Raw genomic sequence first — 576,716 nt, 5'->3', positions numbered from 1 at the left:
TGACGGCTGCCAACATTCCGCCTCTGTGGCGAATATCTGTCTCCCCAATTATGACACACACACACCAAACCGACAGAATACAGCCACATACACAAATCCACCCGTCCAAAGGTCAGTGCTAAAGTGGCGGAATCAACACCCATACCGTTACGCAAGCAGAACAAGACCCACCACATTATGACCCACAAATCACCACGGCGGACGTTCAATGGCGGTAAACAATTGGCGGTAAATACTGTTGCGCTCAGAATGGACACCCACTAACAAAACAACACTACATTGGCCAATACTAATAACACACACCTGACACTCATACACGCACCATTCACACCCACCCATAGAACCATAAAACACACACCCACATTACACACAACCCTTCACAAACAACAATTACTGTCAGGAGATTGACACGAACAGCACAGGGACAACTAGACACACACATCACATACACCCATACATCCCTCACGCCCCCCACATCACACACCCCACCACATTACTCAACACACTCTCACCAACACACACTAGACAACACTCCTGTCCCTACAAAGGCACCCCCGTTTCACTGATAAGGAGTTAAGGGTCATGGTGGAGGAAATTGTCAGGGTAGAGCCACAGCTGTTTGGAGCACAGGTCCTTTGCCAGGAAGATGGAGTTATGACGGAGAATCGTGGACAGGGTGAATGCCGTGGGACAGCATCCAACATCAAGGGACGACATCAAGAAGAGGTGAAACGACCTACAAGGTATGTTCTGAGGCAGCAAGGCACCTGCTCGCCATACAGAGGACCGGAGGTTGACCCCCACCTCCTTCCCCACAACTCACAGAATGGAAGGAGCAAGTCTTGGCATTACTGCATCCTGAGTGATTCGCTGGAGTAGCCGGAGGACTGGACACTGGTGAGTCAACATTTACTACTTACCACCTCCCATACCTGCATGCCATCACACCCCCTCACCCTCACTCCCATCACACCACTCCATCCCACCCACTGCACCTACACATATGACTAACCCCAATGCCTAGCCCTGCATGCTATACCAATGCATGGACAGCCCTCCCAGCCCTGCATGGACACCAATCATAAAAGCATGCACAGCATAAGGAAACTAGCAATCCCACAATACATCACCATACACAAAGAAAGGTGTCAGGGCAACAGCAATGATAGAGGGGAAGCCATGGATGTACAATATGTCACAGACATGAAGCATAATATATTACTTACATCCACACAGGTGCCCTAGCCAATCCCAGCGGAGAGGAGGTGCCACGACTATCGAGTTCCCCAAAAGAAGATGCCCCCAGTGATGACAGAACCAACAACCTGACCCATCAGGGACCACTGGACATTCGGTCACCCAAGCCCACTCAAAGTCCACCACAGGGCCTCACCCATCAGTATCTAATACCACAGCACCCACCGGGCGTACCCACACCTCTGTCCCCAGGACACACCAATCAGCAGTGCGCCCACCTGTACCGTGACCCCAGGTCATACCTCGCCCCAAGACAATCAGGGACCTGGGGTCAGTGGCAGTGGGCACACCATTCAGAGGACAGAGGCCCAGTCCGACAGGGACACTCAGATGACCGCTGTGCACCAGGGGGAGGACAGGCCCAGGGAATTGACTCTCCAGGAGGCACTCACCAATATCCTGGGAGCCTACCAACATTCCCAGGACACAATGGGCCAGATCCTTGACAAAGTGCAGGAAAACAGGCGGCTGCAGGAGGAACAGTATCAGGGGATTAGGGAGGACTTGCAGGCCATCAACACCACCTTGATCTCCATAGCAGGGGTGCTGGCAGACATGGCCAACATCATGAGGGAAGCAACAGCACACCAGCGGGCCCCTACCACTAGCCAGTCCATTGACCAGCCCTCCACTTCTGCTGCAGCTAGTGGGCAGGAGGCCCCGCTACAGGAACCACTGGCCACCAGCGCCCCTCCCCCTGCCAGAGGTGAACCACCCTACAAACATTCCCTGTGACCCAGAAAGAAGCCAGAGACACTGTCCAAGACCACCGCCAGGAAATGAGACTCACCTGATTGTCCTTCTTGTGTCCCACACTGTCACCTTGTACACTTTGAACTGCCTTCGCTCCCCTTCCTATGGCCCCTTGGACACTGCACCTGTGCTACAAACAGACTGGAACAATACCCTGGACTTTCCTCCATCATCACCCCATTCCATTGCACTTTTCCCTCAGTTTCATAGCACTGCAATAAACACCCTTTAACACAACTTGACTACTAGTATTTGATGTGTTGAAAATGTGCATTTATAGACATAGGCCCTCATTCTGACCCTGGCGGTCTTTGACCGCCAGGGCGGAGGACCGCGGGAGCACCGCCGACAGGCCGGCGGTGCTCCAATGGGGATTCCGACCGCGGCGGTAAAGCCGCGGTCGGACCGGCACCACTGGCGGGCTCCCGCCAGTGTACCGCCGCCCCATTGAATCCTCCACGGCGGCGCAGCTTGCTGCACCGCCGCGGGGATTCCGACCCCCCCTAACGCCGTCCAGATCCCGGCGGTCCGACCGCTGGGATCCGGATGGCGGTAGGGGGGGTCACGGGGCCCCTGGGGGCCCCTGCAGTGCCCATGCCACTGGCATGGGCATTGCAGGGGCCCCCGTAAGAGGGCCCCTACATGTATTTCACTGTCTGCTGCGCAGACAGTGAAATACGCGACGGGTGCAACTGCACCCGTCGCACAGCTTCCACTCCGCCGGCTCGATTCCGAGCCGGCTTCATCGTGGAAGCCCCTTTCCCGCTGGGCTGGCGGGCGGTCTGAAGGCGACCGCCCGCCAGCCCAGCGGGAAAGTCAGAATTACCGCCGCGGTCTTTCGACCACGGAACGGTAATCTGACGGCGGGACTTTGGCGGGCGGCCTCCGCCGCCCGCCAAGGTCAGAATGAGGGCCATAATGACCTGTGGCTGTCAGTACTCATCACACCAGTACAAAGTTGTGATCTCACCAACATCTGTAAAACAACAAGCCATAGGTGACAGTAAATTGAGATGCAATGGAAGTTAATGCCATCATGCTACAGCCACACAGAAAACATCAATAGTCAGAGGAATGGTCAGTTGCGCTGTCTCCCCTCTGTGTCATTGGAAGTATTTACGCATAACTGATGTTCCGTTGTCCTCATCCTCATCCTCTGCCTCCTCATCCTTACTGTCCTTAGGGTCCACTGCTGCCAAAGGGCATCTCCAGTATCCTCCTCCTGCAGAAAAGGTACATGCCATCTGAGGGCCAGGTTGTGCAACATGCAGCATGCCACTACTATCTGGCAGACCTTCCTGCGTGAGTAGCACAGGGATCCACCTACCAGATGGAGGCACCTGAACCTGGCCTTCGGGAACCCAAAGGTCCTCTCGATAATCCTTCTGGTTCACCCATGTGCCTCATTATAACATTCCTCAGCCCCTGTCCTGGCATTTCTCACAGGGGTCAGCAGCCACGATAGGTTTGGGTAGCCAGAGTCACCTGCAAGTATTGAGGGACAACCTTTAGCCTCATGCAATGCAATGGGGATGACAACTGAATGCATACACTAACATACAGTGGGTAGGGACCATGGCTCACCTATTAGCCACACCCTGTGCCTCTGGAGTTGGGCCATCATATTTTGGGATGCTGCTATTCCTCAGGACAACGGCGTCATGCACGACCCAGGATACTTAGCATTGACGTGGGAGATGTACTGCTTCGCCAGGCTCGCCATTTGCACATTCAGTCAGTGGAAACTCTTTCAATTCTGAACAGCTGTTCATTCTGGAGGATCAGGGGACTAATGCAATATGTGTCACGTCAATGGCCCCAACAATATTAGCTATATGTCCCATTGCATAGAATCCGGCCTTCACAGTGGCCAGATCTTCCACCTGGGGGAAAGCTATGTAGCTGCACATGCGTTTCACCAGGGCACACAAAACTCTTGTCAGCACGATTGAGAACATTGGCTGTGACATTCCTGCTGCCAAGCCCACTGTCACTTGGAAAGAACCAGTTACCAGGAAATGGAGCACTGATAGAACTTGCACAAGAGGGGGAATCCCAGTCAGATGACGGATAGAAGATATCAGGTCAGGCTCCAAACGGGCACACAGCTCTGTGATTGTTGCTCTGTCCAGTTTATAGGTCAGTACAATGTACCTGTCTTCCAACGTAGCCAAGTCCACAAGGGGTCTGTACACAGGGGTTTGTCTCCTCCTATTTATCCGCAGAGGTAGGTATCTAAGGGACACAAGAGTGAGTAGGCTGCCACAAACTGAACAATGGAACCCCAACCTCAGCGTACATAGTGCATTTATGTGATGGGACAGTATGAATGGCGAGGTGTGTGCTAATGTAGGCTGTGACACAGTTAAAGTTGATATGACCGTTGTCCGCCACCATGAAATGGTGACCGCCTGGCCTGTATGTAGGGACAGGTGGAAGTGAAGTAACTCTACCGATGCTGGGTGTCGTGGCGGAAGGCCGACTTCCACTGCTGCACAATTCCTCATTAGATAATATGGGGCTCTATGGAGTACAGTGGCCAATGGGGATCAGCGCAAGCGGTGACGGTGTACACCGCCACGGACGTGACCGCCATTTTCTATCCGATTCCTCACTTGTTTTCTGACCTTCAACAGGAGAACACCTACACTGCGTGTGCTGCTGTGACCTGTGTCTGAAACTTACCATGGCCCGTGTTACCAGGGAAAGGGCCCCTCCCTTCACTTTGAAGGAGTTGTAGTGTTTGGTGGATGGGCTCCTACCCCAGTACGGACTGCTGTATGGGCCTCCAGACCAACAGGTGAGTACACCTGGGGCAAGATCCATGTAGTAGGGATGCATGGAGATGTGTGTGCAAGCATCGTGTCATCAGGGGGAATGTCTTGTGGTGGTGCACATGGTGTTCGCAGGCCGATGTGTATGACAATGTTGACGGAAATTGGATTGGTGTACCATATCTGTGACAGGCTGGATTGTATGTGTAATGGTGTCCTCCTGTCTATATTACCTCTGCAGGTCAGTGCCCATCAAAAGAAGGGATTATGGCGTGCCTTCACCAAGGACATGCGGACCCTGGGTGTCCATGGCAGGCAGAGTACCCACTGTCGGAAACGTTGGGAGGACCTGAGACGCTGGGCACAGAAGACTGCAGAGGCCTAGCTGGGGATGGCCTCCCAACGAGGAAGGGGTGCCTGTCAGAACTTGACCCCCTGATGGCCTGCATACTGGCAGTGGCCTGCCCAGAGCTGGATGGGCTCTGAAGGGCATCACAGCAGCCACAAAGGGGTGAGTACAGTGGGCATTATTACAATAATTGGCAGGTGGCGTGGGATCCAGGTGGTGGGTGTGAGTTAGAGGGTGCCCCTAATGCTAGGCCAGACATTGCAGCATAATTCAGCTCAAGAGTAATGGGTGCATGGCAAATGCAGGTAACCTAGCTTGTTAGCATTCCATTTCAGTCCCGGCTTTGTGGGTTCCAGGAGGGGTGCAGTTGGTGGTGTGTGGTCCTCATCTTGCCGTGGCATCTAGTCAAATCACTGGCAGTGCAATGCATAGTGTTCAAGCCTGATCCCTGTGTGTGACGGTGCTCTGCATGCCAACTGTGGTGTTGGTGCAGTAATTGACCCAGTTTTTTCTTTCTCTCTCTCTCCCCCTTTTTTCTTCTGTCATCCTGTCCATGTGTGCATTAGCATCATCTGGCGGAGGAGCAGGGGTACCGGCGACAGAGGGAGCTGCAACCCACAGAACCCTGGAGGCAGAGTCCACCAATGCCGAGGGAACAAGTGGGATGGAGGGCAAGGGGAGCACCACGGCGGAGACAGGAGGTGACCACAAAGACTTAGATTCCTCCTCCGATGGAAGCTCCCTGGTGGTGGTGGACACCTCTGTGACCACCCCAGCTGCAGGTAGAGCCACAACCCACCGTTTCAGCACCACTCTCCAAGTAGCCCCTCAGCGAGTTGCCCGTAACCGCTCACCCAGGAGGGTGGGCATCTCCATCGCCCCAGGCACCTCAGGCCCTGCCCCAGTAAACCCTGCTGCCCTGAGTGAGGAGGCTATTGACCTCCTGAGATCCATCTCTGTAGGGCAGTCAACCATTGTGAATGTGATCCAAGGGCTGGCATCCCAGATGCAGCAATGCAATGTATTCCTGGAGGGCATCCACAGTGGATTGGTGGCCCAACAGAGATCGATTCAGGCTCTGGCCTCCTCTCTGATGGCAGACATTGTCCCTGTTCCCACCGTCCCCCCTCCAGCTACCACTACCCAGTTCCAGTCTCCTCAACCCCAACCAATCCCATGCACAGCCAGGAAGGATAAGGATTCCACACCTCCTGCTATGAAGGGGAGTAAGCCCGCACCTCCTGCCAGGAAGGCTAAGGAGTCGTCACATCCTGCCATGAAGGGGAAGAAGCCCTCAACCCCTGCCAGGAAGGTTAAGGATATAACGCCTCCTGCCATGAAGGGGAAGAAGCCCTCAACTCCAGCGGAGTCTGTCAGGGGGACACCACCACCACCAGTTGTTACGGGCCCTCACCACCAGCTGAGGAAGTGCAGCCCTCAGCTCCAGCAGAGGCTGCCCAGGAGGCTCCTCCACCTGCCAACACAGTGCAGCCCTCACCTCCAGCAGAGGCTGTCAGGGTGACACCTCGAACGCTACCACCAGTGGTCCCGGGGCCCTCACCGCAACTGAGGAAGTGCAGCCTACTACTCCAGCAGAGGTTGTCCAGGAGGCACCTTCACCTGCTAAGACAGGGCAGCCCTCACCTCTAGCAGAGGCTGCCCAGGAGACACCTTCACCTGCTGACACAGTGCAGCCCTCACCTCCACATGACGCAGTGCAGCCATCACCACCAGCGGAAGCCACGTAAGCCACCCTCCTGGGACTGCTGTACAAGAGGCCCCTCCAGAAGCAGTGGGGAAGTCACCCACCTGTGAGACTGTGGCCCTGCACCCCCCAGCAGAGAGAAATGGGCATTGAGCTCCCTCCAGAATCAATGGGAAAGTCACCCATCTGAGAGACTGTGGCCTTGCACTCCCCAGCACAGAGAAATGGGCATGGAGCCCCCTCCAGAACCAGTGGGAAAGTCACCCACCTTAGAGACTGTGGCCTTGCACTCCCCAGAAGAGGGAAATAGGCATGGAGCCCCCTCAAGAACCAATGGGAAAATCACCCACTCCAGAGACTGTGACCTTGCACTTCCCAAGAGAGAGAAATGGGCATGGAGCCTCCTCCCAAACCAGTGGGGAAGTCACCCACTCCAGAGACTGTGGCCTTGCACTCCCCAGCAGAGAAATGGGCATGGAGCCCCCTCCAGAACCAGTGGGAGTGTCACCCACCTGAGAGACTGTGGCATTGCACTCCCCAGCACAGAGAAATGGGCATGGAGTCCCCTCCAGAACCAGTGGGCTTGTTCCCGTATTCGGCTGAGGTACCCACCTGCCCCCCATTCACCTGAGGTGCCTGCCCACTTGCAAACTGATGCCCCTGCAGAGTTCTATCTGGATGAAGCCAGGATTCAAGTTGGGCCTTGGACTGTGCCCTGGGCTATGTGGGCCCTTAGTACTATGGACTGGGCATTGGCCCTTTGTGTACATTTGTACATATCTGTTTTTCGTACAATTGGTTCTTTTGGTAGCTGTTTACAATCAATACATTCTCCTTCCTGCATTTTTGTTGTCCTTGCATTATTCTGCCGTGTATCGTGTGCCATTGTTTTTCATCTGCAGCTGGTTGTGTGTATGGTGTGTGTGTGTGTGTCAGGTGTGTGTCATGCGTGTGTGTGTCACTCTCGTTTTCCTCCCTTCCTCCCTTCTGTGCTAGGTGGCTGTACTCATCATCGTTGTCTTTGTTGCCGTTGGTGTTCCAGGTGGAGCATGACGTAGTTGAGCATCAGGAACACTTGCAGGTCTGATTCCATGGCGGCCTTGTTCTTCCCTGTGTCTCCGATGATGAGTCTTTGTTCTTCTGTTTTCTGTTTCTGGAGGCTTTTGATGGCATTAGTAACACCCTGGAAATCCTGGCAGATTGCAGGGTCAAAATATGGTAGGCGGTACTTTGTCTTCTGCCTGGCTGTTGTTGGCTACCGCCCTGGTGAGTGGTGTGAACGCCCTGGTGTTGGTGTGGTACATTGGCTGTCTATGGGAGTTATCTCCACCATGGTCAAAATTTGACAGTAATTACCGTCAGCCTGTTGGAGGTATTACTGCCACTTTCTCACTCACTGCCAGGGTCATAATGGGGGCCATAATGTTTTCATTGTTATGACAAAATTACTGAAGTGACAAATTGGCGAGAGTGATTTGTGAGTGAAGGTGCTCAATGCTTCGAGTGATTCACATATCACCAGAACTTTACACGGAAACTACACAGATATCGTGAAGCTGAAAAATTGGACCACTAAAATTCTCTGTCTTCTTGGAGCATAACAATCAGGATCGAGCAAATTCTCTAGGTATCAAGGCAGATGGGGAAACTATGGGGCATATTTACAAGCCCCTAATGCCACTGGAGTGTCACTTTTTTTGATGTTCCGGTGGCACAGTGTGCCCCCCATATTTACAAGGCCAAGCAAGGCCACCTTGCATGACTTTTCATGGACTTGTAAATATGGCCCTCTTTCGAACATTACTCTGCATGAAAGGGGTGTTCCATGGGCGTTACTATAGGTGTTCCCATGCAACAAACATGGAATCTGATACATTCCCGGATTTACAAGGCTAGGAATGTGTCAGATTCCTATGCTACCTCAGGGTTAGCGTAAAAGTAGCACAACAAGGAGAAATATTTTTATTTCTCCTATTTGTTTCCTCTTTCTATGTGTGCTGAAGAATGCAGTACACATAGGAGGAGAAAAATGCAATTAATGAGTGTGTATGTGCAGGAAGGCGTCTCTTCCTGCACATAAAGAGTGATCCCTGCAATGCAGGCACCCTTGCACCATGAAGACTGCTTTTTGTGGCCCAACGCTGAGGCAAGTATAGGGATGCATCATATTGCTGTCAATACAATGCATCCCTGCAGTTTCCTAATGGCACAGCTTGGCACTGTAAGATGGTTTGTGGTGCCAGGCTGCATCATTACTTTGGAAATATGCCTCTATGTGTTCATCACTTTAGTCAATCCAGAGAAATGTGTCACACTTAAGGCTTACATGAAGTAGAATCCTTGCATGATGCAGCAAATTAGGAAAGCAACAGGCATGGGGAAAACAACACACTCTCCAATAGCCCTTTTGCATTGCTGTTAAAATGATTCAGTACTTTACAGGAACTCGCCCACTAGCTTCAAGAAGCATCTTTCTTCATACTTTTACCCTCTCTGCACAAGAGGTCTGACCAATGCCACTCTAGATTTAGAATCTTTGGGATACAGAAGGGGCAGAAAGAGTGGTCAAGTAGAGGAGACTTTATTCTACGTATTTCCTTGTCCACCTGTGAATGGGATGAGTTTTCCTGCTTCCCTCTGTGACAGCACAAACGGTCCAGAGAACCTTCATAGAGATAAGGCAACTGCACATTGTCTGGAATTAAAGATAACTACTCCATAATAATCCCAACATGCTGTTTATGTCTGTAGCTGCCCCAAAGCTTATTTCAGGAGTGAAGTTAGCTTAAAGCCATAAATGCATCTATAGTATAAGGCTTACACATGATTAAGGACAGCACATAACAAATTCGAAGCAAGCTCTGAAATCACTATCTTGTTAGACTTCGTCCCACTAATATTTATAACACATACATTAATTACGCAAACAGACAAAACTATAATTATTTCCTCTGAAACCTCTTTCTTAAACAAAATGAGCTGATGCTTTTACACTGAAGACTGGGCCCCATTTACTACAGGGAGTGCAGAATTATTAGGAAAATGAGTATTTTGACCACATCATCCTCTTTATGCATGTTGTCTTACTCCAAGCTGTATAGGCTCGAAAGCCTACTACCAATTAAGCATGTTAGGTGATGTGCATCTCTGTAATGAGAAGGGGTGTGGTCTAATGACATCAACACCCTATATCAGGTGTGCATAATTATTAGGCAACTTAACAAAAAACAAATATATACCCATTTCAATTATTTATTATTACCAGTGAAACCAATATAACATCTCAACATTCACAAATATACATTTCTGACATTCAAAAACAAAACAAAAACAAATCAGTGACCAATATAGCCACCTTTCTTTGCAAGGACACTCAAAAGCCTGCCATCCATGGATTCTGTCAGTGTTTTGATCTGTTCACCATCAACATTGCGTGCAGCAGCAACCACAGCCTCCCAGACACTGTTCAGAGAGGTGTACTGTTTTCCCTCCTTGTACGTCTCACATTTGATGATGGACCACAGGTTCTCAATGGGGTTCAGATCAGGTGAACAAGGAGGCCATGTCATTAGATTTCCTTCTTTTATACCCTTTCTTGCCAGCCACGCTGTGGAGTACTTGGACGCGTGTGATGGAGCATTGTCCTGCATGAAAATCATGTTTTTCTTGAAGGATGCAGACTTCTTCCTGTACCACTGCTTGAAGAAGGTGTCTTCCAGGAACTGGCAGTAGGACTGGGAGTTGAGCTTGACTCCATCCTCAACCCGAAAAGGCCCCACAAGCTCATCTTTGATGATACCAGCCCAAACCAGTACTCCACCTCCACCTTGCTGGCGTCTGAGTCGGACTGGAGCTCTCTGCCCTTTACCAATCCAGCCACGGGCCCATCCATCTGGCCCATCAAGACTCACTCTCATTTCATCAGTCCATAAACCTTAGAAAAATCAGTCTTGAGATATTTCTTGGCCCAGTCTTGACGTTTCAGCTTGTGTGTCTTGTTCAGTGGTGGTCGTCTTTCAGCCTTTCTTACCTTGGCCATGTCTCTGAGTATTGCACACCTTGTGCTTTTGGGCACTCCAGTGATGTTGCAGCTCTGAAATATGGCCAAACTGGTGGCAAGTGGCATCGTGGCAGCTGCACGCTTGACTTTTCTCAGTTCATGGGCAGTTATTCTGCGCCTTGGTTTTTCCACACGCTTCTTGCGACCCTGTTGACTATTTTGAATGAAACGCTTGATTGTTCGATGATCACGCTTCAGAAGCTTTGCAATTTTAAGAGTGCTGCATCCCTCTGCAAGATATCTCACTATTTTTGACTTTTCTGAGCCTGTCAAGTCCTTCTTTTGACCCATTTTGCCAAAGGAAAGGAAGTTGCCTAATAATTATGCACACCTGATATAGGGTGTTGATGTCATTAGACCACACCCCTTCTCATTACAGAGATGCACATCACCTAATATGCTTAATTGGTAGTAGGCTTTCGAGCCTATACAGCTTGGAGTAAGACAACATGCATAAAGAGGATGATGTGGTCAAAATACTAATTTGCCTAATAATTCTGCACTCCCTGTAGAATCTGATGCATCAGCACCAATGAGTCAGATTTCTTGCGCTGCCCAACGATCCCCTGACAATGCCACGGGTGCGCTGTATTTACGATACAGAGATCCGTGGGGCATGTTTGCAGAGATGCGTCCGAAATTCGGATCATCTGTGATGCTAAGCTTACGCGTTGCTTGACTAGCATCAAACAAATTACGCACTGGGCCCAATGCTTCAGTTTATAAATGTGGAGCACTGTATAGCAATGCTAGCACCACCTTTAAGTACAAAAACAAAATATGCAATGGTGGTGCAAAGGCCTTGTAAATGAGGCCTTCTGCCTGCAGTTTAGGGGGGAAGAATAGTGATTTACAAATGAACTGGTTTTGGGATGGAAAGGATCAGTGTAACACTGTAGAAAAAAAGGTGTATGGTTGTGAAACATTTTACACATGGGACGGTGTGTTCATGGTTCACTCCAATACGGCAAAGGGAAGTGTGCAGGTGTGGCAATATCAAAGAAGAAGAAGATATGTAAACAGAACTGTGTAACACATGTAAAAAGAGAAGTGACTTAAGCAGACATCGCTTTCATGTATGAGTTACATAACCATGCTTTATATTTGTGGGTACTGTCATACTCTCTCAGAAGAATTGTGGGATTCAGGGGACCAGATCAAGACAATCAGAGAAAGGTTCAGTCGGTATGAATATTCCTTGTCGATGTATTTGGCCAACCATAAATCTTCAAGAAATGTTTTCTCGACTTACGTTGATGAAGGGAGATTTATGAATCTATAAAGGGACTTGTCCACTACTTGTTTCCTTTCTAAGTTACAATACACTAAAAAATAGGTTAAACCAGTTGACACAGTTTCTGGAAATACAGAGTGACTGATAATGTAGAAAAATATACACATACATACACACATACATTTCTTGTTTTCGCTCTTTTGATTTAGGTTTAGTTGTTAGTATATGAATGTGTTTCTAAATTAGTTGATTGTTTCATTTAGTAAGTTTTAGTATATTTGTATATTAAGAAAGAGATATGTTTAAATGAGTAGTAGAGTTTAATGTGTGCTTTCTACTGTCACCTTCTAGCATGGTGTATTTTTCTAAGTTATTTTCAATTGTATTTTTGTTTTAAGCATACATGTTTCTCATACTAATGTCAGATGAGGGGCGATATAGTAGAAAAAGGCTGCCTACTCTTAGTCGAACTGCAACGGTTAGGTGAAAAAACAGGATTTCCTGACAGTCGTTTTTGATATAATTTAATTAATTTGAGTAGTGACGTTTTTAAAAAGTGTTGTAGAACCATCAGATGCAGGAATAGATTTTTTACTGATTATTTGCCATTGCTAGTGCTCCATCCAAATTTGTAGAGGGGTGTTAGAGGCTTTGCGCGCAAGGGGGAAGCCATGGTTATGGCTGGCTCTGCCACAAAAATCTGGGTCAACCCGATGGTGTGTGTGATCCGTTTTACGTTCCATAACATAGTTTCTGAGGAGGGGCAGTCTTTGGTTGTAATCTGCAATGACTGTAGCAGGGCTGGCAAGAAACTTTGGCCCATATTTCTACTCTTTTAGTGCCGCATTTGCACCGCTTTTTGACACGCCTCTTTTGAGTCAAAAAGGAGCACAAATGTGGCGTTAAAAAAGTATAAATATGGGCCTTTGTGTCTCAGAACGGTACAAGGTACAGGTACAAGCTGAAGGATGACAGAGATAGGCATTCCTTATTTATCACATGAAGGCTTAGCTTTAAGTAGAGCACATGCTTGTGGAAACTTTCTTGTTTGTGGAGGAGGAAGCAGTAGCAAATGAATGACAGTCTTCTGAGGAGCCAGGCAGTGTGTGAGTTTCTGCGCTGGAGGGGATGACTCCTGGTGGCCAGCTGCACTGGGAACTGCACCGACATCCACCGACCACGAACGCAACCTGGGATCCATCCTGGACTCTCCACTATCTATGATCCAGCAAGTCAACGCCATCTCCTCCTCCTGCTTCAACACCCTCCACATGCTTCAGAAGATCTATAAATGGATCCCCACTGAAACCAGAAGGATGGTCACCCAAGCCCTCGTAAGCAGCAAATTGGACTACGACAATGACCTTTATGCAGGAACCATGGCCAAACTCCAGAAAAGACTGCAACACATTCAGAACGCCTCAGCATGCCTCATCCTGGACATCCCCCACCACTGCCACATCACAGCCCACCTGAGAGACACATACTGGCTATGTGTCAACAAGAGAATCACGTTCAAACTCCTCACCCACGCTCACAAGGCATTGCACAACACCTGACCAGAATACCTCAATAGACGGCTGCATACGTGATCTGCTCCATATGTGACCCTCTGATGGTGAAGGATCCTGAACCCCGTGAACTCTGCTATATGTGAGGAACCTTGGATACCCTGGGGCCCTGGAAGGGGCAACAGAGCTGAGTTGGTCAAAACTCAGAGGCCCGGGAAGACAAGGAACTGGCAGCCTGACCTCAGAGCAAGATGTGTAAGATGGCAGGAGCTGCGGCAGAACTCTACTGAAGGTGGGGCGGTTTAGGAAACCCCCAGTCCCTGCTCTGGCACAAAACTGGACAAAGGAAATAGGAGTGACTACTCCCCTGTCCATCACCACCTCAGGGGTGGTGCCCAGAGCTCCTCCAGTGTGTCTCAGACCTCTGCCACCTTGTTTACAGAGGTGTGAGGGCATTCTGGAGGCCTCTGAGTGGCCAGTGCCAGCAGGTGATGTCAGAGACACCTCCTGATAGGTGCATACCTGACTAGGTAGCCAATCCTCCTCTGAGGGCTATTTAGGGTGTCTCCTGTGGGCTTCTCTTCAGATTACGACTTGCAAGAATCCATCAGGGCTCCTCTGCACTACTCTCTTCGAGTTCTGTCAAGGATCGACCGCTGACTCCTCCAGTACACCTGTAAACGTGCAACAAAGTAGCCAGAAGACTACCAGCGACATTGTAGCACCTAATCCTGCTGGATTTTTCAACTGTTTCCTGGTGGTGCATGCTCTGGGGGCTGCCTGCCTTCACCCTGCACTGGAAGCCACGAAGAAATCTCCTGTGGGTCGATGGAATCTTCCACCTGCTCCAGCAGACACCAAACTTCAGTCTCACCGGTACTCTGGGTCCCCTCTCATCCTGACGAGCGTGGCCCCTGGAACACAGGTGGTGGACTCAAGTGACCCAGACTGTACAGTGGTCCAACTGTCTGAATTTGGAGGAGTTTACTCCTTGCCTCCCCTCCCCAGACAGTAATCCTGTGCACTGTGTGATCTGAAGCTATAAAAGCTTCTGTGCACATTTCCAAGAAATCCTGCATGCACAGTGGAGCCTAGGTCCCCAGCACTCTGTCCTGTGATGCTCAGCTCTCTGAGTTGACCTCCGGTGTCGTGGGAACTCTCTTTGCAGTGTTGAGACAACCGCTGTGTTCAGTCTTCTTGAACCCGTGTTCAAGGACTTCTGTGGGTGCTTCCCTCCTTTCCCTGGGCTCTCTATGTTGTTGAGTCCCCCTCTGTCCCCTCACCTGAATGGCAACATCCTTGTCCTTCCTGGGCTCAGGCAGCACCCTTTTTCTCCAACCGCAACTCTTGCAGGTAGCAAGGCTTGTTTGTGGTGTTTTGCCAAGGAAAGAATGCTGCATCATCCAACACGTCGTGGGGCATCTTCTCCACAAAGCAGAACCTCCTACCTCCTTTTGTTGGTTCAAAACCAGCACCTTCTTCCATCCAGAGGCAGCCATTTTGCACCTTCATCCGGGTTTTAGTGGGCTCCTGCCCCCCCGGACACTTTAGCGACTCTTGCACTCGGTCCCCTTCCTTTACAGGTCTTCATGTCCAGGAATCAGTCTTTGGTGCTTTGCAGTCTGTTGTGGCCCTTGTAAAATCCTTTATCACGACTTTAGTGTGTTTTGGGGGAAACAGTAGTACTTTACTCCTGCTTTCCTGGGTCCTGGGGTGGGGTCTCCTACACACCCTTAATGTTTTCTCACACTCCCATAAACCCTCTACAAACTACACTTGCCTAGGGGTGATTTCGTGGTTCGCATTCCACTTTCTTAGTATATGGTTTGTGTTGCTCCTAGGCCTATTGCATCGTATTGTGTTTTACACTGTTTGCACCACTTTCTGACTCTTTTAGTTACCTGATTTGGTTAGTTGTGTATATTTTATGTATGTTACTTACATTGTCACTAAAATAAAGTACTTTTATTTTTAGTAACTATGAGTATTGTCTTTCCTCTGATATAGTACCTATATGATACAAGTGGTATTGCATGAGCTTTGCATGACTCCTAGTTCAGCCTTGGCTGCTCTGCTATAGCTACCTCTATCAGCCTAAGCTGCTAGAACACTACTACACCCTACTAATAAGGGATAACTGGACCTGATATAAGGTGTAAGTACCATTGGTACCTACTACAAGCCAGGCCAGCCTCCTACAATGGTGGTACAGCGGCGGGATAAGTACTTGTAACTGCTTTACCACTTTCTCATTGGTGCTTTTCATAAGAAAACCATATTCCTAACACTTAGAGATATACACAAGTAAACTTAACAGTCTTACTTTCACTCTAAAAACTTTCTAAAAAGTTTGGAAACATTTTTTCTCTCTGTTCTTGAAAGCTCAAAACGTTTTCTCTTACCCATACCCTCTTTCTTTTCACCATGTCTATGGTAAAGGCTACTCCCAAAGTTGTGAAAACAACTTATGACAATCTAAACTTTAAAAGTTTGAGGGGTCTCTGTATAGAAAGAAGTTTGGGGATTGGTAAGAACCCTACCAAGGATCTCCTTCTTAACTTTCTCCTTGAAAGTGACCAGAGTCAGTCTGGTCAAACCCAGGATCAGGAGGTAGAGAAGTGGGGTACACAGATAGATTCAGGGGAGGGTCCTGAGAACTCTGGGGAAGGTACTTCCAAAGACCTTTCACTTAACAGGCCACCTAGTGAAGCTAGTACTGTGAGGGAGTCACACAGCAGTAGGACACCTTTCACTCCTGAAGGCCAGGTCACTAGGGTTCAGGCAGTCAGAGAAAGGTCTACTTCTGCCCATTCTCACATTTCCTCTGTATCAGAGGTTTCCCAAGCCTCCCACCAGGAGGGCAACACCCTAGACAGAGAACTCAGAAAGCTGAGGTTGTAAGAGGCCAGACTGAGGCTAACGCAGCAGCAGTTGGCCTTAGATAGGGAATCCTTGGATGTAGAGAGAGAAAGGCAGAGGTTGGGCTTAGTTCCCCATGGTGGCAGCAACAGCAGCAATCTTGATAGTCATCCTGTTAGAGAAACAGATTCAAGAAACCTGCATAAGATTGTCCCCCCTTACAAGGAGTGGGATGACATTAACAAGGTTTTCTGCAGTTGAGAGGGCCTGTATGGTACAGTTGGTCCTTCAAAGGCAGTGGGTTTCTATATTGTGGTTATCTTTCACCGGCAAAGGTAAAGACAGACTCCTTACTGTCAGGGAGAGTGATGCCAACAATTAGAAAATGTTTTGAAGGATGCACTCTTAGATGGATTTGGCTTAACCACTGAACAATACATGATAAAGTTCAGAGATACCAGAAAAGAGTCTTCTCAAGACTGGACAGACTTTGTAGATTGATCAGTGAAGGTCTTGGAAGGATTGTTACATGGCAGTAAGGTGACTGATTATGAAAGCCTATATAATCTAATTTTGAGAGAACATATCTTGAATAATTGTGTGTCAGACATGTTGCATCAGTACTTGGTAGACTCAGATCTGACCTCTCTCAAAGAATTGGGGAAGAAAGCAGACAAATGGGTCAGAACAAGAGTGAGCAGAAAAGCTCATACAGGGGGTGGCAAGGATGGCAAGAAGAAGGATGGTATGTCTCATGACAAGGGTAGGGACAAAGACAAAAAGAATTCTGATTCTTCATGAGGCCCACAAAAATCCTCTGGGGGAGGTGGGTCCAAATCCTCTTCTCACAATCAAAAGAAGCCATGGTGTTATTTATGTAAAAGTAAAGGCCACTGGGTAAGTGATCCCACTTGTCCAAAGAAAAACACCAAGGCTCCCACCACCACAACCCCAACTGCGTCCACTAGTGCCCCTAGTAATAGCAGTGGTGGTGGGAAGAGCACTGCAAATAGCCAGACAAAGGGTGTAGCTGGGCTCACCACTGGTAATGTAGTGGGGATTGGTCTAGTTAGGGAGACCACAGAGGTTGTTTTAGTCTCTGATGGTGGTATTGATTTTGCCACCTTAGTTGCTTGTCCCCTTAATATTGGTAAGTACAAGCAACTACCCATAATAAATGGTGTTGAGGTTGAGGCCTACAGGGACACAGGAGCCAGTGTCACCATGGTGATAGAGAAACTGGTTGCCCCTGAACAACACCTACTTGGTCAGCAGTACCAAGTGACTGATGCTCATAACAACAATCTTAGCCACCCCATGGCTGTTGTGACTCTCAACTGTGGGGGGGGGGGCGGGGTCTGGCCCAAAACAAATTGTGGTAGCCACTGATTTACCTGTAGACTGCTTACTAGGAAATTATTTGGAAACATCAACTTGGGTTGAAGTGGAGTTGGAGGCTCATGCAGCAATGCTGGGAATTCCAGGGCATAGCTTTGCTCTTACAAGGGCCCAGGCCCAGAAGCAAAGAGGACAGGAAACTTGGATCCTGGAAAAATGGACCAAGTCCTCCCAAAAGCTAGGTGTAGAAAGGGTACATCCTTGCCCACTATCCCTCCCTCTCCAGAAGGTTCCCCTTTTGAGGAAGAGGAATATCTCCCTGTGCAGAACCTACATCAGAGGAGCTGGCAGCTGACACTGCTGAGCTTTTGAATGCAGGGGGGCCTGCTAGGGAAGAGCTGAGTGTGGCACAGCAGACCTGTCTCACATTTAAGGGTCTAAGACAGCAAGCTGTCAAATAGCAAAATGGGGATGTCTCTGATACCCACAAAGTCTATTGTGGGAAGACAAACTTCTCTATACTGAGGCAAAGGACCCTAAACCTGGAGCTGCCAGGAGATTGGTCATCCCTTTGCAGTATAGGGAGTTTCTTCTGACTTTGGCTCATGACATTCCTTTGGCTGGGCATTTGGGCCAAAGTAAAACATGGGACAGACTTGTTCCACTGTTTCACTGGCCTCATATGTCAGAGGACACAAAGGAGTTTTGTCACTCCTGTGTGACCTGCCAAGCCAGTGGCAAGACTGGTAGCACACCTATGGCCCCCTTAATTCCACTTCCAGGGGTTCAAATCAAATCAAATCAAATAAAAAAACATTTATAAAGCGCGCTACTCACCCGTGAGGGTCTCAAGGCGCAAGGGGGAGGGGGTTACTGCTGCTCGAAGAGCCAGGTTTTGAGCTGCCTCCGGAATGCAGGGTGGTCCTGGGTGATCCTGAGGTTGGCGGGGAGGGAGTTGGCTGCCAGGTAGGAGAAGGATTTCCCACCTGCTGTGGTGCGGCAGATGCGAGGGATGGCAGCGAGTGTGAGGTTGGCGGAGCGAAGTTGACGGATGGGCGTGTAGAAACTGAGGCGACAGTTGAGGTATTCGGGTCTCTTGTTGTGGAGGGCTTTGTGTGCGTGGGTGAGGAGCCGGAAGGTGATCCTTTTGTTGACGGGAAGCCAGTGCAGGTGTCTCAGGTGGGCGGAGATGTGGCTGTTGCGGGGTATGTCGAGGACGAGGCGGGCGGAGGCGTTTTGTATTCGCTGCAGACGTATCTGGAGTTTAGCGGTGGTTCCTGCGTATAGGTTGTTTCCGTAGTCCAGGCGGCTTGTGACGAGGGCGTGGGTCACAGTTTTTCTGGTGTCGGAGGGGATCCAGCGGGAAGATCTTACGGAGCATGCGGAGAGTGAGGAAGCAGGAAGATGATCCGGCGTTGACTTGTTTGGTCATGGTGAGAAGCGGGTCCAGGATGAACCCGAGGTTGCGTGCACGGTCTGAGGGGGTTGGTGCGGTGCCTAGGGCCGTGGGCCACCAAGAGTCGTCCCAGGCGGATGGGGTGTTTCCGAGGATGAGGACGTTTTTTCTGAGTCCAGTTTCAGACGGCTGAGTTTCATCCATTCTGCGACGTCTTTCATTCCATCTTGCAGGTTGGTCTTGGCGCAAGTGGGGTCCTTGGTGAGGGAAAGTATCAGCTGAGTGTCGTCGGAGTAGGAGGTGATGATGATGTTGTGTTTGCGTACGATGTCGGCGAGGGGTCTCATGTAGACATTGAAGAGAGTCGGGCTGAGCGAGGAGCCTTGTGGGACGCCGCAGATGATCTCGGTGGGGTCTGAGCGGAATGGAGGGAGGTAGACTCTTTGGGAGCGGTTGGAGAGGAAAGAGGTGATCCAGTCCAGGGCCAGTCCTTGGATACCGGTGGAGTGCAGGCAGGATGTTAGGGTTCAGCGGCAGACGGTGTTGAAGGCAGCCGAGAGGTCGAGGAGGATGAGGGCGACTGTCTCTCCATTGTCCATCAGAGTTCTGATGTCATCTGTGACTGAGATGAGGGCTGTTTCTGTGCTGTGATTGGCTCGGAATCCGGACTGAGAGGGGTCGAGTAGGTTGTTGTCTTCAAGGAAGTTGGTCAGTTGTTTGTTGACCGTCTTCTCGATGACTTTGGCAGGGAAGGGGAGGAGCGAGATGGGGCGGAAGTTCTTCAGGTCGCTGGGGTCCGCTGTAGGTTTCTTCAGTAGGGCGTTGACTTCCGCGTGTTTCCAGCTCTCGGGGAAGGTGGCAGAAGCAAACGAGCTGTTGATGATGGTCTGGAGATGCGGGGCGATGATGTCGTCGGCTTTGTTGAAGATGAAGTGTGGGCAGGGGTCTGAGGGGGCACCAGAGTGGATGGAGTTCATGGTAGCGTTGGTCTCCTCCGCGCTGATGTGAGTCCAGGCATTAAGGGTGATGGCTGGGGTTGTAGGTTCTATGGTGGTTGCCTGGGTCTGGTGTCCGAAGCTGTTGTGTTGGTCGGTGATCTTACGATGGAAGAAGGTAGCGAGGGAGTTGCAGAGGTCTTGTGATGGCGTGATGGAGTTGGAGTTGGCGTTAGGATTGGAGAGCTCTTTGACGATGTTGAAGAGTTCTTTGCTGTTGTGAGTGTTCTTGTCCAGTCTGTCTGTGAAGGAAGTTCTTTTGGTGGAGCGGATCAGCTGATGGTGTTCGCGGGTGGCATTTTTGAGGGCAGACATGTTTTCTGCGGTTTGGTCCTTGCGCCAGGCTTTCTCGAGGGTACGGCAGTTTTTTTTGGATTCCTTGGTGTACCCTTTGATAGGGTGGGGTTGACATTGTTGGCCCCCTCGACCCTCCAACAGCTTCAGGAAACAGATTCATCCTAGAAATAGTGGACCATGCCACTAGGTATCCTGAAGCTATACCCTTAAGGACCACTACAGCTCCTGCAATGGCAAAAGCCTTCCTGGGAATCTTTTCCATAATGGATTTCCCTAAGGAATTGGTATCAGAGAGAGGTAGTAACTTCATGTATGCATATCTCAAAGCAATGTGGAAGGAGTGTGGCGTTACCTACAAGTGCACCACTCCTTATCACCCAAAGACAAATGGATTGGTTGAGAGATTTAACAAAACTCTCAAAGGCATGATAATGGGACTCCCTGAAAAACCCAGGAGGCAATGGGATGTCCTGTTGCCATGCCTCCTTTTTGCTTATAGGGAGGTACCCCAGAAAGAAGTGGGCTACAGCACCTTTGAACTCCTCTTGGGGCACCCTTAAGAGGTCCCCTTGTTCTTGTGAAGGAGGGTTGGGAACAACTTTTAATAGCCCCCAAACAAGACTTTGTGGACTATGTGCTTAGCCTCAGATCAAGGATGGCTGAGTACATGAACAAGGCCACTAAATACCTTCAGGCCAGCCAAGAGCTCCAAAAGCAATGGCACGACCAGAAGGCTGTGCTGACTCAGTACCAAATAGGACAGAAGGTGTGGGTATTGGAGCCTGTGGCACCAAGAGCACTCCAGGACAAATGGAGTGGACCCTATCTCATTGAGGAGAAGAAAGGTGAGGTCACCTATTTGGTAGACCTGGGCACTGTCAGAAGTCCATTAGGGTGCTTCATGTCAATCACCTTAAACCTTACTATGACAGGGCTGACTTAACCCTGATTATGGCCACAGATGAAGGGCAGGAAGAAGAGAGTGACTCTCTCCCTGACCTCTTCTCCACCACTGAAGCTGATGGCTTAGTGGAGGGAGTTGTACTGGCAGATTGCCTTACTGCTGAGCAGAAGGACAACTGCATAAATCTCCTTGGACAATTCTCTGATCTCTTCTCACTAGTTCCAAGTACAACTACCTGGCTCTACGACCAGTAGCACCCCCCCCCCCAGCGCCTTGAGACCCTAACGGATGATTAGTTTGCTCTATAAATCCTTGATTGATTGATGTGAGCACACAATTGACACTGGAGATAGTTTACCTGTCAAAGGTAAAATTTATAGACAGCCTGACCATGTCAGAGACTGTATCAAACAAAAGGTACAGAAAATGTTAGACCTTGGAGTGACTGAACCCTCTGAAAGCCCGTGGGCCAGCCCAGTGGTGCTTGTCCCCAAACCTCATAGTAAAGGCGGAAAGAAAGAAATGCGGTTGTGTGTGGACTGTAGGGGTCTCAATCAAGTAACAAAAACTGATTCTCATCCTATACCCAGGGCAGATGAGCTGATAGATACACTGTCTTCTTCCAAGTATCTAAGCACTTTTTATTTAACTGCAGGGTATTGGCAGATTATGTTATCAGAAGATGCAAAACCAAAGACAGCATTTTCAACCATTGGGGGGCATTATCAATTCACAGTTATGCCCTTTGGATTGAAAAATGCACCTCCCACTTTTCATAGGTTGCTGAACACAGTCCTCCAAGGATTGGAAGCCGTTAGTGCAGCATATCTAGATGATATTGCCGTCTTTAGCTCCACCTGGGATGATCACCTGGTCTACCTGTGGAAAGTTTTGGAGGCTGTGCAAAAGGCAGGCCTCACTATCAAGGTCTCAAAGTGCCGGATAGGGACGGGGAAAGTGGTTTATCTGGTCCACCTGGTAGGTGGGGAACAGATTGCACCACTGCAGGGGAAGATCCAAATTATTATGGAATGGACTCCCCCTATAACTCAGACCCAAGTGAGAGCCTTCCTAGGTCTCACTGGGTACTACTGGAGGTTCATCAAGAATGATGGCACTATAGCTGCCCCTCCTAATGACCTTGCATCAAAGAAGATGTCTAAAAAGGTATTATGGACAGCTAGCTGTCAAAAGGCTTTTGATGAGCTCAAACAGGCCATGTGCTCTGCACCTGTCCTCAAAAGCCCTTGTTACTCCAAAAAATAAATTCATAGTACAAACTGATGCTTCTGAATTAGGGGTAGGGGCAGTTCTATCACAGCTAAACACAGAGGGCCAGGATCAACCCGTTGCTTTTATAAGCAGGAGGTTGACCCCTAAAGAAAAGCGTTGGTCTCCCATGGAGAGGGAGGCCTTTGCTGTGGTCTGGGCCTTGAAAAAGTTGAGACCATACCTCTTTGGAAGTCACTTTATTGTTCAAACAGACCACAAACCTCTATTATGGCTTAAACAAATGAACGGTGAAAACCCTAAATCATTGAGGTGTCCATCTCCCTACAGGGAATAGACTATGCAGTGGAACATAGACCTGGGAGTAACCACTCCAATGCAGATGGGCTCTCCAGATATTTCCACTTAGACAATGAAGACTCATCTGGGAAAGGTTAGCCTTATTGTCCCTTGTTTGGAAGGGGGGTTGTATAGGAAAGTACCATCTTTCTTGGCATGTTACCCACAATTTTACATGTATGTCAGTATGTTTTTGCCTGTCTCACTAGGATCCTGCTAGGCAGGATCCCAGTGCTCATAGTTTGTGGCCTAAATGTGTATGCCTGTGTAGTGCCTAACTTTGTCACTGAGGCTCTGCTAATCAGAACCTCAGTGATCATGCTCTCTCTCCCTTTAAATTTGTCACTATAGGCTAGTGACTATACTTACCAATTTCAATTGGCATACTGGTCCCCCCTTATAAGTCCCTAGTATATGGTTCCTAGGTACCCAGGGCATTGGGGTTCCAGGCGATCCATATGGGCTGCAGAATTTCTTTTGCCACCCATAAGGAGCTCAGACAAACCCTTACACAGGGCTGCCCTTGCAGCCTGCGTAAAATAACGCACACGTTCTTTCACAGCCATTTTAACTGCACTTAAGTAACTTATAAGTCACCTATATGTCTAACCTTCACTTGCTGGATACAGAAGGGGCAGAAAGAGTGGTCAAGTAGAAGAGACTTTATTCTACGTATTTCCTTCTCCACCTGTGATTGGGATGAGTTTTCCTGCTTCCCTCTGTGACAGCACAAACGGTCCAGAGAACCTTCATAGAGATACGGCAACTGCACATTGTCTGGAATTAAAGATAACTACTCCATAATAATCCCAACATGCTGTTTATGTCTGTAGCTGCCCCAAAGCTTATTTCAGGAGTGAAGTTAGCTTAAAGCCATAAATTCATCTCTAGTTTAAGGCTTACACATGATTAAGGACAGCACATAACAAATTCGAATCAAGCTCTGAAATCACTATCTTGTTTGACTTTGTCCCACTAATATTTATAACACATACATTAATTACGCAAACAGACAAAACTATAATTATTTCCTCTGAAACCAGAACATGAACATTGGTGACGAAGTGGTGCTCCATCCAAATTTGTAGAGGGGTGTTAGAGGCTTTGCGCGCAAGGGGGAAGCCATGGATATGGCTGGCTCCGCCACTAAAATCTGGGTCAACCCGATAGTGTGTGTGATCCGTTTTACGTTCCATAACATAGTTTCTGAGGGGCAGTCTTTGGTTGTAATCTGCAATGACTGTAGCAGGGCTGGCAAGAAACTTTGGCCCATATTTGTACTCTTTTAGTGCCGCATTTGCGCCGCTTTTTGACGCACCTCTTTTGAGTCAAATAGGAGCGCAAATGCGGCGTTAAAAAAATATAAATACGGGCCTTTGTGTCTCAGAAAAGTACAAGGTACAGGTACAAGCTGAAGGATGACAGAGATAGGCATTCCTTATTTATCACATGCAGGCTTAGCTTTAAGTAGAGCACATGTCTGTGGAAACTTTCTTGTTTGTGGAGGAGGAAGCAGTAGCAAATGAATGACAGTCTTTTGAGGAGCCAGGCATCTCCTCCTCCTGCTTCAACACCCTCCACATGCTTCAGAAGATCTATAAATGGATCCCCACTGAAACCAGAAGGACGGTCACCCAAGCCCTCATAAGCAGCAAATTGGACTACGACAATTACCTTTATGCAGGAACCATGGCCAAACTCCAGAAAAGACTGCAACACATTCAGAACGCCTCTGCACGCCTCATCCTGGACATCCCCCACCACTGCCACATCACAGCCCACATGAGAGACATATACTGGCTATGTGTCAACAAGAGAATCACGTTCAAACTCCTCACCCATGCTCACAAGGCATTGCACAACACCCGACCAGAATACCTCAACAGACGGCTGCATACGTGATCTGCTCCATATGTGACCCTCTGATGGTGAAGGATCCTGAACCCCGTGAACTCTGCTATATGTGAGGAACCATGGACATCCTGGGGCCCTGGAAGGGGCAACAGAGCAGAGTTGGTCAAAACTCAGAGGCCCAGGAAGACAAGGAACTGGCAGCCTGACCTCAGAGCAAGATGTGCAAGATGGCAGGAGCTGTGGCAGAACTCTACTGAAGGTGGGGCGGTTTAGGAAACCCCCAGTCCCTGCTCTGGCACAAAGCTGGACAAAGGAAAGAGGAGTGACTACTCCCCTGTCCATCATCACCTCAGGGGTGGTGCCCAGAGCTCCTCCAGTGTGTCCCAGACCTCTGCCACCTTGTTTACAGAGGTGTGAGGGCACTCTGGAGGCCTCTGAGTGGCCAGTGCCAGCAGGTGACGTCAGAGACACCTCCTGATAGGTGCATACCTGACTAGGTAGCCAATCCTCCTCTGAGGGCTATTTAGGGTCTTTCCTGTGGGCTTCTCTTCAGATTACGACTTGCAAGAATCCATCAGGGCTCCTCTGCACTTCTCTCTTTGTCTTCTGTCAACGATCGACCGCTGACTCCTCCAGTACGCCTGCTAACGTGCAACAAAGTAGCCAGAAGACTACCAGCGACATTGTAGCACATAATCCTGCTGGGTTTCTCAAATGTTTCCTGGTGGTGCATGTTCTGGGGGCTGCCTGCCTTCACCCTGCACTGGAAGCCACGAAGAAATCTCCTGTGGGTCGACGGAATCTTCCACCTGCTCCAGCAGACACCAAACTTCAGCCTCACCGGTACTCTGGGTCCCCTCTCATTCTGACGAGCGTGGCCCCTGGAACACAGGTGGTGGACCCAAGTGACCCAGACTGTCCAGTGGTCCAACTGTCTGAATTTGGAGGAGGTAAGTCCCTGCCTCCCCTCCCCAGACAGTAATCCTGTGCACTGTGTGATCTGAAGCTATAAAAGCTTCTGTGCACATTTCCAAGAAATCCTGCATGCACAGTCGAGCCTAGGACCCCAGCACTCCGTCCTGTGATGCTCAGCTCTCTGAGTTGACCTCCGGTGTCATGGGAACTCTCTTTGCAGTGATGAGATGACCGCTGTTTTCAGTGTTCTTGAACGTGTGTTCAAGGACTTCTGTGGGTGCTTCTCTCCTTTCCCTTGGCTCTCTACGTTGCTGAGGCCCCCTCTGTCCCCTCACCTGAGTGGCGACATCCTGGTCATTTCTGAGCCCGGGCAGCACCCTTTTTCCCCAACCGCAACTCTTGCAGGTAGCAAGGCGTTTTGCGTTTTTTTGCCAAGGAAACAACGCTGCATCCTCCAGCACACCGTGAGACATCTTCTGCACAAAGCAAAACTTCCTACCTCCTTTCGTTGGTGTAAAACCAGTATATTCTTCCAACCAGAGGCAGCCATTTTCCACCTTCATCTGGGGTTTGGTGGGCTCCTGCGCCCCCTGGACACTTTAGCGACTCTTGGACTTGGTCCCCTTTTTTTTTTACAGGTCTTCAGGTCCAGGAATCCATCTTCAGTGCTTAGTAGTCTGTTGTGGCCCTTGAAAAATCTTTTATCACAACTTTAGTGTGTTTTGGGGGAAATAGTAGTACTTTACTCCTGCTTTCCTGGGTCCTGGGGTGGGGTCTCCTTTACACCCTTTGTGTTTTCGCACACTCCCAGCAACCCTCTACAGACTACTCTTGCCTAGGGGTGCATTTGTGGTTCGCATTTCACTTTCTTAGTATATGGTTTGTGTTGCCTCTAGGCCTATTTCATCCTATTGTGTTTTACAATGTCTGTAATACTTTCTGACTGTTTTACTTACCTGATTTGGCTACTTGTGTATATTTTATGTATTTTACTTACCTCCTAAGGGAGTATATCCTCTGAGATATTTTTGGCACATTGTCACTAAAATAAAGTACCTTTATTTTTAGTAACTATGAGTATTGTCTTTCTTATGATATAGTACCTATATGAATCAAGTGGTATTGCATGAGCTTTGCATGTCTCCTAGTTCAGCCTTGGCTGCTCTGCTATAGCTACCTCTATCAGCCTAAGCTGGTGGAACACTACTACACTCTATTAATAAGGGATAACTGGACCTGGTATAAGCTGTAAGTACCATCGGTACCCATCGCAAACCAGGCCAGCCTCCTACAACAGGTGACATGGGTCGCATAAATAAACACCTTCAAATTACCCACAGAAATCAGCTATACCCCCAGGGTGATGGTGTAATTCAAACTGGCAAAGATGGTGATGGTGGAGGACCCTCCTATGGTAAAACAATGATGTCAGGGCCCAGTGAACACATCCTGGGGTCTAGAAACACACACAACAACAATACCTGCAGCAATAAGAAACACTAAACTGGTTCTGGAGCTGAAGGTTGATGAGGTGGCCCTGGCTCTCGGCCGATTATGGGCCAATCATAAGAAGTTGGCAGACAGAATGGGGGAAGTGAATGGCAGGTTAACCCTCATGGAACCCAAGTAGTAGAAAAGCAGATAATGCAAGGAAAAGACCATGTGAAATCACCAACAAAGTCAGTTATCCACCTGATGTACACATAAACTATACATTGGGTGTAGTGGGGAGTGAAAATACACAATGTAGGAGGCTGGCCTGGCTTGCAGTGGGTACCAAAGATACTTATAACAGGTCCAGTTATCCCTTATTAAGGAAATGAAGTCAGTATCTAGAAGCCAGGCTGACTAAGGATAGCTGTAGCTGATCAACCAAGGCTTATCTAGGAGAGATGCAAAGCTCATGCAATTCTACTGTAGTCACACAGTACTTACACACATGAAAGAAAATACTCAGTGTTACAAAAATAAAGGCACTTTATTTTTAGTGACACACTGCCAAAACACCTTAGAGTCTATTCTCCCTTAGGAGGTAAGTAATATACACAGTATATGCAGTAGAATGCCAAAATAGCTGTAAAAACAATCAGCAATCAGTGCAAATAGTGAAAATCACAATAGGTTGCAATAGGCATAGGGGGAACACAAACCATATGCTAAAATAGTGGGATGCAAAAGTCTGTTTCCCACCTAGGCAAGTGTAGTGTGTGTGGGGCGCTGGGAGTGTAAGAAAACACCAAAGGTAAGTAAAAGAACCCACCCCAGAGCCCAGGAAAGCAGGAGTAAATCACAGTACGTTTCCTAGAACACACAAGAAGTTGTGATAGCAGATAATGCAAGAACCAGAAGAGACTGAAAGACACCAAAGATGGATTCCTGGATCTGAAGACCTGTGGAAGAAGGGGACCAAGTCCAAGAAGCACTGAAGAGTCCAGGAAGTACAGGAGCCCTTGCTAACCCATGAAAAAGGTGCAAAAGAAGAACCATCGATGAAGAATAGTCAGTACGGCATCCAAGAAGATGGATGCAGGTTCCTGGCTGATGCAGATGATGTCCCACGCCGGATGGATGACTGCAGTCTGGTTTGGGTCACTGGATTCCGCCAACAAGCCTTGGCAAGCATGTGGTTAGCAGAAAATTGCACTTCCAGGGATCTGGAGGGACCTGGTGGCCTGTACCGAGGTAAGAGAGACAGTGGGGGCTTTCAGCAACTCAGAGAACCCTCAGAAGACCAGGCAGCATAGACAGGAGTCCCACAGCACGGGGACAATGAAGATACAAATAGAGGCCCACACAGCACAACACAAAGGGATCCCACGGCGCCAGAGAACCACTCAGGAAGCTATGCTTCACAGGATGGAGTGCTGGGGGCCTAAGCTGTGCTGTGCACAAAGACATATGTAGAAGGTCGCACACAAGCCTTGGCAACTGCAAATCATGCGGTGCACGGGGTACTGTCTTGGGTGGGGGAGGCAAGCTCTTACCTCCACCAAAGTTGGAAAGCTGGACCTTGAGACTTTTGGGGTCACTTTAGTCTACCACCAATGTTGTTGGATCCATGCTCGTCGTTAGGAGAGGGACCCATGCCACTGGTTGTCGCTGCAGAGGGGTGCCTGCTGAAGCAGGGTAGTGACTCCTTCACTTCAAGGGAGATTCCTTCACCTCTTCTGGTGCAGGCGGAAGACAGGCAGTCTTCAGAGGATACACGACCAGGAAACAGTTCCAGTTGCTGAAAGGAGCTGAGGATACAATGTTGCAGAAGTCGTCTTCGCTTCTTTTTTGTAGTTTGTAAGCACCTATTGTCGTGTAGGTTCTCATTATCCTAATGAGACTACTGGATTCGGGCAGCGGAATCACTTGTACTGTGGGGGACTGAGTCTGAACCCACTACAGGTGACACCTGTCAGCCTAATCCGGGTTTTGTTCCAGCTAACTAGCAGTGCCTCATCTCTACCCAAGAGCAGGGATGATTGGGCAACCGAGCGCATTACACAAATGACTCCTCAGGGAAATCGTTGTCACTCAGATCTCATCTGTTTCTCTCAGTTAGATTAGTCTCACGCAAGCAAGGATAATCAGAGGCGAAGTATAGTTCAATAAGGTTTTATTGAAGCAAATGATTCTTAGATAATAAAGCATGAATTGCAATAACTAGGACGATGAAGCATGACGGGATTAAAATTGTGACAAGAAGAGTAAAACATAAAAATAACGCTACCATATTGTCACTAAGATCATTAGGAATAGCTCCTTCCTAGGCTATGTGTTGGAAATGGCCTTTCTGCAAGGTCACCCCAAAACTTTTAGCCTTCCTTCTTCTCTTTTTATGACCTCATTTTTATTGGTTTTAGGACTCTGTGCACTTTACCACTGCTAATCAGTGCTAAAGTGTATATGCTCTCTCCTTAAAACATGGTGACATTGGCTCATACCTAGTTGGCTTATTTAATACATTTGTAAGTCCCTAGTCAAGTGCACTACATGTGCCCAGGGCCTGTCAATTAAATGCTACTAGTGGGCTGCAGCACTGGTTGTGCTACCCACATAAGTAGCCCCCTAACCATGTCTCAGGCCTGCCATTGTATGAGGCTATGAGTGCAGTTTCGACTGCCACTTCGACTTGACATTTAAAAGTAATTGCCAAGCCTTACACTCTCCTTTTTCTACATATAATTCACCCCTAAAGTAGGCCCTAGGTAGCCCACAGGGCATGGTGCTATGTAGATAAAAGTTAGGACATGAACATGTGTATTCTACATGTCCTGGTGGTGTAAAACTCCTAAATTCGTTTTACACTGCTGTGAGGCCTGCTCCTTTCATAGGATAGCATTAGGGCTACATCCACATACTGTTTGAGTGGTAGATCCTGATCTGAAAGGAGTAGCCAGTTCATATTTAGTATGGCCAAAAGGGTGATTCAAAATCCTGCTTAATGGTGAAGTTGGATCTTATATTACTATTTTAGAAATGCCATTTTTAGAATGTGACCATTTCTCTACACCCAAATCCTTCTGTGCCTTCCAATCCACATCCTGCTAGGTTTAGTTGACAGCTCCCTTGTGCATTCACTCAGACAACCCCAAACACAGGATGCTCAGTCACACTTGCACGCATCTGCATATTGAATGGGTCTTCTTGGGCTGGGAGGGTGGAGGGCCTGACACTTACATGTCAAAGGACAGTGGTCTACCCTCACAAAAAGGACTGCCACACCCCCTACTAGGACCCTGGCAGACAGGACAGAACTGAAAGGGGACCTTGTGCACTTCTAAGCCACTCTTTGAAGTCTCCCCCACTTCAAAGGCACATTTGGGTACTTAAGCATGGTCTCTGACCCTACCAACTGAGACACTTCTGGGGTAGACACTCACCTCACAGATACTTCCTAGGGAAGAAAACCTGAACCAGAACCTGCAACCTGCCAAGAAGAACTGCCTGGCTGCCCAAAGGACTCACCTGACTGCTTTTCTGCAAAGGACTGCTGCCATGCTGTTGCCCTGCTACCTTGCTGGTCTCTTGCTGTGCTGAGAAGTGCTCTCCAAGTGCATGGATAGAGCTTGCCTCCTGTTCCCTGAAGTCTCAGGACCAAAAAGACTTAATTTCTGCAAAAGAACTCCTTGTGCTGTGAAAATCGACACACAGCCTGCAAAGATGACGCAGAGCCTGCATTGCGGCGAGAAAATCACCACACACACCGTACCTGAACAAAACAGCCCAACTTCGCAAGGAAAAGATCGACACAGCACCAGCGTTGCGACCAAAAGGTCAATGCACGGCCCATTGAATCGACGCAAAGCCGAGCCGGAACAACGCAGCCCAACTTCCTGAGAGAAATCGACGCAGCGTCTGCCGTGTAGTAGAAATTTCCACGCCTCGGCCATCGGGTCGACACAGCCCCTGTGACTTTGTCCTGCAAGCACTAGATTTCAATGCATCATCCCCGGGGCATCCAAAAACCCAGCAACCAGAAGAGGATCCCAGTCTGTGCTCCAGAAATCGATGCAAGGCCTGCCCTGTGTGAAAACGCAATGACTCATCGTCTGTGTGCACCAGAAAAATGTACGCACCCCTCCCTGTTTTCCATACATCTCCTCCTCTGTGGTCCCTTGCAGAGAATTTGAATGCAAACCAGGTACTTTGTGCTTGCAAGAGACACTTGTTGCTTTTTAAGAGACTAAAGACACTTCATACCATTTTTACAGTGATATGTCAACGTATACTTATTGTATCTTGATCGCTGTGACCTGCATCTTATCAGATAAATATCATATATTTTTCTAAACACTGTGTGGTGTATTTTTGTGGTGTTCTACTGTTTTATTGTATGATTTACTGCACAAATACTTTACACATTGCCTTCTAAGTTAAGACTGACTGCTCAGTGCCAAGCTACCAGAGGATGGGCACAGGATAATTTGGATTGTGTGTGACTTACCCTGACTAGAGTGAGGGTCCTTGCTTGGACGGGGGTAACCTGACTGCCAACCAAAGACCCATTTCTAACAAGCATGTTAAGCTCAAATTCTGCCCTTCAGGTTTCCCTGGGAAGACATCATCCGTCACACGTGAGCAGGAGGCCTGTATTCTACATAAACAGCTGCAGCGAAGAGCTCAGCAATCAACATACAGTCATGGTCATCTGGCTGGAATCTCCCTCTAACGTACATGTGTCAAAGTAGTGTTTTTATAATAAAACAGGTGATGTTCCAAGAAAGGATCCCCAAATAAGAGTGTATATGTTTCTGTGAACATTAGAGACAAAGGGGGTCATTCCAACCCTGGCGGTCGGTGTTAAAGCGACGGCTAACCCGCCAACAGGCTGGCGGTTAAAAAAATTGAATTCTGACCCTGGCGGAAACTGCCAACAGAGACCACCACTTTAACACTCCGACCGCCACGGTGGGACACACAAACAGTGCGGCGGTCACCGGCAACAGACAGGCGGGAGTCAATGTACCGCCCACCCTATCACAACCCACCAATCCGCCACCTTTTCCGGGGCGGTAGCCCCGCCGATAAAAACATGGCGGAAACAGACATTTCAAACGGAAAACGCTCACCTCCATACACCCCATGAGGAATCTGGACAGCATGGAACCCGAATTACACATCCTACCAGCTATTGTATTCCTGCTCCGCTACCAGGAGCACCAACGCCGGCGCAGAAGACAACAGTGAGTACTGCACCTACGACACAGGGGAGGGGGGAGGAGAAAATATTACGGGGACACACATACGTGACACACCCACCCCCACCCCCACCCACTACAACACACACATCAATGCATAGCAATACATCACTGTTACAACCCCCAAACCCTACGAAAGAATGCAAAGACAAAAGGAAATGATCATAAACAGTCGAAAATATTGTATTATTGGCTTATAAAAATATCACACATTTAAAACTAATATATACATAAATATTAAAAGTCCGATAATTCTAGCTGTCATTGTCCGTGGACCACTGGGCCAAAATCACATGGGCAAGGCCCACACAAGATACCTGACACCAACGGAGAGAACACTGCAGGGGCATCAGATAGAAAAACTACAGGCACCTCAGGGGGAAGGAAAGGGGGGGCACTTCAGTCACATGAGTACACGACGCCAGATCCACGAGGGGCCTCCATGGCCACTGTCCCATCCTGGGGAGTGCAAAGCCACAGTCTCTCAAGTCCAGACAGTGGGTGGGTTGCCCACTGTACCATCCTGGGGAGTGCAAAGCCACAGTCTCTCAAGTCTCTACAGTGGGTGGTTTGCCCACTGTACCATCCTGGGGAGTGCAAAGCCGCAGTCTCTCAAGTCTCTACAGTGGGTGGGTTGCCCACTGTTACATCCTGGGGAGTGCAAAGCCACAGTCTCTTAAGTGGATGACAGTGTCCACTGGTTCTGGAGGGGGACTGGTGCCCAGAGTGCTTCGTGCAGCCCTGCCCGACACAGATGCGGCACTGCCCCTTCCGCCAATGGGCCAGCGGTGCTTGAGACGGCGGTGCCCTGTTCAGCGGTGCTTGAGACGGCGGTGCCCTGTTCAGCGGTGCTTGTTTGAAAGTGCCTTGTTCAGCGGGGTTTGTTTGAAAGGGCCCAGTTCAGCGGTGCTTGTTTGAAAGGGCCCAGTTCAGCGGTGCTTGAGACGGCGGTGCCCTGTTCAGCAGTGCTTGAGACGGCGGTGCCCAGTTCAGCGGTGCTTGTTTGAAAGGGCCCAGTTCAGCGGTGCTTGAGACGGCGGTGCCCTGTTCAGCGGTCCTTGAGACGGCGGTGCCCTGTTCAGCGGTGCTTGTTTGAAAGTGCCCTGTTCAGCGGTGCTTGTTTGAAAGGGCCCAGTTCAGCAGTGCTTGTTTGAAAGGGCCCAGTTCAGTGGCGCTTGAGACGGCGGTACCCTGTTCAGCGGTGCTTGAGACGGCGGTGCCCAGTTCAGCGGTGCTTGTTTGAAAGGGCCCAGTTCAGCGGTGCTTGTTTGAAAGGGCCCAGTTCAGCGGTGCTTGTTTGAAAGGGCCCAGTTCAGCGGTGCTTGTTTGAAGGGGCCCAGTTCAGCGGTGCTTGAGTGAAAGGGCCCAGTTCAGTGGTGCTTGAGACGGCTGTGCCCTGTTCAGCGGTGCTTGAGACGGCGGTGCCCAGTTCAGCGGTGCTTGAGACGGCGGTGCCCTGTTCAGCAGTGCTTGTTTGAAAGGGCCCAGTTCAGCGGTGCTTGTTTGAATGGGCCGAGTTCAGCGGTGCTTGTTTGAAAGGGCCCAGTTCAGTGGTGCTTGAGTGAAAGGGCCCAGTTCAGCGGTGCTTGAGACGGCAGTGCCCTGTTCAGCGGTACTTGTTTGAAAGGGCCCAGTTCAGCGGTGCTTGTTTGAAAGGGCCCAGTTCAGCGGTGCTTGAGTGCAAGGGCCCAGTTCAGCGGTGCTTGAGACGGCAGTTCCCTGTTCAGCGGTGCTTTGAGACGGCGGTGCCCTGTTCAGCGGTGCTTGTTTGAAAGGGCCCAGTTCAGCAGTGCTTGTTTGAAAGGGCCCAGTTCAGCGGTGCTTGAGACGGCGGTGCCCTGTTCAGCGGTGCTTGAGACGGCGGTGCCCAGTTCAGCGGTGCTTGTTTGAAAGGGCCCAGTTCAGCGGTGCTTGAGACGGCGGTGCCCAGTTCAGCCGTGCTTGAGACAGTGGTGCCCAGTTCAGCGGTGCTTGAGACGGCGGTGCCCAGTTCAGCGGTGCTTGAGACAGCGGTGCCCTGGTCAGCGGTGCTTGTTTGAAAGGGCCCAGTTCAGCGGTGCTTGAGACGGCAGTGCCCAGTTCAGCGGTGCTTGAGACGGCGGTGCCCAGTTCAGCGGGGGTTGAGACGGCGGTGCCCAGTTCAGCGGTGCTTGTTTGAAATGGCCCAGTTCAGCGGTGCTTGTTTGAAAGGACCCAGTTCAGCGGTTCCGGCCCAGGCATGGGTGTCACTCGCCACCTGACATGTGGCTGGCGGGGCCTTCCTGCCCATCTGTCTGTTGGCTTGCGGGGCCCTCCTGGGCTGCCGTACCGGGCCTCTGGGTGTCCTCCTGCACACCTGGGAGGGGGCTGGTGGGGCACTCCTGGGCAGCTGGCCTGCTGCCGGACTTGTCGGGCGTGCTGCCCTTCCCACCCTTCCCTGGTCGTCTGTGGCCCTTTGACACCTTTGGCGGTGTGCCAGGTGGCACCCCACTTCCAGACGGAGCCAGGGTAGCGATTTTGGTCCCTGGTGTCCGTGGCCTCTCGCGCCGGGCACTGCTAATTTTTGGGTGCTTTTCCGGGGGTGGGCTGGCCGTGCCTTGGCTCCTAGCCGGAGTAGTTGCCCCTGAGGGTGGGGGACTCCAGAGTCCTTGGACAACAGTCCTGATAGGTCCTGGTTTGGTGGTGGCTGAGGTGCTGATTGCAGTCTTATGAGATGGACGGGGTGGGGGAGTTGTAGGAAAGAGGTCAAGTTTGGAAAAGAAAAGCAATTTGGAAAGAGAGGGACGGGTAGGTGTAGTGGGTATGGGAGTGGAGGAACAGGATGTGGTTGTAGGAGTGTGAAGTCTGGTGTCTTTGGGTGCAGGTGCTTGGGCTGGAGGCTGTCGTGAGGTGGATGGCTGTTGGGTGGGTGGCTGCTTGCGTTTGTGTGGTTTGGAAGAGGGGGTGACAGACACACTGGGTGAGGACACAGGGGACGTGTAAATGGTAGTGGGGGTGGTGACTGCACGTGTGCGGAGTGTTCGGGTAGGTTTGCTGGTGATGGACGGAGTGGCTGAAGATGTTGTGCATGCAAGTGTGAGTGGAGACATCACAGGGAGGGAGGAGGGAGACAAGGAGGGGGGGACACAGTGGAGGCAGTGGCTGTTGGTGTGTCTGCATGTGGATGTTGCTTGTGTGAATGCTTGTGTGATGTGTGGTGCTTATGTATGGATGAGCTTCCCTTGGGTGTTGAGGTGTGTGCAGGCTGGTCTGATGGTGTGTCTGGGATAGGCAGAGGTACTGGTGATTGGGTCTGGGTGGAGGAAGTTGGAGGGGGGAGGCTAGAGACAGGGACAATTGCTGCTGTCAGTGCTGAGGCCAGAGTGTTGAACGATTGCTGATGGGCAGCCTGACCCGAATGAATGCCCTCCAGGTATGCATTACTCCGGTGCACCTCCCTTTCTACACTCTGGATGGCATTCAAAAGGGTAGACTGCCCAACAATGATGGTCCTCAGGAGGTCAATGACCTCCTCACTGAGGGCAGCAGGGGTGACAGGGGCAGGGCCTGAGGTGCCTTGGGCGAAGGAGATGCCCACCTTCCTGGGTGAGCGGGCACGGGGCAAACGCTGAGGGGCTGCTGGGAGGGCGGTGCTGGTGCGCTGGGTGGCGGCTGTACCTGTTGTTGCGGGGGGCACGGATGTTGCCGCCACCACAAGGGAGCTCCCTTCAGAGGACGAGTCGCTGCCACTGACATCAGCACGGGTCCCCGCGTTGGAGCTCCCCTCGCCCTCCGTCCCACTGGTGTTCTCAGAGTCCGTTGCATGGCCCTCCAGGGCCATGTGGGATGCAGCTCCCTCGTGCTCCGATGCCACTTCTCCTCCGCCTGATGATGCTGATGCACACATGAACAGGAAGACCACAAAAAAGGGGGGGGAGAAATAAAGACATGTTGAGTGCATGGATTACCGCTACCGTTGGCGGACAAGACAGACACAGAAGCCCCCAGCACTACACCGCGCACTTGGGGTCCACTACTCAATCAGTGGGACATGGCCTACAAGCCTATGGACGACAACTGCACACATAGATGACACAGGGCCATGGATACCTGAACTTGGCACCCTACAGAGGTGGGGGGCGGGGGCACAGGGCCATGCCTTATGGAGGGGCCTAGCCTACAGAAATCGCCCTGGCCTAGGGAGACCCATAGCCCTCCTCCCCCACCCAGGCATCTACACTGCGCGCAAAGTCACCAGAATGAGAGTGTACTCATCCCCTTGTGTCTGCTGTGATGTCCTCACGCGCCCATCCAAATCGGGGTAGGCCACCGCCAGGATCCGGGACATCAGGGGGGTCAATTGATGACTGGCACCCCTCCTGAGTTGGGAGGCCATCCCCAGCAGAGCCTCCGCCGTCTTCCTGCTCCCGTGGCGGATGTCCTCCCACCTCTTCCGGCAGTGGGTGCCCCGTCTGTTGTGGACCCCCAGGGTCCGGACATCCTTGGCGATGGCACGCCAAATCGCGATTTTCTGGTGGACGCTGACCTATGTGACATGTAGAGGGAGAGAAAAATTGTCATCACCTTCTGCATGCTCGATGCGAGTGGCACCCCATCCCCACCCTTGCCATGTGGCACATGCTCTCATCTGTCTTCTGATGCATGCCTCAATCGCTCCCCTCCCCACCATCTTTCATCCACCCGACTCAACCCAGGCATTGCCGACAAAGCATGCTCCCAGTGTACCTACCTGTTGGTCTGGAGGGCCGTAGAGTAGTGCATACTGGGGGAGGACCCCATCCACAAGTTTCTCCAATTCTTCAGAAGTGAAGGCAGGGGCCCTTTCCCCAGTCGCAGCAGCCATTGTCTCTTCCAGACCGAGGTCACAGCAGCACTTGCAGTGTAGGTCCTCTCCTGTGGAAGATCAGGTATCGAGTGATTAAGTTGACAGAAAATTGCGCTCACGCCCACGGCGGTGCGTACCGCGGCGGTGCGTACCGCGACCGCCAGCGCACATCGTCATTGGCTCCTGAAACCCATAGGTTTCAATGTTAACCAATGCGGCTTTGCGCTGCGGTCTTCGACCGCCTACCGCCACGGTGTGCCACGCCATCGCATTGACCTCACATCCCATTGTCACACTTCACAGGTCAGGCAGCCGCCATTTCAAGGGCCCACATGGCTTAATTTCTACTGCGTCACACATACCTAGGCCTTTCCTCAACACTCATACAAACCATTCAATGCATAGTGAATCGTGTTGTGTGCAAGCTGTGGGAACGTACCTGTGGGTTGATTGACTCTGTACTCGCTGTTGTCCTTCCTAGGCACCGTCCGCTGGGCAATGCGAGGAGATGGAGGAATCTTCCCGTGTACAGACCGCTGGTGGACCTGTCGACAATGGAGGAACGACATGTCATTCTGACATACAGGCTTGACCAAGCCACTATACATGAACTGTGTGCCCAGCTGGAGGCAGACCTGATGTCACCCATCCGCCAACCCACAGGGATTCCCCCTCTAGTGCAGGTGCTGTCAGTACTCCATTTCTTAGCAAGTGGGTCATTTCAAACAACAGTGGCCATATCATCAGGGATGTCCCAGCCTATGTTTTCCAAGGTGTTGTCCAGAGTGTTGTCTGCCCTGCTCAAACACATGCGGAGCTACATCGTTTTCCCTGAGGTGGGGGATTTACCTACAGTGAAGGGTGATTTCTATGCCCTTGGACATATCCCCAACTTCATAGGTGCCACTGATGGGACACATGTGGCTTTGGTACCCCCAGCAGGAGTGAACAGGTGTACAGGAACAGGAAAAGTTATCATTCGATGAATGTACAGATGGTCTGTTTGGCAGACCAGTACATCTCCCATGTTGATGGCAAGTTCCCTGGCTCAGTGCATGACGCCTACATCCTGCGGAATAGCAGCATCCCGTATGTGATGGATCAACTCCAGAGGCACCGGGTGTGGCTATTAGGGGACTCTGGTTACCCCAACCTGTCCTGGCTACTGACCCCAGTGAGGATTCCCAGGACCAGGGCAGAGGAACGCTACAATGAGGCCCATGGGTGGACTAGGAGGGTGATCGAACGCACCTTTGGCCTCCTGAAGGCCAGGGCCAGGTGCCTCCATATGACAGGTGGATCCCTAATGTACTCACCAAAGAAGGTGTATCAGATCATCGTGGCCTGCTGTATGCTTCACAACCTGGCTTTGCGCCGCCAGGTGCCTTTTCTGCAGGAGGATGGTCCAGATGGTGGTGTTGTAGCAGCTGTGGAGCCTGTGGAGAGTGAAGAAGAGGAAGCCGAAGAGGATGACATAGACAACAGGAACACAGTAATAGAGCAATACTTTCAGTGACACACAGGTAAGAGTACACACCAGCATATAACATTTTCTAAAAGACTCCTACCTCTGTACTGTCTGACTTTTTCCCCCAGTGTATGGTAACTGTGTTGTGACTTTCCCTTCCGTTTTGAGAGATGTGGGCCCCACTGCGTGACATCTGCTTAGTTTCCCCATGGACTACAGCTGTGGGGCAGCGGTTTGTCGGCATCACAATGTGAAGAAAAATGTTGCCACTGTCATGTCTAATACATTTGTTAAAATCACAGACAGACTCCAGATTGTTTATGTGCAATAAGTGTGTTTATTCAAGTGCTCTAATTTGGATGGGTGGTTGCAAATCGGTGAGGGGTGATGGTGGAGGATTGTCCATGGCAGAGTCCAGACTATCAGGTTCACAGCCATATACTGTTGCTCCTGCAGAAGCTGGATTTCCTGAAACCTGGCCAGGACCGTCTCCATCGTCTCCTGGGAGTGGTGGTATGCTCCCATGATGGAGGAGAGGGCCTCGTGGAGAGTGGGTTCCCTTGGCCTGTCCTCCCCCTGTCGCACAGCAGCCCTCCCAGTTCCCCTGTTTCCCTGGGCCTCCGTCCCCTGAACCGTGTGCCCACTACCACTGCCCCCAGGTCCCTGTTGTTGTTGGGGTGGTGGGTTAACCTGGGTTCCCTGTAGTGGTGGACACACCGCTGATTGACGTGTCCTGGGGACAGAGGTATGGGCCTGCTGGGTGGGTGCTGTGCTGGTGTTTCCAGAGGGGGGAAGGTCTGCTGTGGCCTGTGACTGTCTGAGGGGAACCGACTGTCCCGAGGTCCCCGATGGACCGGGCTGGTCATCAAGATCCAGGGAGACAGAGCTGCTGTCATCACTGTGGGCCTCTTCTGGGGGTGGAGTGGACATTTGTGGACCCTCCTGCGCGGTGACCTAGCGTTCGGGTCCTGCAGGGGTATAAAAGCATGGTTATTGCTTCTGTGTGTGCCAATGGCGTGCAATGGGTGGGTGCCCGTGTACCCCAGTGCTGGCATTCCTTTGTGGGGGCTGTTGTGATGGTGTTTTGGGGGGGGGTGATGGGTATGTGCATTGGGCATGCTTTGGTGATGGGTGTCCATGCTTTGGGGCCACATGCAGGGCTAAGTTTTGGGATGGGTGGGTTGTGATGGTGAGACATTTGCAAGGGGTAGTTCTGATGGGGGTGAGGGTGGGGGTATGAGTTGGCATGCAGATGGGGTGGGGGGGATGAAGTAGTGAAGATGAGTCTTACCAGAGTCCAGTCCTCCACCGACTCCTGCGAGGCCCTCAGGATGCAGGATGTTCAAGACTTGCTCCTCCCATGTTGTAAATTCGGGGGGAGGAGGTGGGGGTCCGCTGCCAGTCCGCTGTACCGCGATGTTGTGTCTTGATACCATGGAACGCACCTTCCCCCGTAGGTCGTTCCACCTCTTCCTGATGTCGTCCCGATTTCTTGGGTGCTGTCCCACAGCGTTGACCCTGTCGACTATTCTACTCCATAGCTCCATCTTCCTGGCAATGGTGGTGTGCTGCACCTGTGTCCCGAACAGCTGGGGCTCTACTCATACGATTTCCTCCACCATGACCCTGAGTTCATCATCTGAGAACCTGGGGTGTCTTTGAGGTGCCATGGGGTGGTGTGGGTGATGTGTGGGGTGGAGTGTGTAGTGATAGGTTGGGTGCTATTTAGTGGTGTGTTGTGTGAGGTGCGTGGAAGTTCTGTGGGTATTGGTATTGTGTGCCTGTGGATGCTTGGTAGTTGACTGTGGTGTCTCTCTCTGGTCTTCGTTCGGAATTTTTGGTCGTAGGGGTTTGTGGGTGATGTGGGTGTGTGTTTTATATTGTATTGGGTGTGTGGGAGTGGTGTGTATATGTGTATCAGGTGTGTGTATTTCGAATTGTCCAATGTGGTAGTGTTTTGTACGAGTATGTGTATTTCGACCGCGGCGGTGTGTACCGCCAATAGAATACCGCGGTTGAAAGACCGCCACTTGGATTCGTGGGTGGTAATGGCATGGGCGTATTTCTGTTGGCGTGACGGTGGAGGTTTGGTCATCGCCAGTTTATCGCTGACCTTTGGTGTGGCGGACTTTTGTGGATGGCGGGATTTTGGCGGTTTGCCTAGTGTGGGTCAGAATGACCGTGGTGGTTTACCGCGACCGCGGCGGTGTTATGGCAGTTTTCTGTCTGGCGGTAAGCGCCTTTTACCGCTGAGGTTGGAATGACCACCAAAGTGTACCACTTTTTCGAGCAACCCATCTCACTGCAGCCTTGAGAAAAGAAAAGAGTGAAAGAAATGTCTTGTTTAAGAACGCAGTGCTGGCCTAGGCAAAGAACAGATTGATAAGGAAAATCAAAACAAGACCGCAAATGTGGCTAGTGTTAAAATAATAAACCTAGCTGACTTAAATATATCTAGGTTAAAGTGCACAGCGACAGGCTTAGTTTGTTAAATTAACGTGTATGAGGCTATAACTATAATGGCTACACAGCACTTTCAGGGGAGGGCTCTGATGTCACCTGCTGGCACTGGCAACTCAGATGCTCCCAGAGTGCTCCACCACTAATCCAAGATGGCAAAACCCAGGGACACTCTGGAGGAGCTCTGTGCACCAGCCCTGGGTTGGTGATGGACAGGGGAGTGGTCACCCCCCTTTCCTTTGGCCAGTTTAGTGGCAGAGCAGGGACTGGGGGTCCGTGAACTGGTGTAGACTGGATTATGCAAGGAGGGCACCATCTGTGCCCTTCAAAGCATTTCAGAGGCTCTGCCAGGCTACCCCTCCCATGCCTGTAACACCTATTACCGAAGGGAGAGGGTGTAACACCCCTCTTCCAGAGGAAATGCTTGTTTCTGCCTTCCTCGAGCTGCTTGAGCAACCAAAGGGCAGAAACCTGTCTGTGGGGTGGCAGCAGCTGGGGATGCCTGGAAAACCTCAGAAGGCTGGTATAGCAGTACTGGGGTTCCACTGTGGAGCCTCCAGAGGGCATGGAATTGTAAAACCAATACTGGAATCAGTATTGGGGTACGATTCCCAGGTGTTAGACACCTTACATGGCCATATTCGGAGTCACCATTGTGAAGCTGGACATAGGTATTGACCAGTGCAGCCGTAAAATTGAGTCCCCGCACTCCCAAAATCTGGGGAAATGGTCCTGGATGATGTTGGGGCACCTCTGCTAGTGCAGGGGTGCCCTCACACACAGGTACTTTACACTTAGCCTTCAGGGTTGGAAGACCTGACACATAGGTGACGTATAAGTGACCTGGTGCAGTGAAAATGGCTGTGAAAGGGTGCATGCACCACTTCACGCAGGCTGCAAGTGCAGTCCTGCAGAAACCTTTGCATGGGCTCCCTATAGGTGGCAAAAATAATGCTTCAGCCCATAGGGATCCCTTGGAACCTCAATGCCCTGGGTACCTAAGTACCATATACTAGGGACTTGTAAGGGGGCACCAGTATGCCAATGTGGGATGAAATACTGGGTTACCAGTATGTAGTGGCAACTTTGGGAAAAGAGAGAGCATAAGCACAGGGGTCCTGGTTAGCAGGATCCCAGTGACACAGTCAAGCATACTGACAAACAGTCAAACATACTGACAAACAGGCCAAAAACCATAAGCACTGGGGCCTGGCTAGCAGGACCCCAGTGACACAGTCAAACACACTGACGAACAGGTCAAACATCGGGGTAACCATGCTAGAATAAGGCTACCTTCTCACAAACAATGATAGCATAAACCATCACTGTTACACAATTTTATGTTTCTGTAATTAGCTTGTATTTTTGTCATTAAAAAAGTGTTAACATTTCAAACATATTTCAGTGTTCGGTACATTTCAACATCTAAAATGACACATCTAAAAAAAAAAAACAATCGCTTTCATTTCGACTTTGGCGGTCTTTCACACAGACTGCCAAAGCTGTGAGCGCCAGAAGACCACCAGTGCTTGTGGTCTTCCGACCACCACATTACAAGTACTGAAGGATTTCTGCCACAATTTGGGTGGAAATCCTCCAGCAGTCATGCTGGCGGTCAGCGGCGCAGAGGTCCTGTTCCCTGGCGGACGACATCCTCTCTGGACAAGGTAAGCCAATCATCCGACAGGGTAGAGGGGGTGGAAGGGTGGGGGGTGTTGTGTGTGAGTAGCTGTAAGTCTGCATGTGTGTATGCGTGTGTATCTACATCTGTGTCGGCATGTATGTATGCATGTGTGAATTTAAGTGTGAATGCATGTGTGATTGTTGAAGTGAGTGCGTGTTGGATGTTTGTGTGAATGTGGTGCGTGTGTGTGTCTGAATGAGTGTATGAATGCGTGTTGGTGAATGCGTGTTCGTGTATGTGTGTTATTGTTGGTGTATGCATGTATATGTAAGTGTTGGTGAATGATTGTAAGTGGTGTTGTATGCGTGCATTTAAGTGTTGATGTATGCATGTTTGTATGTGTTGGTGTATGTGGGATGCGTGTGGGTGTGCAAGTATGCATGGAGGGGGTGCTGTTATGGAAGGGGGTGGTGAGAGGGGGGTGTTGTCACAGAAGGAGGACATTGTAATTGCAAGGGGGTTGGGGGAGTCATCTGCCGGCGACAGGAAAGGAATTTCCTATTGCCGACAGCCTTTTCACCAGGGTTTTCATGGAGGTGCTACCGGCACGGAAACCTTGGCGGAAAGCCGACTCATGATACCGTTGGCGGTCTTCAGTTGGTAGCTGGCCTGGAGTAGCTGTCCTCTGGCCCGGCTGTCCTACAGCCCTGCCGGTACCAGTGGAGATGTAATACTCGTAATGTGCCAGTCTTCACCACTGGCCTGTCGGTGAGACCGCCACTGCGGCGCCAGGGTCGTAATGAGGGCTAATATGTTGATTCAGCAGTACAAAGTTGTAGTATCACAATTCTTCACGTATTAATGATGCACAGTTGTTACACATATCTGTTGAAGATGCCAACACATGTTTCACAGTTACATTCTGCTTCTTCAGGGCCGCAGAAGACAGAAAAAGGTACAACTTACTGTTCCTACTTGACAGATATTGGTAATAAATTGCTCAAACATATCACATACGGCGCATTTAACTGGTAATGTTCACGCAGAGTTAAATAACAGAAATAGAGGAGGGAACGTGCCTAATGACCAAAAACATAGGGGCATACTTACATGCCCCTAGTGCCACCAGAGCGTCACTTTTTGTGATGTCCCAGTGGCACTGTGCCATATTTACAAAGCGGTGCTAAGCTACTTTTTGTGGCTTAATGCCCCCTTATAAATAGGGCCCCCTCTGACACAGCTTTCAGTGACAGAGGGGCGTGCAATGGGTGTTCCTCAGGGCATTGCACTGCAACACCCATTGCTTTTGCCACTGCCCCAAAATTACAGGAATGTGTAAATCTGTTGCAGTGCCAAAAACTAACACCACCCCAGGGATGGAGTTAGCATGACGCAACAAGGAGAAGTAATTGTATTTCTCCTTATTTTTGCTTTTTCAATGTGTGCAGCATTCTGAGAGCAAAATCCCACAAATGATTGTTTAGGTGCAGGAAGGTGTTCCTTCCTGCAGATAATCAACATAAACAATCATTCAATAAGGATGATTTGCAACTTCTATGTGTTCTGCATTCTGCAGCACACATAGAAGTACCAAATCACCAATGTATAGGACACATTCCTGAACATAAACAATCATTCCGCAAACAACTTTGCACTATGGAGCAAGGCTGCCTCCGTTGGCAGCTAAATTTTGCGCAATTGCTAGGGGAAACACAGGGGTGTTCCCTACATTTCAGAAAGTGACACAGCGCAGAGCTGCTAATTTTGGTGCAGCCCCACAACACTTCTGTGTAAATATGCCCCATACTTTGAAAATGAAACCAAAGTTTAAAATAAACTGTAGTAAAGGAAAATAAAGAAAGAACTGAAAGAAGAAAAAGAGAATATTTGAAAATAAATGAATAAAATACTGGTAAAAAACATGGCAGAAGTGATTAGTGGCCAGAAACTGTCAAAATGACTTAATTAGAAATACCACAGAAAGTTGTGACATCCCTAAGGTAAAGGTCTTCACCTCAAGTATTTATTAGCAACTCACCATAATTTACAGGAGAGACCCAGTGAAAAATTCATTTGAGAATATCCATAGTAGAATGAGATAGTATATGGTTCAATTCCATATCTTCCAAAAGTTCCCATATCTGAAGATACAAAAAGCATCCACATATTGAAAAAAGAAAATAAACATAATAATTAATGTTCAAAATTACTACATAGATAGGAAATATGGCGCCAGAGTTCATAATTACAGCATGCTAAAGTTATCTAAAGATCATACTTCTTCTCAATATTATTTTTAACAATTAAACATGAAAAACTTCCATCTTCTCTCCAAAGACTTGTATTGTTCAGCTGCAAAAGTAATCCAAGTGTACCATTATTCCAACAAGTAGTGCTCTTGCAAACATCATCTAACTTAAAATTGTAAATTGTTACACACCTATTGCAGACAGTGTGGGCAACGATCTGACTTAATAACCAATAAAGAGCACTTAGCCATGCTTAAATTACTAAGTCTCTCACAAACGTATCTATAAAGCTAGTGTGAATAACAATGCCACATCCCTTGTGCAATAGTTATGGGTACCAATCTGACTCTAAGACAATACAGAACAATACTAAATGCTCAGTCATGCTCACATCACTGCCTCATAGAATAGATCAAAATACCCTAGTCAAAGTCTACCCTTCTTATAGAGATGTTTACTCCACAGAGCTTATCTCACTTCCTGCCTGAATATTTTCACAGAAAGCAGATACATCGTATCTGACCTATCTCATAGACAATTCTTCCACTACCGCCATTAAAGATCTCACCCGCACGCTCCACCAAGTGCAAGCTACATAATATCTATTCCTCATCAGCCGGTTCTTTTCTGTGATAGCTAAAAATAAACAAAGATAAATTGCACAATGTATCCATCTTGAGCCTTTCTTAATCCACAATAATTGTTTCAACAGTTGCCTCATTGCTACCATATATTAGGTCCGTGAGGAAATATCATTCTACTTGTTGAATTGGTGGAATTCAGGAACTCCATGCTACTTATATAACGTGGAGTTCCTGCTAAATTTCGCCATCTGGCGTGTGGCAGAATTATTTCTCTGTTTGCACATGCAAGACTTGTTTTAGCACCCATGAGACTTATTTTAGCGTGCACCAGCGAGTGTGATGAGATTTTCTGGGCACTAGGAAGTGCACATGAAATTTGCTGCCTGCTCTTGTGGCTTCCGGTCATTGTGGAGCCTTCCAACGCCATTATCTTGACTCTGGGGAGCTTGAGCAGCTGCAGCTGCTTCTCGAGCAGCTTTTCTACTCAAGTAGCAGCAAAATCTACTTGAAAAGGCATTGTTGACTGAATATTCTACTCCAGTGGATTGTTCAGGTTGTTTTTTTAGTGCAAAAAGCTTTATTATATATATTTTTTCAACAGAAAGAAAGTGTTCCAGAGACTCCAACTTCCTCTTCTTGTCCAGCAGGCTGCTTTGTCCATCTCCTGGTCACTTTTCACTTTGATTTTTTGGTGGAAGGATCACTCTCATTGTCTGCAATTCCTGCTGCAGATACACTATTAGATTTTAAGGACTTTGATTTTGTGATATCACAAGTAATTTGAAGAAACCTTTGTATAAGAGTGTTTTTGTTTGATAGAGGGCATGCACCAGTATTTACTTGTACCTTTATTCCATTTTTAAATTAGACTGTGGTTGTGGTGGGTGGCCTGGAGTTTCAGTGGGACCCAGTTGTTAGTTTGCATTTAATTTTGTATCTTTTGCAAGGGAATAGGTTGCACAGTTCAGTATATTTTCTACACAGTTGTTCAATTTGCACTAGTTATTTATTTTACTATGTGGATTAGTCTGCCCATAGGCCATCCAGCCAGTACTAGTAATGGGTACATGAAACAACTGTTTCCGAAGTATATCTTGTTTGTTTTAAATCATTTAGGCCAGAGATTGCATGGACTGAAAAAAAAAATGAGGTTTTTATTTGTATTTCATGTTTTTTTTTTCAGAAAGTCTATGTTGGTAGGGTAACATTTGATGCCTTGGAAGGATGTTTGTTATTGTAAAAATGTTATAGATCACTTCATTTTTATGTTTGGCATTGTTGAATTAATGGTAGTGTTCTTCATTGTTACCATGCATCCTGTGTCTGGCCAGTGTGTATGTTTTCCATAGACCACAATTTGTCTTTGTTTGTTCTCCAGGTCATGTTGCCAGGGTAATTTTTTGTAGTCAGTGTCCATATGGCTGCATGTGTTCTTTTTTATCTGTGCCTTCTTGCTTGATGCTTGATCATGTGGCCGGTGGTCATTTTGCCTAGCCAGTCAGTGTACTTTTGGCATAGGTCTGTATGTGTTATTTGTTCTCCGATGCCTCTTTGCTTGCTGCTGTTGTTGTTGTTTGACCATGTGGCCGGCTGCCATTTTGTATAGGCAGTCAGTGAGTTTTTGCCATAGGCCTGCTTGTGTTCTTTGTTCTCCAATGCCTCCTTGCTTGCTGTTGTTGATGTTGTTTTACCAGGTGGGCAGCAGTCATTTTGTGCAGCCAGCCTGTGTGCTTTTTCCATAGGACTGTATGTGTTCTTTGTTGTCCATGCCTCCTTTCTTGTTGTTGTTGATTAACCAAGTGCCAGGTGGCCATTTTGTGAAGCCAGCCAGTGTAATCTTTTTTTTCAGTTTCCAATGCCATTTTCTAGGGTGATTATTAGGAGAGGGCTGTGCAGTTTTGTTTTTGTTCTTTTTTTTACTTTTATCTGAAAACAGTTTCATATGCTTGAGGCTCATTGTAGCATATGTATGAACAGTGTTTAATGTTATATTAATGTTTTTCCATTTTTTACCTGCACCTCCTTGCCTAACAAATCCCAGTGGGTTCCTTATATTCCCCACACCAGCAATTAAGTCCTTTTTCATTTATGTATTTATTTATTTTTACATTGTTTATTTTTGTATTTTGTAAAACTTTTCTTTTAGTTTTGTTTTACATTTTCCCTACATCCATCCCCTGCTTGCTGTAGGTGCCTGCTGCACACCAGCATTTATTTTTTAAGGCTTGTCACTACTCATTCTCCTCTGGACCCCTGCCTGGCATTGGCACACAGCTGCACACACACCTGCATTACTTTTTAAGGATTATTCAATTTTCCCCTGAACCCTCCTGCCTGCCATAGGCACACACCGTTATCTATTTTTAAGGATTATTCAATTTCTTCTGGAAAACCCTCCCTGCCATAAGCACACACCAGCATTTATTGTTTAAGGATTATTCTGTTTTTAACTGGGTCCCTCTGCGTGCAATAGGAAGGATAAATCACTTTTCCCCTGGCCTCCTCCACACCATAGGCTCAAACGTATTCTATTTTCCCCTACACCCCTTGCCTTTAACAGGTGTCTCCCCTTAGATGCACCTAAAGCAGACAGTTACACCTCTATGTTGTTATCCTGATTGAAAATGAAATATATTTGCTATGGTGGTCTTGTTTAACTTTGGAATGGATATACTAACTACACTCAATTACATTGTCTGTACTATGAAAAATTAAAACTGCAAAAATGCCATGCTTCACTAAATGTTTTTCTTGTGTTTTTGCTTTCAAGTGCACAAGAGACCTCACCCATAGACTACTACCAGACAGAAGGCAGGCACAAAGTTACATGACCACAACACATGAGTCCTCCAGTCTCTTTTGGTTGTGCAGTTAAGAGCCACTGCCAAACGACAGAGCTTGAAGATGGCCCCAAGGAAAGGTGCTGCCAAGATAAAGGCCAGTGAGGAGGAGAAGAAGAAGCAGATTTCCACTACTGGTGTGCCACCCCAAACCTTTTCAGGAAACATGTGCCTGCCGCACCATCCTACAGCCAGCAAGCTTGAGGTAGCACTAAAGCATCAACTTCACCACCCAACCTAGGCCCAAAGCTCTCGGTGAGGCTGGTCCTCTCAGTGAGGCAGCCCCTACAATAATGGCAATGCACAATCATCACAGGAAACTGAACAAAGTAGACAACAGAAGCCACAGCCAACAATAGTAGATCTTCCAGAAGTAGAAGCAGAACAGGAGGTTGAACGTCCAGCTGAGCAAGATGTTCCTCTTCTTGAACCATTGGTTTCCCAATCTCCACAAGAAAAATAAGGGTATGCCACCATCATCTCCAAGACCCCCTTCTGATGATCAGGACATGGATTTGACCCCAGCTGAGTCCGAGACCCACCACAAAAGACAAGGGAAAATGAATGTTCCTCAAAGCTTTAGAATTATAGAAGGGGAGGAGGAGGATGAGCAAGTCATTGTCATGGAAGCTGGCTAGACAACACAGACATTATCCCTCCTATTCTACCTGCTCTGAGGGATGTGGCATTGGAACTACCGCCACCACCGCTAGCCTCCATATTTGTAAGATACCCGTTGAGACCTGTATCCACCACTACCTCAAAGTATGCACTGCAGAGAGGCAACAATTGGCAGTAATATAGTCAAAGCCATGGCAAATGATTGCTATTTCAGGGTCCTGTGTTTGGCTAATGGCATCAACCTGATTGTGCAGAACTTTCTCAAATTGAAGACATTGTCAGCAACATACTGACCATCTGCAAAAGAATCTAAACTGATTTCAGACATTCTTTCAAAGTCCAGAAGCAGTTGAGGATTATTCAGTGTGCAAATAGAGTACCATTTAAAGTTCTCATGTGGGGGGGGCAACACATTGGAACTTGACCTATTAGTTGTTGCAATGCCTGTTTGAGCAGTACAAACTGATCAATGACTATTTAATTCAAAGAGTAGGGAATGCAATTGGGAAAAACATGACCACAAATGCAGACAAATGGGGCCTAGTCAAATGCCTGATTCAGATGTTACTTCCTTTTGCAGTTTTCACAGGAGAAGTCAGCAAAGAGGACATGGAGCCAAGCTACCCATTGTTGTACCCGCTACAGGACCAGTTAAAAAAGTGTTGCAAAGGTTCGCCAGTGTACGCCAACAGAGAAGCCCATGAGTTGGTTGAGGGCTTAATCCTTCGCTTGGCTGTTAATCCAAGGATGCAAAGAGAAATTGGCCCATATTTATACGTTTTTAGTGCCACATTGCGTTATTTTTTTTACGCAAAAGTGGCGCAAACTTACAAAATACAATTGTATTTTGTAAGTTTGCGCAGCTTTTGTGTTAAAAAACGGCAGAAATGCGGTGCTAAAAAAGTATAAATATGGGCCATTGTGTGCTCCAAACAGTATGTCTTTGCCACAATACTTGATCCATGATACAAAAAATATTAGCCACTTTCATTCCATTTTCAGAGAGGGATGTTTCACTCTACAAGATGTGGATTTTTGAGCATGCCAGAGAACTGGAAGAAAACAGGTGGGACTTAGAGGTCTGGCCAGAAGTGCTGGTGTGCAGCCTTCAAACTCTAGACAGGGCAGTGCTGTTGTCTCACAGCAACCAACACCAGCAACAAGAACACCAGCAACAACAGCAAAAAAATAAGAAGACCCAACCTCTGCAATGGTTTGGTTTCAAATCGCAGGGCTTCGGACAAATGCAGAGATAAAGGCAAAAGAGGCGAGCAGGTGGGAGCACCAATGACCATTTGGAGGATGTTCCAGGACTATCTGGATGACCCAAAAGAGGTCTACATGGATCAGAACACATTGTCTATTGATATAGGAAGATGCACCAATGGCCAGAGCTCAGAAGGCTGGGAATAAAGTATAAAGTTTGAATGGTAGCCAGTGTGTCTGCTGATCATGTGTTCAGTGCAGCTGGGGCAGATGTCAATGTCAGAAGGGCCAGTCTCTCACTTCAAAATGTGGTGAGATCGACCATGATTAACGTGAACCAACACTTAATGACAGACAATTACACTGTTCCTGAAATACCACAGGAGGAGAAGGAAGATTGGTCAGACTTGAGTGTGCTAGCTGAACAGCTTCTGAGTGAGCCCCCTGGCTTTTAGGACAAACTCTACTAAATTGACTGAGTAGAACCTTCAGACTGCAACTGTTTTGCCAAAGAAAGTCTATAGCTAGAGGAACATTATATATTTTTTGTGTCTGACTTATGCATCCCCGATTTTGGGCAGATGTATTGCTGGATTGACGTTGTACCAGTGTGCAGTGAAGAAGCCTCCCCATTCCTTTCAATGACAGTGCAAATGATACCTGCCTCTGAACCCATGCCTACCCTGGTTTTGTTTTACTTTCCCTATAAGGGCTGCCTCAGTAAAGATCATTTAATTTACAAGACTGCTAAAGTGTCAATATGTTGCTTCCATCAAAGGGGAAGATGCAGTTGTGTACAACCATGCTTGAATTGCCACAGGTAACTATTGCACTAATGAGTGATATATTATTGGGTGATTGTGACTGATGATTGATGATTCATGTGGTGGCAGACAGTGTTCAACTAGTAATTTGTAAACTTAATTTTGATGATTTGCAATGTTTGGGGTCTGATTGGTGATTGATTTTGCCTGAAGATTATTGGCAGTTTCACACTTAGCTAAATTTATTATATGGTCCACTCTTTGCTGTACTTTTTTCTGGTTCTTCAGTGACCAGACCAGTCAGTTTAGTTAACCAGTAAAAATCTGCCCAAAATACTAAAAAAAAATTTTTTTCCTCTTCTTGTTTATCAACAGCAGTGCACTACAGTTCTAACTCTTAAAATTAATTTGGGTCGGGAGTAAAACTGATTCATTACTCAGAGTGTGGACTTAGGGTAAGACTACATCAACAGACAGAAGAAGGACGTACTTGAAAAGAAAACCTAATCAGCATGATGGTGATGGCTCTAAGAGGCCTACTAAGCCCTTTAGACTGGAGAGAGGTGCGATGATTTGGGAAATGCTGGGGAATGTACTGGCTCAAATAAATGTCAAACTCCTCTATTATGTGGGTGTTGGCCAGAGGTCTGTTACTAGAGACAGGCATGTGGATGTCAGTCACATCATCACATATTGGATGCACTCGACTAAATGTTATGACAGTGGTGAGGCTGATCAGACGGGTACTTTTAGCTTCTTTGCTCTCACCTCTCTCTCATAATCATTATGACTCATATGTGATTGTTTGCAACTGCCTATGTCCTTGCTCTGCCTCTTGGTCCAGTCTTCATGAAACTTACACTCTGTCCTTTTCCTTGACTCTACAATATTATTACTGTTTTACAATCCACAGGCCATCTCTTCTCCTGTATGAAAGTTGAAAACTCCACAACATCCCTGCTTCACAGGTGCCACAAATGGACTTCCAGACATTCTGAGAAGATTGTAGGTACACCACCCAATTAACATTTATATAGTATCATTTTACGTTTAACAATCATAATTTTTCGAACTGTGCACGTTCAATCACTCCTCCATAATTTGTATTTTTATACCTACATTGGCTAATGGACTGTTTGTAATGCATTTAGTTGAACTTGAATTCCTTCATTTCCTTCTGCACCAGATTTCATGATCATGATGTGCTGTCCATCGCCCTGATTAATATTTTTGTTGTTGTGTTTGCCTTTGCCACATCTTTGCCAAACTCTCCTTTCCCATCCATTCATCAAACCCCTAACTATCTTCCCCCAGGCTGTGTGATTTATTGAGGTGTGACTTAACTTACATCACAAATGTATCACACACTTGATGGGGCGTATGCTGTGAAAGCAACGCCGACTCACTGTGGGATTTTCTAGCACCGGAGCAATAGCCCACACTAGCCATAGTTTACCCACCCATGCATAAAAGGTATCCATAATTTACATATATTTAAGATCATTCATCAACATCATCATCCGGGCCTTGTGTTGTGTACACACTTAACCTTGTCCACTCTTCTCCTGAGTCCCCTTCTCCTGACTCAAGGATGTTGTAAGTTTAATTATATACTAACTCTTCATTGCTCAGAAGAAGTTACTATTGCTGATTTTGGTTATAATGTCAGATCTTTGTGTCAATGTGGTAATCTTGTCTGCGTCTTTGTAAATTTATGATATAAATAAATAACCCACTAACTTTGTGTTTTCTTTCAATCTAGTTGCCTGTAATGGATAATACTTCTGATAAATTCTACAGTTTGAGTTCACCTAGGTGGGAGTAGGACCTCGCTTGTGATGTCTGCCCTGTTAGCATGCTAGTGTGCTACCACTAGCACCACCATGAAGAAGGAACTTTGGAAAACCCTGAAATAAGGTTTTGAAGGATTGACAGAGGTAGCGGCCATCACTTCATGTATTCAGGTAAGAGAACTACAGTGTGAAAAATACTAGTTTAGTTAGAAACTAACTTCTACTGAATAATGAGATGTTTATCTAGGATGTTGTAGGCAATATAGGCACAGACAATAGCATACCCCCTTTAGAGGTCAATATAGTTACAGAGGGTAGTAGGAGCAGGTTATAACTAACTGGTATACACTTTGGTAAGTGGATTAAAAAGAACAGGCTGTGCTTAAGAATAATTTCCCCTTAATCTTTCTTGAAGATATGAAAACAACAGGCTCACCCCTCCCTCCAACTACCCCGTCTACAACCAATGTCCAATACGTCTTAACAATAGAACACCCACCCTGCTGACCAACAACAGGACCATCCCTCTTCCAAAACAATTCACCGTATCCCCAACCAATGCCCAAAATGTCCAAAGAAAACAGAAAAGGACAGTGTCTAGTTCCCTTCCCAATTCCATCCCTCTCCATTCACAAGTCCCTCCCACCAAAGCAAAACAAAAGGGCATCAGAATGCTTCATTTATGCCAGCTCAAAAGCTTGTCACCTCCTGGCGAAGGCTTGCCACCTCCTGACGAGGCAGTACTACCTCTCGTAGCACCTGGTGTTGAAAGTAGTCTTGGTGGGGGAAGATGCAGTGAAGGAATGTGGGGATCCCAATTGCCGGCTGCATTGGTGATACTGTGACTGGGATCGAGGTGCTGGTAGCAGGGCAGAGGTACTAGGCCCAGGGCAAGCCCATGGGGCTCTGCCTCCTTCTCTAGAGCCACTAGCCAGTGATACTCACCATTCATTGACGCTACAGCGAAGCTGCTATTTCCTACCAAAATGGCGTTGGACGAGCAGGAGTAGCCATATTAACAAAGAATAAATAGAAACAAGTCATATTGTAAATTATGCTCAGTGAAAACACATGCTTATGAATTGGCACAGTAGCAGTACATTGCTGGTCCCCTAGGGCCATTCGAATTTTTGATGTGATTAGTCACAGGGTCAAGTTCTCCCCACACATGCATCACATAAACACAATGACTGGCTTCAAGGAATTAAGCCAGAACATCACCAGATTAAAACTAAGTGTTTTTTTTTTCTGGAAAAGAATTTCCTAGTAAAAAAAAATAAAAAGGTAATTTCTGTGTAAAAAGCAGGATGAAAAAATGAATGACCTCTCATTAATGAGTAAGGCATTATGTACTATGCAGTCCAAGCATTTCTTTTGTACTAAACTAATGAGGCTTGCTAGCGCGCTGTGTATTTCACCACTATCTGCAATCTACTTTAATTCCAATGGCCCTGCTCTTCTGTGACTGCTTTTCAATTCTACCCTGGCTCCAAAGAGGCAGAATAATAATACTACATCACATGTCACAAATAAAAGGCAGATATCCTGTCTGCTGTAAGTAGACAGTGGGAAAAACTCTATACTACAGTAGTGGGAGAGGAACGAGATATAGATTGTATTTTGCATGTTCGTCACAGAGTATCCCATCTGCCAAACGCTAAATCAGGCACCTAAGTCCCACTTTACTCCCTGGCCTCACCCTCCACTACAGATTATTTTCAATAAATACCTTTGCTTGGCAGTAAGGAGACATACTCTACTGCAGGGAAGATTAGAGGGATTAGAATAGGTAAAGGTTTCACTATGGAATAGTGGGGTGTCACTGATCATCATGTGCTAAAATTTGGCTTAGTCAGACACTGAAGTTGGCAAATGACAAAAGGGAAAACTTGAACAAGTGTAAATCTGTTATGGAAGCCATGAAATATATATACATAAATCACTTGGTCAGAAAAATGTTGCACATGCCAAGATTAGATGTTTCAAATTTGTGTTAGGCAGGGACAGAACTTGGGAAAGAATAAAGAAGTGAAGTACAAGGAGGTGACTGAGTAAGCACAGGGAAACACACATTGTTTTCTGTTTGTAATGCACTGAAAACTTTGTAAACGCCACACTAACTGAAGCAGATGCACATTGCACAACCAACTCTGCACTGTCAAATTGAACCATGCTGCAGTTAGGTCACAGGTGGCAAAATGCCATGGGCAGGAAGGTGATGGATGATGATGGATGGAATTTCTTCCTTGCTTAACTAATACAGTCAGCTTACTTAATTCATCACCAACCTTTCCTCCCCCTCGAACTGTCCCATTTGTCAAGACCGGTGCACTAGCGCAGCCACTGACCCCACTGTTCGTCTGTGTGGCTAGAAATTACATTACACATTTAAATTTAGATGCCAGACATACCCGGTGCACTAGCGCAGCCACTGACCCCACTGTTCGTCTGTGCGGCTAGAAATAACATTACACATTTTAATTTAGATGCCAGACATGCCTAGTGAACCGGGCCCCTTAATATTTTTATTTAAACAAAATACACCCGCAATACCTCAACACAGTTTGGTTAGTAGTATCTTCTATCAAAACTATTACTTTGGGTGGTTTGTTGGTTGACAATGTTAGAAAAGCCAGTAGTCAAGCCAACCAAAAACATTTCATAATGGAGGGGCAGAGCTATGATGACTCTGAGTCATTGAAGTGCACCATGGGTCAGTCACCTTATGGGTCTTTTTCCCAAAAATGCTCCAAACTTCTCAGAACTGCTTAATCTTCTTCCAGAAGTTCCTTTAGGGGTCCCTTGGGGGTCTTTAAGTGTCCACAAACCTAATCCAAGGGTCCAGAAGTTTGAGTTGCTTCCTGGGAGTTGTTGAGACTACAAATACCACAATACACCTGCAGGACTTGTAGGACTTGAGAAATGGGACTCTTAGTAGCTCCTTTGTACCTGTTGCTTACAGGGAGTCCACTGCTGATGTCTTTTGTTTTGAAGCCCAGAGTGTGCAGCAGGTGCAGTCCTTCAGGGTGCAGGCTTCTTTGTCCAGACCAGGGCTTCAGCAGGGCAGTCCTTCTTCTGATTTCTTCCACCAGGGATCTGAGTTGCTGGGTAACTCTTCCTCTTATATCCAGGTTCTCAGGCTGGCAAACATGGGGGCGCCCCTGACCAGTGGAGTGCAGGGTGCCACCTTCTGTGATGACCCCTTCCTGCGAATTGTGACACATTTCAATCCCAGAAAGCATTGTTTCTTAGAAATTCAAGTTGAAGAAAATGTCTCCTGGATGTGCAGGTCTGGCTAAGCTTACCCACAGGTCTGGCTAACTTTCTCCTATGCTCCCCTTCCAGCCTTCTCCTAATATAATTCAATGGCTCCCATCTGCCTGGAGGTGCAGGAAATGGGAGGGGAGTCTGGTTTCTGTCCCAGCTGTCTTTCCCTCCTTTGAGTACCAGTTTGGCCACCTTACTCCCTTTCTGCTCTGGCATCCACTGCTGCTGTTCTTCTCCCACCTCCTCCTTACTACAGGGATGATTCTAGGTAACTTTAGGTAAGAGTTCTACAAATCTTTACCTGTAATAGTTATAACAAATCTAACATTGGCAAGTTGTTGGATTTATTCTAACTATTAATGCAGCACCTTGAATGACTATCAAAATTAAGACTTCATTAATTTTAAATAGAGCCTTCCCATGTTAACCTATTGAGCTCATGTACTATAATTGAGAAAAATGAAATTGGAAGATTTCCCTCACCAGAACTTATAAAAAAAACTTGTATAATAATGTTCCTGATTATGATCCAACTGTACCCTATCCTTGGGGCATTTAAAGTATACCTTAGGGGTGGCGTTGATGTAAAAATAAGGTAGTTTAAGACTTTTGAAGTACTTTTAACTCCAAAGTCGAATATGAGCTTAATTTTATTTTAAAAGTATCCAACAGGGCAGGGCTGCCTTTAAAATGACATCAAACACCAAAGCAGTGCAACCATAAGTGCCTTAACTCCACTGGGGTCCCTAAACCTACATGCCCACTATATACTTGGGACTTACAGATAGGTTGTCAGAGCAAAGTATATTTATGCCTAATTACCTCTACCTTTGAAACAGAGCACTGGCCCTGGGGTTGTTTAGCAGAGCCCAGACCACAATCAGAGTCAGAAAACACAAGTATCAGTCAGAATGGGAGCATAAAGTAAAGGGATATTTGGAAAAAGCCCAGTTTTCTCCTAATTACTCACCGAACCCTGTAACCTTGCAGCTCAGCTGGTTGAGCAGGTCTTGTTCCCTATTGTGAACATCAGCCCAGTGGTGAAGTCAGCTACTGCATGGTGCCATGGACCCCAGAGCACCCTCAGTTTACTCTCCCCCACAGCAGTCGATGCTCCCACAGGGCATATCACCTCCCAGGCCTGCTGCTTGCTGCCAGCATGGAAGGGAGGTGGCACCGCACATAACAAAGAAGTGCAGCCACTTCCTCCTCAGAGAAAATACTGCAGGGTTGCACCCCTTGGTGGCGCCGCTGACCACAAGACGTCTGTTTCTGGCAGCCACCCTGGCACGCCATCTGTCTGTTGCTTCTCCTCCCACATGGTGCTGGGTAGGAAGAAATAGGAAGTAGGAAACAACTTATTAAGAGAACAGAGAGGCAGAAAGGAAGAGCTAAGGAAGTAGAAAGGAAAACAAAAATGTACAAAAATTCATGGAAAAAATAAACACAAATGCAAAATACACAAAGACAAAGATACAAACTAATAAAAATAAGGTAAATTAATGGTGGATGAGTGGGATTGGGGAGGACTGAATAGATATTTAAGGGATAGAAAATATCAGGCCCAGCACTATGCAGAGAATAGAAGACAGGTAAAACAATATGACTGCTGTGCCCATGTGGACCTTGTGGTGCCGTTCACACTGATTTTTCAGCATGGAACACTCTATTGGCCTACAAAATTCACTGACGAGCATGCATCTGCCTGTTCGTGGAGTTCCGTGGAAACTCCCAGAGTTTTTTTGGAACTTAGCAGAATTCCATTTATCAAAACTCCATGAGTTCCACCCAGTTCTGCCCAGGCACATATATCATTGCAGATTAAACCTGAGACTCAAACCATTAAATATTCTAACTTCCAACCATGGGTACTTGCTAATGGGATACCACTTCAACTAAGTTATATCATATCACTCATTTGTATCCATTCCTCAGCAAATATCGGTTATATCCTCCAGATAGCTCAAACCCACAGCCCCTGGTGATGGGGGGACCTCGGTAAGCATTTACCTGGACTACACCACAGCGGTGCAACAACTTGTGCGTGAATCACCACTGCTTGTAGCTGAATTTGAAATACACTCTGTTCTTTCCAGAGAAGCTACGGATTAGTGACAAGAGGCACACAGTTTTCCAGACAGCAGTGGTGGCATAGGGGGGGCTGGAATCATGTGGCTATCCTCTTCCGGACTCCCAAGAGATGCCTCGAGCTCAGGAGTTAAGACAACAATGGTCTTGATGCAGACAGCGAGGGTGAACCACTGTTGTCCTGACCACGTTCCAGGTGGAGACACCAGGCCAAAGTAGTGGTGGACATCCAACATCACTGCTCCTGGGAATTTGGGACAAAATTGTATCCTGTGCCAAACGGTTCAGATTAGTAAGCTCGTGGATCTGAGGACTCCAAGGTGGACTTAGCAGAGGTAGCCTGGCCGGTGGTCACACTGATGACCCCAGACACCATAGTATGAGGCGCAGCAAGGACAGTCTCTTCCTGTGTGTATGCTGTGGTTCACTCCAGGGGGTGGGACTGGAAGGCACCATGCCCTGAAAGACCATAAGTGATCCTAAGATGGCAATGTTAGTCCCCTTAAACCTTCAATGCACACTTGTTTCTTATGATGTTTTTGGTTTAGGGTGACAGACACCTCGGGCCTTGGGGAGGTAAATAATTCTATATCTATCACTAAGGGGGGTTGGAAAGGGGTGGGTGGGTGCAGGCGTTTCACAGGAGGCATACTGGGTTTACATTTCGTGTTATGGACACTGGGCGGAGGAAAAACATGTGATGATAGCCGCACCACACCCAAACATCCCAGAAATAGCCATTGAGGTCCTGACCTGGAATATCAATGGCCTAGGGAGTAATCTGAAGAGAGGAACATTGGGAAAACACCTCAAGAGGCACAATTCCTATATTGCTTCCTTTCACAAAAAACACACCTTGCGGGAAACATTTGCAGCGTGCTAAACCATGGAAGATACTGCCTGCTACTACACTTGGGTTCTTGTCAGGCTCCAAGGGTGTGGGTATTCTGGTGCAATGATCCTTCCCTCTACAGGTGTCCCAAACATGGGCGGACAATCTAGGTTGCCAGGCTGAAGTGAGCAGGAAGTGCAATGGAGTAAGTCTGGTGCTCATATTCTGGTATTTACCCACCGGGGCTACAGATGGAAGAGCTGGACAAACTGGATACATGGATGACAGCAGCCCCAACACTCTAATTCTCTCAGGGCAGGACCTCAATCTAACCCATCAGAGTGATTTGGACAGGTTGCAAATCACTGGAGATTGACCTTGGCCTGATTCTTGATTGGCTTCCTTCTTTGAAATAATGGGATTGCAGACTTATGTTGGGAAGAACACTAGGGGACATAACAATATACATATAACTCCAACCTTATGAGCTCTGTTTAGACTCAAATATTCTTGATACTGAGACTGAATATGGGCAGGTTCAGGAATCCTACTATCCTTTCATGAGGTATCTACTATCACTCCTCCCTGATAATCTACCTATACACAGATACCTAGGAGTCAAGGGGGGAATGGAAGTTAGGCCCTTGGGACTTGATTGACTGAAACCCCAGGAAACTGATTTCTAAGGCTGTTGACGGCAACTTTAAGAATAACCTGGGTTATGTGGATTCCAAAGTCCACCTGTGGAAAGAATATAAGATGGTTCTAAGAGGGCATCTCTTTGCACACATCTCTGGTAAATGGGGGGAGTGGGACAAAGAGGTCAGAGACCTTGAAACCAAGTTAGAGACCTGAGAGGCCATCTATGTAATCAACCTTACACACATTCGTGAGAACAAGATAGAGGGGATAAGGGATGACCTGCAAACTATGGAACTCCAGGAAGCACAAATGGCACACAAGGTAAAAGAGGGGAAACTCTGAGGTCGGTAACAAAACAAGCAAATTACTGGCATGGCTGGCCAAGAAGGATGAAGGCCAAATATGGATTCTTACCATCCGTACAGTAGAGGGTGAGAAGGACGAAACCTGAGTGGCCATTGCACAAACCTGGTGACACATTTGGCAGATCAATACAATGCTGGAGAATAGACCTATACATGTAGTCTAGAGGATTTTGTCAATGATATTCCAGTGCCTTGAATCCACTTGGAGGTGAGTTGATCCTTAGGTGCTGACGTGTCAGAACAGGAGATAGCTGATGTCTTAAGCCAGATGAGGCGTAGGAAGTCTTGTGGCCCAATTGGCTTCCCCCAAGAGTTTTATAAATGTGTAAAATACCAAATTATGGGCCTATTCAAAACAATGTTTCTGAGAGCAAGAAAGGAAGGCATTTTGCCTCAAGACCTTAGTAGAGCAGCAATTGTAGTGATCCATAAACAATGGATACCACAATAGGAATGTGCCTCATACTGCTCAATATCACTCTTAAATCTTGAAATTAAGATCCTTGCCAGACGCCTATGGCAGGTGGTATACACACTAGTGGCCCCCAATCAATTCATCATAATGCTGTGCAGGGCGGTGAGACACAAACTATGTAGACTGGCTGGGTGCCTGACAAGGTGCGGCTGGATGGCCGAGCCAGCAATCTTGCTTGCCCTGAACACTGAAAAGGCATTTGATTAATTGGAATGGCATTACTTAATGGTGGTACTGTGCTCAATGGGGAAAGGCAAAGAGTTTATGTCCTGGGTGACATTGTTATACATTGAACTAGTTGCCAGGGTTAGGGCAAACAGGGATTTCTCCGAGGAGTTTAGCTTAGGTAGGGGTACCACCGGCATGTCCACTGTCCCCTCTACTTTTTGCACTGGGAATTGAACTCTTAGTATGTTGACTGTAGATGTATGCATTAAAGTGGAGTGAAGTGGGACCCAAATTGGGAGGTCATCATCTCCTTGTATGCTGACGATATACTGTTGTATCTGGAGGACCCCGAACCCTCAGACCTCAGGGTGCTGGAATGTCTGGCAGTGTTTGTCTCCTACCATGACCTCAAAACTAATGTGTACAAGTCTATTGTATTTCTGCTGTCAGAAAAGGTGGGGTTGGGAGCCTGGACCTACTCTGGAGCATGCAACCCAGAGGTTTCAAGTATTAAAGGATCTTTATCACAAAGGACCGGAACGTCTTTGTTAAGGGAAACCTGGGAAGGGTCCTCAGCTTCTACAAAGCAGATGCAGAGTGCCGGAAGAAAACACCAGTATCATTGCTTGTTCACATATGTATGAATGTTTGGTAGTTTGCCCAGGTGGTAAAGGACGGTGGTATTTCTAATGATGTTAATGTACTTGAACCAGTATGCCTCACATTGTTGTTCATGGTTTGATGGAGGCTTTACCACCTGGTTGAGCGTAGTTAATAAAAAGATTTAAAAATAAATCGTGATTTTAAGGGATCCATGCATTTGTAATGAAACAAACCTACTCAATGACTGAATATAAGTGTATTAGACCTGCTAGCCTCAGGGTAGTCAGCCCCACTGTTTTGCCTACCTTCCTCCACTTTTTGACACTGTTTATTTCTGGTTTTAGGACTCTGCACACTTTACCACTGCTAACCAGTGCTATTGTGCACATACCTTCTCCCTTAAAACATGGTGACATTGGCTCAGACCTAATTGGCATATTTAATTTATTTATAAGTCCCTGGTAAAGTGCACTGCATGTGCCCAGGGATAGTAAATTAAATGCTGCTAGTGGGGCTGCAGCACTGATTGTGCCACCCACATAAGTAGCCCCTTAACCATGACTCAGGCCTGCCATTGCAAGGCCTGTGTGTGCAGTTTCACTGCCCTTTTGACTTGCCATTTAAAAGTACTTACCAAGCCTGAAACTCCCCTTTTTCTACATATAATTCACCCCTGAGGTAGGCTCTTGATGAGCCCCAGGTCAGGGTGCTATGTAGGCAAAGGGCAGGACATATACATGTGTGTTTCATATGTCCTGGTAGTGGAAAACTTCTCAATTTATTTTCCACTGCTGTGAGGCCTGCTCTTTTCATAGGCTAACATTAGGGCAGGGATACCCTCATATACTGTTTGAGTGGTAGGTTCTGATCAGAAAGGGGTAGACAGGTCATATTTAGTATGGCCAGAATGGTAATACAAAATCCTGCTGACTGGTGAGGTTGGATTTTATATTACTACTTTAGAAACGCTACTTTTAGAAAGTGAGGAATTCTCTGCACTTAAATCCTTCCGTGCCTTACAGCCTGTCTCCAATCCACAGCTGGGCTGGGCTGGTTAACAGCTACCTTGTACATTTCACCCAGACAACCACAAGCACAGGATACTCAGTCACACCTGCACACATCTGCTTACTGAATGGGTCTTCCTGGGCTGAAAAGGTGAAGGGCCTGACACATTTCAAAGGACAGTGGCCTGCCCTCACACAATGGACTGCCAAACCCCCTACCGGGACCCTGGAAGACAAAGGGTTGTACTGAAAGGGGGCCTTATGTCCTTCAAAACCACTCTTTGAAGACTCCCCCACTTCAAAGGAACTTCTGGGTATATTAACTGGGTCCCTGCCCCAACCAACTTAGACACTTCTTGGGACAGACAGACTGCACCAGAACCTGCAAACTGCCAAGAGAAGCTGCCTGGCTAACCAAAGAACTAACCTGGACTGCTTTGCTGTAAAGGACTGCTGCCTGGCTGTTGCCCTGCTACCTTGCTGGCCTCTGGCATCTGGCTCTGTTGTGAAGTGTTCTCCAAGGGCTTGGATGGAGCTTGCCTCCTGTTCCTGAAGTCTCTGGGCCAAAAAGACTTCATCTCTGCAAAGTAACTCCTTGTGCTGCGATAATCGATGCATAGCCAGCTGGAATTGATGCACAGCCTGATCTATGGTGAGAAAATCACTGCATCACTGAACCGGGATGATGCAGCCCGGCTCATTGAGTGGAGATCAATACAGCGCCATAGTTGCGACCAGAACTTCAACACACAGCCCACCGGATCGACGCACCATGGAACCAGAACGACGAATCCTGATTTCCTGTGAGAAGAATCAACGCAGCGCCAGCCATGCAACAGAAACTCTGCTGCCTCGCCCACTGGATCGATGCAAAAGCTGTGACTCCATCCCGCATGCCTAGCATTTCCACACATCGTCCGTGGGCGTCAAAAGACCCTGCATTGCAAAGAGGATTCAAGCCTCTGCATCAGAATTCAACGCAAAGCCCTTGCCTCTGTGGTCTCCGTACTTGTAATTTTTACACAACCCAGGTACTTTGTCCTTGCAAGAGACAATTGTTGCTTTGAAGAACTAAAGACTCTTCTTATCATCTTCATAAACGTGATATTTCAACTTGTGATTATCAAATCTTGATCGTTTTGACCTCAATTTAATCAGATAAAAATCCTATATTTTTCTAAAACTGTGTGGTGTCTTTTTGTGGTGTTCTCACTGTGTTAGTGCATGAATTATTGCACACTTTACACATTGCCTTCTAAGTTAAGCTTGACTGCTCAGTGCCAAGCTACCAGAGGGTGGGCACAGGATAATTTGGTTGTGTGTGACTTACCCTGACTAGGATTGTGGTCCCTACCTGGACAATGGTCTATACTTCAGCCAACTAGAGACCCTATTTCTAACAAAGTGGGTGACAATTTAGACTCCAACAAATGAGTTGTTGGAATTCTGGCCACTCTGCATTATGTTTGAACATGACGTTCTGGCCAAATTCCAGTAGCCACCACTTGATGGAGGTAGTTCTCGCACACAGCTCACAAATGGTAAGATTGTGTGCGAGAATTTATATCCCCTAGTGCAATTTTAGGGTGACAATAGGGCACCCGGTGAGATTTTTCCAATGCTTGCAGAAGCAGGCGGTTGCAACCATTCATGATGAGAAAGCTACTGTGTAGCATGATGCCGTTCATGCTAATCTTTCAGCGTGGTATAAGCCCCCAGTCCTGATGTCAACCTATTCACTGAACTCCATGGAATATCATGGAGTTTTCAAGTAACTCTGTGGAATTCCACGTAGTGAAACTCTGCAAGTTCTGTTCATCCCTAGTTCTGGAACCAAAACCTACAAATCCTGCTGTAGAAATTGTGTTTTAACACCAGATTTTCTTTTGATTTATGTGCAATCTTCTATCCCAAAAAAATAATCAAACCTTTATTTTGTGATTAAGTATGAGTCAAGCATATCCTTTTCTTAAGTGTTCAAAAGATACCTGAATCAGGAAATATTTCATCTGCATACAACCTAAAGAAACTGTTACCACTGGGCTGACTGGCAAAACATTGGCGTAAGTGCTGTAAGTATGTGTTACTCTTGAACTACTACTGTGTTACATCAGAATTTCAGAAGTAGGCCAGGCGTTTGTGTAGTTTACTCCTCAAATTCAATAGTAAGCTAAGAGCATTTCAAGAATAGGATCTAAACAAATTCTTTGTGAATCAGGCCCTTTGTCCCCTATCCTACAGCAACATGGTTGCAAATTCATATGTTTGATGAGGGAGTAAATAAAGTCCTTTATGATGGACACTTCTATAATGCTACACTTCTTGAGACATGGAGCATGAATATCTAGGTAAAATAAATGTAGAAATCGTTCCCTAAATCAATTTATTTTAACATTTTCATAAAGTTGACATGGTATTATTCAATGGAGAAGAGCATGGTTGAAGTGAAGAGCTAAAGTGTTGGGAGACAGTATCTCCCAGACCCATTCTTTCCCAAAGGATGACATGATATATTTGAAGACCGCCAGAAAATCTTGACTTGCTGAATGTGGGTGTGAAGAAATGATGTGCATTATATGGTGTGGTTGTGCGACCTCTCCCTGTATTGCACTTAACACTCAAGTTAGAGCTATTAGAGTTGTAAATTCCCAATTGGACTTTTTTTCCACATAATTTGAAAAGGAAAAGTAAAACATTTGACATAAGAAAGTCATTTCAAAGTGCCATGGTCACCATGAGCATGAGCACAAGAGTTATTGGCTCCCTGTGTAAATGACTGGAAAGGATCGCGGCTGGGATTAAAGTCAAACTGAAACCAGAGAGGCCATCACATGCTGGAATAGGAGAAAGCGTGAAGTAGTGTAATGGCCAACAAAAATGTTCACTTAGTGAAATCGCCTGGGAGGGAACTCAGCACACAAAGTAGGGACAGTTCACAAAATGTACCAAGAAAAAAGAGGCATTTAAGACAAGCGCAACAAGGAATGAATAGCAGTAGTGGGCGTGGTTAAGTGCCAACAGAGAGATTACAACAGGCCAGAGCACTTGTGCGCTCGACCCAAAAAAGGATGCATTTTAATGTTTTGTTAGACAATAAATGCAAGCTTACATCCGGAAATGGATCTGTGACAGGAGACGGGCCATAAGCTTTTAACCTTTCGTTTATAGAGAAGAAAACTGTTGACACGGGGAATAGGAAATAAATCGGGACATCAATGAATTAACACCCCAAACATATATTCCCTATTTTTGCCACAATTTCATTGACGCCAAATTTCTGACATCCATGTTCAACCTCATTAAGACATGGGAGTGTTGGATGAAGTGGTTAAGGGTTTTGCTGTCAGTTCGCCACCTTTGACAATGAAGATACAGCTCAGTGAAACCACTGAAGGTAAACAGCTATTGAAAAGAGAATACATAAATACACATAACAATAAAACTGCCCTAATTAAAATTAGCACTGGAGTATTATCGCAGACACAATATTAGGATATTTGTTGCTTGACCACGGTGGAAGAATTCAACCCAATAAAGACACATTTGAATGTAATGATGATAAAATGCATGTTTTCAAAAGTTGGGATGCAAATTGCATTATTTATGAAGCAATATTTTTTGACATTTGGCCATGTAAATGAGTTCAGCACGCACCCATTAGTGTCTGTATAGCTACCACTTTAACCCATATTAAGCAATTTAGCATTCATCTCTATTCCTTGATAATTAACAGTGTGGATTCTCTGGTCTGGTTTAATGACATACAGGTCTTTGTAATAATGCTATTTTTTGTAGCTTTAAAAAGCATATAAAAAGGACAGGGACATAATGAGACCCTGGATGGCATTTCCTTTGGAAATTGCTCATCATTTGCCATTGCACTAATTGGTCTCTAGCTAAGACTCTCACATTAAAAATGATATGCTTCCCTGCAGTGGGCTATAGCTATCAATTAGCCATGACAATGACATTTTGAAAGGCGGAATCCATCAGTCTTGATGTTCAGTGAAGCCTTGAACACCAAAGGAAAGACAGGCATTTATTTCGGATACTTTAGGATACAGGGGCCATTTAGTTTTATTTTGTTGTTAGCATCTCACATAAAGTAAAGCTTCCCATTCACACTGGCAAATGTGCAGCTCAGGCGATTTATGGCCCTGTTTAAAAAGCACAAACGGAGAAGTTCAAGCCACTGCAGCCTTTAACAGACAGTAAATTCACCAAGCAAAACACGGAACTCGTCAATTGGACTGCTGTTTTGTGTCTCCGAAAGGGACTTTAAAATAGGTTGAGCTGAACAATTGCCAAAATGATGAAGTTAGACGAAAACGTATTTATTTGCCATTTATGATGAAAAGCTCAATTTCTGATTCCTGAAGAAGGTCAGCAATGGTAACTGCCCAACACTGCTATTGACACTGAATAAAGCTGAGATCATAAAACTAGAGCAAGTTGACAAATCAAGGCCCTGCTTGAAGGAATGAGACATGTTCGATTAGTGATAGATGGACTGGGGAATTACATTTTTCCTTTCAGACCATTCTCTAGGTTACACAACTCGCTTGATGTGTAATAAGGACATCAGATCAAATCAAAGGCCACAAGTTATTTTTTTCAAAAGGAAGCCAGCCAACTACAAATAAAAATAGAGGCAATTTAAACTCACCTGTCCCAGTGACGAGAGTACACTTGATGATATTCATTGAAGTGAACGAGCAATGTGACGCAGATCACAAAAATAATCAGCTCATGAGTGTCTTATTGTAAAAGAAGCAAGACAACACATTCAACAAACATTAGGATAGGTACAACGGAGAGAAAATAACTGCACGTAATAAATTTTACAAAGGTGAAAACCTGGTGTATGTATTTGAAAAACAAAATTATTTAAATGCTAACAATTATAAGTAAAAGTGTCTTTATGCACCCTGAGATGAAAAAGGGGTATTGTGAATAGGCACTTGGTTGTGAAGGTGTGCAAAATGTAAGCATCCTGAGTGGACAGATTTCCATAGCAACACACCCATGTCTCATAGAGTAGTTGTTTTGTATTTATGGATGCCAGTAGGTAGTTGGGTCAACTTGTGGTACACTTGGATATATACACCATGCTCACTGATGATTGTCTGCCCATTCACGGAATCCATTGGAGGTCTACGTGCCATTATTATCATAAAACTAAAACATGACCCAAAATGGGTCCACTTAGCAAGGTTCTCAAACTAGTATATGGGACACCTGAAGCTCTCCAGTAGGCTTATATTTTGCAAGTGGATTAACAAAGTAATCAAAGAATAGGAAAGAGCTGGAATATATATGCTAAATTTATGCTACAAAAATGTTTATAAATGTACGTACATGTGATTAAAACGTGCAGTGAGAATCAACGGACCATGGAATATAACCAAGAAAACAACATTAATTTATTGGAGGCAGGTAACAAATATTTTTTGTATGCAGTATGGGGATGTTCCTTTCAGAATAGTTTCTCCAGAACGGAAGGAAGGTAGTTACAGTTCTGATGTCAATTTGGATATTGTTCTGGACCCTGGATGCGTAGAGTTGATCTCCAGTCTGGTGAGGCTCTGGTACCTGTTGTGATTCTGCCCACCACAGGTGGTTAGTTTATTGGCCTTGTATGTCGGGGTGCCATTTCCGATGGCCTTGTATTTAATGCAGCTGATTTTAAAAGGTGGTACAGATTTGAAGGGTGAGTCAATGTAGCTCCCCCTGCATTGGTGTCATGTGGATGAAGTGCAATAAGGGGTGCGACAGTGTGTGGGCAGATGATATCAAGATGATGTATAAGAGGTCAGCGAGCACAGAATTGCTTTCGCCCAGGTGATTGTAATATTGTTCTAAAATCAGCTTCTGTGAGAAAGAGTTTCCCAATATTCACCTGGGAGAGCTAATATCATGACGTGTTATTCTTTCTGGCTAAATGTTCTTTGAATATGAGGTTTGTTCAGAGAGTTAATCAAAATTATGTTGGTTTGTCTGAAAGCAAGAGTTGAAGCCATTTAAGTTCTTGTCCCTTACTCTAATCATTTGTCTATGCACCACATGAAAACAAACATCTATATATGCTGTGTGTGTCTGCACATAGTAATTTCCCCACTGAATCCTGAAATGAAAATGGAGTTGGTAGCACATGTTCACAGTTTGCTTTTTGAGGAATGTATAGACTGGATGTGATTGGGCCTAACGCCCTTAGGAGGCAATGGCAAGAGGTCATACGTGGGGACGCCTTGTGGATTTCCAAGGACCTGTCTCTGAATTAGTTTAACAAATTGACAATAAAACACAGCTCTTTATGTGCCTTTATTGCTGAGCTAATAGGAAAATGTACAAAGAAAAACAATTAAAATAAGGTCTTTTGATTTTTCTACCTACCACATTAAGATTGGGGTCTGAGTATTTGGGAGTCAGCAGGACAACATATGTGTTGGAAAGCCATCCATTATAAAAAATGAGTACTTCTGTTAAAGTTAAGTGGCCACTTGAGCATCTTAAATGTAAGTGGTAAATCTGCATTAGAGACTTTTGCACTATCCTAACAGGGATACCTAAATAGGTCTGGTTCATTTCATAGAGTATGGCCCTACGTTTTCAAATAAACGCATTTTAACCTGTAAATAATGCACCACATTTCATGTTACAGTTATGTTTCATTTCCATGCAATTACAACAAAAACATAAAATATGCACCGTGGTGTTTTTGCATTTTTGGACCATGATTTATAGCTTTACATATTTTTGTTCTGGGTGTTTCTAGATGATCATGGTTTCTTCCAGGTACATAAAATAGAATTTATAAAAACTGTAGGAACAAGTTATAATCTTTTTTCTGGAAATTAAAACACCAGCTCCGTACTTAACGATCTGTTGTTGTCATGAGTTTAAAACGCATAGAAACAGAACATAATTTATGCGGGGTTCAGGTGAAAGTGAAACCCTATGGGGCATATTTTCAAGCTCCTATTGTCAAGCTCCAAGCGCCAACTTGCACTGCACTAGCATCATTTTGTTTTTACGCTAAGGTACCGTTAAAGTGGCCTTTCTGCTGCGCCATATTACAAAGTGGTGCAATGCTTGAACACGTAATACTGAGTCAGCATAATCCTAAACCCGTCTGGGGCCTCTTCAATCCATTTAAAGCCACTCCCTTCCCCTTCAGCTCACTCTTGGAGCTTTCTACTTTCTCCCATTGTGAAACTTTTTCGTTTTTCTCTTCCTCCTTCTTTCCCATATGTGTCTTTTGCTCGCAGTAAATGATTGAGGCAGAAAAATAAGTGCAGGCCCTCAAATTAAGCACAAATTAAACACTCTATGAACAACAAGGACAACAGCTCAACTGACACAAAAGGCTCCTTTTAGCCTCACCTAAAATCAGCATAGTTGCAAGTTGTTCAGGATTTCAGCTTCAAACAGTTCCCAATATTACATATATGAATTTGCCATTACCACTAGATTCAGAACTGGTAAAAAAAAGTAATTTACAAAAAAAATGAACGCTACATTTATATATATATATATATATATATATATATCCTAATGCTCAAGAATGCGCGTCCAGTCTGCACCCAGCACGGCAGACTACGGTGGGGTCGCAAGCCCCTAAATTTAACAAAATGAATCGTTCCTTTCATGAAAAAGGAAAGGAAACGCAGCAGTCACTTAATCCTTCAACAAAAACGTGTTTATTGAGGCCAAAGTCAAACGGGCACAAAAATGCAAAATCCTTCCCGACGCGTTTCGGGAGACCTTGCTCCCTTGTTCACGGGAAATCATAATAGTCCCTACTTCAGTTTCCATTTAACATTGCAAATACTATCTAAACATAAAAAACGGACTACAAACATTACATATAAATGGCGGCCATCTTTAAACATGTCAATCCTTATTTTCAAACTTTAAGATATTGTATAATTCAAGACATGCAATTCTATAATTCATATTGACTTTGACATTATTACTTGTTTAGTACCAAATAATTTTACCACATCAGTCAATAGTTTAACCCTATAATCCGTACATCAAGTTTGATATGTCTCTCACATACAATACCTACACTAATACAAAAGAACAGCTTTCAATATAATTCCGCCTTTTCATGATCCTATTTTCGTCTTGATATAATAGCTTTGTTGCTTTTTATCAATCTATGCTTCTGTCAAACGAAAAAAGAACAAAAAAGAACAAAAAAGTAAATCAGTTTTAGCTATTAGAGGTTTCACCACATTCAATCACCGTTTAAAATTAGTAGTAATCCAGTAGTAAAATAAAATATAGTCAGAAATATATATATAATCAAATAATATCTATGATCTTACAGTAACAATATATATCCTCATTCATGACAACATTATCAATTAGTATAAATGAACAGATAATTTCCCATCCTTGTTCATTCCATCCGGCTCCATTGTATTACAGCCTATAATTAGTCGCTATTCAAAATTCCTTAGATCTAATGTCTTATTTCCTCCTCTTACATTCATCGTAACCCTATCTAGGACCATAAACTGTATTCTGACTATATTTCACTTTACTACTGGATCACTATTCAAAATTCCTTAGATCTAATGTTCTATTTCCTCCACTTACATTCATCGTAACCCTATCTGGGACCATAAACTGTATTCTGACTATATTTCACTTTACTACTGGATTACTACTAATTTTAAACTCCTTTTAAATTTCCTTTCATTTTTTGTGAAAGGAACAATTCATTTTGTTATATATATTTATATATATATATATATATATATATATAAAACAATATATTTATAAACTTACATAAGTTTGATTTTTGAATTGTTTCAGGATTGGGTCAAGCTTTTATTCATCAATAGTCTGTCGGCTTGTCCGATAAGTTCAGCACATCCACTTCATTTTACTGATCAGTCAGTGACTTTAAAATAGGATTAAGATCCAGAGCCTATGGAATTTTCAACTAGTTTTTCAGATCCACAATCAAAAAGCATGTTAGAAATTTTCACATTATAGATTTCAGTGCAGATTAATTGCACGTTAGTCCTATTGACAGTGGAGGTTGCCACAAATCTCAAGGAGTGAGGGCAGGGGCATGGGTGGGTGTGGGAATGTGGCAGCAGGGATGTGGGAAAACAATAAAATAAAACATTTAAAAAGATTACCTGCCTGCCGGAGCTGCTGCCACCTCACTCCTCTTCTTTACCGATGGTGATGATCTCTCAGCAGTCCGTAGGACACCAAAACAGGCTCCCAACACAATCTTAGCGCTGCTTTCATGCTATACCTAGCACCAGGATTGGTCTGAGCGGCTTAGTCTGCCACTCAGACAGTGCATTGGAGTGTATGCTGTTTCTCCAACCCAGCTAAACCTAAGTCCGCATGTCAGTTTGGCCTACCTAAGACGGCTGGCCAAACTGACATGCGCACCTAAGTACACTCCACTCCTCCTCTCTACTCTCATGGTCCAGGCTGTCCCTCCCTACACATGCTGGCTCAGCCAGCAGCTGAAAAATAAAGCACTGATAAAATATTGTTTTATTTTTCAGCTACTGGCTCATAGCCAGTGGGGCGATGCTCCTTTGCCAGTGCAGAGGAGCCACCCCTGCTTATTGAAACACTTTATAAAAAATCTGCATTGTTTCAACTATCATCAGCATATATCAAGGGCCATGAAAAAAATATGTGGACAAATTCAGGGGATTATACATTAGATAGGGAGGGGTGGCTTTTATTATGCTTGGGACTTATTTTTGAGAAAACGTGTGTGCCAAAGAAGAGAGCAAAACAAAATGATGGCACATGATGGGGGTTGCTGAAGGGGCAGTAGTAAACTGGGGATATTTTACATAAATGTTGCAGGAACCAGTGACAATTGAGCATTTTAGACACAGAAATTTAAATCATGATTCACATTTCCATCTAGGCAAGTATTCAAATATATTCACTTTTTTAAGGTATTAAATTTATGATGTTCATTGTATGTGGTTAATCAAAGCCATTACATTTTCGTCAAAAAGAAACCAAAAAGTAAAAACAACAGTCAACTCTGCACATAAAGAGCTCATAAATGAAGACACCACTTGCAAGTGAATATCTCATAAAAGCCCATGAAGGAGATAAAAGCTAATTATTCATAAAATGATTGCCCTCAGAACTGCATCATTCCACGATCAGAAATGTGTGGAGAACACACACAGAGAATATAAAAAACAACATTGCTTCAAGAAAAATAAGAAATTCATGAAGCGTGAGTGCAGAGATTAAAACAACAGATTAATCTTTAAAGGGTATTTTAGGGGAGAAAAATAAAGGCTAGAACAGTTTGGGAAGTACCAAGGGTAAGAGCTTGGCTCTGCGAGGGGGCATGCACAGCAACCTATACCAGAGGTGAAGACAAGTGTTCCAGTGCCATGTAGATTTTCCAAGGAAAAATACCAATATATTAATACAGAGTTCTTGTGAAAAAGCCATTTAGTGAAAATTACAGGCACACACAGTGGTGAGCGGCGTGGAAGCATAAGTCTCACAAGCACAGAATGCTTACAAATAATCATCACCTAGATCAGATCACACTGAGATCAATAACCCAGTTTACCAATATGCAACACTATCTGCAGTGCAAACATTGCTTCTAATGGAGTAAATAACTCACAGAGTGCAAGCGCAGTAAATGAATAGAAATTAGACAATGAATACGTGTCCTAAAGTCAGGGATAGTTGGGCTGAACCTGCTGCACCCGAGGTGGGAGCAGAATCCTCTGGTTGGACCCCAGGTCAGTCAAACCTATTAGGTGCAGGAAAACCAAAATTGGTCAGCAAGATATAAAAGGGTATTATCTGGATTGAGGGAAGCAATAATTGCCTACCGACAGGTGCAAACCTCTAGATTATTCCACTCTCACCTTAGCCAAACTTTACGCTCATTCAACAATGCTGGACAGAGACACAAAACATGTTAGAATGATTCTTCACCCCGACCACAGCCCCTGCAAGATGTTTCCTCTGTGGATCGGTGCCAGCAGGCACAGTGGTTCAGAAACAGCCATTCTCCAAGCCTAAGGGTCATAAACCTTGCCTTCAAACAATTAGAGTATCTACAGGCCAAATAGGGTGATTGAGATGCTGGCTGGGGTGTATTGATAACTGCCCAAGCATGCTTGGTCTTGACTAGAGCGGCTCCTTCAGAGTGGTTTGACCACAGAAGGACACGTTTTTGAATACCCAGTTTGAATACTGATTTACTGTGGTTACTGTACCAAAGTTCCTTTGCGTTCATAGGTGCTGACAGTCCTCAAGAAACTGCAAATGCATTTGGCTTGGGCCTCTAGTACTAATTCTGGCCCATAGCAGTGCCTCCAGGCACCTGGGCCTAGTCCCCTGCAGTTTATAACACAGTTTGAGGTAGGCACCAGCCCGACTGCCTGTTTATCAGGAAGGCCAAATTCCATCCTAATCTGAGCAGGAGATGAAGACTTAGGAAGCCACAGGACACATTTATATATCCTTGTTATAACTTGTTTAGTAGACTACTGTGCTTGCCCAGTTGGATTTTGGGCCGTAGGACAATGAGGGAGATATTTTGGCACTCAATACTTCAAGCAGAGGGGACAGGCTGGGGCCGGATAGGGATTTTGATAGTTTTGATAAAGACACCTTGAGAGTCAGAGTCTCTGCTTTGACTTCCTTTTGGTGCCTTATGAAGGATCCCCTGGCATTGATATGCACCCCCAAATACTTATATGTATGTTCCATCATGATCTTGTTGCCATTGTAGAACTAGTAGCCCCAGTTGATGCTTTTTGCCTCCAAAAGTAACAGTCTTAGTTTTCTTCAGATTGACCTCCGGGTTGTTAATGACTGTGTATGCATGAAGTTAGTTAAGTAGATGTTGAAGCCCTATTCTCATAGAGTTAATTAGGTGGAGATCATCAGCATACAGCAGATTACTGATCCTTTCTCCACAATCTCAGGGGGGGATGACTGCTGATGGAAGCAAGGGGATGTGATAGGTCTACAATGAACAAGTTAAAAGTAGGGGTGCTAACACACATCCCTGCTTTGTCCCCCTGAGATGTGGGGATTTTCCTGGCTAGGTGGGTCCCATCCTTTAGATTGATATGAATCCAAGTGTTGGTATATCACTGAATTATATGGTCCAGGAGCCTTGTGGGAATTCCCCACTTATTTAATTTGGACCAAAGAGCCACCCGTGGTACTTGATCAAACGCCGCTGACAAAACAACAGTACAACAAAGTGTGTGAAGATTTTGCCTCATCCATTGGAACTGATTTTGCCTACAGGTTGGTTAGTGTACCAGATTCTACTATAAAACATTTTTATCTCTTGAAATAAGCCCCTTTGACTCCACCCAAAACAGTAGGTCACCCAGGAGTAAACTGGCACAATATTCTGCTTTGTTGCCCAGGAGCGCAATTAACCTGTAATTAACCAGATCAGATTGTAAACCCCCTTTGTAGTCAGGGTGTATTATAGCTCAATGCCAAAAGCCTGGGATAGTTGAGGTCCACAGGCAGTAATCAAAGAGCATGGAGAGCCAACTAGCCCAAAGCTGAACATCTTGTTCAAAAAGGGCCTGAGGCAGGCCAATGGGACCGGGCACCATGTTTGACCTTGCTCTTAAATCTATGTACTCAAGCCAACTTGTTGGAAAGGGCATATCTGTGTTTGGAAAGAGCAGGCCATCTTGATCATAGAGCTGGCCTTGAGTGAGAAGTATGTTTGCGCTTTGCTGGTCCCTAACCAGTGGCAAATCTTTTGCCTTGTTTGTCTGGAAATGAAGAGTCAGAAATGATGCCCATTTCAATTCGGTGGTACTTGGCACAGCCCTGCTTACTTGCTCCTTTCAATTGCCTGTTAATCAGAGCCCAGAAATTCCTGGAGTTCAGTTTCTTGCTTGTGTAAATGATAATTGACCAGAAGTGTTGCAGGTGTTTCTGTTTGTCTGCAAAAATTGCTTGCGTGTAAGATTTCTGCACAAGCTTAACTACATCAGGGATCTCATTTACTCCAGGGTTTTTCTGAACACCCCTGAGGGCTTGTTGCAGGCTCTCTTTAAATCCAAGATTGCCTTTGCGGCAGCAATTGGTTTGGGAGGGCTGTGCCATCAAGCTGGCTGCAAACATTTGGCAAGCATTCGGGTAATGAGGTTCATTTTACTCTTATTGGAGACCCATTGCATGCCCCAGCTTCCCCCAGACACTGTGTGCAGTCAGCCATGAGGATGTCAATGAAAGTAGTACTCCATTTGAGATGCTTAAGATTTTCAGTACGTATTCCTTTATATGTGATGGTAGTGGGAGCATGAGAAGATAGATTAGAGTCGGGGTAATGATCGATCTCTGTGCGTTGGCCAATACAATACCTTTCTGTGAAAGGGAGCATTTCGATATTACAGATCGAATAATCAAGATAAGGATAGGTTTTTCCATAGATTCTTGACCAGTTCAGTGGAATATATTGTGCAAATGGACCATTCAGCACTTTGTAGCCACACTGTTGAGTTTCAGAACCACGAGTTCACCTAAACAGCTCAGTAGACAGCCCCTTGGCTTAGATTGTTCGATGATGTCCTGAAAACTTCCTGGAAGAGATCCATCCAAAGCCTCATGGTGCTCTTGAAATAGATTTGTATTGAATTCCCCATTTATCAGACACTCTGCTTGGAGGTGGTCCATCGCTAATTCACATAGGATCAGTATTAAATGGTTGACTTCTAACCTCTTCTCCCTTGCATAAGAACTGATATAAACGTTGATCAACAGGAGAGAGTGCTGCGGTATCCAATTGCTAATTTTAATTCCTAACAGCCAACTCTCTTGTAACGTTTTTAAGTCGATGTTTCCCTGTAGCTTGACCGAGGTGTATATAGATACACCTCCCTTTGATCTGTGATACTTGTTGTGTCTGAAAGCCAGCTTCTAGTACTCAATTAAATCCATTATCGGGCAGATAGTGGGTAAGACTTGGGACATGAAGGGACCACAGAAATGATTCAGTCAGAGCGTCTACAAGAGAGAACAGTGGGCATACATTCACAGTCATTCTTTAAGGGGTCAGTTTTGACCATTCTCTGTATGCTACAGACTGTGACAGCACAGCGTTTTTTAAGATTGAGAATGGTTTCTTCCTGCTGGATTCTAATGGAGGCTTCGATTTGGCCTGGAAGACCGGATAGCCGGTCACTTTGAAGAGGCTGATCTTGATTCCACACATCCAGCTTCTCCAATCTGGACAGTACTGACTGAGCCACAGTAAACAAAACAAATGGTACTAAAATAACTTCTGAGGTTTCAAAGCCCTTCTGAGAGAGGAATTCAATTGATTCTATGTCATGTGACTACTTCAAACCACTTAGTCCAGGAGTGCATTTTAGTAACCTTAGGATGTTCCCCCATTTAAGATGTTGTGGGGGCCTTGTGAATGATATTCTGGAATTAACTACAGTTTGGTGTTTGGGTATTGTGATGGGGCTTCCTGCTGTAAGCCACGGACATGGATAGATCCTATTTCACTTGAGGTGACACCAGTGTGGATACCTTTTGGTGCCCCTCCAGTAACGTGGGGGGGGGGACCCATTTTAATGTGTTATTTGGGTTGGGGATTCACAGGTCCAGAGGTTTTTACAACTGTTACTCGAAGGGTCTCCTTCCACACCTGGACAAATTTGCTAATGATCCCGGTAATGGGGTCTAGATTGATCAGTGGGGCATTCCTGATTACTAATGACTGAAGTTGTAGACCTAGATTGAACAACAAGAGGTTCTTTGTTGCACAACTGTCCTTGATCATTTTGGCCTGCACTGGTAATCATTGGAGTTACAGTTTCCCGGGTCTGCGTCTGGTTGTCTCAGTGGCTGACACTGCCCATTGCCAAGAGGGCCTTCAGGTGCATTAGAACCAGTAGGTGCTGCAATGTCAGGATGGGTCTGAGGTGAATTACGTCACAACAGTCGGAGACCACTTTCTTCTAAATTGGGTCTCTCAAATTCTGTTCCTTTGTTCACGAACATTGGAAACAAATTGTTTGGCAGAAGTAAAGCTGCTTATCTTATTTCACTGTTTCCAACGTATTTTCTTTTCCCTCTTATTGAGAGGATGTAATGGCTTGAACTCATTGGCAGCAAATTATTTGAAAACTGACTTTGCCACTGAGGTATGAACTTCTACTGAATGCGATGATGATGCCTCCACCAGCTTGTGATTCACGTCTACTGACTGGATGTTTGTGTAGCTAGAAGGGCGAGACAGAAATGGGTCATCTGGATCATTTTTCCGATAGAACTATCTGCACCAGCACAGGTCCTAGGGGTGTCCACATTGATGTTTACCGAGAAGCTGAAGGCCGCCCTGAAAATTTTGGATTAGAGACCAGGACTGGTATGCACATCAGAAGGTACCCTGTTATGGGCCATATGTGTTTGTCAAAAAGTTGCATGTGTAGGTTGCTGGTGCTAGATAGATGCACCAGAAAAACTATTGATTTGAGCCTTAACATCGTTGAGAAACATCAGAAGTGAAGTCTATGATGAGAGAACAACATCAAACAGACTGTACGAGGTTAGTAGTTGCATGAGCTCTGAGAATAACTTGATTTAAATTGTTGAGCTTGTTCTCTATTCCAACTGTAAAGACAGCAAGCAAATTCAGGAGGTCAACTTGTAGATTAAATTTGTCTCAGAAGTTTAAGGCGGAGACGGTGGATTGAAGAGTTTGTAGAAGTTGCAACCAGATTGCACTAGGGGAAGCCGTGGTTGTGCCAGAGGTGGTTTTATATTGCAGACTAGGGCTTTGGGTGGACTCTGTCAGGAAAAAGGACAGTTCCAGAAGAGACTGCTTGTTTGGTTCCATGCCTCCGGATCTATGAATGAGATTTCCTGAGTCATCCAAATTAGGTGACTTTGTAGGTGAAAGTGCTTTTATATTTCCTGCTGGGGCCCGGGTCCATTGGGCAGTTGAAAGGCTGATAATGCTATCAGTGCTTGCTTCCTGCATTGAACCAGTACAAGAACCCCCCTGCTGATTTTGGATGATATCTGGTTTGAAGACCTTGCAAGTTCAGGAGGAGCAGCTTCAAGGGAAAAAGAGGAGGGATTTTTTGGTGCGGCTGCTGGTGGGAAGTTGTAAGAGGGTGTGTGTGTGTGGCCCCGTGTGGAGAGGTCTGATTGTCAAAGTACAGTTGTGGAAACCCACCCAGCTGCTTCGTTCTTGTGTTCTACTGGTTGTTTATCACCATCTCCATCCATCAAACTACTGATGGACCCATTACTGTCTCAGACAGGCCGGATAGCCAGAGGTCACTGTATTGTGGCCTGAAATTAGAACAATGAAGGGCTTTTCTCCAGCTGTTCTGGACTAATATGGATGGATGGGACTTCCTTTCTTCCAGTAATGATACCTGCACTATCCACTGTTAGTGCTTTTTAAGAAATCCCAAAGGGTTGTTGCACAGAGACTTGAGGAGCCTTCCGTTCCGCTAGTGCCCAAAGAAGAAGCAGTCAAAACAGATTTGGAGTCTGTGGTTAATTCTAAGCATTTAGAGTTTGGCGTGGTAGTGTCCAATGCAGGAATCTGGAATAGAAGAAGTGACAATGTATATTGTTGAAAGAACTCAAAAACTGACAGGAGAGACATCCTGTTCCTGCAGGGAGTCCTTGCTCTGCCCAGCTTGTTCTTCCTGTGCCTTTGGGCAGTTGGAGGCTCCCTCCTCATCCTGCCTGACCTCCTGTCTTCCCACTGCCAGCCCCACGTCACCTCCCCTTTGTCTTTGATTTCAGCTGGAAATGAAAGGGGAGGGGCATAAGCATGCTGCCTTCTGTCGCTTGACAAGCCTTACAAAATATATGGGTGGGGTGTTGAAGGTAGCTTAGCATAATACTTTTGGGAGTGTGCTCACACCCAATTACTTGCTTGTTTAACACACCAGGCTGGTGTAGCACCGCTTCACCTCTCCACTGCAATGGGCCTTTGAGGGACTTGCTTTGGCAGGACGGGAAGACTGCAAAAGATTTCACAGTCATAAGAGCCAAATACCTTTGTTGATATGGCAGACCTCTACTTCAGTCATCGAGTGTCTGAATCTGTTCATTAGCCATGATATGTCTTGGACTCTCTACTCTCAAAGGAGAGCGTAGCATGTATTTACATGCCTATACAAGAGAAAACAACTTTCTTAATTTCTTAACTGCCTGATAAATATGGGAATACTGATTTGATACATTACAGGGTATAGGCAATGCACATATTTCATGTGCTCCAACATTCTAATAAATGTATACATGTATATTTGAATATATGTCTATATCTATATATTTATTAAGTACATAGTGGTTATCATTAGTTTATTACAAACCACAATCAAAGCAGAATGGGGCATTTGGACAGAAAAAAAGAATTGCATGGCTCTGTATAAGTTTCTTTATTGCTAAGACATTCATGACAATTTTTTGAGGATGTTTTTCTTCTTTGAAAATCTTCTTTATGTATTTAAGTAAGGGCACTTTGAACTTCATATGATTACCTAACACATTACCTGTTTACTGCATGGTTTTTGTAGATGAGCTGAAGTGACTGTAAATTACAGGATTTATGAGACATGGTTATGCCCAGTCTGCATAGATCAATAGAGTTGCGTGTCTCTAACAACCCATCATGGAATGCGGAAATGAGGTCACTGCTGATGTGAGTGAGGATGACTCTTGATTGTTTCTTCTCAGAGCAAGATTCAGGAAAATATTTACCTTTTTTTAACTATATTTCTACTACCCAATTGGGAGACAATGTTAACTGATAGAAAAACCTAGCAAATGTGATCTCTACATGCTCAAGGAGTGTCAGACACCTTGCAAATTACAAGCTCCATGGTAAGAATGGCTTTGAGGCAGTTGCTTTCTAAATACATGGGTCCTGGTCTGCAGCAACGAAGCAGTGAGGACCCTGCATCTGTATCAATGCTAACCTGTTATGGTGTTTGTAGGCCTGTGTTAATCAAGAATCTTTCAAAACAGCCCAGTGCTCATCGTCCTCTTTCTTGTTTTTGTTAACAGTGGATCATCTATCTGGAGTAGAAGGACATCCAAAACCATGCAATCTTCCTGTGCAATTAACTGTGTAGCCTTTAGTATTCTTAGAGCAGAATCTAAACAATACCATTATATTGAGTAGGTTTAATGAAATAAACCTGACTTAAGTCAGCTAGGAGATGGTGTCAGCTGAAGCATCTTCAGACCTTACGAGGGTTTCAAAGGCTTTAAATATTTTGGAAGCCTCGTAAGGAGCTAACATAAGCATACCCCAATCTTTTTGTGACAATCTTCTTTTTTTGGTTTTTGATGGTTTGCAATGGTCTTCTGATGACTATAAATTACTTACCAGCGGAAAATCTCCCTAGAAGTCTGCTGCTTCATTGCCATCCTATTTTCAACACAATTTACTAACTACTTTTGGGAGAAGCTCTGTAGATTGGAGATTACGCCTAAATTGTTGAATGCAATCACATTCATTTAGTTTAGGCCTAGGTGTAACTAAATCACACAGTTTTAATTAGAAAAATTACCACATTATGCCACGCCATGTATTTGCACACCAATAATGGTAAAAATTTACAGCAAATGGACCATATACAGTGAAAATTTACAGTGAATTCACAAGAACAACTCTTGCACTTTTTTTTAGTTCATAATTCACCTTTGCATTAAAAATGACACAAGGATGCTTTTCCTGCTAAAATATAGTGCTAAAGGATGTATTTGCATTTTAATGTAATTATGCTTATTTATGCATATTTTTACTGAAATTTCACTTAATTATGCGAATACAAATTATACTAATTTTCCACAGTCTTACTTTATGTATATGCAGGCATGCTTTTATGTAAGTAAGTGGTATTCATATAGCACAAACATGGCCAAAAAGCATACTGGACTGGTTCAAAGGCAAGCGTACAATCAATCAATGGAAGGAGAGTTGTCTGAAATCTGGGTACAGAAAAGTATGCCTGCTGCATTCTGAAGTTATGTTCTTTACAGTGCTGTGTCTTTAACGTCTAACTTAATTGCAGCAATGTTACAGCAGTCCTAATGGGCATAGGGATGTTGTTCCAGACATTGTGCATTGATGTTAAAGGTCTACTGCCTTATTTTTTCTTTTATACACTTCTTAGTCTCTAGTCTGATGGGGTTTTGGCTGCGGGTGCGGTGAAAACGACCAAACATGGTGCCCTTGTTTGCGAAAAAAGAGGGGGTGCTGGTCATGATGGCTTTGTGAATGATTCAGCTGTCTCTGAAGCCGGTGCTGGGCAGCAAGGTTGGCCAATAGAGTTCTTTCAGAGAGTGATATGATCATCCATTAAGGGGGTGCAACATGGAATCTTGGAACCCTTGGAACAGGGCGTCACCACGATGTTTCTTTTTCTTTAGAAAGGAGAGCTCGTACCAGGCTGTCTTTGTTTTTTTTTGTTTTTTTTCCAATGTGTTTTTTCAGTGTGGGTCAGTGTCTAGGTTGGGTCCAAGTGACTTGCAATTTGGTAACTTTGTGTTTGAAGCCATCAACGTTCATGTCATGCAGCCAGGTTTGTGCCTATACTGTGGTCCAGGTAAAGTGAGCCATGTTTGTATTCATGCTATGGTCCAGGTAAATATGAGCCAAGTTTATGGGCACACTATGGTCAAGCTAAAGTTTAGCCAGGTTTGTACCCATACTGTAGTACAGTACATAGTGTAGTATCGTGTTTATTTCTGTTGCAATATTGTAGGTAGTGTTTTGGGTAGTATTTTTATGTATGTTTGTATTTTATGTTTTAGGGTTATTTGTATTATGTAGATTTCATTTGGTATCTTCCAGTCTCACCTGCGGTTTTTAGTATCTCCCTCAGCTGGACAGCATTCCGTGCTGGACAGTTGATGGTGCTGGAAGTTTTACTGGAGGCTGGAGTTCCTGTTATTTTATCTGTGAAGTTTTACTGAATAAAAATCTTTTATCATCATCTCCTGTGTGGACCTGGACTCATCCTCAACCTTGATACTGCACATAGGGGGTCATTCTGACCCTGGCGGTCATGGACCGCCAGGGCCAACGACCGCGGAAGCACCGCCAACAGGCTGGCGGTGCTTCCTGGGGCATTCTGACCGCGGCGGTAAAGCCGCGGTCAGAAAAGGGAAGCCGGCGGTTTCCCGCCGGCTTCCCGCTGCCCCAGGGAATCCTCCACGGCGGCGCTGTAAGCAGCGCCGCCATGGGGATTCCGACCCCCTTCCCGCCATCCTGTTTCTGGCGGGAACGGGTGTCATGGGGCCCCTGGGGGCCCCTGCAGTGCCCATGCCATTGGCATGGGCACTGCAGGGGCCCCCTAACAGGGCCCCATTGAGATTTTCAGTGTCTGCTTGGCAGACACTGAAAATCGCGACGGGTGCAACTGCACCCGTCGCACACCAGCAACTCCGCCGGCTCCATTCGGAGCCGGCATCCTCGTTGCTGGTGCTTTCCCGCTGGGCGGGCGGGCGGCCGGCCTTTTGGTGGTCGCCCGCCAGCCCAGCGGGAAAGTCAGAATGACCGCCGCGGTCTTTTGACCGCGGTACGGTCTTCTGGCGGTTCCCGCCAGGCCGGCGGCTTCCGCCGCCGGCGGGGGTCAGAATGACCCCCATAGTATGGTACAGTATTTGTGGATCAATTATGGATCAATTATCTTCAGAGGCCATCACTTTTCCATGTGGGGTGCTTCAGGTCTCCTCTTTAAGCCCCACTCTGTTTAATTTGTATGTTTCCCTACTGGCAAAGACTTTAAGGTCTTATAGTTTTCAGGCTCTGTCTTATGGTGGAGACACAAAATCAATCACTGAAGATATAGCAACTGCCACCAACTTTAAAAACTCCATGAAGGCAGTTGCTGTCTGGATGGGTGAAAACTACCTCAGACTTAATAGATATAAGACAGAGGTCTTGATATTTGGTAGCCAGCCATCCATTTGGACCAATTTGTGGTGGCCAGATATTTTGCGTACCCTACACAACCCAACTGATTCTACAAAGAACGTCAGAATGCTGATTGATATGGGCTGTCATTTGACCTTCAGTTCAATCCAACTGTTTCAAACTGTTTCTGGATGATTAGGTCTCTCAGGAAGGTATTTCCCTATATTTCTTTCCATGCACATAGGCAAGTGGCTATGGCATTGATTTCTTCTAGGCTAGATACTGTAACGCACTGTACCCAGATATATATATATATATATATATTTTTATAAAGAACTTTATTGATTTTAGGAAAATGAGAAAATAAAGATACAAACACATAAAACAGAACACCAACTGGTGTGTGTGTGGATGGTCAAACCCCAGACCACTTCTGGGTGTCATAAAGCAAGTCTTATACAAAAATGAATGAGTAAAAGTCAATAGTTAGTATTTCAACAACATGAGGGTGCCTACTCTCCAAGCACACTGATCCCCTCCTAAAAGCCTGCCATGTCGCCCCATTTCCCCCACACTTTAATATATTTATTTGGGCAACCTCTGGCTTCATATACCAGCCTCTCACGCTGTGCGCACCAGTCCAGCCCACATCTCCATTTATTCAAAGCCGGTGCTAGTCCGGCCTTCCACTCTGCCATAATGTCTCGCTTGGCCACCAAACAAGCAACACCAAGGAAAATCTTGTCTGCCCTCCTTAGACCCAGCTCACCCATGACCCCTCAGCAGAAGAGGTTGTGGGGCCACTTTGATATCTTCCCGCAAAGCCTTTGAGGCCTCCCCTATGACTGCCTTCCAGTAGGTTGATATCACTGGGCAAGCCCAGACCATGTGGAAAAAGTCTGCGCCTGGACCGGAGCATCTAGGACAGTTAGCTGTGGCTCTGAGGCCTGCTTTGTACAATCTGGATGGAGTGAGGTATGCCATGTGTAGATATAGGGTCTGAAATAAACGGAATCATGTGGCCATTGTCAGTACCCGAGGGGCCATCAGTGCCTCCGCCCAGTCCTCCTCTTCCATTGGTCCCCCCCAGTCCTCCCATTTCTGACATAGCCCGGCCAGGGGACTAGTCGTGTTGACTAGTAAGGAACGGTGTATCTGGGAGACTCCACCTTTGCCTACATTTCCCATCAACACTTTCGCCTCCATAGGACTGCATTCGGGGACCTGGTCTCCCTCTCGTATGTGCACGGACAAAGCGTGGCAAAGCTGCAGGTATTTATGGAATTGTGTCTTGTGTAGCGAGAAGAGTTCCTGAAGCTCCCCTAAGGAGAGGGCTATTATCCCTAATATGTTGAGAGGTAGAGACCGCCATCTTTGTAGGTCATCCTTGATTTTCCTAGTGAGTGGCGTGACATTAAGTTCCCAAGCTAGCTCCGGAATAAGTGCAATGAACACTCACAGATATTTAAAACTGTTTCTATGGATGGGAATGTTGTGTTGCCATTCAATACAGTCTCTGGAGGGGTGCAGAGGGACCAACAAGGATTTATGGGGGTTTAGCGTGAGGCCAGAGGCCTCTGAGAAGAGGTGAAGGATCTGTAGGATACGCGGGCCACTTGTGGCGGGATCAGCGATATAGAAGAGGACATCATCTGCGTAGAGCGCCACGCGGTCCTCTGGTCCCCCGGGACAAGCCCAACCTTTGATCAAGGGGTCTTCGTGCAACAACTTCGTCAATGGTTCAATTACTAATGCAAAGAGCAGCGGAGATAGCGGGCATCCCTGACGGGTGCCTTGGCGGATCGGGAAAGGGTCAGAGACCACACCATTTACTTGCACCCTGGTGGTTGGGTTAGAGTAGAGCAGTTTTACAAGGCTGCAGATTTGGGCCCGAGTCCGTAGCTCTGCATCACGCGGTTGAGGTATGACCAGTCCACTGTATCGAAGGCTTTTTTGAAGTCAAGTAGGAGCAAGGCCAGGGGGAACCGAGTCAATGCACCCCGATGTGCTAGGGCTAAATGTAGGCATCTAATACAGTGCCTCGTGCTTTGGGAGGTCATGAAGCCGCACTGGTCGGAGAGCACCAGAGACGGGAGCACTTTTTTCAGCCTGGCTGCAAGAATCGAGGACATCACCTTGATTTCGGTGTTCAGAAGGGAGATGGGTCTATATGCTGAGCAGCTCTGCGACAAGGGTTGAGTCTTAGGGATCACCACAATTGTGGCTTGATCAATCCCTGCCTGGAAACGACCGCATCTTTCTGCCTCTTCGTACATATCTAGCAGGTGGGGACCCAGAATGTCTCCACATTTTCCGTAGAGCTCTGCAGGGAACCCGTCCGGGCCCGGAGTCTTACCGGAGGATAAGTTAGCTACTGCCTCCTTGATTTCTGCCAGGCTGATGGCCTCGTCTAATTGTTCTCTTATCGCCTGGGAAACTCTCGGCAGGGTGTTCTCGTTTAAGAGGGGGGATTCCTTCTCCGCCTGTGGCCTGGGCACTCCGCGTAAAGTCGTGCACAGTAAGACGCAAAGCTCTGTGCGATATCGGTGGGCGACTTCGAGAGAGATCCCGAGTCGTCTACTATTTCGTGAATAACCCTGTCAGCTAAGGGTCTTGTGGCCAACCACTGTAAGAGCTTCCTGTTTTTATCTCCCCATCCATACACACGGGCGGCTGATGCCCTCCAAATGTGTTTTGTGGACTCCAGCACAAAGGCGGTCATTCTGACCGCGGCGGGCGGCGGTCGCCGCCCGCCATGCGGTCACTGCCAAATGACCGCACCGCGGTCAAAAGACCGCGGCGGCCATTCTGGCTTTCCCGCTGGGCCGGCGGGTGCCCGCCAAAGGAGCGCCCTCCGGCCCAGCGGGAACGAGGAAGCTGGCTCCGAATGGAGCCGGCGGAGTTGCAGGGGTGCGACGGGTGCAGTAGCACCCATTGCGATTTTCACTGTCTGCTAAGCAGACAGTGAAAATCTTTGTGGGGCCCTGTTAGGGGGCCCCTGCACTGCCCATGCCAGTGGCATGGGCAGTGCAGGGGCCCCACGACACCCGTTCCCGCCATCCTGGTTCTGGCGGTGTAAACCTCCAGAAACAGGGTGGCGGGAAGGGGGTCGGAATCCCCATGGCGGCGCTGCAAGCAGCGCCGCCATGGACGATTCCCTGGGCCAGGGGAAAACGGGTGGGAAACCGCCTGTTCCCCTTTTCTGACAGCGGCTTTACCGCCGCGGTCAGAATAGCCCAGGAAGCACCGCCAGCCTGTTGCCGGTGCTTCCGCTGCCCTCCACCCTGGTGGTTTCAAACCGCCAGGGTTGGAATGAGGGCCAAAGTGCTTAATCTCCTCTCGCACCCCGATTAGCTGCCGCAGGCCAGAGACCGATTCAGAACTCGAGTGCGAGAGTTCCAGCCGCAGTGCGCGAGCCTCCAACACCGACACTCTGAGGTTGCGGGCATGCTCACGACCTCGAAGGAGGTGTTTGGCATGCCCTCTAAGATTGAGAAAAATAGTATGTATAAGCCGTGGGCGGGGGCACCGATCGTCCCTAGGGCCCCACCCCGAACCGCACCCGTTGGCTCCATGTGGGTCTCTCAAGTTCCGTTGGCCATAAGTGAGGTTAAGTGTCCTATATCAACCAAGCGTCGGTGACTGGCTCAAGCGTTCGCCGTCTGTTGTCTGCACCGGGTCCCAGGCTCCCCAAGCCTCCCCGGGACTCCACTCACCTCCAGTTCAGAGCCTCGACCCTCGCTTTCTCCTTAAGTGACCCCAGGGCCTCTCACGTCCCGCGCTGTGAACGGGTGCGTCTCCGGCCCCTCCTTTGTCCCACACGGGCAGGTGGGTCATCCCTGGGAGATCCTCGGGCCGCCTGGCGGGGCCCCTCTGTGGCCCGACACCCTCTTCGGTCAGCCAGTCCCACGCCTCCACCGGGGATTCAAAAAAGTAGAACTTTCCAGCCATCAAGACCTTTAGGCGCGCCGGGAAGAGGAGCATGTAGGAAAGCTGCATGGCCATAGGTTTTTGTTTTACGAGCTCAAATGATCGGCGCCGGGTCTGAACTTCTCGAGTGTAGTCTGGGAATATGAGGATTTTGTTGTTCTCCTAGTGGAGGTCGACCATGTTTCTGGCCTCTCTAAGGATGTTGTCCCGATCTCTAAAGTTTAGAAAACGCGCTATCATTGGTCTCTTAGGACCCCCCGGTGGGGGCCGTGGCACCAGAGCCCTGTGGGCACGCTCAACTGCCCACAGGGACGAGAGGGCCTGGGCTGGCATCTAGGATTTAATCCACTGCTCCAAGAATTCGGAGGCTTTATTTAACTCTGCTCCCTCTGGAAATCCTATAATGATTAGGTTGTTGCACCTGGAGCGATTCTTGGCATCCTCGGCGCGTCAGTGGAGTTCACCCGTTCGGGTCTGCAACTGCGCCACCTTGGTTCTGAGCTCGGCCAACTCATCTTCAGCCTGTGAGACTCGGCCTTCCAACTCCGTGATTCGGCCCACTGCATTTCTAAGATCTTGCCTGATAAGGCCCATATCCTCTCTTACCTCCCCTATTTTAGTCTCTACGGCAAGTTGCGAGGATTGGATTGCTTGCAGGATGGCGTTTACTCCATCTGGTGCGGAGCCCCTGGGGGTCGGATCCCCGCTGCCCCGAGAGGCAACCGGTGTAGTGAATAGGTTGATCTTTTGCAGGGAGGGTAGCGGCTACCTGTTCGCTCTGTCCTTCCCATATTTATTTCAGGGTGCGGCGCCTTCCCTACTCGCCTCACGGGCCCCGGACTGATCTTCTGTACCCTTGCTGTCACCCGTGTCCTCAAGACTCACCTGTGCATCCACCGGGGGAGGGATCCCCTAGTCCAGTCCAGACGAACCAGAGGAGGCGCACACTTCAGGAGATTCCACAATGTACCCAGATATTAAGAAGATTGCATTAGCCAAACTGCAACTGACTCAAACTGCAGCAGAAAGACTCATTCTTGATGAGCCTAAAAATCATTCAGTCTCTGTGGGTATTCTGAAGCTTTACTAGCTACCGGTGAACAAATGCTTTATTTTTAAAGCTTTTTGTAATTGGTACAATGCCTTGAAGAAATCAGAGCCTGAAGAAATATGAGCCATCTTTCAATAGTACATTCCTGCCAGGCAGTTTCAATCTTCTAGCCGGAATCTTCAAGTGTTCCCAAAATATTTAAAAACAAGGTGGGGAGGTAAAGCCTTTTCGGTGGCTGCATCAAAGCTATGGAACTCTTTTCCTGGTTCTATCTCCTGTCTCCAGACCCATACCCTATTTCATAAAGCCTCAAAAACCTGGCTGCTTACTCTTTAATGGGTTGCATGTATATCTAGATCAAGTTATGTTTTTCCTCTTGCGCTTGACAAATTGTATTCGTTTCTTTTCATTACATTTAAAAGTGGATAAAGGTGCTGAGGTAAAAAGTAATTTGTAAACAAATTGGGCACATAAAGAGGGGTATGCATTAGCATCCTTGTTTTTAAGCCTCTCAATGGCTGACATGGGTCCGGTTTTGCATAAATTATGGTTATTTTCTCCCAAAGCTGGATGTCAGCATTTGCAGATAATGCCCCATGCTGATGGCACTATTTTATTGGACCTTTCAGGTGTAGGATCACTGAATGTATTAATAAGGCATTGTAGAATAAATCAGTTTTAGATTAATACAGCTAAAATATTCTCTTTTGGACTTCTGAAAGAGATTTTGATTTGTCAAGGGGGAGGGTCTAAAACTGACCTTTTGACAAGGTTATGAATACTTGACTGGAACTGAAACGATTGGAAGTAATAAATTACACCAGAATAATACGAAATTATAGGGAAGTGTTTTCTGCTATTCTTATTATAAAATCTGTATACACCTTCCCTCCCATTCAGTGGATCCATTGTTTGCAATAGTGAAATACATTTTTTTCATCTTTGGTTTCTTAGCCATTAGGGCTTTATGACAAGCTCATTTCTTTTGTAAATTCCACCCTATCTGGCCAAATGTACTCATATTTCACTTGGCACCTTCAGTACCCTAAGCCCACATCTGGATGAGATTGTGTTTAAATAGTGATTCCCACTAATGGCTTAATTATCGGTTAAATTCACTAACAGATTTGAATATTTCCACGATCTGGTTATTCACTGCTTATAAGGGAACAACAGAGGAATGTTATTATTGCACTGGGCAAATGTGACTTGTACCGATGCAACATCTAAATATGGGCACATCATATTTTAAATATTTTCATACTACAGATTTGCCAACCTTTCTTGATTAAATTATTGTCCAGTTTTGGCAAGTTAAGGTACCTGCATTTTAGTTTTTTATGATGCAAAAATATATGTAAAAGATAAAGGTAAAAAATCTCTCTTGATATGATATTGTGGTTGATTATGTGGCTGCTTCCTTGAACTTGGTATAAAGAGTATGCAACTCATGCAAGTACGTGTTAAGTGATTGAGTCTCATACCAAAGCAGCAGGTATTCAGGGTTAGATTTAATTATGTGGCAAGTCTTTAGTTTTTCTAAGATAGAAAACAACTGATGTCATCACAACAGAGCTACTATTAATGTGCAGGCTGTTTTTGAGGTTGGCATAGAGACAGCTTTGTTTAGAAATGTTGCCATACTCATGTAATCAAAAAATAAATCTAAAAAAATGCAGACATATACATACATTTAGAGATTCTACATCAACTCTTTTCATCTAATACTTTATTCAACTGTCTTTCACATTTTCTTCCACCTATCACAGCATACAGCATGGATCAATGAATCAGGCTGCTTTCATCATTGGCTTTCTTTCAATGTGAATGAAAGCGTTATGCCTGATCAGATGTGCACATCCTCCTAAGAAGAATGGCACTTAAGTGCCAAGGCGGAGAATTAATACTTTATTTTGCCAATGCTTTTTTTCCCCGTTATTAATCGTTTTCTTCTTTTTTTACTAGTCCTTATGTGTTAATACTTTGGCGGTCATTCTGACCCTGGCGGTCATGGACCGCCAGGGCCGGGGACCGCGGGAGCACCGCCAACAGCCTGGCGGTGCTCCCAAGGGCATTCTGACCGCGGCGGTATGGCTGCGGTCAGAGACGGAAAACCGGCGGTCTCCCGCCGGTTTTCTGCTGCCCTGTGGAATCCTCCATGGCGGCGCAGCTTGCTGCGCCGCCATGGGGATTCCGACCCCCTCACCGCCATCCTGTTCCTGGCGGTTTTGACCGCCAGGAACAGGATGGCAGTGAGGGGTGTCGTGGAGCCCCTGGGGGCCCCTGCAGTGCCCATGCTCCCCCATAGGAGGGCCCCACAAAGATTTTCAGTGTCTGCCATGCAGACACTGAAAATCGCGACGGGTGCTACTGCACCCGTCGCACCTTTCCCACTCCGCCGGCTCCATTCGGAGCCGGCTTCCTCGTGGGAAGGGGTTTCCCGCTGGGCTGGTGGGCGGCCTTTTGGCGGTCGCCCGCCAGCCCAGCGGGAAACACAGAATAACCGCGGCGGTCTTCTGACCACGCAGCGGTATTCTGGCGGCTTCCGCCGGCACCGCGGTTACCGCGGCCGGCGGGAGTCAGAATGACCCCCTTTGTGTCTTATTATGACTTTGGTGGACGGAAAAGCCTGTCCGCCAAAGTCCTGACAGATAGGTTACTGCCAGTGTGGCAGCCTTTCCACCGAGCCCATTACAAGTTTCCTGCTGTGTTAGCAAGCAAAAACACAGTTTTCGCCCTGTGACATAGCGGGAAATAGCCTACAGCATTGTCTCTGGCTCATAATAGAGTTGGTGGCATTGCTGTATTGCATACAGTGCAGTAGCACCCGTTGCAATGTTTACTGCTACGGGACTGGCCAGGGGGGCCCCCTGCACTGCCCATGCCAAGTGCAGGGCCCCCCTGCTTTTTTGGTGATCCCCTACTTTGACATAAAGTCTGGACGCAAATCCAATTTATTTTTCCATACTCAATCTTCTTTTAGAATGCCTTCCATATATTTAGGAGCCTGACCCTAATGATACACCTCTATTACATTATAAATTGCTCGATTATTATTAGTTTTTGCTATCCAACAAATAACAATTAATTGGAAATGTGCATCAAATATTTATTTTAAAACATGGGGATATGCAGTATTTTATCATCATATATTAGATTGTGCATTTGTGGAATCCTCCATTATTGCTGTCAATAGTGAAACATTTTGGGGTCCAATAACAACCTATTTGAATAATGTCTCTTCAAAGGCTCTATGTGCATCTGCTGTTAACACTTTTCATTTCTCTAAACTCACTATTCTTGTACTATCTACAGTGTTTTCCACTTATTCTTGTGCACTTTTACCTCTTACTTTGATCTCCTTTTCAGATTCCTGGTCTTCATACTTTTCTTCTTGTTTTCCTATTCTATTCTATTTCTCTTTTTCCTTTTCTTTACTCTTTATTATTTCTACTTTCTTAATCATAAAACTCACAAAAACCTTTAGTCGAATATGGTCATTTTTCGGAGGTAGTCAATTTATACAGTATGCTTCATTGCCATTGATATAATCTTTGCTTGTTTCATGGATTTTATTTTTGCCTTTGTAGCCTCATGGCTTAAATAAAGTATTTTTAAACTTAAAAGAAATCTAGAGGAAGCCTGCATCTTATCAGTTTTTATTTACAAACAAATGTAATTTCTTAAATTTAAATAACACCTAACATGTTGTGTTGACTACTTATGGGCTAATTACTTAAGGGTTTATCTCAAGTTCTGTAAATTCTGAAGTTGCAAAAAGAAAATATAACATGCTATTGTGGTTTTACTGTATGTGAAAACCATTCTTTCCTCATCACAATTTCTCCGATTTCCAAGCAAATTCTTCTAGTTAACAAACAGAGGATGTGCATCAAGAAAAACATATTTATTGTGTGACGCCAGTTGTCGCAAAACAACGCAACTCCTTAAATGGGACTTTCAAAGTCACACAAGGACCAATTTGTGTCACCTTGTGTGAGTTTGTACAGAAATGTTGCACAACGATTTGGCTTGTGCTGCATTGAGTTACATTTCATTGCAGTAGTGCATCCACCCATGGGAGTTGACAGAATCTCAGATTTAATGAAATTAGTAAACCTGGGATTGCGCCAAAATGGTGTGCCAATCACAGAGAGGTGTAACACAGAGAAATATACTTTCACTCATTATTTCCTCTTTCTAGGTTTGCTGCAATTCTGAAGCACACCTAGAACGAGGACTATACCTCAAAGAGTTATTTTTTAGATCAGATGGTATCCCTTCCTGCACAAAAACAACTCTAGCTATTATAGAGGCACCACTGTTCCACGCCACAATGCTACCTGTGTTGGAGCTAGGCAGCTAAAAGTGCACCAGTGGCAGAAAAGAACTGAACTGCAACAATACTTTGTAAATATAGCACAGTTCCGCTCTGCTCCTTTCAAGTGATAAAATGTAGCAATTTCTCTGATGTGTGTTTGAGTGCAAACTTCTCAGGACTCAAATTCTAACATCATGCTCAAACACTGTTTGCACCTTCTCTAAATAATATCGTAGAACTCAAAATAAGCCTGCTATTTATCATTTGATTCCAAAATCATTAATGATAGAGTAATATGAGGATATCTAAAATATTAGGAATTTTCTTCTCACTTTCTGTCACTTATTTCATTTCACAGCCTCCTTTAAAAAATAAAAAGCAATGAGTCACTTCTAAGCTGTTATATTATAATACTGCTGCACAGCTCCCTAAACAGTTCTATTGCATGAACCACCACACATGTTTAGACAAATATTGGTTAATCTGGCTCTTATTTTTGCCAAATTATCTATCCACTTTGGTGCGGAGGACAGCTCCAAGCCGTCCTCACATATGAGGCAGGAAATCCCTCTGGTGAGGGCACCAGAGAGATTTACTTTAACTAAAATTAGTCTTGAGAGCTGGGAAAGAGCTTCTCCAACTCCTGAGGCTATTTTTGTTTTTTCATCAAAATGATAATCAGTGCACATGGTGCGCTGACATAATTTCAGTGAAAATAAAAGTGAAAATAGAGGAGCAGCTCATTTCACTTTAACTGCCTGGGTGCTTGGGGGGGCTATCACAGCCTCCTGTGCACTGATTGAGACTGGAGAGGTATCATTGGAAAGGGGAGCGTCCTGGGGGGCAGGAATCCCACTAGACATAAAGGGTTATCTGTTATCTGTATTTATAAGAGTGGAGTTTAAGTTTATGGAGGTTGTCCAGTATGTACATGAAAATGCCCCCACCACATACACATTTGGAAACAATCGTTCTACACCATGGAGAGCAGGTGGGGGGAATTACCTAAATCTACCCCACCAGTTGGGGACGAAAGCCCACTACACACCAGGGATTATGGGATTTCTTTTTTTTTGTAATTTCAGAATGAGTAAACAATATTTCTGCACCCCTGAGGGCATTTAGGGCAATTACCCCATCTGCTCCTCCCCTCCAGGGGGGCATAAAGTCCACTAGATACCACGCAATTCTTTTTTATATATATTTGTAGTGGTGGCAGTTGCCCGGCATGGGCATGGCCATGTCCCCACCTCCATAACAATGGGGAAACAGTCTTTCTGCCACCTAAGGAGACAGATAGGGCTTATTACCCCTAATTCTCCTCCAGGTGGACAGGAATCCCACTGTTTGGCAGCAATATATATTTTTAATAAAATAATAGGGTGGGTCTTTCCCAGCCTAACATCAAGCTTCACATTCACCCTTAAAAACTCAACAGTATTTCTGCTCCCCTGTGGACTAAAGCATCCCTTCACAATAGCAAGTAAGAGAACATGTGATTCTTTTGGGTGTTGTTTTTAGCAAATGGATGAGTAGAGTTTGGCTAACTCTCAGAATCATCCCACTTGGAATGAAGAACAGTCATACTTGTTGGTCTTGGGTAGGCTGCTGCCTGGAAAAAAAACACCAGACCCAGATAGTTCTGAATTTTAGACATATGGGGGAGTTCAAGATGGTGTGTGTTCTATGCATCCCACTCCATTTTCTTACCTACAGTGCTCTGCAAACCTCAAATGTTGACCAAATAAAACACATTTTCCTCACATTCTGGAATCCGTGGGGAGCTACAAGTTTCCTATCCCACAGCATTCCCCCAAGTCACCTCATAAAAATGGTACCTCACTTGTGTGCGTGGGAAAAGAGACTAAAGTGCTACGTGGAGGTCAGCAATATGGCCAGCTGTGGGCTTTGGGACCCTGCTTTTTAAAATAGGCCATGGTGATAAGAAGGTATAAATGAAAACATTGTCACTAATGCCCATTTTGTCAGCTAATTTTCAATACTTGTTTTATTTCAACACTTGGACCCATATTTAAGAAAAGTTAGCGCCTCTGTGCCTTTTTTTACTCAAAAGCAACACTAACCAAGCGCCTTATTTATATTTTGTTGCTAGGTCCATCTAGTGGCAAAATTATCGTCATTTTCTGGGAGGGCCACCCCATCTTGAGTCGTTTTACGGCAATTATATGCAAGGTAGGTGTTGGAAATGGGTTATTGGTAAGGGCAGGTAGGTACCTACACTTAGCAATAGGCCACTAACCTCCACTTAGGTCCAGTTAGGTCTCAGTAAATTAAACCCAGATCAACCCTTGGTAGCTTGGCAACGAGCGTCAAGGCTTAACTTAGGAGACAGAGTGTAAAGCATTCAAATATCACAAAACAGTAATTAAATAAAACACAGGAAACAGTTTAAAAACCCCAAACCAGCTTATAAAAATAGATTATATTTTTATCTTTAAAATGACACCAAAACGAATAAAATCGGATAAGGGGAACCAGAGATATGAATTTTTAAAGGATTTTTTTTTTTTTAGCGCCTAGAAACAAAAAGTGCCAATCGGGTCATCTGGTTGCACCTCGACCGGGGCAAAGTCAAAGTTTCAGGCCGACCGCGATGGAGCCCTGCTCGGCTACAGGCCACGGGAGGCCTCGGTTAAAAGTTTACCTTCACACTTAGGGGGTCATTACAACCCTGGCAGACGGTGTTAAAGCGGCGGTAATACCGCAAACAGGCTGGCGGAACAAAAAAGGGATTTATGACCGTGGCGGAAACCGCCAACATAAACAGACACTTTAACACTCTGACCGCCACGGCGGTACAGACAAGCAGCGCGGCAGTCACCGCCTAACAGACAGGCAGAAGACAAAGTACTGCCCACAGTATTACAACAGGCCAATCCGCCACCTTTTCCGGGGCGGATTCACTGTGGATAAAAACACTGTGGAAACAGCTTTTGCAATGGGACAACGCTCACCTTAACACACTCCACTAGGAAGGAGGGCACCATGGAGCCGGAACTCCAAATACTCCCTGCAATAGTGTTCCTGCTCCTCTACGAACATCAGCAACGGCGGCGCCGAAGACAACGGTGAGTACTGCACCTACGACATAGGGGAGGGGGAGGCAAAAGTCAGGGACACACACACGCAACACCCCCACCCCGACCCTCGCACACTACAACACACACACCAATGCATTTCCAAACATCACAGGAACAACCCCCAACCCCCCCGGAAGAATGCAAAGACAAAAGGGAATTCAGTACAACCATTGTAATGTATCAAAATACAGTAAGCTCATATATACATAAATATATACACATTCCAAATATTTACATCACGATTAGTAGTGCAGGTATGCACATTTCAATGTCCGTGGACCACTGGGCCCAAAATGCATGGGCGAGGCCCACACACGATACCTGTCCAGAAACAGAGAGAACACTGCAGGGGCATCAGATAGAAATACAACAGGCACCTCAGGGGGAAGGGAAGGGAAGGGCGGGCACCTCAGCCGGATGACAGCACCACGCCAGATCCACGACGGGGCTCCATGCCCATTGATCTATCCTGGGGAGTGCAAAGCCACAGTCTCACAAGTTTTGCAGTGGGTGGTTTGCCCACTGTACCATCCTCTGGAGTGCAAAGCCACAGTCTCACAAGTCTTTGCAGTGGGTGGGTTGCCCACTGTACCATCCTGGGGAGTGAAAAGCCACAGTCTCACAAGTCTTTGCAGTGGGTGGTTTGCCCACTGTACCATCATGGGGAGTGCAAAGCCACAGTCTCACAAGTCTTTGCAGTGGGTGGTTTGCCCACTGTACCATCCTGGGGAGTGCAAAGCCACAGACTCTCAAGTGGATAACAGTCTCCACTGGTTCTGGAGGGGGACTGGTGCCCAGAGTGCTTCATCCTGTTAAGGACTCAGGTAGTGGATGCTGTTCTCCACTGGTTCTGGAGGGGGACTGGTGCCCAGAGTGCATCACGCTCCCCGTGACGGTCCCACTCCGTCACTGCCCCTGCCGCACATGGACTAACGATGCTTGAGTTGGCAGTGCTTGCCCTGTTCAGCGGTGCTTGCCATGCCGGTCTTTCCCTGTTCAGCTGTGCTTGCCCTGTTCAGCGGTGCTTGCCATGGCGGTCTTTGCCCTGTTCAGCGGTGCGTGCCCTGTTCAGCGGTGCTTGCCATGGCGGTCTTTGCCCTGTTCAGCGGTGCTTGCCCTGTTCAGCGGGGCTTGACTTTGCTGTCTCTGACCTGTGCAGCGGTGTGTGCCATGGCGGTCCCTCATTGCCCAGCGTGGCTGTGGCTGCTGGGGCCCTCCTGGGCACTGACTCTGGCGGTGGTCTCCGGACCAGTGACGATTGTGCTGCCCTCCTGGGCACTGACTCTGGCGGTGGTCTCCGGACCACTGACGATTGTGCTGCCCTCCTGGGCACTGACACTGGCGGTGGTCTCTGGACCAGTGACGACTGTGCTGCCCTCCTGGGCACTGACTCTGGCGGTGGTCTCTGGACCAGTGACGATGGGGCTGGCGGCGGAGTCCTGGGCAGCGGGGAGGATGGCGGCCTTCTCCGCTGTGCTGCTCTTCCCAGACTTTGGCGGCTTCTTCTGCCCCTTCCCCACCTTGGGAGGAGTCACAGCTGACTCGACACTCCCCCCGGGACCCTTGTGAGCAGCTTTGCCAGCAGGAGTCTTCATCCTCTTCCGTCGGGCACTGTCCAACTTCTGGTGCAGATCATCGTGGCCTTCATCCCCACCACCCCACCAGCATGCCAACTCCTACCCCCACCCACACCCTCACCCCCATCACACCTACTCCTTGCAAATGTCTCACCATCACAACCCACCCATCCCAACCCCAAGCCCTGCATGCGACCACAAAGCATGGACACCCATCACCAAAGCATGCCCACTGCACATCCCCATCCACCCCTCCAAACCACTGTCACAAAAGCCCCCACACAGGAATGCAAGCACTGGGGTACACGGGCACCCACCAATTGCACGCTATGGCACACACAGATGCAATAACCATCCTTTTATACCCCTGCAGGACCCGAACGCCACGTCACCGCGCAGGAGGGTACACAAATGTCCACTCCACCCCAGAAGAGGCCCACAGTGATGACAGCACCTCTGTCGACCTGGATCTAGATGACCAGCCTGGCCCATCGGGGACCTCGGGACAGTTGGTTCCCCTCAGACAGACACAGGCCACAGCAGACCTTCCCCCCTCTGGGAACACCAGCACAGCACCCACCCAGCGGGCCCATACCTCTGTCCCCAGGACACGTCAATCAGCGGTGTGTCCACCACTACAGGGCACCCAGTAACCCACCACCCCAACAACAACAGGGACCTGGGGGCAGTGGTAGTGGGCACACGGTCCAGGGGACAGAGGCCCAAGAACACAGGGGAACTGGGAGGGCTGCTGTGTGACAGGGGGCGGACAGGCCAAGGGAACCCACTCTCCACGAGGCCCTCTCCTCCATCATGGGAGCCTACCATCATTCCCAGGAGACAATGGCGACGGTACTGGCTAGGTTTCAGGAGATCCAGCTCCTGCAGGAGGAACTGTATTTGGGGTTCAGGGAGGAACTACGAACCATCAGTTCCACCCTGGGCACCATCGTAGGGGTGCTGAAGGACATACAGAACACCATGAGGGACACTGTGGCACTGCAAGGGGCCCCTGACACTAGCCAGGACGATGAACTGCCCACCACCTCCGCCGGCGCTAGTGGACAGGACGCCCCGCCACAGGACCACCACACCAGCACCCCACCCCCCGCAGACGGAGAACCACCCCGTAAGCAGTCCCTGAGATCCAGGAACAGGACAGAGCACGATGGCAAGAGCCCCACCAAGAAATGGGACCACCCTGATTGTCATCCCACTGTCCCACTTTGTTACCCTGTCCATATCCGAACTGCCCCAGCTCCACTTCCTATGCCCATATGGGCAGTGCACCTGTGAGACTAATAGACTGGACTCTGTCATGGACATTCCTCCACCATCACCCATCACCATTTTGCCACCCCCTCCAATAATTAGCACTTCAATAAACACCCTTGAACCACAAAACAATATGGAGTCAGTCTGTGATTTTTAAAATGTGTATTATCTATGACAATGACAAAATCCTTTCGAAAATGTAATGTCAACATACCTATGTCACACATCACAAGTCCATGAAGGATGCAAGCAGATGACACACGTTGGTAACCACACCTGTGATACCGTAATGGAAATGTACAACTCAGTTACCAAATACTGCTTCAAATTGACAGACAGGATAGAGTTAGAAGAGTGAAAGTAAATGTACTAGTAAAGAAATTGTTCTCACCGGTGTGTCACTGGAAATATTGCTGTATGACAGAGTCCCTGTTGTCAATGTCTTCTTCCTCAGCTTCATCCTCATCACTGTCCACAGGCTCCACAGCTGCCACAACACCGTCATCTGGACCATCCTCCTGCAGAAAAGGCACCTGGCGTCGCAAAGGAAGATTGTGAAGCATAGAGCAGGCGATGATGATCTGGCACACCTTCCTTGGTGAGTAGAATAGGGAACCACCTGTCATATGCAGGCACCTGAACCTGGCCTTCAGGAGGCCGAAGGTGCGTTCGATCACCTTCCTAGTTCTCCCATGGGCCTCATTGTAGCGTTCCTCTGCCCTTGTCCTGGGATTCCTCACTGGGGTCAGTAGCCATGACAGGTTGGGGTAACCAGAGTCACCAATTAGCCACACACGTTGCCTCTGGAGTTGACCCATCACGTAAGGGATGCTGCTATTCCACATGATGTACGCCTCATGCACTGAGCCAGGAATCATGGGATTAACATGGGAGATGTACTGGTCTGCCAAACACACCATCTGCACATTCATCGAATGATAACTCTTCGGGCTCCTGTACACCTGTTCACTCCTGTGGGGGGGAACCAAAGCCACATGGGACCCATCAATGGCACCTATGATGTTGGGGATATGTCCAAGGGCATAGAAATCACCCTTCACTGTAGGCAAATCCCCCACCTCAGGGAAAACGATGTAGCTGTGCATGTGTTTCAGCAGGGCAGACAACACTCTGGACAACACCTTGGAAAACATAGGCTGGGACATCCCTGATGATATGGCCACTGTTGTTTGAAATGACCCACTTGCAAGGAAATGGAGCACTGACAGCACCTGCACTAGAGGGGGGATCCCTGTGGGTTGGCAGATTGGTGACATCAGGTCTGGCTCCAGCTGGGCACACAGTTCATGAATAGTGGCTCGGTCAAGCCTGTATGTCAGTATGACATGTCTTTCCTCCATTGTCGACAGGTCCACAAGCGGTCTGTACACCGGAAGATTCCGCCAACTCCTCGCATGTCCCAGCGGACGGTGCCTATGAAGGACAACAGCGAGCACAGAGTCAATCAACCCACAGGTACGTAACCACAGCTTGCACATAACACGATTCTCACTCCATTGAATGGTTTGTATGAGTGTTGATGCAAGGCCTAGGTATGTGTGACGTAGTAAAAAGTAAGCCATGTGGGCCCCTGAAATGGCGGCTGCCTGACCTGTGAAGTGCGACAATGGGATGTGAGGTAAATGCGCTGGCGTGGCACACCTTGGCGGTAGGCGGTAGAAGACTGCGGCGCAAAGCAGCATTGGTTAACACCGCCGTGGGCGTGACTGCCATTTTCTATCTGCTTAATCACTCGATACCTGATCTTCGACAGGAGAGGACCTACACTGCAAGTGCTGCTGTGACCTTGGTCTGGAAGAGACAATGGCTCATGCAACTGGGGAAAGGGCCCCTGCCTTCACAGCTCAGGAGTTGGAGAAACTTGTGGATGGGGTCCTCCCCCAGTACGCGCTACTCTACGGTCCTCCAGACCAACAGGTTAGTACTGAGGGAGCATGCTTTATGGGCAATGCCTGTGTTGAGTGGGGTGGATGAAAGATGGTGGGGAGGGGAGCGATTGAGGCATGCATCAAACGACGGTGAGAGCATGTGCCACGTGCCAAGGGTAGGGATGGGGGGACACTCACATTGAATATGCAGAAGGTGATGACTATTTTTCTCCCACCAGAAGATCGATATTTGGCGTGCCATCGCCAAGGATGTCCGGACCCTGGGGGTCCACCACAGATGGGGCACCCACTGCCGGAAGAGATGGGAGGACATCCTCCGCTGGAGCAGGAAGACGGCGGAGGCTCAGCTGGGGATGGCCTCCCAACGTGGGAGGGGTGCCAATCCGACTTTGACCCCCCTGATGTCCCGGGTCCTGGCGGTGGCCTACCCCGATTTGGATGGGCACGTGAGGACATCACAACAGACACAAGGGGGTGAGTACACTCTCATTCTGCTGACTTTGCGCACAGTGGAGGTGTCTGGGTGGGGGAGGAGGGCTGTGGGTATCCCTAGGCCAGGGCGATTTCTGTAGGCTAGGCCCCTCCGTAAGGCATGGCCCTGTGCCCCCACCCCCCACCTCTGTAGGGTGCCTAGTACAGCTATTCATGGCCCTGTGTCATCTATGTGTGCAGATGTCGTCCATTGGCTTGTAGGCCATGTCCCACGGATTGAGTAGTCGACCCCAAGTGCGCGGCGTAGTGCAGGGGGCTTCTGTGTCTGTCCTGTCCGCCAACGGTGTCGCCAATGCATGCACTCAACATGTCTTTATTTTCTCCCCCCCCCTTTTTTTGTGGTCTTCCTGTTCATGTGTGCATTAGCATCATCAGGCGGAGGAGAAGTGGCATCGGAGCACGAGGGAGCTGCATCCCACATAGCCATGGAGGGCCATGCAACGGACTCCGAATTCACCAGTGGGACAGAGGGCGAGGGGAGCTCCACAGCGGGGACTCGGGCAGACATCAGTGACACCGACTCGTCCTCTGAAGGGAGCTCCCTTGTGGTGGCGGCAACATCTGTGCCCCCGCATCAACAGGTACAGCCGCCACCCACCGCACCAGCACCGCCCTCCCAGCAGCCCCTCAGCGTTTGCCCCGTGCCCGCTCACCCAGGAAGGTGGGCATCTCCTTCGCCCCAGACACCTCAGGCCCTGCCCCAGTCACCCCTGCTTCCCTCAGTGAGGAGGTCATTGACCTCCTGAGAACGCTCACTGTTGGGCAGTCTACCATTTTGAATGCCATCCAGGGTGTAGAAAGGGAGGTGCACCAGAGTAATGCATACCTGGAGGGCATTCATTCTGGTCATGCTGCCCTTCAGCGATCGTTCCAGACTCTGGTCTCAGCAGTGATGGCAGCCATTGTCCCTGTCTCTAGCGTCCCCCCTCCAACTTCCTCCACCCATACCCTATCACCTGTACCTCTGCCTATCCCAGACACACCATCAGACCAGCCTGCACACGCCTCAACACCCAAGGGAAGCTCAGCCAGACATAAGCACCACACATCACACAGGCATTCACACAAGCAACATCCACATACAGACATACCAACACCCACTGCCTCCACTGTGTCCCCCTCCTCCTCGTCTCCCTCCTCCCTCCCTGTCACGTCTCCACTCACACCTGCATGAACAACATCTTCAGCCACTACGTCCTTCAGCAGCACACACACCAGAACCCCCCGCACACGTGCAGTCACCACCCCCACTGCCATTTACACGTCCCCGGTGTCCTCTCCCAGTGTGTCTGTGAACCCCTCTTCCAAGATACACAAACGCAGGCAGCCACCCACCCAACAGCCATCCACCTCACGACAGCCTCCAGCCCAAGCACCTGCACCCAAAGACACCAAACTTACAACTCCTACAACCACAACCTCTTCCTCCACTCCCATACCCACTACACCTACCCGTCCCACTGCTCCTAAAAAGTTTTTCCTGTCCAAACTCAACCTCTTTCCACCAACTCCCCCACCCCGTTCATGTCATAGGACTACAGACAGCACCTCAGCCACGACAAAACCGGCCCCTGTCATCACAGTCTGCCATGGACTGTGGAGTGCCCCACCCTCCAGGGCAGCCAGTTCGGTATGAAGCCAAGGCACGAGCAGCCCACCCTCGGAGAAACATCCCAAGATAGGCAGTGGCCGGCGCGAGAGGGTGAAAACACCAGGGACTAAAACCCCTACCATGGCTCCGGCAGGAAGTGTGGAGACAGCTGGCACACCGCCCAAGGTGGGGAAGGGCCACAGGAGATCAGGGAAGGCTGGGAAGGGCAGCACGCCCGACAACACCGCCATCAGCCCAGCTGGCCAGGAGGGCCCCGCCAGCCCCATCCCAGGTGGGCAGGAGGCCACCAACAGGCCCGGCACAGCTGCCCAGGAGGGCCCCGCCAGCCACAGGACAGATGGGCAGGAGGGCCCCGCCAGCCACAGGACAGGTGGCAAATGACCTCCCCGCCATGGGTGGATCCACTGAACTGGGCCCTTCATCTCAAGTACCGCTGCACTGGGCACCGCCGTCTCAAGTACCGCTGCACTGGGCACCGCCGTCTCAAGTACCGCTGCACTGGGCCCTTCATCTCAAGTACCGCTGCACTGGGCCCTTCATCTCAAGTACCGCTGCACTAGGCACCGCCGTCTCAAGTACCGCTGAACTGGGCCCTTCATCTCAAGTACCGCTGCACTGGTCCCTTCATCTCAATTACCGCTGTACTGGGCACCGCCGTCTCAAGTACCGCTGCACTGGGCCCTTCATCTCAAGTACCGCTGCACTGGGCCCTTCATCTCAAGTACCGCTGCACTGGGCACCGCCGTCTCAAGTACCGCTGAACTGGGCCCTTCATCTCAAGTACTGCTGCACTGGGCACAGCCGTCTCAAGTACCGCTGCACTGGGCCCTTCATCTCAAGTACCGCTGCACTGGGCACCGCCGTCTCAAGTACCGCTGCACTGGGCCCTTCATCTCAAGTACAGCTGCACTGGGCACCGCCGTCTCAAGCACTGCTGCACTGGGCACCGCCGTCTCAAGCACCGCTGCACTGGGCCCTTCATCTCAAGTACCGCTGCACTGGGCCCTTCATCTCAAGTACCGCTGGCCCATGAGCGGCAGGGGCTGGCCCGCATCTGTGTCGGGCAGGGCTGCACGAAGCACTCTGGGCACCAGGCCCCCTCCAGAGCCAGTGGAGACTGTTATCCACTTGTGAGACTGTGGCTTTGCACTCCCCAGGATGTAACAGTGGGCACCCCACCTACTGTCTGGACTTGTGAGACTGTGGCTTTGCACTCCCTAGGATGTAACAGTGGGCAGCCCACCCACTGTCTGGACTTGTGAGACTGTGGCTTTGCACTCCCCAGGATGTAACAGTGGGCAGCCCACCCACTGTCTGGACTTGTGAGACTTTGGCTTTGCACTCCCCAGGATTGAACAGTGGCCATGGAGGCCCCTCGTGGATCTGGCGTCGTGCACTCATCTGACTGAGGTGCCCCCCCCTTCCCTTCCCCCTGAGGTGTCTATAGTTTTGCTATCTGATGCCCCTGCAGTGTTCTCTCCGTTGGAGTCAGGTATCCTGTGTGGGCTTTGCCGATGTGATTTGGGCCCAGTGGTCCACGAACAATGCCTGCTACAACGCTCGGACTTGTACATTTATGTATATAAGAGTTTTTGATGTGTATATATATTTTTTTGGCAGTAATACAATAAATTCCAATGTTTAGAATCATTTCCTTTTGTATTTGCATTCTTCCGGGGGGTTTAGGGGGTGTCACTCTGATGTGTTGCTATGCATTGATGTGTGTGTTGTAGTGGGTGAGGGTGAGGGTGGGTGTGTCGCGTATGTGTGTAACCGTAATAATTTCCCCTCCCCCTCCCCTGTGTCGAAGGTGCAGTACTCACCGTTGTCTTCTGCGCCGGTGTTCGTGCTCTTGGTAGAGGAGCAGGAACACTATCGCTGGGAGTATGTGGAGTTCGGGTTCCATGCTGTCCTGATTTCTCGTGGGCTGTATGGAGGTGAGCGTTTTCCCTTCGAAATGGCTGTTTCCGCCGTGTTTTTATCGGCGGGGCTACCACCCCGGAAAAGGTGGCAGATTGGTAGGTTGTGATACAGTGGGCGGTACATTGTCTCCCGCCTGTCTGTTGGCGGTGACCGCCGCGCTGTTTGTTTGTACCGCCATGGTGGGCGGTTTGTTGATGTGGCGGTCGCTGTTGGAGGATTCCGCCAGGGTCGGAATTCCTTTTTTTTTCCCGCCAGCCTGTTTGAGGTTTGGCCGCCGCTTTAACACCGACCGCCAGGGTTGGAATGGCCCCCTAAGTCTCTTTTTCGGAGATTTTCTTTACCGGGACGAACCAGCAAATCAGGCCGGGTCGCGGTTGAGGCAAGCCGGCTTGAGTTGCCGCGGCGGGTCGGTCCCTCTATGGAGCTTTTTTTCAAAAGTTATCCAAACTTCTCCAAACTTCTGGGGCTTCTCCCAGATGTCCTTTTAAGGTTCTTTTGGGGTCCACAGCTCACCCCAAGGGTCCAGAAGCTCTGAGATGGTCCTTGGGGGGTGCGGACTACAACTCCCAGAATGCACCTGGCGCAAACTCCTTTTTGACCACTTGACAGTGGTCAGCTGGTCGCTTTCTTCAGGGGTTGGTGCAGGGGACTCTGGGCATAGGGCACACCTTAGGGGTGACTTATATGTAAAAATAAGGTAGTTTAAGACTTTGGAACTACTTTTAATTCCAAAGTCGAATTTGCATATAACGTTAATTTAAAAGCAGCCAGCAAGGCTGGACTGCCTTTAAAATGACACTGGGCTCCTCAGCAGTGCTCCTCTAGGTGCACTACTTATGCTGTGGTCCCTAAACCTACATGCCCTACCATATACTAGGGACTTATAGGTAGGTTAACTTAGCCAATTATAATTAGCCTAATTTGCATATCCATTTTACACAGAGCATAGGCCCGGGGACTGGTTAGCAGTACCCAGGGCACCATCAGAGTCAGGAAAACACCAGCAAAAAGTGGAAAATGGGGGCAAAAAGTTAGGGGGCCTCTGCAATCAGCCCTGTTTTCTCACAGTAGGCATGATGATGCTAAATGTCCAGCTCCATATTTACTGACCAGCGCAAAAACGACGGACAATAAGAATCGAGTGCCAAAAAATGACGCAAAGTCCGATTAGTGTCAACTTTTAACACCTAGTCTGACCAGGCATTAAAATGAGGCCCACACACTACTACTTAAGGAAAACACACAAAAGAAGCATTGGCAACCCCCTGAACAACATGGAACTGTTAATGCTTCAGCTTGGCACACGCCGCAGAGAACAGCGGCAACAACAGGTCCCACCAGCACCACCACAGCAAAGCCAAACACCACCACAGCAGCCACAAAGGCAGCACCGATGGTAGGAGGGGATATTTCAACAGCCCACAACCATCCTTGCACTCAGGGAATAAGATGTTATCAGAACCTACCATCCGAAGCGGGAGTCCATTGTACACATTGTGCCAGACATCACAGCAAGGGTGGAAACTCCAACAACTATCCCACCCATGACCAAACTCCTGGTTATCCTCGATAGGCTGGCGTCAGGATCATTCAAGACAACGGGCACACAAGTTTGTGGTATCTCCAGGCCATCCTTCTCAGCCTTCCTACCACAGGTTCTGGATGCAATCCACCCCACCACATATGCTTCCCCAAAACCCAGCAACTGCAGCAGGAGATCAAGCAAGGTTTCTATGAAATTGCTGGGTTCACGCGTGTGCTGAATGCAATGGACTGCACCCATATCTAACTTGTGCCACCTGCTGCAATTGAACACTTCCACCGGAACCGCAAACACACCCATTCCATAAATGTGCATGCCATTATGGCCCACCTTGGGCTCTTCACAAGCATCGTAGCCAAATATCCTGGCAACGTCCATGATGCCTACATATTCCGGCACTCCAGCATCAACAAGTGGTTCCAGGGTGGGCAATATGGCAATAGGCTACTCATAGGTAAGCCACCATACCAATCATTAGACAGACAACACACCAACCTTGTAGGACAAAGTATGCATACACAACGCTATACACACGTGGACAGGGGAACACAGATGTATAGACAACAACACATATGCCACTTGCAACACTACACTGCACTCATTGTGCATCACACACACACATACACCCATATGTACATAATACAGCCATAAACTGACTGGCACACCATGTGAAACACAGGTGGAGCTATGCCCTCTTTGCACAGAGAAGCTGGGCCCAAACCACTACATGTGTCCGCTTGTTGACAACTAAAGACAGATCCCACACACATAACACCTCACAAAGAATAGTTCAGCTATGTGAATGACATTGGCCATGTCAACATAAAGAAAGTCACATAGGCACAGCACCACATTTGTCATGGTGTCGAAGCCTCCGGCGGCACCAATATCAAATGCCATCTAAATGTTGCCATCACCAACTACATATCCCCTAAACATACCAGATGTTCCCATTGTGTGCACCTTCAACTGTCTGGTGCATTGTGCTGCACGCATAGGAATACAACATCACCGGCCATGAAAGACCATGGGACAGATTTATGAAAACTGTTGCTGCACCTAGTCCAGTGCCACTTTTCTTGTGGGGCTTAGCACCACCTAATGCCACCATGTGTGGGCCATATACTATAAATGGTGCACCATGGTGCAGAGTAGGTGCAATAGTGTAAAGATAATGGATGCCATAGTAGGAATCTGTAGGAGTATTGAGAACATACCTGACCATTTCATCCACAGTACATTGGGACCAATTCAAAACTATGGTTTGGCCCCTCATAATGCCTGCTCTGTGCATGTGTTGAAAGTGTCTGTGATAAATCATGTCTAGGAACCTTGGAGATTTCTGGGCACCAATTTTCCTACTCCTCCTATTGTGTGAATCTCACCTTTTTACACATGATGGCTGGCACCGGCATAATCTGCCACAAAGGGTCACTAGGTGTTGCACTGCATGCGTAGGGCCACACAGTAACATGGAGGCCTGAGTTTGGCCTTGTAGGGCTACCATAGAGTCAATACAAATGATACTATTGTGGTGCAAGAAGGTGGTAGGCTCCACTTACATTAGGACGCAGCCTCAAATATGGACAACACAACACATATTTTGCATTGTTGAACTGTCAGTTCAGATGTAAATTGACAATCACCAGGTCCTTGAGCCACAACCCATGATAGTAATGTTCACTACCAGACACCAATGCAACCATTCAACAGAACAGGAACACACACAATACCAGAAGCAAGTCTGATTCACCACTCCACCTAAAAATAACATCTGCCATGGCACACACGAAACCACAAATATGCATGACCAACACATGGTCTATCAAAACTTTGCAGACGACCAAGGTTACGGCATTCATCCATGGGTGATGACTCCTTTTGATAACCCAATAACAATGGAAGAGCTGGCATACAATGAATGGCACAGAAGGACACAAACTGTAGCGGAGAGGACATTAGGGCTCCTGAAGTCAAGGTTCAGGTGCCTGGTCCTGACAGGAGGAAGACTGTTGTTTGCACCACCCTTATGCAAGATGATCATTGTATGTGCAGTCTGGCATAACATATGTATTTGGATCAATGTCCCCTAGGATGAACTGTTAGCTGTCCCCAGTGAGGAGGAGAACGACAATGGTGCAGCACAGGTGGAGGAGGCACAACAAAACACTGCTGCTGGAGTTCACAGGAGACAACAAATTATACAGAACCTCTCACCTAGACACTGTACAACTAATATCACCTTGTAAATATCACCATTAAATCACTTTGCACCATATTGTACTCATTCTCTTCTACATATACCATTGGAATGATGCTCATACCTCAGAGAGCAGGAACAAAACACAACAGTTACAAAGATTGTTGGAACATAGGTTATGATGTTAGAGGGTCTAGAGCCTCCATAACGCACACTCATGTGGCTCTCGAAGGCCTAGATCCATGCACCAGAAAAACTAAGCAGTGTTAAATAGGCATAGTGCAAAATCCTACACCTTTCACCACATCATGACTACGCAGGCAAGATGTATGCAAGGAGAGCATACACATGGCAGGGGCTGTTTCCAAATGGTGTATTTGAAATTAAGGAACTAAACTGTGTCACATCTCGGGCGGGTAGCTGTAATGCCAGCACTGAGCACGTGTGACAAGGGGAAACACCATTGGTATCACTGTACCTTCATGGACTGTTCAGGGTAAGGGACAAAAGTTGAGCCTAACCCTGCACCCTATACCAATGGCGTTACGTACTGTGAGCACTATTGGCCCCAACCCTGCCACATGGTGTGCTGCTCTTCAAATATAGCACACAGATGTTGGCTGTGGAGTACGCTAAGGGTCACTAGACAAGTGAAGCAGCAATGGATGTTGATCCACTCTCCACACATATGCCCCATAGCCTGAATGATCAATTAAATGGGAGGATGTCCCACCACATGAATGTGTGGGTGGAATGTAGGCAGAGTCTGTAGCACTTCCTATGTACATTCTAACACACGTCACACAATTGTGCTGTCTTGACATATACCTGCAGCTAATCTGGAAATACATGTGAAGGCTGATGTACCTGTGTATGGCCTAGGTAGGAAACGGTTTGCAATTACTTACATTGGTTGATATGTGTCAGCAATGTAACCAGTATAGTCCGTATGATAACATCACACACCACATAGGAAAACACACCTCTCATTCACACTCACATGCCTAACCAACTGGGACCAATACCCTAAAATGTCTGGTTCTCCCACATTGCCCTCCAGTTTGGGATATGCATGTACATCTAGCAATGTCCAAACATGTCACAGACATATCCTAAATTGTATGGGTGAAGAAGGAGACTGATATGTTGAATGTAGCAAATCAAAAATTCATAGCTGAGATGATTTCACACACTAACAAGATACACACTTGGTGACAGTGACATAGGTTGTTGAATGGAGATGTGAGTGCATGCCCATGTACACGGAAGAACAGCATAGAGACTCCCTCAGACACTTGGAGATACAACATGGGGAGGTCACTTGGACACTACAAAGTGCTGTAGCTGATGTACTGTCATGTGTGTGTGTGTGTGTGTGGAAGTCATGTAATCTTGAAAAACCTGGAACTAGGAGGGAAACTATCACGTAGCCGGTAGTAGAAGATGTGTACACCTTCAATTTACACGTACCATCCTGTCCATGTATGACCGGACAATGTTGCAGTAGAAGATGTGTACAAAGGGTAAGCAGCCTAAAGAATGCCAGAAATGCAGTACCAAAACAATTCCAAACAAAATATGCCATTAATGTTGGAGAAGGTATGCACATAGACCAATACTGACTGTGCAACACATCAACGTTACCATGTGATCACCCGACATATGTTCACAGAGGATGTCTAGATCAGTACATAAACCATTCATGTTTGCAAAACAACAACAATAATATAGTTGCCTATTGCAAACTATTCTGACAGAAGGCAGTTACAGATGACATCATCTGTCCCCTTGGTCCGAAAACATAAAACAAGTTACACTACATATACATGCCCTAACCAAACTGTCTATGGAAAATACAAACAATGTATACCATTTGTGTCAGACCAGTCCAAATAATGAGACAGGTCCTACATGTACAATCAGCCAGTCCTCTGTACATTATAGGGCAAGCCTGACACAAGTACCCCAAAGAAAATTGAAAATCCCAGGCCCTGGGATTACATTTGGGCAGCTGTCTGTCTGCAGGGGACTGCGTATTGTGCTGCTGAAGAGCTATAATGATAAGGGTAGATCCCTGCCCAACACCCACTAACTCCCATGCTGAGACTACATTGACTCTTGACACAGTCAGGGGCCTGATGCATGGGCACAGTGGACTAAGATGAGTAGAGCACTGTCAACCTGCATCAAAACATGCAACCATGGGTCTGTGTGGCCACACATAGTCCCACAGAAGCAATGATGACTAGACTGCAACCCTGTTGCACAGTTGTATGCCTTTGTATGTGAAAATCATAACAAACATGTTGTGGTTGATTGTACTTAGTCTGTGCCTTGCACACATATGTCAGATTTCTCGGCACACATATACCACTTCAATGGTACGGTCCTGGTATTGTGTATGAAAGTATGAACAAAAGTCTACTTTTCACTAATGAAAATGTATTTGTATCACATGATCGTGCATAGACTTAAATGACCTTCAGATGTGTTCCAATGTACTGAAACATAGGTGGCACTGATCTGACTATACAGCCATTAAACAATGTCCAACATATGTCCATGCAGGAAGATAGATTTGTGAGGTTTCATATCCCATTAACACACCGCTTTGGCATTCTTTACACATATTACACTACACATCTTTCCACACACATCACATACCAACATTCGTTGACACATGTGAGTACACCATGTCCTGCATCATAGATGCATGGGGAATCATATGTTACACGTGTAGCATAGCATCATGAACCCTGAACCATACAACACACCACAGTATAGACACACATGCACTCACATTGCCATGGGTTACATGGAATCGACCCAGCCATAGTCCAATGCATCCACTCAGAATGATTTGTCAAGGGTATCACATGCATGACCATGTACTGGACACAGCCCGTCATATCTAATGTGTTGTTATCAAATGTACATTTGGAAATCAGAGATGAAGATGTTGTACACCCATAATTATGTGTTATATCACATATGTAAACTCCCAGTGCACATGTAGTAATATATATGTTGAAAAAGTCTACCAACACATGCACATATGCAAACAGTATCAACCATTGCATGCATCACACACGCACATACAAACTTATGGTAACACATACCGATGTTACAGTTACAATATGAATGCACATGCACACACACATAGCCATACTATACTGACTACATACATGCATAGCCCCTGTGACATGGTATGTGAATCTGGTTGCATTGTCAGCCTTTTCAACAAAATTGACGCATTCCTGTTATGCATCAAAACTTTTGAAGCAAACAGCAATACTTCATACTACGCTATTCCAAAAAATTACGCCTGGCCCCTGCACGCCAATCGTAAGTTGACAGGCCCTGTCAGCCTTCATGGGAAGGAATTCCACGTATGACCGTCATGCGTCTAATTTATTAACGCAAACACAAACGCAAATACACCACACTTAGCTAATCAACAAAATGATGCCTGGCCCCTGTGAGCCAATTGCAAGTTGACAGGCCTTGTCAGCCTTAATGAGAAAAAAACATCCATGACAGTCAAAAAAACAACGCATATCAGAAAACGTGACACAAACGCCCAGGAAGTGATGGAGCAGACTTCCTTGCTGCATAAATGGTACAGTGATTTCACTTTCACTTTTAATTTACAGTCTTTTTGTCTGTGATTGTGAGAGGGTGTGTGGTGATGGTGCGGGTCGAGGAGTTGTGGTTTTTGAGAGTTTTGTGCTGTGTCCTGTTGCTGTCCTGTGAGTCTAGAGTACTGTTTTTGTCCTGTCATTGTGATTGTGTTGTGGGGTGTTTGTCTTCAGGTAGCATAGTCTGTTGGGGTACTTGGGGTTAGGAGAGGTGTTTATTTTTTATTTGTGGGCGGACTATTTGAATTGCAGTGAAGGGAAACTGCAAAATGTCTGGGAAAGGGAGAGCTCATAGGATGTGCAGAGATGGTCTGGGAGGGTTCATCTGGCTAGTTAAACAGTACCTCCCCATGATGTTGACTTTGGGTGGCTGGGTCATCCAGGGCTACACAACAGAGGCATGGAAACTGTGGTGGGCCAAGGTGCTCCACCACCTACACCGGGTATTTGGAGTTGCGCACACCGTCCACCAGATCAAACACCGTTAGGCAGACCTCATTGCACAAGAGCAAGATCTACTGGATCACCTAGGGAACTGGATTGGTGGACCAGTTTGTAAGTACCCCATTTGCATTGAAAAATCCTCATTTGCATGTGAATGACAGGGAGATACAAGGTTGACTGTAGCATGTTTTGTCAAGGGTCAGGAGAGGAAGTTTGTGTCTTAACAAAACTGAATTAAAGAAAGCTTGGCTATGCAACGAGTGCGGACTACTTTCACATTCTTCTTTGTGTACACTGTGTATAACATACACCCCATAAAGTATCAAATATCAGACACACATGTGCTGATTTTGTAAAACAGGCCTGCCTTGTATCACAGAGAGTATGGGACAGGCCTGCATCCACACCTGCACCGGCACATAACTAAGCAGCCTGCACCAATGGAGGCATACCTGGACCACACTGCAAGTGTGTTTTTGTTGAGGGGAGTGTCTATGTGCAAGTTGGCATCCATTCCTGTACATAAACAGTCTACAATAGAGACAATGGCTACCCACATAGTAGTGCCAAGATATCTGTTGTGTTATTTTGTTAATGTGCAGAAAGGGAAACCTACATGCACATAAGCAAACATCCGTGGCATTTTAGCTCTACTGTGTGTGCCTTCAAATGGCACACACATGAAAGAAGCAAGAAACAAGGAAGTATTAATACATTCCTCAACACTTTGTTATGCTTACACCACCCCTGGGCTGTTATTAGTCTTTGGCGATAATAAGTAAGATATCTTCAAAATCTGGGGTAGAGTCGAAAGCAAAGGGTGTTACAATGGGACAGCCACTGCAAAAACCATTGCATGTCCCTTTGATGCAGAATACTGTGTCATGCTCCCCCATATGTACATGGAGGTGTAATGCTACGAAAAGCTGCATAACAAATCCTTGTACATATGGTGCAGGGAAATACACCACAGGAGCATCAGGGAAAGTGATGCTTTGATGGTGCCAGTGCCTCTATTATCTGGCCCTTTGTCTTACAGACAGAAATGTAATGTTTGTAGTTGTTCAGTCCTACCACAAAGTTGACTTGCTTACTCAGCTTAACAACTTGATCGTGTAACCGTTGTCCATGCATATAAATGTTCAATACTCTCTAAGCTATCTATTCCTTGCAGGTGGGCCTCCACCCTACACTATTAGAGAAGTGTTCCAATTTGAAGACCTCGATGCAGCCAGTAAGTGTCACCTTGTGTGTCACATGTGTCATTCCATGATTTTGTGTGAGAGGGTACGATGTGTGCAATGCAATGTTGAAATGTAATGTCAATGAGATGACATCATCTGAGTTAGGATATGGACATCATGTCTGATGCTATGTTGAGGATGGAGAATAAGTTGATTGCAGCACAAGTGCCAACATGTGATGCTATGGAATTGTGGGTGTTATGAAAAGGAAAACATGCCCACATACACAGTGATGTCAGTCAAGATATGTGTCAGAGGTGCTGTTTATCTAAATAGCATAACTGTTGCCAATATATTTGTCACAGTACTTTTTACAGCACTGTGTGTCACACGTTGCTTTCATTTACTCAGCAAATTGTACAGATGATGTACATGTGTTGAGGTCTTTAAGGGGCTTATGTAGGAGACACTGGCACCTCACTACTCTTCAGAATTTAAGTGAGGCAGCAGCCGTGCAAGGAGCCTTATTGTGCTGGTTAACAGTTAGTTGAGTACAGAATGACAATTCAACTCTGCTCCTGATGGATGTGGGACATGTCTACGGATTGTAGCAAACTAGATGTGTACACATTAACCAACATGATCTACCCATCATGATGATTGTGAGTGAGCTTCATCACATTATGTGTGCATTGAATGTGAATGCTGAGTGTATACCTGGCACTTAAGAGATTTTAGACATGCATGCGCACAGGTAGTTCAATTAGAAGACATCCTGTAGCTGCACCCAGTGCAGTGCCACTCTTCCTGTACCCCTTAGGGCACCCATACGGACACCATGTGTGAGCCGCATTAGACATTTTGCCCACCATACCACATGGTAGGGGGTAATAGGTACAACCTCTCTAGATAATATATTGTACTATTCAGGCTTAGGGCAAACTTTATGGGCACTAACCCTGAACGGTACATAGGGGCCCATTGTAAGCAATGGCGTGCCCCCTTTTAACGAATGCTCTGAGCATGTGGTAACCCAAGGACACATGAATGATGCATTGGCATTCCTTAGAATTCCTGGTGCCATTTTTCCGGTCCCACTACCTGATGAACACCACCTTGCATCCAAGGCTTGATGTAGCGCTCTGGGTGTCAAAGTGGCGGATTGCATACATTGTGCCACTTTTTGACTATGGCACAGTGATTTGGGACTGTTGGGCCACTTGATCCTCACTAGTATGATGTCACAAATGTTGTGCAAGGAAGCAGTAGTCCATTTACCTCTGGGCCCTAATGGTCAACAATGAATAGCCGTTAACCCAGTGACATGTACATGATACTGTAGATGGCTGGTAATAAGTTTATTATTGATTTGGAGATTGACATTGTTGTGGAATGTCTGGTGAATAGAACGTGTCATCTGAGGCTGCTGTGTACATTACATGTTTGTTCTACCTCTACCCACTGCTGTATTTGATGCCATGTTCTCCTCATGTTTTACCTGCCAATAGGACCATAGCACAGAAGAGTGCTTTTGAATAGTGGGCAAAACGCTTCCACCACATCATGCTGGTACCGGCCAGGTACTGAAAGATGGCCAGGAAGTATTGCAGTGAGACATCTTCAGGGGCTTGGCTTGCCTTTCAACATGGGAGACCTCAGCTACAGGCCGCAACTGTGCAGGCCACATTGGGCACAACATCTGGGGTTAGGAGGGCCTCTGCTGGTTCAACCCCATACACATCATCAGCACCTATCCCTACTCAGGCTCCGCAACAGCCACCTGCAGCAGCCACATCCTCAGCTTTTGAGCCAGACATAAGGAGGGATATGGCAGCCATAATGGCAAGGTCGAGAAGGACAATGCCAGAAACTTCAAGTTGTTGAAGTTTTGCAAGAAAAAGCCAAAGAAAGTGCAAACATGTTGTTGCACAACCTCCCAGTCCCTTCTCTTCTCGGTTTTTATCTTGTTATCAGTTTTAGTGGGTTTTAGGTGGGTAGTGATAGGTTAGTTAAATAGAATAGGTTAGTTGTAGGATAGAGTAAGTATGATTGGGGGTGGGTTTTAGTATTTTTGGGGGGGGGGTTGAGTGGGGGTTATGTATGGGTTTCTATGTTTATACAAAAAATCCATTAAAAAAATATACATGTTTGTTTAGGATATAGGTTAAATTAATATGTGTAGTCTTAGTTTATGTTGTCCTAGTTGTATCTTACCTTTTAAAGGGGTGACAGGACAATGTTTACTGTGTAGTGTTAAATGTTTAAGATGCGTTTATATTAGAATAGATAGCTGTGGGGTAATATAATAAAAGTTAGTTTAGTGTAGGGTAGTATCTAGGTTAGGTTTTAATAAGGTGTTCTTTTAATGTTTCAATACATCCTTTTAGTTTTGGACATTTATGTCTCCCAGTTGATTGAGTGTCTGGGTGTTCTTATGTGTGCACTGGCAAAGTTAGAGGAATGCCTTAGGGTATGCTCTTCGTACATGTATGACTATGTGTATCCCCTATGACCCAGGAACTGGCAGATTGGCTGCAATAAGACATCAGCTACTCAAAACATTTGTTATCCCCTGTTCTTGACATTCATATTTTGTATGTATATGGAATCTTTGACATGTAAGTATGGAACTTCAACTGTCATCGCTGAGGTCTGTCAGAAATAATGTTGGAAATTATGGCATATATTACATCAACTAATTTAGGGTATGTATCCTGGTACGCTGACAGATGCCCATCAGTGACAAAATTTGCTTCTTCTGTTCCACACGCAAGTTGTACTGGTGCTCTCATCTGAGAAAATTCCACACACTTGGTTCTGACCCACATATGACATGTGTGAACTTGCATGGATATCTGTTCAGTACGTGACTCTGTAAGTTGGTTGTCGCCCAAAACACTATCAGTCACCTTTTTCATGTTATAGTCCTGGTGTGTGGCTTTGTGTCTGACAGTAAGCCCCACATGTAATTAGGGAATGTTCTCATTGACATTGATTCCCACAATGCATACATTTAGATGAGTTGATGGACCACAGTAAAAGTTGACATGATACAAGTGAATATGCAGATTTATTTACATGTGCAAATGTATTTTCCAGTGCAATACAATGTCCAGTTCACAGACTCCATGAGCAATCCTGAGCCATTTGTTGTACATTCAGAGTCCAAGGGTGGGGAACATAACATGAGACCTGGGCGGGAAAAATGTGCATTAGTGAGGAGGTATCCAAATTGACAATAGCTCAAATTGAGATAATGAGAGTCTATAGCAGATAAGTCAACAGTGGTTGAGTGAAGAGGGCACATATCCAGCTGTCACAACCCTGACATGATGTTTGGCCCAGAACTAAGGAGATACTGTCCATGTGGCACAGGCTGGTGCTACCAGGTGGTTTTCTGTGTGAATGTTGTTCCTTCCACATCTTCATCCTCTGATGTGTATGGTACCTCCTGTGCCATCGGTGGTGCTGTTGTTGAAGTTAAAGGGGCCTCACACACATCAGGGAAAAGAGATGTGGAATCAAAGGTCCCGGCAGCTGCAATTTGTGGGAACACATTAGGCATCACTGCAGCAAGCAGGAACTGCTTATTTTTCAACGCCACAGCTTCATCATGGTGGAAGGCACTATGTTTTCTCTGAGGGAGGCCACTTCCCGCTGTTTGGACTTCAGGACACTTTCTATTGCCCCCAGCCTGTTATCTATCATGCTGCTGCCACTTTGGGAGGGCAATTGTTGGAGCCTCTGCCTCGTGACAGCAGCTATGTCGGCCAGAGACTGCTGGAGTCCACGTAGCAGGGAGTGGGTGCTTTGGATGGTTGCTGAGCTGTACTTATTTGGACTGAGGCTCCTCTACACTCCCTCTGGCTGCCTGCCATGGTCTCCATCCGCACCCGCACCTGCTGTGCCAGCTCCTGCTCGACTCTGACCACTGCCCTCTGAAAGGTGATGTCTGGGTCCTCGGTGTCTAGGGCTGTGTCAGGACTGGTTGGTGCTGTGTGTTGGTAGTTGGGTGGTTCATGTGGAGACCCCTCAATGCTGTGTGTCCTCCCTGCGACTGGAGGTGGTGTCTGGAGAAAACCTAGGACATCCTGGAGAGTCTCTTCATTTATGGTCGGCAGCTGGTCATCCACTTCATCTGTAAAATCCAGGACAGGCAGGTTGGCAGGAGGTAAGCCATCATCCTCTGCAACGAGATAGTGAAATGTCAATCTTTGACTATAGTGGCTGTTGACATGGCTCATCATTTACTTGCAAACACAACAGAAGATGGACGGAATGCAGAACAAATCAAACATTCACCCCAAGTCACAGATCCGGGTTTAATCCATCTTTTTTTTGCTTGCCATGCCATTCCAGCTGAGACCCAGCCATATGCAAATCAGTCTTGACCCTGTTCCCCCTGGGAACAGTCCAGCCCGAACTGCCAGGCCAGGTCCTCCCTGGACCAGAAACAAGCATTCTGGGACCGGTTTCAGGATATCACTCTTCATCAGCCGTGGTTGGCTTGAATCTGGGGGCATAGCAAGCATGGGACCAACGTCTGGGCATACCCTTCCCACTAGGGGTGACAAATGCAAACACAACAGAAGATGGACGGAATGGAGAACAAATCAAACATTCACCCCAGGTCACAGATCTGGCTTTAATCCATCAGTATATTTGCTTGCCATGCCATTCCAGCTCAGACCCAGCCATATGCAAATCAGTCTTGACATTGTTCCCCATGGGAACAGTCCAGCCCGAACTGCCAGGCCAGGTCCTCTCTGGACCAGAAACAAGCATCCTGGAACCAGTTTCAGGGTATTCCCCTTCATCAGCCAGGCTAGCTTGAATCTTGTGGCATAGCAAGCACGGGACCCATGTCTGGGCATACCCTTTCCACTTGGGACGACAAATGCGAACACAACAGAAAATGGACGGAATGCAGAATAAATCAAACATTCACCCCCAGTCACAGATCTGGGTTTAATCCATCAGTTTTTTTGCTTGCCATGCCATTCCAGCTCAGACCCAGCCATATGCAAATCAGTCTTGACCCTGTTCCCCATGGGAATAGTCCAGCCTCAACTGCCAGGCCAGGTCCACCCTGGAGCAGAAACAAGCATCCTGGGACCGGTTTCAGGCTATCACCCTTCATCAGCCAGGCTAACTTGAATCTGGGGGCATAGCAAGCATGGGACCAACATCTGGGCATACCCTTCCCACTAGGGGTGACAAATGCAAACACAACAGAAGATGGACGGAATGGAGAAGAAATCAAACATTCACCCCAGGTCACAGATCTGGCTTTAATCCATCAGTATATTTGCTTGCCATGCCATTCCAGCTCAGACCCAGCCATATGCAAATCAGTCTTGACATTGTTCCCCATGGGAACAGTCCAGCCCGAACTGCCAGGCCAGGTCCTCTCTGGACCAGAAACAAGCATCCTGGAACCAGTTTCAGGGTATTCCCCTTCATCAGCCAGGCTAGCTTGAATCTTGTGGCATAGCAAGCACGGGACCCATGTCTGGGCATACCCTTTCCACTTGGGACGACAAATGCGAACACAACAGAAAATGGACGGAATGCAGAATAAATCAAACATTCACCCCCAGTCACAGATCTGGGTTTAATCCATCAGTTTTTTTGCTTGCCATGCCATTCCAGCTGAGACCCAGCCATATGCAAATCAGTCTTGACCCTGTTCCCCCTGGGAACAGTCCAGCCCGAACTGCCAGGCCAGGTCCTCCCTGGACCAGAAACAAGCATTCTGGGACCGGTTTCAGGATATCACCCTTCATCAGCCGTGGTTGGCTTGAATCTGGGGGCATAGCAAGCATGGGACCAACGTCTGGGCATACCCTTCCCACTAGGGGTGACAAATGCAAACACAACAGAAGATGGACGGAATGGAGAACAAATCAAACATTCACCCCAGGTCACAGATCTGGCTTTAATCCATCAGTATATTTGCTTGCCATGCCATTCCAGCTCAGACCCAGCCATATGCAAATCAGTCTTGACATTGTTCCCCATGGGAACAGTCCAGCCCGAACTGCCAGGCCAGGTCCTCTCTGGACCAGAAACAAGCATCCTGGAACCAGTTTCAGGGTATTCCCCTTCATCAGCCAGGCTAGCTTGAATCTTGTGGCATAGCAAGCACGGGACCCATGTCTGGGCATACCCTTTCCACTTGGGACGACAAATGCGAACACAACAGAAAATGGACGGAATGCAGAATAAATCAAACATTCACCCCCAGTCACAGATCTGGGTTTAATCCATCAGTTTTTTTGCTTGCCATGCCATTCCAGCTCAGGCCCAACCATATGCAAATCAGTCTTGACCCTGTTCCCCATGGGGACAGTCCAGCCTGAACTGCCAGCCCAGGTCCTCCCTGGACCAGAAACAAGCATCCTGGGTATCACCCTTTATCAGCCAGGGTAGCTTGAATCTGGGGGTGACCGGGTTGAGTGTTTGAAAAGTTTCAACACTCCGTCCATCATCCATTTGTGTTGCTAAAGTTGCCCTAAGTGGGAAGGGTATGCCCAGACATGGGTCCCTTGCTCACTGTGCCACTGGATTCGAGCACCTGGTGCCCTGGTTGCTGGGATCTCACAGCCATCATTCTCCGCCTTCCTGCCCAAGGTACTGGATGCCACCATCACACTCACACCCCGCCACATCTGCTTCCCCAACACACAGCAGAAGCAGCAGGAGACAAAACAGGTGTTTTATGTCATTAATGGATTCCCACACATCTTTGGTGCCATTGACTGCACACATGTACGCCTGTTTCTCTTTTTTTACCATTATGTTGGGTAGGCCTCATCTTGGCAGGATGGGAGAGGAGGAGCTGGGTGGGTTCATTTCACCCTGATGATTGAGGCAGGTGGGCGTGTGATACAGGGGTATCACACTGAGGCACAGAGGCTCCAGTGGGTAAAGGTGTTGCATCACCTGCAAAGGAATTACAACACACCCAGAAACGACCACCAGCTGAAGCACCGCTGGGCTGACCTTGTCTCCAGGGAGCAAGATCTGCTGGACCACCTGGGGATTGTGATTGGTTGCCCTGTTGGTGAGTACAAATCATGTTAATGTGCATGTTTAAATGCTCTGTAGTGACAGTATCTGATTTTTACTCTATCTGCCGGCAATGTTGTTGAGTGTGTGGAATGCTACTGAAACATACAGGGTCATATTTCTACTTTGTTAAGGACCACAATTGCGAGCTGTTTGGAAGCAAGAGCTCCACAAACTTACTGAATACATTTGTATTTTGTAAGTTAGTGCCGCCTTTGTGTCAAACAGCAACACAAATCAGGTGCCAATTATGTGTAGATATAGGCCACAGTTGTCTGTGAGGGATAGAATTTTCCGACACATCACCGTCATTTGTTGACGCAACAGCTAGACAAACTATAGAAACACAACAGGAGCCTGAAAATTAGTGCAGGCTTCACGTCAATTGATGATAGCAATGTGGCGCAAACATATGTCTCATGTCTGTTTGGTGAGTGTGTTAGGAAACCGATCATGGAAATCCCGAAAATCGTAGGAATTATTGTTCCCCTCCTTCATTTCGGATACATGTCTGATCTGGATTTAACCACATAGGTAACACGTTCTAGCTGCACTCAGCTAACATCTTAGACTGGTATTTGGAGTTTGTAGTGCCACATTTAAATTATGGATGGATGGCTGGCAAAAGGTATGCACATGGGTTCATCTTTCTATGGTTGGTGCAACTCATCATAGCTGTGCCACATCAAATGAAGAAACTGTAACAAATTGAGGGCAAACAACTGTCCCTGGCCCTCTGTACATTGTACCTGTGTGTCATAAATTGGTCATAGTCACAATGGCTGGTTGACTGGTAATGCAGTCCTCACGGAAAGTGGCTTTGGATGTCTCTCATGGATACACATGAGACGAATAGACTCCATGATTTTGTCTGCTAACTAATGAAGGAAAAGGTTTGCCACCACATGATAGTTAGGGCCACTGCATGTGTGCAGGTATGTGTGTATCACTCACTGGAGTCCCTGGGTCTGTACATGTTTTCCATGGTATGTAGGAAGCAGTATCATCATGTCTGAGAGGCTTTACTTTCTGATGTAATCTTACACATAGAATTTGTCTTTGGAATTGTTGTACAGTGCACAGACATTGAGCACATTTCTCCCTTCCATGCCTTACTGGTGGACCGGCACCCTACACTGTTGGCGAGGTGGCTTGATTTGAGGACCCAGACATCTCCAGTAAGTGTTGATATGTCTGTTATGTGTTGTGTTTGCTGGGGATGTGTGATGGACTCCTGTGTGTTGGACACATAGCAAGCTGTGATGCGCTGGCCAATCATTTGTTTTGTTCCATGAGTGAAATATCATTTTATCACCATCTTTGAGTTGGCTAATCCTTATCGTATTGTCATACTTTGCTATTCTAGGTCAGTCCTGTAGGTATGGCAATGTGAATAGGGATAAGTCCTGTGGATAAAACTTGAATCAGAAAAGTCGCACTGGACCATATTAGTGAATTAGTTAGCCAGTCAGACCCGATGTCTCCCAGAATAGGGATGCCAAATGCTTACCACAGACTTCTGCTTCCCTATTCACTAATGTACTTGTTGAACTATATGTTAAACTTCCTAGCAGCATGTAGCCTCACAGGTAGTGCCAGGAGTATGTGGCACTTGAGTACAATGGCCTAGGTGTGCATGCAGCTCAGGGCCAGAGGTGTTCTTGCATCTCTCTGTTTGTTGTAAGTCATGGCTTACTGGTAGTAAATGATGTGGACAAAGGTCTGCATTTCCAAACATGAGTGTTGATGGGATTGTCCAAGGGTTAGCTGTCTCCTATTTGGAGATCCTCCTTACCTGTGGTGTGAGTGCTGGGCCAAACTCATGTCCAGCTTTCCTTAGCTTCCTGGTTGTCCATGTTTTTGGAAGTTATTATTTGATATTACACCCCCCTCAGACACAGGCATAGGGTTGTGAATAGTGTACCTAGGACTCATGATACAAGTTTGGTACACAGACATGTAATTCAGTGAATCACTTGTCTGAACCTAGTATACCCACTCATGATTAGCACATGCTTTCTATACTGGCAAGTCCATTTACAACTCGCAGATCATGTGGCCCTAGATTGCCATCCCGTACAATGACATTTGTAGCCCTAGCAGTGGTGGAGGATGTGCAGCATTATTTTTAGATGACAACTGGCAGAACTATGATGCCAAAATCATGCCAGTTGTTACCCATCTTGTAGGGTTTGGATGTGCTATGTGTGATAGGACCTTTGTAGGCTGGCTTGCCATTTACTTCCTCAGGGACAATAAATGATCTGTATGATGATATGGGCTGTTACAAGTACATTAGTTGTATTGTCTGATTTACTTCTTGTGTCATTTCACACAATGCAGTACCTAATGTTAGATTTTCTATTTGTCTTAACAGCTGCAAATATGACTCCCATCCAGGTCAGGGAGTTTCAACGGCGGGCAATGAGATACCACCACATACTTGATGTCGATTCTGTGTACCGCAACATGGCCCAAAGAGATCGCCATGAACGAGCCTCCGGAGCCTGGAGGGCTGTTGCACAAAGCAGCCCTTCTTTGTCTACCACAGCCACCACCAGCACCACCACCACCACTACCACCCAGGTGGCCCCTACAGCACCTGGGACCGTTGCAGGACCATCAACGGCAACTGCTCCTGGACCAAGCACAGCACCACCTGCAGGGCAGCCTACAGTTGGGATTATGGATTGCTGGCAAAAGGTATGCACATGGGTTCATGTCTCTATGGTTGGTGCAACTCATCATAGCTGTGCCACATCAAATGAAGAAACTGTAACAAATTGAGGGCAAACAACTGTCCCTGGCCCTCTGTACATTGTACCTGTGTGTCATAAATTGGTCATAGTCACAATGGCTGGTTGACTGGTAATGCAGTCCTCACGGAAAGTGGCTTTGGATGTCTCTCATGGATACACATGAGACGAATACACTCCATGATTTTGTCTGCTAACTAATGAAGAAGCAGGTTTGCCACCACATGATAGTTAGGGCCACTGCATGTGTGCAGGTATGTGTGTATCACTCACTGGAGTCCCTGGGTCTGTACATGTTTGCCGTGGTATGTAGGAAGCAGTATCATCATGTCTGAGAGGCTTTACTTTCTGATGTAATCTTACACATAGAATTTGTCTTTGGAATTGTTGTACAGTGCACAGACATTGAGCACATTTCTCCCTTCCATGCCTTACTGGTGGACCGGCACCCTACACTGTTGGCGAGGTGGCTTGATTTGAGGACCCAGACATCTCCAGTAAGTGTTGATATGTCTGTTATGTGTTGTGTTTGCTGGGGATGTGTGATGGACTCCTGTGTGTTGGACACATAGCAAGGTGTGATGCGCTGGCCAATCATTTTGTTTTGTTCCATGAGTGAAATATAATTTTATCACCATCTTTGAGTTGGCGAATCCTTATCGTATTGTCATATTTTGCTATTCTAGGTCAGTCCTGTAGGCATGGCAATGTGAATAGGGATGAGTCCTGTGGATAAAACTTGATTCAGAAAAGTCGCACTGGACCATATTAGTGAATTAGTCAGCCAGTCAGACCCGATGTCTCCCAGAATAGGGATGCCAAATGCTTACCACAGACTTCTGCTTCCCTATTCACTAATGTACTTGTTGAACTATATGTTAAACTTCCTAGCAGCATGTAGCCTCACAGGTAGTGCCACGAGTATGTGGCACTTGAATACAATGGCCTAGGTGTGCATGCAACTCAGGGCCAGAGGTGTTCTTGCATCTCTCTGTTTGTTGTAAGTCATGGCTTACTGGTGGTAAATGATGTGGACAAAGGTCTGCATTTCCAAAGATGAGTGTTGATGGGATTGTCCAAGGGTTAGCTGTCTCCTATTTGGAGATCCTCCTTACCTGTGGTGTGAGTGCTGGGCCAAACTCATGTCCAACTTTCCTTAGCTTCCTGGGTGTCCTTGTTTTTGGAAGTTATTATTTGATAGTACACCCCCCTCAGACACAGGCATAGGGTTGTGAATAGTGTACCTAGGACTCATGATACAAGTTTGGTACACAGACATGTAATTCAGTGAATCACTTGTCTGAACCTAGTATACCCACTCATGATTAGCACATGCTTTCTATACTGGCAAGTCCATTTACAACTCGCAGATCATGTGGCCCTAGATTGCCATCCCGTACAATGACATTTGTAGCCCTAGCAGTGGTGGAGGATGTGCAGCATTATTTTTAGCTGACAACTGGCAGAACTATGATGCCAAAATCATGCCAGTTGTTATCCATCTTGTAGGGTTTGGATGTGCTATCTGTGATAGGACCTTTGTAGGCTGGCTTGCCATTTACTTCCTCAGGGACAATAAATGATCAAATCAAATCAAATCATTAACATTTATAAAGCGCGCTACTCACCCGTGCGGGTCTCAAGGCGCTAGGGGTGAAAGGGGGGGTTATCGCTGCTCGAACAGCCAAGTCTTTAGGAGTCTCCGGAAAGCGGAGTGGTCCTGGGTGGTCCTGAGGCTGGTGGGGAGGGAGTTCCAGGTCTTGGCCGCCAGGAAGGAGAAGGATCTCCCACCCGCCGTGGAGCGGCGGATGCGAGGGACAGCAGCGAGTGCGAGGCCAGCGGAGCGGAGGGGGCGGGTGGGGACGTAGAAGCTGAGGCGTCTGTTGAGGTATTCCGGTCCCTTGTTGTGGAGGGCTTTGTGTGCGTGGGTGAGAAGACGGAAGGTGATCCTTTTGCTGACTGGGAGCCAATGCAGGTGTCTCAGGTGTGCGGAGATGTGGCTGTTGCGGGGTACGTCGAGGATGAGGCGGGCCGAGGCGTTTTGGATGCTTTGCAGGCGGTTTTGGAGTTTGGCGGTGGTCCTGGCGTAGAGGGTGTTGCCGTAGTCCAGGCGACTCGTGACAAGGGCGTGGGTCACGGTTTTTCTGGTGTCGGCGGGGATCCAGCGGAAGATCTTGCGGAGCATGCGGAGAGTGAGGAAGCAGGCGGAGGACACGGCGTTGACTTGCTTGGTCATGGTGAGAAGAGGGTCCAAGATGAAGCCGAGGTTGCGGGCGTGGTCTGCGGGGGTCGGTGCGGTGCCGAGGGCCGTGGGCCACCAGGAGTCGTCTCAGGCGGACGGGGTGTTGCCGAGGATGAGGACTTCCGTTTTTTCAGAGTTCAGCTTTAGGCGGCTGAGCCTCATCCAATCTGCGACGTCCTTCATACCCTCTTGTAGGTTGGTCTTGGCGCTGGCGGGGTCCTTGGTGAGGGAGAGTACAAGTTGGGTGTCGTCGGCGTAGGAGGTGATGATGATGTCGTGCTTGCGTACGATGTCGGCGAGGGGGCTCATGTAGACATTGAAGAGTGTCGGACTGAGCGATGAGCCTTGAGGTACGCCGCAGATGATCTTGGTGGGTTCTGAGCGAAACGGAGGGAGGTAAACTCTTTGGGAGCGGTTAGCGAGGAAGGAGGCGATCCAGTCCAGGGCCTGGCCTTGGATCCCGGTGGAGCATAGGCGGGTGATTAGGGTGCGGTGACAGACGGTGTCAAAGGCAGCCGAGAGGTCGAGGAGAATGAGGGCGACTGTTTCACCGTTGTCCATCAGGGTTCTGATGTCGTCTGTGACTGAGATGAGGGCGGTTTCCGTGCTGTGGTTGGTTCGGAATCCGGTTTGTGAAGGGTCGAGCAGGTTGTTGTCTTCCAGGAAGGTGGTCAGCTGTTTGTTGACGGTCTTTTCTATTACCTTGGCTGGGAAAGGTAGAAGAGAGATGGGGCGGAAGTTTTTCAGGTCGCTTGGGTCAGCCGTAGGTTTCTTTAGTAGGGCGTTGACTTCAGCGTGCTTCCAGCATTCGGGGAAGGTAGCAGAAGAAAAAGAAGAGTTGATGACGGTCTGGAGGTGCGGGGCGATGATGTCGTCGGCTTTGTTAAAGATGAAGTGCGGGCAGGGGTCCGAAGGGGCGTCGGAGAGGATAGAGTTCATGATGGATTTGGTTTCTTCCGTGTTGATGTGGGTCCAGTTGTTGAGGGTGATGTCCGGGGAAGCGGGTTCAGTGGTGTATGGTTGGGTCTGGTGTCCGAAGCTGTCGTGGAGGTTGCTGATCTTGCGATGGAAGAAAGTGGCGAGGGATTCGCACAAATCCTGTGAGGGCGTGACAGCGTTGGCGCTGGCGCTGGGGTTGGAGAACTCTTTGACGATGCTGAAGAGTTCTCTGCTGTTGTGGCTGTTTTTGTCTAGTCTGTCGGTGAAAAAGTTCCTTTTGGCAGTGCGGATCAGGTGGTGGTGTTCGCGTGTAGCGTTCTTGAGGGCGGTCATGTTGTCAGCGGTGTGGTCCTTGCGCCAGGCCTTCTCAAGGGCACGACAAGTTTTCTTTGATTCTTTGAGGGTGTCAGAGAACCAGAGAGGTTTTTTGGTGTTGGTCTGTCGATGCGTGCGTTTGAGGGGAGCAAGGTTGTCAGCGCAGTTGGAGATCCATCTGTATGATGATATGGGCTGTTACAAGTACATTAGTTGTATTGTCTGATTTACTTTTTTTGTCATTTCACACAATGCAGTACCTAATGTTAGATTTTCTATTTGTCTTAACAGCTGCAAATATGACTCCCATCCAGGTCAGGGAGTTTCAACGGCGGGCAATGAGATACCACCACATACTTGATGTCGATTCTGTGTACCGCAACATGGCCCAAAGATATCGCCATGAACGAGCCTCCGGAGCCTGGAGGGCTGTTGCACAAGGCAGCCCTTCTTTGTCTACCACAGCCACCACCAGCACCACCACCACTACCACCCAGGTGGCCCCTACAGCACCTGGGACCATTGCGGGACCATCAACGGCAACTGCTCCTGGACCAAGCACAGCACCACCTGCAGGGCAGCCTACAGCCATTTTCACAACACGGGCCCATACATCCGCGGCTGGCGCCCAGACCACCCCTGCTGCAGCCATTGACCCTGCTGCTTTTTCACAAATGCAAAGGAAATTGGACTGAGTCCTTAGAAGGATGACCAGACTGCAGCAGGAGGTGAGACAGGTCAACCCGCGGGTGCGTTCCATTAAGAAGACCCTCCGGAGGGCCAACCTATAGACATGTAGATGGACATAATCCCCTCCCCTCCATCCTCTTTCCTGGTTCTTATACTTTGTGGGTTTAGGGGGCTTAGTGTTAGATTAGTATAGGCTCTTAGTTTAGTTAGTGTTAGCGGGTGGGGGGTGGGGGTTCCTGAATATTTCTACTGTTTATTTTTATGTGTGTGTAGTGCAATGTGGGGGTTCTTGTGTTTAAAAAAAATATATATCTATATATTTGTTTAGTATAGGGTAGTACATGTTTAGGTTAGTATCTGTTGTCCTCCATGTGTCCCGTCTCATAAGGGGGGTGGGGAGTTGATGTTTAGATCGTTTCGTTAAATGTGATAAGTAAGTTTAGCTTAGGTTAGTTAGGGACAGTTGTGGGTAATGAGTAGTTAGAGTAGATTAGCTTAGGTAAGGTCTTCCCCCGAGTTTTCACTTCTGTTTTTACTGTTTAATAAATATCTAGGTAACCCTTTACAGTATGTGTCAAATGCTTGTAGATCAGGGCCTTGGCATGAGTGAACAGTGTCTCTTTTGTATTAGATTTTGTGTCCTATACTGCAAACAAATTCCAACTGAGCTGTAACATTGGCAGCTACCCCAAAGCCACTTAGCTAAGATTCGGCCATTCATTGCAACCACCAATCAAGGTTACTATGGATCCCAAAGTGTGGCATTTTCATGATGTATGTTGTCAATGTCACATACTGTGCTTCCAGATTTAGGCCCATATTTATACTTTTTTAGCGCCGCATTTGCGCCACTTTTTGACATAAAAGCGGCACAAACTTACAAAATACAATTGTATTTTGTAAGTTTCCGCCGCTTTTGCGTCAAAAAATGAGGCAAAAGCGGCGCTAAGAAAGTATAAATATGTGCCTTAGTATGGGGGACACTGTGTTAAGTCTGACTGCAGTCTCATGTCCAAGGAAATCCTTATAAGGTGAGTGGTAGTAAGTTCTCTTGTAGTATAGTGTACATAACTCACATAGATCTTTTGTTACACTGTTCAGCATGATTACTTATTTTGATGTAAACTCATACACCTCCATTCATGCAGTTTTGTGTGTGTTAGCTTATATTTGTGGGGAATGTCACATACGTTAGTTTTGCATTGAAGCAACAATTTGAAGGCCCTATTTTCTGGATTTGACATCCCTTGAGGAAGCAGTATTCTGTCCAACACAGCTTTATGGTGTATAGTTTCTCTTTTCCTCAGAAATAACCCACAGGAAGGGCAGAGTATGGAAGAATCCAGGCCACTGTGCATAGTTATCAGCCCACATTATTTCAGGACAGTTCTATTGACAATCTATGATAATTGACAGGAGGCAAAATTTACTGATCTACTGCACGGTTGATGTGTCACACTACACAGAGACAAAGTGGTTGTATAAGTGCTATTTATTGAAAAGTGCTGTAGTGCTAAATGTACATTGTCCATGATTGTGAGTCCATTATAGTGACTTCTTCCATTCTGATCCTACACAAGTGCAAAAGGACATGTCATTGGACATTCTGGGGTGATGTGTCAGACAGTGCAGAGGGACAGGACTTGCCAATGAGTTAGTGAGAGACAATCACAGGGCAGGCATGTTACAAAGCGCAGGACCTTGGTAATAGGTGGCCATGTGGCAGGGACTAGTGCTACTGGGTACTCTTACGTGTGAAGGTGATCTGTTCCTGGTCTTCCTCTTCTGATGTGTGTGTTGCCTCCTCTGCCCTTGGTGGTGGTGGTTGTGAAGGGGCAACACACACCTCAGTCTGTGTAGATGTGGAGTCAGACAACCCGGTAGCTGCTACCTGTGGGGGGTCTTAAGGGCAGTACTGCTGCACGGAGGATCTGCTAGTTCTTAAGAATAGCAGCCACATCACGATGGTAGGCAGCCAGGTCGGCCCTGAAGGGTTCAATGTTGCATTCGTGCACGCGTTGACAGGATTGCTGTTGTAGGTGTTGGGTCAACTGTATTACAGATGTGCTGATTTCCTTCAGCCTTTTTTCTACTTCCTGCAAGATAGTTGTTCGCCCTTGCATAGCTGCTGCCTTTTCTTCAGTTAACATCATGCACGAACGCACCGCCTCTACGCTGGCTGCATAGTTTGCATCCCCACCCACACCTCCTTGGCCAGCTCCCCCTGTACTCCGACTACAGTTCTCTCAAAGCTGGTGCCAGTGTTGTCAGAGTCCTCAGCTGTATTGGAGCTGGCAGGTCGTGCAATTAGGGTGGTGGGTGGGTCCTATGTGATGGCTGCTGTATCTGTGCTCCTCCTTGTGACTGTGGGGTGTAGGAGGCTGGCCTGGCTTGTAGTGGGTACCAAAGGTACTTACACCATGTGCCAGGTCCAGTTATCCCTTATTAGTAGAAGAGAGGTGTTTCTAGCAGCTTAGGCTGATAGAAGGTAGCTATGGCAAAGCAGCTTAGGCTGAACTAGGAGACATGCAAAGCTCCTACTCTACCACTTATATCATATGCACAATATCATAAGAAAACACAGTACACAGAGTTACTAAAAATAAAGGTACTTTATTTTTATGACAATATGCCACAAGTATCTCAGTGAGTACCCTCAGTAAGAAGGTAAGTACTATACACAAGTTATATGTACACAAATCCAAAACAGGTAAGTAAGAGTCAGAAAAGTAATGCAAACAGTGTAAAATTACAATAAGTTGCAATAGGCAGACATAGGTCTAGGGGCAACACAAACCATATACTCCAAAAGTGGACTGCAAATCACGAATGGACCCCAGACCTATGGGAGCTTGTAGAGGGTCGCTGAGACTGTAAGAAAACAGTCAGGGTGTCCAAGATACCACACCCCAAGACCCTGAAAAGTAGGAGTAAAGTACACCTACTACCCCTAAATAGCACAATAATTGTGGTAGGGGGATTCTGCAAGAACAACAAACACCAGCAGTGCACTGAAAACGGATTCCTGGACATGAGGACCTGCAAAGCAAGGGGACCAAGTCCAATAGTCGCGACCAGGGGGTGCAGGAGCCCAGGAAACCCCGGATGAAGGTGCAAAGAAGCTGCCTCCGGATGGAAGAAGCTTAGAATTCTGCAAGAACAAAGAGAACTAGGAACTTCTCCTTTGGATGGAAGATGTCCAACGTTGCAATGAAGGTTGCAGAAGTATTCCCACGCAGAAACACAGCAAACAAGCCTTGTTAGCTGCAAGGGTTGTAATAGAGTTTTTCAGGTGCTGCTGAGGACCAGGAAAGACCAGGATGTCGCCCCTTAGAGGAGGAGACAGAGGGGGCACTCAGCAACTCAGAGAGCCCTCACAGAAGCAGGCAGCACCCACAGAAGTACCTGAACAGGTACTTGGAAGATTTGTGAACCAGAGTCCATGCAGAGTTACAAAAGAGGCTCCCACGACATCGGAGGCAAACTCAGTGGGTTGAGCACTGCAGGACCAAGTGCTGGGGACCCAGGCTAGGCTGTGCATGAAGGAAATCCTGGAAGAGTGCACTGAAGCCAGAGCAGCCGCAAATTACGCAGTACACAGGTTTGCTGTCTAGCGTGGGGAGTCAAGGACTTACCTCCATCAAACTTGGACTGAAGGATCACTGGACTGTGGGAGTCACTTGGATAGAGTTCCTGTGTTCCAGGGACCACGCTCGTCAGGATGAGAGGGGATCCAGAGGACCAGTGATGCAGTCTTTTGGTGCCTGCGTTAGCAGGGGGAAGATTCCGTCGACCCACAGGAGATTTCTTCTTGGCTTCTGGTGCAGGGTGAAGGCAGGTGACCCCCAGAGCATGCACCACCAGGAAACAGTTGAGAAAGCCAGCAGGATGAGGCGCTACAATGTTGCTGGTAGTCGTCTTGCTACTTTGTTGCGGTTCTGCAGGCGTCCTGGAGCAGTCAGCAGTCGATCCTTGGTAGAAGTCAAAGAGGGAGATGCATAGGAACTCTTGTGAGCTCTTGCATTCGTTATCTGAAGAATTCCCCAAAGCAGGGACCCTAAATAGCCAGAAAAGGAGGTTTGGCTACCAAGAAAGGAGGATTGGCTACCAAGGAAGGTAAAAGCCTATCAGAGGGGGTCTCTGGCATCACCTGCTGGTACTGGCCACCCAGAGCAGTCCAGTGTGCCCCCAACACCTCTGTTTCCAAGATGGCAGAGGTCTGGGACACACTGGAGGAGCTCTGGGCACCTCCCTTGGGAGGTACTGGTCAGGGGAGTGGTCACTCCCCTTTCCTTTGTCCAGTTTCATGCCAGTGCAGGGCTGGGGAATCCCTGAACCGGTGTAGACTGGCTTATGCAGAGATGGGCACCATCTGTGCCCATCAAAGCATTTCCAGAGGCTGGGGGAGGCTTCTCCTCTCCAGCCCTTCACACTTATTTCCAAAGGGAGAGGGTGTAACACCTCTCTCAGAGGAAATCCTTTGTTCTGCCCTCCTGGGCCAGGGCTGCTTGGACCCCAGGAGGGCAGAATCCTGTCTGAGGGGTTGGCAGAAGCAGCAGCTGCAGTGGAAACCCCGGAAAGGCAGTTTGGCAGTACCCGGGTTCTGTGCTAGAGACCCAGGGGATCATGGAATTGTCCCCCCAATACCAGAATGGTATTGGGGTGACAATTCCATGATCTTAGACATGTTACATGGCCATGTTCGGAGTTACCATTGTGATGCTACACATAGGTAGTGACCTGTGTATAGTGCACGCATGTAATGATGTCCCCGCACTCACAAAGTCCGGGGAATTTGCCCTGAACGATGTGGGGGCACCTTGGCTAGTGCCAGGGTGCCCACACACTAAGTAACTTGGCACCAAACCTTCACCAGGTGAAGGATAGACATATAGGTGACTTATAAGTTACTTATGTGCAGTGTAAAATGGCTGTGAAATAACGTGGACGTTATTTCACGCAGGCTGCAGTGGCAGGCCTGTGTAAGAATTGTCTGAGCTCCCTATGGGTGGCAAAAGAAATGCTGCAGCCCATAGGGATCTCCTGGAACCCCAATACCCTGGGTACCTCAGTACCATATACAAGGGAATTATATGGGTGTACCAGTGTGCCAATGAGAATTGGTAAATTTAGTCACTAGCCTGCAGTGACAAATTTAGAAAGCAGAGAGAGCATAAACACTAAGGTTCTGGTTAGCAGAGCCTCTGTGATACAGTTAGGCACCACACAGGGAACACATACAGGGCACATACTACGAGCACTGGGGTCCTGCCTGTCAGGATCCCAGTGACACAAGGGCTAAAACAACATACATACAGTGAAATATGGGAGTAACATGACAGGCAAGATGGTACTTTCCTACATGGGGTCTGGAGGGTTCCAAGGACCTCTTTGAGGGTCTGATGGGTGATGTTTGTCTGCTCGTCATCCATGTCATCAGGGTACAATTAGTGTGTCAGTGTTGTGGGCTTTCTAATGTGACATGCCTGCCTTGTGATTATTTTCACATTGTGATCTTGGTTCCTGTTCATTGCTCCTGTCTTTCAGATGGGCATTCTCCCAGGCCTATGCCCCACCTGATTGTCACATGTATTGTTGACAAGCTCAATCACTGCTATTAGGAAAGAAATTAAACTACTTAAAGCCTAGTTGGTGAAACTAACTTACGTTTGGGTTGTCAGTAACAAAATATTACCCACCAGAATGACAGGCATAACATTTCAAATAAGTAAAAAGCAGTGAAAATGAATAGCTGGAATTTTTATAATTACAAAGGGTCAGATATACAAAATCCTTATTTTTCATTTCCTACACAGTGAATCCATAGAAATCTCTATTTGGGAAATGTAAAATAATATGTACGAAACATCTGATTTCCTAATAGCGAGTCCTACAGAGTAGGAATAGCTATTAGGAAATCAGTAAATAGGAAATTCTGTACTATTCATTCCAGTTGGCTGGTTTAGCATTTCTAAAATAGGAAATCGCTAATTTGGAAATGCTAAACCAAGGATGCCTATGGGCCTTAGCCCCCCCGCGATGCACCCCAAAAATTGTGGTGCACATGTAGAGAAGACATATACTCTAGAGGCATGTGTGCGATCTGCCACACCTTTGGGTGCTTTTTTTTAAATTGCACATTTCCTAGATGCCCAATTTGCATCTTGGAAATACTTTGTACATCTGCTTCACAAACCGCAAATAAGAAATCCCTATTTGCGATTTCCAGTTTAAGGTACCGTAAACTGAGATTTCTACTGGGTAGAAATCACAATTTGTGACCTCCTTAATGGCTTTGTACATATGAAAAGCCTGCTTAGCATTTCTTAATGACCCAAAATAGTGATTTGGCCTGTTAAGAAATGCTAAATGGCTTTGTACATCTGGGACAAAATTTGCTGCAATTAATATATATTATTGTCCATCTACCTTTAATTAACAATGAAGAATGCACTTTTTTACCCAGAGAAAGTAAACATCAGCATATTGAATGTTTCTGTTCCAAAAACAAGTTTTTACAGGTTGTGTCTGATCTCTTGACAATCCTTTTGCTTAAATATACAAGTCATATCCGTACATGGATCTGTACATGGATCACTATGTGATCATTTGGTAACAATTCCAAGAGTTTGTTCTGCATTTAGATATTTGATAGTTTGATTGAAAACTTTTGTACATTGTGCTACTGCAGGTCAATATCAGCGCTTTGAAGTATACAAACATTGCGCTGATACTATGCAATCGTCCCTACCATTTGCAGCATAGAGTCGTATTATGATCCAGTTTTCTCTGCTGCACCAGCACACAAGATGTCTGTGAACTTTTTTTATGTGCTTCAGGTTCATGCATTAACTCACAATATTTCTTAGTTAATGCATGTTTTGCTGACAGCAGAGCTTGAAAACTCAGGACAATTGAATATTTTTTGTTTCAAGCTCTGCTGTCAGCAAAACATGCATTAACTTAGAGACATTATGAATTCATGTATGTGCTTGATACTCTTAACTCCTTAGCTGCCAGGTCTTTTCCCCCTCTGGTGCCAGGTCATTTTTTAGCTATTTGGGGCAGTCCGTGCTTAGGCCCTCATAACCTTTTGTCCACATGAGCTACCCATGCCAAATTTGTGTCCTTTTTTTCCAACAGCCTAGGGATTTTAGAGGTAGCCAGAGTTTGTGGGTTCCCCTGGAGGAGACCAAGAAATTAGCCAAAATAAAGCGATTTTATTTTTTTAAATGGGAAAAAAGGCTTAAGAAGAAAGCTTGTGTTTTTTTCCCTGAAAACGGCATCAACAAAGGGTTAGCAGTGCTAAAATCATCATCTTCCCAGCTTTCAGGAACAGGCAGACTTGAATCAGAAAACCACAGTTTTCAACACAGATTTGGCATTTTACTGGGACATAGCCCATGTTTACTATATTTTGTGCTTTCAGCCTCCTTCCAGTTACCAGTTAGTGACAAAAATAGGTGTGAAACCAATGCTGGATCCCCAAAAGCTAAATATTTCTGAAAAGAAAGTAGACAAATTTCTAAATTCAAAAGGAGTCATTTGTGTAGATCCTACAAGGTTTTCATACACAAAATAACTGCTGAAATTAAAAAAGAAAATGAAATTGAGGTGAAAGAAACAACCATTTTTCTCCACGTTTTACTCTGTAACTTTTTCCTGTCATGTCATCTTTTTAAAGCAATATACCATTACGTGTGCGGGACTCTTCTGGTTGCGGGGATTTATAGGGCTTGTAGGTTCATCACGACCCCTAGGGATCCAGAGCCAATAAATTAGCTGCACTGTTTAATGGGTTTTCAGTTTATACCAGATATACAGCAAATAATTTGCTGAAATATAAAGAATGAAAAATAGCTATGAAGGAAACCTCTGTATTTCCAAAATGGGCACAAGAAGAGGTGTTGAGAAGCACTGGATATTTGCAGATCTCTGAATTCCAAGGTCCCCACATTAGCATGTCAATTACAGTGGATTTCTCAAATAGATGTCTTTTTTACACACTATCTTACATTTGGAAAGAAAATATGTTGAGAAAGACAAGGGGCAATAACACTTGTTCTTCTATTCTGTGTTCCCCCAAGTCTCCCGATAAAAATGCTACCTCACTTGTGAGGGTAGGCTTAGTGCCTGCGACAGGAAACGCAGCATGGACTCATCACATTTTTACATTGAAATCTGATGTGTTTTTTGTAAAGTGCCTAGCTGTGGATTTTTGCCTCTAGCTCAGCTGGCACCCAGGGAAACCTACCAAACCTGTGCATTTTTTAAAACTAGATACGTAGGGAAATCCAGGATGGGGTGACTTGTGGAGCTCGCACCAGGTTCTGTTACCCAGAATCCTTTCCAAACCTCAGAATTTGTCCAAAAAAACACTTTTTCCTCACATTTAGGTGACAGAAAGTTCTGGAATCTGAGAGGAGCCACAAATTTCCTTCCACCCAGCGTTTCCCCAAGTCTCCCAATAAAAATGGTACCTCACTTGTGTGAGTAAGCCTAGTGCCCACGACAGGAAATGCCCCAAAACACAAAATTAACACATCATACTTTCCCAAACAAAACAAAGCAGTTTTTTGCAAAGTGCAAAATTTTTGATTTTGACCTCCAGATCAGCCAGAACCTAGGGAAAACTACCAAACCTGTGCATTTTTTAAAACTAGACCACTAGGGGAATCCAAGATAGGGTGACTTGTGGAGCTCTCACCAGTTTCTGTTACCCAGAATCCTTTGTAAACCCAAAAATTTGGCAAAAAAAAAACACTTTTTCTTCACATTTCGGTGACAAAAAGTTTGGAATCTGAGAGGAGCCACACATTTCCATCCTCCCAGCATTCTCCCAAATCTCCAGATAAAAATGGTACCTCACTTGTGTGGGAAGTCCTAGTGTCCACGAAAGTAAATGCCTCAAAACACTATGTGGACACATCAAAATTATCAAATACAAAACTATCGGTTTTTTTGGGGGGCACCTGCGTTTTTGGTCATGGCTCAGCAGACATATAGGGAAACCTACCAAATTCAAACATTTCTGAAAACTAGACACCTGAGGGAGGTGTGACTTGCGTGGATTCCCCGTGTTTTCTTACCCAGAATCCTCAGCAGAATATGCCTGCAAAATTACACCAGTTCAGTTTCTGTTATCCAGGGGGCTGTACTTGGCTCCAGTTTACACAAATATTCACCTTCATTTGCCTGTGCCTTATCAGAAAAAAGAGTGCTGTTTGCTGCACGTGCCTTAACTCAGTTTGATTTGCTGATGACAGAACAATGGTGGGAAATGGGTTTATGGTTTACCCGCTACTCTGAATTTCTGGACCAGTTACATCACCATTGCTTGACTGAGGCCCTATATTTTTAGATGCCATCAAATGCTGCATCCAGCCTCCTAGTGTACATTAGTTCTATTACAGAGTAGTTAATTTGAGCTGGTGGGGCGGCACTGAACCCCACCTGTACCCATTTTGGAAGACTTGCACCTATTTTGCTGATGTCCCACGGCCTGCCTGGTGATAAGGTTGGATCTAAACAAACAAAAGGCAGCAAATTCCTTGGAAGTCTGCTGCTGTCTCTTCTGCTTGGTGGACTATCTAATCCCAGGAATTTCATTGGATGTCATAGGCAACGGTGATAATGTCATTGCACGAGTGGACTGTCAACCACAGTGCTCTGCTTTCTGACTGGGTCACACATTTACAATACAGGCGAACTGTGCAGGTACCAGTTGAGTTTTGTTGTGTAGTGGTCATCAGTATTATGGTGGCCCAGCCATGCCCGGGTGCTCAGTGAATGTATTGAGCTAGCCAACATCAGCAGTGAAATACTTGTTCATATTTCACAAGTGTTTCTTCATCTTGTCTTCGCTAAGAACGTTTGCTTTTTACATATATTTAGTTTTTTAAGGTTTTTTCCATGTAACATATATTTAGTGCCGGCCACCGCAAATCTCTAGTGGGCTATTGCGGGGGATTAGGGATTTTTTTTTTAAAAACCCTGTCCTGCTGCAGACGCTTCCAGCAACCTAGATCCTCTTCTCTCTTGCTCCTGATGGTGTCACAGCTGTCCCTTGGACACCAGTGCAGACTCCCCCACCCAATACTGGTGCTGCTCTCATGCTGTAACTAGAATTAAAGCAGTGCCAGGATTGGTCTCAGCGGCTTGTTCTGCACTCAGACAGTATAAGGGAGTCTGTGCTGGTTCTCCAACCCAGCCGTGCAACACAGCTGGGTTGGAAAAACCTAAGTGCGCATGTCAGTTTAGCCTGCCTACGATGGCAGGCCAAACTGACATGCACACTTTTAAGTCCACTCCTCTCCCTACACACACTGGCTCAGCCAGCAGCTAAAAAATAAAACAATACAAAAATATTTTTTTATTTTCAGCTGCTAGCTCTGAGCCAGTGAGACGACGCTCCAACGTTATTGCGGAAGAGTCGCTGCTGCATATAACCATTTTAAAGTACAGTTCATATTGTGAACTAAAGTATCTTAGGCCCATATTTACAAGCCCTTTCACCACTGTCTTGTAACTTTTTGTGACGCCACGGTTGTGCAGACCACTACATCATATTTATGAAGCCAAGCTAAGCCACTTTGTGTGGCTTAGGATGGCCTCATAAATATAGAGTAAGGCAAGGCAGAGCAAATTGCTGCATTGCCTTACTCTACACTAGGGAGTCATTTCATGGACATTGTGGTGGGTGTTCCCAAGCAATACCCATAGATGTTGACACATCCCCAGATTTACAAAACCTTGTAAACCTGGGGATTAGCCGCAAACTTACACCTCCCCATGGGAAGTGCAACAAGAGATATCATTATTTATCCTCGATGTTTCCTCTTTCTATGTGTGCCGCATAGTGGAAATCGCCTCTATGGAGTGTTTTTGTGCAGGAACCCTTCATACAACAGAGGCACTTGTGCCTCATGGTGCAAGCATGCCTGCATTGGCTTTAGGCTGCCAAAATGGCACTAGCATATTGGAAAAAGACAGGAATGCACCACATTGCTTAAATATGGCCCATTCATGCCCTTTCCTAGTGACACAGGGCAGCACAGCAAGGTAACTTACTGTGCTGCCCTGTGCCACATTTTTTCATAAATATCCCCCTTAGTGTTTTCAAAGTGTGAATGGTTGTTCATGGTGGAGTACGCATGAGAGCTGTGGAGTTGAGCCTGAAGACAGAGTGAGTTTCTCCTAGTGCTTTTCAATTAGTCCTAAAGGTGTTCAGGCTACTTGCTCATCCACTCTTTGAACTCTGCACAGAGACAGCGTGATGATCACATATTTACCAATTGTAATTATAGTGCCTGATAGTGGGCCCTAACCGTGTTCAGCCTATGTACCTATTAAGTCTGCAAAGCACACAAAGCGATGTCTTTGGACTCAGCAAATGTCACATACATTCCAATATACAGGTTCACAAACTGCATGCCAATCAAGTCTTTGGCCTCTCTGCAGAGCTCACAGAACAATGGTCAAGTATAAGCCAATTGTAATTACAATGCCCACCAATGGGTCATTATGCTTTTCTGACTAAATGATCTAACAAGATTTGGCCTCACTGCAGAGTTCTTATATGTACCAATTGCAATTATTCACACTGCCGGCAGTGGTGAAGACTGTGAAGGATGTACTGAAATATTTCTAATGCCAAAGGGAAGCAAATGTGGATGGTGAGAGGTGTGTGTTGGTGGAAGAGGAAGAAAAAGAAAGAGAAAAGATGGTGAAATGTAGGAAATGAAGGCATGCATATGCAGAAGGAAGATAAAAAGACAGTGATTAATAGGGGGTACTGTAGAAGTAAAGATATGAGGAGCAAAAGCCTATGCTGCTAATGAAGAGTGCACAATCACAGAGAAAGGTGATGTGGAATGGAGAACAGGAGTGATTGAAACACTAAAAAATGCAGTACCTCGCCACAAATCTTTTAATGCTTAATTCATAATCTCATACTTTCATAATTGTTCAGAATCTTGCACTATTTATTAGTTTGTCAATGTGTTTACACCCAAATCTTAACTAAATAAACCTTGCTTCTTGTAGAGCATTCTCAGTCATACTTCTTTGGCGACATCTCTTTTAGAGACCCACCCTAACTGTTTCATCCCATTGAAGGCTCCGGCTACACCACCAACTCCTTTTTTTCTATTTTGCTCAAGTGGAATTGGAAAAAAACACTGGCAGGATCATTGAAAGTTAGTTGGTAGACATTGTGTTAAACATACACAGGCACAGAAAAACGCTTTGCAAATCATTGTATTACATGGTAATTGCATTTTTGCAGTGCTTCATACTCCTGAGGGTAAATTGAAGTGCACTGGCAGATGGGTAACTTGATACAATGTGGGAGTGTGATATTTGATTGCAATAGTATAAAGTTGCGATGTGGGCAATATAGAAGAGTTTGTTTCCTGTGTGATTATCTGCACAATATACCTACCCTGAGTTGGTTGCAATGCCAAAGCATGATGTTTCAGAAATGATGGCCCTTTATGCAATTTAAATGACAATTGCATCGAAAAAAATGCAACATTTTCATTCATTTAAAAAAAAAAAAACTTTATGTTGGGAAGAGTAAGAACCCGCTCAGCCATCCTTTAAAAAAAGGCACACTCACTCTCTTGCTGCCCTTCAACTTTGCACATTGTACATGTAGGGAGAAGGTAGGGCCACTGTAGTAAGTGGGCAGAACCAGAAGGGGGACTGAGTGGTGCACTAGTGGGTGGGGTCTCCCAGGATACATTTTGGTACATCTACTGTTAGACGTGGAATCCTCAGGGTGGTCTTACCCCAGACTTTTTGCTTTTCACATCCTGTTTTTAGCTGTATCTTTTTGTTGGCCTTAGGCCTCAGAGCACTTTGCCACTGCTAAACAGTGATAAAGTGCATGTGCTTCTCCCCAAAACATGGTAACAGTGGTGTATCCACAATTGGCATATTCAATTTACTTGTAAGTACCTTGTAAAGAGGCCCTGCAGCACTGATTGTGCAACTTACCTAAGTAGCCCTGTAAATATTTCTTAGGCCTGACACTGCAAAGCCTGTATATGCAGTTTCACTGCTACATCGACTTGGCATTTTAAACCTCTTGCCAAGCCTTTCAACTCTCCTTTTCTTACCTATAAGTTGCCCATAAGGTAGGCCCAAGGTAGCACATACAGCAGGGTGCATGTAAGTAAAGGGCAGGACATGTACCTTTAAATTTTACACATCCTAGTAATGAAAAACTCCCAAAGTCATTTTTCATTACAGTGAGGCCTGCTCCTCTCATAGGACAGCGTTGGGAGTTCTATGATATACTTTTAAACTGTAATTCCTGATCAAACAGGAGTAGCTGCATCATGTTTTATTTAATTTGAATGGTAATGATAAATCTTTTTTACTAGTAAAGTCACATTTATTATTACTATATCAGAAATGACAGTCTTAGAAAGTGGGAATTTCTCTGCCCTCGTTGCCCTGTTTGCCTGAAAGTCTGTCCCCAATATACATCTGGCCTGTGTTGGGTTACAGCTACATTTGAGTATTCCCTTGAGACACCCACAACACAGAAAACTGAACTGCATCTTCATGCTTCTGCATACTGATGGATCTTCCTGGGGAGTAGGTTGGGAATAGCTCACACTTACAATTCCAAGGGTAGGGCTTGAGCACACACAAAGGGCTATTTACCCTCCACTGATAGTCTGGAGTCAAGGCTGGGCTGAAAGGTGGAACTGTGCACTTCAGAGAGATCCTTTGAAGTAATGCGCCACATCAAAGGCATTTTTGGGTATAAGTACTGGGTCTGTGACCCCCTGAAATCAGATCACTACTGGTCTTGGAAAGAACTCTGCTGGAGTTAAGATTGCTGTACTATACTGACTGAACTGGCCATTCCAAGGAACTGCTTCTCTCAATTGCTGAGGTGCCCTGCTGCCTGCTGATCTCTACACTGTTGAGGATAAGGACTGGACTCATCCTGCTGAACCAAAGTGTCTCCAAGGGATGGCTGGCTTGCCCACTGTTCTTCTGCAGTCTCAGGGACATCAAAGACTGTTTGCAACTCTCCTGGAGCTGCCAGGCTATGCCATCTGTAAGTCCTTCCCTTGCCTGAGGTGCCCCTCTCCTGTTCATATCTTGGCTTCTAATTATTGGACTTTTTTGTTTTGGTCTTGTTTTCAATTAGATAAATATTTATTTTCCTAAACCTCTGTGCATTGTTTTTGTTGTGTTTTCATTGAGTTGCTGTATTTTAAGAGTGTTGCACAAATACTTCACACATTGCCTCCCACGCTGAGCCTGACTGCTCTGTGCCAAGCTACCAGAGGGTGAGCACGGGTTATTTTAGGGAGGTATCTGACTTATCCTGTCTAGGATTTTGGTCCCAACTTGGACAGGGTGCAGACCTCTGCCTACTGGAGACACAATTTCAAACATGCATTTATTTATTTATTTTTACAGAATTTACGGCTGATTTAGGAGCCCCTAGCCCCTCCTTGCACCAAATTAGTGTAATTTTTTAGACTAATGTGGCCCAACAAGGACAAAATTGCTACGCCAAATTTACAAAGTGGGGCAATGTATGCATTGCGCCACTTTGTAACCCTTTGCGCTACATCATGCCTACGCCAGGCATAGGGGGTGATTCTAACCCTGGCGGTCGGTGATAAAGCGGCGGCCAACCCGCCAACAGGCTGGCGGTCCAAAAAATGGAATTCTGACCCTGGCGGGAACCGCCAACACAGCCCACCACATTAACACTCCGCCCACCACGGCGGTACAGACAAACAGCGCGGCGGTCACCGCCAACAGACAGGCGGCAGACAATGTACCGCCCACAGTATCATAACTCACCAATCCGCCACCTTTTCCGGGGCGGGAGCCCCGCCGATAAAAACACGGCGGAAACAGACTACGAACGGGAAAACGCTCACCTCTACGCACTCCACGAGGAAGGAGGACAGCATGGAACCCGAATTAAACATCCTACCTGCTCTCGTCTACCTGCTCATCTACCACGAGTACGAACGCCGGCGCAGACGACAACGGTGAGTACTGCACCTACGACACACGGGAGGGGGAGGAGGAAAGCTTACGGCACACACATATGCGACCCCCACCCCCCCAAACTATGTACACACCAATGCAGAGCAACAAGTCACAGTGACACCACCCAAACCCCCCTGAAAAATGCAAAGACATAATTAAATTGTGAATAAAAATTTATGTACAAAATAGGCTCTGAAAAGTATTGGTCAACTAGCCAAAAAATCAATATCAAAATAATTCTATATACAGTGCAATGGATAACCGAGGCAATTAGTCCTGCACATCAAAAGAAAATCGAAGTGTCCGTGGGCCAAAGTGTAACAACACAAGGGCAAAGCCCACACAGGAGACCTGAGTCCTTTGGAGAGAACACTGCAGGGGCATCTGATGAAAAAACTACAGGCACCTCAGGGGGAAGGGAAGGGGGGGCACCACAGCCACATGAGTGCACGACGCCAGATCCACGAAGGGGCCACCATGCCTACTGTGCCAACCTGGGGAGTGCAAAGCCACAGTCTCTCAAGTCTCTACAGTAGGTGGGTTGCCCACTGGTCCATCCTGGGGAGTGCAAAGCCACAGTCTCTCAAGTCTCTCCAGTGGTTGGTTTGCCCACTGTACCATCCTGGGGAGTGCAAAGCCACAGTCTCTCAAGTCTCTACAGTTGGTGGGTTGCCCACTGTGCCATCCTGGGGAGTGCAAAGCCACAGTCTCTCAAGTCTATACAGTAGGTGGGTTGCCCACTGTTCCATCCTGGGGAGTGCAACGCCACAGTCCATCAGGTGGATTACAGTCTCCACTGGTCAAGGAGGAGGCATGGTGGGCAGAGTGAACCGTTAACAGTGCATGCAGGAAGGGCCCAGCGGAGCGGTGCTTGACCGGAAGGGCCCAGCGGAGCGGTGCCTGAGACGGCGGGGCCCAGCGGAGCGGTGCTTGACAGGAAGGGCCCAGCGGAGCAGTGCTTGACAGGAAGGGCCCAGCGGAGCGGTGCTTGAGACGGGGGTGCCCAGCGGAGCGGTGCTTGAGACGGCGGGGCCCAGCGGAGCGGTGCTTGACAGGAAGGGCCCAGCGGAGTGGTGCTTGACAGGAAGGGCCCAGCGGAGCGGTGCTTGAGACGGCGGTGCCCAGCGGAGCGGTGCTTGAGACGGCGGGGCCCAGCGGAGCGGTGCTTGACAGGAAAGGACCAGCGGAGCGGTGCTAGACAGGAAGGGCCCAGCGGAGCGGTGCTTGAGACGGCGGTGCCCAGCGGAGCGGTGCTTGAGACGGCGGGGCCAAGCAGAGCGGTGCTTGACAGGAAGTGCCCAGCGGAGCGGTGCCTGAGACGGCGGGGCCCAGCGGAGCGGTGCTTGACAGGAAGGGCCCAGCGGAGCGGTGCTTGAGACGGCGGGGCCCAGCGGAGCGGTGCTTGACAGGAAGGGCCCAGCGGAGCGGTGCTTGACAGGAAGGGCCCAGCGGAGCGGTGCTTGAGACGGCGGGGCCCAGCGGAGCGGTGCTTGACAGGAAGGGCCCAGCGGAGCAGTGCTTGAGACGGCGGGGCCCAGCGGAGCGGTGCTTGACAGGAAGTGCCCAGCGGAGCGGTGCTTGAGACAGCGGGGCCCAGCGGAGCGGTGCTTGACAGGAAGGGCCCAGCGGAGCAGTGCTTGAGACTGCGGGGCCCAGCGGAGCAGTGCTTGACAGGAAGGGCCCAGCGGAGCGGCGCTTGACCGGAAGGGCCCAGCGGAGCGGTGCCTGAGACGGCGGGGCCCAGCGGAGCGGTGCTTGACAGGAAGGGCCCAGCGGAGCAGTGCTTGACAGGAAGGGCCCAGCGGAGCGGTGCTTGAGACGGGGGTGCCCAGCGGAGCGGTGCTTGAGACGGCGGGGCCCAGCGGAGCGGTGCTTGACAGGAAGGGCCCAGCGGAGTGGTGCTTGACAGGAAGGGCCCAGCGGAGCGGTGCTTGAGACGGCGGTGCCCAGCGGAGCGGTGCTTGAGACGGCGGGGCCCAGCGGAGCGGTGCTTGACAGGAAAGGACCAGCGGAGCGGTGCTTGACAGGAAGGGCCCAGCGGAGCGGTGCTTGAGACGGCGGTGCCCAGCGGAGCGGTGCTTGAGACGGCGGGGCCAAGCAGAGCGGTGCTTGACAGGAAGGGCCCAGCGGAGCGGTGCCTGAGACGGCGGGGCCCAGCGGAGCGGTGCTTGACAGGAAGGGCCCAGCGGAGCGGTGCTTGAGACAGCGGGGCCCAGCGGAGCGGTGCTTGAGACGGCGGGGCCCAGCGGAGCGGTGCTTGACAGGAAGGGCCCAGCGGAGCGGTGCTTGACAGGAAGGGCCCAGCGGAGCAGTGCTTGAGACGGCGGGGCCCAGCGGAGCGGTGCTTGACAGGAAGTGCCCAGCGGAGCGGTGCTTGAGACGGCGGGACCCAGCGGAGCGGTGCTTGACAGGAAGGGCCCAGCGGAGCGGTGCTTGACAGGAAGGGCCCAGCGGAGTAGTGCTTGAGACGGCGGGGCCCAGCGGAGCAGTGCTTGACAGGAAGGGCCCAGCAGAGTGGTGCTTGAGACGGCGGGGCCCAGCGGAGCGGTGCTTGACATGAAGGGCCCTGCTCAGCGGTGCTCTTCTGCATGGCGGGGCCCTGTTCCGCGGTGCTCTTCTGCACGGCGGGGCCCTCTTCAGCGGTGCTCTTCTGCACAGCGGGGCCCTCTTCAGCGGTGCTCTTCTGCACGGCGGGGCCCTGTTCAGCGGTGCTCTTCTGCACGGCGGGGCCCTGTTCAGCGGTGCTCTTCTGCACGGCGGTGCCCTCTTCAGCGGTGTTCTTCTGCACGGCGGGGCCCTCTTCAGCGGTGCTCTTCTGCACGGCGGGCCCTCTGCAGCGGTGCTCTTCTGCACGGCGGGGCCCTGTTCAGCGGTGCTCTTCTGCACGGCGGGGCCCTGTTCAGCGGTGCTCTTCTGCACGGCGGGGCCCTGTTCAGCGGTGCTCTTCTGCACGGCGGGGCCCTCTTCAGCGGTGCTCTTCTGCACGGCGGGCCCTGTTCAGCGGTGCTCTTCTGCACGGCGGGCCCTGTTCAGTGGTGCTCTTCTGCACGGCGGGGCCCTCTTCAGCGGTGCTCGTCCAGTAAGTCAAGGGAGCCAGACCTGGCCTGGACTCCCTGCTCAGTCGCCCTCCGACCGTGCTGTTGCTGGACCCTTCGGTGACGGAGTCCTGGGCCCTTTGCTGTCCTCCCTAACACCCGGGATGGGGCTTGTGGGCCCCTCCTGCTCCGCGCTCCTGCTGGCTGACTTCTCCGCCCTGCTGCCATTTCGCTCCTTAGATGGGGCTCTCGGGCCCTTGCCTCCCCTAGATGTTGTGGCTGGTGAAGTGGGCGAACTTTGCTCCTTGAGGGCAGCCGTGTCAGTACTCTCACGGCGGCCCTTTAGTTTCCTGGTCCTCTTGCCTGGGGGGGGGCTGGCTGTCCCCTTGCTGCTGATTGAAGTGTCACTGCTGGCAAAGGGTGGACTCCAGAACCCATGCAGTGACACTCGAAGCTGGGCTGGTGGTGGCAGAGGTGCTCTTGGGACTCTTTGCAGATGGAGGGGGTGGGTCAGGGGAGGGAAAGAGGTTAAGATTAGCGAGGAAAAGTTTTTTAGGACCAAGGTAAAGGGTAGGAGAAGTGGTGATGGGAGTGGAGGAAGAGGATGTGGTTGTAGGAGAGTCAGGTGTGCTGTCTTTGGGTGCAGGTGCTTGTGCTGGAGGCTGTTGTGAGGTGGATGGCTGTTGGGTGGGTGTCTGCCTGCGTTTGTGTGTCTTGGAAGAGGGGGTGACAGACACAGTGGGAGAGGACACAGGGGACGTGTAAATGGTAGTGGGGGTGGTGACTGCACGTGTGCGGACTGTACTGGAGGGTGTGCTGGTGATGGAAGCACTGGCTGATGGTGGTGTGCATGCAGGTGTGAGTGTAGACGTCACAGGGAGGGAGGAGGGAGACGAGGAGGAGGGGGACACAGAGGTGGTAGTGACTGTTGGAATGTCTGCATCTGGGTGTTGCTTGCGTGAATGCTTGTGGGTTCTGTGGTGCTTGTGTCTGGATGAGCTGCCCTTGGGTGTTGAGGTGTGTGCAGGCTGGTCTGATGGTGTGGATGGGATAGGCTGAGGAACAGGAGACAGAGACAGGGTGGAGGCAGTCAGAAGAGGGAGGCTGGAAACAGGGACAATGGCTGCCGTCAGTGCTGAGGCCAGACCATTGAACGATCGTTGATGGGTAGCCTGACCCGAATGAATGCCCTCCAGGTAGGCATTGCTCCGATGCACCTCCCTTTCTACCCCCTGGATGGCATTCAAAAGGGTAGTCTGCCCAACAATGATGGTCTGAAGGAGGTCAATGACCTCCTCACTGAGGGCAGCAGGGGTGACAGGGGCAGGGGCTGAGGTGCCTGGGGCGAAGGAGACGCCCGCCTTCCTGGGCGAGCGGGCACGGAGCATAGGCTGAGGTGCTGCTGGGAGGGCGGGGCTGGTGCGCTGGGTGGCGGCTGTACCTGTAGAGGCGGGGGGCCCGGATGTTGCCGCCACCGCTAGGGAGCTCCCATCCGAGGACGTGTCGGTGTCGCTGGTGTCACCACCGGTCCCCGTTGTGGTGCTCCCCTCGCCCTCCGGATCACTGGTGCCCTCGGTGTCTGTTCCTGGGCTCACCGGGGCCTTGTGACTTGCAGCTCCCTTGTGCTTCTATGCCAATTCTCCTCCGCCTGATGATGCTAATGCACACATGCACAAGAAGATGAAGAAGAAGGGTGGGGGGAGAAAAACGAAGACCAGGTTGAGTGCATGCAATGTCAACACCGTTGGCGGAGAGGACAGACACAGGAGCCTCATGCACTAAGCCGCGCATTCGGGGTACACTACTCAGTACTTCTGACTAGGACAACAGGTCTAGAGACGACAAACGCGCACATGTGTGATGCTGGACCATCGATAGCTGTACTTGTCACCCTACAGAGGTGGGGGCCGGGAGCACAGGGCCATGCCTAAAGGAGAGGACTACACTACAGAAAGCGCCCTGGCCTAATGTCACCCACAACCCTCCTCCCCCACCCAGACGCCTCCACTGCGCAGAGAGATAGCAGAATGTGCTGATACTCACCCCCTTGTGTCTGCTGTGATGTCCTCAAGCGCCCATCCAAATCATGGTAGGCCACCGCCAGGATCCGGGACATCAGGGGGGTCAGGGTACGACTTGCAACCCTCCTAGGTTGGGAGGCCATCCCCAGCAGTGACTCGGCGGTCTTCCTGGTCCCGCGGCGGATGTCCTCCCACCTCTTGCGGCAGTGGGTACCCCGTCTGACGTGGACCCCCAGGGCCCGGACTTCCATGGTGATGGCACGCCAAATGTCCACTTTCTGATGGGCGCTGACCTATTTGACATGTACAGGGTGGGAAGGAAAAATTCATAAATTTTCTGCATGTTAGATGTGATTGGCCCCCCTCCCCAACCTTGCCATATGGCACATGCTCTCATCTGTCGTGCGTTGCACTCCTCATTTGCCCCCCACCCCACCAACTTACATCCACCCCACTCAACACAGGCATAGCCCATTCAATGTGCACCCAGTGTACTTACCTGTTGGTCTGGAGGACCGTAGAGTAACGCATACTGGGGAAGGACCCCATCCACAAGTTTCTCCAACTCCTCAGACGTGAAGGCAGGGGCCCTTTCCCCAGTCGCAACAGCCATTGTCACTTCCAGACCGGAGGTCACAGCAGCACTTGCAGTATAGGTCCTCTCCTGTGGATGATCAGGTCTCGAGTGATTAAGCAGATAGAAAATGGCAGTCACGCCCGCGGCGGTGCGTACCGCGGCGGTGCGTACTGCGACCGCCGGCGCACCTCGTCATTGGCTCCTGAAACCCATAGGCTTCAATGTTAACCAATGCGGCTTCGTATAGCGGTCTTCGACCGCCTACCGCCACGGTGTGCCACGCCAGCGCATTGACCTCACATCCCATTGTCCCACTTCACAGGTCAGGCAGCCGCCATTTCAAGGGCCACATGGCATAATTTGTACTGCGTCACACAGGCCTAGGCCTTGCATTGCCACACATACACGCCTTTCAATACATAGATAATCGTGTGCTCGGCATGCTGTGGTGAACGTACCTGTGATTTGCTTGACTCTGTGCTCCATGTTGTGCTTCCTAGGCACCGTCCGCTGGGACTTGCGAGGAGAAGGATGAATCCTCGCGTGTACCGACCGCTGGTGGACCTGTCGACAATGGAAGAACGCCATATCATACTACGATACCGACTTGACCGAGCCACTATACATGAACTGTGTGCCCAGCTGGAGCCAGCCCTGATGTCCCCCATCCGCCAACCCACAGGAATTCCCCCTCTAGTGCAGGTTCGGTCAGTCCTCCATTTTTTGGCAAGTGGCTCATTCCAGACAACAGTGGCCATGTCACCTGGAATGTCTCAGCCTATGTTTTCAAAAATTTTGTCTAGAGTGTTGTCTGTCCTGACGAAACACATGCGGAGCTACATTGTATTCCCTGAGGAGGTTGATTTGGCCACTGTGAAGGGTGATTTTTATGCCCTTGGACATATCCCCAACATAATTGGTGCCATTGATGGGACCCATGTGGCTTTCGTACCCCCAAAAGACGATGAGCAGGTGTACAGAAACAGGAAAAGTTACCATTCTATGAACGTCCAGGTGGTCTGTTTGGCTGACCAGTACATCTCCCATGTGAATGCCAAGTTCCCTGGGTCAGTGCATGACGCGTATGTGATGCGTAATAGCAGCATTCCTTATGTGATGGAACAGCTACAGAGACAACGTGTGTGGCTAATTGGTGACTCTGGTTACCCCAACCTGCCTTGGCTATTGACCCCAGTGAGGAATCCCCGGACCAGGGCAGAGGAACGGTACAATGAGGTCCATGGGCGAACTAGGAGGATCATAGAAAGAACCTTTGGCCTCCTGAAGGCCAGGTTTAGGTGCCTGCATATGACAGGGGGATCCCTGATGTACTCACCAAAGAAGGTGTGCCAGATCATCGTGGCCTGCTGTATGCTTCACAATCTGGCATTGCGACGTCAGGTGCCTTTCCTGCAGGAGGATGGTCCAGATGGTGGTGTTGAAGCAGCTGTGGAGCCTGCGGAGAGTGAAGAGGAGGAAGACGAAGAGGACGACCCAGACAACAGGGACAGAGTTATCCAACAGTATTTTCAGTAGCACACAGGTAAGAATCACCCACGCCATTTAACATTTACTGAAAGCCCCCTGCATCTTTACTTTGTGTATTTCCCCCCAGTTCTTTTATACTGATGTTTGATTTTCCCTTCCCTTTTCAGTGCTGTATGACCCACTGCGTGACTTCTGCTTGGTTAGCCCATGGACTAATGCTTATTGACATCGGTATGTTGTCATCACAAAAATAACCGAACATTATTGATCAGTAATGTGTTATACATTTGTAAATAATACAGGCTGACTCCTGAATGATTTCAGTGCAATGAGTGATTTCTTTTTAGTGCTAGATATTGGTACATGATATTAAAACGGTGATGGGTGAGGGTGGAGTTATGTCCATGGCAGAGCCCAGTTCTCAGTTTCACAGGTGCATTTTCCATATGCCTGTGGAAGGATGGAGCAGGGGCAGTTCAAGGTTGGACAGGGTGACACTGTGGGACAGTGGGATGACATCAGGGGATATCTTATGCTGGCGGGGGTCTTGGCATCCTACTCTGTCTTCCTGTGAGATCTCAGGTTCCTCTTGCGGGGTGGTTGTTCTTCAGCAGGAGGTGGGGTTCTGGTGGGCCGTCGTTCTGTGGGGGCCTCCTGACCACTAGCGCCGGCGGAGGTGGTAGGCTGTTCCTGGCTAGTGACAGGGGCCCTTTGTGGTGCCACATGGTCCTGCAATGTGGTTTCTATCCGGTTGAGGGCCTGGACTATGGTCCCCATAGCGGTAGCGATGTTCCTGAGTTCATTGCTGAACCCCATGTACCGTTCCTCCTGCTGTGCCTGGATCTCGGTGAACCTGGCCAGTGCCGTCGCCATCTTCTCCTGGGAGTGATGGTATGCTCCCATGATGGTGGTGAGGGCCTCTTGGAGAGTGAGTTCCCTGGGCCTGTCCTCCCCCCCCTGTCGCACAGCAGCCCTCCCAGTTGCCCTGTTTCCCTGGGCCTCTGTCCCCTGGACGGTGTGCCCACTACCACTGCCCCCAGGTCCCTGTTGTTGTTGGGGTGTTGGGTCAGCCTGGGTGCCCTGTAGTGGCGGACACACCGCTGATTGACGCGTCCGCAAGATAGAGGCATGGGCCCGCTGGGTGGGAGCTGTGCTGGTGTTCCCAGAGGGGGTTGGGTCTGCTGTGGCCTGTGTCTGTGTGTGGAGAACCGACTGTCCAGAGGTCCCCGATGGTCCGGGCTTGTCATCAGGTTCTAGGTCGACAGAGCTGCTGTCCTCGCTGGGGGCCTGTTCTGGGGGTGGGATGGACAAATCTGGACCCTCCGTGGCGGTGTGTTGGCGTTCGGGCCCTGCAGGGGTAAAGGAGTATGGTTATTGTTTCTGTGTGTGCCATGGCGTGCATTTTGAGTGCCCTTGTCCCCCAGTGCTGGCATTCCCTTGTGGGAGGTGTTGTCAGGGTGGTTGGGGGGGGGTGTATGGGTATGTGCAATGGTCATGCTTTGGTGGTGGCTGTCTATGGTTTGTGTTGGCATTCAGGGGTTGGTGTTGTTTAGGGTGGGTTGTGCTGGTGAGACATTGGCAGGGAGGTTGTGTGCTGGGGGGTTGAGATTGGGGGGGGGTTGGCATGCTGGTGGTTGGGGGGGGTGAAGTAGTTGAGATTCGACTTACCAGAGTCCATTCCTCCGTGTACTCCAGCGAGGCCATCAGGATGCAGGATGTTTACTACCTCTTGCTCCCATGCAGTGAATTGGGGTGGAGTGGGTGGGGTTCCGCCGCCAGTCTTCTGCACAGCGATGTTGTGACGCGACACCATCGAGCGCACCTTCCCCCGTAGGTCGTTCCATCGCTTTCTGATATCTTCCCGATTTCTGGGATGCTGTCCCACAGCGTTGACCCTGTCTACGATCCTTTGCCATAGCTCAGCCTTCCTTGCTATAGTGGTGTGCTGCACCTGTGTGCCGAAGAGCTGGGGCTCAACCCTTATAATTTCCTCCACCATGACCCTGAGTTCTTGGTCCGAGAACCTGGGGTGTCTTTGGGGTGCCATGGGGTGGTGTGGATGAGGTGTGGGGTGGTGTTTGTGGTGATGTGCGTGGTGATATGTGGTGATGTGTGCATAAATGTGGTGTGGGTGATGAAGTTGGGTTCCTGTGTGTGTTGGGGTTTTCGATTGCTGTGCTCGCTCTCTCTATCTCTATCTCTATCGCCTTCTCTCCGATTTCCAACTAGTGGGGGTTTGTGGGTGATGTGGGTGTGTGTTTTATAGTTGATTGGATGTGTGGGAGTGTTGTTTGTATGTGTGTCAGGTGTTTGTATTTCAAATTGTCCAATGTGGCTGTGTTTTGGAGCTGTGTGTGTATTTTGAGCGTGGCGGTGTGTACCGCCAATGGAATACCGCGGTTGAAAGACCGCCGCGTGGATTCGTGGGTCAGAATGGCATGGGCGTGTTTGTGTTGGCGTGACGGTGGAGGTTTGGTCATCTCCAGTTTTCCACGGCCCGCTGATGAGGCGGCCTTCCTTGGATGTCGGGTTTTTGGCGGTTTCACAGTTGGTGGTCAGAATGACCGTGGCGGTTTACCGCGGCCGCGGCGGTAGAATGGCGGACTTCTGACCGGCGGTAAGGGCCTTTTACCGCCGAGGTCAGAATGACCCCCATAATGTTTGCAAAGGGGGCATTCCCCCATTAGGGAGGCTGTAAAAAATGGTACAAAGAAATCTAAAAGATTTCTTAGCATCATTTATTTCTGCACTTTTAACGCCTGTTCAGAGCAGGTGTTTAAAGGAGGCATGCCATTGTTTTCAGTGGGTCTCAATGGGCTTTTCAGGATTAGCATAAAAAATGATGATGCTAGTTCCACTAACTACCGCCATGGTGCGCTGTATCTCAGAGGCAGCGCACAAATGGTGGCTTTTAGGGGTCACTCTGGGGTGCAAGAAATGAGGCACTGCACTAGGTGCTGCACCACTTTTCTTAAATCAGGGCCTACGTTTTGCTTCCGCCAGGGCCTGCTTTCATGGTGAAATTCTGGAGATATTGAAAAAAATCCTCCCTGTTTGTCAGTGTCTCCAGTAATACATGCCAGAGCCTCTCTTGGGGGTGGGCTGGGACCCCCTCTGGTGCCTCCCAACCAATACCCCGGGGAACACAACATCTGTGCTATCTAACAGTGTACCACATATTGGCAGTGATTATGACATGTGCGGAGTGGATTTCCTAAATCAAATTCCTATCTGCAGAATTATATGTGCTCCGCTTCCACTGCACCAGAACTTATTGTTTGTGCAAAAAGAACAGATCCAAAGGTAATGGCCAGTAATTCCAGCCAGTTCACTCACTATGGCAAAGATGTGCATGACTATCTGGAACCATTTCCTAACCCAAACCAACTCTAAGATTATGGGCAGGGGAGCATGGAATGCCCACTCCCCCACCAGCCAACATTATTCCCTTTCCTTCCTCACCCGTCCTGTGGGGATGTAAACCACCCTGTTTGAAGTTTTTTAGCTAAGCAACAATGTGAAGATGTATTTTCAGAGTTTCTATCAGTAAGTTTTAGTTTAGAGCAGTGGGAATTATCCACTGAACCTATTTGTAATGATGGAAATGCCAGACAGGGATGCTGTCTCAGTAAAGCCATAGCTGGGCAAAAAGGTTGTCCATATGGCTGGAAGAGAGAACAGGGATGCTGTTTCTCTTGAGTTGGAGCAGGGCAGGGATGCTGTCCTATGAGCTCCACACTGGGGCAGGGATGCTGTCCTAAGTGTTGTGAGGCAGTGCAGAGTTTCTGCACTAAAGTTTCTCTGGGAGGGTTGGAGGGATGCTCCATGTTAACTAAAATGGTGCTCTTTTTCTCACCAATGTTAGTTATCCCACAGAGAGGTACTTCCACCTCAGGGAGTACAGTTTTGCCAACTGATGATTCCCTTGGAACAGGTGCCACCCCAGGAGAGGTTTCTGCCACCACAGGAATGGTATCCTGAATGGTAGGGTGGTTAGGGGATACTGTGATACCCTTTTTACCTGTTGATGGAAAGGGATCCTGAGTTTTCAGGCCTTCTCTCCTTTGCTTTTTCATTTCAGTAGAAATGAGAGGGAACAATTCCTCTGGGATGCCCAGTATGGCTGCATGGGCATCAAACTCTACATCAGCCCAACCTGAGGCCTCTAGGTCATTACCTAAGAGACAGTCTACAGGTAAGCTAGGTGATACCACCACCTGCTTAGGGCCAGTAACTCCACCCCAACTAAACTGAATTATAGCTAAGGGAAGAAACTTAGTGGAGTTATGGACATCAATAATCTTATACTGTTGTCCAATGATGTGTTGATCAGGGTGCACTAGGTTTTCAGTCACCAAAGTGATACTGGCACCTGTGTCCCTGTAGGCCAAGGCCTCAACACCATTTATTGAAACTGTCTGCCTGTACTTATCCATTGTAAGGGGACAAGCAGCCAGTGTGGCAAGGCCAATGCCACTAGGTGTGACAGAAACTGTCTTGGGACTGACTACCCCAGTTTCTATGATGGACCCACAAGTGAACCCAACTACACCCTTTGCTTGACTGTTGCCAGCAGTCCCACCACTAGTACCACTACTGCTAGGGGCACTAGAGCTTGATGTATTAGTGGTGGTAGGCTCAGGGGGTTTACCTGGACAGGACTTATCCCCTGGCCTATGACCTCTGTTTTTACACACAAAGCACCAAGGCTTTTTAAATTGTGTAGGTTGAGAAGAAGAGGAAGAATTTGTTTTATCTCCACCCCCTGAAGAGTGTTTAAGATTTGAAGGTGGATCTTTGGTTTTACCCTTATCCCGTCGCTGCTTCCAATGTAGGAGGCTGGACTGGCTTGTAGTGAGTACCAAGGGGTACTTGCACCTTGCACCAGGCCCAGTTATCCCTTATTAGTGTATAGGGTGTCTAGCAGCATAGGCTGATAGATAATGGTAGCTTAGCCGAGCATCTTAGGCTGAACTAGGAGACGAGTGAAGCTCCTACAGTACCACTTAGTGTCATATGCACAATATCATAAGAAAACACAATACACAGTTAAACTAAAAATAAAGGTACTTTATTTTTATGACAATATGCCAAAGTATCTCAGAGTGTACCCTCAGTGAGAGGATAGGAAATATACACAAGATATATATATACAATACCAAAAATATGCAGTGTAGTCTTAGAAAACAGTGCAAACAATGTATAGTTACAATAGGATGCAATGGGGACACATAGGGATAGGGGCAACACAAACCATATACTCCAAAAGTGGAATGCGAACCACGAATGGACCCCAAACCTATGTGACCTTGTAGAGGGTCGCTGGGACTATTAGAAAATAGTGAGGGTTAAAAAAATAGCCCACCCCAAGACCCTGAAAAGTGAGTGCAAAGTGCACTAAAGTTCCCCAAAGGACAAAGAAGTCGTGATAGGGGAATAAGGCAGGAAAGACACAAACCAACAATGCAACAATGATGGATTTCCAGTCGAGGGTACCTGTGGAACAAGGGGACCAAGTCCAAAAGTCACAAGCAAGTTGGAGATGGGCAGATGCCCAGGAAATGCCAGCTGTGGGTGCAAAGAAGCTTCTACTGGACAGAAGAAGCTGAGGTTTCTGCAGGAACGAAAAGGGCTAGAGACTTTCCCTTTGGTGGACGGATCCCTCTCGCCATGGAAAGTCGTGCAGAAGTATTTTCCCGCCGAAAGACCGCCAACAAGCCTTGCTAGCTGCAAACCGTGCGGTAAGTGTTTTTGGATGCTGCGGTAGCCCAGAAAGGACCAGGATGTCGCAAATTGCGTGAGGAGAGAGAGGGGACATCGAGCAAGACAAGGAGCACTCTCAGCAGCAGGTAGCACCCAGAGAAGTGCCAGAAACAGGCACTACGAGGATGTGTGAAACGGTGCTCACCCAAAGTCGCACAAAGAAGTCCCACGTCGCCGGAGAACAACTTAGGAGGTCGTGCAATGCAGGTTAGAGTGCCGTGGACCCAGGCTGGACTGTGCACAAAGGATTTTCGCCGGAAGTGCACAGAGGCCGGAGTAGCTGCAAAAGTCACGGTTCCCAGCAATGCAGTCTGGCGTGGGGAGGCAAGGACTTACCTCCACCAAACTTGGACTGAAGAGTCACTGGACTGTGGGAGTCACTTGGACAGAGTTGCTGGATTCGAGGGACCTCGCTCGTCATGCTGAGAGGAGACCCAAGGGACCGGTAATGCAGCTTTTTGGTGCCTGCGGTTGCAGGGGGAAGATTCCGTCGACCCACAGGAGATTTCTTCGGAGCTTCTAGTGCAGAGAGGAGGCAGACTACCCCCACAGCATGCACCACCAGGAAAACAGTCGAGAAGGCGGCAGGATCAGCGTTACAGAGTTGCAGTAGTCGTCTTAGCTACTATGTTGCAGTTTTGCAGGCTTCCTGCGATGTCAGCAGTCGATTCCTTGGCAGAAGGTGACCAGAGAGATGCAGAGGAACTCGGATGAGCTCTTGCATTCGTTATCTAAGGAATCCCAAGAGACAGAGACCCTAAATAGCCAGAAAAGAGGGTTTGGATACCTAGGAGAGAGGATAGGCTAGCAACACCTGAAGGAGCCTATCAGAAGGAGTCTCTGACGTCACCTGGTGGCACTGGCCACTCAGAGCAGTCCAGTGTGCCAGCAGCACCTCTGTTTCCAAGATGGCAGAGGTCTGGAGCACACTGGAGGAGCTCTGGGCACCTCCCAGGGGAGGTACAGGTCAGGGGAGTGGTCACTCCCCTTTCCTTTGTCCAGTATCGCGCCAGAGCAGGGCTAAGGGGTCCCTGAACCGGTGTAGACTGGCTTATGCAGAATTGGGCACATCTGTGCCCAAGAAAGCATTTCCAGAGGCTGGGGGAGGCTACTCCTCCCCTGCCTTCACACCATTTTCCAAAGGGAGAGGGTGTAACACCCTCTCTCAGAGGAAGTCCTTTGTTCTGCCATCCTGGGCCAGGCCTGGCTGGACCCCAGGAGGGCAGATGCCTGTCTGAGGGGTTGGCAGCAGCAGCAGCTGCAGTGAAACCCCGGGAAAGGCAGTTTGGCATTACCAGGGTCTGTGCTACAGGCCACTGGGATTATGGGATTGTGCCAACTATGCCAGGATGGCATAGAGGGGGCAATTCCATGATCATAGACATATTACATGGCCATATTCGGAGTTACCATTGTGAAGCTACATATAGGTAGTGACCTATATGTAGTGCACACGTGTAATGGTGTCCCCGCACTCACAAAGTTCGGGGAATTGGCCCTGAACAATGTGGGGGCACCTTGGCTAGTGCCAGGGTGCCCTCACACTAAGTAACTTAGCACCCAACCTTTACTAGGTAAAGGTTAGACATATAGGTGACTTATAAGTTACTTAAGTGCAGTGTAAAATGGCTGTGAAATAACGTGGACGTTATTTCACTCAGGCTGCAGTGGCAGGCCTGTGTAAGAATTGTCAGAGCTCCCTATGGGTGGCAAAAGAAATGCTGCAGCCCATAGGGATCTCCTGGAACCCCAATACCCTGGGTACTTCAGTACCATATACTAGGGAATTATAAGGGTGTTCCAGTAAGCCAATGTAAATTGGTAAAATTGGTCACTAGCCTGTTAGTGACAATTTGAAAGAAATGAGAGAGCATAACCACTGAGGTTCTGGTTAGCAGAGCCTCAGTGAGACAGTTAGGCATCACACAGGGAACACATACATATAGGCCACAAACTTATGAGCACTGGGGTCCTGGCTAGCAGGGTCCCAGTGACACATTACAAACATACTGAAAACATAGGGTTTTCACTATGAGCACTGGGCCCTGGCTGGCAGGATCCCAGTGAGACAGTGAAAACACCCTGACATACACTCACAAACAGGCCCAAAGTGGGGGTAACAAGGCTAGAAAGAGGCTACTTTCTCACAATGCATTGCGCCACTTTGTAACCCTTTGCGCTACATCATGCCTACGCCAGGCATAATGTTTGCAAAGGGGGCATTCCCCCATTAGGGAGGCCGAAAAAAATGGTGCAAAGAAATCTAAAAGATTTCTTAGCATCATTTATTTCTGCACTTTTAACGCCTGTTCAGAGCAGGTGTTTAAAGGAGGCATGCCATTGTTTTCAGTGGGTCTCAATGGGCTTTTCAGGATTAGCATAAAAAATGATGATGCTAGTTCCACTAACTACCGCCATGGTGCGCTGTATCTCAGATGCAGCGCACAAATGGTGGCTTTTAGGGGTCACTCTGTGGTGCAAGAAATGAGGCACTGCACTAGGTGCTGCACCACTTTTCTTAAATCAGGGCCTACGTTTTGCTTCCGCCAGGGCCTGCTTTCATGGTAAAATTCTGGAGATATTGAAAAAAATCCTCCCTGTTTGTCAGTGTCTCCAGTAATACATGCCTGAGCCTCTCTTGGGGGTGGGCTGGGACCCCCTCTGGTGCCTCCCAACCAATACCCCGGGGAACACAACATCTGTGCTATCTAACAGTGTACCACATATTGGCAGTGATTATGACATGTGCGGAGTGGATTTCCTAAATCAAATTCCTATCTGCAGAATTATATGGGCTCCGCTTCCGCTGCACCAGAACTTATTGGGTGTGCAAAAAGAACAGATCCAAAGGTAATGGCCAGTAACTCCAGCCAGTTCACTCACTATGGCAAAGATGTGCATGACTACCTGGAACCATTTCCTAACCCAAACCAACTCTAAGATTATGGGCAGGGGAGCATGGAATGCCCACTCCCCCACCAGCCAACATTATTCCCTTTCATTCCTCACCCGTCCTGCTCCTTTCTTATGTCAGACCCCCAATTCATGCCCTCAATATGTGTACTTTAAACCCATGGAAGAGGCAATATCATGCAAAACACCTCCAAGTGAATACAAGTGAGCACAGTTATTACCCATTCTGTAGTGTTTAGCTCACAATTATAAAATACTGTTGGGGTGTTACCTCACGGCAGCGGCAAATACAGGTGGAGAGGTTGCACACCACCAGTGCTGTGCAATTTGTAAATAGACCAATGTGTTTTACCAAGGTATTTTTGCCTTTATGCTAGCATCTGTAAATTGCACTGGTGCACATACAAGTGTTAATTTTTCAGTGGGCATGTGGTAACTTTGTGCATATAAAAAAGCCACTGCAGAAAGGTTTGCTTAAGACTACAAGTACATAGGTCAAACTGTAAAATGTATTACTGGTCACAAAACGTACTGTGTCCTTTTCTTTTAGACCATTATTTAGAAAATCTGTCCCTTATTTCTTCTACCTTAAAATGGAATGAACTTTACCATAGAGATGTTTTCAAAACATGTATTTATACTTACAAAACTGAGTAGCTGTTTTAGTGTATTCCTTTTACTTCATGTAACACTGTGGTCAGTCAGAACTGATTTTCCTTTTCCAGAATAGATGCGTGCTACATATGACAGATGCAAGCCGCTGTTGTTACAAATACCCCAAACTGAAACGCAGATTTCCTCAATTTAACCATTATTTATTCCATAGTCACACGTTAAACTATTGCTGAAATCAGAGACGATTTTTACCTCAAATGATTCACTTTCGTTTTTGAGTTGCTAGTAACTAAAGTTACCAGAAACGCGCGTTGGTGTGGCAGCTTAAAGTCCACATTTGTTAAAAAGATATTTTCCATAATTAAAAAGTGAAGAGTTAACAATGTTGTAAAAATATTCTACTATTGTTGGATGCAGAGTACACAATAAAATAAGAAAAAAATAAAAGCTTCTGTTTCGTGTGTTTCACGTTAGAAACTAATAATCTGACTATGAACTGTCAAACTGCAGTCAGTGTTCTATCTCATTGCAATAAAGGTTAAATGTCACCAGACATTTGGATTAAAACGTCAAAGTCTCCCTTAACCTGAGTGCATGTGTTAGTAATATGTAGAAAAACAAACATAAAGTAAGGTAGATTTTCCATATCAGTCAGCAGCCCAAACGTTGTGTCAACAGCTAAATGCACCCAAAGGCTATCTGCGAGAATGTCTCATAAGGGCCTGTTGGTTACTGCCTTGAGATTGTAGCTGGAGATAATGGAGTTTTTAAGTGACTGAAACATGTAAACAAACGGGCATGATGTATTATCACGATGACACTCCAAACTGAGAATGTTGAAAGTACTCATCTTCTTGAACATCGAGTATCCGAGCGGTAGTAGGAGTGTGTAAACAAATAAAAAATATGATGATGATGGTGAAGTTAAACCACACGAAGGTCGACTGTCTATAAAAGTCACAAGAAAACCGATATGACTTTTTTAGCCTTAAAATGGCTGTTATGCACTAGGTTTTTTTTCAATTCTGTGTTTTCCCTGTTTCAGAACGATGAATTTTAATCAGCAAACATTTTCTTCAAAGTAGTAAGTTACAAGATAGCCAAATCGTTTGGGTGTCTGTGTAAAAAGAATAATTATGTCTTTGATGAGGGGGTTCAAGAGCAGACATTTCTTGCTGATTAAAAAGTACATTTGTTTAGATGTTAAGGGTATTGCAGAGGCACTCCGCAGCTGTAAACCAAAAGCGCCGTAATCGTTGCAACTGGAACGTCAGGTTTTGTTTATATTTTATAGAGGAAATGTTGCTCATCAGAAACCATAACCACAGAGGTGTTGATATCTGATCAGATTTTACGCCAAAATATCATATGTAGAAATATTGTCTGACATAACTATTGTGTCAAAAAATATTTTTAAAAAATCATCCCAGTCAATGTAGATTTTCTACTATTTATAGGAATGAGATGATACTTTTGTGAAGATTATTAGGACACAATATTTATGACAGATGATTTTCTGACAACACTCATTTGGTATTACACCGTATGAGAAATGGTTTGAAACTACAGGTGAACATAATACGTGTAATTGGCTTTCATGTAATTAAGCAAAATTTCAGAAAAATTATGCAACATTATGCAGAGCAATATTGACATTTAGGCGCATATTTATACTTTTTTGACGCAAATCAGCGCTAACGCAGATTTGCGCCAAAAAGTTTAATGCCGGCTAACGCTATTCCAATGCGCCAGCTGGGCGCCTTATTTATGGAATGACGGTAGCCGGCGCTGCCACCTGGTTAGCGTCAAAATAAATTACGGTAACCGGGCAGCGGAGGCGAAGGTAAGACTGGGGGTTGTGCGCCAAAGAATGGTGCAAGTCAGGTTAGAGTCAAATATATCGGCTCTAACCTGACTAGAGCCATTTTATTTTTTACAAAAAATAATTACCTGCACTTACTTGCACTCACCATAGATGGGTCCCCCCATCCATGGGTTTCCTCCAGGGGTGGGAGAGGGTGGCAGGGGGTGTCCCTGGGTGCAGGGAAGGGCACCTGTGGACTGCTTCTATGGTCTCCCACCATGGAAATGAGCCCACAGGTCCCTTAACGCCTGCCCTGACCCAGAAATTAAAAAACGGTGCAAATCCGGCTTGGCACCATGTTTTAAGGCCCGCCTCCTGCTGTGCGTCATTTTGACGCTGGAGGATAAATAAGGCACACATGCCTTAGAGTCATTTTTGCACGGGAATGCCTACCTTGCATGTCATTAGTGCAAGGTAGGTTTTCACATACAAAAAATGGCGCACACTCCATAACTTTGGCGCTAGACGGGCCTATTGCCAAAGTATAAATATGGAGTTAAGTTTGCACTGAATTTGCACCAAAATAAATGACATAAATCCAACGCAAACCGAGTATAAATATGCCCCTTAGTCCTATAATTCAACTTGTAATCCACCGTAGCAACCATTTTGGATGACTGAAAGCATTTAGAGCTAAGATAACAGTAGAAAAAATATATCTACTGCAAACAGGAGCCACTTGTTTTCTGGCCCTTTGGTTTGTACCTTTGCCTGCGCTCCTACGTTTTTGCCTGAAAAGAAACACAATTACGTGACATGGTCTAATATTATAATTTTGTGCCGGGCCTATTTCTGATCCCATTTGTAATTGTAAAGCACTTGTACATTCCATTACAACTCCCAGATAGGAGAGGGTGTCTCGTTCAAGGCCCCTCCTACTTGCAATTCTTAATGAGTTGCCAACTCACTTTAAGTGAGGAAATTGTTTTTTTTATACAACAAAATTCTGCCTGTAAATTGCAAATAAACTAGCTCCCTTTCAGCAAAAGAGTTAGTTTCAGATATTTCCTTGTTCATTTCCAGGTCTTCAGCAACCAAAACTGAGACTGACTTACTAAGTAATCCATACGAGCAGCATGGAGATATTCAATTAGAGGGATTTTTTCTGTACCCAGTTTAGCTTATTTTATTAAGAAAGCTATAGATCCGAAGATACTTGAAAAAACATGCTTTGGTATTCAACAAATATGAATGGATTTAAGTGAATGTACATAAAGTAGCAGTATGGGACAATTGACCAAACTGGAGAATCCCTTCCAGTTGCCATGCCATACGGCCAGTTGTAGGAAGGGAGGAGGTACCCAAAAATGGTGTACATTGTTTATTTTGTGATATTTCACATACTATTTGCCATTCCTATTGTTAAAGCGATTTTGTTAACTAGAAAACAATGTTCTGTTTCATGTGTTTCAACTAACATCAGTAGGTTGCAATTTGAGTTACTAGACCTCAAGTAGCAGCATTAGACCTCAGACTGCTCACATTGGCATTAATTGTAAAGTTGCTGAAGATGAATGCACAATTCATTGCTTTAGGGAAGATTTTCCGTGTGTGCCTGTTTATCTCCTAAGCTTGTCTATTTCATAAAATAAGTGAAATAGAAGTATTTTCATGGTGCTGTTCTTCTGGTATTGTATAAAATGTATTTTCTTGTGTACCGTACAAGGAAGCAATGTTAGGATGTACAAGTACAGTAACAACTGATGGTATTTTGCTCTAGATTGTTCTGTGATCTATTTATTTCATGAGTCTCTTATTGTTTTCCATTTTTATGAATTACTGCTTAATTGTATATGCAGAGTGGATGTTCCCAAAATTTCTCATTTCATGAAGCTCATATCTATGAATGGTGATTTGTGGCTTCACCTTATGACCTTATTGCACACAACATCATGAGTGTACCTTTTACTATCTGGAAAGGTATAAAATGTGCCCTTTTTGGGATTTGTGCCAGTTCTTGCTGCACTTTCTTTTAAGGAGGTTTATATGTTTGATTGTTACTTGACTCTGCTTTAAAATTGAATTGACCTTCCATTTGATGTAAGGTTGACTTTATGTTGATCCTCTTGCATTGCATTATTTTAGATTATTGACTCTGTTTCGGTATCTAACATTTTTTGCTTTCAATAATTATTCCTAAATGTAATTACCCTTTATGGTTTTGAGTTTGAACCATGTGCAGTGAATGTTTCTATTTATCCTTCTAGGACCACTATCCAGTGGGAAGCCCATGACCCCCATCCTGCATATCAGCACTTTTAATTTTTCAGTTAAAGCCTTGACACTACCATATTCTATAGGCGACTCAATTGTCTTAAATATTATTCTTTTATAGGAACGTGGCTCAGTGATACTCAGCAAGCAACTTGTGTTGTTAGTCCTAAGACATATTTGCAATACTGAAAATACAGCGGGATTGGAAACTGGTATAACTCATGTAGCCATTCTCCTCTCAGTTTATGCACAGAAATACAATTTTAAATCAGATGAGCCTTTCCAACTCTAATAAGTGGTAGGCCCAGTACTACATTTACCTGGACCAGTCTATGCCTTTTTGCACCCATTTCCTGGCATGGAGGCTCCCGCCTCCCTCCTTCAGATCTCCCTGTTCGTTTGCTCTATGTTCCCACTGCTTGTGCTCTTTTGGACTTTCCTTGGTCTATTGTGCTATATTGGGCTATCTTGTGTATTTTGTGCTCCATTGCGCTTTTGTGTGCTCCTTTGTGCTTTTTGTGCGCTTTTCTGTTTCCTCTGTGCTATTTTTTGCGTTTTGTGCCCTTTTGTGCTATTTGTACCCTTTTTTGCTATTTTTATACTTGTTTGCACACTTTTGTGCTATGAGAAAGTAGCCTCTTTCTAGCATGGTTACCCCCATTTTTGGCCTGTTTCTCAGTGTTTGTCAGTGTGTTTTTACTGCCTCACTGGGATCCAGCAAACCAGGACCCCAGTGCTCATAATTTGATACCTATTTGTCAGTGTGTTTTTACTGTCTCACTGGGATCCTGCTAGCCAGGACTCAAGTGCTCATAGTTTGTGGCCTTTGTGTGTTGCCAGTATGCTTGACTGTGTCACTGGAGTTATGCTAACCAAAACGCCAGTGCTTATGCTCTCTCCGTGTACCAAATTAGTCACTATAGTTTAGTGACTCCATATTCCAATTCTGATTGGCACACTGGACCCCCCCTTATAAGACCCTAGTATATGGTACCTGGATACCCAGGCCATTGGGGTTCTAGGAGATCCTTATGGGCTGCAGCATTTCTTTAGCCACCAATAAGGAGGTCATACAAACCTTTCTTCAGGACTGCCACTGCAGCCCGAGGGAAATAGTGCACCCACTATTTCACAGCCATTTTTCACTGCACCAGGTAACTTATAAGTCACCTATATGTCTAACCTCCATTTACTGAAGTCTAGGTGCAAATTTACTGTGTGTGAGGGCACCCTTGCACTAGCAAAGTTGCCTCCACAATGTCAGGGCCAATTCCCCGGACTTCGTGAGTGCGGGGACACCATTATAAGCGTGCACTACACAATGGTAACTCCGAATATGGCCATGTGAGGTGTCTACGACTGTGTAATTGAACCCCCAATCCAAATCAGGTATATGGGGGGGGGCAATTCCATGCACCCTAGGGCTTCACCATGGACCCCCAGCACTACCAAACCAGCTCTCTGAGGTTTACACAGCAGCCCCAGCTGCTGCCTCCTCACATACAGGTTTCTGCTCTTCTGGGGATTGAGCAGCTCATTCTGAGGAAGGCATAACAATGCATTTCCTTTAGGAGAGTGGTGTTACACCCTCTACCATTGGAAATAGGTGTTATAGGCATGGGAGGGGTATCCTCCCAGAGCCTCTGGAAGTACTTTGAAGGGCACAAACTGTGCCCTCTTTGCATAATCCAGTCTACACCAGTTCAGGGACCCCCAGTCCATGCTCTCGTGCAAAACTGGACAAAGGAAAGGGCAGTGAACACTCCCCTGTCCATCATCACCCCAGGGGTGGTACCCAGAGCTCCTCCAGAGTGTCCTTGGAATTAGCAATCTTGGATTCCAAGGTTTTGGGACCATCTGAGAGCATCTGAGTGGCCAGTGCAAACAGGTGACGTCAGAGACCCCTCCTGATAGGTGCATACCTGGGTAGGTAGCCAATCCCCCTGTCAGGGCTATTTAGGGTCTCTCCTCTGGGTGGTTTCTCAGATTCGGTTTGAAAGATTCCAGCAGGACTCCTCTGCATCCTCTGCTTAGCTTATGACTGTCGGATCAACTTGACACTGTTCCAGGAACTGCTGTAACTGCAACAAAGTATCCAGGAAGACTCTTGTGACCTGCAACTTCAGCTCCTGCCCGCAATTGCAGCAGTTTCCAAGGTGTGCACGCTCTGAGTACTGCCTGTCTTCACCCTGCACCAGAAGAACCAAAGGGATCTCCTGTGGAGTGACGGAGTCACGTCTCTGCTTCAGCAGGCACCTCTCTGCGACAACAACCGGTGCTCTGGGACTCCTCTCCTGTCAACGAGTGTGATCCCTGGAACACAGGTGGTGGAACGAAGAGACCCAGACTGTCCAAAGGTCCAGCTGTCTGAATTTAGTGGAGGTAAGAGCTTGCCTCCCTGTCAGCGACAGTACCCCTGTGCACCGTGGCTTCTGCTGCTCCTTGGGCTTCTGTGCACTTATTCCAAAAGTTCTTCATGCACAGCGTAGCGCAGGTCCAAAGCACTCCATCCTGCGACGCACAGCTCTCTGAGTTTTTCCCTGGTGGCGTGGGATCCTCCTCTGTAGTGCTGCGATGGCTGCACTTTGCAACTCCTTCGTCCCCTTGTTCTGGGACTTGCGTGGGCACTTCCTGGTCTTCTGAGGGCTCTCTGAAGTGCTGAGAGCCTCCTCTGTCTCCTCAGTCTGAGTTGAGACCCCCAGGTCCCTCCTGGGTCCGGCCAGCTCCTCTTTAACGCTAACATTGTATTTGCATGAACTAAGGCTTGTTGCCGGAATCCAGCAACGCAGCAGCCTGCATCCATCAACTTGACGTGGGACATCTCTTGCACCAGGCTGGAACCCGCAGCTATCTTCTTTGGTGCATTTCTGTACTTTTCTTCCAACCTGATAATCCACTTTTGCACCTTCTTCCAGGTGGGCAGGGGCTCCTGTTCTTCCTGGACTCTTCGTCGACTTCTGGAATTGGTCTCCTCTCTCCACAGATCTTCAGGCCCAGGAATCCATTGTTGGTTGCTTGCAGTCTTTCTTGGTTCTTGCATAATTCTTCATCACGACTTGTAGTGTGTTCTGAGGCAACTTGCTGTACTTTACTCCTGCTTTCCTGGTCTCTGGGGTGGGGTATTTTACTTACCTTTGGTGTTCTCTTACACTCCCAGTGCCCCTCTACACACTACACTTGTGTAGGGGGTAATTAGACATTCGTATTCCACTATTTTAGCATTTGGTTTGTGTTGCCCCTAGACCTATTGCAATCTATTGTACTTTCCACTGTTTACACTATTCTATGGCTGTTTACTTACCTGATTTTGGTTACTAGTGTATATATTGTGTATAATACTTACCTCCAGAAGGAGTATTGCCTCTAAGATATATTTGGCCTTGTGTCTGCTACAGCTACCCCTAGACAGCCTAAGCTGCTAGACAATGCCTACATTTCACTAATATGGGATAACTGGACCTGGTATAAGGTGTAAGTACCTTAGGTTGCTTGGACATCAGATGCACTCTAAAAACCTCCACACTTCTGAAAATTGCTGAAGATCTCCCTCCAAAGTAAAGGCATCAGTCTCCTACAAAAAAAAGACTAAAAGAGTGAAGTCTAGTTTACTGACCGGCTGCTGATCAAGGAACCAGATGCCACAGCCAGACCAAATTTCACCTGGGAGACCGTGAGGAGATAACCTACATTGTGTGGCAAATATGCTGCCTCTGTGGCCTCCAGTGGCCGAGCCGTGAAATAGCCCTACTGGTACTGGCCACTGAACGACGAACACCCAGAAGGACAGTCCACTCCAGACTGAAAAAGGACGAAAGGAAGACCCAGTCAAGGCACTTCAGAAAACACCAGGGCCTCCCTCCAGAGTGCCCCTGCTGAACTGCAATCGACCTTCAACTCGACCTACTGACTGCTTCCACGGGCACCTTTGCACACAGCTCCTGGCTCACTGATTTACTCTGCACCTGGACACCCTGCGCCCTGTGCCCTGCACCGAAGATCCAGCTTTGCCCTGAGGGTCACCCATCCCTTGTGACTTTGACTTTCCAAGGGGACCCCCGGTCTCACCTTTAAGTCTACCTGTGCAGTGCTTTTCCAAGTGGCCCCCAGCGATGGCCTTGCACTAGCTCATATGACTTTCTTCAGCTGGTCCTGCTGAAACTGGGAGCCACCCAAACTTCTGGTGGTGTGCAGGGCCCTCCAATGATCTTGACCTATCTGCAAAAAGAGACACTGGTAAACGCATTGTCTGATTTTATACGCATTTTAAAATTATTCCCCCCATTGATTCCTATGGCACGTAATTACAAACAGAACTGAGAAATTTTATAAACTTTAAAAGTACCTGATTTTGATGATCTTAGTCTTAAAAAAATTATAAAAATCTGAAGTATTTTTGTAAATTGGTCTTGAGTTATTCCTTCGAGTTTGTACCTTGCTTTATTGATACTATGAGTACAACAAATGCTTTGTACTCCTCCAAGGTTAACCTAACTGCTCAACCAAGTTACCATGAAAAATTAGAGCATTAGGTAGTCTAGTCTTTATCTCTGTAAACCAACATGTGGTTCCTGGACAGTCTACACAGTGTGCCTGGTTTTACACACTACATAGAGGGCTAGTCTCCTACACTCTGCCTCATTTTGATGTGAGGAACTATTGATTGCACATCAATGAAGCCTATGACAGCTCCTCAGGCACAATCATTGGCATTGGACTATCACTACTAGGCTGCTCCCTTTAGTGGTGCAATAGTAAACAAGCCCACTGGTCCTCCCAGTGCCTATTTTCACTGCCTTTTTCCACCATTCTGGATATTGGGAGGTCAATCTGGGAAAATGAAACAATGGGCCTGATGAACAGGATGAAAACTGCTCACTTGTCACAGCCATTATGTTTTTTAGGTTTTTAGACATAAAGACCTGCTTTTGTGGATATATAATAGAATTTAAAAAAAAATGCTGAGCAGGCTGTCATGACACAGTGACTTGCCCGCTGTTCATTTTGGAAAAAAGGATCCCTCTGTCATGGCTTGAACTCTTTCACTAGAAATAAGCTGTAGGAGTCAATGTTACATTTCACTAGGTAAATATTCTGACACAGCATGACAGGTCTGGATACTTCCACTGATATTGGCTTGGCACTAATCCACAAGTGTCTAAATAATCCTCTCCAAGATGTCTGGAATTTAGATGTGGAAATACTAAGGCTGGAGTTAACAATTCTGGTTAGTATCTCCTCCTGTCTCTCCCTGTGACTGGGCATCACATGTTTTCCATGCCAGAGCTTGGAATAACTTGCCAGATCCAGAATTACCAGGTCCAGCACTGCAAGAGGCTCCCAGTTGCTGGCCTTTTTCACTGATTTAATGGGTGTGGTTCTGTGATTCTTTGTGTTAGAAATTGGGTCTTTAGTTGGGAAAGGTATGCATCCTGCCCAAGGAGGGACCACATTCGTAGTCAGGGTAAGTCAGTTAGGCACCCTAAATTAACCAGTACCCCCCCTCTGGTAGCATGGCACAGATCAGGCAGGCTTAACTTAGGAGGCAATAAGTAAAGTATTTGTTCAATACCAAACAGTAAAACAATAGCAGCACAACACAGAAATAATCCACATGTTAGAAAAATAGCTCTTAATTTATTAAACAAAATAAGTCCAAAATGACGAAAATACAATAATTAGAAGTTGAGATATGAATTTTTAAAGAATGTCTGCAATTGTAGTGCTCAAAAGCTTACAGTGAAACAAGAAACGAGGGCAGCAGGCCAGACACAGCAAAGCAACAGTCTAGAACAGTCCAGTAGAGTTCCAGAAGAGTGATAGTCCCTTCAGCACGGCAGTCCTTCTTCCTGACAGAATGTCCCAAGGTCCGGAAATGTACTGATTTGGTGGTATCTGAGGTCCAGTACTTAAACCCAGTTGTGCCTTTGAGGTTGTGAGACTTCAAAGAGAGGCCTTGGAAGTGCACAAAGTCCCTGCTCTTCCTTCCCTGGCTCCAGACACACTATAGGGGATTATGCAGTCCTTTGTGAGGGCTCAGGGCCCAGACCATTCAGGTGTGTTAGCTCTTCCATCCCAACCTGCACAGAATGGGTAAAGTAAGAAAACACCAACTTTCTAAAAACTGAAAATCCCACTTTACCATTAGTTGTGATTTTACATTTTGAGTCAACGGACACCAAACTTGAAATATCATCTTGTCCCAGTTGGAAATTACACTTATGAAATGTAATAAGGCAATCTCAATGTTAAACTATGTAAGAGATAGGTCTTGCAGGATTGAAAAACAAATTTGAGAGTTTTTTACTACTTGGGCATGTAAAGTTGAAATGTACATGCCCAACTTTTTAAAATCACTGGACCCTGCTCTTGGGGCTGTACAGGGCCTGTCTAAGTGGTGACTTATATGTGTTAAAAAAGAAAGTTTGTGCATGGATGTGAATTCACAAAAACGCCTGGGGTAGTCGAAGTGAGATCTTATGTCATTGGACCACAGGAAGTGATATCAAATGGCCTTTGATGTATATTCACCCTCCAAATAGCTATCTGTTTTTATGTCAGTATTTATCATCTCATTCTTCTGTTTTTGCCTCTTTTGCTTCCCCCTTGTCTTCTCCTCTATCTCAACAGTCTTTCTCACTCCTTTCTGTATAGTTCATGTGTTACCCTCTCTCACCTGTTCTATTTTGCACCTCTCTGTCACCTGTCTCACATCTCTTTTACTCGTTTGTCAATCCCTTTCTCACCTGCCTGTCTCAATATCACCTCCTTAACTTCCTGTATCTCATTGTATTTACTCATCTCTCTGTCTCATTACCACTTTCTCTCTTTTTCAGGTTCCCTTTTCCTCTCGGTTATCTATTACTAGCTGTCTCTCTATAATTTCTGTCACACTTGTCTCTCCCTCTCTTTCTGCCTTTGCTATCTTTTCTCTATCTGAATCACACCTCTGATACAATCATCCCCCATTATCCTCTCGTCTCTCTGCCCCTTGGCTGTCTCTTTGTCACCTGTTGATGTGCCCATCACTCTCACTTGTTTCACTCTCTTTCACACCTAACACCTCTCTGATGTCTGTTTAATTCCTCTATCTCTCTCATTCTCCTGTATTTTGTGCTCCCTTCACATGCTCAGGGGTGCAGAAGACACATAGATGCACAATGTAGCAGAGGGACACAGGATGTAAACGAGGCTCATTAGAGCTTTCTTTTGCTTCTGTTTTTGACACTGCTCTTACCATCTCTGAGGCCAGAGTGTGTAAGGCCAATGCCAGGGGTCTCGGTAAGCAAGCCAGGGTTCATAGTAGGCAAGCCAGGGGTCACAGCTGTGACCCCTGGTGATCCCTAAATGACATCCGTAGATTTTAGCCTGGCAGAAAGGTTACCTTGCCAGGTCAACATGGCAGTTTAAAACTGCACAAACAGGCTCTGCAATGGCAGGCCTGAGCAATGTTAAAAGTACTACAGAAGTGGGTGACACAATCAGTGCTGCTAGCCCACTAGTAGCATTTAACTTGCATATCATGGGCCCATGTAGTACACCTTACTAGGGAATTTTGAGTAAATGAATTATGCCAGTTGTGGATAAGCCAATGTTACCAGGTTTTAGAGAAAGAGCACATGCAATTTAGCACTGGTCAGCAGTGGTAAAGTGCCTAGAATCCTAGAGCCAGCAACAAAAAAATCAGCAAAATATGAGGTCAGAAGGCAAAAAGTTGGGGGAAAACCACCTCAAGGATGCCACATCTGACACTTCATAACTGGGCTACTGAAATACCCACAAGAATACCGCTCCGTCCCATTTGTAATAGACCACATAAGCTGATATGAAGAATTTCATGTTAACTCTCTTCAAGGCTAAGAGTAACTCAGGTTTAGATATCCCCTTGTGATGCACATCTCCACCAGACTATTCGGTCCACGAAGAACATGACTGATTTGGGATTCCATGGCGGGAAGCTAAAGTTTGTCTCACAGATCATTGTGAAAGAATGCTATAGATAGCCTCATGTTTAACCTAGTCTGACAAACCTGAAAAGTCAGCTTATTTAGAGAACCATTTAAAAGTTGTGAATATGAAATACATATGTGGCAGAACACTTCTGTCGCTAAAAATAACTATAAATAGTATTATAAATATTTGAAACTTACATCTAAAGTAAAGATCGTGAAGTAGCTTTCACCTAAGAAAATTAATAATTTTCCTTTTGTCATTTGAGGGCAACAGACATTAGAGAAAGACAGTCCCTTTAGCAGTCGTTCTCAAGAAGTAAACTTGCAACTCCTCACAAGAAATAGACGAACTCGGCTTTTACCTAGCACAGTTCGAAAAAGAATTCATGAGCCATCACTTCGACAACTCCTAAGTAACTTGACAGTTGTGACCTTGCCCATCTGACATTTTGAACCCTAATGATGTGTTTACCTGTTCAATGCATGTCTTCATTTAATGCGTAAAGTGTACTTAGCTCTCACTCTGTTCATAGATGTCTATCACAAAAATGTACAGACACTAAGGCCCATATTTATACTTTTTTAGCCCTGCATTTTGCTAAAATAGTTTAAATATGGACCTAAGGTTTTGTGTCAGTGCTCAATGCTATCCTAAACTTTCTACTGTTATTATCCAAAAGAACATTCTTACAACGTAAACTTATGCTGCCTAATGTAATATCTTGTAGCAATATTTTAACCTGTTTTGTGCTGTGTTCTCTGGATTGACCTCTGTTTTACTAAACCAGCAAATACAAAAATGCATGAATAAATTAATACACAATTTGTCATTCCTTGTCTGCAAAGACTAAAGACCTGATTTAAGGGGCCCTAGCTCCACCTTAGCACCTCCATACAGCCATTTTTTGACACAAAGGCGGCACTAATGTGGCATTTTCCTAGCACCATATTTACAAAGTGGCGCAATGCATACATTGCGCCACTTTGCAAACCCTTGTGCCCTATTATACCCGCGCCAGGCATAATGTATGCAAAGGGGGCGTTCCCCCGTTAGGGGGGCTGAAAAAAAGGCGCAAGGAATCCTAAGAGATTTCCTTGCACCATTTTTTTTTGCACTTTTAACGCCTGCTCAGAGAAGGCGTTAAAAGGGAGCATATCAATATTTATAATGGGTCCCTATGTACTCCGCAGGAGTAGCGCCAACATTTCGGCACTACTCCTGCAGACTACATCAATAGCGTAAAGAAAAAGTATGCTATTGCCCCCTGCCGTGCGCCATGGTGCACCGTATGGCGCACACATGGTGACGAAAGGGAACGCTAAGGGGTGCAAGGAAAGTGATGCTGCACAGTGCAGTACCACTTTTCTTACATGTGCCCCTCAATGTATCAGGTTTTCAATATGTTTAAGGCCAACACGAATAATGTAAAATGAAATTTCCAATTATTTTGTAGTGTTATGAGTCCAGCCTGATATTTGTTCAACGTGAAGGTTCCAAACGCTCATTGAATAATTAATGAACCGATATATGTAAAATATATGAAATGTGTAATGTATACCATGGGGTCTCAGTGTTCTTTGCTGTTTTCAGCTCTGCAGCGCCTCATGGCTTATGTTTGCACTTTATAGATAAGATAAGCATGATAAATATAGATGAAATAATTATGAGAACGCAAAAGCAAGGAACATTCTAAAGATAATTTCAAACCATGAATAATATTAATATCTGAAATACATGTAGCAAACTGTATTGACTCTTCTCTCTGTCACTATAAATTCTATAAAAATTATATTAAAATGTTTTATCTTTATAAATGTCGGACAATTTAACTTGCAGATAATGATCAGTAGTGCAGCTAATTGAATTCACAGATGGCCGGCATGAATGCTTTATGACATTTACCACTGGAAATATAAAAATCTAGAAAAATGCTTAAAGTTCTTTTTACTTTCGAATATTCAAAAATGTTATATTTAAGAAAAGCCACAGAGCCTAAATGTAGAGGTTGGATCGAGGGACGAGCAAGAAACATGTAGATTACATATTTTACTACAAATTTTAACATCGCACACTCCTCACCTCATCAAATATATTTAGAACTATTCTACCTATAGCACTTTAACTAAGTAGCCGGGGTGGAGGGGGCTCTAAGTGTTAAGGATGAGAGCCTTGTTTAAGAGGTGAAAGTTGTGACACGTAGACAGTGAGTATAAGTGACGACAGATGAGACAATTGTATACGTAAAAGGAGCATCACATAAGATGTGAAATGTGTAGAATATGTGAATATGTAGAGGGTGTAACACAAGGGGTTTGATGTGAGGGACAAGAGCATAGAAACTAGCAGAGTAGTGAAAAATGCAGTAAGGGATCTCTTCACATTCTTTTATACGTCTTATTCTTTCCGGGTCATTTATTCATCCTTATTGTTTTACATATAAATCAGTAATTTGGTTAATTTTTTCAATGGAAGGCTACAACACCAGGAAAGGAGGTACTCATCATGCCAATGCATTTCTTCTCAATGTTACGTGGTGGTACTTGGGAGCTATGTAATCGCTTTGGCTGTTTCCCTATGAAAGGTACACAGCTGTTGTGTCTCTGTGGAGATTATAGTATTGCTTTATGTTCTTATTTATTCGTAATCAGGCAATGCCTATGCAGTGCTGTACTTTCTAACATCACGCAGGCCCATATTTATACTTTTTGACGCAAAACTGCGCTAACACAGTTTTGCGTCAAAAAAATGAGCGCCGGCTAACGCCATTCTGAAGCGCCATGCGGGCGCTGTATTTATTGAATGACGTTAGCCTGCGTTAGCCGGCGGCGCCGTCTGGTGTGCGTTAAAAAAAACGACGTACACCAGGCAGCGCTGGCGTAGGGGAAAACGGGGCTTGGGCGTCAAGAAATGGGGCAAGTCAGGTTGAGGCAATTTTTTCACCTCAACCCGATTTGCGCCATTTTTTTTCACTCCCAACCCCCATAGAAACGACTCCTGTCTTAGCAAAGACAGGAGTCATGCCCCCTTGCCCAATGGCCATGCCCAGGGGACTTCTGTCCCCTGGGCATGGTCATTGGGCATAGTGGCATGAAGGGGGGCACAAATCAGGCCCCCCTATGCCACACAAAAAAAAAAAAAAACACTTACCTGAACTTACCTTAATGTCCCTGGGATGGGTCCCTCCAGCCTTGGGTGTCCTCCTGGGGTGGGCAAGGGTGACAGGGGGGGTCGCTGGGGGCATGGGAGGGCACCTCTGGGCTCCTTCAGAGCCCACAAGTCCCTTAACGCCTGACTTTTGCAGGCGCTAAAAAACGGCGCAAAAGCGGCCGTACGTCATTTTTTTTGACCCGCCCACTCCCGGGCGTGAATTTTGCCCGGGAGTATAAATCCGACGCACATGCCTCGGAGTCGATTTTTTAGACGGGAACGCCTACCTTGCATATAATTAACGCAAAGTAGGTGTCCACGCTAAAAAATTACGCTAACTCCATGGACTTTGGCGCTAGACGCGTCTAACGCCAAAGTATAAATATGGAGTTAGTTTTGCGTCGGAATTGCGTAAAAAAAAACGACGCAATTCCGGCGCAAACGGAGTATAAATATGCCCCGTAGTATCTATAACTCTCTATCCTTTTTTCCTGGCTGCTCATCCCTTCTGACTGTGATATATGGGGAGCAATGTTTCAGCTTCCATCTATTTTGGTCTCTTTTTGACTACGTGGCTCTCTGCTTCATTTTATCAACATTGCAATATTTCCTGTAATTCCACCACATCTGCCTTGTGGGTTTTGCTAAGCAAAATTTGGAATCCTCCTGAAACGACCTGCTATTAATTGGGTCTTCTTTTTTGATGACCCCAGAACTCTATCTTCAGTGGGATGAGAGGTGCCCCCTTAACATCTTCTTGCCCTGGTTCCTTCCCCTTCTGCTACTGTGTATTTGAATTACTTTTAACCTTAGCTCGCCTTTCAGCAATTGCTCCAACTTTGATGGTATGGATTGTTTGAAAGGTTCTTGTTGTTTAATGGTAGGAGGCAGCTGGCATCTTCCTGTCCTCCATTTGTTCTCAATGCCCACAAGGATCACTTGCATCATTGCATCTGCAAGGTATCCTCTGGTAATCTGGCAGACAGAAAATAGTTGAACCATTGCAATCAATAATTATTTTCTGTTAGTTTCAGAATGTGCTTTTTATATGGCCTTTTGATTACTTCAGATACCTGATCATGGTCCTTGTCAAACTGAATAATGCAATGTCTTCATTGATAGTGCCATAGTGCTAATGTGTGGCTAGGACTATTGGCAACTCCAATTACCATTGATTACACTACGCAGAAACATGAAGTTCAAGCACTCTGCTAGGCCCAAGAGATGGGAACTTTGAGGCAATTTAAAGAAAAATCAGGCACTGCAGTTCGACAACATATCAACATTCATATAATTTGCATTTGAGCAGAAATCAATAATAATAGTTGGATTATATTTCAAAGTCTTTATTACATCTTTTAGTAATTAAGTTATTTTATTAGCAATTCATCAAAATTCAATACAATTACAGAACAATGCACAAAACATGTTCATTGAATCTAATCCCTATTATAATTTAATTTCAGCAAAAGGAAACATTAACAGAACTCGTAAAGAGCTCTTGTCTTGAGATGTGAAAGCATAAAAACTGCAATAAAACCTCCAATGTAGAGAGGTTCACAAAACTCCTTAAAATCTTAATAGCATACAATTAGAGAAGAATGTAGTAGCTCTCAGAGTGAATCTGAGAGGCATCAACATAAAATGAAGTCATAAGTATCTAAGTCAGAGTGATTTCAAGAAGTCTGAATTAGGGATCTTCAAGCAGTCTAGGTGTAGGCTCTCTTCCACAGCTCTGCTCTATAATCTCTAGTATAGAAATTCACATTTATCCATTGTCAGTAAATAACAAGCTGCAAGTCTTGAGTACATAACTTCTGGTTTCAACCAATGAATATTGATGTCTTCTTGGGAATAGGACAGCTTCCACCGATTTTGCAAGCTTTAACAAAGAAGGTCCTCAACACAATATTCAATTGGATATTCTTTGCAGCTTTTTCAATATTATGTTCTTTTCCCTCTGATTCTCACTCTGTAAGACAAGACAAGGCAAGGCAAGTTGATACATTCTAAAATAAAGTCACTCTCATTCCTGTACACTTTCAATAACGTAGACTATTCATAAAGAAACAACTTTTAAGATTGATCTAACATTGTAGCATTTTTTACGTGGGTCAAATGGGTAAATGGGTAAGACCTAACATTCTCTCTGTTCATTCTACTTTCGCAACATGACCTTTGCATCATAAAAAGATATACACTTGTGACTGTGATGCAGGTCCTAACTAACCAAGAGGAAAGAAAGAGGAAGAAAAAAAAAATGTATCTGCTGATCAGCAATTTGAGTTAAATGCATGTCTCAGTACAAACTTCATATGCAATGCTCCATTTATATGCAGCAATTGATTTAGGCACACAGAACATATAGGTTAATGAATATTGTTCTTAACTAGTAAATATGTTCTCACAATAGACAGCACATAGACCCAGGAGTAATGCAAAGACACCATGGTTATATCATGGTTAAATCAATCGTCAAAGCAGAAAACCCCAAAATGCAGGCGTTGAAGGTTGTAAGATGGAAGTTGAAAGTTATACATTTAATATAGTTATATCTGATAACAAATTATCAGAGAAAAACAGCTAAGAGATAAAACTGACTTATTTAAATAAAACCCTTGACCAGATTTAAAAACAGTTTTCAACAATTTGTCAGATGACAGACATAGGTTAAAAGGAGGAAAACAAAATGGGGGCAAAGCCAGAGGCATGGTTATCAACAAAGAGACAGGCAACCAAATAAGAACTAGAAGTGATGATATAATATTTTAAATGACAGAATTAATTGGAATCATGTCCGTTATCCTTGAATGAATGTTCGTGTCATCCAGTGAAGAAAAAAGATACTCTCATTTATTTGAAAATTGAATGAGCAAGTAATTGAGAACAACAACAATTAATACAGTGTGTCACTATAATACAGAAGTCTACAAAATCATTCATTCCAACTGATTTTCAGTTTCAGCCTCAGGTAATGTATCGTGTGTCTCCAAAGAGCTGCCATTGAATCCTTGCAATGCTGTTTTAGCAACTTGCCTGAAGAGACATTTCCTTTCTTATTACATCATCAGCCCCCCCAAATACAGAAGCAAAGTCATCCAATGCTCTCTGTGAATACCTAAGAAAAGCCTTATTCCACTTCACCGATCTTATGAAACTTTAATATTCATATCAATAATTTAATTGACCCCACTGCACAGACCTTCTCTTAAACAATGTAATTTTCTGGAGCTTTTAACTCGTAAAATGGGATACTCAGACTGAAGGCCACATCCTAAAGCATACCTGAGCATAGAAAGAGACATTCTCATTCTCTGAATCCTATCCCTTGTTCACTACATAGCTCTACCTCATATGCTTTTCTGGAGAACACATTAACCTAGATCTCCTATCTTGACATCCTCCTGTGCTAGGAAGACAATCAGTCTTAATAGAACACTGTTGTGCTACAATTGTGACTTCAGTACTGTCACAGACACCCTAGCGAACTTCAACAGTATTCTTACCAAAGTTGTAGATTGAATAAACCAGATGTTATAAGATTCCTATGCATATTAGACCTATTAAATGGTTTTCTGACATTCTAAAGTAAGGTTAGAATACCCTCTGGTAGATTGAGTGTAAATGGCGACTCTCAAACTCAGAGGCTCACACACTTAACTGTAAGCAATAACTAAAGGCTCACCAAAAGAATTCATTCAAGTCAAGTAAACATTCTTATCTAAATGCATTTTTCTGTACAACAGCACTTCTAGAAATCCATTCCAGACTTTTGAAAATCATTTCTCAAACCTCCTTGAATAACATCTGTAGTTTCCCCTGAGTTCTTTGAAGGGCTAGTATATTTCTTGATCCCAAAAATTCAGAATACATGCATGGATATGAAGAATTCATATATGACATTTGTATTGTACCTTTTCACTATGTTGTTCTGTTTCCACTCCAGGACATGGGCCACCTTTGCCCTAATTAGTGATGGAGAAACAACCACTGTTTTAAGGCTAAACAAATCCGGCTCCCTGGACTTCTAGTCCTGTGCAGGAAAGTGGATTTAATAATCACTCACTCACTGAAAAAAACATTGATGATTCAGTGACAGGAGCCTAAAGACACACCATATAATTCTGCACCCCTGAAAAAATAAGCAAGTGCACTATTATTACAATGTTTGTTAACTGCATTTAATGCTGGCAACTGGGCTTCTGCTCTAGCCATGGAATGAAGACTGCTGTCACACTCAACAAACTGATACTTATCTTGGACCGGGGTATTTCCGCTGCTCTGATATTTCTTGACTTCACGCACAATCCGAAGATCATGTCATGTTATTGAGATGTCTGATGGATTTTGGCATGAAGGTGCTGTGGCAGTATGGTTTTCTTATTCTCTTGAAGTCTGGGTACAATCTGTGGGCCTTCAACCATAATGTTCAGTTTCATCAACCGCCATATGATGAGTTTCTCAGGACTGATGCTAGTATCTACATTTTCCCACTTGCCCACTTGCCCACTTGCCCAGATGATTAGATCCTTTGACTGACACGCTGCCTCAAAATCAGATGACACTTAGGCCCTCATTCTGACCCTGGCGGTCTTTGACCGCCAGGGCGGAGGACCGCGGGAGCACCGCCGACAAGCCGGCGGTGCTTCAATGGGGATTCCGACCGCGGCGGTAAAGCCGCGGTCGGACCGGCACCACTGGCGGGGTCCCGCCAGTGTACCGCGGCCCCATTGAATCCTCCGCGGCGGCGCAGCTTGCTGCACCGCCGCGGGGATTCTGACCCCCCCTACCGCCATCCAGATCCCGGCGGTCGGACCGCCGAGATCCGGATGGCGGTAGGGGGGGTCGCGGGGCCCCTGGGGGCCCCTGCAGTGCCCATGCCACTGGCATGGGCATTGCAGGGGCCCCCGTAAGAGGGCCCCTAAATGTATTTCACTGTCTGCTGCGCAGACAGTGAAATACGCGACGGGTGCAACTGCACCCGTCGCACAGCTTCCACTCCGCCGGCTCGATTCCGAGCCGGCTTCATCGTGGAAGCCTCTTTCCCGCTGGGCTGGCTGGCGGTCTGAAGGAGACCGCCCGCCAGCCCAGCGGGAAAGTCAGAATTACCGCCGCGGTCTTTCGACCGCGGAACGGTAACCTGACGGCGGGACTTTGGCGGGCGGCCTCCGCCGCCCGCCAAGGTCAGAATGAGGGCCTTAGTTAGTTATGCATTCAGACCATCACGAACAAAACTCTACAGTTTTTCTGACTAATTGCCTGCTTGAAGTCCAAACTTGCATGTCCCAGAATTTTCTAAAAATTAATGCCAACAAAGCTGAGATCTTGTCAGTGCCTCATAACACACCTGTGATTCATGATGCAAGTTTCAGTCCCAGTGACTATCTTGAACTGGGTTTTCGTGTATGGAAAACAGTTTGCCTGATTGCTGCACGTGCTCAATAAAGTCAAAATTATTTAATTGTTTTTCACATCACTACAATAGAATTAAATCATAAATATATAAATCTGTTCAATTGCCAACAGGCTTAATATAAACTTTTATATTACATTTTACAAATACACCAAACCATATTCACATTTCTTACTCAAAATAATTTATTGAAATGGACTGACAGAAGAACATGTTGCGTTGATATCCGATGAACATTATATAACATGCTGTCAAATTGAATGTGCTAATGTTTTGAATTGTTTTCACAATTTATGATAAGAGTATATTGTGAGAATGTTCGTCATAACTTTAATGTTTCGGAACAAACCGATAAGAAACGCAACAAAGATTTCAAACAACCTTCAAGATGTTTGCAAATTATGTGAAAATCAGAGCAAGCAGTCATAGTCTTAGGACCATGAAAAGGATATGGAAGTTCATTAGCTCGCAATTGCAATTCATCACTTTCATGCTCTGCATGAGATTATGATATTACAGTTACATATTCCATACTTCTGCTTTGCTTTAGAGCAGATAATTTTTGAGTGGATTGAATTTTACATTCTGTAAGAGTTGTCAGTTATGGCTTTTGGTGTTATATATGGGATAAACTACCCCCTGTCATACATTACAATGAAATTGAACGGCATAGGGGAGTTTCATGGCCCTGTAAAAGTATGAGGCCAAAGGCAGTTTCTCAAGTTTGTTGAGCTAACCTCAGTGCAAGAACTGAATTGTGCTGAAATTTGAAGACTAAACGAACTCTTTGTATGTAGTTTTCAAGAGCAGGCATTTATGTACAATGCAGGAGAGTTACTCATAACCATGCACAACATTATTCATAGTGATTTCCAAGGCAAATTACAATTTTCAGCGTATCACTTTAAAAGCTCATACAAGAAAATCTGGCTACCTACACAGCTATACATATCTTGGAGGATGGTCTGTAGTCATGTATGTATTAAGGCCTGAATTAATATTTAGTGGGTGGATCTCTAGCCCCGGAAGTCAAGCAGAGTCTCAGGCCTGCGCTCTACTGTTAGATAACTGCCCATTAATAGGGATCACTGACCCACTTTGTGGGATATGTGTATCTTCAGTGCATCTGCTGTTGAGTTGGATGGATTGAAGGCACAGGTGAATGCACCATGCACATTAGGCCTGCTCTATAATTTTTTTCCTTGCCTAAATTCTTAAATTAACTCCAAATGATGGCGATTTTTCTGAAAAAAAAACAAAAAACGATTCTCCTGATATGCAGGAAGTGTTATCCTGTCACATCATGGCCACTGAATGTTTTTAACCGCCCTGATCCATCAGACCTCACCAATAAATAATTGTTGCTGAAAGCATGAAAATAGAATACTCAGATAGTTAGGGTCGCGTGGAGGAAGGGAGCCTGTAACATAACAATGTATATTTTACACAAATGAAAAAAGAACACCCTTAAATTTAAGATTTATCATTAACTTTACACTTCTGAATTTTTTTTATGAATGGCAGTTTGAGACATTTAACCTGTTGTGAAAAATTATTTCAACTCCAGGTATTTGGATCACAGTAGTAGAAGGGTGTCTGCTAATGAAGACAACCTAAATGTGCTGTGTGGCAAGGTAAATTCAATTTACTTTACAAGCAGTTTAGGGACAGTATGCATTTTTTGACAGTGTCACTGGGTCAAAACTGTACTGTACTTATAAATTTATATTATGAATAATGTAAGTTAACTCCCAGGATATCATTCAAGATTTTAATTTACGAATTTGTAAACATATAGACTAGGACTGAGAATATAGGCCCTAGTTCTGTGCAGTTTATTAAATCACAAAGCAAGTGGAAAATTGGGAGTGTAGGGCATATCTTCTTAGCACTGAATATCTAATGTTCTAGTGTTGACAGAACAGCTAATGACTTGATATTCTCATTGAAAGTACAGAATTAACTGAGCTGCACACATTTTGAACTCACTTAAATCTTAAGCTATAAGTATAAAGCTATGATTAAATCATATTCCTTTTTCCCTAGGCAGGCACATATTTGATATCATAATTAACTACACTGAAGTCCGTTATCTTATGCTAATATGCCTGGGGAATAATTGGCCAGTGGTGATTGGAAAAGTATTCCAAAGAGTAAAATGTAGAAAGGGCCATTAACAGAAATACTTTTCTTTAGGCTAGGCCAAGGAAGGTCTGTTTACTCTGGGGAACTTTGGGGAAACCCGTCTATTGGGTTCAGAGACATGTGGGAATGTGCTTGTTCTTCTTGAAGGGAAAAATGTATTTACATTTGAGTTTTTTTTTTTTTAAGTTGGGTGTGACGCTTCAGGGAATGAAGCTGTTTGACATGTACACATTTACCAAGAAGGTACTGGCAGGATTTGGAAGCAAACAGTGTTCTGTTTCAAAGGCATGCACACTTGCTCACTGCTATAGAGTTGACATAAATTATGCACAGGATTATTATTTTCATATGGAAACAAATGATTAAAAAGTCACTCAAACCCCAAACCCAAAGCCTTCTTCAGAAAATATATTTTCAAGGATTACACTGGACACTCCCCTGAGCTAGGCTTTATGCCCACTGCCTCTAAGGGAGACCTTTACATCTCAGCAGACATCCTCTAGCCCTTTGTTTTGGCAGAGGTCCAGACCCAAGCCACCGACATCAACCCTCCTCACAAATATTTAGCCCCTGATTTACGGCAAAGTGGTGCAGCGCAGTGCTGTGCCAAAAATAGCAGTGCTGCTCTGTGCCACTTTTGAAACGCAGGCATGCACCGTATTTACTGGAATACAGTGCACCCCTGCATTGCCCCCTGACCCAGCGCTGAATTAAGCTGCCTGAACCATCACAGGCATCCTTGCAACATAGTGCAAGGGTGTCTGTGTTGAGGGGATAGATTGTTTATGTGCAGGAAGGTGTCCATTCCTGCAAATAAACAATCTATAATGGTGATTTGGCACTTCTATGAGTGCTGCAAAATGTCTTGCTGCACATAAACAATAATCCATGGTATTTTGCATTTTCTATGTGTGCTACAGAATGCCACACACATAGAAAAAGCAAAAAATGAGGAGGAATAAAATAATTCCTCCTCATTTTGCCATGCTGACACCACCCATGGGGTTTTTCGGCACTTTTAATGCCTGGTCAGAACAGGTGTTAAAAGGAGGCTTCCATTGGTTACAAAGAGCCTCTGGGTGCTTTGCAGGATTAGCATCAGAATTATTTATGCTAATCCTGCAAAGCGCTGGACTAGCGTAAAAAGTCTGATGCTAGTCCCCTAACTACCACCAAGGTGCACCATATTTTAAATACTGCAAACCACACAATGTTCATGGAGGAATTATTTGCATACAAATATTTCAGCAATATTAAATACAATTAATGTTGTAATTAACCATCAATAAAATTCCATAAATTAATAAATCTTCAAACAAAGGCTGATTAGTTTCTGGAAAAATGAAGAATGAATATATATTCACTAATAATATATTCATCAATATAGCAAAGCAACAAAGAGAATTGTTAGTGTTTTTATACAAACACACTGGTGACCCCTCTAGTCCACAATCCCTTTACATCCAAGGGACAGAATGAGATCACCAACCCTTCTGACTCTCCAATCACAAAAGGTTTGAGTCCTATAAGCAGCCTTTCAAACAATCAGAAATCACTCCTAATTGATGAATTGAACCATGGAGAGTATGAGGTCGACGTTTCGGTCTCCCAAGGCTCAAACCGTCCATGAGACCATCCTCAGGACAATGTGCCAAAATGGATTAAATCACAATAATTGTTGCTCTACAACACAATAAGTAACCTACATTAATAAAATGATATACAACACTAAAAGGCATTAGAGCACTAAACCACGTTGTACATGCAAGTGAATCGCCCACTTACAAGACAACCCAAAAACAGCCTACCTAAACCTCTGTGTAAAACATGCATTTTTCACATCGTCATAACATGCAACACCAAATTTACACCAAAAAGTGTATATACATATGTATACACACACACATATATATATATATATATGCATATATACATACACACATATACAAAATAAAATAAAGCAACTGACAAAAGTTAAATACCCCCAAGCAAAGTGAACCAACTAATACCTGAAACCAATTCCAAAAACAAAGCAACACAGCATATTAATACTTGCTTCAACATCAACTTCCTAGAAAAGCGATTCGCTATCCTTTTCGTCCCGCACATCCAACTAAACAAAAAACATACCAAGTCAAGAGTAAAGTTCTAAAATACGATCTACAGTAGCAGGACTCCCACAGGACCATGCCTACCACGAGTCAGTCACTCCAGTATAAAGAAAGGATTATGTAACCTACATGAAGACATAATAAATGCCAATCCATTAACCAGATCCCCACAAACAGACTCTACTTCAGGTTGCTATGGAACATACATCCATTAGACAAAACTATTACTTACTTCACCACGGATACGTAAATTCCCACCGGGCTCAAACCACTCATAAAGCTCAGGCGTGCAAACAGTCCTTTTTAACCAAATGCCTGGAAGGCATAGCCCCTTAGAAGTCACATGACCTTTCCACATTGCTTGGACAATAGTGTCAACATTTGTTTTCAGTAAAGGTGACACAGTCAATGGATTTCTTCCAAGATGCTATAACAGCAGCAGTAGAAAGTCATGACATATAGGGGCATATTTATACTCCGTTTGCGCCGAATTAGCGTCGTTTTTTTCGACGCAAATTCGGCGCAAAACTAACGCCATATTTATACTTTGGCGTTAGACGCGTCGCGTCTAGCGCCAAAGTATGAGGAATGAGCGTCATTTTTTTGCGTGAACGCCTTCCTTGCGTTAATGAGATGCAAGGTAGGCGTTCCCGTCTAAAAAAATGACTGCGACGCAAATGCGTCGTATTTATACTCCCGGGCAAAAATCACGCCCGGGAGTGGGTGGGGCAAAAAAACCCGCATTTGCGCCTCTTTTTAACGCCTGGGTCAGGGCAGGCGTTAAGGGACCTGTGGGCTCAAAATGAGCCCACAGCTGCCCTCCCATGCCCCCAGGGACCCCCCCTGCCACCCTTGCCCACCCCAGGAGGACACCCAAGGATGGAGGGACCCATCCCAGGGACATTCAGGTAAGTTCAGGTAAGTATAATTATTTTTTTTTTTTTTTTTTTTTTGGGCATAGGGGGGCCTGATTTGTGCCCCCCTACATGCCACAATGCCCAATGACCATGCCCAGGGGACATAAGTCCCCTGGGCATGGCCATTGGGCAAGGGGGCATGACTCCTGTCTGTACTAAGACAGGAGTCATGTAAATGGCGTCTGGGCGTCGTTAAAAATGGCGCAAATCGGGTGGAGGCGATTTTTTTGCCTCAACCTGACTTGCCCCATTTTAAGACGCCCTAACGCCATTTTTCCCAACGCCGGCGCTGCCTGGTGTACGTGGTTTTTTTCCACGCACACCAGGCAGCGCCGGTCTGCTAGCGCCGGCTAACGCCATTCAATAAATACGGCGCCCGCATGGCGCTTCAGAATGGCGTTAGCCGGCGCTAAACTTTTTGACGCTAAACTGCGTTAGCGCAGATTAGCGTCAAAAAGTATAAATACGGGCCATAGTCTGTGAGTAGACTCAGTAGTTTCAGAAACTTAGGGGAGGCCGGTACAAGAAGACACTCCTTCAATATATATTTGATGAATGAAATGTATGATTCATGAAATATGTTTACATTTGCAGAAACACAACCAAATAATGGATCTGCATTTGAGAATGCAAAGTGATATTTTGCTATGTAAGAAGAGATATTGTTTGCAATCTTACTTGTGAAAATTCACAACATAATGAGTTCTTGAAAATATCAAGACGCCCTCATAGTGCTTAGCTTTGCCCATCCCTCCAAAAGCTAGAGTGCAAAATTACGCACAGATGAAAAACTGCCTAATTAAGATAAAGTAAGGTATTCTCTTTGTGCCACAATGAATCCAGAATCCTGGCCCAGCATAGGACAAAGAAATGACCTGGTTTCGTATCAAAACTGCACAGCTCGAAACAGCATGCTGCTACAATCAGAGAGCATATCTTGAACAATGGGTACTGGTGCAAAAATTAAATAGATTTATGATCCTCCTTTTTCACAACTGCAGCCATATTTATGTGAGTTGAGATACTAATTACTAACAGATGTGCAGATTAAGGCACAAGACTGTCCAGGTCAAACTTAGCTCTTGGTCCAAACTCAAACTTTATCATCAGAAGCCGACACCTGTGCACTTCTAGAGCCTTGATATTCTAAGATACCTTCACGCAAAAATACTGGTGCAATGGTTTTCTTGATCATTTTGTGTGAATAATGTTTACACTTTTTACCAGTTTCACAGGTTTGTCTCCAGGCAAACTGTCACACCTTGGAACCTTTACACTAGTCACTATCAGTGTTTCCTCACACTATAGTCTAAATAATAGTTTCCCTCACTTGTTTGCAAACTTTATCAATTATCATGTCTCGTAAAATCACATATGCACTCCTAGGTTTTCAACTTTCATTCTTTTCCTTTCAGAATCTTGCTGGGGGCACAGGTGTTATTGATTTGAAATTCCTGCTCAGTTTATTTTAATTTGCACAAGGCTGCTTATGTCTTGCTAACTCCCAGTTAGTCTTTAGCTAAAAATAGATAAATAAATAAATACGTCCCTATATGCACTGAACTTTAAATATTTTCCTTTGATGTTAGTAAATCACTATATTGTTGGCATTGAGGGCCGTATTTATACTCCGTTTGCGCCGAATTTGCGTCGTTTTTTTCGACGCAAATTCGACGCTAAACTAACGCCAACTAACGCCATATTTATACTATGGCGTTAGAGGCGAATAGCGCCAAAGTTCCCGGAATGTGCGTCATTTTTTAGCGTGAACCCCTTCCTTGCGTTAATGATATGCAAGGGAGGCGTTCCCATCTAAAAAATGACTCCCAGGCCTTTACGTGGTATTTATACTCCCGGGCAAAAGAGACGCCCGGGAGTGGGCGTGGCTAAAAACGGCGCATTTGCGCCGCTTTTTAACGCCTGGGTCAGGCATGGCGTTAAGGGACAAGTGGGCTCAAAATGAGCCCAGAGTGCCCTCCCCTGCCCCCAGGGACCCCCCCTGCCACCCTTGCCCACCCCAGGAGGACACCCAAGGCTGGAGGGACCCACCCCAGGGACATTCAGGTAAGTATTTTTTTATTTTTTTTTAATAATTTTTTTTGGCATAGGGGGGCCTGATTTGTGCCCCCCTACATGCCACTATGCCCAATGACCATGCCCAGGGGACAGAAGTCCCCTGGGCATGGCCATTGGGCAAGGGGGCATGACTCCTATCTTTACAATGATAGGAGTCATGTTGATGGGGGATGGGCGTCAAAAATAAATGGCGCAAGTCGGGTTACGACGATTTTTTCGACGTAACCTGACTTGCCCCATTTTAAGACGCCCATGCGCCATTTTCCCCCTACGCCGGCGCTGCCTGGTGTACGTGGTTTTTCTCGCGCACACCAGGCAGCGCCGGTCTGCTTGCGCCGGCTAACGCCATTCAATAAATACGGCGCCCGCATGGCGCTTCAGAATGGCGTTAGCCGGCGCAAAACTTTTTGACGCTAAACTGCGTTAGCGCAGTTTAGCGTCAAAAAGTATAAATATGGGCCTGAATGTCGATAGTACAGTCAAAACAGCAGCCATGACCCGTCCAGGTTCTGCAGCTATAACCCTTCCAGGCTCAGCAGCTATAACCTTTCCAGGCTCAGCAACCACCGGAATAATTCGTGGCTATCCTGGGTCGTGTTCCTTTTTATATCTGTGGCTGTCAAAATGACCTATGAGACATTCGGATCTCTTGCAAGGCTCCTCAAATCATCTTTTTTTTATGGAAGAGCCTGATAGCACATTCTTCCTGGCAGCAACATCCTCTGACATTCCCACCAATATCTGAAACAAAATGAGCACACCCACATGGTTCTTCGATTTGAGAATAGTAATCTGCTTTTTTTTTCCGGTTGCAAGTGTGCAAAATGATTGTAAAGAAGCAGCCAAGGTGACCATTACATCATTTAGGAATGACTTCATAAAATATGCACTGTGCACTAATTAATGAAAAATCTAATAACGGAAGCATATGTGCAAACTGATGATGTGGTGCTTGACATACAGAAATATCATGACATGCCTGCACCCTTTTCTATTGCAATATCAGGAATAGATAATGCACCTGTTAAGTATAAAATTGCACAGTCCACTGTGCATAGGCTTACTTGGTAACTGCACATGAAGCAGTATTTATGTAGCAATACTTCACATACTCTTAAATCTCTTATGAATTGACCCCAAACCATGTATAATTAGAATAAAATTGAAATATTAAAGGAATATTTGGCAAATTAGTGGAAACAGAAAGGGTTGTGCAATCTTTGTACTTTTAATAATAAGGATTTGGATATTTTTTGGGCTAATGTGAATTGGCCTCATGCTTAGTTCTGGTGATGTAGACAGTACAGAAATATGAATTGGTGGTCCTTAGTCTATGGGGCTGATTCACAAAAGCGTTTATGAGGATCAGATGTAGTACTAAAGGAATACTCTTTTGCATATTCTTACATGAGCCCCAAACAACTAGCTTCCTGTTGGTATTAGTGTATTTTATATGTACTAATTGTACATTAATTGTCCCTGAATATTCTCATTTTAAATGCTCTGTTGTTGATTTAAAAAAGGCATGCATGAGTACATAATAGAGTGCTACTGGAGTACCACTTTAGATACTCCAAAATGTCTTTGTGACCAGATCCTATGTTTCCAAGCTGTGTTGTCCGCAGTTCATTATACTCATTTAGTTAAAGAGTGAGGGTCTGATCTTATATCGGTAAAATTTGTCGAGCGAAAGTTGGTCATCAGAAAGTTTATGGCAGCTGAGGGGTCTGATAATTACTGGATGCCCACTTTTATCTAATTATGTGTGCATAGGGAATCACATTCAAATATTGTATGTTGTTCCCCAATCCAGGATTCGCAGATAGAACAGTTATGCAATTTGCAACTGCTGTAGTTTCTGAATGCAAACACTGACAAGTTGCGATAAGATAATAATCTTACTAGGAACACAAAATTCGTTTGTGTTCAAAATGGAATTAAATACCTCTTTGCGAGCAAGACCTTAGTGTATAAGCTGCAGATAGCACCTGTGCATATGTGCAGATGGGTTCATGGTAAGGCCTCTGACAGTATATTTTCTGTGTGGTCAGAGTAAACATGTTTACTTACGGTCAGAAAAAAATTACTTCACTCTATACCTTCCAACATTTCAAAGTGAGAAAAAGGATTGAAGAGTTGTTTGCAAAAACAAGTTTGAAAACAACAAGAGGATTATGAGCAGCTTCAGTAATTTCATTAGAATTATTGAGTCTGCATGTTTCTTAGGGCCCCTTTCCCCAATTAGGGATAAAGGTTGCAATAACTCCCACCTATTTACCCCATCATCAGTAAATAATGTGTGTTGATGCTCGTTATCAATTGAGAATTAATACGTAATGCATTTAAATCACATCCTGTTTATCATATCTGAACTGCTGCTACAGAGGTGTCAGCATGAAGATGTTTTACTACTGATATATGATTAGACTGTAGAACTCAGAGTTCCCACCGCTTTGCCAAGGGTTTGCATCACAAAAGTGATGCCAACCCAGAGCAAAGTGTTGCAGTGGATTTAGGCCCATATTATTGAAATGTTTATGCCGCCTTAGGGTCATTTTTTTTAAGGCTAAAGTGGTGCAAAAATAACTCCATATTTATATTTTGATGCTAGACTTGTCTAGCACCGTTAGCCATTTCAAGGGAGCGCCAACCACCTTGTGTCTCATTGCGACAATGAGATGTAAGGTAGCCGTTCCCGTCTGTCTGTTTAGCGTCATATTTTAATGCCTAGTCGGACCAGGCATTAAAAAGAGGCCCACACACCACCACTCAAGGAAAACATACAGAAGGAGCTTTGTAAACCTCCAGTAGAGCATAGAAGTGGTACTACTCCAGCTTGGTACACGCCGCAGATGCCAGCAAAGGTAGAATGTCCCTCAACCAACACCACAACAATCCCAAACACCACCACAGAAGCCACAAAGGCAGCGTAGAAGGAGGGAGAGGATATTCAGACAGTGCACAACCATCCTTGGACTGAGGGAATAAGATGTGATCCGGATGTACAGACTCAACTGGGAGTCCATTTTACGCCTGCTGCACCACACATCACACCAAGGGTTCAAACTCTCACTAACATTCCACCCATGACCAAACTCTTTGCTGTCCTCCATATGCTGGCATCTGGATCATTTCAGATGATGGGTACACAAGTGGCTGGTATCTCCAAGTCATCGTTCTTGGTCCTTCTATCTAAGGTCCTGGACACTTTCCTACGCCTCACACCTCACCACATCTGCTTCCCAAACACTCAGCATCTGTAGCAGGAGACCAAGCAAGGTTTCTATCACAATTGCTCGGTTTCCGTATGTGCTCGGTGCATGTGCAACTATTGCCACCTGCAGCAATGGGACACCTATATAGGAACCACAAGCACACACATTCTATCAATGTGCAAACCATCATGGACCACCGTGGGCTCTTCACCAACATTCTTGCTAAATATCCTGGCAGTTTCCATGATGCATACATATTTTGCCATTGCACCATCAACGAGCGGTTCCAAGATGGCCAATATGGCAATGTACTACTCATAGGTAAGCCACCATACCAATCATAACACACAAAAAACCAACCATCTAGGAAAAACAAGACATACACCACATTAAATACACATGGGCGGGGCCACATAGATGTCCAGGCAACAACACATATGCAACATGCCACACTACAATGCATACTTTGCACTTCACAAACACATACACCCACATGTATATAACACAGACACACCCTAAATGTCACACCATGTGTGGACAGGTGGAGCCAAGTCCCCTTTGCATACAGAAGCTGCTCACAAACCACTACAAGTGTCCACAGGTTGACAACTAAATACAGATCACACACACACATTACACCAAACTAAGAAATGCCCAGGCATGTCAGTGGCATAGGCCATGGTAATTTTGAGTAAGTTACACATAGGCACAGTCCCACGTAAATCATGGTGTGCAAGCCTCTAGCAGAACCTAAATCAAATGCCACCCAAGTGGTGACATAACCAACTACATATCATCTACACATACCTGACATACCTGTAGTGTGCACATTAACCTGTCTGCTGCATTGTGTCACACACATACATATGCAAAAATATCTACCATTAAAGACCATGAGGCAGAATCATGAGAAATGGAGCAGCACCAACTCCAGTCCCACCCCACATACACTCCTAGTGCCCCCTAATACCACCATGTCTGTTTTGTGTACCAGAAACAGTCCACCATGGTGCTGAGTCTGTGAAAAAAACTGTAGCAATCATGGATGACATAGTAGGGCCCAGTAGTAGTATAGAGGACATACCTGACCTTACATACATTGTACTAAGGGACCCATGTGAAAATAGCTGTGCCTCCTCCCAAAGCCTGCACTGTGCATGTGTAGAAAGTGTCTGTGAGAAATCATGTATTGGAAACTAGGAGATACTACTGCACCAAATTACATCAGCCTACGAATGTGTGATACACACCCTCCTACACTTGATGGCTGTCACAACCTTCATCTGAGACAAAAGGTCACAAAGTATCACACTGCATTTACAGTGCCACATGGTAACATGGACGGCACAGTTTGGCTTTGTAGGGCAACTATGGTGTCTCAACATCTGACACCATAATGGTGCAAGGAGGTGGTAACAATAGAACACTGCTTCAAATATGGACTACACAACACATTTACCTAAATCATAAGAATCATTTTGGGATAAACATTAAAATTCCCAGGCCCTTGAACCATTACGCAAGATTGGCATGTCCATCAACACAGTCCAATGAAACCATGCCACAAGAACAGAAACATAGACTATAACACAAGCAAGTCTATGTCACCACTCCAACTAAAAGCAACAACTGCCATGTTATGTTCCAAATCACTATCAAGACTTACCAGCACATCTTCTCCCTATCCTTTGCAACTGATCAAGGGTACAGCATGCAGCTGTGGGTGATGATCCCATTTGCCAATCCCACAACAGTGGAAAAACGGGCCTACAACGAGGGGCACAGGAAAACATGCAACGTGGTGGCAAGGACATTTGGGCTCCTGAAATCCAGGTTCAGGTGCCTGGCCCTGACAGGAGGAAGCCTCTTCTATGCACCACCACTTGTTTGCAAAATAATTCTGGCATGTGAAAATTCACCACAACATTTGTGTCAGGACAAATTTCCCCTCGGATGACCAATTTGATGTTCTCACCGAGGAGGAGGAAGATGATGGAGCAGATCATGTGGAGGGGGAACAACAGAACATTGCTGCAGGAGTTTGTAGGATACTCCACATTGTTGAGAACTTCTAAACATAGTCACTATACTAAAAACATCACATTGTAAATAGCACAAATAAAATACTTTTCACCTGATTCTCCTTGGTCTACTCATTCTCCACTAGATACACCATTGGAATGTGACTCAAACCTCAGTGAGCAGGCAAGTAACACAAAGGTGACAAGTATGGTAGCAACATCGTTTGTGACGTAAGTGGGTCTACTGCCTCCATCTCATATATCAGTGACACACAATTCACAAGCATCTGACTCCTGAACGTCTAGATCCATGCACCACTACATATGTTGTTCTGTTAAGTAAGCAAGGTGCTAATACCTAGCCCATTCACCACAACAGCACCATGCCTAACAAGATGTATGCAAGGGGGCATGCATAAGGTAGGGGCTGTCAGAAAATGGATATCAAGTAATGTAAGTAGAGAACACTGTCCCAACTCATGGTGAGTGCAGCTTTGCCTATATGGTACGTGTGTGACAAGGGTGGGACATCATTGGCAACTATGGACCTTCAGTAATTGTCCAGGGATTGTAGCCAATGTCCGATGTTGTGCCTGCAAAGTGTATCCGTGGGAGAATGTCCTGGCACTGCCATTGGGTACAACCCTGGCACATGGTGAACTGTACCTCACGTAGGGCACACACACATCGGCTGTGGAGTGCGCAATGGGTTGCCAGACAAAATAATCAGCTATAGGTGCAGAATCACTATCCAAACACATGACCCATTGTCACGATTCAAGAATTTATTGGGACAATGTACCACCAAATTTTTATCTGGGTCGAATGTAGGCAGAGTGTCTTACACTCACTATGTACATGAGGTGTTCACTTGTCACAAAATTCTGCTGTCTTGACATATGCCTAGAGCAAATCCAGATAAACATGTAAAGACTGATGTACATGTGTATGTCCTAGGTAGCAACGGGTTTGCCAGTATCAACAATGCTTGACATGTGTTAGCTTGTTTACATAGTGTGCTCTGTATGACAACATCACACTGCACATAGCAATGCACACCACTCACTGTCACTCACATGACAGAACAAGCACATGATAGTAACAGTAACAATTTATCCCATACATGTTTTGTGCTCCATCATCACTATCAGGTGTGGGATGTGCTACTATGTCCAGCACTGTTGAAAAATGTCTGAGACACAACATCAAACTGAGTGGGAGTAGACCTAGCCATATATGTTGCATTTGGCTAATGAACAGTACAGCACTCAGATGATTTCACACCTCAACATCATTCAGTCATGCTAAGAGTTACCTAGGTTGTGGAATGCTGGAAGAAATTCAGACCCATTTTCAATGGAGGTTGTGATGGACAGCTTTGATCCACCCACAGATATTTGCAAATACAACACAGGAGTTCAAATGGAGACAACACAAGTGCTGTGGTAGGTGTAATGTCATTTGTGTGTGGAACTCATTACATCTCACAAATACCGTCAATGGAACCGTAACTATCATGTAGCCAGAAGTAGGAGAAGTGTACATCTTCCAGTTACACAAGTCACATGTTGCATTATGTCCATGTATGACCAGACAATGTTGGAGGAGAAGATGTGTACAAAGTGCAAGCAGCCTAAAGAATGGGAGCAATGTAGGTGACAATACATACCTTCCCAGTAATGTGGGAATACATAGAGAAGGGACTCACATAGACCAGTACTCACTGTACAACACATCAATGTCTACATGTCAACATTTAACATATGTACAGATAGGCTGGCCAGGTTAGTACACAACCCAGTCATGTTGGCCACTAGCATACCATGGTATTTGCCCATCGCATGCCACCATGACAGGAGGCTGTGACAGACAACACCATCTGTACCCTGGCATGTTTCCAATATTGAAGTCACAATAGATATACAAGCCAAAACAAGTTTCCCACAGAAACAACTAAGGACATCAAATTATGAGACATGCCCTACATGTGCAAGCACCCGAGCTATGTACATGAGAGGGCAAAGCTGGCATCAAGTACAACAGAGTAAATTGTGATATTCTGTTCTGTATGACCACAATTGTGCTTGTATTTGTCTGCTGGGGAGTGTGCATATTTCTGCTGAGTAGCAATCATGAACAGTCTAGACTCCTGCTCAATTAACCCACTGCTCTGGCTACATAGAGATATGACATTGTCAGGGGCCTGATGCATGTGCACCGGGGTGAGTAAACTGGAGCACCATTAGCCTGCCCCTTTGCATGCAACCATGGGTTTGTGTTGCCAAACAGACTCACACAGTGGTGATGATAAGTAGGCTGGCTTCTATGCTAGATTCCAACACTGTTACACAATGGTATGCCATTGTATGTGACAGCCAAAACAAACATGAGTTTGAAAAATGTGAGTACCCAGTTGGAGGCATGTGCACGTATACCACTATAATGGATCTGGCATGGTAAAGTGTATGGATTCTGATCAAAAGGCAACCTAGCAAAGAAATAAGGGCATAGATATCACAAGATCAGTGACCGAAATAAAATTATCTTTACATGTGTTTCTACATACGGAAACATAGGTAGCACTGATGTGACTACACATGCATTTGCAAAATGCCAACATGTGTCTATGCAGGAAGATAGTAATTTGAGGATTCACAACCCATGAACACACCACTGTTGTCCTATGCTACAGAAATGACACAACACAAGTCTTTACAAACACTGCATATACTAGCCGTTACTAACACATGTGTATATCACATCTCCTGCAACTGAGATGCATGGAGAACCAAATAACACAAGTGTAGCTGAGCAACATGGAGTTAAAATTCAACAACACACCTCAGAGTGGACACCCATGCACATGCAAATTGCCAGAGGTTACATGATGTCAATGCAGTCGAAGTCCACTGAATACTCAAAGTACAAATTATCATGGTTGTCACATGACTTACCATGTGTTGGACACAGATAATCATGTACATTGTTTTGTAGGTATGTGTACATTGGTATCTCAGACATAACAATGTAGTCCACCCACAAATTAGTATACATACACATAGGTACACACATAGCACACATGTGCCAACATGTATGTGGACACAGTGTAGCTACAAATGCACAAATCCACAAGGTATAAGTAATCGCATGCAGCAGCACTCATAAACAAACCTATAGGTTCAACATACCAATGTCGCTATATTGACATTGCTGGATATTCACGCACATGTAGCCATACCACATATGCAATATTGTAGCACAGCCCATGTGGCATGTTAAGTGAATCAGGGTGCACTCAAGGCCTACAAAGCAAATATTGACGCTGTCATGCAAAAAAAAAATGACGCAAAAGCATCAACTCCACACTGCAACATAAGTAAAATGACGCCTGGGCCCTGAGCAGCAATTGCACGTTCACATGTCTCTTAATGCACCGTGGTGAAAAAAATGACACATGACCATCATGCATCAACATTTTTCAGGTATACACTTCTACCATACAATTCCCCAGGCTAAAAGATGCCTAGCCCCTGAACGTCTATTTCACGTCCATAGGCAATTCCATGCTAAAGGTGAGAAAATGACAAATGACCATCATTCGTATAAAAAAAAAGACACATGACTGGAAACATGATGCACAGGCCCAGGACGTGATGAAACAGGACATCCTGCCTGCAAACATGGTACAGTGAGTTCACTTTCACTTCACAGTCTTTTTGTCTGTGTCTGTGTGAGGGTATGGGGAGCTGGTGCTTTACGAATTTTGGAGCGTTTGGAGTGTTTGTAGTGTGTATTGTGCTGTGTTTGTCTGGGGTAATATAGTTGTTGGGGTAGTTGGGTTAGGTGTTAGGAAAATATTTTTTTTAGTTTTGGGTGAACTGCATTTGCAGTCCAATATGTCTGGGAAAGGGAGGGTAGCGAGGATGTCAGCTGATGAGCTGCGGGTTCATCTTTCTTGTTCAGCACTACCTCCCCATGATACTGCAACTGGGTGGCCATGTCATTATTGGCTACCCCACAAAGGCAAGGCTCCTGCAGTGGGGCAAGGTCTTCCACCACCTCTCACGGATCTTTGGGACAGGAAGAAATGACCATCAACTCAAGCATCACTGGGCAGATCTCATGACAAGGGAGCAGGATCTGCTGGATCATCTGGGCACAGAAATTGGTGAAGCAGTTGGTAAATCTCCCATTTCTAACCAAAGTCCTTTCTTTTGCATGTGCATGACAGTTGCAGATACAGTTGGGTGCTGCATGTAACGGTTTCGTATCTGGACATGTCGTATGCTACCTGTATGAAGAATCCCAGCGCCACCTTAGGCCTGCAATTCTAATGTACAAAAATGAAGCCAATGCTGGTGGCAGATGTACCATTTTCCCTGCACAACCATTAGAAAGTGTTGTGATGCATGCATAGGGCAACTTGGTAATGAGCAGCACCAAATGAGTCCTGCACCATCCATCATGTATGGAAGGGTGTCCCAAAGCCTGTTTGGGAAGCAAATGTATAAGCCACTGAGTAAAATGAAAAATCTCTCATTTTAATTTTTCATGCACTCTGAACGACTTCTAAGAGCAGGTGTGATATGGGGGAATGTAAATGTATGAGATGGGCCCCCATATACTCAGCAGATGTTGTGATGATCTTTTGCAACTCCTGCTGAGTACATCATTTGCGTACACAGAAATAGATGCAGTTGGACGCTACCTGCGTCGCGTTGTGCCTCAATTCTCATTAGGCTGACACATGGCGGGGGTAAGGGATTCACTGAGGGCCACAAGGACTGTATAGGTGCAATTGGTGCTGCACCCCTGTTGTTCTACTGGCCCATTTGTGTCATTGGCCAAGGCCATGTAAGGGAACTTCACCATGCACTGGGTCTAGACTACTAGCACTTCCCTGTTCCAGTTCATTGTGTATCACATACACCCTATACTATATCTATTTCCACACACATGTGCAGAGTCAGTACCACAGGCCTGCTGCTTCTCACTAACAGTATGGGGCTGCCCTGCATCTGCTCCAACACTGGTATATCACTCAGTAAGCTGCACCAACAAATGCATCCTTGAACTACAGAGGACATGTTTCTGTGTTGAGGCGTATTTCTATGCCCATATTCTTATCCATCCCTTGACAAATAATGATATACCATAGCAACAATGGCTGGCCACACACTATTGGTATTACATCCATGATTTCAATCAGTCAATGTGCAGGTAGGTATAACTATCTTCACATGAGTATACTCCCATTGCATTATTGCTCATGTATGTGCCTTGTGATAGCACACAGATATCACTCACTTCACTGAAGGATGTATCACATCATTCCTCAACACCTTGGAATACCCACACAAATTCTGGGCAGTGGTTTGGCAGTTTGCTGTGACAATGAGGTACATATCTACAACATCTGAGGCAGGTTCAAATGCAATGTGTGACATATGGGCGTGACAATGGGACAGCCACTGTATCAACCACTGCATGCCCCTCAAATGTAATATACAGTGTCAAGCAGTTCCATATGGTCATGGAGGTATAGAGCTAACAGATACCTTTGTGACAATGCCATGTATAAATGGTGCAGTAAGAAGCACCACCATGTCAGGGGAGTGATGGGGTGTAGGTGCGTCGGTATACTATATCTGTGACTATTTGTGATTGACTGATCATATATGTTTGTCAGTTGCTCTGACCACTAGGGTGACTTGCTCTCTCAGCCTAACAAGTTAACAGAGAACAATGTTGTTCATTAACTGATATGTACGAATGACACTTACCAATGTTTTCTATTCATTTCTTGCAGGTGAACCTGTGCCCTATACCGTAGGAGAGGTTGCCCGATTTGAAGACCCCAATGCATTCAGTAAGTGTCATCTTGTGCGTCATGTGTGCTAATCCAGGGTTTGGTGTGAGTCAGTCTGAAGTGTGGAACGCTATGAAAGATGGTTTTGCTTGACCAATGATATTATGTCACTTTTGATTGTAGTTCAAGTTGCAACGTGTGCTGGCATGGAAATGTGTGAAATAGGAATTGCAATGGCTGGCCACTTGTTCATTGAAGTCTACCTTGATAGGTCTCAGGGTAGCAGTTTATGTACATAGCTTGCCTGTTGACCACCACTTTGTCACATCATTATTGTCAGCACTGTGTGCTATACATAGCTTACACGTACTGACAAGATGGTACAGATGTGGGTAATATCCGCAGAGGTCTCTAGGGGGCTTATGTAGAAGACACATACGCCACAGGTGCCTCAGTACCCTTCAGATATAATGAGTTTGTAGTACTGCAAGGAGCTATATTGTGCTGCACAACAGTCAGTAATGTACACAATTAGTAGACAATTAAGCTCTGGATGGCTGTGTGAAAAGTCTACAATTCTTCCCACGCCAGATCTCAGCAGTTTTCAGGACATGGTCCAGCCACCATGATATTTGTGAGTGATGTAAGTCATATCACACATGCATATAATGTGAATGCTGTGTGCGTACCTGGTACTTTGATGATGTCTGACATGCATGTGCAAATGATGTACAATGTTTCTGAATAGTGTTGAAGCACCCAGTGCAGTGCCAAACTCATTGTGGGCCTAAGGGCACCCATACAACCACTGTGTGTATGCCGTTTAACACTTGTAGCACTACATAGCACAGGGTAGGGGGCTTCAGTTCTGTAATGTGTTGACAACTTTGATGTGCAGCTCAGGCTTCGGCTAAACTTTCCGGGGACATTGCATCAGTTGCACATGTGGCCACATCATGGGCAATGTTGTGCCCCCTTGTAATGTATGCTCGGGCCAGGTCTTACACCAGGACACATTAATGTAGATTTACCAAACCTTAGAATAGCACATGTGATTTTACCAGGCATCCTAGCATATGGCCCACACCTTGCCTTCATGATGATTTACCAAGCCTTGATGTTTTACGACTGGTGTTGAGGTGATGGATTGCATGCACAGCCCTCCTTATTCACAGGAACACAGGAAATCCAGACTTGTTGGGGCACGTGATCCTCACAAGTTAGTAGACACAAATGTTGGTCATGGACAAATTTGTCCAATCAGCTCTGGGCCCTATTGGTTAAAAATGGATTGCCGTCATCCCAGTAACATGTACATGATACTGTTGATGGCTGGTAGGAAACAGTCATAGATGAGGAGTAAGTCATTGTTGAGGAATGTGTGTTGCACTGAATGTGTTATCTGCAGTTGCAGTGTACATTATATGTCTGAACAACCTCCACCCAATGCTCATACTGATACTTACTTCTCCTCATATTTCAGCTGCCAACATGTCACATGAGGTGAGCATTCCACAAGAGGGCCAAACGCTACCGCCACAAATTGGATGTTGAGGCCGGATAGTGCCGAATGGACAGTAGGTTCAGGAGTGAAAAAGCATCAGGGAAATGGTGTGCTTTTAACCATGGTGGATCTCCAATGCAGCAACACAAGGACTGGAGCTAAGTCATCAGGGGTGCAAGGGGCAACAGTTGGACCAAGGCCCTCCATATCAGCTGTACCAGTCATCACACAGCTGCCAGTACAGCCACCTGCAGCAGTAGTCCTGAGCCAGTTTGAACAGGACATGAGAAGGGACATTGGCAGTATTTTAGCCAGACTGAAAAAATTGGAGGAGGAGTCAGCAGGATGAAACCGGAGGATGTTGCGATACATCAAGAAGAAGATTAAGAAAAGCAGAAAGTGAACCTTTTAGTATTGTGCAATCTCCCAGTTCTTTTCCCTCCCTTTTACTGTTTAACATAGTTTTATATTGGGTTTTAGATGTGTAGTTTTAGGTTATGGTAGGCATAGGTTAGGTTACGTATAGTGAGGGGTTCTACATTATTATATTGTTGGGGGTTGGGTGGGGATCATGTTGGGTTATTTGTGTATTAAAAGAATAATAAAATAAAAAACAATATATATATATATATATATATATATACATATATATATATATATATATATATATATATATATATATATATATTTGTTTAGGCCATAGGTTAGGTTAGTACAAGTGTATTCATAGTTTGTGAAGGCCAATGTTTAGAGTGCGGTGTTACATGTGTAAGAGAAGTTTAGAATAGGTTAGATAGTGTTAGAAATGGGGTCTCTAATTGGCAAAGGTATTCACCTTTGTCCAAATAGGGACCACAATCCTAGTGAGGGTAAGTCACACACAATCAAAATTATCATGTGCCTACCCTCTGGTAGCTTGGCACTGATCAGTCAGGCTTAACTTAGAAGGCAATTTGTAAAGTATTTGTGCTATAAATCATAGAGTAACACAGTGAAAACAACACAGAAATAAACTACACAAAGTTTAGAAAAATATATGCTATTTATCTGGTTAAATGAAGGTCAAAACGATAAAGATTCAATAAACACAAGATGAGACATCACTTTTGCAAGATTAAAAAGAGTCTTAAATCTTAGAAATCAACAGTTGTCTCTTGTTTGCACAAAGAATCTGGGTTGAGTCAAAAATAGCACGCACGGAGACCACAGAGGAGGAGATGCGTGGAAAATAGGGTTTGCATCAGAATTTGTGGCATGGCACAGATGATACGTTGTTTCTTTCCACGCTGCAAGGGGCTTTGCATCGATTTCCGGCGCGCAGTCTTGGTTCCTCACTGTGATGCGGGGATCTTTTTGACGCCCAGGGATGATGCGTGGAAATTCTGGGAGTGCAAGATGAAGTCACAGGCGTTGCGTCGATCCAGGAGGGCTGTGCTTTGAATTTCCAGATGGAAGGCAGGTGCTGCATCAATTCTTCACCTTGGAAGTCGGGCTGCGTCGTTCTGGTTTGGCTGTGCAGTGAGTTTCTTATCGCAAAGCAGGCTGTGCATCCTTTCCAGCAAACTGTGCATCAATTGTCAGCCACAAAGAGTTTCCTGAACAGGAGACAAGCTCAAGCCAAGCCCTTGCAGAGTACTTCTCAGCAGAGGGCAGCAAGGCAGCAGGGCAACAGCGGGGGCAGTAGTCCACTTAAGCAAAGCAGTTGAGATGAGTCATTTGGGCAGCCAAGCAGATCCTCTTCACAGGTTGCAGGTTCAGGTCCAGAGTGTCTGATCTGGTGGGGTCAGAGTCCCAGTTTATATAGCCCAAAATGCCTTTGAAGTTGGGGAGACTTCAAAGAGTAGTTTTGAAGTGAACAAGGTTCCCTTTCAGTACAGGTCTGTATGCCAGGAGGTTTGGCAGTCCATTGTGTGAGGGCAGGCCACTAGCCTTTCAAACGTGTCAGGGCCTCCTCCCTTCCAGCCCAGAAAGACCCATTCAGTATTCAGATGAGTGCAGGTGTGACTGAGTATCCTGTGTTTGTGGTTGTCTGGGTGAAATGCACAAGGAAGCTGTCTACCAGCCCAGTCCAGACATTGATTGGAGAAAGGCTGTAAGGCACAGATGGATTTTGAGTGCAGTGAAATGCTCACTTTCTAAAAGTAACATTTCTACAACAGTAATATAAAATCCAACCTCACCAATAAGCAGGGTTTTCTATTACCATTCTGGCCATATTAAATATGACCTGGTTATCCCTTTCTGATTGTAATCTACCACTCAAACAGCATATAAAGGCAGTCCTAATGCTAGCCTATGAAAGGAGCAGGCCTCACAGTAGTGCAAAACAAATGTAGGAGTTGTTCACTACCAGAACATGTAAAAGACATAAGTACATGCCCTACCTTTTACTTACATAGCACCTTGCCCTATGGTTTACTAGGGCCTACCTTAGGTATGACTTATATGTAGAGAAATGGTAGTTTAATGCTTGGCAAGTACTTTTAAATGCCAAGGCAAAGTCACAGTGAAACTGCACACACAGGCATTACAATGGCAGGCCTGGTACATGGTTAAAGGGATACGTATGTGGGTAGCACAATCAGTGCTGAAGGCCCACTGGTAGCATTTAATTTACAGGCTCTAGGCACATGTAGTGCACTTTACTAGGGACTTACAAGTAAATTCAATATGCCAATTGGGTATGAGCCAGTGTTACCTATTTGTTAGGGAGAGAGCACATGCACTTTAGCACTGGTTAGCAGTGGTAAAGTGTCCAGAGTGCTAAAGCCAGCAGAAATGAGGCTAGAGAAAAAAGAGGAGGAAGGCAAAAAGTTTGGGGGTGACCCTGCAGAGAGGCCATATCCAACAGATAGGTATAGATGTTAATTAAGTATAGTTAGCATAGGTTAGTTGAGCATAGGTTAGGTTTTAGGTATTATCTTGAGTGCACTGGGCAAGTTGGGGGAATGGCCTAGGGTATGCTTACTGTCTTGATTTCCCAGGCTTCCCATATGCATCTCCTATGACCGAGGATCTGTCAGAATGGCTGCTACATACTGTCCACTAGTGCATACATTTGCCATCCAGTGTTCCAGCCATTCACAATGTGTATGTATTCTTCATCTTGAACATGTAACTGTGATACTTCACCTGTCATTGGTGGAGTCCTGCTATTCAATTGTTGACAAGTGTGATACATCTAACAACAGGCAAATGTTAAACTGTATCCTGCAACACCGACAGGAGCCAACACTGATAAGATTAGCTTTACTTGTTTACTAAGTTGTACTGGTACTCCCATCTAGGTAAATTATAATTGATTGGGTTCAGGGCCATACATGCGGTATGTCTACCTCAAAGGATATGGGTTCAAAATCATTTGGTATACACAGTAAGTTGGTTGTAGCCGACTACACCATCATTCAGCTTTCTCTTCTTTGCATCCTAGTGTGTGGCTTAGTGTCTGACAGTCATGCACTCATGTACTGATATTCTGTACACACTGACATGGATTGACACAGTGCTATCTTTTAGCTGAGTAGATGGATCTCAGTAAATTCAGAAATACTAAGGTGGTCATTACAAACCTGGCGGACGGTGTTAAAGATGCGGTAATACCGCAAACAGTCAGACATACAAAAAAGGGAATTATGACCCTGGTGGAAACCGCCAACAAAGACAGCCACTTTAACACTTCGCCCGCCACGGCGGTACTGACAAACAGCAGTGGATAAAAACACGGCGGAAACAGCTTTTGCTATGGGAAAACGCTCACCTGAACACATCCCACGAGGAACGACGACTCCATGGACCCCGAACTCCATATACAACCTGCCCTTGTCTTTCTGCTCCTTCACGACCAACAGCGACGTAGGCGCAGAAGATACCGGTGAGTACAGCACCTACGACACAGGGGAGGGGGGAGGCAAAAGTTAGGGGGACACCCACCAAACACCCCCACCCTCGCATATTACAACATACACACCAATGCAGTCCCAAACATCACAGTAACAACCCACAATTCCCCCGGAAGAATGCAAAGACAATGCGAATTTCGGTCAAACTTTGTAATGTGCCAATATACATGTCATACAAAAATAAACAAATATATGTATACTAAAATCACTCTTATTTACATATATACAATCCGAGAAGTAGTGCAGATATGTACACAACAATGTCCGTGCACAAACAGTCAAAAAATGCATGGGCGAGGCCCACAAGAGATACCTGACCAAAATCGGAGAGAACACTGCCGGGGCATCAGATAGAAACACTACAGGCACCTCAGGGGGAAGGGAAGGAGGGGCACCTCAGCCACATAAACGCAAAGCCAGATCCACGACGGGGCTCCATGCCCATTGATGTATCCTGGGGAGTGCAAAGCCACAGTCTCTCAAGTCTATACAGTGGGTGGGTTGCCCACTGTTACATGCTGGGGAGTGCAAAGCCACAGTCTCTCAAGTCTCCCAAGTGGGTGGTTTCCCACTGTTCAATCCTGGGGAGTGCAAAGCCACAGTCTCACAAGTCTCTACAGTGGGTGGGTTGCCCACTGTTCAATCCTGGTGAGTGCAAAGCCACAGTCTCTCAAGTCCATGCAGTGGGAGGTTTGCCCACTGTTCAATCCTGGGGAGTGCAAAGCCAGTCTCTCAAGTTGATGCAGGTCCATACTGATACTGGGGGGTGACTGGTGCCCAGACTGGATGAGTCTCCCCGTGAATGGTAGTGTCCTGTCACTGTCCCAGCTGCACATGGGATAAGGATGCCTGATGTGGTGGGCCATTCATTCCTACCCGGTGCATTGTCCTCTTCAGCGGTGCTTTGACATGGCGGTCTTTGCCCTCTTCAGCGGTGCTCTGACATGGCGTTTCAGGACTGTTCAGCGGTGCTTTGACATGGCGGTCTTTGCCCTCTTCAGCGGTGTTATGACATGGCGGTCTTTGCCCTATTCAGCGGTGTTATGACATGGCGGTCTTTGTCCTCTTCAGCGGTGCTATGACATGGCGGTCTTTGCCCTCTTCAGCGGTGCTTTGACATGGCGGTCTTTGCCCTCTTCAGCGGTGCTATGACATGGCGTTTCAGGACTGTTCAGTGGTGCTTTGACATGGCGGTCTTTGCCCTCTTCAGCGGTGCTATGACATGGCGGTCTTTGCCCTCTTCAGCGGTGCTTTGACATGGTGGTCTTTGCCCTCTTCAGCGGTGCTTTGACAGGGCGTTCTTTGCCCTCTTCAGCGGTGCTATGACATGGCGTTTCAGGACTGTTCAGCGGTGCTTTGACATGGCGGTCTTTGCCCTCTTCAGCAGTGCTATGACATGGCGGACTTTGCCCTCTTCAGCGGTGCTATGACATGGCGGTCTTTGCCCTCTTCAGTGGTGCTATGACATGGCGGTCTTTGCCCTCTTCAGCGGTGCTATGACATGGCGGTCTTTGCCCTCTTCAGCGGTGCTATGACATGGCGGTCTTTACCCTTTTCAGCGGTGCTATGACATGGCGGTTCTGATACGGACATTGGTGTGTGGCATGACGATTTCCACACTGGACATTGGTGTGTGGCATGACGATTTCCACACTGGACATTGGTTTGTGGCATGACGATTTCCACACTGGACATTGGTGTGTGGCATGACGTTCCATCATTGCCCAGTGGGGCTGTGGTATCCTGGCCCCGCCTGGGCTGTGACTCTGGCGGTGGTCTCTGGACCAGTGGCAATACTTGAGCCCTCCTGGGCTGTGACTCTGGTGGTGGTCTCTGGACCAGTGACGATACTTGAGCCCTCCTGGGCTGTGACTCTGGCGGTGGTCTCTGGACCAGTGTCGATACTTGAGCCCTCCTGGGCTGTGACTCTGGTGGTGGTCTCTGGACCAGTGACGATACTTGAGCCCTCCTGGGCTGTGACTCTGGCGGTGGTCTCTGGACCAGTGACGATACTTGAGCCCTCCTGGGCTGTGACTCTGGCGGTGGTCTCTGGACCAGTGACAACGGTGCTGGCGGTTGTGTCTGGACCGCTGGAAATGATGGCGCACTTTTCCGCCGTGACACTCACAACAGGCTGGGCAGACTTCCTCTGGACCTTCCCCACCTTTTTCGGAGTTAGAGCTGACCCACCAATCGCCTTCGATCCCATTTCACTTGTTGTCCCACCAGGAGTCTTGCCACGGTCCCGTCGTCCACTCTCCAATTTCGGAGCCTTTACAGGGGGTGGGCTGCCTGTGCCTTGGCTCCGGGTCCTACTGCCTGCCCTGGTGGATGGTGAACTCCAAAAACCTTGAACAGGCACCACTGGTCCTGGAGGCTTTTTGGCTGAGGCGCTACGACGGGACTGATGAATTGGAGGGGGTGGGTGGGGGCAAAAAAGTAAATTTGACAGAGGGACAGTTTCTGATGAACACTGGGATGGGTAGCTGGAGGGGGACTGGGAGTGGAGGAAGAGGAGGTGGTTGTAGGAGGTGTCACTTTAGCTGTTTTGGGTGCAGGTGCAGGTACTGGAGGCTGTCGTGAGGTGGATGGATGTTGGGTTAGTGATTGCCGGCGTTTGGGTACTTTGGGAGGGGGCGTCACAGACACACTGGGAGAGGACACAGGGGACGTGTAAATGGCAGTGGAGGTGGTGAGTGCAGGTGAGTGGCGTGTGGTGCTGCGTGTCCTGGTGCGAGTCCTAGTGCCTGTAGATGTGGTGCATGCAGGTGTGTGTGTAGACGAGACTGGGAGGGAGGACGGAGAAGAGGAGGAGGGGGACACAGTGGAGACAGTGGATGTTGCAGTGTCTGTATGGGTGTGATGCTTGTGTGAGTGCTTGTGGTGTGTGTGGTGCCTATGTTTGCTTGAGCTACTTGGGTGTGTTGACTTGTCTGCATGCTGGTCTGTAGGTGTGCTTGGGATGGGCTGGGATACAGGGCATTGGGTCTGGGTGGAGGAAGTTGGAAGGGGGAGGCTGGACACAGGGACAATTGCTGCCATCAGTGCTGAGGCCAGAGATTGCAGGGTTCGCTGAAGGGCAGCCTGACCAGAATGAATGCCCTCCATGAATGCATTACTGTGTTGCAACTCCCTTTCTACACCCTGGATGGCATTCACAATGGTAGACTGCCCAACAGGGAGTGACCTGAGGAGGTCAATGGCCTCCTCACTGATGGCAGCAGGGGTGACTGGGGCAGGGCCTGAGGTGCCAGAGGCGAAGGTGATGCCCACCCTCCTGGGTGAGCGGGCACGGGGCGAACGGTGAGGGGCTGCTGGGAGGGTGGTGCTGGTAGGGGGGTTGGCGGCTGTACCTGTAGAAGTGTGGCGCACAGATGGTGCCGCCACCACAGGGGACCTCACATCGGCGGACGAGTCTGTGTCGCTGGTTGGTGATCCGGTGGCCGATGTGAAGCTCCCCTCTCCCTCCGTCCCACTGGTGTATTCAGAGGCTGTGGTGTGGCCCTCCATGGCCATGTGGGATGCAGCTCCCTCGTGCTCCGGTGCCACTGTACCTCCGCCTGTTGATGCTGATGTACAAACGGACAGGGAGAGCAGGAAAAGGGGGGGAGACAGAAGAAAGAGAGTTTTAGTACATGGCATACCGCTACCGTTGGCGGACAAGACAGACGAAGCAGCCCCATGCACAACGCCACGCTCCTGACCTCTGCACATGCAATTTCATGGATATGGGCTACATGGCAATGCTGGAAATCTGCGCACATGGATGCCACAGGGGCAACTATACCTCAACTTGCTAGTTTTCTGAGGTGGGGTAGAGTGCCACATGGCCTACATTAGGGAGGGGCCTTGCCTAACTAACTCGCCCTGGCCTATGGACACCCACAGCCCACCTCCCACACACCGTCACTGCACGCAAAGTCCGCAGAATGAGTTTGTACTCACCCCCTTGTGTCTGCTGTGATGACCTTAAGCGCCCATCCAACTCCGGGTAGGCCACCGCCCGGATCCGGAGCATCAGGGGGGTCATGTTACGACGGGCACCCCTCCCACGTTGGGAGGCCATCCCCAGCTGAGCCTCCGCCGTCTTCTTGCTGCAGCGGCGAATGTCCTCCCATCTCTTCCGGCAGTGGGTGCCCCGTCTCTGGTGGGCCCCCAGGATCCGGACGTCCTTGGCAATGGCATGCCAAATGTCCCTCTTCTGGTGGGCGCTGACCTACATGACATGCACAAGGGAAGAGGAACAGTCATTACCAATTGCACCATCAATGTGTGTGGCCCCCTCCATACTCTGACCATATGGCCCATTTATTCCCATGCTTTACTGTAGTTTGACTTCTACCCCCTTCCCTCTTCCACCCAGCCCTCTCCACCCAGGCCTACCCCTACAACGTGCTCCCTGTGTACTAACCTGTTGGTCTGGAGGACCGTAGAGTAGCGTGTACTGGGGGAGGACCGAATCCACAAGTTTCTCCAACTCCTCCGATGTGAAGGTATGGGCCCTTTCCCCAGACGCAGCAGCCATTGTCGCTTCCAGACCGAGGTCACAGCAGCACTAGCAGTGTAGGTCCTCTCCTGTCGAAGGTCAGGTATCTAGTGATTGAAGAGATAGAAAATGGCGGTGACGACCGCGGCGGTGACGTCCGCGGCGGGGCGCATCATCACCGCCGGCGCACCTGTTCATTGGCTCCTGGGACCTATAGGGTCCATTGTTAACCAATGCAGCATTGTGCCACGCTCTACGACCGCCTACTGCGACGGTGTGCAACGCCAGCGCTGTTACCCCACAATCCCATTGTCCCAGTTTAGAGGTCAGGCAGCCGCCATTTCAGGGGCCCACATGGATTCATTTTCAAATGCGTCACACATACTGAGGCCTACACTCAACACACATACAGGAAGGGTTTATTCTCTGGGGTAGTCTTGTTTGTGACTGTGGGTACATACCTGGAAGAATAGTGACTGTTTCTTCGCTGTTGTCCTTCGTAGGCACCGTCAGCTGGGACATATGAGAAGATGGCGGAATCCGCCGGTGTACCAACCGCTGGTGGACCTGTTGACAATGGAGGAGCGACATTTAATCGTGACCTACAGGTTTGACCGTGCCACAATCCAGGAACTGTTTACCCAATTGGAGCCAGAGCTGATGTCACCAATCCGCCATCCGACTGGAATCCCCCCTGACGTGCAGGTGCTGTCAGTGCTCCATTTACTTGCAAGTAAGTCATTTCAAACAACAGTGGCCATGGCATCAGGGATGTCCCAGCCTATGTTTTCCAACGTCTTGTCCAGAGTGTTGTCTGCCCTGCTGAAACACGTAAGGAGATACATCATTTTCCCTCAGGTGGAGGATTTGCCTACAGTGAAAGGTGACTTCTATGCCCTTGGACATATCCCCAACGTCATAGGTGCCATTGATGGGACCCATGTAGCTCTGGTCCCCCCCGCAGGAGTGAACAGGTGTACAGGAACAGGAAGAGTTATCATTCTATGAATGTCCAGATGGTGTGTTTGGCAGACCAGTAAATCTTGCAGGTAAATGCTATGTTCCCTGGCTCAGTGCATGACGCCTACATCCTGCGCCATAGCAGCATCCCTGATATGATGGGTGAACTCCAGAGGCACCGTGTATGGCTATTGGGGGACTCTGGTTACCCCAACCTTTCGTGGCTATTGACCCCAGTGAGGAATCCCAGGGCAGAGGAACGGTACAATGAGGCCCATGGGCGGACTAGGAGGGTTATCGAGCGCACCTTCAGCCTTCTAAAGGCCAGGTTCAGGTGCCTCCATATGACAGGTGGATCCCTATTCTACTCACCGAAGAAGGTGTGAGACATCATCATCGCCTGCTCCATGCTCCATAACTTGGCTTTGCGACGCCAAGTGCCTTTTCTGCAGGAGGATGATCAAGATGACGGTGTTGTAGCAGCTGTGGAGCCTGTGGACAGTGATGAGGATGAAGCTGAGGAAGATGAAAACAACAACTGGGAGTCAGTCATACAGCAATATTTCCAGTGAGACACAGGTGAGCACATTTTCTATTTTACCTTTACATTCACTTTCACACATCTACCTATATCCTGTACCTCAATTTCACTCACTATTTGTTAACTGAGTTGTCCCCTTCCATTTCATTTCCACAAATGTGGTAACCTACGTGTCAACTGTTTGCATCCTTGAAGGGCTTGTGATGTGTGACATAGGTATGTTAGCCTTCCAATGGGTAACCCATTATGCAAATGTAATTGATTATACAGATTTACAAATCATTGACTGACTCCATTTTTTTGGTGTTTGAAGGGTGTTTATTTAAGTGTACAACAATGAAGGGGGGTTGGGTGATGGTGGAGGAATGTTCATGGCAGAGCCCAGTCTATTAGTCTCACAGGTACATTGCACATCTGGGCATTGGAAGTGGAGCTGGGCCAGTTCCGATTTGGGCAGGGTAACAAAGTGGGACAGTGGGTGGACTATCAGGGTGGTCTTATTTTCTGGTGGGGGTCTTGCCATCTTGCTCTGTCCTGTTCCTGGATCTTAGTGCCCGCTTGCGTGGTGGTTGTCCGTCTGCAGGGGGTGGTGTGCTGTTGTGGTGGTCCTGTGGCGGGACGTCCTGTCCACTAGCGCCGCAGAAGTGGTGGGCAGTTCGCCGTCCTGCCTAGTGTTAGGGGCCCCTTGGAGTGCCACGGTGTCCCTCAAGGTCTTTGGAATGTCCGTCAGCACCCCTACGATGGTCCCCAGGGCGGAGCCGATGGTTCTGAGCTCCTCCCTGAACCCCAAATATTGTTCCTCGTGCAGACGCAGGGTCTCCTGCAACTTGTCCAGGACCGTGGCCATCGTCCCCTGGGAGTGGTGGTATGCTCCCATGATGGAGGAGAAGGCCTCGTTGAGAGTGGGTTCCCTTGGCCTGTCCTCCCTCTGTCGCACAGCAGCCCTCCCAGTTCCCCTATGTTCCTGTGCCTCCGTCCCCTGGACCGTGTGCCCACTACCACTGCCCCCAGGTCCCTGTTGTTGTTGGGGTGGTGGGTTACCCTGGGTGCCCTGTAGTGGTGGACACACAGCTGATTGACCTGTCCTGGGTAGGGAGGTTTGGGACCGCTGGGTGGGTGCTGTGCTGGTGTTACCAGAGGGTGGCAGCTCGGTGTTGGGCTGTGGCTGGCCAAGGGGAACCGACTGTCCCGAGGCCCACGATGGTCCGGGCTGGTCATCAAGATCCAGTGGGGCAGAGCCCGCTATCGTCACTGTGGGCCTCTTCTGGGGGTGGAGTGGTGTTGTCTGGACCCTCTGGTGTGGTGACGTTCCTTCGGGTTCCTGCGGGGGTATAAGTACATGATTATTGCATGTGTGTGTTTCATGGTGTGCAATGGTTGGGTGTGCGTGAACCCCAGTGCAGGCATTCCTGTGGGGGGGGCTTGTGTGCTTATGGTTGGGGGTGTTCTGGGTCTGTGCAGTGGGCATGCTTTGGTGATGGGTGTCGATGCTTAGTTATGTCATGCAGGGCTTGGGTTTGGGATGGGTGGTTGGTGTAATGGGTAGATAGGTGAGGATTTGGGGTGATAGGGGAGGGTGTGATGGTGGGGGTGTGTGATATCATGCAGGTAGGGTGGGGGTTATGATAGTTAAGATTTGACTTACTAGTGTCCGTTCCTCCACCGACTCCTCCGAGGCCCTCAGGATGCAAGATGGACAAGACTTGCTCCTCCCATGTTGTTAGTTGTGGGGGAGGAGGTGGTGGTCCGCCGCCAGTCCGCTGTACCGCGATGTGGTGCCTGGATACCGTTGAACGCACCTTCCCTTTGCCATAGCTCCATCTTCCTGGCTATTAATGTGTGCTGTACCTGTGAGCCAAATAGCTGTGGCTCTATCCGGATGATTTCCTCCACCATGACCCTGAGCTCCCCCTCTGAGAAGCGGGGGTGTCTTTGGCGTGACATGGGGTGGTGTGTGTGATGTGTGGGGTGGTGTATGTGTTGATGAGTGTGGTGAGTGTAGTGGTATGTGGTGTTTTGTGCGTGGATGTTGTGTGGGTGATGGTGTGGTGTGCCTCTGTGTGGTGGGGTTGTCTATTGCTGTGCTCTCTCTGTCGCCTTCAACTCAAAATTGTGGTCGTAGGGGTTTGTGGGTGATGTGGGTGTGTGTTTTATGTTGTGTTGGGTGTGTGGGAGTGGTGTTTGTATGTGTATCAGGTGTGTGTATTTGGAAATGTCCAATGTGGCGGTGTTTTGGAGATGTGTGTGTATTTTGAGCGCGGCGGTGTGTGCCGCCAATGGAATACCGCGGTTGAAAAGACCGCCGCGTGGATTCGTCGGTCATAATAGCATGGGCGTGTTTCTGTTGGCGTGGGATTTGTTTCCGCACGTTTATCGCTGACCTTTGGTGTGGCGGTATTGTGTGGGTGTCTGAATTTCGGCAGATTCCATGATGTGTGTCCTAATAGCTGTGGCGGTCTACCGCGGCCGCCGCGGTGTATTGGCGGTCTTCTGCACGGCGGCAAGCACCTTATACCACCAATGTTATAATGACCCCCTAAATGTGTACAAGGTGCTTTATTTACAGGTGCAATTGTAATTTTGACTTCTATACAATATCAATTTGACAGAACCCATGAGTGAAAGTTTGCCATATGTAGCACAATCCGAGTCCAAGGTTGAGGGACATGTTATGAGACATGGTTAGGAGTAGTGTGCATTAATGAGGAGTGCATACAATTGCCAATTGGTATGGAAGAAACAATGACAGCACATAGCAGACAATTTAACAGTGGTTATGTGAAGAGGGCACATTTCCTACTGTCACAACACTGGCATGATCTTAAGCCCAGAATTAAGGAGAAACTGCCAATATGGCACAGACTGGTGGGGGAACTGCCCATTTTTCAACACCGCAGCAACATCACAGCTACTTCCTGCTGCATTGTCTCCAGGGTATTCTGCATGCTGCTGGCATTTTGGGAGGGCATTTGTTCTAACCTCTGCTTCAGGACAGCAGCTATGTCTGCCAAAGACTGCTGGAGTCCAGGTAGCCGGGAGTGGGTGCCTCTGATGGCAGCTGAGTTGTCCTTATTTGGACTGAGGAACACCTGCATCCCCTCTAGGGTGCCTGACATGGTCTGTATCCCCACCTGAACCTTCTTTGCCAGCTCCCGCTGCACTCCTGCCACTGTCCTCTGAAAGCTGATCTCTGGGTCCTCAGAATCCAAGGCTCTGTGAGTACTGGCTGGTGCCCTGTGTTGGTGGCTGAGTGGTTCATGTGTTGTCCCTGCGACTGGAGGTGGTGTATGGAATGCTCCTAGGACATCCCAGAGAGTCTTTTCATTGAGGTTTGACAGCTGCTCATCCATGTCATCAGGAAAATCCAGGACGGGCAGGTCAGCAGGAGGTAAGCCATCTTCCTCTGCAATGAGATAGTGTAAAATCAATACTCGATTGCATTGGCTGTTGACATGGAACATCATGTATTTGCCACTGGAGGCTCAATGACATGTCACTGATCCAAGGTTGTGGTTGTACTTATGTGTAGCATTGTGCATCACATGTGGGTCAAGCTCAATAGTAACGGAAAATGACAGAGCACAACTATGCGCTAAAAGTGGCAGCACTCCACTGCATCATTTTCACAATGCAGGAATGCGCCGTTTTCATTTGCATATGACGCCCCCCTGTGTTGTCCCCTGTGCTGGCACTAAATAAGGCTGCCTAGCGCCAACGCAGGCATCCTTGCACCATTGTGCAAGGATTTCTGCATTGAAAGGTTTGATTGTTTATGTGTGGAAAGGTGTCCGTTCCTGCACATACACAATCACTGCTGGCGATTTGGCTCTTCTAAGGACACAGTTGTGCCAAAGTGTATTTTCTAAATGATATTTTATTTGCAGGAATGGACACCTTCCAGCACATTGACAATCATGTCTGGCATTTTGTTCTTTGTATGCGTGCTGCAGAATACAGCACACATAGAAAAAGAAACAACGAGGGGGAATAAAAGTTACCCTCCGAAATTGCACCTTGCTAACACCACCCCTGGAGTGGCGTTAGATTTTGGAGCTGTCTCAGGTTTACTAATACTCGTAAATCTGAGACAGCATCAAAATGGAATGGGTGTTGCTGCGGCATGCCCACAAGAACACCCATTGCACGCCCCTTCCACACAAAGTGCTGGCTGTGAATGGGCTGTATTTACAGGGTAGCATTAAGTCACAAAAGTGGCTTAACACCAGCTTGTAAATACGGCACAGGACATTGCACCACCGGAGCATCACGAAAAGTGATGCTCCAGTGGTGCTTGGGGCTCATGAATATAGCTCTAGGCATTTAGGGGCATTTGTAGGTGCCCGAAGTGCCATCGGAGTGTAACTTTTGATGAGGCGCAGGTGGCACAATGCCCTGCCCCGTATGTACTAGTGGCATGAAGTCACTTTTTCTGCCTTGATGCCACCTTGTATATGGCCCCTCCACACCCAGCACTTTGCGTGGAAAGTGTGAGCAATGGGTGCTGCTGTGGGCGTACCATGGCAGAACCTATTGCGTTTTGACATCACCTCAGAATTTGGACTTTGTATTCCGGACATGGGGCCAATATCTGACAACAGCCCAGGGGTGGGTTTAGCATGGCAAACTCTAGGAGTAATGCTTACATTTGTACTGCATTTCTTGCTTTTACTAGGTGTGCTGCATTCTGCTGCACAAAGACTAAGAGCAAATCACACTTTCAGTTTGTTCTTGTGCAGGACGGTTTTCCTTCCTACACATAAGCATTCTCCCCTCAACGCAGTCATCCATGCACCATGGTGCAAGTGTGGCTGCATTGGCTCACAACATCTGATTTCCACTTGCGCAGGGAGGTGCACAGGGGTGCAGTGTATTCTTATGTAAATTGCGCATCTCTGCCTTTTCAAAATGACAGCGCATGATGCTGCCTAATTTATCACAGAAGCACACACCATAATTTTCTGTTTGATCTAGCCCTCTAACTTGACAAATGGTCAGATTGCAGCCACTTTTTCAGCTGCACACCTGAAGTTCACATACATGCACTTTTTTTTGCATTTTTTTGTGGCCATTCCCCTATGATGCATATGGCTGTGTGTGAGGTGTTGTGGGTTCATCCAGTGTGGGTTGTGTTCTACAGCTTGCAACCTTTAGGGACGATTTTCTCTCTTTTGGCATGGCTCAGGGCTGCTGCAAGATGTGTTGAAGTACACTGCAGCCGTTTAGATATGCAGTGCTGTGCCATATTTACTGGAATAGAGTACAGCCCTCAATTTCCCCTGCACAGATTAGTGCTCCTTGCACCAACACAGGCACTGTTGCAGCATAATGAAGGGGTCGCTGCCTTGAATTGATGAGTTGTTCATGTGCAGGGAGGTGTCCCTTCCTGCACATGTACAACCTATTTTTGCTACAATGGCATTTCGATGTGTGCTGCAAGATGCAGCACACATGAGTAAAGGCAATGCGACATTGAGGAAGGGAAGCATTTTGCCAAGAGACACCACCATGACACCACCCCTGGGGTGGTATTGACTTCTGCCCTAGTCTCTGATGTCTATGTTGTGTTGGTACAGGGGGTTTGACTATATGCGATGGATTTTGTAATGGCACATCCTCACTACTTGCACATGTCTACCAGGCAATGTGATGCTTATTTACGTGGTGGAGTATAGCCATAATGAGTGGACTGTATTGACGTTGTGTATATGTTGGTGTGCATTGCACAACCAAAGCATCAGTACATGTGTGGCTTGGGTGAGATGGTGAGTCTTGATTCATGGCCATTACTGTGTCCCCATGCAACCCTTTCGCATGCATTGAGTGTGTCCTCTGTGCCTCCACCTTCTGCCATTGGTGGAGTTTCAGATATCCCCCCTGCAACTTACCCTGCAGTTGTAGTGGTTCCTGGTAGTCTGCGCTGTCCTGTCCTGCAATTCCAGTGACCAGCTCCTCCAGGATGACTGTTGCAACCATCTCATCCAGTTCATCCAGGTCCTCATGTGATGCAGGACTTCCACCTGCCTTACGGTTCCTGACAAGTTTCTCTTTAGTCCTACTCTTGAAATCATGCCAGCGCTTCTTGACCTCAGTGACAGTCCCCTTCACCTCTGCAGCACTGTTTATTTTATCCACTATTTGCTGCCATATTGCGTCTCTCCTACCAATTGGCAATTTGAAGTTGATGAAGAGCTTCTCCTCCTTCTCCTGTGACTTTTCCGAATGCTCCTGACTGACACTCGGGTGTTTGGGATCTCTCCTGGCCTGATGATTCCGTATTCTCTTGCAATATCACCCTTTCCTTCGTTTGCGTTTTATATTGACGCTAATACTGTGTAAAAATGACGCTAACCATTTTGTGACATGTTTACGTGCCACAAAACGGTGTAGCGACACTTTTGCAGCATTAAAGTAATTTTTTGTTTATGGCATTGTGCAGTTGTTAGCGCCTTTTTTACGCTATCCATTCCTCAATGGCATCTTACGTTACTTCATAAATATGGCGCTATGATGGCGCTAAGGAATGCAGCTAGCTAGCATTACTAAAACTGACAAACAACTAGCGCAGTTGTGCACCATTTTTAAGAAATATACCCTTTAGTTGCCTAAATTAATGTAAAGGCAGTGGTCTGTGCTACTCTGCGCTAGTTTTTATCAAGGGGCGCATTCCACAGGTAGCACAAGGGTGTTTGTATGCAGCCACTCAATGGTTTTGACTCAAATTCCTGTCCGCTCATTAGAGACAGAAATGCAGGCCTCCTTGAAGCATGCGTAACAGTGGAGCATGTTGTAAAACTCTCCACATTTTTCCAACTTTGACTGTTTGCCTTTCAATGCTGCCATGAGCACTTTGTATGAGAATTCTTCATCAGTCCCATGACATTTGCCCGCTTAATGACTAACTTGTTAATAATGAAAGCAATATTAATATTTTCACTATCTGTGCTCAGCTACATTAACAGATTTGATGAGGACATTAGAGCTTCATGACATTCATATTTTTCTGTCTTTAATTATCTATAGAATTGAAAAGGGCATGTTGGCATTTCAGTCAGCTGCATGTGAACAACTACCTCATCAAATTTCTTAAATGTCTGTGAAGCGAATCAGGGACGTATTGTTCTTTGTTGTCTGAAGTAAATAGCATATTTTTTATTATAATTATACATTTCCCACAAAAAATATGGTTACTACAAATAACTTGCTTGAAGATTAAGCCTATTTTTGGAAAACAATGGGGTGTAACTGTTGGAAATCTTTTTTACAGCATCATTCCTAACCGTTTCAGCAGTCACCGCCATCCATGTTTTAGTCTGTGGTTTGGTTTTGCACTTCTTGCATATTAATGTGTGTGCCACACAGCCCTGTGTATTAGTTGGTATGCAGCTAACACGTACATCTTTAAATAAGCGTGCGTTTATTTTTTTCGCTCATTATGAGCTTCCTCATTTACACAAATTTGGGTCAATTCTACTGAATGTTAGAGGAATTGTTGGGATCCAATAATTGAGAGTGTGTCTGGTTGTTGGAGTTTTTGGGGTGTAAGCATTGCCTTTTTAAAAAATTATATTTATTGAAGATATGTGAGCAGGTAAGTAGTAGTAGTACAACAAGCTTTATTCGGTCATAAAAAAAACGTCAAAGCAAAAGAATACTCCTCATAAATACAAATTACAAAATAAAAAAGTTTCAAAATAAACTTGTATAATAAAATGTAAAAGGAGAATGCTTTCCATTATTAGGAATAAAACCAATAAAAGATCTCTCAGTGGAAACCCTGAGACATACAAATTGCAAGTTACAATGTTTTTAAATGACAAGTCTGTATATACCACACAGCCTCAAGGAACTTGCTAACTGCATGGATCAAAATAACAGAAGTGTCACTCTTTAAAATCCTAAGGGCAATAGCAAATTGTTTAAAACCCAACATCTGAAATGCTGGATAAATCCACTTACATCAGGGGGCAACATACACTGGACAGAAGAACATAATGGGGGTTATTCTAACTTTGGAGGAGGTGTTAATCCGTCCCAAAAGTGACGGAAAAGTGACGGATTTATCACCAGCCGTATTACGAGTCCATTATATCCTATGGAACTCGTAATACGGCTGGTGGTATATCCGTCACTTTACCGTCACTTTTGGGACGGATTAACACTCCTCCAAAGTTAGAATAACCCCCAAAATGTTCAATTGTTTCCAGAGCAGAATTGTAACATGGACATAATTTGGACACGGACGGTGTCCCACAACTGCCAGTAAAAACAATAGCGGTAAACACCCATAACGGAAATGAGCATAAAAGCTCTTTCTCAAAGAATCAGGGATGAGATCTAAATAGGGCTCATGCTGAGGATACCATTTGAAATCAAGGAATGCATTGGTCAATCGCCCGTGTTTTGTACCCTGGCGATTGTTGTTCCTAACGTAAGACCAATACGTCAGAGACAGTTTATGAGCCTTCCATAAATCCTGTGGATTCTCCAAATAATTCTGAAGCCCCAGAATGCGAAACCAGCTTGACACATGCTTAAACCATGGAATAGAGGCTACATTAGATCTTTTTAAAAGATCAAGAAGAGAGTTCCTATAAATCACAAGCTAGGGAGTCATCCAAATTCTTACCCAGAGAAGTAGCGGTCTTAAAGCTATCGTATCAGAGATACGGTTAAAACCAAGGTCCAGAAAAATGGGATTCAGGGGAGTACCACCTGGGCATGCAAGTAGCGCTCTGGCAAAGTTGTTCTCACAATTTAGTGGTTTTACAAAAGCCCCATACCTCCGCACCATAGGTAGCAGCATTTTGTGCTTTAGCTAAATACATTTTTATTGCCGGAGAAACGGCCTTCGTAAAAATAGTTTTATAAAAATGCAAAATATCCCCAGATCTATGTTGAAGGAGAGACATACTCTTGTTAATCTGTTTTTCCCAGTGCAGTTTTTTGGAAAGGCTCACCCTCAAATAATCAATTGAACTAACTTTCCCCAAAGGAGCCCCGGCTAAAGTGATAGTACATCTTCTAACTGGTCCTGGGCTGAACACCATCAATTTAGTTTTACTGGCATTCAATTCCAGGCCATAATCAGAACAAAAAGTTATGAACTTATCCACAAGAGCACGAAGGCCCATTGGGGTCTTGGAAATGAGGAGAGAATCATCTGCAAAAAAAAGCAGAATGGGAATCTTTTGTGCATTTAGGGAGGGGCATCATTTTGACAAGAAGATACAGCTTGTACCACCTCATTAATATATAAAGTAAATAAGGTTGGTGCCAGAACCCATCCCTGACGAACCCCCCGCTGGATGGCGATATGGTCTGTCAATTCTCCCTGGTTAAACCACTTCACCTGAGCATAGGTGCCCTCGTGTAACCGCTGTAGGAGATGGACTATATTCGGTGGAGTACCAATTTTATATAAAACATCCCATAGTTTCCCTCTAGGGACAGTATCAAATGCAGACCGTAGGTCCACGAAGGCAACATACAAATTTTGTTTAGCAAGTGCTACATATTTCCAGTATAACTATGCCAGACTGAAAACCTGGTCCATGGTACTAGTTTTAGGGCGAAAACCTGCCTGAAGTGATGAAATCACATGTTGGGTATCAACAGGTTGCAGGTAAGACATTAAGGAATCAAAATTACAAATCAAAATCACAAAATATTCATAAAGATCAATGGAGTGTTTTTTACTTTATGCTAAGTTTTGTTACATAGTAATATCAATCTAGTATTTCGTAAAGTCATATTGATTTGTTATACTTTCGATTTTGATTCAATTTTGGATCAAGCTGAGAATGGCAAAGTCTTTTCCATTTACAATGATATTTACATGTGGCCCGATTCTTTGTGCATAAAGAAGTACTTTAGATTGTACTGTTCTCATTTTGCATTGTTGAAGGATCAGGGATTTTGCAATCAATGTTGCAATAAAAAAATATTGCTTTGAGTGTTTTTTACAACCCAGGATGGTCAGGTATGCCAAAACGTTCTGGTGATAATGATACTTGACGTTTCACACTGATTGAAAGATTTGGACCCAGACGTTGGTGATAACAGAGCAAAGGTAACAGACATGAAGCCATTCCCCAACCTCACAATGGCATTGGAAGCAGTTGCTTGAAATTGATGGAACAATCTTATTAAGTTGCGTGTGAGTACAGCAGAGCAACCACTTTAAAGCTTTGAAGGAATAGTTGTTATAATGTTTCCATGACTGGGGTTCAATCACATAAGCTGTAGCTTAACGCTGGAGGGAGAACTTTCACTTTCAATTCTTCTTGAAGAATACGATACCAGTTGCCGACCCCCATCCATTTCTGCACCCCCATGCCTTGTGTAACTTTGAAAGATAGTGATTCAGATGATTAATGGCCTACAGAACCCATTGATTGAATTAAATGAAATATCTAAAAACAAGAAATGCTTCAGTGTGCTGGAATAGCTGGATTGTTAATTTTGAGTTGCGCTCATGATATGACACTATCCCCTACTAGAAAATCCTGGAGCCTTCCTAATCCCAAATGTTCCCAATCATTTAAACGTTTGGTAGCGAGAGGGAGCCCAAATGCTACAGCTTTTCTTAGGGAGATAGTCGGATGGAAATTAGTAAAATGATAGCTTTGTTGAAGCTCTGCACCTCTAGACTAAAGAAGGTTTGGGATCTTATATCCGGCATTTTAAGAAAATGAGATAGATGAATGTTATTTTCAAGAAGCATCGGTTTCAAATAGAAGTTCGAGTCCACATGATATGTAGTAGCAGCATTTACAATCCAGTCTATACAGATCGCCTCATAATATTTTTTTAATGGGGTAAAGCTAAGCCTCCATCCTCTATAATCAGCTGGATTGTCTCCAGCTGAGCACAAGGCTTTTTATTTACCAAATGAATTTGTGTAGCATTGTATTAAGATCCTTGAAAAAACCTTTGGGGAGCCTTGATTATAACATTACAGAATATGAATAGGTCTAAGTGAAGTATCATCATTTTGATCAGGGCAATACAACCAATTATCGTTAATGGTGAATTCTGCCATTTGCACATAAGAGTCCGTGCTTTCTTGAGAGTGGCAAGATAATTCAGTGAGTAAAGATCAGACGTGTTTTGAGTGACATAGATCCCAAGTGTTTGACTTGGCATCCTTGGCGTGGTCTCCCCTAACTTTTTGCCTCTGTTTCCCAGGTTGTTGATGTGTGCTGGACTCTGCTGTTGCTGTTTTTGATACTCTGGGTACTTTACCACTGCTATCCAGTGCTAAAGTGCAAGTGCTCCTATATAAAATGTGTATGTAACTGGATTTCCATGATTGGCCTAATTGATTTCCTGGTAAGTCCCTAGTGCAGTCCACTAGAGGTGCCCAGGGCCTGCCAATCAATTGCTACTAGTGGGCCTGCAGTACTGGTTGTGCCACACACGTTAGCAGCCCTGTAAACATGTCTCAGACCTGCCACTGCAGTGTCTGTGTGTGCAGTTTTAAACTGCCAAATCGACTTGGCAAGTGTACCCACTTGCCAGGCCTAAACCTTCCCTTTCCTTACAGGTAAGACACCCCTAATGTTGGTCCTAGGTAGCCCCATGGGCAGGGTGCAGTGTATGTTTAAGGTAGGACATATACTAATGTGTTTTATATGTCGTAACAGTGAAATACTGCTAAATTCAATTTTCACTGTTGCAAGGCATATCCCTCTCATAGGTTAACATGGGGGCTGCCTTTAAATATGATTAAAGCGTAGATTCCCTTTGGGAGCGAATAGACATGTGGAGTGTGGTGTCTCTGGGCTCACAATTTAAAGATACATCTTTTAGTACAGTTGATTTTAAGATTGTGTGTTTGAAATGCCAGTTTCAGGAAGTGGGCATTTTCTGGCTTAAACCACTCTGTGACTCTGCTTGTTTGTGGATTCCCCATCTGGGTCAGTTTGACAGTTGGTCTGTTTGCACCTTTCTCTAGACAGTGACACAAAGGGAGCTGGGGTGTAGCATGCATATCCTGATGAGCCATCTGTGCTAGGAGGGCGGCTGGAAGATCGATGCACGCTGCTGGAGAAACAATGCGCAGCACCGCTAAAAGAGGCTGGTAACATCGCAACCCACACCGGGCAGTTTTGCTTATACCGTGCGGCAGGCTTTTCGACGCAAACCTTGCTGGGTGCGGAACAACAACGCAATGTCTGCCCGGACTCGAGTGCGTGCACGGATCGACACATCGCTCTCCTGCAGAGAAGAAACATGACGCACGCCGACCAGACCGGAGAAGGAGAGACGACGCACGGTCTTGCTTGCAGGTGAGAAATCGACACATTGCTAACTTTTTTTGACGCACACTCTCCTGTGCATGTTATTCTGACACTACCCAGGTACTTTTCAATGCTAACAGTGATTTTACTGTTTACTAAATTATTTAAGACTCTTGCTTTTAAAATTAATAACTTGACTTGTGTATGTTGGATTTTTGTTGTTTTGGTCTTGTTTTGTTTAGATAAATATTTCCTACTTTTCTAAACCTGTGTTGTGTCATTTTGTAGTGTTTTCACTAAGTAACTTAGGGGGTGATTCTAACCCTGGCGGTCGGTGATAAAGCGGCCTTAGGGGGTGATTCTGACCCTGGCGGGAACCGCCAACACAGCCCGCCACATTAACACTCCGACCGCCACGGCGGGACAAACAAACAGCGCGGCGGTCACCGCCAACAGGCAGGCGGCAGACAATGTACCGCCCACCCTATCACAACTCACCAATCCGCCACCTTTTCCGGGGCGGGAGCCCCGCTGATAAAAACACGGCGGAAACAGACTTCGAATGGGAAAACGCTCACCTCTACGCACTCCACGAGTACGGAGGACAGCATGGAACCCGAATTGAACATCATACCTGCTCTCGTCTACCTGCTCATCTACCACGAGTACGAACTCCGGCGCAGACGTCAACGGTGAGTACAGCACCTACGACACACGGGAGGGGGGAGGACGAAAGGTTACGGGCACACACATATGCAACCCCCCCTCCCAATATGTACACACCAATGCAGAGCAACAAGTCACAGTGACACCAACCAAACCCCCGTAAAAAATGCAATGACATTTCAAAATTGACAATAAATATTTATGTCCAAAATAGCCTCCGATAAGTATTGGTCAACTAGCCAGAATATTTACATTTAAAAAGTCTATATACACAGCAGTGGACAACTGAAGAAATCAGTCCTGCACATTTTACGTATTAACGATTTGTCCGTGGGCCAAAGTGTAGCAACACAAGGGCAAAGCCCACACACGAGACCTGAGTCCTTTGGAGAGAACACTGCAGGGGCATCTGATGACAAAACTACAGGCACCTCAAGGGGAAGGGAAGGGGGGGCACCACAGCCACATGAGTCCACGACGCCAGACCCACGAAGGGGCCACCATGCCCACTGCCATATCCTGGGGAGTGCAAAGCCACAGTCTCTCAATGTCTCTACAGTGGTTGGATTGCCCACTGCCATATCCTGGGGAGTGCAAAGCCACAGTCTCTCAATGTCTCTACAGTGGTTGGATTGCCCACTGCCATATCCTGGGGAGTGCAAAGCCACAGTCTCTCAATGTCTCTACAGTGGTTGGATTGCCCACTGCCATATCCTGGGGAGTGCAAAGCCACAGTCCATCAGGTGGAGGAATTGCTCCACTGGTCAAGGAGGATGCATGATGGCCACAGTGAACCGTGAACTGTGTTTGCAGGAAGGGCCCAGCGGAGCGGTGCTTGAGACGGCGGGGCCCAGCGGAGCGGTGCTTGAGACGGCGAGGCCCAGCGGAGCGGTGCTTGACAGGAAGGGCCCAGCGGAGCGGTGCTTGAGACGGCGGGCCCAGCGGAGCGGTGCTTGACAGGAAGGGCCCACCGGAGCGGTGCTTGAGACGGCGGGGCCCAGCGGAGCGGTGCTTGACAGGAAGGGCCCAGCGGAGCGGTGCATGAGACGGCGGGGCCCAGCGGAGCGGTGCTTGAGACGGCGGGGCCCAGCGGAGCGGTGCTTGACAAGAAGGGCCCAGCGGAGCGGTGCTTGAGACGGCGGGGCCCAGCGGAGCGGTGCTTGACAGGAAGGGCCCAGCGGAGCGGTGCTTGACAGGAAGGGCCCAGCGGAGCGGTGCTTGAGACGGCGGGGCCCAGCGGAGCGGTGCTTGAGACGGCGGGGCCCAGCAGAGCGGTGCTTGAGACGGCGGGGCCCAGCGGAGCGGTGCTTGACAGGAAGGGCCCAGCGGAGCGGTGCTTGAGATGGTGGGGCCCAGCGGAGCGGTGCTTGACAGGAAGGGCCCAGCGGAGCGGTGCTTGAGACGGCGGGGTCCAGCGGAGCAGTGCTTGAGACGGCGGGGCCCAGCGGAGCGGTGCTTGACAGGAAGGGCCCAGCGGAGCGGTGCCTGAGGCGGCGGGGCCCTCTTCAGCGGTGCCTGTCTTCACGGCGGGGCCCTCTTCAGCGGTGCTCTTCTGCACGGCGGGGCCCTGGTCAGCGGTGCTCTTCTGCATGGCGGGGCCCTGTTCAGCGGTGCCTGTCTTCACGGCGGGGCCCTCTTCAGCGGTGCTCTTCTGCACGGCGGGGCCCTGTTCAGCGGTGCTCTTCTGCACGGCGGGGCCCTGTTCAGCGGTGCCTGTCTTCACGGCGGGGCCCTCTTCAGCGGTGCTCTTCTGCACGGCGGGGCCCTGTTCAGCGGTGCTCTTCTGCACGCCGGGGCCCTGTTCAGCGGTGCCTGTCTTCACGGCGGGGCCCTCTTCAGCGGTGCTCTTCTGCACGGTGGGGCCCTGTTCAGCGGTGCTCTTCTGCACGGCTGGGCCCTGTTCAGCGGTGCCTGTCTTCACGGCGGGGCCCTCTTCAGCGGTGCTCTTCTGCACGGCGGGGCCCCGTTCAGCGGTGCTCTTATGCGCGGCGGAGCCCTGTTCAGCGGTGCCTGTCTTCACGGCGGGGCCCTGTTCAGCGGTGCTCTTCTGCACGGCGGGGCCCTGGTCAGCGGTGCTCTACTGCACGGCGGGGCCCTCTTCAGCGGTGCTCTTCTGCACGGCGGGGCCCTCTTCAGCGGTGCTCTTCTGCACGGCGGGGCCCTGTTCAGCGGTGCCTGTCTTCACGGCGGGGCCCTCTTCAGCGGTGCTCTTCTGCACGGCGGGGCCCTGTTCAGCGGTGCCTGTCTTCACGGCGGGGCCCTCTTCAGCGGTGCTCTTCTGCACGGCGGGGCCCTCTTCAGCGGTGCTCTTCTGCACGGCGGGGCCCTGTTCAGCGGTGCCTGTCTTCACGGCGGGGCCCTCTTCAGCGGTGCTCTTCCAGGAAGTCTAGGGAGCCAGACCTGGGCTGGACACCCTGCTCACTCGCCCTCCGACTGTGCAGTGGCAGGCCCCTTTGGGGACGGAGTCCTGGGCCCTTTGCTGTCGTCCCTTGCAGGCGGGATGGGGCTTGCGGGGCCCTCCTGCTCCGCGCTCCTGATGGATGACCTCTCCGCCCTGCTGCCCTTTCGCTCCTTAGATGGGGCTCTCGGGCCCTTGCCTCCCCTGGCTGTTGTGGCAGGTGAAGTGGCCGTTGTTGGCTCCTTGGGGGCAGCCGTCTCAGTCCTCTCACGGCGGCCCTTCAGTTTACGTGTCCTCTTGCCTGGGGGTGGGCTGGATGTCCCCTTGCTGCTCAGTGAAGTGTCACTGCCGCCAAAGGGTGGACTCCAGAAGCCATGCATCACTTGGACACTCGAAGCTGGGCTGGTGGTGGCTGAGGTGCTCTTGGGACTCTTAACCGATGGAGGGGGTGGGTCAGGGGAGGGAAAGAGGTTAAGATTAGAGAGGTAATATTTCTTAGGACCAAGGTAAAGGGTAGGAGTAGTGGTGATGGAAGTGGAGGAAGAGGATGTGGTTGTAGGAGAGTCAGGTATGCTGTCTTTGGGTGCAGGTGACTGAGGCGTAGGCTGTTGTGAGGTGGTTGGCTGTTGTTTGGGTGTCTGCCTGCGTTTATGTGTCTTGGAAGAGGGGGTGACAGACACAGTGGGAGAGGACACAGGGGACGTGTAGATGGCAGTGGGGGTGGTGACTGCACGTGTGAGGACTGTAGTGGAGGGTGTGCTGGTGATGGAAGCACTGGCTGATGGTGGTGTGCATGCAGGTGTGAGTGTAGACATCACAGGGAGGGAGGAGGGAGACGAGGAGGAGGGGACACAGAGGTGGTAGTGACTGTTGGAATGTCTGCATCTGGGTGTTGCTGGGGTGAATGCTTGTGTGTCCTGTGGTGCTTGTGTCTGGATGATCTGGCCTTGGGTGTTGAGGTGTGTGCAGGCTGGTCTGATGGTGTGGATGGGATAGGCGGAGGAACAGGAGACAGAGAAAGGGTGGAGGCAGTTAGAAGAGGGAGGCTGGAGACAGGGACAATGGCTGCCGTCAGTGCTGAGGCCAGAGCAGTGAACGATCGTTGATGGGCAGCCTGACCCAAATGAATGCCCTCCAGGTAGGCATTGCTCCGATGCACCTCCCTTTCCACCCTCTGGATGGCATTCAAAAGGGTAGTCTGCCCAACAATGAGCGTCCTCACGAGGTCAATGAGCTCCGCACTGAGGGCAGCAGGGGTAACTGGGGCAGGGGCTGAGGTGCCTGGGGCGAAGGAGACGCCCGCCTTCCTGGGCGAGCGGGCACGGAGCGAAGGCTGAGGGGCTGCTGGGAGGGCGGAGCTGGAGCGCTGGGTGGCTCCCAAACGAGGACGTGTCCGTGTCGCTGGTGTCTTCACCGGTCCCCGTTGTGGTGCTCCCCTCGCCCTCCGGATCACTGGTGCCCTCGGTGTCTGTTCCAGTGCCCACCGGGGCCTTGTGACTTGCAGCTCCCTCGTGCTCCGACGCCAATTCTCCTCCGTCTGATGATGCTAATGCACAAGAAGACAAAGAATAAGGGTGGGGGGAGAAATAAAACAAAGTTGAGTGTATGCCTTGTCAATACCGTTGGCGGAGAGGACAGACACAGGTGCCTCATGCACTAAGCCGCGAAATTGGGGTACACTACTCAGTACTTCTGACTAGGCCAACAGGTCTAGGGACAACAGACGCGCACATGGGTGATGCAGGACCATGGATAGCTGTACTTGGCACCCTACAGAGGTGGGGAGCGGGGGCACAGGGCCATGTCTAAGGGAGGGGACTACACTACAGAAAGCGCCCTGGCCTAGTGTCACCCACGGCCCTCCTCCCCCACCCAGACGCCTCAACTGCGCTTAAGGATAGCAGAATGTGCAGGTACTCACCCCCTTGTGTCTGCTGTGATGTCCTCAAGCGCCCATCCAAATCAGGGTAGGCCACCGCCAGGATCCGGGACATCAGGGGGGTCAGGGTACGACTGGCACAACTCCTAGGTCGGGAGGCCATCCCCAGCAGTGACTCGGCGGTCTTTCGGGTTCCGCGGCGGATGTCCTCCCACCTCTTGCGGCAGTGGGTGCCCCGTCTGGTGTAGACCCCCAGGGCCCGGACTTCCTTGGCGATGGCACGCCAAATGTCGATTTTCTGATGGGCGCTCACCTGTTAGACATGTACAGGGTGGGAAAGAGAAAACGTGAAATTTCGGCATGTTTGGAGTACATGCCCCCCCCTCCCCAACCTTGCCACGTGGCCCATTCTCTCATCTGTTGTGCGTTGCACTCCTCATTTTCTCCCCACCCCAACAACTTACATCCACCCCACTCCACACAGGCATAACCCATTCAATGTGCACTCAGTGTACTCACCTGTTGGTCTGGAGGACCGTAGAGTAGCGCATACTGGGGGAGGACCCCATCCACTAGTTTCTCCAACTCTTCAGACGTGAAAGCAGGGGCCCTTTCCCCAGTCGCAGCAGCCATTGTCACTTCCAGACCGAGGTCACAGCAGCACTTGCAGTATAGGTCCTCTCCTGTGGATGATCAGGTCTCGAGTGATTAAGCAGATAGAAAATGGCGGTCACGGCCGCGGCGGTGCGTACCGCGGCGGTGCGTACCGCGACCGCCGGCGCACATCGTCATTGGCTCCTGAATCCCATAGGGTTCAATGTTAACCAATGCGGCTTCGTATAGCGGTCTTCGACCGCCTACCGCCACGGTGTGCCACGCCAGCGCATTGACCTCACATCCCATTGTCCCACTTCACCGGTCAGGCAGCCACCATTTCAAGGGCCCACATGGCTTAATTTCAACTGCGTCACACAGGCCTAGGCCTTGCATTGCCACACATCCAAACATAGCCATCCATACCTTTTCGTGTACTGTGCAAGCTGTGGTGAACGTACCTGTGAGTTGATTGACTCTGTGCTCCATATTCTCCTTCCTAGGCACCGTCCGCTGGGACTTGCGATGAGAAGGAGGTATCCTCCCGTGTACCGACCGCTGGTGGACCTGTCGACAATGGAAGAACGCCATATTATACTACGATACCGACTTGACCGTGCCACTATCCATGAACTGTGTGCCCAGCTTGAGCCAGCCCTGATGTCCCCCATCCGCCATCCCACAGGAATTCCCCCTCTAGTGCAGGTTCTGTCAGTCCTCCATTTTTTGGCTAGTGGCTCATTCCAGACAACAGTGGCCATGTCATCAGGAATGTCTCAGCCTATGTTTTCAAAGATTTTGTCCAGAGTGTTGTCTGCCCTGATGAAACTCATGAGGAGCTACATCATTTTCCCAGAGGAGGATGATTTGCCTACAGTGAAGGGTGATTTCTATGCCCTTGGACATATCCCCAACATCATTGGTGCCATTGATGGGACCCATGTGGCTTTAGTACCCCCAAATGACGATGAGCAGGTGTACAGAAACAGGAAAAATTACCATTCTATGAATGTCCAGGTGGTTTGTTTGGCAGACCAGTACATCTCACATGTTAATGCCATGTTCCCTGGGTCAGTGCATGACGCGTATGTGATGCGTAATAGAAGCATCCCCTATGTGATGGAACAGCTACAGAGACACCGTGTGTGGCTAATAGGTGACTCTGGTTACCCCAACCTGCCGTGGCTATTGACCCCAGTGAGGAATCCCCGGACCAGGGCAGAGGAACGGTACAATGAGGCCCATGGGCGAACTAGGAGGGTCATAGAAAGGGCATTCGGCCTCCTGAAGGCCAGGTTTAGGTGCCTGCATATGACAGGTGGATCCCTAATGTACTCACCAAAGAAGGTGTGCCATATCATCGTGGCCTGCTGTATGCTTCACAATCTGGCATTGCGACGTCAGGTGCCTTTCCTGCAGGAGGATGGTCCAGATGGTGGTGTTGTAGAAGCCGTGGAGCCTGTGGAGAGTGAAGAGGAGGAAGACGACGGTGTGAACACAGACAACAGGGAAACTGTTATACAACAGTATTTTCAGTAGCACACAGGTAAGATTCATCCACGCCATTTCCCATTTACTTAGAGCCTCATGCATCTCTACTTTCTGTATTTCCCACCAGCTCTTTTAAACAAACTTGTTTATTTTCCCTTCCCTTCTCAGTGCTTTCTGACTCAGAGCCTGACTTCTGCGTGGTTTGCCCATGAACTACAGCGTATTGACATTGGTATGTTGTCATAACTAATTGACATCACATATATTGAACTGTTATGTGTAATACTGTTGATGAGAATACAGCATGACTCCAAACTTTTTTATGTGCAAAAATAGTTTTATTTTTTGTGCTTAGATATTTGTACATGATAGTGAAACGGTGATGGGTGGGGGTGGAGTATTGTCCATGGCAGAGTCCAGTACTCAGTCTGATAGGTGCATTGTCCATATGCCTGTGGAAGGATGGAGCAGGGGCTGTTTAAGGTTGGACAGGGTGGCAATGTGGGACAGTGGGATGACTTCAGGGGGTATCTCATGCTGGCGGGGGTCTTGGCATCCTACTCTGTCTTTTTTTTGGATCTCAGGCTCCTCTTGCGGGGTGGTTGTTCCTCAGCAGGAGGTGGGGTTCTGGTGGCCTGTCGTTGTGGTGGGGCCTCCTGTCCACTAGCGCCGGCGGAGGTGGTAGGCTGTTCCTGGCTACTGACAGGGGCCCTGTGTGGTGCCACATGGTCCCGCAACATGTCTTCTATCCTGTTGAGGGCCTGGACTATGGTCCCCATGGCGGTAGCGATGTTCCTGAGTTCATTGCTGAACCCCATGTACCGTTCCTCCTGCTGTGCCTGGATCTTGGTGAACCTGGCCAGTACCGTCGCCATCGTCTCTTGGGAGTGGTGGTATGCTCCCATGATGGTGGTGAGGGCCTCTTGGAGAGTGGGTTCCCTGGGCCTCTCCTCCCCCCCCTGTCGCACGGCAGCCCTCCGAGTTGCCCTGTTTCCCCCGGCCTCTGTCCCCTGGACGGTGTGCCCACTACCACTGCCCCCAGGTCCCTGTTGTTGTTGGGGTGGTGGGTTAGCCTGGGTGCCCTGTAGTGGCAGACACACCGCTGATTGACCTGTCCTAGAGACAGAGGCATGGGCCCGCTGGGTGGGAGCTGTGCTGTTGTTCCCAGAGGGGGTTGGGTCTGCTGTGGCCTGTGTCTGTGTGTGGGGTACCCACTGCCCAGAGGTCCCCGATGGTCCGGGCTGGTCATCAGGTTCCAGGTCGACAGAGCTGCTGTCATCACTGGGGGCCTGTTTCGGGGGTGGGATGGACATTTCTGGACCCTCCTGACCTGTGTGTTGGCGTTTGGGTCCTGCATGGGGTGAGAGAGTATGGTTATTGTTTCTGTGTGTGCAATTGCGTGCGATTTAGGGGTGCCCTTATCCCCCAGTGCAGGCATTCCCTTGGGGGAGGTGTTGTGAGGGTGGTTTGTGGGGGGGGGATGGATATGTGCAGTGGTCATGCTTAGGTGATGGGTGTCCATTGTTTGTGGTGGCTTGCAGGGGTTGGTGTTTGGGTTGGGTGGGTTGTGCTGGGGAGACATTCTCAGGGAGGATGTGTGCTGGGGGTGAGGGTGGGGGGGTTCAACTCTTATGGTTTCCTCCACCATGACCCGGAGTTCTTGGTCCGAAAACCATGGGTGCCTTTGGGGTGCCATGGGTGGTGTGGATGAGGTGTGGGGTGGTGTATGTGGTGATGAGTGTGTTGGTGTGTGGTTCTTTGTGCTTCTATGTGGTGTGTGTGATGTTGTAGTGTGCCTCTGTGTGTATAGCTCTCTATTCTCTGATGTGTCTCTCTCTCCTTCGTCTCAGATCTTTGGTTGTAGGGGTTTGTGGGTGATGTGGGTGTGTGTTTTATATTGTAATGGGTGTGTGGGAGTGGTGTGTGTATGTGTTTCAGGTGTGTGTCTTTCACATTGTCCAATGGGGTAGTGTTTTGTAAAGGTGTGTGTATTTTGACCGCGGCGGTGTGTACCGCCAATGGACTACTGCGTTTGAAAGACCGCCGCGTGGATTTGTCGGTCGTAATGGCATGTGCTTATTTCTGTTGGCGTGGCGGTGGAGGTTTGGTCATCTCCAGTTTACCACTGGCCGCTGATGTGGCGGACTGCAGTGGAGGTCGGATTTTTGGAGGTTTGGCAGTTGTGGGTCAGAATGTCCGTAGCGGCTAACCGCGGCCGCAGCGGTATTGTGGCGGGCTTCTGACCGGCGGTAAGCGGCTTTTACCGCCGAGGTCAGAATGACCCCCTTAGTGTGTTGGTACAAATACTTTACACTTAACTCTGAAGTTAAGCCTGACTGCTTGTGCCAAGCTACCAAGGGGGTGAGCGGGGGTTAACTGAGGGTGATTCTCCTTTACCCTGACTAGAGTGAGGATCCTTGCTTTGACAGGGGGTAACCTGACTGCCAACCAAAGACCCCATTTCTAACACCAAGTTATCTGATAGGGTAAGGAATCCAATAATTAATTTGCATCTCAACTGGCAATATTGTATCTTGAGTATTAAAGAGCAGTGCATCAGATTTTGTTTTATTAATCCGATAACCTCCAAATTAGAGAATGCTTGGATTTTGCTAAAGGCATTCTCAATATTCTGAGATTCGGCCGCAAGATACAAAATAGCATCATCCGCAAAAAGTTTTAGTTTGGGCGCGCCTGACATTGGGGGTTTTATAGAAAGATCTTGCCTCAAAGCCGAAGCCAACGGTTCGATAAAGAGAGTGAAGAGGACCGGGGACAAAGGACATCCCTGTCGGGTCCCACGCCGGATCGAAACCTCGCCGACTACTCGTGAATTGACTAAGATGTTGACCTCTGCCCCTTGATAAAGGTTTCAGAAGAATTTGACTTTTTTATTGGGAAATTTGAATCTTCTGAGGATTGCGAAAAAAAGTTCCCATTGCACAAGATCAAAAGCTTTTTCCCCATCAAGCATTATTACGGCTGCCTTCATTTTATTGTAGAACAATAGTCAATTGCCTGGAGCCGGAAGTCTGTGTTGGTAGAGATACATTTTCCAGGGAGAAACCCACACTGATCATGATGGATAAGGCCCTGAGTTAGGCGTGTAATGCAAGCTGCCCAAATTTTCATGGGGATCTTATAGTCATTATTAAGAAGACTAATAGGGTGATAATAATCCAGTTTTTCTCCAGGCTTGTCTTTCTTAAGGAAGTTGACTATGACTGCCCAGGTAAATGAACTGGGTACTTCTTCTCCATTAAGTATTGCATTAAAGAGTGAGGCTAGGATTGCTGTAATCTGCTCAGACAAGATTTTGCACAAATCCTCTGGAAGACCATCTTCGCCAGAAGCTTTGCCATTTGGAGAGTTCCTAATGGCTTCGACTACCTCCAATTTAGTGATTGGCTGCAATAATGCAGTCTGGAGCTCTTGGTTGAGACCCTGTAGATAAACTGATTTGAGGTATTTATAAATAAGCTTGTCGCATGTATCTGTCTTGGGGGTATAAAGATTTGTGCAGTGTGCTACAAACCCCTTTCCTATCTCCTTGGCATGATCCACAATGCGCCCCTGGGACTTGTCAAAATTGGATTTGATTAATGAGGCATTCTGATGTTTTTTTTATGTAGTGTGCCAGAAATGTCCCTACATGCTAACTCTTTTTGTAATATTGCTGAAAACATGTATTATTATTATTAACAATAGCTGGTTTTAAGAAGAAATTCTTCAACTGGATTTAGCATCATGGAAACAAGTCCATGACTTGTGATCACTGAGTAACTGATGCAGGAGCATAGCATGTTTAAATTCCTGCTGAAGGCTATTTACTTTTTCCTTCTTTGCTTTTCTAAGAAAGGCATTGAAAGCTATGGCGTCCCCTCTAATATATGCTTTGCATGACTCCCAGATAGCGTAGTTAAAAGCAGTTGCTTAATTTCTAGTTAGAAACTCAGGAACTGATAATTTCAGAGCAGAGATCAAGCCTTAATTGGTTAATAAAGATTTGTCTAAAGACCACCTGGGTCTTTCTAGATGATGATCAGAAGACGATAACTGAACCAATGGAATGGCGTAGTCCAAGAAAGGGTTGGCTATTATGTCTGAGCCGGTTCTGCCCCAAGAATGAGATACTAAGAAAAAATCGATCCTTGATGCTGAATTAAACCTGTTTTGAAAAACAGGTATAACATTGGTCTTGTGGATGGTCCAGCCCCCAAGAATCCTGCAGAGCCAGATCGCGGATACATTTGGTAAAGAATCGGGAGGCTCACGGCTTGTTTTGTGAATGATTTTTCCTGGAGGCATTGAGATTCTTGTCTAAAATTATGTTGAAGTTGCATCCGACTACCAAGAGGCCAGAAAGTGTGCTCAAATGGAACCATAGAAGCTTTTAATATGCATTAGCTCCCTTCCGACCCTAACGCTAACTACTACCCATCTCACTTGAGGATCACGATGGACCTCAAGAACTTCTCCTTGGAAGTCCCGAGTAAAAAGAACTGCAATCCCATGGACGACTACACTAGCAAAGGCAAAAAGGAATGAGAAATAAAGTTAGGGATGTTAGGACAGTTTGCCTCTTGTTTAAAATGAGTTTCCTGCAATAGAATCACCTGGGCCTGCAAGGATCTTAACCAATGAAGTATAGCTCTGAATATATGAGAATTATTCAGCCCATTCACATTACATGAAACATGGAGGAGTACCTACTGGTTTGACTATCAATCATTTGATAAGAAGATAAGAAGATAAGAGTCTTTCAGAGCCAGTTGGCACTGGACTGACCTAACAGCCTATTAATTACAATACGAAACATATCCTTAATTACTTTTATCCTCAACATACCATTTTTACTCAGCACAATCATTCTAAACTATGAGTTTCCAACTTCCTTGTGTTTGTGACCTGCTCTTTTTACCCACCCTAGTGTAAGGACCCAGCTGCCAAGTGCAGCCACTCCCTACTCATGAAAAGGGGTCCTATCCATCATGGCTTCGCCCTCCTGGTATCCCTAAATCCCCCCAGTGACCAACCCCTGAGCCCCCAAAAGGAGTGCGCTGGCATGGCACCCATTAGGTCTGTGTCTGGAGAAGATAGCAAGTGTAGACCGGTGAGAATGCATACAAAATAGATACAGCAATGGGGATCTCAGAAAAAAGAAAGAAATTGACCTATTAAAGCCATATCACAAGTCTTCTCTTGCCTAGCGACCTAGTTAACATCTTGACTTGTTTTTCAAAATTTCCATAGCACCTATGTTACTACTTGAGGGAGTCGAGGAAGTCTTTTGTCTGTTGAACACTGAAAAATGTGAGCCTGGCCCTTATGAAAAACTTTCAATGTTGCAAGTTGCACTATGCCAGCAGGGGCCCCCAATTTCTTAAAGTCACTAATAAGGCTAACAAGTTCACGGCGTTGATGCGCTGTAGTTATGGACATGTTGAAGAAGACCTGGAAGGAGAAGTCGCTTTCTACTTTCAACGTTCTCATTTTTATAGTTTGAGCTAGAATCTGTTCCTTTATCCTGGAGTCGATGAAATTAACCAAGATTGTACATCAATATTTGGAATTCTGGGACCGTGCTGGAGGAACTCGGTGACCCCGCACGATGGTAAGGTCTGTATAAGCTGTGATCTTGTCAGGAAGAATGTACTTATGGATTAAGTCTGTTACTACTTTTGAAACTAAGGATGCAGCTTCTAGCTCTTCAGGGATTCCAACAACTCTCAAATTAGAACATCTAGATTTTGAATATCATCCAGTTTGAAGTAAAGTTCCTCAAGCTCAACCTGGGTCTGACTTGCCATTATAGCATGCCGGCGGTGAGCAGCTTCAAGGTCAGAAATCCTCTTTTTCACTTGGGAGATCCGTGATGTCAAATGTGATATGCTGGAATTGAGTTGTGCTAGCTGATCATTGGTCTTCTCATGAACCTCTTCGTGAGATACTTTTAGGTCATATAGCTCCCTCAGAATCTGATTCAACTTAGTCTCGACTGTCGTACTAGTCAGTGTAGTTAATATTACCAGACATAGGGGATTCAAGATGAGAGTAGAGTTGTTCTCCCTGTTGTCCTCCATATCATCCCTATCAGATGATAGACCTGATGCCAAGGGAGAAGGATCGTAGGACACTGGAACGGTTGAGGCCGCTGTGCTGTTGGTAATTTGATTATTCAGTGCTTTCTCAGCCACAGAGATACTCTTTTCTTTGCCCCCTTACTACTATATACTGAAAACAAGAGATAGGAGGGCTTTCCCATAAGATGAGCGTCCACGAAAGATGGGGCAGGTGGTGAAGAGATCTCCATATTTGTAGAGGAAAGTCTTATCACGTTGTCAAGAGAAAGAGAAGGAGACCCTCCCCCTCGTTAGAGCTGGAGAGGGTAATGGTAGACCTGGACTCGACAGTAGCCGGGTCACCACTGTCTCTTATTTAGTAATGCAGGAGTTCACCAGAGAGAATGGCATAAGCGTCATGGTGGCATTTGTCTTATCCTGGGGGTTTTCCATATGGTCCATGTGTTCCTCTTCTGAGCCCGGCTTTGGCTTTCTTAACAAAGGAGTCAAACTTTTAACTCTGGTTTTTTTTTAGATTTGCCGGTTGCAGGGGTTTTAGATGAAGCATCGCGGGTAATGCTTTTCATACTTGCCCAGAGTAAATGTTTGAGGGGGAGCCAGAGGGAAACTAGGGTGCAACAGACCGCATCTGTGCTACACAGACTGCTTCCACTGCTACCCTGGGTTCTTTACTTACCTAAATGGTCCTTGATTCTTAGCCCTTGGAGGGAGGCAATGGTGTAGTTATATCATTTTCTTGCTGATTTACTGAAAGCACTACAGTGTCTTTACACACTCTTCAACGCCCTTTGAAAGGTTCGATCCTTAGCTCCAATATGCCAGAGTCATAAGTTTGCAATCTGCCACTGGGGGGACAGAACTGGACATTAGATGTGTCTCTCTAGAGATTTCTCGCTGATTTACTGAAAGCACTACAGTGTCTTTACATGCTCTTTCGGCACCCTTTGAAAGGTTCAATCTGTAGCACCAATATACCAGAGTCATAAGTTTAAGATCTGCCACTGGAGGGAGGGGCAGAACTGGACATCAGATGGACCTCTCTAGAGATTGTGTTTCCTCCCTCAGCCTGTGGAAACAGGCGATGGTGCAGTTAGTTTAAAAGTTCACAAACTTCTAGTATCCCAACGTGTGATACTAGTATAAAGCCAAAAGAAGTCTTTTTTTTTCTTACCTTCACTTGCTACTACCCATCCCTGATTTACTGAAAGCAGTGTCTTTACAAGCTCTTCGATGCCCTTCACTCCTTTGAAAGGTTCGATCCTTAGTGCCAATATGCCAGAGTCAAAGGTTTGTGATCACAAATTAGACAGGTCTTTCTAGAGATTGTCTTTCCTCCCCCTCGCATGTGGAAAAGCAACCTCCTCCTCAACCTCCAAGTTCATAGTGCGCCCCTCCATCTGCCCGTTACCTGCAGCTCAAATTCAGCTTGCCGATGGGCTGCCGTAACGTCGTGGAGATAAAAGGAAAACCGGGGCCGGTACCATAGTTGTGCTGCGACCATGCTCTGATCTGTTCTGCTGCTTCCCCCATTAGTCGACTGCTTCCTCCATTGCCTCACCCATTACCGCCATCATGTTGCATGCTGCGGTGTCTTGCTCTGCTCTGTTCTGCCACTCTCCCCACATTAGTCAACTGCCTCCTACTCCATCTCCTCCATAACCTCCTCCGTCAGGTGTGGCTTGCAGCGTAAATCGCCAAATGAGCCTGGCTACGCTGGGCTGCAGCTCACCAGCTGGCCATCTTGCGTCTGACCAGAACACAAACTCAGTCAGGGAACATGACAGGAGCTCCACGTGACCCCAGTATAGGTGGTGCACCTGTAGCGTAAACATTGTCTTTATCAAATTGTGCAATGATTGATAATACAGCCTTATATACACTTGCACCTCAGAGAATAATTGTAGAATGCTGGCCTGATTTGTTGTGGGTACCTACGGTACTTACACCTTATACCAGGTGCAGTCCCTTATTAGTGAAATGTAGTCAGTGTCTAGAAGCCAGGTACTCTGGGGTAGTGTGGATGAGCAGCTAAGGCCTAACTAGGAGACATGCAAAGCTCATGCAATACCACTGTAGTCACACAGTACTCACACACATGAAAGAAAATACCTTAGAGGCTATACTTCCTTTGGAGGTGAGTAATATACACAGTATATGCACTAGAATGCAGAAATAGCTGTAAAACAGTTAGAAAGCTGTGCAACTAGTGAAAATCACAATAGTTAGAAATGGGCCTGGGGGAGCACAAACCATATACTAAAATAGTGGAATTGCGAAGGTCCTTTTTCCACCTAAACAAGTGTAGTGTGTAAAGGGGCCCTAGGAATGTAAGAAAACACCAAAGGTAAATAATAGAACTCACCCCAGAGCCTAGGAAAGCAGGAGTAAATCACAGTAACTTCCCTAGAACACACAGGAACACATGATAGAAGATTTAGCAAGAACCAGAAGAGACTGCTAGACATCAGCATTGGATTCCTGGACCTGAAGACCTGTGGAAGAAGCAGACCAAGTCCAAGAAGTACTGAAGTGTCCAGCGAGAACAGGAGCCCCTGCTAACCCGGATAAAGGTGCAAAAGAACAACCACCGGTGAAGAAGAACAGTCAGTACTTCACTCAAGAAGACAGATGTGGGTTCCTGGTTTGTGCAAATGATGTCCCACGTTGGATGGATCATTGCAGTTGGATTTGCATCACTGAATTCCACCAACAAGCCTTGGCACACACAAAGCAAGCGTTTAGCAGAAAATGATGCTGCCCGGGACCAGGAGGGACCTGGTGGTCTCTACTCTAGGAGGGAGAGACAGTGGGGGCTCTCAGCAACTCAGAGAGCCCTCAGAAGACTAGGCAATGTGCACAGGAGTCCCACAGTACAGGGACCAAGAAGGTGCAAAAGGAGGCCCATGCAGCACTACATAAAGGAATCCCACACCGCCAGAAAACCACGCAGGAGGCTGCGCGTCGCAGGAAGGAGTGCTGGGAGCCAGAGCTGTAAGGTGCACAAAGAACTTCTTGGAAGGATGCCAACAAGCCTTGGCAACTGCAAACACGCAATGCATGGGGGTACTGTCTTGCGTGGGGAAGCAAGCTCTTACCTCCACCAAAGTTGGACAGCTGGACTTCAAGACCATCGGACACACTTCAGTCCACCACCCGTTTTGCTGGATCCACGCACTTCTTCAGGAGAGGGGACCCAAGCCACTGGTCGTCGCTGCAGAGGGGTGCCTGCTGAAGCAGGGAAGTGACTCTTTCACTTGAAGGGGGATTAGTTCATTCTTCTGGTGCAGGCTGAAGACAGGCAGTCCTTGGAGGATACATGACCTCGAAACAGTTGCAGTTGCTGGCAGGATCTGAAGATACAATGTTGCAGAGGTCATCTTTGCTTCTTTGTTGCAGTTTGTAGAGTTCCTGGAGGGTCCAGATGCAGGTTTGTCAGTAGAAGGTAAAGTAAAGGATGCAGAGGATTCCTGCTGGAGTCTTGCAATGAGAATCTAAGGAATCACCCAGGAGAGAGACCCTAAACAGCCTTGAAAGGGGGATTGGTCAGCTACACAGGTAAGCACCTATCAGTGGAGGGTTCTGACATCACCCGCTGGCACTGACCACTCAAATGCTCCCTGAGTGCCCTGCCAACTTGGAATCCAAGATGGCAAAACCCTGAGACACTCTGGAGGAGCTCTGAGCACCACCCTTTCCTTTGTCCAGCTTCACAACAGAGCAGGGACTGGGGGTCCCTGAAATGGTGTAGACTGAATTATGCAAGGAGGGCACGATCTATTCCCTTCAAAGCATTTCCAGAGGCTCTGGGAGGCGACCCCTCACATGCCTGTAACACCTATTTCCAAAGAGAGAGGGTGTAACACCCCTCTCCCAAAGGAAATCCTTTGTTCTGCCTTCCTAGGCTTGAGCTGCTTGAACAACAGAAGGGCAGAACCCTGTCTGTGAGGTGGCAGCAGCTGGGGCTGCCTGTAAAACCTCAGAAGGCTGGTATGGCAGTACTGGGGTCCACTGTAGAGCCTCCAGAGTGCATGGAATTTTACAACCAATGCTAGAATCAGCATGGGGTATAATTCTGAGATGTTAGACACCTTACATGGCCATATTCGGAGTTTCCATTGTGAAGTTGGACATAGTATTGACCTCTGTCCAGTGCACACGTAAAATGGTGTCCCAGCACTCAAGAAGTCTGGGAAAATTATCCTGGACAAAGTGGGGACAAATCTGCTACTGCAGGGGTGCCCTCACACACAAGTACTCTTCACCCAGCCTTCAGTGTTGGATGGCCTGTTATATGGGTGACTTATAAGTGACCTAGTGCAGTGTAAATGGCTGTGAAATGGTGCATGCACCATTTCACACAGGTTGGAATGACAGTCCTGTAGAAGCCTTTGCATGGGCTCCCTATGGGTGGAAAAGGTAATGCTGCAGCCCGTAGGGATCTCCTGGAACCGCAATGCCCTGGGTACCTAAGTACCATATACTAGGGACTTTTAAGTGGTGACCAGTATGTCAATTTGGGATGAACTACTGGGTTACCAGTATGCAGTGACAACATTTAGAGGAGAGAGAGCATAAGCACTGGGGTTCTGGTTAGCAGGATCCCAGTGACACAGACAAAGACACTGACAGCCAGCAGAAATTGGGGGTAACATGCCAAAAGAGGGTACTTTCCTACAATAATGTTTTCAAGTTGAAGAAGCAATGTACTGAAAACCAACTTGGTCAAACGGTTTCAACTGTTTTCATTTTTATCAGATAATATGTTCCAGTGAAAGCTCCCACAAATGTGTATGGCTATTATACTTAACAGTTTAAAATACAACAAATAGAGCTATATGTATTTACGTTATCTTGCCTTTATATGTTTTAATAGTGTACTTCACATTTGCTTAACCTATTCTCTGCTGTAGTACACGTGTAGTATATGATTGTTTGCTAAAATACACAGCTGTGGTTTTTAGTTAACTCATCTATTTTCCCTTAAATTTCTATGCTTATTTTTCCTAACTTATGAAACCCTTTCTTAGGTCCAACTAAGACAATTTTAGCTGTATAACAGCTTAATTCAGCAACACACAAGCATATACAGATACGGGACATGAGTCAGTTCATTTCATCTATTTGTTTGTTTTGGTTATTCTTGTTCAGTCATTGTTTGAATGAAATGCCATTCACAGCATTGATCAGCCCACATAATTATTTTCTTGCCATAAAGTTATTGGACATCAAGTGCAATAGTCTGTCTAAAAGTGTGCTTTCATTTGAGTTTATGAAAATTGAAGTACTAATGTCTTGCACACCCCACTCCAAATGCCTAACTTACTCCTACCTCTTCACCCACTCCCAATAATATCCCTACCCCTACCGTTCTCCTAATCATATCAATGTCCCTACCCTTAATCCTACACTTTGTCAACTCTCATTCCCAACTCTATTTCTACTTTTACTCATTCTAATAACTTGACACCTTCTACTATCATTAGCCATACTTAAACTCATGTGTCTATTAATTACTATCTTGGAGGATGGAGCTAAAATGTTCATAGGTTTATAGTGTTACCTAGTGAACACTGAACCCCACTTTTTAGAATGTCCCAGAGCAGGCATCTCTGCCAAAGACATCACATACAAGGGAGCCACCTATGGACATTTTCTGATTTAAACTGTTCTGGACTCTAAAAGCTATTTGGCCAGGCTTCCTGTACATAAAACCTCCTACGTCCCTCTGACAAGGAATCATACTCTTGCTCTTTCCTAGGCATTCTTCTCTTCTCTCAGGGACTGCTCTCTTAAATCCTGTCTATTATGCTTCACTCAACACAACTACCTTTAAACCCCAATATGCACACCATATTCAGTCCTTCAGAACAAACTTTAACTCATATTACCTTTACTGTACACACAAATGACTAATCTGTAACCCAGACCCCACAATATATTGTTTGTACTAAGGGTGTCACAACACAAGTTTGTATTTTGTGTTCACTGCGCCATACGTCACCTGAATCACATCCTGGTAACCAGTCTCCACACTTCCCCTTTTATTAACTCTCAGGAAAGGCCTCCTAAGAGACTAACATACTGCAGCTGGAGGCCAATTGTTCATTGCAGGGCACCTACAAATTTCAGAAGCATTCAGATACTTCTAGTAGCACTCTGAATATTCCAGACACTTCTGGAAGGCCCTACATTGTTCCAGAACTAGACTAGTATCTTGGACTTACAAAAAGCATCTAGAAGTCCCCAGGCCAATGTGCCTGAGCAGACCGGTAAGAATCAAGCTCTCTCATCAAGGTGACTCATCTCCTTTGTATCACATCATAACAGCCTTCCTGAACTGTACACTGTCTTTAATGCAACTTCTGCATCTACCCTCACCATAAACTGTAAACATAAAATGATTGCACTCCTGAAAACCTGTTTCTGCTTACCCACAAAAAGCCATAAATGTAAAAGTCCATCACATTCCAATCCTTCTTACAAGCACCACACCTCAACCTCTGAGATTGAACACTTATATCACACATCTGGAGAAAACAATTGTAAGTGAGGTTTCCTTGAGTGTTGTATTGATCAGTTCAACCTGTCATGTGATCACATTGCCAATGGAGATTTCAAACTCCACTGGTATAAACACAAACACACTCACACCCACATATCCATCCACAAATCCTGCCTATCATCAGCAACCTACTACATTACATATTCCGTACCCACAGTAAGGGGTCTACACCTGCATTTCTTAAAAAAGGAAACTGCACATACAAGTCCTAAACTCAGTGCTCCCTTCCAGACCAAAGGCCTTAGACATTGAAAAATATGTAAAACCTCAAAGAGAATAACATGGTCCCCACTGCAGGCTAATAAAATGTTATAGGACATAGATATTGAGCGATGAATATAGCTGGAACCACAATATCATGGAGACAGTTTCATGGCATTTAAAAATATTGTGGGGTAAAATGAGAAAGATAATTAAATTGTGTGTGTGTGTGTGTATGTATATATATTTTCACTGATAAAAGCAAAGGTTAAAATACCATTATAGCTGATGAATTTCTCAGTGATAACGTTAAAGTTTTGAACTAAAAAAAACTCATAAATTAACCAGTTATAGTTAGCAACACTAACTATACCTTGAACCCCTGCCATGCACTGCTTATGACCTTGCATATGACATCACTCATGACATGTTCTATTACACCATTTATGACATCAGTGATGACATCTCAAATTACACAATTAATCAGAGCATGATGACATTGTCTAAACTTGATTTCCCATATATTGCAGTATAAATTGCTACAGCTTTGCACATACTATAGTTCACATTCACAATCACCCACAGATATATGAGAAACCCTAATTAAGGATGTTCTTTTGAGTTCAAAATGTTAATATTGTCACTGAGACATTCACCTAAATATAACATTTCTTTAACCTTTGCTTTTGTCAGTGAATTTCTAAGTTTTTTAAAAATCAAAACCTCATAGTTTTATTACACCTACCTATAAGGTCACTTTAACCTTTGTTTTTTTTCAGTGAATTGTTTTTTAGAGTTTTTTCAAAATAAAAATATATTTATAAACACTTAGAAATGAACTACTCCAACAATGTTTGTGCTGAGAATATTTAGCTGCTCAATTATTGTAACTAATATATTTAGAAATATTACCATAATAAGTTTCATAGTCTTTCTATTTATCTGTACATAAACATCATATTTATATTTCAAAAAGACACTGATCAATATTTCCTATACTGTTAACCATGTGCTCTCGCAGGGGGCTCACGGACGGCTACCTGGAGACTTGCGAGATCATATAGTTACACATTTCATTTTAATCTGTTGTGAGGAGTTATTTTTTGTCAGTTGTTCTTAAATGTTAATATTTAATAATAAAGTCAGTACTGTATGTATATTCTATTAATTATTTTGTTTGCATACTTACGGGTCTTGCAAGTCGAACAACCAAACCCTTGCATAGACTAATAGGGGGCTGTTCGAGCTCTTATGATCCCCTCACGGATTGTACATTTGGAATTAATTTCAGAACAGTGTATTCTTGTAGTTGTAAACAATGTAAGATGTGGAAAGAGTTGTTAAAGTACAAAAACAGTTGATGTATTGTTGTATTTGAGACATTGAGAAAGGTCTCTGTTTTTTATGATCTCACACGCCTTTCGCAAGACATCCACAAGATGCCTGGGAGAGAAAAGGCATCCCAAGTAAGGACTGTGATTGGTTCGTATGGATGTTTTTATTTAGTAAAGAATATTTCCTTACTTATTGCATCATTTGCATATTGGGATTATCTGTGATTACACCTTTTTGGCTACTTCTCTGACTTTGCTGATCTTCTTCATAAAAACCCTATGCCTGTTCCTGCAAGTCACCCACCTCAGCCACCCAAGGAGTCTTTGGTCTGGCAATTTGTTCAGATGAGGCCTGGGGGTAGAAATTATCTGCCAAATTGTAATTTATGAGATGTGCAAAATAAATTTAGTAGTGGTAGCCTGAACAAGCAATATTACATGAGTATAACTAGAATGTGGCAACATTCGAGAGCTATGCACCATGAGTGCCTTGCTCAGGCTATGTTAGCCTGTGCTGCAGAGCTTGGTAAGTCATCTGGGGTGTCCACATCTTTTCAACTTGGTAACCCTTTGCCTGCCCAGGTACTGATCACTCAAGCAGATAACAACCTTGCATATCGGAACAAAGCCCTTTTTGCGGCTTGTGCAAGGCGATAATTTATTCTTCAGAGACAAGCAGGGCTGCACAAGACAGGCTGGTCCAGGATCATAAATGTCCACCTAGACGCTATTTGTTTAAAAACATTTTTATATATTTTTCGCTCTTTGTTTTGAAAGAGCTGCTGTTGGTATTTTACTCCCAGTTTATTCTTTTTGTTCTATCCCTTTTTTTAAAAAAATACAAAAAAGTAAAAAAAATAAAAACACATAACAATGCAGTTCTTCAAAATCTTATGTGAAAAGTCTCTTTACAGAGCGACCCTATAATGTCCTTATGTGTTATACTATGAACCTCTTTTTTTGTTCTTGATGACTCTTGCAAGATCCATAATGCTCTCATACATAGAATGGGTGATTCTCGCGAGCCTTTTGCGAGAGTCAGCTGCACAGTCTTCTGCATCCACTGCGAGGGGTCACTATGTGCATTTGCAAGCATCTCTCAAGACTATACTTTTATAATTGAATTTATATTTTCAGTGAACATATCCTGCTGTAATAGGTATAATTTATATGCACTAGATTTTCGCTACCCTTCCACTTTTTTTTCTACAGTCCCACAAGACCCTTGCAAGATCGTAAAAACAGTTTAGAGTAAAATTTGCATTTTCCTTCATTTCGATAGTTATCCTTATATTTTTTACTACTAGGGTATGGGGAGAGACTAGCCTCTCTAATGAGACCTCGCATGAAGCTAACTAGTGTGTACAGTAGGGTATAAAGAGACACTGTCTCTCCAGACACACCTTTCCCAGGCTCAGTAATATGCACAGTTGGGTGGGGATGGTACTCATCTCACATGTAAGACCTCACTATTCCATACTAATTAAAACAAGTACTAGCCTTTCCACTCAAACCTCTTAGGGAAATAACCATATTCATTAGCATGTGGGAATGGGTTTCCCTGTCCACGCACAGCTCTCCCTAGCATGACAGATATGTACAGTAGTATGTAGAGAAACTTTGGGCCTGATTTATAACTTGGTGGACAGGTTACTCTGACGTGGTGACTGATATCTCATCCGTCAAAATCTAAATTCCATTATGTCCTATGGGATTTGGATTTCGGCAGGCGGGTTATCAGCCACCGCTGTGATGGAATAACCCATCATCTGAGTTCTAAATCAGGCCCTTTGTCTTTTGCACTAACATATATCTCTAGGGCAACTTGGAAACACAGTACGGTGTAGTGAACCAGTTACATCTGTCCTCATATCTCTCCTTAGAACAACAGTGATATGCAGTGCTGTGTGGGAAGGAAGTAATCTCTATGCTAACACATCTTACCAGGATAAGAGGTGTCTATAATAGAGTAGAAGAGAAATGTATCTCTCAACTCCTACCTCTTCTCATGCTGACAGGTATGCATAGAACACTGTGTGGAGAACCTCTCCTGCTTACTGAGATTAGTCTCTTGCATGATACCTTTGTATAGTATTGTGTGTAGAGAGACTGGCCTTTCTCCTGTAATGTGTCTCTTGAAAAATGCTTGTGCAAATTACGGTATGAAAATTGGTTTAGCTTTGTAACCACACTTCTCCCTATTACGAAAGAAGTACATGTAAATTATGACATTGAAATTACCTTTATTCTCATAAGTATATCTTGCATAACAACTACAAAGACTATTATATGAAAACGCATTTCCCTCTCAGCTGAGGCATCTCCCCAGAGTAACAAGTACAAACTACGTTGTGGGTAGACACTGGTGTCCCTACTCATACCTCTCTTTATGATAATGAATGTCATTAGTAATGTGTAAAATGGAGTATCCTCTTTGTTGACAACTGTGTCTTGCACAACCAGTGTGTGCATTTAAATGCAAAGATAAACTCACCTCTTTCTCAGACATCTACTTATGGGGACAGGCATGTGTAGAACACTGTGCACAAAGATAATTCTCTGCACTGAAACGTCTCTCCAGAATGAAAAGCATATACTAAACTGTGCAAAAGAACTGACGTCTCCATCAGCATACAGAAGTGCATAGTAAGCTATGAAAATCCATCTGCCTCTGTGCCAAAATCTGTCTATTGTATGAAAATCTTTATTCTACAGTGACTAGAAACACTCTTTTCTCAATAGTACCTAAACATGCATATACATTCAGCAGAAGAGTTACACTTCATGATGAATGAACTGCCACTTCAAGTCAACATTAGAAGACAGTAATAAATTTCAAATCTTTAAAAGCTATTAAGGAAAAAAAATCAATCATAACTTTAAACATCTTAAAAAAATAGTGTAACAACATCACATTTGTTTACTACAACAGTAAAAAAAAACAAAATAAGACTTTACAAACTATTTGCATTTTTTCTTCCATCTCATTACTAGGGAGTAAAACCTGTTCCATCTTTTCTTCATTTGCCTATTTGGATTTTGATGTACATAGATCTTCTTTTCCTTTATGTCAGCCACATTGGCGTGGAAACAATACCTCATTTAGCAGTCTATTTGTTGCAGGCTAGGTTTACAAAAGAGTCTGTTAAACATGGGAAAAGGAGTTCAGCCGGGAAACAAGAAACAACCAGTGTGTTGCATTCTTTACAGGAATGTAGAAGTACTGTGGGTGCAGTCATTATAAAATGATAGCTAAGGCAAAATTAGCTTGTGCATCCAAACTATGCAGTTTTTCAGCTGCCTACACATTCTTTCAACTGGCAGAAACAACCTTTCCCTGGATACTCACTGCTCAAGCACACAACAACCCTCATTATACAAACAAATCACTTTTTTGCTGTTTATGTAAGCAGATTATTTTATCATCAAAACAATTGCAGCTACACAGAAGAAGTTTCCCCAAGTGTATAAATGTAGCCAAAGGTGGTAACAACATTTGTGCAATTCAATTTTTTCCTGACTTTCCACACAGCTACGTGCCATCTTTCTTCCAAAGTAAACAACATTGTTTTTACTCGTCCATATATTGTGTGACACTTCTGTTTTCCATTTTCCCCGGAAAAAAAGATAAAATAATCAAATAATATAAAGTTACATACTGATCAATAATTGATAATAATGTTACATCACTACAGTCCCTGAAGATTTCTACATTTTCATCCACAATCACATATTTATATGTACTGCACCACTAACTTCATTTCCCTTTCTGTTTAAAAAATTCTACAGTCTCAAATACTACATTTTGCTATCCACAATTAAATTATAACATGCTTTCAAACATGGTTCCATAACAATTTGTAAAGCAACACATTCTTCTTTACACACCTTTCCTAGCAGTGAGCACAGTGTTTTACTCTACAGCTATGGCAATATCTCCACTCAAATTTCAATTTCTCATGGGGCAAAATAGATGTAAAGTAAGGTTCATAAGAACACCAGCAACAGATTGCAGTTGCCTTGCTTTATAGTTTCAGAAACACAGCCTCCTTTATTTACATCTCCATACAGATTGGACGTTTCATTTTTTTTACACAACATCCAATGCTAGGTGACATCTCTCCCCATTCTAAAGTCTACCTCTCAAAACCTATATTAATAAACATACACCTCTAAAATCAGCTTTTGACTCACTAATCCTTGTATAGCATAAATGTACCAACAATAGCACACTTACTGACACTTCTCAACAAATAGAAAAGTATATTTTTAATTACCTAACCTTACAGCAGTTTTTTTTATATACAGTTGAAGACACCAGTCCGTCTCCGTTCTAAATTCAGGGGGTCATTCCGACCCTGGCGGTAAAAACCGCCAGGGCCGGGGTCCGCGGGAGCACCGCCAACAGGCTGGCGGTGCTCCGTTGGGCATTTTGACCGCGGCGGTACAGCCGCGGCCAGAAACGGAAAGTCGGCGGTGTACCGCCGACTTTCCGCTGCCCATGGGAATCCTCCATGGCGGCGCAGCTTGCTGCGCCGCCATGGGGATTCCGACCCCCTCACCGCCAAACCGTCAGGAACAGGATGGCGGTGAGGGGTGTCGAGGGGCCCCTGGGGGCCCCTGCAGTGCCCATGCCAATGGCATGGTCACTGCAGGGGCCCCCATAAGAGGGCCCCACTTTGAATTTCAGTGTCTGCTCAGCAGACACTGAAATTCGCGACGGGTGCTACTGCACCCGTCGCACACCTTCCACTCCGCCGGCTCCATTCGGAGCCGGCTTCATCGTGGAAGGGTGTTTCCCAATGGGCTGGCGGGCAGCCTTTTGGCGGTCGTCCGCCAGCCCAGTGGGAAACCCAGAATGACCGCCGCGGTCTTTTGACCGCGGTACGGTCTTCTGGCGGTCCCAATGTTATCAAAATTGTCACAAGTGCCATATTTTGTGAGGTAATTAGCAGTGCATGGCTAGGGCACAAGTTATAGTTACCTTTGGGCTCCCTGCTTGTTGAAGAATTTCAACTCTGCCCTCTGCACATGAAACTAAGGTTTTTTCACAGTGAGACCGGCTTTACAGGTCCCACCATCAAAAACTGAAGTGTTTGCTGTGGCTTGGCTGCAGCTGCAGAGCTGCACTGAGCGTGGATTAAGGGCCATATTTATACTTTTCGACGCACAACTGCGCCAACTCAGTTGTGCGTCAAAAAATATAACGCCGGCTAACGCCATTCTGAAGCGCCATGCGGGCGCCGTATTTATTCAATGACGTTAGCCGGCGTTAGCCAGCGGAGCTGCCTGGTGTGCGTCAAAAAAAATGACGTACACCGGGCAGCGCCGGCGTAGGGGAATATGGAGCTTGGGCGCCAAAAAATGGGGCAAGTCAGGCTGAGGCAAAATTTTCGCCTCAACCTGATTTGCGCCATTTTTTTTTGCTCCCAACCCCCATTGAAATGTCTCCTGTCTTAGCAAAGACAGGAGTCCCCTGGGCATGGTCATTGGGCATAGTGGCATGTAGGGGGGCACAAATCAGCCCCCCATGCCACATAAAAAATAAAAAAAAATTACTTACCTGAACTTACCTTATGTTCCCTGGGATGGGTCCCTCCATCCTTAGGCGTCCTCCTGGGGTGGGCAAGGGTGACAAGGGGGGTCCCTGGGGGCATGGGAGGGCACCTCTGGGCTCCTTCCGAGCCCACAGGTCCCTTAACGCCTGCCCTGACCAGGCGCTAAAAAACGACGCAAAAGCGGCTGGACGTCATTTTTTTTGACCCGCCCACTCCCGGGCGTCATTTTTGCCCGGGAGTGTAAATACGGCGCACATCCCTCGGAGTCAATTTTTTAGACGGGAACGCCTACCTTGCATATCATTAACGCAAAGTAGGTGTCCACGCTAAAAAATTACGCAAACTCCATGGACTTTGGCGCTAGACGCGTCTAACGCCAGAGTATAAATATGGAGTTCGTTTTGTGTCGAATTTGCGTTAAAAAAAACGACGCAAATCCGGCGCAAACGGAGTATAAATATGGCCCTAAATATCTATATCTATCTATAGATACATATATAAATACATGTATGTATTACCTAGCGGCAGTCACCACTAAGTAGTTATAGTTAGGACATAGGCCGTCATTCTGACCGCCGCCCGCCATGCGGTTACCACCATTTGGCCGCTCCGCGGTCAAAAGACCGCAGCGGCCATTCTGGCTTTCCCGCTGGGCCGGCGGGTGCCCGCCAAAGGAGCACCCGCCGGCCCAGCGGGAAACGGCCTGCAACACAGAGGCCGGCTCCGAATGGAGACGGCGGTGTTGCAGGGGTGCGACGGGTGCAGTGGCACCCGTCGCGATTTTCACTGTCTGCAAAGCAGACAGTGAAAATCTATATGGGGCCTTGTTAGGGGGCCCCTGCACTGCCCATGCCAGTGGCATGGGCAGTGCAGGGGCCCCCAGGGGCCCCACGACACCCGTTCCCACCATCCTGGTTCTGGCGGTGAAAACCGCCAGAAACAGGCTGGCGGGAAGGGAGTCAGGATCCCCATGATGGAGGATTCCCTGGGCCAGGGGAAAACCGGCGGGAAACCGCCGGTTCCCCTTTTCTGACCGCGGCTTTACCGCCACGGTCAGAATAGCCCTGGAAGCACCGCCAGCCTGTTGGCGGTGCTTCCGCTGCCCTCCGCCCTGGCGGTCAGAGACCGCCAGGGTTGGAATGAGGGCCATAGTTTCTAAAGAAAAAATGATTTTTCACTTGCCTATATCTTTGGTGCCGGTTGGCAAATCATCACAAAATGTTCTAATAAAATGTGACTCTCACATCAGCTACTGTCTGGAAAGTTTCAGAGTGATCCATCAAGCAGGGGCTGAGAAAAATGGGGGGCCCAAAATGTCTTTTCTCCATGTTTATTTTTATGCTGCGTTTGAACATGAATAGAGAGCCAAACCACTGGACAGAATTTCACCAAATTTGGCAGAAAGGTAGCTCTTGTTCCGGAAAGAACCTTCTTTGCTATTTGGTGTAAATCCATTCAGTACTTTATGAGATATTGAAGAAAATTCAAATTTGTGTCTATAGGGACGCAGATCCTCCTCAGATCCAACTCGAAATTGTGAATCCACACACCACCAGCAATGTCGTGATTGGCTAGCCACAACCTGAGAGGAAAGATTTGGATGCCATTCTGTTCATTGTGACTCAGTTCCCAGCAGCAAAAATAAAGATAAAAAGTGATAGAACGGGAAGGGGTAGAAGTACCCTGACACCATGGGACAAATGGAGGAGTCTGTAAGGGACCCCTCATGGGCAAGAAATTGTCCAAACCCCTTTTTTTTTTTTTACCACAGGAGGCTCCCCAGATTCTCCCCGGATCTTCAAGGATTTGGGATTCAGGTGAATTGGGGGAGGATTGTGGGATCCAGACCCCACTTTAAAAGACACACACTCACTCAGGGATCCACATATCTACTCACACACTCTCTCATACACTTACACACCTACTTACTCACTCACACAACCACCCACACTTCCATATAGCCCAACAAAACCACTCACACAGCTACTCACACACCCAATAAGACACACACACAACCACTTACATATCTACTCACACACCCATACAGCCACACCCACTCACACACCCATGCAGCCACTCACGCACCCACTCACAGACTATCAAAACCACTCACACACCCACACACAGATGCACACAGCTTTCCAACATCCATTCACACACCCACTTACATACCCACACAGCCATGCACACAGCCACTCACACACCAACTCACACACCCACAAAATCGCTCACACACCAACACAGACACTCACACACCTACTCGCATACTCACATACCCACACAGCCACTCCCACACCCACTCTCAGACCCACACAGACAGTCACACATGTACCACACAGTCACATACCCCCTCACACACACAGGTTTCAGGGATGTAATAGTTAGGAAATTCATTTTTTTTAAACCTTAGAAATTCACTGAAAAACCAAAGGTTTTCAGGGGTGTTATAGTTACGATCAGATTTCACTCATACAAAACCACTGAAATTCAGAAGTTATAGTTAAAGTTATTTCAAGTAACTATAACTTGCGTCCCCATCATAGACAGATGTTTCTTCAATAATTTGTCTTCTAATGTTTAATTGATATTTTTATTGAAGTTATAGAAGTTGTCACGAGTGCCGTAATATCTGGGGTAATTAGCAGTGTATGGCGAGGGCATGAGTTATAGTTGCCTCACGCTCTAAAACGTGAAATCAGAGCCTAGCAATAAAGTCTCTGCAACCTTTTGTTGTGATGTTCGTTTAAAAAAATAATATATATATATATATATATATATATATATATATATATATATATATATATATATATATATGATATATATGTACACACACAGTGTGGAGGTATCAGTGCTGAGTCACTGTACCCTTGTCCAAAAGAGTGGAGGTGTAGAATTGTGAGACCCAGGGCAAGAGTAGGTCTAGTTTTGCTCAGACCATGTAGACAAGTAGTGACCTTGATGCATTCAACCTAGAACTAGGAGGGTTCATATTGCATTGTGGGTCCTAGTAGGGAGAGGTGGTCTCATGGCTGGGTGAAGGGGGTGGTGTTAGTGGCCGACAGCCTGTGTAAGGTGTCCAGGGTAGCAGACAACTGGCGAGCAAGGTGTTTGTTCAGAACCTCTTGTCACTTGTTATCACTGACTAGGTAAAGAATACCCATGCATAGTGACTATTTCTTCCCGATAAGAATCAACTGGACACAGTGAGAATGAGAAGGTGTTTCTGACCATCTGATCTGCCTGGAAATCTTGCTTTTGGACCACCTGGCTTTTGACCTTTTACTGTGAGGGAGCCTCCGGGACTGTGACTCACCCACAGTAAATTTATGAGAAAATGTACTGCACATGTTTACCACCAGTGCCAGCCTTTTAAGACAAAGCCACTGCGAGGCAACAAGGGGAAGAAGCACATGGCTGGTTGCACATGAGGGCTGCGCAGGGGAGACTCCTGTTGTGCGCAGCCGAAGAACTGAGCACAGGTAGCATGACACAGAATAGACTATGCAGAGTGGGTGGTGACCTACAATAGGCCTTATAATGTGGATGTAAATAGGTAGGGAGAGTGAGTCTGCTTTACTGTTTTGACTGTTGTTACATTCCATTATATTCCTTTGGGAAAGGCTGCCCTAGAGTGCAACTCCAGTTCCCAAGGCTCCACAGACTCCAGAGTCACACCAATGTATACTGTAGCCTGTATGAAAAGAACACTACTGTGGAGTACAGAAGCATATCTGTACAGCTTATGGGCCATCCAGGAATGTTATTTTTTCTGACTCTGCTCAGAATCAGAGCCCATCTCTTTTGTGACCCTCCTGGGCTGGGTTAATTGCTTTTGTCTCCAGTGGCAGGAACAACGGTCTCACCCATCAAAGGGAGCAATTAACTATGCTTAAGACAGCTCTGAAGGAGGATGACCTTGGGTGAATTGCTCTGTATCAATCAGCCATCTGTCATCCTGTGCCAGGAAAGGGCCTGCCCCAGGCCACTCAACAAAGGAGGGAATCCAGATCTCTGGAGTCAAGCCAATGGGGGGATCCTTTTAAGATCTGTGGGGGTATGCCCTGGCCATGATGTCAGCGAGGGGTGAGACCCCAAGAGCACAAGTGGCAACGGAATCCTAGGTGATGCCATTTTGAGCTATCCCAGAAGAGGAGGGATGTTGGGACCGGGTCAGAGAGGTGATGTGGCACATCGGGATAGGCCAGAGGCACAGCCCTGCTGGACACTCCAGCCCCCACTTCAAAGGTCTTGCACAGGGAAGAGAGCTATCTTGGTTGTGCCTTTCGGTGGAACCCTGAGACTGCAGGCTGGTGCCAATGACAACTGGAAGAAAGCACCCCCTGACTGCCAACTGGATCAAGGACTCTGCTTCTAATTGGCCCCAGGACCAGTTGGGGGGGAGACTGGGCTCTGCACAAAGAGGAGAGGCCCAGAGGAGAACAGTGTGAAATGCTAACACAGGGAACCAGTGAAACCTGCTCCCTGGAAATGTGCCATCTTTTAGGCCAGAAGGCTCTGCCATGCACTGCTATTCACTGCTAATTACACCACATATTATATCTCTCATGACATCTTTGATGGCATAACTGATAATATCAATGTAACATTTCCAATAAAATTATTTAGGAGAAAACTGTTCATAGCGGGGACGCAAGTTGTGGTTACCTTAGGGCACAAGTTATAGTTACTTGAGCTATCCATAACTACAACTACTGAATTTCTATGGTTTTGTGCGAGTAACTTCACATTGTTTTTTGAGTAAATAGGTGGTTATAGTTAGGACCTAGTTTCTATATAAAAAGTGTTTTTTTACTTGCCTATATCTTTGGGGCCGCTTGACACATCTTCATGAAACTTTCCAAATAAATTTGCTAGTCACGTCAGCTGCTGTCTGAAAACTTTTGCGGTGACCCGTAAGGGGGGGTAGGGGTTTGCCAAGAAAAAAGGGAGGGTGCCAAAACAAGTTTTTCCCATTCATTTTTCCATAGGGATTTTGAACAGTGATATTGTCAAAACTACAGGACAGAATTACACCAACTTTGGCAGAAAGGTAAGTCCTGGTCCAGAAAGCGACCTATTTTGTTTTGGTGTAATTTTGTTCAGTAGTGTTTGAGGAAGCAAGAGGAAAACAAATTTATATACACAGGGATGCAAAGGATTCATGACCCCTCCTGATCTCGTGCTGAGATCTCATAGGCTGCCAACACTTCAACAAGGAAGCTGTTGAAGTGTTGTCAGCAATGTTGGTACTCGGTTTCAGCTGAGTCCCATAAAAAAGGTGAAAAATACAACAAAAAGGGCTAGGGTACAAGCACCCTGACCCTTTATCTCGGGTGAAGGGGTCTCAAAGGGACACTAGGCTAAAAAGCATTTCTTTTTCAAAAAATTTCCATGAAGTTGTGACAAGGTCGCAAATCCGCTGCAAAAATATTTGAAAAAATTAATCCTGTATTTCAGCGCTTCGTTATTTTAAAGCCCGGGTGGGCCAAGTACTAGGGGCATTTACAGAATAATGCAGGGGGGTGGCCTTCTGGTATTTTCCCATGCACTGGGGACCACCACCTCACCGGGCCTTAAATAATATATGGGGGAGGCTGTGAGCCCTCCCCCCAGCTGCCCCGGAGAACACCACCTCTCCCAGGCCATAAATAAATATAATGTAGGAAGTCCGTATGCCCCCCTCCCCCCACTGCCCCAGAGATTGCCACCTCCCTGGGGCTATCAATCAATATGATATGGGGGCATGTGCTCACCGCTGGCCCAGGGGTCACCACCTCCCTAGGGCTGTTAATAGTTATGGTGGGGGGGCAACGCAAATCCCAGCTGCCCTAGGGATCACCACCTCCCTGGAGCAAATAGTTAAGATAAGAAAGGACTACCCAAGCATCAGGGATCACCACCTCCCCAGGGCTTTTAACATATTGGAGGGGGGAACGTGGTCCCCCTCATAGAGCCACTTATGGCCCTAGGGACTGCCACCCTCCAGCGGTGGCTCCTGCTATGTCCTGGGGTACCCACCCCTGGGACATAGCCATTTGCTGTTGCTTGGTTGCAGCTTTGCAGCCAAGCCACAGCAAACACTGTCCTGTCAAACAGGTGCTGCTGTAAAAACCAAAGCTTTCATCTCTGTCCCCTGCATGCATTACTTTAGTCAGTAAAGGGGATATTGAAAAATTAAAACTAAAAAAATATATATAAATACATAAATATGTAGTGATAAGAAAGGGCTAAAAAAGAAAAAGAAAAAGAAAAAGAAAAAGAAGCAATAGCTGAGTGTGAAGGTGCTTTTCTATTCTTTATAAGGAGAGTATATATTGAAAACAAAAAATGGCATTGTATCAGATTGAGAAAGGCTGTTGATCAGCTAAAATGTGTCTCTGTTATGCTTGCAGTTGCTTGGTGCAAAAAATGAATTGATCCTCTCCTGTCTCCAAATGCAGGCTCTCTTATGATTCATAGACTAAGCGGTACTCCGCGGCAGTGCCTTTCCTTACAACACCGCAGTCAGGTGCAGGCTGGTAAACCACAACCTAGTGTATATATATATATATATATATATATATATATATATATATATATATAGAGAGAGTGAGAGAGCGAGAGAGAGAGATGAGATAGATATATGTAAATAGATATATATAGAGATAGATATAGATATAATGCATGTATATGTATATAAAAAAAGGTTACAGGGATGTAATAGTTAGGTTCTGAACTTACTCATAGAAAACTATAGGAATTCAGAAGTTATAGTGAGAGTTCTTTCAAGTATCTATAACACGCGTCCTAAAATAACTATAACTTGTGCCCTTGCCATCCATTTTAATGGGATGGAAGAGAGAGAGAGAAAGAGACAGTACCGTGGGGGGAGCCTCAAGGCCAGCGCGGTCATAGCCAGCTCCCCGCATCATGTAGAAGCCGGCATTGCTTCTGTAAAAAGGAAGTTGCTGCATATAGCAGCTCCCTACATGTGTGAGAAATGTTTTCATCTCTTTCCCTGTCCCTATGTGAGTGGGCTGGGAAAGAGATGAAACCCCACTTGACAGATAGTTATAGATAGGACCTGGTTTCTATAGAAAAAGCCATTTTTGTTTTGCTAATAATTTTGGCACCGTTTGATGAATCTTCACAAGCTTTTCCCAAAAACAGGTGACCCACACATCAACATCTATCTAGAAAGTTTTGGGGTGATCTGTCAAGCGGGGGCTGAAAAAGGGGGTCCTAAAATGCTTTTTCCCCATGCATTTCTCCTTAGGGATTTTGAATAGGAATAACCACAGGACGGAATTACCACAAATTTGGCAGAAAGGTTGCTCTTGGCCATAAAGCAATCTTTTTGTTATTTGGTGTAAATCCATTCAGTAGTTTTTGAGTAATTGGAGAAAAAAACTAATTTGTATATATAGGGACGCATAGGCTCTGGGAACTCTCCCTATTTCATGCTGAGATCTGACTGGCTGCCAACACTTCAACAAGGAAGTGTTGGCAGCCATGTTGGGACTTGGCTTCAGCCGAGACCCAGTTAAAAAGGATTTAAAAAAGAAAAAGGGCCAGGGAATGAATACTCTGACCCCTTAGCTTTGGTGCTGGGTTCCCAGAGGGCCCCCTCAGAGCAAAAAAAGTATTATTTTATTTTCAGCAGGAGACGACAATCCACTGAAAATTAAAAAACAGTGAGGGCTCCCACGCTTGTTTAAAGAAAGCCCCTGGGTGGACCAGGTGCCAAAGGCAGTTACATTTTGAATGCCGGGGGGCTGCTTTGGCCCCCAACAGCCCCATGGACCTCCACTTCCTTGGGGCTTTAATCTAATGAATGCGCCCCCCCCAGGGACTGTCACCTCCCTGGGGTTTCAAACTAAATGAATGCAGACCACTACCTCCCCGGGGCAACTTAACATTGAAGGGGGGCTGCATGGACCCCATTGTGGATCCAATTATGGCCCTGGGGACTACCCTCCTTCTATAGTCCAGGGTTCCCACCCCCAGGATATAGCTGTTAGCTCTGACTCGGCTGGAGCTTTGACAGCACAGAGAGCAAACACTTCATTTCCAGCAAGTGAGAGCTGTCAAATTCAAACACTGTCAAACATGAGTGTGGGAATTCTGGATCAATTTTTTCTAGTGCTAACATCAGGGCTTCCAATTCAGCCAGTTGTGCAGTACAAATCCCTAAGGATTGTGTAAATGTTTTTTGTGGATAGAATTGCCATCCTTTACAAAAGCGTGTACTGTGGCACAGCAGCCAAGTATTGGTGTTTGTTGCCTATAGCAGGCAGGGCTGAACTATCAGTATACTATGTATGTGTACTGTTCAAGAGAAAATATATATATCATCAGACCTTGGATGTTCTTGTTCAAATTGGAGAAATTCTTGAGTTTGTAGAGTAGGCTAAAAACATGCGGTCATTACAACATTGGCGGTAAAAGCCGCTTACCGCCGTGCAGAAGACCGCCAACACACCGCCGTGGTCGTGGAAATCTGCCACAGCTATTTTGACCCACAACACGGAATCTGCCAATATTCAGACACCCACAAAAGTCCGTCACACCAAAGGTCAGTGATAAACTGGCGAAAACAAAACCTCCACCGTCACGCCAACAGAAATACGCCCACACTATCACGACACACGAATCCACGCAGCGGTCTTTCAACCGCGGTATTCCATTGACGGTACACACTGCGACGCTCAAAATACACACACTCTTACAAAACACAGCCACATTGGACAAATCGAAATACACACACCTGATACACATACACACACCACTCCCACACACCCAATACAATATAAAACACACACCCACATCACCCACAAACCCCTACGACCACAATTACTGAGAGAAGGCCAGAGAGAGACACCACCATCAACAATACTAGCATAAACAAGCACACAACACCATCACCCACATAACTTCTATGCACCTCACACTACACACCACTAACTATCAGCACACTTATCACCCCACACACCACCCCACACATCACCTACACCACCCCATGGCACGGCAAAGTCACACCAGGTTCTTGAGGAGGAGCTCAGGGTCATGGTGGAGGAAATCGTCCGGGTAGAGCAACAGCTTTTCGGAGCACAGGTGCAGCACACCTCCATAGCTAGGAAGATGGAGCTATGGCGCAGAATAGTGGAAAGGGTTAACGCAGTGGGACAGCACCCAAGAAATTGGGAGGACATCAGGAAAAGGTGGAACGACCTACGGGGGGAAGGTGCGTTCCGTGGTCTCAAGACACCACCTTGCGGTTCAGCGGACTGGCGGCGGACCCCCACCTCCTCCCCCACAACTAACAACATGGGAGGAGCAGGTCTTGGCGATTCTGCATCCTGAGGGCCTCGCAGGAGTAGGTGGAGGAATGGATCCTGGTAAGTCAAATCTTAACTATTACATCCCCCACCCTACCTGCATGCCAGCATATACCCCCGCCCTCACCCTCACCCCCATTACTCTAACTCCTCACAAATGTCCCAACATCACAAGCCACACATCCTAACACCAAGCCCTGAATGCAACAACAAAGCATGGACACCCATCACTAAAGCATGGCCACTGCACATACCCATACACCCCCCTAAACCATCATCTCACAAGGTCCCACACAGGAATGCAAGCACTGGGGTACACTGTCAACCACCCATTGCACACCATGCCACACACAGATGTAATAAACATCCTTTTATACCGCTGCAGGACCCCTACTCAACATGACCGGACAGGAGGGTCCACACATGTCCACACCACCAACAGAAGAGGCCCACAGTGATGACAGCAGCTCTGTCCCACTGGATCTACATGACCAGCCCGGCCCATCGGGGACCTCAGGACAGTCGGTTCCCATCACACAGTCACAGGCCACCACAGAGCTTCCCCCCTCTGGAAACACCAGCACAGCACCCACCCAGCGGGCCCATACCTCTGTCCCCAGGACACGTCAATCAGGAGTGTGTCCATCACTACAGGGAACCCAGGCTAACCCACCACCCCAACAACAACAGGGACCTGGGGGCAGTGGTAGTGGGCACACGGTCCAGGGGACGGAGGCCCAGCACCATAGGGGAACTGGGAGGGCTGGTGTGCGACAGGGGGAGGACAGGCCAAGGGAACCCGCTCTCCACGAGGCCCTCTCCAACATCGTGGGAGCCTGCCACCACTCCCAGGAGACGATGGCAACGGTACTGGCCAAGTTTCAGGAGACCCAGCGGCTGCAGGAGGAGCAGTATTTGGGCTTCAGGGAGGAACTCAGAGCCATCAATTCCACCCTGGGCACCATCGTAGGGGTGCTGAAGGAAGTACTCAACTCCAGGAGGGACACTGTGGCACTACAAGGGACCCCTGACATTAGCATGGATAATAAACTGCCCACCACCTCCGCCGGCGCTAGTGGACAGGAGGCACTGCTACAGGACCACCACACCAGCACCCCACCCCCTGCAGAGGGAGAACCACCTCGCAAACGGTCCCTGAGATCCAGGACAAAGACAGAGAACGATGCCAAGACCCCGCCAAGAAATGAGACCACCCTGAATATCTTCCTTCTGTCCCACTTTGTCACCTTGTCCATCCTTAAACTGCCCAAGCTCCACATCCTATGCCCCTTTGGGCAATGCACCTGTGAGACTAATAGACTGGACTCTGCCATGGACATTTCTCCACCATCCCCCCTCACCATTTTGCTACCCCCTCCAATATTGAGCACTAAAATAAACACCCTTAAAGCACAAAACAATCTGGAGTCAGTCTGTGATTTCGAAATAGTGTATTAGCAATTACTGTGGCAAAAAGCTCTTTAATTTGTAATGTCACACAGCAGTAGTCCATGATGAATCAAAGCAGAAGTCACACTGTGGGACACACATCTGTGAAATCGTAAGGGAAAGTGACAACTCAGTGACCATACACTGGGTGAAAACGACAGACAGTAGAGAGGTAGTAGTGTTAAAGTACATGTAGTAGGCAGGTCTGTATTCTTACCTGTGTTTCAGTGGAAATATTGCTGGATCACTGAGTCCCTGTTGTACATGTCTTCTTCTTCTGCTTCCTCGTCTTCACTGTCCACAGGCTCCACAGCTGCAACAACACCGCCATCTGGACCATCCTCCTGCAGAAAAGCCACCTGTCGTCGCAAAGCCAAGTTGAGAAGCATACAACAGGCCACGATGATCTGACACACCTTCTTTGGAGAGTAGAATAGGGATACACCTGTCATATGGAGGCACCTGAACCTGGCCTTCAGGAGGCCGAAGGTCCGTTTGATCACCCTCCTAGTTCGCCCATGGGCCTCATTGTAGCGTTCCTCTGCCCTTGTCCTGGGATTCCTCACTGGGGTCAGTAGCCATGACAGGTTGGGGTATCCAGAGTCACCTGCAAATGGCGAGGGACAACAGTTAGACACACACTAACCTGTAGGGATATCCACCGACCCAGACAACCATTCCCACTGTCTTGCTTCCAGGTGCTCACCTAATAGCCACACACGGTGCCTCTGGAGTTGACCCATCACATAAGGGATGCTGCTATTACACAGGATGTAGGCGTCATTCACTGAGCCAGGAAACTTGGCATTCACATGGGAGATGTACTGGTCGGCCAAACATACCATCTGTACATTCATCGAATGATAACTCTTCCATTTTCTGTACACCTGTTCACTCCTGTGGGGGGGACCAAAGCCACATGTGTCCCATCAATGGCACCTATGATGTTGGGGATATGTCCCAGGGAATAGAAATCACCTTTCACTGTTGGCAAATCCTCCATCTGAGGGAAAACGATGTAGCTCCGCATGTGTTTCAGCAGGACAGACAACACTCTGGACAACACGTTGGAAAACATAGGCTATGGCCACTGTTATTTGAAATTACCCACTTGCAAGGAAATGGAGCACTGACAGCACCTGCACTTGAGGGGGGATTCCTGTGGGATGGCGGATAGCTGACATCAGGTCTGGCTCCACCTGGGTACACAGTTCCTGGATTGTGGCACGGTCAAGCCTGTAGGTGATGATCACATGTCTTTCTTCCATTGTCGACAGGTCCACCAACGGTCGGTACACCGGAGGATGCCGCCATCTTCTCACATGTCCCAGCGGACGGTGCCTATGAAGGACAACAGCGAGCACAGAGTCAAACAACTCAGAGGTACGTACCCACAGCTTACACAGAACACCAATCATAATCCAAAAAGTGGCCTGTATGTGTGTTGAGTCTAGGCCTAGGTATGTGTGACGCAGTTAAAAATGAAGCCATGTGGGCCCCTGAAATGGCGGCTGTCTGACCTGTAAAGTGGGACAATAGGATATGAGGTAACTGCGCTGGCGTTGTACACCGTTGCGGTAGGTGGTCGAAGACCGCGGCGCTATGCTGCATTGGTTAACATTAGACCCTATGGGTCCCAATGAGCCAATGACGAGGTACGCCGGAGGTGACGGTACGCACCGCCGCGGACGTGACCGCCATTTTTTATCTGTTCAATCACTTGATACCTAATCTTCGACAGGAGAGGACCTACACTGCAAGTGCTGCTGTGACCTCGGTCTGGAAGAGACAATGGCTCGAGTGTCGGGGGAAAGGGCCCCTGCCTTCACATCGGAGGAGTTGGTGAAACTCGTGGATGGGGTCCTCCCCCATTACACGCTACTCTACGGTCCTCCAGACAAACAGGTAAGTACTCTGGGAGCATGCTGTATGGGCTATGTCTTTGTGGAGAGGGGTGGATGTAAGAAGGAAGGGGGGGGAGTGCGGCGTGCATGAAACGACGGTGAGTGCATGTGCCACATGCCAAGGGTAGGAATGGGGGCCAATAACTGTGACGGTGCAATTGGTAATAAGTTTCTCTTCCCCCTGTACAAATCATGTAGGTCAGCGCCCACCAGAAAAAACATATTTGGCTTGCCATCGCCAAGGACGACCGGACCCTGGGGGTCTACCACAGATGGAGCACCCTCTGCGGAAAAGATGGGAGGACATTCGCCGCTGGAGCAAGAAGATGACGGAGGCTCAGCCACAACATCTCCGGGACCAGTGTGCCTGTAGTCACCGGAATCTGGAGTGCACCGGCCACCAGGGCAGCCAGTGTGGCACGGAGCCACAGCACAGATAGTCCCCCACCTGTGAAGCATCAAAGGTTGGCCAGTGCCCGGCGGGAGAGGGGGAAGACTCCAGCCACCAAAGCTGCTCCCAGGGGTCCCGTGGGAGTGTGGAGTCAGCTGCGACACCTTCCAAGATGGGGAAGGGACACAAGAAACCAGGAAAGTCTGGGAAGAGCAGGACTGTGGAGGAGACCGCCATCATCCCAGCTGCCCAGAAGGCGACCGCCATCAGCCCCGCTGCCCAGGAGGTGACCGCCATCAGCCCCGCTTCCCAGGAGGTGACTGCCATCAGCCCCGCTGGCCAGGAGATGACCGCCATCAGCCCAGCTGGTCAGGAGATGACCGCCATCAGCCCCGCTGGCCAGGAGGCGATCGCCAGCACCAGCCCCGCTGGCCCAGACAGGACCGCCAGCACCAGCCTCTCTGGGACAGAGAGGATCGCCAGCACAAGCCCCGCTGGGATAGAGAGGACCGCCAGCACAAGCCCCGCTGGGACAGAGAGGACCGCCAGCACAAGCCCCACTGGGACAGAGAGGACCGCCAGCAGCTGAGTCACTGCAAAGGAGCCCGCCGCTCCAAGCACCGCTGAACTGGGCACCGCTGCCTCAAGCACCGCTGAACAGGGCACTGCCGCCTCAAGCACCGCTGAACAGGGCACCTACACCTCAAGCACCGCTGAACAGGGCACCACCGCCTCATGCACCGCTGGCCCATGAGCGCCAAGGGCACTGACGCTACTGAGTCCGTCACAGGCAGGATGAAGCACTCTGGGCACCAAGCCCCCTCCCGAACCAGTGGAGAGATACATCCACTACCTCCGTCCTTAGCAGGATGAAGCACTCTGGGCACCAAGCCCCCTCCAGAACCAGTGGAGAGATACATCCACTACCTCCGTCCTTAGCAGGATGAAGCACTCTGGACACCAAGCCCTCTCCAGAACCAGTGGAGACAAACATCAACTACCTCTCTCCTTAGCAGGATGAAGCACTCTGGGCACAAACCCCCCTCCAGAACCAGTGGAGAGATACATCGACTACGTCTGTCCTTAGCAGGATGAAGCACTCTGGGCACCAAGCCCCCTCCAGAACCAGTGGAGAGATACATCCACTACCTCTGTCCTTAGCCGGATGAAGCACTCTGGGCACCAAGGCCCCTCCAGAACCAGTGGAGACTGTTATCCACTTGAGAGACTGTGGCTTTGCACTCCCCAGGATTGAATAGTGGGCATCCCAACCACTGTATAGACTTGTGAGACTGTGGCTTTGCACTCCCTAGGATTGAACAGCGGGCAACCCACCCACTGTAGAGACTTGCGAGACTGTGGCTTTGCACTCCCCAGGATGGAACAGTGGGCAACCCACCCACTGTATAGACTTGAGAGACTGTGGCTTTGCACTCCCCAGGATTGAACAGTGGGCATTTGGCCCTCTCGTGGATTTGGCATTGTGCACTCAACCGGCTGAGGTGCCCCCCTTTCCCTCCCCCTGAGGTGCCTGTTTTCTTTCTCTCTGATGCCCCTGCAGTGTTCTCTCCGTCATGGTCGGGGATCTTGTGTGGGCCTCGCCCATAAAGTGTGGGCCCAGTATTCCACGGACTTAATTGGAGCACTACATGGACTATATATTTTGTTTATGGTGTATACATATATTTTTACCTACTTGATTTTAATATATTACAATGGTTACACTCATTTTCTTTTGTCTTTGCATTCTTCCGGGGGGGGTTGGGGGTGTGACTATCATGTATTAATATGTATTAGTGTGTGTGTTGTAGTGGGTGAGGGTGGGGGTGGGGGTGTTGCGTGTGTGTGTCCCTGTTTTTTCCCTCCCCCCTCCCCTGCGTCGTAGGTGCAGTACTCACCGTGGTCTTTTCCGCCGGCGTTCGTGCTCCTGGTAGAGGAGCAGGAAGACTATCGCAGGGAGAATTTGGAGTTCAGGCTCCATGGTATCCTGGTTCCTCATGGGGTGTGTAGAGGTGAGCGTTTTCCCTTCCAAATCCTGTTTCCGCCGTGTTTTTATCCGTGGTGAATCCGCCCCGGAAAAGGTGGCAGATTGGCCTGTTGTGATACTGTGGGCGGTACTTTGTCTTCCGCCTGTCTGTTGGCGGTGACCGCCAAGCTGTTTGTTTGTACCGCCGTGGCGGTCGGAGTGTTAAAGTGGCTGTCTTTGTTGGCGGTTTCCGCCACGGTCGTAATTGCAAAAAAAATTCAGCCGGCCTGTTGGCGGTCTTACCGTAGCATTAACACCGACCGCCAGGGTTGTAATGACCACCATAGTGTGTAGCTGTCAGGGAAGTGGCTCATTGTAACCATCTAGGATGTAAGGCTCTCTTGTTAGGAATGCTGGCCTTTGCGACAGCCTCTAAGGCTGGAATGGGAGTAACCACAATTATGATTTTCCCCTGAGCCAAAGGTCTTTCGAGATGACAACAGCAGTCAGTATTTAAAAAAAAATTTTTTAGATGTAAAACGCATTTCAGCATTAAAATATAAATATGATTCATATGCAGCGGGCATTGTGTCACCCTTGTTATCTCGAGTAACAATAACTTGTACCCTAAGGTGACTATAACTCGCGCCCCCGCCATGCACAGTTTTCTCATAGATAATTTCACTGCAAATGTTGCAGTGATATTATCAATGATGTCATAGTATATGTCTTGATGGATGTAATATGTGGGGTAATTAGCAGATCATGGTGAGGGCGTAAGTTATAGTTACCTTAGGACACAAGTTATAGTTAATTGAGATAACTATAATTATAACTGCTGAGTTTCAATGTTTTTGTGTGAGTAACATCTGAACCTAACTTTAACGCCCCTGAAACCTTTGTTTTTGTTAGTGAATGTCAACCCTTTTTAAAATTCTATTTCCTAATTATAACATCCCTGTAACATATTTTTTTTTCAATGAATGTACATGTTTGTGTGTGTATATATGCATATATGCACATAAATATTACCTAGTGGCAGTCACCACTAGGTTGTTATAGTTATGTCTGTTTTTCCATTGCACAAGTGTTTTTTGGTTTGCTAATAACTTTCGTCCCATTTCACAGATCTCCAGAAAAGTTCATCTACCTCAAATCCTTCCTGCTAAATTTCCCTCTTAACCTCCCTACCTTGATGCTGATATTATGTTGGTCAGATACCTCAGTTTCCTTTTAAAAATGGATGCATTCCTCCAAAAAATGGATCCATCAGTCTATACCTCTCATCTCATTTTGCTTGTTTTCTGACCTGATCAGTGAACTTCTCTGCCTACCATAGCTCCACCGGTAAGTAAAGCCCTAGTTCCTCTGAGCTCCTGACCTCTGTCAGGAGTTCAAGGCTCTCCTCCACCCACAGGCTCCTGTCTGTGCCTCATCCCTGGTGTCTAGTGGGAGAGTTCTGCTTTCCTACTAGGCCGCCCTCTGCCTCTCTCCTCCTTTTTCCTACTTTGCTCTCTGTGTGCACTCTCTTCCATGTCTGTCCCTTTTGTGCTCCTTTTATGTGCTTTCTCTTCATTGTCTGTCCCTTTTGTGTTCCTTTTGCCTTTTTCCTTCTTTTTCTCTCCCCTCGCTCTGCTCTCTCTCTCACTATCACTCTCCCCGTCTCTCTCTCCCCGTCGCTGCTGCACCCGTGGCCCGCCCCCTCCTCTCTCTCGCACTGCATTCCCGCCGCCGCTGCCCCCGCTGCCCCCGCTGCCCCACCCCTTTTTTTGTGCCGTTTTCCACCCCTGCGCCCTCCTCCCAGCTGTCCTCTCCGAAACTGCACCTTCACAAGCCTCTGTGCCAGCGACCCACCCGTTAAGGCAGGACACAACCTTATCAGATGCATCTTACTCAACACCCGTTCTGTCTGCAAACACTCCATCGAGCTCTGGAACCTACTCAACTCAGCCTCCCCAGACGTCACCTTCCTGACTGAGACCTGAATGAACCTCTCCTCAGTGCCCAACATTGCCATAGCCATCCCGGATGGCTACAAGATTACCCGTAGGGACCGCACCAACAGACCAGGAGGAGGCATCGTCATCGTCCACAGGAATACCCTCAGTATCAAGACCAGCAACAAAGACACCCTTAGCGCCGAGGAACACCTTCACTTCCAGATCCACATCGATCCAAACACCAGCCTCAGAGGGACTCTCATTTACAGACCCCCGTGACACTGACAGCAGTTCAGCGATGTCATCTCCGACGTCATCAGCATGCTTGCCCTTGCATCCACAGACTATCTGAACTTCCACCTCGAGAACACCAATGAAAACAACTCTGCTCGCCAACCTCGCCAACCTCAGCCTCAAGCAGCTCGTCATTACACCCACTCACTCTGCAAGTCACACGCTCAACACCATTTTCTCTGCCAGCAAACACGTCTCGTTCAGCCACACCACTCAACTCCACTGGACCGACCACCGCTGCATACACTTCTCCTTTGAGAAACCCACAACACATCATCACCCGCAGCGGATTCCCCACCACAGATGGAACAAGGTCACTGAAGACCAGCTGATCACCACCCTCTCCCTGAACCCACTTATTGACACCATCGACACAGCAGCCGGCATCCTCAGGCAATGGATCGATGTCCGTGTCAACACTCTTACCCCGATCAAGAAAACCTTCTAACAGATGCACCAACAGAAAAGCCTTCTTGTTCCCCGCCGACCGCCAAGAATCCAAGCAAACATGTCGAAGACTCAAGAAAACGTGTCACCCAGATCAGACACCGGACAACCACACAGCCTTAGCGAACGACATCTAAAGACACCACCAACTCATCCGAACTGCCAAAAGAACTGCCTTCAAAGAACACATCGACAACAACGCACACAGCTACAAGGAGCTCTTCAACATCGTGAAGGAACTCTCCAACCCAGGCTCCAACATCAATGACATCCCGAAAACACAAGACTTCTGCGACTCCATAACCACCTTCTTCTATCGCAAGACCGCAGACATCCATTACAGCACCAATACCCAGACCCCCCGTCAACCACCAACACCCCAGACTCATCGCCCCCAGCCACACCAGCCTCCTGCTCTCCTGGATCAACGTCAACGACAACAACACCATCAAAATCATGAACCCCATCCACTCCGGCTCACCATCTGACCCCTGCCCTCACCACATCTTCAACAAAGAGAGCTCCGTCATCACACCCCAACTCCGGAAGACCATCAACAGTTCCTTCAAGACCGCCACCTTCCCGGAGAACTGGAAACATGCCAAGATCAGCGCCCGACTCAAAAATCCCAAGGCGGACCCAAAGGACATCAAGAACTTCCGGCCCATCTCCCTGCTCCCCTTCCCGGCAAATGTCATTGAGAAAATTGTCAACAAACAACTGACCCGCTTCATCTGGACCCATCCCAATCCCCATTCTGCAGCAACCACAGCACCAAAACCACCCTCATCACCATTACAGACGATATTGGGACCATACTTGACAATGGCAAAACCGCGGCCTTTATCCTCCTGGCCATCTCGGCCACATTCGACACCCTATGCACACGCCTCAACGAGCCCTGGACTGGATTACCTCCTTCCTCACTGGCAGAAACCAGAAAGTCTGCCTCCCTCCATTCCTCTCTGAAGCCACCAAAATAATCTGCGGGATACCCCAGGGATCGTCCCTCAGCCCGAATATCTACATGGCTCTGCTCGCACACATCGTCCGATCTCACAACCTCAACATCATCTCACACGTCGATGACACCCAGCTGATCCTCTCCCTCACCAAGGACCCCGCCACCACCAAAACCAACCTCCATGAAGGAATGAAGGCCATCGCCGAATGAATGAAGAACAGCTGCCTGACACTGAATTCTGACAAAACTGAGGTCCTCATCCTCGGCTCCACCCACCTCCGCCTGGGATGACTCCTGGTGGCCTGCCACACTGGGAACCGCACTGACACTCACCGACCACGCACGCAACCCAGGATTTATCCTGGACTCTAATGTAGTATTTATTTGCATGATTAATTAAAATCTTAGCAACAACAACAATCATAAAATAGTATTAGAAAAACAAAAAGATTCAGACTAAAACATTAATAAAAGCAATTATAAAATAACTGAACACCTGTTAAATGCAAAAACTGTTTGACCTTATCAATCAAATGTGCATCCCAGATAGCAGGTTTACGATTGTGGTGTGCACAGTCAAGAATTTGACGACGAGTCTGCAGATAGAGTCCCATAGGTGCATCATTTGTGTCTCTTGCAGGGAATTTTGCAAATACCTATTGTATACTGACTTTGGATTATTACTCACTGAATTCCATAAAGTCACAACTAAAGGGCTAGCAGTGTTTATGCTTATTTTATAGTAAGTCTTTATTGTATGAGCTTTCCTATCCAGCTGCTGTTGTTTGAGGCCAAATTCTAACCTGACCTGTGCAGGGGAAGCAGTACGAGGAAGATTAAAGACTTGCTTGTAAGTTTTTATTTGTTGCTGATCCAGAAGCAAGGCATCTTTCCCGTATAGGGCTGCACTTCTGTATGTAATAGCTGGGATGAACTTGGCCGACATGACAGACAGTAATGGTTTGTACGAAGGCCCTTTTAACCTTTTGGCTAGAGCGCAGAAGGCGACCACCAGGGCTTTACACTTCTGCACAATGTACTGCTTTTGCAGCACAAGGTTAGCCTTGTAGTCTATAGTAAAACCCAAGTACTTGTAGCAGCGAGTCATTTCAAGGGTAATGCCGCTCAACTTTATTTCGTTTACAAAATTAGAAGGGCATCCTATAGACATAGTTTTAGTCTTTGTGGTGTTGATTTCTAATTTGTTTGTCGTTGCAAAGTCACCCAGGGTACTGACCAGCCGCTGCAGCCCTATTTTCAATAAAACAATGTCATCAGCATACGAAAGGTGCAATATAGAAAAACTTTCCATCCTTGGAGAGTGTGAGTTGGTCGCGTCCAGCTTTGGGGAGAGATCCGCCATTTAGAGGTTAAAGAGATGCGGGGCCAGAACGCAGCCTTGTTTTAAACCTATATTAGTTGGTATCTTCCTTGAAATTTTCGAGCCATCTGCTACCTTGATCTGCACCCAAGTTTTGTCATATAGCATTTCAATACTCCTAAGAATCCGTTCTTGCAAGCCCCAACTTCGCAGTTTACGCCAGAGAGTTGCTCTGTCCACCTGATCAAAGGCACTTTTGAAGTCCACAAAGCATAAATGTAACTTTTTCTTTAAACATTTTGCTTTGTCGGCAATGTCACTTAATGTGAGGACATTAATCACTGTGCCATAACACTTCCAGAAACCAGTTTGATTCAGGGGAACAAGGTTATTTGAGTTAGACCAATTGAGCAGGTCGTCCAAAATTAAGGTGGCCTCACTGTTGATTAGAGCAATCAGTCTGTAGTTGGCTGGGTTTGTTCTATTACCCCCTTTAAATATTGGATTGATGATGGATCCTCTCCAACTGTCTTGGATGGTTCTATTACGTTCAACTTCAGTATATAAGGTTGACAGTGTGGTTGACCAGTACTCAGGATTGGCCTTAAATATAACTTGTGGAAGACCACTGGGGCCGGGAGCCCCATCCCTGCGGCCCCTCCTGATTGCTAGGGAGCCTTCCTTGGCACTGAATCCAGCATCGCTCTGACAGACGGCTTTAGGGTTTACAGAGTCCTTCAGATGCAGATTTACTTCAGATGAGAGTGGTTTGAAAAAGATGTTGGACAGGTAGTCCACCCATTTGTCCTTAGGAATTGATGAACAGTTTATAACTATTACATGCCGGCCAATACTGTCGACTGTTGCCCAAAAGGCCCTAGAATTGGCCTTTCTTGAGTTGTGAAGTAATTTAAGCCAGATGTCATTCTCCTTTTTAGTGCATTCATGCCATACCTGATTTTTATAAGAGCCTTTATTTGGGCACATGCAAGATCTGTGAAAGGTCTGTCTTTTATTAGTCTGAGCTTGTGCCTCAGTTCCTTTCTTAATTTTAGGATTTTTACTGATAGGCTTGACAACATCATCCGATCATAATTTGGAGATTGATGCCTGGCAGAGCCAAGTGAAGATAACGAAAGTAGAAAGACGGCCCATACTTCCACAGCTGGTAAGTCCTGGCATGTTGTCGATTGAAACAGAGTTTTCATATTTTCACACAACCGTGGTAATGAGGACTCCGAACAAATTAGGCGGTTTAAGTTGATGGATGTAAGTGTTCCTAGTTCAATAGCAGCTGGGAGAAAGTGTGGAGCATTCAAGTCCAGTTCTATATGTTGATATGAGTGGTCACTGTGGAGAGTAGGTTTAATTTTGAACTTGCTTACATGAGCTGGCAATGGAAGAGACACGGCTCTATAATATATTATGGTCGCAGACTTTGTGCTGTGATGAGTGAAGCTTGGTTGCACGTCATCCTTGATCCTGCCATTTAGGACCCTCATGCTCAGATGCTCTAATGCTTCTACCAGTTGTTAACCCATTGTATCCAATCTCTTCTGTACTGGTGGAAGTTGTGGCAGCACTGACCATATAGCATTTTCCACTGCCAGTTGATCATCCGGTTCGGGAGTGTGTATTAAGTTGGCATTAAAATCACCTGTCACTAAAATGTCCCATGTTGGGTGGGCGCATCTTATCTCTTCTACCTTGTTCAATAGTTTCTCAAAAAGGAGGGTTTTCCGATGTTTCTGCAGGTGCGCATAACCATTAAAAATTACTAACGGGGCATGTTGATTATTGCTAAAATTGATTTTAATGGCCTGCAAGCCGCTTTTTGAAAATGCCAGCTGCTCTGTTGTGGCATAAAGTGCAGTGGAGATATACGTGGCTAGACCACCACTTGGCCTGCCTGATTTGTTTAATTTTTTGGCACTAATGTGGTATAATAAGTAGCCTCCTAATTGGATCTACTAGCCATGTTTCTTGCAGTATGATTATAGAATAGTTGCAGCTGGTTATTACTGAGAACATGTCTGTAATTATAGTTTTCACTCTGGCGATATTCCACAACATGATGGTGACTGCCAACCTCTGATCTGCATTTTCTGCATTGCAAATGCTAGGTCAATAATTCCTTCTCAAATTTGAAGTGTGAGCCATCCACCTCCTTTCATCCTGAACTCCATTCCATGCAGTTGGGAGGTCAATGGAAGTTTTTGAATTAAATTCCCCCAGTTAAACTGCCACTGTTCAAACTCCCCAGAATTCGGGCCCCATACGGATTCATGGGCCTTTGACTCCAATTTATGATTTATTTTTTCTCTAGTGCTTGTCAGCAGGGGGAGAGGATAGCGTAATCTGGATGGTTCTGACAGCAGTATGCCCCAAGTTTCAAATTGCTGTCTTACAGCCATACTTGATGTAGTGATTTCCCTTGTTCTCCAAGTTGTTGATGTTTGCTCTGGCCCGTTTTGAGACCTACTGGAGAGGAATTTTACTGACATTAGGTCTGCGGTTACAATATTTTGAGTTGATGGCACCTCAGCCAGGAGCCTCAGGATGTTTCCCCCATTCAAGCTATCTTGTTGGCCCCGTGATGTAGATTGTGGGGTTAGAAGGACCTACCTTGATTCCCAGTTGTTCTCGGTGGTATGAATGTATTATGATTGGTGGGGGTGATCTGTAATTCTGTGTAACGTTCCCCTTCTCAGTTGATCACCCTCCCACTGGCTACTATTCGGGACCATTTCTGATGTGTCCGTTTGTTTAGTTGAAGAAGTCTTATTTTGGTGTTCGGTTGCAAAAGTTTGTGTGTTTTGAAATGTACCTTTTGTAGCTGTAAGCCCGCTATCGTTAGTGATTGTGACTACCCTAGAAGGATGGGTATAACTTGGGCTTGTTACCGAGGTCATTTCCCTGCTAGTGATGTTAATGCCAGACTGAGTGCCATATGCTGAGGGGGTAGTTCATTACACTGGCTAATAGGCTGTGCTTGAACCTTATCACTATTGTTCTGTGGCTGTAATTTGAGTCTCAACGGGTTGCCCGATGCAGTGTCTGGGCCCGTTGCTGTAAATTGCAAGGCGCCAACTTTGGTGGGTGATCTTTGGAGCATCGATTACTTCTTATGCCTACTGGACAAATTGGTACCCAATGCCATTACCTGTGGAACATCTTTTGGTCTTAATATTCCTGCTATTGTCGTCCCCGGGGGTCCTTCATACGTGAATGTGCATCTGATCGCAGATTTTTCACTACCCATGTGTGTTTCTGCCATTGCGCACCCCTGGCGTGAAACCGGGTCCATGAGCTCTTCCTCCCTCATCTCCGAACAGTAGAGCTTGGACTGAGATTGTTCAGTCGCCGGTGCATTTTGTGTTCTACTGCTGGCGGCGAGACAGCAGGTTGAATGCCGCCGGTTGTTAACTGGACTGAGGCATTGGCTGCCCATACCCTTGTAACTTTCACGTGATTTGGGCCCTGCGGATTTCCTGAAGACCCAAAGACCCGGGTTTGTGGTTTCTGGTGCACCGAAAATATGGGGTAGAAATTGCCACTAGCAGGTATACGTTTTTTTCCTTGCCTTTCTGGCTCGCTTTTTTGTCTCTTAGATAGACATTTAGGTGTTGGGGCTAAATGCTCATTTGTACACTCTGAATTCGTAGGCACTGTTTTTTTCCGAATGTGCTGTATCTTTTGGAGTGTGGCTGTGTGAGATGGATCATGCTTGGAATTCTTAGAAATAGCACCATTGCTCTTATTTATTTTGCCTTTCTCCAGTATCTCTGTTAAAATATTTGGTAACATGCCCAATTTATTGATGATTGGGCCACAGTTGCAAAAACCTTGCTTTTTCTTAGTTGGCGGGATGGCCAGCAGATCCAATTTACGATTGATATCAGCGATGTGAGTGGGCATAACATTCATTAGATCAATTTGTAAATCAAGTTTATCCGATTGCATATTAAGAACTGTCGTTAAAGTGTGTAGAGCATTTAGAAGTGAGGCGTGTAGTCGAGTGAGGTCCCCCAACTCACAACCTCACAACTAGTAATTCCAACTGGAGGGGGACTTTTGAAAAGAGTTTTGCTTTTTCTGTTGGTGGCCGCTGGGGCGGTATTGTTGGTAATTAGAGTAGCCAGATTACTACTTTCTGTTGCTCCAACATCTGGTTGTAGTTTGCTCACGCCACTGGAAACTTCAATGATCTAGTTAGAAGTTATTTCTTGTTGCAGGGTGGCCGAACTGTGCTTGGCGTTTTCCGGCAATGACGGTTGGTTCAGATACTGTTCCTTAGGATTTGTTAAGTCAAAGGTTTTTAAGTCCAATGCCTCACCCAGAGCTTTGTTATTTGTTATAGAGAGTGACTGCAACCAAGAATCCTCCATACTTCCTGTAGATGCATCAAAGTCGATGTCCAATCTCTCTTTAATCCCCTGGGTGTCAAAATTTGACCACGGGATGGGGGTCGACTGTTGGCGAATTCCCGCATACACAGGGTCGTTGGATGCCTCCGTTAAGTTGCCACTGATGATTGGAGGCACAGTGTTACTTGGGTTGACAGACGTGCCCTGTTGTTGATCACCTTGAAGAGTTTCCCCCTCCGGAGCGTGAACCTGAGCCGCGATCAGGGTACTTCCCACCTGCAAGTTTTTGCACGCTATCGGGCTGCTTGTAACCCTGTTGTTCTGACGTTTATGGACTAAGATTGCGTTATACTCTTCAGACGTTTGCTGCTTTGGAACTTCCTGGAGGGGGAGATCCAGCCCCAAATGCTGAATCGAGGTTGTCGATGCATCGAACCCCGACTGCTTTATACCCGGTGTTTGTGGTACCAGTGGGGTTGGAAGGGTCTCATCGGTAACAGGATTTGAGAAGAAAGCTTCAGCTGGACCTTTTAGAAATGCAAACTTGTTAGTGACTACTGACTTCTTAAAGTAAATCTGAAGAGGAGTGAGAGGCGACACCAGTTGATCAAGACCATTGCTTTGTGGACGCTGTGCAGGGCATTTTTCTTTCCTTTGCGCCCTCCTTTGGGGTCTTTGAGCCCTGGTTTTGCCCTCTGTTGGGACCCTGACACGACCCAATCTCATGACGGCTATTTCTTGTCCCAGATTCCTTCAGGAGAATCATGGTTTGCTTATGCCTGATGAGTTGATCTTAAAGACTGGAACAATCTGTGAGCGGGGCACCCAGGAAACTCACAAGCCACACCCAGATCTGGCTGGGCCGCTTGGAGTGGCCTCGGTGCACTCACTCTGCAGCTGTTGTCTAACAAAGCTGCGCTCACCTTGTCTGATGGACCATTTGGAGGACCTCGTGGCACAAGGCCTCCTCTCCTTCTGGGCTTGATGAGGATAGAGAATGGAGTGTTGTGGAGGTGTTCGGGTGGACGCCTGCCTGGGGAGGAGAGAAAGGGGACAGGGCCCGGACGGGACCTAGGGCGGGGTCCCGGCGAGGCGAGGCTCGAGGGAGATAGTGCGTAGTGCTCAGGGGGGTGATATGGGGGAGACCAGCACCAATGGAGATGGGGTCGAACTATAGTGATCAGTGGCGGCGGTTGCAAGGGGGGCCGCCAGGCAGAGAAGCACAGGGAAAGGAACCAGGGGCGCAACGCGGAGGTGCAAAAAAGTTGGCTCTCAGAGCACCCCGCAGATGTAGTAAGGCCATGCAGCCTACACCACGAATCTCCAAACACGCTCTTGACACACTCGAGCCCACCACCTTGTGAACCGTGCACCCTGCGCTGCTCCACACCAGCTAACCACCACCATCCACGACCACCACCCTGCTCACCTCACCTCCTCTCCACGGGAGACACCAAAGCCACTGGGCCCACCGACCTCCTAACCCTTCTAAACCTCAACGCCTCGACACCCCTACCCCCAGCCCGCTCCAAAGAGGATCCCCCTCACCTTCCACCCACCCTCCACTCACTGTATTCTGGACTCATCGCTATCAATGTCCCAGCAAGTCAATGCCGTCTCCTCCTCCTGCTTCAACAACCTCCGCATGCTTCGGAAGATCTACAAATGGATCCCCACTGGAACCAGAAGGATGGTCACCCAAGCACTCGTAAGCAGCAGACTGGACTACGGCAATGCCCGCTACACAGGAACCCCGGCCAAGCTCCAGAAAATACTGCAACGCATACAGAATGCCTCTGCATGCCTCATTCTGATATCCCCCGCCATTGCCACATCACAGCCCACCTGAGAGACCTGCACTGGCTCCCCATCAACAAGAGAATCAAGTTCAAACTCCTCACTCAAGCTCACAAAGCATGGCACCACACCGGACCAGAATACCTCAACAGACGTCTCTCCTTCTACACCCTGACCCTACAGCTTCACTCCACTGAACTTGCCCTCGTCACCGTCCCACGTATCCACAGAATGACCACCGGTGCCAGATCGTTCTCCCACCTCGCTGCCAAGATGTGGAACACTCTTCCCACCCACCTGCAACAGACACAGTACCTACTTACCTTCAGGAGACACCTCAAGTCTTGGCTGTTTGAGCAGTAGCAGCCCCCCCCCCCTCAGCACTTTGATTGATTGATTGACTGATTTGTTTGAACCTCACTTTCATGCTGTACTTATTGAGGCAAATGATTTGTTCATATTGACAGCTTCTTTTCTGTATTGTTCTATGAAATCATAAATAAATTGGGGACAAATATTTCCAGGTGATTCTTCAAGCAGGGGCTGAGGAAAAAAAGGGGATCCTAAAATGCAAAATACTCATGAATTTTCCATAGAGTTCTTTCAGACAGGCTTCAGCAAAAGCTGCTGAATGGAACAACACCAAATTTCACAGGAAGCTATATCTTGGTCTGCTGATTGCACTTTTTGTTATTTTGTGTAAATTATTTTAGTATCTTCTCAGAAATTGAGGGTCTAAATAATTGTATATTTTGGCAGTTGGGCTTGTGAGAGTCTCAAAGTCTTTTGCGGGAGCACCAATTTAAAAATCAAGTGTTCTGATTGTCCAAGGAGCTGCATTTCCCTTGGGCTGTCTTGCTTCCACAGGAGTCAGACTCCCAAGACAATGAGCGTTCTGATTGGCTGCCAGCAACATAAGTAAAATGTTACTTTGAGCCATTGCTGGACTTGGTCCCCTGTCCTGAAGTTGTACAAAAAATAAAGATATATGGGTGCAGGGTTAGGATACCCTGACCCCTGAGGACTCATGGGGAACAGGGAGGATCTAGAGGGACTACTCCCCAGGCCAAATAAACAAAAAGAACAAGAGAAAATGTAGAAATCTTGCAAGACACTAGCAGAACCTACAGAAAACCCCCCAAAATGCCAAGCTATATTTAAATGCTGAATGTCCCAGGGAACCTACACCCACAGATGTTTTCATAGAGGGAATTGAAGTTGTGTGTGTCCTCTGGGCCTCCAAAGGCTGAAAACTGTTTATAGAGGGTAGAGGGATGCACAATCCTCCTCCCTGAGATACCAGTGGTCCAGGGAAGCCCAACCCTGGGCTAAAATGTATGAAAATAGGGGGTGGGGGGGCTTGTACAGCCCCCCTACCCAAGAGGCCCTGGGAAGCCCACCCCCTGGGCCAACACAACAACTTATGGGGGGACATAAGTCTTAGATTCCCCCTGTGGCCTCCAGTGACACTATGCTGAGTGGCCTGGGTGGGCACCTGGGTTTCCACTTTTTATTGAGCTTCGTCCCAGGGGATGGCGTCCCCGGGGCCAAAGTTGGCCAGCAGGGACTGCATGCCCCCTCCCCATAAAAACTGCAGAAGGTCCCGGGGGAGTGGGGTACCTGGGACAGAAATGAGCCCCGGAAGGGGGGTGCATGCCCCTCTCCCCATTAAAATTGTGGCAGGCCCCAGGGGATCAGGTTCACTGAGCAAAAAATTGGCAAAGAGAGTGGGGATCAAATGCCCCCTCCCCTGTAAAATACACCTCACCCAGGGGATAGGGTCCCCGGATCCAAAATTAGCCTGGGGAAGGGGGTCATGTGCACTGGGCCCCAGGGGAAGGGGTCCCCATGGCCAAAAACGGCTTGGGGGGCATCTGATCCCTCTCCTCTTCATTTAACAGAGTGGCATTTTTAAATCTCCCACCAAGTGGGAGCAAACGCTAAGGCCCATATTTATACTTTTTTAGTGCTGCATTTGCGTTATTCTTTTACGCAAAAGCAGCGCAAACTTACAAAAGCCCAATGCATTTTGAAAGTTTGCGCTGCTTTTGCTTCAAAAAGCAGCGCAAATGCGGCGCTAAAAAAGTATAAATATGGGCCTAAGTCCACTCCCAGTGGGTGGGTGCCTCAAAAATGATCCCATCCACGGAGAGAGGACTTTAGCTCTGTTTTCCTGCCCTCAGTAATGAAGGCAGGAAAACAGATCCAATTGTTGTTCCTGCCTCTAGGGAGCAGAATTAGAAGCTTCTCCCGTATAACCTCCAATGACCCTATGTTGGGTGCCCTACATGGGCACCGTGGAACCCACCTTTTATTCCACTTGGCCCCAAGGATGGGATCCCCAGGGGCTGTAGTCACCAGGGGATGGGGGCCACATGCCTACTCCCTATAAAAATCATAGCCGGCCCAGGGGATCCCATTAGAAAATTTGCCATAGGACAGATCTAAAACCACTAACCAGATTAACACTGAAGTTGGCAAGAATGTAGAACTTTACTCAGAAACTGTAATTTTTTGGTGTTAATCCAATCTGTAGTTCTTGAGATATAAACATTTGAAAACAGATGTCATGTGGGCTTGAAAGGGTTAACACTTTTGTATATTTTATAAATAGGAGTCAGGCCGTTTGGATGGACCCCTATTTTTCGACATCATAGCCCTCACGTTCAAGGTACCACAGAGCTTGGTCTGAGTCCAACCTTATTTATTATCCATATGTCCCATTTGGCTTTTTTTGGTGGAGCCCTTTGACGTGAAGATAATATATTATGCTGATGACAGTTGTTACTATCTTTTGGGAACTGTGTCTCCATTGTGCAGGAAGTTTCTAACTGGTGTATAGAGGATGTTTTTGGGTGGATGTGGGCCATAAATCTCCAATGAAACTCAGATAAGACTGATATTTTGCTGTTCCATTATCAGGAGTGGACTGGGGCCTCATATTTTACCCACTCTCCTTCCCTCTAGCCACAGTAGTTCATAATCTGACCAACAAGCCACAGGTGGTGGTGGTCTCATGTGTTACCTCGCTGAGTTCCCTAAAGAAATACCTGTTCTTTCTACCTGCTCTATGGCTTAAAACAGTTATTCATGCATTCATTATGGCATATCTTTATTATGCTAATGTTTTATACCTGGGCCCACCAGACTGTCTGCTGAGGTGGCTCCATTTGATTCAGAACACAGCTGCTCATTTACTATTAAGAGTTCTTGCCGAGCTTCACTTTCTCCTTATCTGAAGGATCTTCACTGGCTGCCGATGAAAGAACATACCCTTTTCAAATCCTTGGTTCTGGTGCACATAGTATATTATGGATTGGGCTCTAACTATCTTTCCAACAGACTTCAACAATACTGTCTCTCCAGGACTCTTTGTTTTGCTGATGCAGCACTAATATGTATTCCTCAAATTAAGTGCAAAAGGAGAAGGCTCCTCCTTCTCTTATCTGGCAGCCTATTTCTGGAATCAAACCAAAAACTTAAGATGAATCTCAGTTTCACAAGCTGCTTAATCCTTGCTCTTTGTAAACACAGTGGCACATTTACTAGAAAGTGGAGCCAGGCAGTGCAGCAAGTGACCTTTCTCTGCTGCTGTTCTGTCCTCTTCAACTGTGCTGGCACCCTTTTGGCTGCCTAGCATCAATGCAGGCACCCTTGAATCATGGTGCAAAGGTGCCTCTGTGGCATGCAGGATTGTTTTTGTGCAGGAAGGGGCACCTTCCTGCACAAAAACAATCCAAGGAGGTGTTCCTCTTTCTATGTGTGCTGCAGAATGAAGCACCTTTAGAATGAGGAAAAATTGAGGAAAAATAAAGATATTTCTTCTTGTTACACCTCTCATGGGGAGGCATATGGCTTTGAAACATTCCATGATTACACGTCCTTGAAAATCTGGGAATGTGACAAAACCCATGGTGTTGTGTGGGAAAACCACTGCAATGCCCATGGAACACCCTCCCCCAATGCAGAGTAAAACAATGCAGCGACTTGCGCTGCCTGGCCTTACTCCATATCTACGAGGCCATGGAAAGTCATGCAAAGTGGCTTTGCCTGTGCTTGTTGGTATGGTCTGCATACTTGTGCCAGCAGAGCATTAAAAAAAGTGATGCCCCAGTGGCACTTGGACCTTGTAAGTATGCCCCACAGTACATTTCTGCCCTTATACAGTGGTACAGGGCAGGGCAGCAAGGTTACTTGCTGTGCTGCCCGCTCCACTTTTTAGGAAATAGACACCTTTGTGCTTCAGATTAGTATTGGTATTTTCTAATTTGTGCACCTCCATTAAAAGGTACCAGTTAAAAGGGGTGTTCATTTGCTAATAAGTATGAATTTGTGTGATGAATCTGCAAAAAGCTTGGCAGTAAATAGGAAGGACTTGTTTTCTGTTGGTTTATCACATTTTGTGGAAATACACGAAGGAGGGGAATAGTTAAAGGGAGAGTCACTAAAACCTGAATTTGCTTATAACTTTGGGTCTGTTTGATCAATCTGTGCCACGTAATTAGCAAGTGATTCCAAGTGCAGATATATTAAGTTTCATGAAGATCCAATGGTGGTGCAAAGTTACAAGTGGGGGGGTCAAAATTAATATGGATTTACTAAAAAAAGTTGACATTGTTTTAATGTTTTATCAAGCTTCACAGTATTTTGCAGAGACTTCGACTATTTATGGGCAGATTTACATGAAAGTGGGCCATCAGTCTTGATGTTACACCACTTGCATCCCCCCAATCGCCACCTAACTACACCATGGGTGCACCCTATTTATAATACAGTGCAGCATGGCAGTCATTAGCACAATAGCATCAAAATTGTTGAAGCTATTGTCGTGCTTTACTGCAGTAGCGTCAAAAAATTTGACGCTGGTACATCAAAGAACAGGAAGGCCCATAGATTACTATGTGTCATTTTAACCCCTGCCATGGGCTGGCGTTAAAAATGACTGACAAAATGATGTAGTGTCATGTTGTAAATTTCACCCCCCTGCATCCATTATGCCTGATGCAGGCATAATGTGGCACAATGGGTCACAACACTGTGCAATGCAAGCATTGCACTACTTTGTGAATCTGACTTGGGGAAAAGGCCACCTTAGCATTATAACAAATGACGCTAAGATGATGCAAGGTGGCACGAGGGGCCTGTAAATATGGCCATAATATTATTTTAGTATGATTAAGACCAACAGATCCACCACAGTGGTGGGGAAGGTAAAAAGGGAGGCGTGTTCATTTTCTCATAACATTGGCACTGTGTGATGTATCTGCACAAAATTTGGCAGAAGCTTGGATAGGCTGGTTTTTGATCGGAAAGTCAGGATTTGGGTTTATCCATTAAGGGGGGCAAAGTTAAAGGGGGTAATCAAATGTTAAATTGCTTATAACTTTAGCACTGTTTGATAATTCAGCACCAAATATGACATGCAGTTAACAAGTTATAACCAGTGCAGATATTTCAGTTTTTGTGCAGATGCAGATCCATTTGGAAGGCAAAGTTGAAGAGGCAGGCCAAAACATTTTTTATTTACTAATAACATTGGCACCCTCTGATGAATCTGTACGACAATTGGCACAGACTGAGCATGTTTACCCTACTCTTGATTTTTGCAAACTTCTAGCTTTCTGACGAATTTTGTGTAATACCATTGAGCGGAAATTCTGTTCAATGTTCCTATAGAAAATTCCATGGGGAAAATGTATTTGGGGAAACCCCTTTTTCTCTGCCTCCACTTGACAGATCACCTTGAAACCAACCCCGAACTAAGGTGGCTGACTCCTTTTTTTGGGAAAGTTCTGTGAGGATTTGTCAGCCAGAGCCGAAGTAATAATTATTATATATATATATGTACATATATATATATATATATATATATATATATATATATATATATATATATATATATATTACCAACATTCCTCCTAACGTGACGTTATCGTAACGTAACGTGATCAAGGCTACGGCTGAAACGCGTTGTACTGGGAGGAAGCATTGGTGAATAAAGCATTTTGGACCTCCATTTGGTGTCTGGGAACTCTCTGCAAGCAACATGAAGAATGTTGGTAATAATTTGTGGATGGCTAGGTCCACGCCCGGACCGACCGCTACTGAATTAGCAGCCTTGGATGTCGGGCAACGTTGGTGTTTTATATATATATATATATATATATATATATATATAGCGCCAGGGACTAAGTCCCATTACCTAAAATGACAGCTGCAAATTTCTTGTCAGGTTGCGGCCAGCTAATCACAGCATTCCTGTTCGTGCACGCATTTGTGAATTGGCTGCGATTGTCGTTAACATATAGCGATAGTTTGTGGCCCTAGATATACACATTTTTTCCCCTTTAAGTTCTTGAGAACTACTGAGCAGATTTACACCAAATATGCAAAAGCGAACCTAAACCTACATTTCTGCCAAATTTGGTGTAATTCCGTTCCTGCAACCTTTGTTTTTTGAGTGACTTTCTATGTTTTTTTTTAATGTACAGTAATTCTCATTGTTATTTGTGAATCCAACCACCGCCATGCACGGCGAGGCTCTGAGGCCAAACCCTATAGACACCCAACCTTGCACCATACACGGCCTTCTTCTGTGTGCAGTAGGGGTTAACCCGCGGACCCCTTACCAGTGCTAAGGGGTGAGGGTGTCTCTATCCTGGCCCCTTTTCTTTTTCTTACATTTTTGTTGATGGGACTTGTCTCAAGCCAAGTCCCAAGAAGGGTACCAACACTTCCTGGTTTGAAGTGTTGGCAGCCAATCAGAGCTGTGCATTTCCCTCCACAAGCTTGTCTTTGTTTGTGAATACTTCATGGCCAGATATATACAAATTTTAATTTCCATACATTTTTCAAAAACTACTGAACAGAATTGCACCAATAGCCAAAAAGAACAATCTGCGTACTGACAAATTTGGCGTCATTCTGTCCAGCGGTTCGGGCTGCCGATGTGGTGACAGATCCTATGGAAATAAACATGGGAAATGCAGCATGTTTGAGCCCCCTTTTTCTTGTCCCCCACTTGATGGATCACCCTGAAACTTTCCATGTGCAGCAAGAATCACCAGGCTACTTTTTGGGAACAGTTTGCAAAGATTCCTCAAATTATCAAAAAACGCTCTTTCTATGGAAACATGGTGCTAACTGTAAAAACCCAGTGGCGACTGCAAATTTTGCTGTGATAATATCAGAGATGCCATTGAAGATGTCATCAATTATATAATATGTGGAGTAATTAGCTGTGCATTGCAAATACATGAGTTACAGTTACCTTAGGGTGCAAGTTATAGTTATTTGAAATAACTCCAACTATAACAGCTGAATTTCTAAGGTTTTATATAAGTAAATTGCATAGTTTTTTGTCAGAAATGTTACTGCAGATATTACATTGATATTATCAATAATGTTCTCAAAGATGTTATGAGTGCCATAGCTTGTGGGTTAATTAGCAGTGCATGGTGAGGGCATGAGTTATAGCTACCTTAGGGCATGAGTTATAGTTATTTGAGATAACTCTAACTATAACTGGTGAATTTTTATGGTTTGGTACATTTAAAAAAGTGAGACTAACTATAACGTCCATGTAACCTTTGTTTTTTTAGTGACTTTCTATGTTTTTAATGTATAGTAATTTGTATTGCTATGCGTTAATCCAACCATCGTCGTGCATGTCCTTCGGCCATGCACAGCAGCAGCTGGCCACATGGTGTGGCCCGCGGCCAGGCCCTGAGACTGACCCCCTATAAGCACCCAACCTTGCACCGTGGACGGGCTTCGCCCATGTGCAGTAGTTGTTGTCCATAAGGCCTGGCCTGCAGCCAGTCCCTGAGGCCAACTCCATAACTACCCAACCCTACTCTGCACCGGCCCTTTGGCTGTGCTTTCGAGGAGTTAGCCTCAGTCTATCTTTTTGGGTGTGAGGAATGGTTAAAGAGGGTGTATTGGGGGTGAGAGGCACTGTGAGAGTGTCTCTCAGGGTGCGAGAGTGCGTGCATCAGTGTCTTAGTGGGTGCATCAGAGTCTGAGCAGGTCTGTGAGTGGGTGTGTGAGGGTGTCACTTGGTCTGAATAGGTGTGTGAGAGTTTGAGTGGGTCAGTGAGTGGATACGTGGGTCTCTGAGTGGGTCTGTGAATGGGTGCATGAGGACCTGCCCAGGGCTGTGAGTGGGAGCACAGGTGTCTGAGTGGGTCTGTGAGTAGGTGTGTGAGTGTCTGAGTGGGTATGTGATTGGCTGTGTCAGTGACTGAGTGGGTCTGTGAATGGGTTCATCAGTGTCTGAGTGGGTCTGTCAATGGGTGCATGAGAGTCTCAGTGGGTCTCTGAGTGGCTACATGACAGTCTGAGTGTGTATGTTAGTGGATGCATGAGTGTCTGAGTGGGTCTGTGAGTGGGTGCATGACTGTGTGAGAGGGTCTGTGAGTGGGTGCATGAGTCTCTGAGTTGATCTGTGAGTGTGTGTGTGAGTGTCTGAGTGGGTCTGTGAGTGGATGCATGAGGGTCTGAGTGGGTCTGTGAGTGGGTGCCTGAGGGTCTGAGTGGATCTATGTATGCATCAGGGTCTGAGAAGGTCTTTGAGTGAGTGTGTGAGTGGCTCTGTGAGTGCGTGGGTGAGTCTCTGAGTGGGTCTGTAATTGGGTGCATCAGTCTCTGAGTGGGTTTTTGAGTGGGTGCAACAGTATCTGATTGGGTCTATGAGAGGGTGCAGAAGTGTCCGACATACATGAATGTCAGAGTGCGTATCTGAGAGGGTACATGAGTGTCTGAGTGGGTCAGTGAGTGGGTGCGTGACTGTCTGAGAGGGTCTGTGAATGGGTGCATGAATCACTGAGTGGGACTATGAGTGAGTGTGTAAGTGTCTGAGTGGGTCTGTGAGTGTTTGAGTGGATCTGTGTGCATGAGAGTCTGAGTAGGTTTGTGAGGGGGCGGGAGAGTCTCTGAGTGGGTGCATCAGCATCTCAGTGGGTCTGTGAGTAGGTGTGTCAGTGTCTCAGTGGGTATGTGTGTAGGGTTGTGAGGGTCTGAGTGTGTCTATGAGTGGATGCCGGAGGGTGTGAGTGGGTCTGCAAGTAGGTAAATTAGTGTCTGAGCGGGTGTGTGAGTGGGTACATATGTGTACAAGTGGGTTTGAGAGTGGGTGTGTCAGTCCATGAGTGGATCTGTGAGTGGGTGTGTCAGTGTCTAACTGGGACGTAAGTGGGTGTGTGTGTCTGAGTGGGTCTGTGAGTGTGTGTGACAGTATGTGTTTAAATATACATATTTTTTCTTTTATCAACAGGTTTCAACACTCCTCTGCGATGTCACACGAGGGCCATGCTGAACATCATGATGGAGTCCCGGATCCACGATTGTAACAAAAAAGGAGGTTTTAACCTTTTTTAACTCATAATTCATCACTCAAAAACCCATACATTTAACCCATGGGATCAGAGTACATCTACCCTGACCCCCTTCTAACCATTTTTCAAAGAGAAACCATCGCCCAGGACTATTGCCAGGTGATAAAATGGTGGCCGCAGCTTTTCAAACAGCTTGCACCCTGCTAATCACCCTCCTCCGTGTGGCTCGTGGATTTGCAGGGGTCTGCATTGGATGCATGACAGATACACGTCCCAATATGTAGAACTTTTTTTCCCCGTCAGTTACCAATAAAGCAATGAACAGATTCACAGTAAAACACAATAAGGTCACTTTCTGAACCAAACCTACCTTACTGCCAAATTTTGTGTAAGTAGTTTTGGCACTATTGCTGTTCAAAATCGCTATGGAAATATTAATGTTGAAAAAGTGTTTTGAAACACCCTTTTTCTCCCCCCACACTGGACGTCTCACCCCGAAACTTCCCAGACAGCAGCTGACCTGACTGGGAAATTTTTGGGGAAGCTTTGTGAAGATTCATCAAGTAGCGCCAACGATATCGGCAAGTAAACAAATGCTTGTTATATAGAAACTAGGTCCTAAATATAACTACCTAGTGGTGACTGCCACTAGGTAAAATATATATATACTACGTTCCAAACTCCTTAATCAGTGCCCATAGCAGGGGTGGCACATCACGCAGTGGAGACAATCGTAAATCATAAATCAAAGCAGCCACAAACATAACTGAAAGACGTGCACTCGGGCATGTAATGCACAGCAGAAATTTGTTGTGAGACGTGCCCCAAATAAACCAAACAGTAACAATAAAGATACAAGTGGTAGCAGCATCTTGAAATGTACTCTTTAAAGGCATCCATAAATGGATTTGCAATTGTAACTCTTTGTACAGTTCGCTAAATAAATAGAATCAAAGTAATACTACCTACCATATACTGAAATGTACTCTTTGAAATGCACACAATAATGAATTTGCAATTGAAAATCTACGAGCAATTCACTTTAAATAAATAGAATCAAAATAATACATCATACCATGTACTGATCACAGTGCTCTTTGATTCATATTGGCAATAAATTCATTTGCCCAGCATCAAGTAAATACAAGCAGTACTAACTAGTTACTCAGTATATATGATAACACAAAGTCAAAATTAGAATTATAAAGTGTCCATGATGCAAAAATAGACTAATGTGTGCACCATGTGTTGTTACTTACCAATTCTCCAAAATTCTTGATAATAATATTCATGCAAAATTACAAAAAGGAAATCGTGCCAATCATTTCCAGTGCCTCAAAATTTCTCAAAAACTGTCCTAAACATACCAAAATTATAAATTAATGTAATTAACCTACTACATATACCATAAATAAATGTGCAAATTTTACCAAATCACTGAAGTCCCATATTAGTAATCTAATGCCAATATTGAAGTAGAGCAATTCTTCCTGAAGGACATCAATATCCTATGTCCTAATCTCTCAATGATCAATTCATCATCTTTATTTAACCCCATAGGATGTTTAGTTTCTATATCTAAGGTGTACCTGGATTCACTTCTTCGAAGTTTCAGTTCTCTATTACCACCCTGTGAGCTCCATTTTATCTGGTCAATGGCAAAACATTGAAGTAACTCCCTGTTACTGTAATGGAATTCTGCGAAGCGATGTGCTACATGATAGTGACTATCTTGATTACTTATCAACGTTATGTGTTCTAAGATACGCTTTTTAACAGGGTGATTAGTACTCCCCACGTATTTCTTACCGCAAGGGCAATGTAGTACATAAATAGTATAGTCTGTTAATACTGCTGTTCCCTTTCTTATGAGGTAATGCAAATTCCTTACTAGTGTTACTGTTTTTGCATGCTTTGCATTTTTTACAAGGGTAAAATCCCTTCAGGTCCAAGACAGTATGATGTCATGGCTCAATACATTCACTACTCATCAAAGAGTCCCTTAATGATCTCCCTTTTCTGTAAGTTATACTCAGTACCTGTTCAATCTTATTCAAATCTAGTAATCATTTGCTTTTGTTCAATGGAGAAAGATTCATTTGTGCTGCAATTCCTGTGAGCTCAAATGATTTCTCAATAGGAAATACGCCATTTTAGGGGTTCTGGGTGGTCATTTCTAGCATTCAGGATCGTGTTACCTGCTGTGGATTTGCAAAAAAAGCATAGTTTGTAATTCATTGCCATTGACTTTAACTTAAACGTCTAAGAATGTGATCTCTTCTTGACTGATGGTTGCTGTAAACCCAAAACTCTATTCATGGTTGTTGAGACACTCTATAAATTGTTCTGCTTCCTCTCTAGAACCATCCCAAATCACAAATAATTCATCAATGTAGCGTAGCCGCAAAACTACATGTTCAAATCCTACGTAAAAAAGAGATTGCAGGTTGTGCAGAATGCTGCTGCCCATCTGCTTTTGAATATTCCCAGACACCTTCCAGCTAAACCATCACTGGTGTCGCTCCACTGGCTTCCTACAGAACGACATATTAATTTTAAAGCTATAAGCATGGCACATAAAGCCCTTCATAATAAGGGTCCAACATTCTTAGGCAAATTATGACATCTTCTACCCCTCAGAGGGCACTTAGATCCTCTTCTGCCTTGCTAGTTAACACTTCTCGGGCTAAGAAAGCAATATGGGGAGGCAGTTCTTTTGCCTTTGAAGCTGCCTACCTCTGGAATTCACTCCCTCTGGAACTTTGTCAAGAGCATCTGGAATCCTCCTTTCGCAGGAAATTGAAGACGTTGCTATTCTCAGCATTGGTACCTCCTAGTTTAGTGGTTCTACTTTTAGCACTGGGAAGCCTTCAGGTAGCCACACACTCTATAAATGCAGTAAACTAAACTATACTACATGTGTCTCATCAGCGATGGACATTGTTCCACTCACCAGCCCATAAGTAAGCCAGCATAACTCGGGACGAAACAAGTGCCCATCGCTGTTGTTAAACATGACAACATTGTGTTCCAGACAGAATTGTATCATAATAAGAAGCATGTTAGTGTGAGCAAGCCAATGTATGAGTCTGGCTCTCAAAAAGTATTTTATGGCTCGCAAACTATCATGGTGGCAAATACTTGTGTACAGTGATGAAACATCCAATACAATCAACAGAAAGCTTTCTTCCCACGTCCCATCATGAATCTTCTTCAAAAAGTATTTTGTGTCTTTTACATAGAAGGTAAGTTAGATAGAAAAGGTTTGATGAAATGATCTATGTATCTAGAGCAGTTTTCTAAAAAAACTTCCTCTTGAAGATACTATAGGTCTTCCTGGAGGGTATTCAATGTCTTTTTGCACTTTAGGTGATAAATATAGAATTGGAATCTTAGGTCTTTCACAGTAGATGTATTCATAGTCTTCCTGTTCAAGGAGACTTTGTTCCTTCCAATGAATAAGCATGTCTCTAAAGTATTGATCATCTTGATATAATCCTCTCGTGTAATCTTTATATAGCAGTCGGGTGTCTTTAGTTGTCACATGGCTTCCCTAATATAAATGTGGGTGGGCAAGATCATGATATTCCCACCTTTATCAGTAGGCTGAATCACAATATCCTTGTTGTTCGCCAAGAAATAAATAGCTTTCAGGTGCATCCATGATAAATTTCTGGTACCTTTGAGTCTCCTCAGTCTTAACTTCTTTAAATACTTTATTGTGACCTCATGAAAAGCCTCTATCAAATCATGATGTGACAAAGGAAGAAAAGTAGATTGTCGTTTAAAGAGACTTTTAGCGCTACAATCATAAGTGATGCCGAGATCTTCCAGGAACTTCTCAGTGTTCTTTACACCTGCAACTCCACTTTCTAATTTGTGTACTATAATAAGTGTGTCAGCATCACCTACTTGTAAATCCATGTTTCCAGCAAGTTCAAGATTATTACTGTCATTGAGATCATTTATATGTGGTTTACTCAAAAAATGTTTTTTTTATTTCAACTTGTGTACCAATTTAAACAGATCAATCTGAGTTTGTGAAGTCAAATCTATTAGTGGGACAGAAGAAAAGGCCCAAATTCAATACTTCTTCTTCCATTGTCGATAGTGGTATCGATGTAAGGTTAATTATACTACTATCATCATTATTCTTCATCGACTCTGAGTTGTCCCCATCAACGTTGTTCCCACTGGGGTTGGTGTTCACTTTGCCTTGTCCTTTTCTTCTCCCATTGCCTCTTCCTTTTCCTTTGTAGTCGTCTTCTCTCTTGTTGTTACCTCTTCCTCTTGTTGTACTGTCTACTGGGATCCCAGTGTGCTTGATTTTTCTTTTGTTACTCTTCCCGGTAAAGAAAATCATATATCTGATCAAAAGTAAGGATGAGTTCTCTCTCATAATCACAAACCATCTCAAGAACTTTCTCTGCTTTCGCGCTTTGATGGCTTCTTTCAAAGTTGTCTAATTTCATTTCCACGTCTCTTAGGTATTTATCTATTTCCTCCTTCTCATTTTCAGGGGGGTCTGCAAGCCATTCTTAACTTTTTTTCAATTTCTTTCAAAATATCTTTCCGATCTGCTTTTGCATATTTATTCAAGAATTTGAACATAGTCTCTGAGCAATTGGTGGTGTTCATTGCCCTTTCTTGTAATATGCATGGATTCGGATTCGTGTAAGTTCGAATAGTGAACATATGCAGGCCCCTGGGATTTTTTTTGTTGTCCAAATAGTTCTGTAGGGAAGTAGCTTCCCACCATTTCGAAAATTCATTCCTGGAATTTTTTTCCAGGTACTTTAGTTGCTCTCATAAATTTAAAACATTGCCCTCAGTATTATGTAAAGAGCTGTCACTGCCCGTTTTCACTGTCCCTCCAGAAAAAAGATCTCTTGCCACTTGTTCCCTAGATTTGTATTTTTCATTGGCCATACTTTCAATTGTGATCCAAAGTCAATCATTTAATGCACCAAAAAACGCAGGATATCCGTGTCCCCCAGGGTTCCCTTTGCCTGCAGTAATCTTTCTGCCTTCCTCATCAAACTCAAAGAATAGGCTAACAGAGACCTATATGGAGACTTACCCAAACTGAACACATAATCGAGGGCAGGTCCTCTGACTCGTCATCGGCTCAGCTGTTGGCTTGTGCTCCTCCTGGTAAAATGGTAATATACACACACACATATATATGGTCACCCCATGTCCATGCAAGGACCCTCACTCTAGTCAGGGTAAAGGAGAGTCACCCTCAGTTAACACCCACTCACTGCTTTGGTAGCTTGGCACGAGCAGGCAGGCTTAACTTCAGAAGCAATGTGTAAAGTATTTTTTCCAACACACACAGTAACCCAGTGAAAAAAACTTCAAAATGACACAACACACGTTTAGAAAAATGACAAAAATCCAACATACACAAGTCAAGATATGAATTTTAAAAAGAATAGGAGTCTTAATGCTTAGAAAACAGTGAAAATGCTGTTAGCGCACAAAAGTACTTAGGGAGCGTCAAAATAAAGCTGCAAGGGTGAGTGTGCATTGAAAAAGGCAAGCAATGTGTTGATTTCTCACTTGCAAGAGAGACTGTGTGTCGTTCCTCCTCCAGTTGGGTCAGCGTGTGTCATTTCTTCTCTCCTGACATGTGTCAATCCTGGATGGTCATCTTGGGTCCAGGCAGGCTTTGCGTAAATTTTCTGCACCCTGCGATGTTGCGTTGAAATCCGGTCGCACAGTGTCAAGAAACCATGCTGCATGGGGACCTGCGTTGTTAACAACAGCCGCTGTGGATGTTGCACATCATTTGTCCAGCCGCATTGCGTCGATCTCCCAGCTGCGATGCAGGTGGAGCATCGGTTTTAGCTGAGAGGCCGGCAGGCACATCGTTTATCAGCCACAGGTGGTGGTGCATCAAATGTTTCCCGCACAGCAGTCTTTGCATGGGTTTCTGTCCTTTTCCAAAAGCTGCACCTTTCAAGGGCCCAGAGACAGCCCCTTCTGATATAAGTGATCACTCCTCTCCTTCCCTCAGCCCAGATGGCCCATAAGGATATGCTGGCTACACCGCAGCTCCCTTTGTTTCACTGTCTAGAGGAGAGGTCCAAACAGCCAAATGTCAAACTGACCCAGACAGGGAATCCACAAACAGGCAGAGTCACAGAATGGTTTAAGAAAGAAAATGGCTACTTTCTAAAAGTGGCATTTTCAAACACACAATCTAAAAACCAACTTCACCAAAAGATGTATTTTTAAATTGTGAGTTCAGAGACCCTAAACTCCATATTTCCATGTGCTCCCAAAGGGAATCTGTGCTTTAAGGATACTTAAAGGCAGCCCTCATGTTAACCTGTGAGAGATATAGGCCTTGCTACAGTGAAAACCAAATTTGGCAGTATTTCACTTTTAGAACATGTAAAACACATCAGTACATGTCCCACCTCTAACATATACTGCACCCTGCCCGTGGGGCTACCTAAGGCCTAATTTAGGGGTGCCTTACATGTACAAAAAGGAAAGGTTTATGCCTGGCAAGTGGGTACACTTGCCAAGTCGAATTGGCAGTTTAAAGTGCACACACGAACACTGTAGTGGCAGGAGACATGGTTACACGGCTACTCATGTGGATGGCACAACCAGTGCTGCAGGCCCACCAGTAGCATTTGATTTGAGTTGTCATGTAAATTATGCACTATAACTTTACCCAATAAGGGAGCACTTACTAATAGGCAGTATAAAGTACTGTTGTTTGGTAGACACTTTGTGCAAAACAGTGGCCTCTCCTTGGATAAATAAGCAGCTCAGGATGCATTCTGGCACCAATGCTCATTTCACAGAAATTACAAATCACAACGTGAAACACTTATAAATATAAACAAAGCAGATGCCCCAGCTGAAGCTCTGCTCTCATAAAGGGCAAATCATCCTAACTTCTTGCTCTTGGCCAAGGCAAAGCAAGTGTGTTTTCTCTGCACCTTGACAAATTATCTGAAATCCTTGATGGGGATTAATGCGTTATTGCTCTTTCTAAGTGCAATATCTTGTGTAGTGACTGTTACTAGTGCTTTTTTTCTTGTCATCTCCTGTTGATAACATAGCATGCTGGTCTCCCTTTTAACTACTATGAGTATGCAAATGCACAAAATAATCTAAAAGCCCCATCTGTTTGGCCAAAGTCCCTGTGTGGTGCAGAGTTGGAAGTCTATGTTTGGTTGACAACGGTCAGGGAAACAGATGAACGGTCTGCTACCATTGAGCTAGTGCAGTTCTCCTGCACCCACTCACTTGGAACGGCCTTACAGTTTGCTCTCACTTGGCAGGAGCTGTCATAGCTCCTAGAAAGGACCAGCAAACTTCTATCTCACAAGGGTCAGCACCTCAGGAGAGAGCCGGCCCTGGGGGGTGGCGGTCACGAGCGCCATTAGTGGCTCCAGGAGTGGGGGCACACAGCCCTCTTCTTTGTTGTTTAGGTCCAGCCCCATGGTGGTGGTTGGCCCCTGGGTTGTCCACAGCCAAGGACGGGGTTTGCGTGGCACCGCTCTAATTTTTGTATTAAAGCCCCAGGAAGTAGTGGTTCCTAGGGCTCTTAAGAGCCTGAGGATGGGGGTCTGTGTGGCCCTCTCCAATGTTTTAATTAAGTCCCAGGAAGGAGGTGAACCCCTGGGCTCTTAGGAGCCAGTCGTGGGGGTCCCCGTGCATATTACTAAATATATCCCTGGGAAGGTGGTAGTTTCTGGGACTCCTCAAAGCCAAATGAAGTGGGCCGTTGTGTCCCAATCCACAGCAATTGCAAATCAGCATGCCCCCAGGACCTGGACAACTGGGGGCTTAACTTTATACAAGCACAGAAGACCAATCTTTTGTTTACATTTTCACCAAGATTTGCGAATTCTGGGGACAAACTTCATATCTCTATCTATTCCCAGTGGGAAATTATACTTAAAAGATATCTTAAGGCAATCCCCACGTTATCCTATTGGAGAGATAGGCCTTGCAACAGTGAAAAACTGCACTCTAGACCAGTGGTCTCCAAACTGTTTAATGCTGCACCCTCCCAGTTGAAAAATAAAAATCATTGGGCCCCCTCTGAGAATTTTTCACAATTGTTTTATAAAGATGGCAATGTTTAAATATGTCTAGACCTATTTAAACATTGCAGGTAAGTACCTTTTAAAAAATGCAATAACATGCTTCTTCTTAAAACAAAGGCCTATTATCTGCATAATGCTGATTTTGGGCAGAGTCTGGCGCCCATCCCGGGATCAATTGAAGCCTAGACTGTGTCATTTTCTAGCTTGGCATGGATGGCACTGTGGAAATCTTATGCTTGTAAACATTAATAGAAAAAGAGACATTTGTGTTGAGCAAATCTAGAGCGTCGCTGGTGTTGTAGGTACTCTATACGGGAGCTTGCTCTCCACCTAAACTTGGGAACTACCCCGAGTTCTCTCACCTATTTTGCAGAATGTATGCATCGCTCTAACTCTGAAAGGGTTTTGTTTTGATCTCTCTCTCTCTCTCGCTATATATATAGTTTTGTTTCTGACCTGTTTTATTGGCTTTAGGGCTCTGGGCACTTTACCACTGCTAACCAGTGCCAAAGTGCACATGCTCTCTGTCTAAATTGTACTGTGATTTATCCACAATTTGAATATCTGATTTACCAGTAAGTCCCCAGAGGTGCTCAGGGCCTGTAATTCAAATGCAACTAGTGGGCTTGCATCACTGATTGTGCCAGTCACAGGAGTAGCCCTATAAACATGCCTCAGACCTGCAACTGCAGTATCCATCTGTGCAGTTTGGTACTGCCACTTTTACTGGGCAAATGTACCCACTTGCCAAACCCAAACGATTTCTACATGTAACACACCCTGAGCTAGGCCTAAGGCAGCCCCAAGGGCAGTGTGCTGTGTTTTTAAAAGGTATGACATGTGCTGATGTGTTTTACATGTCCTGATAGTGAAATACAGCTAAATTCATTTTTCACTATTGCAAGGCCTTTCTCTCCAAGGGGATAACATGTGAGTTGCCTTAATATATCATTTAAATGTAATTTCCCACTGGAAGCAGATAGAGATCTGGAGTTTGGGGTCTCCAAACTCAGAATTGAAAAATACATCTTTTGGTAAAGTTGTTTTTTAGATTGTAAGTTTGAAAATTGCACTTTTCTCTGTCTGGCTGCTGAATACACGTCTGGGTCAGACTGACAGTTGGGCTGTTTGTGAATTTACTCTAGACAGTCACACAAGGGAACTGCAGTGTGTCCTGCATATCCTGATGGATCGTCCTGGGCTAGAGTGGGGGTGGAGCTGACACTTGCACCTGAATAGGACTGTGTCTGTCCTTATACAATACAGTCTCCAACCCCTAGAGTGTGTCTGGGACCAGGGCAGGAAAGGTAGGGTCATGTGCAGTACAAACACTTTTCTTTGAAGTTTGCCTACTTCAAAGGTAGAAATGAGTATAAGTATTGTACCCCAAACCCCAGACTTTTAAAACACTTCTGGATCAAGAGGAGACTCTGCCAAGAGGCTGAAGAGCTGTGAGGACGAGTACTGCCCCTTTGCTGTGTGTGTTTTGCTTGGTTGGCCTGCAGTTGCTGCTTCTGCTTTGAAGAGGACAAAGACTGGACTTTGCTGTGAATCCTGCTTCTGAAGTTTTTCCATGGGCTTGGACTGAGTTTGCCTCCTGTTAAAAAGTCTCAGGGATATCAAAGACTTCACCTGTCATCCCCTGGGTTCTCTTGCTGAGGACCCTGACTTGCCAAGAGGTGCCCACTCCAGTTCCTGTGCCCTTGGGATTCAGAGCTGGCATAAAAACAGGAAGAACCAGGCACACTGACTCTGGATAACTCCAGAACCGGCACCGCTGCCCGACTCCATACCACTACCTGCACCCAAATCCTTGGTCTGCACAGAAGTGCAACAACCATGACTGATACTCCAGGCCTGATTCTGCTGTAGCGCCGTAGAAGTCCCATGAGTTCATGAGTCCCAGGTGCTGTGTCACGGACGTCAGTGATACCAGACTCTACCACAGTGCCTGTGGTGTGCCCATAACCCTGAGAGGTCGTCCCATTGCATTTTAACCCTCTGGACTTATTGACCTCATCGGATCATAAGGAACCGATGTCTCACCGATGGCGCCTCACCTCCACTGCCTCCATAAAGGACAAACAAATCACCTCCCATGCGTAGCAATAAGGAACCAATGCCTCACCTCCTGTGTAGCAACATAGAGCCAATGCCTCACTGGCTTCAGTGACACCTCCCCTCCCCAACTCCATGCCACCTCTTTGACCCTGCCTTGCTTCTAATGTACAGTACCTATGGTCCATGCAACTTTGTGACTGGAACCACACTCCCTCATGAGTGCAATTGGACTGTTGAGAACAACTTCCAGTTGGAGCTATTGTGTTTCAAAGCACTATACTGAAATTTAGGCCCTGATTTCAGAGGGCTTAGTGCCACTTTAGAGTTGTCATAGGATAATGTTTTTTGATCCCAAGGTGGCCTTTTCCCACACTATATTTACAAAGTGGTGCAATGCATGGGTTGCACCACTTTGTAACCGTTTACGCTACATTATGCATGTGCCCCATGAGGGGTACCGCAAAAAGTTAATCATTTTTTGGGGCACTTTTAACGCCTGCTCAGAGTAGGCATTAAAAGGGGGCCCACCATTGTTTGCAATGGCCCCAAAATGTTGGCACTGACCCTGAACAGTACATCAATAGAGTCAAAAATGTTGATACTATTGTCACCTACCCTGCACCATGGTGCACTGTATTTTAGATACGGTGCACACATGGTGATGGTAGGGGGTTGCTAAAGTGCACAAGGAAAGTGACGCTGCACTGGTTGCACTATCACTTTCCATAAATCTGCTCTTTAATCTTTAAAACTTCACATCTTTTGCTTGTGTATGTTGGATTTTTGTTGTTTTGTTCTTGTTTTATTTACATACATATTGGCTATTTTTCTAAACTGGTGTGGAGTATTTTTGTGGTGTTTCCTCTGTTTTACTGTGTGTGGGTACAAATCCTCAACGAGAGACACTATATATATATATATATATATATATATAATTATCAATTGAGTATATTTGTTGATTTAATATTATTATTGATTATTTTGCTTAAATATTGTAGTTTAATTCATATTATACTTGTAATCCAAATTATTTTGAAAAAAATAATGTAGTTATTATGTAATAATTATTTATAAAAATATTGTTTAAAAATAACAATTGTTTGCAGGGTAGGACTTATAATAATACATTTATTTACCCACCTCTGGCTCACCTTCAGTTCAGTTCATCCACCACAGCTTCTTCCTGGAAAGTGCCATCAAGTAGGGGTTGAGAAAATGGGAGGCTGTCCAAAATATGTTTTCCCTTAATGCAATTCCTCATAAGAATCTTAGTCAGCAATGCAGAATTTTCATCTCTCACATCATCTTATATACCTTCGTAACTTGACCTCCAAAACTTGGAAGTCCCTTGTATCTGCAGATAGTGTTTACCATTGAAGGTGAAATTGTTGGATTTAAGGATGACTCTTGCAAAGTTGGTAAGCACGTTTGTTGATGTTTTTTTCACAGTTCTTTTATTAAGAGCTTCAGATAATGCGACAAGCCCATCATCATGTGGTATATTGGTGTATAATGATGTAACCTCAAATGTAGCCAGAAAAGTGTCCTCATCAAAGGTGTAGGTTTGGTTCAATATTTGAATAATCTGAAAGAAGTGACTGGCGTCCTTAACAAATGATGGAAGTTCTTTGAACAATGGACTGGATGTGAAGGTCGACAAATAAAGACAGTCTCTCAGTGACTCTATCATTGCCAAAAAAAGTTAGAGTGGCCAGGATTGTTCATTTTGTGAATTTTGGGAAGCATGTAAAATCTCCCAGGTCTTGGTTTGGGATGAACAAATATATCTGCTGTTGTTTCATCAATGAGGTTTAAGCTCCTGTACTTTGCAACCATTTTCTTAATTCCTTTATTCAAATCATCTGTGGGATCGGTTTCTAAAGGTTTGTAACTGTTGGTATCCATCAGTTGTCTCATTCCCTCCTCAAAATAATCACATACTTTCATGGCAACCACGGTCCCTTTGAGGGGTTGCCTGCACGTGGGGGCTGGCTGCAGGGCATGCAGCCAACTCACATCACACCAGGCTGGCTGAATGTGGGCAATTGGCTGCAGGGCCTCACCACAGACCTGGCCATGCTTTTTATATGTGCGCTGCAGAGTACAGCATAAATAGAATGTGGAAGTAGCCAAGAAAAATAAAGATATTTCTCCTTGTTGCGCCTGGTCCAGGGATGCAAAGCATTTTGACACATTCCCATGTTTACAATGCTTTGTAAATCTGGGAATGTGTGAAACTGAAAGTCACAGGTTCATGCATGGGAACACCTATGCTCTACTCCTGTAATGCCTTCCCTATGCAAAGTAATGCAAGGGAGAATCTTGCACTGCCTTGCATTATCTTCTATTTACTAAACCAGGCAAAGCCATGCAAGGTGGCTATGCATGGCTCGGTAAATGCCCAAAAAAAATTCCATTTGGGGCTGCGTCGTAAAGGTGATGCAACCTTGATGCAAAATATGAATAAATATGCCCCTTTATGTTAAATTTTTGAATTGTTTTCAAAGGAAGTTAAATATTTTAGTGCGTTTTGGGAAACAAAAATTGTGAAAATCTACTGTCCCATTCATCAAAGGATAAGAATGGATAACAGCAACTTGACTATTTAGCAACATTAGGGCAGGAATTCTCTTCCCAAACAATTATGACCACTGCAGAACATGCATTACATTCTTTGGCCATGAATAGAGCATTTTAAACTAAGGAAATGCACACAAAAGTCAAGGGAAATATCTGCAATCAAGAAGGCAAGATAATAGCATTGAGATTACCTCTAAATGAAACATTTAGAAAATAATGAAAAAACATTTAAAGAATTGAATTTTAAATCATCAACCTGAGCACATGATATGAGATGCCTCTGGAAAATAGACATACGGTATCTCATGACAATAATCCTATAGGGACCAGTAACTTTGCAACTCTTACAATATCGAAGTAGTAGCTTATACACAGTGAAAATAAACAATAAACAATACAAATCATACATCTTGTCTTGTATTTTAATGCAAACAAAAGGTCATGCGTCCACAAAACGTGACTCCTTTGTCAGGTTATTTTTTAGCTTTGAGTGTGAAATTCTAAAAATGTTCCTATAGTCAGTACAGTGCAGCTTCCTAGCAACATGCTTAATTGGTGCAGGTGGTGAGTGTTGGAAAATGGGTTATTGGTAGGGCAGGTAGGTACCTACACCTAGCAACAAGCCACTAACCTCCACATAGGTACAGTTAGGTCTCAGTAAATTAATCCCAGCTCAACCCTTGGTAGCTTGGCAACGAGCGTCAAGGCTTAACTTAGGAGACAAAGTGTAAAGCATTCAAATATCACAAAACAGTAATTAAATAAAACACAGGAAACAGTTTAAAAATCCAGAACCAATTTATAAAAATAGTTTATATTTTTATCTTTAAAATGACACAAAAACGATTAAAATCGGTTCAGGGGAACCGGAGATATTAATTTTTAAAGAATTATTACTTTTCTAGCGCTTAGAAACAAAAAGCGCCAATCGGGTCATCTGGTTGCACCTCGACCGGGGCAAAGTCAAACTTTCAGGCCGACCGCGATGGAGCCCTGCTCGGCTACAGGTTGCGGGAGGCCTCGGTTAAAAAGTTACCTTCTGACTTAGGGGGTCATTCTGACCCTGGCGGCCGGTGGTCGCCAGGGCCACCGACCACGGGAGAACCGCCAACAGGCTGGCGGTGCTCCCACGAGCATTCTGACCGCGGCGGTTCAGCCGCGGTCAGAAGCGGCAAGTCGGCGGGCTCCCGCCGACTTACCGCTGCTCGGGGGAATCCTTCATGGCGGCGGAGCGCGCTCCGCCGCCCTGAGGATTCTGACAGCCCCTACCGCCATCCTGTTCATGGCGGGAAACCCGCCATGAACAGGATGGCGGTAGGGGGTGCCGCGGGGCCCCTGGGGGCCCCTGCCGTGCCCATGCCAATGGCATGGGCACGGCAGGGGCCCCCGTAAGAGGGCTCCGCAAAGTATTTCAGTGTCTGCCATGCAGACACTGAAATACGCGACGGGTGCAAACTGCACCCGTCGCACCCCTGCAACTACGCCGGCTCAATTCTGAGCCGGCGTCCTCGTTGCAGGGGCATTTCCTCTGGGCCGGCGGGCGCTCTTTTTGAGAGCGCCCGCCGGCCCAGAGGAAATGTTAGAATGGCCGCCGCGGTCTTGTGACCGCAGTGCGGTCATTTGGCGGCGGAACCTTGGCGGACGGCCTCCGCCGTCCGCCAAGGTTAAAATCAGGCCCTTAGTTTTTATTTTGAAGTTTTTCTTCACCAGGACGAACCTGCCAGTTGAATCCGACCTCCTGGAGCCCTTGTCCGGATACGCGATGTGGGTTTCCTCGGTGGAGACTTTTACCTTCAGACTTAGTCGTTTTTTCGAGATGAAAATCCTTCGACCGGGGTAAACCTGGATCTTGATCCGACGTCCATGGAGCCCTTCTCGGATACGATGGCTGGGAGGTCCCGGTCAACTTTTTACGTTCGGACTTAGTCTCTTTTTTGGATGTTTTTCTTTACTGGGACGAACCACGAAGTCAGGCCGGGTCGCGGTTGAGGCAAGCCGGCTAGCATTTCCGCGGCGGGTCGGTCCCTCTCTGGAGCTTTTTTCCCAAAATTCTCAAATCTTTTCCAAACTTCTGGGGCTTCACCCAGATGTTCTTTTAAGGTTCTTTTGGGGTCCACAGCTCACCCCAAGGGTCCAGAAGTTCTGTGATGGTCCTTGGGGGGTGCGGACTTCAACTCCCAGAATGCACCTGGCGCAAACTCCTTTTTGGCCACTGGACAGTGGTCAGCTGGTCGCTTTCTTCAGGAGTTGGTGCAGGGGACTCTGGTTTAGCAATGTTTCACCTGTAGCAAACAGGGAGTCCCTCCTTGAACCAGTTGAAGCCAGGCAAAGTCCTTCTTGTGGTGAAGCCCAAGTGTGCAGCTGGTGCAGTCCTTCTGAGTGCAGTTTCCAGGTGCAGGCCAGGGGTCCAGCAGGGCAGTCCTTCTTCTCCTTAAGTTCTTTCTTCTTGAAATTTGGTGGGGATCTGAGGCGTGGGTGCAGGTCTGCCAGTTTTATCCTTGCTCCTGGGTGAAAAGCAGGGGGGCCCTGGTTCTCCAATCAGGGACAGGGTCGTCCCCCTGTGATGACCACTTCCTGGGAAGTGTGGCAAAAATCCATCCCAGAAGGCAACAGTCTCTAAAAATCCAACATGGATGAATCTGATTTTTGGAGGTTACATCTGGCTGAGCCCACCCACTGGTGTGGCTAAAAATCATAAACACACCCCTCTCCTGCCCTCTCCTAATCTAATCAAGGGGGCACCTAATTGTCTGGGGTTGCAGGATGTGGGGGTGTTGCTGGGTGCTGCAAATGTCCTTCTCTGCCTTTAAAGACCAGTTTGGCAGCCCTCCCCCTTCCTGCCTCACCATCTGCTGAGGGGAGATTCTCTCCCCCAAGCACATTCCTTTGTGTGAAGCCAGGCCACTTCACACCTCATTAAGGCAGCCTGGCAGAAGCTGCTGCAGGCTGGCCAATCAGAGCACAGCAGCAAAAACAATGCAGAGCTGAAATTGGCAACTTTTTAGGTAAAGTCTAAACTTTTTACCTGGACAAGTTATATTAAATCCCACAACTGGAAGTTGTGGGATTTATTACAACAATCAATTTGATACCAAATTCTTGGTATGTAACATTTAAGGAGACTTTAAAATTTAAAATAAAGTCTGCCCATTCTAGCCTATGAAGGCCATTTACTTCAATGAGGGAAAAACGAATTTGGCTGTTTTTACCTCACCAGGGCTTATAAATCTATTTTTATAAAGTCCCTGCTTATAGTTACATGGCACCCAGCCCTAGGGGCACATAGGGCACACCTTAGGGGTGACTTATATGTAAAAATAAGGTAGTTTAAGACATTGGAAGTACCTTTAATTCCAAAGTCGAATTTGCATATAACTTTATTTTAAAAGCAGCCAGCAAAGCAGGCCTGCCTTTAAAATGACACTGGGCACCTCAGCAGTGCACCTAGGTGTGCACCACCTATGCTGTGGTCCCTAAACCTACATGCCCTACCATATACTAGGGACTTATAGGTAGGTTAACTTAGCCAATTATAATTAGCCTAATTTGCATATTGATTTTACACAGAGCACAGGCCCTGGGACTGGCTAGCAGTACCCAGGGCACCATCAAAGTCAGGAAAACACCAGCAAAAAGAGGAAAATGGGGGCAAAAAGTTATGGGGCCTCTGCAATCAGCCCTGTTTTCTCACACAACCCCCCCCCAGCCCACACGCCCAGGAGACTCAGCCCAACCCTGGGAGAGTCTTCCTGGCTTGTTAGGCGAGGAAAACAGTGAAGAAAACTGGCTGTCCCTTTGCAGGGCCTACTCTGCCTTATATCCTCCTGTCAGGGTCACTCCCTATGGGTAGTGAAGCCATCCCAACAGTAAAAGGACCCAACTCAAACTGAAACTTTCCTCTAGGGGGGATTTCCTCCTTTCTCTCTGCCAACTTGGGTAGTGAGGTGCCCACCTCCCCTACTCCAAACTTTGCTAGGGCAACACCTAGCTTACCCAAAGAGGTCACCCAACACTTGAGCAACCCCACCATGACCAATAGGGTCAGGGGGCCTACTTTGCTATTGGCCCTGGGGTCTGCCTCCCAGGCCAAGTACAGTGCTGCCAGGAAGGCTAGCACCCAGCAGAGGCTACTGACAGCTGTCAGTACCCAGAACCACGCCCTAAGGTCTCCACTGACAGGTGGCTGAGCTGCTTTAGGGACAACTTTGGGGTCCTGGCACCCCTCTTGCTGTCTAGAGTGGGGGGCTACCACCTCCTGTGGCGGACACCCTCCTTCCACTCTCCCTTCTGTCAGTGCAGGGGCAACACCTTGCATCTGGACAGCTGCCTGACTACTCAGGACTTCCTTGGGGTCAGGTGAGGCCTCACCAGTGCCAACTCTGGGCTCCCCCCTTACTGGGGCAGAGGGCCCTTGGCTCCCTGGAACTCTCTTTAAGAGTGGCCTACCCTTCCTTTTCTTCTTTCCTTTTCTTGGGGACCCCTGTCTCCTAACTGTAGGGACTGACTCCCCAGGACTTTGGGTTGGGGGGGGCGCCCTGGGCGACCACCCCATCTGTGACCAGACTCACCTCTGGGAGGTCATTGCCCAGGATTCAATCTAGGGGAAGGTCAGCACTGACTACCACCCTAATCCAGTCAAGGATACCCTCCCTCTCTAGGGGCACTATGGCTACAGGTTTGGAGGTGACCTCCCCTGTGGCTATCCTGACTTTCTTTGTCTTTCCTGGGACATACATGTCTGGGGTCACTAACCGGTCACTCACTATAGTGTGACTGGCACAGGTGTCTCTCAGACCAGTGGTAGGGATCCCATTCACTTGAATGTGGTGGAAGTGCCTACTCCCACCCTCAGGGATCACCAGCTTACCATCTGGTCCTGTCTCCCAGCACAATGCTAGGAGGACTTCATCATCTGAGGAATCCTCCTCTATGGCTACACTGGACAGCCCAGTGCTAACCACCTTCCTTGGACAGGCTGCATCTCCTCTGAAGTGACCTGTCTGCTGACAGTCAAAGCAAGCCCTACTGTCCAAGAGTTTTTTGAACCCTGGGTCTCCCTGTCTCTGCTTGTCAGAGTGGGAGTGGGATTTACTCTCCTCCTTCTTAGGGTTCTGGGGTACAGAGGGAGTCTCTGTGGTGGGCTTACCACCTCCCTCCTTAGGTTTTTGGGGACCTGTCCCCCCCTTCTTGGAGTCTCCCCCCTGGGACTTGACAACCACCCTGGTTCTCAACCACTCATCAGCTGCCTCCCCTAGCTCTCTAGGGTTGGTCTGCTTAGAGTCCACTAGATGCTGGCGTAACCTTTCTTGGATACAATTGGTCAAGATGTGCTCTCTCATGATCAGATTGTATAACCCCTCATAAGTATTTAGTTTGTTGCCAATAATCCAGCCCTCTAGTTCCTTTAGTGAACTGACCTTCTGGGTGTCCCTGAACTTCATTCTATATTGCTCTGGGGTCAGACCAAACTTCTTGGCTAAGCACCTCTTCATACTAGGGTATGAATCTGCCTCCTCCCCCCTTAAGGTCAGAAGCCTATCCCTCCCTGAGTTGGGGACCAACTCCCACAAAAGGGAACCCCAGTATTGAGGCCTAACCCTTCTCATTTGGAGTGCCCTCTCAAAGGCCCCCAGCCACTTATCTATGTCATCCCCCTCTACATAAGCAGGAACCACCCCTTTGGGTAATCTGGGGCAAACTCCCCCACCCATGGACACCTCAGCTTCTTTATCGCTGCTTCCATCTCTTTTTTCTTTGTATGCCCACTTTTTCTTTTCTAGGGCCAGCTTCTCTGCTTCCAAAGCTATGTATGCTAGCTGGGCCTCCAGCTCTCTTTCTCTGATGGATGGGTTCTCTCCTCCTGAAAGGACCCCCTTCCCACCACTAGCTTTGGATCTGCCCCTAGTGACTGTGTTTACTGAGGACCGTTCTTCCTCATCCTAACTTAGGCTCAGATGCCTTCCCTCCCCTGAGTGGTTAGAGCTTGCATCCTCCCTTCTTTCTCCCTCCTATGGAGCTTCTTCTGACTCTACCTCTTGGGCCTCAGCCCATGCTGTCAGGGATGTGATCAGGATTTGCTTCCTGAGATCAGTGGTTGCAGGCAACCCTCTTTCAATACACAAACCCCTAAGCTGGACTACTGTCAGTGTGGGTAGGCTAGCCAGATCAAGCTCCATGGTTCCCTAGTTTTGTGTCAACAAAAACTTTTTGCAAAAATTGGAAACAAGAATTTAGAAAAATTACAAAAATTCAATAATTGAAATTAATCCAAATTAAAAATTAAAAACAATTTTTGCACTAGGACAATTTAAAGGATTTTTAATTTGTTTTACCTAAAACTGTAATGTGATATTGAACACAAGTACAGGATCCCGTCGCTGCTTCCAATTATGTTGGAAAATGGGTTATTGGTAGGGCAGGTAGGTACCTACACCTAGCAACGAGCCACTAACCTCCACATAGGTACAGTTAGGTCTCAGTAAATTAATCCCAGCTCAACCCTTGGTAGCTTGGCAGCGAGCGTCAAGGCTTAACTTAGGAGACAAAGTGTAAAGCATTCAAATATCACAAAACAGTAATTAAATAAAACACAGGAAACAGTTTAAAAATCCAGAACCAACTTATAAAAATAGTTTATATTTTTATCTTTAAAATGACACAAAAACGATTAAATTCGGTTCAGGGGAACCGGAGATATGAATTTTTAAAGAATTATTACTTTTCTAGCGCTTAGAAACAAAAAGCGCCAATCGGGTCATCTGGTTGCACCTCGACCGGGGCAAAGTCAAACTTTCAGGCCGACCGCGATGGAGCCCTGCTCGGCTACAGGTCGCGGGAGGCCTCGGTTAAAAAGTTACCTTCTGACTTAGTCTTTATTTTGAAGTTTTTCTTCACCGGGACGAACCTGCCAGTTGAATCCGACCTCCTGGAGCCCTTGTCCGGATACGCGATGTGGGTTTCCTCGGTGGAGACTTTTACCTTCAGACTTAGTCATTTTTTCGAGATGAAAATCCTTCGACCGGGGTAAACCTGGATCTTGATCCGACGTCCATGGAGCCCTTCTCGGATACGATGGCTGGGAGGTCCCGGTCAACTTTTTACGTTCGGACTTAGTCTCTTTTTTGGATGTTTTTCTTTACTGGGACGAACCACGAAGTCAGGCCGGGTCGCGGTTGAGGCAAGCCGGCTAGAATTTCTGCGGCGGGTCGGTCCCTCTCTGGAGCTTATTTCCCAAAATTCTCAAATCTTTTCCAAACTTCTGTGGCTTCACCCAGATGTTCTTTTAAGGTTCTTTTGGGGTCCACAGCTCACCCCAAGGGTCCAGAAGTTCTGTGATGGTCCTTGGGGGGTGCGGACTTCAACTCCCAGAATGCACCTGGAGCAAACTCCTTTTTGGCCACTGGACAGTGGTCAGCTGGTCGCTTTCTTCAGGAGTTGGTGCAGGGGACTCTGGTTTAGCAATTTTTCACCTGTAGCAAACAGGGAGTCCCTCCTTGAACCAGTTGAAGCCAGGCAAAGTCCTTCTTGTGGTGAAGCCCAAGTGTGCAGCTGGTGCAGTCCTTCTGAGTGCAGGTTCCAGGTGCAGGCCAGGGGTCCAGCAGGGCAGTCCTTCTTCTCCTTAAGTTCTTTCTTCTTGAAATTTGGTGGGGATCTGAGGCGTGGGTGCAGGTCTGCCAGTTTTATCCTTGCTCCTGGGTGAAAAGCAGGGGGGCCCTGGTTCTCCAATCAGGGACAGGGTCGTCCCCTTGTGATGACCACTTCCTGGGAAGTGTGGCAAAAATCCATCCCAGAAGGCAACAGTCTCTAAAAATCCAACATGGATGAATCTGATTTTTGGAGGTTACATCTGGCTGAGCCCACCCACTGGTGTGGCTAAAAATCATAAACACACCCCTCTCCTGCCCTCTCCTAATCTAATCAAGGGGGCACCTAATTGTCTGGGGTTGCAGGATGTGGGGGTGTTGCTGGGTGCTGCAAATGTCCTTCTCTGACTTTGAAGACCAGTTTGGCAGCCCTCCCCCTTCCTGCCTCACCATCTGCTGAGGGGAGATTCTCTCCCCCAAGCACATTCCTTTGTGTGAAGCCAGGCCACTTCACACCTCATTAAGGCAGCCTGGCAGAAGCTGCTGCAGGCTGGCCAATCAGAGCACAGCAGCAAAAACAATGCAGAGCTGAAATTGGCAACTTTTTAGGTAAAGTCTAAACTTTTTACCTGGACAAGTTATATTAAATCCAACAACTGGAAGTTGTGGGATTTATTACAACAATCAATTTGATACCAAATTCTTGGTATGTAACATTTAAGGAGACTTTAAAATTTAAAATAAAGTCTGCCCATTCTAGCCTATGAAGGCCATTTACTTCAATGAGGGAAAAACGAATTTGGCTGTTTTTACCTCACCAGGGCTTATAAATCTATTTTTATAAAGTCCCTGCTTATAGTTACATGGCACCCAGCCCTAGGGGCACACAGGGCACACCTTAGGGGTGACTTATATGTAAAAATAAGGTCGTTTAAGACTTTGGAAGTACCTTTAATTCCAAAGTCGAATTTGCATATAACTTTAATTTAAAAGCAGCCAGCAAAGCAGGCCTGCCTTTAAAATGCCACTGGGCACCTCAGCAGTGCACCTAGGTGTGCACCACCTATGCTGTGGTCCCTAAACCTACATGCCCTACCATATACTAGGGACTTATAGGTAGGTTAACTTAGCCAATTATAATTAGCCTAATTTGCATATTGATTTTACACAGAGCACAGGCCCTGGGACTGGCTAGCAGTACCCAGGGCACCATCAAAGTCAGGAAAACACCAGCAAAAAGAGGAAAATGGGGGCAAAAAGTTATGGGGCCTCTGCAATCAGCCCTGTTTTCTCACAGTGAGTACTGACAATCATTGTTGAGTATCAGAATCTATTTTTCAACTTCAAATTTTATCCAAAAGAGGAAAGCAAAAATGAGGAAAATGCAGAGAAAGAATGGAAAGCAGTGACAAATGGTAAAAAAAAGATAAAAAAGATCTGCAAGAATGAGATAAAGAAGCAAGAATAATAGGTTAGTGGAATGAAGTGGCATTACGTGAAATCATCACTAGGCAGTTGTTGGCTAGCAGCCCTTCCAATTGGCAGAATCAGTGGTAGGCTCCTAAAAGTATGCTGGCCCTTGTATTTTTCTTACAGAATAATTGCTACTGACATACTATAGCAGGAGCCAGCTATTTTTATTACTGAAAAATAGTGGCCAAGGTCACTGTATAACATTTATACAACAAATGAGTATGAGTATGTAGATCCTGAAATAGATGGAGTTAGATAAATCCCTGGTGAGACTCATTCAATGGTGACATTCATATGGTATCTGCTGCTAGTTGTGGTCCTTACCAGTACTTAATTTGTAAAATAATGAGTGCCTGTCTCCAAAGCACTGATCAGAACCCCGTGGCCAGGGTGAATACATGTTGAAAGAATGAAAAAGCTGCCAAGTACAGAATACACCTCAGGTCATTTTTAATCCACTCCCAGACACTTCCTGACCCTTTATCTAACTCCTGCAGCTTCTTGGTTTCTCTCTTGGTGACATTTTTCCCATCCTCCTTTTTTCCTGTTTAGTTGTTTTAACTGTCTTATGAGGAAAAATAAGAACTTATCCCAAAAAATTAGAGCCGGAGGCCTTCCTGGCAACCATCGGCTCAAATTAAACAATAGTCCTAACTAAGAAGTCACTGGGGGCTTCTCATCACTAAAAGAGCTCTCTCCTGGAGCTGTTCCTTCATGGTCTCTATTTTTAAATTCTTGAGGGGTGTCATAACCCTCTTTCTGAGGTTCACGGGGCATGCAGGGTTTACAGGGCCCAACCGTGGTGGTGGATGCCTTTTACTCCTGATGTCCTGGTGCCCAACCTACTATGGATTCTGAGTAACTAGGCCAAGTACCCCTTTTGCACGTGACCCCCAGGATAGAGAGGTCAAAGCAGTCCAAGGATCCTTTGGGGTATGGAGGTGTGGCTGCAGGGAAATAAGCATTGGCTAACAAATGAAAATGTGTGCAGCAACAGCAATAAATCATTGTCTAGTCAAATATTCACTTTTATGGAAAAAGAGAAATATCTTATTTCAGCCGCTATCAACTGAAAGGAAACATTTGAACATGCACACAATTACACAGTCCCATGAGACCAGGGCTCTAGTGTTCTGTGGTTCTCCCAGGTGCCACTCCCTCTTCACTCCTAGTGATAGTGGTTATTTCTCATTCACTATGGACAACATCGAGGGTAAGTTTCACTAGTATTCAGAGTCTAAAGTGTCCACTTTGACTCTAATTTAAAATCAACAGTGTTCCAGTGCCGCAACACTAACTAGTAGCATGTCGCCCTTTCCTTACCCGCACTAGCTTGCATGAAGCAGCCGGACTTCATGAGTGTGCCCGATCCATGGATGTTTGGAGAAGCAGCAATTGAATTCAGATGAATTTTCTACATGAGTCCCAGGTAGGTTGCACTCAGTGGGTGAAGAGTTCCTCCCAAAGCAACTAGAGGCTTTTTGTGGCTCCTCCTGTGGGTTAAGTACATGATCCATCTCCTGGCAGGAAGTTCTTGCGATGATCCTGTCACGGGTCCCTTGCTTTGGTCATAGTGTGCAGGTTCTCCACGGAGGCCTCACTTCTCCAGCAGGGGTTGCAGATCAGGTCACACTTCTTGATGCTCCTTGTGAATCCCTTTGGCAAATGAGGTCCATGTATCCTCACTGCTCACAGGGTCCAACCTGATTGACATAGTGAAGTCTTTGGCGGCAGACCCTCCTGATGTATGGGGTCAGGCCTGCTACTACACAAGGCTGCGGCCCTTACCATACAGCAGTCTACTCACAGTGGCCTTTACTGGCATCCAGGGTTGCTGGCTCAGAACTATGCACAGGCTCCGGCCCCATCAGCAGAGCACTACACGCATCTTAATTCACAGCAGCCTTTCTCTGGCATCCTGGAGTTAAGACTTTGTCCTGCACATGGGAAATGGCCTAATCAGGGCTGCAGACAATTCTCTGTGGCCCTCATCTGGCTTATGAGGTTCGTCAACCTTGTCCTGCACATGGGAAATGACCAGTTGTGCAGCTGTCTCCTCACACCTCCCAAAGGGAGTCTACTCATCAAGGCTCCCCACTGGGCATCACTCCCTCCAGCACTCTTCTCTTCTCACAGGGAAAACTAGTCTAGGGAAGCAGGTAGGCACTGGTGTACCATGCTCAAGGATTGGTGGCTTTAGATTCCCTGAGTGATGTCCTATCTGTCTGCTTGGCAGTGGACAATTTTTAGGGTCTTAAGCTCTCCTTCTTATAGTCCATTTTCGGACAGAAAATGTGATTTGAGTCTGAATCATTGAAGCTTATGTTGGGGGTCTGCTTCTTTTGAAGCACCCATTCCTCTTCCTCTTGAAAGCAGTCTGTCACAAAAGAAGCAACTCCAAAGCTGATAGCCCTACAATCCAGTCCATGGGATTGACTAGAGTTCACAACTGGATGTCAGCCACAGTAAAGTGTGCATCAAATGATTAGCCCTGGACCTCAGCTCCACTAGTTATGATTCCCTTACCTTCCCATCTCCTTTCTGAGATGTGACAAGCCCCTTCTTTGTGACTTCTCACTAAATCAAAGAGCACCCTTTGGAGTGTACAGGGGAAGCCTGGCACTCCCCTCTCTAGTGGGTCCCACCAAGCTTGCAGGAATGCAGCAATACACATATCGGTCTGGGGATCTTTTTCTAGCTCATCTTCCTCTTTCACAAGGCAGGCCAAAATGGAACCCAGAGTTCATCTTGTACTGTTGCACTTGTAGGCACACAAACAGGTAACACATGCATTTGACACACATGCACTATGCAGCACTGTATCCTCCATGCACTCTACCAATCACAGGCACACATACACCCAGTACATGCATTTAACCTGCATGCATTGTACAGCACTACATCCTTTATGTATTGTACCACTCACAGGCACACTTACATCCAATGCATGAATTTACCATGTGTGCAATGCACAGCACTAAATTGTCCCATATACACTACCCTTCACAGGCACACATACATCTAGCACATGCTTTCAACATGCAAACACTTCTCAGCACTACATCCTTCCATGTATTATTCCACTCCCAGACACACATACGACTAGCACATGCATTCAACATGCATCCACAGTGCAGTACTTCCTTATCTCTGTATTGTATCTTTCCCAGGCAGACTTACACGCAGCGCAGGTAGACCCATTATGTGCTGCACAGTACTACATGAAACCAATGTAGGCCAAGGATGAGTTAAGCACACAGTGACAGCCTGTAGGTCTCACTCTAGTGGCACAGGTTAAAAAGGATATGTTTGCTTCTAGTGATCACTACACAGTGTACTGCCACTACCGCGCTTGTACTGCTTAATTCCTGGTGAATGTGGTAGCCTCTCACCACTATAGGTGTACTGCTTTGTGTGCCCCTGTTGGTCCAACAAGACCACAGTCCATGAGATGGGCCTATGTCATGGTGCACAGGCATGATCTGGGTTGGCCTATGACAACATAATACAGTACTAGGGATCTAGACATCAATACATTTGGGGCACTATGGGCAGGAATGCACATCCATTATCATGCAGAGGTAAAGTTAGCACAAATATAGTAAAGTACTTTTGATTCCACATTCTATGTTGTTGTCTTAAAAGCTAATGTTATTTTCAAACTGTGTATTCATTCTAAAAACCCTCTTGTAGGCAAAACCATCAACAACTTCCTCATGTCCTGGCTTAAGTAAAAAAAAAAAATGAAATTGACTTTCAAGCCACATAGAGAGAACCATGGAACAAATGGGCACTTTGGTAATGTCAGTTTGACTTTGTAAGAAAGCATTAACAAGTGTTTTTCAACCAAGATGATCTAAAAGCCATCATTACATACTGCAATCAGAGAACGACACATAAGAACAAAACAACATTAGTAAATTTTTAAAAGCACCAGCATGACTACAAAAGTAGCCGGCAGAAAAAGCCATTTGAAAGTGCATCAAAAATATTGTTACTGAATATAGAAGAAAGGCACAAAACACTACTTATGGGGCAGCATGTCCTCGCTAAACACTACTCGCATAATTTATGCTACCCTGTTGCTAAATCCACTAATTGATCTTTGGATCTTTTGGGTGGTTGTTAGGTATAGAATATACTGCAACATATCACAAGTTAATTCTATGGGAGACAACGAAAAGAATTTAAGATAGTTTAAAATATTTATTCAAAAATAGAGTAATATGTTTTATTAATCAATTCAGCATACAGAACATTTGAAATTAGCATGTCCTGAATTTGTCCCTGTTCTATTTGTCTCAGTCTTTTTGACAAGAGCTTTTTGTGCTCATAAAGAATACAGCTAAAGTTTGGTCTAGTCACATTGAGAATGCATTGGAAGATACAGTTAAGAATTCTAGAAAGTCACTCTTTATTCTTTGTCTAACACAGTTCTCATGATATCAGCTAAAAAAGCTTCAGCTGCCATGCTATTCTGCAACAGTCTATCTAGCTCCCTCTGTCTCTCTAGTAGTTGTCAGAAGTCTGCTCTGTGATGAAGCAAATACCCAAAATGTCTAAATTCAAATTGAAATAGAAATGTCCATACATCAGGGACCAAATCAACACCCTCTCATATCTTTCTCACTCTGCATTGGGTGCCTCCTTCTTTTTCCCTCTAACACCTCTTATGCCACAAATTAATCTACAGTCATTAACAATTTAACATGAATGTCATATCTCTTGTCATGTTGAAACTTTCAAAACAATAGGTTTGTTCATTTTCAGAGATGGTTGGCAACATTCTTTCAGGTTCTCATGCTCAGCTTACTTCTGAAAGAATAAAAAACATGCATGAAATGAGTGCAAGTCAACTCATTCCAAAGCAGATTAGCAAGCAAAATTATTATACATAATACTGCTTCCATTGTTAAGACGGAGGAAGTTTACAACATGCATAGGCCATGAACAGATCAGAAGTGAAAGATTTGTTGGGCAAAGAAATGTGTTAACGTTAACAGTTTTGCTTTAGCAAGTCAAGCAGCATAGGTCACACAGAGTTTAAAACAAGTTTATGACTATAAAGAGCAGCTTCAGTCACGCCTAGCTTCATTCTCTAGTTTTAGTAATTTCATGTTGATTTCTTTTTTTAATGAAAGCTTTAAAACACATTTTGTACATTTTCTACAAATATCAGCTATCCACCACTTTATTTATGATACAGTGATGATGATGATTATGCTTCTGTTGATGATGATGAAGATGGATAATTGTGTAGTAAACAGAGAAATCTGAAAGCACCCCAGCACTGAGACATTGTTGAGAGTAAAAACCACTAGACTGTTGCCCAAGTGAAATGATAGATTTTTGATTTTTTGGGGGAATCCCAAGGTGGTTTATCTCAGTTTGATGTGCAGAAAAAGATTGTTGCAGGCTTTAGTGGGACAAAACACAAAGCACACCCACTTCTGCTGTGGGCAGCTCTCAGAATAATCAGAACCCGGAGGAAGATCTGAGATGCAATGAAGGAACATATTTTAGCAAGCTCATTTGAAAAAAAGTCTAGCTCCTGATCACAAAGCGAAATACAATGATACTTAATAAGATTGATCACAGAGACTCAGAACTAGTGGAACCTTTTCAAACACAGAATAATGGAATCTCATTTGCTTGAGGCGCACACTAAGTTCCCATTCTGAAGGATTTGTAGTTTTTTCAACAGATATTTTGGCCAGTAAATAACCACTTGGTTTCCACAGTCTGAATTACTCTCTTGCAGTAGTCTAAGTAGCAGATTTATGAAGGGCATGGCATCAACTATCACCACATTACCGCCATTTTATTTCTGCGAATATGATGATGGTGCGCCAAAAACACGTTGCCATATTTACAAAGTGGAGCACTTTGTAAAAACGTGCGCCACATTATACCTACACCAGGCATAATGTATGGAAGGGGGGCATTACCCCATCAGTGTCCCACTAAAATCGCACAGTGGAACCTATTTGAGATTTCACTGCGTCATTTCTTGCTGCATTTTTAATGCCTGCCCAGAGCAGGCGGTAAAGGAGGCACACCATTATTTATAATAGGCTTCTATGTACTTTGCAGGATAGAGCACACATTATTGACACTAATCCTGCAAAGTACAACAATAGCATCAAAAAGTTTGACGCTATTGTCCCTACCCTGTACCATGGTGCACCGTATGTTAAATATGGCGCACACATGGTGGTATTAGGGGGGAGCAATTAGCCTGAAGAAAAGTGGTGCTTCATGACATGAAGTGCCACTTTACTTAAGTCTGGGCCTGAGGGACATATTTATCAAAAGCGGTGAGGCATTCTTGTGCCCCATAGCCCCCCCTTACTGCCACCATGTGTGCGTCGATTTTACAATACGGTGCACCACGGCGCATGGTAGGGGGCATTAGCGGCATATTTTTTTATGCTATTGATGCAGGAGTAGCGCCAACATTTTGTCGAGGCTCCTGCAAAGTACATAGGGGCCCATTGCATTCAATGGCATGCCCTCTTTTAATGCCTGCTCTGACCAGGCTTTAAAAGTGGCAAAAAAAATGATGTAAGGAAATCTGCTAGATTTACTTGCGCCATTTCCTCACCCCCTTAATGGGGGAATGCCCCCTTTGCATGCATTATACCTGCTGGAGGCATAATGTAACACAAAGGGTTACAAAGTGGCGCAATGCATGCATTGCGCCACTTTGTAAATGTGGCATGGCTTTTGTGGCCTTCTAACACCACATTAACATAAAAAATTATGCTAATGTGGCATTAGAATGGCGCTAGTGGCTCTTAAATAAGCCCTTACGTATTTTAGCTGAACAAGTGTTCAAGGACTTTCAGAATAGAGACATTTCAACGTGACATTACTGATCTGAGCCTAAAAAGGACATTCACATTGCAGCATACTCCAAGAGTTAAAATATTGGTTTTGCTGGTATTATGTTGCTGTGCACGGGTACTTAGCTACTCAACCACCCCAATTGGACTGGTTTGGAAGTGTGGATGGATGTGATCTCCATTCTCTTTCAGATGCATAATTCACCTACAGTGAATGAACAGCACGGTGAACACTGGCTGATAAATAATTGTATTTATATATTTTTCTTTTCGTCCAACCCACGTGCACTATCAACTTTTGAAGGCTGAGTGTACTAACTTTCCTTAACTGAATGGAAATGAATTAAAATGATCAACATTTTTGTATTTAGTTACAGACTGCTTTGGGAATAGGAAATGAACAGCACCTCTCATCTTGGATTTCACCTGTGAATACTCTAACACCCAGTTACTTGGTGCACCAACTAGCTCAGCTTTTTTTGTCTTTCAGATGTTTCGCTCCCAAACAATGGTTGAACCAGTTGCCTTGGTTGATATTCACGTTAATGGTACTTTTTATATGCTCTGCACGGGTTTAACAAGTTTGCATAACGTAATCTTATATCTACTGAGAAATATTTCCTTACTGTTTGGGCACTCTATTTACTGGATGTTCATGTGACTGGCTAGTGCTTCCACTTTCACTTGTGGAAAGCTGAAAGAGAATTCGGATTTGCTGGCAGTATCTTCTATCCCATGTTCTCAGTTCTACCGTAACTAGAACAACTCATGTACTTTACATTGACAACTCTTTCACTATGGTCACCATCACCTATATTTCCAGTGCACCTAACCACACAGTGAGATACCATTTAAACACCCCTTATAAACCAGTTGCAGGTGATGCATCATCTCTATAACTAGATTCCCTCGTTGATTATCAACTCTCTCAAGGGCACCAGGAAGATACACTTATATGCTGCCATACCACCACCCACTTCTTCTTCCACTTGTATCTTCATCATGCTTTATTATCCTGTCTTTGCACATTTATATTTTTGCAATCAGGCACACTTAATAGTTACAAAAGCAAAGTGTAAGCAAGGTGAAATCGAATACATTTTATTTCCATTCATCTTTTAAATATTCCCTTACAACACAGATAGTGACCTGTAAGACATAATCAAAGGAAAACCTAACTGTACACTATCCCATAACCACACTAGGGATAGGAGAGGGCAACCTGGGTTGCTATAGCAGTATGAATATAGTGTGAGGGTATGCTCTATCTTGTCCTTCATGAGTCTCAGGTGTCCGAGCGATCAGTCCAGATCCTGAAATGGAACTCTCATGGAAGGTATCTGTTAAATAAGATTATTTTGACTTCTTTCTTGAAGCCCAAGGTTGAGGATTTGCACAAGTTTCAGGAGGATGAAAATTCCAAATTCTAAGGTCCGATCCTGAGAATGTGAGTTCATAGGTCTTTTTTATGAATTTTTTATGTTCTAGCTGGAGGAAAGTGTTAGCGCGTCAGACCTTAATAAGTAAACTTACAAGGAGATGTGAATAGGTTGATGAATATTTTTACTCGCTTCAAGGTTTTCTCACCATATATCCCGTACATGCAGATCAATAACCAATAATAATCAATAACATCAGTAATCAATGAGAGTTAGTAATTGTCACACACCATGACCTTGCAGTCATGAATAACCACATCTTTATGTAAAAGTTAGAATATTTATTTCTCTATATCAACAATGCTAATGTCATGTAGATTAATCTAAAAATAAATTGATAAACATACAGAAACAGCACTGGCTTTCCAAAGCGGCAAAAAGAAACAAAATCTAATCAAAGCTTAAGCAACTACACATTCTAGGTTTACGGTGCAAATTAATAACAAGAGTAACTGCGCAAACAATATTACATACACTTAGTTTCAGCAAAGTAGAGACATCTTGTTATTTCATAAAGCAAACTTCCTTTGTGAGAATCCTAATTAGCATCAGATTAGAATTAGTATGTTTGGATTTCATGCAAAACAATTTAATCGACACAAATTCGGAAAACATCTAATTATGGCTCTATCAAAATTGGCAGTTGGTACCTAGAAAGAAAAGCAAATAGACATAGCAAACAACATCAGTGATAGTATACATCTCCTCAATTGGATCAGCAAGCTGAGATAGTCTTCATCATCACATCATCAGGACATCATTCTGGTCAGCAAGGCATCAGGATTCAGCATCAGAGTTCAGAAAAGGCAGTCTTTTAAGTAGTAAAATCAAGTATGTTTATTCTTAAGACGGAAAATGAGCAAAATGGTGACCTCTTCTCAGTGCAGTCTGGCTAAGTTAGATTTCCTAAAACTACTGCCCACATCCTAATTGGTTTAAGAATCACATGTTCACACTTTGTCCAATAATACTAAAACTGAAAATCTACATTTCTTCTAGTACATGGTTCACATGTTGATGATTGGCTCGTCAGTAACAATATTTTTGCAACTTATACTCCACTCAGTAAGGTCTTTGTCTTCTCATGGGAAAGTTAGTTTCACACACACTACATTTAACAATGTTGGCTTAGCAAGTACAGCATCTTCTGGCAAACAGTTTTCATGAGAAAGACTTTTAGCTACAAGCACATGGACAGTACAGTGGAAAATCACAATTTAATTCTCTAGACAGCCATTTTATTGAACACCTAAGAAATGCAGCTTGACATGAGGCTGGGCAACTAGGCCACACCTCTGCTAACTTAAGGCTTACAATTAATAAAGCATAATGCATAACCCTTGATATGACATATTACAACATTAATCAAACAAAAACTCAACATTTCATGTTAATAAGCCATTAATAAATACACTTTGTGAACATTAGTGGCCACCTAGGTTGGCGCACCTTCATAAGCGTGCATTATTTTTCCCTAAGTCAATACAATTTCTACACAAATCCAACACTCAAAATACATGAATAATCTTTATTAGAATCAGCGTTAACAATCCCTCCTCTGATATCTAAATGTGTCATTACACTAAATCTTTCTACACAATTTTTCGCTTCACATTAAATTCTGTCATTTCAATCCTTTGAAATCTTAGTTCCCTTTTCAAATTTCCCGTAAACAAAATGTTCCCTTTTCTTCTCTTCCCTCCTTTGATTTTTCTTTGTCTTCTTTAACTTGATCTTTTTACACAATTTGCATAGTCCCCATATTCCAACTAGGTAAGTCACAACAATCAATATCCCCTGTATTATTTTCAATAATATCCCTTTCTCAATGCTGCTGAGCCATTTTACCACTGAAGCAAATCATTTGCCAACTTTCTCCCAAACACCTGGTTCCTTCAATTCTTTCAAATCAGCACTTTCATTAGTCAGATTAGTAAGTAAGCTTCCAATTTCTTTACTATTATCAGGAATAAATGAACAGCAATGCCTAGAATTAAGCATTTTACAAACTCTGTCATCCTTTGCCAAAAGAATGTCTAACGCAAGGCGGTTCTGAAGAGCCATATCTCTTTCAGCAACAAATTCAGTATCTATCAGGAGTATGGCTCCTGAGAATTTGTCTGCATGTTATCCACAATCGTAGACAACTTTCAAATCGTTATCGAATTCAGAACAACACCTATTGAAGGTATCATTGCTCCAAATATATCTCCCACTATACCAGAAGGAGACTCTCTCCTCTCTCTTTAAGTTGACCTGTTGGACAATCTTTGGGAAAACTACCACCAAGTAACATGTACCATACCATCCCCTTGGAAGACGGTAATAAACATTAGGACCACAGATGTAATATGTGCCAGTTATAGCTGGATCCTGTCTATTCAACATAAATGTCAACTTACTCTGAAACAAAAACACATGTCTACTTTCACTCGTTCCCACAAATAAAGTGTCAGTGCGATGTTTAGGCATATATATACAAAGCTTCCCTACATGTTGCCCATCTAAAGCTAATTTCCCTTGCATTTTTATTGCACTATAAGCATAATAATTTCTAAAAGTCCTTTTCTAATTTCTCCTTTAATGCCTTTCTCCTGTCATCTGTTTGATTTAAAAAGCACTTCTCTAAAGATGTAAGCAAGCATGTCACGTTGTTACAGTGCGCATAAGCTGTGCCAAAAGTTAATGTAGGCTCGAAGAAACCCCTAGCTAATACTATATCATTATCCTTAGCTACTCTACTCAGATATCTAATTATGGGGAAAAATGAAAACACTACATCATGGTGGGAGTAAAAGTACTGAATGTACTCCAGGTTATAGAGTCTTGTTAGTAACAGACTACAATGTATCCCATAAGTAAGAGGCAAACTATGATAGGTAACTCCTTCTTCGACTGATGAAGGAATCTGCGTACACACATAACAATTATCCACATCCATCTTCTCAACATCCTCACTCAATAAGCGATAGAAGACATTAGAAGAAAGTTCTCCTTGGGCATTGTCTACATGCAGATACTTCTTGTCTAACCTAAACTTCTCTATTGCTATTAATGCAGTAGTTGTCTCTAAAGCTGAAGTATGGGTGGTTTCCTTTTTGTCAAGAACAGTCATACCCACAGCCAACATCACAAACAATATCACACACACAATTGGCAAACAAATACTCATGTATTTACAGCATCTGCTCTTGCTACCCAGCTTACTGATGTTACCCATGATCTGTAAAGAATCAGAAAGTAGAAGAGAACATTTAGAAATTATGCAAAAAAGATCAAAAACATACATCTTCTTTCAGCAGTTATTTACAGCTTTTAGTCTCCCTTCCAAGATCCTTTTCTCAAAAATCAGTAAGATTGTCAAAATCTGGTTTAGAAGCTTGTCAAAATCAATCTGGTTATTAAAGTATTCTCCTGTAACTTTCAAGAGTCTCTTTTTCTTTGTACTTTTCTCCAATTTGTAATTTCTACAGTTCCGTTCGTTAGCTTCCTTCAAGTGCCAAAATATTGACTTGGAATTGGCTTGATCAAAACAAAAAGACAAAAACTCTCTTTGACATTCACGTGTTGTTGCATACCCCTATTCAGGACCTGCATACTTTCAACTTGCTATTCTCTTTCTTTTCAAATTTTGATCACCCTGCAACTCTCCTTCACTTAGATCTCCTTGTTGTATCTAATTCTTCCTCGATTGTTGTTTCAACAACTGCTTCCTTTCTCTTTGCTTGTGACTTTGTCAACTTATTTCCTTTCAGTGGGCCTTTATCAATGTTCTTTTCAGTGTTGAATTCAAAACTTCTTCTTGATCTGCAGGATTTTCTCCTGACAGACCTGCAACTGGCTCAGAGCGAATCAGATCATATTGGCTTTGATCAGCCTAAACTCCTTTCCCCTCGGGGTCTGGGTTTGCTCTGTTTGTCTCTCAAAAAATCCTCTACTTCTGGGAAAGCTATCCTCTGACTAAGCTCTCCTGCCACCCCAATTGAGATTTGCTCACTGTCACCCTCCTGGAGGAATTCTCCTTCGTCTCTCACAGAAGTGACTTGACCGTCCCCAATGTGCTCAGATCCAGTCTCAGTTCCTCTTTCTTCTCCTTCCAGTTCTGAGATTTCTTTGGTTATCCTTGGCACTCTCAACAACTCTTCTTCATCACCTAAAAGACATGCCACTTTCTTCGTGTGGCTGGCGTGGATCCAGTTCAGAACTCCAGCACACTTCACAGCTGTGCAAGTGGTCAGAACTACCTGGAACGGACCTTTCCAGCGAGGCTCCAAAGACATTTTCCTCACTTGTTTCTGGACTACAACTCAGTCACCAGCTCTCAGGTTGTGTCCTGGGTCATGGATCGGTGGCAGTGTGGTGGCTTCCACCTCTGAGAGAAAGAGTGAACCACATCAGCAAGACCTTTGTAGTAGTCCAACACCATATCATCTGTAATGTTCACAGGTGCATTCGCAGGCACCGCTGGCAACCTCATTGTTCGGCCCATGAGGATTTTGTGCGACGACAATTCTGGCTTCCTGTCGGGTGTGTTTCTCATTGTCATCAGAACTAACAGCAGTGCGTCGAGCCATTTCAGATTTGTGGACGCACACATCCTTTCAAACTACCATTCATTTGTTCCACTAGTCCTGATAGTTTAGTGCTGTAACTACAATGCAACTTCTGCTCAATGTTCAATGCTGCACACAGTAATTTAATTACTTCGTTGTTGAAACGACTTCCTATATTTGATTCTAAAGAGATTGGAAACCCAAAATGTGGTATCAGTTCCCTAAGCAACAGTTTCGCTACAGTAAGACTGTCATTTCTTCGTGCAGGGTACACTTCAATCCAGTGACTGAAGATGCATACAATCACCAACACATATCTCAATCCTCCACACACGGGCATCTCAATAAAATCCATTTGCAATCTGCTGAAGGGACCTCCTGTCTTCTAATGTGGCTCAAGTTAACCACTGTCTCTTTCCCCATTGTTCATTTGCTGGCAAATGACGCAACTATGGCAAACTGCTTCAGCAACTTGTCGAATCCTTGGATTGAACCAATTATGCTTGAACAAACGAATCATGGCATCCCTTCCAACATGTGCTTGACCATGATAATATCTGGCCATTTGCAACAACAGACTATTTGGTAAAACCAATTGTCCCTCTTCTGAAGCTCACTGTTCGCCCTGTCTCTGAACACATTTCATTTTGCTCCATGTCTGTTTATCCTCCCTGTCAACATTATTCTGCAATGTTTTCAATTCTTCCAATGTACCTGTCACATGTAATGCAAAACTTTGACATGTTTCATCTTCTTCAGATGACAATTCCCACTTATCTTTAAACAATATACAGTTCAATGAGCAAAACCTTGCGACTTGACCCACATACCCATTTCCCATTGACACAAAATCTTGTGATTTCAGATGTGCACTGCATTTTATCATGGCAATCTTTTCAGGCATTTGGATAGCATGCAACAGTTCTTTAATTCTCTCAGCATTTCTCACTGGTGAAGCAAAGGAGGTCATGAAACCTCTCTGTGACCACAACTGACCAAAATCATGGACTACCCCAAATCCATATTGACTATCCGTATAGATGGTAACCTTTAGCTGAGCAGAAACATGTCAAGCTCTAGTAAGAGCTACCAGTTCCGCTACCTGTGCAGAATACACTCCTCGAAGCCATGACGCTTCCAAGATACCAGGAATTGTGCACACAGCATATCCTGCTCCCAGTGTTCCTGTATTGTCTCAAGAACCATCGACAAACATAATGTGGTCATTGTCTCCCATTCGAGTGTCCCTAATGTCAGGTCTCAATTTCGTGCACAGACCAGTTACTTCAAGAAAATCATGCTCAATGTCTTCCAACCTTTCAATTTCAACATTTTCATTTGAAGTAAGGTTGCCGGGTTAAGCACTGTACATCTTTTCAATGACACATTTAGTGATCATAGAATACTTGTCTCATATCTGATCAATCATGCATCTGTCAGGTATTGAGTTTTCATCTTTGTGAGTAGGATTTCAATAGAATGAGGGACCATGATAGTTAAGGGGTGTCCCATCACAATGCCTTCACACTGTGTGAGGCTCTGACCTCCGCTGGAACTGCATGCAGACATCCTGGTAAAGCTGCTGTGACCGGGGTCAAAGTAGCTGAAAAATATGCTACTGGGTGGTTTACACCTTCATGGACCTGCATCAAGACAGACAAAGTTATGCATCACGCTCATGACAAAACAATGTGAAAGGCTTAATTTAATCAGGCATACCCAAAGCCAGAGCTTTGCACAGACTCTCCCTCACTTCAGAAAACGCTTTCATACCAGCCTCGTCTAACACTATGGGATCGGTGTCCTCTTTGTGGGTCCGCTTTTGTAAGGGCTTGGAAATGACTGAAAAATTGTGATTGTATTGGCGACTGTAGCCTACCATCCCTAAGAACATCATGACATCTCTCTGGGTGTTTGGGGGACTCATCTGCAACATGTTTGGGACCCTTTCTCCTTGATCCCTTCTCAATCTGGTGACCCAAGAATTTCACTTCTTCCTGACATTGCTGCGATTTAAGTGGAGACACATTATGTCCATTCTTTCCCAAATTGTTCAGCAAGGCAATTGTGTCATACTTGCACTCTTCCCTCGTTTTGGATGTGATCAGTAAGTCATCAATGTACTGTACCAGTGTCGATTGGAAAGACAATTCCAACAACTCTAAATTCTTTTTCAAGATCTGATTGAATATGGAATGTGACACTGAAAACCCTTGAGGAATTCAACACCAACGGTAAACTTGGTCTAAAAATGTGAAACAAATGAGAAATTGGCTGTCCCCATGAAGAGGCACAGAAAAGAAGGCTTGTGACAAATCAATGACTGTGAAGCATTCCGCATCACATGGAATCTGAAACATTTTCACAGCTGGATTAGGTACCAAAGGGCAACATTTGGCCACAATGTCATTTATTTTTCTCAAATCTTGGACAATTCGAACTTTCCCACAGGACTTTTTTTAATCCCATCATTGGTGAATTACATGGGCTGCTCAACACTTCTTTCAGGACCCCTTGTTTCACAAATTCTGCAATTATTTGGGCAACCTTTATAAGAACATCCTGTGGCATGTTTTACTGGGGAATCTGACAAAAAATTGCATTCAGCTTTACAGGAACCTTGACTAGCTCAACTCCCTTTATCAGACCTATCTCTTTTCCTGTCAGGTCCCACACTTTCTCTTTAACCGTTCCCTGTAAATCAGGAGGAAGCTCCTTCACTGTGAACACTGGAAAGAAATTAAACAGGGGGTGCTCCTCATTTATCGTCTCACACTCTGTCTCTGGAGCTGGGTCATCTTCACCATCACTATTCGTATATATCTGATTCCGTTATTTGAACAAGTAATCGAGCACCTGGTTTTGCACAGCAAGTCTCTTCCCAGTAGGGATACAGTGCTTGAATCACAGGCTACAAATTTGTGCAATCCTTTAAAGGTGCCAATTTTAACCTGAACTGGCTCTGTAATTGGGTTTGTCAAATGCTGATTCGCTACACCTACAATCTGGACTGTCTTTCCTGAAAGGGGTAAGTTTGGAACTTCTGCAGATCTTACTGTAGAGCGTGTATCTCCTGTGTCAACCAAGAATTAAACTCTGTGACCCATGACTTTTCCATTCACAGAGAGGCCTTTCTGATCTACTTCTAAGGAAACTGCAAGCTCACATTCTTCCTCATCTGAACTCTTGCTCACCCAATCATCGTTTATTCCATTCTCACTGTGTAGTGGGAATTGGTGTACCGTGTTATTACTTTGGGTAGACCTGTGACCTGTTGAGGAAGCATCCCCTGCTGCTTTTCCATTGGGGCTTAAGGTATTTGAATTTGCGGTCTAGTTACCATGGGAACCTGCTGTTGCATTGGCTGCAATTGTGTCATTTGTACACGTGGCATTTGCCCCTTTTGCATGGGTTGAATATATTGCATTTGATTTGCATTATTTTGGAAGTTCAGATAATAACCTCTCATTCTCAGTCCTCTCATGTTTTGAAATGAGTTGATGTCATTAGTTTGCTGAATGACACCTTCCCACACCATCATCGGACAATCCCATTTCCAAAGTCTGACTGCTCCGCAAGCGTCGGAAGGCAACAATCTCTTCATTCCCTGCACATCATTCTGAACGACTACAGTACTCAAATCAAGACTACGGTTTCCATTACCTCCATGACCTCTACTTCTCATCTAATTTTGAAACACCATGTTTCCCTGCTGTTGCAGTGGTAGCTGTTGTGGAAGATTTCCCAGCATCCCCGTTTGTGCAGTTTTAATCTGCATCACCTTTGCCTTTTCCTTTAACTTTCTCTGCTTCAACTCAATCTGGTCATTACAGTACTTTGCATACTGCAACACCTCGTCAATCAGATTTTCTTGTCAGCAAATCAAATGACTCTTAATCATCTGGCTAATTTCAGGTCTCAATCCTTCCACAAATCTGAACACAAAATGAATCATGTCTTTCTACTCAAACGCCTGCAACAATCTTTCATAACAGAGATGTATTGACTCTGCTGTTTCCTGAGTTGATCTGTCTATTCTCTGCCATTCAATATTTTTGGGCAAAATTAGCGTCTTCAAGAATTCAATCACTTTATAGTAATATTTCATTACCTAAGGAGACGGCGCACATGTAACCTGATCTCTCTCTGGTTCTTTAGTCGGCCAGTCTATGCTCCTCTTACACTCTATCCACAGATCAGCTGGAACTACTATCTAAAATGCATTGTTCAAGTCTCCCCAAAGGCACTTTGCAAGTTTCACAAACCTGTCTGTCTGCTGATACCATTCTATTGGCTTTTCTTTCAACCTGGGATAGTCATTTGTAAAGGACAGAATGTCACTTCTGCTCCAAGGGACATGAACAAAATTCCCTCCTGGAATCTCTCTCATTGGCAAGGACTTCATGGATCCTTGCTCTGCTGCACATTTGCAGTCAGTTCCGCGGAATCCCTTTTTCTCTTATTGTCGAGACGGGGCCACTCACTTGAAAAGCAGGATACCTGCAGGGGCGATTGTAGACCCCCGACCTCCTGGAACACATCTCGGCACTTCCTGGTGGACACAGAAACCCCAGCAGGTATCCCAAAAGGAAAGGGGGAGTGGAAGAGAAAGAGACAAAACACTGCCACGTCTTGCCAGTCCAGCCAGGCACCTTGTATCTTCGGGGGACAGGTTGTTGCTAACAGAGTAATAGTAGAGTTAGTGCATTCAACTTCCTTGAAACTGAATCTCTCTTTCTGATATGGGCACGGGAGCGGTAAAAGAACACCGGAATGCTCCAGCACTTTTCTTGGATAATAATAACTGCTGCACAATTACTAACACTGCATTACCAAAAACCCAAACTGAGTACCATAACAATAAGTACTGCAACACTAGGGCTGGCTTCACAGAGATTCACTGTTGACACTACAATTAGAACTGTGATTGCACTTATCATGCACAAGAAAGAAAAACAAGGGCATTCATTATATCAGGTATAACTTTCCTGCATGCATAGGGTTAAACTAAAAGGAACAAAAACAATCCAAGAAATACAAATGTCAACTCTGGGTTTAAACAGTTAGGGAGGCACAGTTTGGTTTGGTTTCACTGTGTGTCTGAAAAACGCTTCAAAAGCAAATTCCTCAAACCTAAAACACAGGCATGAATGACACAATTTAAATCCAAGAGTTATGCTAATAGAGAAAGAAAAGTCACGTAAATGCTCTTTTAAAATTGCACTGTCACTTTTTGTAGTACTTGATCTCAAGCAGATTTCCTCAAGCACATTGAGGCAAGTGACTACAATAATAATGTAGAATGTTCAGAAATGCATTTGAAAGCACGGTGCTCAAAGAACAAACTCCCTGGAGAATACTAGTAACTTAGCTGCAGTCTTTTCTGGAGTGCTGGAGGAATGCCTGGTGTCAGCTGGTACAGGAACGAAGGAAAGAATTGCCTCAAAAGTTCTGAATACGAGGATGACAGCAGGGGATGGACTGCCAAATCAGATGCTGAGATCAGGAAGCAATTTTCCTGGGCATGTGGCACTTGTTGCACAGCTGTTTTCGGGGACTGGGGTGTCAGTAATTTCAGGCTCTGACTAACATTCAACCCTATCACAGTATCCAGAGGAGCTTTGAAAGGGCTAAGGTCAGGCAGTGATCTCATTTATTCAAAGGTCCGTCCCACTAGAGAGGCAACTCGGCTATTCTCATTGAGTCCTCTTTTCATTGAATTCTGACTCAGGACTCCCTGTCCACCTGCTCTGTTATTCTCCTGTGCAAACAAAGGCACAATCGGACCTATGGTAACAGGTACAGATTCAGCATCTGGGCTTGGTCTAAAATTCAGATTCTGAGGGAGAGTAACTCTTGTGTTCTGGTTCATCAGTACAGACAAATCTGACTGTGTCCCTGTTGTCAGAGTGTACTGTGGCATTGTTTGTGACTGCACTTGAGGCAATAAAAGTGGAGTTGGCTCTATCTAAGCCACCATCGGTCTTGGGAAAGCCTGCCCCACTGGCACTATCAGATTTGCAGCAGTTTCCACTACAGGTACATCATGGTAAATTATCTGGACATTTGGCTGTGGCATCTGATTTTGGACTACTGGAGTAGTGGGTGTGTTAAGTCTGCTCTTCATTGGGTCTCTGTGTCGGGCTAGGATTAACCTGCGCCGGACACATGATCCCATTAACCTGTGTCGGAGCTGAAGGATTTACACTAGTGCTCGGATCAGTCTCTTGTACTTTATATGGTGGTGGACGATTTCTCAATAACTGCAAAATAAACTCATCATCGTCTGACTCTTCCTCATATGTCAATGACCTCTTAGCCTCCCCTGATTTCCGCTCCCTGCTCTCGGAAGAGCTATTATTTGATTTTCGAGAGGCTTTCCTTCCTTCTCTCTTGCTGTCTTGTGTAATCACATGAAACAACTTTATCCCCTGCAAAGTCTTGGTTCTCCAAAACCTTTGGTCATAATGCCACTTAGCCTCTGCTAGTGTCTTTTCTGCCTTTCTCATTCTCCTCTTGAATTTCTTTTGCTGTGCCTGTCTGGCTACTAATTCCCAGATCGCTAATGCCTTGTACTGTGCTGGTCTCGAAGGGGGCTTCAGATCATACAGCACACTCCTCAAATGCTCTAGGCTCCTCAAATTAAATGTTCAGTTTGCAGGAAATGCTAGGCTCCAACCTGCTCTGACACTTTGCACCATTGCTTTAGCCAAAGACATGGCGCGACACCCTTTTCTTTGACTGCAATATGAGCTGGTGTACCTTCTGGCAGTGCAACATCCCCTATACTCGTTCTAATGTACGTATCTCCCCGTAAAGCACTCTTTAAAGCTTCAACATTTTTTATTTTCTGCAACCTTTATGTTATTCAATATCAAATTAGGGAGTGACTTTTAATCCTAGAATTCTCTTCACCCACCATCTCAATCAATTGCGCTTCACGGATGGCTGCCAATCCGCACGCGACCCTTCTCACTAACCAACTATCCCAGCGCGGCTCCCATGACGTCACACTCATACGTACTGCAGCTGACAAAGTCTTACGGCTTGTCTTCCCAACTCAGATTCACACGAAACTAATGCAAAATTATGGCGAGCACTTAACAAAATCAAAACCCAATTTGTACATCTACTACAAGTAGGGTAACACAATTGCTTCAGAAACTTTACGGATTTTTTACTGACAACTTTTGCTCTAGCATCTACTCCTTCTTTTTCAGTTTCCCTGATTCGCAAGCAAAGTTTGACCCACAAATTTCACTCTCAACTGATCAGTGGGTCTGTCCTATTGCACATAGGACTCACCAGATCTCAGTTGAAAAATTCATTCCCTCACTTTTACTCACACTCTGACTTGTCGACCATGCCCAATCGACCTATTAAACCAGACTAATTACAACAAAAACCAAGCATCTCATACACTTTTCAATATACTCCGAGTCTTAGACCACTCAGGGTCTGTACATCAACAACCATGTGGACAATTTTTTAGCACAAAGCACCACACACATGTGAAGTTCGACGACTTCCCTACTCTCACACTTCAGAGTACACAAACTCCTTCTACAACTTCATTTGGAGTATGCAAACTCCCTAAACCCTCACAAACATCACAATTCACCTGCGATTTACATAAGCTGTGCAAGCGTACTTTATTCACACTGTCACTAGTACACTGAGAACATCCTCAAACATCAATTGGCATGCTCCACGATTCTGGGAAATTCATTTTAGGTACTTAGGGGCACATTTTCTCTCTAATTTGTATCATTGAATCTAGAAAAATCCTAAATTTCACATATTTTTCCATGCTCATTATTTTGCTCATTCCAGGAGCCTGACCCTTACCCTACTATCATCTCTGATAACACCTGTTATTTCTCGCTTACAATCTCTAGGACCAAATACTCTGCCACCTCTCTTTCTGGACTGTATTATGGGCTCTTAAGGAGACAAAACATGTACCGGGCATCTATGATGGGTTTTTAGCCCCTTCTGTGCCCGGGACGTAATGTTTACGTCCACCGGCACAGTGCTCATGTGCCTAGGATGTAACCATTACGTCCTCCGCACTGAGCTCAGAGGGAGCACTAGCGCTCCCTCTGTGGGCTTCACTCCCACCCCCACAAGGCAGGGATGGAAGGTGAAGCCCTTCCCCTTCCACCCCCGACCCCCTCCAGTGACGTCTGATGATGCACGCTGACCTCATTAGAGGCCACTTCCCCATCGCGATCGGAAGAGAAATGCAAAGCATTTCTCTTCCGATCATGTGATGGGGGCCCTGAGAGGCTTCAAAGGGAAGGAACGGAATTTCCTTCCCTTTGAAGTCTCTCAGAGCATTTCAAAAGCCTGATTGTAAAGCGATCTGGCTTTTGAAATGCCCACTAGACACCAGGGATTTCTTTTTTCAAAAGGCAAGGGTCGCTCCCCAGGGGGCCATTTTTTTCAAGGCCTTTTCTGCCCACCCCCCCGGGGGCAGATTGGCCTGTTGTTGTTAGGCTGATCTGTCCCCGGGGGGGCAGAAACCACTAGGAGCCAGGGATCAATTCTTTTTTTTCGAGTTGGGGAGCGACCCCTTAGGCAAGGGTCGCTCCCCGGGGGGTGGGGGGGATTGATTTTAGGCCATTTCTGGCCAATTTTTGATAGGCCAATCTGCCCCAAAGGGGGGCCGAACCCCTAAGCATCGGGGATTTCTTTTTTGCGCCAATTTCACGCAAGGCGAGCGACCCCTTAGGCAATTTTGAGGTTTGCAAAGGATTCTGGGTAACAGAACCTGGTCAGAGCCCCACAAGTCACCCCATCTTGAATTCCCCTAGGTGTCTAGTTTTCAAAACTGCACAGGTTTGCTAGGTTTCCCTAGGTGCCGGCTGAGCTATAGGCCAAAATCCACAGCTAGGTACTTTGCAAAAAACAGCTCTGTTTTCTTGTGAAAATGTGATGTGTCCATGTTGTGTTTTGGGGCATTTCCTGTTGGGGGCGCTAGGCCTACCCACGCAAATGAGGTGCCATTTTTATTGGGGGACTTAGGGGAACACAGAATAGCAAAACAAGTGTTATTGTCCCTTGTCTTTCTCTACATTTTTTCCTTCCAAATGTAAGATAGTGTGTAAAAAAGACGTCTATTTGAGAAATGCCCTGCAATTCACATGCTAGTATGGGCACCCCGGAATTCAGAGATGTGCAAATAACCACTGCTTCTCAACACCTTATCTTGTGGCTATTTTGGAAATACAAAGATTTTCTTGATACCTATTTTTCACTTTTTATATTTCAGCAAATGAATTGCTGTATACCCGGTATAGAATGAAAACCCATTGCAAGGTGCAGCTCATTCATTGGCTCTGGGTACCTAATGTTCTTGATGAACCTACAAGCCCTATATATCCCCCCAACCAGAAGATTCCAGCTGATGTAACAGTATATTGCTTTAAAAAATCTGATATCACAGGAAAAAGTTACAGAGTAAAATTTGGAGAAAAATTGCTGTTTTTTTCACCTCAATTTCAATGTTCTTTTATTTTTAGCTGTTATTTTCTGTAGAAAACACCTGTAGGATCTACACAAATGACCCCTTGCTGAATTCAGAATTGTGCCTACTTTTCAGAAATGTTTAGCTTTCTGGGATCCAGCATTGGCTTCTTACCCATTCCGGTCACTAACTGGAAGGAGGCTGAAAGCACAAAAAAATGGGATATGTCACAGTAAAATGTCAAAATTGGGGTTTTCTAATTCAAGTCTGCCTGTTCCTGAAAGCTGGGAGGATGGTGATCTTACCACCACAAACCCTTTGTTGATGTCATTTTCAGGGGAAAAAACACGAGCCTTGTTCTGCAGCCATTTTTCCCCATTTTTTTTAAAATAAATAAATGTTCACTGTATTTTGAATAATTTCTTGGTCTCCTTCAGGGGAACCCACAAAGTCTGGGTACCTCTAGAATCCCTAGGATGTTGGGAAAAAAGGACACAAATTTGGCATGGGTAGCGTATGTGAATAAAAAGTTACGAGGGCCTAAGGGTGAACTGCTCCAAATAGCCCAAAAAAGGCTCTGCACAGGAGGGGAAAAGCCCTGGTAGCGAAGGGGTTAAGAAAACAAACCCTCAATCTCAGCTACCATCTCTGTTAGTGCATTGGACCTTAATAAGTAAACTTACAAGGAGACATGAATAGGTCGATAAACCTTTTGACTCGCTTCGAGGTTTTCTCACCATGTATCACAAACATGCAGATCACGAACCAAGAGTCAGTAATTGTCACACACCATGACCTTGCAGTCATGAATAAGCACACCGTTATGTAAAATTTAAAATATTTATTTCCCTATTTTAACAATGCTAATGTCACGTAGATTAATCTAAAAATCAATTGATAAACATAAAGAAACAGCACTGGCTGTCCAAAGCGGCTAACACAATCTAATCAAAGCTTTAGCTACTACACATTCTAAGGTTACGGTGCAAATTAATAACAAGAATAACTGCGCAAACGATATTACATACATTTAGTTTCAGCAAAGAAAAGACATTGCTTGTTATTTCATATAGCGAATCCTAACTAGCATCAGATTATAATTAGCATATTTGGACTTCATGCAAAACAATTTAATCAGCACAAATGTGGGAAACATCTTACTATGGCTCTATCGAAATTAGCAGTTGGTACCTAGAAACATAAGCAAATAGACATAGCAAACAACATCAGTGATAGTATACCTCTCCTCAATTGGATCAGAAAGCTAAGATAGTCTTCATCATCAGGACATCAGTCTGGTCAACAAGGCATCAGGATTGAGCATCAGAGTTCAGAAAAGGCAAAGTCTTTTAAGCAGTAAAATTAAGCATGTCTTTTCTCAAGACGGAAAATGAGCGAAATGGTGTTGTCTTCTCAGTGCAGTCTAGCTAAGTTAGATTTCCTAAAACCACTTCCCACATCTTAATTGGTTCAAGAATCACATGATCAGACTTTGTCCAATAAAACTAAAACTTCAAATCTACATTTCTACTAGTACATAGTTTACATGTCGATGATTGGCTCCTTTCGTCCCGCTCCCATCATTCGGCTCGTAAGGTAACAATATTTTTGCAGCCTATACTCCACTCAGTATGGTCTTTGTCTTCTCATGGGAAAGTTAGTCTCACACACACTACATTTAACAATGGTGCATTAGCAAGTACAGCATCTTCTAGAAAACAGTTTTCATGAGAAAGACTTTTAGCTACAAGCACATGGACAGTACAGTGGAAAATCACAATTTAATTCTCTAGACAGCCATTTTATTAAACACCTACAAAATGCAGCTTGACATGAGGCTGGGCAACTAGGCCAAAACCTCTGTTAAGTTAAGGCTTACAATTAGTAAATCCATATACATAATGCATAACCCTTGATATGACATATTATTACATTAATCAAACAAAAGCTCTACATTTCATATAAATAAGCCATTAATAAATACACTTCGTGAACATTGGTGGCCACTCAGGTGGGCGCACCTTCAAATGCGTGCATTATTTTTCCCTATGTCAATATAATTTCTACGCAAATCCAACACTCAAAATACATGAACATTCTTTAGTAAAATCAGCGTTAACAAAAGTAGCACACCTAAAAGTGCCTTCTGATATTGTGAGCTTTTATGCCAGATATAAAGGTTCCTTATCTTGTAGGGGCTGGATCTTGGCTTCAAAAGGGAGCCAGTGGAGATATTTGAGTTGAGAGATAGAGTGATTTGACTGAAATGTCTCAAGCCTGTAATTATATATATATATTGTAATTTAAGAGGAAAAAGTTGAGATTTGCTCACCAGAAGTAAGAGAACAAGAGATGGCAGAGGCAGGACGAGTAGGCCAGAGGGAAAAGAAGAAATGAGAAAGAGGAGAGGGAAAGGTAGAAGTAAAGCCAAGAGAAATAAATTAAGAGTCAGGAAACCGTGAAAGAGAAATGAGAAAGCAAGCGTAGCCTTAGAGAAGAGAAGTTCAGCATGGCAACAGAGACAGCTACATCTGACAAAGGCAATTCCACCTCAAACTCTGGAGTAGTTCCTGCCAAGGATTGACAAGATCTTTTACATGTATGTGGAAAGCCAGTATATTTCAGAATGGTTTGCCTATTTTGAGATTTTTTTAGAGCTCGGGCTTTGAATGGTGCTCTATAGCAGCCACAGTAATGAGTTGCTTGTTTGCTGACAGTGTGGTAGTCATTGGAAGAATCCCTGTGGCTAATCAAATTAATTATAAGTGAACAAAGGAAGCTATATTAAGATGGTATTGGATGAAGCCAGCCTCGTACCTTAAGATGTTCAAAGAAAGCAAGAAAGTGGATGGTGTTCCTTTTGAAGCTTGGATTATTGTTGCCTTTCATGATTGTGATAAATGGATAATAGTGATAGAGGCTAATAACGCTCATACCCTTTAATAGTTGTTAATGACAGAGCGAGTCAACTAGGAGTTAATACCAGTCTTACTTGATAACAAAAATCCAAAAAAGTTTGAATTACCACCTAACAAGCAGCTAGGTAACAGAGTTAATAAGGACTGGAACAGCATAGCTCAAAGCCAAAATGAGAAAGAAACTATTAACAGACTAGTTCCATACTTGAGGTTAAAGGACATAGCAATTCCCAAGGGTCTAATAGAGGACAGAGCCATGAAAAGAATTAGGTTTGAAGTCTGGAATACAAGGGTAGTGAGGAAAGGAATGTTACTTAGAAAAGCATTGATTTCTTCTTGATTATTGTTGATTGATGTATTTAATTCACCTATAAGTCCCTATTACATGTTATCAAGCGTACATAGGGCCTGTCAATTAAATGCTACCAGGGGACCGCAGCACTTATTGTGTCATCCTCTGTAGTGGCACTGTAAAGCAAATCTCCAGGCTTACCATTATAGTATAGCTGTGCAGTTTTCAACTGTAAATTCAACATGGTAAAATAACCACTTTTTGAAAGGACTAAGCCTTTCTTTTTAATATGTGTGTTAGCCCTAAAAATGCTTTATTGTCCAGGGGCAGGGTGCCTGGTATTTAATAGGAGGCCATGTTGAAGTTTAATGTTAAACTTAACCTTACTAGCCAAGCTATTTTCACTGTAGCAGGGTTGGCTGTTCCATAGGTAAGCTTTGGGATACAATATTACGTTTAATAGATGGTATCTCCACCTAGGAAACATCTACAAATGTTAATTTTGTACTTTTTAAAATATTTATAACAAGCCATATTCACTGGTAAAGTCAGCTATGTGATAAATGTTTTGGAAAAATGACTTTTAAAAAGTCACTTATGCTTTGCCTGAATTGCGTATAAGATTGGACCTGCTTTCCTTCTTGCACCCATTTTAAATAAGTGAACTTTAAAAGTCATAATTCCTTACTCTGGTTAAAGCTATAGGGACACAACAAGCTACAAGAAGCCTTTCCCTGCAGCTGGCCAAGGCAACTTGACTTAGTCTAGACTCTCCTGTTGGCCTCTGCCAGCCACCCTGTGAGTATCTGAGTGCCTCCCCTGAGGCCATGTGGGGTTTAAAAGTGTACAACTATGTTTGATGACTAAAGTCATAATGCAATATCTTTGCCCAGGACAAACCTAGTTGGTATACCCAATCTACAGTCCATTGTAGACAGCATCAAATTGCTCCTAGGTCCTGTTGTATTGTGATCATTGACTAAAATTGGTCACCTTCAGGAATCTGACACTGAGCCACAGGCCTTTGTATATCTATAGATCCGAACATCCATGTTTTATAGTCCTTCTCTTCCTAAGATAAGGGTGACCGTTCCCAGTAGCCACACTGACCCCAACACTGAGAAGCGCCTAGGCAGAAAAGTGTGTTCCAGAAAAGGCCAAATAAAAGGAGGGCAAAGCCAAGGGACAAAAGTCTCCTATAGGCACGGATATAGTGCAGGATGTAGACTGACCAAATAGAGGGGCAGGAGATTGCTGCATTTGAAGAAGCAGATCTAAGAGCAAACGGCAGGATAGCATCAAGCTCAGACTATCCAAATACTATCCAAAACTAGAGAAACTGGAGTAGGAACACTACTACTGGACTACTCAAAGCGTTGCAACGCAAGTAGTAACCAGCACAGTGCTACTTATGTAGGGGGAAAAACAGCAAATGCTTAATATGCCATCTTAAATTGGGTAGCTTCCTTCAAGCTGTTTTATTACTGCATACACACTTTACACATTGCCTCTAAATTAAGCCTGTCTTCTGAAAAAAAAAAATCTTGAGTTCCTAAATATTTTACAAAACAGTTAGAGTACACCCTCATGAATTAGAGTCATGCAAAATGCCAATACTATGAATATCTTTGTAGACTAGTATTTGTGTAGTTTTAGATGAAAACTCTTAATTAGAAGGGTAACAAGCATACATCATCAGGGTAGAAATCTGGCCCCAGCTGATTAAAGTTAGGTGTATGCAAAATTGAGTTTTAATGCTCTATACCACGTGAAAGTTGTGAATTATGCAGGATCATACCCAGGTAAAATAAATTTCATACAGGCCTTGTTAAAGCACAAAAAATTTAGTTGTGAAAGACTCAAGATATTGTCAAGAGAGTTAAAATTTGTCAGGACTGTGGCCTGAATACTCTGCTGTACCCTTTTCAAAGCTTTGAGATTTGGGGCCAGATGTAGGTATATTCCAATTTGCGACTTGCAAATTGCGAGTCAGAGGTACTCGCAAATTGCGAGCCGCAAATTGGAATGTAGGATGGTGTCCCTGGTGTAACCAGGTTACCGAATCGCAAAAAGGGTTTTGTGCATTGCAGATTGCAGTTTGCACATCGCAAACAGCAAAATTCCCTGTTTGCGACGTGCAAACTGTTTGCTACATCTGGCCCTAAGGCCCAGAAGTATTAAGGCCCTGATTTATACATTTTGTGAGCCGCATTACTGTCATTTATTGACGCAGAAACGGTGTAAACTTACAAAATACAATGTATTTTGTAAGTTTGCGCCGCTTTTGCATCAATAAAAAAAGTATAAATCAGGGCCTAAGTCTTTCCATCGTGCAAAGAGACAGAAGGCAGTTCGAAGACTAGTTGAAATTTATAAAGCCAAGCAAGGCCTGATTTGCTTGGCCTTGAACGACTCTGTTATCTAATGTAACACAATGCAGCAGTTTGTGCTGTGTTTTGTTACATTTCTTATTGGTAGGCATTCCATGGGTAAAGCTTGGGTATTTCTGTGCATCCACTATTTGATTTTACGCTGTTCTAGATTTACTAAAGTTTGTAAAAAAAGAATTCCGCAAAATTGGTACACCTACCACAGAAAGGTGGAACAAATAGACATGTTTTTATTTCCTCTCATTACTTCCTCTTCTGCATCACACAAGGAAAGAAAAATATGCCTCTCTGGATTGTTTTTGTGCAGGAGGGTAAACCTTTCTGCACAAAAACATTCTTGCCTGAGATGAAGGCACCCTTGCTCTATCGTGCAAGAATGCTTGCATAGCACTAGGCAGTCACAAGTGCTCCAGCGCAATGAGAGAGCTGCAGGGCAATGTAGCGTTTTTCAGCTCCCTCCCATTCACACCACGCTGTAGATCAACTTTGCTTGTTGCCCTGCCTTGCATGAACTTTTAAATACTATGGCCCTAGGTGCAATTTACTCTTTTTGTGGGATAGCCTGCAGTGTCTCTTTTTCATTAATTTAGGCAGAGACAGACAGCAGCTTCGTTGGTGAAATGTCTCCATTTTTAATAAGCAGACTGAATGTTTGCCCCCATAAAATATCTGGCTAAATATTTAAGTTTACAGAACTGATAATATTTAATTGAAAGGTTATTATCCAATGTGGAGAACAATTTCCAATTCTTCTTCTCACCTTGGCAAACGTATATGAGAGTCCGTTTCCTTATAGGATGGCTGATACTAGAGGCCATAATTATATTAAAAAATAATAACTGCAGAAAAAGTGTTCTCTGGTGGAATCTTTAAAATGATTACTCGCAAGAGGCATTGCAGAAGCAAAAGCCTGGTTGAGATACAGAAGACTATACCACATAAAATATGTTCTTTAAATACAGGGAGTCTACAGTAATTTGATTCGTAATAAGCAAAAAAATGACAGCAAATAATCTTCCCTGCAGCTGCCTTGTCGGGTTCTGAAAAGGAGAAAATTAAGCATAGGGTCTCTTTCCAGATCTCAGAGACTGGTCTATTGAGATGGGCTGGTTTTATTTTCTGTTTATCATAGAAAGGGCTTATCAAAAGCACCGTATGTAAGCAATTATATGGAGCCTTCAGTGAGATGGCGGATAATAACGGGTAGCTCTGAAGTGAAATTTCTTCAATTGACAAGTGAAAAGACATGGCATTTGGCATTCTTCTGTGCTATGGCAGAACACGCTATTTGACAGTACAGCAGACTCACTACACGTTGCTGATGAATGGAAACTGGCATTAAAAATCAAACCGCATCCTTCCTAGCGAGACATGTATTAAAGTTTAATCAACTCTTTTGAAATGTGTTGATGGCTGTGTTATGATATCGTTGTGAGTTTGTCGAGAAGGTGAGTTTAAAGCAGTCATCATGGCAAGTGTGCTGCTCATTGGCTGGAACTTTTAATTACATATTTTCAATTCACTTATATGTTCATTTTGGCAATGTTCACTAAATATACCATGTAAGCAAATTCATAAATAATAAATTATAGCACTAGAGAATTCTCACATAAGATAACCGATTTCTGCTACGTGTAGACGTTAGAATTGCCCTAAATAGCACGTTAGTATCACTCATTGTAAATACTTAGGGCCATATTTATACTTTTTGACGCAAAACTGCACTAACGCAGTTTTGCGTCAAAAAAATTAGCACCGGCTAACGCCATTCTGAAGCGCCATGCGGGCGCCGTATTTATTCAATGACGTTAACCGGCGTTAGCCGCCGGCGCTGCCTCGTGTGCGTGAAAAAAAATGACGTACACCAGGCAGCGCCGGCGTAGGGGAATATGGAGCTTGGGCGCCAAAAGATGGGGCAAGTCAGGCTGAGGCAAAATTATCGCCTCAACCCGATTTGCGCCATTTATTTCGACTCCCAACCCCCATTAAAATGACTCCTGTTTTAGCAAAGACAGGAGTCATGCCCCCTTGCCCAATGGCCATGCCCAGGGGACTTCTGTCCCCTGGGCATGGTCATTGGGCATAGTGGCATGTAGGGGGGCACAAATCAGGCCCCCCTATGCCACAATTTTTTTTAAAAAAAATACTTACCTGAACTTACCTTAATGTCCCTGGGATGGGTCCCTCCATCCTTGGGTGTCCTCCTGGGGTTGGCAAGGGTGACAGGGGGGGTCCCTGGGGGCATGGGAGGGCACCTCTGGGCTCCTTCCGAGCCCACAGGTCCCTTAACGCCTGCCTTGTCCAGGCGCTAAAAAACTGCGCAAAAGCGGCAGGACGTCATTTTTTTTGACCCGCCCACTCCCGGGCGTGAATTTTGCCCGGGAGTGTAAATACGGCGCACATGCCTCGGAGTCACTTTTTTAGACGGGAACGCCTACCTTGCATATCATTAATGCAAAGTAGGTGTCCACGCTAAAAAATGACGCAAACTCCATGGACTTTGGCGCTAGACGCGTCTAACGCCAAAGTATAAATATGGAGTTAGTTTTGCGTCGGAATTGCGTCAACAAAAAACGACGCAATTCCGGCGCAAACAGAGTATAAATATGCCCCTTAATTTCTTAATTAAGATAGGATCAAAGGCTTAGTAAACCTAGGCAAAATGCAAACTTGTCACTTGCAGGTCACTGATGTCAGCAGTGAGTATTTAACTCACTGGCCTATCTTGCAGATTAAGGTAACTAATTCTACTACACTAATAAATGCCAGAAAAATTTACATGTGGCAAAATTATACATCTGTATTTTCTGTCTTTACTAACATTCTATTAGTTTCTGGTAAATTGCGAGCTGATACATTTTGGGGTCACTAGCAACCAAATTAACTGGACACAAAATTGATCTGGAGAAATGCACTCTTTGTAAAATGACTAACCACTCTCTCGAGTTCAATTTAGTGTTAAAATTGGTGTGGCCAATCAATTGACAGACAAACTTGCCTAAGGCTGAAATATTATTATGTATTCAAAAGCGATTTATGGTGGTTGTATGCAGATTATGTGAGGTGTACCCATCCTGTTAAATGTTACCGGTGGTCAACGGAAATATGCACGATTACTGCACAAACCAACTCTATATCTAATGTGTTGTCCTTTTAGCACCTGCCTTTTTGACACTAACAGCCTCTGTTGAGCAATTCAAACTTTATGTACAAACTAATAGACTAGGATCCTTCCTAAATTAGGAAATTCAGTTTTCGTCTTTTTAGATCTTGACTCTTTGACAATAGCAGACTCTAGTAAATACCGAAACAATATGTAAAATAACTAACAAGTAGACTCGGAAAGAGAACACTATATTGGTGTGTGCACTGATAACAAAACCCGCCATGAATAGGCAACGAAATTTACATGGGCAAACTGTCTTTTCCCAAAAGGAACCTTAGGTCCTATTTAGTAGCTTGAATGAGGCAGTAAGACAGGTCTCAGAGAAAGAACAATAACGTGCCATGAGTAATACATATAGCATACAAGAACATTTAGAGAAGTAAAGATATCGAAGGACTGAATCGTGTTTCAATAGAACAGGTGTTCTGGACTAACACGCGTATAGAAAGAGAAAATAAGTTTAGGGGTGTTCTTGATAGTATAAAAATTATTATTGGAATGTAATAGTTGTCAAAAGTAAATATTTAAATCCCTTGCTCCACGTGACTTAAAATCAACACCAAGAAAAGTTCACATGAATAAAGTTGAAAAACAATTCCACATAAAGCAATCACAAATGAGTCTCACTGATAGTTTATGGGATAGTGAAGCTCTTGAAAAATGACAGTCACACCGTAAAAGTCTTACCAATAGAGCGGACCAGTGAGAGCCAGATGTGGTGATAAACCTGGGCATGCTGCCCTGGTCAGTTCTGAATGGCCTGATGTTCCCACAATCAAAACTACTGGCTGCAAGAATGCCAGAGCCCATTTTTCCGGGTATGGAAACCGGCCTAGTAAAAATAACAAGTATAGCAGAGTCCTGAGCCACAGGTGGCTCAATTTAGCCATTACCCGATGCTATGAGACTGGACCCCTGCTTGGCCCCCTGCCCCCAAACCATGGATCCACTGCTGCCCTATTCACATTAACCAACTGCTCAAGTAGGTGATACATCTGAGCAGAAAAGTCTAAAGAATTGGGAATAACCCGTGAGGTAAGTCCTGGTAATTCCAGGGTCTGCAGTTTATTTCTTATTCTGGGGGCATAAACTAAAAATTACTGGAATTAATGAGGAGATAATGGAGGAGCTGGTGATGCCAGCTCCAGTATTGCCCAGCTATAAGTCAGGAAAACTCGTTTTAAGTGCCATAATAGGAAGGAAGTGAAGCCAAACAACAAACCTCTGCTGTCAGATTGATGTTGAGGGATGGATAGAACAAAGCCTCTATGTTTGGAGATTAAAACATTTATATACGTAATGTCTAAACAGCAAAAATGGTAGATTGCTTTAATCCAGGCGGTGTCCATGATCTTGGTGATTCTTAGTGGATAACACATAATGATCCACAGATCGAGGACTGATATATAAAGCAGTGTTGGGAGGTTTATATTTATTGCAGAGACCTACATTGCATAAAGAATACTGAAACCATCATTTTGATGCCGTCATCGATCGCTTTTTTTGCAAGGATAACAAATCTCACTCAAGTAAGAGATTTTTCTTGTGTCTGAAGAATATGCACCTATTTTGGAGATTTGTTCTGGTTCCATTTGGACTTGTGAAACCAGCACATTTGATTGTTTTCCAGCAAAAAGGTTTGAAAGTTATGCTAATGCCCATGATTCCAGCACATTGATTGAGATTTTAAATCATTTTTTCAAACCAATTACTTGAGTTGGTTTATTGAGCACGCACTAAAGTCACCAACAGCATGAATTCCTGGTAGATGTGGGGGACACCACAGGACTAGTAAATCCCCATCATGTTTTCTCAGAACTCCGTCTGACAATTATGAATTCTCTAAAAGGTTTACAGGTTTTCCCTGGTGATAGTACACTAGGAGTGGAGATCCCATGATAAAAGTGAACAGTTTGTAAGAGGAAAGCATTTCTTAGATTAAGCGTATTGCTAGAAATGAAGAGTGATGTGATTGATGGGTGAGAGGTGTGCTGGAAGACCATTACGCAAAACGTATCACAAACTAATTCATATATGTACAAAATAACCCTTCAGCATACTTTGTTGAACATAACAAGAAAAGAGCTAATAGAAGTACCGTAACAGTACCTAAATGTTCTACAAGTTTGATTTCGCGTTAGTTCTGTCTATTATAAGCATAGGGGGCAAACTGCTGTCCTTGGCTGTTTCCAGATTATCTAATCGTGACCTAGGCTGTGTTTCTTGAATATGATTAAGATGATGTTTTCAATGGTTTTCTTTCTCATAACCTGCCTTTTTTTGCCATGGTTTCTTAAAAGAGCAGTCGATCAAATGTTGAGCTTCATCTGAAGGCATGTAGTTTATCAAGGAAATAACACTACCTTATAAGAAAAGCCAAGCTGATTTCGTCAGGTGGACAAACAACAGCCACAAATTGTAGCCTGAAAATAGCATTGCATGTACGTAACTTATGAATGCATTTTCATGACTCATGACATGTTGAGCACGGTATCCTGTGGATGTCAATTATGAACTGGCAATTTAACGAGTCTTCAATGAACGCAATTGTAATTTCCCTACATCGCAGTTCGTTTTAACAACACTTACAGACGAGGATGCACTAAAGGTACAAAATATTTCTGGCGAATTATAGCTCTCCCCCTTCACAGATGAGGTTGTGGAGGTCATCTGGGGAATCTCCAACCCTAGCAGGTACCAGAGTGCAGTTACGTCACTAATTAGCTGTAATGATTTACTTCAAGTTACTAGGTATGCTAACAAGAGACTAGTGGTGTCAAATATCAGACTGGTTCTAGGGCCAGAATTGAGTTTTAATAAGAAAATAAGAAATGAGCATTTATACATAAATTATGGTATTCCAGTTTAGAATTATATTAACAGTTAATTAAAACTGTATTAATGAATAACCATGATACAACTGAAATTACCAATAAAATACGAACTTTCAAAATACAGCAGGCCCTTAAATTAAACTAAGTATTCATTATTCTAGGAGAAGGTAGCTGCCGAGCACAGTCTACAAATTAATTCATCACCTTCCACTCACCGTCCTATACCCTTCTCCTTCCCAAACTTCACCTCCTCACATAGCTCAAAACCTCCTGTGACAAATACCTCTTTTGATCATTCTTCCTCCCAGAGCTCAACATTATTCCCACACTTAATGATAAGAACGCCAGCTTATAAATCAAGAGTCCCACAGACTATAGGCAATGCCTCAATGACTTTACTCTCAATCACAGTTTATGAAAATAGAAGTGAAAATATGTTTATATCTAAAAATACGCACACGTCCTTGCCACTTTACCTCACACCAAGAAGGAGATGCTCTGTCGACATTGCTACATCACACCTTTGGCTTCTGTTAATTAACTTAACTGATCACGATTCATGGTATCCTGGCAGTTCCACTCTGCGTTTCGCTCTGGGTAGACACAATGAGAATTGTTGAGTAGGTTTACTATAAATGACTTTTATTCAATCCCAATAGGCCAATTGCTGTGCCTGAGCTCTACCGATATATGTTAGAGCAAACTTGATATTTTGGATTGTGTTTGCAATTCTATATCTGCTGAAAAAATAAATACAAGAATATTATAAACAAACCGGGGTATATTATTGGCAATTAACTCTTTAAAACTTATAAGGGAGAAATATTGTAACTGTGAACATAAGTCCACATCCCCAGGGCAGTTTGCAGGCATGCTCATTTTTAATATTCCTTTTCAAGACTGCCTTGACATCACAGCTGTCTACCTGACATATATACATAGAGTGGCCGCAGCACCTGCCTGTTTGGCCTTAGTGTATCCTTCCATTTTAGTCTGGGCATTACATTTCGGTGGCATCAAGAAATCTGCTTCTTGAATCTGGTTGACCCCTGACCATTGTTCGCAAGAGGTCCATCAACAGGTTGGACTAGACCATTCTCCCAGCAAGTGCTGCCTCTGTCAGTCATCACAAATAGGGGGAGCCAGGATCCACACTTTGCATGCCTCCTTGCTCAAACTTTCCCCTTATAGGCCATACACCCTTAATTAGGCTATTGCATTTATGATGGCCTGGTACTCACCCACCATTTCCTCCTCGGTTGAAGCTTAATGTGGATCCTCACTAGACTCAGTCACTCACCCCTTCTTCTCTTTCATTATCTCTGGTGCTGTCGCTCAGGGGGTTGAAGGGCAGTCTTTATGTGCCAGACCTGTCCACGCAGGCACTTTAATTTGGCTGCAACATTACAAAGAGGACAACAAGGTGCTATATAACAAAGCCCTTAATACTTACCATAAGAACATAAAGCCTGCTTGCTACACGTTTTACTCCCAGAGCATTAAGGATGCAAATAAAAGCAGTAAGTAGATCTTTAAGATTGTATTAAAATTCACAGCCCTAAGATGATAGTCCCACCTTGTGATGTTAACTGTACATGTGTATGAAGTTGAGTGATTTGTTTTGAGGATAAAGTCACAAATATTAAGACAAATTTATTGAAACTTAACACCACAGAGCCTATAAAATTAGCTGATGGTCCAGGAAGCTGGTATAATCCTTGCCATCCAATGAAGAGGAGCTGAAGGGCCATCTTAAGAGGTGGTAGTCCGTCTCTCTTTTAGACATGTATCCTCTACACATTTTGAGACAAATAGCTAAGTCTATAGGCCAGTGTTCTTGGAGTTATTCACGGCCTCACTGCAGATGGAGACAGAGCCGGAATCCTGGAAAATGGCTAATGCAATTCCTACTTTAAAAAGACCAAATGCTGACCCTAAGATACTTTCTAATTTTAGGCTGGTCTCTCTTCTACCAGCCATCTGAAAGATTCTTGAAAAGATTGTGAACACTCAACTCTCAGAGTTTTAATCACCTCTAAACTTCTACCTACAAACCAGTCAGATTTCCAGGCATGGCATATTACGGAAAAACAGCCTTGCTGGATCTTGGTAACAATGTTGCCTTGACTCTGTTGGTTCGGTCAGTAGCTTTTGACACAGTTTCACAAGTGATCCTTGTTAGACCTGACAGCCTTAGGGTGGTCATCCCCCAACTTTTTGCCTGCCTCCCTCCACTTTTCTGACACTGTTCTTTCTAGTTTTAGGACTCTGTGCACTTTATCACTGCTAACCAGTGCTAAAGTGCATATGTTCTCTCCCTTAAACGTGCTTTATGAATCTTTATCGTTTTGACCTTAATTTAACCATATAAATAAATATCTCATATTTTTCTAAACCTGTGTGGTGTATTTTTGTGGTGTTTTCACTGTGTTACTGTATGATTTATTTCACAAATACTTCACACATTGCCTTCTAAGTTAAGCCAGACTGCTCAGTACCAAGCTACCAGAGGGTGTGCACAGGATACTTTGGATTGTGTGTGAATACCTTTGCAAATAGAGACCCCATTTCTAACAATCCTGCTCCAACGGCTGGAAACAATTAAGGTGGGAGAAGGGGAACTGAGCTGGCTTTGCTCTTTGCTGGATCACAGAGGACAAGCTGTAAGGAAGAAGCCCTTTTGCTCAGATATGAAAACATTAAAATAAAAGTGCCACAGGGCCCTGTACTGAGCCCCACTCATTTTAACATCAATATGTCCCTGCTGGTTTTTTTTGGTAGTGTTATTCAGCATTTAAATCATTTTGTATGCGGATGATATGCAGTAATTGCTCTCTTAAGAGGGTGATTCTACTTTCACCAAGCAAACTCTTACATCATGTGTGGAAATAGTGATGAATCAGCTCAGAATTCAATGCCTACGGTGTAATCTGGACGAGACAGAAATTGTGCTTTTTGGCCCAACCCACTACCAGGCCGGTCAGGTGCTTGGCCGACCAGCAGTACACCTCCCCATTCCATTCCGGATATTAAGGGTTAGATTTATGGAAAAGTGGTGCAGCACGGTGCAGTGACAAAATTGGCAGTGCCAGGCTGTGTCACTTTAGAAATGCAGGGATGTGCCGTATTTAAGTGAATACGGTGCACCCCTGTGTTGTCCCCTACACTGGTGCTAAATTCACATGCGACGCCGTGTCGCACACGGGAGGCTGGGAAGTGTAGTCCCCAGCCTCTCGGTTGAAGTGAGGCACGCTCCTCTCGCTAAGGCAAGTTTGGAGATGGGAAGAGGAGGGGGGTTGGGTTGGACGAAGGAACAAAGGGAATAGGGTTTACAGGAATGATGATGTGGGAAAAATATAGAAGAAAGGAGAGATGAACATGGGGGGGAAAATGAAGAAAGAATATGGGGGGAAAGATTTGAAATGGACTATTTTAGAGCAATTGCCTCCCACAACAAACAACATGTCACAGAAGTTACTTTACTATGAACAACGCTCGGTCTGGAGACTACGCACGGACACCAATGGACTAAATGACGACATCCCGTGGTCCTAACTTAACAAATGACTACATCCCTATGACACACACCAGTAATGAGGGGTCTTGATTTTTGGATCCTTGTAACATAATACCACCAACAACTCCCAGCCAGGTACCTCTGTATTTCGCCCCATCATCATCCCTGTAAACTCTATCCCCTTTGTTCCTTCGTCCAACCCAAACCCCCCCTCTCCTCTTCCCGTCTCCAAACTCGCCTTAGCGAGAGGAGCGTGCCTCACTTCAACTGAGAGGCTGGGGACTACATTTTCCAGCCTCCCGTGTGCGTCATGGCATCGCGTGTTCTTCACACGCAGACGTTAGGCGCCTCACCACACCCTGGTCTCACGGAATCCGGACAGGGTTGGCAGCAGTGATTACGCGATCTGCGCGCCTCTTCACGGCTGAATTTCTTGCGCTTTAAATACCGCCGACACACTGGACTGTCTACCACAAGCGGTCCAGTGAGGGGACGGACTAGGCACCTCCTTTGATGTAGTGAGTGGCGTTTCTTCCTTCACGGAGGCCATCATCTTCAACGCAGATAAGATCTTTGTTGTTTGTGTGTTTCCTAAGCCGGCGGCCTTCACTCCGCCACGGGGGTCATATCTAGTTGTTTAAGTGTTATTCCCACTTCATTGTTATTTCCTTGTATTTATTTTGTATGTACTTGGTATTTACTTATTTAGCCTATCTTACCTTTACCGGATGCACACTCCATGTTGTACTGTGACTTATATGTAATTACTGAGCTTGTTGCCGATAGTTAAAGCATTGTCCACGCTCCCTCCCTTTTTCTTGGGACCACATTTACACGCTACCTGGCAGAGTTTTATCGCTGGCCCACTTCCCAGTGAGCGCAGCCTTTGGGCAGTCGTTCTTCTTTTTATTACCTTGTGTATACTTACTGCCGTTCTTGCCTACCTTCTTCCCATATCCTTAGTGTGTGACTATAAGGGGACAGTCCCCCTCCTGGAGTCCTGGGGCAAGTAGCCTTTAGATTTGGGGTAAGATGCTTTCCCTTGCAGATATGTGTTACACACGCATACATTGCATGACTTTTGCTTGCTGTGTCACCCTTGTTTATATTTTGCTGTGCAGTGCTGTGTGTCACAAAATGTTAATTTTGTTTCTGTTTCCCTTAGGCGTACGCTAGATAGTTCCTCACTTCTCACAACATTCTACCCACACTCCTATTGAGTGGAGGACGTTTTCTTTGTAATGCATGACTTTAAGGGATCCTAGGCCCTGAAGAATGCCCCTAGACCTTCCTTGGCTCATTGCAGAGGGCAGAAACATGTTAGCCATGTATTTTTCGATAGGTGACCCAGTGAGTCTTTACTCTCACAGAGGTGTCCCATCCCAGTTTTTAAACACACCAGCAGACACCATTACTAAATGTGTATTTTTCACACAGGTGACTGTCTAGGTGTTTTTATATTTACCCTAGTTCAGCTGGATCCCATAAATTCCAGAAAGTAAAAATGTACACACTCCCTCCGGTTCTTTTAACAGTGAGGTTGAGTCTGCCCAGGTGGCATTGTCCTACCTGGGTGCGGCTAGGTGGTCAAATGATGAAGCATGACACTATATAGTGTGTGAGACCACCTAGTCCGTAAAGGAAACACCCCCCAGCATCACTTCACGACCCTTCACAGCACCCATACACCATCCACTCATCAAGTGAGTTTAAGAAGCTCCAGGGAAACTTCCCCTGGGTGCAGCTCCTTATTATAAGTGAACCCCATACTCTTTTGTGTCATTGGTTCTATACATAGGGAGATAGTATGGGTTGATTCCTTCTGGTCTGTTTGATTTGTCTCCCTGACTCTCTGTATGTGTTATGGAAGGTCTTTCTCATATCTGGCTCCTACATATTGGAACAATTTGCCATTCAATATTCGTGCATGTACAGATTATATTAATTTCAGGAAGCCACTCAACACTGTTCTGTTCTGACCTAGAATTTCTGTTTTCCTTCTTGTGGTTGTCCCCAACACCGCAATGACCCCTTCTTGGGTGATTTGTGCATGACATCAAATTTAATTAACACAACATAACCACTACATTTCAGCAGCTACTTCACAGTGTGACTATTAGACACACTTGCTCCTTGCAGCTCCTTCTTCTGTATGCTGTCTCTTTTATGTGGACTACTAAAGCCTGTGGTTCCCTGCTTCGGAACCCAATAAGGTAATGGTGCTGCTGCAGCTTCATGTGACTGTTGCCTTAGAAGTGTCTGTGCCCTGTAACTTGACTTATGTTGGTGTCAAATCTTGGTTCTTAAGACATTCTTGGGCTCTAACCACAGGCTACTCTTTCCAGTGGCTGTTTTGGTGATTTGTGAATTGCAGGTTGGGATCTTAATCCCAGATGGTATAGGGTAGTGAGGAAGATGGCAGATGAGCACTACTGGGCAAACGCCATCTTGGCTACTAAGCCCAATCCAGCTCTCCAGTAATTCTCACTCTCAACTAGGAAAAAAAAGAGACTAAGACCACTGCACTTTGTGAGTTAGATTATACTCAGCTATGTTTTGGAGTTGGCAAGAAGAGAAAAGTCTATGACATTTACTTTTTTAGTGAAAACTCCACATTATCATTGCACAGGGCCTCAGAAGTCATGGGTGTATTCTCAGACAAAGGATTGTTTGCCTGCTGAATCACTTTGATTATAAGTATAGTCAGTTGTCTGCAGCATCCAGAAGGATCTGATATAAATTGACTTGGCACTGAAGAAGTGTTTTTTCTCAGCCTTGCCACATTCAGCAGTGAGGGTGCTTGCTTCCATTCTTACTCAAGCTTTCAGAGGTACTTCCTTTCCTCATAAAAGTCTTTTGAGAACCACAGAAGAGAAGGGTTGACAAAAAAATAGAACACAGGAGCATATTTAGGAGCTCCTAGCACCACATTAGTGCCGCCATAGCATAATTTTATTATGCTAATGTGGCAATAAAGTTGATTTTTCCAGCACCATATCTACAAAGTGGCACAATGCAGGCATTGCACAACTTTGTAGCCCCTTGCACCACGTTATGCCTGCGCCAGGCATAATGTATGCAAGGGGGGACATGTCGGCTCTAGGAGGCTGGCAAAACATGGTGCAGTGAAATTTAACAGATTTCACTGTGCCATTCTTGGCATCATTGTTAATGCCTGCTCAGAGCAGGTGCTAAAATGACAGTCCCATAGAAACCTTTTTGCCTCCTTGCACTTTGCTAAACTAGCATCAAAGGTTTTGATGCTAGTGCAGAAAAGCTCCACAATAGATTAAAACTTTTTGACACTATTGTGCTAACGACCACCATGGTGCACCGTATTATAAATACGGCGCAACCATGGTGTCATTAGGTGTCGGTAGTGGTGCATCAGCTCTGAGTTACAATATATTAGATAGGGAATATTGTTTGTAAGCAATCAAAAATGCCATTTATATCCTATAGGATAGGCGCTGCTCTTTATCACTGAGAAAGGGTGGGAATATGCCATATTTATCCCAAATGATGCATTCCTGTCCTTTCCTTCTGCTCTGGCACGCAATAGGCTGCCTTGCGCAAATGCAGGCACCTTTGCACAATGGTAAAATGGTGCCTGTGTTGCAAACGAGGAGAAATAATCCTAGTTCTCCTCGTTATGCCTTTCCTGGTGAGGTGTATCTTCAATCACATTCCCAGGTTTACAAGTTATGGTACATCTGGGAATGTGTCAAAATGCATGGATATTGTTGAGGAACACCCATGTAACAACCATAGAAATGGCTCACTGGCACAGAGTAATGTAAGGCAGTGATTTAGCTGCATTGCATTAATCAAGATTTACAAAGGCATGCAGGGCCACACAAAGTGACCTTGTGTGGTTGATAAATCTCACATAAGGTTTGTGTCGTTCTTGCACCACATTGCATAGTGCAAGAGCAACACAAGCCAGGCAATGAATAAGGCCCTAAGCTGCCAGATTTACAAGGCCCTTGCGCCTTGTTCACCACATTAGCATAATTTTTTTGCACTATTGTGGCGTTAGGTAGGCATTTCTGCACCAGGCATAATGTATGCAAGGGGGGCGTGCAAGATTTCACTGTATCATTTTTTCTGTCATTTTTACCACCTGCACATTGCAGGCATTAAAGTGATGGGCCCATAATAACCTATGGGGCTCCCTAGTGCTTTGCTGGCCTAGCAACATAATTAATGGTGCTAATCCAGCAAAGCACCACAATAGCATCATAAATTATGACGGTATTGTGCTAATGTCCACCATGGTAAAGCCCTGAAATAACACTGAACCAACACCACATTACCATCATTTCTTTACGCTAATGTGGCGTTAGAAGGCCAAAAATGCTGAGACATATTTACAAAGTGGTGCAATGCATGCATTGTGCCACTTTGTAACCCTTTCCGCTACATTATGCCTGAACCAGGCATAATGTATGTGTTGGCAATGGCCTTTCTGCAGGGTCACCCCCAAACTTTTTGCCTTCCTCCCTCTCTTTTTCTGACCTCATTTTTTCTGGCTTTGGGACTCTGCGCAGTTTACCACTGCTAATCAGTGCTAAAGTGCATATGCTCTCTCCTTAAAACCTGGTGACTTTGGCTCATACCCAATTGGCCTGTTTAATTTACTTGTAAATCCCCAGTAAATTGCACTAGATGTGCCCAGGGCCTGTAAATTAAATGCTACTAGTGGGCCGCAGCACTGGTTCTGCCACCCACATAAGTAGCCCCTAACCATGTCTTAGGCCTGCCTCTGCAGTACATGTGTGTGCAGTTTCACTGCAACTTCGACCTGGCATTTAAAAGTACTTGGCAAAACTTAACCTCCCCTTTTTCTACATATAAGTCACCCCTAAGGTAGGCCCTAGGTAGCCTATAGGTTAGGTTGCTATGTAGGTAAAAGGCAGGACATGAACATGTATGTTCTATATATCCTGGCAGTGGAAAACTCCTAAATTCATTTTTACACTGTTGTGAGGCTTACTCCTTTCATAGGATAGCATAGGGCTACCCTCATATACTGTTTTAGTGGTAGATCCTGATCTGAAAGGAGTAGCCAGGTGATATTTAGTATGGACAGAATGGTGATACAAAATCCTGCTTAATGGTGAAGTTGGATTTTATATTACTATTTTAGAAATGCTACTTTTAGAAAGTGAGCATTTCTCTACATTTAAATCCTTCTGTGCCTTCCAATCCACGTCTGGCTAGGTTTAGATGACAGCTCCCTTGTGCATTCACTCAGACAACCCCAAACACAGGATACTCAGCCTCACTTGCATACATCGCCATTTTGAATGGGTCTTCTTGGGCTGGGAGGGTGGAGGACTTGACACTTACATACACTTACGTGTCAAAGGACATTAGCCTGCCCTCTGACAAAGGACTGCCACACCCCCTTCTGGGACCCTGGCAGACAGGATGGACCTGAAAGGGGACCTTTTTCACTTCTAAGCCACTCTTTGAATCTCCCCCACTTCAAAGGCACATATGGGTTTTTAAGCAGGGCACCTACCCTGCAAATATAGACACTTCTGAAGTTAGACACTTCTTGACAAGACAGTCTTGTCACAGACACTTCCTGGAGATGAGAGCCTAAACCAGAACCTGCAACCTGCCAAGAAGAACTGCCCGGCTGCCCAAAGGACTCACCTAACTGCTTTCTGTGAAGGACTGCTGCCTTGCTGTTGCCCTGATGCCTGCTGCTCTCAGCTGTGCTGAGAAGTGCTCTCCAAGGGCTTGGATAGAGCTTGCCGCCTGTTCCCTGGTCTCAGGGCCAAAATACTTCATCTCTGCAAGAAGGACTCTTTTTGTGGTGAAAATTGACACACATCCCACCAAAAACGACGCACAGCCTGCATCGTGGTGAAAAATTCACCGCACGCAGAACTGGAGCGACGCAGCCTGACTTTGCTACAAGAAGATCGATGCAGTGCGATCGTAAATTCAATGCATGGCCCACTGGATCAACGCACAGCCGAGCTGGAACAACGCAGTCTGACTTACAGAGAGGAATCGACGCAGCGCCTGCTGTGCAGTCAAAATTTCCATGTATCGCCCACCGGATCGATGCAGCCCCTGTGACTTCGTCCTGTCAGCACCGGAAATCCACGCATCGTCCCCGGGGCATCCGAAAACCCTTCAACCCGGAAAGGATCCAAGACCGAGTGCCAGAAATCGTCACAAAGCCTCCCCTGCATGAAAACTAAATGACACATCGCCGTGCGCGGCCCAAGAAATTGACGCACACCTCCTCTGCGGTTCTTTGCAGAGATTTTGAACGCAAACCAGGTACTTTGTGCTTGCAAGAGACATTTATTGCTTTTAAGTTTAAGAGACTAAAGACACTTTACATCATTTTTGTTGTGATACCTCAACATATACTTATTGCATCTTAATCGTATTGACCCGCATTTTACCAGATAGATATTATATATTTTTCTAAACTGTGTGTGATGTATTTTTGTGGTGCTATACTGTGGTATTGCATGATTTATTGCACAAATACTTTACACACTACCTTCTAAGTTAAGCCTGACTGTTCAGTGCCAAGCTACCAGAGGGTGGGCACAGGATAATTTGGATTGTGTGTGAACTAACCTGACTAGAGTGAGGGTCCTTGCTTGGACAGGGAGTAACCTGACTGCCAACCAAAGATCTCATTTCTAACATTGGTGATCAGTGGTGAGGATAGGACTTGTATTTGTGCAGTAACATAAAATAGCTATGTGTTCACTACCTACCCACAGTTAAAGGTCATTACGAGTTGCTTTTGTCTGCTTCTTTTTTCTCTCCATTTGGTCATTTTTTTCAAATTTAAATCCTTCCTCTCCTTCATAAACTTGGAACTTTGTGTTGTGCCTGTGATACCTTAGTACAGCCTGGAAATGGATTCCAGCTTCACAGAAGACTATGACGAGTCACATATAGCCCCCATTGAATCCCTCACCAAAGCTGAGCTGAGGAAGCTCTGCAGACAGAGGGTCCTGACTGTGTCAAAGAGATCCACTAAGCAGGAACTGCAGGATGCCTTTGAAGACTTTGAGGAAGCACGCTGGAAAGAGAAACAGGCAGCCAAGGACCAAAGGAGTGATAGCCCTGAATAGGATGTTGAGGAGGAGAGGAAAAATGACTTAGCAGTGGCTCCAGAGAAGAAAAGGAAACACACAGAAAGTGAGTCCCTTACTGGATCATATCCAGGAAGCAGTGTCTCCTCCTGTGCCCTGTCCCCTAAGGAGCTTAGGGACAGACAGGTGGAGAGGGACCTGAGGCTGCAGCTAGCTCAATTGGCTGCAGAGGAGAAGAGCTGAGGCTGACAAAGCCCTGGCAGAGGAGAGAAGAGCTGAAGCTGAGATGGCTCATGAACTGAGTCTGAAGGAACTGGACTTAAAAGCACAGCAAGTAGAGTCCAGTGGTGGCAGCAAAACTACAATGTCCAGTGCTGAGAAAGAGATCAACCTACCCAGAGATTTAATACCTGACTTCAGAGAGGGGGAGGACATAGACAAGTGGTTTGAGGTGTATGAGGCCACCCTAGTAGCGCACAGGATCCCTGAGGACAATTGGGGGGCTGTCCTATGGGAGCATATACCTGGTAATGAGAGGGATGCCGTTATGGCCCTAGATGGGAGAGACAGATTGAGTTATCCATCCATGAAGGAGACCCTTGTCAAGAGATATGGCTTCACCCCAGAGGTGTGCAGGTTAAGGTTCAGGGGCAGTAGGAAACTGCTTCACCAGTCATGAGGGAATTTTGTAGGACACTTTTGTAAGGCACTGGATGGCTCGGTGAAGGGTAGAGGGGCCAAAAAATTGGTGCAAGGAAATCGAAGAGATTTCCTTGTGCCATTTTTGTAGGCACTTTAAATGCCTGCTCAGAGCAGGCATTAAAAGGAGGCTTCCATTGCTCACAATGGGCCTCTAGGTGCTTTGCAGGATTATTTCTGATGCTAATCCTGCAAATCACCGGACTAGTGTAAAAAATTCTGATGCTAGTTCCCATACTACCGCCATGGTGCGCCGTATTTTAAATATGACGCACACATGGTGGTGGTAGGAGGACGCTAAGAGGTGCAAGAAAAGTGACCACTTTTCTTAAATATGCCCCTATGCCTTTATGGTTGTCAATGTGACTACTGAGGTCACCAATTAAGAGTAGTGTGTCATGTTCTAGACTAAAAGTAGCGGACAAGATTAGGAACGATATCTGCAAAGATTTCTTTATTAGATTGTTTGGTCACACAGGACTCAGTATTCTCAGTTGCTAGAGACTAATGCTCAACGTTGTCTGAGAGACAGAAGGTGGACTTTTATGGCAATCTGATTAATACTCTAAAACATAGGCCCGTATTTATACTTTTTTAGTGCCACATTTGCGTCACTTTTTGACGCAAAAGTGGCGCAAACTTGCAAAATACAATTGTATTTTGTAAGTTTGCGCCGTTTTTGCGTCAAAAAGCGGCGCAAATGCAGCGCTAAAAAAGTATAAATACGGGCCATAGTATTTCCTGTATCTATTTTCTTTCTGTTGGCAGAATATACTGTCCTTGACAAAATATAATGGCCGAAATATATTTAAAAAAGCGTTTCTTGGTATGACTTCATTTAACAGAGGGCACACAGATCATCCCCAGAAGGCAGCAAGTGTGAGAAGCATAGGTTTTATATTGGAACAAGGACGTGCTCTGTGAACAATGACCTTGTGTTGCATGCCTTCTGTGTCAAAGTGACAGCCCACTTCTGCTGTAAAGTTGCAGCTACTGCCCAATTCAGTCATTCACTGTGTCTTTGCCTTTGACTTTATACAGCGCCCTGCTGCCTTTCAGCTATGTTCGTATTATACAAATAATACGTACATATACACACATATACAGCGTACTATGGGATAGCTGGTTGCATACTGTGAGGTACAGGCTGTAAAGTATATATACATATGACAGATAGAGGATTGACCATTGTGGGTCCATTGCGTTTCCTTAATTTGTAAACGTATCTACTATAAAAGCATCAAAATAAAAATAAGCACAGTGCATTTTCATTTTTCCTGTACGTCACTGGCCAAGGAGCATATGCATGTATGTTGTCATTTGGGACATGAATCTCAAATAATCAATTAGGCCTATTATAGTTGTATTTATTCAGGGCGCATCAACAATGTTGCTCCTGTAAATTAAAGAGAATAAACGAGACAGAAGGGACTTGTAACCCATGAGGTCTGCACCCTGCTCGGTGGCAGTAACCCTCTCCAAATTAGCAGGTCATGCTGCTCTCTGGTTTATGACATTGCGAAGTGTTAGCAGATTGAACATTATGGTTCCAGACTGAGAAGAAAGTTTTCTATTGCTTGCAATAACCATTATACAAGCACTGAATGATGCCTGTGACAACCATAACAATCACAGGATAAGATGATATTGCTGATGAGGACTGCAAATTTCTTTGGGGCGCTCTGTCATCACTACCTCAGACGACCATGCCACGCGCTGCCACCAAATGGCGCTCATTTCTTAAATGGGTCAGCCAGAGTCTGCTGCAAATAATACGTTCCACAAACAGAAAACGTAGCTGTGACTGGAGTGGTACAAATCCAGGCTGTGCAAAGTACAAAGTAATAGTATATGCTCGAATAATTATGCCTCACAGTTAACACATTTTCTTAACAAAGTAGATGGAGAGGTAAGGTCACAATACAGAGGTCTATTGAAAATCAATATGTACTTTGGTCGGAAAGAGGAGCTAACCAAATGAAATTAATCCATGTTTTCGGGATAATGTTGTTGAAAGGTGTGAGGGCATCTGAAAACTATTTGATAAAGGTTAACACAAGAGAATGCACAGCTATATTAGCTAGTGAATGTGCAGAGCCATCAACAATAATTTCAGGGGTTCACGAAACTGAATATTTTTCTGAAGGCTTACCAAATTAAATAAAAAATGCAAAATTAAGAGAGTTGTTTGAAATATTTTTTGCTGGTGAAAACATCATCCTAATTAAGAAACACCAGTATCACGAGCAGAAATTGAACTAGCCTCTAGTGAGCAACGTTGACCATAATTTTCACATATTTCGTGAGCAGAAGTTAAAATTTAACATGGTTCTGTTTTGAAAATAGCCAAAGTACTGTTAAAGTAAAGCATAATATACCTGGTAGAGATAGTCCTTGCAATAGTGAAAAACGAATTTAAGAGTTTTTCACTACCTGGACATGGTAAACTTAAAACTACATGTCAACTGTTTTTTTTTAAATACACTGTACCCTGCCCTTGGGGCAACCAGGGCCTACCTTAGGGGTGACTTACAGGAAATAAAAAAGTAGGTTTGGGCATGATGAGTGGGTACACTTACCAGGTCGAATTGGCAGGCCTGAGACATGTTTGAAAGGCTACTGTAGTGGGTGACAAAATAAGTGCTGCAGACCCACTAGTAGCATTTGAATTACAGCCCCTGGGTACACATAGTGCACTCTATTAAGGACTTACCAGTATATCAAATATGCCACTCATGGAGACACCAATGTTACCATGTTTTAAACATAGAGCACATGCGCTTTAGCACTGGTCAGCAGTGAAAAAGTGCAAGGAGTCCTACAGCCAACAAAAACAGGGGCAGGAAAAGAGGGATAGGAAGGCAAAACATCTGGGAGTGACCCTGCAGAAAAGGGCCATTTCCAAAAGTGGTAATTAATGCTGAATCCATATTCTCCAAAAACATGCTATTCCACTGAAACCTCAAATCCTTGGTATTGTTCTGATCTTGGATTTACCAAAAGCCCCATAATAAAAATTCTATAAATGGGGAAGTAACAGGAATTGCTCATGGCCACTCATAATAAGAGACAATCAAAACTGAGGGAGTGAGATGGTATTCTGTTTTAGAAGGTCACCTCATCTTCCTCAGAACAACTTACATTTATAATTAAGTGTATGTCTCCTAAAATGCACTTATCAAAATCTATTCCCAAAAACCAAAGGAGGGAAGGATGCATTTTCTGTAATCGGAGTCCCACCCAAATATTTCTATGTGACATGCTTCATCATTGAGGCCTCACTCACTACAGCAATCAAAACAGTGTGGGCTCAACTCCACTGTTAGAGGGAACACTTTGACTTATGGCTCATACTCTATTTTGGGATCCTGATCAAGATTAAAAATGTCTAAGGGTGTGGCTAGTTTCCAATTTATTTTCCTCACGGTCCTCTTGGCATGCTACAAACAAGGTGGGATGTCTTGCAGTATTAATTATGCCTAGATTCACTGATCAACATATTTCAGCTGGTCAAGTATTACCCAATGGATGTAACCGCATTTCATCATGACTTCCAAGATCCCTAACAGTTGTACCGATTCAAAAGGGTTATTCCTATGTTTGTGTTTGTAAGGTTTCTCTAAAATGGTTCACCATTAAGGCCAGGATCACAAATTACTTTGAGAACTTGGCTTGTAGTTCCACAACTATGGTGTTCTGCACAACAATACATTTTAACAATGCAATGATCATGATCTTGCTCACACATAGCAATACAAATAAAACCATCAATGACATTGCTAATGGCATCACTTGTAATTTGACCATTATTATCCTTATCACTGCCTATCACATAGACCCAAATTCACACAGTCAGAAACAAATGTGTTTACAATAATAACATAGAAAAAACGTTGCAGTAATACTGACCACTAACAAGGACCTCACAAAATTAGCATGAGCTGAAAACTGATGTTTTAATAAACATTGTACATAGATGACAAAAAGATGCAGTACCACTGGTCAGTACAAGACATTCTCAAAGTTGTTGTACATGGCAAGAATTCTTTACACTGATATTTACAAGGTTAGGAGAAATTTCACTTTTGATTCTAGATTGGGACAGAAGGCCACAGTGGAACTAAGAAGAGTTAACGAGCTAACACGAAGAGGTACCTGAAACACCTATTTAGTGAATTTTTACACATTAAGTTTTCCATAAAATGGACACAAAACCCTCAATTACATTTAGAGGCATTATTCATTAAGGTGGCCAGCTCCACCCCAGCAAAAGTGGTTGCAAGGTGGGATTGCCACAAGCTATTTATTTGTTTCTTGTATTGCAGGAGAGTTATTGATTGACTGAAATTTGTTATCGTAGGTGAAGTTATCACCTGTGTGGGGTATTGGGGGGAATTAAAATTATGTAGTGATGGCAATTAAATTATTCATTTATTGATGCTCTAGCACATTTGTATAGAGTGGGGCTCGTGAGTTATTAGGAATTCTAGAGTTGCTGTGTCAAAATAGTATGTGCGTCAACATGTTTCTGCCCTGTTTACATGACTACAGGGTAGGGGACATTAATCAGGAATATGAGACGCCTAAAATATTTCCTGGAATTATAACCCATCCTCAGGTATGGCGTATGTTGAACTATGTGTGGAGAAAAGAAATGGAGAAGAGACCTGTTCCTAATGTAATCAGAACTGATTAGGCAACTCATCAAGTTGGTGGATCAATTTGTTGTTTGTCATACAGGGGCTTCAGTACTGGATAGTGTATTTCAACTACCACAAAAGACTGGGTACAAAGAATATGAGACATGCCTATTGGAGTAGAAGAGCAGCGGATGTAGTTCCTTATTTCTATTTCTTTTGTGTTATTTGGTTGTATTGATAAGAAGTCATATGACCCTTTTTTGTTTTTTATATTCTCTAAATCAAGCTTATGGCTATCACCTGGTCGAGAATGGCATAGTTGAAAAAAATACTTACCTTGACATGTGCTTCCTTGTCAACATCCAAAGAAGAAGGTGTCAGATGGAAAATTAGGGCCTGTTTTCGAGTTTGGCTGATGGAGTTACTCTGTCACCAACATGCCTGATACCCTGTCTGCCATTTATGGTTCCATTAAATGCTATGTAAATCCTAATATGGCAGATGGGTTATACATCATGCTTGTGACGGTGTAACCCATCCGCCAAACTCTAAATTAGACCCTTAATCTCTGTTGCTGAGATCAGTGCTTTAACAATGGACAAAATGGAAATATTTTACCACACAGATAGTCCAAACATATGTGTTTCCTATATTTGAGTTCTTTTCGGTCATCAAAAACATTAGAATCTTTAATTTCTTGTTGTCACAGATCTACTGAATTCCCTAATTAAAGCTATTTTTCCTTTAGAAAATCAGCAGTTATTTCAACACATGCTTATATCATTAGGTATGTTAATACTAGCTTTAGTCAGTTGTTTTCTTCCACTTTAACTAATTAAACTGTCATCAGTGACCAATGTAAAAAAATTCAGGTATTCAAACATTGTGGTATCCTGCCCCTCATTTTTGCAATTCTGTTGACCTTTCCACAAATTATTTTCACAATAATTCTTGGTTCAGTTTAAAAAAAATAGGCAAGCATGTAACCTTTTTACTCCTAATGTAGTGTGAGACATCTTTGACGTTCAGAGTTATGAGTTGGATTGTGGTTGATCAGTAGATGGGAGTCATGATTTGATCTATTGATGCCTGTTGGTGGAGTGCAATTAGCGTTGGAAAGGGTCCTGTGAGCCGGAATAAAGAACAGCTGGATGTACAGATGCAGAGGCCCGACATAGCTAATTCATTATTGCTGTTTGGGTGCCTGTACCTGGGGAGAAGGGTGAGGGTGAGTTTGGAGTTTGCTTTCCAGTAGAGACAAGTCACAGGTTTCATCAAGTGCTGTTCGGCTGACATGTAAGGTAGGAATCAATTTATGGGTGGCCATGAGGGTGAAACCAATGACTTTCACCAGGAACAGGGATGAGGGTCTAGGAATAGTGCAAAAGTGACCAGTCTTAAGATAAGATCTTGTGAGAAAACGAAAATGCAACCTGACCACAACTGGGTGGAGGGTAACATTTAAGAGGTATTATTGCAGCACCAATAATGTACATAATCAGGTCTAGTCTTATAAAGTTAGGTGGGGGGAGTCCTAGCTACATAAATCTAGGGGCTGTACATCACATTAACAACTGCTGGAAAATCAGGCTTACATTCCTAAAGAACAAGATCTCAGCTGCACTCCAATAGAGAAAACGTGGAGCAGCTAAACCAGTTCATGGTGATCAGCAAGCCATCCCAATAGGTCTGTGGACTGAGATAGCGAGTAGTGGGATAGGCATTAGCCAGGAGGGTGATGAGTCAGAGGCTGGGACGTGGACTGCAATGCAGGTCACAAGGCAGGTGTCAGGCAATAAATTAGGAATTGCCAGGTACATAACTCAACAATAAGAACATCATAGTGAAATGCAGAAAGGGGTACTGCTCCAACTCTTGTAAGGTCTCCTGTAATAATGGATATCATATAACAACAAAGGGTGAAATCAGCAGTAACTTACAGCTAAACTCGTGGTTGGTGAGATCATGGAGTTGGCTAATATGGAGAAGGCACAGTGTTTATCTTCAGTGAGATCAAGATTTATCCAGATATGGGTACATACCTTAAACACTTGAAGCAGCCTTACCTTGCTCAAGTGCAAGATGGCTGATTTTGCCCTCTTTATAAGAATCAGTAAGTATGCGAGTGTCCATGTCTGATGGCTCCAAATAGTTCAGAAACAATTCAAGGCCCAATGGGTTTGTGAATGTAATGGTTCAGCGATCTGTCAAAATAAGCATCATTGCTGGTTCAAGTAGACCATCTTTAATGTCTCTCTGTCACTGCAGAAACCTTTTCCACTTCAGGTAAGTAACAACATCATCTGTGTCCTGAAACCATCAAATATGTACGGACCATGTTTTCTTGTGTCCATGGTATTTTTCAGACTTGTTGATGACAAAAAGTAGAGTAAGGTTGGTTAGATTTGTCTGTATGTCAAGGCCAGACTCAAAGCCACCTGAAATGCTAGCGATGGGGCGAAGTCTATTCCAGGATGGTGGGGACAAGAATTTGGCCCTCCATAGGATCCTTCTAGATGCCTTTGGGATTTCTGTGGAAATAGACAGTGTCCCTTTTCAATCTGTATTCTAAGTCCATACATTTATCGCAAAGTTGCCAAACATCTTCACCCAGTCTGGTAGGTTACCAAAGAAGAATTCCAGAAAATCTATATGCTCCTGAGACAGTTTAAGGTGTGATTGAAAATAAAATTAGCAATTTCTGTCTGGTTGAAAAATATGTCAGCAAACCTTTCACGTAAGCTAATGTGATTTCTGTTGCACTGTTTAAGGTGTTTGCTAAACATTTCTGGAGCTTTAGAAGGACCCCTCTTAGGAGAGGCATCCTAACTTCTAATTGGGACTATTTTCTTCTTTTGAGATGACTGTTCCTGTCATGATGCCCTTCTGTCCCTTCTGCTCTGTCTATTAGGACTCTCCATTCGTAGGTCCTTAGAAAGAATGGGCACTCTGATGTGGGTCTGGTCTCTTATCCTTGTGATGCTGTAAAGAATGAGAATAATCTTCATCAGAAGACTTACATATTTCTTGTGACCCTATTGCTTTGTCCGTCTATCAAATTACATGCTTTTTTCATCTTACCAATATTTTCTTTATTCTTTCCATATCCACTCTTGGTGTTCACACCCTCCCACTGAGTTTGCTGTTTATCTCTTTTCTTTTTATTTCAGTTCATTTAATTCTCAAATTTTTAGGTTTAATTGACGTTTTTGTATTTTATTACCCAGCATGTCTCTTCCCAAGGAGACATAAACTACGTGTCACTCCCTTGTGATCTGGTCAAGTCCCAGTGTAAATTTAGCAAATGCCAAACACAACAGCATCCCTTTTAATGTTAGTGAGCGCTATTTCAGCTACATTACCTATGTTACTCAGTTTCATACCCAGATCTCCTGAAGGTAAGGCCCCACAATACTTCTGTATTTGCTTGAGTACCTCTTGAGGGAATTCAATGTGCATTAGTATATAGGTTTGCAAATATGAATTTCTATATCTGGTATTTCTCTGGTTTTGGTGCCATCACCATTGAGAGTCACATATCATTTGTTCAGTGTTTATTCTGCAGTGCAAAGTAAGGGCACTTCAAGTACTAGGTCTTTCTAGATATCAGGAATATGTTTTCCTTTTGTTTAGGTCAGTAGCACCCCATGATTGCATTTATGGTAAATGGATTATTCACAGAGGCTTGTGCATGTGTGGATGTTTGGGTACTGCTTGTGAACTCTGTGCCCCACTTCTCTAATACAATATCTCAAATGTCTATAATTTGCTATTACTTCTGTCAGTGTTTCCATTGCCAATCCCTTGGGTAAGCAGTCTCTAACTGGGTGAGGTTTGTATGTAGGTAATACGGGCCATGTCTGTTCTAGCAATGTTAACGGTTCCCAACAGACTGCATGTTTGACATTCCCTGGCCTCCCTTTAATGAGGTTCATGTGCTCTCTGGGGCAGATTTACTTACCTTTCATGCAACACAGTGCAGCAAGACAGCTTGCTGAGCTGCATTGCATGAAAGGGAGAGAGCAGAAATGTGCCACATCTACTAACATGGCACACTTCTGCTCTCTCATAGGGCTTTCATCCTACAGGCAGCCTAGCACCAGTGCAGGCAGCCTTGTGCCATGATGCAATGATGCCTGCATTACAGGCAGGATTGCTTTTGTGCACGAACGGGTACCTTTCAGCTTAAAAATAATCTTTAAAGGCACACATAAAAAGAGGATGTAACAAAGAGAAATGAAGATATTTCTCCTCATTATGCCAGCCCCCGGTAGGTGCAAAGCTGGATTTGTGTCAGATTCCCTGCGTGGATTTATCGGAAGGCCCATGTTCCATCAATGGAACACCTCCCCGATGAAAAGTATGTGCTGCATTGCCTCACTTTTCTTTTAAGAAGGCGTGCAAAGTCACACAATTTTGACTTTGCATTGCTTAATAAATAAAAAAAGAAACGTTGCATTGGGAGGGTAAGAAACCACTTGAGTACTCTTACATAAGACTTTTATTTTTTTTCCTACCTACATCACTTCTCTAGTTTTGGTATGCATTCCACTCTCTTGATATTGTTGAAAAGGGTGTGGCTTTATCACTTCACCACTGTGTGTGCATGTGGACATGACGTGTCAATGAACAATATTTGTCCATGATGTTCTCAAGTATCTATAGCTAAATTTTATTTTCTATATATTTTTTTCTAGGTCGACATCATTACTGGGGTAACGTTTTCATTAATTCAGTAGTCAGGCATTATCCTTCGACTTGAGCCCTTTCTACTTTCTTAGTGAGGACTTGGTTTGTTTAGGTCCTGAAGAATCGCCATTAATCCGTAGGGACTAATAGGGCGAGAAACATGCTGAGGGTTAAACCTGTAGTGTAGATAATGGGTCTCACAAAGGGCTAGGTTTCTCCACTCTAGGAGTTATTAAAGGAGGAACCGTTTGGTTTCTCCTTCTGTTCTGTTTCAACCTAGGAAATATGGGGACATTATACCAAGGATTCTCCTCCTTTATTTTAATCTTGATGTCAAGGTGCATATTCTCTGGTATTCGCACTGTTTTGAATTCTTCCATTTTCTCTTCTCCCACCATTGTTCACAAAATCTCTGAATTGGTATTGGCGATTCAGATAAATATTAAGCATGCAGCAATTTTCATCTCATTTGGATAAAGGGACACCTTTCCTAGTACTGAAGAGAACCCTGAAATAGAAGAAGGATCTCAGGATTTCTGGGGGATGGGGGACCCAGGAACATGGTATCCCCCGGGGCATTTCAGGCAAGTGGTGCTGTCCTGGGCACTACACCCCTTCATTGGTGGTCTTGGCATAGGTGGGGCTAAAGAAACAAGTTACATGGGCATAGTGTGTGGGACGGCCTCTTTTGGCCATCGTCCAGCCATGGGCAGATCAGTCAGGCAGTTTTATTCAGTCTTGGTAGGCCAAAGAATTTTATACTATACTTTGCGGGGCAGAGAGGACTTTAGGCAGGCAGCTTTTGTAGTTATGTTCACTAAGAACAGAGTTGTTGAAGCACTTAAAGTGTGACAGGAGGAGGGTACGGAGAATTTGATGAATGCAGGGGTTCAGTACAGTCTTGAGTGGGGTTGAAGAGACCCAAGCGTGTAGCTGCAGATGGCATCACTACAATCATAATGGCTGGTTCACTGCAGCACCACAAATTCATTAAGCAGAAGGCAAAAAGAAGCATGGAGTCATTAATACACATAAAGCATTGGTGGGTGCCTCTTCTGTTCATGTCATTAATGTTTTGGACAGCTCATCTGGAGCAATTACAGGGGTTTCTGTGGTCCTCATTATAACATTGGCGGTAAATGCCGCTTACCTTCGTACTGACGGCCGCCAACTTACCACAGTGCTGGCGAATATCCGTTCACCATATTATGACACACACACACACCAATCCGACAGAAAACAGCCACATACACCAATCTGCCGGTCAGTGGAAAAGTAACAGTCCCAAAACCCACACTGTTACACCAATAGAACAATGTCCATCACATTATGACCCACAAATCACCATGGTGGACATTCAATAGCGGTAAACCATTGGTGGTACACACCGCCTCGCTCACAATGGACACCTACAGACAAAACAACACCACATTGGTCAATTCAAACAACACACACCTGACAACCATACACACACCACACCCACACCACTATAAAACACACACCCACATTACCCACAACCCTTTGCGAATACAAATCATTGCCACCAGACTGACACCAAGACCACTGTGACAACTAGACACACACACCACTCACACCCATACACCCCTCACGCACTCCACATCACACATCCCAAAACATTACCCAACACACCCTCACCAACAAACATCACATAACACCCATGGCACCACAAAGACACCCTTGTTTCACTGAGGAGGAGTTAAGGGTCATAGTGGAGTAAACCGTCAGGGTAGAGTCACAGCTATTTGGAGCATAGGTGCAGCAGATATCAATAGTCAGAAAGATGGAGCTACAGCGTAGAATCGTGGACAGGGTCAATGCCATGGGACAGCACCCAAAAACAAGGGACGACATCAGGAAGAGGTGGTCGACCTACGTGGGGAGGTACATTCCATAGCAACAAGAAACCAGCTCGCTATAGAGAGGACTGGCAGTGGACCCCCACAACTCACAGCATGGGAGGAACAAGCCTTGGAAGCTACAGAAGTACAAATGTCAGACACCTGAAGCATAACACATCATTTACAACCCCACAGGTACCCCAACTAATGTCACTGGAGATGAGAGGAGGTCCCATCACTATCCAGTCTCCCACAGAAGAGGCCCACAGTGATGACAGTACCTGGACTTCTGGATCTGGACGATCTAGCTGGCCCACCAGGGACCACTGGACAGTCAGTCACCCAAGCCCAGTCACAGGCCACCACAGAGCCTCCCGCATCTGGAATCAACACCACAGCACCCACCCAGCATACCCACACCTCTGTCCCCTGGACACGTCAATCAGCAGTGTTCCCACCTGTACAGGGACCCAAGGCCACACCTCATACACAAGACAATCAGGGCCCTAGGGTCAGTGGCAGTGGGCACAGCATTCAGGGGACAGAGGCAAAGGCCAACAGGGACACTGGGAGGACTGCTGTGTGCCAGGGGGAGGACAGGACCAGGGAGCCGACTCTCCAGGAGGCACTCCATGAGATCCTGGGAGCCTACCAACATTCCCAGGACACGATGGGCCAGATCCTAGACAACGTGCAGGAGAACAGGCGGCTGCAGGAGGGACAGTATCAGGGGATCAGGGAGGACTTGCAGGCCATTAACAACACCCTGGTCTCCATTACAGGGGTGCTGGCAGACATGGCCTACATTATGCGGGAGGCAGTGTCACACCAGCGGGCCCCTACCACTAGCCAGACATCTGAACAGCCCTCCACTTCTGCTGCCGCTAGTGGCCAGGAGGGCCCGCCACAGGACCAACAGGACACCAGCACCCCTCCCCCTGCAGAAGGTGAACCACCCCGCAAACGTTCCCTGCGAACCAGACAGAAGCCAGAGACACTTGCCAAGACCACCGCCAGGAAATGAGAATCTCCTGATTGTCCCCCTTGAGTCCCACTCGGTCACCTTGTCCACCTTGAACTGCCATTGCTTCCCTTCCTATGTCCCCATGGACAATGCACCTGTGCCACAAACAGACTGGAACAATACCCTGGACTTTCCTCTATCATCACCCCATTCCATTGCACTTTTCCCTCTAGATTTTAGCACAACAATAAACACCCATGGATAAAACGCGACTACTAGTATTTCATGTATTGCAAATTTGTATTGATTGAAATAGCTATAACCATTGCAAATGAACTGTATATAGAATGAGCATAGAATTAATGACCTGTAGCCCAACATCTGCAAAATGAATATCCAGAGGTAACAGTAAGTGGGGCAAAGAAGTTGGTAATGCCAGCATGGCTATGGCACACAGACTACAATAGTCATAGATATGTAAAGTTGCACTGTCTCACCTGTGTGTCATTGGAAGTACTGACGTATCACAGATGTTCTGTTGTCCACATCCTCATCCTCTGCCTCCTCATACTCACTGTCCTCAGGGTCCACTGCTGCCACAGGGGCATCTCCAGTCTCCTCCTCCTGCAGAAAAGGTAAATATCGTCTGAGGGCCAGGTTGTGCAACATGCAGCATGCCACTAATATCTGGCCAGACCTTCTTGGGTGAGAAGCACAGGTTTTCACCTGTCAGATGGAGGCACCTGAACCTGGCCTTCAGGAGGCCAAAGGTCCTTTCAATGATCCTTCTGTTTCCCCCATGTGCCTCATTATAACGTTCTTCTGCCCTTGTGTTGACATTCCTCACAGGGGTCAGCAGCCATGATAGGTTTGGGTAACCAGAGTCACCTGCAAATATTGAGGGACAACATTTAGACACACACTATCTTATATGGCCAACACCATAGGCATACACCAACATATCCTGGGTGGAACAGGGGCTCATCTATTAGCCGCACCCTGTGCCTCTGTAGTTGGGACATCACATTTGGGATGCTGCTATTCCTCAGGACAAAGGCATTTTGTACCGACCCAGGATACTTAGCATTGACGTGGGAGATCTGCACAATCATGGAGTAGAAACTCTTACAATTCCTGAACACCTCTTCATTCTGGTGGGGGGGGTACAAATGCAATATGTGTTCTTTCAATCGCATTAATTATATTGGGGATATGTCCCATTGCATAGAATCCGGCCTTCACAGTGGCCAAATCCTCAACCTGTGGGAAGCAATGTAGCTGCACATGTGTTTTATCAGGGCAGACAACGCTCTTGTTAGCACATTTGAGAACATTGGCTGTGACATTCCTGCTGCCAAGCCCACTGTCACTTGGAGTGAACCAGTTGCAAGGAAATGGAGCACTGATAACACTTGCACAAGAGAGGAGATCCTAGTAGGTTGATGGATAGCAGATATCAAGCCAGGCTCCAATTGGGCACCCTGCTCTGTGATTGTGGCCCTGTCCAGACTACAGGTGAGTATTATGTGCCTGTCCTCAAGTATAGCCAAGTCCACCAGGGGTCTGTACACGGGGATATGTCTCCATCTCCTATTCATCCACAGGGGTAGGTATCTAAGGGACACAAGAGTGAGTAGGCTGCCACAAACTGAGCAATGGAGCCATAACAGCAGTCCGCAATGTGTAAACATGTTATGGGACAGGTGAGTACACCTTTTGTACGATGCATGTGGCATGAATGCTTGGAGTTGTGTGTGAAGGCCTCGTGTAATGGGGTGGGTGGATGTGCTCTTGCTGGTGTACATGTTGTGGGCTGGGCTATTTGTGTGCCAATGGTGATGCAAATGGGTATGGTGGGCCATTTGTGTGACAGGATGGACTGTTTGTCTAATGGTGTTTTCCTGTCCGCATTGCCTCTACAAGTCAGCGCCCATCAAAAGAAGGGAATATGGCGTGCCATTGCCAAGGACCAGCGGACCCTGGGGGTCTATGGCAGGCAGAGCACCCACTGTCAGAAACAGTGGGAGGACCTGAGATGCTGGGCATGAAAGACCGTGGAGGCCCAGCTGGGGATGGCCTTGCAATGAGGAAGGGGTGCCCGTCGGACCCTCACCCCCCTGATGGCCTGCATACTGCCGGTGGCTTACCCTGGGCTGGATGGGCGCTTGAGGGCATCACAACAGCCACAAGGGGGTGAGTACAGTGGCTATCATTACAACGTATGGCTGGTGGGGTGATATCCGGGTGGGGGTTGTGTGTCAGTTGGTGCCCCTAGGCCAGGCCAGCAATAGCAGCGTAGGTCCTCTGGTGGCTAAGGGTTTGAATGTGAAATACTGCTTACCTAGCTTGTTAGTATTCACTCCTGGGCAGGGGTGCGTGGGTCCCAGATGTGCTGCAGTTGGCGGCGTGTGCCCCTTCTCATGCCTTGGTGACTGGCCATTTCACTGGTAGTGCAATGCATAGTGCGTATGCCTGTTCCCTGTGTGTGAGGGTGCTGTCTACGCCAATGGTGGTGTTGTTGCAGTCATTGACCCAGTGTATTCTTTGTCTCTCTCTCCCCTTTCTTGTTTTGTCATCCTGTCCTTCTGTGCATTAGCATCATCTGGCAGAGGAGCAGAGGCACCGGCGACAGAGGGAGCTGCATCACACAGGACCATGGAGGTAAAGTCCACCGACGCTGAGGGCACCAGTGGGACGGAGGGCGAGGGGAGCACCACGGCAGGGAGTGGGGGGGCAACACAAACTGATACCTCCTCCGATGGGAGCTCCCTGGTGGTGGCAGACACCTCTGTGACCACCCAAGCTGCAGGTACAACCCCCAACCCTGTACTAGCACCGCCCTCCCATTAGCCCCTCAGCGAGTTGTCCGTGCCTGCTCACCCAGCAAGGTGGGCATCTCCTTCGCCCAAGGCACCTGCCCCAGTGAGCCCTGCTGCCCTGAGTGAGGAGGCTATTGACCTCCTGAGATCCATCTCTGTAGGGCAAACAACCATTGTAAATGCCATCCAGGGGCTGGCAGCCCAGATGCAGCATTTAAATGCATTCCTGGAGGGCATTCACAGTTGATTGGCAGCCCAACAGAGATCGATCCAGGCTCTGTCCTCCTGTCTGATGGCAGCCATTGTCCTTGTTTCAACCATCCCCCCTCCAACTTCCACTTACCATTCTCCTCAACCCCAACCCAAGCACACAGCCAGACGAGCATGCACACAAGACAACACCTAAGCACCACACCTCATCTCACAGGCACTCACACAAACAGCATTTAGTTGCAGACACTACAACATCCACTATCTCCACTGTCTTGCCTTCCCCCTCCTCCTACACCTCCCACCCAGTTGCATCTACACTTACACCTGTATGCACTACATCAATATCTACTACCAGCATCATCACCACACCAAGTAGAACACACACCTCACTGGCAGTCACCTCAACAACATCCATGCACGTATCCCCTGTGCCCTCTCCCACTGTGTCCCCCCCCAAAGGACACAAACGCAAGCACTTAGACACCCAACAGCCATCCACCTCACAACAGCATACAGCCCATGCACCCGCACCCAAATCTAGCAGACAAACACCTCCAACAACCACTCCCTCATCCTCCACTCCCATTGCTCCTCCCTCTCCCCACCCCAATGTCCCTAAAAAGCTTTTCATTTCCATGATTGACCTCTTCCTTTCCCCTTCCCCCTGTCCTGCATGTATGGGCAGGAATGCAATGTCCCAGCCCAGCACCTCAACCAAACAGACCACTGTCCCAGTGGTAGCACCACGTACTCATGGTGGTAAGGATTCCAGGCCAACAATACTGAAGGGGAAGGAGCCTGCACCAGCTGCAAAGAAGGAGACGAAGCTTGCACCAGCTGCAAAGAAGGGGAAGGAGCCTACACCAGCTGGAAAAAAGGGGAAGTAGCTTGCACCAGCTGCAAAGGAGGGGAAGGAGCCTGCACCAGCTAGAAAGACGGGGAAGGAGCCTGAACCAGCTGCAAAGAAGGGGAAGGAGCCTGCACCACCAGGCAGAGGGGTGAAGAGCCCATCCACCAGTGTCAGGAAGGGTAAGGGATCCTCAACCCATAAGCAGGAGGAGAGTAGGCAAACTACACCAGCGGAAGCTGCCAGCCAAACACCACCAGCAGCTGTCACAGGGACCCCACTACCAGCCGTGGTTGTGCAGCCATCAGAGAGAGCAGGGGATGAGCAGGAGGCTCCCACAATCACCACCACAGTGCAGCCATCAGAGGGTGCAGGGGCTGAGCAGGAGCCTCCCACAACCGCCGCCACAGTGCAGCCATCAGAGGGTGCAGGGGCTGAGCAGGAGCCACCGCCAGCGGATGACATTTAGTCCAGCCTCCAAGGGCTGCTATGCGGTCTGCCACCACCAGAATCAGTGGGGTATTCACCCACTCGAGGGACTGTGGCCTTGACCTCCCCAGAACAAAGCACAGGGCATGTTGCCCCCTCCAGAACCAGTGGGAAATACACCCACTTGAGAGACTGTGGCCTTGCACTCCCCAGGACAAAGCACAGGGCACATTGCCCCCTCCAGAACCAGTGGAAAAGACACCCACTCCAGTGACTGTGGCCTTGGACTCCCCAGGACAAAGCACAGGGCATGTTGCCCCCTCCAGAACCAGTTGGCTTGTTCTGCACCCTTCTGAGGTGCCCCCCCGACCCCCTGAGGTGCCTGCCTATTTGACAACTGAGGCTCCTGCAGTGTTCTATCCTGATTGGTGCAGGATTCAACTGGGACCTTTTACTGTGCCCTGTGGCCATGTGGGCCCTTTGAACTATGAACTGGGCAGTGTCCCTTTTTTATACAAGTGTACGATCTGTTTCATGGCCAAATCGTATTGTTGATTTTATTGTTGGACTGATTACAATCACTTTTGTCAATACCTGTTGCCCTTGCATTATTCTGGATTTTCGTGGACCAATTGTTTTTTTAATGCATATGGTTGTGTGTATGGCATGTGTGTGTGTGGCGCGTGTATGTGTCACTCTGGTTTTCTGCCCAACCTCCCTTGTGTGCTAGGTGGCTGTACTCACCACTGCCGTCTTCGCCGGTGTTGGTGTTCGAGGTGGAGCATAACGTAGAAGATCATCGGAAAGACTTGCAGTTTGAGTTCCACGGCAGCATGGTTCTTCCCTGTGTCTCCAATGGTGAGTCCTTTCTCTAAAGTGATGTGTTTCCGCCAGGCTTTTGATGGCATTGGTAACGCCCCAGAAAAGGTGGCAGAACTGTGTGTCAAAATATGGTGGGCGGTACTTTGTCTTCTGCCTGGCTGTAGCCTGCTACCGCTGTGGTGACTGTTTTTCGACCCAGGTGGTCGGTGTTGTACATTGCCTGTCTATCGGAGATATCACCAACATGGTCCTAATTTGGTGGTAATTACCGCCAGCATGTTGGCGGTATTACCGCCACTTTATTACCCACCGCCAGGGTCGTAAAGAGGGCCATTGTGCCAGTGCAAAGGGAGCTTTTACAGGGAGTGTGTTGGTAGCAAATGGAGGGGTGGTACCTCTAACCCCTCAGGCAGGAGCAGTCATGGGACCTGGGCAACAGGGCGTTTTTCTTTGGCAATTGCCACACTTCATGCATTAGAGGAAAGACAGTTAGGAATGCCAAAGATTGGAGAGACCATAGGAATGCATCAAGAACCAATTATCATATTAGATTCGGACCCTGAAGATTTGCCTTTCAGGGCAGATAGTCTACCTTCAGAGAGGAAAAAAAGTATTGTTGCTGCTGATATTTCATGGGGTCCCATAAAGGTGATGTGCAAACAGGTGTCACCTGTCATCAATAAGGTACAAAGATGGGAGGTTGACAACCAGAATGTGACTCCCACTAGGGTGGACAGTTTTGCTTTTAGTAGCGGGCAGGGGACAGTGTGAAGGCAAGAAGGCAGTGGGTAACAAATAAAAGTAGAAATTCAATTACTTATCTGATAAGCAATTTTTACATCCTTTATATACCCTGCTACCACACATGTCTAGTCAAAACATTACACAAGAAATATGTTTGCCGTGGATTGGATATGGAGTAAGTTTTATTGGATGGTTATTTCTTTTTCTGCGTAAAGCAAGATTGCAAAAAAATACTTTATAGGTTTCTAAGAAGCACATACAGTATATGAATACGTTCTTTTCATATGTATATTTGTGATTACCCAAACTTTGAAAATGTACAAGAGAAAAATATATCTATAAACACATGCTTACACAAGGATCGGAATTATCAGTTGTGTGCTAATTCTCACTCCCTCGTAGTTTTCCTGGATAAAAGACAGCAAGTCAAACCTGACAAGATGTATCAAAAGAAAATGTCTAGAAAAAAGGCAAAACATGCATAATTGATTGTGTTAAAAACTCATTCTGAATGTAACACTACATTTCGCTGCTCAGAACAGGAGATATTAACACAAGCAGTAACTGCCTCACATCCTACTGGCCAAACAAACACTTAAGGTTGGCAATGGTGGTACATCTGGTAAGATACAGTTTGGCATCATACTGTTGCTTCTACATGGCTTATTTCTCCTAGACCTAATGATTGGAGATTACTTCTAATTCAGTCGTGGGTGGAAAACACATATATCCACCAGGGCCTATGACAGAGCATTCTAAATTTTGCTCACTGACATCGTGTGGTCAAAAATGAGTTCCTTCAAATCCAGTGTGGGGAGAACTGCATTTTCTAAAACTGGCCGAGGGCTTAGCCTCCTCATAAGAAATGGAACCTTCATATTCCACATAACTATACCACAATGACTGTTTGAACAGCTGGAGATTTAACTATCTGATTCAATGTACTTTGGACAATATCTCTATTAAATCACATTGACTAAGCTGTAAACTACTGTAAACACTGTATAAAAACCCCAAGTAACATTTACTTGCTAGATGGAAAGGAAGCAAGGCAATGGCAGCCACGATGTCGTGGTTTGGAAACTAGACATTCAAAAGACAGTTAGGCAAAAAGGGCTTCGTGAATCATACATTTAGGCATGCAGAGGGATCAGTAGAAAATAGAGATGGTTTGAGGACTTACTGATCTAGCCTAGTGCATGCTTCTACAAAATAGAGGAAACGCTGGTTCCATGTGCCATATATATGGTCATTTAAACTCTCATCAACATGTAGAAAGACTTTGCCTCAGATTTGAGGTTTCTTACTGTAAACACAAAGCAAGTTGTAGTGGTGGGATTTAAAATCCTCTGCCTTGCATTACTGTGCATCAAGGAGGCTCCCATGCAACCACCTGAGAGTTATGAAGCAAATCACTATCTACAAAGAATTATAAACAGGGATTTGCACCACATTTCTGAGCCTCCTCAAGGCCAGCATATTGAGCAGAAATGTTTTCATTTCTCTTTCTTTCTTCCTCTGTGCATGATGTTTGCATTGTATAGCACACATATAAAGTGGGAAACACCTTAATACAGTTTTTGTACTGAAAGGGACTACTTCTAACACAAAACCTATGCTCCCCACAACACCCTTGCACAATGGCGCAAGGGTGCCTGCGTTTGCTCATGGCAACCAGAAGTGTGCCAGCATAGGGAAAACAGAACAGTGCTACCTTTTAGTAGATATGGCACTGTTCTGATCTATCCTATTCAATGCAATGCTGTGCAGTGCAGCAACATTATCTGCTGCCCTACATTGCATGACTTCTATGAAAATCTTAGGCCTCAGTTTAATAATATGTGGAAAGATAGGGAGCACATTACATTCGCACTGGGTATCATATGTTTTTGCACTGACGGTTAGAGTATGAAGAATGATGTGTGCAACCCCGAGAAAATAACAGCACACATGATTGCAAGGGCAGGTTACACCTGCTGTTAAATCCAAACTCAGACAGAGGGCGCTTTGTGCTCATCTAGTAATAGGTACTGATGTAAAAACGGATAGAAACTGCATTTACATCCCTTGTTTATAATACTATTTAGTCATAAATGGTCCTCATGTCAGAGGCCTCCGTGCCTCGCATGTTGGATTATGGCAGGCTGAATATGCATCAGGAGGGCTTCCCTAAAAAAGATGGCCCACCTGATGCATGGCGTGCGGTGACCCAATGGCATACAGGTTGCCACCATTAACTGATCACTTGTGCAGGGAGGAGGGTACTCATTGGTAGTTCATCAGCAGTCCTGCCACCTCTAAATTCTAAATGAGGCGTGATAACCATGAAGTAGTAAGGGTAGGGGAACTAAGGGCCAGATTTATACTTTTTCACACAGAACTACGTTAGCTCAGTTTTGCATGAAAAAGTATAGCACCGGCTAGCACCATTCCAAGACTCCGGCCATGTGCCATATTTATGGAATGGCGCTAGCCGGCGCTAATGCCCTGTTAGCGTCCATGGAAAGGACGCTAACATGGCAGGTGAGGCGCAGGGGAAACCGGGGATTGTGGGCCGGATTATGGCACTACACTATTTAGAGGCAGAAAAATGTCTCTAAGCAGTGTAGCGCCATTTTCTGGTGCACAACTCCCATGGACATGGCTTCTGTCTTAGTAAAGACAGGGCCATGCCAACAACCCCAATGGCCATGCCCAGGGGTCGAATGTCCCCTGGGCATGGCCACTGAGGGCAGTGCCGTGTAGGGCGCCCCAAGTCAGGGCACGCGAGCGGGGAAAAATAAAAAAAGATATTTCCCGGGACTTACCTGGGTTGGGTCCCCCATCCTGTGGTGTCCCTCTGGTGTGGGTGGGGGTAGGTGAGGGTGTCCCTGGGACCAGGGAAGGGCAACTGTGGACACTTTCCATGGCTTTGACAATGGAAATATGCCTACAGGTCCCCTTACGCCTGCTCATACCCAGATGTTAAATAATGTCGCAAAGCAAGCTTAGCGCCATTATTTAAGGCCCCCATCGCCCAGTGCTGGATTTTTGCCCTGGGGGATAAATATGGCACAAGGGTCATATCTCCTTTTCTGGACGGGGACGCCTACATTGCATCTCATTGACGCAAGGTAGGTTTTCACCTCCAGAAAACGATGTTAACTCCATAACTTTGGTGCTAGACCTGTCTGGCACCAAAGTATAAATATGGAGTTAGGTTTGAACTGAATTAGTGTAAAAAAAAAAGATTCTAATTCAGCGCAAACCGAGTATAAATATGGGCCTAAATGACCCCCTTGCTTTTTTGTCAACAGTTTAAACTTCTGCTGTGCACAATATACTCACTTTTTGTTGAACTAATTCTCTACAGAATTGGTTTTAAACACCACTGTCTTTCATCTTTGTTTTTGCAGATGGAATTCGTTTTGTGGCAACTCATTAGTTTTATGGCAACACATTCAACGCCTTCATGTGAACAGCATCCCAAATTCTACAAAGCTTCCAGTGTTTGACTATGACCGTCAGATAATAAATTACGGAGTTTTGCAACTACTTTTGAATATATGTGTTCATAAGTATTCTAAATGTACGGTTGGATAACTACAACCCCTTGGGATAATAATTTTGGGGTTGATTTTTATAAGAAAAATCCTACAATCACTAATATTTGGAGGCATGACATTTTCTTTAAGGCATGAAATACAAGGATATACTATGCTTCAATTTGATAATATTAAGCCTCAAGAAGTGACTAAAATGAAATCACTGAACAGTTTAGAGTGGAGTATTATTTGAGGAAAGACACTTCTGGATTATATAACACCAAATATGCATGCATTTTCTTCAAAACCGTGAATGGTTTTAAGTATGGCTGATAGAATTTACAAAATGAGCTGTTCAACAGTTGAACAAGAAAATCAGTGCTGCAATCTAATATTGTTAGCAAAATTAAAGTGGCTATAGATCTGTACATTTAAGGGTATTCAGTTTGAGAACATCTGGACATGATAAAAAAACGCTCATTCATTTATGTTATTTACGTTCTTAAATCATATTCAATCTTGACTCACTCAGGAAATCTAACATAAATGTCCTGCTGATTTTGACAGTCATACAGCAAAAACACCCACTAATGAGCATTTAATAACCACCAAAAGTTTTGCATTAAGTACAAAGCCCTTTTGATTACTTATTCCACTAATTTAAAATAAATGCTTTTACAGATGGCATCTGTTAGGCCACAGAGCGTGTGCTGCATTTATATGTAGTCATTGAAAATAGATTCCAGCTTTCGTGTAAAGACTGTACAAAGTGAGATCAAACATGAAAGGCTGAATAAACATTTACCAGCTATAATTTTCTCAACTTCTTCATAAACACTTATCCAGTGCGAGATCAAATCTTGAGCAGTAATTTAGAAATACCTTTGCAAATTAACACCTTGAGGGAAATGACCTAGACAGGGAAACTCTGCTGACAAACTGCTGACTTTTGTGTCAAAATGTAGGCTGCTCCGAAACCCCTTCAAATAACTCTTCAAAGTGTTTTAGAACGAATACATTGGACGTGTCAGCGGGAGGCGGAACAGTTATCAGACGTCAGGGCCTACCCAGAGAGAATGACACAAATTGAAACATTGATTTTGGAAATGAACCCAAACCTTTAGGTTGGGATTTAAAGGTATGGGAAGAAAACACATCTTGAACATTTTTAGGTCATAAGCTGATATTCCTTCTGTACATGGTGACTATTAACTCTTTTACATCAACAAATAACACTGCTCAGATCCCGCGTGTTCTTTGTAGAGGATGCATACAATAGCATGTGCATCAGAAATATGTGAGGGCTTTAAAAATAATATAAATACCGTACCTCAAACTGTAATCAGATCAATCTTCATCAGGCCTGGTTTTGAGAGCTGCTCTTGGAACACATTTTAAATGAAGAAATGCATGAACATTTTATTTTGACAGGCAAACTAATAATAAAACAGCTATACAAGTGAGCTCAGGTTAAGACCACTGGAAATTTCAATGGAAAAAAGAAAACATGCAGGTAAACTAGTTTCATGGTGAGCAACAGGCATGATAATTAAACCCCTTATGATAAATCCAACCATGATTTCCCTACCTTGGGAGTAAATAATATCCTTCTGTTGACGGTCGTCTTGCTCAAAATAATTAACAAACATTCCTGGGGTTTTGAGTTGGCAAAATACTGAAGCCAGTGGAATATTCTTTATTCCAGGTCGTAGCACAAGAAATTCGACTGTATTCTGACCGGGCCTATTTATATTTGAAATTTTAACATTTTAATTAACAGGTGAAGTACACTTAAAGTATGGAAACTGTGGCTTAATATTAAGGTTTAGAGCACAAACACCAACACTTCATTGGAAATCCTAATATTAAGTCAAGTAGCCACAAGTTTCCCTGGTGAAATAAAACATTTAAACAAATTGAAGAGTCTTACATTTCAAGCCAAAAATAACGTCCGTCTTATTTACATTTTATGAAAAATAATGCCAACTGCAACCTGGTAACACTGCCAAGTGTAGCAGGTTTTAAATTGTTTTCCATGCCCACATATTTTAGTACTGTGAAGGGACCTTAGACCCCAGGGCTCCCACTATTGCAACAAATGAGATGCGATTATAGGAACAGTTCATTAGTTGTAGGTATTTTACCTCGTGTATGAAGGCATTTCCCATTTGAAGAAGAGATTTTCTACTGACTCAGAATGTGGTAGCACCAAAATTGCCTAATTCAAAGCTAATAAGCTTTTGTTTGGAGGTAACATGATTCACACAAACGTGATGTCTTGCCCTCCGACAGGTTGTGCAGACAGACACCTCTACTCAGTTGAAGTTGGACATTCGCAACTAGCCAAGAGTAGGCCTAATTCCCTCTACCATGTTCCACATTTTCCTGCCATGTCTGACAGTGACAGCTGCTCAATTTTGCAAAGGAACTGAAGGCCGAAGTGTGGTAGGTCCATGACAGATATCATCTTTGTGTACAGATACCACCATGATAATGTGCATGTTTTGCCTATTGACCCTCCACGGTCACATGATGGAAACTTGGTGGAGACTCCAGGGTCCCGTCAGATACGAAATCCCAGAGATTCGGTGGGTTAAGGGGCTGCCCAAGCTTCGATGCAATCACTAGGATTGCGTTACCTGTGCTGCAAAAGCACTGACCACAAAAGTATAATTGTCAAGAGTGCCTTAACCAAACATACAGGCACCGGTATTGGGACAAAAAAATCATAGGATTTCTCTCATACCTAAGGGCCTGGCACAATCCAATGATGGTCATTTTAGGAATTACCATTGTGTTTTGGAATGAGCCAGAGGCTGGACATCAATTGCTGTGCATGCATGACAGGCATGGATTGAACTCCTATGGATTTGTCAGATACAGGGAAAAGGAACTGGTAAGCCCACTGCTGCCTATTCGCCTTCCTTCTGTCGTCCAAACACTGAAAATATTACAAAGCCAATACCATCAACTTAATATTAGCAAGCAGGGGATTGGTGGAAACTGGTGGTGGAAGAGGCGCAGATTCAACCATTTGATTGGTGCCATACTCTAATGTACTTCAAACTTGTTAATTTTTGTTCTAGGTGTCATTACCTCAGCAGAGGTAGGGTACACTTCGTTTCACCAAAAAGGAAAATCGGGTTCAGTATGTAACAGGGACCCCTCTATTGCTATGCAGCCTGCATGGTGCATGTTACATACTGTGGCAGATTGAGTATGGGTGCATGTTTTGTATTAATTGACGAAGTATTGATCTTGCACATGAGCATCAGTGAGGGATATTTTATTGACTTTGTAAGGCAGATGTAAAAAGAATGAATAAAATTAAAATTAAGAATATATAACAGGTAGATCTCACTGTGGGGTGGGGGGAATGACCTGTGATGCCAAGTTCAAAATCAGGTGTATCATATAATTACAGCTCTCTGTATTGTTCTCTCATGAAACATACTAAACTGAGCAATCTAAAACATTTTCTCGAAAAACGCAAACTCATCGGCATGTAGCAAAAACATTCATTTAAGCACCCGGGCATCAAAAGATAAAGGTATCTCATGTAAATAGACCCAACAAAACATAATTAATTGAGTGAGTGAAGGAAATATGTTCTTGTAGGTAAATGTAGATATATGATTATAATTGAATCCTTTGACTGCATCAGGATTAGTTATTTGTATGTCACAGGGTTATGGACAGAACTTCCTCAAATAATAGTATTGATATTTTATCCAAATGTATCCAAATGAAACTTTGAAACTGTCTTGCCATCAGGCATTGGACCCACAACCCCAGTCTCTCTGAGATTCAGTAAGGTTTTCTTTTTGACTCAACACTCTTTCATATGTAGTAGCTAAGGTCATCATTCTCTGTGAGCTGCCCCATAGATGTACTGAACAGGGCTAAAATTGTACTGACTGAGTGGGAAGTGGCAAGCAAAGTTTTTCCTTGGATGGATTGCTGCTGATGGAAGCTATTGATACCCAAATGATGATTCATATCGGTGGATGGGGGTGGGATACAGCCACAGTTGTCAGTTGGAAAACTGAATAAAATATTTTTTAAAAGGTTACCGTTTTCTGGCTCTGCTCACTGCAAAAAATGGTACTACTACTATATAATGGTCACCAAGTAGAGCTATGCTCATAGACACCTGTAGCATCATAGTTCCTGAACTCACCAAGAAACTCATTTCCATGTATTAAGACTAGAGAACCAGATCGTTAGATCATACCTAAATCTCCACACATTTAACTGCAACAAACAAGCCCTGAAATCTGTCTACTGGCTGTGAGTTGACACTAAGGTAAAATTGAAGGTTCTCATACTTTTCTTCAAAGTGTACAGCACAAAAGCCTAGAAACACTGCTGAAACTGGCACCGCATTAAACACTAACAAAAAAACTCTGATCAGTTTCTGATCTTATAATCAAACAATGCTCCATTCAACACACAAAAATGTTTAATGCTCTCGAATCATAGCTGAGCTCTGAACCCAGATAAAAACCGTTTAGGTAACATCTAAATTAAACAATAGGCAATTCATCAATCTCCTTCATTTCTTGTGTACTAAACGATTATTTTAAACACTTCCCACATTCAGTAAATAGGTTTCATGCAGTGCTTCTAAAACTTATAGAAAAAGTAATTCCTTTATCTCTTATGTCTTGGTCATTGTTGACTGTAATGTTTGCATTTCAGCGCAATGACAAACATTTATGTGTTTATCCTACCTCTTAAATAAACCAATAGGTGGTGATGAAACCCTCAAAGCCAATTTTTTTCCCATTGATCAAGTACTAAATAAGAGATATCTGCACAAAAGCAGAGTCTCAAATAAACATAACCTGGAAAATTAGACTTTGAAGCCCTGATTTATACTTTTTGACGCTAAACTGCAATAACGCAGTTTAGCGCAAAAAAGTATACCGCTGGCTAGCGCCAACCCAAGACACCGGCCGGGCCTCATAATTATGGGATGACAGTAGCTGGTGGTAAGGCCCGGCTAGCTTCATAAGAAAGGACACAAGCCGGGTGGGGGAGGCGTAGGGGGAACAGGGGGTTTAGCATCAAAGGATGACACTATTATGGGCAGAGAAATATATAATGCCTCTAACCAGACTAGCATCATTTTCAGATGTTAAAACCCCATGGACATGACTCCTGTCTGAGTTAGGACAGGAGTCATGCCCACCACCCCAATGGCCATGCCCAGGGGACATATGTTCCCTGGGCATGGCCATTGGGCCCAGTGGCATGTAGGGGGGTCCAAGTTAGGCCCCCCTACGGCACTACAGAAATAAAAAATGTTTACTTACCTCTACTTACCTGTACTTACCTAGACGGGTCTAGCATCAAAATATAAATATGGAGTTAAGTTTGCGCTGAAATACAGTAAAAAAAAATGACGCTATTTCAGCACAAACAGAGTATAAATATGTCCCTGAGTGGCCACTCTCTGTGGGCAGTCTCTCCCTGACCATCCACTCCTCCATGGGTCAAGACATCTGTAGCAACCCTTCCACAGATTTCCAACTAATTTTTATTTGCGGAGTTGAGAACCATGAACAAGTTTTGTTTTCATGTTACCCTTTACGTGTCTCAACAACTTTCAACTGGCTTTGAAGCTTCTTCATGACAAAGCTCCAGTCCTGCATCGTGTTTCTTCAGACCTTCAAGTTGGTTTGCCAAGAACTCCACACTAATTTAAATTTTAAGACAGAGTTCTATGAGTCATTGATTTTAAGTTGAACTGTGCTTCAAACAGTACCTAAAATATTTTGGACAATGTGGCACATTATTATCCTGATTTTTAAATGTTGTACTATAGCTATTGAACTCACTTATATTGCATTTATACAGTGTATACTTATATTTGTTTCAATATTCTTCTTTTTTATCAAACTTGGTGTGGACTTGATCTTTTCACATCATAATTGTGTTGTTGTTTAACTAGATGTTGAAAACAACCAATTTCTCGATGGACAACCTTCCTGCTTAAACCAAGCTCCCATGTATGAAGTAAGTTTTACTTCCAGAAACAAAGTAGATCAAAGAGATTTTTTGGATCTTATGGGAGTTGAGCAGTAGCTTACTTCAGTATTATGGATCTTCTGTCCCATGGTCTTATACTCTCGATTTCTACAGGCAGATAGTATATCAGTGATTATATTGTTTTATAAACAATACGTACAGCACTGTTTTGGAGATTATCTGTTAAAAAGCTCTAATTGTTCTACCCTCAACTTATCTGCCAAAACAAATGCTGGCCAAATGTTTTGGGTACATGCGTAGCTCAAACAACCAATGCAAAAATCTCAATATCTCTTTTGAATTAGAGCTGTAATTCAGTACAGTACAGTTTGTGTAGCCAATAATGTACAGATATAGAAGACTTAAGTATTGAACTACTTCTATACAATGAACAAAATCTCACTAATAACTGCATAATTTTCAAACCACTGGGATGCACCATATCTTTATTTAAAAGAATGGCAGAGTGGCAGTCTCTGTAGCTGCACAGCACACATTCTTCTTGGCAGAGTCTCCGAAGGACCAGAAGTGTACTGAGTTAGTGGCATCAGAGGGCCAGAACAAATACCCAGTTTGGCCTTTGAACTGATAAGAGACATCAAGGGCAGGCTCCAGGCTCACTACTAGGGTGATGCAGCCCTTTGTGTGTGGACAGGACAAAGGCCTATTCAGATGTAAGTGTGCGGTTGTTCCCAGCTCCTCCCTCCCTTCCTGTCCAGGATGGCCCATCAGGATGTGGATTGCCCATCAGGTCACACCTAAGCACCCATTGTGTGTTGCTGTCTAGGAGAAATATACAAACCCCAGCTGATGTTCCACCCCGACACGTGATCAGAGACAGGCAGCAGGCACCAAATAGCTAAAGTAAGAAAATGCCAAACTTGTAAAAGTGGCATTTTCATAATTACAATTTAAAATCCAACTTCACCATAAATTGTGATTTTAGAGACACCAAACTAGACAAACCTATCCCTTCCAGATTGTGAATTACACACAAAGATGTAATAAGGTAATCCTTATGTTATCCTATGGGAGAGAAAGGCCTTGCTGTGGTGAAAAATGACTTCAGGAATTTTTCACTACCTGGACATGTAAAACATATAAGTGTATGTCCTGCCTTTTACATACATTGCACTCTCCCCTCTGGGTTGCCCAGGACCTACCTTATATGTGTCCTATATAGATCAAAAGGGAAGGTTTTGGGCCTGGGCAGAAGAGTTACTTTGCCAGTTGGACATGGCAGAGTAAGACTGTACACACATGCTCTGCAATATCAGGCCTGACACATGATTAAAGGGCTACTTAAGTGGGTAACACAATCAGTGCTGCAATCTCACAAGTACCATTTAATTTACAGGCCCTGAGCACATGTAGTGCACTTCACTAGGAACTTATAAGTAAATTAAATATGCCAACATGGGAAGACAAGATTACCATGTTTAGGGAGTGAGAGCAAACATTTTATCACTGGTTAGCTGTGGGAAAGTACACTGAGTGCTAAAGCCTGCAAACATGAGATCAGAAAAGTGGAGGAGGTAGACAAAACGTTGGAGGAAAGACCACCCTAAGGCTGTGAGATCTAACACATTTCTAACCCACCATTTCACAAAGCCACTCAGCAGCATCCTCTCCTACGTTGTATGCTACCCTTTCCAATATCAAGGCAGGTTAAGGTACCTCTTTCCATATTTTATACACCACTTAGGTGACCACCCTTATGAGCCCTACAGGTAATATTTATTTCAATATGCAATTAATAATGTTCGCCCTAAAGTAACAGACTGTATAGCAACCTATGGTAAGCTATGCACTTGTGCAGGAATCTCTTTTTCATTCTCAGTAATACTCTCTCTTCATTAGCCAATAATTCTTTTTCCGACAGTTAGAGCCTGACTGCTTCCTCTTATGATTTGTTCTTGCTCAGAAGAGCTTATAGATCTCAATAACGATTTAAGGTAACAATCAGTTATTTTTGGCCTTATGAATAAACATTTAACACCAAACGTATATTAAGTATCACCTGAGGGTTTATTCAAAGGCTGTTTAATGTGGCACCCGATTAACCTTTTTCTTTCTTCAAGCATTCACTAACCAATCATGTTTTGCAATATTTTGAAATGCTCTCAATGACACTTTCTTAAACTAAATTCCAACCCACAAAACAAATTCATTATTTGCACCGAAGCAGATATTCTAAGTGAAAACCGATTTGTCAAGTGTCGTGAAAACAAAGAAGACACTGAGGGCCATATTTATACTTTTTGACGCAAAACTGCGCTAACGCAGTTTTGCGCCAAAAAAATTAGCGCCGGCTAACGCCATTCTGAAGCACCATGCGGGCGCCGTATTTATTCAATGACGTTAGCCGGCATTAGCTGCCGGCGCTTTCTGGTGTGCGTTAAAAAAAACGACATACACCAGGCAGCGCCGGCGCAGGGGGAAAATGGCGTATGGGCGTCCACAAATGGTGCAAGTCAGGCTGAGGCAAAAAAATCGCCACAACCCGATTTGCGCCATTTTTTTACGACGCCCATCCCCCATTGAAATGACTCCTGTCTTAGCAAAGACAGGAGTCATGCCCCCTTGCCCAATGGCCATGCCCAGGGGACTTCTTTCCCCTGGGCATGGTCATTGGGCATAGTGGCATGTAGGGGGGCACAAATGAGGCCCCCCTATGCCACAAAAAAAAATAAAAAAAAATACTTACCTGGACTTACCTTAATGTCCCTGGGGACGGGTCCCTCCATCCTTGGGTGTCCTCCTGGGGTGGTCAAGGGTGGCAGGGGGTGTCCCTGGGGGCAGGGGAGGGCACCTCTGGGCTCATTATGAGCCCACAGGTCCCTTAACGCCTGCCCTGACCCAGGCGCTAAAATCCGGCGCTAATGCGGGTTTTTTAGACCCGCCCACTCCAGGGCGTCATTTTTGCCCGGGAGTATAAATACGACGCATATGCATCAGAGTCATTTTTTAAGACGGGAACGCCTACCTTGCATATCATTAACGCAAGGAAGGTGTTCACGCAAACAAATTACGCTAACTCCATGAACTTTGGCGCTAGACGCATCTAACGCCAAAGTATAAATATGGAGTTAGTTTTGCGTCGAATTTGCGTAGAAAAAAACGTCGCTAATTCGGCGCAAACGGAGTATAAATATGCCCCTGAGCACCTTAAAGAGAGATTTGTGCAATGGAGTAACTATACCACATCCTTTTTTTTACTTAACAATAACTTTTTGTTTTGCTTTACTGACTTGATGGGTGGTTTAAGAAAAACAACCAAACCGCCCTTAGCTGTAGTGTTAACACATTAGTAACGTAGAAAAGAAGATCATCCTGTGATGCAAAATTAATGTGATTTCAATTGCAACCTCTAATCATGTTTTTTTAATGTAAATATATTGAATTAGCATAAATATTCTAAAGTTCTTAGGAAACCCCGTATGGTTTCTATACTCAGTGTTTTGTGCAACAGTTTTATGTTAGTGCGATTAAACTGTTGTATTGTCTAAAGTACTTTAGCAAGGATGATACATTTATTAAGCAGGTGAATGCTAACTACACCTGATTTCTACACTGGTCAAGGATGGCACATCTGCGATTTAAAAAAATTAATCTGTGAACTTGCTAAAGAAATAAGTCGGAGTGTTCTGTCACAATTCTGGAAACAAAAGTGAATGCCCACTTGAATTCCCCGAATTAGGAAATGTCAAAGTTCCACTTTATAAATACAATTAAACAATGGGAAAAGTTAGAAGTATAAATCCAGAATCTTAAATTCCTAAACATAAAATGAGATTGGGGTTGTGAGTTCTCTAATACAGCAACATCAATAACCAATTCAGAACGGGGGTCCTACCACCACGTGTCATCAAGCCTTAGAATGCCTCCCTTCTAGCGTGTCAAGCCTCTGTTCCACTCTGAGCCATTCAAACCCGTGTTAGATCGTGTGTTAATGCTGTACTTGCTAAAATTCTGAAGCACTACATAAAATAAACCAATTCATGGTTCGTTGATGATAGTAAAGGTGTAGTCCAAGAGTTCACGAGTATATCACAAAATCTGAAGATATTACATTATGAATGCGCAGTGGAGAGTTTCGAAATTTGCATTTAACTTGTCTTGTGCCATTTGATGTGTATAAAACTGCAATTTGAAAGCCAAACTTCATAGCAGTGTGGTGTCTGTGATACTATGAAGGTAATATGTCAAATGCAATTGGCTGTTCTGTTTTGCAGGTCATAACCTGCACTTACAGTCTGCCCAATGAAAATCCCCTTCATGCAATAAAACAGTAGCACAAATCACCATAAACACGTGGTGGGGACAGCTTTACTTATTGGATATTTAATGCACATTTTGCAGAGGAGACTCTCAAATATTTAAGGGCCATATTTATCATTTTTCCATGCAGTGCAGTTTAACACAACAAGACACCCTGCTGTGTTGCACTATTTGAAAGGGAAAGGGCAGGAATGTGCCATATCTATAAAGATATGGCACATACCTGCTCTCTCCTTGCACTGGCACATTTTTTGTCAGCCTAGCGCCAATGCCCTTGCACCATGGTGCAAGGATGCCTGCTTTGCAGGCAGCATTGCTTTTGTGCAGGAAGGGACACCTTTCCCGTGGCACAAGGGTGATCTAAACACCTTTGATAAATATGCCTTGAATGTGTAGCATTTGAAGTCTCTTGTGAATTAGTAAATGTTGCCAGGAAGGGGTGTCTCATAAGGGAGTAGTGGCGCACAAAGTACTTTGGATTATATTGGCTCAACACATAAATCTACAACGGTGCAATACAGTGGGGATTACACCCTCAAATCCCCTACATTGATTTGACTAGTCAATCAATTAAACATACAACAATACTGTGGCACTTGTTGCTATCACCTTATACTGAATTATGTCTGATGTCAGTTATCAACAATAATTGCAACAGTTTCTTCAATATCACATTATATACAAAAATTCATCAGTAGTATGACCAAAGAAAGGAGTTGACAATTATATTACTAACTTTGAAAATTCTCCTATCATAAGATCTTGTTCCTATCCTAATTCCTTGTCACGTACTCCCCTCACAACAAAATCTTAGTCAGAACTAAATCCGATGAATTAGTCCATAATTTTATTTCAAATATAAATCATATCATATCTCCACTCGTGAGTTTTGTGTCTTTCCACACTCCTCATCAGATCAAAATTGTAAATCCTTCATTATATATTAATCCGAAAAACAGTTCCGTATTGGCTTCCTAGTCCATTTTTAGTAATTCATCATTTTCAAATCAAAGTCACAGCCGTAATGTAATCCTAGCCATTAATTATTCGTCAATCATTTCCATAACGACCCCACAACCAACACGTGTTTCGTCAAATGACTTCATCAGGGCTGAAGTTTCGTCGCTTCGTCATTTGAAAATCCTCTTGAAATGTAATCCCTTTGTCCTATTAAAAGACCACCTGTTTGACAATGCCGAAAATTATCTCAGGGAAATCTTTTCAATCGTTGTTGACCACTCCTTCGAATCAAATATCGGCTCCACGAAAACGCCAGCATTTAAGCTCCCGATTTCCCTTTACTCAACCGGACGTGTGTACGCTGTCTTGTGAATTAGCAATGATGGGATCCCTTTTGGTTCCTGATCTACTCTTTGGAACCAAGATGTAATTGTTTGGGTTCGAAGAACATGAAGGCCTAACAGAGAAATTTGTGTATTATTGTCCCGGAACCTGCTGGTGAGGCAGTGAAAAAGGCACTGCTCCACAACGCAACACAGAGCTATAAGATATCCAGAACGGTAAAGTGATCACAATAAAGAGCTAGAGGTAGTATCAGCTGAATGCAAAAAGTGCTAAAAGCCTGATACGCAAAAACGGCAAAGGCAGTAAAAACCAGGTAAAATCAAGAAGTGTGAGAATGGTGAAGAACAGGTGCCTGAGACAAAACAAGTACTTGCTATAAAAGAGGAAGAAGGCTCAGTGCATTTGGTAAGTGAGCCCAATGACCCTAGTTCCATTACTGAAACAGTGCCTCCAGAAGATGCAGAGTCAGGTGAACATCAAGCAGTGTCTGAACAGCACATACTTTCACTGAGGCAGGAAGTACACAGCCGCTGCCTTCTTGAAATCACTGCCTCCCTTCGAGGCTGCCAAAAAGCAAAAGATGGGCTACCTGGAAAGAAACTTTTGAGGATTTCATCAATGCTTTGGAAGAAACAGAAAACAAAAGATTGTCAAATACCTCAAGAATCTTGCAGCTGAAGGAGAAAAAGAAGTGATAAAGAAAAATACCACATACTGATAAAGTCTCATACCGTCGAATCAGACAAGCACTAAATATCAAGTTCAGTCAAATGCTGAATGTTGACTACAAAAGATATATTTTCAGTCAGCAAAGACAGAGATTTGGTGAAATAATCAACAAATTTGTTGAAAGACTTGATAGACTTATCTAACATTGTATGTTCAGTTAATTCAATGATGAAGAAGCCATATGCCTAAGAGTTATTGATAGTTGTTTGTCAGATTCATTCAGTCGACGAATGCTGAGATAAACACTTTATCTGGAGCAGGTACACATGGCTCCCAGAGCTGAGGAATGTGCAGATCATCAAGCTGTTTACCTGGAGGCTGCAGGTGCGCAAAGTGAGTCAGTCATGAACATGAATAGGAAGCAGAAACACAAGGCAAAAGGACACAAAGTGATGTCTCCAAAGAAAAAGAAACTGTGCTTCAGGTGTCGATTTTCATTTCCACATGAAGGTAAATGTCCCATCATTGGACAAGTGTGCAAGGGCTGTGGAAAAGACAACCGTGTGTGTGCCGTATTTATGATATGGCGCACCATGGTGCATGTTAGGGAACTAGCGTAAAAAATGTTGACACTAGTTTGGCACTTTGGAGGATTAGTGGCAACAATTTTGACGCTAATTCTGCGAAGTGAAAGGAGGCCCATTGAAAAAAACGGGAGCCTCATTTTAATGCCTGCCTTAAACAAGCGTTACAAATTATGCTAAAAATGTCCATGGGCTTCATCAAAGCCATTAATGAGTCACGGTTCATTCGTAGCAACCATGACACACAAAAAGACAAAGGTACAAGCACCCATTCACATACTTCAAGGTACTGGGTCAAGTACCTATTTACTCAGTTTCAATACTGCTGATAATATGGGACTGATATTTGTGAACTGCACCATGAATGCTTATCACAGAATAGTGAGTCATGTTCTGTCATGTTGCGTGGGTTACAAAAACTTAAGACCATAAAATTGAAACTGCATATCAATGAGGACATTCATATTATTTCTCAAAGGCATAGGCAAATTGCATTTACAAAAAACTGTTGAGAAAGAGCTTGAGACATTACTAACGTATGATATAATTGAGCGGTCGTCTGGTCCAACTCGATGAGTTTCGCCCAGAGTCGTAGTACCCAAAAAGACGGTGAAGGAGCTGTGTGCATAAATGTTGATATGCATCATGCTAACAAGGCAATTGAGAGAGAAACACATCCCAATAAGCACATTGCTGACATGATCATATAGCTAAATGGTGCCAAAGTCTTCTCTCATCTTCATCTGAACAAAGGGTATCATCAATTGGAACTTGAAGAAGATTGCATGTACACTAATGCACTTTCTACTCACATTGTTATGTTCAGATATAAAAGATTAGGTTTTTGTGTGTCATCACTGCAGAACCTTTTCAAGATGTCATTTGACGTATAATACAGCCTGTCTCGATTGCTTCCAATTGTAGTGATGACATGTTAGTCTTTGGGACACACAAAAAGAACATGATAAAGCTCTTACACAAGTTTGTTGACCATGTGCTGATGCAGGTCTCACCTTGATTGCAGGGAAGTTTGAGTTCCACAAAACGAAGCTCAAATTCTCTGGTCATATCTTTTCTGATGGGGTATGATGCCGGATCCAGCTAAAGTACAAGCATTGTCAGCCACCAATCCCGCACAAGATGTTATCATGTTACGGTCATTCCTTGACATGGGCAGTTATTGTTCCAGAAACAGAAGTGACTTTACCACAGTAAGTGCTCCCTTAAGAGATTCACCAGAAAGAAATGGTTTCTTTCAATGGTCACCAGAATGTGAACACATTTTTAAGAAAATCAAGCATGCAATTGAGAACGCCACTGGAATGGCTTACTTTGATCTGAAGCTGCATATAGAGGTTAATGTTGATGCCAGCCCGGGCAGGTTAAGCGTGATCCTTGCCCAACTTAAATGACACCCAAATGCTAGAAGGCATATTGTGGTATATGCAAGCAGTTTTGTCACAAACTGAACATGCCTATCCACAACCTGAAAAAGAAAGTTTAGCAGTGGTGTGGTGTGTGAACATTTCCATGTATTTTTATGTAGATATCTTTCACTCTCCTAACAAATCATCAAGCATTGCTTTCCATCTTTGGCAATCTGAAAGCCAAAATGCCTCCTAAAATTTAACGCTGGGGTTTGTGACTATAGAAATATGACTATTCTAATGTGCACAACTAGGGAATGATCAAAACCCTGCTGACTACTTTTCATGAGTGCGAGTACAGTGTCATGGTACCCCTTTCATCTTAAAGTCCAATACCCCTGCCACTCTTGTTTTTTGGAACAAATTATTACTGCAACAAGCAAAGACAGTGACATGTTGATACTAAAGGACATTACTGCTCATCAATCCTGGAAACAGCACACTTGACCTCTCACATGTAACAATGAATATCATATAAGTTCAAAAACGTACAAGAGGAACTGTCCATTACTCAGAAGGTATTATCTTATGAGGTTTGAGAATTATCATACCAGAGAGTTTGAAACAACAAGTAATTGAAGTGGCCCATGAAGGACATTGTGGAACTGTTGCCACTAAACAAGTTTGGTTTCCTCATCTTGACGAGAGAATTGAAAGAAAGTTGAAGGCCTGTCATTTGTGCAAATGCTTATCTCCCAAAATTCACTCAACATACCTTGAACATGTCAGATTTACCAAAACATATATGAGAGAGAATTGTGGTGAGTCCTTTGGCTGTCTTAAAAATGGACATCACCTGATGGTTATTATCAATGAATACTAATGTTTTCCACTCCTAGAAGATCTGTTGTTGATTGCTTGAGGAAGAGTCACTGAAAGATTAGATGCATTTTTGCAATTTGGGGTGTTCCTTGAATTCTAAAGTCTGACAATGGTCCTCCATTGAACAGTGGAGAATTTTGAGACTTTACTTTCTTAATTGTCTCAATATGAAACATCAAAAACTCACATCTATTTTGGCCACAAGCCAATGGTGTTTCTGACCGCTTTATGAGCAACTTAAAAAGATTGTTCACTATGCTAAATTGGTAAAGCTTAATCTGAAGTAGCTCTCCGTGTTACTCTCCAAGTTTACTGGTCAACTCGTCAATCAATGACAGGTGAAAGTCCAGCAACTCTGAAGTTTGGTAGAGCCAAGATAACCAATATACCACAATGAACCAAAAAGAGATCTACAACAGAAGGTGAACTTCATAAAAGTGACTTGTGGCAAAAACAAAAGATGAAAGTATTTGCCAATAAATGTTGAGGTGTCAGAAACATTATTCTCAATGAATGAGATTAAGTATTGGTGTCACAACAGAGAAAATGCAAATCTGATGCTCCCTTTGATGTTGAAACCTTTGAAGTTTTAACTGGCAATGGACACATGGTGACAGCTTATCGTCGAGGAAAGTCTATTACATGAGAATCTTCATACTTCAGACATCTGCCTCATAACTCACCAGTTCCTACTGCCAGAGAAGGGACTGGGTAATTTCAGAATGTAGAGAGCTCCCTGACTGCATCCGTCCCTACATCACCAGTGTCAGTCATGGATGCTTCTCTTCTCTCTTCCTAGCCTCAGAGGACATGATCTGGGTATTTGGTCAGAGCTCCATGACAACCTATAGAGGAGTTGTAATGTACATATCTATTTGTAAACAAAGTGTTTTTTATTTAACAAGAGGGGGATGTAATATCTTGTGAGTTAACAATGACAGGACTTTTTTGGTTCCTGATGCACTCTGTGGAATCGTGACATAAGTGATCGGATGCAGTTAATATATTTCATTTTTAGAATGTAGATTTTGTGCTCACACACAGAGAAATAAAGACTTGTTGGACCAAGCTCCATGTGTGGTGTATTTATTCACGAGTACCTATGCTGGGGAGGATGCTACAGAATTCATAAAAATGTGAAGGGAAAAATCACTGTGAACAAAATGCAAGACACTTTTGTTGGGACAGAAATGTCACATGCATGGTGAAACAGGCATGCACCCCTGCTCTGAGTGACCTACCTGCATGTTACTGGTATCTTGACTTTCTTTTGTCCCAGCACATTTGATAATACTGTGTGCATATTGAGACCTAGGATTTTGGTACCAATTCTGAGAAGCCATAGCCAACCTCTGTGCTCTGCAGGGACTCATAAGCTGTCTGGAAGGCAGGAGACTCCCTTCTCTGTCTTGGTCACTGACATTAAACAGTGGTGGCAGCATACCATCCTTATAATTCATATAGCTGAATAGGTCATTTCCTTCCCAGGTGAGTGAAGTTCCCATTGGCCTCATCCGAGTAAAGTTACACTTGAATAAAGTGCCCAGAACCTGCAACTACATCCTCTGTGAATGTGTGGGATGAATGGTATGAATGGTGTTGGTAGTTGGACTGCATTTTGTTAAGGTTAGTGTGACTGCAGAGGTCAGTGAATTCATTTTAAATTCTACCTGGTACAAGATGCAGGCTGAGATTTGCCTCTTTAGACTTCGATGTACATTGCTGAATTACAGGGTGCATCCAATATGCTAAGTTATGGAAGGATCAAGACAAAGCTGACTTAGAAATGCAACTGTGAACTTCTGAAAAGAGGGCTGCAGATTACTATGACAATCAGTGTTGGCATTTGGTTAGATAGTGGGTGAGTCACTGGCTTCTGTTCTTTTACAAAGGTTAAACTTCAAGCAGGACAGGCACCTTTTGTTACTTTTGAGAAGCTACTTAAAACGGTTAACAGTCAGGCGAGAGTTTCACAATCTACTCTGCCCTCAGATGTGGGTGCTCCAGTTTGAGAATCCCCTCCTCTTTACCTGCTGTGAGCAGTCATCACCTCAATGAAGTCTTTGTGTGCAGAGGAGTAAAACATGAGCAAAGGGAATAGCTCTAAACTGACACTGGTATCCAGATCCCTCATCAGGAAAATCAACACTTATGTGATACCCAAACTCTCTCACTTGTTTCCAAAATGTTCATTGTTCAGAAGAGGGGAGTACACTGAGTGCTCTTGTATATTGTAAGACCCAGGGCTGGAGTGACTGAGATGTCAGTCTCCCAGAGGTTAGAGAGCATCATCTGAAAGTTTGCATGAACTTTCTGCAAGGAGAAGGGAGTTTCCCTGGGACCCTGTTCTTCCTTCTGAGAGATAGAAAGATGCATTGCCCCAGCAGGAGTCGGCTGCCTGAGGGAAGGAAAGCCAGCTGTTTTGCCTGGTATTTGGAGCAGACCACAGGAGCAAACGGAAGCAAGTAAGAGGATGAGGTGCTGGCCCTGGAAGCAAGTAAGAGGATGAGGTGCAGCCTTCCTTAAGTGAAATGTGACAGATGCTAGGTATCCTGACTGGTATCTCTCAAGCGAAAACAGCAATGAGACAGCAGCCAAAGTGCAGCCTCACCCATTGACTGAAAACAAGGACCTCTGGCACCAAAGCAACTGTTAACTCAGAAACCATAGGAAGAGAGAGAACTTCTGTGCTACCAGTGGTAAACTGAGGCAACCTGATCATGAGCTCCAAACCAGTCATTCTGCACCTTCTTAACCGAGTGGAGTCAACGTACCTGCCAATCTATTTGTAGGAAGATTAGGAAGCTTGAATTTGAGGAAAATCACTATACGAGTAAGCCCAAAGAGAACTCTTCCATAGACACTACAATTGAGGGTAGAGGGTGTTACTAGATAACATCATATCAAGCCACAGTGGTGGGTATATTAGAGAATGGCATGAGGGTCATTAACATCAGGAAAGCTGTTTACACATACCACAGTTATCTCACATATGCATCACAATTTTGTAGCAGCATGCAATGACACCACACTGTGCTTGTTTTAAGCCAAAAATCTAAGTAACCAGCAATGGACTGCAAATGGTTCATTGCAGAAGGGAGGCAGACATCATTGCTATGACCAGCAGGAGAATATCATGGTCAGTGAGACTGCAGATGTATGAACCAGAGGCTTCTTGGCGGACACAACTAATAACAATGAAGCAATAAGTAGGAGTGTGAGAAAAACATAAACTTTAATGCGCATTAAGGAGGAACCAAGTATTGGCATTTTAGGTGTGTCATTGACAATACAAATATGTTGTAAAAAAATAAATTAATTTTGAAAACCTGGCACTAAAACTTTCTAATTTTACTATTGGCGTAGAGAAGCAGTTTTCTTCTTACACAAAGGTACCATCATCCATCTTTGAAAATACACTAACAAATTGAGGATGACATAAGCTAAGTTTCACTATATATATTTTCGATTTATGTTGTAGAAAATGAAATCAAACTTTCTGAATTGGATTGTGTTTCACAATATGTGAGAATGATGACCTCTCCCCTGTAGGTTTCAATCCCTGACTCAGGGTTATGTTTAAAGAGAATATGTCTATATTTGTGGCACATGTTTTGGGTTGAGGAAAACCTTTGTGACAGAGTTTCATATAATTTCTTCATTGATGCATAATCAAATTCTTCTTGAATTTTTTTAACGGTTTGATGGATGGGTAGAATATGTAACTACTCTCTTTACTATTAAAGTACGGCAATCCATTGCTGTGGATCCTTATAGCAAGTCTGGAAATTTGATAAAGAGAAAGTAGCCCTTGTCCCTTGTTATGGAGAAGAAGAACATCGGCTATCTACTAGGGAAAAGTATGAATCACTGGCCTAAGCTCTACTGTGAATCTCTGGCCACATGGCTTAGTCTAAGCATTGGTAAATGTAGCTTCCTGGATTACACCACATAATAATGTGTGCCTTATTCTTTTGGGGCCATTACCATGCCAGATGAGGAAGCTATCACCTGCAAAATTACAACAGTAGGATGTAGAACAGGCATATGGTAAGGGATGCAGAGATTCCAGCTTACTCTCCTCCTGCTGTCAATACTGTAGTGAAATGTGGTTAAATTGTACTGATTGCAGAAGTCCCCTAAATTTTTGCCCCTCTTTCTCACTTATACTAATGTTTTTCTGACTCTGATGGTGCCCTGGACCCTGCTAAACATTCCTAGAACCTGTGCTCTAATTATAATGGAAATGCAAATTAGGCTACTTATAATTGGCTGTATCAATCTCCCTATAAGTCCCTAGTATATGGTAGGGCATATAGGGTTAGGGACCCCAGCATAGGTACTATACTCATAGGTACACTGCTGTGGTACCCGGTGTCATTCTAAAGACAGGCCTGCCTTGCTGGCTGATTTTATGTCAAAGGTTACCCCAAATTTGACTTTGGAATTCAAATTAATCCAAAGTCCTAAACTACCTTATTTTCTACATACATGTCACCCCTAATGTATGCCCCAAGCACCCTACGGCTGGGTGCAGTGTAACTATAAGCAGTGACTTTATAAAACATGTTTTATAAGCCCTAGTGAGGGAAAAATAGCTACATTAATTTTCCCCACTGTAGTGAATGGGCTCCATAGGCTAACATTGAGAGACGTTATTTTAAAATAATAAAGTCCTATTTTCCATAGGAATGAGCTAAATATTGCATGTTTAATATCAAATTAAAATTTATAATAAATCCAAGAACTTGCCACTGTTGAATTTAATATAACTCATACCTAGAAAGAGTTTTAGAACTCTTACTAAAAGTTGACAACCTCAGCCCTCTAGGGCCCTTCTCTAATTGATCAGCCTCTGGCAGCCTGAGCCACACCAGCGGGTGGGCTGAGCCAGACCTAACCTCTGAGATAGAATGTTTGCCATCTAGGATTTTTTGAGAATGTTGCTCCCTGGGATTGATTTTTGCCACACTCCCTAGGAAGTGGACCCTTAAGAGGGTGGTGGCCTGCACGTTATTGGACTGAGCCTCTCCTCCCTGCTTGCCACCCCAGGAGTAAGGATAAATATGGCAGAGCTGCACCCCACTTGAAATCCCTACCGGAACAAGACAAGAAGAAGAAGGACTGCCCTTCTGGACGCCTGGATTGCACCTTGACCCTGCACTCAGAAGGACTGCACCAGCTGCACTCTTGGGCTCCACCACTCAAAGTACTTTGCCTGGCTTCTATTGCTTCAAGAAGTGACTCTATGTATGCTTCAGGTAGAAAATAGCAGACCAGATTCCCCTGCATCAAGCCCTGAAGAAACTGACCAGCGATCATTTTTGGATTTGTGCCAGGTGCATTCTGGGAGTTGGAGTCCTAACCCCCAAGGAGCAACTTAGAACTTCCGGGACCTTGGGGTGAGTTGTGGGCACCTAAATAACTTTGAAGAACTTCTGGAAGAAGATCCAGGAGTTTGGAGAAGTTGGAGCAACTTTGGAAAAAAGCTCCATAGGTGGACCGACCCGACGTTCTGAGTCAAGCCGGCTTAAGTTGACCGCGACTGGCCTGACTTGCAGGTTCGTCCCACTGAAAAGCTCTGGAGCCCCAGACTTCCAGAATTTCATCGGGTGCTCATGGAAAGGCAATCCAACAATGTTGACTTGAAATCAGCTTGCTGTGGAGGGTCGTCCTACGTTGGAAAGAAAAAGCTCCAAAAATGTTTCTACGTCCAATCGTAAAAGTTGACTGAGGTTCCACGCACAATGGATACAAGTAGGGCTCCAGGGAGGTTGGTTTCAATTTCAACTTGGTCACGGATGAGGATTTCCGCCCTGAAAAATTGTCTAAACGTAGAATGCTTGACAGACGTCTCCTGCAAACTGTATACAAAGAGGGCTCCAAGGAGGTCAGATTCAACTTGTGACAGAAAATCTTCAAGAAAAAAACTAGGGTGGTCATTACAAGTTTGGCGTCTTTTGGCCAAAAGACCACTAGTGTTGGTGGTATCCCGCTCACCGCATTAAGAGTCCACAATGTAGTTTGCCCAAAAAAGGCCACAAACCCGGCTCGGTCAGGACAGAGGAGGGTGGGAAAGAGGCAGCTGCACCACCTGCAGCGCCATGTTGACAACTTTCCACACACCAGATTATGATCCACAAATCATTACAGCAGTCCTTCCATGCTGGAAAACCATTAGCTGTACGAACCGCCATGCACAGAATACACTCCTGTCAGAACACAACACCCCATTGGACAGTTTGAAAGCCCCATACTGGACCCACATCCACACATCACGCACACCTACCCACAGCACTATAATAACACACCCTCAAGCAGCCCACAATCCTTCACACAACTAATGAATTACACAGACCCCAAGAAGTCACAATTCAAACATAAAGTACATATACACCATAGGTACTCATACACTTCACAATCACCACATATAGCACTATCAACACCATACACACATCGCAACTAAACAAAAACACCACCACCTGCCACCAATCACTGCTAAACAACCCCACCCCACCAAGCACCGTACATTGCACTACACACACACAACAACCCCACAACACACCCACCATGTCACACGAAAAGCACCCATGCATCACCAATGAGAAGTTGCGGGTCATGGTCGATGAAATCCTCTGGGTGGAGCTACAACTCTTTGGAGCAGAGGTACAGCAGACCTCCATAGCCAGAAAAATTGAGTTATTGCAGAGAATAATTGACAGGGTCAACTCAGTGGACAACCAGCCATGCACAAGGGAGAACATCAGGAAGAGGTGGAATGACCTCAGGGTAAAGGTGAGTTTCATGGCATTCGGGCACCAGCTGGCGGTAATGAAGACTGGTATTGGGCCCCCACCTCCTCCCTCAGAGCTCACTTTGTGGGAGGAGAGGGTTTTGGACATCCTGCATCGTGAGGGCCTGAGTAGAATACCTGGAGGACTGGACTCTGGTAAGTACCCACAACATTCATAACACACAAATGACTAGTCCTGCATGCTTCCTCACCACCCAATCACTCCCCAAATCTCAACATCTAACACTACAACTTGCGCCTACTCATCTAATGCCCTTTCCTGCATGCCACACCGCCACCCTCTCCCAATGCCTATACAGTCACTGCCAAGTGTATGTATAGCAGTGCCAATAACAATCACTATGACTCCCACAATGCTTTAGCCCATCTACCACAAAACTTGCATCGTGGACGTCTTATCACACCTCTTACATGTATGACAATTGCACTAGCTACAGCAACTGGGATGCCCCAACTGAGGACCACTACATGGCAAAGCAACAGCACTACTCAACAGCACTACACAATGGTAAACTAACCCAGACACAGACACAGCACTGTCACCAATCCAAAGGGTCTTTATTCTAGACACACTACCCTGAAATGGACCAATCCTGCCCATGACAGTGAGGAGGTATACTCCATGCACAACAAGAGCAGACATGACAAACACACTTGCATACATACATAACCACCTCCCATTTCCACACCATGCCGCAATGTACAGCCACTCCCAAACACATACCTAGCAAGCCAGAATGCCCACCAGCCAACAGGGCAAATCTGTCATGTGAACTATCACACAGGAACACAACCAACCCACTGAGCTAAAGTGAGCAGACCTGATGCAAATAAGCCCAGGAAGCATGGTATGCATGTCTCAATCCACCATCCACAAACATTGTCAGCAGTGCTGCACTTGCAAATGCAATTGCTGGGAATCAAGCCAAGCCACTGTATGCATCAGAGTAACAGACAACACTCCATCCACAGGTAGCCCTGACACAGCAAAAACAGAGAAGTTACCAGAGACTGCAAGCCCTCCTCAGGATGAAGGCTTGAGTGAGGACAACACTTCTAGATGTCTGGACAAAGACAATCTACCTGGACCATTTGGGACCCCTGGTCAGTCTACCACTCCCTACCTCACCCTGCCCACAACAAACCCTTCCACCCCTGCACCTTGTGGCAACAACAGCTCAGTCAAACCTGTGCCCCAAGGACTGGTCAATCAATAGTGTGCCCCACAGTACAGTGACCTAAGTCGACCCCTCACGCCCAAGACAATGAAGGTCCTGGTGAAACTGGGAGTGGGCACACTGGGCCAGGGGCACACGCACGTGAGGGCAGGGGGCATGGGAGGGGAATTGTGGGCCAGAGGACAGGGCACCCAAGGGAGGCATCTGACCTGGAACCCATCTCCCAAGTCCTGGAAGAATATCAACTATCCCAAGACAGGATGGGCCAGATCATAACCATGATGGGGGAAAACCAGAGGCCCCAGATGAAATACCACCAGGAGGTCATGCAGCAGTGGCAGGCCCACAATTCCACCATGGCCACCATTGCAGGGGTGCTCAGGGACCTCACCACCATCATGAGTGCCACCTCCACCCACCAACAGGCCTCTTGCACTGCCCACATCACACCTGAGCCTTCTACATCTGGGCTGTTAGGGAATGGAGGCCCTGCCAGAGGAAACACAGGAGTCAGGCACCCCTTCCTCTGTAGCTGGAAACCCCCCGCAAACCTGGATGTCCATCCAGACATCTGACTGGAGCAGATTCCAAGACTAAAATCACTGCCAGGAAGCGACTTTCACCTAATAGCTCTCCCTTGTGTGCCACTGAGACACCCTGTTGACTGTTTAATGGCTAAACTCATTTTCTTACGGCCCATGGACACAGTGCTACCTATAGCTGTGCCACCTACTCAGGATTTCTTCTACCATGACCCCACCCATTACCTGTGTGTCACGCAAGTCACAATAAACACCATTGATCACAGCCACTGCAAATGGGAATTTATTTGTTCAGTAACAAAAGTAGGTTTTCCTATCTGTCAAAGTGGAATGGTCCACAATCTAACAGGCAGTGCAAAGGACTGCTGAGGGAGGTATCCTCTGCAGCAGACACAGCACAACAAATATGTGCCAGGGCTGATGTTAGGAGTTCACTAGTCTTGCCACACCTCGGAGTAACCCTACATATCCACCCAGCAAAAAGAGCAATGCAGAGATCATCAGGAGGATAGCAAGTATGGTGACAGATAAAGCACATATGTAGGCCATAGTGGATGTGCCCAGTGTAGCTAACAACTAAACAGGGCATGACAGATAACACCTCTACAGCACCAGTTGCAGGAATGAAATCACCAAACGCTGTACATGGCACCTCTCATGTGCTAAAATCCACAATATGCACAGTAACCAGAGTATACAGAACATGCATGCTCATACAATAGGTATGCATGTCAAAGAAAAACAGTGCACAGTCAGTAGCTGGAGTGACATGAGAGCATGAATATGCAGGACCCATAGCACAATACTCTCCATGAGAGATGTGATGCTTCCAAACTGCAGAGAGTACACACGTGAGAGAGAAAACATTACAACTCTGCACCTTACAAGCAGTCAGTCACCTCCCACAACACATGCATGGGAAAATTAACACATTACACCACCACTGATGTACCAAATCAGGGGGACCATAGATATAAAACCAATGTGCAAATACACAGACAACATACTTGTATTTTCCTGGAAGTAATGTTTGATGAGCTCAGCCCTTGACTCTGCTCCACCTTCCTCATCTGCCTCCTCATCAATTTCCATTTCTGCATCACCTGCCTCAGGTCCAGCTGCCTCCTATTCATCAGTTATTAAGTGTATCTCACTTCTCAGGGCTAGATAGTGGAACATGAAGCAGGCCACTATGATCTGGCATACCTTTTGGGGACTGTAGAGGAGGGCACCTCCAGAGATGTGCAGGCACCTGAATATGGCCTTCAGGAGGCCAAATGTTCTTTCATTCACACGCCTCATCCTGCAGAGACCTCATTGAAATGGTTTTCTCCTTCAGTAGCAGGGCACCTCACTGGTGTCAACAGCCAGGGAAGGTTAGGACAGCCAGAGCCACCTGCAAGCACAGAGGTAGGACCTGTTGCAGGATGGGTACAGCCACAGGGAACATTGGAATGACAGGTGCCATAACATGGACATAGAACTAAATGCTTACATACCCATGAGCCAAACCCTCTCCCTCTGTAGATGTGTCATCATGTGTGGGACATTGCTGTTCTTCAGAATGTAAGAGTAATGCACAGATCCAGGAAACGTGGCTGTCACTTGAGGGATGTATTGGTCTTCCACACACACCACCTACACATTGTTGGAGTGGTAGTTTTTCCCTTATCTTGTACACTGGTTCATTGGCAGTGGGAGAGACCAATGATATATGGGTGCTATCTATGGCACCTATCACATGAGGAATGTGTCCCACATCATAGAAATCTGCCTTCACATGGGCCAGATCGCCTCGCTGGGGGAACCTAATGTAGCTGTGCAGGTGTTTCAAAAAAGCACACAGTACATCCTTCAACACAAGACTGAACATGGGCTGTGACATCTCTGCTGCCACGCCCACTGTCATCTGAAAGGAGCCTGTGGCAAGAAAGTGTAGCATTGATAGAACTTGAATTGTGGGAGAGATGGCATAGTGATTGTGTATGGCAGGCAATAGATCTTGCTCCAACAGGGTACATAGTTCCATGATGGTTTGACGTTTTAGACTATGGGTCTGAATTATGTGCCTCTCCTCCAGGGTTGCAAGGTCCACTACCAGAAGGTACACTGGTACATGTCTCATTCTCCTCAGGACAGGGTAGCTAGGATGGAGAGGAGAAATATCACAATGTGAATTGCACACCACACGTGTTGGCAAAACACATCTAACTTGCACACAACTAACACTGTCCACATAGAGCACACTGATGGATCATACCATATTGGGCATGCTGAGGCAGCATGGACTTCTCCCTTGAAGCACATTTCTGTCCCTGATCAATAGTGTCTGACATACGTCACATGTGTCAAGTTCCATGTGGGGTACACTGAACTGTCCTGCACTGAGCCTGTATGGAGTCAGGCCATGTACCCATAGAGTGACCCCGCCAATCAGCGACAAGTATCTGGACATGCTGGTCATTAGACACCCAGCCACACAGGGTCACTGTGTCATGCATCTCACATGTATGTCTCAAAACATGATTGCACCACTTAGGCCTAACTCGCTATCTGGCGTATAAGGTGTATGGCACACTTACTTTCCTGCACACTGGTATGATATGTGCCTAAAATGGCAGCCACCTGACCTGCAGCACTGGACAGATGGTAGCGACCTAATTCCGCTGGCGGTAGGCAGTTGCAACCGCCGTGCAACTTCTCATTGGGTACTGAGGCCAATGGTGATCACCACCGGTGGAGACGGTCCTCTACGCGGCGGTCATGACCTCCATTTTCTGCTGCCTAGCTCACTTGACTACTGATACTATAGCTGGCAAGACCTTCATTATGTTACCTGCTATGTACTGTTTCTGGAAGCCATCTTGCCATGTCCTGCAGGTGATAGGGCCCCCGCCTTCACCCCGGAAGAACTAGGGAGGCTGGTGGATGAGATCCTACCTCTGTATGGACGGTTTTATGGAGCACCAGAGGAGGAGGTGAGCACAATGCCATAGTCATGTGTGATAGGGGTTTGTGCGAGGGTGCATGGCATACATGTGCCAGTCAGGGAGTACATGCATACAGGGGGAAAGGAGTATAGGCATGTGAACCGTGAGGATGGGTATGTGTGGGCATTTTGTGGGTTTGGTGTTTATAGTCCACTGCTGTTGGTATGGTGCCAGTGTACATAACTTTCTCCTTCTGTCTGTGTCACCCATGTAGGTCAACGCACATCAAAAGAAGGGGATTTGGAGTGCCATCGCCAAGCAAGTGCGGACCCCGAGGATCCATGCCTAGGGGAGCACCCATTGTCGTCAGCGATGGGAGGACCTGAGACACTGGGCCCAGAAGACCACAGAGGCCCTAACCCCTTAATGGCCCACATTTTTGCGGTGGCCTACCCAGAGGTGGATGGGCATTTGAGGGCAGCGCAGCAACCACAAGGGAGTGAGTACTGACTATATCCTGGGACTTTGATGGCCATTATATGGATTGGGTGCCTAAGTGCTGCCAAAGTGTATTGCAGTTTATGCTACATGTGCAACTGGGCAATAGGCACCCTTGCTGAGTATCTTATGTTTTTGTGTCCTCATGCTCTTCTCTCAGTGAATTTTAATATCCCTGTTCCATACCTCTCAAAGTCTGTAATGTGTAGATGCACAAGTGACATGGGCACATGTGTGACTCCATTCTGGCCCTACGATGGGTGTGAGCATCAGTAGTACCCTTATCATTGTGTGTGGCCAGCTCCAGCCATCTACATCAGTGGATCAGAGGTATTAGTCCACTCCAATCTGTGTCGGAAAATTGTACATGCCACTGTGTGACTCTCCTTCCTTCCGTGGGACTACGTAGATCATGTATTGTAACTGGTATGGATACATTGTGGGACTGGCATTACACTGCACTGCCCTTCATGGGACAGGAGTACTGCCATTGGCGGTACAACCGCCACTGCCAGGATGGCGGTCCTGATACCTCCAAACTCGTAATGAGGGCCTAAGTACGAAGGTAAAACTTTGACCGAGGCCTCCCACTCACTGTCGCTGAGTAGGGCTCCATGGCGGCTGGCCTCAAATTTTGACTGTGTCGAGCGCGACCAGATGTCCAGATTGGCACTTTTGGTTTCTACGCGCTAAAAGACATTTAATTTGAAAAAATTCATATCTCCGGTTCCCTTTATGGAATTTTTGTAATTTCAGTGTCTTTTTTTAAAGATAATAATATAATCTATTTTTATAAATTGGAGTTAGATTTTTGTTGTGTTTTACTTATTTACTGTTTTGTGATTTTTAATTGCTTTGCACGCCTGTCTCCTAAGTTAAGCCTAACTGCTTGTTGCCAAGCTACCAAGGGTTAAGCTGGGGTTAATTTATTGAGACCTCGGTGGATCTAGTGGGGGTTTGTTGCCTGTTGCTAATTGTAGGTACTTACCTGCCCATACCACTTTCCAACATGAAAGGCACAAGCTACGGGCAGAACTCTGTAACATTTTCAAGATGTTACTAGGGGCCAGATGTAGGAAGGCATTAGCGCCTCGCAAACAGCAAAAAACGCCGTTTGCGAGGCGCTAATGCCCTCACACGATGCTGAAACACATATTGCGTGTCGGTACCGACTCGCAAAATGTGTTTCAGACTCGCAAATAGGAAGGGGCATTCCCTACCTATTTGCGAGTCGCACCGCGATGTAGGGTTGATTTGTGATCGCGAAAGCGGTCGCAAATCAACCCGCAGTTACCATCCACTTCAAGTGGATGGTAACTCATTCGCAAATGGGAAGGGGTCCACACAGAGGGCATCTTAGCGATGACCCTGTAATTTACCCAAACCTCTAGTGTAGGACTGCCACTGGCAGACAAGTTTCTGACCCCATATATATATATATGTTAGAAATTGAGTCTTTAGTTGGCAGTCAGGTTACCCCCCCCGTCCAAGCAAGGATCCTCACTCTAGTGAGAATAAAGGAGAATCACACTCAGCTAACCCCCGCTCACTTCCTTGGTAGCTTGGCATGAGCAGGTAGGCTTAACTTCAGATACAATGTGTAAATTATTTGTACCCACACTCACAGTAATGCAGTAAAAACACCACAAAATGACTCAATACAGATTTAGAAAAATAGCCAATATTTATCTAAACAACACAAGACCCAAACGACAAAAATCCAACATACACAAGTTAAGTTATGAATTTTTAAAGATTAAACTCAAAAATAGCACTTAGAAACACAAAATGCTTCGATGAGGTGATAACATGGCGTAATGACGGAGTAGTTCCCAACAATCTGACGCCAATGGCGCCGAGTACGGAGTCATGCAGACCCCCAAGTACAGGACCTTAGTGAAATGTCAGAATAACCCGATGTGTGAAGTCGGGGATGGCGGCATCCTGGAATCCGAGGCAGCGTTGGTTCCGGTGCTGTCGGGCGAAGGAGCGAAGGCGTCACAAAGAGGCTGCAGCAGTTTTGAACCTGTAAGGGTCAACATATTCCACTGAGGAGCATGGCTTTGGTTGAAGGTGGCGTCAAGGGATTCAACAGCACCATCAGTCCGGAGTCGTCCAAGTCGGTTTCCTTGGTTTCTCATCAGCTTCTCCTTTCAAGGGCCCAGGGACTGGATTAGACACCACGTGGCAGGGTAGGAGTCTCTGCAGAGTGCAGGTACTGGTAGAGGAAGTCTTTGAAGGCCCTGAGACTTCAGAACAGGGGGCAAACTCAGTACAAGACCTTGGAGATTCTTCTCAAGCAGGAATAAACCACTAAGTCCAGTCTTTTTCCCCTTTCACAAGCACAAGCCGAAGCAGCAACTGCTGAATAGCCCATCAAAGCACAGTCACAGGCAGGGGCAGCACTTATCAGCTCTTCAGCTCTTTTCCTTGGCTGAAGTTCCTCTTGAATTCAGAAGTGATCACATTTTCAGGGGTTTTGGGTCCACTACTTATACTCCTTTTTGCCTTTGAAGTGTGCAACCTTCAAAGGAAAGTCTCTCTTTTTTGTAAGACCCTGCCTTGCCCAGGCTAGGCCTCAGACACAAACCAGGGGTTAGAGACTGCATTGTGTGAGGGCAGGCACAGCCCTTTGAGGTATGAGTGACCACTCCTCCCCTCCCTCCCAGCACAGATGGCTCATCAGGACATGCAGGCTACACTCCGGCTCCCTTTGTATATGTATATATATATATATATATATATAAATATTATATATATATATATATATATATATATATATATATATATATATATATATATATGAATAAAAAGAACAATGAGCCTGCTCTTCTTTCATAGGTACCCCCCATGGGTAGGCCCGGGACTGAGGGGAATACTGGTTTATTTTTTTGGGGAAGGGTTACTTGTGGCATCCCCTCCTCATGCCAGTTTTGGCCTTGAGACCCCATCTCCGAGGGCTTGTCATCTTTTTGTTGGGGTTGAGGTGCACATGGCCTCCCTCCCCAAAAAATCAACCAAGGCCCAAGGAATGGGGTCCCCAGGGCTGAAATCGGACCAAGGAGGGGGTCTGTGTGGGCCCCCTCCCCTTTATTTTTAAAAACAGCCCTAGGGAATGAGATGCCCAAGGCCTTACAAGGATTGGGGTGGAGGCTACATGGCCCCTCCCCTTTAATTTTAATAGTTGCCTCGGGGGATGGGGTCCCCGATGCCAAACAAGGCTCTGGGAGTAGATCCATGTGGCACTCTTCCCCTTTAATTTTAATAGTAGTCCTGAGGCTGGGGTCCCCACTGCCTAACAAGGCTCAGAGGACCAGGTGGCCCCACCCCTTATTTAAAAAAAAAAAAAGGCCATTTATGGATGGGGCGCCTAGGCCCTAAAAAGGGGCAGGGAGTAGGGCCATATGCCCCCATCTGCTTTGTATAAATTAAACAGTCCTGGGTGATAGGGTCACCAGGGGCTAGCAAGACTGCAAGAGGGGGGCCAGGTAACGCCCTCCCTTTTTATTAAAAAAGGCGCTGGAGGATGGGGTCCTTAGGGCTTAAGAAGGCTCAGGGAAGGGGACCATGGAGTCCCCTCTCCTTTATTTCAATGAATGGACCTCGAGAATGGGTACCCGGGCCTAAGAAAGGCTTGAGGAGGGGGCTACATAGTCCCTCTCTGCTTTAATTTAAAAAAGGGCCCTAGGGGATGCATTTCCCAGATTCTCTCAAGGCCCAGATGCCCCCCTCCCATTTTGTTAATAAAAAGTCCCTGGGGATGGGGTCCCCAGGGCCTACGAAGGCTAAGGGAGGTTGCCCCCTCCCCTTTATTTAAAATAAACAGCCCTGGGGAATGGGCTCTCCTGGGCTTAAGAAAGCTCTGGAGTGGTCTGAAAGAAGGGCCTTGAGGGATGGGATCCCCAAGGTCTCATGAGGCTTGAGAAGGGGACTATGTGCCCCCTTCCTTTAAAAAAAGAAAGACCAGTCCTGGGGGATGGGGTTGTAAGGGTGTAAATAGGCTTGGGGAAGGGACCATGCAATGCTACTCTCCTTTACATTAAGAATGGTCCTGGGTGAGGGGAGCTCACAGACTGTGTCCAACCATAGCTCTGCAAAATAGCATGCCACATTTACATAAACTTCTATTTGTTACACACACACAGACCCACCTAAACACACATGGTAATAGTAAGTGTTACAGATGTATAAAAGAAGTCTCACACACACACACACTGCATGCTATCTTACAGACATGGTTAGGCACCTGGGTAGATGGATGTTCCCATCCACACTGACACACCCAGTCACCCAGTCACCCAGACACACATCAACTCAACCACACCCACAGATACATACATAGTTACAGGTCGACACATAGAAGCTGACACATATGCATACACTTGTACACTCAGACCCCTACACTGGCATACTGACACTCTTATACACAGCTACTTTGTGATTGGGTGATGATTTGTAAGTTAGAAGTACTTATACCCGAGCTGTATCCTTTGTTTCTTGAGCTGATCTGTGGCTGATGACAAGGTGAAGGAGATAAACTCTCTTACTATCACTTTTCAGAAGTGGATAAAGAAGAGTGTAGAACAAATTGACTTTGTTCATTCAAATTTATTGAACTAGCAGATTATTTTGCAGGTATTCACAATTAGTAAATTGTTTTACCTGTTTGTACAAATACCTGTTGATTTGGAGCAGCCTATAATAATTTTAAAGATGGGTAGAAATCTTCTATATATTTAATATGTATAGGGGCAACCTGCAGGTGACTAAATTAACGTGTCATGAGTTTGCAAGTTGTTGTACATTGATTATATTTTTTAATGCTACTATTTTGGACTAGTGTTGGTCAAGTAATATGCAGATATCCATGTTATGCTTTCTTATACAGCTCCTGGCTATCATATGGTAATCACTTTTGATTTAGAAACCTTTGGAGTAATATTTATAAAGTAGGAGTGTTACTGATCAAAAACTTTATATGTTATTTCTCATAATGTAATATAAAATTACATGCAGTAAATACAAATTAAAAAGAGTACTTGAACGTTTTTGTAGGTATAGCAAACATCAGGAGGTATAAAGATGTATAAAATGTTCAGGTTCTTGGATGTGATGATAATATGTTGGAATGTTTGTAATGAAATGCCTGTAGTTAAATGTAGAAGTGGTTTGATGATTTAGAAGTTTATTCACTTAGAATTCCACTATCATATCTTGAGAAGGTAATATTCACTAACTAGTTGCAGATACGTGAACTTTGAAAAACTTAAATATAAAGCTGTTCTACCACTTGATACATGATGAACTATGTTTAGGGTGACTCCTGTATGTGGAAATGTCTACTTTCTGTCAATAAATATTAGAATTCTTAATTCATTTGCAGGTGATACATACTATGTACTGAAAGGAAAATCCAACTTTATACATAGGCGAAATCTACGCATGAAAAACTAATTTGCAAAGTACACTCTTAAACGCATTAGCAGACTGATGCACTTTTGTATAGAATTGTTCCCCTAACTAGAGCTTAGATGTTTGTCAGTACTGGTGTATTACAAATTTTAGATCTTCACAGGTGCAAGCGTTCCTAATATAGAGGTGTCTGCCTAAAGAGATATGTATGTGAACTGTCCAGTGTCATGTTCATAGACCTCATGAACCCAAGTAGTGGTAGGTGAAACCAGTTGCACAGACACAACTTGCTTTGTAAAAAACAAAGGGCCTCATTAGTAGTCTGACAGTCAACAGACCGCCAGACTCGTGGTGGCGGTCATGACCGCCGCTGGTTTGGCGGTCCTACCACCAAATTAAGAGTGTGGTGGTCTGACTGCCAAACAACCACCATCGCTTCTGGGAACAGTATTCCTGAGGGGCTGATGTTGGGTGCAGGTTGGAATCAGCCAGGGTGGCACTGAACTCAGGGCTGCCTTGCTGATTGCAACCTGGTTCTCCGCAAGCGACAGTGCTGTCACCACTTTCCCACTGGGCTGATTGGTGGAAACCTGGGTTTCCACCCGTCAGCCCATCTGGAAAGTCATAATGGGGCCGGTAGGGAGGTAGCCAGTAAGGCAGTAACCTGCAAGTCGGAAGATAGGCGGACGGGTCTTTCTGTCTGTAAAACTCGTAATTGGCCCAAAAGTATCAAAGGGCTAGTGAACTCATCAGTTCATTCGAGGCCCTAGTGGCTCTGCTTAAATTCTCTAAGGAAAACTTACAAGAAAGTTTGTAATCCCCTACTAGAAATATTTAATGTTTAAAGGAGCAACTCCTTTTATGTTTTATTATGAGCAGAAGTGACTATAAACACTGATGTTTTAGCTCTTAAATATATTCTACTTGTAGGTGTAGCCACTTTGAGAGATAGCTGTCCTGCTAAGGAAAGAAGTGCACGAAAAGGCCAGACCCCAGGAGCACAGTCCTCACCATGCACTCCTAATTAACCCACAAATGAGGCGCTCATGACATCTTTGATAACAGCATTATCTCTATCTTTGGCACACATGGCCCTGGGGACCAACACTGCCAGGGCCGGCTCTTGCTATGTCTAGGGGTGCCCACCCCCAGAATATAGCTGTTTGGTGTGGTTTGGCTGCAGCTCCTCTGTTTTTTGCCAGCAGGATTCTCACACTGATAGACAATATGACAGCCACTCTCACCCCCCAGATACATCCTCTTTTCTCACACCCAGAGTGGCCGTGGACAACTCCCGCCGGGCATGGCCAATGGGAAATGAGCAGCATGGGGTTTGGTGGTTAGGGAGGTTGATCGCAGGGTCTTGCTGCAGGACAGGTCTTACGAGCAACCTCAGCTGCGCCTGGGTGAAGGCTATGCCCTGTGTAAGTTTGGATGCTTATAGGCTGTGCACAGCGGTTGCTGGATCAACATATAGTAATGAAAATTACTATACATAAAAAAAACGTAGAAATTCACTGAAAAAAACAAAGGTTACAGGAACGTTATAGTTAGGATCACATTCTAAATCCACAAAACCTTAGAAATTTGCCAGTTATAGTTAAAGTTATCTCAAGTAACTATAACTCGTGCCCTAAGGTAACTATAATTCACACCCACTCCACGCTCTGCTAATTACCCACAAATAATGGCACTCATGACATATTTGATAATATCATTGATAATATCAATGTAATGTTTGCAGTAAAACCTTTGACGAAATAAAATGTGCATGGTGGTGGACCCTTCTGAGGTTAGTGTGGTGCACCTGCCCATCTCCCTCCTGCCCTCTGTTAGCCGAGTCCATGCCACTACCCCATTCCTCCTGCCCTTGGTGATACAATATACCCTTGCCACTGTGGCCAACCCCCCACATGCTGCCAACCCCAAGTTGCGCAAACATTGCTGTCTACAGTTTTTCTTCCCTGTTCCCTGAAAGTGACCAATCATAAGTGCTCAGCCCAGCACGATGACCTGTAACCTCTGTACTGAAGTGTGGTTTCATCAGTGAAGTGCAAATTGAGTGCTTTTGCACAGAACTCTGTAGTATATATCCCTGAATAATACTTATGGTTAGTCACAGGGAAGAATACAACGTAATGAATGGTATGTATACATTAATCCTATTCACTGGTAATTATTTCAGCTGAAGGCTTGGAATCCTTTGATAAATAGGAATAAAGGTCTACATAGTTTTTATTCCTCACATATAGTGCCCAACAATGGCTATTCTAGTTTTTTTTTAAGTATATATTTTAGAATGTGTTTTTTTTTTAGTCGTTAAAATTACCACTGCAGGGCTTGTGCTGATTTTCTGTCACCACTTTAACTGATGCGAACTGACTATTTTACCTTCATCTGTAGTTTTGACAACACTTTTCTATATTTTCACTGTAATATTCATTGCCAAAGTCCAATTTAGTAACATTAATATTTGATAGTTTAGCGTATTAATGTTCTCCCGTGTATCTATCCATTGTTACTTTTGGATCTCATATAACGTTGTATATCATCCTGAAAACATCTGGACAGTTTTGCATGACCAGAATGTTGTTGATATACATAATAGCGGCTTGTCTTAATTTACGACGTTCAAAAGGATATTACATCACCTCGCCCATGGTATCAGCTTGATATTCAATGGTAATGTAGGCATAATATGTTTGCTGAGTCAGATCCAAATGAAACAATTTTTTGTAGGAATACTTAAGAGATCGAAAAGCATGATTTAAGAGCACAATTCTCAAACTCTGAAATACTGATACAGGGAAATATGATTCGTAACAATTTCAAATGGAAAATACATTTACCTTTGTGTAAAACTATCAGACAGTCAGAAATTACTTACGAGATAGCAAAATAGGTGCTCCCGTTAGTGGGCATTGGGTATGTTGGAAAACACACAGAGCTATAACACTGTGGGCTTCGAGCATACATGGAAACATAATGTAGGCCTGAATAACGTTTGAGGGCGTGCATAGACAACATACCTTCAGTGGTTACTGGGAAAGGGATTTTTGATACATTGAATAATGTTTCATATGGACATAAAAAGTGAAAACAATGACCTGCGCCATTGCACATTTCGTCATTGTTACTTCCCCAGATAGTGCGTAGGCGTTAAGCACAAAATAGTAGAAATATCTCAGGAGTCTTTGTACATAGTCAACGCATGCTCACAAAAAAACGAAGACACCTATGCAAATCCACCGTCAAAAACTACGATTATAGCTATTTATGGGCAGTTTTAAATTATTCTCTTTAAATTATTTAGTGTTGGAATATGTTATTTGCACGTTTTATTTTGTGCCATTTCTTGATATAACAGCACATTTACATGCAGTAAAAACATACTTTTAATTGTGTCATGTTTTGTTTTCTGTTTTGAGCACTTGCTTTGAATTAAATATTTGCGCTAAGCCATATTTGTGTAAATGCATCTTTTTGTCACTCTTTTCACTTACTGGGGCTTATGAAAATAGGTTTACTTGAATTATTTCACCCCATTTTATTGAAAATAAATATTGGTTGGTCAGATGTTCTATTGAGAAAACACATATATAATATGCATTTTAGTACACTGTCCTATTTTTACTTAAGCACGGATGTTCGCTTTGTGTCACTGATTTCAGTTAGTCTACTATGAAAGCATACATATCAAATATATCCTTCCTCACTCAAATCTTGTGCATTTTTGAAGTAACAGTGAAAAGATTTGTGGTCAATTCACAATTGCATCTATGAGTACATGAAGTAGTATGCCTGTAGTACTTTCTCACATACTCATAAATGTCTTTGTGAATCAGCCACGAGGTTATTTGGCTTGTTTACTCACAATCATTAGGGATAACCAAACAATTGCCAGCCAAATTATTTGACCCAGGCGTTAATGTAGTATTATTTTGTTAAACATGCTTTCAATGGGAAAACAATATTTTTTACAACAGATTCTAAATCTAAATCTGGTCATTCACAGCTAAGACTTAGCAACAGTAGCAACAGCTGATATCAAAGGCATTTTCCACTGCTGCTAAATCGTAAAGTCTTCCAGGCCAAGCTGGCAGAGCTCTCTGAGAGCCTGTGAGTGCAGTTCTGCTTGTCTGTTTTGACTGAAAAAAGAAAGCACAGCTAGAGGGGGGAAGGAAACAGGAAAGGTGGTGGGGGTTGGTTAGAGATAGCAGGTACGGCATACTTTTTCACATTTAGGACAAGGAGGAGAGGCCATGCTATATGGCGGCCCACTATTCCTTTGCCTCATCCTAGCAATCATAAGTGGGGACTTAACACAAATCCCTGCAGCCTTTGTGGCATAAGGGGGGGGGGGGCATCCTCTCTGTGGGGCACAACTCTTCAGGGGCCACCATTCATCCAAAGATCAATAAACATCTGTGTGATTTAAGATCTAGGTGGCCCATCTTCCAATCTGCAGGGGGCCCATTCGTTTTGTGTTAACACACTAATAAGCAAAGGCAGATGGCTTTTGGGACCATACATAAAGGAAAATTATATAGCATTGCTTTCTTTGACAGTTTTTTGTTTTTTCCAATAAGCCCTCAATGAGAAACATCCCAATAAACCTATCTCCAAATTCATGTATAATATAGAAAAAAAGATCACACCTGTTTGTAAGAATTATGGATCACTTAGCTTAACTCATCTAAAGCCTACAGCCTTGTAGTCCTATATCTATGTTTGATCACATAGACAAGTCATGAACTTCAATTAAGCCTTATTAAAGGTATGAATGTGCCCTAAAATCACGTTTTTATTCCAAACAGAAAGTAATTTAAAATAATTGGATTTCTAGTAGTGATTCAATTAATTGTTATACCTAATATTCAGCGAGATATTGCATAATAAAAATAAGTTTGCTTCAAAGGTAATAGATATTGAAAAATAAAATAAAAGTGTGAAATACCCTGCCTCTGGAAAGTTTCACTGTCATCATCATGGAGCAGTGAGAATATTTAGCTTAATGTGTGATGGGTTTAAACAGATGAAATTAGGAACAGCAATGGGGTAAACAGTAAAATTTGTCATAGTAGGTGTCCAATGTCATGATAGGAAAACATATGTGATGAGAGACTTGGGAGGCCTAGTGGAGCTAGAAAGGTTAAGAAAAACATCTGAAAGCAATTAATAGGAACATTTAGGTTATATCCTTTGAAATAGTATTCTGAGGGTTAACAAGTTGCCAGAAAGCAAGAATACTTTTAGGAGAGCTGTGTGCAGTAGGGCAGAAATATATTTTAATTCATTAGGTAAACATTATAAATTATTATAATCACAAGTCAAAATATGAAATATTTAGAGCGAATCTAACTTGAATGCACAACAAAGCGTCTTCTCTTGCAGCTATTTGAATGATTTTTTCACATAGCTTCAAAAGAAAAACATGGTAGCCTCTTTGTGTACATTTAACACACACCATTGGCGGCATTTTTCAAAGTATAATATATACAGATATTCAGATGCACAAAGAGTAACAAGGTATTTCTTATCACTGTTTAGTGTGGGAAGGGGGCCATGAATAACGAGAGACAAAGCCTCTAGTGAGTCAAGAAGATCCTCCCGTACAAGGTTTATGCCCTGGCATTTTTTTTCGTGTGTGTGTTTTCACATTTGTGTTTAACTATACCAGGATGCAAAGTGTTCGCCTTTGTGCAGCAAGGTCAAAATCACGAGTAAAAAGATTTATGCATAAAATAACACATTTTTTGAGTGCAGTACACTTGTAAATCAGGCCGTTTGTGTTTCCTCATCAGAGTTAAACCTACAAATGTCTTGTGAAAGAGGCTTCGATAGTTTACAATTGTTTTTCCAATGTAAAGGTAATTCTGACAAGTAAAGGACTGCCATTCTCCAATGACCTTGAAGTGTCCAGTACTGGATTTTCCTTTCATCTTACAAAGCACTCAATTTCACTCTGAAGAAATGCAGCTGCGCTTTACAATATGTTTTCCCTTCTTTCCTGATCTGTTCGCCAAGGTAGCAAGACAACCTTAGAAAAAAGTTGAAACTTGGTAAAAAGGATTTCAATGACTCTGTGTTGCCAGCAAATTAGATGGTATCTGATTCAGTCTGGTTACTCTTTACCCACACAAAGACAAGAATTAGCCTGCTTTTCCATTGAAAGTACCAAAACTCGTTTTCTGCTGCAAAACATTTAATACATGCATTGGTTAAGCCAATAGCTATCCATTTTAACAGACTAAGGAGCATATTTACTAAGAGCTTGGGGTCCTTGCATGAGGCAAGTCATCACTAGGCAGTGGTGCTCTACGTGATTTAGCAAACGCGAGACAGCGCACATCGCTGCTTTGAATTACCTTGCAGAAAAGCGACACTGCATGGGTGGGATATGGGCATTTCTACCAATCCAGCAATGGTTTTTGACACAATCCTGGATTCACTGATGCCAGGAAACCTGAATTATGTTCCCCTATGCAGCCACTAGGCATATAGAAGACTACAGACTTGCTCCCATCTCATGGGAACCTGCTGAGCCACATAGTGTTCAGAGAGTCCCTGCTTAGCCTAGACTCTGAAAATCTAAGGGAATATCACTGTGAAAACCTGCATCATCTTCCCAAACACAGTTTACCACCCCAAAAAAGTTCATTGTTATAGGTCTCAAGATCATTGTTAGACTGTGCATGCTGAGGGTTGTCTTACCTCTGATTGTTTGCCTTTTTATCTCCAGTTTCTGCTGTATCTTTTGTTGGCCTTAGGACTCTGAGCACCTTACCACTGCTGACTGGTGCTAAAGTGCATGTGCTTCCCCTCTAAACATAGCAACATTTGTGTATACACAATTGGCATATTTAATATACTTGTAAGTCCCTTGTAAAGTGATATACTATATACACCCAGGAACTGTATGTTAAATGCTACTAGTGGGCCAGCAGCATTGATTGTGACACCCACTTCAGTAGCCCTTTAACAAGTCTCAGGCCTGCCTTTGCCAGATCCTGTGTGCGCAGTTTCACTGCCACTTCGACTTGCCATTTAAACAGTTAAAACGTCTTGCTAACCCTTAAACTCCCCTTTTATTCAATATGTCACGCCTAATGTGGGCCCTAGGTAGCCCATAGGGCAGGGTGCTACATATGTTAAACACAGGACATTTACTTTTAATTTTTACATGTCCTGGTAGTGAAAAACTCCCAAAGTAGTTTTTCAGTACTGGGAGGCTTACTTCTCTCATAGGCTAGCATTGGGAATTCCTTAATATATGTTTAAGCTGTAATTCCTGATCAGAAAGGAGTAGCTATATCACGTTTCATATCATTGGAATGCTGATGATAAATCATCCTTATTGGTAAAGTCAAATTAAACATACTATTTTAGAAATGCCACTTTTAGAAAGTAGGCATTTCTCTGCTTTTACTGCTCTGTGTGCCTGACATCCTGTCTCTAATACACCTCCGGGATGGGCTGGGTGACAGGTACATTTGTGCATTCCCTCCAGACTGCCACAATACAGGACACTCAACTGCACCTGCATTCATCTGTGTACTGATGGGTCTTCCTAGGCAAAAAGGATGGGAGGGGCTCACATATACATTTAAATTGGTAGTAGCCTGACCCCACACAAAGGACTGATTAGCCCCCACAGATAGCCTGGCAGACAAGGCTAGGGTGAAATGGATCCTTGTACACTTTAGAGAGTTTCTTTGAAGTCATCCCTCAATTAAAGATACTTTTGTGTATGTGAACTGGGTCTCTGACCCCCTAAAATTAGTTCATGCCTGGACCTGGGAAGAAATCTGCTGGAGTAAAGCCAGCTGTGCTGTAAGGATTGCCACTCTGCCTGGATTGATAGTTTCAATGAACTGTTTCTCTGCTTTACTGAGCTGCACTGCTGCCTGCTGATCTCTGCCCAGCTGAGGATAAGGACTTGTCCCATCTTGCTGTACCCAGGGTGACTCCAAGGGCTTCCCTGCATGCCCACTGTTCTTCTGCAATCTCAGGGACATCAAATACTACCTGAAACTTTCCTGGAGCTGCTGGACTCTGCCATCTGTGAGTCCTACCCTTGCTTGGCATACCCCTCTCTAGTCCTGGGCCTCATAAGTGGGTTCTATAGCTGATTTCTGCAACAACCTACCCATTGCCTCAAATGCGTGAGATATGTCACTGCATCACTTTTTTTACACCAAAGCAGGGGCTATTCAATGACAGCAGATTCACAGTCTGCGTGGCCCAACAGCAATGTTCTGCGTGGCACAAGGGAATACATTGCATTGGCTTCACCAAAGTTCATCATCGACAAGGGGCTTGACTGTGAGCATTGAAACGGATGCATTGTGCCCTCCACATTGATGCTTTGCTCCATCAAAGGTACTGTTTCAGGGGACCCTACATGGGTTCTGTAGCCAGCCTACCTTCCATTGCAGTCGGCCTGAACTTTGGATTAAAACCAGTCCCTCATTACCTCAAGTAACCTGTTGACCGCCAGTGACTTCAAAGCACTATTTCTGATTTAATATATAAGAATTCATATCTTGACTCCTACTGAGTGAATTTTTGTCATTTTGATCTTGTTTTACTCTGATAAATATTCTCTATTTTTCAAATCCTATGTGGAGTCTTTTTGTGGTGTTTTTAGTGTGTTACTGTGTGTGAGTGTGTGTTGAACAAATACTTTACACAATTCCTCATAAGTTATGCCAGCCTGCTCTGTGCCAAGCTAACAGAGGGTGAGCACATTATATTTGAAGTGTGTATCTGACTTACCCTGACTAGAGTGGTGGTGCTTGTGCAGGGTGTGACAACCAGCAATCCCATTTCTAACAATCATCAGGACAGCAATCCTTTATCTAACTAGCACAACAGATAAAGTTCATTACTTTGGATTGAAATACAAACTTGCATCATCTGCTCAAAATACATAACCCTTGTTTTATTCAATATAATCAGCCACTCAGCAAACCTGCACTCCACCTAAAAAGTTGTTTATTTGACATTACCTCCCCCCAAACATTGATCATCACCAGTGGGTTTAAGGAAATAGCCCTCCCTACCTCTTCCTGCACCCACATGCTTATATAAAAGCACCTTATTCACTATGTGTCAGGACTTCTATGTAGCTGAAGGGGAAGGGACACTAAGCCCTCTGTTATGTGGTTGAGAGTGCTGGTTTTGTGGGAGAGTGATCATGGGGTGAGGTGTGCTGGGAGACCTTTGAATTTCCCCTACTCACAAAAATTCCATGCCTGGCATGTACAGAGTAGGAGGGCTGTAATTTTGCATGTAAAGACTATCTCCTTTTTTGCCAGCTTGGCATGGGATGGAGTGCAAAGTCATGTATGAGGGACCAAGGGCCTCCAGGGCATATTAGTATCACCAGGGGCCCATTGCCTGCTGCTTCTACTACCTGAGGGGATGTGGAGAGGTGAGGTAATTTGAAGACAGAATAAAAGAGAGGACAGACAGAGAGGCAGAGAAGTAACAAAGAAAATGAGAGATGGAGACACTGAGAGAGGATGAGGACACGAGGCCATGGAAAGATGCAAGAATCAAATGGCGGGGAAGGGACAAGGAAAAGAGATCAATAAAAATGATGGTGAGAACTGAAGAGAAAGAGAAATAGTCAGGAGAAGCAGTGAAAGTGATAAAGAGTCAAAATGTCAATAAGGGATAGAGAGAGGAACACAAAGAAAGAAAGAGTGTTAGAGATAAGGATGCAGAGAAATATATGAGAGAGTGGAAGGAACAAAGAAAAAAGGAATAACGAAAGAAAAAGTAGATGAAAAGCAAGTGTGAAAACAGGGGATGTGAGGGAGTGGAGAGAATAGAGAGAGAAATGGAGAGAGTGAAAGGAAGGAGGAGGAAATGGATTAAAGGAGAGAAGGAATAGACAGAAAGAAGCTTAGAGACAGCAAGGTAGTGGCGACAGGAAAGGTTCAGGAAGAGGAAGGAAGGAAAAAGCAGAACAAAAAGATGATGATGCAGGGGACAGATAGGTAATCAGGAAAACAGAGAGCACCTCATACATTTCCCAGGGGAGAGAGGCATTAGGAGGCAATCTGCTTGTGTAATTCATGCACTGCTGAAATCTGTGAAGATATTGTCAATGTGTCTCAGTTTTTAACTCTCATCAGAGATGACAATGAATGCCTGTATGCCAGCCACCTGCACACCAAGGCAATCAGAAGTGGAGGTGATGGCCATAAAAACCTCAATGATAGGCATTGCCATATATGCAACTGGAAGAGGTGGAACACTTGCAGGGGCATAGCTTCAGTGGGGAGGGGGGTGTTACACCCCCTAACAAATGTATCTTGTGATAAATAGTTAGGTACAGAGGCTTTTAGTTGGGTATGGTGTGGTGCCATGTTGGATTTCACCAGGAATTTTGCACACACAAACAAAAATGCACACACACTTTCTCTCTCAATCTGTTAGGGGAAACTTAAGAAATGTTGGTTATTTCACAAATTAATGTACTTTCTCTTCTACTTAGTACCACTACCAATCTGCATTCCTCTCCCTTTCCGCTGCCCCGAAGCCACTATTGTGCGGCAGCTTGTTGTTTAATGTATATCCACATTATGTGCCAGCGTGATTCTTGGGAAATGTGAAGCTCACATCCCCCCAGTCCCAGAGACCAATCTATGCCCCTGAATACTTGCACTAGGGCACCATCTGAATTTAAGAAATTATGGTTCATTTTTACAGGCCACTGGCTAGATACCATGGAGAACAGAGAAACACTTGTGAAGACCCAGACATAAGTTTCAGTTCACCTGAAGAACCACCATGGATTGAGCCTCTCTCAAAACATCTAAGAAAAAAAGAAGGACCTGGTAATGAGAAACCACTCTATCCCTAATAACTCCCAGTCTTCCAATACTCCCACTGCAAATACACCAATGATGCATCATCACAAAATCGCAAGAAGTCCTTATAGCTGGCAGATATTTAAGGCCCCTATGTTGCCAAATTTAGCCACATTCTTGCAGGAAAGGACTGTTCTCTGAATTATTGCGTTTTTTGGAAAAAGAGTACATGTAATTATTAGGGTCTGTGTAAAAAGAACTTTACATGTACAGTCCATAAAACTAGCTATAGCTGTGCTATCAGATTATTCCACAATGTATTAGCCTAAATAGTTCACTTTAAGAATGGGCAACATGTGAAAGCAAAGAGGTAAATACTTACACAATCAGAAGTGTCTAATGAAAGTCTTCAGTGCATCGTACAGAAGAATCTGTGTGTAATGAAAAGGTGCAGGTAATCTTGGAGCGGTATAGAATCAAGCATTAATCCAAACTCTATCAGCTGTTGCTCTCTACGAATTGAAGAGTATGTATGTGAGAGTAGCAAACTCTCTTGAAGTGTTGGGAAATATTGATTTCCTGCCCTGTAAGGAGAGAAAGGCTTGCAGCAGTACCTGTGAATACCAAGCATTAGCAAAAGAGAGCTAGGCGCTCTGGTTTTGCTAAAATGGAATCAAAATAGTTCCCGACATAAACTACTGGATTGAGTTGTGAAGGGGCATATCAACCACTCAGAATACAATGTAACTGAAGTGGTCCTGGGTGAGGGAAATGCATGAAACATCAAATCAGTAGCATGGAAGTGATATAGGCAACAGGGCTCCTTTACAGGGAGTGCAGAATTATTAGGCAAATGAGTATTTTGACCACATCATCCTCTTTATGCATGTTGTCTTACTCCAAGCTGTATAGGCTCGAAAGCCTACTACCAATTAAGCATATTAGGTGATGTGCATCTCTGTAATGAGAAGGGGTGTGGTCTAATGACATCAACACCCTATATCAGGTGTGCATAATTATTAGGCAACTTCCTTTCCTTTGGCAAAATGGGTCAAAAGAAGGACTTGACAGGCTCAGAAAAGTCAAAAATAGTGAGATATCTTGCAGAGGGATGCAGGACTCTTAAAATTGCAAAGCTTCTGAAGCGTGATCATCGAACAATCAAGCGTTACATTCAAAATAGTCAACAGGGTCGCAAGAAGCGTGTGGAAAAACCAAGGCGCAAAATAACTGCCCATGAACTGAGAAAAGTCAAGCGTGCAGCTGCCACAATGCCACTTGCCACCAGTTTGGCCATATTTCAGAGCTGCAACATCACTGGAGTGCCCAAAAGCACAAGGTGTGCAATACTCAGAGACATGGCCAAGGTAAGAAAGGCTGAAAGACGACCACCACTGAACAAGACACACAAGCTGAAACGTCAAGACTGGGCCAAGAAATATCTCAAGACTGATTTTTCTAAGGTTTTATGGACTGATGAAATGAGAGTGAGTCTTGATGGGCCAGATGGATGGGCCCGTGGCTGGATTGGTAAAGGGCAGAGAGCTCCAGTCCGACTCAGACGCCAGCAAGGTGGAGGTGGAGTACTGGTTTGGGCTGGTATCATCAAAGATGAGCTTGTGGGGCCTTTTCGGGTTGAGGATGAAGTCAAGCTGAACTCCCAGTCCTACTGCCAGTTCCTGGAAGACACCTTCTTCAAGCAGTGGTACAGGAAGAAGTCTGCATCCTTCAAGAAAAACATGATTTTCATGCAGGACAATGCTCCATCACACGCGTCCAAGTACTCCACAGCGTGGCTGGCAAGAAAGGGTATAAAAGAAGGAAATCTAATGACATGGCCTCCTTGTTCACCTGATCTGAACCCCATTGAGAACCTGTGGTCCATCATCAAATGTGAGATTTACAAGGAGGGAAAACAGTACACCTCTCTGAACAGTGTCTGGGAGGCTGTGGTTGCTGCTGCACGCAATGTTGATGGTGAACAGATCAAAACACTGACAGAATCCATGGATGGCAGGCTTTTGAGTGTCCTTGCAAAGAAAGGTGGCTATATTGGTCACTGATTTGTTTTTGTTTTGTTTTTGAATGTCAGAAATGTATATTTGTGAATGTTGAGATGTTATATTGGTTTCACTGGTAATAATAAATAATTGAAATGGGTATATATTTGTTTTTTGTTAAGTTGCCTAATAATTATGCACACCTGATATAGGGTGTTGATGTCATTAGACCACACCCCTTCTCATTACAGAGATGCACATCACCTAATATGCTTAATTGGTAGTAGGCTTTCGAGCCTATACAGCTTGGAGTAAGACAACATGCATAAAGAGGATGATGTGGTCAAAATACTCATTTGCCTAATAATTCTGCACTCCCTGTATATATTTGTACTGTGTTGAAAATAATGGGGTAGATTTACTAACACTTTGCGCTGGAATGGCAACACTAAAGTGACATGTTGGAAAGTATCCTTAAAGTAATACAACGTTTTGCTATTTGCAACTTTGTGCTACTTTGTGTCAAAGAGACGTTGGTACATGGGTTTTCCTTTGCAACCAACAATATTTTTTTTGCAATCCCATATTTACTAACATTGTTAGAAAGGGATGTGCGCTAAAAGATTACCCCTTAATAGGCAGGTGTAACATTAGAGAAAGTTTTCTTTTCTCCAAAGTCTTCCAACCTTGCTTGTGTGCTGCAATATACAGCACTAATACAAAATGGGGCACATTGTATTTGGTACTGAAATGGAACCCTACCAGTACAAAATTGATGCTTGACATCATATAAATACACTTGCACTATGCTGCAAGAGTTTGTGCGTGGTAAAGGCAGCCTAAACTGCATCAGTGCTAGGGTGATAGAAGCAGTTACATGTCAGTAGATATTGCGCTGTTCTTCTCTCGCCATTAAACCCACTGCAGAATATAAACTTTGTTTGCTGCACTGTATGAAAACTAAGTAAATATACTACAATGGGTCTGTCTACAGAGCACTGGAGGTGTCTTTAACTAAAACTTAAAATTGAAACATTGAAAACGCATCTCTCCTAAATTTCTCAAACTCTACAATAGCAGCCTCAGCATAGCCAGTACCTATTTTAGTTTGCAGTACTACAGTTAATAAATTGCCTTTCCGACCTGTTCATGCTATCTCTATAATTACTACTATCAAGTGGACTGTGCACATCTTTTGTGTTTTGTATATGTAATAACAAATCTAGGCGTGGGTGAAACAACAAAAACTTCAACAAAGCTTTGTAGAGTTTGAAAAAGTGCTTAAATTGTACACCGAAAAAAAATTGTGTGCCTAGTTTTTTTTTTTTTTTTTTCCAGAGTCCTCTATTCGCACTGTTGAATGCCTTTGGCAAATTCCAAGGCTGGCTAGTCTGCAGTACACGGCATGCACCCTTCATTCCATTCTTTACAATTCCTATTTCTAAGTTGCACATGGTGAATGTTTTTCATATCTTCCTTTCGCACTGTTTTACTAGATTTCCCCCCCTACTTTTTTTTCCCTTCTTTCTCTTGCTCTGTGTCAAAGTCTGAAGTCAAAAATATGCACTGGTCTTCAAAAAACAGGTGCTATAGACACCACAGGTAACTGCTGGTGCTAATTATTTTTTACACTTTACATAAAGGGATTACAAAGTTTTAAAAACTTCGCGGAAACGTCACTTGCCGGCAAAGTTTATTGGCAAAAACGTTTTACAAAAGAATTTTACTAATTAAATATTAGAGCATGTGAATTATCCAAAAATGGTTGTATCTATCCTAACAACGCTTTTCCACAAATCTACTTGAGGGGGAGTTGTTTTCTGCACAACATTCATGAAGAGTGTGAATCGTTCAAAGTTTTAGAAAAAGACTTAAAGAAGTTGACAACTGCGCTCTTTCATAGTTCATCAGTGCACCTACCTCCCATTCCTTTTCCTGATTTTATTTAATTCATGTCATAACGATTTGATCATTTCCATGCACTGTCAGAAGCCTATGCATTAGTCATGAGCGCAGTTTGTAAGGCTACAGATATTATTTCAAACGCACATTTGCCCTGAATCTGTGAAATGGAACTATATTCAAAACAAAATGTTGAAACTGTGGCTTTATTGCGAAAAAAACAAACTATCAGAGCTCCAGAATTTCTCCCTAACTGAAATAAAGCTTGTCTGAATTAACAAGTATTATTCATGATCATGTAATATATTCAGTGTTGAAACGCGGCATTTTCATAGCTGGCCTCTTTCCTTCAAAGTTGATGTATTTAAATATGCAGTGCAGCCTCCTGCAAGCCATATGTCAGCCTGCTATGTTAGTTTTGACATGATGCAACTTGGCAGCGACCAATTTCACACAATGTTTGCCCCCCCCCTTCAGACATATTCAAAGTACACTGCTGTGCCCTGTGGAAAATGTGAATTTCTTGTCTGAAAGAACTAGTTCAGTCCTTCTAATTTTCAAGCTGGTTAAAACACTGATTCCATTACGTTTGGATTTAGAACACAAAAATGCAAATGGCATTATATTAAAAATACTATACTTATCTGCCTATGTTGAAGTATTTGGAGACTTGAAGTGTTACCAGCCAAAGGAGTGAGGGCAGTGCTTAATTTTTAAAAGGATAGCTGCTGGCGCCGAAGTTTGTTCAGTGCCACTGCCAACTATCACGGTTGGTGCATAACAAGGCTGTTTGCTGTTGATTCCACCTCATGCCTGCTTCTTACACCACCATACTCTCCCTGCCTCCTTATCTCACTCTTGCAGTTTCTTTCCCATCCTGCTTTCTAAATTGATAACTACTTTTTCATTTGTGTCTTCCTTCTTCTTTTCCCCTTTTACTGCCTTTCTCACTTTTTTTCTGCATGAAAGTCGGATGACTGAAAATAAGCCCCAGTCCCGCCAAAAAAGAGGTTTTGTAGACCCCACTTGCGACCAGTGGCTCACATTGAGCACTGAGTGTAAGTATAGCCATGAGGGTGGGTGCCCTGAGTTCATTGTATAGGCCAGGTGATTGTAAATTTCAAAAAGAAATAACAATTCAGACTGGAAATAATATACATGAATTGGTTCAAGTCTCAGACAAACTTCCATAGCAATGCTCTCTCAAATTATTATGAGTGGTTTATAATATCACACTCAAACACCTGCCACAAGAACGTGCAGCTTCTAAATTTAGGCTGTTTGCAATGCCTGGCTTTACTTAATTAACTGTCTTATAATTTACATGCCAAACCACTGGCTGCCGAAGCCGCAGCACAAAGTACAAAACTTGCATTGCCGATCGTTGCTGGTGGTCATTGCAGCACAAGGAATGAGGGTCACCGAGCTTCAAGGTGGCAGTCAGTAGACGTGGTAAGGTCTTGGCACGGACCAGCATGTTAACGTTCACAAAGAGCCCAAATGTTCAGTATTTCCCCTTTTCTTTTTGAAATAGCTGAACTGATGCCACACCAGGGAGTAGGACCTGAGAGGCATTTCTTGGTGATCAGTAACACACTCCAGTCAAGACCAGCAGTGTTCAGGCAGGTTCAGTTGTAGGTCCAGACAGGTCCAGTACATCAGTTCAGCTAGGTAGTTGCAGAGAGGTCTCTGGAGCTTGTTGTGTCCCTGTAGCTTAGAGCGGGAGATCAGCCAGCTGACCCTGGGAGTCACTTTAGCCTGGGATGAAGGGTGCAGGTCCAGTATTTCTTTTCAGACAGGAGGGTAGGCCTCTAGCAACAGGGTAGTCCTCTGACAGCACTCCAGCCGTTCTTTTGTAGTATTCACAGGTCCAAGAGTGTACTGAAGAATGGTTCTGAGGGTCCCTTTTTTACCTGGTGTTCCCTTTGAAGCGGAAGAAACGTCTGAAGTCTTCCCTCTACCGACATTTCTAGAATTTCCTGCCTCAGCGCCCTGGTCCCAGCCTGTCTGCAGGCACAATAGGCTAGTGTGAAGTCCTTTGTGGGCAAGCTTAAGCTGAGGAAGTATCTTTGAAGTGCTAGTGTGACAGGTAAGTGCTCCTTCATCCTTCCCCTGTCAGGATGGCCCATCCTGCCAACACCCAGAACCTCTGTTGTGTGTCTTCCTGGGAGGAATACACAAAGAAAAAGTGCCAACTACCCTTATTCATGTGACCGAGCAACGGCTGCACAAACCAAATGGTGAGGACTGGAAAATGCTAATTTCTAAAAGTGGCAGTGACAGTAGGGAGGGGATAGGGGCATGGAACTCGGATGGGCAGGGTGGAGCATCCTTCTGACCATGCTAGTCAGGTGGGAGGCATAGTGGCATCTCAAAAGAACACTGAGAGTAGATAGGACAGGCAGTGGCAGGTCCATGGAACATGGTGGGCAAAAAGGAGGGAGGAGGGGCATGCACACAGACATCGGAGGGCAGGGAGAAGGAGGGTAGGGGCAGCAGGCTAAGCACAGAGGCTAAGCTGGAGGGCAATGGTGGGGCATTGAATTGGGCAACAAAAAGAGGGCAGTGGCAGCACATCAGACCATGCAGGGAAGGAGGGAGGGGGCTGGTGCATGGACTCAGAGGAGGAGGTAGATGAGGCAACCAGTTAACTGTTCAGGGAAGGCAGGAAGGGTAGTGGCAGAACAACGGCCACACAGGGCTGTAATGAGAGCGCAGGGGTATGGTTTTGGATGGGGAAGGAGCAGCATGCTTGAGTGAGAGTAGTGAAAAGCATGACCAGACCCTGCATCCAACCCCCACACCATGCATTGCAAAGGGCAACTTACTTAACAATACAAAAAAAAAAGAATTTGATGAAAATACAAAGAATACAGGGACATCATACTTAGGAAACAGAATTTTAAAAAAAGCCTTAGAAACTCACTAAAAAAAGGTGACAGGGTCTTTATAGATAGTTTCAGATTCTACATGCTCAAAACCATAGAAATTCAGCTGTTAGAGTTATTTCAAGAAACTATGGGGGTGATTCTAACCCTGGCGGTCGGTGTTAAAGCGGCGGCCAACCCGCCAACAGGCTGGCGGTAAAAAAAATGGGATTCTGAGCCTGGCGGGAACCGCCAACACAGACAGCCACCTTAACACTCCGACCGCCACGGCGGTACAAACAAACAGCGCGGCGGTCACCGCCAACAGACAGGCGGCAGACAATGTACCGCCCACACTATTCCAACTCACCAATACGCCACCTTTTCCGGGGCGGGAGCACCGCCGATAAAAACACGGCGGAAACAGACTACGGACGGGAAAACGCTCACCACTACGCACTCCAGGAGGAAGGAGGACAGCATGGAACCCGAATTAAACATCCTACCTGCTCTCGTCTACCTTCTCATCTACCACGAGTACGAAGTCCGGCGCAGACGACAACGGTGAGTACTGCACCTACGACACACGGGAGGGGGAGGACGAAAGGTTACGGGCACACACATATGCGACCCCCCCCCCCAACTATGTACTCACCAATGCAGAGCACCAAGTCACAGTGACACCACCCAAACACCCCTGAAAAATGCTAGGACATAATCATATTTGGAATAAATATTTATGTACCAAAAAGCTCCAGAAAATTATCGTACAACCATGAAAGATATTCACAACAAAACTAATGACATACACATCAGTGTATAACTGAAGTACCAAGTCCTGCACATCCTACGAATTCAGCATGTCCGTGGGCCAAAGTCTTGAGAAATAAGGGCAAAGCCCACACAGGAGACCTGAGTCCTTTGGAGAGAACACTGCAGGGGCATCAGATGTAAAAACTACAGGCACCTCAGGGGGAAGGGAAGGGGGGGGCACCACAGCCACATGAGTCCACGACGCCAGATCCACGAGGAGCCACCATGCCCACTGGACCATCCTGGGGAGTGCAAAGCCACAGTCTCTCAATGTCTCTACAGTGGGTGGGCTGCCCACTGGACCATCCTGGGGAGTGCAAAGCCACTGTCTCTCAATGTCTCTACAGTGGGTGGGCTGCCCACTGGACCATCCTGGGGAGTGCAAAGCCACAGTCTCTCAATGTCTGTACAGTGGGTGGGCTGCCCACTGGACCATCCTGGGGAGTGCAAAGCCACAGTCCATCAGGTGGATGACAGTCTCCACTGGTCAAGGAGGAGGCATGGTGGGCACAGTGAACCATAAACGGTGCTTGAGACGGCGGTGCCTAGCGGAGCGGTGCTTGAGATGGCGGTGCCTAGCGGAGCGGTGCTTGAGAGGAAGGGCCCAGCGGAGCGGTGCTTGAGAGGAAGGGCCCAGCGGAGCGGTGCTTGAGACGGCGGTGCCCAGCGGAGCGGTGCTTGAGAGGAAGGGCCCATCGGAGCGGTGCTTGAGACGGCGGTGCCCAGCGTAGCGGTGCTTGAGAGGAAGGGCCCAGCGGAGCGGTGCTTGAGACGGCGGTGCCCAGCGGAGCGGTGCTTGAGACGGCGGTGCCCAGCGGAGCGGTGCTTGAGACGGCGGTGCCCAGCGGAGCGGTGCTTGAGAGGAAGGGCCCAGCGGAGCGGTGCTTGAGACGGCGGTGCCCAGCGGAGCGGTGCTTGAGACGGCGGTGCCCAGCGGAGCAGTGCTTGAGAGGAAGGGCCCAGCGGAGCGGTGCTTGAGAGGAAGTGCCCAGCGGAGCGGTGCTTGAGAGGAAGGGCCCAGCGGAGCGGTGCTTGAGACGGCGGTGCCCAGCGTAGCGGTGCTTGAGAGGAAGGGCCCAGCGGAGCGGTGCTTGAGAGGAAGGGCCCAGCGGAGCGGTGCTTGAGAGGAAGGGCCCAGCGGAGCGGTGCTTGAGATGGCGGTGCCCAGCGTAGCGGTGCTTGACAGGAAGGGCCCAGCGGAGCGGTGCTTGAGACGGCGGTGCCCAGCGGAGCGGTGCTTGAGACGGCGGTGCCCAGCGTAGCGGTGCTTGAGATGAAGGGCCCAGCGGAGCGGTGCTTGAGAGGAAGGGCCCAGAGGAGCGGTGCTTGAGATGGCGGGGCCCTGTTCAACGGTGCTCTTCTCCACGGCGGGGCCCTGTTCAGCGGTGCTCTTCTCCACGGCGGGCCCTGTTCAGCGGTGCTCTTCTCCACGGCGGGCCCTGTTCAGCGGTGCTCTTCTGCACCGCGGGCCCTGTTCAGCGGTGCCTATCTCCACGGCGGGCCCTGTTTAGCGGTGCTCTTCTGCACCGCGGGCCCTGTTCAGCGGTGCTCTACTCCACGGCGGGGCCCTGTTCAGCGGTGCTCTTCTCCACGGCGGGCCCTGTTCAGCGGTGCTCTTCTCCACGGCGGGCCCTGTTCAGCAGTGCTCTTCTGCACCGCGGGCCCTGTTCAGCGGTGCCTATCTCCACGGCGGGCCCTGTTCAGCGGTGCTCTTCTGCACCGCGGGCCCTGTTCAGCGGTGCTCTACTCCACGGCGGGGCCCTGTTCAGCGGTGCTCTTCTCCACGGCGGGCCCTGTACCAGCGGTGCTCTTCTGCACCGCGGGCCCTGTTCAGCGGTGCCTATCTCCACGGCGGGCCCTGTTCAGCGGTGCTCTTCTGCACCGCAGGCCCTGTTCAGCGGTGCCTATCTCCACGGCGGGCCCTGTTCAGCGGTGCTCTTCTGCACCGTGGGCCCTGTTCAGCGGTGCTCTTCTCCACGGCGGGGCCCTGTTCAGCGGTGCCTATCTCCACGGCGGGCCCTGTTCAGCGGTGCTCTTCTGCACCGCGGGCCCTGTTCAGCGGTGCTCTACTCCACGGCGGGCCTTGTTCAGCGGTGCTCTACTCCACGGCGGGCCCTGTTCAGCGGTGCTCTTCTGCACCGCGGGCCCTGTTCAGCGGTGCTCTTCTCCACGGCGGGCCCTGTTCAGCGGTGCTCTTCTCCGCGGCGGGCCCTGTTCAGCGGTGCTCTTCTCCACGGCGGGCCCTGTTCAGCGGTGCTCTTCTGCACCGCGGGCCCTGTTCATCGGTGCCTATCTCCACGGCGGGCCCTGTTCAGCGGTGCTCTTCTGCACCGCGGGCCCTGTTCAGCGGTGCCTATCTCCACGGCGGGCCCTGTTCAGCGGTGCTCTTCTGCACCGCGGGCCCTGTTCAGCGGTGCCTATCTCCACGGCGGGCCCTGTTCAGCGGTGCTCTTCTGCACCGCGGGCCCTGTTCAGCGGTGCTCTTCTCCACGGCGGGGCCCTGTTCAGCGGTGCCTATCTCCACGGCGGGCCCTGTTCAGCGGTGCTCTTCTGCACTGCGGGCCCTGTTCAGCAGTGCTCTACTCCACGGCGGGCCCTGTTCAGCGGTGCTCTACTCCACGGCGGGCCCTGTTCAGCGGTGCTCTTCTGCACCGCGGGCCCTGTTCAGCGGTGCTCTTCTCCACGGCGGGCCCTGTTCAGCGGTGCTCTTCTCCACGGCGGGCCCTGTTCAGCGGTGCTCTTCTGCACCGCGGGCCCTGTTCAGCGGTGCCTATCTCCACGGTGGGCCCTGTTCAGCGGTGCTCTTCTGCACCGCGGGCCCTGTTCAGCGGTGCTCTACTCCACGGCGGGCCCTGTTCAGCGGTGCTCTACTCCACGGCGGGCCCTGTTCAGCGGTGCTCTACTCCACGGCGGGCCCTGTTCAGCGGTGCTCTTCTGCACCGCGGGCCCTGTTCAGCGGTGCCTATCTCCACGGCGGGCCCTGTTCAGCGGTGCTCTTCTGCACCGCGGGCCCTGTTCAGCGGTGCTCTTCTCCACGGCGGGGCCCTGTTCAGCGGTGCCTATCTCCACGGCGGGCCCTGTTCAGTGGTGCTCTTCTGCACCGCGGCCCTGTTCAGCGGTGCTCTACTCCACGGCGGGCCCTGTTCAGCGGTGCTCTACTCCACGGCGGGCCCTGTTCAGCGGTGCTCTTCTGCACCGCGGGCCCTGTTCAGCGGTGCTCTTCTCCACGGCGGGCCCTGTTCAGCGGTGCTCTTCTCCACGCCGGGCCCTGTTCAGCGGTGCTCTTCTGCACCGCGGGCCCTGTTCAGCGGTGCTCTACTCCACGGCGGGCCCTGTTCAGCGGTGCTCTACTCCACGGCGGGCCCTGTTCAGCGGTGCTCTACTCCACGGCAGGCCCTGTTCAGCGGTGCTCTACTCCACGACGGGCCCTGTTCAGCGGTGCTCATCCAGCAGGTCAAGGGAGCCAGACCTGGCCTGGACTCCCTGCTCAGTCGCCCTCGGACCGTGACGTTTCTGGACCCTTCGGGGACGGACTCCTGGCCTCCTTAGTGTCCTCCTTCCCAGCTGGGATGTGGCATGTGGGGTCCACCTTCTCCGCGCTCCTGCTGCCCTTCCGCTCCTTTGATGGGGCTCTCGGGCCCTTGCCTCCCCTAGATGGTGTGGGTGGTGAAGTGGCCGCACATTGCTCCTTGGGGGCAGCCCTGTTGGTCCTCGCACGGCGGCCCTTGTTTTTGCGGGTCCTCTTGCCGGGGGGGGGGCTGGACGTGTCCTTGCTGCTGATCGATGTGTCACTGCTGGCAAAGGGTGGGCTCCAGAACCCAGGCACAACAGTGACACCCGAAGCTGGGCTGGTGGTGGCTGCGGTGCTCTTGGGACTCTTTGAAGATGGATGGGGGAGCTCATCGGGGGGGAAAGAGGTTAAGGTTAGCCAGGAAAAGTTTTTTAGGGCCAAGGTAAAGGGTAGGAGAAGTGGAGATGGAAGTGGAGGTAGAGGAGGTGGTTGTAGGAGAGTCAGGTGTGCTGTCATTGGGTGAAGGTGCTGGTGCTGTAGGCTGTCGTGAGGTGGATGGCTGTTGGGTGGGTGTCTGCCTGCGTTTGTGTGTCTTGGAAGAGGGGGAGACAGACACAGTGGGAGAGGACACAGGGGACGTGTAAATGGCAGTGGGGGTGGTGACTGCACGAGTGTGGACTGTCCTGGAGGGTGAGGTGGTGATGGAAGCACTGGCTGATGTTGGGGTGCATGCAGGTGTGAGTGTAGACGTCACAGGGAGGGAGGAGGGAGACGAGGAGGAGGGGGACACAGGGGTGGCAGTGGCTGTTGGCATGTCTGCATCTGGGTGTTGCTTGGGTGAGTGTTTGTGGGATCTGTGGTGCTTGTGTTTGGATGAGCTGCTCTTGGGTGTTGAGGTGTGTGCAGGCTGGTCTGATGGTGTGGATGGGATAGGCTGAGGAACAGGAGACAGAGAAAGGCTGGAGGCAGTAAGAAGAGGGAGGCTGGAAACAGGGACAATGGCTGCCGTCAGTGCTGAGGCCAGAGCAGTGAACGCTCGTTGATGGGCAGCCTGACCCGAATGAATGCCCTCCAGGTACGCATTGCTCTGTTGCACCTCCCTTTGCACACCCTGGATGGCATTCAAAAGGGTCGTCTGCCCAACAATGAGCGTCCTTACCAGGTCAATGAGCTCCGCACTGAGGGCAGCAGGGGCAACAGGGGCAGGGGCTGAGGTGCCTGGGGCGAAGGAGACGCGCGCCTTCCTGGGCAAACCGGCACGGAGCAAAGACTGAGGGGCTGCTGGGAGGGCGGGGCTGGTGCGCTGGGTGGCGGCTGTACCTGTAGAGGCGGGGGGCACGGATGTTGCCGCCACCCCTAGGGAGCTCCCATCCGAGGACGTGTCGCTTTCGCTGCTCTCACCAGCGGTCCCCGTCGTGGTGCTCCCCTCGCCCTCCGGATCACTGGTGCCCTCGGTGTCTGTTCCTGGGCCCACCGGGGCCTTGTGTCCTGCAGCTCCCTCGTGCTCCGATGCCAAATCTCCTCCGCCTGATGATGCTAATGCACACATGCACAAGAAGATGAAGAGAAAGGGTGGGGGGAGAAAAAAGAAGACCAGGTTGAGTGCATGCAATGTTAACACCGTTGGCGGAGAGGACAGACACAGGTGCCTAATGCACTAAGCCGCGCATTCGGGGTACACTACTCAGTACTACTGACTAAGACAACAGGCCAAGAGACGTCAAACGCACACATGGGAGATGCTGGACCTTCAATGGCTGTACTTGTCACCCTACCGAGGTGGGGGCCGGGGGCACAGGGCCATGCCTAAGGGAGAGGACTTCACTACAGAAAGCGCCCTGGCCTAATGTCACCCACAGCCCTCCTCCCCCACCCAGATGCCTCCACTGCGCAGAAAGATAGGAGAATGTGCTGATACTCACCCCCTTGTGTCTGCTGTGATGTCTTAAAGCGCCCATCCAATTCAGGGTAGGCCACCGCCAGGATCCGGGACATCAGGGGGGTCATGGTGCGACTGGCACCCCTCCTAGGTTGGGAGGCCATCCCCAGCAGTGTTTCTGCGGTCTTCCTTGTTCCGCGGCGGATGTCCTCCCACCTCTTGCGGCAGTGGGTGCCCCGTCTGTTGTGGACCCCCAAGTTCCGGACTTCCTTGGCGATGGCACGCCAAATCTCGATCTTCTGATGGGCGCTGACCTATTTGACATGTACAGGGTGGAAAGGAGGAAATCATGAATGACCTGCATGTTAGATGTGATTGGCCCCCCCCACCAACTTTGCCATATGGCACATGCTCTCATCTGTCGGGCGTTGCACTCCTCATTCGCCCCCCACCCCACCAACTTACATCCACCCCAATCCACACAGGCATAGCCCATTCCATGTGCACCCGGTGTACTCACTTGTTGGTCTGAAGGACCGTAGAGTAGCGCATACTGGGGGAGGACCCCATCCACGAGCTTCTCCAACTCTTCAGACGTGAAGGCAGGGGCCCTTTCCCCAGTCGCAGCAGCCATTGTATCTTCCAGACCGAGGTCACAGCAGCACTTGCAGTATAGGTCCTCTCCTGTGGATGATCAGGTCTCGAGTGATTAAGCAGATAGAAAATGGCGGTCACGCCCGCGGCGGTGCGTACCGCGACCGCCGGCGCACTTCGTAATTGGCTCCTGAAACCCATAGGCTTCAATGTTAACCAATGCGGCTTTGCGCCGCGGTCTTCGACCGCCTACCGCCACGGTGTGCCCCGCCAGCGCATTGACCTCACATCCCATTGTCCCACTTCACAGGTCAGGCAGCCGCCATTTCAAGGGCCTACATGGCTTAATTTTGACTGCGACACACAGGCCTAGGCCTTGCATTGCCACACATACACGCCTTTCAACCCATTGCCATTCTTTAACTGTGCAAGCTGTCTGTACGTACCTGTGGTTTGGCTGACTCTGTGCTCCATGTTGTCCTTCCTAGGCGCCATCCGCTGGGACTTGCGATGAGAAGGAGGAATCCTCGCGTGTACCGACCGCTGGTGGACCTGTCGACAATGGAAGAACGCCATATAATACTTCGATACAGACTTGACCGTGCCACTATCCATGAACTGTGTGCCCAGCTGGAGCCAGACCTGATGTCCCCCATCCGCCAACCCACAGGGATTCTCCCTCTGGTGCAGGTTATGTCAGTCCTCCATTTTTTGGCCAGTGGGTCATTCCAGACCACAGTGGCCATGTCATCTGGAATGTCTCAGCCTATGTTTTCTAAGATTTTGAGCAGAGTGTTGTCTGCCCTGATGAAACTCATGCGGAGCTACATCATTTTCCCAGAGGAGGGTGACTTGCCTACAGTGAAGGGTGATTTCTATGCCCTTGGACATATCCCCAACATCATTGGTGCCATTGATGGGACCCATGTGGCTTTGGTACCCCCAAAAGACGATGAGCAGGTGTACCGAAAGAGAAAAAATTATCATTCGATGAATGTCCAGGTGGTCTGTTTGGCTGACCAGTACATCTCCCATGTAAATGCCAAGTTCCCAGGGTCAGTGCATGACGCGTATGTGATGCGAAATAGCAGCATCCCCTATGTGATGGAGCAGCTACAGAGACAACGTGTGTGGCTAATAGGTGACTCTGGTTACCCCAACCTGCCGTGGCTACTGACCCCAGTGAGGAATCCCCGGACAAGGGCAGAGGAACGCTACAATGAGGCCCATGGGCGTACTAGGAGGGTGATTGAGCGAACCTTTGGCCTCCTGAAGGCCAGGTTTAGGTGCCTGCATATGACAGGTGGATCCCTAATGTACTCACCAAAGAAGGTGTGCCATATCATCGTGGCGTGCTGTATGCTTCACAACCTGGCTTTGCGACGCCAGGTGCCTTTCCTGCAGGAGGATGGTCCAGATGGTGGTGTTGTAGAAGCCGTGGAGCCTGTGGAGAGTGAAGAGGAGGAGGACTCAGAGAACGACACAGACAATAGGGACAGAGTGATACAACAGTATTTCCAGTAACACCCAGGTAAGAATCACCCACGCCATTTCACAATTGCTTCTAGCCTCCTGCATCTGTACTTTCTGTAGTTCCCACCAGATATTTTTGGGTAATTTTTGATTTTCCCTTCCCTTCTCAGTGCTGTATGACGCAGTGCCTGACTTCTGCTTGGTTTGCCCATGAACTACAGCGTATTGACATTGGTATGTTGTCATCACTAATTGACAGAACAGATATTGAACAGTAATATGTCATACATTTGCTAATAATACAGCATGACTCCAAACTGATTTGTGTGCAATATGTGATTTATTTACAGGGCTAGATATTGGTACATGTGATTCTAAGGGTGATGGGTGGGGGTGGAGTAATGTCCATGGCAGAGTCCAGTTCTCAGTCTCACAGGTGCATTGTCCTTTTGCCTGTGGAAGGATGGAGCAGAGGCAGTTCATGGTTGGACAGGGTGGCAATGTGGGACAGTGGGAAGAGTTCAGGGGGTATGTCCTGCTGGCGGGGGTCTTGACATCCTACTCTGTCTTTTTTTTGGATCTCAGGCTCCTCTTACGGGGTGGTTGTTCTTCAGCAGGAGGTGGGGTTCTGGTGGCCTGCTGTGGTGTTGGTGCCTCCTGTCCACTAGCGCCGGCGGATGTAGTAGGCTGTTCCTGGTCCGGGCTAGTGACAGGGGCCCTGTGTGGTGCCACATGGTCCCGCAACGCGTCTTCTATCCTGTTGAGGGCCAGGACGATGGTCCCCATTGCGGTCCCGATGATTCTCAGCTCCTCCCTGAACCCCATGTAGCGTTCCTCCTGCTGTGCCTGGATCTCCGTGAACCTGGACAGTACCGTCGCCATCGTCTCTTGGGAGTGGTGGTAGGCCCCCATGATGGTGGTGAGGGCCTCTTGGAGAGTGGGTTCCCTGGGCCTCTCCTCCCCCCCCTGTCGCACAGCAGCCCTCCGAGCTGCCCGGTTTCCCCCGGCCTCTGTCTCCTGGACGGTGTGCCCGCTCCCACTGCCCCCAGGTCCCTGTTGTTGTTGGGGTGTTGGGTTAGCCTGGGTGCCCTGTAGTGGCAGACACACCGCTGATTGATGTGTCCTAGAGACAGAGGCATGGGCCCGCTGGGTGGGAGCTGTGCTGGTGTTGGCAGAGGGGGTCGGGTCTGGTGTGGCCTGTGTCTGGGTGAGGGGAACCGACTGCCCAGAGGTCCCCGATGGTCCGGGCTGGTCATCAGGTTCAGTGTCGACAGAGCTGCTGTCCTCACTGTGGGCCTGTTCCGGGGGTGGGATGGACATTTCTGGACCCTCCTGGCTGGTGTTTTGGCGTTCGGGTCCTGCATGGGGTAAGAGAGTTTGGTTATTGTTTCTGTGTGTGCAATAGCGTGCGTGTTATGGGTGCCCTCGTCCCCCAGTGCAGGCATTCCCTTGAGGGAGGTGTTGTGAGGGTAGTTAGTGGGGGGGGGGTAAGTGCGGTGGTCATGCTTGGGTGATGGGTGTCCATGGATTGTGTTGGCATGCAGGAGTTGGTGTTGGGATGGGTGGGTTGTGCTGGTGAGACATTGTCAGGGAGGATGTGTGCTGGGGGGTTGGGGTGAGGGTGGGGGTGTGGGTTGGCATGCTGGTGGGGTGGGGGGGATCTAGTAGTTGAGATTGGACTTACCAGAGTCCATTCCTCCGGCTACTCCTGCGAGGCCCTGAGGATGCAGGATGTTGAAGACCTCTTGCTCCCATGATGTAAATTTGGGAGGGGTGGGTGGGGGTCCGCTGCCAGTCTTCTGGACCGCGATGTTGTGCCTGGAGACCATCGATCGGACCTTCCCCCGTAGGTCGTTCCATCGTTTGCGGATGTCCTCCCTATTCCTGGGATGCTGTCCCACCGCGTTGACCCTGTCCACGATCCGCTGCCATAGCTCCGCCTTCCTAGCTATACTGGTGTGCTGCACCTGTGAGCCGAAGAGCTGGGGTTCCACTCTTAGGATTTCCTCCACCATGACCCGGAGTTCTTGGTCCGAAAAGCGTGGGTGCCTTTGGGGTGCCATGGGGTGGTGTGGGTGAGGTGTGGGGTGGTGTATGTGATGATGAGTATGTTGGTGTGTGGTGCTTTGTGCTACTATGTGGTGTGTGTGATGGTGTAGTGTGCCTCAGTGTGTATTGCTATGGATTGTCTGCTGTGTCTCTCTCTCCTTCTCTCAGTAATTGTGGTCGTAGGGGTTTGTGGGTGATGTGGGGGTGTGTTTTATAGTTGATTGATTGTGTGGGAGTGGGTTGTGTATGTGTATCAGGTGTGTGTATTTGTAATTGTCCAATGTGCCTGTGTTTTGGTGCTGTGTGTGTATTTTGACCGCGGCGGTGTGTACCGCCAATGGAATACCGCGTTGGAAAGCCCGCCGCGTTGATTCGTGGGTCGTAATGGCATGGGCATTTTTCTGTTGGCGTGACGGTGGAGGTTTGGTCATCTCCAGTTTATCGCTGCCCGCTGATGTGGCGGCCTGCAGTGGAGGTCGGATTTTTGGAGGTTTGGCCGTTGTGGGTCAGAATGACCGTGGCGGCTTTCCGCGGCCGCGGCGGTGTTATGGCGGTCTTCTGACCGGCGGTAAGCGCCTTTTACCGCCGAGGTCAGAATGACCCCCTATAACTCTTGCCCTAAGATAAATATAACGTGCATCCTCACCATGCACTGCTAAGTCCCTCTAGTATTGTGTCATTCATGACATCTTCTATAACATCAATGTAACATTTGCAGGAAAATCATTGATGAGAAAACTGTGCATGGTGAGAGCACAAATTATTACTTGAAATAACGCTAAGTATAACAGATGAATTTCCAAGGTTTTGTGTGTGTAAAATCTGAATCTAACTATAACATCCTTGTAACAAGCCCCAGTGCTTGGACTGTTCCCCCAGGGGACCCAAGAAGGGTAACTTAGTCTGCACCAAGAGAACGTTCCCTGATGGGAGCTCCCCAGTGTCAGGTGAGCTGAGAGGGGTGACCCCTAAGGGCCCCCTCACAGTTCAATTGTCTGGCAGTACCACTCCTCAGAGGAGGGCACGGATGTCCAGAGGGAATGGCAAAGTGAGGATGGACTTCCCCTTGTCCCCTTTCAGCCTCAGGGTACAGACCCTGGGCTGAGTGACCAGTGTCAGGTTACCACACCTGAACTAGTGGGAGATAGAATGGAGAAGGGGTGCAAGACCCCTGGAGCTGTTGTCCCCCATTCTGAGGTACCTCAGGAGCCCCTTGGGAGCCCCCGATCAGCCCTCAGCTGAAGGAGAAGTTCATCCAAAGGCCCCACTCAGGGTCTCCACTTAGCAGTCAATGGTCTGGGGCCTGGCTCTTAACACTGATAGCTGTCAGTGGCCTCTTTGTGTTACTGTCCTTGTGGACAGAGTATTCCCTGGGTTGGGGACAGAAGTCAGACCCAAGGAATGGAACAGGCCACATCACTTTGTTGGCCCTGGTGGTACTGTCTACCTATTGTGATGCATCTGTGAGCAAATAAAAGTTAGGAGCTTCCCAGATGGGGTCCTCAGATGAGGAGAAGGGTTCCCCATGGTTAGTTCAGTGGCCCCTGAGAGTAGATACAGAGGAGCCTCAATGCGTTCAGAAAGTTGTAGAACTGTTCTATAGTGTTGATTAGTCTACCCTGGCTTTAGGCTGGAAGGGGGATATGTTGGAATTGGCCTTTCTGCAGGGTCACCCCCAGACTTTTTGCCTTCTTCCTTCTCTTTTTCTGACCTCACACTTTATCACTGCTAATCAGTGCCAAAGTGCAAATGCTCTCTCCTTAAAACATAGTGACATTGGCTCATACCCAATTGGCTTATTTAATGTACTTGTAAGTCCCTAGTCAAGTGCACTACATGTGCCCAGGGCCTGTAAATTAAACGCTACTAGTTGGCTGCACCACTGCTTGTGCCACCCACATAAGTAGCCCCCTAACCATGTCTCAGGACTGCCTCTGCAGTGCCTGTGTGTGCAGTGTCACTGCCACTTCGACTTGGACAAAGTACCTGTGAGTCCTTTTTTGATGTTGTTTAGTTGTCTTTTGATTTAAATGCATATAGGGGGTTATTCTAACTTTGGAGGAGTGTTAATCCGTCCCAAAAGTGATGGTAAAGTGACGGATATACCACCAGCCGTATTACGAGTTCCATAGGATATAATGGACTCATAATACGGCTGGTGGTAAATCCGTCACTTTTCCGTCACTTTTGGGACGGATTAACACCTCCTCCAAAGTTAGAATAACCCCCATAGTGTTTTGCACTGGATATGACCTGTGAGCAAGGGGCTACTGCTCTGAAACACGTCAGGATTGCTTTTTTATTGAATTAAACACGTTCTTTTCAACTTGGAATCACGGCCTGTTGCTCTTCGTCATGGGAAATTGGTCCCCATGTGGTTTTGACAACGTTTTGATGTTTATAAGAGGGGACACCACCCTGCTGTGATTCACCTGAATAGTAAGTGGCTGGAGTGAAGGCGAAGCATTAGTTTTGTTTTCATATATATATATATATATATATATATATATATATATATATATATATATATGATCTACTATCCATGTGGTTATATTCACATACTGTGATTATATGATTATATATGAATTTATGTAGATATAGAAATTCACTGAGAAACCCAAAGGCTGCAGAGACATTGCAGTTGGGTTGACATTTTATCCACACGAAACCATAGAAATTCAGCAGTTATAGTTATTCTTATAGTTATATTTATAGTTTACTTGTCTAAAACTATAAAAAGCATTCTCCCTGGACCAAGACTTAGCTTTCTGGACATTAGGTGTAAGTCTTTTCATCAATATTGCAAACTGTGTTTACTTTATGGAGAGGGTTACCTCTGTGCCACACTGTTTGCAGACAGTGAAACTTTCTTGAGAAATACACCACCGGGGACTAAAAAGTATCTACTAAGAATAATGTACAACCTATTCAACACTTTCTAAGAAATACACTATTTGTTTAAAACAACCAAGGTCTGAAAATGCCTAAGATCATATTACCTGCAGCCTTCATACTGAGGTTAAAACTGTACAGATAATCCATATTCTGAATCTAAAGAAGCACATGACATAGATTAGTACGTGTGCACATAGTTTTCTATGTTATGCAGAAATTGTCATGCTGAGACGATTCTGTCTAATTACTAATTGCTGCTTACAAAGGCTTAAGTCAAGATTTACAAGGCCCTTGCACACCCTTGGCACCACATTTGTGGCAAGTTTTTTGCTGCAAATGTGATGCTAACGGGCCACTACCATAGCCCCATATGTGCCACCTTGTAAACCCCTTGCACCACATCATGCATAATATATGCATGATGTATGCAAAGGGGGCGTTCACTTGTTAGAGAGTCACTACAAATGGTGCAATGGAATCTACAAGATTGCACAATTCTAGCGTCATTGCTAACCTCTGCTTGAACCATGTGTTAAAATGAGGCTGCCATTGATTTAAATGGGCCTCTTAACAAGGTACTGGATTAACGTCATTTTTGAATGCTAATCCAGTATAGCGTTACAATATCATCAAGAAAATTATGCTATTGCCCCTAACATGTGCCATGTGCACCATATTGTAAATACAGCAATACTATGGTGGCGTTACGGGGCACAAGGGGGGCTACAAGAAAAGTGGCACATCACTAGTGATGAGCCACTTTCTTGTAAATATGGCCCTTAGTATCTACTACATAGAATATTTTCCCTGTTGGAAACATTTCCTGAAGAAGCAAAAAAAAATTGTGTGGAACATACTAGATTCAAGTCATTAACTGCCATCTGCAAACAGAGTCTTTTATGCAAAGATATTTTAGACATTTAGGCCCTCATTATGACATTGGCTGTAAGTTCCGCTTATCGCCATGCCGACTGCCGGCAACATACCGCCGCTGTGGTGGTTTACCGCTACCCATATCATGACACACACATAGCAATCCGTCACTATACAGACACACACACAAGTCCGCCAACCCAAAGGTCAGGGATAAATTGGCGGTAGCAAAACCCACGCCGTTACGCCAACAGAATTACGCCCACAAAATTATGACCCACGAATCCCTGCAGTGGACATTCAACCGCTGTAAACCATTGGCGGTACATACTGCTGTGCTCAAAATACACACACACTATCAAAACACCACTACATTGGACAATTCAAACTACATACACCTGACACACATACACACACCACACCCACACCAATATAAAACACACACACACACTATCCACAACCCTTCACGACTTGAAAGAACTGCCACCAGAGAGAGAGAGACACCAAGAGCACCCACAGAACCAGAGCCACAGAACACCATCACCCATTCACCATCCACGCACCTTACAGCACACATCCCAACGCATCTCCCCACACACCCTCACACACACCACACACACACTACACCCATGGCACCACAAAGACACCCCAGATTCTCAGAGGAGGAGCTAAGTGTCATGGTGGAGGAAATCATCCGGGTAGAGCCACAGCTATTCGGATCACAGTTGCAGCAGTCATCCATTGCCAGGAAAATGGAGCTATGGCAGAGGATCGTGGACAGGGTCAACGCCGTGGGACAGTACCCCAGAACAAGGGATGAGATCAGGAAGGGGTGGAACGACCTACGGGGGAAGGTGCGTTCTGTGGTAGCAAGACACCAGATAGCAGTACAGAGGACTGGTGTGGACCCTCACCTCTTCCCCAACAACTAACAACATGGGAGGAACAAGTCTTGGCAATACTGCATCCTGAGGGCCTGGCACGAGTAGCATGAGGACTGTACTCTGGTAAGTCAAATCTTTACTACATTCACCCCCCCACCTGCATGCCATCACATACCCCCACCCTCACACTCCCCTTCATTCCTATTACTCCTCCACCTCCCACACACCCTACCTTCACAAGCCACCCCTCCCACAACTAAGCTCTGAATACAACACTAATGCGTGGACACCACTCATAGCCCTGCATGGACACCCATAACCAAAGCATGCACACTTGAGACAATCGCCTAGCCCACAAAATCACCACTCACACAAGCCTAAGCTGAAAGGGCAATAACAACCCTAGAGGGCAACACACCCACGCAAAAGATGGCACAAGTAGACACAATAACACTGAATTTACATCTCCACAGGTCCCCCACACAACGTCACCGGAGAGGCTGTACCAGCAATATCCAGTCTCCCAACAGAAGAGAACCACAGTAATGACAGCTGCTCTACATGCCTGGATCAGGATGACCAACCTGGCCCATCGGGGACCTACGGACAGTCGGTTACCCAGGCACAGTCCCATACCACCACAGAGCCTCCCCCCTCATGAAACACCAGCACAGCACCCACCCAGTGAGCCCATACCACTGTCCCCAGGACACGCCAATCGGCAATGTGTCCACCACTACAGGGACCCCAGGCCACCCCACAAACACAAGACGATCAGAGACCTGGGGGCAGTGGCAGTGGGCACACGGTTCAGGGGACAGAGGCACAGGAGAACAGGGAATCTGGGAGGACTGCTGTGCGACAGGGGGAGGACAGGCCCAGGGAACCGACTCTCCACGAGGCACTCACCAACATCCTGGGTGCATACCACCATTCCCAGAAGATGATGAGCCAGATACTGGCCAAGTTGCAGGAGACCCAGCGGCTGCAGGAGGGACAGTACCTGGGGATCAGGGAGGACCTGAGGGACATCCACACCACCCTGGTCACCATTGCAGGGGTGCTGGCAGACATGGCCAACACCATGAGGGAGGAAGTGGCACACCAACAGGCCCCTGACACTAGCCAAACCAATGAACAGCCTTCCACATCCGCTGACTCTAGTGGACAGGAGGCCCAGCCACAGGAACAACATGCCATCAGCACCCCTCCCCCTGCAGAAGGAGAACCACCACGCAAACCGTCCCTGCAATCCAGGCAGAAACCAGAGAACATTGCCAAGACCCCCGCCAGGAGATAAGACTCTCCTGATTGTCATCCTTGTGTACCACTCTGTCATCCTGTCCACCTTGAACTGCCATTGCTCTACTTCCTATGCCCCCTTGGACAGTGCACCTGTGATACAAATACACTGGAACTTTACCCTGGACTCTCCTCCTCCACCACCCCAGTCCATTGCAATACCCCATCCACTTATTAGCACATAAATAAACATCCTTATTAAAAATACAAGTATGGAGTCTGTCAATTGATTGAGCTATGTATTCGTTTAACAAGCTGTAAACATTCTAATTCAACTGTACATGTATACATGGGTATGACCTGTAGTTGGCTGCAGTCAACACACCAGGAGCCAGAGTGGGGCACAGATATCAGTAAATAGACATGCAAAAGGGTACAGTAAGTGGCCATAGTAGTGGGAATATCAGCCTGCCAGTGACAATATCCAATACAAAACTGTCAATGGAAGGTGAAGTTACAGTGTCTTACCTGTGTGTCACTGGAAGTACTGTCGTATGATTGCTGTTCTATTGTCCACATCCTCATCCTCTGCCTCCTCTTCGTCACTGTCCACAGGGGCCACTGCTGCCACACACCCATCTCCAGCCTCATCCTCTTTCAAAAAAGGCACCTGGAGATGTAAGGCAAGGTTGTGCAAAATACAACATGCCATGATGATCTGGCAGACATTCTTAGGGGGGTTACAAAAGGAGCTACCTGTTAGATGGAGTCACCGAAACCTGGCCTTCGGGAGGACGAATGTCCTCTCTATGATTTTTCTGGTTCACCCATGTGCCTCATTGTAACATTCCTCTGCCCTTGTCCTGGGATTCATCACTGGGGTCAGTAGCCATGAGAGGTTGGGGTAACCAGAGTCACCTGCAAATATCGAGGGATACCTCTTAGCCAAACACTAACCCTTAGGGCCAATCCCAAACCCATACACCAACATATACTGGGTGGGAACCATGGGCTGACCTATTAGCCACACCCAGTGCCTCTGAAATTGAGCCATCACATATGGGATGCTGCTATTCCTCAGGATAAAGGCATCATGCACAAAGCCAGGATACTTTGCATTGACATGTGAGATGTACTGGTGTGCCAGGCACACTATCTGAACATTCATCGAATGAAAGCTCCTTCAATTTATGAACACTTGTTCATTTCTCTGGGGAGGGGGAGAAAGGCAATTTATGTATTATCAATTGCCCTAATAATGTTGGGGATATGTCCCATTGCATAGACGTCAGCTTTCACTGTGGTCAAATCCTCCACCTGGGGAAAAACAATGTAGCTGCACATGTGTTTCATTAGGGCCGAGAACACTCCTGTTAGCACTATTGAGAACATTGGCTGTGACATTCCGGCTGCCAAGCCCACTGTCACTTGGAAAGAACCAGTTGCCAAGAAATGGAGCACAGATAGGACTTGCACAATAGGGGGATCCCAGTTGGGAGACGGATAGCAGATATCATGTCTGGCTCCAATTGGGCACACAGCTCTTGGATTGTGGCCCTGTCAAGTCTGTAGGTAAGGGTAATGTGCCTGTCCTCCATTGTTACCAATTACACCAGGGGTCTGTACATGGGGGGATGTCTCCATCTCCTATTCATCTGCAACGTTTGCAATATAGGGGGAAAAACGATGAACATCTGGTCAGTATTCCACATTTCCAAAATGTACACTGCATTGCATGTTGTGACTGAAACAGTATGTTGTTGGATAGGCCCAAATGGAGCCTATGTGTACTGTGACGCAGTTAGGTGCCATGGCCTGCCCACCCCCTGAAATAGCATCTGCCTGTCCTGTGTGGATGGACAGGTGGAAATGAGTTAATGCCACTGACGTTGTGTGCCGCTGCGGGAGGCGGTCGAGTACCGCATTGCAACTCCTCATTGGTTAACATTGGGCCCTATGGCTTACAGTGGCAAATGGTGATGTACGCCGGCCGTGATGGTATGCACCGCCATGGACATGACTGCCATTTTCTATCTGTTCTCTCACTTGCTACCTGACCTTCAACAGGAGAGGACCAACACTGCAAGTGCTGCTGTGACCAGTGTCTAGAGCCGACCATGACTCTGTGGAAGGGCCCCTGCCTTCACCGCTGCGGAGTTGGAGAGACTAGTGATGCGGTCCTACCCCAGTACCAAATGTTGTATGGGCCTCCAGACCAACAGGTGAGTACACTGGGAGCACGATGCATGCGGCATTAGTGCATGGAGTGCTATGTGTGAGGGCCTCGTGTAAAGGGGGGGTGGAAGGGTCCTGGGCAGCGTGCTGCATGTATGGTGGGCAATGTCTGTGAGTAAGGGGATGTGAGGGATATGGTGGGCCATGAGTGTAAGAGGCCAGACAGTATGGCTGATACCTTTTTTCTATGTTTCTTTCTCTGCAGGTCAGCGCCCATCAGAAAAATAATATATGGCGTGCCATCACCACGGACATGTGGACTCTGGGGGCCTACGGCAGGCGGAGCACCCACTGTCACAAACGGTGGGAGGACCTGAGACACTGGGCACGGAAGACAATGAAGGCCCAGCTGGGGATGGCCTCCCAACAAGGAAGGGGTGCCCGTCGACCCCTGACCCCCCTGATGTTCTGCATACTGGCAGTGGCCTATCCAGAGCTGGATGGGCACTTGAGGGCATCACAGCAGCCTCAAGGGGGTGAGTACGGTTTCCCAATATATAACTTGCGTGTGGTGGGGCGGTCTCCGGGTGGGGGATGTGGGCCTGTGGGTGCCCCTAGGCCAGGCAGCACATTGCATGGTAGGTCCCATATTGGGCAGGGTTCTGATGAGCAATTCCTCCAACCAAGCTAGTAGGCCTCCACTACTGGGAAAGGGTCTGTGGGTCTCAGGTATGCTGCTATTGGCCTTAGGTATGCCTGTCCTAGGGCTGGTGATTAGCATTGTGACTTGTAGTGCATTCCATAGTGCGTAGGCTTGATCCCTGTGTGAGTGTGCTGTGTACGCCAACGGTGGTGTTGGTGCAGCCATTGACCAATTGTATCCTTTGTATCCCACCCTTTTTTTTTTGTCACCCTGTCCTTTTGTGCATTAGCATCATCTGGTGGAGGAGCATAGGCACCAGCGATGGAGGAAGCTGCATCCCTCAGGGCCCAGGAGGCCGAATCCACCGATGATGAGGGCACCAGTGGGACGGAGGGCAAGGGGAGCACCACGGCGGAGACTGGAGAGGACAGTTCTGACAGTGATACATCCTCCGATGGAAGTTCCCTGGTGGTAGCGGACACCTCTGTGCCCAGCCCAACTACAGTTGCAGCCGCCACCCCAGTACCAGCACCGCCCTCCCAACAGCCCCTAATCGAGTTTCCCATGCCCGCTCACCCAGGAGGGTGGGCATCTCCTTTGCCCCAGGCACCTCAGGCCCTGCCCCAGTTAGCCCTGCTGCCCTGAGTGAGGAGGCTATTGACCTCCTGCGATCCATCTCTGTTAGGAAGTCAACCATAGTGAATGCCATAGTGAATGCCACCCAGGGGCTGGCAGGCCATTTGCAACAAACAAATGCATTCCTGGAGGGCATTCACTCTGACATGGCGGCCCAACAGAGATCAATCCAGCTCTGGCCTCCTCCCTGATGGCAGCCATTGTCCCTGTCTCTAGCCTCCCCCTCCAACTTCCTCTACCCAATCTCAATCCCCTGAACCCCAACCCATCCCAAGCACACAGTCATACCAGCATGCACCCAAGACAACACACACGAGTGGCTCAGGCAAACACAAGCACCACACATCATCCCACAGGCACTCACACAAACACCATCCAGAATCAGAAACACCAACTTCCACTACCTCCACTGTGTCCCCCTCCTCCTCCTCGTCCACCACCCTCCCAGTAGCGTCTCCACTCACACCTACATGCACTACATCCTCATCCACTACCCCATCACCATCACACCTATCACAACACACCCCTCACTGGCAGTCAGCACCCCCACATCCATGCACACGTCCCCTGTGTCCTCTCCCACTGTGTCTGTGCCACCTCCTCCCAAAGTACCCAACAGCCATCCACCTCACAACAGCATCCAGCCCATGCACCTGCACCCAAACACAGCTGACTAACACCTCCTACAAGCACTCCCTCTTCCTCCACTCCAAGACCTTCACCCTCTTCCCGCCCCAGTGTCCCTAAGAAGCTTTTCCTCTCCGCCATTGACCTCTTCCCTCCGCCTCCCCCCCGTCCTTCACGTCTAGCCAGGGTGGCCAGAACCTAGGCTAGCACCTCAGCCACCCAGTCCACGGCCACAATAGTGTCGGCAGCTACTGCAGGTGGGAAAGGCTCCAGGGAAACAGCCATAACCACTGACAGTGTGCCAGCACCAGCTGCCAAAGGGATGAACAAGGAGGCAACACCAGCTATGAAGGGCAAGGGCAAGGAGGCAGCACCAGCTGTGAAGGGCAAGGAGGCAACACTGGCCGCCAAGGTGAAGGACAAAGAGGAACTACAGGCTGGGAAGGGAGAGGGGCCTGCCCCTGCAGGCAGGAAGTTCAGGAGGCCTGGTGTAGGGAAAGAATCTGAGCCCCCACCACCAACCATGCCGGTTCAGCCGTCCGAGGCTGCAGGGGAAGGGCTGGAGCCTCCCCCACCATGGGCATTCCCGACACCAGCACCGCCACCAGCACTGCCACCAGCATCACTGCCTGCAGCAGTCCCTGCAGCAGCAGCCCCAGTGGGCAGCCATCCAAGGCTGCAGGGGAAGGGCTGGAGCCTCCCCCCTTCACTGCCAGCCCCGAGACCAGCACCACCACCAGCACCGCCACCAGCATCACTGCCTGCAGCAGTGCCAGCAGCCCCAGTGGGTAGCCATCCGAGGCTGTAGGGAAAGGCTGAAGCCTCCCCCACCACTGCCAGCCCCGACACCAGCACCGCCACCAGCACCACCACCAGCACCACCACCATCACCAGCATCACTGCCTGCAGCAGTGCCAGCAGCAGCAGCCCCAGTGGGCAGCCATCCGAGGCTGCAGGGGATGGACGGGAGCCTCCCCCCACCACTGGCATCCCCAACACCAGCCCACCATTGCCACCACTTAGCAGCCATCACCGCCTGCAGGAAGTGTGTAGTCCTGCCTCCATGGACTGTAGTGCGTCCTGGCCCCTGCAAATCCTGTGGGTGTGACACCTAGGTGAGAGACTGTGACTTTGCACTCCCCATGTGCTGCATCACAGGGCACAAAGCCCCCTCCAGGACCAGTGGAAGAAGCCATCCACTCACCCCCTCCTTGCCAGGATGAAGCACACTGGTCACAAAGCCCCCTCCATAACCAGTGGAAGAAGCCATCCACTCATCCCATCCTCCACAGGATAAAGCACACTGGGCACAAAGCCCCCTCCAGAACTAGTGGAAGAAGCCATCCACTCAACCCATCCTTGCCAGGATGAAGCACACTAGGCACAAAGCCCCCCTCCCCAAGAACCAGTGGAAGAAGCCATCCACTCACCCCATCCTTGCCAGGATGAAGCACACTGGGCACAAAGCCCCCTCCAGAACCAGTGGAAGAAGCCATCCACTCACCCCATCCTCCACAGGATGAAGCACACTGGGCACAAAGCCCCCACCAGAACCAGTGGAAGAAGCCATCCACTCACCCCCTCCTTGCCAGGATGAAGCACACTGGGCACAAAGCCCCCACCAGAACCAGTGGAAGAAGCCATCCACTCACCCTGTCCTTGCCAGGATGAAGCACACTGGGCACAAAGCCCCCTCCAGAACTAGCGGAAGAAGCCATCCACTCACCCCCTCCTTGCCAGGATGAAGCACACTGGGTACAAAGCCCCCTCCAGAACAAGTGGAAGAAGCCATTCACTCACCCAATCTTCCACAGGATGAAGCACACTGGGCACAAAACCCCCTCCAGAACCAGTGAAAGAAGCCATCCACTCACCCCCTCCTTGCCAGGATGAAGCACACTGGGCAAAAAGCCCCCTCCAGAACCAGTGGAGAAGCCATCCACTCACCCCATCCTTACCAGGATGAAGCACACTGGGCACAATGCCCCCTCCGGAACCAGTGGAAGAAGCCATCCACTCACCCCATTCTCCACAGGATGAAGCACACTGGGCACAAAGCCCCCTCCAGAACCAGTGGAGAAGCCATCCACTCACCCCATCCTTGCCAGGATGAAGCACACTGGGCACAAAGCCCCTCCCAGAACCAGTGGCAGAAGCCATCCACTCACCCCCTCCTTGCCAGGATGAAGCACACTAGGCACAAAGCCCCCTCCAGAACCAGTGGAAGAAGCCATCCACTCACCCCCTCCTTGCCAGGATGAAGCACACTGGGCACAAAGCCCCCTCCAGAACCAGTGGAGAAGCCATCCACTAGAGAGACTGTGGCCTTGCACTCCCCAGGACCAAGCAGTGGGCAAACCACCCACTTGAGAGACTGTGGCCTTGCACTCCCCAGGACACAAGCGGTGGGCAAACCACCCACTGGAGAGACTGTGGCCTTGCACTCCCCAGGACCACACAGTCGGCAAACCACCCACTTGAGAGATTGTGGCTTTGCACTCCCCAGGACAGTGTGATGTGCATGTAGCCTCTCCAGGATCAGTGGTGTTTTTCCATCTTCCGGCTGAGGTGTCCCCCATTCCCTGTCCCCCTGAGGTGCCTGTGTATTTTTTACCTGATACCCCTGCAGTGCTCTCTCTGTGTTGATGCAGGAGTCAAGTGGGGCCTTGGCCTATGTGATGTGGCCCTGTTGCCCACGGACATTGTGGACTGGGCAGTGTCCCTCCATTTGGATATATGTATATACTGTTTTGATTTTGGAGGATGTATTTCTATAATTTTATCTTAGTACACTCACTTTAATCTATTCCTTTTGTCCTTTCATCATTCCTGATGAGTACGGGGTGGATACGTAATCTTTGTGCATCTGTTTGTGTGTATGGTGTTGGGGGTGGGGGTGTTGTGTGTTGAGTGTGTGTGTCACTCTCTTTTTCCTCCCCCCTCCTTTGTGTGCTAGGTGGCAGTACTCACTGTGGTCGTCTTCACCGGCGTTGGTAGTCATGGTGAAGAAGGAGATAGACGAGCATGGGGAACACCTGCAACTCAGTCTCCATGGCGGCATGGTTCTTCCTTGAGTTTCCCTTCTGTGCACTGTTTCCGCTGTGCTTTTGATAATGTTGATACCGCCCCAGAAAAGGTGGCAGATAGGCCTGTTGTAATAGTGTGGGCGGTACATTGTCTTCCGCCTGGCTGTTGGCAGTTACCGCCGTAGTGCTTGTTGCTACTGCCGTGGGTGTCTGTGTGAGCGGTTTCCGCTGTGGTCATATTTCCATTTTCTTTACCGCCGCCCTGTTGGCGGTGTTACCTCGGCTTTATCACCGACCGCTAGGGTTGTACTGAGGGCCTTAATATGCATTAGAAACACATGCATTTAATAAACACTTACACACATAGATGGACACAGACTGTACAAAATTATGGAGAACGGTAATATGAAAGCTATGTGCCAGTATGTAAACTATAAAACAAACACACTCATTGGATGATGTCATCAGTGATGTCATCATTTAATTTGAGAGCCATCAGTGATTTCATAAATTATGTCATTGAACATGTGATGAGTGATGTAGTATGTTAGGTAATAAGCAGTGCATGTTGGGGTTGCAAGTTAGCATTAGCCTGCTGACAATAGTTGCTGAATTTGTTTAGTTCAAAATATTAATGTGGTCACTGAAATATTCACCTAACTATAAAAGTACTTGAAGGGGGGGGATGAATGTGGTGAAAATGTAACTAATTTGCAGAAAATGCATAAATACTATTTTTCTTACTTTTCGAGATCCACGGATCCATCCTTGGGGCTCAGCACAGCCCCCTGTGTAAATCCATAAATCTATGGGTGGATATTGGACCTTGGAAAACATTAAAACAAATATATATATATATATATATATATATATATACTCACCATGCACTCAGACATCCAAAGAGAGACTCTAATATTCAGTCAGAGACACTGCCAAACCCAGTCTCACACCCACTCACACCCTATGACCTGCAGCCTCACAGCCAGACACACCCCCACTAACAACCACAAAGACACTCTTAAACCCACTGCCACATATGGCCACACACTCCCATACCCACTCTCACACCCAGACTCACTCTCTCACACCCAGTGTCATCATCAGACACACACTCTCACACCTCCTCTGACACCCAGACATACGCTCTCACACCCACTCTCACACTCAGACATACTTTCTCACACTTACTCTGACATCCAGAGACACCCTCTTGCACCCACTTTCACACTCAGACACAGCCCTTACACACACCCTCACACCCAGATAGATATTCTCACACCCACTACACCCACTCTCACATCAAGAAACACACTTACACACTTACTCTCACATCCAGGCACAACCTCTCATACCCACTCTCACAGCCAGACACACACTCTCACACCCACTCTTACACTCATACACACCTTTTCCCACAAACTCACACACCCAGACACACCCTTTCCCACCCACACTCACACCCAAATAGATACTCTTACAACCACATAGACACTCTCACACCCACTCTCACACCCAGTCACACCCTCTTACACCCACTTTCCCACTCAGACACACACTTTCACACCTCGTCTGACAACCAGACACACCCTCTCACACCCACTCACACTCAGATAGATACTCTCACACACAGTCTCACACCAAGATAGATACCACCCAGACAGAAATGTACACACCCACTCTCACACTGACACACACTTTCTCATACATCCTCTGAAACCCAGACATACCCTCTCACATCTACTCTCACACCAAGTCACACCCTGTCATACCTGCTCTTATACACAGATAGATATTCTAACACTCTCTCTCAAACCCAGGCAGATACTTTTACACCCACTCTCACACCAGACATACCCTCTGATACCCACTCTCACAATCAGGGTCACCCCCTTACTCCCACTCTCACATCCAGACACACTCTCTCACATCCTCTCTCATATCAAGACACACCCTCTTACAACCACTCCTACAATGAGACTCATCCTCTGACACCCACTCAAACACCCTGAAAGATACTCCCACACCCACTCTCAGATCAAGACGCACAATTATACACCCACTCACATCCAGACACAGCCTCTCAAAGCCACTTGCACTCTGGCACACAGTCCCACAACCATTCTTATTTCCAGTTACACACTCTCACATCCATGCAAACACTCTCAATTCCACTGTTACACCCACAGACATCATTTCACACCCACTCTGACACCCAGATAGACACTGTCACACCCACTCTCAAGTCCACTCAGATACCCTCCCACCCACTCCCACACCCAGACATTCCCATACACTCTCAAACACCCTACGACACCCTTTCACACCCACTCTCACACTTAGCTGCATTCTTTCACACCCACTCTAACACCCAGACACACACTGTCACACCCACTCTCACTTCCTGTCTGACCCTCTAATACCTACTCTCACACCAAGATCCTCTCTTAAACCCACCCACTCACACACCCAGACAGACGCTCTCAAAGTCTTGCTTGGCTGCAACCAGGTAGGGAAATCTGTGGCTGCCATTTTGTCGTATTTGGAAAAGGTCCCAGGGCTGAAATGTAGGATGTAATGCATATGATGGGGTCAGGGTACAAGTATCCTGACCCCTGGAGGTTGATTGGACAATGATTGCTAATGAGTGTAAAATTGAAAAAAGGTTTTTCATTGGCACTTTCCAGACCAGCGGATGGATCCGCAGAGTCAAATGAGGATTTTAAAAACTTAGGAATTTAAAAAAAAATGTTTATGGTAAAACGGTTGACTCTGAAAATAGTCTTTGTGTTTATGGTGTGTAGTCGATAACTACATATGAAACAGGACGCAGTCTCTCAAGTTCTGCAGGATCTCTTAGGTAAACTCCATCATTTCTATACTTACCAGCCATTTCAAATCTTAAATTATTGTGGTATATAGAGCCCATGCTATAGTATCAGAGGAATGCAGAAACAGTATAGTAACTTGTTTCCTGGAATTGTCTATTTGTGGACAGATACACTTCTGCATTTAGCAAATGTTAGAAAAAATAAAGGCAGTGTGTGGGAAAAGTATAACTACTTTTTGAAAGGTATCTTTTATTAGAATTTCAAATCCTACCCCAATAATTGTGCCTAGGTCATTGCCACCAAAGTGCACAATCATAAGGTCTGGATGTTGGCCATCCTTAAAGCTTTGAACCAAAGGGAACAATTGGTGCCACTTTAACCCTCTCTGGCCAATCCAAGTAATAGCCGCAGTAGATTAACCCAGGTCCGTGTCAATGCCAATCTTTCTGGCACATTTTTTTATTGGTTGTTCTAAATATGTTTGCGCATAATGGGAGGTAGTGATTTTCTGAGAAAAGAAAATAGATATGGGATTGGCTTTTGAGAAATTAGAAAAAGTGTTGCTGTTGTGTTATGTGTATTATTTGGAAGATTCCATCACACCAGCTATTTTTCATTTACAAGTAAGCATGATGTTTGGAAAAAGTGTTCTGAACTTGTGACCTCCTGCTCCAACAGACTGTTGCAAAGTATGTTACAATTGTAGGAGTGTTTAAGGAAAATAGAGGGAAGGGAATAAAAAATACTAGACTGTGACTTGTTTTAGTTCTACTGTGACTTTTTTTAGTTCTATTGTTTAGGTGTCAATACATTTTTTCAAAAGAGGAAGACAGGCATAATGTATGCAAAGGGGACGTTCCCCCATTGGGGGGGGGGCGGGAAAAGGTGCAAGGAAATCTATGAGATGTCCTTGCACCATTTTTTACAGAACATTTAACACCTGCTCAGAGCAGTCGTTAAAAGGGGGCTTCCATTATTCAGAATGGGCCCTACTCCTGCAGAGTACATCAATAGCATCACATTGAATGACGCTATTGCCCCCTACCCTGCGCCATGGTGCACCATATTTTAAATACAGTGCACACATGATGGCGGTAGGGGGGCGCTAAGGGGCGCAGGGAAAGTGTCACTGTCCCTAAGTGTACAGTTTTACTGTCAGCTTGCATTCCCATTAGAAAGACTTCTTGCTTGACAATACTCAAACTATCCTTCAACCACAGAAAGTTGAGCACTCTGCAGCTAGTCTGTAGGTAGGTGATAGAGGAGAATGCTTTGTGGTTAAGACAGTAAACATGTCCTTATTGGTTTCACTGAGTTAGACATGCACTTGCAGATTACTATTCTCACGTATAGATGCAGTGTCCAGTCCATAATGCTAATCATTTACCTATTTTCAAAAGGAGAGAGCCACTGACACAGCCACTCAGACACTGAGAAGGCTGCTTGTACATTCATACACACACTAAGACACCAGTTATGTTTCCAGCAGTATCAGACATCAGATCAGTACATAACCCTGTACTTACAACATTTGCTTAAATATCTGGTGGAATTCTTATAGATGTAATAGTACTGTCAGTGAGATATGTAGCCAAATACTAACACAACCTGGTGACCTATCTAGATAAATAATGCTTTCAATATGGCTGAGGCCTACTAGGTGAACAGTCTAAGGGGGTCATTTTGACCCCGGCGGGCGGCGGTCGCCGCCTGCCTGGAGGGAACTGCCATATGGCCGCTTCGCGGTCGAAAGACCGCGGAGGCCATTCTGGCTTTCCCGCTGGGCTGGCGGGCGACCGCCAGAAGGCCGCCCGCCAGCCCAGCGGGAAACCCCTCCCCACGAGGAAGCCGGCTCCGAATGGAGATGGCGGAGTGGGCATGTGCGACGGGTAAAGTTTGCACCCGTCGCGTATTTCAGTGTCAGCTAGGCAGACACTGAAATACACAGTGGGGCCCTCTTACGGGGGCCCCTGCCGTGCCCATGCCATTGGCATGGGCACGGCAGGGGCCCCCAGGGGCCCCGCGGCACCCCCTACCGCCATCCTGTTCCTGGCGGGCGAACCGCCAGGAACAGGATGGCGGTAGGGGGTGTCAGAATCCCCCATGGCGGCACAGCTTGGGGGATTCCAAGGGCAGCGGTAAACCGGCGGGAGACCGCCGGTTTACCCTTTCTGGCCGCGGCAGAACCGCCGCGGTCAGAATGCCCTTTGGAGCACCGCCGGTCTGTCGGCGGTGCTCCCGTGGCCGGTGACCCTGGCGGTCACCGGCCGCCAGGGTCTCAATCAGGCCCTGAGTGTACACTTTACTGTCAGTTCGAATTCCCATTAGAAAGACTGCTTAACAATCCTCAAACTATTATTTAACTGAAAAACTCAGCATTTAGCTAGTCTGTAGGTAGGTGATAGAGCGTGGTTCTTTGTGCTTAAAACATTAACAATGTCCTTCTAAGTTTCACTGAATTAGACATGCACTTATAGACTCCTATGCTCACTTCCATGTACAGTGTGCAGGCCATACTGGTAATTATATACCTATGAAGAGAAGGAGACAGTCACTGACACAGCCAGACACTGAAAGGGCTACTAATACATGGATGCACACACCCAGGCAAGCAGTTATGTTTCTGTCAGTAATGGAGCTAGTTGCACACACAGTTACATGTCCTTGTATTTACCATGTTCAGTTAAATGTCTGGTGGGCTTCTCATTGATGTATTGATACTGTCAGTGAGATAAGCAGTCAAATACTGACACAACCTACTCACCTATCTAGACAAGTACTGCTTTAAATATGCCTGAGGCCTACTAATGAACTCAATCTCAAACTATTATTTTACTGTAGAAATTCAGCACTCACCTAGTCTGTGGGTAGTTGATAGAACGTGGTGCTTTGTGGATAAAACATTAGATATGTCCTTCTAAGTTTCACTGAATTAGACATGCACTTGTAGACTCCTATGCTCACTTACATATACAGTGTGCAGGCCATACTGGTACTTATATACCTATTAAGGGAAGGAGACAGCTACTGACACAGACACTCAGAAACGGGAAGGGCTGATTATGCATGCATACACACAACCAAGCAGAAGTTATGTTTCCATCAGTAGTGGATGCAGTTGCAACTACAGTTATATATCCCTTTATTTACCAAATTCACTTAAATATCTGGTGGGACTCTAATAGACATATTAATACAATCATTGAGATATGTAGTGAATTACTGATTTAACTTACTCAGCTATATAGACAAGTACTGCTTTAAATATGGCTGATGCCTATTAGTGAACAGTCTAAGTGTACACGTTTACTATCAGTTTGAGTTCCCATTAGAATGACTGCTTGATAATCCTCAAACTATCCTTTTACTGAAGAATTCAGCACTCTGCTAGTTTTTAGGTAGGTGATAGATCACAGTGCATCATGGTTAAAACATTAAGGGGGTGATTCTGACTTTGGCGGGCGGCGGAGGCCGCCCGCCAAAGTTCCCCCGTCAAAATACCGCTCTGCGGTCCAAAGACCGCTGACGGTATTTTGAGGTTTGCCCTGGGCTGGCGGGCGGCCGCCAAAAGGCCGCCCGCCAGCCCAGGGCAAACCAACCTTCCCACGAGGACGCCGGCTCCGAATGGAGCCGGCGTAGTGGGAAGGTGCGACGGGTGCAGTGGCACCCGTCGCGTATTTCAGTGTCTGCACAGCAGACACTGAAATACTTTGCGGGGCCCTCTTACGGGGGCCCCTGCCGTGCCCATGCCATTGGCATGGGCACGGCAGGGGCCCCCAGGGGCCCCGCGGCACCCCCTACCGCCATCCTGTTCCTGGCGGGCGAACCGCCAGGAACAGGATGGCGGTAGGGGGTGTCAGAATCCCCCATGGCGGCGCAGCAAGCTGCGCCGCCATGGGGGATTCCAAGGGCAGCGGTAAACCGGCGGGAGACCGCCGGTTTACCCTTTCTGGCCGCGGGAGAACCGCCGCGGTAAGAATGCCCTTCGGAGCACCGCTGGTCTTTCGGCGGTGCTCCCATGGCCGGTGACCCTGGCGGTCACCGGCCGCCAGGGTCAGAATGACCCCTTAAATGTGTCCTTCCAAGTTTCTCTGAATTGGACATATAGTTGTAGACTCCTATGGTCTTTCATACATTAAATATTCAGGCCATGCTATTAAGAATCCATTTGCTAAGCCTTAAAGTTTAATTTACTACAAATAACTCACTCCTCTCTAATAGGATAAGTGATGAACATGTACTTGGCACTTGGCACACTGATAGACCTTATTATTTGTAATATGTAATTTAATAGTACTTTCTGAAGAGCTAAATGTATTTTGTATTTGATTTGCAGATATCCATTTGTACTGAAAAAAGCTAAATCAGAATGCCTGATGAGAGACAAAGAAAAAAGAAACAGAGGAAACAATACTACATAATTCAAACTGACAGTAAATAGACAGATACGGTGGAGAGTGTGGACAAGACAAACAGGACAGCCGGTAAGAGCACTAGGGACTTTCTGAAAAAAGTTTGTGCAAATTGCAAAGTGAAATAATTTTGTCCAGTAAAAACAGGTGTTGCAATTCAAATGATAAACAGCAAGGCCTACATATTTCTAAAAGTAGAAACAAGTAATAAAAAAAAACACAGAATTTGACTTGGAGACAAAAACTGTTTAAAGAGATGAGAATAAAAATGTTTCAAAGTAGAGTAATACAAAATGTTCTAGAGATGAGAAAGAACTATAATAGGAGAAGTGCTATAGTAAAACAAAAGCAACATATCAACATATTGAGAGTATAGTGGACAAATCATTTGCTCTGAGGAGGAAACTTTTTATCTTAAGATTGAACAGAATGAGGACACTGGACAAAACAGTACTGTACATGAGAAAAAGAACATTAAGGAAATAGCTTATCCGCAACAGTAATTTTTGTAAAGTATTCAAAGATGAATGGATGCACACATCTACCACAGAACATTTTAATGATGAGGGATACTTTCAAAGAGAACACATTAGTGCATACAGGTGGCAGAAGTAGTATTTGCTATAAAGAAAAGGATGGTAGTCCCATAACAAGAAGAGATAGTTCTCAAAATGTAAAACAAGTGATAGCTGAAGAAGTGCAAAGAAGGTGTGAATGGGCTCCTATGTAGAAGTGGAAGTGTAGCACTAGTCGTACTGCCCACTAGGAATCAAATTAAAAACCTCCCTAAGAGGATTTTCATGGAGAAGTCTCAACTAGAAAATTAAAATGATTCAAGAGCTAGATCCCTGTAAAGTTAGAAAATACACTAACTTACAAGGCTGTTCATTGACATGTCTTTCAAAGAAAGTGTGTAGAAGCACTTTTCAGCACTTTTGAATGTTAGCTGTACATCATTCAAAAAGTTAGGAGACATTATGTAAAAACTCCAGCTGCATGTTTAGGAGATTTGAATAGAGGTCTGTTATATTGTACTATGACAGAAGTTGAGAAAATTTGTGAAGACATTTAGGCCCTCATTACAACATTGGCAGTAAATGCCGCTTACTGCCGTGCAGAAGACCGCCAACACACTGCTGCGGCCACGGAATTCCGCTACAGCTATTATGACTCACAGCTCTGAATCCGCCAAAATCCAGAAACCCACACAAGTCCACCACACCAAAGGTCAGTGAGAAACTGGCGATAGCAAAACCTCCACCGTCAAGCCAACAGGAATCCACCCACACTATCACGACCCACGAATCCACGCAGCGGTCTTTCAACCGCGGTATTCCATTGGCGGTACACACCGCCGCGCTCAAATTACACATACATTTACAAAACACAACCACATTGGACAATTCGAAATACACACACATGATACATATACAGACACCACTCCCACATACCAAATACAATATAAAACACAAACCCACATCACCCACAAACCCTTACAACCAGAATTGCGACAGAAGGCCAGAGAGAGACACTACCATCAACAAACTAGAATCCACAGGCACTCAATACCATCACTCACACAACACCCACGCACCTCACACAACAGACACAAACACATCCCCTCACACATCACAACACACACCACCTCAGGTTTTCTGAGGAGGAGCTCAGGGTCATGGTGGAGGAAATTGTCTGGGTAGAGCCACAGCTATTCGGATCACAGGTGCAGCGCACCTCTATACCTAAGAAGATGGAGCTATGGCACAGAATTGTGGACAGGGTCAACGCAGTGGGACAGCATCCAAGAACACAGGATGACATCAGGAAGAGGTGGAATGACCTACTGGGGAAGGTGCGTTCTGTGGTCTCAAGACACCAGATTGCAGTTCAGAGGACTGCCGACGGACCCCCACCTCCTCACCCACAACTAACAACAGGGGGGAGCAGGTCTTGGCTATACTGCTTCCTGAGGGCCTCACTGGAGTAGCTGGAGGAATGGACTCTGGTAAGTCAAATCTTAACTACCCTATCCCCCACCCTACCTGCATGCTATGACATACCCCCACCCTCACCCTCATCCCCATCACTCCAACACCTCACATATGTCCCACTATCACAAACCACCCATCCCAACACCAAGCCCTGCATGCAACAACAAAGCATGGACACCCATCACCAAAGCATGTCCACTACAGATACCCACACAGACCCCAAAACAATTATCACACAAGGTCCTACACAAGAATGTAAGCACTGGGGTACACGGTCACCCACCCATTGCACACGATGGCACACACAGATGCAATAATCATGCCTTTACACGCCTGCAGGACCCCTACCCAACGTCACAGGACAGAAAGTTCCAGACATGTCCAACCCCCCCACAGTGATGACAGCAGCTCTATCCAACTGTATCTAGATGACCAGCCCGGCCCATCTGGGACCTCGGGCCATCAGGTTCCCCTGACACAGTCACAAGCCACCACAGAGCCTCCCTCCTCAGGAAACACCACACAGCACCCACCCAGCGGGCCCATACCTCTGTCCCCAGGACACGTCAGCAGCAGTGTGTCCACCACTACAGGGAACCCAGGCAAACCCAACTCCGCCGGCGCTAGTGGACAGGAGGCACCGCCACAGGACCACGACACCAGCACCCCACCCCCTGCAGATGGAGAACCACCCCGCAAACGGTCCCTGAGATCCAGGACAAAGACAGAGAACAATGCCAAGACCCCCGCCAAGAAATGAGACCACCCTGAATGTCATCCTTCCATCCCACTTTGTCACCCTGTCCGTCCTTAAACTGCCCTAGCTCCACTTCCTATGCCCCTTTGTACAATGCACCTGTGAGACAAATAACTGGACTCTGCTATGGACATTCCTCACCATCACCCCAGCACATTTTACAACCCCCTCCACTATTTTGCACTTAAATAAACACCCTTGAATCACAAAACAATCTGGAGCCAGTCTGTGCTTTCACAATGTGTATTTGCAATAACTGAGGAAAATAGCAATGTCCGTTGTATTGTCAACATACCTATGTCACACAGCTCTAGTCCATGTGGTAACATAGCAGAGGTCACACAGTTGGACCCACATATGTGAAATGGAAAGGCAAAGTGACAGGCCAGGGTCCATACACTGGGTGAAAGTGACAGACATATGATAGGTCTAACGATTTTATCAGATGTAGGAGGTAGTGATGTCTTCTTACCTGTGTCTCACTGGAAGTATTGCTGGATCAATATCCAAGTTGTCAATATCCTCTTCTTCTGCCTCCTCTTCTTCACTGTCCACAGGCTCCACAGCTGCCACAAGACCTCGTTCTGCACCATCCTCCTGTAGCAAAGGCATCTGTCATCTCAAAGTCAAGTTGTGTAGTATACAGCAGGCCACGATGATCTGGCACACCTTCTTTGGTGAGTAGTACAGAGAACCAACTGTCATATGGAGGCACCGGAACCTCGCCTTCAGGAGGCCGAAGGTCTTGTCTGTCACTCTCCTAGTTCGCAATGTGCCTTGTTGTAGCGTTCCTCTGCCTCTACCCTTGTCCTGGGATTTGTCACTGGGGTCAGCAGCCATGACAGGTTTGGGTAACCAGAGTCACCTGCAAATGTCGAGGGACAACTGTTAGACACACACTAACCCTTAGGGACAACCCCAGACAACTATTCACAGGGTATAGGGTCCTTGTCCTCACCTATTAGCCACACACGGTGCCTCTGGACTTGCCCCATCACGTAAGGGATGCTGCTATTCCTCAGAATGTAAGCGTCATGCACTGAGCCAGGAAACCTGGCGTTCACATAGGAGATCTACTGGTCGGCCAAACACACCATCTGCACATTCATGGAATGGTAGCTCTTCCGGTTCCTGTACACCTGTTCACTCCTGCGAGGGGGATTAAGGCCACATGTGTCCCATCAATGGCACCTATGATGTTAGGGATATGTCCCAGGGCATAGAAGTCACCTTTAAATGTAGGCAAATCCTCCACCTGAGGGAGCACAATGTAGCTGCGCATGTGTTTCAGCAGGGCAGACAACACTCTGGACAACACGTTTGAGAACATAGGCTGGGACATCCCTGATGCTATGGCCACTGTTGTTTGAAAAGACCCACTTGCCAGGAAATGGACCTGCACTAGAGGGGGGATTCCTGTGGGATGGTGGATAGCTGACATCAGGTCTGGCTCCAACTGGGCATACAGTTCCCGGATTGTGGCACGATCAAGTCTGTAGGTGACTATTACATGCCTCTCTTCCATTGTCGACAGGTCCACCAGCGGTCTGTACACCGGAGGATGCCGCCATCTCTTCACCTGCCCCAGCGGACATGCCCTATGGATGAGAACAGCAAGCACAGAGTCAGCCAACACTGAGATAGTAAAAAAAACAATTTTATTGCACACATTTGTCAATCCGCTATATGCCTGTCTTTGTGTGTATGCAAGGCCTAGATATGTGTGACACATTTAAAAGTAATGCCATGTGGCCCACTGAAATGGCGGCTGCCTGACCTGTAATGTGGGACAAGGGGATATGAAGTACCTGCACTGGAGTTGTACACCGTCACAGTAGGCGGTCGAAGACCGCAGCGCAATCCTGCATTGGTTAACATTGGGCCCTATGGGTCCGAGGAGCCAATGACGATGTACGCCGGCAGTGACGGTACGCACCACCGCGGATGTGACCGCCATTTTCTGTCTGTTCACTCACTTGATACCTGATCTTCGACAGGAGAGGACCTACACTGCAAGTGCTGCTGTGACCTCAGTCTGGAAGGGACAATGGTTCATGTGTCTGGGGAAAGGGAGTTGGATAAACTAGTGGATGGGGTCATCCCCCAGTACACGCTACTCTACGGTCCTCCAGATAAACAGGTGAGTACACTGTGAGCATTCTGTGTGGGCAATGCCTGGTTGGAGTGGTGTGGATGGAAAATACGGGGGGAGGGGTTGAGGGCTGCATGATCGGACGGTGTGTGTATGTGCGTCGGAGCAAAAGTGGGAATGTGGGACAATGACTGTGATGGTCCGGACGGTTAAAGTTTTTCCTTTTCCCCTGTACTATTCTTGTAGGTCAGCGCCCACCAGAAGAAGGATATTTGGCGTGCCATCGCCAAGGACGTCCGGACCCTGGGGGTTCAACACAGACGGAGCACCCACTGGCGTAAAAGATAGGAGGACATTCGCCGCTGGAGCAAGAAGACGGCGGAGGCCCAGCTGGGGATGGCCTCCCAACGTGGGAGGGGTGGCCTGATGTTCTGGATCCTGGTGGTGGCGTATCCGGAGTTGGGTGGGTGCTTGAGGGCACCACAGCAGCCACAAGTGGGTGAGTACCGTCACATCCATCTGACTCTGCGCACATTGGAGGTGTCTGGGTGGGGGAGGTGGGCAGTGGGTTCCCCAAGGCTAGGGCGAGCTTTGTAGGCAAGGACCCTTTGTGAGGCAGGCTAAGTGGCACCCCAACTCCACCAGTGGTGGAGCCATCTACACCTAGTCAGGCTCCTGTGACTTCCATGTGTGCAGCAATCCGGCATAGGCCATGTACTCCATGTCCCTGTGATTAATTAGGGAACTCTAAGTGCATGGCATAGTGCAGAGGGCTGCTGTGTCTGTAGTGTCCGCCAACCGTATCAGTATTGCATACACTGAACATGTCTTTCTTCTTTCTCCCCCCCTTTTTGTGGTCTCCCTGTTCTTGTGTGCATTAGCATCATCAGGCGGAGGCGCTGTGCCACTGGAGCAGGAGGGAGCTGCATCCCACATGGCCCTGGAGGGCGGGACAAGAGAGTCTGAAGTCACCAGTGGGACAGAGGGCGAGGGGAGCTCCACGGCGGGTATAGTAGCAGAGACCAGCGACACCGACTCCTCCTCTGATGAGAGCTCCCTTGCGGTGGCCAGCCCCTCTGTGCCCACAGCATCTACAGGTACAGCCCCCACCCCCCCTACCAGCACCGCCCTCCCAGCAGCCTCTCAGCTTGTGTCCCGTGGCCGCTCACCAAGAAGGGTGGGCATCTCTTTTGCCCCAGGCACCGCACGTCCTGCCCCAGTCAGCCCTGCTGCCCTCAGTGAGGAGGCCATTGACCTCCTGAGATCCCTCACTGTTGGGCAGTCTACCATTCTGAATGCCATCCAGGGTGTAGAGAGGCAGTTGCAACAGACAAATGCATACCTGGAGGGCATTCATTCTGGCCAGGCAGCCCAACAGAGAGCATTTCAGGCTCTGGCCTCTGCACTGATGGCAGCCATTGTCCCTGTGTCCAGCCTCTCCCCTCCAACTTCCTCCACCCAGACCCAATCCCCAGTACCTCAGCCTATCCCAAGCACACCATCAGACCAGCGTGCACACACCTCAACACACAAGGGTGGCTCTGGCAATCATAAGCACCACACATCCCACAGGCACATACACAAGCATCATTCCCATGCACACATACCAACATCCACTGCCTCCACTGTGTCCCCCTCCTCCATGTCTCCCTCCTCCCTCCCTGTCATGTCTCCACTCACACCTGGATGCACTACATCGTCAGCCACTACCTCCATCACCAGCACGCCCATCACCACACACCGCTCAAGTGCACTCACCACCCCCACTCCCACTCACACATCCCCTGTGTCCTCTCCCAGTGTGTCTGTGAGCCCTCCTCCCAAAGTACACAAACGCAGTCACACACCCACCCAACAGCCATCCACCTCACAACAGCCTCCAGCCCATGCACCTTCACCCAAAGTCAGCAAACGAACACCTCCCACAACCACTACCTCTTCCTCCACTCCCAAACCCCCTCCATCTACTCGTCCCAGTGTGTCTAAAAAGCTTTTCCTATCAAATGTTGACCTCTTCCCTACACCTGCGCCACCCTGTCTGTCCCCTAGGGCCCGCCTTTCCAGGTCCCAAACCAGCACCTCAGCCACCACATCACCAGACACAGTGGTGCCAGCAATAGCCGGATTTTGGACTGTGCCAAGCAATAGGGCTGCCAGTGTCTCAAGGAGCGAGGCGAAGGACATTCCCCCACCTCCAAAACAGAAAAAGTTGCCCACATCCCGGAGGGAGAAAGCCAAAACACCTGCCACCAAGGGCTCCGGCAAGACAATTGTTGGAAGTGGCAAGACAGCTGCGCCACCATCCAAGGTGGGGAAGGGCCTGAAAATGAAAGGCAAGTCAACGTCGCCGCCAACCTGTACGGTGGACAAGACCGCCACCGGCACCGCCACATGCACCGCCGCCACAGACACCGCCACCAGGACCCCAGATACTGAGCCCTTCACCAGCCCCGCAGACACTGTGCCCTTCAGCAGCACCGCAGTCAGTGAGCCCCCCACCAGCACCGCTGCTACTGACACCGCCGCCAGCACGGCAGTCAGTGAGCCAGCCACCAGTACGACAGTCAGTGAGCTAGCCACCAGCACGGCAGTCAGTGAGCCAGCCACCAGCACGGCAGTCAGTGAGCCAGCCACCTGCACTGCAGTCACGGAGGCCGCAACCAGCACCGCCGCCACAATGACTGCCGCAAGCACCGCCGCCACTATGACCGCTGCAAGCACCGCCACTACTGACCACGCCACCAGCACCGCCAGCAGCCCTGCGACATCCTGAGCCAGTTTCACCACCGCAGACATGGCTGCCATCCCCAGTAGTCATTCTTACGATGCTGGTGGTCAGTTCCAGGGGCCAGGCCAGCTTCCATGTTGCACCACCGTCAGTGGAGTGTCACATCCACTACCTGTGTCCTTGGCAGGATAAAGTACTCTGGGCACCAAGCCCCCTACAGAACCAGTGGAGAAAGACATCCACTACCTCAGTCCTTGGCAGGATGAAGCACTCTGGGCACAAAGCCCCCTCCAGAACCAGTGGAGTATCACATCCACTACCTCAGTCCTTGGCAGGGTGAAGCACTCTGGGCACAAAGCCCCCTCCAGAACCAGTGGAGAAAGACATCCACTACCTCAGTCCTTGGCAGGATGAAGCACTCTGGGCACCAAGCCACCTCCAGAACCAGTGGAGAAAGACATCCACTACCTCAGTCCTTGGCAGGATGAAGCACTCTGGGCACAAAGCCCCCTCCAGAACCAGTGGAGAAAGACATCCACTACCTCAGTCCTTGGCAGGATGAAGCACTCTGGGCACAAAGCCCCCTCCAGAGCCAGTGGAGACTGTTATCCACTTGAGAGACTGTGGCTTTGCACTCCGCAGGATAAAGCAGTGGGCAAGCCACCCACTGGAGAGACTTGAGAGACTGTGGCTTTGCACTCCCCAGGATAAAGCAGTGGGCAAACCACCCACTGGAGAGACTTGAGAGACTGTGGCTTTGCACTCCCCAGGATACATCAATGGGCATGGAGCCCCCTTGTGGAGCTGGCATCATGGACTCATCCGGCTGAGGTGCCCTCACTTCCCTTCCCCCTGAGGTGCCTGTTTTATTTCGATCTGAGGCCCCTGCAGTGTTCTCTCCGTTTTGATTGGGTATCGAGTGTGGGCCTCGCCCATGCATTTTGGGTCCAGTGGTCCACGGACTATATAGGTGCAGTACCTGGACTTGAATTATTGGTGTACATAATTGTTTATAGTGTATATACATTTTTGACTAATGGATTATTCTTGATTACAATGGTTACAATCATTTCCTTTTGTCATTGCATTCTTCCAGGGGGGATTAGGGGGTGTAAATGTAATGTTGCAGCATGTATTTGTGTGTATGTTGTTGTGGGTGAGGGTAGGGGTGTTGCATGTTGCGTGTGTGTATCACTCTCTTTCCCCCCCCTCCCCTGTGTTGTAGGTGCAGTACTCACCGTGGTCGTCGCTGCCGTCGTTCGTGCTCCTGGTAGAGGAGCAGGAAAACTATCGCAGGGAGGATTTGGAGTTAAGGCTCCATGGTGTCCTGGTTCCTCGTGGGGTGTGTAGAAGTGAGTGTTTTACCTTCCAAGTCCTGTTTCTGCCGTGTTTTTGTTTGCGTTGAATCTGCCCTGGAAAAGGTGGCGGATTGGCCTGTCATAATAGTGTGGGCGGTACATTGTCTTCCGCCTGTCTGTTGGCGGTGACCGCCATGCTGTTTGTTTGTACCGCCATGGCGGTCGGAGTGTTAAAGTTGCTGTCTGTGTTGGCGGTTTCCGCCATGGTCATAATTCCATTTCTTTGACCGCCGGCCTGTTGGCGGTTTTACTGCCGCTTTGACACCGACCACCAGGGCTGTAATGAGGGCCTTGGTTCCCTTTCTTTGGTCCTGAAGAAGAGAATAGAGAAAATGAGGTAGTGATTGGTGCTGTAGAGGAACTGGACATGGTCATTAGTATTGGACAATTTAGAAAAGAAATAGGACATTTCAATGCACTGTGTACTGAGAAAGCTGAGTATGTTTGCAGTCACTATTAAAACCAGACTCATAATCTAGTTCTATTTTCTAAAACTGAGCAAGATAACAATGATGAGTGGCAGGAATTTGGTGCATGTCCATTTGGGAAAGAACACTTTATTTAGACACAAATCAAACAATATGTAAGCATTACTATGACCAATTAGAGCATAATAAAATGGCTGTTAAATCAAGTCATAATAAATTAGAATTGGTATAAATGCCACAAGAACTTGATCAATTAAATGTGTCTAAATCAATTCTAATACGAACTGTACATCTATTTCAAGCAATTGTTTGAATGGAGCCAAAGACAGGGAAACTGCCACCAACAGAACAACAGAAAGGACTTAAAGGAAGGGTTGTGTATTGACCTTTAGTTTAAAAAAAAAACTGTTAACACTGTGACTGTTGAGAAAGATGTAGATCAGTGGTTCCCAACCTTTTGACTTCTGTGGACCCCCACTTTATCATTGCTGGAACCTGGGGACCCACAATGAACATTATTGAAATCCGGGGACACCCAGTGAGTTATGACTGAAAGCTGGGGACCTAATCTGTTAGTATTATTTTATTTTGTAAGCAGTCGTGGACCATCTGAGGAGGCTTCGCGGACCTCCAGGGGTCCTTGGACCGTAGGGTGGGAAGCACTCATATAGATCAACCACTTATTATTCTAGTAAATGGAGTGCCCACCAAAAGTCAATAAATCTGTCAAGAGGTAGTGTATGTGGATTAAGTAAAAAAAGTCTCATCATGCTTGAAAGAAAATAATGTTTTTTACAAAAATGTTGAAATTATTGTAGATGTAAGTTGTATCGACAATGAAGTGGTCAAATACAAAAAGTGGATTAGCAGAAGTCAGAAGAAATATACAATACTATTGTATTCATCCATTTCCTTCAAAAGAAGTTGTTGGGGATGCTATTGATCTGTTTCAAATGAAACAAGCTAGAGGAGCTCCAATGAGTGTGTGGGAAAAACGTTTAGAGGCTCGCTGCTTTCCACAGCAACTTCCCACAGGAGTAGGTGGCCGCTACGATGAGCGAACTCTACAAATGCCAGCCGCTGAATACAGGTCAACAAGTCAATATTTATAGTACCCGAAAGGGCATACTTAAGAGGCCCTAGCACCATCGGAGTGTCACTTTTCATGGCGCCTCGGTGTCGCTATGCCATTCGCTGTATATTCAAGGTGGCGTTAAGCCACTTTTTCCAGCTTAATGCCACCTTTTAAATTTGAACCCTTCACATGCAGCACTTTGCATGGAAGGGGTGTGCAATGGGTATTGCTGTGTGCATGCCACAGCAACAACCATTGCATTTTGATGCTGGCCCAGATTCACGAGTTCTCATAAACCTGAGGCAGCGGTGGCGTTAGAGTGGCACAACGAGGAGGAATGCTTTCATTTCTCTTCATTTTTTTGCTTTTTCTATGTGTGCTGAAAACTGCAGCACACATAGAAAGAGCTCAATTCCATTTAAGATTGTTTTTGTGTAGGAAGGTGGTCCTTCCTGCACAAAACAATCTGCCCTTAACTCAGCCATCTTTGCACTATGGTGCAAGGGTGGCTGCATTGGCACACAGCAGCAAATTTAGCACCAGAACAGGGGGAAACACAGGGGTACGCTGTCTTCTGGTAAATACTGTGCATCCCTGCTTTTTGGCCCAGCGCTGTGCATCGTCATTTTCTGTTAAATCTGTCCCATAGTTTCTACAACATATTCATTATCTATTCCATCTTTATTTGACAGTGTCTTGTCAGGATTCTATTTTGCTGTGAACCATATTCTTAAGGCAGAATTTAATCTGCAAAATCTTTCTGCAAGGGATTTTGCTGATAAAATACAAGGTAAGCATGAAAATCTGGAGTACAACTTAATTACTTTGATGCATATCAATGTGGGAATAATGAATAATAGTAGCATTGTCATGGAGAACATAAATCTACACTTTTAAACTTAGGTCCACTTACTTGGTTTGGGACACTTAGGGGCTTATTTACAAGCCTCTTGCAACACTGGGGTGTCACTTTTAGTTATGCTCTGGGGCCCAATTCCTTGCACCATATTTGCAATGCGGCGTTAAGTCACCTTTTGCTGCTTAACGCTGCCTTGTGAATACAGCCCCTTTAAACACATCACTTAGCCTGAAACGGGCATTGAATAGGTGTTGCTGTGGGCATTGCACCACAACTTCCATTACATTTTGACGCTGCATCAAATTTACGAGGATTCGTAAACCTGAGGAAGCACCACTAAGGGGTGGCATTAGCATGGTGCAACAAGTAGAACTACTTTAATTTATCCTCGTTTTTGCTTTTCCTATATGTGCTGCAGAATGCAGCACACATAGAAAGAGGAAAACACCATCAATGATTGTTTATGTACAGAAAGGTGTCCCTTCCTTCATACAAACAATCATTAAATTGTGATGATTTGCTACTTCTATGTGTGCTGTATTCTGCAGTAGACATGGAAGTAATACATTGCTGTTATTGATTGTTTCGGTGCACGAAGGGACACCTTCCTGCACATAAACAATCATTCCCTGCAACACAAGCACCCTTGCACTATGGTGCAAGGGTGTCCGCGTTGGCACTAGGCAAATAATTTTAGCACAAGCTCTAGAGTAAACACAGGGGTACACTGTATCTTTGCAAATATGGTGCATCCCTGCATTTCTGAAGTGACACATTACGGCTCTGACAATTTTTGCAGCGCTGCGCCACTTTCTTGTAAATGAGGCCCTTAGTTGCATAGAGTATGCATTGGATATTTTACTTGAATTTCTAAGAAGAGCAAACTCTAACATTAAGGATATCCAGTTAAAGACAGCAAGAGAACTTTGCTTTTTGGATCCTGCTAATGTATGCAGTTATTTTAATCACAAGTTTCAAGTGATGCTGTGTTTTATATGGAATAAAACAAATCCTCCTCTTGGAGAAGTTACAGATTTTTTGGGTGAAAAGAATACCAGGCAAGAGGTGCTCCTCATATACACATGCTCTCATGGATAAAGGATGCATCAACATTTGGACAGTCTTTCATAGAACAGTATGTCACATGCACCATCCCAGATGATGATAATAATAAAACTCTACAACAGTAAGTTCTATACTTCTAAACACAGAAATGTGGCAAGTATTGCCACCGAAGATGAATATGTAAAGGAAAGTTTTATACAAGATGTTGTTTTGGATTTCCAAGGACCATCATTTCCAAAGGAAGGGTGAACAGCTTTTTTGTATGTAGTCCGGCATACACTGGCAAGTGAATCACCAAAAAATAAATATAATCTCAGAAGATCAGAGGCCTCTAAGTATAATAATGATTATAATCCTGTCATTCTCAAATTATGCAATGCAATTATGGTGTTGGACCTGGAACTTTTTGCAGGGTCATCCCCGATCTTTCTGCCACCTTCCTCCTATTTTTTCTGACCTGCTGTTGTTGGCTTTATGACTCTGGGCAACTTCCCACTGATAACCAGTGTTAAAGGGCATATGAGCTCTGAGTATATTGTATAGTTGATAGGTTTATCCATGATTGGCATATTTGATTTACTAGTAAGTCCCTAGTAAAGTGCACTAGAGGTGCCCAGGGCCTGTAAATCAAATGCTACTAGTGGGCCTGCAGCACTGGTTGTGCCACCTGTGTTAGTAGCCCTGTAAACATGGCACAGATCTGCCACTGCAGTGTCTGTGTGTGCAGTTTTAAACTGCCAATTTGACTTGGCAAGTGTACCCAGTTGCAAAGCCTAAACCTTCCATTTTTATACATGTAAGGCACTCCTAAGGTAGGTCCTAGGTAGCCCCAAGGGCAGGGTGCAGTGTATGTTAAAGGTGGGATATGTACTGATGTGTTTTACACGTACTGATGTGTTTTATAAAGTTGCAAGGTGTATCTTTCTCATAGGTTAACATGGGGGTTGTGTTTAAATATCCTTAATGTGCAGTTTCCCTTTGAGAGCAGATAGAAATTTGGAGTTTGGGGTCTCTGAACTCACAATTTAAAAATACATCCGTTAGTGAAGTTGGTTTTTAGATTATTAGTTGAAAATGCCACTTTTAGAAAGTAGACATTTTCTTGCTTAAACCATTCTGTGACTCTGTCTGACTGTGGATTCCCTGTCTTGGTCAGACTGACAGTTGGGCTGTTTGTGAATCTCCTCTAGACAGTGACACAAAGGGAGGTGGGGTGTAGCCTGGATATCCTGATGAGCCATCTGAGCTGGAGTGGAGGGAGGATTGGTCACTTACACCTGAATGGGCTGTGTCTGTCCTTACACAATGTAATCTCCAACCCCCTGGTGTGTGTCTGGGGCCTGGCCTGGGCAAGGCAGGATCTTGTGAACAACAGAGACTTTCCTTTGATGTTTGCCAACTTCAAAGGCAGAAAGGAGTACAAGTAGTGAACCCAAAACCCCATGTTTCAGACTTCTTTAAGGTCGCTTCTGGAACCAAGAGGAACCTCTGCCAAGGAGAAGAGCTGAAGAGCTAAGGAGGAGTCCTACCCCTGCCTGTGACTGTGCTTTGTTGGGCTATCATGCAGTTGTTGCTTCTGCTGTGAAAGGGGACGAAGACTGGACTTTATGGTATGATCCTGCATGTGAAGCATCTCCAAGGGCTTAATCTGAGCTTTCCTCCTATTTTGAAGTCTCAGGGCCATCAAAGACTTCCTCTGCTAACATCTGGACTCTCTGCTGAGACTGCTGCCCTGCCAAGTGGCGTCCTATCCAGTCCCTGGGCCCTTGAAAGGTGAAGTTGGCAGAACAAGAGCTGAAAATCCACGCACAGAATGCCATGCGTGGAATTTTTTAATCACCAACTGCAACACGGGTGATAAAAGACGCGCCACCGTCTTCACGGCTAAAATTGACTCTCCACCCGCATTGCGGTTGGGAGATTGACGTATTACAGCTGGAGAAACGGTGCGCAACACCCACTTACGGCTGCTGACAATGATGCAAACCCTCAGAGCGTGGTTTTTTAACACTGTGCAACCGGATTTTCCATGCATCATCCCTGCGTTTCAAAGTCATCCGACTCTGTGGATCCGAGGTGCCCCGTCCAGAAATCAACACATTGCTCTCTTGCGAGGAAAAAAACTATGCATCATCGACACGACTGGAGAAGTAGCAATGCATGGCCTCCCTTGCGAGGGAGGAATTGATGCATCACTGACCTTTCTGATGCATGCTCGCCTGTGCAGCTTTATTTTTGATACAAGCCAACTACTTTGTGCAAAATCATCGTTTCCATTGTTTCCTGTGGAGTAAGACTCTTATTCTTTTGAAAATTCATATTTACACTTGTGTATGTTTGTTTTTTGTCATTTTGGTCTCTTTCATTTAGATAAATATTGCCTATTTTTCTAAACTGGTGTGGTGTCCATTTTGTAGTGTTTTCACTGCATTACTGTATGTGTGAGTTGTGGGTATAAATACTTTACACATTGCTTCTGAGTTAAGCCTGCCTGCTTGTGCCAAGTTACGAGGGGGTGAGTGGAGGTTAACCAGGTGTGTTTCTCCTTTACCCTGGCTAGAGTGTGGGTCCTTGCTTGGACAAGCGGTAACGTGACTGCCAACCAAAGACCCCATTTCTAATATATGGGCATTCAGTTTGTTGCAGACAACTCCATTGCTGTTGCTTGATATGTCATTTCATACAACACTAAATCAGAGAAAACAGAGACAAAGGAAACCTGGGAGGAAATTTCTGCAGAAAAACTCCAGCCAAGTAATTGTATAGTTTCAGCTTCAAAATGCTTTCGCATGGGGAGATATGTTGCTTTGACAGGTTGAGTTAGCTTGTACTGAAAGTCTAGGGGAACTGTTTCGCTTAGTGTAGGCCTTGCCAACACGCAAGACAGAGTCTTGAATTATTTCTCCGAAATTTAGGGGCATATTTATACCCTGTTTGTGCCGGAAGTGCGTCGTTTTTTTTTACGCAAATCCGGCGCAAAGCTAACTCCATATTTATACTTTGGCGTTAGACCCGTCTAGCGCCAAAGATCTTGGAGTTTGCGTCATTTTTTTGCGTGGACACCTACCTTGCGTTATTGATATGCAAGGTAGGCGTTCCCGTCTAAAAAATGACTCCAAGGCATGTGCGCCTTATTTAAACTCCCGTGCAAAAATGACGCACGGGAGTGGGCGGGTCCAAAAAAATGACGTCCAGACGCTTTTGCGTCATTTTTTAACGCCTGGTCAGGGCAGGCGTTAAGGGACCTGTGGGCTCGGAAGGAGCTCAGAGGGGCCCTCCCATGCCCCCAGGGACACCCCAGGAGGACGCCCAAGGATGGAGGGACCCATCCCAGGGAACTTAAGGTAAGTTCAGGTAAGTATTTTTTTTTTTGTGGCATGGGGGGGCCTGATTTGTGCCCCCCTACATGCCACTATGCCCAATGACCATGCCCAGGGGACATAAGTCCCCTGGGCATGGCCATTGGGCAAGGGGGCATGACTCCTGTCTGTGCTAAGACAGGAGTCGGTTCAATGGGGGTTGGGAGTAAAAAGAAATGGTGCAAATCGGGTTGAGGCTAATATTTTGCCTCAGACCTGACTTGCCCCATTTTTTGACGCCCAAGCTCCATTTTCCCCTACGCCGGCGCTGCCTGGTGTGGGTCATTTTTTTGGACGCACACCAGTCAGCTGCGCCGGCTAACGTCATTCCATAAATAAGGCGCCCGCATGGCGCTTTGGAATGGCGTTAGCCGGCGTTAACATTTTTGACGCACAACTGCGTGGGCGCAGTTGTGCGTCAAAAAGTATAAATATGGCCCTTAGTACCTAGCAGAATTCGATCCGGAGAGTACAGATATTGTAAAAACAAATATGTTGGATACCTGCTATTCAAGAAGAAGTCCACACCTCGAAAATATATGTCTTTTTGAAATTCGGCAACACTACAGATACAGAAGCAATGTCGATAAAGGCAAATATGCTGTAGTTAGTTGTGGCAGTTGTTTGGTTTGTCATGCAAAAGGTAACTTAATAAACTATAGAAAACGTAGGTGGCAAATTACTGAGAAAAAAATATTTTTCTACCTAACAGTTCTCCTGCTATTCAAACCTTGGCATTCTGATACAGAGTCACTTTGAGGATATGACTGCTACAAAAACTCTTTCAATGCTGTAAAAGACAAAATTGAGTGCCTAATAGTTCCCAAATAACTGAAAATGTTAAAAGAAGAAATTGAACAAGAGGAATCAATTCCTACTGAAGGATAGTTCACAGAGCAGCCAGCGTTCTGGACCTCTCAGACAAGGTCATTTTGAACAGCCAATCACAAATGAAGAAAACAGCAATGCAACAAGTAAGAGAAGAAAAAATGTTAACTTGGAACACTTAGTAGAACAACTGAATGATGAGCAAAAACAAATATATTTGTCAGTCAAAGGAAAAATAGAGCAATGATTTCTCCATGAAAACAATCAATATAAATGTTCATGTTTTAAGCCAATTCTTATGTTTGTCAATGGACAATCTGGCATTGGAAAACACTTTTTACTCCAATAACCTACTTATCTAACTATTTATCTACCGCAGACTACAGACTCCATTTTGTCATGGATAGTTACAGCACTTACTGGGTTAGCTGCACACAACATCAAAGTAATTACCTTGCATCATTTACTTATGCTGCCTGTTGAACACAATATTAAACTGGAATACCAAACGTTATCTGGTTCATCTTGTAACAAAACTTCCAGAGTCTTCAAAAAAATGTAAACCTTTTTTAGCATCGATGAGGTGAGCATGGTCTCAAATGTAATGCTCGCCTTTGTGCATTTGAGAATGCAATAGGTTTAGTATGATGTACTTTTTGGAGGAAATCATGTTTTTTTGGGGGGTGATTTATTGCAACTTATCCCTGTGAAGGGAAAGCTTGTGTTTAAGACACTCTTACATTAAGAAACTTGTAATTCTTTAGGAACCATTGGGAACTCGGAATACTGTCAAAACAAGAAAAACATTGCTTGCAAGCTTGAATTGTAAAGAACATAGGGCCAGATGTAGTAAGCCGTTTGCATGTCGCAAACTGCAAAAATCGCAGTTTGTGGCATGCAAACGGCCGTACGCGATGCTCATTCTCAAATTGCGAGTCAGTACCGACTCGCAATTTGGGAATGCGACTCGCAAATAGGAAGGGGTGTTCCCTTCCTATTTGCGACCGCATCGCAATTCAGAGTTGCTTTGTGACCGCGAATGCGGTCGTAAACCAACCCGCAATTACCACCAGTGTCACACTGGTGGTAACTCATTCGCAAAAGGGAAGGGGTCCCCATGGGACCCCTTCCTCTTTGTGAATGTCGAAAAAAATATTTTTTCAGAGCAGGCAGTGGTCCTATGGACCACTGCCTACTCTGAAAAAAACGAAACCAAATGGTTTCGGTTTACTTTTCATTTTGCAACTCGTTTTCCTTTAAGGAAAACGGGCTGCAAAATGAAAAAAAACTGCTTTATTTATAAAGCAGTCACAGACATGGAGGTCTGCTGACTACAGCAGGCCACCATCCCTGTGAGTGCAGGGACTCGCTGTGGTGGCGCAAAATGCGACCCACCTCATGAATAGTCTTTGCGACCCCATAGCGAGTCGCAGAAGGTGTCTGAGACACCATTCTGCATCCAATTTTGCGACTTGCAAATTGCGAGTTGGTCAGACTCGCAATTTGCAAGTCGCAAAATTGGATTTTCCTACATCTGGCCCATACTTCCTTCCAAAAAGCTGCAGCAAAGCCAATGTTTGAATCTATTGAACAACAAAAATCCATAGTGTGTCTGATGCCTACTCTTAAAGAATGTACCTCTTTCAATGAGCAATTGCTTCAACTGGAGAAAGAACAAATGTTGGAATATCATAAAATGAAACACCAAGGAGTAATAATGCTGTTAAAAGAAAAATTACAATCAAACTGAATTCTTTGGAGAAGTCTGTTTCCAAAACTGCTGGATTAGAAAAGGGTTTACATGTTTAAAGGAAGTGTAGGGTGATTTTCTGGATTAATTCAAATGTTGAGGAAGGATTAGTTAACCGAGCCAGGGGTGAATAATTGATTTTATTTTGTATCCAGTTAGAAATGAGGTTGATACCTAGCAATTAAATTTGATGACTTGAAGGTATAATACAGATAGTACAGTCTGTTATGCGTTTCTTGCTTGTTAAAGACGTGTATGTTCACAGAAAGCAGTTTTCAATATCTCTAGCATATGCTGGAATAATACATAAGTCTCAAGGTTTAAATGTAGATGCAGCACTTATTAACATTGGTAGCACTCTATTCTAGGAAGCCATGTCATGTGTAGCATTGTCACGGTTTAGAACTTTGCGTCTGATTGTGACCTCGGCAGAGGGGATTACTCTGTCCCAAATGTGACAGATATCCCTTCCGCCGTGTTACAAGAGCCATAGGAAATATTGGAACTTGTAATGCGGCAGGCGGGATATCCGTCACATTTGGGATGGAGTAATCCCCTCCGCCAAAGTCGTAATCCGGCCCTTTGTCCGGTTTGTATCTCATTAAGTTTGATGACAGTAAAGCAAATTCTGATTCAAGAAGCCTGAATGCTTCTCATATAGGACAATACCCAGTTTATGACAAGCCTAGAACCTTACGAAAAGCCTAGAATCTTACTGCAATGAAAGAATTTAAAGGATCATAGTGACATTCCTGAGAAAAAGAGCCAAAAGGAGAACAAAGAAGTATTGGAGACAAAAATACTAAAAATATTGATGAAATTCTTGGTTACCAGGTCACAAACTTTAATGGAGTCAACTGCTACGCCAATATGGTTCTCAATATACTATTCTCTATACCATGTTTAGTCTATAGAATTAAAAAGAAAAATGATTAAAGATTGTACTCTGCACTCTTTAGCTTGTTAGAACGCTTGTGCAGTGATAGAACAAAACATTTTATTAGAGCTCTTGCAGATCTGTGCACTGGATTTGTACACTTCACTCAAAACACTCAAGAAGACGCACAAGAAATGTTGATGGTCCTACTTGGTACCTTAGGGCCTGATTATGATTTTGGTGGATGGGCTACTCTGTGACAGATATCCTGTTCGCCATATTACAAGTTCCATTATATCCTATGGTACCTAATGATAAGCTATTTGAACTAAGTTACTCATGGCAGCATAACTGTGAAAATTGTTCCTTTTCTTCAAAAACAAAAATAGTTTCAGAACGATTTATCTACTTAACTCTACTAGTCTGTAAAACTGTCAGTTTTGAAAAATTGTTTAGAGATTACAATACCTGCACTAAATGTAAGTCAGATCTTCTATCAACTTTGAACATAAAAAACTGGCAACTATATCGACTTAATGCTACAGCAATACAATGCAGATGGAACTAAATTGGAAACTCATATTACAAATTTTAAAGCTGGACAAATCTCTATTTCTGCTAAAACATTTACCTGTTAGCCAATATGTTTTATGAATGAGTAAGAATTACATCTGGACATCACACTAACTATGTTAAAAATATAACTGGATGGACAAAGTATAATAATAGCAACCTTACATTCAAGGGATTCCAAATTTTGAAATCTACTTAGTCTCTCACGGAAACAACAGATATAGCACTAAGGCCCTGATTCATACTTTTTGACGCTAAACTGTGCTAATGCAGTTTAGCGTCAAAAAGTATACTGCAGGCTAACTCCATCCCAATGTGCCGGCTGGGCATCATATTTATGTGATGACGTTAGCCAGCGGTAAGGCCCGGTTAGCGTCAAAAATGTTGACGCTAACTGGGTGGGGGAGGCGTAGGGAAAATTGGAGGTTGTTTGTCAAATAATAGTGCTAGTAAGGTTAGAGTCAAGAAAATGACTCTAACCTCATTTGCGTCAAAGTTCAGTACACAACCCCCATGGACATGACTCCTGTCTAAGTAAAGACAGGAGTCATGCCCCCCAGCCCAGTGGCATTGCCCAGGGGACCTATGTCCCCTAGGCATTGCCATTGGGCCCAGTGCCATGAAGTTAGGCCCCCCTATGGCACTTAAAAAAAAAGAATATACTCACCTCTACTTATCTTACCTGGGATGGGGCCCCCCATCCTTAGGTGTCTTTCTGGTGTGGGTGGGAGTGTCCCTGGGGCAAGGGGAGGGCACGTGGTTCAGAGACCATGGAAATAGATCTACAGGTCCCCTAATGCCTGCCCATACACAGGTGTTAAATTATGATGCTTCGCAAGCTTAGCACCATTATTTAAGGCTCCCAACCTCCGTGCATGATTTTAGCATGGAGGATATATATAGCACAAGGGCGTTAGAGTTGTTTTCTGCATGGGAACGCCTACCTTGCATCTCATTGAAGCAAGGTAGGTTTCTACGTCCAGAAAATGACATTAACTCCATAACTTTGGCGCTAGACGTATCTAGCACCAAAGTATAAATTTGGAGTAAATATGGAGTTAGGTTTGCGCTGAATTAGCATTAAAAAAAATGATGCTAATTCGGCACAAACCGAGTATAAATATGCCCCTATAGTGGAAACACAGATCACAAACGACAAACCAGGACAAGAGAAAAAGAAATACTGCTGAATTTATGTTTGAAGAACATCTGGAAAAACACAAAAAGAATTACACCACTGATATACTCCTTTCCTTTCTAATGGATTACCAAATTTAATGACATTATGGGGCCTGCCAAGAGTGATGTCTTTATATGCCTTTTCACCTAAAGCTATCATTCATTCACATTAACTCAATTATAAAACTATAATATACACTGTATTATTTAACAAGTATAGGTAAAACAGTTAGGTAAATATTTGTATTGAGTGTGATGCATAGTAATGTTAAATTGAAATAATGTGCTATGTTCTTATGAAGTTTTTTTAACAGTCCATATGACTGTTTCCCCCCCACTGTTCAGTGATGAGTAACTATACACACTTCATTTATTGTGTAAAGGTGTAGAAGCTGAGAACAGTGGGAAAAGAAACATGAGATGCTTAAATAATATGCATACTTGCTATACAATGATATACATATTTCTTGTGTTTTATTATTAAAAATAGCTTTTTTATTACAGATTGTGAGCTTTAATAGATACATTAATATTAATATACATTTTATTCATCTTTTCTTTCTTTCAACACAGATTAAAGGACTTTTTTGTAGTGGTATAGGAAACTGATTTCATCTTGGTTCGCTGATACATCATCCATACATATACTTTGTACACATAGTTAAGAATACTACAACAGCAAAACACACTAATTAAAACACACCCTGGCATACACATATGCATACACTGACACACCCAGACACACAGTAATGCATACAATAACATACCCAGGCACACACTGATATATACCCTGACACACCAAGGGACATACTGATCTACACACTGATCTGTCAGGCACGTAGTAATCCATTCACTGACACACCCAGATAGACACTGATGCATACACTGACAAAGCCAGACAAACACTGAGGCATACACTGACATACATGGGCCAAGAGTGATTTGTACTTTACCACACTCAGGCACACATTTATCCATACACTGACACATCTAGCAATAATGATATATCCAGACAGACACAAATGCATACACTAACACACCCAGACAACCACTGACACATACAGTAAAACACTCAGGAACACACTTATGCATACACTGACACACCCAGGTTCACACTGATATATATCCTGACACATCTAGGGACACACTAATCTATACACTGAAACAAGCAGGTACATACTAATCCAGACTCTGACATGCCCAGATAGGCACTGATCCATACACTGGCACACCCAGACAACCACAAACTAATACACACACTGACATTCCGAGGCAAAGAGTAATGCATATACTAACAAGCACATGCATGCATATACCCATACATTCACACTCCCAGGCACACACTGACATATATGCTGACATACCAAGAGAGACAGTGATGTATAGACTGACATACCCAGACAAATACTGATGCATACACCAACATAGCCAGGTACACACTCATCCATACACTGATACAGCCAAACACACACTGATGCATAGACCAACACACCCAGGCAGACACTAATGCATACACCAGAAAACACCCAGTCAAACATTGATGCATACAGTAAAGCACCCAGGCACACACTTATGCATACAGTGACACATCCAGGCACACATTGATATACACCCTGACACATCAGAGACACACTGATGCATACACTTACACACTCAAGCAAACACCGATACACACACTGTCACACTTAGGCACACACTTACTCATACAGTAAAACACGGAAACACACTGTAGTACACGGTGTCCCATATTGTAACAATAAATAACACAGACACAGCTTTCAATGAATGGAATGGTTTTAACACAATCTTTTTTTTAAAGTTTTTGCTACAATTTTTTTGGTTGTTTTTTGTTTTAAAAAAAGTGGCTGTAAAACTAATCATATAACCAAAAGGGGGTGGGGAAGGGAGGAATTGGTTGGTCCATTGTACAACCTGCCAATTTTGTGACCTATGAAATCAGAGTACACTGTTCTGATGAAATGGACACCACACAACCAATTAGGTCAGGAGTAACCGGGTCAAAATGCATCCGTTAGAACAATTACCCTCACTCACCAATGGGTGACACGCTTCGTCATCAGGCATTGCTCCTCATCAGGCCGCACTGCAATGTCTGACAGTCTCTGTAAGTGGGCTATTTGTTGGAGATCTTTTGATTGTCGTTGTCGGAGAGGACTGGAAAAGTATCAAGTTAAAATTGAAAATAAGTACCTAAGATATTTCTTTTAATGCACTCCCTAAATAGGAACCTATGTCAATGGTAAAAACAAAAGACAGGGCAATCCTAGATATAATGGCCTGGTACCCCAACCATATAAAGGTATCAGCTACTCAAATTGTAAACAAAGAGGAAGTCCTAATGCTGTGTGTGACTATGTTGTTACATTACAGGACTATGTTCAACATGTTTCTTGTCCTCAAGTATTCCTACTGATCAAACTGTGAATCTTGAGGCCCTAAGGACACCTAGTCCTCACTAAGAAGGTATGTACACTCCTCTTGTAAGAAACCTAGTGGTACTTATCTCATCTGAAGAGGGAAACTATCCTACTCTAACTTATGACCCTCCTATATTCCAGAGGTGCAGATGATGGGAGGGTCATCATGACCGCTACTCTGCTAATCGCTTAATATAATTCTGGGAGAAGTAGCATCCAAATGCTTCCAAGTTCCTGTATTTAGTAGGGTCATAACTTAGAGTGGTATAGTTTCTCTGTTCAGATGAGATACGTACCACAAGGTTTCTTATAAGAGTGAGTGAGCGCCTGCATTAGTGGACTGTATGAATGGATGACTACGTTTTTACTATACCCTCAGCGGAGAGCAAAACTGTTGCTAAATTGGTCCAGTGCAGCCTTTGTGACAAGATTTTATCAAGGGGCACTTCAAAGAAGTATTCGTGTGGAACCACCAGCATTCTTTGCCACCTGAAAACCTACCACACTGGGAGTCTAGCAGGGGCTCAGTGAGAACAGAGTGCAGGTTAGCCCAGTACATCGCAAGCTGCAATGGTGGCACCTGGTGACCTTTTTCCTGCTGCCATACAGGAACAGCTGAAAGACAAAGCACCTGAACTGAAGAAGATCGGTCGTTTCTCCCTTGAATGCCAGAAGGTTCTAACAGTAGGAGAGGGGTCAGCGCAAGTTCTGCAACAGAGTGCAAAGGATCACCAGTAATGTTTTTTTTTGTTTGAGTTAAAGTTTGCTACCCCAGTTTCAGTTGTTGATGGAAATTGGCTTTTCAACTTGCCATTTTATTTTTGAAAAAAATCAACAAATTTTAATAAAACTCAAAAAGCCCTAAAAAACATTCCAGAAAAAAAGGTTCTTCTGCGAACCACATTTTATGGATAGAAAAAGATAAACTGTATGAGTGCTTCTATTGATCAGTGAGTGAGTGCATGAGTGTATGCATGGGTGATTCACAGAGTGCATGTGTGGGTGAGCGATTGCAGGAGTGCATGTAAGGATGAATGACTGAGTGTATGAGAGGGTGTATTGTAAGTGAGTGGGTGGATAAGTACAGGAAGAGTGCATAAGGGAAAGTCACTAACTGCATGAGAGATGTATTGGGATGTGAGTGAGTGGATGAGTGCATATATAGTATGTATGGGAGAGTAAGGTAGGGAAGAGGGGGTTTTGTTACAAGGGGGTAAGGTCATAGTAGTAGTGGCAAAATGGTCACCAGTTACAAATCTGAGTCCCTCAGTTTCTAAACTATGCCCCACCGTTTCAGCTTTCCAGCCAAATATCTTATATTCACTGCAGGTTCTCTGCCACTGTTTTGACTTTTCATGTGTAATATGTAATATTGGGGCATGAATCAGGGATAGTTATTCTGTACGTAATTTTCTAAATGGGGATAAGTGGTAAGTTATAATGTAGTATTTGAGTATGTATCTCGTTGCATATACTTTAGTGGAGTATTTAGTATTTTTTTAACATAAAATTTGTGTTCACGTATTCATTGAAATATAACTGTGTGCTTGTCTGCTTTAGTGAAATTTGTGAATATAGCGTGTGTGTAATAAAGTAGAACAAAGAATGTAAAGTGTTTGTAAACAATATATAAGATTAATATTATTATAACTGATAGCTAAACTTTGAATTATGTTCCACTATTTAATGAATAGAACTTTTAATAACAATGTGCGTTATCGCGTAGACACCTCTATTCGCGATCTCGTCAGCATATTGAGGGACATATTTATACTCCGTCTGCCCCAAATGTGCATCAAAAATTTTTACGCAGAATCAGCGCAAACCGTGCACCATATTTAAACTTTGACGCCCTAGCACGCGGACGTCAAAATCCCACCGTGTGCATCATTTTCTGGATGCGGGAAACCGCCTTGTGTTAATGATATGAAAGGTAGGCGTTCCCGTCCAAAAAATGACATAAACACCCATGTGCCTTATTTATGCTACCGTGCAAAAATGCCACACGGCCGGGAGGCGGAGTTGGAAAATGACGCACAGGCAGATTTGGGTCAAAAATTAACTCCTGGGTCAGGGCAGGCGTTAAAATGGGGCAAACACACCTGTATTTAATGAAAACACACAGAAGCGACAGCAGAGCTCCAAAAGGAAGACATGGAGGTGCTTTTCATCCAGCGTGCACGCAGACGCAGAGCACAGGACCAGCAACAGCAGCTTCCACAACACCAACAGGGACCCCAAAGGCAACTCAGAAGGCAGGAGAGGATATTCCGCACCAGGACAACCCTTCATGGCCTCATGGAACATGACATCATCCAGAGGTACAGGATGAACTGGCAAGCCATTCAGCAGCTGCTGCGTAACATTGAGCCACAGTTGGCACCCAGCTTGCAGACACCCCGCACCATCCCACAAGAAACCAAGCTGATAGCTGTACTACACATGTTGGCAAGTGGCTCCTTTCAAACCACTGGCGCCCTGGTTGCTGGGATCTCACAGCCATCATTCTCCGCCTTCCTGCCCAAGGTACTGGATGTCATCATCACACTCACACCCCTCCACATCTGCTTCCCCAACACACAGCAGAAACAGCAGGAGACAAAACAGGGGTTTTACTTCATTAATGGATTCCCACACATCCTTGGTGCCATTGACTGCACACATGTACGCCTTGTGCCACCTGCTGCAACTGAACATCTATACCGCAACAGGAAGCACACACACTCCATCAACGTGCAGGCCATTGTGGATCACCAGGGATTGATCACCAACATCGTGGCAAAGTATCCTGGGAGTGTACACGATTCATTCATCTTCCATCACTGCACCATCAATCAACACTTACAGGATGGACGATATGGAAATGGACTAATTGTTGGCAAATACAGAAACCTACTTATATACACACTGCACAGCAACCCTCTAGGACAAACAACACACACACCATAACATCGACATGTGGACAGGAACACACTGAGGTTGTGACACCGCTAGGCATGTTTGTTATCCTCACCCAATGGGAGACACACCTAGGGACAAAGTACTGTTTCAAATAAAAACTGATGCCACTCCACAGACACAAGGGGAAAATGTAAAACAACACAATGACAAACACATGGTGCCAACTGGCATTACATCTGCGAAGATAAAACTTCAATAACACATCATTAACACCCAATCAAACACCCTTCCAGCCAATACGTACTGTGTAAGGGTTACGGAATGTAATTTGTTACAGGTCAACCACCGTGACTCACATATCACAAAATACTGAAGCGGTAAGACACGTGCAGTCGGCGTCTAAGCGTACTCGCAATATAAAGAATACAATCAATTGAGTATCATGCTACAGAATCACACCAATTGAAGGTATATGGGGTATAGAGTTATATTAGGAAGTCCTGATGAAGTCCTGGGGGTACTACCTGGATGAAACACGTGTTGACAAAGGGACTAAAGACAAAGGGAGAAGAGAGGAAGCTGTTGGATGGAATTGTTAATTTCGAAACCTATTACACAAGGATACAAATTGGCAACTTTGGAATTAAACCAAATAAGGATATATAATTTGGATTGATGGACATTAATTTTGGGACTTGGATAGGACAACAAAGAAATTATACATTTTGTGGTGAATTTTGGGAACCTAGGTAATAGGGTAGCATTTGATGGATGTTTCAACTGTACTATTTTGATTTGCTTTCTGTATAATATGTGTACATAATATAATCTGATTACTGCATTGAAACTAGGTTCTTTTTGTATTTTTGTCATGTGTGCAATTGAATTTATTTCCATGTTTTGACAATAGGGGGTTGTCGTTTTAGGGTTTTCAGAGGGTGAGACCCTAGTCAGCTGCACCGTGAGACACAGGCAGATTCTAGAGTATAGAAGTAGAGTAGGGAGCGCTCATTACTCATTATTCACCCTCCTATCTTATGCACCGTGACTCACATAGCATTATGATGACTACAATAAAGGTCACATGCAATCATTGAGGCCATTCCAATATCTCACATCACTCTTGCTCTCACATTGCCCACTACCAAGAGGCAAGTGGACTGTGTGAAGAACACATCTTGATGGGACTATATGGAAGGTGCACATTCCTCCACATACGCATTGTGACAAATTAACACACTCACAACAGATGTACTGCCAGACGGACCTTCTGAAACTCAAAACGACAACCTCACAACCAAGTTAGTCAGCTGAACTACACCATGTGCAGTGTTATAGGTAGACGTTACAACCTGAGTCAACTTGCCAAGGGCAGATAAATAGGTCTGCAGTGAACTTGTTACACATGTGAAATTAGTGTACAGTCAAATGTTAAGACGTCAATGATCACAACATATGGAGAAGTTCGGCTAATTGTCACCTTGCAAAATCTAAGCGTCTCACTGATGGTTAAATTTATCTAATGCATATGTCAAAATGTATGGCATGTCCAAGGTACATAGATGCAAACGTGGCACATAGGAAGACACGCACCACAGTCGAGAGGACCTTTGGCATCCTGAAGTCAAGATTCAGGTGCCTCGACATCACTGGAGGCAGCCCCCTATACTCACCAGAAATGGTCTGCAAGATCATTTTAACCTGTGCCATCCTGCACAACATTTGTGTACAAAGGAAGATTCCCCTACTAGAACCAGAGCCACAAATGCCTGAAGAGGAGGAAGAGGAGGACGCTGGCCATCAACATTAGGGGGACCAACCAAATACAGCTGCAGGATTGCGTAGGCGCCAACATATTGTCAACAATTTCTTTTGACTCAGCTCACCATCACCACTGTATTAACACATGTAAATAAACACCTATAATAATCACCATATCATGGTCTGGGTAATAATTTTTGCTCACCTTTATCTCTAACTATCAGAATAAGAGTGTAGCCTCATGGAGCATTGCTGATATACTGATCAGGATACAGAAATTTCCAAAGCAATTGTGATGCGTATTAATCAACAGTCCCATTCACACACACTGTAAATGACATATATCCTGTACATTTCACCTTTGAAGGGCAATAGCAGAGGACCACACCTATTTCACACATACATGTTGGCAACATGATTCATTGCAGCATGTGGCACACAACTAAGACACAATCAGTCAATAATGGAACAAAAAGCATCATACATGAGGCAGTGGATGTGCAATTGCAACAGTAACAGTAATGTATGGCCAGACCCTTGACAGCAGTAACTGTTACATCACCTATCTTTGCAAGGACTATGTGTGAGTAGAATTCCATATAAGCAGAACATAGATAGCACAAGTGCCACACCTATGACAAGCATTGCACACATGACATTCCATGTACATGTCAGCCCATGTCCTAAGTCCTGATACACCCATGTTCCCGGTCTCATCCCACCCGTCTTAAGAGGTCCCTGGAATGGTAATATGTGTACCCAGATATTCCCTCCTCTACACACACACACAGACTCACAATGTTAATCCAGTTTGCTTCACCCTTTAGTATGGTATGCCATAGTCATTGTACATCTGTCTGCATGGACGTCAGGTTAAATAATGCACTGGCTTGTAGTCTCTAAGCCCTGTTATCACCTGTAGATTGCTTCCCATGTGAAGGTACTGTTGGCCATTTGAACTTGAATCTCACCTACAGGACTTGTGAGAGACTGATGCAGCACACACCTGTGAGCACCTCCATGCAGACCAGCCATTTTAACATGCACTGCCCTTGCAGATGCTTGGAACAGCATAGAAGCTGTCATTTTATTGATGACACTGTTATGCATTGCCATCAAAATCAGCTGTGTAACACAGCCCTTGGGTTAATGAGTCACCTTCCAAAACACAGGACAAACACAGTTTTCCATGTCAACTGTCTTGTTCCTCCTCTGACCAGTCTCAATCAGACCACTGAGTATGTACCTTGTGTCATTGCTGGATCCTGATTGACCCTGCATCCTGCTAGCCTGACTGGCTCCTGTCTGTGTGTTACCCTAAAGGTTCCTTGTGCCTACATTTGTATCATAGTTGCTTTCCCAACCTTCACATTCCTCCTGGGGTACTTTGTCAGGTGGGTCTACAATGCATACTCAAATACATTGTATAGCATGAGCCGCTTATTTATTGTGCCATTGTTGGGAACTTGTCTCCAAATACCCAAATCATGGCCTATCCCTTGTCTGGGTCTCATGTATGCATGAGCGACAAATTGTGACAGTGTACCATGGCCGTATGCAGGGATTGGGTATTATGCCACCAGCAGAACCAGCAATGTCAGATAATGTGCATGAAAAGTCCACACATGTTAGGACCCTGACAGTTCACACGCTGATTTACATTGCTCACACATATTGATGGGCCGTGCATGGTGAATAGCTGCGAGAATAATCAGCAAAGAGGCTAGGATGTTCCTAGATGCAGTGGGAATTTTAGGGGCCAACCTGTGTACAAATGTTGTGATAACACCTGCCGGTACAAGAATCCTGAGATATGATCTTACTCAGAACACCAAGGTTGCCCTGTTGACAGTCTCATAACACGTCTGCAGTGACAGGGTAGGACCATCCCCATGTGGGTTCTCAAATCCTCATTGGCTCTACTTCCATTGATCTCCGAAGGATACTCATTAGATACAGGAATAGCCACCACAGACTCATGACTAGACCTGGACGTAACTGTGACAACATAGACCCCTAAAAATATACAGGATAAACATTGGCCCACACACACATGAACCAGACACCTCTGTGCAATTGATCACTGAAAATATGTGGCCAAGTGATGCTTGGTCTGCTGGTCCTCCACTGCCACAGGAGAGTTGTGGCTCAGTTATATGACCTCAACTGTGGCGTGACATTACAAATGTGGTTTATCTTTGGCTCTCCATGTCACAAACACGTTGCCCACTTAGTATGTACATGTGCCTAACTCATGGTGGGTTCACCAACAAGTGCCCAGGAAGCAGTATCCAAAATTCCAGGACATGTGATGGCCAAGTTTTGGACCATTGACATGAACAACCGTCTGCTATCTATCCGGTGCATGCTTTGTCATTTGTGGTGTTTACGTTACCCCAAAACTAGAAAGTGCACACAGCAGTTGTTGCTACATGTATGACTAGCACATGTCCTCTCTCATTTCCTCACAGACTTGCATCTGAGGGTTGGACACATTGACTCCACATGCATAAAAGCATATTTGCAATAATGCATCTTGTGATGGTCACACAGTGGGTCAACAACAATATTAGTAGCCAAAGCACACACATTGAGCCCTAGGCATTGAAGTATTGTACTTATGTGCGTCACCTTGCTATCCTCTCCTGACGCCAAAAATGCCCAATTTGTGTAATACTTATATGTAGGCCACACGTTTGGCCATCTATTGCGTCAGTCAAGAGTGAAAATCCTGTACATGAAGTAGCTGATCATGGTCCGCAGTAGTATGATGTGTCACATGTGCCCATACACCATCATGCCCCAAGTGGGTGCAATCAGCCTATTTCAGTATTGTCACAACTGTAATGTACCATGAAAATGGTAAAATGACCCAAACCCAGTTAATGTCTGAAATGTTGCTGCATATGCGTAAAAAATGAAGCACATGCGTCTAAAAATGACACGTATGGCCGAAAAACTACGCATAATGCCCTGAAAGAACCATTGGCCCTGAGCTGTATCTTTCACACTGTACATCTGAAAATTGTTTACGTTTGAAACAATTTTGACCCATATGGATGCAGGCTGAAATCTACTCCTGTGTGTCGATAAAAATGACACGCAGACTGTATGCGTCAAAATATTTTGACGCATGACAATAAAAACGCCCGCCATTTTAGGCAGGAAGTGATATAATAGGATATCCTGTTTACAGAATAGGTACTGTGGGTGCACTTTCACTTTCACTTTGCAGTCTGTGATATTTCCTGACTGTGTGGCTGTGTCTCGATTTGTCTCTGTGCATTTAGTGAATTTGTCTCCTGTGTGGTCTTTTTTTTTTTTGTGATTAAAAACTTGTTGTAGTATCCTGTCTGAGTGTTTTTTGTGGGTATTTGTGTTGTAAACTATTGTCTTTGTTTTGTTGGGAGTCTGTTGTGGGTAGTGTTAGTGTGGGTATAGTTGGCCTGCGTTAGTAGTTTATTTGAATTTTTCCTGTCCTACTTTCCCCCTATTCTCCTTTGTTCCCCTTTATCCCCTATTTCTCTTTTTGTACCAATATGTTGGGTAGGCCTCGTCTTGGCAGGATGGGAGAGGAGGAGCTGGGTGGGTTCATCTGGCTGGTGTGCCATTTCCTACCCCTGATGATTGAGGCAGGTGGGCATGTGATACAGGGGTATCACACTGAGGCACGGAGGCTCCGGTGGGAAAAGGTGTTGCATCATCTGCAAAGGATTTACAACACACCCAGAAACGACCACCAGCAGAAGCACCGCTGGGCTGACCTTGTCTCCAGGGAGCAAGATCTGCTGAACCACCTGGGGATTGTGGTTGGTGGCCCTGTTGGTGAGTACAAATCATGTTAATGTGCACGTTTAAATGCTCTGTAGTGACATCAGCTGATTTTCACAATATCTGCCGGCAATGTTGTTGAGTGTGTGGAATGCTACTGAAACATACAGGGTCATATTTCCACTTTGTTAAGGTCCACAATTGCAACCTGTTTGGAAGCAAGAACTCCGCAAACTTACTGAATACATTTGTATTATGTAAGTTAGTGCCGACATTGTGTCAAACAGCAACACAAATCAGGTGCCAATTATATCTAGATATAGGCCACAGTTTTCTGTGAGGTATAGAATTTTCCCACTCATTACCGTCATTTGTTGACGCAACAGCTAGACTAACTTTCTAAACACAACAGGAGGCTGAAAATTAGTGCAGGCTTCACGTCAATTGATGGTAGCAATGTAGAGCAAACATATGTCTCATGTGTGTTTGGTGAGTGTGTAAGGGAACAAATCATGGAAATCCCAAAAATCTTAGGGATTATTGTTCCCCTCCTTCATTTCGGATACATATCTGATCTGGATTTGGACACATAGGTAACAACTTCTAGCTGCGCTCACCTAACATCTTAGACTGGTATTTGGAGTTTGTAGTGCCACATTTAAAAAAGGGATGGCTTGCCAAAGGTATGCACATGGGTTCATATCTCTATGGTTGGTGCAACTCATCATAGCTGTGCCACATCAAATGAAGAAACTGTAACAAATTGAGGGCTAACAACTGTCCCTGGCCCTCTGTACATTGTACCTGTGTGTCATCAATTTGTCATAGTCACAATGGCTAGTTGACTGATAATGCAGTCCTCACGGAAAGTGGCTTTGGATGTCTCTCATGGATACACATGATGAGACGAATACACTCCATGATTTTGTCTACTCACTAATGAAGGAGAATGTTTGCCACCACATGATAGTTAGGGCCACTGTATGTGTGCAGATATGTGTGTATCACTCACTGGAGTCCCTGGGTCTGTACATGTTTGCCGTTGGTATGTAGTATCCAATATCATCATGTCTGAGAGGCTTTACTTTCTGATGTAATCTTACACATAGGCCCTCATTCTGACCCTGGCGGTCGGTGATAAAGCGGCGGTCCCCGCCAACAGCCAGGCGGCAGACAATGTACCGCCCACCCTATCACGACCCACCAATCCGCCACCTTTTCCGGGGCAGGAGCACCGCCGATAAAAACACGGCGGAAACAGACTACGAACGGGAAAACGCTCACCTCCACATACTCCACGCGAGATTCCGGCAGTATGGAACCCGAGTTGCAGGTCATCCCCGCACTCCTATACCTGCTCCTGTACCAGGAGCACGCCCGGCGGCGCGGAAGACATCGGTGAGTACTGCACCTACGACACAGGGGAGGGAAAAGATTACCGGCACACACCCACCCACCCACACCCACTACAACACACACATCAATGCATTCCCACAGATCACTGTCACAACCCACAAACCCCCCCCTCCGAAATAATGCAAAGACCAAAAGAAGAGATCTTAAACGGGCAGATATATTGAAAAATGGACAGCAGTAATCCCAATAAATAAATCAACTATGTACAAAATATATACATCTACTAAATGTAGTCCAACCACTGTCCGTGGACCACAGGGGTCCTGAGCAAAGGGGCAAGGCCCAGTCCCACGACAAGAACTCCACGGAGAGAACACTGCAGGGGCATCAGAAAGAAAAAAGGACAGGCACCTCAGGGGGAAGGGAAGGGGGGGCACCTCAGCCACTTGAGTACACAACGCCAGATCCACGAGGGGACTCCATGACCACTGGGCCATCCTGGGGAGAGCAAAGCCACAGTCCAAACAGTCCATACAGTGGGTGGCCTGCCCACTGGGCCATCCTGGGGAGAGCAAAGCCACAGTCCATACAGTCCATACAGTGGTGGCCTGCCAACTGGGCCATCCTGGGGAGAGCAAAGCCACAGTCCAAACAGTCCATACAGTGGGTGGCCTGCCCACTGGGCCATCCTGGGGAGAGCAAAGCCACAGTTCATACAGTCCATACAGTGGGTGGCCTGCCCACTGGGCCATCCTGGGGAGAGCAAAGCCACAGTCCATACAGTCCATACAGTGGGTGGCCTGCCCACTGGGCCATCCTGGGGAGAGAAAAGCCACAGTCCAAACAGTCCATACAGTGGGTGGCCTGCCCACTGGGCCATCCTGGGGAGAGCAAAGCCACAGTCCATACAGTCCATAGAGTGGGTGGCCTGCCCACTGGGCCATCCTGGGGAGAGCAAAGCCACAGTCAATACAGTCCATACAGTGGGTGGCCTGCCCACTGGGCCATCCTGGGGAGAGCAAAGCCACAGTCCATACAGTCCATACAGTGGGTGGCCTGCCCACTGGGCCATCCTGGGGAGAGCAAAGCCACAGTCCAAACAGTCCATACAGTGGGTGGCCTGCCCACTGGGCCATCCTGGGGAGAGCAAAGCCACAGTCCATACAGTCCATACAGTGGGTGGCCTGCCCACTGGGCCATCCTGGGGAGAGCAAAGCCACAGTCCAAACAGTCCATAACAGACTCCACTGCCACTGGAGGAGGCATGTTGGCCAGAGGACATCCTGCAGCCCTGCCCGAGACAGATCCTGCCCTGCCACGTCTGCCAAAGGTCCAGCGGTTCCTGCCTGGAAGGGCCCAGTTCAGCGGTCCTTGCCTTGAAGGGCCCAGTTCAGCGGTCCTTGCCTTGAAGGGCCCAGTTCAGCGGTTCTTGAGACGGCGGTCCCCAGCGGAGCGGTGCTGGAGACGGCGGGCCCAGTTCAGCGGTCCTTGCCTTGAAGGGCCCAGTTCAGCGGTTCTTGCCTTGAAGGGCCCAGTTCAGCGGTTCTTGAGACGGCGGTCCCCAGCGGAGCGGTGCTGGAGACGGCGGGCCCAGTTCAGCGGTCCTTGCCTTGAAGGGCCCAGTTCAGCGGTTCTTGCCTTGAAGGGCCCAGTTCAGCGGTTCTTGAGACGGCGGTCCCCAGCGGAGCGGTGCTTGAGACGGCGGGGCCCAGTTCAGCGGTCCTTGCCTTGAAGGGCCCAGTTCAGCGGTTCTTGCCTTGAAGGGCCCAGTTCAGCGGTTCTTGAGACAGCGGTCCCCAGCGGAGCGGTGCTGGAGACGGCGGGGCCCAGTTCAGCGGTCCTTGCCTTGAAGGGCCCAGTTCAGCGGTTCTTGAGACGGCGGTCCCCAGCGGAGCGGTGCTGGAGACGGCGGGGCCCAGTTCAGCGGTCCTTGCCTTGAAGGGCCCAGTTCAGCGGTTCTTGCCTTGAAGGGCCCAGTTCAGCGGTTCTTGAGACGGCGGTCCCCAGCGGAGCGGTGCTGGAGACGGCGGGGCCCAGTTCAGCGGTCCTTGCCTTGAAGGGCCCAGTTCAGAGGTTCTTGAGACGGCGGTCCCCAGCGGAGCGGTGCTGGAGACGGCGGGGCCCAGTTCAGCGGTCCTTGCCTTGAAGGGCCCAGTTCAGCGGTCCTTGCCTTGAAGGGCCCAGTTCAACGGTTCTTGAGACGGCGGTCCCCAGCGGAGCGGTGCTGGAGACGGCGGGGCCCAGTTCAGCGGTCCTTGCCTTGAAGGGCCCAGTTCAGCGGTCCTTGCCTTGAAGGGCCCAGTTCAGCGGTCCTTGCCTTGAAGGGCCCAGTTCAGCGGTTCTTGAGACGGCGGTCCCCAGCGGAGCGGTGCTGGAGACGGCGGGGCCCAGTTCAGCGGTCCTTGCCTTGAAGGGCCCAGTTCAGCGGTCCTTGCCTTGAAGGGCCCAGTTCAGCGGTTCTTGCCTTGAAGGGCCCAGTTCAGCGGTTCTTGAGACGGCGGTCCCCAGCGGAGCGGTGCTGGAGACGGCGGACATTCTATGGCCAACTGCTCATTGCCTGGTGGTGCCCTCCTGGGCAGCGGGGATGGTGCTCCTTCAATGCCCACCTGGGCTGTGGGTGGTGGGGCCCTCCTGGCCAGCTGGGCTGGGTCCTCCCTGGGCAGCGGCTATGGGGGTGGTGGGCTCTCCCGGGGTAGCTGTGCCGGTTCCTCCCGGGCAGCGGCTATGGGGGTTGCGGGCTCCTCCTGGGCAGCTGTGACGGGTCCTCCATGGGCAGCAGGCCTGTTGCCTGACTTCTCCGCCTTGCTGCCCTTGCCCTCCTTAGTCGGGAGTCTGTGGCCCTTTCCTCCCTTTGGAGCTGTGGCTGTTGACGGTGGCTGGCTAGTGTCCTGGGGGGATATAGAACCCGGGCTCCGGCGGCGGCCCTTCCGCCTTCTGCTCCTCTTCCCAGGGGGTGGGCTGGCTGTCCCCTTGCTGCTGGGCGAAGATCCAGACCTGCGGGCTGGTGGGCTCCAATACCCCTGCACCCTTGTCAAGGGGGCTGCAGGACTGGTGGTGGCTGAGGTGCTCTTCTTACCCCAACGAGAAGGAGGGGGGGGCTCAGGGTCAGGAAAGAAGGTAGCAGTAGAGAGATAGATTTTCCTGGGACAATGGATAGTAGTAGGTACAGTGGGAATGGGAGTGGAGGGAGAGGATGTGGTTGTAGGCGAGACAAGTTTGCTGTCTTTGGGTGCAGGTGCAGGAGCGGGAGGCTGTCGTGAGGTGGATGGCTGTTGGGTGGGTGGGTGGCTGCGTTTGTGTGGTGTGGAAGAGGGGGTGACAGACACAGTGGGAGAGGACACAGGGGACGTGTAAATGGCAGTGGGGGTGGTGACTGCACGTGTGCGGACTGGACTGGAGGGTGTGCTGGTGATGGAAACACTGGCTGATGGTGAGGTGAATGAAGGTGTGAGTGTAGACGTCACAGGGAGGGAGGAGGGAGACGAGGAGTTGGGGGTCACAGAGGTGGTAGTGACTGTTGGCATGTCTGCATCGGAATGTTGCTTGTGTGAATGTCTGCGTGATCTGTGGTGCTTATGTTTGGATGAGCTGCTCTTGGGTGTTGAGGTGTGTGCAGGCTGGTCTGATGGTGTGGGTGGGACAGGCAGAGGAACAGGAGACTGGGAGGAGGGAGTTAGTAGAGGGAGGCAGGAGACAGGGACAATGGCTGCCGTCAGTGCTGAGGCCAGAGCCTGGAACGATCGCTGATGGGCAGCCTGACCCGAATGAATGCCCTCCAGGTACGCATTGCTGCGATGAACCTCCCTCTCCACCCCCTGGATGGCATTCAAAAGGGTAGTCTGCCCAACAATGAGCGTTCGGAGGAGGTCAATGACCTCCTCACTGAGGGCAGCGGGGGTAACAGGGGCAGGGCCTGAGGTGCCTGGGGCGAAGGAGATGCCCGGCTTCCTGGCAGAGCGGGCACGGGGCGAACGCTGAGGGGCTGCTGGGAGGGCGGAGATGGTGCGCTGGGTGGCGGCTGTACCTGTAATGGCGGGGGGCACGGATGTTGCCACCCCCGCAAGGGAGCTCCCTTCCGAGGACGTGTCCGTGTCGCTGCAGGGTCCAGTCGTCCCCGTTGTGGAGCTCCCCTCGCCCTCCGTCTCACTGGTCCAGTCAGACTCTGTGGCATGGCCCTCCTGGGCCATGTGAGATGCAGCTCCCTCCTGCCCCGATGCCACTTCTCCTCCGCCTGATGATGCTGATGCACACAAGCACAGAAAGACAAATAAAAAGGGGGGGGAGAGAGAAATAAAGAGATTTTGAGTACATGGATCACCGGTACAGTTAGCGGACATGACAGACACAGATGCCCCCTGCACTAAGTTGCGCACTTGGGGTCCCCTACGCATTCCGTGGAACATGCCCTACACGCCTAGAGTTGACAACTGCACCCATGGATGACACGGCCCAGGGATGGCTGTACTGGCACACTACTGAGGGTGGTGGCTGGGGACACAGGGGCTTACGGGGGAGCCCAGCCTACAGATATCGCCCTGGCCTAGGGGGACCCACAGCCCTCCTCCCCCACCCAGACACCTCCACTGCGCGACAACAGAGTAGATAATGCTTGTACTCACCCCCTTGTGTCTGCTGTGCTGCCCTCACGCGCCCATCCAAATCAGGGTAGGCCACCGCCAGGATCCGGAACATCAGGGGGGTCAGTTGACGGCAGGCACCCTGCCTACGTTGGGAGGCCATCCCCAGCAGAGACTCGGCGGTCTTCTTGGTCCCGCGGCGGATGTCCTCCCACCTCTTGCGGCAGTGGGTGCCCCGTCGATGGTGGACCCCCAGGGTCCGGACTTCCTTGGCGATGGCACACCAAATCCCGATCTTCTCATGGGCGCGGACCTATGTGACACGTACAGGGAGGGAGAAATACCACGTTCAAGTTTGTCTGCATTTTCGTTGCCAGTGGCCCAACGCCCCCCATCCCCGCCAGGCCCCCCGCCAGGTCCCCCGCCAGGCCCAACATGCCCCCCATCCCCGCCAGGCCCCCCGCCAGGCCCAACATGCCCCCCATCCCCGCCAGGCCCCCCGCCAGGCCCAACATGCCCCCCATCCCGCCAGGCCCCCCGCCATGCCCCCCGCCAGGCCCAACATGCCCCCCATCCCCGCCAGGCCCCCCGCCAGGCCCCCGCCAGGCCCAACATGCCCCCCATCCCCGCCAGGCCCCCCGCCATGCCCCCTGCCAGGCCCAACATGCCCCCCATCCCCGCCAGGCCCCCCGCCATGCCCCCCGCCAGGCCCAACATGCCCCCCATCCCCGCCAGGCCCCCGCCATGCCCCCGCCAGGCCCAACATGCCCCCCATCCGCGCCAGGCCCCCCGCCAGGCCCAACATGCCCCCCATCCCCGCCAGGCCCCCCGCCATGCCCCCTGCCAGGCCCAACATGCCCCCCATCCCCGCCAGGCCCCCCGCCATGCCCCCCGCCAGGCCCAACATGCCCCCCATCCCCGCCAGGCCCCCCGCCATGCCCCCCGCCAGGCCCAACATGCCCCCCATCCCCGCCAGGCCCCCCGCCAGGCCCCCAAGCCAGCCAGTGGCCCCAAATCCATATTGAATTAAACTCACTTGTTGGTCTGGAGAACTGTAGAGTTGCGCATACTGGGGGAGGACCCCATCCACAAGTTTCTCCAACTCTTCTCCAGTGAAGGCAGGGGCCCTTTCCCCAGGCGCAGCAGCCATTGTCCCTTCCAGACCGAGGTCACAGCAACACTTGCAGTATAGGTCCTCTCCTGTGAAAGTTCAAGTCGCAAGTGAATAAGTAGATAGAAAATGGCGGTCACGTCCGCGGCGGTGCGTACCGCGGCGGTGCGTACCGCCAACGCCGGCGCCATTCGCCATTGGCTCCTGAAACCCATAGGCTTCAATGTTAACCAATGCGGCTTCGCGCCGCGGTCTTCGCCCGCCGACCGCCGCGGTGTGCCACGCCAGCGCATTGACCTCACATCCCATTGTCACACTTCACAGGTCAGGCAGCCGCCATTTCGAGGGTCCACATGGCTCAATTTCAACTGCGTCACACAGGCCTAAGCCTTGCATAGCCACTCAGACACGCCATTCACTGCATAGAGAATCGTTTACTGTGCAAGCTGTGAGTACGTACCTGTGGGTTGCTTGACTGTGTGCTCCATGTTGTCCTTCCTAGGCACCGTCCGCTGGGTTTGGCGAGGAGACGGATGAATCCTCCCGTGTACAGGCCGCTGGTGGACCTGTCGACAATGGAAGCACGCCACATTATCCTGACCTACCGGCTTGACCGTGCCACTATACATGAACTGTGTGCCCAGCTGGAGCCCGACCTGATGTCCCCCATCCGCCAACCCACAGGGATTCCCCCTCTGGTGCAGGTCCTGTCAGTACTCCACTTCTTGGCAAGTGGGTCATTTCAGACAACAGTGGGAATTGCTTCTGGGATGTCTCAGCCCATGTTTTTGAAGGTGTTATCCAGAGTGTTGTCGGCCCTGATGAAATACATGAGGAGCTACATCCTTTTCCCTGAGGTGGGCGAATTGGCTGCAATGAAGGGTGATTTCTATGCCCTTGGACATATTCCCAACGTCATTGGTGCCATTGATGGGACCCATGTGGCTTTGGTTCCCCCAAGAGACAGGGAGCAGGTGTACAGGAACAGAAAAAGTTACCATTCCATGAACATCCAGGTGGTGTGTTTGGCTGACCAGTACATCTCGCATGTCAATGCCAAATTCCCAGGGTCAGTGCATGACGCCTACATCCTAAGGAATAGCAGCATCCCTTACGTGATGGAACAGCTAGAGAGACACTGTGTATGGCTATTGGGGGACTCTGGGTACCCCAACCTGTCGTGGCTACTGACCCCAGTAAGGAATCCCCGGACCAGGGCAGAGAAACGGTACAATGAGGCCCATGGGCGTACTAGGAGGGTGATCGAACGCACCTTCGGCCTCCTAAAGGCCAGGTTTCGGTGCCTGCATATGACAGGTGGATCCCTAATGTACTCACCTAAGAAGGTGTGTCACATCATCGTGGCCTGCTGCATGCTTCACAACCTGGCTTTGCGCCGCCAGGTGCCTTTCCTGCAGGAGGATGGTCGAGACGGTGGTGTTGTGGCAGCTGTGGAACCTGTGGAGAGTGACGAGGAGGAAGACGACGGGGCTGAAACAGACAACAGGGACAGAATCATTGAACAGTACTTCCAATAGGACACAGGTAACAATTCAAACATAATTTAGTAAATGTGAACTACTCTCCTGCATCTCTGCTGCCTGTCTATTTGCCCCAGTGTATGATGACTGAGTTGTGGCTTTTCCCTCCCTATTTCAGATCTGGGGTCCCCTCTACGAGTCCTGTGCTTCGTTTCCCCATGGACTACAGCTTTGTGGCAGCTGTTTGTTGACTTCACTATGTACAAGGACATATTTGCACTGTCATGTCAATTACAATATTTTGAAATCACAGCCAGACTCCAGATAGTTTTGTGCAAAATAGGTGTTTATTTCAGTGCTCAAAATGGGATGGGTGGTTTCAAGTGGGTGGGGGCTATGGTGAAGGAATGTCCATGGCAGAGTCCAGAGTAACAGTCACACAGGTGCATTGTCCAGAGGCCTGTGGAGAGATGGAGCATGGGCAGTTCAAGGATGGACAGGGTGACAATGTGGGACAGTGGGATGACATCAGGTGGTATCCTTTGCTGGCGGGGGTCTTGACATCCTACTCTGTCTTCTTGCGAGATCTCAGGGCCCTCTTGCGGGGTGGTTCTTCTCCTGCAGGAGGTGGGGGTCTGGTGGGCTGCTGTTGTGAGGGGGCCTCCTGTCCAGTAGCGCCGGCGGAGGTGGTTGGCTGTTCTTGGTCCAGGCTAGTGGCAGGGGCCCTTTGTTGTTGTTGAGTGTCCGTCCTGGTGTTGATGAGGTCCTGCAGCAGCCCTACCATGGTAACCAGGGTAGAGGTGAGGGCTCTGATGTCCTCCCTGTACCCCCGATAGTGTTCCTCCTGCAGTACCTGGATCTCCTGGAACCGGGCCAGTACCGTCGCCATCGTCTCCTGGGAGCGGTTGTATGCTCCCATGATGGTGGTGAGGGCCTCGTGGAGAGTGGGTTCCTTGGGCCCGTCCCCCCCCTGTCGCACAGCTGCCCTCCGAGTTGCCCTGTTTCGCTGGGCCTCTGCCCCCTGGCCGGTGTGCCCACTACCACTGCCCCCAGGTCCCTGTTGTTGTTGGGGTGGTGGGTTATCCTGGGTGCCCTGTAGTGGTAGACACACCGCAGATTGACGCGCCCTGGAGACAGAGGCATGGGCCCGCTGGGTGGGAGCTGTGCTGGTGTTCCCAGAGGGGTTTGGGTCTGTAGTGGCCTGTGCCTGTGTGAGAGGAACCGACTGTCCAGAGGTCCCCGATGGTCCGGGCTGGTCATCAGTGTCCAGGTCGACAGAGCTGCTGTCATCGCTGACGGCCTCTTGGGTGGGGGGTGTGGAGAATTCTGGGCCCCCTGTGGCGGTGTGTTGACGGTCGGGTCCTGCAGGGGTATAGAGGTATGGTTATAGTTTCAATGTGTGGCATATGGGTGTATCTGTGGGTTCCCGTGTCCCCAAGTGCTGGCATTCGTGTGTGGGGGCTTTGGTGAGGGTGGCTTGTGGGGGGGATGTGTATATGCATTGGGCATGCTTTGGTGATGGGTGTCCATGCTTAGTGGACGCATGCAGGCCTAGGTTTTGGGATGTGTGGGTTGTGATGGTGAGACATTGGCAGGGAATAGGTGTGCTGGGGGTGGGGGTGAGGATGGTGGTGGGGGTGAGGATGGTGGTGGGGGTGAGGGTGGGGGTGAGGATGGGGGTGGGGGTGAGGGTGGGGTTCGAGGATGGGGGTGAGGGTTGGGGTATGATTTGGCATGCAGGTGGGGGGGAAGCAGTAGTGAAGCTTCAACTTACCAGAATCCATTCCTCCGCCGACTCCTGCGAGGCCGTCAGGATGCAGGATGTTCAAGACTTCCTCCTCCCATGTTGTAAATTGTGGGGGTTGAGGTGGGGGTCCTCCGCCAGTCTTCTGCACGGCGATGTTGTGCCTGGATACCATGGAACGCACCTTCCCCCGTAGGTCGTTCCATCGCTTCCTGATGTCTTCCCGATTTCTGGGGTGCTGTCCCACAGCGTTGACCCTGTCGACAATCCTCTGCCATAGCTCCGTCCTCCGGGCAATGCTGGTGTATTGGATCTGTGTGCCGAAGAGCTGGGGCTCTACCCGAACGATTTCCTCCACCATGACCCTGAGTTCTTCGTCTGAGAAGCGGGGGTGTCTTTGGGGTGCCATGGAGTGGTGTGTATGATGGGTGGGGTGGAGTATGTGTAGTTAAGTGTGTTGAGTGTGGTGGTGTGTGTTGTTTTGTGTGTGGATATTGTGTGGGTGATGGTGTAGTGTGCCTCTGTGTGATGGTATTCTGTGATCGCTGATGTGTCTCTCAGTGCTTCTTTTCGGATTTTGGTCGAAGGGGTTTGTGGGTGATGTGGGTGTGTGTTTTATATTGTATTGTGTGTGTGGGAGTGGTGTGTGTCTGTGTATCAGGTGTGTGGAATTCAAATCGTCCAATGTGGCTGAGTTTTGTTAGTTTGTGTGTATTCTGACCGCGGCGGTGTGTACCGCCAATGGAAAACCGCGTTTGAAAGACCGCCGCGTGGATTCGTGGGTCGTAATGGCATGGGCGTATTTCTGTTGGCGTGACGGTGGAGGTTTGGTCACCTCCACTTTTCCGCCGACCGCTGGTCGGGCGGTCTGTTGTGGCTGTCGGATTTTCGGAGGTTTGGCTGCTGCGGGTCAGAATGACCGTGGCGGGTTACCGCGACCGCGGCGGAATTATGGAGGATTTCTGACCGGCGGTAGGCGCCTTTTACCGCCGAGGTCAGAATGACCACCATAGTATTTTTCTTTGGAGGTGTTGTACAGTGCACAGACATTGAGCACATTTCTCCCTTCCATGCCTTACAGGTGGACTGGCACCCTACACTGTTGGCGAGGTGGCTCGATTTGAGGACCCAGCCAACTCCAGTAAGTGTTGATATGTCTGTTATGTGTTGTGTTTGCTGGTGATGTGTGATGGACTCCTGTGTGTTGGACACATAGCAAGGTGTGATGCGCTGGCCAATCATTTGTTTTGTTCCTTGAGTGGAATATCATTTAATCACCATCTTTGAGTTGGCTAATCTTTATTGTATTGTCATATTTTGCTATTCTAGGTCAGTCCTGTAGGCATGGCAATGTGAATAGGGATGAGTCCTGTGGATAAAACTTGATTCAGAAAAGTCGCACTGGACCATATTAGTGAATTAGTCAGCCAGTCAGACCCGATTTCTCCCAGAATAGGGATGCCAAATGCTTACCACAGACTTCTGCTTCCCTATTCCCTAATGTATTTGTTGAACTATATGTTAAACTTTCTAGCAGCATGTAGCCTCACAGGTAATGCCACGAGTATGTGGCACTTGAGTACAAGGGCCTAGGTATGGATGCAACTCAGGGCCAGAGGTGTTCTTGCATTTCTCTGTTTGTTGCAAGTCATGGCTTACTGGTAGTAAATGATGTGGACAAAGGTCTGCATTTCCAAACATGAGTGTCGATGGGATTGGTCACGGGTTAGCTGTCTCCTATTAGGAGATCCTCCTTACCTGTGATATGTATGCTGGGCCAAACCCATGTCCAGATTTCCTAAGCTTCCAGGGTGTCCTTGTTGTTAGAAATTATTAGTTGATAGTCCACCACCCCCCCCCCCAGACATAGGAATAGGGTTGTGAATAGTGTACCTAGGACTGATGATACACGTTTGGTACACAGACATGTAAATCAGTGAATCACTTGTCTGAACCTAGTATACACAATCATGATTAGCACATGCTTACTATAGTGGCAATTCAATTTACAACTCGCAGATCATGTGGCCCTAGATTTCCATCCCGTACAATGACATTTGTAGCCCTGGCAGTGGTGGAGGATGTGCAGCATGACTTTTAGCTGAACACTGGCAGAACTATGATGCCAAAATCATGCCAGTTGTTACCCATCTTGTAGGGTTTGGATGTGCTATGTGTGATAGGATCTTTGTAGGCTGGCTTGCCATGTACTTCCTCATGGACAATCAATGATCTGTATGATGATATGGGCTGTTACAAGTACAATAGATGTATTGTCTGATTTACTTCTTGTGCCATTTCACACAATGCAGTACCTAATGTTAGATTTTCTATTTGTCTTAACAGCTGCAAATATGACTCCCATCCAGGTCAGGGAGTTTCAACAGTGGGCAAAGAGATACCACCACATACTTGATGTCGAGTCTGGGTACTGCAACATCGCCTGCAGATATCGCCATGAACGAGCCTCCGGAGCCTGGAGGGCATTTGCGCAAGGTGGCCCTTCTTTGCCTACCACAACCACCACCAGCACCACCACCACTACCACCCAGGTGGCACCACCACCAGCAGCTGGGACCTTTGTGGGACCATCCACAGCAACTGCTCCTGGACCAAGCACAGCACCACCTGCAGGTCAGCCTACAGCCATTGCCACAACACTTGCCCATACTTCCTCGGCTGGCACCCAGACCACCCCTGCTGCAGCCATTGACCCTGCTGCTTTTTCACAAATGCAAAGGAAATTGGACTGCAGCAGGAGGTGCGACAGGTCAACCGGCAGGTGCGTTCCATCAAGAAGACCCTCCGGAGGGCCAACCTATAAACATGTAGACGGACTAGATTCCCTCCCCTCCCTCCTCTTTGCTGGTTCTTAGGGGGCTTAGTGTTAGGTTAGTATAGGCTGTTAGTTTAGTTAGTGATAGTGGGTGGGGGTTCCTGAATATTTATACTGTTTATTTTTATGCATGTGGGTGGGTGGGTGTGGGGCAATGTTGGGGTACTTGAGTTAAAAAAAAAAAAAGTAAAAAAAAAAATATTACAAAAAAATATACATTTGTTTAGTATAGGATAGTATGTGTTTAGGTTAGTATCTGTTGTCCTCCATGTGTCCCGTCTCATAAGGGGGGTGGGGGGTTGATGTTTAGAACGTTTCGTTAAATGTGATAAGTAAGTTTAGCTTAGGTTAGTTAGGGACAGTTGTGGGTAGATTCGGGTAGGTAAGGTCTTTCCCCGAGTTTTCACCTCTGTTTTTACTGTTTAATAAATATCTAGGTAACCCTTTACCGTATGTGTCAAATGCTTGTAGATCAGGGCCTTGCATGAGTGTACAGTGCCTCTTTTGTATTAGATTTGGTGTCCTATGTTTCAAACAAATCCCAACTGAGCTGTAACGTTGGCAGCTACCCCAAAGCTACTTAGCTAAGATTCGGCCATTCATTGCAACCACCAATCACAGTTACTATGGATCCCAAAGTGTGTTTTTTTCATGACTCCATGTATTTTTTGTTTTTGTGGCAACGTTGGTAACCACAATGACGTAATTATCAGAAAACATCATGTGAGCATGTAAAAAGTGATCTGATTGAAGAAAACTGTTTTCACTTATTGCTATAGGAAGTTTCCACCCTTTTTTTAGTTCTTGAATCTTCCTATGCATTGTGGATTTCTGGTAGAGCAGATATGCTTTCACAGCTCTAGGACACATAGGCCCTCATTACAACATTGGGGGTAAAAGCCGCTTACCGCCGTGCAGAAGACCGCCAACACACCGCTGTGGCAGCGGAATTCCGCCACGGTCATAATGACCCACTGCTCAGAATCCGCCAAAATTGAGACACCCACAGAAGTCCGCCACACCAAAGGTCAGTGATAAACTGGTGAAAACAAAACCTCCACCGTCACACCAACAGAAATACGCCCACACTATCACGACACACAAATCCACGCGGTGGTCTTTCAACCGCAGTATTCCATTGGCGGTACACACCGCCGCGCTCAAAATACACACACATTTACAAAACACTACCACATTGGACAATTCCAAATACACACACCTGATACACATACACACACCACTCCCACACACCCATTGCAAGATAAAACACACACCCACATAGCCCACAAACCCCAATGACAAAATTACAGAGAGAAGGGTAGAGAGAGACACTACAAACAACTACCAAGAATCCACAGACACACAATACCATCACCCACATAACTTCAATGCACCTCACACAACACACCACTATATATCACACCACTTATCACTACACACACCACCCCACACATCACCCACACCACCCCATGGCACGGCAAAGACACCCCAGGTTCTCTGAGGAGGAGCTCAGGGTCATGGTGGAGGAAATCGTCCAGGTAGAGCCACAGGTATTCGGATCACAGGTGCAGCACACCTCCATAGCTAGGAAGATAGAGCTATGGCGAAGAATAGTGGACAGAGTCAACGCAGTGGGACAGCACCCAAGAAATAGGGATGACATCAGGAAGAGGTGGAACGACCTACGGAGGAAGGTGCGTTCTGTACTCTCAAGACACCACCTTGCGGTTCAGTGGACTGGCGGCGGACCCCCACCTCCTCCCCCACAACTAACAACATGGGAGGAGCAGGTCATGGCGATTCTGCATCCTGAGGGCCTCGCAGGTGTAGATGGAGGAATGGACTCTGGTAAGTCAAATCTTTACTATTACATCCCCCACCCTACTTGCATGCTATCACATACTGTAGGAGGCTGGTCTGGCTTGTAGTGGGTACCAAAGGTACTTACACCTTGTGCCAGGTCCAGTTATCCCTTATTAGTGTAGAAGAGGTGTTTCTAGCAGCTTAGGCTGATAGAAGGTAGCTATGGCAAAGCAGCTTAGGCTGAACTAGGAGACATGTAAAGCTCCTACTATACCACTGGTGTCATATGCACAATATCATAAGAAAACACAATACACAGAAGTACTAAAAATAAAGGTACTTTATTTTTATGACAATATGCCAAAAGTATCTCAGTGAGTAACCTCAGTATGAGGATAAGTTATATACACAAGATATATGTACACAAACCAAAATTATGCAGGTAATAGCAAGAACAGTAATGCAAGCAGTGTAAAGTTACAATAGATTGCAATATGAGCACATAGGTATAGGGGCAACACAAACCATATACTCCAAAAGTGGAATGCGAACCACGAATGGACCCCAAACCTATGTGAGCTTGTAGAGGGTCACAGGGACTGTAAGAAAACAGTGAGGGTTAGAAAAATAGCTCACCCCAAGACCCTGAAAGGTAGGTGTAAAGTGCACGTACTACCCCCAGAGAGCACAGAAGTCGTGATAGGGGGATTCTGCAGGAAGAACAAACACCAGCAATGCAACAACAGTGGATTTTTGGACCTGAGTACCTGTAAGACAAGGGGACCAAGTCTAATAGTCACGACAGTGTCGAGGGTGGGCAGGAGCCCAGGAAATGCCAGCTAAGGGTGCAAGGAAGCTGTCACCTGTTGGAAGAAGCTTGGAGTTCTGCAAGAAAGAAGAGGACTAGGAACTTCCCCTTTGGAGGATGGATGTCCCATTTTGCGAAGAAGCTTGCAGAGGTGTTCCCATGCAGAAAGACCACAAACAAGCCTTGATAGCTGCAAGGGTCACAGTTAGGGTTTTTGGATGCTGCTGTGGCCCAGGAGAGACCAGGATGTTGCCACTTGGATGAGGAGACAGAGGGGGTGCCCAGCAAAGTAGGGAGCCCTCACAGAAGCAGGCAGCATCCGCAGAAGTACCTGAACAGGCACTTAGAAGAAAAGTGAACCAGAGTCCACCCGAAGTTACAAAAGGGAGTCCCACGACGCCGGAGGACAACTCAGAAGGTTGTGCACTGCAGGTTAGAGTGTCGGGGACCCAGGCTTGGCTGTGCACAAAGGAAATCCTGGAAGAGTGCACAGGAGCCGGAGCAGCTTCAAATCACATGGTACACAGCAATGCAGTCTAGAGTGGGGAGACAAGGACTTACCTCCACCAAACTTGGACTGAAAAGTCACTGGACTGTGGGACTCACTTGGACAGAGTTGCTGAGTTCCAGGGACCACGCTCGTCATGCTGATAGGGGACCCAGAGGACCGGTGATGCAGTCTTTTGTTGCCTGCGGTTGCAGGGGGAAGATTCTGACGACCCACGGGAGATTTCTTCAGAGCTACTGGTGCAGAGAGGAGGCAGGCTACCCCCAGAGCATGCACCACCTGGAAACAGTCGAGAAAGCCGGCAGGATGAAGCGATACAAGGTTGCTAGTAGTCGTCTTGCTACTTTGTAGCGGTTTTGCAGGCGTCCTGAGCAGTCAGCAGTCGATCCTTTGGCAGAAGGTGAAGAGGGAGATGTAGAGGAACTCTGGTGAGCTCTTGCATTCGTTATCTGAAGAATTCCCCAAAGCAGAGACCCTAAATAGCCAGAAAAGGAGGTTTGGCTACCTAGGAAGGAGGATTGGCTACCAAGAGAGGTAAGAGCCTATCAGAAGGAGCCTCTGACATCACCTGCTGGCACTGGCCACTCAGAGCAGTCCAGTGTGCCACAGACACCTCTGTTTCCAAGATGGCAGAGGTCTGGGACACACTGGAGGAGCTCTGGGCACCTCCCCTGGGAGGTACAGGTCAGGGGAGTGGTCACTCCCCTTTCCTTTGTCCAGTTTCACGCCAGAGCAGGGCTGGGGGGTCCCTAAACCGGTGTAGACTGGCTTATTCAGAGATGGGTACCATCTGTGCCCATCAAAGCATTTCCAGGGCTGGGGGAGGCTACTCCTCCCCAGCCTTCACACCTATTTCCAAAGGGAAAGGGTGTTACACCCTCTCTCAGAGGAAATACTTTGTTATGCCTTCCTGGGCCAGGGCTGCCTGGACACCAGGAGGGCAGAAACCTGTCTGAGGGGTTGGCAGCAGCTGCAGTGGAGACCCCGGAAAGGCAGTTTGGCAGTACCCGGGTTCTGTACTAGAGACCCGGGGGATCATGGAATTGTACCCCCAATGCCAGAATGGCATTGGGGTGACAATTCCATGATCTTAGACATGTTACATGGCCATGTTCGGAGTTACCATTGTGACGCTGTACATAGGTAGTGACCCACAGTGCACACGTGTAATGGTGTCCCCGCACTCACCAAGTCCGGGGAATTTACCCTGAACGATGTGGGGGCACCTTGGCTAGTGCCAGGGTGCCCACACACTAAGTAACTTTGCACCCAACCTTCACCAGGTGAAGGTTAGACATATAGGTGACTTATAAGTTACTTAAGTGCAGTGGTAAATGGCTGTGAAATAACGTGGACGTTATTTCACTCAGGCTGCACTGGGAGGCCTGTGTAAGAATTGTCAGAGCTCCCTATGGGTGGCAAAAGAACTGCTGCAGCCCATAGGGATCTCCTGGAACCCCAATACCCTGGGTACCTTAGTACCATATACTAGGGAATTAGATGGGTGTACCAGTATGCCGATGTGAATTGGTAAATTTAGTCACTAGCCTGTTAGTGACAAATTTGGAAAGCAGAGAGAGCATAACCACTGAGGTTCTGGTTAGCAGAGCCTCAGTGAGACAGTTAGGCATCACACAGGGAACACATACAGGGCACATACTTATGAGCACTGGGGCCCTGCCTGGCAGGGTCCCAGTGACACAAGGACTAAAACAACATATATGCAGTGAAATATGGGGGTAACATGCCAGGCAAGATGGTACTTTCCTACACATACCCCCACCCTCACCCAGACCCCCATCACTCCAACTCCTCACAAATGTCCCACTATCACAAACCACACATCCTAACACCAAGCCCTGCATGCAACACCAAAGCATGGCCACTGCACATACCCATACACACCCCTAAACCACCATCACACAAGGACCCACTCAGGAATGCAAGCACTGTGGTACACAGTCACCCACCCATTGCACACCATGGCACACACAGATGTAATAAGCATCCTTTTATACCCCTGCAGGACCCCTACTCAAAGTCACCGGACAGGAGGGTCCACACATGTCCACACCACCAACAGAAGAGGCCCACAGTGATTACAGCAACTGGATCTAGATGACCAGCCCGGCCCATCGGGGACCTCTGGACAGTTGTTTCCCCTGACACAGTCACAGGCCACCACAGAGCTTCCCCCCTCTGGAAACACCAGCACAGCACCCACCCAGCAGGCCCATACCTCTGTCCCCAGGACACATCAATCAGCAGTGTGTCCACCACTACAGGGAACCCAGGCTAACCCACCACCCCAACAACAACAGGGACCTGGGGGCAGTGGCAGTGGGCACACGGTCCAGGGGACGGAGGCCCAGGAACACAGGGGAACTGGGAGGGCTGCTGTGCGACAGGGGGAGGACAGGCCAAGGGAACCCACTCTCCACGAGGCCCTCTCCAACATCATGGGAGCCTACCACCATTCCCAGGAGACGATGGCAACAGTACTGGCCAAGTTTCAGGAGACCCAGCGCCTACAGGAGGAACAGTATTTGGGCTTCAGGGAGGAACTCATACCCATCAATTCCACCCTGGGCACCATCGTAGGGGTGCTGAAGGAAGTCCTCAAAACCAGGAGGGACACTGTGGCACAACAAGGGGCCCCTGACACTAGCCTGAACGATGAACTGCCCACCACCTCCGCCGGCGCTAGTGGACAGGAGGCACCGCCACAGGACCACCACACCAGCACCTCACCCCCTGCAGAGGGAGAACCACCCCGCAAACGGTCCCTGAGATCCAGGACAAAGACAGAGAACGATGCCAAGACCCCTGCCAAGAAATGAGACCACCCTGAATGTCATCCTTCTGTCCCACTTTGTCACCCTGTCCATCCTCAAACTGCCCCAGCTCCACTTCCTATGCCCATTTGGGCAAAGCACCTGTGAGGCTAATAGACTGGACTCTGCCATGGACATTCCTCCACCATCACCCCTCACCATTTTACAACCCCCTCCAATATTGAGCACTTAAATAAACACCCTTGAAGGACAAAACAATCTGGAGTCAGTCTGTGATTTCGAAATAGTGTATTAGCAATTACAGCGTCAAAATGCTCTTTCAAATGTAATGTCAACATACATATGTCACACAGCTCTAGTCCATGAGGAAACAAAGCAGATGTCAAACAGTGGGACCCACATCTGTGAAATCGTAAGGGAAAGTGACAACTCAGTGACCATACACTGGGTGAAAATGACAGACAGTAGAGAGGTAGCAGTGTTAAAGTACATGTAGTAGGCAGGTATGTATTCTTACCTGTGTCTCACTGGAAATATTGCAGGATCACCGAGTTCCTGTGGTCGATGTCCTCTTCTTCTGCTTCCTCGTCTTCACTGTCCACAGGCTCCACAGCTGCAACAACACCGCCATCTGGACCATCCTCCTGCAGAAAAGGCACCTGTCATAGCAAAGCTAAGTTGTGAAGCATACAGCAGGCCACGATGATCTGGCACAACTTCTTTGGTGAGTAGAATAGGGATCCACCTGTCAGATGGAGGCACCTGAACCTGGCCTTCAGGAGGCCGAAGGTCCGCTCTATAATCCGCCGAGTTCACCCATGGGCCTCATTCTAGCGTTCCTCTGCCCTTGTCCTGGGATTCCTCACTGGGGTCAGTAGCCATGACAGGTTGGGGTAACCAGAGTCACCTGCAAATGGCGAAGGACAACTGTTAGACACACACTAACCTGTAGGGATATCCCCAGACAACCATTCCCACTGACTTGCTTCCAGGTGCTCACCTAATAGCCACACACGGTGCCTCTGGAGTTGCCCCATCACATAAGGGATGCTGCTATTCCACAGGATGTAAGCGTCATGCACTGAGCAAGGGAATTTGGCATTAACATGGGAGATGTACTGGTCTGGCAAACACACCATCTGCACATTCATGGAATGATAACTCTTCCAGTTTCTGTACACCTGTTCACTCCTGCAGGGGGTACCAAAGCCACATGTGTCCCATCAATGGCACCTATGATGTTGGGGATATGTCCCAGGGCATAGAAGTCACCTTTCACTGTAGGCAAATCCTCCACGTGAGGGAAAACGATGTGGCTCTGCATGTGTTTCAGCAGGGCAGACAACACTCTGGAAAACACGTTGGAAAACATAGGCTGGGACATCCCTTATGCTATGGCCACTGTTTGTTTGAAATGACCCACCTACAAGGAAATGGAGTACTGACAGCACCTGCACTTTAGGGGGGGAATCCTGTGGGATGGCGGAGAACTGACATCAGGTCTGGCTCCAGGTGGGCACACAGTTCCAGGATTGTGGCACGATCAAGCCTGTAGGTGATGATCCCATGTCTTTCCTCCATTGTCGACAGGTTCACCAGCGGTCTGTACACCGGAGGATGCCGCCATCTCCTCACATGTCCCAGCGGATGGTGCCTATGAAGGACAACAGCGTGCACAGAGTCAACCAACTCAGAGGTACGTACCCACAGCTTACACATAACACAAATCATAACCTGAAATTTGGCCTGTATTAGTGTTGAGGCAAGGCCTAGGTATGTGTGACGCAGTAAAAAATTAAGCTATGTGGGCCCCTGAAATGGCGGCTGCCTGACCTGTAAAGTGGGACAATGGGATGTGAGGTAACTGCGCTGGCGTTGTACACCGTTGCGGTAAGCGGTCGAAGACCGCGTCACAATTCTGCATTGGTTAAAATTGGACGCTATGGGTCCCAGGAGCCAATGACGATGTACGCCGGCGGTGATGGTACGCACCGCCGCAGACTTGACCGCCATTTTCTATCTGTTCAATCACTTGATACCTGATCTTCGACAGGAGAGGACCTACACTGCAAGTGCTGCTGTGACCTCAGTCTGGAAGAGACAATGGCTCGTGTGTCTGGGGAAAGGGCCCCTGCCTTCACATCAAAGGAGTTGGAGAAACTTGTGGATGGGGTCTTCCCCCAGTACACGCTACTCTACGGTCCTCCAGACAAACAGGCAAGTACACTGGGAGCATGTTGTATGGGCTATGCCTGTGTGGAGTGGGGTGGATGAAAGATGGGGGGGAAGATTGAGGCGTGCATGAACTACTGTGAGTGCATGTGCCACATGGCAAGGGTAGGGATGGGGGCCAATGACTGTGACGGTGCAGTAGTAATAACTTCTCTTTTCCACCTGTACAATTCAAGTAGGTCAGCGTCCACCAGAAAAAGGATATTTGGCGTGCTATCGCCAAGGACGTCTGGACCCTGGGGGTCTACCACAGACGGAGCACCCACTGCCGTAAGAGATGGGAGGACATTCGCCGCTGGAGCAAGAAGACGGCGGAGGCCCAGCTGGGGATGGCCTCACAACGTGGGAGGGGTGCCCGTCACATCATGACCCCCCTGATGTTCAGGATCCTGGCGGTGGCGTACCTGGAGTTGGATGGGCCCTTGAGGGCATCACAGCAGCCACAAGGGGGTGAGTACACTCTCATTCTGCTGATTTTGCGCGCAGTGGAGGTGTCTGGGTGGTGGAGGTCGGCTGTGGGTTTCCCTAGGCCAGGGTGAGTGTGCTAGTTAGGTCCCCTTGTTCTGGCAGACCCTGTGGCACCCCACCCCACCTGTGTACAGTGCCAAGTACACCTAGTCAGGCTCCTGTGTCATCCATGTGTGCAGATGTCGGCCATAGCCTTGTAGGCCATGTCCCAGCGATTGAACAGTGGAGCCCAAGTGCGCGACGTAGTGCAGGGGGCTTCTGTGTCTGTCGTGTCCGCCAACGGTAGCGGTAATGCATGCACTCAACATGTCTTTCTTCTGTCCCCCCCCCTTTTTGTGGTCTACCTGTTCTTGTGTGCATTAGCATCATCAGGTGAAGAAGCAGTGGCACCGGAGCAGGAGGGAGCTGCATCCACATGGCCCTGGAGGGCGAGACAACGGACTCGTAGATCACCAGTGGGATGGAGGGCGAGGGGAGCTCCACAGTGGGGACAGGAGCTGACACCAGTGATACAGACTCGTCCTCTGATGGGAGCTCCCTTGTGGTGGCGGCAACATCTGTGCCCCCCGCATCTACAGGTACAGCCGCCACCCCTCCTACCAGCACTGCCCTCCCAGCAGCCCCTCAGCCTTTGCACTGTGCCCGCTCACCCAGGAGGGTGGGCATCACCTTCGCCCCAGGCACCTCAGCCCCTGCCCCAGTCACCCCTGCTCCCCTCAGTGAGGAGGCCATTGACCTCCTCAGGTCCCTCACTGTTTTGCAGTCTACCATTTTGAATGCCATCCAGGGTGTAGAAAGGCAGTTGCAACAAACAAATGCATTCCTGGAGGGCATTCATTCTGGTCAGGCGGCCCTTCAGCGAGCTTTTCAGTCTCTGGCCTCAGCACTGATGGCAGCCATTGTCCCTGTCTCTAGCCTCCCCCCTCCAACTTCCTCCACCCAGACCCAATCCCCTCTACCTCAGCCTATCCCAACCACACCTTCAGTCCAGCATGCACACACGTCAACACACAAGGGAAGCTCTGCCAAACATAAGCACCACACATCCCACAGGCACTCACGCAAGCATCACACACATGCAGACACACCAACATCCACTGCCTCCACTGTGTCCCCCTCCTCCTCGTCTCCTCCTCCCTCCCAGTCGCGTCTACACTCACACCTGCATGCACTACATCTACAGCCACTACTTCCATCACCAGCACACACACCACCACACCCCGCTCACGTGCAGTCACCACCCCCACTGCCATTCACACGTCCCCTGTGTCCTCTCCCAGTGTGTCTGCAACGCCACCTCCCAAGATACACAAATGCAGGCACACACCCACCAAACAACCATCCACCTCACGACAGCCTCCAGCGCATGCACCTTCACCCAAAGTCACCAAACAAACACCTCCTACGACCACAACCTCTTCCTCCACTCCCAACCCCCCCCCAGCTACCCGTCCCAGTGTTCCCAAGAAACTTTTCCTATCCAACCTTGACCTCTTTCCCTCACCCCCCCACCCCATCAGTCTCCTAGGGCCAGACTCTCCAGGTCCCAACCTAGCACCTCAGCCACAACATCTCCAGGGCCAGTGGTGCCTGTAGTCACTGGAATCTGGAGTGCAGCCAATGTGGCACGGAGCCACAGCAGGGACAGTCCCCCACCTGTCAAGCATCAAAAGTTGGCCAGTGACCGGCGGGAGAGGGGGAAGACTCCAGCCACCAAAGCCGCTCCCAGGGGTGCAGGTGGGAGTGTGGAGTCAGCTGCGACACCTTCCAAGGTGGGGAAGGGCCACAAGAAAGTCAGCAAGTCTGGGAAGAGCAGCACGGCGGAGAAGACTGCCATCATCCCCGCTGCCCAGGAGGCCACTGCCGCCAGCCCTGCTGCCCAGATGGCCACCCCCAGCACCAGCCCTGCTGCCCAGGAGGCCACCGCCACCAGCCCTGCTGCCCAGGAGGCCACCGTCAGCACAAGCCCTGCTGCCCAGGAGGCCACCGCCATCATTCCCGCTGCCCAGGAGGCCAGCACCAGCCCAGCTGCCCAGGAGGCCAGCACCAGCCCAGCTGCCCAGGACAGGGCCGCGTGCACCAGCCCCGCTGGGCCATGAAGAACCGCCAGCACCAGCCTCGCTGGGCCAGACAGGACCGCCAGCACCAGCCCTGCTGGGCCAGACAGGACTGCCAGCACCAGCCCCGCTGGGCCAGACAGGACCGCCAGCACCAGCCCCGCTGGGCCAGACAGGACCGCCAGCAGCTGAGTCACTGCCAAGCACCCCGCCGCCACAAGCACCGCTGAACAGGACACCGCCGCCACAAACACCGCTGAACAGGACACCGCTGAACCGGACACAGCCGCCACAAGCACCGCTGAACAGGGCACTGCCGCCACAAGCACCGCTGCCAAGGACACCGCCGCAACAAGCACAGCTGCCAAGGACACCGCCGCAACAAGCACCACTGGACCATGAGCGCCAAGGGCACTGATGCTACTGAGTCCGTCACGAGCAGGATGAAGCACTCTGGGCACAAGGCCCTCTCCAGAACCAGTGGAGAGATCCATCCACTACCTCTGTCCTTGGCAGGATGAAGCACTCTGGGCACAAGGCCCGCTCCAGAACCAGTGGAGAGATCCATCCACTACCTCTGTCCTTGGCAGGATGAAGCACTCTGGGCACAAGGCCCCCTCCAGAACCAGTGGAGAGATACATCCACTACCTCTGTCCTTGGCAGGGCACAAGGCTCCCTCCAGAACCAGTGGAGAAAGGCATCCACCTGAGAGACTGTGGCTTTGCACTCCCCAGGATAAAGCAGTGGGCAACCCACCCACTGTAGAGACTTGAGAGACTGTGGCTTTGCACTCCCCAGGATTGAACAGTGGGCAAACCACCCACTGTAGAGACTTGAGAGACTGTTGCTTTGCACTCCCCAGGATAAAGCAGTGGGCAACCCACCCACTGTAGAGACTTGAAAGACTGTGGCTTTGCACTCCCCAGGATGGAACAGTGGGCAAACCACCCACTGTAGAGACTTGAGAGACTGTGGCTTTGCACTCCCCAGGATTGAACAGTGGGCAAACCACCCACTGTAGAGACTTGAGAGACTGTGGCTTTGCACTCCCCAGGATTGAACAGTGGGCAAACCACCCACTGTAGAGACTTGAGAGACTGTGGCTTTGCACTCCCCAGGACTGAACAGTGGGCATGTGGCCCCCTCGTGGATTTGGCATCGTGCACTCAACCTGCTGAGGTGCCCCCCCTTTCTCTTCCCCCTGAGGTGCCTGTTTTATTGCTATCTGATGCCCCTGCAGTGTTCTCTCCGTCATGTTCGGGGATTGAGTGTGGGCCTCGCCCATGCCGTGTGGGCCCAGTGTTCCACGGACTTCAATGGAGCACTACCTGGACTACTATTCTTGGTGTATATATTTGTTTGTAGTGTATATATATTCTTGCGTCCTGGATTTTAATAGATTACAATGGTTACACTCATTTGCTTTTGTCTTTGCATTCTTCCGGGGGGTTTGGGGGATGTAACTGCAATGTGTCATGCTGTATTAGTGTGTGTGTTGTAGTGGGTGAGGGTGGGGGTGGGGGTGTTGCATGTGTGTGTCCCTGTTTTTTCCCTCCCCCGTCCCCTGTGTCGCAGGTGCAGTACTCACCGTTGTCTTTGCCGCCGGCATTCGTGCTCCTGGTAGAGGAGCAAGAAGATGAGGGATGGCAGGATCTGGAGCTTGGGTTCCAGGGCGTCCGGATTCCTCGTGGGGTGTGTACAGGTGAGCGTTTTCCCTTCGTAGTCCTGTTTCCGCTGTGTTTTTGTCTGCTGTGAATCCGCCCCGGAAAAGGTGGCGCATTGGTAGGTTGTGATACTGTGGGTGGTACATTGTCCTCCGCCTGTCTGTTGGCGGTGACCGCAAAGCTGTTTGTTTGTACCGCCGTAGCGGTCGGAGTGTTAAAGTGACTGTCTTTGTTGGCGGTTTCCGCCACGGTCGTAATTGCAATTTGTTTACCACCGGCCTGTTGGCAGTCTTACCGCCGCTTTAACACCGACCGCCAGGGTTGTAATGACCACCATATTCTTTTTTTGCCTATTTTTTTGCTGAAAATAGCAGCAAGTGTAGAACATCAAGAGATAGGAGAAGACAATGAGGACCAGGAGAATGAGGTGGGTGAAGAAGAAGTTTGATGAAGAGCCTGTGCAGCAAAAATAAAGTATTGCTTGGGAATTCTCTTCAGTTCCGTCTGGTGAATCTAAAATAGTTGCCAGACTTATTAATAGCAACCTTTGGCAAAAGTCCCTCTTGAGAGGTATTCATAAGAAACACTCCTATGGTGTCACTTCAATGTTATATCACGTAAAAACATACCATGGAAACAGCTTGAGAAGTGCACAGAGGGACAGAGAACAAGATGGACCTTCAACTTCTTCTGCAGCACCATCTGTGCTGGGTGAAAAAGTACCAACTGAGGTCCAGAGACGCCATCCTGAAGTAGTTCCTTATTTCAGGCAAGTTGGTATGTACTGCCTGGACTGTAATGCCACCCTAACAGTAGACAAACAATTGTTGTAAGTCATTATTGAAGCTTCAAGCCAGCACAAATGTTCATTTTTGTTCTTTTTTTAAAAAAATTTCAACCTGTTGTCCCTTTGGTCATTGCAACACTTTTAGCTGTGTTGCCATTTTTTCTACTAAAAATACCAGAAAAATAATATATATTTTTTTAATTCACAAAAAATACAACATTTGTTCCAGAAAAGAAGAAAAAATTGTTCTTTTCAAAACCGCCTCTTACAGTTAAAAGAAAGATAAAAACAGTGATGTGTATAAGGTATATGTTTGGGGACTGAATGAGTGCATTAGCATATGTATGGCCAAGTGAGTAAGTTAATGACTGTTGTATCAATGATTGAATGAATGCATAGATGCATGTGTTGGTAGGAGATTCAGGCATGAGAGCATGCATGGGTGAGTGAGTGCATGAGTGATGCATGGGTGAGTAAGTGCATGGATGACTTGTGCATGGGTGACTGACGAGTGTGTCAGAGAATGTCTGGATAAGTGAGAGAGTGCTGAGTATACATGGATGATTGATTGAGTGTATGAGTGTATGTATAGGAGACTGACTTAGTCTATGAGTGCATGCATGAGTTAGTAAGTGAGTGTATGAGTGGTATATGGGTGGTTGAGTCAGTGTTTGAGTGTTGTAAGGGTGATTGACTGTGTGCTTGAGTGTGTGTGGGTGATTGATTGGTTCTATGAGTGGCGTATAAGATGGAGTGCATGAGTAGTGGATGGGTGTGTGAATGAGTGCATGAGTGGTGCATGGGTGACTGACTAAGTGCATGAGAGAATGCATGGATACGTGAGTGAGTGCTGAGTGTGTGTATGAGTGATTGACTGAGTGCACAAGTGCATGTATGGGATTTTGACTGAGCATGTGAGTGCATGTATGAGTTAGTAAGTGAGTGTATGAGTAGTGTATGGGTGACTAAGTGAGATTATGAGTGGTGCATGGGTGATTGCCTGAGTGTATGGGTGTATGTGGGGGTGGTTGATTGGTTCAATGAGTGGTATATCAGTGATTGAGTGCTGGGGTAGTGTAAGGGTGAGTAAGTGAGGGAATGACTAGTGTGTGGTTGGACAAATGAGTGTATCAATTGTGAATGTGTGGTTGACTGGGTGCATGAGTGTGTGCATGGATAAGTGAGTGAGTGTATGAGTGCTGTATGGGTGACTGAGTGAGTGTATGAGAGAATGCATAGATAAGTGAGTGAGTGCTTAGTTCTTGCAGAGGTGATTGACTGGGTATTTCAGTTTATGAGTGGGTCTGTGAGTGGGTGAATGACTGCATATGTGGATACATGTGTGAGTGGTGCATGGGAGATTGACTGAGTGCATGACTACATGTATGGGTGAGCGTGTGTATGCATGAGTAGTGCATGGGTGATTCAGTGAGTGCATGAAAGCATGTAGGGGTGACTAAATGAGTGTATGAGTTGTGAATGGGTTATTGACTGGGTGCATGAGTGTGCACATGGGTGAGTAAATGCGTGCTTGAGTGCTGTATGGGTGAGTGAAGGCATGAGTGCTGTATGAGTGAGTGAATGAATGTATGAGTGCTGTATGGGTGAATGAGTGACAGCACAAATGGTGCATGGGTGACTCACTGTGTGGATGATTGAGTGCATGAGTAGTGTATGGGACATTGAGTGAGTGCATGAATGTGTCTTTGAGCGAGTGACTGCATGAGTGAATGTATGGGCAATTTAGTGAGTGTGTGAGTGCATGCATGTGTAAGTGAAAGCAAGAGTGGTCTAGTGATTGGATGTATGAGTACATGTATGGTGATTGAGTTTGATGGCAGTGCATGGGTGACTCAATGAGTGTTGAGCATGTGTACAGATGAGTGAGTGAGTGTTTGAGAGAAAGTATGGCTAAGTAATTCAGTGCTGAGTGTGTGTATGGGTGATTGACTGAGTGTATCAGTGTATGTACGGTGAGTGAGTGCATGAGTGGTATATTGGTGAGTGAATAAGTGCATGAGTGGTGTATAAGGGACTGACTGAGTGCTTGAGTGCATGCATGGGTGAGGGAGAGAGTGCATGAGTGTGTGTATGGCTGATTCAGTGATGAGTGCACATATGGTGAAGTGAGTGACTGCACTAGTGATGTGTGAGTGATTGAGTGTATGAATGTGTGTGTGGGTGATTGAGTAAATGCATGAGTAATTATATGGGTAACTGAGTGAGTGTATGAGTGTTGTAGGGGTGAATGAGTGTACAGTTGCATGTTTGAGTGAGTAAGTGCATGAGTGGTGTATGGGTGATGTGAGATTGACTGAGTGTATGAGTGCATGTATGGGTGAGTGAGTGAGTGCCTGAGTCCATCTATGAGTAACTGAGTAAGTGCAAGAGTGGTGCATGGGTGAGTGAGTGTATGAGTGTTGTATGGGTGATTGACTAAGTTTAGGAGTGCATATATGGGTAAGTAATTGAATACATGATTGTATGTATGGGTTAGTTAGTAGGTGCATGAATGGGTTTATGGTTGTGTCAGTGGATACATGAGTGGGTGCATGATTGGCTGTGTTAAGTGAGTGAGTGTGTACATGACTGGGTGTATTGGTGAGTGAGTGAGTAAGTGCTTGAATGAACGTAAGTGTGAGTGAGTGGATGTGTGCATATATGGGTTAGTGAGTGAGTGCAGGAGTGCATGTATGGGTGAGCGACTGAGGGAATGAGTACATGTATAGGTGAGTCAGTGAGTGCAACAATTTGTGTATCTGTGAGTGAGTGTATGAGTGGTGTGTGGGTGAGTCAGTGAGTGCATGACTAGTTTTTGTATGAGTAACTGAGTGCATGAGTGGTACATGGGTAATTTAATGATTGTATGAATGCATATATGGGTGAGTGTATGAGTATACATATGGGTGAGTGAGTGCGAGCATGAGTGAATGTATGGGTGAGTAAGTTAGTGCATGAGTGCATGCATGATGAGTGAGTGAGTGAGTGAGTGTATGAGTGCATGTATGGGTGAGTGAGTGCATGAACCAATGTATGGATGAGTGAGTGGGCGGCTGAATGGCTCTACTGGGTAGATAAGTGGGTACATGATTGGCTGTATGGGTGAGTGAGTGCATGACTGCATGTATGGGTGAGTGAGTAAGTGCATGACTGCATGTATGAGTGAGTGAGTAAGTGCATGACTGCATGTATGGGTGAGCTAGTGAGTGTATCAGTGCATGTATGGGTGAGCTGGTGAGTGCACCAGTGCATGTATGGGTGAATGCCTGAGTGCATGTATAATTGAGCGAGTGCAACAGTATGTGTATCTGTGAGCGAGCTTACGAGTCATATGTGGGCTATCGATTGAGTGCACAAGTGCACGTATGGGTGAATGAGTGCATAAGTGTATGTATGGGTGAACAACTGAATGGATGAGTGCATGTAGAGGTGAGTGAGTGCAGCTATGAGTGTATCTTTGAGTGAGTTTATGAGTGATGTGTGGGTCAGTGAGTGAGTGTATAACTAGTGCATGAGTGCTGTATGGCTGATTTATTGATTGTATAAGTGCATGTGTGGAAGAGTGAGTGACTGCATAAGTGCACATATGGACGAGTGAGTGCATGAGTGCATGTATGGGTAAGTAAGTGCATGAGTGTGTTTATGTGTGATTGAGTGCATAAGTGTATGTGTGGGTGAGTGAGTGAGTGCAGGAGTGCATGTATGGGTGAGTGAGTGAGTGTATGAGTGCAAGTATGGGTGAGTAAATGAATGCATGAGTGCATGTGGGGATGAGTGAGTGGATGCATGAATGGCTCAATTGAGTGAGCGAGTGGGTACATGACTGGCTGTATTGTTAAGTGACTGAGGGCATGGGTGTATGTTACGGGTGAGTGAATGCATTAGTGCACATATGGGTCACTGAGTGAGTGCATGAGTGCATGTATGGATGAATGACTGATTTCATGAGTACATGTATAGGTGAGTGAGAGAATCCAACAGTGTGTGCATGTCTGAGTGAGTGTTTGACTGGTGTCTGGGTGAGTAAGTCCATGACTGGTGCATGGGTTGGTGTCTGAGTGTATGAGTGGTGCATGGCTGATTTACTGATTGTTTAATTGCATGTATCATTGAGTGAGTGCATGAGTGCTTGTATGGGTGAATGACTGATTTCATGAGTACATGTATAGGTGAGTGAGAGAATCCAACAGTGTGTGCATGTCTGAGTGAGTGTTTGAGTGATGTGTGGGTGAGTGAGTATGTGATTGTGTACGGGTGAGTGACAGTATATAAGTGGTGCATGGGTTTTCACTGATTATATGAGTGCATGTATGGGTGAGCGAGTGAGCGTATGAGTGCACATATGGGTCAGTGATTGAGAACATAGTGGATGCATGAGTGAGTGAGTGCACGAGTGCACATATAGGTGAGTGGAAGAGTGCATGAGTGTTTGTATGGGTAAGTAATTGAGTGCATGAGCCCATGTATGGATGATTGAGTGGGTAGATGAATGGCTGTTTTGAGGGAATGTGTATGACTGTCTATATGAGTGAGTGAGTGTGTGCATGAGTGCACGTATGGATGAGTGAGTGAGTTCATGAGTGCATGTATTGGTGAGTTTGTGAGTGTATCACTGCATGTATGGGTGAATGACTGAGTGTATGAGTGTATGTATAGGTGAGTGAGTGCAAGAGTGTGTGTATCTGTGAGTGAGTTTATGAGTGGTGCATGGGTGATTTGCTTATTGTATGAGTGCATGTATGTGTGAGTGAGTGCATGTATGGATGAGTGACTGAGTGCATGAGTGAATATATAAGTGTGTGAGTTAGTGCAAGAGTGTGTGTATCTGTGAGTGAGTGTATGAGTGGTGTGTGGATAAGTGAGTGAGTGCATGTCTGGTATGTGGGTGAGTGTGTGAGTCGTGCATGACTGATTTACTGATTGTAAAAATGCATGTATGGCTGAGCGAATTAGTGCATGAGTGCAGTTATTGGTGATTGAGCGAGTGCATGAGTACACATCTGGGTGAGTTTGTGAGTGCATCAGTGCCTGTATGGGTGAATGACTGAGTGCATGAGTGCATATATAGGTGAGTGAGTGCAACAGTGTGTGCTTCAGTGAGTGAGTGAGTGTATGAGCGCTGTGTGGGTGATAGTGAGTGTGTGACTAGTGTATGGGTGAGAGTCTGACTTTATGAGGGATGCATGGATGATTTACAGATTGTATAAGTGCACATATAGGTGAGTGAGTGAGTGCATGAGTGCACACATGGGTGAATGACTGAGTGAATGAGTGAATGATACATGAGTAAATGATTGCATTAGTGTTTGTATAGGTGAGTGTCTATGTAGTGTATGGTTGAGGGACTGCTGCATGAATGCATGCATGGGTGATTGAGTGAGTGCATGAGTGCAAGTATGGGTGAGTAACTGCATGAATGGTGTATGGGTGATTGTCTAAGTGCATTATGGTATAGTGAGTGAGATCAAGAGTGGTTTATGGGTGATTGACAGAGTGCATGACTGTATGTACAGATGAGTGAGTGTGGGAGTGTATGTACTGGTGAATGACTGAACGCAATAGTATGTGTACGTGTGAGTGAGTGTGTTGGTTCCCATGGCTGATTGAGTTTATGAGTGCATGTATGAGTAAATGAGTAACTGTATCAATACATGTATGGGTGAGTGAAGGAATGCATGAGTGCTTATGTTAGTCAGTGAGTGAGTGTTTTAGGGTGTATGGGTGAGAGAGTGATTAAATGCATGTATGGGTGAGTAACTGAGTACATGAGTACTTGTATGGCTGATTGAGGGAGTGCATGTATGGGTGAATGAGTGCATGAGTTGTGCATGTTTGATTGATTGAGTGCATGAGTACTTGTATGGGTGATTAAGTGAGTGCAAGAGTGCATATATGGCTGATTGAGTGAGTGCGTGACTCTATGGATGACTGAGTGCATGGGTGTGTGTATGGGTAAGTGAGTTAGTGCATGAGTGTGTGTGTATGGGTGAGTGACTGAGTACATTTATGGGTGATTAAATGATACATGAGTATTTTTATGAGTGAGTATGTAAGTGTATAGGTGATTGAGTGTATGACTACATGCACAGGTTAGTTTGTGAGTGCATGAGTGTATGTATGGGTGGGTGACAGGCTTCATGAATGTGTGCATGAGTGAGTGGGTACAAGACTGTGTGTATGGGTGAGTGAGTGCAAGAGTACTATAGGAATGACTGTAAGAGTGTATGACTGTGGGTATGCATGACTGATTGACTACATGACTGCATGCATAGGTAAGTGAGTGTATGAGTGGTGTATGAGTTATTGCCTGAGTGGTGCATAGTTCATTGACTGAGTGCATGAATGCATGCATGGGTGAGTGATGGAGTGCATGACTGGTGTATGGGTAACTGACTGAGTATGATAGTGTGTGTATGGGTGTGTGAGTGAGTTATGTATATTGCATAGGTGATTGACTAGGAGCTTGAGTGGTGTATGGGTGAGTTAGTAAGTATGTGAGTGGTCTCTGGGTGACTGACTGAGTGCAGGATTGCATGTATGAGTGAGATTGTGAGTGTATCACCACATGTATGAGTGAGTGAGTGCATGCTGAGTGTATGAGTACTTGACTAAGTGCATGAGTGCATGTGTTGGGGCTGAGTGAGTGTATAAGTGGTGTAGAGATGATTGAATGACTGCATATATTTGTCTATAAGTGATTGAGTAACTGCATGCGTGTGTTTGTGGATGGGTTAGTGAGTATGTGTGTGTGTGATGGAGCTAGTTCTCTCTGCAGGGTATCAGTGGGACAATGACTCTATGAGCGGTGTATGGTGAGTCAGTGAACATATCAGTGATCTATGGATAATTTATTGACTGTATGATAGCCTATATAGGTGACTGAATGTTTGTGTGGCTGTTACATTGAGTAGCTCAATACCTCTGTCAGTGGTGGTGTGACCAACTGCATCAGTAAACTAGAAAATAAGCAAAAGAAACTAAAACAGAGTATTTCAACAGCACTTTATATTTAAAAACACGCTGCTTTGTATTTCTGACCTATTTGTCTTTGCTATGAAACATGTTTTGACATATCTAACACAGTTCAACTGCAGACACTGCTGGACAGAGATAAATAGATGTATTTAATCATCATAGTTACACAAATATTTTAATAGTCATTACTTATACTCTAATATTATAATTCACTGTAATATAAATACCATGCTCATTGTTTCACTGTTCTCAGTGTGTATACTTCCTAACTGTAAACAGTGGTTTGTATAAAGCATCATCTTCAAACAGTGAGGAAAAACCAATTAATGGATTGTAAAAAAAACATGGGTGCACAGTAGATCAGAACAAATAAGTGTCAGTATGCACTGAGATCACTACAATTCATTGATTAGAGGCTTTTTTTCAGCGATACTATAGTAATCTAAACACATATATATTTTAAAAAACAACTCCTGCATTATATATCTGGAAATGAACGTGAGGTACTGTTCAATTGAAGACATCGTTGAGAAAACATCATCCCTGTTAGGCCAAATGATTTGTAAATTGGTGATGATCCATGTACCAAAAAATCCACACAGGAATAACTTTCTTCAATTGGGACGTACAAGTTTGGTTATATTAACTTCTTTCTGGAACATTACAAATACTCTTGATTCTTGAAGATCTTTTTTGGAAACATTACCTTTAGTAGGCAAAAAAAATTCTAAAAAAGGGTAAACCACATAGAGGAAACAACGTATGTACCTTTTCAAGAATAATTCTTCCTTAGAACTTCAGTTGAAGAAAGAGGAGATATGAGTTTGGTAGTTTGATTGGAAGTTTTGGTCTGTATTATAGGTTCATGTCATTGCATTCTGTCCATCCAGTTTTGCTCTTTAAATATACTGTGTAGTGTCCAGAGGTTGTATTAGCTCCTTCCTGAAAGACGATAGCCAAAGTAGTAAAAGTTCTTCCTGATAATAATATTTGTGCAGCTTTCAAGTTCGTAATTTCAGTTTCCAATTTGGAACCATGTGGTCTGCATTGCTGTAGCATTACTACAAACTATTTTCCTGTTCTTTGTAGAGAGAAGGTCAGATCTGCAGTTTGGATACATTACATTTTGGTTAGCATTTCTGTACAATTTCTTAAAAGGCACAGTTTTAGAAACTGGTAATGTTAAATAAAGGAATTGTACAGAATTAATTTGAGTGGTAGAAGTAAAAGAGAAGTCTCTGCAATCATGGTTCCATATATAACTGAGTCCAAATATATTATCAATATTTACTTCATCTTCTCCTAAGACTCCAAGCATGACCATGATAAATTCCAGTGCTTCTTGCTGAATGTTAAGAGTAAACATTATTGATCACATAAATATTTAAAAGGTCTCAGATACCTGAGGCAGAATGTTTTACACTTTTGGTATTCATTAAACACTGCAGCAGATTATAAACTGCAGAAGACATTCTCTTATCTGACTGTTTTCAATTTGGTTTACTACAGTGGGTAAATAGAATAGTATGTTGAAAAAGACATTTATATAGCAGTTGATACCTGAACTGTTTTCTAAATGGTAACCTACAATTATCACTATTTTTTTCCAGTTTTCTTTTCTTATCACTGTCTGTGTTATGCTTCTGTCCTTTCTTTTCTTGAGGGTCCAACTGATCACATTTTATAATACAAATACTCTAACTTGTCTCTGATTGGAAAGTTAATTAAATCAATAACATTACACATTGCACCGTTTACTAAGCCTTCCTCATCAGTTAAATTGTGTTGCAAAATAACTTAACAGTTTTTACGGACTCATAAACACTTTTCTAAACCTGCTGTTTTCTATACTGATTTTTTCCAAAAAAGTTTATCTGTCAGTTATATTGTGACTCCTTGATGCTCCATTTTATCAATAGCTGTAATTTCCAAAAATAGTTTTTTACCAATTATAGTAATTTTCATCAAAGTTTGAGCATTCTTGGAGTGTTGGCAATAAACAAAGTATAGATTTCTCTTCTTTGATGCAATTGAACATTAGTTCTGGTGCAGTTATGTCAGATGGGAATAGACTCTCAATTAGGCAACTTTCCGTAGCATGTTTTCCCTGTTTCGTAAGAACTCCTACTCTAATGTCTTTCAGTATCTGTCCATATTCCATATCAGACTTGACACATGATTTTTACTAATTCTTTGTTCTCAAAGTTTAACCAAATGTTTACATTGTCAACACTTCCTAGGGAATTTGTTGTTTCATTATGAAAAGGAGTTTTGAAAATTGGTTGTTCTTTTACAGGGGTAAGTTGGAGTAGGTCTCCAAAGATAATTAAAAGTTATCCCCCAAATAGTTCATCATAGTTTGTCCTTAAAACCTGCTGCATCCTTAAGTGTATGAAAGCAAGCATTATGCTTGATACCATGCTCACTTCATCAATGATGAGAAGAGTCATCTTTTTCAAAACTCTTGAAACGTCATGTCAAGCATCAGCAGATAACATTTGATATTGCAGTTTATTGCCATGTTCAACAGGGAGCATTAGTAGTCGATTCAGAGTAATTCCTTTAATGTTATGAGCAGCTAATCCTGTTGGTGCTGTTAATACATATGACAAATTTGAATCAATATTCTTTTATAGATAAGTAGTGAGAACTTTCTTTAGTAGCTTTTACCAGTACCAGCTTGTCCACTGATGTACAGTAATATTGGCTTATATGTTGAACATTTACATTGTTTTTGTTATGAAAAGATCTGTGTTCTATTTTAGTTTTAACTTCATTGTAAATGTCTCTCTGTTCATTGTTTAGTTTTTCCACTAAGATTTCTAAATCCACAGTTTCTTCTATTGCCATGTGCATGGCAATCTCCATTCATTGCTATAGCTGCTTCATTTTGAATTATTGGTTCTCCAAGAGCATATTGACTTGCTGGTGTAGAACCTTTTCTGCTCTATAAACTTGCCCTGGCTATTTCAGCCACAATAGTTTCTTCTTGTTGAACTTCATCTTTTAACATCTGTAAGTATGTTGAAAAGATAGAACACTATATAGTGACTTTTGTGGAATTGAATGAATCTTCAGAACAGTCATTGTGTCCAAGTAGATCTGATTCAGCTCGCCATGGTTTGAACAGTTGCAAAAGTGGCAAGTAGAAAAACTCTTTTCAGTCTGGAGTTTGCCAACTAAGCTTCCTCTGATTCATTAGATGTCCTTTGTTGTGTCTTACCAAACAACCATCACATCCTATGACTGCAAACCTTCCCTCTTCTATATTTTCAGCTGTATTATTTCTATATGGATAATGATGCAGTATTTCATACAGGCACATGTTTTCAAGATGATGAAATCTTTTTGGATGGGTTGTATTAACATATTAGTTTTTAGGTTGTCTCTACTCTTGGGATCAACATCTGCAAGGTACTGTTTTTCTGGGAAAGACTTAAATCCTCTTTTACGACTGTTTGCAAGGCCTCAGCTTGCCCACACAATTCCTCTAGACTTGGAGAACACACTTGCAGAGCTCAACCTTTCTATGTATTCATAAGATCCAATTTCCCTGTATCAAAGCATTTTCAAACTGAAATATTTGTGTTTCACTGCAGACAAAAAGCTATTCACTCTTCCTTGTGAGATTATAAGAAATGGAAATCCAAAACAGAATTGAGTATAAAAGTTTGCTTTTGATCTATATTTTCACATACTGTTCTAAGAAAGACAAGACAGACTCATTACTATCCGTTCCAAAATTTGGTGCATCTTTTACCCATAACAACATGTTAATATGTGAAACACCTCTAGCTTAGCACACATTTGTTTTGTTACAGATGCCACCCATTATTGCTTGAAATTGGTGGTGACAATATCTGGAACAGTTTGTAGGGTCCAAGGAGCAAAGTTCTGCTGGTGTTTTGAAATTGGTATCTTTTATATTACAGTTCACTTCTATCCCATGCATAATCAGCACAACTGAGTGTTACAAACCAAGTAGGTGATCTGAGATTTCTTAACATCCATTCCAGCTCACCATGGCAATCATATTAATGTTCATTTGTACCACGTTGGTATGCCATCAAATTGATTAAGTTGTGTTAGACCTAGTCTCCTTGGCGTGGTTTCCCTTGTCTTTTTTCCTCTGATTCCTGCATTTTTGACTGTGTGCTGGACTTTGTTTTTGCTGGTTTTGGTACTCTGACCAGTGCTAAAGTGCAAGTGCTCTCTGTGTAAACTGTATATGTACTTGTTTTTTTTAATGATTGATATATTTCATTTACCAGTACTTATCTAATGAATGTCATTAGAGGTGCCCAGGGCCAGTAAATCAAATGCAACTAATGAGCCTGCAGAACTGATTGTGCCACCCACATGAGTAGCCCAGTACACATGGCTCAGGACTGCCATTGCAGTGTTTGTGTAGTGTCTGTGTCAGTGCAGTGTCTACCAAATTCTGTTTTCACTGTTACAAGGCCTATTTCTCTCATAGGTTAACATGGGGACTGCCTTTAAATAACCTTTAATTGCAGTTTCCCTTTGGAAGCAGATAGAGGGATGGAGTTTGAGGTCTCTGATCTCACAATTTAAAAATACATCCTTTGGTAAAGTTGGTTTTTAGATTTTCAGGTTGAAAATGCCACTTTTTGAAAGTGGGCATTTTCTTACGTAACCATTCTGTGCCTCTGCTTGCTTGTCTATTCCATGGCTGAGTCAGACTGACAGTTGGGCTATTTGTGAATCTCCACTAGACAGTGACACAAAGGGAGCTGGGGTGTAGCCTGCATATCCTGATGAGTCTCCTGGGCTACAATGGGGAAGGAGGAGCTGACACTTACACCTGAAAGGGCTGTACCTGCCCTTACAAATTTCAGTCTCCAACCCCTTTTTGTGTGTCTTGGGCCAGGCCTGGACTAGCCAAGATCTGGTCAACAACAGGGAATTTCCTTTTACGTTTGACTACTTCAAAGGCAGAAAGGGGTATAAGCAGTGAACCCAAAACCCTAGATTTTTAGAATACTTCTGAATGAAGAGGAACCTCTGCCAAGGAGAAGAGATGAAGAGGTGGAGGAGGAGTACTGCCCCTTTGCTGTGTGTGCTTTGCTGGGTTGGCCTGCAGTTGCTGCTTCTGCCTTAGAGAGGGCAAAGACCGCACTTTGCTGTGTATCCTCCTTGTGAAGTTTCTCCAAGGGCCATCAAAGAGTTCCTCTGCCAGCACCTGAACTCTCTTGCTGAGACTCCTACCATGTCAAGTGGTGCCTTACCCAGTCCTTGGGCCCTTAAAAGGATAAGCTTGTGAAAAACCAAGAAAAATCAAGTGCACTGACTCCAGACGACACCCGGACTGATGCCATTGCTGGATGCCGTGACGCCTCCTTCAACTGAAGTAGTGGTCCCCGCTTGAGTGCAACGACCTCAAACAACCCTGCAGGCCCGACGCCACCTCACTGAAGTCCACGACTCCATGAGTCCCGAAGTGCTGTGTCACCGACATCGATGACACCCGACTCTGCTGCATGCTTGCACCCTCGTGGTGGGACTGCGACCCCATGAGATTGCCCCACTGCACCTTGATTGGCGGACATCAACCCCTCCAGAAGTATATGGAACCAATGCTTTACACTGACACTGCTCATCTCCACAGCTCTGCAGCAAGGACCCGACGCCACACACCGATGCCTCCCCTCCTTTGCTCCGTAGCACTGGAACCGATGCCGCACCAGATCCAGCGACGCCTCGATCCCCGACTCTGTGCACCTGCTTGCTCCCTCATTTTCACAAGGTACTATACCTGGGGGTCCGTGTGACTCCGTGACAGGTGCCATTGGCATTGGATTGTTGGGAACGACTCTGTCATGACACTGTGATAATACCAAATTGAAGCATTTGTGTTTATAAGCACTATACTAAAGCTTGATCTTTTGAAAGTTCTTAACTTTGATTGTGTATGTTGGATTTTTGCCATTTTGGTTTTGTTTTACTCAGATAAATATTAGCTAATATTCTAAACTGGCGTTGAGTCCTTTTGTGGTGTATTGACTGTGTTACTGTGTGTGATGGTAAAAATACTTTACACATTGCCTCCGAGATAAGCCTGACTGCTTGTGCCAAGCTACCAATGGAATGAGCAGGGGATATCTGAGTTGTGTATCTTCCTTACCCTGTCTAGATTAAGGGTCCCTGCTTGGACAGAGTGCAAAATGATTGCCAACCAGAGACCTCATTTCTAACCAGTTGTATTCTAGGTGTTCGTATTTTCCATGAACCTTAACAACAGATACCCTTGCTGTTAGGTTCCTGAGATTAACTGCTGTTTTTAGAATGTGATTTACTGCATAGGATAACCCTGACAAGTCGCTCTCAAATGGTAGATGAAATATATAGGAATTCACTGTCGAAATCAAGGGTCCTCTAAACATAGTCTAGAGTTAGCTGCTCAGGCCAGTCATCATATCTACCACCTTCTCCAGTAGGAAACAGATGTAGAAAAATTAAGGTTCTAAGCTTTTCTGGCACACACTTAACTGAGGTCATTTTGCTTCTTTCATTTTGAAATAGCTCAATAGCATCTCCAATAATCTCTAGAATCTCCAGAATTTAGAGGATGAATAATGTAGTGTTCATAAAGTTCTCATTCAATCCACATTTTCAATTTTGGCCTGTTGATGGTACTGTCTCATCATCTATATGTGAAACATCCCAAGCCATCTACATTTGTATAGTAAATATTATTTTGTGCTAGATATAATGTTACTTTCTTAACTTTCTTAACATCTACTAACTCTTGCCATATCTTTTTACTCTTATTAGACACACCATTGACTAGTCCTTCTTCAATATCTCTTTCCACACCTACAGTTTCAACATTTTGCTTCAATTTTAACGGCATATAAACAACTCTACCTTTTTGACCCTTCTGGAGCTCAGTAGGAAGTAACTTTCCTCTCTTTGGCTCCATACGGACAATTGCTTGAAATGGGTGTACACACTGTATAAGTATAGTCTCATAAATAAATAACTCTTGCACTTCTTTTGGAATAGAAACGAGTTCTACACTGATCTAGCTGGCATTTCATTATACTTTAATTTCTTATAACAATACTTACATATATTTTTTTGTGGACAACAATCAAACCATTCCTCTACAAGCAGGCTACAAATTCTCTCCAATCATCTCTATTGTCTTCTTCAGTTTTTGAAGACACAATAACATAACAGGTTTGACTTTTGTAGTGAGTGTGTTGGCAACAGATGCAGACACACTCTGGTATCCCTGAACAGATTGTTTTAAACTTTCTAATCTCTTCATTAAAGTTATCAACAGTACTAGCTATCTCATGTTCTGGTAGACATGCAGATTCCAAGTGTTCATTTTCTCTACACTCCTCTTCTGGTCCAAAGAAACAAATCTGCACATCTTTATCTCAAACCTTTTCTACCTCTGCAAGCATGCCATGTAAAATAACTCTTTTCAAGTCTGCTAAAGATAGTACAGGGGTTTTGATGTGGTAAAGTCTCCCAACTAAAGTTTGCATTCGACACTGGTGTACAGTTACCATTCTAAAATGATGAACGGTGATTTTGCATACTTTATGTGATAAACATGCTAGTGAATGTCCATGTAGATTTGTATGTTTTCTTACTGTAATGTGCATGGTCTAATCCTTGCAAAATGGCAATTTCTGTTTAAGTCTTTTGCATGGAAAGATGCGTAGGAAACTTCTGAGTATTTCAATTGATTGTTGGTGAACACTACAAATACTGCTACATTCCACTTATACACAGGGGCCTGTCTACGCCTTCCCTCAACCTCTTCAGCTTTAACTCCACATTTCTAGGTACCATCACCTCTTTTTAAAAAGGAGAACCATCTCATCACACAGTCCAGACTTATCAACTGAATGCACTAGTCTGTTCTCTTATATATAGCTTTCTTCATTAAAGTAAGGCTCCCTACTAGAAGTATGCCTTCATTCCCCACTAAAAACCTTTCAAAAGTTAGTTCTCTTTATAAGTCTTTTCTTTTTGCTTTTTCTCCTCATATTCAACACTATTTTATCTAGTGTCGTCATTCTCTTTACAATAACAAAATAGACAGCTTCCTATTCAGTGCAAAGGCCTTATCAACTATACCTTCAAGACGTTCCTTTTGTCTGACAGTTTCTCTTCTTTTTTTATACGTCCTCATAGTTTTCATTAGATTATGAATTACTCTGCTATGAAACATTCTAACTCTTATTTCCTTAAGAGTGCTACTTTCTGGTAAAAGTCTGTGCTTCATTCAATGATTATTTTTCTTGTAATTTCATATGGTTTTACTCCTTTTCTTAGCTGGTCTTAAACTTTGTTTTGTCTGTAATTCATTGTGCTGTCTTTCAAGAAGACCACATAATATTTTAAGGAAAGTCTTTGTTCTCTTACCAGCAGCTCTTCTTTCCTTCAGTACTTTTTCTCCATTCTGGCCCTTTGGTTTCTCAGTTGTGGCAACATAATATTGTTGTCTCTGTTTGTTTCTTCATTCAAGTTTTGATGGCATTGTAATTCTGTGTAGCTGAGACAAATCGTGTACTTGACAGCAAATAAAAAAGGTTGATTTATGATGTTATTATTTACTTGCATATTAATTCTTTCAAATATTTAAGTAGGGATTTAAACAGTTTCACTATTATAAGTCATAGAATACATATAGCATATGTTATGTGTCAGTTATTATTAATAAATCGGACCAGTTTTAGAGAGTAGTTTGCAACACTAATGAGACACAATACACAATCTCCACACTAATAGGCCTCACTCATGCTTAAACAAATCATTGATTTACATGCATGACGGTATCAACACAATACTTGTCTACCTATCTGAGTGAATGTAGGACTCCATCTGTACTACTGACATAAGATGGCATACCTACAGCATTTTGAAGACATCAGATATTTACACTAAAATGTTGATTTAAGACTTGAGAAGTCAGTTTTACAGACCAATTTAAGGAGTTAGTAACAGAGGTCACAGAGGTTCTGTAGTATTAGGACTCACCAATCATTAAAGCAGTATATGTCTGCATACAGGACTAGATTATATCTGGATCTCCCTGTACATCTGAGTAAAAGTAGGAATCCAGCATTAGTAATTGTCGGATATATACTAGTTTATCTGCCGGTATGTGACTGCTTGTTAAAGTACCAATATGGCTATGTAAGTGTGTATGTAGGTGGCTGAAGCTATATCTCAGTACCTATATAAGAATACATGGGTTTGTGAATGTCTTTACAGTTGTCTGTGACAGTGAATATCACAGAGGTCATATATTTTCAGTAAAGCGTATATAGCATGGTACCTGTACTAGTCTCAGTGATATTTTGGGGCATCCACCAGTATACGAGTGCCTGTTTTAGTAACTGTATGGCTCTGAAAATCTTTACATAAGTGGCTGTACATATTGTTCAGAACCTCTGTTGGATACAGGGGTAAGTGAGTGTGTCTGCAATTGCCTTTGATATTGCTGCATGTGGAAGTGCTTTGTGAGTATGACTGAATGCAGAAATATCTCTGTTTCTCTGTGATTGGTTGAGACAGAGTATGCATGCTTTGGAAATGTGAATGTCAGTTCTTTGGTGAGTGGCATACTGTTTGTAGTGCTTGGCTTAGGGGTCTGAAAGTGCTCAACTAAGCTTGTAAAACTGAAATGTATAGTTCTTAATCACTAAAACACAGCACGCCATGCTTCATGGCACATGTACAGCACATCACAGAGGTGACATATTTGCACTTAAACATGGGTTTGAGAGTTCAGAAAGGGATTTTACAGGCCAATTTCAGTCACCAGTGACAAAGCACAGAGCAACTCAACACTAGTAGGCCTCATCCATGATTGAAGTAGTATTTCTCTGCGTACATGAGAAGATTGTATCAGTACTTGCCTACATTTCTGAGTGAATGCAGGTACCTACCTCTAGTAGTGCCATTAGTTATTTTTGTACATTTGCCTGGTATGTGACTGCCTGTTTTAGTGCTTGTATGACCCTGTAATTCTCTACATAAGTGACTAAACGCATACCTCAGTACCTCTGTTAGCGAATACAGGGGTATGTGAGTGTGTCTGCAATTGCCTTTGCTTTTGCTGCATAAGTAAGTGCTTTGTGAGTATGTCAGTTAATGCAGAAATATCTCTATTTCACTGTCACTGGTTGAGACACAGCATGCATTCTTTGGAAACATGAATGTCAGTTCTTTGGTGAGTTGCATACTGTTTGTAGTGTTTGGCTTAGGAGTCTGAAACTGCTCAACTAAGCTTGTAAAATGAAAAAGTATGTTTCAGAATCACTAAAGCCTAATGCACCATGCTTCATGGTATACCTACAACATATCACAGAGGTGATATATTTTCACTTAAACATGTGTGTGAGAGTTCAGAAAGGGATGTTACAAGTCAATATCAGTTTCCAGTGACAGAGAATGGAGAGACCCTGCACTATAAGGCCTTATCCATGTTTGAAGTGGTATTCCTCTGCATACATGATCAGATTATGTAAGTACTTGCCTATATTTCTGATGAAAAGCAGGCTTATTCCTCTAGTAGCGCCATGACATATTTTAGTACACCTGCCAGTGTCTGAGTTTTAGTACCTGTACAACTGTTGAAATCTCTATGTAAGTGGGTGAACATATACGTCATTACCTCTGTTGGAGAGTAAAGGACTATGTGAGTGTATCTACAATTTCCTTTGATAGTGCTGCATATGTAAATGCTTTCTGAGTTGTGAGTGAATGTAGAAGTGTCTCTGCTTCTCTGTCAGTGGCTGAGAGAGTGGAATACTCTAGCTATATAGTGCTTGCCTTAGGGGTCTTAAAGTGATCAACGAAGCTTCTAAAACTGAAAAGTATGTTTCTTAATTTAGTGAATCTCGATTCACTATGCTTCATGGCAGAGCTACAACATAATACAGAGGTGACATATTTGCACTTAAACAAAAGTTTCAGAGTTCAGAAAGGGGTTTTACAGACAAATTTCAGTCACCAGTGACAGAGCACAGAGAAAGTCTACACTATTAGGCTTTATTCATGATTGCAGTAGTATTTATCTTCATTCATTAATAGGGTGTATCAGTACTTGACTACATTTCTGAGTGAATGCAGGTATCTACCTCGAGTAGTGCCATGAGTTATTTTTTATATCTCCCGGTATGTGACTGCCTGTTTTAGTACATGCATGGCTCTATAAGTCTCTACATAAGTGGATGAACATATACCTCTGTAGCTCTCATGGAGAATACAGGAGTATGTGACTGTGTCAGCAATTGCCTTTACTGCAAAGAGACGTACTTTCTGATTATGTCTGTGAATGTAGACGTGCGTCTGTTGATCTGTAACTGGCTGACACACATCATCTGAAAGTGCTCAACTAAAACTTCATGACATACCTACAACATATGACAGAGTTGATATATACATTTAAATGTGAGTTTGAGAGTACAGAAAACCTTTTTACAGACTAATTTCAGTTACCAGTGACAGAGATGGTACATGACTGCCTGTTTTATAACCAGAATGGCTCTGTAAATCTCTGTGTAAGTGGGTAAACATATACCTTAGTACCACTGTTAGTGAACTCAGGAGTACGCGTGTCGGCTACTACCTTTGATACTCCTGCAAATATAAATGCTCTCTGACTACATCATAAATGACAGTTCCTTGATGAACAGTACACTCAATCTACTGCTCATGGTAGGGGTCTGCAAGTGTAAAGTATACCTTCTGACCACTGAAGCAGGTTGCACCATGGTAGATGGCATACCTTAAGCAAATCAAAAAGGTGAAATATTCGCACTAAAACATGAGCTTGAGACTTCACAAAGGGATTTTCCAGATCAACATCTGTCGACATCGACTGAACACAGACAAACTCTGCATTACTAGACCTCACCTATCATTAAAGCAGTATTTGCATACAAGATAAAGGCGGTCATTACAACATTGGTGGTAAAAGCCGCTTACCGCTGTGCAGAAGACCACCAACACACCGCCGTGGAATTCCGCCACAGCTATTATGACCCACAGCTCGGAATCCGCTAAAATTCAGACACCCACACAAGTACGCCACACCAAAGGACAGTGATAAACTGGTGATAACAAATCCTCCATCGCCACGCCAACAGAAATACGCCCGCACTATCACGACCCACGAATCCACGCAGCGGTCTTTCAACCGCGGTATTCCATTGGCGGTACATACCGCCGCGCTCAAAATACACACACATATACAAAACACAACCACATTGGACAATTCCAAATACACACACTTGATACACATACACACACCACTCCCACATACCCAATACAATATAAAACACACACCCACAAACACTTACGACCACAAATCACGAACGAAAGCCAGAGAGAGACACCACCATCAACAACACTAGCATCCACAGGCACACAACACCATCACCCACATAACTTCCACGCACCTCACACTACACCCCACTACATATCAACACACTTATCACCCCACACACCACCCCACACATCACTTACACCAGCCCATGGCACGGCAAAGACACCCCATGTTCTCGGAGGAGGAGCTCAGGGTCATGGTGGAGGAAATCATCCGGGTAGAGCCACAGGATCACAGGTGCAGCACACCTCCATTGCAAGGAAGATGGAGCTATGCTGAAGAATAGTGGACAGGGTCAACGCAGTGGGACAGCACCCAAGAAATCGGGAGGACATCAGGAAGAGGTGGAACGACCTACGGGGGAAGGTGCATTTCGTGGTCTCAAGACACCACCTGGAGGTTCAGCGGACTGGCGGCGGACCCCCATCTCCTCCCCCACAACTGACAACGTGGGAGGAGCAGGTCTTGGCGATTCTGCATCCTGAGGGCCTCGCAGGAGTAGGTGGAGGAATGGACTCTGGTAAGTCAAATCTTAACTATTACATCCCCCACCCTACCTGCATGCCACAACATACCCCCACCCTCACCCTCACCACATCACTCCAACTCCTCACAAATGTCCCAACATCACAAACCACACATCATAACACCAAGCCCTGCATGCAACAACAAAGCATGGACACCCATCACTAAAGCATGCCCACTACACATACCCATACACCCCCCTAAACCATCATCACATAAGGTCACACACAGGAATGCTAGCACTGGGGAACACGGTCACCCACCCATTGCACACCATGACACACACAGATGTGACATATAATCATGCTTTTATACCCCTACCCAACGTCACCGGACAGGAGGGTCCACACATGTCCACACCACCAACAGAAGAGGCCCACAGTGATGACAGCACCTCTGTCCAACTGGATCTAGATGACCAGCCCGGCCCATCGGGGACCTCGGGACAGTCGGTTCCCCTCACCCAGTCACAGGCCACTACAGAGCTTCACCCCTCTGGAAACACCAGTACAACACCCATCCAGCAGGCCCATACCTCCGTCCCCAGGACACGTCAATCAGCTGTGTGTCCACCACTACAGGGAACCCAGGCTAATCCACCACCCCAACAACAACAGGGACTTGGGGGCAGTGGTAGTGGGCACACGGTCCAGGGGACAGAGGCACAGGAACACAGGGGAACTGGGAGGGCTGCTGTGCGACAGGGGGCGGACAGGCCCAGGGAACCCACTCTCCACAAGGTCCTCTCCTCCATCATGGGAGCCTACCACCACTCCCAGGAGACAATGGCAACGGTACTGGCCAAGTTTCAGGAGACCCAGTGCCTGCAGGAGGAACAGTATATGGGCTTCAGGGAGGAACTAAGAACCATCAATTCCACCCTGGGCACCATCGTAGGGGTGCTGAAGGAAGTACTCAACACCAGGAGGGACACTGTGTCACTACAAGGGGCCCCTGCCACTAGCATGGACGATGAACTGCCCACCACCTCTGCTGGCGCTAGTGGACAGGAGGCACCGCCACAGGACCACCACACCAGCACCCCACCCCCTGCAGAGGGAGAACCACCTCGCAAACGGTCCCTGAGATCTAGGACAAAGACAGAGAAGATGCCAGGACCCCCGCCAAGAAATGAGACCACCCTGATTGTCATCCTACTGTCCCACTTTGTCACCCTGTCCATCCTTAAACTGCCCTAGCTCCACTTCCTATGCCCATATGGGCAATACACCTGTGAGACTAATAGACTGGACTCTGTCATGGACATTCCTCCACAATCACCCCTCATCATTATACAACCCCCTCCAATATTGAGCACTTAAATAAACACCCTTAAAGCACAAAACAATCTGGAGTCTGTCTGTGATTTCGGAATACTGTATTAGCAATAACTGTGGCAAAAAGCATTTTCATTGGTAATGTCAACATACCTATGTCACACAGCTCTAGTCCATGACGAATCAAAGCAGATGTAACACAGTGGGACCCACATCTGTGAAATCGTAAGGGAAAGTGACAACTCAGTGACCATACACTGGGTGAAAACGACAGACAGTAGAGAGGTAGTAGTGTTTAAGTAAATGTAGTAGGCAGGTTTGTATTCTTACCTGTGTCTCACTGGAAATATTGCTGGATCACTGAGTCCCTGTTGTCCATGTCTTCTTCCTCTGCTTCCTCGTCTTCACTGTCCACAGGTTCCACAGCTGCAACAACACCGCCATCTGGACCATCCTCCTGCAGAAAAGGCACCTGTCGTCGCAAAGCCAAGTTGTGAAGCATACAGCAGGCCACGATGATCTGGCACATCTTCTTTGGTGAGTAGAATAGGGATCCACCTGTCATATGGAGGCACCTGAACCTGGCCTTCAGGAGGCCAAAGGTCCGCTCGATCACCCTCCTAGTTCGCCCATGGGCCTCATTGTAGCGTTCCTCTGCCCTTGCCCTGGGATCCCTCACTGGGGTCAGTAGCCATGACAGGTTGGGGTAACCAGAGTTACCTTCAAATGGCGAGGGACAACTATTAGACACACACTAACCTGTAGGGATATCCCCAGACCCAGACAACCATTCCCACTGACTAGCTTCCAGGTGCTCACCTAATAGCCACACACGGTTCCTCTGGAGTTGACCCATCACATAAGGGATGCTGCTATTCTGTAGGATGTAGGGGTCATGCACTGAGCCAGGGAACATGGCATTCACATGGGAGATGTACTGGCCTGCCAAGCATACCATCTGTACATTCATCGAATAATAACTCTTCCGGTTTCTGTACACCTGTTCACTCCTGTGGGGGGTACCAAAGCCACATGTGTCCCATCAATGGCACCTATGATGTTGGGGATATGTCCCAGGGCATGGAAATCACCGTTCACTGTAGGCAAATCCTCCACCTGAGGGAAAACGATGGAGCTCCGCATGTGTTTCAGCAGGGCAGACAACACTCTGGACAACACGTTGGAGAACATAGGCTGGGACATCCCTTATGCTATGGCCACTGTTGTTTGAAATGACCCACTTGCAAGGAAATGGAGCACTGACAGCACCTGCACTTGACAGCACCTGTGGGATGGCGGATAGCTGACATCAGGTCTGGCTCCAACTGGGTACACAGTTCCTGGATTGTGGCACGGTCAAGCCTGTATGTGATGATCACATGTCTTTCCTCCATTGTCGACAGGTCCACTAACTGTCTGTACACTGGAGGATGCCGCCATCTCCTCAAAAGTCCCAGCGGACGGTGCCTATGAAGGACAACAGCGAGCACAGAGTCAAACAACTCAGAGGTACGTACCCACAGCTTCCACAGAACACCATTCATAATCAAAAAGTGGCCTGTATGTGTGTTGAGTCTAGGCCTAGGTATGTGTGACGCAGTTGAAAATGAAGCCATGTGGGCCCCTGAAATGGAGGCTACCTGACCTCTAAAGTGGGACAATGGGATGTGAGGTAACTGCGCTGGCGTTGTACACCGACGCGGGAGGCGGTCGAAGACTGCGGCGCAATGCTGCATTGGTTAACATTGGACCCTATGGGTCCCAGGAGCCAATGACGATGTACGCCGGCGGTGATGGTACGCACCGCCGCGGACGTGACCACCATTTTCTATCTGTACAATCACTCGATACCTGATCTTCGACAGGAGAGGACCTACACTGCAAGTGCTGCTGTGACCTCGGTCTGGAAGAGACAATGGCTCGAGTGTCTGGGGAAAGGGCCCCCGCCTTCACATCTGAGGAGTTGGAGAAACTTGTGTACGGGGTCCTACCCCAGTACACGCTACTCTACGGTCCTCCAGACAAACAGGTAAGTACACTGGGAGCATGCTGTATGGGCTATGCGTGTGTGGAGAGTGGTGGATGTAAGAAGGAAGGGGGGAGAGTGCGGCGTGTATGAAACGACGGTGAGTGCATGTGCCACATGGCAAGGGTAGGGATGGGGGCCAATCACTTTGATGGTGCAGTTGGTAATAACTTTCTCTTCCCCCTGTACAAATCATGTAGGTCAGCGCCCACCAGAAAAAACATATTTGGGGTGCCATTGCCAAGGACGTCCGGACCCTGGGGGTCTACCACAGACAGAGCACCCACTGCGGAAAAGATGGGAGGACATTCGCCGCTGGAGCAAGAAGGCAGCGGAGGCTCAGCTGGGGATGGCCTCCCAATGTGGGAGGGGTGCCCGTCGCACCATGACCCCCCTGATGTTCAGGATCCTGGTGGTGGCGTACCCGGAGTTGGATGGGTGCTTGAGGGCATCACAGCAGCCACAAGGGGGTGAGTACACTCGCATTCTGCTGATTCTGCACGCAGTGGAGGTGTCTTGGTGGGGGAGGTGGGCTGTGGGTGTCCTTAGGCCAGGGCGAGTTTAGTAGGCAAGGTCCATCCGTAAGTCAGGCCATGTGGCACCCCACCCCACCACTGTAGAGTACCAAGTACACCTATTCATGCCCCTATGTCATCCATGTGTGCAGATGTCGTCCATAGCCTTCTAGGCCATTTCCCAGGAATTGAACAGTGGAGCCCAAGAGCGCGGCATAGTGCAGGGGGCTTCTGTTTCTGTCGTGTCCACCAACGGTAGTGGTAATGCATGCACTCAACATGTCTTTCTTCTGTCGCCCCGCCCCCTTTTTGTGGTCTCCCTGTTCTTGTGTGCATTAGCATCATCAGGCGGAGGAGCAGTGGCACCGGAGCATGAGGGAGCTACATCCCACTTGGCCATGGAGGGCCACACTACGGAATCGGACTTCACCAGTGGGACGGAGGGCGAGGGGAGCTCCACGGCGGGGACAGGAGCTGGAACCAGTGACAAGGACTCGTCCTCTGATGGGAGCTCCCTTGTGGTGGCAGCAACATCTGTGCCCCCCCATCTACAGGTACAGCCGCCACCCCCTCTTCCAGCAGGGCCCTCTTAGCAGCCCCTCAGCCTTCGCCCCATGCCCGCTCACCCGGGAAGGTGGGCATCACCTTCGCCCCAGGCACATCAGGCCCTGCCCCTGTCACCCCTGCTGCCCTCAGTGAGGAGGCCATTGACCTCCTCAGGTCCCTCACTGTTGGGCAGTCTACCATTTTGAATGCCATCCAGGGTGTAGAAAGGCAGTTGCAACAAACAAATGCATTCCTGAAGGGCATTCATTCTGGTCAGGCGGCCCTTCAGCAAGCTTTTCAGACTCTGGCCTCAGCACTGATGGCAGCCATTGTCCCTGTGTCTAGCCTCCCCCTCCATCTTCCTCCACCCCGACCCAATCCCCTGTACCTCAGCCTATCCCAAGCACACCTACAGACCAGCATGGACACACGTCAACACACAAGGGAAGCTCAGGCAAACATAAGCACCTCACATCCCACAGGCACTCACGCAAGCATCACACACATGCAGACATAGCAATATCCACTGCCTCCACTGTGTCCCCCTCCTCCTCGTCTCCCTCCTCCCTCCCTGTCTCGTCTATACTCACACCTGCATGCACTACCTCTACAGCCACTACTTCCATCACCAGCACACCCACCACCACACCTCGCTCACATGCAGTCACCACCCCCACTACCGTTCACACATCCCCTGTGTCTTCTCCTAGTGTGTCTGTGACACCCTCGACCAAGATACACAAACGCAGGCACAAACCCACCCAACAGCCATCCACCTCACGACAGCCTCCAGGGCATGCACCTTCACCCAAAGTCACCAAACGAACACTTCCTACAACCACAACCTCTTCCTCCCCTCCCAAACCCCCTCCAGCTACCCGTCCCAGTGTGTCCAAAAAACTTTTCCTGTCTAACCTTGACCTCTTTCCCACACCTCCCCCACCCCGTCCGTCTCATAGGTCCCGCACTAGCACCTCAGCCACAACATCTCCGGGACCAGTGGTACCTGTAGTCACCGAAATATGGAGTGCACCGGCCACAAGGGCAGCCAGTGTGGCATGGAGCCACAGCACAGACAGTCCCCCACCTGTGAAGCATCAGAAGTTGGCCAGTGCCCGGCGGGAGAAGGGGAAGACTCCAGCCACCAAAGCCGCTCTCAGGGGTACAGGTGGGAGTGTGGAGTCAGCTGCGACACCTTCCAAGGTGGGGAAGGGGCACAAGAAGGTCAGCAAGTCTGGGAAGAGCAGCACAGCGGAGAAGACCGCCATCATCCCAGCTGCCCAGCCAGCACCAGCCCAGCTGCCCAGGGGGCAACCGCCAGCACCAGCCCAGCTGCCCAGGAGGCCACCACCAGCACAAGCCCAGCTGCCCAGGAGGCCACCGCTAGCACCAGCCCAGTTGCCCAGGAGGCCACCGCCAGCACCAGCCCAGCTGCCCACCGCCAGCACAAGCCCAGCTGCCCAGGATGCCACCGCCAGCACAAGCCCCGCTGGGCCATGAAGGACCGCCAGCAAAAGCCCCGCTGGGCCATGAAGTACTGCCAGCAAAAGCCCCGCTGGGCCATGAAGGACCGCCAGCACAAGCCCCGCTGGGCGATGAAGGTCCACCAGCAGCTGAGTCACTGCAATGGAGACCGCCGTCTCAAGCACCGCTGAACAGGGCACCGCCGTCTCAGGCACCGCTGAACAGGGTACCGCCGTCTCAAGCACCGCTGAACAGGGCACCGCCACCTCAAGCACCGCTGAACAGGGCACCGCCGTCTCAGGCACCGCTGAACAGGGCACCGCCGTCTCAAGCACTGCTGAACAGGGCACCGCCGCGTCAAACACCGCTGAACAGGGCACCGCCGCCTCAAGCACCGCTGAACAGGGCACCGCCGTCTCAAGCACTGCTGAACAGGGCACCGCCGCCTCAAGCACCGCTGAACAGGGCACCGCCATCTCAAGCACCGCTGAACAGGGCACCGCCGTCTCATGCACCGCTGGCTCATGAACACCAACGGCACTGACGCTACTGAGTCCGTCACGGGCAGAATGAAGCACTCTGGGGACAATGCCCCCTCCAGAACCAGTGGAGAGATCCATCTACTACCTCTGCCCTTAGCAGGATGAAGCACTCTGGGCACCATGCCCCCTCCAGAACCAGTGGAGAGATCCATCCACTACCTCTCTCCTTAGCAGGATGAAGCACTCTGGGAACCATGCCCCCTCCAGAATCAGTGGAGACTGTCATCCACTACCTCTGTCCATAGCAGGATGAAGCACTCTGGGCACCAAGCCCCCTCCAGAACCAGTGGAAAGATCTATCCCCTACCTCTGTCCTTAGCAGGATCAAGCACTCTGGGCACCATGCCCCCTCCAGAACCAGTGGAGAGATCCACCCACTACCTCTGTCCTTAGCAAGATGAAGCAGTCTGGGCACAATGCCCCCTCCAGAACCAGTGGAGAGATCCATCCACTACCTCTGTCCTTAGCAGGATGAAGCACTCTGGGCACAATGCCCCCTCCAGAACCAGTGGAGACTGTTATCCACTTGAGAGAATGCGGTTATGCACTCCCCAGGATGCAACAGTGGGCAAGCCACCCACTGTAGAGACTTGACAGACTGTGGCTTTGCACTCACCAGGATGGAACAGTGGGCAAGCAGTGGGCAAGCCACCCACTGTAGAGACTTGAGAGACTGTGGCTTTGCACTCCCCAGGATGGAACAGTGGGCATGTGGCCCCCTCGTGGATTTGGCGTTGTGCACTCAACCGGCTGAGGTGCCCCCCCCTTTCCCCCCCCTGAGGTGCCTGTTTTGTTGCTCTCTGATGCCCCTGCAGTGTTCTCTCCGTCATGGTCGGGGACCTTGTGTGGGCCTCGCCCATACCGTGTGTCTTCAAAGCAGACACTGAAAATCATTATGGGGCCCTGTTAGGGGGCCCCTGCACTGCCCATGCCAGTGGCATGGGCAGTGCAGGGGCCCCCAGGGGCCCCACGACACCCGTTCCCGCCATCCTGTTCCTGGCGGTAAAAACCGCCAGGAACAGGATGGCAGGAAGGGGGTCGGAATCCCCATGATTCCCTGGGCCAGGGGTAAACCGGCGGGAAACCGCCGGTTTCCCTTTTCTGACCGCGGGTTTACCGCCGCGGTCAGAATGGCCCAGGAAGCACCGCCAGCCTGATGGCGGTGCTTCCGCGGTCCCCGGCCCTGGCGGTCATGGACCGCCAGGGTCGGAATGACCCCCTCAGCCTGCATATTTATCTACCAATAACAGCATACAGGAAAATACTACATTTAGAATATGCATTTGTTTAGCAACACATTGTAAACTTAGTTATCACACATTGTAAACTTAGGGCCATATTTATACTCTTCGACGCACAACTGCGCCAACGCAGTTGTGCGTCAAAAATGTTAACTCCATTCCAAAGCGCCATGCGGGCGCCTTATTTATGGAATGACGTTAGCCGGCGGAGCTGACTGGTGTGCGTCAAGAAAAATGACCCACACCAGGCAGCGCTGGCGTAGGGGAAAATGGAGCTTGGGCGTCAAAAAATGGGGCAAGTTGGTCTGAGGCAAAAAATCTGCCTCAACCCGAGTTGCGCCATTTTTTTTTACTCCCACCCTACATTGACATGACTCCTGTCTTAGCAAAGACAGGAGTCATGCCCCCTTGCCCAATGGCCATGCCCAGGGGAATTATGTCCCCTGGGCATGGTCATTGGGCATAGTGGCATGTAGGGGGGCACAAATCAGGCCCCCCTATGCCACAATAAAATAAAATAAAAAATACTTACCTGAACTTATCTTAAGTTCCCTGGGATGGGTCCCTCCATACTTGGGCGTCCTCCTGGGGTGGGCAAGGGTGGCAGGGGGTGTCCCTGGGGGCATGGGAGGGCACCTCTGGGCTCCTTCCGAGCCCACAGGTCCCTTAACGCCTGCCCTGACCAGGCGTTAAGAGATGACGCAAAAGTGGCTGGACGTCATTTTTTTTGACCCGCCCACTCCCGTGCGCCATTTTTGCACGGGAGTTTAAATAAGGCGCACATGCCTTGGAGTAATCTTTTAGACGGGAACGCCTACCTTGCATATCATTAACGCAAGGTAGGTGTCCACGCTAAAAAATGACGCAAACTCCAAGATCTTTGGCGCTAGACGGGTCTAACGCCAAAGTATAAATATGGAGTTAGCTTTGCGTCGGATTTGCGTAAAGAAAACCGACGCAATTCCGGCGCAAACAGAGTATAAATATGCCCCTTAGTTCTCACACAGTTACTCTATACCTCAGACAATCTGCATGCTAGTTACCTATTAATAAATATGAACAACCACTCACAATACCAGTCATAGATCATCTGAGCTACTGTTAAGGTTATACTAAATACTCAATAGCATATTTTAACACTCGCATATACAAATATGCAGTTTACATTTCTTATTCCTCAAAATTAAACGCAATTCACATACCTGAAATTTTTTATTGTTGCTGAGATAGATTCAATCATCTCAGGTATTCCCAAAGTGAAGCATAACAATGGGTGAGCAGTCTTATACATAGCAACCTTAAATGGCAACCTTTTAAACTTTGCGCCATGTGATACTGAAAATGTAAATAAATAAAAACATACCTACATTGTTTACTTTTGTAAGCCCACTTCTAAATGGTTAGTATGTGTTAACCCTTTCATAAATTTTTCTAAAGAAGATTGCAACAAATTAACGAAAAAGGGTGTCCAAAATCATATTTATTTTGGTAGTTTTATAACTCCAGGAGTGTAGGACACTTCATTAGTAATGCGTCTCTAGGAAACTAAAAGCTTATCACACAATAATGAGTGCAACCTCTTTCTTACAAAGAGATAACTCTCTCTTTAAGACCCTCTTTCGAATACACTCTTAGCACAGTCTCTATAGCAACCCCCTAGAACTAGTAGGTCACAAGTTTGCAGCACATTCTAGAATGGGCATACTGGTTACAAAATGAGCTGTAGCTGGTGTGGTTTACTGTATAGAATAAACACCATAATAAGTCTAAGGTACCCATTTTATTTCTACTACAGCCAATGAAATAACTACTTACCAATTGTTGCAAGATACTACCTAACTTCAATCACCTACATATTCAAACTACCCAATCAAAAGTATATCTTTAAAAAAAACACAGCAGCATATCTCCATTTTAATTGCATGCCATTTCCAAAACTTCCTCATTCAGCTGCAGCCTTTTCCTGACTGCTACTACTGCTTCACTTCAAAATGGTTAGAGTGCTGATTATTGGACACAACTAAGAGGCATAATTAAGAGCCCCTAGCACCACCGGAGCATACTTATATTGATTCTCCGGTGGCGCTATGCACTGCACCCTATATACAAGGTGGTGTTAAGCCACTTTTTGTGGCTTAACGCCACCTTGTAAATACAGCTCCTTTACATGCAGCCCTTTGTGTGGAAGGAGCATGCTGTGGGTGTGCCACAGCAACACCCATTACATTTTGATGCTGCCTCAGATTTACGAGTTTTTGTAAACCAGAGGCATCGCCGAAATCTACCAACACCCCAGGTGGGTCGTTAGCATGGCACAACAATGAGAAATGCTTTCATTTCTCCTTGTTTGTTGCTCTTTCTATGTGTGCTGCATTCAGTAGCACACATAGAAAGGGCAAATTGCCATTTAAGATTGTTTCTGTACAGGATGGCATATTTAGCGCCTGTTCAGGGGGAAACACAGGGGTGCACAGTATTCTAGTAAATATGGTGCATCCCTGTGTTTTTAAAATGACAGTATGCGACGCTGCCAAATTTGGCGCAGCAACGCCCAGTGTCATTTTCTCTTAAATATAGACCTATGTGTTTTGGGCTAGGGAGGCTGTAAGAAAGAGTGTTATTGACAGAGACTTGGGTTTAGATAATGTGGACATTTGGATTGGCCAGAGAGGGTTAAAGTGGAATCAATTACTCCCTTAGGTAGAAAGATTTAGAGATTGCCAACCCCCTGACCTCAAGATTGTGCACTATGGTGGAAACGATCTGGGCCTAGGCTAGGCTATGCCAAAGGCAGAAATGTAAGTGGTCTAATCAGTTCTGTCCACAGATTGACAAAGCCAGGAAACCTAGTAACAATGCTGTTTCTGCTTTCCTCAGAGACCACAACATGGATCGAATAAACAATAATATGCGCTTTGACATGGATGGTATATTTAGAAGTGACGGGGTGTACTTCACAGATGAAGGCAACAGAGTTTTTCTTTCCAACCTGAAACTCTGCATCAGGTCTTACATGTACATATCACATTCTAACAATGAACACAATGGCTCTTGTCATGTCCACCCTGTTGCCAAAGTTCTTCTTCATTTTCTGAATACTTTTTTTTTTAATGTTTCAAAATATTCACAATGACATTGTAATATTTGTGAATATGCTGCTAAACAGCAAAACAAAAACAGGCTTTCAATATACAACAACCCAGACAAAATACAATATTCAATATCAGACACCAAATATTACTTTCTAAACAAGTCCACAAACAACTGTATGACTTTCTTTGTTACTTCATATATCCGAATTTCAATCCATTTTTCTAGGGGTGTCAGGGGACTGCAAATGGCTATGTCAAAGTGTCAGTAGGAATGTGAATTAGTGCAACATTCTGTGAGTGAATCTGTGAATGGGTGCATGAGAGTGTGATTGGGTCTGCGAAAAGGTGCTTGAGGGAGTGACTGGGTCTGCAAATGGGTACATCAGTCTGTGAGTGGATCAGTAAATGGTTGGGTGTGGGTATGACTGGGTCTCCAAATGTGTGTGTCATGGTGTCAGTGGGTCTGTAAATGGGTGCTTGAGGGTGACAATGGGTCTGCGAATCGGTGCGTCAAGGTGTGAGTGCATCTGTAAATGGTTACATGAAAGTGTGACTGGGTCTCTCAGTGGCTGCAACAGGGAGTGAGCAGATCTGTGAATAGGTGCATAAGGGTGTGACTGGGTGTGTGAATGTGTGTATAAGGCTGTTAGTGGATCTATGAATAGGTGCATAAGGATGTGATTGGGTCTGTGAACAGGATCTTGATGGTGTGACAGGGTCTGTGAATGGGTGCATCAGGGTGTCACTGGGTCTGTGAATGGATGTGTTAGTGTGGGAAAACAGGGCTGATTGCAGAGGCCCCCTAACTTTTTGCCCCCATTTTCCACTTTTTGCTGGTGTTTTCCTGACTCTGATGGTGCCCTGGGTACTGCTAACCAGTACCAGGGCCTGTGCTCTGTGTAAAATGGATATGCAAATTAGGCTAATTATAATTGGCTAAGTTAACCTACCTATAAGTCCCTAGTATATGGTAGGGCATGTAGATTTAGGGACCACAGCATAGGTAGTGCACTCATAGGTGCACTGCTGAGGTGCCCAGTGTCATTTTAAAGGCAGGCCTGCCTTGCTGGCTGCTTTTAAATTAAAGTTATATGCAAATTCGACTTTGGAATTAAAAGTAGTTCCAAAGTCTTAAACTACCTTATTTCTACATATAAGTCACCCCTAAGGTGTGCCCTATGTGCCCCTAGGGCTGGGTGCCATGTAACTATAAGCAGGGACTTTATAAAAATAGTTTTATAAGCCCTGGTGAGGTAAAAACAGCCAAATTTGTTTTCCCTCATTGTAGTAAATGGCCTTCATAGGCTAGAATGGGGAGACTTTATTTTAATTTTTAAAGTCTCCTTAAATGATGCATACCAAGAGTTTGGTATCACATTAATTGTTGTAATAAATCCCACAACTTCCAGTTGTTGGATTTAATATAACTTGTTAAGGTAAAGAGTTTTAAACTTTGCCTGAAAAGTTGCCAATTTCAGCCCTGCATTGTTTTTGCTGCTGTTTTTCGATTGGCCAGCCTCTAGCAGCCTAGCCAGGCTGCCTTGATGAGGTGTGAAGTGGCCTGGCTTCACACAAAGGAATGTGCCTGTGGGAGGGAATCTCCCCTCAGCAGATGGTGAGGCAGGAAGGGGGAGGGCTGCCAAACTGGTTTTCAAAGGCAGAGAAGGACATTTGGAGCAACCAGCAACACCCCGACATCCTGCAACCCCAGACAACTAGGTGCCCCCTTGATTAGATTAGGAGAGGGCAAGAGAGGGGTGTGTTTATGATTTTTAGCCACACCAGTGGGTGGGGTCAGCCAGATGTAACCTCCAAAAATCAGATTCTGCCATGATGGATTTTTGGAGAATGGTGCCTCCTGGGATTGATTTTTGCCACACTTCCCAGGAAGTGGTCAACTTTTGAAAAAAAGCTCCATAGAGGGACCGACCTGCCGTGGCAACTCTAGCCGGATTGCCTCAACCGTGACCCGGCCTGATTTGCTGGTTCGTCCTGGTAAAGAAAATCTCCGAAAAAGAGACTAAGGCCCATATTTATACTTTTTGACGCTAAACTGTGCTAACGCAGTTTAGCGTAAAAAAATTTAGCGCCGTCTAACGCCATTCTGAAGCGCCATGCGGGCGCCGTATTTATGGAATGGCGTTAGCCGGCGCTAGCAGACCGGCGCTGCCTGGTGTGCGTGGAAAAAAAACACGTAGACCAGGCAGCGCCGGCGTAGGGGGAAAATGGCGTTAGGGCGTCTTAAAATGGGGCAAGTCAGGTTGAGGCCAAAAAAGCGCCTCAACCCGATTTGCGCCATTTTTTTCGACGCCCAGACGCCATTTAAATGACTCCTGTCTTAGTAAAGACAGGAGTCATGCCCCCTTGCCCAATGGCCATGCCCAGGGGACTTATGTCCCCTGGGCATGGTCATTGGGCATAGTGGCATGTAGGGGGGCACAAATAAGGCCCCCCTACGCCACAAAAAAAAATAAAAAATATAAAAAATTATACTTACCTGAACTTACCTGAATGTCCCTGGGGTGGGTCCCTCCATCCTTGGGTGTCCTCCTGGGGTGGGCAGGGGTGGCAGGGGGGTCCCTGGGGGCAGGGGAGGGCACCTGTGGGCTCATTTTGAGCCCACAGGCCCCTTAACGCCTAACCTGACCCAGGCGTTAAATAGTGGCGCAAATGCGGGGTTTTTTGACCCGCCAACTCCCGGGCGTGATTTTTGCCCGGGAGTATAAATACGACGCATTTGCGTCGCCGTCATTTTTTTAGACGGGAACGCCTTCCTTGCATCTCATTAACGCAAGGAAGGCGTTCACGCAAAAAAATGACGCTATTTGCCCATACTTTGGCGCTAGACGCGTCTAACGCCAAAGTATAAATATGGCGTTAGTTTTGCGCCGAATTTGCGTCGAAAAAAACGACGCTAATTCGGCGCAAACGGAGTATAAATACGGGCCTAAGTCCGAAGGTAAAAAGTTGACCGGGACCTCCCAGCCAGCGTATCCGAGGAGGACTCCAAGGACGTTGGATCAAGATCCAGGTTTACCCCGGTCGAAGGATTTTCACCTCGAAAAAATGACTAAGTCCGAAGGTAAAAATCTCCACCGAGGATTCCTGCATCGCGTATCCGGAGAAGGGCTCCAGGAGGTCGGATTGGACTGGCAGGTTCGTCCCGCTGAAGAAAATCTTCGAAAAAGAGACTAAGGGGGTTATTCTAACTTTGGAGGAGGTGTTAATCCGTCCCAAAAGTGACGGAAAAGTGACGGATTTACCACCAGCCGTATTACGAGTCCATTATATCCTATGGAACTCGTAATACGGCTGGTGGTATATCCATCACTTTACCATCACTTTTGGGACGGATTAACACTCCTCTAAAGTTAGAATAACCCCCTAAGTGTGAAGGTAAACTTTTAACCGAGGCCTCCCGTGGCCTGTAGCCGAGCAGGGCTCCATCGCGGTAGGCCTGAAACTTTGACTTTGCCCCGGTTGAGGTGCAACCAGATGACCCAATTGGCGCTTTTTGTTTATAGGCGCAAAAAAAAAAAAAAATCTTTAAAAATTCTTATCTCTGGTTCCCCTTATCCGATTTTATTCGTTTTGGTGTCATTTTAAAGATAAAAATATACTCTATTTTTATAAATTGGTTTTGGATTTTTAAACTGTTTCCTATGTTTTATTTAATTACTGTTTTGTGATATTTGAATGCTTTACACTCTGGGGGTCATTCCGACCCCGCCGCCTGGCGGGAACCGCCAGAAGACCGTACCGCGGTCAAATGACCGCGGCGGTCATTCTGACTTTTCCGCTGGGCCGGCGGGAAAGACCCAGCAACGATGAAGCCGGCTCCGAATGGAGCCGGCGGAGTTGCTGGGGTGCGACGGGTGCAGTGGCACCCGTCGCGATTTTCAGTGTCTGCAATGCAGACACTGAAAATCATTATGGGGCCCTGTTAGGGGGCCCCTGCACTGCCCATGCAAGTGGCATGGGCAGTGCATGGGCCCCCAGGGGCCCCATGACACCCGTTCCTGCCATCCTGTTCCTGGCAGTAAAAACCGCCAGGAACGGGATGGCGGGAAGGAGGTCGGAATCCCCATGGCGGTGCTGCAAGCAGCGCCGCCATGGCGGATTCCCTGGGCCAGGGGAAAACCGGCGGGAAACCGCCGGTTCCCCTTTTCTGACTGTGGCTTTACCGCCGCGGTCAGAATGGCCCAGGAAGCACCGCCAGCCTGTTGGCGGTGCTTCCGCGGTCCCCGGCCCTGGTGGTCATGGACCGCCAGGGTCGGAATGACCCCCTCTGTCTCCTAAGTTAAGCCTTGACGCTCGTTGCCAAGCTACCAAGGGTTGAGCTGGGTTTAATTTACTGAGACCTAACTGGACCTTAGTGGAGGTTAGTGGCCTATTGCTAAATGTAGGTACCTACCTGCCCTTACCAATAACCCACTTTCCAACAGTGAGAGTGTGATTGGGTCTGCAAAAAGGTGCTTGAGAGTGTGACTAGGTCTGCGAATGGGTGAGTCACTCTGTGATTGGGTATGTGAATGGGTACATGAGGGTGTGACTGGGTCTCTCAATGGGTGCATCAGGGTATCAGCGGGTCTGCGAATGGGTGCTTGAGGTTGTCACTGGATCTCTAAATACGTACGTGATAATGTGAGTGGGTCTGCAAATGGGTGCATCAGGGTGTGATTGGATCTGCAAATGGGTATGTGAGGGTGTGACTAGATCTGTCAATGGGTGCATCATTTTGTCACTGGATCCGTAAGTGGGTGCATGTGGGTGTGACTGGGTGTCTGAATGGGTGCATCAGAGTGTGAGTGGATTTGTTAATGGGTGTGACTGGGTGTGTGAATTGGTGAGTAAGGTTGTGAATCGGTCTGTGAATAGTTGGTTCAGGGTGTGAGTCAATCTGCAAATGGCTATGTGAGGGTGTAACTGCATCTGTCAATCGGTGCATCAGGATATCACTGGATCTCGAAGTGGGTCTCTGAATGGGTGCATCAGGGTTTCACTATGTCTGTGAATATGTTGGTGAGAGTGTGATTGGGTCTGCGAAAAGGTGCTTGAGGGTGTAACTGGGTCTGTGAATGGGTGAGTTTTTCTGTGAGTGGATCTATGAATGGGTGGGTGAGGGTATTACTGGGTCTCTGAATGGGTGCTTCAGGATGTCACTGGGTCTGTGAATGTGTGCATCAAGGTGTGAGTGGATCTACAAATGGGTGTGTGAGTGTGTAACTGGGTCTGCCAATAGGTGCAGCAGGGTATGAGTGGATCTGTAAATTGTTACATGAGAGTGTGACTGGGTCTCCAATTGGTTGCAACAGGGTGTGAGTGGATCTGTGAATGGGTGCATAAGCATGTGGCTTGGTGTGCGAAAGGGTGTGTAAGGTTGTCAGTGGATCTGTGAATAGGTGCACAAGGGTGTGAGTGGGTATCTGAATGGATGCATCAGGGTGTGAGTGGGTATGTGAATGGGTGAATATGGGTGTGACTGGGCCTGTGAATGGGCACATAAGGGTATGAGTTAATCTATGAATGGGTGTGTGAGGGGTACATCAGGGTATCACTGGGTCTGTGAATGGGTGTGTGAGAGTGTGATTCTGTCTGCAAAAAGGTGTTTGCGGGTGTGACTGGGTCTGCAAAAACATTAAAGTTGAACCTCTTGATTAGTCAGATTATACATTTTTTGTAGAAGGTTCATCATGTTGAAGAGACAATGAGGGGACTTTGAGAGCAGCCTATGCTGTTTGTACAATTCAAGAAGTGGTAGAAGCCTCCTGGGTCAGAGGTGTTACGACTGCACAAGTGGCAAACTTAATTGCCCTTACACAAGTATGGCTTTAGTGTGATTCATGACTTTGGGCAGTTGTGGTCACAGAGGCAGGTTCCTGACAACATCCGGATCATCAATGGCCAATTAAGTTGAATGTTATTGTACAAATGTGGCATCCAAATTTAATGGAGAATATACAAAGTAATCTGACATCACCTTTTCAATGCTGTTGTCAGTAGTTGATACGTTGGAAGAAATCAAAAGAATGCAAGAAGAAGTTTCAGAACCAGAACAGCAAGGATGGATTAGAGCAGGATGTGTTAAAATGCAATTGACATTTGAGTTTCAGCAGATGGAAGACCAGGGTTGCCAGAAAGCATGTTACTCCCTGTGCCACAATATTTACAGGGCCCTGCACAATTTGGAAGGGATGCAATGGTTAAATTGTTCAGGCAGACCTGGTTTAATCCTCAGTTCTGAGTCTAGGCTGAACAGTTATGCCATAGATGTGTGACATATCAGTAGATGAATGTAGGGAGAAGAATCCATGTAACAGTAAGCCCCATAGGATAGTCTTTAACAGGATGCAGTTGGATTTGATTGTTATGACTGTTTGTAATGGGCTGAGATATATCCTGGTTATAGTGTACATTTTTTCTCCTGATGGGTGGCCTACCCAGCACAGAGAAATGACAGTCTTACTTTAGCCAAACTTCCACTATTCAGTTTTCCAGTTTCTCTGGAGTTAGACCGAGTGGCTCATTTTAACAATGAGGTCCTTAGAATACTGTGTGTGGCATGCCTAGTGGAACTGAGATTGTAGCTAGTGTCTGTAAACTTTGGGGATAATTGAACAGCTGATTAGAACTCTGAAATCACATTTGGCCAACATCTTTGCAACTACGTCATCCAAATGGCTAATACTTTAGCACTGGTGTTAATCAGTCTTCGAAGCTCTCCTGACAGGAGGTCTGGATTATCGCCCAATGAGTTAGTCAAGGGACATGCTGTGCAACTGCCTGCTGTACCTATGAATGTGCACTTATGGACATCACAGATGATATAGTACTTGACTACTGCAAAGGATTGGGTGTTGTGGTGCTTTCTGTTTCCCAGAAGGTTGGAGCTGCTACTGCCATTACAAACTGTGAGCTGTGCCACATTTTAAAACTGGGTTTTGATCGAAAAGTATGTTAAAAATCCCTGCCTGATGGCAAGGTGGAAAGACCGCTATCAGGTCATCCTGATCACCAACAATGCCATGAAATATCCTGGGACACCTAATTGGGTGCATGCTTCACACACCCAGAGAGTGAGATGTCCATCGGAAGAAGTGGTGTTTTTGAGCCAAGTCCAAGACCTCCTCTGTCAATATATTCAGATGGACCAGAGGGGGGTAAAGTACAATAGAATTCCTCACCAACGCAGGTTCCTGAAATCTTGCACAGTGCTGTGGAAATACACACTGAAAATGGACAATTGAGAACTGAAAACAGGAGCTATTGAATTGTTGCCAGAACAAATTATGAACTTGGTAAAGGAACAAGTGTGAGGATAGAAAGACCGCTATTGGTTTTGGGATAGCCAGTTAGTCAGAGACAATGGAGTTCTAGAGTGTCAGTTGAACACATACCACAAACCCTCAGAAAGAAATATAATCCAGTTGTACAAGCGAGTTAGAACAAGATCAACCCACACCAAGAAGTTCGAAAAGAGCAAGAGTACATTGTCGTAGGTATTCAGCAGATGAGTGAACATACCACACAGACAGCATACCACAAACAACAGATACTGATCCCATTGAATGAAGATCAAAGTCTTTAGAACCTCCATGAAATGCCACAGTAGCACCAGCATTTTATTTAAATTACTGAAGCACACATTTATAAGAAAAGACTTGACAAGCAACATTTGCTAATGCAAGGCAGAGAGATCTAATTCTACAAACAATGAACAGTGTTTAACTGAATTATAAGGACTGTGACAGATGAATGTGACAATTATGCATTAACAAAGACAAATACAAAAAATGATTGCATCCAACGTACCCATGATATACTCACCTGTTGGTCTGGAGGCCCATACAACTGCCCATACAAGGGTAGAACCCCATCCACAAGCTTTTCCAACTCCTCCGATGTGAAGGCTGGGGCCCTTTCCCCTGTAGCATGGGCCATCACGGGCTCCAGACACAGGACACAGCAGCACATGCAGTGGAGGTGTTGAACTGTAGAGTCTCAGGAATAAAGGGAAATGGTACAGGGAAAATGGCAGTCACGTTCGCAGCGGTGAACACCGTCACCACCGGCGTTGATCATCATTGGTTCCTGTGCTCCATGGAGCTCCATGTTCGCAAATGAGGAGTTGCACGGTGGTGTGGAATACCTTCCACCATGATGCCAAACGCCGGCGGGGTGAGGTTACTTCCACCTGTCCCTGCGGTGCATACAGGACAGGCGGTTGTCATTTCCTAATGCTGGTACTTATTTTGGACAATTTAATGTGCGCCATAGGTATCAATGGTACACACCAAGAGAATTCCATTCTGCTACATACATACATGCTCTGTGTACTCTGATATTGTCTGTCCATACTTCCTCGAGTCACACACATCTTATGTTAGGTTTACTTATATACTTACCACTGCAGAGGAGGAGGAGGCAAGCACCCGTGTACAGACCCTTACCGGACTTGGCTAAACTGGAGGAACAGCACATCATACTGACCTATCATCTGGACAGGGCCACAATTACTGAGCTGTGTCAACAATTGGAGACAGATCTGATTCCTGCTCTCTGTAGCACTACAGCAATACCCCCTGCAGTACAGGTACTGTCAGTGCTCCACTTCCTGGCAAGTGGTTCTTTCCATGTGACTGTGGGCTTGGCTGCAGGAATGTCACAGCCAATGTTTTCGATTGTGCTTGGAAGGGTTTTGGCTGGCTTGCTCAAACACATGATCATCTACATCTCATTCCCCCAGAGTGAAGGTTTGCCCACCATGAAGGCTGCATTATATGCCAAGGGACACATACCACATGTGATTGGGGCCATTGACGGGACCCATATTGTCTTGGTCCCTCCCAGGGCAAATGAGCAGGTCTACCAGAGTAAGAAGAGCTACCACTCTCTAAATGTCCAGATGGTGTTCCTTACTGATCATGACATCTCCCACGTCACTGCCAAGTTTCCTTGATCCGTGCATGATGCCTATGTGTTGAGGAATAGCAGCCTCCCAAAGGTGATGGGACGACTACAGAGGCAGAGAGTGTGGCTCTTAGGTGAGCTTGAGTCTTCACACAATACATGTCACTGTAGGCCAACTGAAGTTGTACTCCGTGCCATTCTACATGAGTAATGTGTGTCCCTTACTACTTCCAGGTGCCTCTGGCTACCCAAACCTGTCCTGGAAGTTGACCCCAGTGAGGAATCCGAGGACATGGGCAGAAAATCAGTATCATTAGGCACATCGCTGTACCAGGAGGGTTGTTGAGCACACATTTGGTCTACTGAAAGCCAGTGCCTCCATTTAACAGGTACGAAGGTCTGCTAGATAGTGGTGGCTTGCTGCATGCTGCACAATTTGGCCCTCACACTCCATGTGCCCTATCTGCAGGAGAAGGGGGAGACAATGCACCTGTGGCAGCAGAGGACACTGTTGACAGTGAGGAGGAGGAGGAGGATGTGGACAACAGGACACATGATAGAGCAGTACTTCCAATGACACTCAGGTAAGACCATACTTCTGTTCATATCTCCATTACAATTAAGTGATATGTGCCTGCTGTGTTGTGCCAAGCAATACCTTTACTTTTCAAGTGCCTGTCACTTATGCTTTCACTTTTTGCAGATATTGGAGTGGTCACAACTGTGTACTGATGTGATGACTACAGACTGCTTAAACACATTTATTGGATGGACTCGCACATTATAGGACATTTGCACAGGATAATGCAGTTCAATACATTGCAAATTGCTATATGATAAAGTAAAAATACTCCAGTTGTGTCCAAGGGTGTTTATTTAAGTGGCAGAAAGGAAGGAATAGTGTAGTAGAGTGGGGTGATGGTAGACGAGGACTGTAGTGTAGTGGCCCAGTTGATTTGTAGCACAGGTCCATTATCCATGGGGCCATAGGAAAGGGAGCAATGAAAGTCCAAAGTGAACAAAGTGACTCAGTGGCACACAAGGGGGACATTCTGGAGAGGCTTATTTCTTGACGATGGCCTTGGTCTTGGCAACAGTCTCTAGTGTCTATCTGGGTTGCAGGGAACATTTGTGCGGTGGTTCATCTTTTGCAGGGGGAGGGGTACTAGTGGCCTGTGAGTGGTGTTGCAGGTTCACCTGTTCACGAGCTGCAGCAGATGTTGATGGCTGGTGAGTGGACTGGTTAATGGAAGTGGGCCGTTGGTAAGCTCTGTTCTCACTCATCGTGTTGGCCATGTCACCCAGTAACCCTGAAATGGAGGCCATATTGGCATTTAGGCCCTGCAACAGCTGCATGACCTCCTGGTGGTGTACCCCCTGCAGCCACTGGTTCTCCTGCATGATGGTGATCACCTGGCCCATCCTGTCTTGGGATTGCTGGTATGCCCCCAGGATATGTGTGAGTATCTCCTGGGCAGTCGTTTTGCTGGGTCTGGCCTCCCCTTGGCGTACACCTGACCTCCCACTGGCCCTGGCCCCCTGTACCTCTGTCCCCTGAATGGTGTGCCCACTCCCACTTACACCAGGACCTTCACCGTCTTGCCTGTGTGATGTCGACTCAGGTCCCCATAGAGGTGGGCACACTATTGATCAATGTGTCCTGGGGACAGGGATTTGGGGATGTTGACTGGCTGATGTGGTGTTGGAGTCGGAGAGGGGTGCTGTGGTGGACTGGGTGTGGGATGTTGAAGCCGACTGACCAGTGGTGCCAATGGGTCAGGGAGTTCATCCAAATCGGGACATCCCTAATTGCTCTTATCTCTGAGGGCATCTTCTGGTGGAGGACTGGGTTGCCGTGGCACATGCTCGTACTGACATTGGCTGGGACACCTGTGAACATGTAAGTGATTTATTACAGTCATTGTCTGTCACATATTACACATTTCTGGATTTCCCTATGGGTTTGGTGTTGTCCTCCCACCTTTGGTATGTGTATGATGATGGATTGGTAGTGCTACATGCTGCCCATGCATTGCTGTTCTGTTTATATATGCAGAGCTGGCAGGGGTGTACTTGCAGTGGGCAGGGCTTGCAAGGGTACACAATTGAGGGTGGTTATTGGGGTGGTGCACTGTATGGGATGGAGTATGGTGTAGGGAATCAGGGTGAGGGGGTGACATGCCATGCAGGTATCGGTGGAGGTAGGGTAGTAATGGTGACTTACCAGTGTCCAGCCCTCCAGTGACTCCAGTGAGACCCTTAGGATGCAGGATTGCGAAGACTTGCTCCTCCCATGCTGTCAACTGTGGGGGAGGAGGTGGGGGGTCCACCGCCAGTCCTTATGATGGCGACTTGGTGCCTAGATCAATGGAACACACCTTCCCCCGTAGGTCGTTCCACCTCTTTAGAATGTCGTTCCTTGTGTGTGGATATTGTCCCATGGAGTGCACCCTGTCCACAATCCTCCACCATAGCTCCATCTTCCTGCCAATGGATATCTGCTGGGCCTGTGCATCAAACAGCTGTGGCTCTACCCTGACGATTTCCTCCACCATAACCTGCATCTGTGAATCGGGGATTCCTCTGTGGGGACATGCCTATTGTGTGGTGGGTGTAGTGTGCATGTTGTGCAGAGGGTGTTGGGTGTTGAGATATGGTGTGTGATGCGTGAGTGTTTGGGTTTATCAGTGAATGGGTGCATGAGAGTGTGACTAGGTCTCACAATGAGTGTGTCATGATATCAGTGGGTCTGCGAATGGGTTCTTGAGGATGTCACTGGGTCTGCGTATGGGTGCTTGAGAGTGTCACTGGGTCTGTGAATGGGTGCGTGATAATGTGCGTGGGTCTGCGAATGGGTGCACCAGGGTGTGAGCAGATATGCAAATGGGTGCGCTAGGGTCTGAGAGAATCTTTGAATGGGTGAGTGAGGGTGTTAGTGGGTCTGCGTATGGGTGCGTAACATTCTGAATGCATCTGAGAGAGTGCACAGGGGTATGACTGAGTCTTTGAATGGCTGTATAAGTTTCTGAGTTCATCTATAGGTAAATAAATTACGCTATTTATAACTCTGTCAATAGTTTTTTTATTGTCACTGATATTCGCTGTGATGTTACATGGTGGGCTCGGGCTGTGCGTCGTGACTTATTCACGAATATCGTGCATCTTTAAAAAAAATAATTTTAAGGAAAAACATACATCTCACCCTTGGGTCAGGGTCCCAAGACTCCAACCGCTGATATCAACTTACATTACATTTATCAGCCCTAAGGACTGGCCACCGTAACTTAAAACGGCAGCTGCAACTTTCTAGATAGGTTGCAGCCAGCCAATCACAGCACTCCTGTTGTCATGCGCATTTGCAAATTTGGTGTGATCGCCGCTAAAGAGTCACAATAATTTTGCGACCAGAGATATCCAAATGTGTTTTTCCCTTTAATATCTTCTAAACCACTAAACAGATTCACAACAAATAAGTGAAAGCACAATCTGCTTACCACAAGCTAGCTTTCTGCCAAATTTGGTGTAATTCTGTCCAGCTGTTCGAGCTGTAGTCACGTTCAAAGGTCCAAAGGTGCAAAGGGAATTAACATGGAAAACAAAACTTTTTTTACTCCCTTTTTTCCCCGGGCCCCCGCTTGATGGATCCCCCCAAAACTTTCATAAAGGTTCACCAAACGGTGCCAAAGATATAGGCAAGTCAAAAAATGCATTCACTATGGAAACATGGACCTAACTATAACTACCTAGTGGTGACCAACACTAGGTAATATATGGCTAAAGGCAGTGTGTGTTGGAAGTTGGATTAACATATAGTAAGTAGATATTATTGTAGTAAAAAAAAAAGTTCTCTGAAAAAAATCAAAGGTTATAGAGACAATATAGTTAGGAAAGAGAGTTACAAAACTATTAGAAATTAAAAAAAACTAATGTTATAAGGATGTTATAATTAGTCCACCATTTTTATTTTTTGTTGCTTTTGCTACAATGCAGCGGGAGTCCAGTGGAAACATGGCAAAAAATGACAAATTTATTTGTATTCCTCTGTGCCTTCCCCTTGGCCCCGGGGGGGCAGGGTATCCCTACCTTGCCTCCTTATATCATATTTTTTATACTTCAGGACAGGGGACTAAGGGCCTTATCATGAGGCCAACGGTCCTAGGACTGCCAGCCTCATGGTGACAGTCAGACTGCTACACCTGTGGTGGTCTGACCACCACAATATAACCCTGGTGGGTGGAACCGGCAGGAGACCGCTGTTCCCTTCAGGATCATTGTTCCCCGTGGGCTGAAAGTGGTTGAAGTTGTAACCAACCAGGGTGGCACTCAGAAGCACCTGGCTGATTACAACCCCACTTTCCTCCAGCCTTTTCATTGCAGGGACCCACCAAGAAAAAGCTGTTGGAAATCCAGTGCTGGGGACCACGGGGGTCTCCTGTACTGCTTATGCCCATGGCATGGGCAGTGGAGAGGCCCCTAGTAGCCCCCCCCCTACTCAACACCATTGGAGTGTGCACTGTCTGCCACACTGTTTCCTAGAAAACTTCTAATGGGTCTATTGGGGAGACCACCAGCTCCACAGCTGTCTCCTTACCGCAAGTCTTGTATTAAGGCCCAAAGTGCCCGGGTCCTGTAATGGCTGCTAACAACATTTTTCTCATCTTTCTGACAACTACCGAGCAAAAAGAAAGGATCTGATTGGCTGGCTGCAACCGAAAAAGGAAAGTTATGGCTGCCATTTTCTTTCTTGGCTGGGCCCTGGGGAAAAAAGATAAATAAAAACATGCTTAAGGGGTCAAGGTAGGGTGATCATGACACATGACACATGAAGGAGACTCTAAGGGACGCCAAATGGGCACAAATGTACTTTTTTTGGGGGGTCAATCCCCCGATCTACCGCAGCACAGTGCCCAACACCTAGTGGAAACCCATGATGGATCCATGGATCCAAAGACCAATGGAAAAGAAAAACCTTCACACATACCATAGCCCCACCGGCATGACCAGAGGCCATGTGCAGTGGGGGGTTGGGTGCACGCGGGGGAATTTGCAGCAGAGCCATGCACGGTTAATTGCCCTATATACATCACAGCACTCATGATATCTTCCTTTAACATCATTGATATCACTGTGAATGGTGGAGACATAAGTTATACAAGTCATAGTTACTTAGGATAACTATAACTGGTGAATTTCAGTGGTTTTTAGAGTTTAAAAATGAAGATTCCACCTAACCATACCATATCTTACAAATTTGCCCAGTAACTATCAATGCTATTATGGGTAGGATACTCACCAGACCAGAGGAAATTTCAGTCTGGATAGCACAAAAAAAAATCAGTTTGAAGCAGTGTTACCCCATACAGGACCCCAAGAGAAACTTAAAATCCTCACCATGTGCTTGCCAATTGCGAAGGTTCCCTCTTTTAAAGACTGTGCCACATGGGTGCAGTCTTTGATGCAATTACCTGGATTTGGGGATAGAATTAATTAGCTATTTTGCCACAGTCTCCTCAATTATTTTACGAAATATCAAAGAGGAAGCATCAGCATTAGCAATACTTTAGAGACTCACACAGGCTGTGTTAGCAGACCAGCAGTGTGAACTACCAAACCTTATTGTGGGCACCTATATGTCTATAGGTCGAGATAATTTGGTGCTTTGTTTCTGTGGATTGGATTTGTGACAGTTTCCTTCTTGCTTATAAATGGACATTATCTCCCAGAATGCTCTGCTGTTGAACTGGTAGCTGAGATAGCTGAGGTATTGAAACCTCACTCGTCTTCCCACAAAGTGCGAAGAAACCTGCCTCTGGTTAACATTTCTGCTTTTCCAGTTTCTGATGGAATTGTATCGGATATGGTCCCATATGATACTTTTGGTTCTGCAGGTAGCAGTGGATGACGAAATAACCCTAGGAGTTATTTCTAATGAATGGGATGTTAAAACAGGGAGATCAATGTTGTCTGAACTTGAATATTTATATACATGAATTGTGCCAATTATGGTGAAATGTTTTGTTACCATCACTATGCCTTACACTACTTACATAGAGCTAGAACTGCCCGCACAGTTTTCATTTAGACACAATGGGAACATTGTCCAATACCACTATTGGAGAGTCCCAAAACATATTCAGATACATTCAGATACTTTTCTGGGCATGATAGGCAGAGCCTGTCTCTTAGTATTATAAATTAACACCTTCAAAAGGGGTTAAAATATGCTGACCCAGACAATAGTAATTTACTCAAATTAGTTCATTTCCCAACTAGCCATAAAAGGCTACGAATATTGGAAAGAAACAATTGATTTGCAATTGGCTTGGGAAACAAAACATTGGCACGTGCAGGGCATAGATGCCTTATTTAAAGTGTGTCTAATTCCATTACAGATGATTTTTCTGCATGCCACAGTGCAATAGACCATTTTCTTTGGTGTAGCAAAAATTTAAGAACTTAGGGGCATATTTATACTCCGTTTGCGCCGAAATTGCGTCGTTTTTTTCGACGCAAATTCGACGCAAAACTAACTCCATATTTATACTTTGGCGTTAGACGCATCTAGCGCCAAAGTTCATGGAGTTAGCGTCATTTTTTTGCGTGAACACCTTCCTTGCGTTAATGATATGCAAGGTAGGCGTTCCCGTCTTAAAAAATGACTCCGATGCATATGCGTCGTATTTATACTCCCGGGCAAAAATGACACCCGGGAGTGGGCGGGTCTAAAAAACCCGCATTAGTGCCGGATTTTAGCGCCTGGGTCAGGGCAGGCGTTAAGGGACCTGTGGGCTCAGAATGAGCCCAGAGGTGCCCTCCCCTGCCCCCAGGGACACCCCCTGCCACCCTTGCCCACCCCAGGAGGACACCCAAGGATGGAGGGACCCACCCCAGGGACATTAAGGTAAGTCCAGGTAAGTATTTTTTTTTAAAAAAAATTGTGGCATAGGGGGGCCTGATTTGTGCCCCCCTACATGCCACTATGCCCAATGACCATGGCCAGGGGACAGAAGTCCCCTGGGCATGGCCATTGGGCAAGGGGGCATGACTCCTGTCTGTGCTAAGACAGGAGTCATTTCAATGGGGGATGGGCATCGTAAAAAAATGGCTCAAATCGGGTTGTGGCAATTTTTTTGCCTCAGCCTGACTTGCACCATTTGTGGACGCCCAAGCCCCATATCCCCCTACGCCGGCGCTGCCTGGTGTATGTCGTTTTTTTTAACCCACACCAGACAGCGCCGGCGGCTAACGCCGGCTAACGTCATTGAATAAATACGGCGCCCGCATGGTGCTTCAGAATGGCGTTAGCCGGCGCTAATTTTTTGGGCGCAAAACTGCGTTAGCGCAGTTTTGCGTCAAAAAGTATAAATATGGCCCATAATGTGCTCTTTATTCCCTCATTGTCCATTTTAAAAGTTGGCAACTCTTAGTGAACTACACTGAAGAACAGTTCAACGTCATGGCACAGAATGGTATATTCAACTCTACTTTTTCAGGTCCTAATGGGTGGTTAGAGTGGCCAGTGGACTCAAATGGTTGTCATGAAAGTTTTCTGAGCTCTTCACAGGGTTATAAATCAGGCAAATCAGACCCTTGTTTCGTCTAGTCCCAGCACTTCCAGTCCCAGCACTCAAGGTTGTTCACCACAAGAGACCGCTCCCGCATCTGAATGAGATTAGGTACTGAAGAAGGTTTCGGCTGATGACCTTAGGAAATCCTTGACAGATTCTAAACCAGTTATTCCAGACTCAGTTGTCAAGGGGGAGGCAGCTATTAGTTCTTGGCTTAGTGGTCGGCTGATGCTGTAGCCCATTTAAGGCAACGTGCAATACTAAAACTAGCTGCTTAGCATGGTGGTACATGCATGAACTGGTGCAGGAAAGGGCTGTATGTAAACATTTTTGAAAGAGCCTGGTGACGTCAATATCTGGAAGCTGACAAAGGGCCTGATTACGACCTTGGTAGAGGGGATTACTCTGTTCCAAATGTGACAGATATCCTGTCCGCCGTGTTACAAGTTCCATAGGATATAATTGAACTTGTAACACGACGGCCAGGACATCCGTCACATTTGAGATGGATTAATCCCATCTGCCAAGGTAGTAATCAGGCCCAAAGTTTTTGACAAACCAGCCTTGAAAAATCATCACAAGAACCTTAAGAACACTTGTTGCACTTTTTATTCCCTTTGTATCAAGGAGGCAAATAACAATTTTGCCAGCTTTACCAACCCTAAAACAAGTCCCCGTTGTCCCCCCCGGAGCCTAACCAGTCACTTTGTTCTGCAGATAATTATCTTTTTAAGGATAAAATCCTCAAAATCTAGGCCAATCTATCAAGGGTGAATAGTTCAGCATTGAGGATAGGGGAGCAAGATCTTGCATGTCCAATAGCAGATGCCAAGTCGTCATCTATTCTTGCTCCATCTTTGGAGGCGGTCAAGGCTGCATTTGCAAATTGTAAATCAGAGTCCCCAGATGATCCTATGCCACCTCATATCTTGAAATCCATCTCATACATCAGTGCACTGCTGTATCAGAAGTGATTTGCCTCAACACTCCACTATGGTATTCTGCTGGATGATTGGAAGAGAGCTAATGTGATCCCTCTGCTCCAAAATACTAATGAAAACTCTGAGTTAATGGTGAACTTTAGGCCAGTCTCTCTGCTTCCAGTGACTTCTAAGGTCATCGAAAAGGTGGTGAATCCACAACTAATGACTTTCTTGTCTGAGAACAATCTGCTAGATTCTTCCCACTTAGGGGTTCAGACCTCGCCACAGGACAGAAACAATATTACTAAAGGTTTCATACTCCATTAGGTTCAGTTTGGACACCAGCCTTAAAGTTGCCCTGGGTCTATTTGACCTGTCTCCCGCATTTGATACAGTAGATAATAGTATCCTGATGCACAGGCTGTAACATCTGGGAGTGACTGGCTCAGCCTTGAGTTGGCTGGGTTCCTTTCTTGAGAGACTACAGCAGGCAATCTGGATGAAGCCATTTGCCTCAGGAGCTAATTTGGTGAAATCCTTTGATATCCAAGTAATCTCAAACTTGGGTGATACACAGGTCTTGCTCACTTGCAATGGGAATTCTGCAGATGCTAAGGATCATTTGCATGATGCATAGTTGCACTGCTTGACTGGTTGAGGGCCAACAATTTGAAGTGCAACCCAGAGGAAACAGAAATCCTACAGTTTGGGTAGAATTCCCTAGAGGGCTGGAAAGGAGCCTGGCCAAACAACATTCACCCACTACCCACTCCAACTAAGGTAGCCAGAAATCTGGGTCTGTTATTTGACTCCCAACTCTTGTTTTGGTCTCAGGTGGCAGCAGTGATAAAGTCATGCTTCTGGATTTGTCGCATGCTGAGGAATTTTCTTAATCTTCTCCTACACAAGACACAAGTTAGAGTAGTTAGAGCTTTGATTTTCTCTAGGCTGCGTTATGCCAATGCACTATACTTGGGTTTCGCTGAGTACGAAAATGATGGCTCTCTATCTACTTTATAAAATTCCTAAGTCCTCATCAGTCTCTTTACTGTGTAAGAAACTACATTGACTGCCAGTTCAACAAAGTATAAAGTATAAGGCATTTACGTTGACACACCAAGCTCTTTTTAATAGGGCATATTCTACCTAAATTAGAGAATTAAGAGCTACCGTTCAGAGGGACCCTTTCATTCTACCAACACAGCCTAATTATTATTCCCTGTTTTTAAAAAAAACAACAGAGAGGCAGAGCTTCTTTTACCTTCAAAGCAGCCAGCCTGTAGAATCAGCTGCCTGGACACTTGAGGTCCATCACGGAGGAAGTAAAATTCAACAAATAGCAGAAAATATCCTTATTTCAATGTTAGCAGGTGTTAGGACCCTTGCGGTTCTCTGCTTCTACCTCCCTTCTTCGAAGAACCTGAATGATGAGGCACTTTGTTGAGTAGCTTGTGCTATGCAAGAGTACCTCATTAATTCATTTGTTCACTTATAGCATACGAAAGTCCACTCTATCTGCAGTAAAAGAACACCTCTCTCTTCTCCCTGGTGGCATGGATTTGCAAAGATTTCTTGTTAGGTTCTAGGTCTATGTTTCAAAGGGTTCACTTATGCCATCTATAATGAAACATAGAAGCTTTCTCAAATGAAGGCTGTTGCTTGATTAAGCAAATGTTTCAGGCTAATTTGGAAAAACATTTACAGTTGTTGTTGTAGAATGAATACATTGTCTACTCATACTTACACATTAAATAACATTGTATCATCTGCAATGAACCACTTGCACCTGGATGCACGTTAATGCAACAGTCATTTTCACCTTTTATTTTGAGACATAAACAACAAATAATGGCAAAGAGAAATGCAACTTATACAATGGTGAAGAGTGAAAGATTAGAAAAATTGCCCTTCACAGTAGCCAAAACACCATCAGCAGTATGGCTTACTCATGGAGTTATCTCACTGCCAATTTCAACGTTTCAGTTCACATTATCTTTGAAACATTTTCCAGTAGGCAAAAATAAAGCTTTTGGGAGAGTTGCAAATGTTCTCTAAGCCACTCCATGACTTGTAAATAGGCGACACTTCATGGGGCTTGCAGTGCTTCCATGGCCAATCTGGTGTGTTACTTATAGTAAGTACAGTTTCCTTCATTTGTCCAGTATTTCAGGTACTTTTAAATGGAATTTATTTGATGTTGAACGATCAAGAATGTTGTGGGATGAGAGCACATGTATCCTATGTGGTTTCTGTTTCTCAAATAGCGATCTGCTGTAATAATGTGCTATTTCTATGCCCTTTAACATAATTTTATTAGAATCAGTCTTTTCACAGCCAAGGGGAGGGTATAGTAAGGCCCTTGTGTTTGTAGGTTGGATCTCCATTTTAGCTTCATTTTATATTTTACACTTCACACGTTTTAGCTGACATTCCTTTTAGAAGTGACATTTTACACACTTAGACTTGCACAATATGATTCTAATAATACATTGTATGAGTTTATTGTTTTAATTAGTCTTTCTCGACATGTAATCTGTATGTTCTGTTCAAGGCTAGGAACGCAGTACAAGATATTCTAGAGCTTGTGTTGCCCGTTCGCTGATAGCTTCTAAGATCTAGACATATTATTGCATCAGATCTGTACCTCTAACACAGTGTGGCTTTGATTACATAAACCATGCACTGACACAGGGGGATTAGAAGGGCACGCCAGCCGTGGTTGTCTCTGGACGAATGCTGTGTTTGAAATGCAGCTCTATTAGCACTGATATTCCAGTTTCCAAAAAGGATTGCCATTCACACTACATACTGATTCCTGATTCAGTTCTTCAGGTAGGGGCTATGGCTATACCCTTAGATTGGGTGAAGGCAGAAGGTACATCAACTATGTTCCCAGTATAGGGTTAGTGACCAGTAGGATTCATGGTTGGACTGTTTATTCTCTTCACCATGTGTGTAATGTTGATAACATTGCTTTGTTTCATCTGCCTAATTTTCACAGATCATTCTCTCTATGCACGAATACGATTGTTTCAAAAAATGTATTGAAAATGTATCTTGTATCTCTCTTGTGTTTCCCTGGACATATACGAGTAAAGGGTAGGATCTGTTTTTACAATTTGTTTGATGATCCGAATGTCATGTTTTGTTTGCCAAGATCATTTTTCACCCCGGTAAGGTAGGGGGTTTGGGTGAGGTACTGTGATCTAGCCACGAAGTGGGCCAATAGCTTTTGATGGTGTGGGTGGACTCAGTCCTCACATTGTGGACGTCTCTCATCCTAATATGCAGTCCTATTATTTTAGTAGGATCCCTATAAAATAACATGACTAAAATAAACATATTTACTTGTGCTTGATATATCATGTACTTAGCAACTTGGCCTACATTCTGCCACTTCAACACAGATTATGTTCATAGAATGAATGATGAATTTAGTACATATTCTGCAAAGTACAACATATGTGAAGTTCTGACAGCTCACAGGCCCAGACTGTGCAGGGGAGCAGTGCATGGAGCAACCTACACAAATGTCTGCCAGTGTTCTGGTGCAGGTGATGTAAGGGTGGGATGGATAGTTTAATAAAAAAATGGCAAATAGACCTACAAAGACAAACAAAAAGTGTTGGGCAGAGTGTTAGCACAAATCTCACAAACTGGTAATTATGCAAAACCATATTCTAGTCCATCATTTTTTGCCCATTGTTCTACGCTAAAATGGGATCAGTACTCCTAGCCTGGAGCAAATATGAGATATCTTGTTTTCCATTAAAAGGGCACAAAACGTCGAAGTTTGGGCTGGGCAGTTCCTACTGGACTACAATCACATCTGACTTTCATGTGACTGGCCCCTTTCTGTAGTGGCAACAATACATTGGAGTGTGCCCGTAGCAATCATTTGTTTCTTATATTAATTTAAGCATTCCATCTATTTGTATTTCTCTCGCTGTGGTGTTCTGAGTGCAGCACACTGTGCCATTCGACATAGGTGGTCATTATGAACATGGTGGGAAACACCGCCGACCGCTGTGAACGAAAATTCCATCCCTGCCAAAAATCACCAGACCACCACTCCCCGCCATGACCCTTTTGGCAGGAATCCCGGACCTCCACACCCTGCCACTGCCAAGCACACCAACATCCCACCCTCCAAATAATGATGCACAAATCACCTTGGCGGACAGTGGAGGCCGGACGACCACTGGCGGCTGCGACCGCCACGGGCTGCAAGTGGACTCAACAGCAAGAAGTGCACACATTGGATAAGCGTATAACCCACACACCTGACACACATCCAGAACCCCATAAAACACCCCCAGACATACCCCACAATCCTTTGCAACAAAAGTAGGCCAAGAAGACTGAGAGCACCAGAGGGAGACAGCAAACGCCAGCATACAGGAGACGCACACCGACCCACAGCAGAGCACCCTCACCTCGTTCCCAGCCCCAACACCATTCACCGCACTCACCATGTCACCCCCCCAAACATCCAAGCTTCACCGAAAGGGAGTTAAGGATCATGGTGGATGAGATCTTGAAGGTGGAGCCACAAATATTCGGGCCGAGGTGCAGCACACACACATCACAAGAAAGATGGAACTGTGGCAGACCATTGTGAACAGGGTCAATGCAGTGGGACACCATCCACTCAAAAGGGACGACATCTGGAAGAGATGGAACGACCTGCGGGGGAAGGTCAGGGGCATGGCATCAAGGCACCACATCGCAGTGCAGAAGACTGGGGGACGACCGTTACCAACACCACCAGAATACACAGACTGGGAGGAAAAGGTCCTGGCCATCCTGCATCCTGAGGGACTCACTGGACTCACTGGAGGAATGGACTCGGGTAAATCATCAACATATACCCCATATACACCATACCTGTAATGCATGCACCCCCCCACCCCACCCACACCAAGCATGACCAACACCCCACCCAGGCATCAGCCACTAAATCCACCCCCGCATGACCACAAACCCACTAACAGGTCCACATCCCTCCCCCTGTGCACAGCGACCCACCCCTGTAAGTACCAACAATGGAATGACACCCCCCACCAAAATGCGACCCCACACTAGCGCTAAATTCAATGTCAACCTCCCAAAGGGACCCTGGAAGGCCACTGAAAGTAACACCAGCACAAAATAGCCCAGTCCTGCTCACCTCAAACGTTCATGCAGCTGTAACAGACATGTCTATGTCCCCCAACAGGCACCACCACCCATGCAACCCTAACGGACGGGACAAGGAGTGCCACTGCCCCCCCAGGGAGACAGAGGCACCTCACAGGACACTGGTGAAGGATCCCTGGACACTAATGAGCAGACAGGCCCCTCACACAGTCCTGGACTCTCACCATGCAGCAGCCCCACCCAGGAAACCACTGTCACCCCTACCACCCAGTCAAGACCAGCAGCCCAGGGCAAGCGTCCCCACACCAGTGTATCCAGGCCACAGACTAGTGGAACACAGGTACAGAGGCCACAGTCTCCCACTCCCAACATGCAGGAAGGTGAGGGCCCCAGTACAAGTAATACTGCCAGACCTGTGCAGGGGACACAGGCACAGGGGGCTAGGGCAACTTCAAGGATGGCAGTGGGCCAGGGGGGAGGCCACAGGATGGATGCAGCAGCCCAGGACATGATTTCAGAGGTATTGGGGGCCTACCAGCATACCCATGACAGGTTGGCACAGATTGTGTCCACACTGGAACACAGTCAGAGGATACAGCAGGAACACCACCAACAGGCCATGGAGCAGTGGAAACAGCACAACGCCACAATGGCCACCATAGCAGGAGCACTGCTGCAGCTGGTCCAAAACCAGCCTCACACCCACACATGACAAAAGGCCCCCACAACAGCTCCGGACAACCAACATGAGATTACCACATCAGCAGTAACATCCCTCACAGGAAACCCAAGGGGCTACCATGTCATCCCCTGAAGATCAACAGCAGGCGCCCAAACGGACCCTCAGTCCAAGATATGGCACTGGAATCCCAGCAAATAACAAGGCCCCCTTCAAGAAGTAACTCAGCAAAAATCTGCACAGCAACCATCCCACCCAATTACCAACCACACCTTTCTAAGAGGCAATATGAACTACTGTAAGACAAGATGGACCCATCATTAGTACCAACAAGGCTGCCACCATGTTGGTCTTGAGGACACCCACCCCTTATGACTTGCCATCACTGTAAATAGCACTATTCACTCACATCAACCAATAAAACACACATCAAACCTGTAACACTGTCTCCTGTGTTAAATTGTGAACAAAGTGAAGTATGGATGCAACTGGCTGAGAACTACTTTATTGTCAAATCTGTGCATGAAGGGAGTCCTGTGTGCCTAAATGGTGGCAATTAGTAAATGCATAAAATATGCAATCTGTACCATGCAGAAGTGGAACATGTTTCGCCTTTCATTACCAACCCCCCCTATATGACTGAGCACACTGACAGTATTTGTCACAAACCCCAATGTCAGGCCCAAGTCCCACACATTTACTGGAAGTAGAGTTGTATCAGTTGGTTCCTGGAATTGACATCTTTCCCTTCCTCATCATCACCATCACTCTCCTTACCTCTCTGAGGTAGCTGATCAGGACATACAGCACCCTCCACCTCCAAGAGGGGGATAGAATGTCTCACTGCCACGTTGTGCAGCATGCAGCAGGGCACCACTATTCTACACACCTCATCAGGCCCATAAGCCAGGGAACCCCCAGATATATCTAGACAATGAAATCTAGCCTTCAGGAGACCTATAGTTCGCTCTATCACCCTCCTAGTACGTCCATGGGCCTCACTGTAATTCCTCTCTGCTTCCGTCCTGGGATTCCTCACTGGTGTCAGGAGCCAACGCAAGTTTTGATAGCCAGAATCACCTAGAAAAAGGTGCAATACAGAGTCGTCATTGTTATGCCCTTTAGTCAGACAGCCTGGCTGTCTGCTATGTGTCAGTCAGTGACAGGCACACTTACCTATGATCCACCCTCTGTCCTCTTGGAGTTGTTCCATCTTCTGTGGCACACTACTGTTCCTCAACACAAAGGAATCATGGACTGAACCTGGGAACATGGCATTCACATGTGAGATGTACTGGTCTGCAGTACATACCAATTGGATGTTCATGGAGTGAAAGTTCTTTCTGTTTCTGTACACCTGTTCACTCACTCTTGAGGGGATGATAGGTATGTGGGTGCCATCGATGGCACCTATAACATGGGGTATGTTGGCAAAGGCATAGAAATCCGACTTGATGGCAGGAAGGTCAGTACTTTGGGGAAACCTCACATAGGACTGCAGGTGTCGTACAAATGCATTCAGAAATCTTGTCAGTACCATGCTGAACATTAGCTGTGCAGATCCAGCACCCATGCCCACTGTCACTTGAAATGAGCCCGTGGCCAGGAAATGGAGTGCGGAGAGGAGCTGCACTTCAGTTGTGATGGCATGCTGATTACGATTTCCCAGAGTTAGTGCAGGATCCAGTAAAGCACAAAGTTCCTGAATTGTTGCACGTGTGAGTCTGTAATTGATTATGATTTGACGCTCCACCATGGTCCTCATATCCACAAGTGGTCTGTACACGATGGTGCCCTGCCTCGCCACAAGGGTCAGTACCTACGAGGGGAATCAAAAAGGTGTGATGAACACACATACATAGGCACACTTGTCATCATTTGTGCACTGCATGGTTCATTGTAGTGACTCTACATTAACTGCTACCTGACAGATGTACTGTACATGTAAATCACAAAGAGGGAACAGAGTATTTAATGTGTGGTAGAATACGGAAAGGACAGAGGCCTAGGTGCTTCATGTGGCTAGTTAGGCCTGCATTGTGAAAAGTTAATTTTTTAGATGCGTAGGTCATGGCAAAATGTCTGCCTACTGTAATTCTGCCCTTTCATTGTGGGAGTGACCTCATACCACTAGAGGTTTACGTCACAGCGTAAGGCTGTGTTTACCGCCGTTGGCACCCTCATTGGTTAACATGGATGCCAATGGGGAACCCTGGAGTATCATGATCGACGCCAGTGGTGACGGTGCACACCGCTGCAGAACGTACGCAAGTTCATCATTGATTATTCACTTGACTCCCTGATCTTGTGCGGACAGGTACTCTACTGTGTGTATTGCTGTGGCCTGCCTCTGGCTATGGATGTGCCTCGTGTTGCAAGTACCTGACATCTGTGTTTCATTTCTGTGTCACCCTTTTAGGTCAGAGCCCACCAGAAGAGGGCACTTTGGCATGTCATCGCCAAGGAGGTGCAGACCCTGGGGGTCTACAACCGGCAGAGCACCCACTGCAGAAAGAGGTGGGAGGACCTGCGGCGCTGGGCGCGTAAGATCAGTGAAGCCCAGCTGGGTAAGTCCTCCCAATGTGGAAGGGGTGCCCATCGGGCACTGAACCCCTCATGCGATGGATCCTGGCGGTGGTGTACCCAGACCTGGATGGGGGCTTGAAGCCTGCACAGCAGTCACAAGGGGGTGAGTACTCATTTCACATACTTCAGTCTGGAAGGATTTCTGGGTTGTGCATTAGGGTTCATGCTGCTTAGAGGCAGGGACTTCGACTGGTGTCCATCTACTTTATGGTCCCCAAAGGGTGTAGGGGTGCCTTTGTCAGGTCTCCCATATGTCGCCTCCTTAGGTAGTCCAGGGGATGGGTGTAGAGCAGTACTCTGGTCAGTAGTCAGGGGCATGGCCGTGGGCATAGTGAGCGGTGCTGCCTGTTGGGTGTGTCTTCTGGGTGGGTGTATGTCTGGCCATTATGTACCTCCATTCAGCTACTTACAAGTATCCCTTATTGTTTTGTCTCCCCATCCCTGTTCTCTTGTGTTGGTTTGGTACAGCATCAACATCTGGCGAGGGAGCTGATGCACCGGCAAGTGGGGAGCAGTGGCCCACGGATCCTCAGAGGCAGAGACAACCGATGCCCAGTGGACTAGTGGGTGGGAGGGCGAGGGGAGTTTCACGGGGGAGGCAACTACCACAGGAGGTAGTGACTCTGAGACCTCCTCAGATGGCGGCTCCCCGGCGGACCCTAGTGGCCACACCACTACCGTGACATCTTCCACCACCCCCATTCCATCACCGCCCTCCCTTCTGCTCCCCACCGAGTTGCCCATGCCCGCTCACCCAGAAAGGTGGGCATCTGCTTTGCCCCAGGCACCTCCTCCCCTGCCCCAGTCAGCCCTGCTGCCCTCACAGAGGAGGCTATTGACCTCCTGAGAACCATCTCTGTAGGGCAGACAACCATTGTCAATGCCATCCAGGGGCTAGCATCAGAAGTGCAGCAGACAAATGCCTATCTGGATGGCATTCACGGTGCCGTGTCTGGCCTACAGAGATCTTTTCAGGCTCTGGGCTCCTCTCGGACGGCAGCCAGTTTCCCTGGCCATTCCATTCCCCCCTCCAACCTCCTCTACCCCTTCCAGCACCCCACTCCCTTCACCCATCCAAGGCACACATTCAGACACGCAGTCAAGCACATCAACACACAGGAATTACACTTCAAAACACAAGCACCACACCTCCCAACACAAGCATTCACACAGCCAACAGACACATACACAAACAACAACATCCACTTTCCCCAGTGTGGCCATCTCTTCCGCCTCCCTGTCTGTCCCCTCTACATCCACACCCTCATGCACTGCACCTTCAGTCACTGTTGCTGCTCCTCTTACTGCACTCACCACAATAGCAGACATCCATACATGCACCCCATAAACCACACCTGCACTCACCACAACTACTGTAGATGACACATGCAGCACACTCACCAGACTTGCAGACACCCACACAACATACATCCACACTAGCTGTCTGTCTTCTCCCACTGTGTCCACCCCCCTCCTCCAAAATCACACAAACGCACCAAGACACCCACCCTCAGACATCCACCACACCACAGGACACTGTCCAGTCACCTGCACCCACTACACGCACCCCTACACCACATACATCCACTGTCTCTGCCTCCACTCCCACACCCTCATCCAGGACACCCCAATTTGCTCCGAAGAAACTTTTCCTCTCCCATGCTGACCTTTTCCAACCCACTGGCCCACCCCATCTTGTCCCCAAGCGTGCTCACCTCCTTGCCCTTTCCACTCCTTCCACATCACACCCCACCCCTGTCCGCCCTTCACATTCCCGTGCCCCTTCCCCAGATTAAAAAAAGGCCCGGACTGAGCTGAGTCCAGCTAGCTCCACCCGATCTAAACACCCCCACCCCCTTCAAAGGACAAACCCACCACCACTCCACCTTCCAAACGAAAGTCCAAGGCTCACCCCATCACAAATCCCCACCCCCACCACCCCCTTCCGTGAGGTACCTGGATGCCCATATGTTGCCCCATTAGGTGCAGTGCCATGCACTTGTGGGAGTCAGGTTGGGTCCGTTGTGGCCCATGGCAATGGTAGCCACGCGGACTGGCCATTGGCCCTGTTTGGACTGTTTGGCTCTGAAAGCTTCACATTAAAGATTTCTGTGTCGCCTGTGTTTTGGCAGCACGCTGTTGAACCCTGGTCTTTTGTTTCATTGTTTATGGGTGTGGAGCTTTTGTATGTACTATGGTCAACTTGGAATAGCCTTGTGTCGGGTAAGTACCTCTTGCTGTGGGGTGTATGACTTGTGCTGCTGTGAAGGGTTGGGGGGGCGTAGCAGGGTGGGTGGGGTGGGTGGGTATGTTACTGTGCCCTTTCCTCCCTTGTTTCGTAGATTGCAGTACTTACCATCGCAGTCTTCGTCGGCGGTCTCGGTTGTGGAGGTATATGACAGGGAGAAGGGCTGCCATGATCTGCAGCTCTTTAGCAATGTCTGCTTCGGCGCGTTGTATGGCCCTCCGGTGAGTGTTTCCTTATATTTGGTTCATTTCAGCCTGGCTTTGCGTGGCAGTGGTTCCCGCCCTGGAACTGGCGGCAGACTGGTGGTTCATTATTTGATGGGCGGCTTGGGCCTTTCCGTCGGCCTGCAGGGCGAACTCTGCCGTCGTTGTCGGCACTCCCCAGCTGGCGGTGGGTGGTTTTCAGGATGCCTGTCTTTCGTTTGGTTCATTATTTGGCGGTCCGGCCCGCTCCTCTGTTGGTGGTTTTTACCGCCACTGCTGGCAGCACGGAACGGATCGCCATGTTCATAATGAGGGCCATAGTCTGCACCATCCTGATAATACCCATCATGACTGAAACTGGTCTGGGATTGCTTGTGGATTTTTGCACTCCCATTCAGAGGTGTTGTTGTATGGCATTTGTAGCTGTACTCTTCCTACTGAGGCAGGAACAAGGCTCATTTGCTGACAGTTGCTCGCTATTTGATTCAGAAGTCAGAAAAAAGATTCACCACTTTTTTGATTTCTCACAGAACTTTGAGTACAGAAATAATTAATTTATTCTCTACTTAGACATTTTAGCAATGACAATCAGGCCCTGATTTATACTTTTTTTGCGCCGCATAAGCGTCATTTTTTTATGCAAAAGCGGCGCAAACTTACAAAATACACTTGTATTTTGTACGTTTGTGCCGCTTTTGCATCAATAAATGACACTAATGCGGCACAAAAAAAGTATAAATCAGGACCTCATTGTCTTTATTGGCTGCACCCTTTTTAGATGTGATATTTCTACTGGTGCACATGCAGAGCTACTGCGGGTATACTGTGTCCCCCTTGCTACAGGAATTGCATAGCAAGTCAGAATCTAACATGTAAAACAGTACAAATGTCAACATTAACATATAGGAAGAAAACTAGAGGGCCTTGAAGGTGCATTGAGGGGAATACATGAAATAGTAAATTATATAATTCCTTTTTTGCATGGAGGCTAACAAAAAAGATTAAACTATGCCAGGGCTGATTCTAAGAAGCACTCAACTGTTTTAAGGGGGGGTTATGGCGTGTGGCCTGTGCACTATCATTTTCGATTACCTTCAAAATGGCAGCAGGAGAGAAAGCAGTATTTACAGGTGAACACAGTTCCGACTGTCATTTACTGAAAGCTAATGGCACATTGAGGATGGCCAAGGAATCTTGTGAGTGCTTTTTGCAGTTATCTGCAAACGTTGTCCTGACATCCTGCTCTTCCTTCCCTGTTTCTCATTGTGACACACTGACAAATGCTTATGTTATGCTACGAAATTATATTTTATGTTGTGTTGTGCTGTGGTATGGTATGCAATAGTCTGGTAAAGGTGTCTTGGGTAGTGCTTTTTTCACACAAGGGTATTTTAGAAATTTAGTGGAAGAGTGCTGTAGCATACATAACATTTTTTCTCAGAAGAATAATGAGATGTAATAGCCATTTAGTTATGAGATTGATCCATATTTTGCATCAAGATAAGGAATTGGATGGGGGGCGTGGCCACAGAGCCGAGCATGGCGCACGCTTAACTGTTCGGCTCCGCAGGGGCCGACTTTAAATTGGTGCCTGGATGCTCTGAGGCGGGCGGTCTTGCACTCAGAGAAGAGTGAGACGACCGCTGCGGACGGGGGGACTGCGGGGGTGCTCCCCTTTTCGGAGCAGCAGTGAAGGTGAGCGGCTGGTATGGGCGGGGCCGCTCGAGCACGGCCGCGACCCCGGAGGCGGCCTCCAGTGTACTCGTGCGCCCCGGCGCGGACCGGGACCCACGAAATCGCAGCCAGATTGCGGCCGCGATCATGGATTGGGCAGCGCACTGCGGCCAGCGCCAGATTCGGATGCGGGCCCACCCTGAAGGGGGGGGGGTGCAAACCGGAGCGTCTGGTGGGGGCACCTGCCGGTGACGAATCGGCCTCCTGCTCGGGGGCGGGGCCTGGTGCCTCCTGGCTGCGGGACTGCGTGCACTGAGGAGACGCGGGGACGAGGGGCCCCCCGGCACTGGCCGGTGGGGAGTCCGCTTTGGGTACACCCCTTGGGGAACGCACAATCGGAGCGCCGGTGGCTGCTGCCCGGGAACCCCCGGATGCCGACGACGAGACTTACTATGCCCAGGGCAACCCAGGATGAACATTTATTGTCCTTTGTGGGGCGGGGCAATGCGGAATCGCCCTGCGACAGTCGCCGTCGTCTGCCGGGGTTGGAGGCCGGTTACCCTTGTTGCCAGGTGCGGGTCTCCCTTTGGTTGACCAGACCAACGCCGAGCTGAAGGCCTACTGCACCCACCCCATCTACGCACAACGATGCAATTCTACAAAAACACACCAGCCCCGGTTTAGCCCAAAACTGTTTTCTCATCTATGGAGTAGATGGGACGCGACCGGGGGGCTGAGCGCAGCACACACATGATCGTTTGGTCCGCGAGGGGCCACCGGCGGACCCAGGCCTGAGCGCACTGGATCAGGTGACCCTCTATCAAGGGACGGACGCAGTAATCCGTGCGAACGAGGGGGGCCGCTGGGACCTGACTGCGGCGCCGGCACAGACCCTCGGTGGAGCCGGACTACGCAACGTTGGCGGAGACCCTCGGCCCGGCCGCTTGCCGCCGCTTACCGTGCTGGGAGTGGCTGGCGGAGCGCCTGAGGCTCTCCCTGGAGCAACCGGACCCTGAGACTGCGACAACAGTGCCCTGGACTAGTGGACAAATCAACAGCAAACAGCATAAGCACTTGAACTGTGCGCCAGACTCACAGAGACGCCCCTCCCTGCCTGGCCAATGCCCCCCAAGGGCAGACATAAGAACAAAGCCATGGACCCCCTGACACCGACACCAATGGGGGACAATGAGCCGACCATGCAGAGCCAGTCACAAATCAAAGTACAAGACACCCTAGACAAGATGCTGGGTGCCATTGAGGACACCAAATCCACATTACAGCGCGACATCAATCAGGTGGCTATAGAGGTGGGCCTCCTGAGAGCCGATCATCACAAATTGGCCGACAGAGTAAAAGAAGCGGAAGCAACGCTAGCGGAAGTCGTCCCAAAACTAGAAGACGTATCAGCGGAGGTGACCGCCTTGGCTGGCAGAGTGGCGAAGCTCGAACAACGAGCTGAAGACGCAGAAGGTAGAAATAGGAGGAACAATATTCGCGTGGTGGGCCTCCCTGAGGGGGCCGAGGGGACGAATATAGTGGAGTTTCTGGAGAAATGTCTAAGCACAGTTGTCGCACCAGGATGTCTGACCCCCTTTTACTCACTGGAGCGAGCACATCATGTGCCAGCTAGACCACTCGCTCCTGGCAGGCCACCACGGGCTGTAATTGCTAAACTCCTGCACTACAGAGACAGAGACATCCTCTTACAGAAAGCCAGGGAAACGGGCCCGTTTAAAGTAGCCAATGGCGAAGCGACACTATTCCCTGACTTCACCTTAGAGGTCCAAAACAAGCACGCCTCCTTCTTAGCCGTTAAAAGAACCTTGCGAGAAGAGGGGATACAGTACTTGCTGCTCTACCCAGCAAGACTACGAGTGATCGCGGAGGGGAAAACCTCGTTCTTCCAAACTCCAGAGGAGGCATGGGAATGGCTCGAAAGATTTGGGACACGACCGGCGCGACCTGCACCGGAGAATCGCGGGGCGGGCGGGACCCGGCAGGCCCCGAAGGGGAAAAGGCCCAGAGACCGCCAGCGACTGGCACCAACGCGGACACAGAGGGAGACTGGCAAGAGAGAGGCCCTGGAGGCGGCGGCTAGGGTGGGTGGAGAGTCATCGCCCCGGGAAGTCTCTGAAGAAGAATCGGACGATACGGTGGTGTCCTTGCCTGATGGCTCTGGGGATTCGACTTACGCACCAAGAGTTACCCCGCAGACCGCTGACGAACTTGCATAGATCGTACCCGCACCGCCGCTGAAAGGCGAGACAAGATAAGTAGTGAAATGGCCCCTCCGGACCTGGCCGCTCCCCCGGACCTGTCTCTCGCCTGTCAGTCCTGACTGGCGAGTATTGCATTGATGTGTTTGAATAATTTGCAGTGTTGCAGAACTTACTGGGCAGCCTACAGTTCCGGAGGTGCCCTGGGGATGGGGAGTTGGGGTTTGCTGTTACTAGTTATATCGGCTACATGTGTGAAATGGACTGAACATAATGAAGGTACAAGCTTATGGGGGAATCGGTCGGGGCCATGGGCGTGCTGACACTACATACAACAGGCTTTGAGAATAGGATGGCGGACTTCAATATCATAACTTGGAATGTTAGGGGGATGGGTACTCCTGCTAAGAGACATAGAATTCTTTCCTTTTTAAAAAGGAGAGGGGTGCAGATAGCTATGTTACAAGAGACCCATCTCGCACCCGGAGAGGGAGAGAAACTAAGGCGGAGATGGAGGGGACAGGTGTTTGCCACAGAATATTCAGCTTACGCAAGAGGAGTTCTGATTTGGATTAGGGCGGGGGTCCCCTTCGCGATTGCTTCCTCCAACATAGGCAGAGAGGGAAGGTTTGTCATTTTGGAAGGGAAATTACAGGGGCTCCAGTTGATCCTGAGTTGTATATACGCCCCCAACCAGGACCAAACATCATTCATGACGGGCCTGTTTAGGCACCTCACTCGTCAACACATGGGGGAAGTACTAATAGGAGGAGACTTTAACACAGTGCTCGACATTGACTTAGATAGATCTAACCCCCCACTACAGGGAGCAACATCAACCAAAACAGCAAAAAAACTAGTTGAGTGGCTAGACGCCTGGGGGTTGGTAGATGCTTGGCGGTTTCAACACCCAGCTGAAGACGCAGAAGGTAGAAATAGGAGGAACAATATTCGCGTGGTGGGCCTCCCTGAGGGGGCCGAGGGGACGAATATAGTGGAGTTTCTGGAGAAATGTCTAAGCACAGTTGTCGCACCAGGATGTCTGACCCCCTTTTACTCACTGGAGCGAGCACATCGTGTGCCAGCTAGACCACTCGCTCCTGGCAGGCCACCACGGGCTGTAATTGCTAAACTCCTGCACTACAGAGACAGAGACATCCTCTTACAGAAAGCCAGGGAAACGGGCCCGTTTAAAGTAGCCAATGGCGAAGCGACACTATTCCCTGACTTCACCTTAGAGGTCCAAAACAAGCACGCCTCCTTCTTAGCCGTTAAAAGAACCTTGCGAGAAGAGGGGATACAGTACTCGCTGCTCTACCCAGCAAGACTACGAGTGATCGCGGAGAGGAAAACCACGTTCTTCCAAACTCCAGAGGAGGCATGGGAATGGCTCGAAAGATTTGGGAAACGACTGGCGCGACCTGTACCGGAGAATCGCGGGGCGGGCGGGACCCGGCGGGCCCCGAAGGGGAAAAGGCCCAGAGACCGCCAGCGACTGGCGCCAACGCGGACACAGAGGGAGACTGGCAAGAGAGAGGCCCTGGAGGCGGCGGCTAGGGTGGGCGGAGAGTCATCGCCCCGGGAAGTCTCTGAAGAAGAATCGGACGATACGGTGGTGTCCTCGCCTGATGGCTCTGGGGATTCGACTTACGCACCAAGAGTTACCCCGCAGACCGCTGACGAACTTGCATAGATCGTACCCGCACCGGCGCTGAAAGGCGAGACAAGATAAGTAGTGAAATGGCCTCTCCGGACCTGGCCGCTCCCCCGGACCTGTCTCTCGCCTGTCAGTCCTGACTGGCGAGTATTGCATTGATGTGTTTGAATAATTTGCAGTGTTGCAGAACTTACTGGGCAGCCTACAGTTCCGGAGGTGCCCTGGGGATGGGGAGTTGGGGTTTGCTGTTACTAGTTATATCGGCTACATGTGTGAAATGGACTGAACATAATGAAGGTACAAGCTTATGGGGGAATCGGTCGGGGCCATGGGCGTGCTGACACTACATACAACAGGCTTTGAGAATAGGATGGCGGACTACAATATCATAACTTGGAATGTTAGGGGGATGGGTACTCCTGCTAAGAGACATAGAATTATTTCCTTTTTAAAAAGGAGAGGGGTGCAGATAGCTATGTTACAAGAGACCCATCTCGCACCCGGAGAGGGAGAGAAACTAAGGCGGAGATGGAGGGGACAGGTGTTTGCCACAGAATATTCAGCTTACGCAAGAGGAGTTCTGATTTGGATTAGGGCGGGGGTCCCCTTCGCGATTGCTTCCTCCAACATAGACAGAGAGGGAAGGTTTGTCATTTTGGAAGGGAAATTACAGGGGCTCCAGTTGATCCTGAGTTGTATATACGCCCCCAACCAGGACCAAACATCATTCATGATGGGCCTGTCTAGGCACCTCACTCGTCAACACATGGGGGAAGTACTAATAGAAGGAGACTTTAACGCAGTGCTCGACATTAACTTAGATAGATCTAACCCCCCACTACAGGGAGCAACATCAACCAAAACAGCAAAAAAACTAGTTGAGTGGCTAGACGCCTGGGGGTTGGTAGATGCTTGGCGGTTTCAACACCCAGCGACCAGGGATTATTCGTTTTACTCGGGCCTCCACCAGGTACACACTAGAATCGATAGGATAGTTTGCACTGAGGGACTGGCCCGAAGTATGACCCATGCGGAGTACCTTGCCCGCACAATATCAGATCACAACCCTCTATTACTGACATTGAGGGTATCACAGGACAGGCCCCCCATACCGGCATGGAGAATGCTCCCGACGGTGCTAGAAGACCAGGCATACAGGGAGGAATTACGATGCTACCTAATAGAACATATAGAAGCTAACCAGGGATCCACTTCCGCCAGAGGCATAGAGTAGGAGACACTCAAAGTGGGGACGCGGGGTCACTGTCTTGGACAGTCGGTGGGGATAAAACGTATGCTTGAGAGAGAATTAAACGCACTGGAGAGGGTCATTCACGAGGGGGAGCTGAGACAGGGCCCTGCAAGGCAAGTGGATGAAGAGTACGAACATGCACGTAGAGAGCATTCCCAAGCTGAAGAGCGACTTAGATGCCACAGTATGCAAAGATACTTGGCATCCATACAATC

The sequence above is a fragment of the Pleurodeles waltl genome, chromosome 8 (assembly GCF_031143425.1).
Source record: "Pleurodeles waltl isolate 20211129_DDA chromosome 8, aPleWal1.hap1.20221129, whole genome shotgun sequence".
NCBI lineage: Eukaryota > Metazoa > Chordata > Amphibia > Caudata > Salamandridae > Pleurodeles > Pleurodeles waltl.
The sequence above is the reverse complement of the archived record's forward strand: the minus strand, read 5'-3'. Positions refer to the sequence as shown.